At 51.7% G+C, this 457,271-nt stretch overlaps 15 protein-coding genes and 1 long non-coding RNA gene across 62 annotated transcripts; 6 read left to right on the top strand and 10 right to left on the bottom strand.

Moving 5' to 3' along the window:
• Window positions 1–6,640: 6,640 nt before the first annotated feature.
• Window positions 6,641–54,565, bottom strand: LOC123374034. The gene is made up of 20 exons (XM_045023431.1): window positions 53,129–54,565; window positions 44,364–44,467; window positions 43,628–43,782; window positions 42,896–43,064; window positions 42,354–42,477; window positions 41,507–41,622; window positions 40,714–40,928; window positions 39,937–40,045; window positions 39,330–39,533; window positions 38,212–38,293; window positions 25,920–26,330; window positions 24,129–24,232; window positions 20,721–20,875; window positions 19,270–19,438; window positions 16,489–16,612; window positions 15,819–15,934; window positions 14,061–14,275; window positions 12,924–13,032; window positions 11,490–11,693; window positions 6,641–9,046 (listed from the first exon to the last, which is right to left on the bottom strand). Exons 1-20 carry the CDS (start codon window positions 53,528–53,530, stop codon window positions 8,962–8,964), a joined length of 3,372 nt encoding a protein of 1,123 aa, XP_044879366.1. The 5' UTR covers window positions 53,531–54,565; the 3' UTR covers window positions 6,641–8,961.
• Window positions 54,566–61,499: 6,934 nt separating this feature from the next.
• LGALS12 (galectin 12) lies at window positions 61,500–74,122 on the top strand. Of its 6 annotated transcripts, XM_045025822.1 has the most exons (10): window positions 61,500–61,522; window positions 62,029–62,168; window positions 63,913–64,001; window positions 67,841–68,051; window positions 69,074–69,193; window positions 69,681–69,719; window positions 70,868–70,894; window positions 71,252–71,340; window positions 72,505–72,667; window positions 73,479–74,122. In XM_045025822.1, the coding sequence occupies exons 2-10, from the start codon at window positions 62,115–62,117 to the stop codon at window positions 73,623–73,625; spliced, it is 939 nt and encodes a 312-aa protein (XP_044881757.1). In that variant the 5' UTR covers window positions 61,500–61,522; window positions 62,029–62,114; the 3' UTR covers window positions 73,626–74,122. The 6 variants fall into 6 exon arrangements, with proteins under 6 accessions (XP_044881757.1, XP_044881758.1, XP_044881756.1 ...); XM_045025823.1 differs by lacking the exon at window positions 61,500–61,522 and having other exon boundaries at window positions 61,953–62,168; window positions 67,841–68,045; XM_045025821.1 differs by lacking the exon at window positions 61,500–61,522 and having other exon boundaries at window positions 61,954–62,168.
• Window positions 74,123–101,071: 26,949 nt separating this feature from the next.
• On the bottom strand, window positions 101,072–111,619 carry LOC123373798 (phospholipase A and acyltransferase 3-like). Of its 3 annotated transcripts, none has more exons than XM_045022948.1 (5): window positions 111,545–111,619; window positions 111,397–111,456; window positions 107,987–108,086; window positions 103,572–103,837; window positions 101,072–101,506 (listed from the first exon to the last, which is right to left on the bottom strand). In XM_045022948.1, exons 2-5 carry the CDS (start codon window positions 111,409–111,411, stop codon window positions 101,450–101,452), a joined length of 438 nt encoding a protein of 145 aa, XP_044878883.1. In that variant the 5' UTR covers window positions 111,412–111,456; window positions 111,545–111,619; the 3' UTR covers window positions 101,072–101,449. The 3 variants fall into 3 exon arrangements, with proteins under 3 accessions (XP_044878883.1, XP_044878885.1, XP_044878884.1); XM_045022950.1 differs by having other exon boundaries at window positions 107,987–108,083; window positions 111,545–111,612; XM_045022949.1 differs by having other exon boundaries at window positions 107,987–108,083; window positions 111,397–111,547.
• Window positions 111,620–120,978: 9,359 nt separating this feature from the next.
• Window positions 120,979–125,590, bottom strand: LOC123373794 (phospholipase A and acyltransferase 3-like). 3 transcript variants are annotated; one of them, XM_045022940.1, is made up of 5 exons: window positions 125,521–125,590; window positions 125,104–125,199; window positions 122,715–122,817; window positions 121,877–122,095; window positions 120,979–121,250 (listed from the first exon to the last, which is right to left on the bottom strand). In XM_045022940.1, the coding sequence occupies exons 2-5, from the start codon at window positions 125,164–125,166 to the stop codon at window positions 121,048–121,050; spliced, it is 588 nt and encodes a 195-aa protein (XP_044878875.1). In that variant the 5' UTR covers window positions 125,167–125,199; window positions 125,521–125,590; the 3' UTR covers window positions 120,979–121,047. The 3 variants fall into 3 exon arrangements, with proteins under 3 accessions (XP_044878875.1, XP_044878876.1, XP_044878877.1); XM_045022941.1 differs by lacking the exon at window positions 125,521–125,590 and adding an exon at window positions 125,409–125,477; XM_045022942.1 differs by having other exon boundaries at window positions 121,009–121,250; window positions 121,827–122,095.
• A 5,048-nt stretch (window positions 125,591–130,638) lies between these two features.
• On the bottom strand, window positions 130,639–140,618 carry LOC123373797 (phospholipase A and acyltransferase 3-like). Of its 4 annotated transcripts, none has more exons than XM_045022943.1 (5): window positions 140,543–140,618; window positions 135,004–135,063; window positions 133,066–133,168; window positions 131,976–132,244; window positions 130,639–131,342 (listed from the first exon to the last, which is right to left on the bottom strand). In XM_045022943.1, exons 2-5 carry the CDS (start codon window positions 135,016–135,018, stop codon window positions 131,229–131,231), a joined length of 501 nt encoding a protein of 166 aa, XP_044878878.1. In that variant the 5' UTR covers window positions 135,019–135,063; window positions 140,543–140,618; the 3' UTR covers window positions 130,639–131,228. The 4 variants fall into 4 exon arrangements, with proteins under 4 accessions (XP_044878878.1, XP_044878881.1, XP_044878880.1 ...); XM_045022946.1 differs by having other exon boundaries at window positions 132,066–132,244; XM_045022945.1 differs by having other exon boundaries at window positions 135,004–135,131; window positions 140,543–140,610.
• LOC123373799 lies at window positions 137,323–140,286 on the top strand. Of its 2 annotated transcripts, none has more exons than XR_006580860.1 (2): window positions 137,323–137,954; window positions 139,038–140,286. It is a non-coding gene; the product is annotated as an uncharacterized LOC123373799 (long non-coding RNA). The 2 variants fall into 2 exon arrangements; XR_006580859.1 differs by having other exon boundaries at window positions 137,323–138,094.
• A 16,287-nt stretch (window positions 140,619–156,905) lies between the features above and the next one.
• On the bottom strand, window positions 156,906–161,923 carry LOC123373725 (phospholipase A and acyltransferase 3-like). The gene is made up of 4 exons (XM_045022822.1): window positions 161,786–161,923; window positions 160,348–160,450; window positions 158,689–158,957; window positions 156,906–157,169 (listed from the first exon to the last, which is right to left on the bottom strand). Exons 1-4 carry the CDS (start codon window positions 161,798–161,800, stop codon window positions 157,068–157,070), a joined length of 489 nt encoding a protein of 162 aa, XP_044878757.1. The 5' UTR covers window positions 161,801–161,923; the 3' UTR covers window positions 156,906–157,067.
• A 4,624-nt stretch (window positions 161,924–166,547) lies between these two features.
• Window positions 166,548–171,784, bottom strand: LOC123374985 (phospholipase A and acyltransferase 3-like). Of its 5 annotated transcripts, XM_045025481.1 has the most exons (8): window positions 171,607–171,784; window positions 170,710–170,835; window positions 170,161–170,219; window positions 169,896–169,974; window positions 169,652–169,776; window positions 168,024–168,126; window positions 167,459–167,727; window positions 166,548–166,850 (listed from the first exon to the last, which is right to left on the bottom strand). In XM_045025481.1, the coding sequence occupies exons 2-8, from the start codon at window positions 170,810–170,812 to the stop codon at window positions 166,749–166,751; spliced, it is 840 nt and encodes a 279-aa protein (XP_044881416.1). In that variant the 5' UTR covers window positions 170,813–170,835; window positions 171,607–171,784; the 3' UTR covers window positions 166,548–166,748. The 5 variants fall into 5 exon arrangements, with proteins under 5 accessions (XP_044881416.1, XP_044881412.1, XP_044881413.1 ...); XM_045025477.1 differs by lacking the exons at window positions 169,896–169,974; window positions 170,161–170,219 and having other exon boundaries at window positions 171,607–171,762; XM_045025478.1 differs by lacking the exons at window positions 170,161–170,219; window positions 171,607–171,784.
• Window positions 171,785–174,638: 2,854 nt separating this feature from the next.
• On the bottom strand, window positions 174,639–199,453 carry ATL3 (atlastin GTPase 3). 4 transcript variants are annotated; one of them, XR_006581260.1, is made up of 13 exons: window positions 199,320–199,453; window positions 186,403–186,620; window positions 186,118–186,261; window positions 185,303–185,407; window positions 184,636–184,686; window positions 182,794–182,850; window positions 181,576–181,668; window positions 180,767–180,905; window positions 179,116–179,243; window positions 177,791–177,847; window positions 177,134–177,205; window positions 176,289–176,758; window positions 174,639–175,797 (listed from the first exon to the last, which is right to left on the bottom strand). XR_006581260.1 is itself a non-coding variant. In XM_045025362.1 (13 exons), exons 1-13 carry the CDS (start codon window positions 199,372–199,374, stop codon window positions 175,711–175,713), a joined length of 1,638 nt encoding a protein of 545 aa, XP_044881297.1. In that variant the 5' UTR covers window positions 199,375–199,453; the 3' UTR covers window positions 174,641–175,710. The 4 variants fall into 4 exon arrangements, 3 of the variants coding, with proteins under 3 accessions (XP_044881297.1, XP_044881300.1, XP_044881299.1); XM_045025362.1 differs by having other exon boundaries at window positions 174,641–175,797; window positions 176,289–176,720; XM_045025365.1 differs by lacking the exon at window positions 199,320–199,453 and adding an exon at window positions 195,040–195,056 and having other exon boundaries at window positions 174,641–175,797; window positions 176,289–176,720.
• RTN3 (reticulon 3) lies at window positions 195,674–236,608 on the top strand. 4 transcript variants are annotated; one of them, XM_045025370.1, is made up of 9 exons: window positions 199,587–199,716; window positions 213,193–213,243; window positions 221,355–223,640; window positions 229,216–229,423; window positions 230,965–231,103; window positions 231,604–231,673; window positions 232,355–232,401; window positions 232,789–232,847; window positions 234,597–236,608. In XM_045025370.1, exons 1-9 carry the CDS (start codon window positions 199,587–199,589, stop codon window positions 234,640–234,642), a joined length of 3,036 nt encoding a protein of 1,011 aa, XP_044881305.1. In that variant the 3' UTR covers window positions 234,643–236,608. The 4 variants fall into 4 exon arrangements, with proteins under 4 accessions (XP_044881304.1, XP_044881302.1, XP_044881305.1 ...); XM_045025369.1 differs by lacking the exons at window positions 199,587–199,716; window positions 213,193–213,243; window positions 221,355–223,640 and adding an exon at window positions 195,674–195,716; XM_045025367.1 differs by lacking the exons at window positions 199,587–199,716; window positions 213,193–213,243; window positions 221,355–223,640 and adding an exon at window positions 199,358–199,460.
• Window positions 236,609–241,389: 4,781 nt separating this feature from the next.
• Window positions 241,390–249,690, bottom strand: ZFTA (zinc finger translocation associated). Its single transcript, XM_045022661.1, has 5 exons — window positions 248,926–249,690; window positions 246,978–247,433; window positions 245,732–246,127; window positions 244,946–245,371; window positions 241,390–243,754 (listed from the first exon to the last, which is right to left on the bottom strand). Exons 1-5 carry the CDS (start codon window positions 248,990–248,992, stop codon window positions 243,219–243,221), a joined length of 1,881 nt encoding a protein of 626 aa, XP_044878596.1. The 5' UTR covers window positions 248,993–249,690; the 3' UTR covers window positions 241,390–243,218.
• Window positions 249,691–250,384: 694 nt separating this feature from the next.
• SPINDOC (spindlin interactor and repressor of chromatin binding) lies at window positions 250,385–256,154 on the top strand. Of its 2 annotated transcripts, XM_045022845.1 has the most exons (8): window positions 250,385–250,519; window positions 252,527–252,713; window positions 252,856–253,116; window positions 253,373–253,486; window positions 253,598–253,744; window positions 253,904–254,023; window positions 254,417–254,560; window positions 254,818–256,151. In XM_045022845.1, exons 1-8 carry the CDS (start codon window positions 250,448–250,450, stop codon window positions 255,258–255,260), a joined length of 1,488 nt encoding a protein of 495 aa, XP_044878780.1. In that variant the 5' UTR covers window positions 250,385–250,447; the 3' UTR covers window positions 255,261–256,151. The 2 variants fall into 2 exon arrangements, with proteins under 2 accessions (XP_044878780.1, XP_044878781.1); XM_045022846.1 differs by lacking the exon at window positions 252,856–253,116 and having other exon boundaries at window positions 254,818–256,154.
• Window positions 256,155–257,033: 879 nt separating this feature from the next.
• Window positions 257,034–274,177, bottom strand: LOC123373596 (dual specificity protein phosphatase 10-like). Of its 5 annotated transcripts, none has more exons than XM_045022605.1 (4): window positions 274,055–274,177; window positions 262,520–263,694; window positions 260,331–260,663; window positions 257,034–259,371 (listed from the first exon to the last, which is right to left on the bottom strand). In XM_045022605.1, exons 1-4 carry the CDS (start codon window positions 274,078–274,080, stop codon window positions 259,100–259,102), a joined length of 1,806 nt encoding a protein of 601 aa, XP_044878540.1. In that variant the 5' UTR covers window positions 274,081–274,177; the 3' UTR covers window positions 257,034–259,099. The 5 variants fall into 5 exon arrangements, with proteins under 5 accessions (XP_044878540.1, XP_044878541.1, XP_044878544.1 ...); XM_045022606.1 differs by lacking the exon at window positions 274,055–274,177 and adding an exon at window positions 267,968–268,126; XM_045022609.1 differs by lacking the exon at window positions 274,055–274,177 and adding an exon at window positions 265,326–265,339.
• A 9,274-nt stretch (window positions 274,178–283,451) lies between these two features.
• MARK2 (microtubule affinity regulating kinase 2) lies at window positions 283,452–388,180 on the top strand. 9 transcript variants are annotated; one of them, XM_045023329.1, is made up of 19 exons: window positions 283,452–283,570; window positions 358,821–359,000; window positions 363,352–363,405; window positions 369,804–369,852; window positions 370,359–370,424; window positions 370,549–370,619; window positions 371,061–371,117; window positions 371,363–371,599; window positions 372,086–372,205; window positions 373,376–373,475; window positions 374,194–374,306; window positions 374,659–374,791; window positions 375,595–375,770; window positions 376,009–376,106; window positions 378,627–378,785; window positions 379,989–380,240; window positions 381,783–381,809; window positions 384,681–384,725; window positions 385,059–388,180. In XM_045023329.1, the coding sequence occupies exons 2-19, from the start codon at window positions 358,866–358,868 to the stop codon at window positions 385,408–385,410; spliced, it is 2,244 nt and encodes a 747-aa protein (XP_044879264.1). In that variant the 5' UTR covers window positions 283,452–283,570; window positions 358,821–358,865; the 3' UTR covers window positions 385,411–388,180. The 9 variants fall into 9 exon arrangements, with proteins under 9 accessions (XP_044879264.1, XP_044879265.1, XP_044879267.1 ...); XM_045023324.1 differs by having other exon boundaries at window positions 283,481–283,995; XM_045023326.1 differs by lacking the exon at window positions 283,452–283,570 and adding an exon at window positions 315,409–315,542.
• Window positions 388,181–389,539: 1,359 nt separating this feature from the next.
• On the bottom strand, window positions 389,540–419,997 carry RCOR2 (REST corepressor 2). Of its 7 annotated transcripts, none has more exons than XM_045024779.1 (15): window positions 419,367–419,997; window positions 418,401–418,486; window positions 400,442–402,111; window positions 398,116–400,173; window positions 397,585–397,641; window positions 396,756–396,836; window positions 395,243–395,295; window positions 394,612–394,773; window positions 393,148–393,272; window positions 392,865–392,934; window positions 392,337–392,570; window positions 392,092–392,169; window positions 391,839–391,896; window positions 391,418–391,644; window positions 389,540–390,742 (listed from the first exon to the last, which is right to left on the bottom strand). In XM_045024779.1, exons 5-15 carry the CDS (start codon window positions 397,634–397,636, stop codon window positions 390,407–390,409), a joined length of 1,476 nt encoding a protein of 491 aa, XP_044880714.1. In that variant the 5' UTR covers window positions 397,637–397,641; window positions 398,116–400,173; window positions 400,442–402,111; window positions 418,401–418,486; window positions 419,367–419,997; the 3' UTR covers window positions 389,540–390,406. The 7 variants fall into 7 exon arrangements, with proteins under 7 accessions (XP_044880714.1, XP_044880711.1, XP_044880712.1 ...); XM_045024776.1 differs by having other exon boundaries at window positions 399,946–400,173; XM_045024777.1 differs by having other exon boundaries at window positions 399,946–400,267; window positions 401,967–402,111.
• Window positions 419,998–420,736: 739 nt separating this feature from the next.
• Window positions 420,737–451,406, top strand: NAA40 (N-alpha-acetyltransferase 40, NatD catalytic subunit). Of its 5 annotated transcripts, XR_006580990.1 has the most exons (10): window positions 420,737–420,884; window positions 427,006–427,101; window positions 434,969–435,021; window positions 436,265–436,360; window positions 437,769–437,927; window positions 439,536–439,619; window positions 442,398–442,475; window positions 442,618–442,753; window positions 444,046–444,134; window positions 450,691–451,406. XR_006580990.1 is itself a non-coding variant. In XM_045023469.1 (9 exons), the coding sequence occupies exons 1-9, from the start codon at window positions 420,879–420,881 to the stop codon at window positions 450,699–450,701; spliced, it is 672 nt and encodes a 223-aa protein (XP_044879404.1). In that variant the 5' UTR covers window positions 420,737–420,878; the 3' UTR covers window positions 450,702–451,406. The 5 variants fall into 5 exon arrangements, 4 of the variants coding, with proteins under 4 accessions (XP_044879404.1, XP_044879403.1, XP_044879405.1 ...); XM_045023469.1 differs by lacking the exon at window positions 442,618–442,753; XM_045023468.1 differs by lacking the exons at window positions 442,618–442,753; window positions 450,691–451,406 and having other exon boundaries at window positions 444,046–450,130.
• Window positions 451,407–457,271: the final 5,865 nt, after the last annotated feature.

Below are 457,271 nucleotides of genomic sequence, written 5' to 3'. Positions count from 1 at the left end.
CTCCTGCATAACACAGGCCATAGGACTTGATCAGTTCCTGCTTGAAGAAAAGTTTATCTTTTAGAAAAAGTCTTGATTTTAAAATTGCCAGTGATGGAGAATCCATCACAGCCATTGGTAAGTTGTTCCATTATGTGCCTTATATGTAAACCAAAGCGCCTTATTTCTAGTCTAAAGTCCATCGTGGATGGAACAGATGCGTTGACTTCTGAGGCTGAATTCCAGACTATTTTTGGCCTGTATAGCAGTTCTAGGTGTCCCTCCAAGATGATATCTCATGTTCAGTTAACACCACATATGTGTTGGGGTCCATAATTCATTGACAATAGGCTGTGCCTTTCTCTCAGAAGACAGGAAAATGGCTCCCTAAATGAACTGTCATAGTGAGAACACAGGAATTGCCAGACTGGATCAGACCTGGGGTCAGATTAATCCTGGGGACAGCACCAGATGTTTCAGAGGAAGGTGTGAGAATGCCAGAGTAGTCAGATGTGGGATAATCTTCTGGCCCCATCAAAATCTCATCCTGATTTTGAATAGTTAAAGGTGGAGGTTTAAATAGTTGAAGCAGGAGGTTTAATATTGTAGCGGGTTGGTTACCCGCTCCTGCCCTGAGGGGTTTAAAAAGCGGCCTGGCAGGGCTTGAAAGCTGCAGCTCTAAAAGCTGGGCTGATTGGGGAAGTGGCCGCAGCTGGGCCACACCCCAATCAGGCCACAGCTGGCCCCTATAAAAGGCTGTGAGCCAGGAGCCCACTTACTCTCTCTCTGCCCATAGAGGGAGAAGGGCCTGGCTGTAGGGAGCTAGACAAGGTACCTAGAGTGGAGCAGGGCTGGGGAAAGGCTGGGGAGCTCCTGCCTAGAAAGCCCCAGGCTGTGGCCTAGCATAAGGCCAAGAGGTACTGGGGGTTGCAGGGGGCAGCCCAGGGGTAGGCAAAGGCAGCAGGTCCAATCCCCTTTGCTGATGATGAGTGGCTGATACTGCAGTCTGCCCCAGTGAACAGGGGCTAGATGGAGACTGGGCAGTAGCCAATACTGAGGCAAAGTGGGCATAGTGGGGTGGGGGTTCCCCTGGGAGGGGAAGACCCAGTTCAAGGGGCACCAGGGTCCTGGGAGGGACTTGGGTGCTAGTAGCTGGAAGGTGGATCACTGGCCTGCAGAGGGTGCTCTGGGCTGGCAGTGAGCTAATTCCCGAGGACAACCAGCAGGAGGCGCTGCAGGGGTGAGTCTGGACGTCAACAAATATCCTGTCCCTTAGCATTAATTATGGCAACTTTAGATACTCCTAATATCCATATAAATGTCCAGTACCTCTTTGCATGTTGCTAAATCCTTGTCCTTAATGACCTGTGCCAGTGAGTTCTACACTCTAATTATGCCAGGGCTTGGAAACAGGTAGTACACAGCCATCCCTCTCCTGACATGTCTCTGGAGGTACTACCATGTTCTCCATAACCTCCGCTTGGATTTTAAAAGTTAGTAATTTTCCAGTAGTGCTGGTTGGGAACCAGAATTTTCATTCTGTGAAAAATACTGACATTTACAAAGAAATCCATTCCAAATCGGAACAAAAAGCCCAAATGTTTAAACTTCCTGCAGAATAACAATTCAGAAACATTTCCACTTGGAACCATCAGAATGTTTAGTTTTGATAGAAATGTTGGATATAGGACTGGAAGGGATCTCCTGGGTCACTGAGTCCAGCCCCAGCTATTGTAGGCAACCCAGTTATCTAGTGCCGATCAAAAATGTATCGAGCTCCATATTAAAGCTAGTTGGATTGTTTGCCCCCCAACTCCTGTTCCAGAACCTCCCTCCTTTGATGTTTAGAAACCTTCTTCTCATTTCTGGCCTCAGCTTGTTCCTGGCCAGTTTATCCCCATTTGTTCTTGTGCCAAAATTGGCCTTTAGGTTCAATAGCTCTTCTCATTCCTTGGTGCTTACCTCCAAGGGTGTGTGTGTTTGTGTGTTTGCGTGTGTGTGTGTGTGTGTGTTCCCACTTAGCCGTCATTTTCCTAGGATAAACAAACCCAGCTCCTTTAGTCTCTAATCGTAAGATTGGCTCTCCACTCCTCTGATCAGCCTAGTAGACTTTCTCTACAGCTGTTCCAGTTTGAAATCATCTTTCTTGAACATCGTTGTTTGAAGAGAAACATGTTGATTTTACCATTTTGATTCACGTTGTTTTGATGTGTATATTATATTAGGATATTCAATATAATATACTTGGTATAGGCTGATATTAAATATAATATAGAAATCTAATACAAAAGTAATATTTTAATATAATGTTAAAAATTTAAATGAAATGAATCAAAACATTTTGACTTTTTTCCATTTGAAATTTTCATTAAAATCAACATGTTCCCATGCAACATTAAATGTCAACAAAACCACATTTTTAATGGAAAACTGTTCTGTCAGAAACGTTTCCATTGTCCCTAATCTCGAGCTGTCATGGTTTTGAAGAAACACTCAAATATATGAGCCATGTGTAACCATTGCAGAGCTGAGTTGGCAGAGAGCCTGGCACCATAGTTCGGAGAGGTTTGAACAGTCTCCATTCATCTCAGACTGAGGTGAGGTGGGGATAGGTGGTTTGGGGGTTCCCCGGGGAGGGGAGACCCAGTGAGAGTGTGGGATACTGCAGGGGGCAACCCCAAAAGAAGGGGCAATGGGTTATCTCAGATGCTCCATGGAGGATAATTTAAACAGTCTTTCAGGCTCAAAACAAGGCACAATCAAGCCCCATTGTATGGGAAAAACAGCTGCAGGCAATGGGACTTCCACCCAAGACACTAAGCCATGTGGCTAGGCCCAGGGGTGGCTCTATGTATTTTGCCGCCCCAAGCACGGCAGTCAGGCGGCTTTCGGCGGTGTACCTGTAGGAGGTCCACTGGTAATGTGGATTTGGCGGCATGCCTGCAGGAGGTCCGCCAGTCCCGTGCCTTTGGCATATCCGCCGCCGAATTGCCGCCAAAACCGCAGGACCGGGGGACCTCCCGCAGGCGCGCTGCCAAAGGCAGCCTGACTGCTGCCCTTGCAGGGACCGGCAGGGCGCCCCCTCATGGCTTGCGCCCCAGGCACGCGCTGGGTGTGCTGGTGCCTGGAGCCGCCCCTGGCTAGGCCACTGCTAACCCAGGCAGATGAATAGGGCTCTCCCTGGTTGCAAAGGAGGGGGCTAGGCTGTGTATGTTGGAGGCAGGAAGCCAGGAGAAGCAGTTCTGAGTGTGACCCAGGGGAGGAAGCAGAGAGACAGGGGAGAGCTTTTTGGGCACAGAGCTTGCGGGGGGAAGGCAGGGACAGAGGTGGGGATTCAGGAGCAAGGAAACTGCCTGCTGCTGTTAGTATTCAGGGAAATGGTACCCTGTAAATAAACAAGGTTTCACCAAATAATTGACCTGACTTGTATCCTCCATTTCTCATGCTAACGGAAACAACCCCGCAAGGCCCTGAATATTGAGCTAAGGCTTGGGCCAAAAGAGCAACAATAGAGAAGGGAAGAGCAGGACTCCTGGCTCCGGTAATCATTCAAACAAACTGCACTTTACTGCAGCTGAATGCAAGGTGACACATCTAGCAGCAAGGAAGGAAGGCCACCCCTACAGAATGAGGGCCTGTGTCCGGGAGAGCAGTGGTGACTCTGAAAAGGAGCTAGGGGTGGACAAACAACTCAACATGAGCTCGCAGTTCAATGCGGGTACAAAAATGGGTCTTGTGTTCCTTGGCTGTATAAACAGGGAAGCAGTGAGGAAAAGCAAGGGGATGATTTTACCTTTGTGTATTGTATTGGCGAGACCAATACTGGAATGCTGCACCCAGTTCTGGGGAGTGCTTTTTAAAAAGGACGCTGAAAAATTGGAGAGGGTGCAGAAAAGAGCCAGAGAAATTATTCAAGGGCTCAAGAAAATGCCTGACAGTCAGAGACTTGAAAACTCAGGCTGTTTTAGATCAAGAGGTGAGTCTATTACAGTGACTCAACACCTTCATGGGAGGAAAATACCAGGTACTAAAGGGATGCTGAGGATGCTTTCACCCCAGTTCCAGGTGGAGTTTAAACCTAGCAGAGAGGCAGAACAAGAACCAAAGGCTGGAAGCTGAAGCCAGACCAACTCCAGTTAGAAATAAGACACCTTTATTTCACAGTGAGGATGATTCACTATTTTTCCATCTCCTGACGTCTTCAAACCAAGGCTGGATGCCTTCCTGTAAGAGCTTTAGCCAAATCCAAGTCACTGGGCTCAGTGCAGGGATATCTAGGAGACATCCTCTGACCTGTGATATACAGGAGATGAAGATCTATGGTCCCTTCTGGCCTTAAAAAGTATGGAACTATGAAAAATGAGTTGTTGTCTGAGGAGCCATTACTTGGGTCTCCCAGTCTTGCTGCTTGTCCCTAGTCTTTTTTGGGCAAGAGGGCATGGAAGCAGCTTGGGTGCTATGTAGAGCCAATTTTGGGCTGTTTTCAAGGGCAAGATATGGTCCAGAGGCTGCAGTGGTTGATCATTTGCTGCTTGTGTTGGACGAAGGTCAGATGCTGATGACTGGATCTGTAGGCCTTTCACAGCCTTAGTCACAAAGCGTTGTTAACTCAATGGCTCATACTAGCAGTCACACCCCCCTCAACTCCCTGTTGGGCCCAGAGGGCATTTCTGGGAGAGCAGTCATCCATTCATGTGGAATGACATGGGGTTATTTTCTGTGCTCCACTGAGCAGTGTGGGTCAAAGGGGACTGCAAGTTGGGATTCCTGGCTTCCATTCCTGGCTCTGGGAGGGGATTGGGGGCTAGTGGGTGAGAGCAGGGGGGAGGGGCCAGGGAGTCAGGACTCCTGGCTTCTATTCCTAGCTCTGGGAGGGTTGTGGGGTCTAGTGGGGAGAGCAGGTAGGGCTGGGAGTCTGGACGCCTGAGTTCTATTCCTGGCTCTAGGAAAGGGGTCAGCAACCTTTCAGAAGTGCTGTGCTGAGTCTTCATTCATTCACTCTAATTTAAGGTTTCGCGTGCCAGTCATACATCTTAACATTTTTAGAAGGTCTCTTTCTATAAGTCTATAATATATAACTAAATGATTGCTGTATGTAAAGTAAGGTTTTAAAAATGTTTAAGAAGCTTCATTTAAAATTAAATTAAAATGCAGAGCCCCCAGGACTGGTGGCCAGGACCTGGGCAATGCAAGTGCCACTGAAAACCAGCTCACGTGCCGCCTTCGGCACCCGTGCCATAGGTTGCCTACCCCTGCTCTAGGAGGTGAGTAGGGGTCTAGTGACTAAAGCACGGGGCCTGGGAGTCAGGGCTACTGGGTTTTATTCCCAGATGTGGCTGGGGAGGAGGGTCTAATGGGTAGAGCGGGAGGGACTGGGAGTCAGGACTCTTGGATTCTATTGCCAGCTCTGGGAATAGAGTGAAATGGGGTCTGGTGGGTTAGTGACACATAGCGGGGACTTGGGAACAGAACCCAAGAGCCTTGACACCATCTCTGCAGGGGGTTTATGATCTAGCAGTGGAAATGGGAGGGACTGAGAGTCTGGATTTCTGGGTTCTGTTGCCTATTTGGGGAGGAAGTAGTATAGTTTAGTGATCAGAGCAGGGGATTGGAAACTGAGATGCTTGGGTTTTGTTCCAAACACCAGGAGGAGTGTTATCTTGTGGTTAGAGTAATAGGAGAGTATTGATAGTCTTGGGTTCAGGGCCAGTGCAACCATTTAGGCGACCTAGGTGGTTGCCTAGGGCTCTGGGATTTGGGGGGTACCATTTTCTTCGGCAGCAACCACAGCGGCCGGATCTTCGGCCGCCCCGGTCGCCGCCGGCATTTAGGCAGAAGGAGCTGGAGCAGGGGAGTGCGGGGAGGGCCGCTTGCAGCAAGTAAGGGGGGGGCGGCGCACAGGGGAACTCCCTGCCCCAGCTCACCCCTGCCCCGCCCCCTCCCTGAGCATGCAGTGGCTGCTTCACTTCTCCCGCCTCCCAGGCTTGCAGCTCCTAAGCTGATTGGCACCACAAGCCTGGGAGGTGGGAGAAGTGAAGCAGCGACGGCGTGCTCAGGGTGGAGGCAGAGCAGGGATGAGCTGGGGAGGTGCTTCAGGGTGGAGGGTGCGGGGTGGGGAGCTGACGCAGGGGGGGTGCCTCAGGGCGGAGTGGGGGAGCTGCCGCATGGGGGGGGGTGCCTCAGGGCAGGGGCTCGGGGACGGAGGAGGGCGCAAGGTGGAAGTTTCGCCTAGGGCTCGAAACATCCTTGCACCGGCCCTGCTTGGGTTCTGTTCCCAACTCTGGGAGAGGAATGCGGTCTAGTGGGGGAGGGGGAGCGCTATGAGGCAGGACTCTGGGGCTCTAGCCTTAGCTCTGCCACTGACTTTCCATCCATAACCTCGGTCATGTTGCTCTGTGCCTTACTTTGTTATTCTGTAACACGGGTACAATAATATTCACCTAATTTCCATGAGAGTGTGAGGCTTGGTTAAGCAATATGCAAAAAGCCCTTTGAGAGCACAGAGAAGAGCAGAGTATGATTGTATGGGATGGCTGTGTTCTCTCCAGCACCCCAGAGACTGAGCATGTAACTGGAACCAGCATCTGTACTTGAACCTTGAGCCTAGCTTCCAAAGAAATGCAGAACCCTGCCTTCAAGAAGAACACTGCCAAGTGCAACAGAAACTGTTTATTTGCGACAGCATTTCACATAGGTATTTTCTTTGTACAGTAAATAGATGCTTTTGCCCCAGTTCTAGGTGGAGTTTAAACCCTACATGGATCGGGATGAGCCACATTTTGATCCTGTTAACTGGATTTTTTTAACATGAAAATGTGCATTTTATTAACACACAGCATGGGGACAAGGAGACAGATTCTCAAATCCAACCAAGGCAGTTGAGTTAGGGTCTGTCTGTGCTGCAGTCAGAGGCTGCAATTGCAACTGGAGCAGACATACCCCAGCTCGTTTTAATCTTGCTAGCTTGGCTCCCAGAACAGTCAAGCTGCAGCAGCACATGCTTCAGCATGGGCTAGACCTGTGGCTAATGACCCAGGGTTCCAGACAGGCTTGTACAGCCTGTGCTGAAGTATTGCTCTGGTACCTGAGCTAGCAAGAGTAAAGCCAGCTCAGGTATGACTGCTCAAGCTGTAGTCACCCCTTCAGTCTTGATTTATACTGGCATAATTGAGTGGTCTGGTGGTTAAAACTAGGCATCAGGATTCTTGGGTTCCATTCCCAGCTCTGTGAGGGGAGTCGGGTCTCGTGGTTAAGGGAGTAGGGGCTGAGAATCAGGACTCCTGGGTTTGGTTACCAGTTCTGGAAGGAATGGAGTCTAATGGGTCAGAGCAGCAGGAATGAGGGTCAGGACTTCTGAGCTCTGTTCCCAGCTCTGGCTGGAGAGTAGTGTCTAATGGTTAGAGCAGATGGGGCTCGGAGTCAGGACTCCCAGGTTCCATTCCCAGCTCTGGAATGGGAGGGGAGGTTAGCGTGTGTATGTGTTTGGCGGGGGGGGGGGGGGTTGGGAGTCAGGACTCCTGACTCTGAGGGAAGTGAAATGTAGTGGGCTAGAGCAGGGGAAGCTGAGAATCAGGACTCCTGGGTTCCCTTTTCAGTTTTCAAAACTGAACAAAGGAAATATCCTTTCTGACATGACAGTGTTAGACTGTGGAACTCACTGATACCGGATGACATCGAGGCCACAACTTAGCAAGATACAAAGGGGAGACTGGACATCTCTATGGGTAACAGGAATATCAGTAATAAAACAAAGTTTTAGAAGGCATATAAACCTCATGCTTTGGGCCTTAAGCCAATCTGTGACTAGTGGAGCTGTGAGAAATTTTTCAACCAAAACTGTTTTGGGATGAAAAATGCAGATTTGGTGACACTACAATAGTTCATGATTTCATGTTGGTTTTGCTGAATTGTTTGTTTCAGGGGGAAAAATCCTGAAAGTCTAAATGTTTTGATCTTTCGATTTGAAACAACTTCGTTTAGAAATTTCCTTTAATTGTTTTTATACAAAATACTAAAGTTTAAAAGCAATTCGCAATCAAAGCAAAATATTTAGTTTGAAACAAATTTTTTACTCTTCTTGATTTGCTGAAAATTTTGAACAATTTCATTTTCAGCCAAAATGTTTTTTCCCTTGATTTTTCCAAATTGCGAGTGAGCTGAAAAATCCATGTTTTGCCCAACTTTAATGACTATTCAAGATCAGGATGAGACTTAATGTTGGGGAGATTATTTCATATCTGCCCACTGCAGATTTCTCACACCTTCCTATAAGGCATCTATTGCTGACCACTGTCAGAGAGACTACATGGACCTTGGCTGTGATCAGTCCAGCAGTTCCTATATTCTGCCACCATTTCTGTACATATTCTTACAGAATTCCCTTAAGAATTGCCACCATGTGACTGTCCTGCAGTACTGGGTCAATCCTCAACTACGTGGATTAACACTTGCTGAGGATCTGGCCCAAAAATATTTGCTGAGCTGTTGGGTACCATATGTTGGATCCCAGCAGAGTGCAACACCAGGTTTTGAACTACATGGAGGAGCTATATAGAGTAATTGAGTCGTGTCCCCCACCTTACACACCAGCAGGTCCCATGGTATAAATTCCTGCTGTGATTTGGAGGTCAACATGCTTTTTGAAGAGGTTGATTCCCTGCATTAAGTGCAAAATTCAACCCCTATGGATTTGTCACTGATGCCTGCATATTACTTCTGCTATGATTAAAACAGTAAAAGAGATAGGGTGGAGTCTTCAAAAGTGCCTAAGCCCCCACTTTCAAAAGTGATTGGGAGCCACACTTTCAAAGGTACTTAGGTTCCAAGAGATTCAGATAAGTGCCCAGTGGGATTTTCAGAAGTGCTCAGGTAGATGAGGCATGGGAGTGGCTAAGTCACTGGTGAAAATGGAACATAGGCTCCTAAGGCACTTTTGAAAATTTTACCCGTAGACCCTACCACAGTTACTCATTTTTTCTTTCCTTAACTGGCTTCCTTGGCTGGGTCTGGCATGGTGGGTTGCAGAAGGATCTTCATTTGTTGTTCATCATCTCTCAGATGCCTGGATCTCAATGAAAAAGAATATCAGTAAATATTAACATTTATACAAGCATCAAGAGACATACTTGGCTTAAAACATGCTTGGAGCTAATGGGGCCAGATCCCACCTGGTGTAAATCAGCCATAGCTACACTGGAATCAATTGGATCAGACTATCTATCAATCTATCTATCCAAATGATTGGAGGATAGCTAATGTGACGCCAATTTTTAAAAAGGGCTCCAGAGGTGACCCTGGCAACTACAGGCTGATAAGCCTCACTTCAGTACTGGACAAATTGGTTAAAACTATCGTAAAGAACAAAATTGTCAGACACATAGATGAACATAATTTGTTGGGAAATAGTCAGCATGGTTTTTGTAAAGGGAAATCATGCCTCACCAATCTACTAGAATTCTTTGAGGGGTCAACAAGCATGGGGACAAAGGAGATCCAATGGATATAGTGTATTTAGATTTTCAGAAAGCCTTTGACAAGATTCCTTGCCACAGGCTCTTAAGCAAAATGAGCAGTCATGGGATAAGAGTTTAGCTTCTCTTATGGATTGGTTAAAAGATCGGGGAAAAAATGGTTAGGAATAAATGGTCAGTTTTCAGAATGGAGAGAGGTAAATAGTGGTGTCCCCCAGGAGTCTGTTCTAGGACTAGTCCTATTTAACATATTCATAAGTGATCTGGAAAAAGGGGTAAACAGTGAGGGGGCAAAATTTGCAGATGATACAAAGCTACTCAAGATAGTTAAGTCCCAGGCAGACTGCGAAGAGCTACAAAAGGATCTCACAAAACTGGGTGACTGGGCAACAAAATGGCAGATGAAATTTAATGTTGACAAGTGCAAAGTAATGCACATTGGAAAACATAATCCTAACTATACATATACAATGATGGGGTCTAAATCAGTTCTTACCACTCAAGAAAGTGATCTTGGAGTCATTGTGGATAGTTCTCTGAAATCATCCACTCAATGTACAGTGGCAGTCAAAAAAGCAAACAGAATGTTGGGAATCATCAAGAAAGGGATAGATAATAAGACAGAAAATATCATATTGCCTGTATATAAATCCATGGTATGCCCACACAATGAATACTGTGCCCAGATGCGGTCGCCCCATCTCAAAAAAGATATATTGGAATTCGAAAAAGTTCAGAAAAGGGCAACAAAAATGATTAGGGGTATAGAACGGCTTCTGTATGAGGAGAGATTAATAAGACTGGGACTTTTCAGCTTGGAAAAGAGGCGACTAAGGGGGAATATGATAGAGGTCTATAAAATCATGAGTGGTATAGAGAAAATAAATAATTCCTTATTTACTCTCTCATAATACAAGAACAAAGGGCCACCAAATGAAATTAATAGGTAGCAGGTTTAAAACAAACACAAGAAAGTATTTTTTTCACACAACACACTGTCAACCTGTGGAACTCCTTGCCAGAGGATGTTGTGAAGGCCAATACTATAACAGGGTTCAAAAGGGAGCTAGATAGATTCATGGAAGATCTGCCCATCCTGGCTAATAGCCATTGATGGACCTGAATGGTATCCCTAGCCTCCGTTTGCCAGAAGCTGGGATTGGGTGACAGGGCATGGATCACTTGATAACCTGTCTGGTCATTCCCTTTGGGGCACCTGCCATTGTCCACTGTCAGAGGACAGGATACTGGGCTTCATGGATGTTTGGTCTGACCCAGTATGGCCGTTCTTATCTATCTATCATGACAGGGTCAGGCCAGATGGGTACAAGAGAGTGGTCGAAGGTAGATACATTAGCTCCAGGTTAAGCAGGTCCCTTTTCCCTGGGTAAGATAACAGGGACTATTCCAGAATACTCAGGAACTTTCTAGAATTAATTAAGGCAGGCAGGTTAATTAGGACACCTGTAGCCAATTGGGAAGTTACTAGAATTAATTAAGGCTAATCAGGACACCTTGTATAAAAAGGCTCTCACTCCAGTTAGTGGTGTGTGCGTAAGGAGCTGGGAGTGAGAGGGTGTGCTGCTGGAGGACTGAGGAGCACAAGCGTTAACAGACATCAGGAGGAAGGTCCTGTGGTGAGGACAAAGAAGGTGTTGGGAGGAGGCCCTGGGGAAGTAGCCCAGGGAATTGTAGCTGTTGTGCAGCTATTCCAGAAGGCACTCTAGACAGCTGCAATCCACAGGGCCCTGGGCTGGAACCAGGGTTAGAGGGCGGGGCCTGGTTCTCCCCAAAACCTCCCAACTCCTGATCCAACCCAGGAAGATCTCTGAGACTAGCAAAATCCGCCAATAAGCACAGGACCCACCAAAGTAGAGGAGGAACTTTATCACACTATCTAATCATGCATATCATTTCTTGTTTGTGCACTTGTGCTCTCTCTCTCGCTCTCTCTCTCTCAGTGGACCCATGTCTATATCACAAAGCCCCCACATAGAGCGTCATGGCTACTGTTCCTGCCTCCCAATAGATTCTACTAACCGTGTCTCCACCTCCTCTATGGTCTCAGGCAGTGGCACGTTGAGCGTCTCGGGCAGGAAGGTCGCTGCAATGCCGGAGATGATTGGGGCAGCTCCATAAATGATCAGTGGCAGGAAGGGAATGTATTCCTCCAACATCTTTACCAATGGGGCAGTGATGCTGCCCAGGCGCGCCATGGTGTTGCTCAAACCCATGCCGGTCTGCCTGTGAATTTGAAATCATAACAAACAGAGCTATTAGCATAAGCCACAGTGATGAGAAAAATCTGGGCTAAGGAGCTCACAGGCAATAAGCCAAGCAGTACCTCTCAGCCAAGCCCTGTGGACTAGTAGAGTGACTAGGGAGTCAGGACACCTGGGTTCTTTTCCTTGCTCTGCCACTGACCCACTGCGTAACCTTGGGCAAGTCACTTCCTCCCTTCATTCATCTCTTTCTCCTCGCACCTCAGTCTGTCTTGTCTATTATGATTGTGAAGAACAGCGACTGCTGTCACTATGTATCTGGGCAGCACCTGGCACAATGGGGCGCTAATCTCAATTTGGGTCTGTGCAGTGCTTCATATAATGGAGGCCCTGATCTCACTCAGGACCTGTGGAGTGCCTAGTACAATGGGAACCTGATCTCAATCAGAGTCTGTGCAGCAGTTGGCACCATGGGGCCCTGGTGTGGTCTTTAGGTGCTAACTTAACAAATGGGAACTTTCCTGGGGGCAGGTTACCACAAGTGCAGGGTTTCTTGCAGCTGAGACAGAGCTAGCTAGATCTTTGATCCGATGTGGCAATTCCTAGTTCCTAGAAGGGCAATTTTGGGTGGTTAGACTGAGATGCTTCAGAGGGTCCTCACTTTTCAGATGGCACATCCTCAGCAATTGCAGAGAATCAAGCCCAGTTGCAGTGTCCTAACGTGGGCATACCCCAAGGTGCCCAAAATCACTAGTAGAGCTGGTCGGAAAATTGTTTTCCTGTCCCATGATAAATTTTGAGATTTCAAACATTTTTCCCATTCTCAGTCAGGACGAACTACTGAAATTTCAAAAAATTTTGTGAATTCAACAGTATAAAAAAATCTTGGTTTGGGTCCATCACATCATTTCATTTTGATTTCGACCATTATGAATTTGTACAAGAAAGGGTGGTTGTTTTTTAATGCACATTCCAAAACACAGTTGTTTCCAACCAGAAAAACTAAAATTTTTCATTTTGGAAATGCAATTTCCAACCTTCCCCTGCCCCCTCCCCCCCATTTTTTCTAACCAACCCTTTCCCATGAAAAGCTTTGGCTTTGGTGAAATAGCTTTTTCTGTCAGAAAAGTACATTTTGATGACAAATTCCTGCCCAGATCTAATCACTAGTCACTTGGCTCTGGTCTCTTGCTGTTCCATGGGGCTGCATGTGTAGTTTGAGCTGCACCCTCTGAGTTTTTTTTCTACCTACCTAATCACTGTGGGATACAGCTCACTCGTGTAGAGGTAGACACAGTTAAAGGAGGCAGCAAGACAGCCTTTTCCAAAGACAGCCAGAATGGTGCGCAAGGTCTTCAGATCTTGGGAGAAACACACAATGGAGGAGGGTTAAGCACGTGGAAAAAGGCTGAAATGCTCAAGAAGGGTCAGGGGCTGATGGGGCCAGATCCCCAGCTGGTGTAAATCAGCATAGCTGCACTGGAATCAGTGAAGCCAGATCCCCAGTTGGTACAAATTGGCTGTAACTCCATTGGAGTCAATGGAGCCAAATCCCCAGCTGCTCCATTAAGGCAAAAGGGGCAAGAAATCAATGAAGCTAGGCTAATTGACAGCAGCTGAGGATCTGTGCCTCAGTTTGCCATCCAGAATCAATCCTAGATTATTAGGGTTGGAAGGGACCTCAGGAGATCATCTTGTCCATCCCCCTGCTCAAAGCAGGACCAATCCCCAACTAAGTCCCCAAATGCCCCCCTCAGGGATTGAGCTCACAACCCTGAGTTTAGTAGGCCAATGCTCAAACCACTGAGCTATCCCTCCTCCTAGAAATAAGAGTGATAGTCCTTTCTGTGTTGTCTATTTAGATTGTGAGCTCTTTGGGGCAGGGCCTGCCTCTCCCTTTAGGTCTGTGCAGTGCTCGGCACAATGGGGCCCTGATGTCATCTGGGGTCTGTACAGCATCTCGCCCAATGATCAAATACTAATAACCATCTACCCAGCTTTGTTTGTGAAACTGTGTCTGTCACCCCTCCCAGACAGCGGCTCATCCAATTCGCAACCATCTTGCAACAGGCCAGCCTGGATCAGGCTGAAAATGTCTCTCAGGTTGCTTCACGGGGAAGTGCCATGGCAACTGGTGTCGTAAACACGTGTCAGCTGCTTCAATCCTTGGCAGCAGCAGGTGGTTCTGTACCCTGCAGTACCTCAGCCACAGAACACAGATGTGACATATCGGTGGGCTTGAGCCCCCTTAGCCCCTATGGACCAGCTCTCCTGGATCTTCTCCCTCCCCTGCAGCTGACCATATTAACCAGGCTTTGGACCTTTAGTATGACAAAGGCTTGAACACTTCCGTATCGAACCCTGAAAATCCAGGACACCAAGTAACCACCTTGTGGGACAAAGATGTTGGCTAGGATAGAGAGTCCAGCCAGGATGAGGGCCAAGGCCTGTGTGAACCGGCGCCCGATGAAGCTGATTGTGAGGACCGAGATGAACTTCGCTGGGAAATCGACAGCTCCAAAGACCAGCTGGATCAAGAAGATATTGACACCGAAATTCTGCAGGTCCATGGCCAACCCATAATAGGCAAAGCTGGTGGAGAACCTGGGATGAAGCAGACAGGTATTGATGCATAGAGAGTCCTTATCATTGAGTTTATTTGTTACAAGCATGTTCCCTTTCAGCAATGGGCCCTGGAAATGTGTTTAGTGGTTGGAGTCAGGACCCCTGGGTTCTCTTCACTGCTTTGGGTGGCAGTGTAGTCTAGTGGGTAGCAGGGGCGGCTCTATGTTTTTTACTGCCCCAAGCACGGCAGTCACGCGGCCTTTGGTGGCACACCTGCGGGTGGTCCGCTGGTCACGCAGATTCGGGGGTGGCTCTGTGGGTGATCTGCCAGTTCTGCACCTTTGGCATGCCTGCTGCTGAATTGCCGCCAAAGCCGCGTGACCAGTGGACCTCCCTCAGGCAAGCCGCCGAAGGCTGCCTGACTGCCGCCCTCACAGCGACCGGCACGCCGCCCCCTCCAGCTTGCTGCCCCAGGCACGCGCTTGCTGCACTGGTGCCTGGAGCCACCTCTGGTGGGTAAACTGCACTGTGTTCTGTTCATGGCGGTGGGAAGGGATTAGGGTCTAGTGAGTTAGACTGGGGAGCAGCTGGGAGCCAGGACTCCTGGGTTCTATTTCCAGCCTTGGAAGAAGAGTGGGGCCTAATGGGGGGGGCTTTGCTCTGTTGTTAACTCTCAGAGAGGAATGGGGTCCAATAGCTGGAACAAGACACACTAGGCACCAAGGATTCCTGGGTTCTTTTCCCCGCTCTGCACATGGAATGTGTCCTAGTAATAGGAATAGGTGACTATAGGAGCCAGTAAAAGCAGCAAAGGGTCCTGTGGCACCTTATAGACTAACAGACGTTTTGGAACATGAGCTTTCATGGGTGAATACCCACTTCATCAGACGCATGAGACTCCTGCGTCCTATTCCTGCTTCTGGGTAGAAGTGCCTCCTGATGGTTTTCTCTACATGCTGTCTCCCAGGTGGGATTTACCGAAGTCTAGCTATAACATGCTGAATTGTGATCTAGTGGGATATTCAATCAAGGTGAAATTGACTGTCATGCCAATTGAAATTGGCTGTCACTGACATGCCATGGGATGAAGTGGAGCATCAGTGGGGCTTAGTAGAGCTGAGCAAAATGTTTCATCTAAAACCTTTTTCAGCACAAAATGCAGACTCCACGACATCAAAATGCTTAGGGAATTCATGTCCCTTTTGCTCAATTGTTTCAGATAAAAAAAAAAAGCCCCACAAAACCAAACCAAAACAAAATCTAAATGTTTTCAGTTTTAGTTCAAAATGAATGTTTGTCTCAAACATTTCTTTAATTTTATTTTAAAAAAAATCTTAAACTATTTGAAATCGAAACAAAATGTTTTTTCAACTTTTTGATTAGTCAGAAATTAAGAAAAAAAATGGTTTTCTGTTCAACCCAAAATGATTTTTTTACTGATTTTTTCAGAATTGCCTGCAGGTCAGAAAATCCATTATTTGCCCCATTCCTCAGCAAATTGTCGTGCCTGGTTTCCTTGCTGCAGGCTGCTTCATATCATAGTCTCAGCTTCCTCTTTTTGCGAGCACAAGAGCCGACTAACCATACAAAGCAGAGGCAGAAGGAGATCCGGCGTACGACAGGGGTCCGCACCAGGTCGATGAAGGTATAGCTGCTCTTTGCAGAGGCTATTTCTTTCTGCATGTTGGATCTCAAGACCTGGGGAGAGAAGAGAGTTCTGGGTAACAGCATGGGGCCTCCATGGTGGGAAAGGCCTGGAAACAGAGGAGGGGAATGGGAGGGAATGAGATTCTGGATCATCCAGTGGTGCCAAAATTCTTGTCTCAGAGCAGGCCTCAGTGCAGACCAAATAATGTGTATGTGTAGGAAGAGAGGGATGGATGGATAGAGAGGTGTGTGTGGGGATGAAAGATCGATGGAGATGAATAGAGATATGTGTATGAGTATATGTTTATAAAGAGATGGATGCATAGATGGCTGGATAGGTGGTTATATATGTCCGGCTATAGGTAGAAAGATTGATAGAAGATACCTTGTAGGTATGGGAATCCAGTTGTGTCAGAAAGAAGTCAGACCATGGTGAGAATACCATTGCTCAGGGAACACTAAAGCCAGTTGCGCCACTGGTGTACATGTGCAGAGTCCCCATGACATGAGTGCAACCATGCTGATTTATATCTGCTTGTCTCGTGTTCCTATATCGGCCACTGGAGTTGGTGGGAGCTCTCAGCCTCTCTGAGATCCAGGCTTACCTCTGTGTTGAGTTTGTCTCCTTCTTCCTTCTTTCTGTTTATCCTGGCCACTCTCTGGAGCTGCTTCACTGCCTCGTTGTGTCTGCCGGCTATCACCAGCCAGCGGGCGGACTCCGCAAACCACCTGGGAAGCAGAAGATATGAAAACACACCTGCACAGAACACGCGCATTGCTCTTGTTGAACTGGGATCAGCCCCACTGGAGCACGGTGCTGTGCTTCTACACTAGGGGCAGTGCCCAAAGCCAGTGCAGGACACAAGCAGTGGCAGAGGCAGCAGGGAGCATGTTGTGGAATAGCCTCAGTGGAACCTGCATTCTCTGCTTTAACTCCCCCCTCTGCTATCTGCAGCCCCCTAGTGACAGGCAGGTGTTACTGCAACCTGAAGCGCCATTCCTGCCAGGAGACTGCCCAGTGGCAGCAGGTGGTATTGCACCTTGCCATGCATCAGGAAGGAAGGATGGTGATTGGGTGATAGCCAAGCCCTGGTTTCAATTCCCTGCTCCCCTGCAGACTTCCTGTGCGACCATTGCAGGTCACTTAGTCTGTCTCTGTGTCTGAATCCCCTCATCTGTTCAATAGGATAATAGCACTGCTCTCCCTCAGAAGGGTGTTGTGGTTACAGCTGGTCGGCACTTTTCTGCTGAAATATTTTTCCATTGAAGAATGCAGGTTTGTCCAAACTGAAACTGTTTGCAGGGAAAGGTCGGGTTCAATGAATCTCTTGATTTAAAAAAAAAATTCAAAATGTGACCTTTGTCAAAATTAAAAGTTTCAACAATTTTGTTTCACAATTTTTGATCACTTACGCTAAAAAAAGGGTAAAAAATAAACAAGCTCCAGATCAAAAAGAAAAATTTCAAAATTATCAAAAAGCAACATTTCAGCTGACCCAACTGGAATATTTTTTCAGATTATCAATTTACAAAAGTTTTCCTGGTTTTGACTTTTGGCCAGATTCGGGATGGGAAAATTTTTCAAAGTCTCAAAGACTCTCATGTTTTTTGCTAGCCAGCTCTAGCTGTGAGAATAAATATATTAAACATTGTGGTGTGCCTAGATACTATGGTGGTGAGTGCCAGATAAATACCCATGATAGGTCAGTTCCTCATATTACCTAGCAGTGACATTAGGGGTAGAGTAGAGCCCTCTTTGGTTTCACTGGAAATTTTTCACAATATTTAATTTTTTTTTTCAACAAAACAAAAGTTTTCATTTTGTTTCCATTTTGGGGTTGGTTTGTTTTTTATTTCCTCTCTTTTATTTCCTTTTGCTTTCATTTTTCCACTGGAAAATGGGGGAAAGTGGAAAAACATGGCTCTAAAACATTGAAATGAAAACGTTTGTTGTGTCAAAAAATTAACAAATTTAGAAAGAAATGGTTATTTTTCAGCAAACCTTCCGCCCCCCCCCCCCAATCCTGAAAACTAAAATAAAATGTTTCCTTCCATGGAAAATTTTTGAAGGAAACAGATTTTTTCGGGGGGGAGTAAGCCATTTTTCATGGAAAACAAATTTAAGACGTCAAATCTTCAACTCTCTCTATTCATACGTTATCCTCTAAGTCTTGCCATTTCCCTGGTTTGCTGAAACAATTCCAGGTATGAAACTCCACCGCTTTCATAGTTTTGTTCACTGTTTGTATTACCGTAATGCCCTGAAGGCCCAGTCATGGGGCAGAACCCCATTCTCTCACGTGCTGAACAAAAAGACAGTCGCTGCCCCAAACAGCTTATAATCTAAGGACAAGACAAGCAACAACAGGTGGATACAGACAGGGGAACACAAGGAAACAGTGAGACAGTATTGGTCAGCATGATAGGCAATGGTCTCTGCACATCAGCAACCTAACCGTGGTCAGGTTTTTTTGTAAGCCACACAGCAAAGGAGAGTTTGAAGGAGGACAATGAGGTACCTTTGCTGATGTTTACAGGGGAACTCCTCCCAGGTATGAGGGGCAGCATGATAGAATGCACAAAGGTGCTTGTTTGAAAATTTAGCAAGCGGGCAAACAGGGCCGCCCAGAGGCGGGGCGGGAGGGGGCGGGCAAGTGGGGCAATTTGCCCCAGGCCCTGCAGGGGCCCCCACGAGAGTTTTCAGGGGCTCCCATGAGAATTTTTGGCAGGTCTTTGGCAGCAGGTCCTTCAGTGCTGTCGAACACACCTGGATTGAGTGAAGGACCCGCTGCTGAAGACCTGGAGCTTCTTCCGCTCTGGGTCTTCAGCGGCAGTTTGACAGCGGGTCCTTCACTCACTCCGGGACCCGCCACCGAAGTGCCCCGAAGACCCGGAGCGGAAGGACTGCCGCCACTGAAGACACCAGGTCCCCTGAATCCTATGGGCGGCCCTGGCGGGCAACGGAGGCAGGCATCATGGGCCAGTCGGAGTTGGGAGTCGGCATTGTGCTAGTGAATGACAGATGGGATAGGTGTGGTGCAGTAGGGCGTGGACGGCTTTGAAAGTGAAGATGAGTAGTTTATGTATGATGTGATGAAGAACGGGGAGCCAGTGGAGGGCTGCAAAGAGCGAGGTGACATGGACAAAGCAATGAGACAGGGAAATGATCTTTGCATGAGTGTTTTGAATGGATGTAAGTGGAGCAAGATTGCATTTGCCAAGACCGGAGAAGAGGATGTTGCAGTAATCGAGACGCAAGATTATAAGAACTAGGATAGGAGATTTGTTTATTCTACTTGCTTAAAGTTTGTCTCATTCCTGCATCCAGTGAGAAAAGCAGGATGGAAGGGGAATGGATCAGAAAGGATAAGGGTGAGCTAACCTACCAGGAGTAGATGAAGTAGATGAAATAGGGCAAAGACACCACAAGCTGCAGCCAGCGCCAGTTGGGGATGGCGTAAGCCATCCCAGCCAGAATGAACTGCCCGATTGTGTAGCAGTATCCATACATGGTGCCCACAATGGCCCGTGTGCGGGTCGGTGTCCATTCCACAGCTGGGGAGAGACACACACAAAGGGGAAATGATCTCTCTGTCCTTGGACTGATGGCCTCCAGTGGTGAGAACAAGCACAAGCAGAGGCAGCAGAAACATGTACAAACAGCCTTCCCCTGGCTCTTTGAGGCTGAGATGAAATAGCTCCCCAGAATCCGCATTCCCTGATCCATGCCGCCTTCCCTGCTAGTTGCATCCCACCTAGTGGTAGTAGGTGGTACTGCACCCTGCTAGAGGCGCTCCATTCCCCCTCCCCCGGCAGCAGCCAGTACTGTGCCCTGCAGCAACTCCAGCCCCCTGCTGGCAGCAAGCTGTACTGTACCCTGCAGGGCTACAGCAGCACCAGTCTCCCAGTGGCAGCAGGCAGTACTGCCCTCTGCAGGGTTGCAAACACTCCAGAAGACCCCCCCAGTGGCAGCAGGCAGTACTGCCCTCTGCAGGGTTGCAAACACTCCAGAAGACCCCCCCCAGCGGCAGCAGGCTGTACTGTACCCTGCAGGGTTGCAGCAGCTCCAACACCCCGCAATGGCACACTTATGCACCCTGAAGTACATCAGCCACAATACACAGCTATTATGTAATTGAATAAGCTGAGTCCCATTAGCCTCTGATACCCAACTGCCCCTGGGTCCTTCAGTTCCTAGAGGACCTGTATATGTTGTATAGTGCAAGGGACTTTCTAGTAATGAGGAGGGCATTCTGTAGCTCCTGGCTGATGCACATGGCCTGTGCCTGATCTGTAGAAGACGTATTGTGGAATCTCTGTTCTGTTGTGAATCATCACCATCTGATGACGGCACTCCACTCTGAATAACTTCCATTCCATTCTTGGGGACCTGCATGCTATTGGAAGCTGCCTTGTTTTGTGGCATCTCCTGTGCTCTGGCACTGCAGAAGCACACGGAGGTGGGATTGTTCCAGAGCACTCAGTTCTCGTTTAGGTACTAAATTTTCAGAAGAGGACAGGGCCAGATTTCGAGGTGCAAAATACCTCCTAAATAACGTGCTCAGGTCTTTGTCAGCTGTGGCAATCAGTGTCCCAAAGAGGGCTGCTGAGTGCTTTGGTAAATCCAGGTTGGAATGGGAACTAGGACTTTTGGAAAATCTAGCTCCCAATTTTTGGTGCTGAGACCTTGGACATCCCACCCATGCTGTGTGTGCTTCTGGTCTCTCTGTGCTCCCACCACAGAGTAATTTACCAGCAGCAGGAACAAGGCAGTTCCGTCCATCCCCAGTAACCAGCTCATCTTGTGTCTGGGATGGCAGGCGCCGGACACACTTACACAGAGAGACACCGTTCATCACAATGCCCGAGAAGGCCATTCCAGTCAGGAAACGGAAGATGCAGTAGGCAGTGAAGCTGGGCGAGAAGGCAGTGCAGGTGCCCGTGACAGCCATCTGCAAGTAGCACCAGATCAAGACAGACCTGCGGCCAAACCTGAGCCAAAAAGAACCAAGAGAACAGGTGAGGGAAACCCAGGATACTGAGGCAAGTGTGTTCAGAGTAGGAGTTAAACCTGGTGCAAGGAACAATTGGTGCCATTGACTGGCATGGCTTCCTGGCTTGGGGAATGGGCTAAGAGGGCAGGAGGCCCCAGTTCTAAAACCAGCTCTGTGGCACATGACAAAAGGTTATTGATGAAAATACTTCATGTCACCTGTGCTATAGCTGCTAATGATGAGGCCTGCAGGCAGGGTTGGCTCCAGGCACCAGCGAAGGAAGCAGATGCTTGGGGCGGCCAATGGAAAGGGGTGGCATGTCCGAGTCTTCGGCGGCAATTCGGTGACGGGTCCCTCAGTCCCTCTCTTCCTCTTTGAGCTGCCGCTGAAGTGCCACTGAAGAGGAAGAGAGGGAGCGAAGGACTCGCCACCGAATTGCTGCCGAAGAATGAAGCGGCGCGATTGAGCTGCCACTGAAGTGCCACCGATCGGCATTATCTTTTTTTTTTTTTTTTCCTGCTTTACCGCTTGGGGCGGCCAAAAAGCTGGAGCCAGCCCTGCCTGCAGCGCTGGATTAAGGCAATCTAGGGCCTTGGCAGTAAGGTTATCCCCGGCTGATATTTGACTGTTAGAAAAATATGCAATCTTCATTTAAAAATCTCCAGGGCTGGAGAATCCACCACAGCCCTTGGGCCGTTGTTCCAATGGTTAATTCCTTTTGCTGTTAGAAATTTGCACCTTATTTCCAGTCAGAATTTGTCTAGCTTCAATTTCCAGCCACTGGGTCTTGTTAGACCTTTGTCTGCTAGATGGAAAAGCCCAGTGATGAGCTGCCAAAATATTAACAACAGGTTCCCTCCTCCTCCTCACCCCACGAAGGGGTCGTGGCCGCCCCCGCCCCGGGACTCCTGCCCCATCCAACCTCCCATGTTCTTTGACGCCCCCCTGGGACCCCTGCCCCATCCTTCCCCCTTCCCTGACCACCCCCTGCCGCCCCATCCAACCCCTCCTCTCATTCCTGATTGCCCCCCAGGACCCCTGCCCCATCCAACCACCCCTTCTCCCTGTCCCCTGACTGCCCCTGGAATCCCTGCCCCTGACTGCCCCCCGCCACCCCATCCAACCCCTGCTCCTTCCTGACTGCCCCCCCCAGGACCCTTGCCCCCATTCAATCCTCCTGTTCCCTGCCCTCTGACCGTCCCACCCCTATCCACCCCCCCACGGTCCCCCAAACTCCCCTGCCCTCTTCCAACATCCCCTCCCTGCTCCCTGCCCCCTTACTGTGCTGCCTGGAGCCGCGGGGGCCGGGCCCAGCACCGGTGCCGCGGGGCCGGATACGGACCGGGCCCAGCACCGGCGCCGCGGGGGCTGGGCCCAGCACCGGTGCCAGCGCTGCGGAGCCCGAGCCGGGCTGTGACCAGCCAGGCCAGTGCCGCAACTGCCGGGCTGGGCGCAGCACCGGCGCTGCAGGGGCCGGGGCCGGCTGGGCTGGCGCCGCGGGGGCCGGGACCAGCACCGGCACTGCGGGGCCCGAGCCGGTCTGGAGCCGCAACCGTGGGGGCCGGGATGGAACCGTGGGGGCCGGGACCAGTACCAGCGCTGTGGGGGCTGGGCTGGAGCCGCGGGGCCGAAGCTGGGGGTGCTCGGTGGGGGCCGGCACGGGGCGGGCTAGGGGCGCTCGGCCGGGACCAGGAGCCGGGCCGGAGGGAGCCACGGGGCCGGAGCCAGGGGCACTCGGCTGGGGCCGGGACCGGGCTGGGGCTGGGGGTGCTCGGCCGGGGGGTGCCGGGCTGGAGGGAGCCGCTCTCCGGGACCAGGAGCTGTGCTGGAGGGAGCCACTGAGCCAGCTGCACCTCCCCTCCCCCAGCTTACCTGCCTGCCTGCTGCTTGGTCAGGCTTCCCACGAACATCTGATTCGCGGGAAGCAGGGGAGGGGGAGGAGAAGGGGGTGGAGCATTCAGGAGAGGAGGGGGAAATGAGCTTGGGCCGGAGCTTTTGTTAAATAAAGGAAGCCTTTATAGAACCAGTTGTCCTGTTCTAAAAGGCCTGCTAAATTTAACAACCGGTTCCTGTGAACCGGCTCAAGCTCACCACTGGAAAAGCCTCTTATCAGATTGCTGCTCCCCACGTAGGTACCTATATAGAGAGCCCCATGTTTTTTGCAAATGTGAAATAATATGAAATAAAGCTAAAAGCTCACGCTGCAGTGGCAGCTCCTGTTCTGTGAAGCTCGGCCTGGCTCCCTACTCTGAACGGGGCGGGGGGGGCACCTAGACAAACCTGAACAGCTCTGCGACCCCGTGTGCCAGGCCACAACACCCGGAGTCGAGACCCAGGCCCAGCCACACCACACAGGACCCCAGGAGCCGCTTCTGCGGGATGAGTGCAGGGCAGGCTCCGGGGTGCAAGACTCACCTCCCCCAGAGCCTTCCGACCCCTGGTGGTAGGACTCAGCCAGAGCCGCCCAGAGGATTCAGGGGTCCTGGCGTCTTCGGCGGCGGTGGTCCTTCCGCTCCGGGCACTTCGGCGGCGGGTCCTGGAGTGAGTGAAGGACCCACCGCCGAACTTCCGCCGAAGACCCGGAGTGGAAGGAGCCCCCGCGCCGAATTGCCACCAAAGACCCGGAGCAAAAGGAGCTCCAGGTCTTCGGCAGCGAGTCCTTCACTCGATCCGGGTGTGTTTGGCGGCACTGAAGGACCTGCCGCTGAAGACCCGCTGAAAACTGTCATGGGGGCCCCTGAAAACTCTCGTGGGGCCCCTGCGGGGCCTGGGGCAAATTGCCCCACTTGCCCCCCCCTCTGGGTGGCCCTGGATTCAGCCCCTTTCCAGGGCCTCCCAACCCCCAGAGGCAAGAACCGATCCCTGTGCATGGATAACATTAACAAAACAAAAAAAACAAGAAATTCCCCCCAAAATAAAATAAACAATTATTAAACGAATTCAAGGGGCTCCACTTACAGACTGTGATCAAGTCACCCCTTAACCTTTGCTTTATAGCTCGAGCTCCTGGAGTCCCTCACTGTAAAGCACGTTTTCCAAGCCTTTAATCATTCTCGTGGGTCTTCTCTGACCCCTCTCCAGCCTACCAACATCCCTCTGGAATTTTGGACACTGGAACTGAACATAGGATTCCAGTAGCAGTCACACCAGTGCCAAATACAGAGGTACCATAACTTCCTCTCCACCTGCTCGAGATTCCTGATTCCCCCAGGAATTAGCTTTGCTCGGCTTCATAACGACATTGCTCTCACCTGTCTGACAGACCTCCAAAGAGGATGCCTCCTGCCAGGATCCCAGCCATGTAGATGGACTGAGCCATCTGCTTCAGCTGCCGGGAGTCACACACCAGGTCCCACTGTAAGGGAGAGAGAAAATGAAGCTGGGCTCCAGGAGGAAGACTGGCTTGTGGTCAAGGCCCCAGACTGGGGCTGAGATTTTCAGAGCCATTAATGGCATTTAGACAGCCAGTTCCCCTAGCAATCATTACAATTAATTTTAATTTGTTAATTACAAGTCCAAAGCTACCTACATTTAATGGGAAATGTGATCTGCAGGGCATCACAGCCTTAATCTCTCTGAGTCTCAATGTCCATCATCTGTAAAATGAGGGAGGATCATCCTGGTCTCTAGCTTTGTCCCTGTGCAGCACCCAGCACAGTTGGGCCCCAATCTCAGTTGGGGTCCACAGAGCACCCAGCACAGTCTCAGTTGGGGTCTGTGCAGTGCCCAGTGCAATGGGGCCCTGATTGGAGGTGGGGTCAATGCAGTATCCGGCACAAGGGTTCCCCAGTCTGAGTTGGGCTCTGTGCAGTGCCAGGCACAACAGGGCTCCACTCTCAGCTTGGGTCTGTGTAGCATCTGGCACGGTGAGTCTCTGAACTCAGCTAGGGTCTCTGCAGTGCCTGGCAGAATGGGTCCTTTAGATGTTAATGTAGGATCAAATATAATGATCCCACGTGAGGTGGATGGTTTTGAATGGAGTGAGCATTCAAGAGACTGGGACCGCTACTCCTAGCTCTGACACTGACTTGCTGTGACCTTGGACAAGTCATGCTGCCTTGCTGTGCCTCAGTTTCCCCCAGTTGTGAGATGGGATAGTAAAGTTTAGTCACTATTGTAAAGCCCTTTGAGATCTAGGGGAGAGCAGGGCTAGCTCTTAGCATCATTCATGGTTCCTTTAATGTGGATTAGTGGATTATGTCCAGTTTAATTGGGAGGAAGCTGACTGCAAAATGGACGGGGGAATTCCCACCGCAACCACTGCAACCACAGCTTCCTCCTACTCATACACTGAAGGAATCAAGACTCTGTGAAGCGTAAAGGCCATGTCCTGCTTTCCTTTACAGCTGTGTAATGGCAGCCACTTGAAGCTGCATGGATTGAAGTCGCCTTGGGGGCCAGAATGTAACTGAGAACAGCACATGGCCCTGGATGAAATTCTGCACTGTCTTAGGCTGAATCAGGGCCGCCTGGAGTGGTGGGGGGGGGAGTGGGGCAATTTGCTCCGGGCCCCACAGGGGACCTGTGAGCCCTGGCCTGGCGGCGGTCCAGGTCTTCAGCGGCATTTCAGCGGCAGGGGGCCCTTCAGTCGCTCCGGGTCTTGGGCGGCATTTCGGCAGTGGGGGGCCCTTCAGTGCTGCCAAAGACACGGAGCGACTGAAGGGCCCCCCGCTGCTGAAATGCCGCCGAAGACCCGGACCGCCACCGGGTGAGTACAAGCGCCGCGGCTCCCCCGCTTTGTCCCAGGCCCCCTGAATCCTCTGGGCGACCCTGGGCTGAAACCAAGCCGATGTCAATAGACATGCAGGGGCTGTAGGTTGGTGCAAATTTTAAGATCCGATACTAGGAAGAGGAGGATTGATAGATAGATAGATACTCTGACCCTCTCTGCCCATAGGACAGTGAAATTTGCGTGCAAAAATCTATGAAAAGACATGATTCCAACAAAAATATTTTCACCTCATCCACCCCAACTTCCACCCCATGGTTTCAGTATCCCTTTCCCAGCCGGTTACCCGCACTGCAGCAGGTCTTGCTCTCACCTCTGTAATGATGGTGCTGGTGAAAATGCTCTTGTCGTACACCCACCCGTCAGCGCAGGGTTCAGTCTCCAGCTCGGTCAGGTTTGTGACAGTGGCGTTGGAGTCTAGGAGCTGCCACTGCATAGTGACAAAGCGGTGACACTTCTCTGGCTGCAGCTTGCTGTCCATGGGGATGGAGACCCTGAGGAGGTCCTTGGCAGCGAGCTTTCCAGTGAGGTTGGTGTAAGGAGTGTTGTTGATGTTGATATGGACATGGCAGTGGTGCTCAGAGGTGGCAGCAGTGAAGTTCTGCAGGAGGTTATGGCTGGCCATCATGAAAACTGGAAGAGCCAGTAAGATAACATAGATGATTTGGAAGCGACCCATCCCCCCAACGTGGTCTAAGAGCTCGGCAAAACTCATGGTGCCGGGTTGGAAGATTCAGCAGTAACCGTCTGGGTTAAGCAAAAACGATGGGGCTCGAATAACCGACGTTACCTGAAATAGGTCGATTACTTGTAAAAATTAAACGTTGTGCGATCAAAATATCTACACAGAAAGACGTTAATTTGAATCCTGCTTGTATTCCACTTCACAACTTCAAAGACACCCATAAAGCACAGCACTTAGAAAAAGTCAGCTGTTCGCAAATAGTGTCCAGAGATTCTTGAGGGTGTAGTTTCCAAACAAGAGGCGTTGAGTTATATTCTCCCTAAATAACTGAGTATGCTACCACGTTGCTTCTCCTTTGTTGCAAAAATTCCATGCAACCATTCCTAGTTTCCTGTCAGCTGCGGGAAAACTCCACACACCTTTTCTATGACTTGTTGACGCATAAGGGAATGGTTTTGCCAAGCTTAATGCCACATTGATCCTTGCATTTTACCCTCTGGAAAAGCAGGTGGGGGTTTATATATCCCTCAGAAGGTTATGTAAGGCCTTAAGCAAGTCACTTGGTTACAATTTTACTTTGTTTTGCATGGATTAAGTCCAAAAAAGAGAGAGTCTGAAAGCAATGTGCTAGATACGGCGCTAAATGTTTCCAGTGCAAAGGTGACACAAACACTGATCCAAGCTGCTAAACCAGATTGCCTTTGGGTGAGTATATTATTCACACCACAGGACTAGAAATTAACTATAACTAAAAAGGATCCAGATTTAGCTGAGATACCACAAGCCCGCCTTTGTCCTGAGTAGGGTGACCAGACAGCAAATGTAAAAAATCGGGACAGGGGGTGGGGGAGTGTAGAAGGGCTCAGCCGAGGCTCCTTCCTCCGCAGGGCTGTGGGGTATCCCACCACCTCGCACTTGTTATATCCTTGGGGGCAGCCGGTTTAGGAAGAAATCACTTGAGGCCAGACAGCAGACAGCTAACAAAACCACCATTTTATTTACAGACTCAGAGAACTCACTCAGCCGGCTGAAGCTGGCTGAGCTAACCCATAATAATCTAACTCAGTTGCCATAGCAACAAAAACCATGACAACCAAATACACAACAGCACTAGTTCGCTCTGGGCCCAAGCCCTAGGTCAGGGCGGGCCAGTAAACATACAGTCAGGAACTCAGGCCCCTAGGCAGGGGCTGAGCCAATAGTTCACTGTGAGCCCTGGCCCTAGGTCAGGGCGGGGCAGCAAACACACAGTCAGGAGCTCAGGCCCTTAAGCAGGGGCTGAGTCAATAATTCAATATGAGCCCAGGCCCTATATCAGGGTGGGGCAGCAAACACACAGTCAGGAGCTCTGAGCATCTGGTGCGAGGGGTCCGGCTTCTGAGCATCTGGTGCGAGGGGGAGACTGCCACCCGTGAGTGGGGTGGCAGGGGGGACACAGGCCCACCTGCTCCACTGCGTCCCGGCCCGGGGCCCTAGCAGCGGCAGAAGATTCACTGCTGCGTCAGTGGGGATCCTGACTGCAACACACTGACATTGGTTCTGGCCGTGCTGCGGCCAGGCCAGGGTCGGCTGCCCCCGGGCTACTTCCGGACTCCCCATCGTAAGGTATCTGGGTTTGGCTGGCATCCTCAGCAGTTTCCAGCACCATTTGTTCCTCCGGGTAATTAGCGAAGGGTAGGCTCGGCTGCTCCTCAGGGTAGCTGGCGAGGGGTAGGCTCGGCTGGTCCGGCCAGTCCTCGTGTCGGCCGCGGCCTGCCAGCATTCCCCAACCCAGAGCTAGGTAGGGTGACCAGACGTCCCGATTTTATCGGGACTGTCCCGATATTTGCTTGTTTGTCCCGCGTCCTGACCAATGTTAGGTCGGGACACTGGACAAACAAGCAAAGGCTCCGGAGCCCAAAGGGCTCGCGCCCTCCCCTGCCCCGACTCCGCCCCCTCCTTCCCCCATTGGATCCTTCCCCAAATCCTCACCCCCATCCCCGCCCCCTCACTGCCCCATTGTCTCCCTCCCCAAATCCCCGCCTCTTTCCAAGCATGCCATGCCCAGGAGACTCAGGGGAGTGCGGGGCCGGGGTGAGTGTGAGTCTGGCCTGGCCCCGAGCAGGCAGGACTCGGGCGCGATACCTGGAGGGAGAGTAGGGGGGCGGCCCGTGGGGCTAGGTGGTGGCTGTTCTCCCCACCTGGGCAGGGGACTCGGGAACAGCCGCTGCTGCAGCTCCCACTGCTGTGGGGGGAGGAAGTGGCCAAGCACGTGGCGCTCGGCGGCTGCGGCTTTGGTGCCCGGGCCCGAACCCCCCGAGCCCGGGCCTGCTGCGGGGCAGCGCGCACACTGCGCTCAGCCCCTGGCCAGTCGCGTCTGGGCTGGCTGCCCAGCTGGTGCAATCCCGTGGCGGAGGCATCGGCAGCCCAGTCCCGTTCGTTCCCCTGCAGGACCCGAGCGGGATGCGGGGGGCTGGGGCCTGCTGCCCCCACTCCGAGGCCGCCCGCAGGATTGCACCAGCTCGGCAGCCAGCCCAGACGCGAGTGGCCAGGGGCTGGGTATGCGCAGCGTGCGCGCTGGGTCCCCGCAGCAGGCCCGGGCTCGGGGGGTTCGTGGGCGCCAGAGCCGCAGCTGCCGAGCTTGGCCAGCGGCCGCTTCCTCCCCCCGCGGCAGTGGGAGCTGCAGCAGCGGCTGCTCCCAAGTCCTGCTGCCCAAGTGGGGAGAACAGCCGCTGCCTGGCCCCGCGGGCCACCCCGTACTCTCCCTCCAGATACCGTGCCTGAGTCACTCACACTCACCCCGGCCCCGTGCTCCCCTGAGTCTCCCGGGCCTCCCTCCAGCGCTTGCGGAGGGAGGAGGAATCGGGGGTGGGGGATTTTTTATTTTTTTTTGCTCTGCCGCCATTTTTTCCCCCTCTGCCCCTGCCCCGCCCCCCCGCGTCCCGATATCCCTTAAGCAGGGGCTGAGCCAATAGTTCAATATGAACCCAGGCCCTAGGGCAGGGCAGGGCAGCAAACACACAGTCAGGAACTCAGGCCCTTAAGCAAGGGCTGAGCCAATAGTTCAATATGAGCTTAGGTCAGGGCAGGGCAGCAAACACACAGTCAGGAGCTCCGGCTTCTGAGCGTCTGGTGCGAGGGGGAGACTGCCACCCATGAGTGGGGTGGCAGGGGGGACGTGGGCCCACCCGCTCCACTGCGTCCCAGCCCGGGGCCCTAGCAGCGGCAGAAGACTCGCTGCTGCGTCAGTGGGGATCCTGACCGCAACACACTGACATTGGTTCTGGCCCTGCTGCGGCCAGAGCAGGGTCTGCTGCCCCCAGGCTACTTCCGGACTCCCCATCGTAAGGTTTCCAGCACCATTGGTTCCTCTGGGTAACTAGCGAGGGGTAGGCGCAGCTCCTCCTCGGGGTAGCTGGCGAGGGGTAGGCGCGGCTCCTCCTCGGGGTAGCTGGCGAGGGGTAGGCGCGGCTCCTCCTCGGGGTAGCTGGCGAGGGGTAGGCTCGGCTGGCCCGGCCAGTCCTCGGGTCGGCCGCCCTGCTCACGTTCCCCAACCTGGAGCTAGGCCACAGGCATCTGGCCTCTCCGGCGGCTGGCTTTCTCCTGAGCTTTGCAGTGGGGCTTTTCTACTTCCTGTCCTGCACCGTGACTTCTGGGGGGCGGGCACAGGACCCACTGTGTCCGCCCACATTGGTGCTAGGGGAGGCTCGTCCCTCAGCGGGGCTGTGGGGTATCCCACCGCCTCGCTACAGGGGGTAATAGGACCATGTATAAGAAAAAGACCCAAAAATTGGGACTGTCCCTATAAAATCGAGACATCTGGTCACCCTAGTCCTGAGTCATCACTGTTCTTAAAATACCACCTGGATATACCCAGCTGAGATTGGAGCCCTGTTGTGCCAGGGATTGTACAACCCCATAGTGCGAGCCATCCCTGTCCCAAAGAGCTTACAGTCTAAATAGACAAGACAGACCAAAGGGAGGGTTGTAATTAGCGTTGGTCTGAAAAAATTTAGCAAAAGGGTTTTGCAGGAAAGTGTCATTTTTGACAAATGTCTCAACTCTAAAACATTTTAAGAAAAAAGATTTGAAGATGAAAAATTGGAGATGACAAATTTCAGTTTTTCAGTGTAAAATGACTTTTTGTTTAGAAATTTGAGCTAATTACAGAAAAAAAGCTTTGGAAAAAACAAAATGGTTGAAAGATAAACAAAACGTTTCAACTGACCAAACCAATTTTTTTTTTTTTTTAATTTTGAAATATTTTGAGATTTCAACTTTTCATCCTGATTCCAGGCTGGAAATATTTTTGGAATCCCAATGAATTTTCTCTGGATGGAAAACCTGCGCTGCTCTATTATCTTCCTTTTACAGATGGGGAAACTGAGGCATGGGGCGAGCCAAAATGAGGTTTTTTTTGGAAAACATCTTACATCTGTTATTTTTAATGTGGTTTTACATTTGAATGTGGTGCCAAGTTTGTCCATGGTTCTTTACAAAAAGAAATCCTTCCACAATGGATCTGGAATCAAATGATCAGAATGAAACTTGCAGGGAAAAGAGAGGAAAGAATGATTGTAATGCACTTCAAGACAAAGTAAATGATTCATTCTTATAATACATACTGTATTTATGAGGTTGCCCAAGTGTCTGAAACTGAACTGGGGATGGAGCCCTGAATTCGTGAGTCCTCATCTCATGCATTAACTCTGAGTCCATTCTTCCTCACAAGGCTCTTCCTGCTGTGGTGTAGTTTTGATGTCTGAGGAGTGTCTTGGTATGTCCAGAACTGCCAGAGTCAGCCTAGTAGGCTGATGGGCTTAGTGGAGGTGTCCTTTGTTTGTTACATGCTGCCACTCTCGCCTTGCAGCTCAAGTGCTAGGGGCCTCAATCAAGCCATTTGGGGGGTTTTAATGAAGGATAATAGCTGAGTAAAAAAGAGATATGAGATATGATCCTAAGACTGTTGCATTATGGGTTGTTTGTCTTGGTTCCCAGGTACCAGTGACTGGCATAGATAAATTGATACATATGGGGATGGGGGGATGTGCATGGGGATAGATGGATGGACAGATATTTCTTTTGGGTCATGTCGTATGTTTGCTGCGGGGGAGGGAAAAGCTGAGGAGCTCAGCAGAAGTGGGGCAGTTCTGTTCTGTGGGGTTGAGCAGGGCAGTATGAGCTCACATAGCCAGTCTGTGCCCTGACCCACAGCTCTGTGAGGGCCCCTGTCTGACCCGGGCAGACAGAGGAGGCAGCTCTGCCATCTGCACTGCAGAATCAATGGCGGCTGCAGCCTGTCATGGGGAGGGAAGTAGGAGCAGAGGCTACCGCAGGAGCAGCTACTGAGTGCAAACCATGGCCCAGCCCCTTCCTCCTTCCCCCAGGGATGCTGGGACAATTTCTACAGTGGGGGTGCTGAGAGCCATTGAACCAAACTGTAAACCCTGTATATGATGGAAACCACTTCAAGCCAGGGGGTACTGTAGCACCCCCCACAGCCCTAGTTCCAGCACCTATGCCTCCCGCCTTCCTGCAAACCATGGCCCAGCCCCTCTCTTCCTCCTCCCCCCCAATTTCTACCCCTCTCTCTTGTTTCTGTGTGTCCCTGTAGGTGCCGGCAAGTGCTGCGTGGCTTGCAGGAGCGGTGGTTTAAGGTACAACTGATACCCTGGAGCCTACCACAGCGTTGGGGGCAGAGGTACTGGGATTGCTGGGAGTAGCCAGTGTCAGGGGCTGGATCTCGCAGGGGAACGATTTGAAGGGAATGGGGTGCAATGACCAGGTTAGGGCTGGCATTGCCCAGAGGGCAGTGCATGAGGGAGGGAGCTGCCACCCAGCTGCCAGAGGGAATGCCCTTTCGTTGGAAGCAGGGGTGACAGGGCGACTCACAGTCCTGAGCACAGTCCAAGAACTTCCCCTCCACAGAACAAGGGGATGGGACACCTGGCCTGGAAAGGGGCCGTGGGAACCTCAAGACAGTCATTTAGAAACTGAAAACAAAACGTCTCATTTTGAAAAGGGATATTCGGACAAGTTAGACACCCCACCCCCATCTGTAAATCTGGGGTAACAGTCCTGACCGCCTTTATAAAGCGCTTTGAGAAGCATGGCTGCAAAGCCCTAGGCAAGAACTAGGGATTATTATCAGTGGCCATCAAGTGAGTTCTTTTTTTTTCACACTGTCCTTTATTGGTTCAGGGGGTTGCCTGATTGGTAAATGGAAAAATCACAATCTAATAATCTAACTAAAATCAACTTACAAAAATTGAGCATAGTTCTGTATGAACCCACCAACAACAATTTAACAGTCTCTCTTCCTAAGAGATCTTTATTTACAAATCAGCTTCAAGTGTAGTTTCATGGTGCATTAAAACCAAAGACGTGGGGTTCTCAAACTGTGGGTCGTGACCCCATTTTAATGGGGTCTACAGATCTGGCTTTAGACGTGCTGGGACCCAAGGCTGAAGCAGAAGCCTGAGCCCAACTTCCCATGATGGAGCCCTTTGGCTTTGGCCCCCGCACCCGGGGCGGTGGGGCTCAGACGGGCTCAGGCTTCGGTCCCCTTCATTCGGTGTAATGAAGTTTGAGAACCGCTGAAAGACAATCACAGACTTCGCTAAATCTGATGGGTGTGCCAAGCCCCGTTTCAATTTGTGGAAGAAGCAATTAAGCCCCTTTATGCAGTAGAGCCAGCTACAAAGAATGAAGTGATCTCCCCCCACACCAGAAGCTCAGAGCTACACCCTGCCTGCTGAGGGATTTCCCGGGTTGCAGACGCAGGGGCTAGGAGGTTGGTTTTGCATCCTGAGTATGCTTGAGGCAGGAAGCCAGAAACAGTTGTGGGAGCCTGAGAGGACGCAGAGAGGCAGGGCTTCTTGGGCACAGAGCCTGTTTGTGGGGCAGACTTGGGGATTTCTGAGCAGGGAAACTGTTGGCTGTTGTTATTTTCTTCTGTGCTCGGGGAAACAAGACTGTGTGCATTCTTTGTGAATAAACTAGATTATATCATGAGCTCCCGGTGCGATGCTGGGGCCTAAAGGGCCAATGCGATCCTTAGTTGTATAAACAGGGGAGTAGTGAGTAGAAGCAGGGAGGAAATTTTACCTCTGTATAAGGCATTGGTGAGACCCAGAGTGGAATACTGCCTCTGGTGCGCACATTCTTGAAAGGAGGTTGAAAAATTGGTGAGGGTGCAGCTGAGAGCCAGAGAAACGATTTGAGGACTGGAGAAGATGCCTGACAGTGAGAGACCTGGGCAGCTCATTCTGTTTAGCTTCTCAAGGAAAAGAAGATTGAGAGGTGATTTGACAACAGTGTACAAGGACCTTCATGGGGAGAAAATCCCAGATACTAAAGGGCTTTTTAGCTTAGCAAGAGAGGCAGAACAAGAACCAATGGCTGGAAGTTAAAGCCAGACACATTCCAATTAGAGGCAACAGTGTTTCCCAGTGCGGATGATTAGCCATTGGAACAAACTCCTGAGGCAAGTGGTGGATTCTCCGTCGTTTGATGACTCCAAATCCAGACTGGCTGCCCTGCTTGGAAGGTGCTTTAGCCAAACACAAGTTATTTGGGCTCCGTACAGGGTATCAGACTACATTATATAATGAGCCCTTCTGACTTCAAACTCTATGAATCTATGAAAACCTACCAGGAACATACCTGTCTATAAAAAGAACAGGAGTACTTGTGGCACCTTAAAGACTAACAAATTTATTTTAGCATGAGCTTTCGTGAGCTGCAGCTCACTTCTTCGGATGCATAGAATGGAACACACAGACAGGGGATATTTATACATACAGAGAACATGAAAAGGTGGAAGTATGCATACCAACAGGCAGAGTCTAATCAATTGAGATGAGCTATCGTTAGCAGGAGGAAAAAAAACTTTTTGAAGTAATAATTAAGATGGCCCATAGAAGGTGTGAGGAGAACTTAACATAGGGAAATAGATTCAATTGGTGTAATGACCCAACCATTCCCAGTCTTTGTTTAGGCCACCTCTCTAACCACTCAGTGACAGACTTGAAGGTGGCAATTTTGCAACAAAAAAACTTCAAAAACAGACTCCAAAGAGAAACTGCTGAACTTGAATTAATATGCAAACTAGATACTATTAACTGTGGCCTAAACAAAGACTGGGAATGGTTGGGTCCTTACACCAATTGAATCTATTTCCCTATGTTAAGTTCTCCTCACACCTTCTATGGGCCATCTTAATTATCACTTCAAAAAGTTTTTTTTCCTCCTGCTAACGATAGCTCATCTCAATTGATTAGACTCTGCCTGTTGGTATGCATACTTCCACCTTTTCATGTTCTCTGTATGTATAAATACCCCCTGTCTGTGTGTTCCATTCTATGCATCCGAAGAAGTGAGCTGCAGCTCACGAAAGCTCATGCTAAAATAAATTTGTTAGTCTTTAAGGTGCCACAAGTACTCCTGTTCTTTTTGCGGATACAGACTAACACGGCTGCTACTCTGATACCTGTCTATATCATCAATTTCTCCTGCTAATGGAAAGAACTCTACAAGGCCCTGAATACTGGGGCCAAGGGAACAGCACTACAGAGAAAGCTTCACCTCAGAGCTTCTCCATCTAAGGAAAGTATTTGCAATTTACAGCGATGGGGGTTGAGGATTATGAGTATCTAGAGACAGGAGAATGGGGCAGACATGGAGGAGGCAGCTGGATGCAGCCAGTAGAACCACTGATGCCCAGTGCCATGTGGCCTAAAGGACTGAGTGTTGCCCTGTGACTTAGAAGACCTGGCTCTGCTGCTGGGTGATCTTGAGTAAGTCATTTCCCCCTCTCTGCACCTCAGTTTCCCCCACCTTTAAACAGGGATAATGATACTCCCCTCTTTTGTAAAGCATTTTGAGATCTGCTAATAAAAAGCACCAGGGCTTCCCAGAGGATTCAGGGGGCCTGGGGCAAAGCAATTTCAGGAGCCCCTTCCATAAAAAATAGTTGCAATATTATAGAATACTATATTCTCGTGGGGGCCCCTGCAGGGCCCAGGGCAAATTGCCCCCCTTGCCCCTCCTCCTCCCGGGGAAGCCTTGGGAAAAATAAACATTTAAAAACCTTCCACATCTCGGCACAAACCCAGTTTTGAGAAAACTTCTTTTCAAGTCACCTTTACAAGGTATCACTGGTTCTCAGCATCAGCTAGTGCTAAAAGGCACTAAAGCTCATTAAAAGGGTTGGACAAATATTTTCTGTCAAAACTTTTTCTGAATCGAAAACTAGGGGTTTTTATAAAGCAGAAAAAAATTCCGGACAATGTCTGTTTTCCTTCAAAATGTGTTGTGTTTTTTTAATTGAAAAGCTGAAATTAGTCTGCCAAAACCTGAACATGGTTTGGGGTTTCAGAAGTGTGTGGCCAAATATTTGCTGCTTGCTGTGTTTGTTTAAAGAAACAATAAAAAAAATTCTGCTTAAAAAAAAATCCAAAACTTTTGAACCACCTCAGCTTGTGACCAAACACCTGAGCCCATCCAGTCAGAGATTTTTCCAGGTTTCTGATACTCTGCTGGCTTCCTTGGCTCATATCTGTCTCCATAACTTTGGGTTCATTTAGCTTAGAACATAAGAATGGCCATACTGGGTCAAACCAAAGGTCCATCCAGCCCAGTATCCTGTCTACCGACAATTGCCAATGCCAAGTGCCCCAGAGGGAGTGAACCTAACAGGTAATGATCAGGTGATCTCTTTCCTGCCATCCATCTCCACCCTCTGACCAACAGAGGCTAGGGACACCATTCCTTACCCATCCTAGCTAATAGCCATTAATGGGCTTAACCTCGATGAATGTATCTGTTTCCTAGAGACTGGCTCCACGGGGTCCCTCACAAACTGGAGATGGTTACCGTGGGTTTGTCTTTAGTACAGCTTATGTACATACTCCACAAACTGAGCATTTGAGCTTGTTCCAGAATCTGGGATGAGCCTTTGTTGTGAAAACTGAAATGCTCAAAATAGCACATGCATGTGAATGGACACAGGGTGCTAAAACCCAGGGGTTCTCAAACTGGGGGTCAGGACCCCTTAGGGGGATATGAGGTTATTACTGGGGGTCATGAGCTGTCAGCCTCCACCTCAAACCCTGCTTTGCCTCCAGCATTTATAACAGTGTTAAATATATAAACAATTGTTTTTAATTTATAAGGGGGGGGTCACACTCAGAGATTTGCTATGTGAAAGGGGTCACCAGTACAAAAGTTTTAGAACCACTGAATTAACCCCTCTGGAGCCTCGGGGAATGCAGGGGAGGGGGGGGGGGGTCTCCCTTAGTAGGGTTGGGAAGGAGGTAGGTGGTGTAGGATATTGCTCTTCTCATGTGATCCTTCCCCCATGAAAAAGATAACAGCTTGGCTCTTTGTGTTAAATAGCTGACTGCAACCCTCAAACTGCTGAATGAGCTTTAGGGTAGGGAAGGCTGTGCCTCCCCAAACAGCCTGGCCCTGCCCCCTATCCAACTCCCACCCACTTCCTGCCCCCCGACTGCCCGCCCCCCTCAGAATCCCTGACCCAGCCTGCTCCTTGTCCCCTCGCCGCCCCCTCCCAAGACCCGCTCCCCAACCACCACCCCGGGACCCCACCCCACATTCCCTGTCCCTTTTCTGCCCCAACCCCCTGCCGAGTCCTGACAGACCCCCAGAATGCCCATGATCCAACCTCCATTCCCCATCCCCTGACCGCCCCCCGTCCCAGAACCTCTGCCCCCTCCCTGTGCCCTGACTGTCCCCAGGACTCCCTGCCCCTTATCCAGCACCCCCCCTCCCCCCGGCCCCGGCCCCCTGCCATGCTGCTTACCCCCGCCTCCCCCTCTCCCGGAGCCTCAGCGCACCGCGTCCAGGAGTGTCCCTGGACAGCGCTGCAGTGACGTGACTCCAGTGGGGCCCTGAAGCTCACAGCCCCGCTCCCTTACCACGCGGCTCTGAGCAGGGCGGAGCTCAGGCCCTGCTAGAGCCACGCCACTTTAGCTTTGTCCAGGGCCACTCCTGTATGCGGCATGCTGAGGCGCCGGGGGATGGGGGAAGGCAGAGGCGGGGCCGGGGCATTCTCTTGGGGGCCCCTGCAGGGCCCTGGGCCTGGGGCAAATTGCCCCACTTGCCCCCTCCCCCCCAGGTGGCCCTGAAAAACACTGTCTAAGTGCTACATATAATTATTATTACTACTGTTTGAGCTAGAAGAGCAGCTCAGCCAGGTGTTGTAGTTGCAAGGGCCAGCCACTAGGGGGGCAGAAAGGCTCACATGCACTGTTGCATGTATTTTCCCCCAATCTGTTGCATCTCACTGAACCAGCCCTGGGCTCAGAGGTTAAGTAAACACAAGACACCATGCTGTGAAATGACTGTGTGTTTATTATAGGGCCATGTTTGCTCCCCAGTATACAAAGACTTGTTTTCTCCAGTGCATAGGCTGAAACAAAAGCTTTGGGATAGAGTCATCCCGGCTATATTTCCAGTGGGGTCTGTAATCTTTATCCACCTCTTGTGACAGGCAGGTGCAGAGTAGCCTCTGAGAGCAGAAGAGTTTGTCCCTGACTCCTTTCAAAGCGCGGGGGGAAAGGTTGCATTACAGAAAGCTGATGCCACCTAGGAGATAAAGGGCATCATTGTACTCCTTGGCATACTCAGAGCTTTGGTTAGCCCTGGGGGTGGAGGGTTCCTGCCTGTTCTTGAGAGCTTTGAATCAGTCCACACATTCCTTTCCCAATAGGTTTCTCTCTTGCAACCTTTCCCCCAAGCTGCGGTGCGGATTTAACCCCTTTCTCCCCTGAATCCTTGTGTGCAAAAGCCCACCCTGCGTGTGGGTCTCAAGGGACAAGGTGTTAACTGTGAGAGTATGTGTAATTGGATGGAGGAATATTTGAAACTGAGCTGCTGCTACCCCGCAACCCCCATTGGCATCTGGGTCCAAGTGCCATCAGCAAGTCTCTTTGAGCAGAACTTTCTTCTGGTTCTGAAGGGGAATCTTCTCTTTGGTGTCTTTACCCCTCTTCATTTGGGACCTTTGATGAAATGAGGGAGGGAAATACCAATGAAGCAGAGAGGCAAAACAGGCATAAGTTACTTTCCAGCCAGTTTGAATACTAAAATGAGGCTCAGACATTATTCACCAGGGCTAAACTTCACTAGAGGAACAATACAAGGGCAGTATACCCCTGAAGAGCTCCATAGTCTAGTGGTTGATGCTCTGGGTGGGGACTTAGGAGTGGCTCAGTTCTAATCCCAACTCAGCTGTTGACTTGCTGTGACACTGGGCAAGTCCTATCTTGCCTCTGTTCCTGCCACTCACTATCCATTTAGATCAGCGATCCCCAAACTTTTCATTGTCATGCCCCCTCTTACCCCTCTCCGTGCACACACACCCTGAGCTGGGATCGGGAGCACGGTTGCAATTCCAGGAGTGTGGGGGACATGGACAGGAGTAAGGGGGCGGCAGCTGGGGGTGGGTCCGGGGCTAGGAACAGAGGGGCTGAGGCTGGGGGTGGGGCCAGACCAGAGCTGGGAGCGGAGTAGGCCTGGGTGGCGCTCCCTCCCTGCTCCCCCTGGGAGCTGGCCCAGGCCCCACCATGCTCCTTGAACATTCCTCTGTGCCCCCTAGGGGGCACACCCCACATTTTGGGGATCTCTGATTTAGACTCTTCAGGATGAGTCCGTCTCACTGTGCGTTTATGGGCACAACAGGGGCCCCAATCTTGGCTGGGGTCTGTGCAGCGCCTGGTACAATGGGGGCCTGGAGAGCTATCTATCTTTCAACATACATGCCCAGTCTCTTTCCACTCACTGGAATCAGTCAGTGGATAGAGGATGATCAGGAAGCCCTTTGTACAGCACCTAGCACAACAGGGTACAGGGCCATGACTGGATACCTGGGTGCTACAGTCATACAAATAATAACAACTCTGCACAATTTGCCTTGCTGGCTGGGTGGGGACAGGGGTGATCCCAAGCACCAGCTGAGTGTTTTGGCCTTTGGAGTCCAAGCCCTGTCTTGGCCGCAGGTGTCAGGGTCAGACAGGAAGACCCCCCCACCAGACCAACCTGCTCTCCACCTCCTCCACAGTGTCTGGCAGTAGTTGGTTGAGAGTCTCCGGGAGGAAGGTGGCCACAATGCCAGAGATGATTGGGGCAGCACCGTAGACGAATGGCGGCAGGAAGGAGAAGTATTCATCCAACATCTTGGCCAAGGGAGCCACAATACCTCCTATCCGGGCCATGGTGCTTCCAAAGCCCAGTCCGGTCTGCCTGGCGTTGCAGGGAAATAACCATCCAGAACAGGGAAGGATTAGCTCAGTACTGGGAGGGCAGACCTGCTGGGAATGCTAAATAGTGACTCAGCAGGATGTGCTGCTCACCCTTCACAGCCAGTGCTGACCCCAATGCCCCAGCATGGCACTAGGGGGCGCTGTGCTGCAGGGAGCAGGGTGGGGGCTCAGTAGGAGATGCTCTCTTCTCACAGCCAGTGCTGACCACAATGCCCAAGCATGGCACTAGGAGGTGCTATGCTGCAGGGAGCAGGGTGGGGGCTCAGTAGGGGTATACTCTCCCCTCTCCGTCAGTGCTGACTCCAATGCTGCAGTGCCATGCTAGGGGGCGCTGTGCTGCAAGGAATTGGGTGCAGGGTTCAGTAGGGAATACAGCATCTTACCTGATCGGTGTAGGGTAGAGCTCGGTTGTGAACAGAAACACACAGTTGAACGCAGCTGAAAGACATCCCTTCCCAATCACAGCCAGTGATGTGCGGACTATCTGCAGCTCTGCAAAGAGGGGACAAGGAGAATCCAGGGCTAGAACCCTGTTCCAAACTCTGAGCTCTCCCGTGTCTATCTTCCATTCTGCATCCCAGCACTGTAATCTTGGCAGCCTCTCTCCTCTGCCCTGTTTCACCTGGCATATCACCAACCCTGCTCTTTCTTCCTTCATCACTTCTCCAAGACCTGGCCTTTCCCCTCGCTTCCATGGGTAAGAATCTTCTCCATCTCTCATCGTGATTGTTTTATCCTCTGACCTCACTCACGCCTACCTCAGGTCTATTCAGACAGATGGTTGTGTATGGAGATAGATAGGTGGTTATGTATGTGGATGAGCTGATGAATGGATGGATGGATGGTTATGTATGTGGATGAGCTGATAATGGATGGATGGATGGTTATGTGTATGGATGCATGGATAGATGATTATGTATATGGATGGATGGATAAATAGGCGGTTACGTATGTAGATGGATAGATAGGTGGTTGTGTATGTGGATAGAAGGATGGATAGATAGGCGGTTATGTATGTGGATGGATAGATAGAGAAAGAGAGAGAGAGAGATGCATACTGAGGGAGTCAATTACTCTTTCTTTGAGTTACTTTAGACTCATTGACATTTCTTGGTGGTTATGCACTAAGCATTGCCGTATGTGGACTGGACCAAACCCACCTCTGGGCACAAAGATGTTGGCAATGATGACAAGCCCCGCCAGGAGGAGGAAGGCTGAGAGCGTGATCCTGCGCCCAATGTAGGACATGGAGATGGTGACCACCACTTTGGCTGGGAAGTCGACAGCTCCAAAAATCAACTGGATCAGGTAGATACTGACGCCAAAGTTCTGCAGGTCCATGGCCAGCCCATAATAGGAGAAACTGGTAGAGAACCTGCCATTCACCATAGAGAGAGAGAGGCAAAGGGATGAGTGTGCAGCCTAGTGAGATTTAGCTCCAGGCCTAGTCACAATTTAAGACCAATCTAGATGGGACTTGAGCGCAATCTAAGCCCTTGTGCCAGCCCTGTGAACGGCCACAATGTCCCCTCCAGGGTAGAGTTGTCCAGAGGAACTTTTAGTTTAACACTTGTGGGTGTTCTGGTTGGTGTGTGCAGTGATGTAACAGAGTGGGGGGCGGGGCATTATTCAAAGCAGGGATGCCCTGGACTGAATGGACACAGAAAGGGCCCTAAAATGCACCAGCTTTAGAGAGAAAACCCACAGACCTGATAAGAACCTGACAGACTGGAAGATAAGACCTAGAGAGACACATAAGGTAGACAGACAGACAGATCTGCATATGTCTAGGGATGGATTGAAGCATGGATGAATAACCCTTAGGCAGACAGATGTCCAAAATCTGTGGATTATCTATGCTCGGAAATGGACTAAGGTTATCGATACTGGGTCTGCCAAACTTAATTTGGACCCAGATTTAGGATCAGGGCCGAAGGGAAGAAGTGCTCTTACCACACAATTGAGAGGCAGCAGAATATCCGGCGTATTGCGGGCGTGCGTACCAGATCCGAGATAGTGTAGGAGGACTTCACCGTTGACAGTTCCTTCTGCATTTTGGATTTTAGGATCTAGTAGGAAACAAAAGGGTCAGTTGGGAAGCACATGACAGCCCCATGGATTCAGCTATGACAACACAGGACCTGCCAATGGCTCCTTGCTCTGGCAAATGGCAGCTAGTCATTCCTTACTGAGGCAAACTTCCATGGACCTCAGCTTTCAGTTCAACAAGACCTACTTGTGATGGAATATAGAGTCCACATGTATTGACCATACAGGTCTGGTATTATTGGTACTATTAATTAGTATATTATGGTAGCACCAAGAGGCCACAACTAAGATCAGAGCTCAGTTACACAGCTCTCTCTCTCCCTCTCCCCCGGCTATTCGAACCCTACTCCCCGCCCTCACTCTGCCAGTGGCCCTCAATCCTGACCCACAGCCACAGCTGCTATCCCAGCCCTGGGCTTCCTTTGAGCCCAGACTGGCAGTTGTGTGAAATGATGTGCTGGTTTTATAACATGGACAAATATCCACAGGGGACTAAGTTAATGTCACTTTGGAGCAAGGGAGGAAGCCAGGGCTGTGCCAGCTCTCTGTTGAAATCAGGCTTTATTCAATCTCCTTTGCCCTGTGCTAGAAATCAGGTGGGAAAGGCCCTGGTTCTATGTTCTCTGATAGATTAAAAAGTTAAATGGCCTGATCCTCAGCTGGTGTAAACGAATGACTCCACTGGAGTTGTGTCCGTTTAGACCACCTGAGGATCAAGCCCTTCATTAAAGACTCCATTGGGTCTCTTTACCTCTGTGGTAATCTTCTCCCCTTCTTCCCGTTTCCCATTCATTCTGGCAACCCTTTGGAGCACCTTCACTGCTCTGTCATCTTTACCTGCTAGAATCAGCCAGCGAGCAGATTCTGCGAACCACCTGTTGAAAAAGGCTAGTCAAATGTTTTTCTTGCAGAGCCAAGGTCAGTGACGTGACCCATAACTTCGATGGGGCCCTCAAAGCAGGATCAGCTGAAGTGTAATGCAGCACAAGATAATTATCCCTGTGTTACAGAGGGGGAAACTGAGGCACAGACAGGCGCAGGAACTTGCCAAAGGAGTCAGCAGCAGAGCCAGGAACAGAACCCAGGAGTCCTGTGCGCCACCCTCTTGAAACTCAAATGTCTGACTCCTAGTTCCCTGCTGTAACTCCACTTCTCCAAGAGCTGAGAATAGAATCCAGGAGTCCTGACTCCCAGCTCTAACCACTAGACACCACCCCCACCCTGTCTGCTAACAACCACAAGGAAAGAGGACAGCACTTGTGCCTAGAAGGAGAGATTTCCAGAGACACGTACCAGGAATAGATGAGGAAGAAGAAGAAAGGCAAAGACACAGTCAGCTGGAGCCCGCGCCAGTCTGGGATGCCATATGACAAGCCCGCCAGTAGGATCTGGCCCAGGGTGTAGACGAATCCTGTGATCGCAATGGTGATGGTGCGGAACTCAGTGGGGATCCACTCCACAACTGCAAGGAAAGGAACCTCGTTTAACCTACCCATGGGCAGTGACCAGGATACTGCTAGCCCTGACTCTCCTCGGACCCACTGGCACCATGTGTTACTGCACCCTGCAGGGCTGCAGCAGAGGGAATGTACAGCTCTGTACTTTGAGCTGAAATAGCCATATTGGAAACAGCAACTCTTGCTCCGGCTACCTTCAGATCCCCCATTGGTAGCCAGGGATTTTGCAGCCTACAGAGCTGCAGCTCCCCCAGTGGTAGCAGGTGGTATTACACCCTGTGAGGCTGGAGCTGCTTCAGCCCATAGACCAGGGCAGCTGCAGAGGTAGCAAGGAGAATGTGCAAACATCCCAGTAACCTGAGCTGAAATAGCCCCATGGGAGCCTCTTGCATGCTCTGCACTTCCTCTCTCTGCTACCTGCAGGTCAGGGTCATGCAGGTGTACGGAGCCACCAGGAGATCCCCAGTGCCAGCAGGTGGTACTGCACCTTTTAGTACATCATTCACAGTATCTGTTAAGGGTTGAGGTGAGAAGCTTAAGACCTAGCTGCTAAACAGGCAGGGCTTACTCAGGCAGGCGATGCTGAGCCCAAAGCCAGACAGTGCCATCCCACCCAGGAAGCGGAAGATACAGTAGAAGATGTAACTGGGGGCGAAGGCCGTGCAGGTTCCCATCACAGCCAGCTGCAGAAAGGACCAGATCAGCATTGCCTTGCGTCCAAACCTATGTCAAAGGGGGACAGAGAAGGGAATAAGTTACGGGCATTGAGGTAGTGGTCAGGGCTCGGCTGTGGGTCAAATGGGCTGTGATGTGACTGGAGAGGAGGTGATTCTCGGGGCTGATAGGACCATTGGCTTCCAGCTGGCAAGTCCAGCTGGGTTGCCATGGATGACTGACCATGAACCAGATGGGGACAATGTGGAGTGATGGTTGACAGATTTTAAGGCTAGATGGGAGCATTAGATTGTCCAGTCTGACTTCTTCTATAACACAGATCATTGGGCTAATTCACTAGGACCGGGAGGTCCCAACTGAAACTGGGGCTCCATTGCGCCAGGTGCTGCACAGACCCAGTGAGAACAGAGCTCCATTGTGCCAGCGCTGCTCCGCCCCTGACTGAGATCAGGGCCCCATTGTGCTGGACACTGCCCAGAGCTGTAGCGAGAGACCATCCCAGAGAGCTTGCACCAAACAGACAGAGTACCAGAAGGAAAGGTGGGGCAGAGAGAGAGGGACTTGCCTCAGGTCACACAACAGAGCAGGGAATAGAACAAAGGTCTCCTGAGTCCCTGTCCTGTGCTTACCTGTCAGAGAGACCGCCTAGCACGAGCGATCCCAGCAGCACCCCGGCCATGTAGATTGACTGAGCCATCTGCCGGAACTTCTGCAAGTTACACACCAGGTCCCACTGCAGGTGGGAGAAGGGAGACAGAGAGTAAGTCAGGGATTTCTGCAGAGGCCCAGTGGATGGTGGTCAGATCCTAAAGCACTGGAGCATTGCAACACATCCCAGCCTGTGGGCTGTGAGCTTGCAAAGTATCCTTGGTGCCCGGTGTCCATGTACAACAGTGGTTGCTGTCATTACACATGCTGTGGCTGTGCAACACAGTTGCTGGTGTTCTGTTCTCATTACCCTGCTGCAACTCCCACTAGAATCACTGGGGCTGATTCTCACTCATGCTCAGACCCCTCTGCACCTCTCTGGCAACGTAAAGGAGCCTTAGGGTTTGGCTACACTTGCAGGTGTGCAGCGCTGGGAGTTACAGGTGTCTTCGTACAGCTATGTAGGGAAAGCGCTGGAGTGTGGCAACACTGACAGCTACCAGCGCTGCAGTGTGGCCACATTTGCAGCGGTGTTGGGAGTGGTGCATTATGGGCAGCTATCCCACAGAGCACCTTGTCCCATTTTGGCGCCATTTTGGCACTGTGGGTTGTGGGAAGGGGGCGGAGGGGGCGGGTCATTCTGCTTCCTGTCCCAACGCCCCGTGATGCATCACTTCACATCCCAGCAATCCCTGTTTTTCCGTCCACGTTTGGTGCCATCTTGACTCTCTCAGCGGTTTCTGTGCAGCACGATTTCTGTGGGAAATGGAGCCTGAACTGCTGATGAGTATGCTGACGAGTCTCGCCAGCACATCACGTTTGGCAGTTGAGCTATTCCTTAAGATCCAAAGTGATGAGGAGTCCGACGATGATAGCAAGTCGCCTGACGCGTATGACACTAAATTGCTTGTGGCGTTCACGGAAATGCTCAGCACCGTGGAACGCCGCTTTTGGGCTCGGGAAACAAGCACTGAGTGGTGGGATCACATCGTCATGGAAGTCTGGGATGACGAGCAGTGGCTGCAGAACTTTTGGATGAGAAAAGCCACTTTCATGGGACTGTGTGCTGAGCTCGCCCCCACCCTGCGGTGCAAGGACACGAGATTGAGAGCTGCCCTGACGGTGGAGAAGCGGGTGGCTATTGCATTCTGGAAGCTGGCAACTCCAGACAGCTACCTATCAGTCGGGAACCAGTTTGGAGTGGGAAAGTCAACCGCTGGAATCGTGCTGATGCAAGTTTGCAGGGCCATTAATCGCATCCTGCTAAGAAGAACCGTGACTCTGGGGAACGTGCAGGACATTGTGGATGGCTTTGCACAAATGGGTTTCCCTAACTGTGGAGGGGCGATAGATGGGACGCATATTCCTATTCTGCACCACCCCACCTAGCACCCGAGTACGTTAATCAGAAGGGGTATTTCTCTATGGTTCTCCAGGCACTTGTGGATCACCGTGGGTGTTTCATTGACATTAACACAGGCTGGCATGGAAAGGTGCATGATGCACGCATCTTTCGGAACACTGGCCTGTTTAGGAAGCTGCAGGCCGGGACTTTTTTTCCCAGACCGGAAGATCACAGTAGGGGACGTTGAAATGCCCATTGTGATCCTTGGAGACCCCGCTTACCCCTTAATGCCTTGGCTCATGAAACTGTACACAGGGAGCCTTGACAGCAGCAAGGAACAGTTCAACTACAGGCTGAGCCGGTGCCGAAAGACTGTGGAGTGTGCTTTTGGCCGTTTAAAGGGGCGCTGGCGATCTCTGTATGGAAAGCTAGACTTGGGGGAAAGCAGCATCCCCGCGGTTATATGCGCATGCTGTACTCTCCATAATATTTGTGAAGGGAAGGGTGAAAGATTCAGTCAGGCATGGACCTCCGAGGTGCAACGCCTGGAGGCTGAATTTGCACAGCCAGAGAGCAGGGCTACTAGAGAGGCCCAGCACAGGGCTTCAAGGATTAGGGATGCCTTGAGGGAGGAATTTGAGGCTGAAAACCAACAGTAATGTTTGGTGCAGTGCAGTGGTTACAATGTTAGTAGGAATCTGTTTTTCCTAAGCTGATTTGCAGTGCCTGTTTCTTTCCTGGGCTAAGGTATCTTTGACTTTCTGCAATAATAAAGACTGTTTTCAAAGCCATGAATTCATTTATTGAAAAGAAAATAACTTTACTGACAGACACCCAACTTTTTGGGAACCTAAAAGGGCAGGGGGGTGGGGTGGGGAACTGTGCAGTCACAGGTTTGAATATGTCCTGTCTGGAGTGCTGTGCAATGACTGCTGCACTTCAGGATGCCTATACTGCCTGGTGATGGGGGTTGAGTGCAGAGGGTAAGGGTCGTAGTTCTCAGGGCTGGTTGGTGAACATACAGGTGTTGGAGGCAGCTGGTGGTGGTAAGAACCTGGATGCTGGGAAAGGGGGTTTTGAGCTGACATTGGGGCACAAGGGAAAGAGCTTTGGGACGGGGGGGGCGGGCGTGGTAGTGCTCTGCCTGCATGGCTACGAGCGCCTGGATAGAGTCTGCTTGGCGCGCCAGAATGCTTATCAGCTGCTTTGTGCTTTTCTTCCTGGCCACTGCGTTTTTCTGGCGGATCCTGCTTTCCCTTTCCCTCCAGTCCTGCACTTTTTGATTCTCTGTGGCAGAGTGATCCATAACTGCTTGCAGCAGGTCTTCTTTGCTTTTTCGTGGCTTCTTCCGGAGGTTTTGTAGTCTCTGAGCTGTTGATAACACGGGCAGCCAAGAACTCAAGATTGCTTGTGGAAAGACAAAAAAGGCAACATTTAACAGAGGCAGCATTGTTTATATCTCAAACAGTTATTCCCACACAGTGAAAGAATAACATTCTTCACAATAGCATAATTTTCCCATACCAAAGAGAGCGCATATAACCCACAATGGTGAGTAAGGGGGACTGATTACTTCAGGTCTGTACTGGGGTTTCTGTGCGTTGGGGAAAGCAAACAGCTGCAGGGGGCACCTACACTGAACACTCTCACAACATTTTCCACAGGAGTTGATCCTGGGAGATATCTCGCTGCTGCGGGTCACCTGGGAAGGGGGACTGATTGCTTCAGGGCTGTACTGGGGTTTCTGTGCGCTGGGGAAAGCAAACAGCTTCAGGGGGCACCTACACTGAACACTCTCACAACATTTTCCACAGGAGTTGATCCTGGGAGATATCTCGCTGCTGCGGGACACCTGGGAAGAGCAGGAGGGTGTTCTACAGCGATGCGGATTCCGCCCTGGCCCCTATGCAGCTTGCCTGTGTGCAGCAATGGTCCCCCCACCCCTCGCGGCACAGTGGCGTGGATGCATTAGCCTGACTGGGACAAGGACCACGGTGGCTCGCCCAATAAACTTGCGCAAGCGCATTGCCCACGCTCTGACTGAAACTTTTGAAGAGATTACCGAGGCGATTACCGCGACGTGATAGACCACATCAATGCGCTATTCCACATCTAGGCATGCATGCAGAACCCTCCCTCCTCTCCCGAAAAATTTCCATCCTGAAAATAAAAAGCCGCTTACCGGGAACCCGCTCCTCTGTTTGTCCTCCACCAAGTACCGGCTGCTGCGACTGGCTACCTTCCTCCTGGCTTGAGAAGAGCTCCTGGCTGCATGCCTCCAGGGACTCCAGGGTGTCTCCCCCCACCCCAGTACCCTCACTCTCAGTTTCCTCCCCCCCTCCTCCACCTTCTCCCCCCTCCCCCGCTCTGAAGTGTCCATCGTGGTCCTCGGATTGGCGGTGGGGTCACCCCCAAGTATCGCGTCCAGCTCTTTGTAAAACGGCAGGTCGTGGAGGCAGCGCGGAGCGGCGGTTTCCCTTGCGGGCTTTGCAATAGGCACTCCGCAGCTCCTTCACTTTAACCCTGCACTGCAGCGCGTCCCGGTCATGGCCCCTTTCCAGCATGGCCTTTGATATCTGCCCATAGGTATCGTAATTCCTACGGCTGGAGCGCAGCTGAGACTGCACAGCTTCCTCCCCCCAAACACTGATGAGGTCCAGCAACTCGCCATTGCTCCATGCTGGGGCTCGTTTGGCGCGTGGAGGCATGGTCACCTGGAAAGATTCACTGATTGCACTCCACACCTGGCTGAGCAAACAGGAAGGGGATTTTTAAAATTCCCGGGGCATTTAAAGGGTGGGTCACCTGAGGCCAGGGCAGTAGAGTTCAAACTGATGAGCAGAGTGGCTGAACAGGCATTCTGGGATACCTCCAAATACCTCTGGAGGCCAATAACAGCGCTTTTGGTGGCCACACTGGCGGAGCACCGCTGCATCACCAGCGCTGCAGTCGTTATTCCCCAGGCCGAGGTGGAGTACATGCAGCGCTGTAGCCAGGGAGATACAGTGCTGTATGTGCCTTGCAAGTGTGGACGGTGAGTGAGTTGTAGCGCTGTAAAGCCACCACCAGCGCTGCAACTCTTCAGTGTAGCCAAGCCTTTAAAGTGGGTGGGTATGGCCCCCTAGGAATCCCCACTGAGCTGAGTGCCTCCCTGGCTGGTGTGGAGCTGGAATAAGGGCTGATGCAGGGGGAGAATGGGCACCTGGCCAGAATGCATGGCGCTCTGGCTATTCTCTTCCCCTCAGGGCCATGGGAAGCAGCACATGTGTTAGAGCAGCCCAGAGGTTCTTGTCCCTGGCTGCCATCCCTGCCCTGACCATTCTCCCCTCCCAAAAGATGCATTGTTGATGCTGATTTTGCAAAAGCAGTTACAGTAACAAACACCATGGTAACAGGCCTGCGAGAAACGGGGAGGAGTTTGTATGGTGATAGACGATGGGTGTGTCTGGGGATAGATATTACAGACACATGGAATGTCTTTCACTACTATATCACCTGTATAAATGCTGTCTGTTATCTGTATGGTTTAGGGTGGTATTCCGGGTTCCTGGGTGAGTAACAGGGTTAAACAAGTCTGGAGAAGCCTCAGCCCTTGGGGGAAATTGCATAATCTGGTTTGAACTAATGGACAAAGGTGACCACACAGAGGACTGAGAACAGTATGAAGTGATCATTCTCTCCTGATCCAAGAACTGACATCATGCTGTGCCCAAAAGGCACGGGAAGGGTTTGAAGTACTGTGTTCCTACCCCATTTGGAAGATGGGTGACTGCCAGATAAGACAGGCACATGTATAAACTGTTGATTGTTTTCAAGGTATAGTTTTCTGTAATGCTTTCGTTCTGAATAAATCGTACTTTACTTTCTGATGGCTGGCAGGGCCCTGGGTAAGCAGAGCTGCAGGTGCTGAACTCAAGTCAGGCCTGCAGGGATAATCACAGCGAGTTTCAAGAGGAATTGCAAGTTTGCTCTTGGGGGAGAGAGTTGTGGGACTCCATCCCAACAGAGGTGAGGACTGGAGGCTTGAGACCTTAGTGGGGGTGCCCTAGAGGAGGCCACGAAGGGGTCAGACAGGCAGTTACCACAGGAACTGTGAGGGCATGTAGGGGGATGGATGGATAGGTTGAGGGGTGTGTAAGGAAATGGGTGGATAGACTAACAAATCAAAATCTCTGCAGATATGTTCTCAGCAGTTTTTGCCAAGAACCCCAGTCATGGCAACAAAGAATTTGTGGGCATGTCAGCTGCCAGCAGATAGCCTGAGAGAGCCCAGTGCAGTGTGGCCAGGCAGTGGCCTTTGTACTACCTTCAGAGTAATTTTGGACTGTAGAGTTTCTGTGATGTTGATCAGTATCACTGGGATTCATGGAAGTGCCCATTCTGGGCTCAAGTTGTTCTGTGATCTTCAGGACCGGCTGACCTCCCACAGGCAATCCACTGAAGGCTCCCTGACTGCCGCCCTCACAGCGACCGGCATGCCGCGCCCCCCCCCCCCGCCCCCGGCGGCTTGCCTCCCCAGGCACGCGCTTGCTGCGCTGGTGCCTGGAGCCGCCCCTGTCTGCCATGACCCCCAGCTCATTCCCAGCAGTACGACCGCTTAGCCAATTAGTCCTTTTTCTGTAGCTGTGCATTGGATTCTTCCTTCCCAAGTGCAGTACTTTTCATTGCCTTTACTGAATTTCATTGTGTTGATTTCAGACTGTAACAAGGTGCCCTGAGTCTCTTCTCAGTCACTTTTACTTCTCCAGGTGTTGGGCAAACACAACACAAACAGTTCCTCAGCCAGCCCACCCTGGGCTACAGCTTCCAGGTAGGGTGACCATATGTCCCAGTTTGGCCGTGACAGTCCCATTTTTCAGCTCTGTCCTGGCCGTCCCTACTTTTTTGCCCAAACTGGGCATTTGTCCCGGCTGCAAGGCAGAGCGGAGAGTGGGGGCTGCTGTCCAGGGGTTCAACTGAAGGCAGTGCTGCCCGCCAGCAGGAAAGCAGAGAAATTTGCTGCTAGTGGGCAGTGCTGCCTTCTTCAGAGCTGACCCCCTGGGCGGTGTGGAGCTCGGTGGGTCAGCCCCAGCCCCGGGAGCCACAGAGCTTGGGGGTTCAGCCCCAATCTCGCCGCGGGTGGCATGGAGCTCCACGAGTCAGTCTCAGCCCCGGGTGGCATAGGAGGGCAGCTCTGGTGAGCTTTATGCACAGGGGGACAGGGGAGCGGCTCGGGGGAGCTCTGGGCCATCCTGTTTTTACTTTAAGAAATATGGTCACCCTACTTCCAGGGGTTTTTCCCCTTTACCTTTCAGTGGTTCCTGCAGGAGTCTTCCATGCTCTGTTCCCTGAGCACCACCTCCCAGAGCTTTCTCTTTGGAAGGCCCTTTTTCCCCAGCAGGTTTCCACTGCCTCCCCTCCCAGAGATCTCTTAGGAACTCCCTGATTCTTGCAGCTCCCTGGCTCTGTCTCACCCGGTCTCTCCCATCCCACAGAACTTCCTGCTTCTGGCCTGTGTCCCTATTCCCAGGGAGCCAGCAGCAGCTCCCCATGTCTCCTCTCTCTACCCCCTTTCCTAACTGACGAGGCCTGATGCACCCAGGCGTCCCCCCTCTAAAGCCCAATCGTGATATGCTGACCAAGCACAGGTGCACTGGCCCTGCTCCCTCTCAGAGAACTGATGTCACCCTGTGATATAGACATTTCTCCAACTTGTCACGGTCCTTTTGAATTCTAATCCTGCCCTTCAAAGTGCTTGCAACCCCTCCCATCATGGTGTCACCTGCAGATTTGATAAACATACTTTCCACTGCATGATCTGTCACTAAATGAAAATGTCAAATAGTACCAGACCCTGGGGGACCCCACTAGCTACGTCCTCCCAATGTGACAGCGAACCACTGATTACTATTCTGAGAATGGTCTTTCAGCCAGATATGCACCCCCTTTATAGTAGTTTCATCTAGACCACATTTCCCTAATTTGCATGTCATGGGGGACTGTGGCAAAAGCCTTACTAAAATCAAGACCCATCACATCTACTGCTTCCCCACATCCACTAGCAGTTACTCTGTCAAAGAAGGAAATTAGGTTGGTTTGGCAGGATTTGTTCTTGACTAATCCATGTTGGCTGTTATTTACAACCCTGTTATTCTCTAGGGGTGCTTACAAACTGATTGTTAAATAATTTCTTCCAGTGTATTGTAGTGGGCCGACTGATCTATGACTCCCCAGGCCTTCTCTGTTTCCCTTTTCAGAGATAGGTACATTCACCCTTCTCCAGTCCTCTGGGACCTCACCCATTCTCCTTGAGTTCTCAGGGATAAACACGAACGGTTTCAAGATTGTTGCAGGTAGTTCCTTTAGTACCCTAGGGTGAATTTCATCTGGCCTTGCCAACTTGAATATATCTAACGTGTCTAAATATTCTTTAATCTGTTCTTTCCCTATTCTGGCTTGTGATCCTTCCCTCTGGCTCTTAATGTTAAATCTGTTAAACATCTTGTCACAATTATCCTTTTCAGTGAAGACTGAAGCAAAATGGGCATTAAACTCTTCAGTCTTCTTAATGTCGTCCATTAGTAGCTCTCCTTCCCTGGTAAGTAAAGGGCCTACATTTTCCTTTGCCTTTCTCTTGCTCCTGATGTCTTTATAGAATCTTCCCTTATATATTCACCTTTTATATCCCTTGCTAGGTGTAACTCGTTTTGTGCCTTAGCCTTTCTGATCTTGTCCCTTCAGACTTGCACTATTCGTTTGTACTCATCCTTAGCCATTAGTCCATGTTTCCACTTTTTTTATTTTCAGGTCATTAAAGATCTCCTGATGGGCCATATTGGCCTCTTACCTTCCTTACTGTCTTTCCCGTGTATCAGAATGGTTTGCTGTTGTGCCTTTCATATTGTCTCTTTAAGAAACTGCCAGCCCTCCTGAACTCCTTTGTCCCTTAGATTTTCTTCCCCTGGGTACCTACCTACCAGTTCTCTGAGTTTGTTAAAACTGGCTCTTTTGAAGGCCATTGTCCTCATTCTGCTGCTCTCACTCCTTCCTTTCCTTAGAATCACAAAATCTCTCATTTCATGATCACTTTGACTCAAATTGCCTTCCATCTTCAGATTCTCAACCAATTCCTTGGCCAGTCAGAATCAAGTCTAAAATAGCTGACACCGCCCTTCCCCTCCCCACCTTTTGAAACAAGTTGTATCCAACACATTCCAACAACTTATTGAAGATTTTGTGTTTTGCTGTATTTGTATCCCCATACAAACCCCCGTGTCTCTCTGTCCCATACACATCCCTTTGTCTACCTAGTTATTTATGCAGTCCTCCTTTCCCTGATCCCAGAGCACCTCAGTATTAATGGCACCCGGTGTCCCCAACCTGCCCGTTCCACCTAGTCCCTAGCAGCGGAGTATGTCTCACCTCAGTAATGATGGTGGAGGTGAACATGCTCCTATCATAGGTCCATCCCTCCGTGCAGGGCTCTGTGTCCAGCTGAGTTCCATTGGGCTCGGTGACATTGGGGTCTAGGAGCTGCCACTGAGCGGTGACAAAGCGGCGGCACTTCTCCGGCTGCTGGTTCCCATCCATGGGGATGGCGACTCGGAGCAGGTCCTGGGAGTCCAGGCGCAGGGTGGCATTAGGATAGCCGGTGTTGTTGGCATTGATATGGACTTGGCAATGGTGCCCTGGGATGGCAGCGGTGAAGTTCTGCAGGAGGTTATGGCTGGCCATCAGCACAATGGGGATGGTAAGCAACGTTGTGTGGATAATTTGGAAACGTCCCATACCGCCCACCTGCTGTAAGAATTCGGCGAAAGACATGGTCCCGCTGGAAGCACCTTGTCCTCAGAAATAACCTCAGGCTACAAAAAAATACTGCAGGATTCAAAATACTTCTAGAGCTGCATGGATCTCAAACCAGAACGGTGATTATGGGGCTGCTGCTGCCTCTGAGCTAATGCGTCTCCTTCTGTAATTGAATGTCACGCTCCTAGATCCAGTGCTCCGGAGGTCACTCCCCTCAAGGGGAATCTGGTGTGCAACAGATTGGGGCTTTAGAAAGCTGATGGAAGAGTCCTTGGAGCCCTGGAGAGATTTGGCGTTTACCTAATATGCTGCTGCGGAGTTGCTCCCAGTGCTGAAATATCCACAGGAGAGCTGGCAAAAGAGCTTTTTAGTTTGATCGAGGTGCGTCTGCCATGAATTTTCACCTGTGGCTTGAGATTAGAGTCCCTGTGTCTGTGAATCTTCCAGGTAGCCCAGCAGAAGGGGTGTTCCTTCTAAGGCAAACAAAACAGGGCTTGTTAAAATCCACCATCAGTCACCTGCTTTGCAAATGTCACTAGGCACCTTTGTTAGAGGTGCTGAAATCTTCCTAGATCCTGTTTTCCCCCTTGCGGCAAAAAGATCCTGATTGAAGGGTCCTTGAGAGGATTATATAAACTTTAATCAGCTCATTCGGTTAAAGTTTTACTCCTGTTTTAAGGGATTCATTCAAATGAAAAGGGAAAAAAATCTAAAAAAAAATAAAAGGGGCAAATGGAGAAAAATGCAGCAGAGGAAAGTGCACTGGGTCTTGCTGGAGGACAGGTTCAGGCTCAGGCTTGGGGCTGAGAATTGACCCCACAGAGCAGTCCGGGAAAGCCAGCCTTCTGGACGTGGAGAGGGGCTGAGAAGGGAAATGCACCAGTGCTCTCTGCTGGAGGGACTGTGTTCAGAAATGTACAGGGCTCTGGGTGGCTAGGTAAAAGGCCTGTGGATTCTAGAAGTCAAAGTGCCCAGGTCTGGTCTCTCCCACTGGGGAGCATTGCGGGTGTCTTGTGACACATTTGCCTGGCTTCAGCCATCAGAGACGGCTGCATGAGCACATTGATCTGGGAAAGTGGAGGAAAAATTAAATCTAAGATGGCCCTGCGGTTAAGGCACTGTGATTAGTGTCCCTCCCCCCTTCCATTCATGAAGGATGCTCCACGGATTCTGACCGAGATCAGGTCCCTCCTCTTGGGCCGGGCACTCCACAGATCCTACCGAGATTGGGGCCCTCCGCTTGTGCTGGGTGCTGTACAGATCCTGACTGAGATCAGGGTCCCCTTCTTTTGCCAGGTGCTGCACAGACCCCGGTGTGGCAGGCACCGCACTGACACACAGGGAGAGACAGTCCCTGCCCTGACGAGCTCAGTCTAAACAGCCAAAGAAAGATAATTCTTCTACATTTTACAAACAGGGAAACTGAGGCACAGAATGCTGATGTGATTTGCTCAAGGGATCTCCTGGGTCCCAATTCTTTCCCACAAGGCCATTGTTCATCTGCTGGATAGGAATGACAACCAGTGCATCCATTCAGCAGAGCCAGTGATAGCATGTCAAAGCCAAATGTAGTTACACAAGAAGCAGAGGAGGTAGCAGATGCTGGGGACTGCATGTCAAGACCTGGGGGTGGAGCTGCTCCATTCAAAGCCTAAGCTCCTTAGCCTGGCAAAATACCCACTACAGGCTAGTCCCTGGGGGTGGGATGGATATTTGCATGGCCTTAGTTCTGTGTTGGAAGGATGATGTTGTGGGTAAGGCACTGGGCCATGAGTCAGGAAAAAATCCCAGATGTAAAACTCCCTGTGCCTCAGTTTCCCCAGCTGTCTGTTTAGACTGTGAGCTCTTTGAGGCAGGGTCAGCCTATCGCTGTGTGTCACACAATGGGGCCAAGGTCTGTGCAGCGCCGGACACAATGGGGCTCCAATCTCGGGCGAGGTCCATGCAGATCCTGTTCTATGGAGGTTCCTATCTGCCTTTATCACCATAGTACCTCAGCCCCTATCTTTGCACCACCACAGTTCCCACTGGCTTCAGCTGCGACTGAAAACCGGGCCATGGTTTGGCCCCCCTGAATTCAAAGGCCATGAAGATGTTGGCATTTACCTCCCAGCTACATCACCAGTTGACCTGCCAATCAATGCATCTCTATAGAGCCACATGCCCCAGGCAACGGACTTTATTCAGAGCCTTGTTAATTCACCACATAGTGTTTCACGGCTACTGCCTCATTATTCAGAGCCGGTCCAACTACGGGGGCTATATTGGATGGTCACACTGAACAGCGTTTGGACAGTGTTGCGGGTTGCTAAACTGGCAAGTGCTAGTCACTAGTTAAAGGGAGCCCATCCTAGTGCAAAGAACACATCGGGCCTTGGAGTCTAGCCTTAGTAAGAGCTGCAGGATTTGTCCCAACCGGTGACTGGTGCTTTGTAAGAAGGAAACAGGCACACCGTCGCTTTTATCGCCTATTGCAGCTGCAGTGTGTCCTCTTCTGCCTCTTCGATCATTGACATCTATGTGACGGTAGCACTCCCAGGTCTCAACAGAGATCAGGGCCCCATCATACCAGGTGCTGGACAGACCCTGACCAAAATCAGGGCCCCATCGTGCCAGGTGCTGCACAGAGCTTGGCTGAGATCAGGGCCCCATCCTGCCAGGTGCTGCACAGACCCCCTGACTGAGATCAAGGACCCATCCTGCCAGGTGCTGCACAGACCCCCTGACTGAGATCAAGGACCCATCCTGCCAGGTGCTGCACAGACCCCCTGACTGAGATCAAGGACCCATCCTGCCAGGTGCTGCACCGATGTATGGTGCGAAACAGCCCTTGTGCCAAAGATCTTACACGCTAAATTGACAAGGGAAGGATCATTCTCCCCATTTCACAGATGACCTGAAACTGAGGCCCAGAGTGATGCAGTGACTTGCCCAAGGTCACACAGGAAGTCTGTGTCAGAGCTCGGAATTGAACCCAAATTCCCTAAGTCTCAATGCAGTGTCATAACCCAACTCAAAGAAAGCCAAACTAACTGAACTTGGATACCCCGCTCAGTTCTGCACTGCTTTATGGAGGGGGCCAGAGGCCAGTTTCTCAGCTGCAGCTCATTGCAAGGGGAATGCACTGGGGGAATTTGATTTGGGAGTTGAGTCAGGGTGGGGCAGAGGCTATGGCATGAACCCACTGCCCCACCCCCAAAGACCCCGTCCATGATGGTGTCAGCTTCAGCACACCCCATCCTGCTGCATGATGGGAGGAAGCAGCAGCCTTTCTTATGGCGGGGCCAGCAAAGCAGATTTGCCAATGGCTGAACAATTTAGTCACACTCTAAATTGCTGGCTTATTAGAAGCTTGGCACAAGCATTAGACAGCAAGAATGTGGCCAGTGACGAGCTGATCTGCCAACTCTTTACTGCTGTGCAGAGCAGAAAGAACACTCTGTCCTCCGATCACAGGGAATAAAACTCAGGAGTCCTGACCCCACACCTGCTCTACCCGCTAGGCTTCCAGAGAACAAAAATCAGGAGACCTGACTCCCCATCCCCCACTAGACCTCAGTGCCCTCCCACAGCTGGGATTAGAACCCAGGAGTCCTAGTGCTTAGATCCACAGTGAGAAAGACTCTAGTTACACCTTTCCCTTGGTATAACAGCTAGACCACCAAGCTAGTTCAAGAAAGACCCCTCCCCTCCCAGCCCATGCAGCCACCTGACTAGCTCTGGAAGGTTCAGCTGCTGAATTCACTGGGATAGGCGCTAAGGTGATGCAGAGGCTGATGCCACGTGGTTAGGTTTTCAGCACAGAGCCAGCTCACCAGTGCCCTGTGGCAGAGTCAAATGGATCACAGAGTCCCTGCCATGGGGGAGAGAGGCGCACACAGAGTCCCTGCCATGCGGGGAAGGGGAATGAGGGGCCGGGAGGGCATGAGGAAGGGGCTGGGGAGTTACAGGGAGTCCCTGAACTAGAGGGGGATGGGATGGAGGCACCCAGGAAGCTGTGGCGGGAACGGAGGGACGCAAGGAGCCCCTAGTGTTTGCAGTGTGCTCCACCAGCAGAATCTACAAAGTGGGTGACCCCTACTGCCTGATGGGGCAAAACCATTGCTCCTGAGCCCTGGTGGCTGCTGCATATTAGGCTGGAGGCTTCCTGTAGGGCAAAGGAGGCCGGTCTTGTGGTTGAGGCACTGAGCTAAGGCAGAGACCTGGGCCCAATTCCCTGTGTGACCTTGGGCAAGTAGCTTCCACTCGCTCGGTGCCTCAGCTTCACCCATCTAGTGTAGCATAACTCAGGTGTGATTCACAGGGGCGGTGGTGCTGTTACAGGCATTGGCTGGAAAGTCTGCCTGTAGTGACTTGTGAATTCAGCTCTGTAGGGGCCCAGCTCAAGTCCCGCTGTGCTGGTCACGATGACAGGTATCAGCCCAGCACAATGGATTTGCCCAGTCTAGGCAAGGCTTTGGTGAAAGACCCTGCCCTAGTGAAGCTCACAGGGTGGGGGGGGGAAATGACTTGCCCAAGGCAACTTGTGGCAGAGCAGTTAGCTCCAGAGCCCATCTCTAGTTCATCACATGCATGACTGCCTGCCGACTCACGTGACCCTTTCCCTTCCACCTCATTCCTACACCGCTCTCCTGACTGCAGCCACCCTTTGGACCAGGCTGGAATTTGTTGGGTCATCTTTTTTGAGCTGTGGTCAGAGCCCTGGTGAAGCTTCGCTGACCAAGGTCGAGGACCCATGATGCACTGGAGTCACAGTGGGGTGTTTTTCTAGCTGGCTCAGGAAAGTTAGTGGGTCAGATGGAACTTGGCAGAGTGTTAAGCTAGTTTCCAGAGCGGACAGGCGGCCTCATGACTAGGGCCCTCCCCCTAGGACTCTGGAGATCGCGCCGCCATTCCCTGTTCTAGTCCAGATATTTGAGCAAGTCGCTTGTTGTATCTGTGATATTTGCACTATCATAGCACCTTGGAGCAGGACCTGATGGTGCTAGGCCCAGCACAAAAAGATGGCCCCTACTCCAGCGAGCCGCCAGTCTAAGAATAAGACAAGAGATGACAGTTGGATACAGCCAGACGGGGGAGCAGAAGGAAACTAGGAGACAATCCCGGTCAGCGGGACAGGCAGTGGGCTCAGACCACCAGTGGCCTGACTGTTGTCAGGCTTTTCATGGGCCTCCCAGCAATGGAGCGTTTGAAGGTGGAGTGTGAGGTGGCTTTGCAAGTGTTTATGGCGAGCTCCTCCCAAGCGCGAGGGGCAGCAGGGGAGAAAGCATGGAGGGGTTTGTGTGAAAATGTAACTAGTGGGCGCTGGGCGATGGAGCCCAGCATCATGGGCTGGCTGGAGGCAGGAGTCATCACCTCCACAGTGAACGAGAATGATAGGTCAGGTGGGGTTAGAGCGTGAAGGACCTTGAAAGGGAAGACAAGTGGCTTAGGTCTGATGTGAAAGAGAAGGGAGAGCCAGGGGAGGGATGCAAAGACCGGAGTCAAAGCAATAGGCTAAGAAAATGACCTTTAGCTCTTTACATAACACGAAGCAACCACACGGGCACAATGGGGGGACAAATAATAGTGTTTACTGAGGATACAAAACATGCAAGGCCTAGATGCATTCCTGGGTTGGGTTCTAAACCATAGAACATGGTGAGCACCACTACGGCACCAATTATTTAAAGGGATACTACCCTATTCCTACGCACTACCTCACTTATGCTCTGTGCCTCAGTTTCCTACTTTGTAAAAATGGCTGTAATGAACGTCCCTGCCTTAAAGGGGTTTTGTGAATAGGGGCTGCTAAAAAAAATTTCCATCTGAACTTTTTTAATTTAATGGAATGTTGGAGTTTGGCTAAATGGAAATTGTCATTAATGATGTTTGTTTTCCTTGAAAAGTTGTAATTTTTTTTGTTAGAAAATTGAAAACCAACCCCCCAAACTGAAAATCTTTCAGTTTTCAGACAAATTTTTCTGCTTTCCAGAGTTTGGGGCCAAAACTTTTCTATCGACCAATTGAGGAGTGTGTGCTGAGAGAGGATGGATATATCGGGATGGGTAACTACATGTAGATGGGTGTGTGGGGAGGGAGGGAGGGATAGATTGATCCATTTGTATGTGAGATGACAAACAGACCCCAATGCTTAGTGTTCGCTCAGTTCTAGATCTCACTCTGGCCTCAGCATACAGATTCATGGTATCCCTCTCTGGGGGGTGGGATAGCTCAGTGGTTTGAGTATTAGTCTGCTAAACCAAGGGCTGTGAGTTCAATCCTTGAGGGGGCCACTTAGGGATCTGGGGAAAAATTGGTCCTGCTAGTGAAGGTAGGGGGCTGGACTCAATGACCTTTCAAGGTTCCTTCCAGTTCTAGGAGATTGGTATACCTCCAATTATTACCTTTATTCATCTACACATTGTCCTGGAGGCCAGCAAGGACTATTAGATCATCTAGTGTAACACAGGCCAGAGAATCCCACCCCACCAATTGGTGCAATGGCGCAAGTTCCCTTCCCTACTATGAGCGTGATGGTGACTTGTAGTTGAACTGGAGTGTGAGTGAAATCCTACCCCCATTGAGATAATTTGGAAAACTCCCATTGACTTTGTGGGGCCCAGGATGCCACTTTTGTGTAAGCACAGTGGAGCATTTCATGGCACATTTGCATATGATGGCCCCCGTCAAGACCATGAAAAACTGAGGAGCAACAGCTGGGTCTGCAGGAGCAACTTCTGGAGAGCCAGTCAGTAGGGAGATGACCTGGGGGCAAATTTGCTCTTGAGGGAATGACCCAAACAAGGAACCTGCTTGGAGACCCATTTGGGAAGATTGTGATCACCCACAAATGGGTTGTAAGCTCAGTCTGGCAAGTCAACAAACAAATGAGCATCAAAGTTCAGCCCCGATCCTTCCAAGTAGCTCCTGGGACAAAAGCCACCTGGAAGTTGCTGAGTCTGTTTTTTCTCCTGCTAATAGAATGTTAACCTACAGTTGAACATTTCCAGCATCAAAGGTCCTGCACCAGCTGTGCTGCTGGGTAAACTAAATGTTTCCCAATGCTCCCTGAGTTGGGCTGAAATTTTCAGAAGATGGCTGGCTGTGTGGCTAATAAGGCCCTATTCTAGAAGAACTGGGTTCTATTCCTGGCTTTGCCACTGACTTCCTGTATGACTTTGGGGGAGTCATTTTGCCTTAGTTTCACTTCCCCAGTCTTAATCAGTTCTGGTTACAAGGCCTGTCTTTCACTCCGTGCAATGCCTGGCAGAATGGGGTCCTGATCTCCTTTGGGGTATATGCAGCGTGATGTGGGCCCCATTCTTGGTTGTGCTCCTATAATACAAATAATTACAACTTTATTTACACAAGTAAAGTTATGCACAGGCTTAAACCTTTGCAGGACTGGACCCTGTCATGTTGTATCCCCCTTGGGTGGGACTTAGCCACAAAGTAACAAGAAAAACTTTTGGGACAACACTGCCATCTGGTGGAGGGAAATTAAATTTTTAAAAGAATTGTTTGTTTAAGTTTTTTGTGACTGATGAAAGGGCATGAATTTATGCAGCACTTTGGGAGCATGTTTCCTCCTCCAAAGAAATTAAAGGAGAGGCCAATCATGCAAACTATTCCTGACACATTATTGTTAATTACTTATATTACTTAGTTACAGTGGGCCACAGAAGCATTAGCCAAGATCATGGCTCTGGCATACTAGGCAAGGCACAGCCCCAGAGAGAGACAGTCCCTGCCCCAAGAGCTCCCAGCCAAAATAGACAAAGGAAGGATTATTATGTCCCCCATTTTACAGATAGGGAAACTGAGACACAGAGCAATTAAGTGACTTGCCCAAGGTCACACAGAGTGTGGAGGCAGAGCTGGGAATTGAACCAGATGCCCTGCATCCTCAATTAGTGCTTTAGCTGCAAAGTCAGCCACCCTCACTCAAAAGCAGCATGACTTCCAAGCGAACTTAGGAGCCTATATGGGCAGGAACTGGGGTTCACATTCCACCTCAGATCCCAGGTAAAATGAGTTTTTCTAGTGTCAGCTGAATTCCCTGCATGGGAAATCTGTCATCCCACCCCCTCTAAAATATTGCAAATGCCAAAAGAAGCTTGATCCCTAAAGGCTTAAAACCAATAAATAAACAGAAAGCAAATTAAATAAACCCAGCATTTATTACTGTGGTTTTTTCTAACCTGGTGATTTTTAAGCCAAGCTCATGATTTCTTGGAGGGAGCTGTTTTATGAACTCCTAGGGTGGGCTGTGAGCAATATTGCTAACTCATGATTTTTTTACACTCAGTTTTAACAACATTGCATGAGTCAACAGCCCCAACACTCAGTGGGTCAGACCCTCAGCTGGTGCCAATGGCTGTAAGCCAGTCAACACCAGCTGAAGATCTTTGTCAGCATTTCCCCGATAATTGAAGAGGGCACTAGGACCCTGCATGGAGTGTGAAAGAACCAAAATCTGCCTAGGAGGGAAGCTGCTGTGGATTGCTATTAAAATTTTTCTCTCCACCCAGTGTGATTGCATCATGTGACTGCTCCAAGTTCTAAGGTTCCCTGCTGGAAGCTGAAAGTAACTGTTGGGTTTTAGGATTCCCAAGCCATGGGCCCCACTTCTCCGGTAGATTTCATCCTCCAGCCCCCAGTTTTCCACCCGGTGAGTAATCTCTGTGATCTGTGCTCAGGGGCAGCCAGCATGCAATGAAATCAAAGATCAGTTCACTCCTACTTCTGGCCTTTGCCCAGTCTCCTGTGTTCTTATAGCTGAATCATGCTGTGTTAGGTGGGTGAGAGTCCAGAGACAAGGTATTGAATTGAAAGAGGAATGGCTCCAGCCAGGTTTAAATGGGTGTGTCTGAGAGCAGCATATAGCTCCTGCACTCCCGTTGTTCATATTGTGGTAGCGGCTTTACTCATGGACCATGATCCTATGGTGCTATACAATCAGAGCAAAAAGGCAGTCCCTGCCCCAGAGAGCTCCCAAGCTAATGTCATCCTCCTCTCTCTTTCCCTCATGGGCCAAGTTGTCTTTCCCCAAAAGAGGCAATTTGATCTCTGAATGTCTCAAACCTTAGGGTGCCTGACACAAGGCCCCCTAAAAAGGCTCTGATTGCCCAGAGGGTGGGTGCTTGCCATTTGCTTTAAAACAGGCCATTGGGTGGGGGAGGGGTTGGTTTTCTCAACGGATCTCAAGATGGGTGCTATCAAATATCTGACAGCTGACCTCACTTCTTGGCAAGCTGCCTCCTTGAGTCCCTGCTGCAGTAGGGACTGTCTGACTTGATCTTAAGTCTAGGGAAAGCCAGACTTTTAAAGGGTTAACCCCCCAAGGCCTGCATGTGTGACTAGTTTAGCTGGAATCTCATTTTAAGCTCCTCTGTGCAGCTGTGTTTGTTTGGGGGGAGGGGACTAATCAGGTTATCACTAAACTTTTTGGCCATGTGCTGTTCTCTGCACAAAGATCTTTCCCTTGATCCTTTCTGGACTGATCATGTGAAACTCTGTAATGTGCAGAAACTTCAGCTGAGACCAGGCAGGCAGTTGCTAGTTTCCTTAAATCAAGTCAATCCTAGCTCAGGAGGTTGGGGTTGTGGTTTCAATTTTGGCTCTGCTAAATCCAGGTATCTACTCTACAAAAAGGTGCTGGTTTTTTAGCTCCTGAATCCATTATACCCCCAATTCTCTCCAAAGCTTAGTGGGGTTCATATAAAACATTCTGGCTTTTAATCATCTCTGGTCAACTAGCCGATCACCAACGGGGAGAAGGGCTGGTGCTTAGGGTCTGTATTATTTTAATACCCTTGTGTGTCTGATTGCATCTCCCCCGCCACACCCCATGGCTTTTGGTTTGAATAGATTTTTTTTCCATCTACTTAGCCCAGGAATTTCAGATCACAGCACTGACCACTAGCCATTGAGCTGAAGCAATAACTGGTGTCTGATAACCTGGGAAACCGAGGCACAGAAAGGGGAAGAAGTGAGGGTTTCTTGTGCAAGGTCACACAGTGAATCAGAAGCAGAGTTGGAGCTAGAACTTGGGTGTCTTAACTCCTAGTTGCCCCAGCTAATCTGCTCCTGTTTTAAGGCACCATGAGACCCTATTCCCCTCCCAATACTGGACATAGAACCCAGGAGATCTGTATCACAGCACCCCTGCTCTAGCTGCGCTGCTCTCCTCCCCTCCCAAAGCTGGGAATGGAACCCAGGAGTCCTGGCTCCCAGCCCCAACTGAGCACAGTTGAGAGCCTCCCTTCCCTGCCTCCCAACTCTCTAGATCCCATTCTCCTCCCAGAGCTGGAGAGAGACCCCCCAAGAGTCCAGTGTTACCAGTCAGAGCTCCCAGACTCTCCCATTTCCAACACCAATATGGGTCCCTCTCCTCCACCCCATGTCTGTTTCAGGTGCTCCCATACATCACGACGATCTTTGGTGGCTTGGCCCATGGGAAGATGGTTCTGGTGCAGGGCGTGGTCCTTGCAGAGGCCGAAAGGTAAAAGGCTATTTCCCTGGGGCTCGGGCTTCTCATCCTACTTGAACCCCTTGATTCATGGCTCCTGCAATGAGACAGAAAATGCACTAGTTCAGTGGCTGCTGGGAGTTAATGTGTTGAACCCTCTGATTTTACAGTGCTCAGGTGAGCTGCAGCTAGAGTTTCCTTTAGTCAGGGAGTTTCAGGATCCTTCCAGTCCCTTACAAGGCTGGGTCAGGAATTCCCTTGTCTATGATGCCACTCTATGGGCCTGATTCTTAGCTACGCTGAGGCCTTTCTTGCAGCATAAGTAGGTGGAGATGCTCTCCTGTTATATGGGAATCCCTGACTGGTGTAAGGCCAGAGGAACTATGGCATAGTTGGTACAGCACTGGACTGTGACTTGGGAGACCTGGGTTATGCTCCCACCTCGGCCATTGTCAGAGTGTGTTATGCTACAGCTAGTATCTGCTTCACAGGAGCCACTGGGGAGAGGTATGGATTAGAGCAGCCTGGAGCCAGCTCTAATTTACTCCTGGGAACAAAGTCGGCTTAAAGTAAGGCTGGGCTTTTTTCCACTTCATTGGTGATTTTGAAAATAACCCGTTTTGGGTCAACGCTTACTTTGGGGATGCTTACCTGGAGCCAAACAAAAGGTTTGGGTTTTGATCATTTTTTAATATCTTTGAATTTAACAACATTAGAGGCAACTTCAAAACAAATCACTGAAAATATTTTTTAAAAAATTGCTTTCATTTTTTTCAAAATGAACAATTTGGCAAAACCTAGTGTCGCTAAATCTGCATTTCCTCCCCCCCCCCACCCCGCAAAAAAAAATTCAGCCAAAAATGTGTTCTCAGCTCCAGTTTGAAGCCACCAAGGGATGGGGTTGGGCAATCCCTGGACTCCAGGAGAGTCAGCCTCCAAGCAGGGAGTTATGGGTTCTAGTCCCTCCTTGACTAGAGGCTAGAGGGCTCTGTGCTATTCTCTTCTTCCCAGGGAAGCATGAGTGAGAACCACTCTGGGGTGTCTCCTCTTCACATAAGTGGTTTAAGCATGAAATGGGGTTAATTTTATGAATTTGCTGAGGTGCCTGGTAGGTTTTAAAGCTGAAATCTAACAAACTAGATTTACCAACTGGATATGTGTTATAGGCATTGTTAGAATGGAATAAACCGTTTTTATTGAGTCCAGGGAGCATTAGCTAACTAATTCAGTGCTGGGTTCTTTTCAGGTCAACTTTTAACTTGAATAATATTTCTTAAATCGAGACACTTGGTTATTCTCAACCAATCAACTGTTCAGTTATTCACTCAGAACCACATCAGCATATAATCAATAGTTCATTAATCAAGTGTAGACCACCGGTGTTCTAGGCATGTGCTGACCACACAATGTTGTCTTGCAAGCACTTGTGATGGACTATGGCTGAGGCTCAGCAGTTACACCAAGGACCAGTGAAAATCACCAAGATTTCTTATCGTGTTTACTCATGTCATCAGTTCTTTAGTACCTAACACACTTATCACCCTTCCAGTATCGCTCCAAGGAGTAAGGAGGCATTTGTCTCTTAAGGGAGCGGGCCTGACTGTTCGGATGGATTGGTTTAGAATATCAAAAGCAATTGCTTAAATTTATAGTTCAAATCTCTTAGGTCAGTTTGCTTGGACTTATGAAGGAGGCCATGCCTACAGCAATAGTTACAATCTCTAAACTAGGGTTGCTTGAGGTCCTGCTAAAGAGCGTTGGCTCAGCAAGAAAACCTACAGGTATTAATGCTAAAAACAGAAGAAGAAATACAATCCTTGCAGTGAGATTTCGTTTTCGGTGTCTTCTGTTAAACCCTCTGAGTATTGGTTTCACTGGGGATTCTGCAGCTTCTTTGTGGGTTCAGTTAACTCTTGTGACCCTGGATGGGGGGGGTCTTTCCCACATGGGGATTCGTCAAAACTCTGGGGTCCCACCTGTTTACCTCAATTTTATATACTCTGATTTCAGGGCTTATTGGAGGGCACTGTCCTATGATTTCTATTGGTTACATGCCAAGTGGCTCTTGGCTTTCAGCTTTCTCAGTTTCTCTGCTGCTTCTGTCCATGTTCGGTAGATGGGGTGCAGGCTTACCAGTGGCAGCTCCCAGTCAACGGCACAGCAGAGGTACTAAGGCAGGCTTCCTGCCTGTCCTGGCACCACGGACCGCGCTGCGCCCTGGAAGTGGCCAGCAGCAGGTCCCAGCTCCTAGGTGGAGGGGCACAAGTGGCTCTGCATGGCTCTCACCTGCAGGCACATTTCCCCCCCACACTCCCATTGGCCGGGAACCAGCCAATGGGAGTGCAGAGCCGCTGCTCGGGGAGGGGGCAGTGTGTGGAGCCACCTAGGAGCCAGACCTGCTGCTGGCCACTTCCAGGGCGCGGCGCGGTGTCAGGATAGGTAGGGACTAGCCGGCCTTAGCTGGGCAGCATCGCCGACGGGACTTTGAACAGCCCGGTCCGTGGTGCTGACCAGAGCTGCCGCGACCCAGTGCCTGACATTCCGTGACCCACTACTGGGTCACAACCCGCAGTTTGAAAACCACTGGTCTAGTGCACAGTCATTTACAAAGGCAACAAAACCCCTTGTCTAAATCTGGTAGATGTGTTCTGCACATTCTTTGATGAACTCTAATACTCTTCTTTCAAATCTTTCAAGGCGTATCATAGGATATGAAACTCTACATTAGAAGAACATGACCGATTGTTCACAGATGTAGATCTGATTCCTAAGGCAAACAGATCTATAGTTTTGGAGTTGGGGCACATGATTATATATATATATATATCAGCAGTTCTCAACCCACAGCCCAATTAGCACACAGCTGCGGCCCAGTTCAGCTGTGTGCTAAAGGCTGCCAGTGTGCTGGGGATGCCAGGTTCCCAGGGGTCTGGACTACCCGGTGGGGTCCAGGGCTCCCGGCTGGCCCCACGGGGGCAGGGGTCTGGGGCAGCCACCCAGTCCTGTGAGCTGTGGGGTCCAGGGCAGCCATACGGTGGGGGAGGGTCAAGGGCTCCTGGCTGGTCCTGCGAGCTCCGGGGTCCAGCCAGCCCACTGCACATGGCGGGGTCCGGGGCACTAAGTTGAGAACCACTGCTGTAAACTAACAGCATGTCTATGCTATCATGGCGCAGCTATGACCCTGCAGCATAACACTACTTACAGCAACGGAAGGGGGGTTTTCCATCAATGTAGCTAATCCACCTCCTTCCCACCCCCGCATGAGGCAGTAGCTGGACCAATGGAAGGATTCTTCTCTTGACCTAGGCATGTCTACTCCAGCGGCTAGGTCAACTTTCCCACAGGGTGTGACGCTTGTTGCAGCCCTCAGATCGACCTAGCTATGTCACTAAGTTTAAGTGTTGAGCAGGTCTACGAGATGAAGTCTTTTCTGTAAATAAATTTTGGGAGTCTGATCTGAGAAACTAGCAATAGCTGGAAGGTTCCTTCTCCAGCACCAGAGTTCTCCTTCCCTGGGAACTGTGCATTTGAACAGAAGCTTAATTAATGCTCTCCAGACGAGATGTCCCACCTCTTGACTCTCATTGTCTTTAGCTCCAAGAGGGAGCTAAGGTTTGGGGTAGGCATAAGAGCTACTGCCACCAGATAGGTGAATGGGCAGAGAGAACTTGTTGTCATCCTATTTTCAAGGTGTATTTGTACGTCTCTGCCTCTCACAGCTACCTTAATTCCCCCAAACTGAGGTTCAGGCCCCAGGTTTGCAAATATCCTGGACTCCAGCAGAGTCAGTCTTGTCATTGCCTAGAGCTGGGGAGAGAACCCAGGAGTCCATGTAGTGCCCCCACACTCCCACTCTGTGCTCTGTCCCCCAGGTTCCAGGTGGATTTCCAGTGTGGCTGCAGTCTGATGCCCCGGCCAGACATTGCCATCCACTTCAACCCCCGCTTCCGCTCCCGGCCTCATGTAATCTGCAACACCCTGCAGAATGGACGCTGGCTGGAGGAGACCAAGTTCCCCCACCTCCCTCTCAAGAGGGGAGAGGCCTTCCAGCTGCTCTTCCTCTTTGGGCAGGATGAGGTGCAGGTGAAGAGTGGTGGGTGGAGCCCTAGCTTGTAGCTGGGTGTTGGGGGCTTTATTGGAAATACTGGGAAGTAGGTGGGCACAAGCCCGCCCATGTCTACAGGCCCCTTCCCCTGCCTTGTGGGATGGGTCTTGGGGTGCTTGGGTGTTCCTGTGGCTACTACATGTGTCCGCACCCATCCCCCAATGGGGGCTAGGGGTTCCCATGGCTACAAGACCTCCATTCTGGTAGGCTGGGGGGTTCCCATGGCTATGTGGCAGGTCTTCTCCCCCCATGGCCTTCAGTGTGCTGGTGGTAGCAGCTCCAGGGTGGTACCTGGAGCTGCAGTGGGATGATTGTCACCTAATGGAGATCCAAGTACGGAGAGGCCACAGGCTGTCTCTGACCCCTGTTATCAGCCCCTAGGGGCAGGTGTGTACTCAGTGCCTCCCCCAACCAGGAGTTCAGGTCCCAGGGGCCCTGTGCATCACTGCCCTGCAGCCCCTTAGTGCCAGTGAGCACTGGTGCAAAGAAGGCCACAGGGGAGCTGGGCGGGGGCGAAGTCCCCTTGGAGTAGCTCTGGTGCAGGGGGCTTCCAAGTTGCAGAGCTGGCTCCTCTGCAGCAGCCCTGGCACAGGGAGAGGACCTGGACAGGACTGCCATCTGGCTATTCTGTGCCCCTGGGGGGCATTAAAGGTGGGGCAGCCCCTCAGCCTGCCCATGCTGGCCCTGGCAGCTCCTGAATAGGGGAGACATACAGGGGTGAGCCTGGCTCTCTGCTGGCTTAGCCCAAGGTCTCACTGGCACGACTCCACGGGGGCTCTCCTGAATTACACTGGGGTGACTGAGAGCATCATCAACCCCATAACTTAGGGGTGGGGAAAGAAAAGGGGCAAGACCTTCAGCATGTGTAACTAGATGTAGCTGGTGACTGATTTACACCTGCTGGTGTCACTGGCCCCTCTGACACCCTGGTGACCGTGGTTACCCCAGCTGGCTGCTGAGATCTTGCCCATTCAGGGAGCTGAACTCCTCCTCTCTCCAGGTGAGCGTGAATGGGCAGCACTTCCTCCAGTACCGCTCCCGCCTGCCCCTGGCCCGAGTGGACACCGTAGGGGTGTTTGGAGACATCATGGTGAAGAGCCTGGCCTTCCTGCGCAGCAATGTAATCCCCTCCGCGGGGCAAACCAATAGGGCGATGGGGCACCTGCTTGGGGGAGGGGAGTTAGTGGGCAGGGGGGGGGGGAGAATGAGCCCCTGGTATAGGGGGAATGAGGGTGCACACAGAAGCATGGGGGCAGATGGGGACACCTTGAGCCCCTGGCATGAGAGAGGGGGTGGGAATTGCAGGGAGTCCCTGAAAGAGCGGTGGTGGGGGGGAGGGAAAAGAAAGGTGGCAGCCAGGGAGCTGGGATGGAGGGATGCAAGGAGCTCTGATGTGCACAATGAGCTCAGCCACAAGCGATGAGGTGTGAGACCCCAATTTACACCAGCTGGGGGTCTGGCCTCAGGGATGCCAATGGAGCCACACCTGATTTAGACCATCTGGGGGTTTGGCCTCTGGGATGCCAGTGGAGCAATCCCTGATTTACACCGGCTGTGGATCAGGGCCGCAGTCCTTAACACACTCTTTCTTTCTCCTGCATGGGCAGCCCTTTGACGCCAGCCGAACTGAGTACCCTGTTGCTCATGTGAGTCCAGCTGAATGTCTTAGCACCCAATGGGCCGGCGGGTGTTCCCTTGTAGTGCTCCCTCCATCATCGGCACCAGCTCGAGCCTCCCTCCTATGAGACAACCGTGGTCTGTTTGCAGGGGAAGCTGGCTGAGGTTTTCCAAAGCCCCTTGGGATGTTAAGGGGATGCCTGGCCATAGACGCTCCCAACAGGGTCTGATTGTTGAGGCAGCGCTGGTCGCTTTGAAAATCAGGTGCTGGAGTTGAGCAGCAACCCCTGAAATATGAAGCACCCCCAAATCGCCAGCCCTTCTGGGAACTCTTTGTCTTAAATTTAGACGTCTGTCCCTGACAAATCTGAGCATGTGCCCCATCGTGGATAGCTCAGCAGAGTACTATCCATCCCCTGGTGTGTCGGCTGAGTAGAGAAGCCAGTTTAGGGGCCATTAAGCCAGCCCTCCCTGATCACAGCACATCTGGGCTTGTCTCTGCTTCCATGACCCCCATGGGGCTCTGCAGGGGGGCAGAAAGCCAGAGCATTGGCCTGCCCCAGCCACACCCCCAATCTATACTGCTGGCCAGCCCCATACACCCCGGCAAAGCCAATTCTAGGGTGGGGGGACTTGGTGTCTTCCCTTATTCGTATTGTGGTAGTACATAGGAGCCCCTGTCACAGACCAGGACCCCATCGTGCTAGGTGCTGTACAAACACATGGCAAAAACCCAGTCCCTGCCTCAAAGAGAGTCTAATCTGTGGTCCTTTTGCATCTCATAGCTGACAGATCGGGGGAGTAGAGGGTGTTAGCATAGAGGGAACAACATACCGTCCTGGGTCCTGTAGCAACTCATCTAGGGATCTGTGCTGTGCCTGGTGCCATTTTCTGAACGCAGATGATGTCGGAGCCTCCAGTCTGGCCCAAAGTCTTCAGCCTCTAATAATGCATCACTGCAACAGTCTGTCTGATGCTGAATTGTCCACGCAGCCCCATGCAGGTGGTTCTGAGCTACAGACTGTTCCGGGGAAGCGGGGGCCTGGGTGTGTGTGCTGGTCTCTTCACCCCTCGCCGTGTGCACGGCTAGTGGAGGACTGTGTGCACATGCAACAGGCATGTCCTCACGCAAGTGCAGCTCTGTCGTTTTAACTTCTCCTCTCTTTCCTCCCTTTAGCCAATGCAGCTGAACAGCTCCAAGCTGGTGAGTGAAGCCTGCCTCTCTGATCTCTAACGGGCAGGTTCCTGCACCTGTGAGGCAGCTGGGTTTGATCTGACAGGGTGGTTGAAATTTGAGGGCAGGTTGCAGCTGCCAGCAGAAGTTCTGTGCGGAGGGATGGGGCTGCAGAGGGAACTTCTGCACAGGATGCCAGTACTGCTGTGCTTTAACCATGGAGGGCTGTATTGTGGGGGCCTGCTGGATTGGTCCCAGTGATAATTTGGAGTATCCCATACCTCTTCTCTCCCCGCCCCGCAATGGCTTCTTACATAGGATCCTACTGGAGCTTGTACTCCTGTGGCTTAAAGGCTAATAGTGGCACCTGGACTCTTCCTTCCGCAGGCTGTGCCGTACTGCCACCCGCTCCCCCATGGACTTGCATCAAGAGACACCATTACAGTGAGAGGACTGGTTTGCCCAGTACCAGAGGGGTAAGTATCTGTCCAAACCTCACTCCCCCTTGACCAGCATCTAACCCCCAGCTCCATATCTGCTGCACTAGGTGTGACCCATCAGGGACCATTCTGATCAGCCAGTCTGATCTCTGGCTTGTGCTGTGCAGAGAGATCCACCCGGGGATTCCTCAGGGAGCCCTGGAAACTGTGCTGAAGCAGAAGCATAAATTGCTGTCCTGGGCAGGTCTGGAACCCATGACAATCTTGCTGAAGCAAAGGGGAATCCTGGTGAGTGGCATCAGTGAAAAGGTCTTTGGCTGCAACTCTTAGAGGAAAGTACAGTGAAACTCTGCTATAACACGATAATTGGGATCCAAAAAATTGGATCGTGATAAATGCGGGGTCGTGTTATGGGTCAGGGGGTATGAACATTTACCATTTCAAGCTGGTCAGTTTCTCTTGGGCAGAAAACTACTTGCATTTGTGAACTGCCCATAACGGTAACAGAAAGGATGTAGCAATAATTAGTGACAGCACAAGCTAATCAACCTATTAAATGAGCCAGAACTAGCCTGAGACTGGCTGGGTTTGGACTTTGAAAATCAGAGTTTTGGGACCTGGCACACTGGGGCTGGAGCAGCTCTGGAGAGATCTGTACAAAGGCACTGAGCCGAATCCCCTCTACCCAGAGAGCTGATTGCAGTGTTTGACACTGAGTAGTTGCTGATATTCCGAGCAGAGTTCGTGCCACTGTTGCTGTAGTATCCCTCCCAGCTGTCAGCCTGCTCCAGCAGCAGGGGCTCTCAGCCATGCAGCGAGAGAGGGAAACACTTCGGGAGAGCAGGGGAGACATGCAAGGGACAGAGGAAGAGCAAGGAGCAGCTGGGGAGGAGAACGGCTCTTCTCGCCAAAAGGGGAAACAGAGGGGCGGCCAGAGCCACCTTATGATCACGTTATATCTGAATTTGCGTTATCATGGGGCGTGTTATTGCGGGGTTTCACTGTACCTGTAGTCATGCACCACGTTTCATAAATACATGCTCTCCCCAGCAGGGGGCAGCTGTGACACACACACACACACACACACATATATATATATATATATATATATATATATATATATATGCAGGTGCGTGTGCAACCTTCCAGTGGCCCCACCACCACCACCTACCATGTCTCTGAGCTAAACCTACCCTGCAGATTCAGCCTCAGCCTGAGGGAAGACCCGTCCCATGTGCCCCTAAGACTCAGCAGCTGCTTCAGAACCAGAGCCCTGACATGGAGCTCCTTCCCAGATGAGGCCCTGAGCCATGCAGAGAAAGTGGCAGCCTGCTTCCCCTTTCATCCCCAGCGCTTCTTTGAGGTAACACTCTATTGGCACAGAAGGAGCAGGGTCTATCTCTTGCAGGGGTAGCAAATGGGGCTCAGGCTGACCAATAACATCACTATGTGTAGCTTGGAATTAGGCAGTGCAGGGTGCAGTACTGCCTGCTGCCACTGGGGGTGCTCTGGCTATGGCTGTAATACTGCCTGGAGGCTCTCCTGGGGGTCCAGCCACTGGAGATCCAGCACCCGTTTGTCACCTGGGGCTGCATGTAGCCCAGGGAGGAGGAACAGAGTACAGGGCTTCTGCACATGTTCTCTGCAGCCCCATCACCTGCACTGGGGTAGCTGCCGTCAGCATGCCCCGTAGGCTTATCAGTAGGACTGAAAGCCCCCTCCTCCTAGGCCCACTGCCCCTGAAAAATTTCAAGCAGGGTGGGCTGAACCTGGAGCCCAGAGCTTCAGTTCCTTACAACCCCTGGGCTGCCTCAGTCCTTCGCAGGCAGACAGCGGAGTTTCGTGATCAGAATCCTCCCTCCATCTTCCCCCTGCCCACGCTATTGTTTCCCCGGCTCTTGTCCTCCCACCCTACAGGGTGGCTGCAGCCCTGCAGAGCCATGTGAAAGGGTGGGGGGGGGGGGGGAAAGTGGTGGTCCACTCCAGAGATGGCTGCATCTCAGCAAGCCAACTGGGGAGTGGGGTGGGGGGCTGTAACTGCTACAGAAATACAGGCTCACCTCCTCAGCTGGGGTAGTCCTGTTTCCATTGACTCCAAGGGAGTGATGCTCATTAACACCAGCTGGGGATCTGGCCCATACCTGCCATCACATTCTCTGCCAATCCTCTTCTAGTTGCTGCTTGTCTGTGAGGAGGGGAGTTTCAAACTGGCACTCAACGGGATCCCCCTGGGACAGTATGACACGCCTTGGGTCTCCTGGGACCGGATCACACAGCTGTGGATAGAGGGTGACGTCACACTCTACAGTGTCTTCTCCTGACCCCTTCACTGCCAGGAGTCTCATGGGCTCTGCTCAGACTGCATGGTCTGGACTGGGCCCTGTGTGTTTGAAGGAACTATTGCATGGGATGGTGGGGCTGCCCCTGTCAGATAATCCAGTCTTCCTTCTGACTGATTCTCCACTTACCTGAACCCCCATGGACTGGGCTGGCTAGAAGATTGCAGTGACTGCTAAGGAATGGGCCTTTCCTTGCACAGGGTGGCAGAAGCAGGTAAGCATGGGACGGTCCCAGTGCCCTCTGGGGTGGCACAAAATGGTGACGGGACTCTTCCTTGCATGGAGTGACCGGTTCCAGCACTGGGCATGCACCGAGTGGTTCTAGTGGGACCATCTGGTTCTCTCCAACTGCCATATGGTTTGCTCTAAAGGGCTTGGTTATGTCCCTGGGCACCAGCTCTCCCTTGGAATGTATATTTGCTCTCCATCAAGGTTAGTTTGTTTGCTATTTTAATTGTAATAAAGTCCCTTTTCTGCAATGCTCCGTCTCTGCTGAGCCACCGGCGGGGCGGGGAAGGGAGATGCAGAGTGCTGGGGGTGGGGTGAGGAACTGTCCCACGTGAAAGGTTGAACACCTTGGTGCCTTGAGCCTCTTGGCCTCTGATTCCCAGTTCCTGTGATTGTAGCTTTGACATGTTTGTCCTTTTCCCACCTGTACTATGGGGCCTGGTGGCTCCCTGTGGCCCTATGGGCCTTGAGGCAAGCAGAGACTAGCCATAGTGAAGGCATACTGGCCACATCCCCGATCCACCCCCTCACAGGTGTAACCTGCACCCACTTAGCGTGGTGGTCTGTCTTCTGCTGGTGATGGTTGGGCCACAGGAAGTTGACAAACCTATTACAGCCTCAGCTAACATAGTTCAGGCAGCAGAAGTCCCTGCTTGGTGATCCCAAGTTTGGTCCTTGCTGCATAGCTCAGGCATGGCCTGTTGAGCGCTGGTCAGAAGCAGCTTTCTCCATCCTGCGAAAATCCTCCTGTGTTGGGACAGAGCCAAAACTTGCAAAGACATTGCAAAATTAGCTTTGTGGGGATGTGGTGGATTTTTTTTGTCCATGGAAACATTTTGCTTTTATTTCCACTATTTTCAATCTTGTATTTTTAAAAAAAGAAGCAAATTTGTGAAACGGAAGATCTAAAATTTTTCTTTGGAAGACAGGACCTTTTGACAGTCAACTTCTTATTTTTTTATCAGTTTCATCAAAATCCAAACAACTTCACTAAGTTTCAGTTTACTCAAAATTCATTTTCTATCAGAAAATTCCAAACTTTGACCAGCTCTCCTCCAGTTACACCAGCAGCTGTTCTCAGGGGATTGGTTTCCTGCAAGAGGGGTTTAGAGGCCTTGGTGTAGCTGTGGATGAGGCCCTGCCTCTACACTGGGGGATGTGGGCTTCAGTGTACCCTTCCCCCTCCCTTCAGCACACAGGCCTTGTACACAGAGCTAATCCCCCTGATTAGCACTGGGTTGGCTTCTCCATAAGTGGTGGTGTTACAAATCCCCTGCCTTCCCCAGGCAAGGCTTTGCATGAGGTTAGCTCCCAGAGCCACATGCTGAACATCTGGTCTCTTAGGGTATGGCTACACTGGCGATTTGCAGCGCTGGAAAGCCTCCACCAGCGCTGCAATTAGTAAGTGGCCACACCTGCCGGGCACTTCCAGCGCTGCAACTCCCTGGCTGCAGCACTGGCCGTATACCTCACTCGGCATGGGGAATAAGGATTCCAGCGCTGGTGCTGCAGCGCTGGTCATCAAGTGTGGCCACACACCAGCACTGTGATTGGCCTCCAGGGAATAAGGTGTATCCCAGAATGCTTTTATAAATTACTCTCTTTGTTTTGTTATGCAGCCTCTCTTTGTTTTGTTGTGAACGAGCTCCGATCGGAGCTCCGTTCTGTACCTGGCTGTAAACAATCAAATCAGGCAGGGAGAGTGAATGAAACAGAACGGAGCCGATCGCGGAGCTCCGTTTGAACTGCTTATCTATAAAAACAAACACTGATCACAGCAAACAGAAGCTATCTGTACCAGGCTGTGAACGATCAAATGAGAGGCAGGGGAAACAGTGTTGGATGCAGGCTGTTAGGGTTCGCAAACATTTTGTGATTTTTCCAATCTCTCTCTTCCCCGTTCCCTGTCACAGTACACCACAGGGAGTGAGTGAAACAGGGGGGGAGTCCGTGTTGGAGGCAGGCTGTTTGCAATTAGAGTTAAGACTAAGGGCTCATGAACATTTTGTGATTTTTCCAATCCAGGAAGCTAACACACAGTGTTGGCTCCAAAAATCCACACTCTCTATCTTCCCCGCTCCCTGTCACAGTACACCACCCTCCACCCCCCCCCCTCTTTTGAAAAGCACGTTGGTGCACTTGAATGCTGGGATAGCTGCCCATAATGCAGCACTCCCAACAGCGCTGCAAATGCTCCAAATGGGGCCACACACCAGCGCTGGTAGCTGGTAGCCTAAAGCCAGAGTAAGTGCAGGGAGAGTGGGGCACTCTGGGAACTGGTTCCCCCACTTATCTGCCACCTTCCTCACACCATCGGCAGCAAGCCCTGCCGCCCATTGAGAAACCAGGCTCTTTATTTGGTGATCACGTACAAAAGGGGAAGGACCCCGAGGGGTTAAATGGACACAGAATAAAAACAACCCCAGATGGAAATTCCTTGCCCCTTCCTCTGAAGCTGCTGTGCCTAGCAGCTTTTGGAGACAGGGATGTGGGGCTAACTGGTCCTACTGGTCTGAGCTGCTATGGCATCTCCACTGTGGTTGCTGTAAGTCTGCAATGGATCACCCAGCCAATTACACAGAGGGACTGTATGCAGCAAAACTTAAGGTAGAACAGAATAATACAGGGGCTTGGTTGTATCAATGGGATTGTGATGTTGGCAGACCAGGTGCCAGCTTATGCCACAGTCCCCATGCCTCAGTGGACATTGACAAATACGTGGCTGGAACCAGTCTGCCTCACCTGTGTGTTGGTATTGTGAAAAGAGGTATTAGAATTGTAAGAATATGTTTAGTGTTTAGACTTTATTGAATGCTTGTGAGTGACTGCATACAGTAATCTCGCTCAGAGCCACTGTATCCCATATGTAAGGTTACATTAAAGCATTTGTAGTTTAAGCCTCTGTAACTGTAAATCCCCGGACAAGGGAGAGATGTTGGATTAATTAGTGTGAAATGCTGGTGGCCACGGAAGGGGTTATGTCCTGCCTGACAAGAAAGGCCCATCCATGCCAGTCAGACTAGAGTGGAACATTAAAGAGGACAAAAAACATTGTTTACTCTCCAGTCCCCACCCCACCCCCCATGAAGATGAATCCTGCAAGTGAATTCCTCCCATCAGCTGAGCTTGCAGCTCAAAGAAGTGGGGAAGGGAATAAAAAGCCCTAACAAGGAGGAACTGTATCTTCTTACTGCTTGGACTCTGCAGGACAAGAATTACCAGGCACCTCAGGATCTTTTGCTTATGCCAAGTTTCTAATCTGCTGGGGGGTGCTTCTCCCCCCCCCGGCTTCACCCAGGCCCACCCCTACTCCCCCTCTTCTCTCAAGACGCCACCGCCGCCCCACCTCTTTCCTTCCCCACCCAGTTCCGCCTCCTCCCCCCAGCCCCTCCAGATGCTGCGAAACAGCTGATCCATGGTAGGCACTGGGAGGGAGTGGGAGGTACTGATTGCCAGGGCCCGCTGGCAAGCAGAAGGCACTGGGGGGAGGAAGAGGTTTTGGAAGGGGGGCTGCCAGTGGGTGCTTAGCACCCACTACTTTTTCCCATGGGTGCTCCAGCCCCAGAGCACCCGCAGAGTTGGTGCCTATGTGCCGGTGGCAGTGAAGGCAGCCAGACGGGCATGTGGAAGCCCTGGCTGTGCTGGAAAAGCGCACACAGCCAGTGGCAGCTGCCCTGGGCAGCCCCGGAGCAGCACCACCCAAACATCCGCGGCTGGTGCATGCACCCCATGGTCCAGCTCTGTGCCCATGTGGTGATGCTGAGCTAGGGCAGCAGCAGTGTGGGGTCCAGCTTCAGCCCGCCCTGCACAAATCAAATCTCAGCCATCCCTTCTAGGGGGCCCATTGACTGTTCTGCCCTGGGGCCCAGAATTGCTGTCGGTGGGCCTGCTTGTAATAGAAGCATCTATAATCTTTTTGAACCTTAAGATTGGAACTCATTTGTGTGTATCTGTTTTCCTGCTTTAACTTTGTCAATAACTCACTTCCTTTTCCTGTATAATTTAATAAATCTTTAGATAGTTTATTATAGGACTGGCTACAAGTATTGTCTTTGGTGCAGTGGATCTGGGGTAGGTGACTAGTCCTGGGGACCTGAATATTACTGTGCTTTTTGGTGTATAGGACCATCTATCACAAAGGTAAGCTTATGTGCATGGCAAGACAGAGTACTCAAGGGGACTGTCTGTGACTCCATGTTTAGGCTGTTATAGTGCGTGAGGAGTGCACACTTGATAACTGGTTGGTGAAATCGCAGTGCAGAACCCACTGCCAGTTTGGGATTTGTGCCCTGGTTCTTAGCAGTCTGGCCTAAGGCTGGTACTCATGCTTCTGAGCCACTGCAGGACAGCTTGACTGGGATCAGTATATGTTCTCTTTAGACGTGGCTGGTCCTATCCATGTACACATGATCCAGTTGTAACCCTGATCCTTATACGAAACTGCAGCATGCTGGCCCTGTCTTACATGCATGATTAACCCCTCTTACAATCCTCCGATTTTCAATACTGTAACAGGCTGGTCTCAGCCACGCATGATCAAACCATGTTATCACCCTGACTCGGTGTGGGGTGGATGCTTGTGTGGCCGTTGGCCAGCTCATTGGCTGGTATAAATTGGCACACACACCCTTGACACCAATGCTGATTTACAGTGGCTGAGGAGTTGGTCACCATGCCTAGAACCAGATAAGCAAACCCCACACTGCACTTAAGGCCCCCATTCCTCTCTAGTTGCTTGCTAGGCAATAGGCTGGGATTCAGGATGCCTGGGTTCAGTTCCCAGCTCTGCGGAAGACTTCCTGTGCAGCCTTAGCCAAGTCACTGCCAATTCTGTGCCTCCATTTCCCCAGCTGTGACATGGGCTGGGAAAAGACTCCTTCTCTTGTTTACAGTGTGACAGGGACAGTGCTGGTTGAAGGGGCTGATCTCAGTAGGGGCGTGCTAACATAATGCAACTAATTGACAACGGGTTGGATCAATTAGGAGGCCGGAGGTGATGGTTGCAACTGTGTCTGAACTGAGGCCTCCTATGGCCACACAATGGGCAATATATCAATGGAAGCCTTAAGGGGAGACTGAACCGCTGAGGTGATGGACACAAGTGGGGGTGAACTGAGGCCTTGGTATCCAGTGGGTGGGTGGCAGTTAAGCCAGCGATGGTCCTAAGAGGAGGCTGTGAGCCACTGGGGGTGAATTGAGGCCTAGGTGATGAGCCATCACCAGGCAGAAAAAGCAAGTGTGATTGGTGCTTCCCATTGGGGTGAAAATGTCCTGCTGCCTCAGAGCTGTTTGCTGAGCTTGCGCACCTGCCTCTCGCGTGCCTCAAAGGCTATCTTGGTGTCCATGAGCTCACTGAGGGCCTTGCGCATCTCCTCCATGTCGTGCTCAGCCTGGTTGTAGTTTTGAGCCAGTTCCTTGTTCTCCCGCTGCAGCTCCTCCATGATCAGCTTGATGTCTTCGTTCTGGCGCCGGCAGTGGTTCTTCAGCTGCTCCGCCTCAGCTAGCAGGGTCTCCACTGTCTTCACCACTGACTCAGTCTGCTCCCTGGACATGGCTGGGTTGGGAAGGAAAGACATCATGTGAGGTAAGCAATGGCAGGCAAGGATGAATACCAACCAAGTTCAGAGTCAATCTGGTTTCACTGTGGCTTGGATAGGAAGAAATTGACCTTGATGAAATCATGTGGCAATGAGTTCCAAAGGATAACACATAATGTTATAGCAGTTAATACTGAAGCTCCATATACTCCTTAAGGGTGAAATTTCCACTCCTTAAAGCACCCACTTAGCCATCAGCTAAGACCAATGCAAAGAGCTGAACTGGGGACTTCTATGGCTAAACACACGTCTTTACAGTGTGAGCTGAAGAGAGAGTCTCTCAGATGAAGAGCTGCAGCAGAACCATGGCCTCTGTGGATCAGGGACAGGTATGGATTACTCTGTGTTTCAGCACAAATCTTATGTACTACTTAAGACTAAGCCTTAGTGCTGGCCCCTTTACAAAGGGCTGAATGTCACAGCATATGGATCTGTGATAAGAGCAGGCTGAAAATTCACTATGGCCAGGAATCCCATGATGCACTGCCTGCCCTCAGCAAGAGGGAATATCATGGTGGATTGTGGGGAATATAGTCCAGCCAGAGAGCCTGGCCTGGAAGGGAGAACGGGAGCATGACGCACCCAAGTACCATTTCCTAATTGAAATAGTTCCAGTTTCACTTTATTTTTTTTAGTGGAAAGATGAACTCGTCAGGGGATTGGGGGACTATTTTTTTTCCCCTTTGCTTTGGGTTTTTCCATGGCAGGGGGAGGGGGGGGAATCGTTTTCCAACTAGTCTGCGATGTTAACTACTATTTTGTTACATGGAGGCAGTGTGATCTAATGGATAGAACACTGGAGTGGGGCCTGGTTTGCACTTAAAAATTAGAACAAAGTTGCTCAGGGCTGTGAAATTTCACACCCTGAATGCTGTAGTTTGGTCAACTTAACCTCCAGTTTTAGATGCAGCTAGGTTGACATAAGAACTCTTTCGTTGACCTAGCTACTAGCTCTCGGAGAACTGGATTAACATCACCACAGTGATGGGAAAATCTCCTTCCATTGTTTTAAAAGTGTCTACGTTATGGTGGCTCAGCTGCAGAGGCGTAGCTATGCCTTACAGTGTAGACAAACCTTGAGGACTCTGAAGATCTGGGTTCTATTCCTTACTCTGCTGCTGGCTGGTGGGGTAACGTTCGGGAAGTCCCGTCCCCTCTATTACCTCAGTCTTCCCCATCTGTACAATGGGGATAATGATACTGGTAAAGCACTTTGAGATCTACTGATGAAAAGCACTAGATAAGAGAGAGAGATGATATTATTACATGTGATCAAATAGTTAAAGTACATGGGTCCTGTCATAAACAGATAGTTAAGGGTTAAGGTCTGTTTTACCTGTAAAGGGTTAACATGTAGTACCTGGTGACCACCTGACCAGAGGACCAATCAGAGATAAGATTTTTTCAAATCTCTGTGGAGGGAAGCCTTTGTCTGTGGTGAGAACTGTTTTTGGATTTAACAGAGGACAGTCATGTCCCCAAGTTCTCCTGGAGTAGTTTCTACTAATTAATAGTGAGTATTAATTAGAAAGGTGAATTAGTCTTATGATTTGATTTCTACATTTGCAATTGTGTGTTTGCTAAAGGAAATGCTTTATTCCTGTTTGCTGAGATTGCTTTTACTGAGAAAAGGGGGAGAGGGGATTCTCTCCAGAGATTGATAAGGTTATACCCTATGAGTGTCCAGCTTGGGCTCATAGAGATTCTGTATTTTTCTTTTTATTCTTTAATAAATTCTTTTCTTTGGACTTGGTTAATTCCTTCCCTTGGGGAAATTCAGGGGAAGGGGAGGGGGAAGTGGACTGCTTCCCTGTGTGTAGAGATTCAAGGCGTTTGAATCCAGGCACCTCTGTCTCCAGAGCAGGCTGGAGAGAGGGAGGAGGGGGGAGGTTCCTCCTCTGTGAATTGATCTGTGTTCCCAAGGGGGGAAACAGGGGTGTCCCGGCCCACGGAATTGACCGGGTGGTGGCAGCCGAAGGGGAGACCTACCCTAGGATTTTGGGGTGGGGGAAGACATGCGGGTCCTCACTTTGAAACCGCCCAGTTTCAAGTGAGGGTAGACTTCTGACATGGTGGCAGCGGAGTTTCGAACCCATTGTTACAAGGAGTTTTTTTCAGCTAGGCTACGCTGAAGGGAGCTATTCTCTTCTTCTATAGCAGGAAAGCAACCTGACAGAAGAGGGAGTTTACAGTTCCAGCCAGGTTTTTTTTTTCTCCCTGTGTCTTTTGAAAGGATCAGAAGACAGGAGAACACAAATCCCTGAGGAATAGACCAGATTTTTCTCAGGGGTATTGTTAGCAGCAGCCTTTCAGCTGGGCTGCTGAGTACAGCAACTCAGAGCAGAGGCAGTTTACAGTTTCAGCCAGGTTGGCTGGAGGCAATTTAGTTTTCCAGCAGATTCCTAAGGTGGGGGGAAGTGCTCGACAAAGTACATTCCCATCCAACAGGGAAAACAAGTTTGGGGGGGGGGGACAGAAACCCTCCAGCCAGATTTTTTTTCCCTGTGTCTTTTCAAATCCTCTGGAGCCAGGGAATACAAATCTCTGAGAGGATTTACTACACTTTTCTGCAGGTACTAAGTAGCACCAGCCGGTCAGCTGGGCTTATTAGGAAGATTGTTTTTTTTGGAAACAGATTTTCAGCTGGGTTTAGCTAAGGCATAAGGTTTTCTAACAGGCTGTGTTAGAAAAGGATTTTTTTCCTTCTTCTTTTCTTTTTTCTCCTTTTTTTTTCTTTCTGTCTGCTTAAAAACAGCTAGGAAAGAGGTGCAAGTTTTTCTAGGAGGCTTGTTATAAAGGACCCCCACTGTGAGGTACTTAGCAAGTGCTAGAAACAGGACAAACCAGTTTTTTTGGGTCTTCTCAGTATATCAGCAAACAGCAACTACACATTTGCAAATAAAAAGGTTGTGTTTCTTTTCTATTCAGTCTCTCGGGAATAGAGAGGGTTAGGAATTGGGGAAACCAATTCCCTGACTGCAGAGGGGTGTGGCCAGCACCAAAAAGCAACACCAGCAAGCCACACATAAAATTCACTGACTGCAGAGGGGTGTGGCCAGCACCAGAAGGCACTGTTCCCCATCCCAAGAAATTTCCCACCTACATGGCAGGTGAGGACACTAAGGCCTTCTTCAAAAAGGTTAAAAGGACCTGCCATGGGTACAGCATCCCTGAAGACCAGTACAAGGACTGGTCAGGAAAAAGGACTTTTGCTGTCTATTACAATTATTCCATCCCCATGCTACTGGGGGAAGACTTGGCCAACCATGTGCAGCTGGCCAAGAGTGGGGGAGTGGTCACCTGCGGCCAGGCCAAACAAGCAGGCACTCCCATCCCTGTTCCTGAGCCATCCACCAGGACCCTGTCTGTGTTACCAGAGACCCAGACAGAGGTGGTGAAACCGGATCTCATGCCAACAACTACAGCAGCCATAGTACATCCAGTTCCAGGACCGGAACTGGAAAAGCAACCAGCGGCAGAACCAGCGCCGGCACTGACGCCAGCGCTTGCAACTCCACCGCCAGAGGGCGCCAACGGGTCTGAACTGGCAGAAGCAGCAAACAACTCTACCCAAGAGGCTCAGCCAGAGCCTAAAATATCACCTTGTGCACCAGCGGAGAGCGGTCCACAGTCAATGAAAACAACCTCATCACCTACATCGCTCCCAGAGGAACTGGTGTCTCCCGCCTCAAGGGAACAGTTCCACACTGAGCAGGAAGCCGATGACAGCCTTAAAAAAGCTTTGGGCGGCGGCACGAAGCAACCCACCGCCTCTCAGCTCTTCTACCCAATTCCAGTTTGTTGTAAAACAAGGACTTTTATATAAGGACATTCTTTCTGGTGGACACCAGGAAGGCCAGCATCCTCAAAGACAGTTGGTAGTTCCAACTAAGTACTGGGACAAGCTCTTAAGCTTGGGCCCTGACATCCCAGGGGGCATTCTGGGGTCAACAAAGCAAAAACAGGTTAAAAACATTCCTTCCACTGGGAGGGGATGGGCAAGGACGATGCCAAGTATGTCCACTCAAATGCATACAAAGTGTTCTTCAGTGTCAAATATCTTGTTGTTTACATACTTAGTAGTATATGTAATAGTGCATGTGTTTTGTTTATCTGTTTATTTTACAGTTCTAGGAGGAAATCACCACCAGTAGTTCCCACTGTTGGCGATTTGGGGGGCGTGTCATAAACAGATAGTTAAGGGTTAAGGTCTGTTTTACCTGTAAAGGGTTAACATGTAGTACCTGGTGACCACCTGACCAGAGGACCAATCAGAGATAAGATTTTTTCAAATCTCTGTGGAGGGAAGCCTTTGTCTGTGGTGAGAACTGTTTTTGGATTTAACAGAGGACAGTCATGTCCCCAAGTTCTCCTGGAGTAGTTTCTACTAATTAATAGTGAGTATTAATTAGAAAGGTGAATTAGTCTTATGATTTGATTTCTACATTTGCAATTGTGTGTTTGCTAAAGGAAATGCTTTATTCCTGTTTGCTGAGATTGCTTTTACTGAGAAAAGGGGGAGAGGGGATTCTCTCCAGAGATTGATAAGGTTATACCCTATGAGTGTCCAGCTTGGGCTCATAGAGATTCTGTATTTTTCTTTTTATTCTTTAATAAATTCTTTTCTTTTCTTTGGACTTGGTTAATTCCTTCCCTTGGGGAAATTCAGGGGAAGGGGAGGGGGAAGTGGACTGCTTCCCTGTGTGTAGAGATTCAAGGCGTTTGAATCCAGGCACCTCTGTCTCCAGAGCAGGCTGGAGAGAGGGAGGAGGGGGGAGGTTCCTCCTCTCTGAATTGATCTGTGTTCCCAAGGGGGGAAACAGGGGTGTCCCGGCCCACGGAATTGACCGGGTGGTGGCAGCCGAAGGGGAGACCTACCCTAGGATTTTGGGGTGGGGGAAGACATGCGGGTCCTCACTTTGAAACCGCCCAGTTTCAAGTGAGGGTAGACTCCTGACAGGTCCAGATTCTCAGTGGCCATAAATCAGTGTAGCACTTTCTACCAGCTCTGATCTGGCCCATTGTATAATAACAGTAGCAGCACTTATATGGACTGAAATAAGTAACTATACAATAATTAATGTTGGGTGAAATTTGTTTGAACAACATTTTCCCATCAGAAATCGTGATTTCATCAAAATAGATTATTGTCTGCTGGAGGATAATGTTTGATTTCCCCCCCCTCCCAAAATGGACTGTTTTTGGGGGGCAGGGGTGGGGACTCAAAACCATAATGTTTGGATTCAGTGTTCTGAAATAAAACACAGTGATTTGAACAAAAATGTTTTAACTTGGCATGCCATTTTAAGTCAAAATGCCAATTTTATGTCAAAATGCAGTTCAAAACCAAGATTTTGTTTTGAATCCAACCATTCTGCAATGAAACACTTTTTTTTTTTTTTTTTTTTTTTGAAATGTGGGAACAAGAGCTGGTTGGAAAATATCTGTCGGTTTTCAAGATTTAAAAAAAAAATGGAAAATTCATCCAAAACCCAAAAAATTTCTTTTCTAAAATGCCACTGCAATACTACAGGTTCCTAGGATTTTACAGGCCAGATTCCCTGATTGGATACAATTTCCAGGAGGCACCATGGTTTTCCTTCTTGCTGAGCTGCCATGGTGCCTCCTGGGAATTGTAGTTCAGGCACCTCATACTCCCATTCTCCTTTATAAGCTCTGTTTCCTGGTCAGACTACATATCCCATGATGCACCATGGTCTCCCCTCATGGTTTCCACTGACCAATGGATGGTGTTGGGAGCCGGTGACACTTCCAATCATCCTGCTGTATCTCTGAGCTAGCCGGCATGCCCAGAAAACCAGGCCTCTTCAGGATAATGCTAAATCCTCTTCCTGCCTGAGACTGAAGCTGCAACTTGTTGGAAACAGCTCCAACCCCACACCAAAGAGCTGCTAACGGGAATTATAGTAAGTGGATTGGTGATTGCCATGTTTTGTGCTTATTTGATGGTCACTCTTTTGGCACCACCCCAGGGATCAAACCAGGGACTTCCAGAGCCCAAAACATAAGCTGCTACATGAGCTGCCAAAATATTAACGGGTTCCCTCCTCCTCACCTTACAAGGGGGTCTTGCCCCATCCAACCCCCCCATGTTCCTTGACACACACCCCGGGGACCCCTGACCCATCCCCCCCTTCCCTGTCCCCTGACTGCCCCCTGCCACCCCATCCAACCCCTCCTCTCATTCTTGATGGCCCCCCAGGACCCCTGCCCCATCCAACAACCCCTTCTCTCTGTCCCTGACTGCCCCCCACCACCTCATCCAACCCCTGCTCCTTCCTGACTGCCCCCCGGGACCCTTGCCCCCATTCAATCCCCCTGTTCCCTGCCCTCTGACTGCCCCGACCCCTATCCACCCCCTCCCTGCCCTCTTACCACACTGCCTGGGGCCGGGACCAGGTCCGCTCGGCCGGCACCATGGGACCCGACTCCTGGGGCTGGGCCGGAGCGGCTCGGCCGGCACCGGGACCAGCCCGAGCCAGGGGCGCTCGGCTGGGGCCAGGGGGAGCCACTCAGGTGGAGCCAGACTGTGCCGCGTGTGCCGTGCCTCCCTGGAGCCCTCCGTGTGTCCCTTCTCCCCCCCCCCCCCCGGCTTACCTGCCTGCTGCTTGTTTCAGGCTTCCCGCGAACATTTGATTCGCGGGAAGCAGGGGAGGGGGAGAGGGGGAGGTGAGCAGGGGCCGGGTGGACAGCTGCCCGAGCCTTTGTTAAATTTAAAAGCTTTTTTAGAACCGGTTGTCCTGGAACAACCGGTTCTAAAAAGGCTTCCAAATTTAACAACCGGTTCCTGCGAACCGGCTCGAGCTTACCACTGGCTACAGCTTGAGCTAAAGAGTCAAAGCTCCACAACTGGTGGCTGTAACAGCTCAGTGAATCAGCACAGAAAGGAGACCCTGGCCTATGCTTGCCAGAGGGTTCACTAGCAACGTGTGGGATGATATAATGCAGTGGTTTCCAAACTGCGGGTTGCGACCCAGTACTGGATTGCGGCAACTTTGGTCAGCACTGCTGACCAGGCCGTTAAGAGTCCTATAGGTGATGCTGCCCGGCTAAGGCTGGCTAGTCCCTACCTGTTCTGACACCGCGCTGCGCCCCAGAAGCAGCCAGCAGCAGGTCCGGCTCCTAGGCAGGGAGCCACTGAGCTCCATGCGCTACCCCTGCCCCAAGCACCAGCTCCAAACTCCCATTGGCTGGGGATGGGGGAGGTGCCTGTGGGCGATAGCCATGTGGAGCCACTTCTGTGCTCTGCCTAGGAGCCTGACCTGCTGCTGGCCACTTCTGGGGAGCATTGTGGTCCATGATGCCAGAACATGCAGGAAGCCTGCCTTAGCACCCCCACTGCGCCACTGACTGGGGGCTGCCTGAGGTAAGCCCACACCCCAACCCTGCACCCCAATCCCCTGTCCCAGCCCTGAGCCCCCCAAACCTGGAGCCCCCTCCTGCACCCCCAACCCCTCATCCCTGGCCCCAGCCCAGAGCCCTGACCCCCTCTCACATCCCAAACCCCTCATCCCCCAGCTCCATTGGGTCGTGGGCATCAACAATTTTCTTCAACTGGGTTGCCAGGAAATTTTTTTTTTTTTTTTTTTTTTTGAAAAGCACTGATTTAGTGCACTACCTCCATCTAAGCCATGCCAGTGCTAGAACCCCTGAGAGAGCTGATTCCATTCCAACTGTGCCACTAGGGCTCCCCTCCCTCCTCTTGCTGTTTGCAACCCAGTCTGCTTTAAGGCCACGTGTGGCTCTGCTTTTGAGCCCCTCCTCCCATGGCCAGCTCAATCGCTAAACCCCTGGAAGGTCACAGGACGTTCTCTGATGAGATGACCTTTAATAAGCATTGGAGCTGGACAGCAGCTCTGTGTGCCAAGAGCACATTACAGCTAATGGGATTGGAACGTGCAGTTTCCACCCATGGCTGTTTCATGTGCCACATAATAACGTGAGAGCTACGTGTTTTTAAAACTGAACTGGATCTCTGTTTGTGAAGAGAACTGTCTGCAGTGGCAGCTAACGTTCCAGCCACGTGCACGCAGACTGACTTCCCAGTGTCTACTCCAAATGCTCCTCTCTCCTTCCTTGCAACGGCTTTACCACTGACTAATGCAGTGGAAGGGCTATGAGGACAGAAGGGTCCAAACCTGAAAGCTGACAGAGTTCAGGGCTGGGGATTCTGGGAAAGCAAGAAGCTTGCTTGAGGGAGGGCGGAATTGTGGTCAATAGAATTTTGCCCTGGTTTCTAGGGTGTCAGCGCCTATAGAGTGACCTGCTGAGGTGAGTCAGGGGTGGAGGTGGTACTCCATCCCTGGACCCCGCTGTGTGGAGCTGGCCTGAGCCCTGCCAGCCCTTGCCCCCATCAATAGAAGTCAAACTACACCCCCCCCCAGCCCCAAGTTGTTTTCCCCCCTGCTGGGCCCTGGAGTTTTTATAGCATGTTCTGGGGGGCTCTGAAAGGAAAAGGCTGAGAACCCCTTGGCCAGGGCTTCCCCACATTGGCCCCTGCACACCTCAGAGTAACTAAGGAGCCACTGATGGCTCCAGGAATGCTCACAGGTAGTAGCCCTGCTGGGAGTAGCCAGTTCTCCCCCAGGCACCCAAGGGATGGATATTCACAGGCTGACATGAGCGCAGACTTTGGCCCCATAAAATAATCTATAATAGATGGTTAATGCACTGACCCCTTTTAAGCTAAGTTCTCAAAGCAGTGCAATAACCCAGACCCGCTCCTCTCCCAGAGCTGGGAACAAAACTGTGCACTCCTGATTCCCAGGCAGTAAACCACTCAACCCCAGTCCACTGTAAGAGGTGGGAATAGAACTCCAGCATCCTGATTCCCAGAGCCCCCTGCTGAGCCCCCTAGATCCTACTTCCCTCCCAGAGCTAGGGGTAGACCCCAAGAGTCCCGGTTCCCAGCCCCCTGTTGCTCTAACCGCTAGACACCACTCCCCTTTCAAAGTTGGAGTAGCAGCAGGAGATTCAGAGAATGGCTGGTAGAAAGTGTTCATACTCCGTTAACTGCAGCTGTGTGTTTTAAATGCATGATGTCAGGTGCCCACTTGTGTGTGACAGTTGGTCTGTGGGTATGTATGGGATATGCCGGGGTGTGTGTGTAATGCATTGATGTGCTACCAGCAAAAGGATGTGTGTGTGTTCCATGGGGTGGTGGTGAAGGGCTGTGTAACATGTTGGTGTGTGTCAATCTGTTGGGGTACTTGTGTGTGTGTATAATGAGTGTGTGCAGTGTGCTGGTGGGTTGTGTATTTGCATGCTCTGTAGATTGTGGAAAGTATAGGGGACAGGATGTGTGGCCAGTGTAGTGTGTGTGTGGAGCAGCACGGGGGCAGTGTGTGTATGCAGACAAGATGTATGGTAGGTGACCACATATAAAGTGGGTTGGGGGGGGTAGATGAGTGAGTGCAGAAAGTATAGGTGGGGGTAGAGAGCACCTGCAGATGGTGTGTGTGTGTGTTGGGGCGCACGTGAGTGTTTGCAGGTACGGTGTGTGTAGAGCCTCAGGGCTCCCAGGCAGGCCCTGTTCTCTGTAATCCCCTTCTCCTACCAATCACTGAACTGGCACCCAAGTATTTCAACCCACTCCCCACCCCAGGCAGCAATTTCTAAACCTTTGCAATAAAACCCCACCCCATCCTATTGCTGTAAATACAGAAACACCCTCTCGGCCCAGGCCCAGGTGGGCCTGGGCAATCTTCGGGGGGCGGGGAGACATGGGGCAGGGAGGTGCTGACATAACTCCCCCTAACACTGCCCTCTCCACCCCACAGCTCCTCTTCCACAGCTGCTGCAATCACAAGCCAGCCTGGGGATGCCCCGGTTGGAGTGGGAGTTTCTTCTTCTTTGGTTCTAGAACCAGTGGGGTCTGGGAGGTAGGAGTCCTGGGTTCATTTCCCAGCTCTGGGAGGGGAGTGGGGTCTAATGTTTAGAGAGGGGGCTGGGACTCGGAACTCCTGAATTCTATCCCCACCTGTGGGAAGGGATTGAATCTAGTGGTTAGACCAGGGGTAGGGGTTGTCCTGGAAACTAGGACTCCTGGATTCTACCCCAGGATACCAGAACAGTAGCTCTGGGGCTGGGCCTGACCTGGGGAAGCCTAGCAGCTCAGGGTTTGTGGGATGCCTACCCACAACCCGCCCCCTCCCATAGGATCCCAGGGAAGGGCTCACTCACCAGCAGGGCTGCTGGGCCTGAAGTAGCTGTTGAACTGGAAGAATCTTTCCAGCTTTTCCGATCGTCAGGCAGCTGGCGAGTGACTGGGTCCGTGCCGGGGCTCAGGTTCTGCCCAGGGGGTTGCGGGGGTGTGAAGCCAGGCCCTCGATCGATCAGCTCAGTAACACAGTTCTAGCCAGTGACTCGCGGTTAGTGATGCAGAGAAGCTGAGTAGCAGCAGCAGATTGAGCAAGCGGATTAACACAGGCTAAATCCATCCAGCCCCAAGGATTTATGTCCTGGATTGCTGCGTCCTCTTGGGAGGGGAGGAGAGTGCATGGGATCCAACAGCGTAATAGCATTGTACCTAGTCCTGGACAGACGTCAACTCCTGCATCCATGCTGGGAGCTGGGTTGGTACTATTGGAGAGATGGGGAAACTGAGGCACAGAGCAGGGAAAGGCTGTGACATGGGGACCACCCCTCTGCTTGGCTGAGACTTGCTGTATTATCCCTCCGGCTATGCTGCACGTTTCAGGTATAGCTATAATTAAGTGCAATTCACAGATGCATCAATCTTGACAAGCTCTTTGGAGTGGGTAGGGGGTTGCCCTGGGGTCATGGAGGTGCCTTTGGCTCCCTCCCACATGAAAATTCACCTGAGTTTTGCCGAGTTATTGGCTCTAAGCTTAGAGAGCACAAATAGCCGTGTTACATGCTTAATAGGTGCCAGGGGAGAGGGGAGGGAAGTCCTAGAGGCTAGAGCAAAGCTGGGCTGGGAGTTAGGACTCCTGGATTCTATTCCCAGCTCTGGGAGGAACAGGACAGTGGGTGTCAGGACTCCTGAGTTCTCTGGTCCTGGCTCTGCCACTAACTTTCTGCCTGATCTTAGACAAGCTACTTTGCCAGTCTGTGCCTCCGTTTCCCTATCTGTAAAATGGGGATAATAATCCTTCATCTATTTAGATTGCAAATTCATTGACTGTATCTCACTGTGTCTGTGCAGCACCCAGCATAATGAGGCTGTGATCTCAGCTGGGGTCTATAGGTGCTACCATAACGTAGATCTCATAATGGACTCACCAATCTTAATTGGGGCCTATAGACACTATCCTAATACTATTAATAATGCACAGGTCATAATGAGAACCTCTAAGTCATTTGGGACCTTTTGGTTTTACTGTAATATAACGAGATTTGCTATGCTCCCCTGGGAATACACTGCTTCTTTGGCCATATTGCACCAGTAGAACATGCACCCCATGTGGGTTAGACTCTTCTGTGCTGATTTCAGGTACCCTGCTGGGGCTTGGAAATTTGAGGGGTAAATTGCCCACACAGTGATTGGCTGCTAGCTTTGAGTGCTCCCGCCTTCCAGCACTGCTAGTAGGAGCTATTGCTTTCAGACACCAGTATCTGGCTGCAATAACAGACCTGGAATTCCTAGTTCGTAAGGCAGGGGTGGGCAAACTTTTTGTCCTGAGGGCCACATCTGGGTATGGAAATTGTATGGCAGGCCTTGAATGCTCATGAAATTGGGGGTGGGGGTGAGAGCTCCAGCTGGGGGTGTGGAGCTCTGGGGTGGGGCCAGAAATGAGGATTTTCAGGGTGCAGGAGGGGGCTCTGAGCAGAGGGTTGAGTTGAGGAGGTGAGAGCTCTGGCTGGGGGTGCGGGCTCTGGGGTGGGGCTGGGAATGAGGGGTTGAGGGTGCAGGAGAGGGCTCCAGGCTGGGACAGAGGGGTTTGGAGGGTGGGAGAGGGATCAGGGCAGGGGGTTGAGGCCCGGGAGGGGCACAAGCTTCAGGCAGTGCTTACCTCAAGCAGCTCCTGGAAGCAGTGGCATGTCCCGTCTCCAGCTCCTACGCAGAGGTGCAGCCAGGCAGCTGTCCATAGGTGCCACCCCCGCAGCTCCCATTGGCTGTGGTTACCGGCCAATCGGAGCTGCGGGGGCTGCGCCAGGGCAGAGGCAGCGTGCAGAGCCCTCGGCTGCCCCTACACGTAGGAGCGGGAGGGGGGTGGTGCTGCTGCTTCTGGGAGCCGTGTGGAGCTATGGCACATGTGGAGCAGGGCAAACCCCCGACCTTGCTCCCTGGTGGGAGCTTGAGGGCCGGATTAAAGTGTCTGGAGGGCCGGATGTGGCCCCTGGGCCATAGTTTGCCCACCCCATCTTAGAGAGTTTTTAAACATTTATTGTTGTTTTCTGGGCCCTGGAGGGAGAAAGCCAATTCTGGAAAGTGTTTGGATTATTTCCACATTGCCAGGACAGCCTCCTACCCGCGTTGGGTGGCTGCAGCTCCCAGACGTGGCTCCGCAGGCAAATCCCTCCCAACCTGGGCAGGGGAGAGAGGGGAATAGCCACGAGCAATGGGTGGAGGGAGGGAAGAGGGGCAAATGGGAGGAGCATCTTGGGTGGGGAAGGTAGCAGCACTCCTGCTGGAGTTTTTTAAATATTACAACGTTGCCAACCCTACCAATAACTCAGGCTGATATGGAGCCTGCTGAGTTGCTGTTAAACAGCAGCCAGGTTCCACTCCAAAGGCTGCTGCATCTCAGCCCTGGGTGAGCAATCCCCATATGAACAGCTGCTGCCATTGGCACCAACTTTTCCTGGTGCCGGTAGGTGCTCGACCCAGCCCCACCATGACTCCACTCTGGCCTCGCCCCTCCCTCTCCTGCCCTGCTCCCATTCCAACCCTTTCCCCAAAGTCCCTGCCCTAACTCCACCCCTCCCTGCCCCTATTGGACTCCTTCCCCAAATCCCCAGCCCCGCCTTCTCCCCTGAGCGTGCCGCATTCCTGCTCCCCCTGAGGGAGAAGCGAGGACGTGGCACGCTCAGAGGCGGAGGCGAGCTGGGGCAGGGAGCTGACTGCCGGTGGTTGCAGAGCCCCCACCAATTTTCCCCATGGGTGCTCCAGGGCTGGAGCACCCACAGAGTCAGCGCCTGTGGCTGCTGCACCCTGTCCCAGTTGTGGTTGCCTCCCAGCCCCATGCAAGGGATTCTCTGTATAAAACAACCCATGTCCCCAATCAGAGGCAGCTGCATGCCAGCACTGAATGAAATGATTCCTCTCTGCCTGCCTCTAAGTCAAACCTCCAAGGCACCTGCACCTTTGCCCCAAAGCTGTTAATATTCCATGTCCTAGGGAAGCAAGTAGGAGACCTCAGCTGAGTTTGGGGGCATTTGATATTGGCTCTTAAAGAGACAGAGTAACTACAGGCCTCTGCTATCCAGGGGAAGGGGATATGACCCATCTCCTGAGAGGCCTGGCAGGGAAAGGGTGTGGGGAGACAGGGCAACAGGAATTGCCCTTCTGTGGAGTTTCTACCCCCACAATCCCTACAGTCTGTGTGCAGCATCTTGTTCCATGGGGCTTGGGTGGCCCTGGCCCAGAGCTGTATAATCAGCCTTTCCTAATCTCCCTGCTGGTGTCCTCACAATCCCATTATCTCTGGCCATAAAAAGAGAATGAATGGGAGGCAGCTGCAGCCGTGAAGGGACTGCCCTTCTCCTGGCACTGAGAGCCTGTTCCTAGTGTGTCAGCAAATGGAGAGTTCATTGGGGGGGGAAGGGAATAGAGGATTTTGGTGCATTCATTAATAATCAACAGCTTCACGTTTATTCTCCCTGGCCAGGCAACATCAGGACAAGTTTCCCCCAATATCCCAGCCCAACCTTCAGCCTGGAGGTCTTCCAAGGCCAGTGTCTGTGGCCAGTTCAATCTGCAGTCCCTCCAAAATGCCTGCGGCTCACTTCGCATTAGGGTTTGTGCCTCATGTACAGAGCCTGGGTTGGGTCAGACCCAGGACTAGAGCTGATCAGTGAATATTTACATCCCCTGCTGAAAATTTAGACTCCTTTGTTCCAGGTCAATTGAAACATTTCATTTCAAGTATTTCAAAACTTTAGTATCAATTTCACCCTTCTTTTCTTTCACCCAGTTTTCAATCTCGCTTAGATTTCATAACAAAAAGTCATTTGGAAACGGAGAACTGGAAATTTTTGCTTAACAAATGTCAATCCGAAACAGTTCAGCAAATTCAAAACTTTGTTTCTGGGCATTGTTTCACGTTGGGGAAATGCATCGAAGCTGGTGGTGTTCTGCTAACTGTTTTGGTTTTGAGAGATTGATATTTATTTGACTAACCCCCCTCTGTCCAATTAAATTACAAATTCCTGACCACCTCCAGTGCATGGTTAGCAGTAAGGGAGCCATGTCACAGCAGAGGTAGCCTGGCCTTGTGGTTATGGCACGGCTGTGGGACTCGGGAGAACAGTCTCTCAGTTCCTGAGTCTACCACGGATTCTTGACAGTGAGTGAGTAGCTTAATCTCTGTGTGGTGTTTTCCCCATCTGTAAAATGGAGATGATAATCCTTCCTTTGTGTATTTAGACATGGTCTGTATTCCAGAACCCATCCAGAGCAGCATTATAGATGAGTAGCTAGGTCTTAGGTGTTTGCATATAGCTATAAAAGCAGCAAAGGGTCCTGTGGCACCTTATAGACTAACAGACGTTTTGCAGCATGAGCTTTCGTGGGTGAATACCCACTTCTTCGGATGCAAGTGAAGAAGTGGGTATTCACCCACGAAAGCTCATGCTGCAAAACGTCTGTTAGTCTATAAGGTGCCACAGGACCCTTTGCTGCTTTTACAGATCCAGACTAACACGGCTACCCCTCTGATACTTGCATATAGCTAGTACATATGGTTATTTGGAATCCAATGGCATCTGTATAGTTTCCTCGTATTCCCCTTATGGAATGGCAGTGGTTTTCCACTAGGAGACAAAGGGGTCCCACCTTACACAAGAGCTATATAAGGTAGGGGACTGACATCCTCGCAATTCTCCTCTGCTTCCCCACCCAAAGAGACACTGAAAAACACCTGGAAGCAAGAACTGAACTGCGGGGGAGAAGGGTTGAGCCCAAGCTGGAAGGGTGTCTAGCTTGTGAGTAATAATACCTGAGGTCTCAAGCTGCAGGCCAGTGCAGCTGCTTTTCAAGACTTTCTGTAATCCTGCCTGCAACACTATCTAGGGTGAGAAATTACTATTTGTAACCAATTTCTTTAGTGAAACAATTTTAGCTTGTGTGCTTTGTTTAATTTGCTTAGTAATCTGCTTTGTTCTGTTGGCTCTCTCTTTAACCACTTAAAATTCACCTTTTGTAGTTAATAAACTTATTGTTTATAATATAACCCAGTTTGCCCAATTCATAACTGGGGGAGGGGGTAAGAGGCTGTGCATACCTTCCTCCACATAATATACCTCTGGGTCTGCACTCCAAGGGAGGAGGACACCCGAGTGCTGGGGCCAAGTCCCTTTTAGCTGAGTCTTCCCAGAGCTGATCTCAGTGTCTGTGCCGTTCTGCAGTTGGGTGTGGCCCTGCCTCTGTGTGTGCTAGAGGAGGTTTAATAGTTTGGCTCAGCAAGGCTGGTGAAAAGGGTGCCTAGGCTGGCAGGACAGGCGGGCTCAGTGATATCCCAGTACATCAGGTGCCCTCCTAAGGGAGGCAACTGTCACAATGAGATCTTAACAGCTGGCAGCCACGGCAGGAGGAAATGTAGAAACAGCAGGGCTGCAACTGGGATCAAACAGGAGGTGTCAAGTAATTGTGTTTTAAGGGAGCTGCCAGAGACACATACACAGTGCTCAGCAGTGCAGAGTGAGAGCCTGGCTGGATCCCAGGAAAGCCTGTGATATTGCCAGTTGCTTCTGCCCATATGGCCATTTTCTTAAGCTTGGCTTTTCCATGCTGACCTAAGGAATCAAGGCTGATGCTGGATTCCACATGTCTAAGAATTGCTCCCTTGCTCTGAAAAGGCTTCATGGTGTGGCTGCAGATTCTCACTGTTTGCAGGCTCCCTGCAGGGGGATCAGTCTCTAAAGTCAGCTGGACTTGCTGCCGGGAGATCTAGTGTGTCTGAAGCCAGAAGGCCCAGTCTCGGATTCAGAGAGCTGCAGAGCTCACCCTTGTGAAAGCCTAACCTTGGGGCTTGGTGGAGGACTAGGGGTCCTCCCGAGACTATGTGAAGGCCGGGGTAACAAACTTCTGTGCCAGCCTCAGTACAGCTTTCTTGACTCCATACCCAGACTGGGAGCTTGTGAGGGCGAGTACTGCTTGTGAAGGACACCAGGGCAGGTGTTTAGTTTCTGGGGGGCACTTGAGCACATGTATTTTGTTAATTGTAAGAGGAGCCCTGGATATTTGAACCTGGTCCTTGTTGTTGCCAGTGACCCTGGGCAGAAGGGCTACACTAGTATAAATATACAGACTGGGAGGCTGGACAAATGTAACTCCGAGTTACTCCTTTTCTGGGGCCGGTGCCTTGGCCTGGAGAGAAGTGTGTGTGTGTGTGTGTGTTCCAGTGACCCTGAGAGCTATGCCCACAGTAGGGACCAGATGGAAAACAGCCCACTGGTCCCCTAGCTTGGGGGCAGAATGACAGGGCAACAGCCAATGCTCAGAACAAAGGTAAGTTATGGACACATGACGAGGTAGCTCGTCTAGTAACCAGCATGATGGACAGGGATGGCGATGCCCGAAGGGAAGTCTGACAGCGCCAGAAGGATTTGGAATGTAGCATTACCGGTAACAGGGACAAAACCTATTTCTCAGAACATGGGCTTAGCTTGGAAGAGTTCCACAGGGGCTTAGAAGGACAGGAATCTTCATATGACAGGGTGACCTTACACTGCACTGGACAGGGAAGGGTTAACGCCGCAGTGTGGGCAGAGAAAGCCGTGCCCCCACTGTGACATTCTATACCTTGGGGGAGTGTACTGTAAGCCCCATATTCCTCATTTTCATATAATCATGATCTTGCATATAAAGCATGCCTTATAAGGTATCAGGGGAAAGGTTATGATCTGCTGAAAGTCATTTCTCTATCCCTATGTGTGTATCATTAATGTATATGAAGTTATGAGAATTGTGTTATATGGTGGTCACTAAAACATGCTGTAAGTTGAGGAATCAGTCAGATATTAGCTCCCCAGAGGCAAGAGCAAGGAAAGTAACCAACACCCAAGCGGGGTGTCAACCCATCAACAGCCACTGTCCAGCAAGGGACAACAATGCAATGATTCACCTGCATGAGGCCACACCAAGGGAATTGCTCAACCTTGCTTGGAGAGACTCGGCAATGCCCCGCAGACATGCCTGGACTTGTGTTCTACAAACACATGGACTGAGAGTATAAAGCAGACAGAGTGGACGCATACTGGGCCCTTCTCCTGCCCCCACCTATGCTGCAAGCAACCAAGACACTGAAAAGAAGACAGGACTCCAACACAGGAGATTGTCCCAGGTTTAAAGAACAAACCTGTATAAAGGACTGCAATATCCAGCAGGGTGAGAGAAAACAGCTTAATCTACTTGCTGCCCAGTCTAATAGAGTTGAGAGTTTAGACTGCATCCTTATATTTTCTTTTCTTTTGGTAACTGCTCTGACTTGTTATGCTTTGACTTATAATCACTTAAAATCTATCTTCATAGTTAAAAAATCTGTTTGTTTTACCTGAAGCAGAGCGTTTGGTTTGAAGTGTGTCAGAGGCTCCCCTTGGGATAACAAGCCTGGTATATATCAAATTCTTTGTTAAATTGATGAACTCACATAAGCTTGCAGCATCCAGTGGGCATAACTGGACACTGCAAGATGGAGGTTCCTAGGGTTGTGTCTGGGACCGGAGATATTGGCTAGTGTCATTCGGCTGCAAGTAGCTGGGAACAACTTGCATGCCAGAGGCTGTGCATGAACAGCCCAGGAGTGGGGGCTCTCACAGCAGAGCAGGGTACGGCTGGCTCCCAGAGTCAAAGATTTGAGAGGCCTAGCAGATCACCGGCCCCGATAACACCAGAGGGGAACACACCCACATCCCTACTGGGCATGCTGCAGGTGTAGCAGCAGCATAAGAGCAGCCCAGCTCAGTCTGGGCTGATCGCTTCTTGCCAGCGCTTGCCCGGAAACCACTGGACCCCCGGACTGCCAAAGCCAGAGGCACTGAGACCCAAACAGATGCCCAGCTACCTGCGGACGCCCCAGGGAGATCTGAACTACAGGGAGTTGCACCAGCCAAGGAACCCAGAGACCCTGAAGACGCGCAGCTCACCAACAGGAGTGACAAGGTAGGAAGTAGCTGTAGGGGGGGCTAGCCATCCTGAGGCCAGTCAGCATGTTGCAGATGGATCTCCGCTGACCTAGTGGCAGACGGACTCACCACTGGAAGGACGCTGGGCTGGGACCCGGTGGAGCAGGGAGCACCCAGGTCGCCTACCTGGCAGTCACCCTCCTCCCCTCTGGATGGTGGTTTGTAATCTGCCAAGCAGCCGCTAGGCCATACGGCCCCGCTCGGAGGACAACTCTAGTAACTCTGACCGCTAGGCTATACAGCCCTGCCCAGAGGGACCTCTGAACCTTCGTGTACCATCCCCAAATGGATGGTTTGGTGGGAAGGTTTTTTAAGAAACTAAAAAATATGTTGCGGAAATTCGTGGAGGAAGATCCCCGCCACTGGGATGCTCTACTCCCTGTTTTGTTATTCACCATACGAGAGAGACCCCAAGCATCAACCGGGTTCTCTCCCTTCAAACTCCTCTATGAAAGGCAACCCCGGAGTGTCCTTGACCTCCTCAGGGAGGGATGGGAAGAACAGGAGACTCGGCAAAGGGAGTGGCCCATCATGTGCTGCAGTTGCAGGGAACTTCATGAAAGAGAACCTGATGCAAGAACTGCAGGCTCAGGCACAGCAGTATAACAAGGGGACACGCTTACAGGATTTTGAACCCAGAGACTGGGATCTGCTCCTAATGCCCTCGGCCGAATCCAAGCTCTTGGCTAAATGGCAAGGTCCCTTTGAGGTCGCTCATCGGGCCGGTTGATTATGAGGTCCAACTACCAGGATGACAGCTGGTGACTCACACACATCATGTCAACCTAGCATGGAAGGCTAGAGAGAGCGTATTTATCTGTCTCTATCCACTTGAGCCAGAGCTGGGACTGCTCGCTGATGACCCTCTGGAGGCCTGACCAGTGGCAATGGGAGCAGGCCTAACTGAAGCTCAACGGGAGCAATTGCAGGGTATGCTGTGGGATTTCCCCGATTGTCTTATCATCCCATCCGGTGTGAACAGTGATTACGAGTCATCCTATTGCCACCAGACCCGGTCAGAAGGTCTGCAATCTCCATAGGCCCCTGCCTCAGAAGATGTGGGAGACCGTCCAGAAGGATTAGAAACCATGTTGGACCTGGGAGTAATAGAGGAGTCGCACAGCGAATGGTGAAGCCCAATAGTCCTGGTACCAAAACCAGACAGCTCAGTGCGCTTCTGAATCGATTTCCAGAAAGTGAATGAAATTTCCTGTTTCGATGCCTATCCCATTCCATGATGAGACAAACTCTTGGCCCCTCCTAGATGTTACAAGTTCCTGTCAACTCTAGACCTGGCTAAAGGATATTAGCAAATCCCCCCCCCCCCCCCGATGCTGAACTTTCGCCCTAACACGGCCTTCCCGACGCCTTTTGGTTTGTATCAGTTTATCATGATGCCATTCAGGCTCCACAGAGCTGCGGCCACTTTCCAGCAGCTCATGGATCGGTTGTTACAACCCCATGAGCAATACGCCACTGTCTTCATTGACGACATCATCATGTACAGCACCAGTTGGGAAGACCATCTCCAACACCTATCCCAGGTACTCCAAGCCCTTAAGCATGCTGGACTTACGGCCAACCCTACAAAATGTCACCTCGGGCAGAACAAGGTGACGTACTTAGGGTACACTGGGGGGGGGAGGGCAACTACAGCCCCTGGTCGACAAGACCCTGCACGATTGACCCGACACAAGAATGAAGAGGCAGGTGCAGCAATTCCTTGGCCCGGCTGGATATTACTGGTATTTCGTCCCAGTCTTTGCTACCTTTGCAGCCCCCTTGATGGACCTAACTAAAAATTCATGACCTCAGAGGGTCCAATTGTGATCCCAGTGTGAGGCAGCCCTGCGGACATTGAAAGAATGACTGACTGACCAGGGGGACCAGTCTTAATACACCCGGATTTTCAGAAATCCTTCATTTTACAGACAGATGCCTCAGAAGTGGGCCTCGGGGCAGTATTATCACAGGAAGTAGCTGGGGAAGAACACACTGTGCGGTACCGAAGTCACAAGCTGTTCCCCAGAGAAACAAGCTACTCAACTATTGAGAAAGAGGCCTTGGCCGTTAAGTGGGCCATAGAAGCTCTGTGGTATTATCTGTTAGGAAATACATTTTGACCACTGACCATGTCCCCCTGCGATGGTTAAATAGTATGAAGGACACAAACCCATGAATCATGCGCTGGTATCTTGCTCTACATCGCCCTGACTTTCAGGTACTACATGGCCCTGGGAAAGCACATGCCAATGCCGATTTTTTTCCGAGGATAGGTGGGGAGGGGGGAGAAGAATAGCCCCCACTGGGTGCCCTTTTGAGGGGGAGGGTGTGTGCCGGGGTGAGCTCCCGGAGGGCGACTTTGACTCCAGCCGCTAGGCTATACAGCCACGCCCAGAGGGGTATCTCCATTGACTCTGGCCGCTAGACTTTGCGGCCGGCGAACCCAAAGTATCATTAATGATGCTGGCCGCTAGGACTTTCTACCCTGTAGACCCAGGGTATCGCTATTGACTTTGACCATCGGCCCTTACTGCCTTGCAAACCCTGGGTAACTCTATGGACTCTGGCCACTAGGCCTTACTGTCCTACAGAGAAGGCCCCCCCCCCGGACGTAGGTCACGTGACCCTATTGCCCTGTGGATCAAGGCCATTCCATAGACTCCAGCCATTGGGCCTTAAAGCCCTGTGGACCAAGTCAACTCAATGGACTTCTGCCCTTAGGTCTCATGGTCTTGAGACAGAGGGCAGCTTGAAGGATAGAGTGAACTCACCCCACATGGGATGGGGTCTCTCCACCCCGTCTCACTCCCCAAGGCATAGAATAGCAGCAGAGTTACCCTACCCTGTGACCCTCTTCCAAGGAGGGAATGGCTGGGGTAGCTGTGGCCTACATACTCCTCTTCTCACTTATCTGTAATTAGAAGAGTAAATCGCTAATAAAGGGTTGCAACTTTAAAATAAAACTTTAACTACATTATATCACAGACTACTGGCTAATCCTTAGGTCCCAGTAAAGACTCTGAATACAATGGAATTAGTGCAGTTATGCTGCACCTTGAAGCTTGAGCTCATCAAAAAGGTAGCGCCTCATTTAGAAGAACTCCAGCCTGTGGAATCAGTACAATTTCCTAGGCTGTCTCCCATGTAGGCATGGAGCCAGCCCAAGCCTGCCTAGCTTTGGAGAGATGTGAAAACTCAGTACACGATGAGCTACCTATAAACCCTGTAACTCCGTCTTTTAATCCCAGACAGTAAGACGCGTCCGTCTCAAGATGAGTGATTTACTTTTCTAACTGGGCATCGGCTGTGGAGCAGCTTTTACTCCTGAAATCGCATTCAGTGTTCGTCTGGCACTGAAAACAGTCTAATGAGAACTGGCTGCAATGCCCCAAGGCTGAGCGGGTATGAACCTCACTCCTTCCATCTGCAGCAGTTCTCCTGAGTTTGGTGCACGGTGATACTCAGATAATACTCCAACAATTATCTACTCTGGGCCACTGACCGGTAACAGAAGAGACAAGACTCTGGTTAATGAGGTAATTCTGAGGTCTAAAATTTATTTTGGTCTCCACAGCATGGTCCTGATCTGTATCTTTTGTACAGGGTGGAGTGTTTCTGGGGTGAAGAAGTTTAACGATGCTACCGCTGTCAAATGAGCAAAATCAGAAAACCTATCACCATTATCACTGCAACAGCCGTATAAGCCTGGAAACAGAAAGAATCCCCGATTAGTCAGGCAGACTCCAGACAACTCAAGAATCTCCCAGGCTGCAGCCTGCTCATTCAAAGCCTGTTTCTGGGCACTTTGTCTCAATAGGCTTCTCCTATTGAATGTCAGTGCTGCGGGTAACAATCCTGGCTGGCTGAAGACAGCGTTATGCAGGAGGTGTTAATGCTGCCACTGAGCTTTAGACCAATCATAGGCGCTGACTCTGTGGGTGCTCCAGCCCGGGAGCACCCACAAGGAAAAATTGGTGGGTGCTCTGCACCCACCGGCACCTCCCTGCCCCCCACCCAGCTCGCCTCCGCCTCCTCCCCTGAGTGCACCGCCTGCCTGTTTTTAACCCCTAGCTTCCAGTGTGTGTGCAGCAAAACAGCTGTTTTGCACAGCTGGGAGGGAGGAGAGAGAAGGGGGAATGCGATGTGCTCAAGGGAGGAGGCGGGGCTGGGGCGGGGATTTGGGGAAGGGGTCCAATAGGGGCAGGGAGGGGGTGGAATTGGGGTGGGGACTTTGGGGAAGGGGTTGGAATGGGGGCGGGGAAGGGGTGGGGTTGCGGCGGGGCTAAATGGAATGTCCCTTTAGATAGTGATCGCTGAAACAATAGGAAGTCAGGGTCCAAGGCAGGGCTGATCAGAAGCTGAGCTAAGTGATTGGAGGAGGACTGACTGCATACATGGGGGCTGGGGGCTTGATTGGTTTCATATATGTGTGAGAGGTCGAAAGCCAAGAGAAGCAGCGGGGAGCGTGACCTTTAAAAGGGAATAGAGAGACAGGGATTCTTGGGCACAGAGTTTGCTTGAAACTGGCTTGGATTTCTGAACAAGGAAACTGCCAAATGTTGTTTGTTCCCCTAGAGCACCCACAGAGTTGGCGTCCAGGGCTGGAGCACCCACAAGGAAAAAAAATAGTGGGTGCTTAGCACCCATGGGCAGCCCTGCAGATCAGCTCCTCTCCCTCCCTCATAGCACCTCCTGCTGGCTGTGATCAGCTGTTCAGCGGCATGCAGGAGGCGCTGGGAGGAGCAGGGGCAGGATGAGGCAGGGGCGGGGGTTGAATGGGACAGGAAGGAGTGGGGTGGGATCTTGGGGGAAGGGGTGGAATGGGGCGGGGCCTGGGGCGGAGTGGGGGTACAGCACCACCTGGGAACAGAGGAAGTCAGCGCTTATGTTTGTTCCTACTGTGTTCAGGGACACTGGGCTTTTTGTGGATCCTTTGTAAAGACATAGGATTGCACCAAAGAGTAGGACTGACTTTTGTGTTATCAATTTCTTCTCCTAATGGAATCAAGCAAGCAAGGCCCTGAATATTGGCAAACAGCTCAGACTAAAATGGAGCATCAACTGAGGGCTGGAAAAATATTCACCCATCAGGCTGCGTGTGTTGTAGATGTCTGCTTTGTTCAGAGAAGCTCCGTGGGTATTTCTAGGTATTTGTACAACCCTGACCACTGTCATGTCTGAGTGCCTCACAAACAGTGTCTTTGTCCTCACAAACTGCTGAGAGGCAGGGCAGTGCCATTATCCCCACGGTATAACTGGGGAAATTGAGGCAGAGTGAGACTAAATGACTTGCCCAAGGTCATAGATGAAGTCTGTGGCAGAGCAGGGGGTTGAGGTGGGGGAGAGCATGAAGAGTGGTAGTAGGGGGTGGGGGATGGCAATGGGAAGTGCACAGGGGTTGCTTGTGTAGCCGGGGGGTCTGTGTGTGATGTCACTGTGGTGTCCTGGGGGCTGGCAGCAGGGGCCCTGGAGGCTGATGCTGCAGAGGGGCAAGGGCTAGTTCTGGTCATAGTGTTTTTAGTGCCCCAACTGTCTTAAGCCAGGCCTGGTAGAAATTTCAGTCGGCAAAGGAACAACCTCGCTGTTCACCTCATCAGAAATCTGATACCCACTAACAGTCCCTTACATCTATCAAAGGCGTCCTGGCCCCCTGCTGCAGTCCCCTCCCTGCTCCTCCCTCAGCCCTGTTTGCCTTGCTAGGCATCAGCACGTGGACCTGCCTACCCCACAGACACAGGGAACGATAACCCACACCTGGCCCGTTACGTACTTGGTCACTTTGTGCTTCGTTGTAGCGAATCTCAGTAGCAAAGTGTTCACAGTTCTTAGCGAAGAGGTGATATGTCCATAACTTGTCAACCTCGTTGTTTGCCCGGACTATGATTTCGGACACCGGATAAACCTGCCGGGTCTTGTCATACTTGTTGTTGACCCGATAGTTGCACTTCCCTACAACATGTTTGAGTGGCTCTTTCTTCACTATCGCCTGGCCGTTGCTAGAGCTAACAAAGCTCCAGTCAGGCATTCCAGTCAGACCTGGTGAATGAAAACAGGAAGGCAGGCTACGAGTTCACTCATATGGCCAGAGCCCACACCCACCTTCCAGCTGTCCCTGCTGGCGCCCGCTACATCGTATTGCCATGCTGAATGGTGCTAATGGCTGCCATCACGGTGGGTCATAGACCCAAAGACAATGACACTGGAGCCAATGGGGATGTCAAGCACCTTCTTTCTGGCTCAACATACGGAGCAATGAAGCTTCTTAACGTGGTTTAAACCAGCTGTAGACAGTGGCACTTCCACCCAAGACGCTAAGCCGCACGGCCAGGCCAGAGCTAACTCAAGTGGCTTAGTAGGGGCTAGGCAATGGGTGTTGGAAGCAGGAAGCCAAGAGAAGGAGGCATGAGTAGAGCCTTGCAAATGCGCAGATATCTATGGATCAGCTGCGGATACAACCATGCAGGGCTCTACTCACTGGCAGTGCCTGGCCAAAAGCGTCCAGCTCGGGCAGCCGGGTGGGGGGCGCAGCGCACTCAGGAGCGGTGGCCAGTGGCTGGGGCTGGGCAGGCTGGAGTTGGGGCTGTCCAACATCCGCTCACCGCAGCACATCAGGCCCCTTGGGCAGCACTAGTGTCCCAATCATGGCCTAGTCCGGCAACACTGGCCGCGCTCCCAGCCCGCTGGCTCCTGGGCAGTGGGGTCCAGGGGCGGTGAGTTGTATGGGCCCGTGGTGCCTGGGCTCCAGCAAATTCAGGGCCCGGGGTGGGCCCGGCTCCACCAGTGTTCACAGCCAAGTCTCTCCTCCAGCTCCGCCTGCCTCCCCTGAGCGTCCCTGCCTGCCTTGGCGACTGCCCCCTCCAGCTCCGTGCTGCATTCCCTCACCAGCGGCTGCCGACTACAAGGGAGCAGCGTCAGGGGCAGGCTGAAGCAGCTGCTGTGCCTACGGAAGAGGAGGGGAGGAGCCACATGGCAGCCCCCACCCCCCAGCAGACAACTCTGAAGGGGGGGGGGGCTTATCCTGGGTGGACCACCTGAGCAGCAGCTGGGGGGGCTTGGGTGGGTGTCATGCCAGGAGGGGCGGGGAAGGACCTCCCGGCCCCCCAGAGCTTGCTGCTGCCGGTAGGGAGAGGGCTGGGGGGAGTTCTCCTCTCTGGCCCCCTGCCCCAGCCCTGGGGCAGCCTGCCTGCTGCACCCCCCTCCAACACCCCAACCCTCTGTCCTAGCCCAGAGCCTGCACCCAACACCTAAATTCCCTCCCAGAGCCCATGCCCTTCCCGCACCCAAACTCTCTCCCAGAGCCTGCACCCCAAACCCCCTCCTGCACCCAAACTCCCTCCCAGAGCCTGTACCCCCTCCTACACCCCAATCCCCAGCTCAGATCCTGCACCCTTCCCGCACCCAAACTCCCTCCCAGAGCCTTAGGCAGGTGTGGAACTTGGACCCATTCTAGACACCACCAAAAATTATACAAACCTGCTGTCCCTGGTGGGGCCCACGCCCAGTCATGGGGATTGAAGTGGGCAGGGCCGTGGCGCCCCAACCCTTTGCCCCACTGTGATATAACATAGACGACTGCTGCTGCCATGCCGTCGCTCAGGAGCCCCCGGAAGCAGCATGAGATGCGCCAGCCCCACACCGCCCCTTCTCCTCAAGACTCCGCCTCTCCGCTGCCCCTTCTCCTCGAGACCCTGCCCCTACGCTACCCCTTACCTCCAGTCCCTGCCCTGGCACCACCTCTTCTCTGCAAGACCCCACCCACTCATCTCCACCCCTCTCTCCCCCTCACCCCCCCCCGCCCCCGGTAGCTACTAGCCCTTGTGAAGCTGCTGCGGGTGGGGTGCGGATGCAGGTACACATAAAAGACCGCTAGTGGCTCACAGGTCAGATGCAGATTGATTCTGGCAGATGTGGATCCACATTTTTGTATCCACGCAGGGCCTAGTCACAAGCATGACACTGAGCAGAAGCAGAGAGACAGGGCTTCTTGATCAGTGGGTCAGGGAACCATCCAGTGCAGAGAGAGCACCCTAGACTAGGGACACCCTAGACCCTGCCTTAAGTGACCACAACAAGGTTGGGGGTTGAGCCCTCTCCAGGAATCCTGGGCCCAGCCTTGTTGGGGTTACGAGGCCTCTGCCACACAGGAGCGTGGAAGGGGAGTCCTCTAGGTCAGGCCTGGCTCTGGATAAAGCAAGTGGGAGTGAGGACTCGGATCCTTTCGCTAGCCCACTTCACCGGGGTAGTGTATAAGCCAGGAAAGTTCCCCACAATAGCGGGACCATTCCCCCACTTACATATTTGAGCAGCTGTGGGCCTCATGGGAGTTGTAGTTCCAGGTCTTTCATGGGCTCCCTATGATGCCCTGCTGCACCTCAGCCCCAGAGACGGCCATTGTGCCTCATGAAAGAGGTGGTTCCAATGGGGAGCAGAGCGCCTGGGGAAATGGAAAGCAGGAGAGACCCAGAACTAGAACTCACACAAGGCATCCTGGCAAATGAGAGAGAGGAAAAGATTAATGTTGGCCTGAAACAATATGCTTTGTTTTGATTCTCCTGCTGGAAATTTCCACTGAAAGCTATTTTTTCCCATGGCAAAACTCCGGTTTCGGATGGGAAAAGATTTCACTGGAAACTTTTCAAGCAGCCCTAGTCACAAATGACACTTGAAAATGACTAGAACCAAAAGAGACTGGAAAGAAAAAAAAATCTGTTGTCTCCATCTGTCGCTTTTGTGCATTAAATGGCACGATTGCATGCCCTGTTTCCCCAACGTAGTCAGTTTCCCTCCTGTGTGTGTAGGGTCTATCAAAGCAGACCGGAGAGAAAAAATGCGTTTTAAACACTTTTTATAAACAGGAAAAATGGGATTGTGTAAAACCGCAAAAATGGCAGGGGGGCTCAGGGAGACTGTTATGGGAACACCAGGCAGCAAGATAAAGCGATTGAAGCTAAAGGGCAATGTTGGCACAAGAATGACTGGGGATAAACTGGCCAGGAATCAGTTGAGGTTGGAGAGGAGAAGGTTGCTACCCATCAGAGGAAGGAGGTTCTGGCACAGCCTCCCCATTGGAGGAGTGAGGAGTGAGCTAGTTGAGGATGGAGCCGGAGAAGTTTCTGACCAGGATTCTATGAGAGGATTGGCTATGCTAGCAGGGACTGGACTCGATGTCCCAGGAGGCTCCTTCCAGCGCTATGTTTAAGAAGCGAGCTTAAGAACATCTATCCAGCGGCGGCTCCAGGCACCAGCACTCCAAGCGTGTGCCTGGGGTGGCAAGCCACGGTGGGGCACCCTGCCAGTCCTTGCGAGGACGGCAGTCAGGCAGCCTTTGGCAGCTTGCATGTGGGAGGTCCACCGGTTCCGCGGATTCAGTGGCAATTAGGCAGCAGGTACGCCAAAGCTGCGGGACCAGCGGACCTCCCGGAGGCAAGCCGCCGAATCCACGGGACTGGGGACCTCCCGCAGGCAAGCTGCCGAATCCGCGGGACTGGGGACATCCTGCAGGCATACCGCCGAATCCACGGGACCAGGGACCTCCCACAGGCATGCTGCCAAAGGCAGCCTGCCTGCTGTGCTTGGGGCAGCACAAATGCTAGAGCCACCCCTGCATGTATCTGTTAGTTCAAAGGCTCTAACTAGCCACCTCCTAATAAACCTCTTTGCAGAACAGCCATTAGAGGGCAGCCAAAGACACAATATGTGGGCTATAAGAAGGTGAATGATGGATTTTTTAATGAGCTGGCAATTCTGACAAAGACATGTTTTGGGTTGGCCCAAAAATGATTTTTTTCAAAATTTTTGGAAAATCCAAAGTTTGTGTGGAAAACATTAATTTGGGGTCAACTAAAGGTTTTGTTTCAAGGATGTCTACATGTTTTTAAAATATTTTAAAATGAAATGTTGAAACTAAAAAAATCAAAATGTTTAGGGTTTAGTTCTGAATGTTTATTTTTTTAACCAAAACAATTTGGTGAAATTAACACAAATTTGCCAAATGTTTCTGTGTCATAAAATCTGCATTTTTTTCACCCCAAAAAAGTGTGGATGAAGAAGGTCCCTCAGCGCTAGTTACAGGTATTTGAGAATCTAGAGCATGAACATTTGCCTTGGCCTGATCCGTATGGTATCTCACCATCGCTCTCTCTCTGCTGGATGCTTCACACAAGGAACCAAAGCCACTCATCTCACCTGTTATATGGACAATGTAGTCATCTCCCACATAGACACTCCAGTGCTTGTAAAACCCTCGGTCAATCTCAATCAGGTCTCCGGCCTTAGGTTTCCGCTGCTGGAGAAAACATTATTGTCCAGTCAAAATGGCAGGGAGACGATCAGAGACAAAAGGAAAAGATGCCCTGGGCTTGGAGTAACTCAAAAGCTAGCGGCAAGGGACTTTCACTGGAGAAAGAAGTAGTCAACTGAGGCTGGAAATAAGAATGTTTCTACCCATCGGAGGAAGGAGGTGCTGGAGCAACCGCAGGGCCAACCTTATGGGTGGGCGATGTAGGTGACTGCCCAGGGCACCATGGTCAAGAGGCAAGGAGTGGAGCAGGCCTGGGGTACGAGACCACAGAAGGGAGCTTGGGGCAATGCAGGTCGGGGAGGCAGAGGAGCCTGGGGTTGATAGTGAGGTAGGGAGCCTGGGGAGGCAGCAGATGCTGAAGGAGGGGGCAGCCCAGGGAGGCAGCAAGGGCCAGGGTTCCTGGGGACCCAAGAGAGGCAGTGGGACCCAGGGGTGTTACCCCTCCTTTCCCCCCCCCCCCCACAATGGTCCACTATGCTGGGATGGTCTCAGGAATTCCCTGAGGACACGGCACCTCCATCCAAAAAGTGATTGACACAAGCAGTTCAAACACACAATGCCTTTTATTAGCCAAAAAATCCCTATTGCAATAAGCCAGAAGCACCCCGAATCGCAATTATATATAATCTAAGGTGATGCTGAATGAGCAGCACCCTGCTTCCAATGGCCAGTTATCTATGGGTCGTTGGGGATAGGGAGAATTTTTTGTGACAGCGGCTCTTGCTAGCAGTTCTTAAGCAACAGTAGTGTCTCTCCAGCAGGTTTCCTTGCTCTTACTGCTATACCTATGACTTTGGATGCACACCAACATTGTGGTTAAGAACTTGCTGCTGCACTCAATGTCATGACCTGCTGCTTTAGCACTGTTTGCAATTTTTCCAAGAGCTTGCTATTTTTCTGCCCCGACGTCATGTCTATGTGAGCTGCCTGCTTTCAGGTAAGGGGGGAAGGGTTTCAAAATGGAGTAACTCTTGTTTTCCGCTGTCCAGAGGCACCAAAATACAAATTCCCTAAGATCGACCCTGAGCAGCCTCCCAATCGGACGAGTGGGGACGCACAACCCACTTAGTTTGAAGATGGAGGTGGCAACATTTGTGACTGGGATGATATGATGGGGCTGGCTGGGGACAGAAGGGATGGGACTCAGTGACCCAGGAGGTCCCACCCAGTCTGCATCCTATGTTCCATTATTAAATTAATTTTCACTCATAAACTAATCAACACATTCCCTTGTACGTTCGCAGAAAAATCACTGGGGGCTCAAAGGGTAGGTCTGGTCATTTTGCAGGAACACCCCATATTCTCTGTGTGTAACAGGTTGTTTCAGGTGCAAAATTCAACATCCCCTTCCCTATGGAGCCAAAACAGGCCCCTTCATAGTAATTTGTGTTTACAGAGCACTTAGCCATGCCACACCCAGCTGTCTGATTGTTATTGTAACGGTTGCTATATGACTACACGGGCTAATGCCAGCAAGAAGCAAACAGAGGAATCAGATTTGCTTATTTGCTGTTTATAATCACAGAACAGAGTCAGCCCAAGGCTTTTGATAAGGCTTTTGAGCTAATTCCTCTGTGGGGAGAAGCACTGCCCTGAGCTGTCTCCTCTTCTTTTCTGTTGGTCCTGGTCACTTTCCTTTTCTTCATTTCTGATTTCTAACAGAAAGAGCCTGAGAATCAAAAAAATCCTGGTCTCCAGCCAATTTATGAGGCTGGTGTAATGGAATGCCTATCCTAATAGAATCCTTATCTATGTGGCCATAATCCACAAAAGTGTGGCACACCAGAATAAAACAATTAAGAGGAGTGGAGACACACACTCCCTGAATTAGATCAATGACTGAACACTTAGCAGAGAAAAGGTGGGCTGAAAGAAAAGGATTAAACTTCTCTAGGAAAACGACGTTTATCCAATATAACGCATAGCCTGAATTGAATTCCTTTATCTATGTATTTCTCTCTCTTTTCATGTGGATGTAAGCAAATCACATATGCTGTTAAATATTTATCTTGAATAAAAATTTAGTAATTAAATTAACCCCACCCCAGGGTCTTTCAGTGCATCAGAACCTGTATATAATGAGGTGACAAGATTAACTGGTTGGATTGTCCAACGGGCTAGTGCACAACTTCCCCTTGACTGGCTGGGCGTTTTTGAAAATGTGGACCTTTCATTTAGGTGCCTCAATGGGAGCCGGTTTCTCTGGAAAAATCCATCCCCTCCAAAGTACGCAGGCCACCGACTGCTTCCTTAGAAATAGAGCTAGTCAGAACTTTTCAATGCAACGTTTTTCCATCTGCAAATGGCAATTTGTCAAAGTCAAAATGTTCCTTCTTAACAGTGCAAGTAATTAAGTATTGGAACAACTTACCTGGTGGATTCTCCATGACTGACAATTCTGAACTCAGGATTCGATGTTTTTTCTAAAAGCTCTGCTCTAGGAATTATTCTGGGGGAGTTTGCTGGCTTTGTTAGACAGGAGGTCAGACTAGATTATCACAACCGTCCCTTCTGGCCTTGGAATCAGGGCCATCCTTACCCATACACAAACTACACAGCTGCTTAGGGCACCAGGAAATTTGGGGCACCAATTGCCCCAAATTTCCTGATGCCCTACGCAGCTACATGCTGCTCCAGCGGCCAGGCCAATCCCCCGGCCTGCTGAGCCAGCCAGGAAAGCTGCCCCAGCCCCTGCTCCTCCTGCTGCGCCCCTGCCCTGCCTCTTCCTATCCCTGACCCGCCCAACCCCACTCCACCCCTTCCCCTGAGCTACATCTTGGGGGACTGCAGCAGGGGTCGGGCACACCCTGCAATCACCGGGCAGCAGGAAGTGGAGCGACCAGGCCCCAGCTCGCTCCGCACTGCTGGTGAGTGCTTGGGGGCTCTTCTCCTCTGACCCCCCAAGTCCCAAGACTGGGAGTCGGGAGCAGAGCAGAGCGGGCTGGGTCTGGGTCACTCCACTTCCTGCACCCCATAAGTGTGGGGTCGGGCCCACCCTGCAATCACTAGACAGCAGGAAGTGGAGTGACCTGGCCCCAACCCACTCCACCAGCTCATGCTAGAAGCGGTTACACTCTGCCCCCCAAGCCTAGTCCTGCCCACCACAAACCTTGGGCACGCCCCCCCACCTCCACAGAGGCCTGGGGGTGCCTCTTCCTCACTCGTGGAGGGGGGCTGCATAGGGAACCACAATGTCTAGGGATGGCCCTGAATCTATGGTTCTATAAATCTATTAATAAAGAACAAACCCAATGACAGTTATTCTGATATACAAGCCGTTTCAGTAAGTACTTACCCCCTGAAGTGTCATGTTTGTTCAGCTTCAGCTGCAGAATGACTTATTTTCTCAGAGTTTCTGTGTTTTAAAGAAATTAAGATTTCAGTTTCAGTTTCAGTTTCCCCTTGACTAATTCAAACGTATCACCTACGTAAATCCTACATACATTGATAAAAGAGACGTAGGCCTTGTTTGCACTGCCACATTACAGCACTGCAACTTTCTCGCGTGGGATGTGAAAAAACAGCCCCTGAGCACTGCAAGTTTCAGCGCTGTAAAATGGCAGTTTAGACAGTGCACGAGCGCTGAGAGCCGTGGGAGTGGTTTTTTTACAGTGCTGGGAGAACTCTCTCTCGGCGCTGGTGCCGCAACTACACAGCCACATTAAAGCACAGCCATAACAGGGCTTTAACATTGCTAGTGAAGACATACCCTTAGGTGGTTGCATCGCATCTAAGTAGCATGAATGGACACTGGATTGTTGTGGTTCCTGGGGAACCTGTTTAGCTCATTGCTGGAAAAGAAAAGCTAAAATTAGACCAGAGATGTGGCAGATTCATTGCTGTAAGCATCATCAAGGAAGGAGAGCGTGGCACTCTGTACCTCAAAGCCAAACCCTGGAATCCCCATACTCACCCCTGTCATATAATTGATATGTTTTGCACAAAGTATGCCTTGTGAGGTACCATGTTAAAGGTCTTGATTTGTTGAAAATTAATATCCTGTATGTGTTTTTATGGTATGTGAAGTTATGAAGTTTTGCTATGTATGTGTTGTGTTGTGAGGTTGGGAACACCCACAACCAGCCTTTCAGGTACAACAGTGGAGTAGCCAGCTGCGCTGATGGCCCATTAAAGAGAATTCACTATCCCAGGAATGGTATATAGGAGCTGAGACTTCTCAGAGAGATCACTTAGAAGACAGAGAATGCTTGACCAGTGGGGGCAGACACCCATGTCACAACCACAGATCTTTCCAGCAAGCTGGAAGAAACTATAAGAGGGGAAGTGACATCATGGTTTGGCCTCACCCCACCCCCCCAAACTCATCATCTGGAAGAAAGGTTTGGAGGACAAAGACTTTGACCTGGGGAGGGTAGTCAAAGGGAGGGAGAGTTCCAGCCTGTGCATTGAAGAGCTGAGACCTGTTTGTACCATCTATCAGAGTGAGAAACGGCTCCATTCCACCATCTTCCCCCAAGTCCCTGTCCTTGCCCCTTCTCCGCCTACTCCTCTGAACGTGCCACATCCCCGCTCCTTCCCCTCCATCCCGGAAAGTCCTAAGTGCCGCCAAACAGCTGTTAGGTGGCGGGGGGACGGTGTCGGGGACTCGAACCCCAACAGCAAAGTTCGTTGTCTGACCGCAGAGAGACAGACAACACCAGCAAGGTCCAAAACAAAAGCTCTTTATTGACAAGTGCACGTGTCAGTAAAGAACTGCTCGTATCCGAAGAGAACCAGCCCCCCCTTTACAGCTTAGTATTAGCTTATATAGACAGTTTTATTACGTCATAAATTATTCACTTCACACAACCCATATCCCACCCCCCTTTGGTTAGTAACAAACCCTAATAACAAAGCACATCTGTCTTTCTTTATAATGTAAGCAAGTTGTGATGCCCCAGCAACTTTCTTATCAGCATAGTTGCCAAGCACCAGACACTGGAAGACAGGAGTTAACGCAGCTGGTAACTTAAGGATTGCACCTCCCTTTCTTATCTCACTTTTTCCCAGGGCTTTATGAAACATGCTGACTTCAGTCAGATTGACATAACTGGTTTTTGTGCTACATCTTTATTCAGGCCTAACAATCCCCCCTTTGTCCCTAGAGGACCAACGGGACTCTTGGGACAACAAATGATCGCTTGGCAGGGCACAACCGGGTTACGGTTTCTTCAGTTGCAGACGAAGCTTCAAATCGCCTTCAGGGGTAACAGTTCATTGGTCTGGGGCACTGACTATAAATCAGTTAGGTATACCAAGTGGTCTAATGTCCCAGATTTCTCGGTAAATAATTCAGTCCCACATGCATCCTCCCCATGGACCCAGCAGGATTCGGTATGTGGAAGCTACACCCACCCTAACTGGTCCATATGCTTGGAAGGAGCACTGTGAATGTCCACACTTCCATCCAGAAAGTGTCCAAGAATGTCTTCATGACCACAGATCAGATGGTACGCCTGTGTGTCTGTAAGGGCAGTGGGCCAAGTCCAGTGCTCAGGATCAATTTAAACATACTAGATCCCACTGCAATGCCTTTCCAGCCTCAGTGATATTTAGTACCATCTCTGTCAGTAACTTCTGGGTCACAGAACTAAGGGTGGAAATGACATGTAACTCACCAACTCCAGCCTGTACTTAAGATAGCTGAGCATCAAAAATAAGTCTAGTGGCCTTTTCTAGTTGGCCCAATTTCTCATCATTTCCTTGGCCTTTAAGAATATTCCAAATGGCTGTGTACCATTGGCCCCTAGACCACAGGGATTTGGTCAATTCTCTTTCTTTCCAGAGGAAATAACCCAGGCCCTCTGTTGTGCTAATCTAATGGCAGCCCCTTGTGAGCAATCTGGGTATGTAAAAGCGATCTGAAAACTGGATAAGGACAATGTTATTCAAAATGCAATGAGGGAGGGCAATACATGCTGAAGGATTTATCCAAAACACAGGGCGCAGCCTGTAGAATAAACCCCAAAATCCAATTAATACCACAGTTCCAAATATAAGTCCCACAAATTTAGTCCTGCCAGTGTGTAATTCTTTGTTTCGTCACCAGGGTCAGTTCTCAATGGCCTTTCTGGTCAGGAATTCCTGGACTTTGGCAATGTCAGTGGAGTGAGTGTTTTTTTCTTCTTTCCCAAAACAGATGTAGTTTAGCATTCTACAGGGAAGAGATTATGAGTACATCACCCTGTAATGGTTTTGCTTCTTTTAGAAAAATTCAAAGGCACAATAGATTTGTCCGTGGACAAGGGAGAGGTTCAACCAGCACGTTACCTTGTCCTTTTGCCATGCTGTTCAGAAGCACAATAGAACTAGAAAAAAAGAATAGGCTTATCATCAGTAGGAGAATTCTTCTGAGGTGGAGGGGTCTTTTTGCAGAGAGAATCCTGGGTCCAAACAGTCAGTCTTTGGCACTTCACAGCGGTGTTGGTAGTCAGCAGGACTCAATACGGGCCTTTCCAGCATGGAGCCAGGGCAGTCTTTCGTTGATGGATCTTTATGTAGACCCAGTCTCGTGGTTCCAAGGAGGGGCAGGCTGCTAGGATCTTTGGGTTGTTTCTTCTTTACCTGTGAGAAAAAAAACCTAACACATTGCATTAGTGTCTTTGCAGATTTTACAAATTGTATAGCTGCATGGGCAAATTTAAGTCCCCCCCTTGTTCCTTTTGAGGGTTAGCCAAGTCTTAGCTGTGAGGAGTGTCCTTGAACAAAGTCAGCGTCTCAGCTTTAAACTGAGCATGTTATCTATTTTTTTTTCAGTCAACTTGTTTGTTTGTTTTTTCCCTTCTTGCCTTTTTTTTTTTTAACCTACAAAAAAACTTTCACATTTTACTTATACACCATTTGTTAACAATGAACACATACACATTGCTGTTATACAGTACATTAGTCTTATCTAATATATGCCACATATACCATTTCACTAAAATAATGTTATTACAAAGCTTGAGAACAACAAACCAAGACAAGCACACCCACTTCGATGAGTTCATTTAATACAAACTGTAGGCCAATAGCTGTCCACCATCCCCAGCCCTCTGGCTAGAAGTCTGAGGTAGCCAGAAGGATCCCATGTACAATATGGGGAGTGGGTTAACTTTCCATGTCCTTGCTTTCAAAGACTGTTAATATGCAAATTTCAATAACAATTGTCAATTAAAAGTTTTGGCCAATGTAGTATCTTTCTCCTACTTAAGAAAATGTATAAGACTTTAGTATATCACATTTTTCTGATGCATCCAAACACTTTGTATTCTAAGTTGAACAAAACAAATATCTGCATTTTAATCCAACACTGCTGCTTGATTTTAAATCAGACCATCCCATAAAAATATTAAACACATCAATTTTGGCCACAAGACAAACACCACAAGACAGAACATAGAACACAAAACACAATTTTTACTGTGCCAGCAAATCATGGTACGTTGAATGCTGTTCAGCCGGCATCAGTGTTCTCTGATTATCTGAAAGACAGAAACAGAAGCCTACCCCTTCTGGGCAGGCAATCATTACTAAAAATATACAAAGACTTTTGTTGATTTTAGGCAAAACAAGGGAATTACCCCATATTAATTAGATAATTTGCATTAATACAGATGCTTGCTGGCTCACTTTTTACTTGTAACTCCTGCTTGTAAACACTGAAAGAAAACATCATCACTCACAGTGCTCTTAGAGCCTAATACAATTTTAATTACATAGCACTGGATACATTCTTCAGCTAATTTAACAAAATTGTTCATAGCCAAATGATTGCAATCTAATAATTTCTTTGCCTGAATTTATTTACAAACATTTCAAAGACACCAAGAACTTTTTACTTTAGTACATTTACAAAATTCAACTGCTGTTCCCTCCAGCAACTATAGAGTTAACTTTTCACTGTGCCTTAAATCACTTGCTTGTCCTTTCAACAACCACTTACCAACTCAGATCACCATTCCAAATATTCTTCTGAGTATTTGAACCCACATGCGTATACTTACTTACTCTGTTTTTGTTTTTTTCACTACACCCTAAAAGTTTCCAACCTGTTCTCCAAGCTCTCTGTCTGTTGCCTGGCCGCCTGGGCCCGATCCTTTTTTTTTTTTTTTTCTGAACCGTTTCTTTCCATGGGTACCAACGTATTCCACGACCAGTTAGCTAGGAGGGTGGGCTTTTTAAGTAGCCCCCACCCTTCTGGTCCTTTCCCTAAAACATTTCTAGTCACAAAACTACTCGAGTCCTCCCCTGTGAGGCTTGCCACCTGGGCAAAACACATGGCCCACTGGCGTTGAACTATTTAATTTCCTCTTGTAGCAAACACACTGCTGTTACAATATATGCTGAGCACAAATGGTTAAATTTTAACAAGTCCCTGAAGGACTGGTACTTGCTTAGCCAGGGCTTCCTTTTCTAACTGGAAATCCTGTCTCAAGGTCTGCAACTTGCCCTGGCGCAGGTTTGAGTTGCCGCCTGGTTCATGATCCATGCTCTTAATTGCTCAATTCTAGTTATCAAGTACACATCTCGGCCCTTTTCTCCAACTACTCTATTGCCCAGTCCTGCTACGACTGGGGGCAGATCCACCTGCCACCCTTCCGGTCAACCAGGGTGGAGAGAAAAATGCTAAACCCCTCTCCAGTTCTGAGACTTACTGCAGCTGAGAGTAGGCTCACCTTTAATCATGCAACCCTCAACATATAACACCAACAGTACCAAACAAAAGAAACACAAAATAACAAAGGTAAAACAGATAGATGGTGTAAATTCTATAGGGCTCCCCTATTCTCAATTGCTCACCAAACTGTGACAAATTTGTTACCAATTTATCTACTGCAGGACGTTGGGGGAACACACCATATAATCAAATTTTAAAGCTTAATTAAAAATAATAAAACAACAATGAAGAGTGTTGGGAACGTTCCCACATTACTCAGGAAGAACATGAATACTTCAACCCTTAAGCCACTTTAATACTCACACATGTCCAAACTGGCCACGTCTGTATAACGTTCAGAGAAGGGGAATAGGCAGACGGGAGATTATCCTGTATACAGCTTGTCCAGAATTTCCAACATGCTTCCGCTCTTGGGAGAGCTGTTTTTTACACCCTGGAATCTCCTGCAGTGTCTCTTTCAGAGAGTCCAGTTCAGATTCCAGCCTGTGGCTTCTCCAGTTTCACCAAGTCAGGCTGAATTTCAAATTAACCCGTTCCTAGACAAATTGCTCACACTGTGTCAGAGGCTTTTCTTTGGTGATTAAAAGCTCCTTTGAGATATATGATCTTATCTAGATTAAAGGTACCTTCTAATGGGCATTGTTTAGATAGATTTTCACGCGTGTAAAGATTCCAATTCTCTAAATACCTGCAGGTTTTAAGACCATAATGTACGTACATGTAACATGCTGGGGTACCCTTAGGGGGTGAGGTGGAATATTTAGACTGTCCCTCCCCCATTTTCCACACACACACACACACACACACACACACAGGCCATTATTTCCTATTACCACGATGCATCATATCTTGCTGCACAGTCAATAAATTCAGATGGCGTGAGCCCAAGAGAGACAGACGTCCCCACGGACAGTCTTCCTCCCAGTGTGGCTCTGGGGCATATGCTGGGGGATTTTTACAAGAGCTCTCCATACAGCTTTAAACATACAGCTCCAAAAGCTACCCGGTTCCAGAAATCTTCTTTCAATCTTTAAGTATTAGAGACAATGGGGCGTCCCCCAGACACTTACTGCCAACTTGTCCCATTTTGTAAGGGGACTCTAACCCCCACCTCCCGCGTCGAGCGCTCATTTACCTCTCCAGGGGACTCGAACACCTGGACTGGGTCTCAAACCCAGGCTGGGACTCTAACCCAGACTACTTGGATCCTGTGCAAACCTGGACTGGGACTCTAACCCAGACCTGGACTGGGACTCTAACCCAGACCTAAGTTGTCAGGGACTCTAACCCCGACAATCTGCACTGGGACTCTAACCCAGGCAACCTTAACCCTACTCAACGGGTAGGTGGATGTTGCTGGATTTCTACGAGCTTCAGCTGGTTCACAGAACTCGCCTTATCGCCGACGCAGAGATCAGATTACCAGGCAAGGCTCCTCTAAATCAGAGGATGCGCGCTGCGTTGCCTCAGAGTCTGATCCCCCGCCGGAGAGTCAGACAAAGTCCCGGCGGAGTCGCCAAAGATGTCGGGGACTCGAACCCCAACAGCAAAGTTCGTTGTCTGACCGCAGAGAGACAGACAACACCAGCAAGGTCCAAAACAAAAGCTCTTTATTGACAAGTGCACGTGTCAGTAAAGAACTGCTCGTATCCGAAGAGAACCAGCCCCCCCTTTACAGCTTAGTATTAGCTTATATAGACAGTTTTATTACGTCATAAATTATTCACTTCACACAACCCATATCCCACCCCCCTTTGGTTAGTAACAAACCCTAATAACAAAGCACATCTGTCTTTCTTTATAATGTAAGCAAGTTGTGATGCCCCAGCAACTTTCTTATCAGCATAGTTGCCAAGCACCAGACACTGGAAGACAGGAGTTAACGCAGCTGGTAACTTGAGGATTGCACCTCCCTTTCTTATCTCACTTTTTCCCAGGGCTTTATGAAACATGCTGACTTCAGTCAGATTGACATAACTGGTTTTTGTGCTACATCTTTATTCAGGCCTAACAACGGGAAGCGTTGGGAGGGAGGGGGAGGAGTGGGGATGCAGCGCATTTGGTGGGGGGGAAGGTGGTGGGGGGAGCTTGGCTGGCAGTGGGTGCAGAGCACCCGCTAATTTTTTCCCATGGGTGCTCCAGCCCCAGAGCACCAACGGAGTCGGCTCCTATGTCCCTATCGATGGTACATGAGTGGCTGGGAGAAGCATTCATGTAACTCTGTTGTGTGTGTCCCTGTCTGTGGATGGCTGTATAGGTGCAGGACCTGCTAGAGATTTGTAACTTGATACAGCATCACAGTGTGTGAGGATACCCCAGGTTGGAGGGACAGAGTCCCACAGGCCAGGCTGTACCCCAGGAACCCGATCACAGAGAGGAAATGCTCAGGGTGCTGTAAGGGGAATGTAGAGGGGTGGCTGGGGCTCACCCCTCTCCAGGGTGGCGGTGGACCACACTGCCTTGCTACTTCCTTCCCGTTGCTGACGGGGAATTAGCCTGGCCACAGGAGTCTCTCGCCGCGGCAGCAATAGAGGCAAACACAGACAGTTATTCGCACCCGGCCTGTGGTCAGCAGGCAATAGCGAGGTAAAGGCCAGGCCCTTAGGCAGGGGCTGAGCAACAGTATTTAACTAGCAGGCCCAGGCCCTGGGTCAGGATGGGGCAACAGAGAGTCAATGGCTCAGGCCCTCAGGCAGGGGCTGAGCAAAGCAGGTAAACAACCAGCCCAGCCTCTCAGCTCAGAGCAGCCTGGAGGAGGGGGAGACTCCCACCCACAAGTTGGGTAGCGGGGGGGATGCAGGCCCACCCAATCCTCTGCGTCCCAGCCAGGGCCCTAGCAGCGGCAGAAGGCCTGCTCCTGTGTCAATAGGGATCCTGGCTGCAACACACTGACACGGGCTCTGGCAGTGCTGCAGCCAGACTCTGGTTAGCTGCCTCCAGGCTACTTCCTAACTCTCCCTCTGGAGGTATCTGGGTCCAGACAGTATCCTCCATGTGGGGTCAAGCACCATGGGGTCCTCTGGGTAACTGGCGAGGGTCAGGTCGGGGAGTTCCTCCAGGGGGTTAAGCACCGTGGGGGTCCTCTGGGTAACTGGCGAGGGGCAGGCTCGGCAGTGCCTCCAGGTTCTGGTCGGTATCGGGCGTCAGCAGGTCAGGCCAGTCCTCGGGTCCGCCGTAGGTCACCAGGGTCACCCAAAGAGGAGCTAAGCCGGAGGCGTGGCCTCTCTGGTGAGCTCTGGGGATGGGCTTTTATACTTCCTGTCCTGCACCTTGACCTCTAGGGGGCTGGCGCAGGACTCACTGGCTCTGCACACTTTGGTGTCCGAAGAGGCTTGTCCCTCTCAGGGGCAGCGAGGGACCACACCGCCTCGCTAGAGGGAAATAGCCAGAAATAATATAAATGAATTTTAAAACAGAAATGTTACAGTATTGCCACAACCCCACATGTTCAACCTCAGGAATGCAGCTGCAAGAGATATGAGATTGGCTCAAAAATCAGGATTTCTTTTTTAAATAATACATTTTCAGATGAGCAAAGTGAGTTCTTACACCCAGCTCAGTGGCATTGCTTTGTGCTGCAGCTAATTATACAAGGATCTCTCGGTGCTGAGATCCAGCCCCCTCTGGGATGTAACATGACTGCTGGTTACGCGGGGATTGTTTGTTCGATGCTGAGATGCAGCTGTCTCTGGTAGGGGGCAGGTGCTGTTTATCCACCCAAAGCTGAGATGAAGCCATCTCTGAGGTGAGGCATGGGGGTTATTTATACAAAGATCCCTCATCCAGCACTGAGATGCAGCTGCTTCTGGAGTGGAACACTACAAGTGTTTAACAGCAATACTACCCGCCAGCTAAGGAAGCTGAGTGAGTTCTGCATCTATTTGAAACTACAGAGAGAAATGTAAGAAGACAGAATGAAATGATCCCAGTGGGAATTTGACCAGGCACAAGGGTTAAAACCCTAGAGCTTCTTTCAAAAAAGTGCCTTGGGATCTTTCATGATTATGATCTTGGTTTTACACCTCATCAGAAAGGGATCACCTCACTCAGAACATCTCCTGTTGAATCAGTGCAATTTCCCAGGAGCTCATCTGTGAAAGCACTGAGCCAGCCCAACTCGGCTTACTTTGGGAGAGAAGATGGGAAATCACAGCACAACGCAACAAGCTATGAGCCACATTTCTGTATGTTTTCAGCCCAGACAGCAAGATGCAGGGGTCTCAAGGTGAGTTTATTGGGATACAACTGGGCATCATCTACGGGGCAGCTTTGTTCACGAAATCTCATTTAGCTTTCATCTTCCACTGAAAACAATCTGATGATAAAGGATGAGAGCCGGGTTAATCGCCCCAAGCCAGTGCGGGTACGAACCCCACTCCCTCCATCTGCCGCTACTCCTTCCGATGCTTGCGTCTCTGAGCCATGGATCTGATCACAGCTGCCGCCACGCCCATCACCCCCACAGTGCCCATGGCTATAGCTTCCGTGACCTGCAGAACAGAACAAAGTGCCCATCAGACATGGGGTTTCCCATGTGTGGTCATTTACAGGCTTGGGGCAAGCGAGGTGGAAATAGGATGACCAGATGACAAGAACAAAATGCCGGGACACATAGGAGAAAAAAAAAGCCGGAGTGCCGCTGCCGAAGCAAAAACAAAAAGGGCCTGGACAAAATATCAGGACAAATGGGGACAAACAACTAAATATTGAGACAGTCCCGATTTTATCAGGACATCTGGTCATCCTAGGCGGAAAGGAAGGAGGGAGCTGAGACGTCCGACTAGCCCATGAGACATCAAGCAGCACTTGCTGCAAAAACCCAATCCAGGGAAGCCACAGGATAGGTCAAGATCTTCCATCCTAGGGGCATGAATCCTGCTGTCCCCCGCCCACCCCTACAGCCCCTCGCTACTAACGCAGAGCTGCAATACGGAAAGGAAAGGCGGCAGCAGCAGCCAGCTGGGGCTGTGAAGAGGCGCCAAGGCAGGGGACCAGAGGTAGCTGCTGAGATGCTCCGGCGTGGAATCGATTTGGCGTGAGGCCCTGTCCCTCCCCCTCACACCCACCTGGTCACTCATGGCCACGCCGTAGCGCAGCTCCATGACGAAGTGCTCACAGTTGTGGCTGGTCAGGTTGTAGGGCATCTCGCGCCCCACCAGCTCCTCGGCCCACCGGACGATCTTGGAGACCGGCAGCGGGGGGTGCGTCTCGTCGTGCTTGTTGTTCACCCGGTAGCGGTCCTTGCGCACCACTTCCTCCAGCCAGTCCTTCTTCACAAAGGCTCTGTCGGACAGGGCCGCCAGGACGCTGGCAACGCCGTCCATGGGGTGCTCACCTTGGGTGGGGCAGAGCGAGATCCATTGAGTCGGCGTTGAGCCAGGTATGATGCAGAGAGATTCCACCGTGCCCGGGGAAAATTGCATCTCCCCAAAGCTCTCCTTGCATCTCTAGAGGCTGGGGACAGTGGCTGATACATGGGCATCCCCCACCCACCCACCAGGAGCAGAGGCAGCAGGAAGCTTTGCATACAGCCAATCTCTGCTCTGCACCTCCACCCTGTGCTGCCTGCAGTCCCCTTCCCCTGCAGGAGGTGACAGCCGGCCCAGGGGTAGTGCAGCCTCCAGAGGCTGGAGCACTGAGTCCCCCAATGGCAGCAGGCCCTAACACACTCTTCAGGGCCAAAGCAGTTCCAGCTCCCCCCAGTGCCAGCAGGCAGTACTACACTCTGCTATATGGCAGTCACTACTGCTGAACGTTCATGCAGCTGGCCTCCAAGGCACACAAGGGCTGCAGCGCCCATGGCATGGGATCCCCAAATCCTGCACAGAGCACTGGCTCCTCTGCAGGTAGAAAACCCTAAGAGAGGTTCCCATGCAGTGGCACTCCCATGGCAGGGACCCACCTTCAGCCTCCAGCAGAGCACACCTCCCCGTTTAGGGAAGGGGGGCACTTACAAGGAGGAGCCAGGTGGACGACTTTGCCATCACCGACGTAGATGGCCCAGTGCTGGTAGCATGAGCGGAAGATCTCAATCAGGTCACCGGGTTTGAGTTCCACCTGGGAGAGGAGATATGGGGATCCGTTGCCATTAGGGAGTCCTGATGAATTGTGGCCACATAGGAAAGGGCTCTCCAAAGGGGAAAGGCGCATCATCAAGAACACATGAACAAGGAGGGCCAGAATGTGCTATCAATCTGGAGTAACACCATGGGTTTCCAGTGGGATAAGACGCTGACTTTTCCCCCATTGCTATCAATCTGCAGTTACTCCAGTTTTAGACCAGTTTAAACGAAAGCAAGATCTAGCCCCAACCTCATTGACTTCAGTGGGATTACGCTACATGAACTAGAGTGCAGGAGAACTCTACTAGAGTTCTTTGAAGGGGTCAACAAACATGTGGACAAGGGGGATCCAGTGGACATAGTGTACTTAGATTTCCAGAAAGCCTTTGACAAGGTCCCTCACCAAAGGCTCTTATGTAAATTAAGTTGTCATGAGATAAAAGGGAAGATCCTTTCATCGATTGAGAACTGGTTAAAAGACAGAGAACAAAGGGTAGGAATAAATGATAAATTTTCAGAATGGAGGGGATAACTAGTGGTGTTCCCCAAGGGTGAGTCCTAGGACCAATCCTATTCTACTTATTCATAAATCATCTGGAAAAAGGTGTAAACAGTGAGGTGGCAAAGGTTGCAGACGATACTAAACTGCTCACGATAGTTGAGACCAAAGCAGACTGTGAAGAACTTCAAAAAGATCTCACAAAACTAAGTGATTGGGTAACAAAATGGCAAATTAAATTTAATGTGGATAAATGTAAAGTAATGCACATTAGAAAAAATAACCCCAATTATTCATACACTATGATGGGAGCTAATTTATCTACAACTAATCAGGAAAGAGATCTTGGAGTCATCGTGGATAGTTCTCTGAAGACATCCACGCAGTGTGCAGCAGCAGTCAAAAAGCAAACAGGATGTTAGGAATCATTAAAAAAGGGATAGAGAATAAGACTGAGAATATCTTATTGCCCTTATATAAACCCATGGTACGCCCACATCTTTAATACTGCATACAGATGTAGTCTCATCTCAAAAGAGATGTACTGCCATTAGAAAAGGTTCAGAGAAGGGCAACTAAAATGATTAGGGGTTTGGAACAGGTCCCATATGAGGAGAGATTAAAGAGCCTAGGACTTTTCAGCTTGGAAAAGAGGAGACTAAGGGGGGATATGATAGAGGTATATAAAATCATGAGTGGTGTGGAGAAAGTTAATAAGGAAAAGTTATTTACTTGATTCCATAATATAAGAACTAGGGGCCACCAAATGAAATTAATGGGCAGCAGGTTTAAAACAAATAAAAGGAAGTTCTTCACACAGCGCAGAGTCAACCCGTGGAACTCCTTGCCTGAGGAGGTTGTGAAGGCTAGGATTATAACAGGGATTAAAAGAGAACTAGATAAATTCATGGAGGTTAAGTCCATTAATGGCTATTAGCAAGGATGGGTAAGGAATGGTGTCCCTAGCCTCTGTTTGTCAGAGGGTGGAGATGGATGGCAGGAGAGAGATCACTTGATCATTATCTGTTAGGTTCACTCTCTCTGGGGCACCTGGCATTGGCTACTGTCAGCAGACAGGATACTGGGCTGGATGGACCTTTGGTCTGACCCAGTATGGCTATTCTTATGTTCTTATGAGATCAGAAGGTGGCCCTATTCCAGTAAAATTCACTGGAATTACTCTGGATTTACACCAGACATAAGTAGATCAGAATCCAGGACTGACTCCATTGCAGTGAATGATGACTCCAAATGGACCCCAGGGGGAGCTGAGATCAGAATCCAGCCTTGACCCTCATTGCAGTCAGTGGGTGACTCTGGATCTACCCCAGGAGCACTGAGAGCAGTATCTGGCCCATGTCCCTAATTCCCCACAGCTTCCATTCTCATCCCTGCAGATCTTGTTGCTGGCTTTAACTGGGGGTTCCTTGATAGGACCAGATAATATTTTGATGGGGGGGTCATGAAGAGCACCATCCCTGCAGACATTGCTAGGTGACCTATTAATGCAGCATCCCATGCTCTTTAATGGGGTGCTGGCAGGTTGGATTTGACCCCATGAAACCTAAGCTCAAGGGAACCATAACCCTGTTTATTTATTTCATCCCAGTGGAGCTACGTGGGGGAAGGGTTGGCTCTCCCTGGGTGGCTTTGTGTGGCTCAAACATTGCAGAAGGCACTAGAGGGCACAGGACCCAGAAAGTGCCACTGACTTCAGGGCTCACCGTTATCCAGATCATGAGCAAAAGTCATGAATGTGGCTGGGCGTGTGGCCGCACTTACATGGATGGAGGGGATCTTCACCCTGATGCAGGAGGTGGAATTATTTCGCGTCTCATCATTCATCTTGGTCGCATTGCAGGCTTCCTATTGGCATAGCTAAAACAAAGGCATGTACCACATTGATAACAACCCCCAAGACAGCAGAAGCAGGTGGGCCCAGTGGCTAGGGTGCTGGACTGAGGCTCAGGACACCTGGAGCTATTCCTGGCTCTGCTGTGTGGCTTTGAGTGCTTCCTTGTGTCACTTCCCTGCCCCCAATAGACCACGCTGTCTCTCATAGAAACCCCAGGGCCAAAGCAATTTACCCAGCACTACAGCAGGAGATGGGATCAAAGCTCAGGACACCTAAATCCACTGGCCCAACCTCCTTCTCAGCTATATACCCCCTCCGTCCTTGGATTGTCCACCACTAAGTACCTGTAGGAGGTGCTCATGCCTTCCCTGTAGTGGGTTAATGTAACATTGTCTGTTGGGGAGGGGGATGTGGAGGACTTATCATGACATCACAGGGGGTTGTTTGCTCCATCTCTGGTTACCAAGTAACAGCTGCCCACCCTTGTGGGGGATTTCCCCCAGTGGTCTGGTGAGTGAACAGTTTATTCTGCACAGCATTTACAGAGGTGCCTTAGACCTGTAGCAGAGAGCTACCTAGCTCTTCTGTGACACTTGGCATTCATGGCTCTCAAAGCAGTTCTGCAGAATTACCCTCATTTTACAGGTGGGGAAACTGAGGCACAGAGCGAGCAAGTGCCTTGCCCAAGGTCACCCAACAGGTTAGTGGCAATCCTGGCCACCTGAGTCCCAGGCCACTGCACTACCTACTAAGCCACACTGCATCCCTGCTTCCTTAGTCCTCTTCCTGCAGGGCAGTAATCTATACCAGAATGAGGCATCTTTATGCTGGTCTAAATGCATGCACACAGAGGTTGTACCAGTATTGTTAACAATATCACCCCCTAACAGCCACGGTGATGCGGGTACAACATCTGTGAGGTGCGCAGGCCTTAAACTGGGATGTTCAAAGGAGTGTCAAGAAGTTACCACCCCAAATCCCACTGGAATTGTTGCCTCATTTGAAAAGTCTTGGAATACTTGCATTCTAATTTGGAAAGCCTTTGAATCCTTATGAGAATCATAGGTCCCCCCTTGCCTGTATCTCCAATGGCAAAACGTGGATAATAATCCGTAGTAAAGTTAACTTTATATTAACTGGGTTACCCAGAGTCCTATGGGCTAGAGCCATGCTCCATCTCTCCCGTCCTCCTGTCTGAGTGGACAGTGGGTGGGCATTTTCCTCCCCATGCTGTTGTGAACTATGTAGTTTAAAAAAGCAGCCAGTTCCCAGCTTGCAACTCTGCGAGCAGACTTATTTTTGTTGTGCTGAGAGGTCCCGTTAAAAAATAATCCTTCCTCTGACTGTCTTGTGTATTTAGATTGTAAGGTCCTCAGAGCACAGCCTCTCTGTGCGTCTGTGCAGTGCCTGGCCCAACACGGACCCTGATCTTCGCTGGTGTCTGGGCAGTGCCCAGCAGCACAACGGGGCCCCAACCTCAGGCGGGGATCTGTGTAGTGGTTGGCATGATGGGGGTCCTGATCTCAATTCCATGTGTCTGTGCTATTCATTGTGTCTGCTCATTCTGCTCCCCCAGCCTCTGTGGAAGGGGGCCCCTTACTAAAACTTAGTGGGGGGGGGGGGTTGGCCAGCTCCCAGAACCAAAAGAAAGGGGAAGGGTTGATGGGAAATCAGGATCCTGAGACTGACAGTCCCCTGAGACTGACTGTCCCCAGGGGCAATGGGGAGAGGCCAATGCTCCAGGTCAGCCTGATTGACAAGGCAGGCAGCCCAATGAGGGAGTCAGGAGGCCGGGGGTCCTGTCCTCCAAGTGAGCTGGAGCTGCCTGGCCAGAGGGGCGAGCTAAGGAGAGAGCAGGGCGGAGCTGAGCCTAGGATCAGAGCCACACAGGTGTAGTGGCAGCAGTGCTGGGGCTGGAGCCAGGTGTGGTGAGCAGCTGGGGAGAGCGAGGGGGACCCTGGGCAGCGGGCCAGTGCAGGGAGATGCCCCCAGCCAGGAGGTCTTGCAGGCCGGACTAGGAGGGCGGATTCACAGGAGAAGAAGGGTCCTGCCACCTATCGCCAGAGGGTGTGTGGCCATTGCCAGAACAAGTGTCTGAGCTGCTGCACCCCTGGAGCACAGCCAGCACCTGGGTGGGGGCCTGGGACAGGTGAGGGACAGGCTGCGAACGGCCCTTACGTTCCAGAGACGGCTGGTTGTGGTGTCCCCATGCCACAGGGCGGGGGGACCGGGTTTCCTTTCACCTTTCCCATCTTTCTCTTGCTTTTTACATTGGTTGCTGTTTACTAAATCGTATTAGCTTTGAATTGTATGTAATGATCAGTGGGTCAGGGAAGAGTCCAGTGCGGAGAGAGCACCCCAGAGTGGGGATACCCTAGCCCCTGCCCTAAGTGACCACAACAAGCCTGGGGGTCGAGCCCTCAGGAATTCTGGGCCCAGCTTTGTCGGGGTTCCGAGGAGTCTGCCACACAGGAGTGTGGAAGGGAAGCCCTGGAGGTCAGGCAGGCCTCTGGGGGAGTGGGAGCGAGGACTCACATCCTTTCACTAGCCCATTTCACCGGCGGAGTGTATAAGCCAGGAAAGTTGCCCACAATAGCGGGACCAATTCCCCCACTTGCATCTACATTGAGTGTTTGTGCCATGCTGTGATAATTTCGGGAATCTGTCTGTACAGCTGAGGGATCCTGGGTGAGATTCTGAGCTCTCTGCACGTAGTTTTCCCAAGTGGCAAACTCCATGGGGAAGGTGCAGCCCCTTTGCCTTTCTTGGTGGCCTTTCACCTAGAGTGACCAGATGTCCCGATTTTATAGGGATGGTCCCAGTTTTGGGTTTTTTTTTCCTATATAGGTTCCTATTATCCCCCACCCCCTGTCCTGATTTTTCACACTTGCTGTCTGGTCACCCTACTTGCACCTCCAGGATGGACCAAAATTCCAATGGGGGTAGGGGTGGGGAAGGCCTAACAATGGAGGGTCATTAAAACTGGACCCTCGGCTATTCAGAAAGGAAGCGCTCCCATCCTGGAGAACTGGTTGTCAGGGAAAGGTCACCTGTTGAGGCTTCCCAGGAAGTCACCTGACCAGAGACTGGAAGATTATAAAGAGCAGGAGCTGCACTGTTTGCTCTTTGCCCATTGATTTTTCACAGGCTTAAGGGGAGGGAAGCTGCTGCAGAGCTGGCTGAGGCCGGGGGACGATGCCTACCTGAACACAGGTGGCCCCCGCACTCCTAAGGGATGGGACATGCGTGGCGGGGTTATTATTTTTGTGTGGATCTGTGTCTCTCTCGTGTGCATAAAAGGAAGGAGCAACAGTGTCACAGAACTGTGTGCAGAGTGTCTGTGTTATGTGCTACACCTACCATGTGCCTCTGAGGGAGTTCATGGGGAGCTGGAAGGCGCACACCTTCGGTGGGAGTCTGGGGGAGGTGTGATTAAGCAATTGGGGTGTCTTGGGGTCAGCACAGGAGGTGGGGGCCTAAGGCAGGAGGGCTGAGGGGCTCTGTTTCTGTGAAGGGGTGACAGACTGAGGGTTGGGGCCCAGGCAATGTGCCAGAGAGGCCAAGGGAGGAATCACGGCTGCAGCCTGCTGAGACCCAGGGAAGCTTAAGATACCCAGGGATCCAGAGGCTGGGATTCCCCCCAGGACAGCCTGGCAAGTGGCCAGGGAGGGGAACGCCACTGGATCTGTGACAGGGGCACCAGCTGCAAACCTGCTTCATCAAGGGGGTTGGCTGGCTTGGGGGGCAGGGAATGGAGGATGGGGCCTTTCCCCTCTAGGGTGCACCAGCTCCAGTCCAGCGTGAGGCTGGGAGACTGGCTGCCTGCCTCACCAGGGCCCAGGGTCTGGAATGTATTTTCCTTCTGTAGCTGATGACTCAGCCAATTGACATTTGCTGCTCAGATTCTAACAAGCCACGTGGTTTCAGGGAAGATTCAGCTAAGGAAACTGAAAGTGAGATACTGACCTTATATGCGGGCCCTGGTTTCAGAATGGCTCAGGCTGTGGGTGGGTCAAATGCTAGTGGGTGCTGGGTCCAATCTGGCCCCAGGGTGGGGAACTGACTAGCTCAGAGGGATAGTGAATGGGATCTGGGCCCTTTCTTCTCTAGGGGGTGCCAGCTCCAATCCAGCCGGAAGTTGGGTGGACGGTTGGCTCAGGGATTTGGGGACTGGGATACAGGGTCTTTCCTTTCTCAGGGGTGGCAGCTCCAATCCAGTCCTAGGGTGGGGGGACTGGCTGGCTCAGTGGGTTGGGAAATGGGCTATGGGGCATTCCTTTGTTCGGGCAGTGGGTCTGATCCATGCCCAGCTAGTTAATGGTACTTCTTGGATGCTTAAAGTTAAGTATTGTGATACAGCATGGCCAGAGGGCAGCAGGAGAAGGTTAGAAGGGAGCCTTATTCCCTGTAGAGGGAAGAAAGTTTGCTATAGATTAATTAGAGCACCTGAAGCCAATTAGAGCACCTGCAGTCAGTCACTTGATAAAAAACCCCCTGCTTCAATCAGACAGGGGAGGAGTTGGAGCAGGAAGGATTGATGTTGGAGCAGAGAACAGTTTGGAGGAGTTGGAGCAGAGAGGATTGGTGTTGGAGCAGAGAACAGTTTGAAGGGAAACAGAGGAAAGTTTGGAGAAGTGCTGCGGTGGGCTAAGAAGTCCAAGACCCTAGGTAAGGGCCACCTGGCTTGTGCAGAGGGAGGGCAGGAAGCCCCCCACAAGCTGAAGGGCAAGAGAAGGAAGTAGCCCAGGGGAAGGAACCATCAGTTCAAGTGGTTGACCACTATCCTCAGGGCCCTTGGGCTGGGACCTGGAGTAGAGGGCGGGCCCAGGTCCCTCCCTCTCCACTCCCCTCCTCTAGGACACTAGTGGGGCAATTAATATTCCAATTCAGGGGCAAGAAATGGCACCCTGAACCCCCCCCAAAGAAGAGAAAGCGCGAGACCCATCATAATAGTGTTGGCAATTTGCCACAGTATGCACTTAAATAATTTGCTTGATTGATACCCCTGCTGGGGTCTCCCCTCAGTACAACAGAGCTCAGGAGCATGCACAGGAATGGCCCTGACTGAGCAATCAGGGAACGAACTGGAGTTTTCAGTAATTATGCTGATGGGAGTTCTAGCATTGCCAGCCCCAAATCATCACATTCAAAACCATGGAGTCAGTTCTCCACACCCAAGATCAGGAGATGTGTAAATTCTTTTTAACAAGTACAACTATTGGGGTTCTTTGTGTTTACCATCTGGTGTCATGGTGTTCATGGTTCAAGCCCTTCTCTGCACAGAGGAGGGCTAGAAACCTTTTGAAAGCTGAGATTGCCTCATACTCACATGACTCCAGGAGTTGGGGCTTGAAGAAAAGCAACAAATATCACAAGACATTATTATTGATCTGCGGCTTCTCGGGAGTGTTTGTTAAACATGCCTGTGTATAACGCCTTCAGAGAGCAGTCGTACCCAAGTCTCAGGCATGTGAGCAATGCTTTTATTTCTTTAACAACATGTGGTTCAGCATGACCCAGACAATCTGTTAATGCTGGTGCAAGCTTGTAGATCTGCTGCAGAATCTCTCTGGCTAGATTTATACACACACTCACCAAGAATGTCCCACATGTCCAAAACCACTAGTTGCTTTAACATTCATGTTGCTAAATTGGAAAGAGTGCAGAGAAGAGCCACAAAAATGATTTGAGGGCTGGAAAAAATGCCTGCCAGTGAGAGCTTTAAAGAGTTCAATCAGTTTAGCTTCAGTTGAGAAGTGATTTGATTACTTTGTATAAGTATCTTCATGAGGGGAGAAAATCCCAGGCACTAAAGGGCTCTTTAACCTAGCAGAGAAAGGCAGGACAAGACCTAATGGCTGGAAGTCAAAGCCAGACACATTCCAATTAGAAATAAGGCACCAATGTTTCACAGTGCCAGTGATTAACCATTAGAACAAACTCCCAAGGCAGTGATCCCAAAGGAGAAAGCAGGTGAGAAGCTAAGCCAGCTCCAGCAAAGATCAGCTCCCAAGGTTCTTGCTCAGGTCTTTGGCCCAGGCCAACGTTTGCATTATTCATCCTCCTGCTTGTTGTCAGAGAGCAATGAGACAATGAATGTAGCAACTCCCACAAGGGCTCCTATGCCCACAATCCCCACCGCCCCTGCAACCATGGCATCTCGGACCTGCAAAGAACAGAAGAGACATGGTCAGGAGGCCCTGGGTAGCCCAGGGGGGTTTAAACGCAGCAGTAAATGGCACAAGAACCACACTGAGGTAAAGTCCATTTTAGAGCATCCGGCCTCCACAGTTCAGTGGAGGCAGCGCAGCGTAACTGTGGTTCAGGAGTTGCGCTGAGTCTCTGGTCCCCTTTGTTCTATTCCGGGCTCTACTCCTGGCCCTGGGCAAGTCCCTTCCCTGCTCTGGGCCTCTCTTCCCATCCTTTGTCTAGTTGGATCGTAAACTCATCAGGGCAGGGACTGTCTCTCGCTGTGTGTCTGTGCAAAGCCCAGCACGACAGGGCCCCTATCTCGGATGGGGTCTGTGTATAACACCAACAGACCCTCGGTCAGATTGAACCTGGGACCTCTGGATCTTATTGCATGAGCCTCTACTGCATGAGCTAAAATCCAACTGCCCCTTAGCTATGGCTGTAGAGCAGACTCATTAATCTCTAAGTGGGCTCGGTACCACTAGATTAGACAGAACACCACACCCAGGAGGTGTCTGGGTTACATGGGCACACATAGCAGGGCCTCACATGGCATGTGTGTGTACACACATACACACACACACAGCAGGGCCCACTCCGCCCCCACCTGGTCACTTCTGGCCACACCGTAGCGCAGCTTGGTGACGAAGTGCTCGCAATTCGCACTGGTGACACTGTATGGCATCGTCTTCCCCACCAGAGACTTTGCTTCCTGGATAATCTGGTCCACACTCCGCCGGGGCAGCTTCCCGTCGTGCTTGTTGTTGACCCAGTAGTCATCGTCTTTCACCACCGCCCAGAGGGGTTCCTTTCTCACCACGGCTTTATCAGCCACCACGGACATCAGGCTGGAGAATCCAGTTTTGGTGACCTCACCTGGGGATCCGGGACAGACACATGGACCGTGTGCTAACAGATCTGGATGGACTTTGGGATTTCCATCCCTCCCTGGAGTCTCCATCACTTGGGATGGAATCCTGTGGCACCTTATAGACTAACAGAAGTTTTGCAGCATGAGCTTTCGTGGGTGAATACCCACTTCTTCTGTTGGTCTGTTGGTATTCACCCACGAAAGCTCATGCTGCAAAACTTCTGTTAGTCTATAAGGTGCCACAGGATTCTTTGCTGCTTCTACAGAACCAGACTAACACGGCTACCCCTCTGATACTTGATCACTTGGGATGTGTCTTAGACCAAGCCAAGCAGGGCACGTGTCCCAGCTACAGGGCTGGCTGCACCTTTGTCCCCAGTGCACCCTCTCAGGTGTCAGGCCTCGGGCCTTTACCTCTCTGGGGGTGGAATCATATGATTCTCCTACTCTTAAGCCGAGCCCTGGGCTATGGCATCCTGTTGATCAGCCCTGCCTACTCTGCAGGTCCAGCTGGGATTGGCACCTGCAGTTCTTCCCTTTGGGAGCCTGTGACCTGTGGTGTGTGCAGCGACCAGACACTGCCATACACCAAAGTAGTGTTTAGTCTTAACAGTGGGAACAAAGTGTAACATAACAAGAAAGAGGATATTAATAAACCATCTATATGAGCTCAAGCCGTGAAGGCTTAATGAGCTTAGACCCAGAGGTCCCAGGCTCGATCCCCAATATCGACAATACCCCAGGCACAGCCGTACATCAGCACCCTCTATTCAGGCTTTCCCCCCCGACACACACACACATTGGCAGAGCCAGGCAGGGTGCTTACTGGGGGGAGCTAAGTGGATGACATATCCGTAGCCCACGTAGAGGGCCCAGTGCCGATATGCGAAGCGGGAAATCTCAATCAGGTCCCCAGGCTTCGGTTCCACCTGTTGGAGCAAAATCAGCATGACTGGTGAGAGGGGGAGGAGCAAACCTACCTACCTACCCCTCCACCAGGGAATCCCTCACCACAGAGACTCTGAGAGCATAGCAGGGTGGCCGATCCACCTGCTAGAAGGGATTGACCTGACAAACACCAGAGCCCAAAGCACCAGCTTCTGCCCCTGGAGCTAAGGAACCCAGCTGGTCCAGTTTGCAGCTGTAGGAGACTCTGGATCAGATGCGGGGAAGATGTGTAATGTACAATGAAGATGGTGCAATTAACCAGAGAGAGAGGTTAGCCACTAAAATGAGCAGAAGGGTGAGTGGTTCAGAGGCCGGGGGTCTAAGAGAAGCTGGAGAAAGGATTTGGCTCAGGCATGTGGGTTATGAAGGGTACTTCTCCCTGCCACTAGGAGGCACCTGGGGCAGGGTCTCCAGATGGGCTATTTGTTCATGCATCACTAAGGTCTATGGCTTACAGGGTGCGGAATCTCAGGGCAGACCTGAGATTGCGCCGCCTTCTGGCTGTGCAAGGGTTGGGAACTTGGTCGGGATTTTCCTTTGCCGCTGGGAATAAGAGCCAGGGGAATTTTTCTATCAAAATGTTTTTTTCAAAAGGAAAATTGGGGTTTTGACATAACAAAAATGTTCATGGAAAGGATCCATTTTCATTTTTAAAAATCATATTTCCTACAAAAGTCCAAAAAGTGATTTTATTTCAATGAAAAAGTGATACCGTTTTGGTTTCATCAGTTTTGGCTGAAAAAATCTCTGTTTTGGCCAAAAATATGCAGTTTTCAGCCAAAAATATTCATCTTTTGGTAGTTTTTGACTGAAAATATGTGATTTAAATATTCAGATTTTGTCAGTTTGGGGCCAAAAAATCAGTGAAATATGAGTCAACTGTATAACACTGTTGCAAAAAAAGTGAACATCATTCTGGGATGTATTAGCAGTAGTGTTGTAAGCAAGACACGAGAAGTAATTCTTCCACTCAAATGGAGTATTGTGTCCAGTTCTGGGCACCACATTTCAGGAAAGATGTGGATAAATTTGAGAAAGTCCAGAGAAGAGTGACAAAAATGATTAAAGGTCTAGAAAACATGACCTATGAGGGAAGATAGAAAAAAATGGGTTTGTTTAGTCTGGAGAAGAGAAGACTGAAAGGGGACGTGATAATAATTTTCAAGTACATAAAAGGTTGTTACAAGGAGGAGGGAGAAAAATTGTTCTTCTTAAACTCTGAGGATCAGACAAGAAGCAATGGGCTTAAATTGCAGCAAGGGCGGTTTAGGTTGGACATTAGGAAAAACTTCCTAACTGTCAGAATGGTTAAGCACTGGAATAAATTGCCTAGGGAGGTTGTGGAATCTCCATCATTGGGAATTTTTAAGAGCAGGTTAGACAAACAGCTGTCAGGGATGGACTAGATAATACTTAGTCCTGCCTTGAATGCAGGTGACGGCTGAATGACCTCTCGAGATCCCTTCCAGTTCTATGATTCTATGCAACATTTTTCCATCCGCAAATGGCAATTTGTCAAAGTCGAAATGTTCCTTCTTACCAGTGCGAGTAATTAAGTATTGGAACAACTTACCTAGGGTCATGGTGGATTCTCCATGACTGACAATTCTGAACTCAAGATTCAATGTTTTTTCTAAAAGCTCTGCTCTAGGAATTATTCTGGGGAGTTTGCTGGCCTTTGTTAGATAGGCGGTCAGACTAGATTATCACAATAGTCCCTTCTGGCCTTGGAATCTATGGTTCTGTGAATCTATGAATAAAGGAGAAGCCCAATGCAAGTTATTCTGATATACAAGCCATTTCAGTAAGTACTTACCCCTTTAAGTGGCATTTTCGTTGAGCTTCAGAAGCAGAATGACTTATTTTCTCAACGTTTCTTTGTTTTAAAGAAATTAAGATTTCAGTTTCCCCTTGACTAAGTCAAATGTGTCACCTACGTAAATCCTGAGAAATTGATAAAAGAAACTTAGGTGTTTGCATCACATCTAAGTAGCATAATGGACACTGGATTGTTGTGGTTCCTGGGGAACCTGTTTAGCTCATTGCTGGAAAAGAAAAGCTAAAATTGGACCAGAGGCGAGGCAGTTTCATTGCCATAAATATCATCAAGGAAGGAGAGCATGACACACTGTAGCTCAAAGCCACACCCTAGAATCCCCATACAGACCCATGTCATATAATTCACATGTTTTGCACAAAGTATGCCTTGTGAGGTATCACATTAAAGGCCTTGATCTGTTGAACATTAATATCCTGTTGGATTGTATGTGTTGTCATTGTATGTGAAGTTATGAAGTTTTTCTATGTGTGTGTTATTGAAAAGTGTTGTGAGTTTGGGAACACCCGCAATGAACCTTTCAGGTACAACAATGGAGTAGCCAGACGTGCTGATGGCCCATTAAATAGAATCCACTATCCCAGGAGCTGTATACAATGGAGACTTCTCAGAGATATCATGTAGAGGATAGAGAATGCTTGACCAATGGGGGTGGACACCCATGTCACAACCATAGATTCTTCCAGCAAGCTGGAAGAAACTATAAAGAGGGGAAGTGACATCATGGCTTGGCCTCACTCACCCCCCAATCACCACCTGGAAGAAAGGTCTGGAGGACAAAGACTTTGAATTGTGGAGGGTGGTTCCAGGCTGGCGGAGAGTTCCAGCCTGTGTATTGAAGATCTGTGACACATTTGTACCATCTATCAGGGTGAGACACTGCTCCATTCAAATCTTATTTAGTTTATAGGACCTAAACTGTGAATTGATTTTATTTCTTAGGTAACCAACTTTGATCTCTATGCTTGCCACTTATAAGCACTTAAAATCGATCTTTCTGTAGTTAACAAATATGTTTTCTATTTTACCTAAAACTCTGTTTTGGTTGAAGTGCTTGGGAAATCTCAGCTCAGTTTACAAAGGCTAGTCTGTGCCCTCTCCACATTGGGGGCGGGGGGGTGGACTGGGTAACGAACTTACACTGCTCAGGCTTCTGACCAGGGCAGGACAGTACAGTTCTGGGGTACAAGGCTAGGGAGCTGATGGGAACTGGCTGGAACCTCCCTATTGATCTTACATGACTGGCTGGGAGAAGCATTAATATAACTCTGAGTGTGTCCCTGTCTGTGGATGGCTGTATAGGTGCAGGGCCTGCTGGAGATTTGTAACTTGATACAGCATCACAGTGCGTGAGGATACCCCAGGTTGGAGGGACAGAGTCCCACAGGCCAGGCGGCACCCCAGGAACCCCATCACAGAGAGGAAATGTTTTAGAGTCTTGCAAGGGGAAATAGCCAGAAATAATATAAATGGATTTTAAAACAGAAATGTTACAGTATTGCCACAACCCCGCGTGTTCAAACTCAGGCGTGCAGCTGCAAGAGACATTACGAGATTGGCTCAAAAATCGGGATTTTCCTTTGCCACTGGGAATAAGAGCCAGGGGGAAATTTTCCATCAAAACATTTTTTTCAAAAGGGAAATTGGGGTTTTGACATAACGAAAATGTTCATGGAAAGAAATGTTCATCTTCAAGTTTTAGTGTTTAAAAATCATAGTTCCTACAAAAGACCAAAAAGTGATTTTATTTCTATGAAAAAGTGAAACTGTTTTGGTTTCATCAGTTTTGGCTGCAAAGATCTCTGTTTTGGCCAAAAATATGCAGTTTTCAGTCAAAAATATTCAACTTTTGGTAGTTTCTGACTAAAATATATTATTTCAGTATTCAGATTTTGTCAGTTTGGGGCCAAAAAATCAGTTTCTGGCAATTTTGATTCAAAACTAGGGTGACCATATTTTCCCAAAGGGAAAACAGGACACTGCATGGGGCCAGCCGAGCTGCTCTTCTCCCCCGGAAGCGGGGGACCGGCCCGAACCCCACCCCTTCCACCCGCCTGTGAAGGGCTGGCTCGGCCCAAGCTGCTCTCCCAAGCCCTCTCTCCCACCCAGGGTTGGCAATGCTGCGTGCCCCCCCTCCATCCCACACGTTCCTCCACTCCCTAATAGGGGTTACACCCCACTTTTTTTTTGGCAAAACTGTGCGTTTGTCCCGTTTGCTCTTGCCAACTTTTAAGCCGGGATTGTCCCAGCCAAAACGGCGTGTATGGTCACCCTATTCAAAACTGTTCCTTTTTTGACCAAAATTATTCAGCATTTGGCTAAAAATACATAGTTTCTAATGAAAAAATATTCAATTTTCAGCAGGTTTTGATTAAAAAAAAAAGCTTGATATTTCATCAAAAACTTTCCATGAGGGGGAAAAAAAACCCAAACATTTTCCAGCCAACCTCAGTTGAGCTCCCAAGGTCCGTCTGCCTCATATCGCCCACTGCAGGATACGTCTGCTATCTGTTGTCACAGTGTTGAGCAAATCAGCCCAGAATTTAAGAGGTTCCCGCAGATCAAGAGGTCTGGATGCCTGGTAACTGAGCAACCAAATCCCTCTTGCTCTGCAGCTGGTTTGTGAGGGTAGAATGCGGCACTGTAATTCATGAAGAGTGATATCCTTCCCTGATTTTAACTTCACTGAGAGGAAACAAGTCCAGCTGCAGTGTAACAGGACCTCCTCTTCCTGCCAGCCAGCCTGGCCAAGACTATATTTAACTCAAGGACACATGCCAAGAGCTGACCTTCATGGGGGACCCAGTAACTGGATGCCCAGACGCTACCCTGCACCCCTTGGACACACCCCACAAAGAGAGAGTGATACTAGGACAGGCATGGCCCAGCTGGAACAGACAAACAGCTGCAGAGCTCAGCTGAGCTAACAGGTCTGACTGACAGTTCTTGGGGCTCTTTTTGCAGCCGGTACTTACGGTATGATCGTCTTGGCGTGGCGGCGGGGGGGCTGGGTCCTCAGCCTGCTTTGTGGGGCAGGAGGTCGAGAGAGGAGCGCTCCTCTTTAATGAGTGTAAGTGGTTGCAGATGGGTGTCAGAGCCACAGACAGCCCCGTTACTCACTAGAGTTCACACTGCAGGGCAGCAAGGTTTTGACGCGGGCAGGACGGTCTGGGGGAGGGATCAGGTGACGCCAGCCCTGCCATGGAAAGAGCAGCTAGCCCAGGCTGGCCCGCTATTGCTGCTGACTTGGAGGGGAAGGGAGAAGACTCATAGAAAAGGGCAAACTTAGCTCTGAGCTGGTGCATCTCAGATCCCCAGGGGAATATGCTTTAAGATTCTGCCGTTTGGGGATTTGTGGCTCCCAATCTCCCATGCTCCGGCCCACAAGATGGGGATGGAATCCAGGAATTCTGACTCTCAGTTCCTCCCACCTTCCCAAACTACTAGACCCCATCCCCATCCAGAGCTGGGAATGGAATCCAGGAGCTCTGACGCTGTCCCCCGCTCTAAGCACTGGCCACCACTCCCCTCTGTGAGACGAAGAGTAGAACCCAGGGGTCCTGATGCCATGGTTTGCTCTAGCCATGAAACTCTCACTCCCTGCCAGAGGCCAAATAGAACCAGCATGGGACTGGCTGGAGCTGAGCAGCCCTGGAGTTTAGAGGCTAATAAAAGGATGAGCACTTGTATATACTCCCATTTCATGCCACCTCATTACTGACTTGCCAGGCCTCATCCCTGGCTTAATTCCAGTAAAGACCCCTGGATGGGGCCACCATGTGAAATCCCATAGCCAGGGCTGATTGGACCTGGAGACAAAGTGACTCCATGTTCACAAACCCAACCAGTGGCAGATGAGAAGTCACTCAGCAATGCCAGCATTCAGCCCATACACTCCTAGCTACACTCAGTTCCCCCTCTCTCAGAGCAATTGGCTCAGGCTCTCTGCAGACTCAAGCAGGTGTCACGTCAGTTACACTCAGTCCAGTTATTTAGGTTTGTTTCTCAACCAGGACACCTTGAGACTTCGGCGAGCAAGACAGCAAGTGGAGAGAGGTGACATTGCACTACACCACTGCGTACAATCCCAGTCTGAGCCCTGCATGCCACAATAAGCCCACATTGCACGTGCACGTGCACACACTCATCCCTTCCAGTCCTGTGTCCCTCTGCTACTGGCGAGGGCGAGACAGTCCAGCAACTCTAACCCTGGGGTAACCCTGGCGTCCCTGCACTGCGCAATCTTACTGAGATGCATGAGTCAAGCTCGGGGCTGCTGCCACATTCCCATGGCGGTTTCCTTTGTATCACCCTGGCACAAGGCAGCTGGCAGGTCCAGGTGCTCCTGTTTAGCCAATTAAGAGGGCAGGACAGCACCTGGAGGCTATAAAGACTCAGGTGAGAAGTGCTTGAGACCTGCGGACTGCAGGATTCCTGGAAGGAAGCAGAAGGTGGTTCATGGAAGAAGGCTGAAAGTAGGCGAGCAGCAAGAGAGGTTTGTTGGGTGGTGTGCCCGAGCCAGGGCTGGAGCAGCAGCTGCAGAGGGTGTTACCTGCTGGCTCAGAGCCAGAGACAAGGGCTGGAGAGGGCTGAAGACAGCAGGGCAGTGGAGGGGCTGATCTGCTGATATCTGCAGGGCTGGAGAGCTGGACCCTGAGGAACAACGAGAGGGCCAAGGGGCTTGAGGGAGGGTCCCAGCGGAGAGGCTGAGTGGGTTCCTGCTGGGAAAAGCAGGGCTGTGTTCCTGTTGGAAGGGCTGGGGTGGCCATCCTGGTACAAGGACAGGAGAGAACGAACAGAGTCTGGGGCTGAAGGTGCTGGTATGTGGGGCACCGTGGTGTGGGGCAGCTTGATTTTTAATGAGTAGCTGCACTGGGGGCAGAAGTGGACTATGTCTGGGGCTCTTGTTATGGACTATTTCGGACTAGGTTGTAATAAGCCAGCCTCAAGGTGGGAATCATATTGAGACAAGAGAGCCTGAAATGAAGTTATTGAGTGACTGGAGGGGGAAACTGAGGCAGGTGTGCTGGTCAGGTCATGACCTGCCACAGGGGTGACATACTCTCTACGGCAGATTTCACTGTCTAGTTTTTAATTAAGGGCTACACTGATAGTTGTACATCTGGGAATGGGACCCAGAAGTTCTGGCTCCTAACCACTACACCTCACTCCTCTCCCAGAGCTGAAAATAGAACCCGGGAATCCTGGGTCCCACTCCCTCCTGCTCTAACCCACTAGAACTCTCTCAGGTCGCAGAGGTGGGAAAACAACCCAGGAGTCCTGACTTCTAGACCCTTGTTGGTGAAGCAAAAGATTCCCTGACACAAAACCTATTGGTTACAAAATCCCCACAACTGCTACAGGAGCAAAAATAGAACTAGAACAAACAGAACTGCCGCAGAGCTGCTGGACAAACAGTTCCCAGGATTGGCCATCCGGTGTTAAACCCCCACCCCCCCCAGAGCTGTATCCCTTGCTTGCTTTAGACCCTCTTGCAGTACCTGCCCTCAGTACTTACAGGGATGAGAGATGTCTCTTGCATGGGGCTGGAATCGGAGGTCCTTGGCTTTCCTGACTGTGCTTTCCACACCCTCTTGTCATCTTGCCATTTCATTCTGCCTTTATCTAAGGCAAATGTCACGTGGGTTGGATATGCAGGGCTTGGATTCCAGCCCATGGGAAGGTCATGTACGTCTATGCTGCTGACTCTAACTGTGTCCGAATTGAATTTGTGCCCAAACCCACCTGTTGTCCACACTCAAACTCCTGAAGTGCATGCTCGGGGCAAGTAGATGTTGAGCAAGCTAGCTCACCTGAGGGATATGGGTACATGCTCAGGTTAGCTGAGGCTAGGGTGACCAGACAGCAAATATGAAAAACCGGGACAGGGGGTTGGGGGTGATAGGATCCTATATAAGAAAAAGACCCCAAAATCGGGACTGTCCCTATAAAATCGGGACATCTGGTCACCCTAGCTGAGGCCTACTACCCTACACCTGCCCCACTCGTCAATGTGGATGTGTTGGAGGGGCAGGTACCAGGTATCAAATCTGAATAGTCCTCCACTACCATTCCCACAATGCACTGTACCCATATCTTCTGCCCTCCAATCTAAAAGGTTTGAGATGAGTGAGTAGGCTTAAGAAGGATACCAGAATTTTAATCAATAGCTGGGTCAAGTCTGATTTCACATGGAGTAGCAGGAACATCCACCTCTATGCTTACACTTCATAAGAACATCGGCCATACTGGGTCGCACCAATGGCCCATCTAGCCCAGTATTCTTTCTCTGACAGTGGACAGTGCCAAATGCTTCAGAGAGAAGGAACAGAGCTGGGCAATTATCAAGTCCCAGCTTCTGGTGGTGGGAGGTTTAAGGACCCTCAGAGCATGGGGTTGCATCCCTGATCATCTTAGGTAATAGCCACTGGTGGACCTATCTTCCATGAACTTATCTAATACTCTTTTGAACTCAGTTATTGTTTTGATCGTCTCAAAATCCCCTGGCAATGAGTTCCACTGGTTGACTGCCCGTTGTGTAAAGAAGTACTTTCCTTTGTTTTAAACCTGCTGCCTATTAATGTCATTGGTGACCTAAATTATAGTGTTTTGTAAAGGGGTAAATAGCACTTCCTATTCACTTTCCCCATACCATACATGATATTATAGTCCTCTATCGGCACTGAGCCAAAGCCAACCTGGCCATTACCAATGGTCGGCTCTTCGGGGACCTGTGTGGAATGCCTGGAACTGAGCTGATGTGTCATTCTCAAGTTATCACATTCCAGACAAACAGGAAAAAGGCCATCAAGTTGCATGTTAGTAAGCATGAGATGCTCTGATATCATGGGCCTAGGTCAGCACCTAAGAAGGTGTCTGCAACTAGCACAAGGCTAAGCTACAATGTTCGGTTGCAAACTGAATATGTTTGAAGCATGATTGGGAGCTAATACCCACACAGCCATACTTTACAGGTGTGGAGGAAGGGGGCGGAGCAGGGGGATTGGTATTTGATGCCAAAGTTCCTAGCTTAGCAGGGCCGCCCAGAGGGGGTGGCAAGTGGGGCAATTTGCCCCAGGCCCCGCAGGGGCCCCCATGAGAGTTTTTCGGGGGCCCTGGAGCGGGGGTCCTTCACTCGCTCCGGGGGCCCCGGAAAACTCTCATGGGGCCCAGGCCCCCGGAGCTTCTTTCGCTCCGGGTCTTCGGCAGTGGGGGGTCCTTCTGCCCCAGGGCAGAAGGACCCCACCACCACCAAATTACCGCCGAAGACTCGGCACTTCTGTGGCGGGTCCTGCTTCGACGGTAATTCGGCGGCGGGGGGGCCCCACCGCAGGTCTTCGGGGCACTTCGGCGGTGGGTCCTGGAGAGGAAAGACCCCCCCCCGCCATTGAATTAACTGCCAAAGCTGGGGCCTCCCGCTGCCGAAGACCCCAGGCCCCCTGAATCCTCTGGGCAGCTCTGTAGCTTAGATCCCCTGTTGCAGCTTTTAGCCCCAATGGTCGCTGGTACAATTCCCATTGGATACTCCTGGGGGAATTCTGTGCCACTGCGCAGAGCAGAATTTTGCAGAAATTAATGTTGGGCATGCAGAATTTCCTTCCCCCTCCAGCCCCCCGAAATGGGCTGCAGAGATTTTGACTGCCACTAGGAGCCACAGGACCCGGCAGAGCCCAGCTCACAAATAGACTACAAGGCCAGGGGGAGAGAGAGGGAACTGGAGGGTTTCCAGCAGCTGCAGTTCCCAGCACGCCCTGAAGGAAGGAGGTGGCAGTGCGCAGGAAACTCCTTGCAAGCCCAGGACCCAACATCAGGCTGTTTCTCCTGAATGTGGGGGTGAGGGGGCCTGTGAGGAGGAGGGAAGTACAGCTGGCCCCTTGGGGAAAAGAGTTGTGAGTGCCTGGGCTTGGGGGGGCCATGGCTGGACTCTGGCAGGGGAGAGAGAGCAGAGAAGCAGGAACTGGGTTGTCATAGGGGGTTCTTTAACACTCTACTCCTGGGGGAATTTTTGTGTGTCACTGCATTGTTTACAGACATACTTGCTGACAGGTATTTTGAAATAAATTACCAAAATAATTGAAACTGGTGTGATTATATAGTGTTATTTTGATAAATAAAATTTGCCGAATTTTTCAGAATTTTTAATTTTTTGGCACAGAATTCCCCCAGGAGTAAAATTGGAGGAAGTGATTATATATTGTTTTAATTGATTGCAAATCACAGAACTGGCATGTATTGATATGTTGTGTATTTGGTTGTCATGGTTTTTGTTCCTATGGCAACTGAGTTAGATTATTAGGGGATAGCCCAGCCGGTTTCGGCCGGTTGGGTGAGCTCTGTGTCTGTAAATAAAATGGTAGTTTTGTTAGCTGTCTGCTGTCTGGCCTCAAGTGATTTCTTCCTAAACCGGCTGCCCACCCAAGGATATAACAAGTGGCGACGATGGATGGGATCCCGGTGCTGCTCCAGTAACAGAAGGAAGTAGAGGTCAAGGTAAAGAACAAACAAACAAAAAAAGCTGCTTGTTTGCACTGACTGTGAAAGTGAAACTAAAATCATGGCTACTCTGACCAGGCCACTGGAACCTTTTGATGAGAATATAGAGCCGTGGCATGTGTATACTGAGCGTTTTGAGCTTTTTTTTATTGCAAATGACATTACAGAAGCGAAGAAGGTGCCAATATTCTTAAGTGTTGTAGGGGCTAAAACCTACTCCCTGCTACGCAGCTTACTACACCCTGTTAAGCCAGCAACTAAATCTTACAGTGACATTGTGGAAATCCTGGTGTTGGTGGCACCAGGCATGACCCAGTGTTGACAGAGGGGTGGAAAATGACAGTGCCAATGAAGGCTCCCTGTATTAGGCCTCTGCTTGTCCGAACCGCGTCCATGTTTAGACTTTAATTAACCCCACAGGCTAGATGGAAAGAATGGAATGTGTGGCAACTAGTTATCAGTACCAGGAGGCAATTATACAGCCTGCTTGCACCTGGCTAAAGGGAGTGAAACAGAATGACCGGTCAAGAAAAGTTACTAACGAGATAATATGTTTTTTGCCAAGTATGATCTAACCTGTTTAGAGTAATTGCTGCTTCATAATGTATTTGCTGTATGGGAACTGAAAAGGAGGGAGAAGGGGGGGGGAGGGGGGAGCTGGACATTGGGGGTAATAGACATGCTTAGCTAAGATCATGTATAAAGACAGAGAGCTGTTTGTCTGGGGTGTGCTTGATCTGAGACGTGGTCTCCGAGCACGCGCTTTGAGATCTCAAATAAACTTTTTTTTTTGCTTCTCCACCCTGGTGTGTCTAATTGGAGCGAGGCACTCCGGGCAACGAATCACTGTTGCTGTAGCCTCAGGCCTTGTGCCGGCAACAGTTTTGGCGTCCCTGGGTGGACTTGAGGCTAAATTTAGCCTTGCCCGGGCCCCTCCTGGAGGTCGACGGATTGCGGCGACGACCGATGCCTAGCGCGCACTGGTGACTTCATCGGGGGCCTCGGCGGAGACGCGGTGTGGTCGACCCCGGAGGGCACTACGGTGCAACACGCTCAGATAGTGGAGAAGCAGCTACGGGCGACGGTGGGGAACCAGTCTCGTGGATAAGGTAGGAACAGTCCAGTGCTGTTAACCTTTTGTTTGCCTGTTAAGACCTGGGGACGCCCAGTGTCTTCCCATAGGTATGGGGCAGGGACAGAGTACAGGCAGGGTACGGTGTACACCCTTAGAATGCATTCTGATGAATTGGAAAGTGTTTGAAAAAGATCCATTGACTAAAAGTAAACTGAAAAGATTCTGTACAGTAAACTGGCCTCAGTATCAGCTAGAGGGCCAGGAAAGGTGGCCACCGGAGGGATCACTTAATTAGAACACGATCCTTCAATTAGCTTTGTTTTGTCAGCGAATGAATAAGTGGAATGAATTTATGTATGCACAGTTGTTTATGTTGTTGAGAGATAGGTCAGATCTGTTGCAAGAGTGTAATCTGACTCCGACAGGCTCGGCAGTCACTGTTAGTTCCCCGAACCCCTCCCCGGTTGTAATGGCAGAGTCGGTGTCCCCTTCGGCTCCTACACCCCCACCGTATAAAGACCAGGTGCCTCAGGTTTCAGAGATTGCTCCTTCAGTGGGATTTTATCCGTTGATTACTGAGACTGTGGTGGCTCGCCCGGGAGCAGAGGGGCGCCGGGCCACTACTATGCTAGTTTACTCACATGTGCCTTTTAACCCAGTGGACTTAGCAGCCTTTAAGGCACAGGCAGGGGAATTCTCCACGAATCCCAGCAAGTTTATTTCGGTTTTTGAGGGATGTTTTGCCAGTCACAAGCCTGACTGGGATGACTGTAATATCCTTATGAGGACCCTGTTGTCTGAAGTGGAGAGGAATCAGGTTATAGCTAAGGCAAGAGAAGAAGCACAACTAAGGCATGATCGGGATCCAGCTAATGTTGCCACTCCTGCCAATATGGTCCCCCTAGCAGATCCTGGGTGGAATCCTAATGATCCTAATGGTCAGACCCGCCTCACTGTGTACAAGGAGTTGCTCTTGCTAGGACTCCGACGCTCAGCTGTTCGCCATAACAATTGGGCCAAGCCTTATGAGCTCATACAGGAGCCTAAGGAAAGTCCGGTCGCTTTTCTGCAGCGCATCCGGGATGCCATTCGGCAAAACACTAACGCAGACCCTGATAATGCAGCAACTGAGGCAATTATAAAAGGTATCTTTACCAGCCGTGCTGCCCCTGACATTAAAAGGAAATTGCAGAAAAAGGAGGATTTGATGGGCATGTCTGTGGCACAGATTTTGGAAACTGCAAACAGGGCTTACAGCCTTAGAGAGGGAGAGAAGGAAAAAAGGCAAGTGAAGATGATGGTTGCAGCAGTACAGGCCAGTGACAAGAGGAAGTTTCAGGAAGGAGGTGGAAGGGGCCGGGGGATGAGAGCTCGTGGACGTGGGCGCCCTGGCTCACAGGAAAGGCGTTTGGGTCGCAATCAGTGTGCCATATGCCGGAAGGAGGGACACTGGAAAAATGAGTGCCCCGAGAGGGAAGATACCCCTATGATGGCAGCAGAGAATCAAGACTAGGGGTGTCAGGGGAGACGGACTATCCTGCCCCCGGAACCCCGAGTAAAAATGCGGGTGGGAAATTCTGAAATAGACTTTTTAGTAGGCTCTGGAGCAGCTCGAACCGCTGTAAATCAACCCCTCCAGCTGCCTGTGGCAGATTCCCTCACTGTGGTCGGCGCCACAGGAAAAGGAATCAAATGTCCAGTGTATGCCCCAGCAGAATGTGCTTTGGGAGACAGAACTCTCTCCCACAAGCTGGTTTACCTCCCCGACTGCCCAACGCCTCTACTGGGACGGGATCTGCTTTGTCGCTTAGGTGCCACCCTGCACTTCACCCAAGATGAAATCACCCTCACCTTGCCCCCAGAGAATGCCTGGATAATGACTCTTGCAGTTGAGCCCTCAGCCATGCAAGCCCCAGAGTGGAGCCAGTGGGAGGACCAGGTTTTTCCTCTAGTATGGGCATCGGGGGTCCCAGGAAAGGCAGTACATCACACCCCCATTAAAGTTCAGCTCCTGCCAGGAAAAAGTCCGGTGCGGATCAAGCAGTATCCGATAAAGAGGGAGGCCAGAGAAGGGCTGCAGGAAACTATAAATCAGTTTCTGAAGTACGGGGTACTGCGAGAATGCCAGTCAGCCTGGAACACCCCCATCCTGCCTGTTCGAAAGCCCAATGGCACCTATCGGCTGATCCAGGACCTGAGGGCAGTTAATGAACGGGTTAAGACTCTGCACCCCCTTGTTCCAAACCCATATACACTGTTGGCATCTATAGGAGGGCAGTACACCCACTTTTCAGTCCTAGACCTGAAAGATGCTTTCTTCACAATTCCGGTCGACACACAATCTCAGGAGATTTTCTCCTTCGAGTGGGAAGACGACCGAAGGGTTAAAAAGCAGTTTTGCTGGACTGTGTTAGCCCAGGGATTTAAGAACTCCCCTACGCTGTTCGGCCAGGCTCTGGCCAAAGACCTGGAGGAGTGGAATACTCCGGACGGGATTCTCCTCTTGCAGTATGTGGACGACCTGTTAATTGGGGCGGTGGGATTAACCCCTTGCCTCCACGCCACTGTGAGCCTCCTGAACTTTGTTGGACTCAGAGGATACCGGGTAGCTCAGAGCAAGGCTCAAATTGCCCTCTCAGAAGTACAGTACTTAGGATTTCACATAAGACAGGGGGAGAGACAGCTTTCAAACGAGAGGAAGGAAGCAATCTGTCAAATTCCTGTCCCAAGCAATCATAAACAGCTCAGGGCTTTTCTGGGCATGGCAGGCTTTTGCAGAATATGGATCCCAGAGTTCGGACTGTGGGCTAAGCCCTTGTATGAATGTGTTAAGGGAATGGATCACGACCCCTTTCACTGGTCCTCAGAAGCTGACAAGGCATTTAAAGTATTAAAGAGAAAGCTAATGGAAGCCCCGGCACTCGGTCTCCCAGACATCTTTAAGCCGTTTCAACTGTATGTGCATGAAAGGAAGGGAGTGGCTCTAGGGGAATGCTTACAGCTCAGGGGTCCCCGGTCAAGCATGGGACACAGATTCTCCGGCTTCTGGAAGCGGTGCAGCTCCCCTCAGAGGTAGCAGTGGTGCACTGCAAAGCTCATCAACGAGAAGACCAGGACGTAGCCAAGGGCAACGCCAGGGCCGACAGGGAAGCCAAGCGCGCTGCCACCCTGGAACCATTGGAAGCTGAGGAGGCCCATGTGCATGCCCTCATCCCATCAGTGGTAAGCTCCCAGCCCCTCAGTACTCTCGTGAAGAAAGGAATCTGGCCGACTCCCTTGGGCTCCAGGAAAAGGAGGGATGGCTCCACTCCACAGAAGGAAAAATCCTCCTACCTAAAAGCCTAATACGGCCAGTACTACAGAAACTACATCAGACCACTCACGCTGGAAGGGAGGCTCTCACCCAGCTTATGAATAAGTATTTTCTAACCTCTGGATTAAGACCCCTGGCTTCCCAGGTACAGGCTGAGTGTTTAGTCTGTCAAAAGAACAACCCTCGACCAGGAGTGTCAGTGCCACCAGCCACTCTGGAACCTACCCCAGGGCCAGGATTGGTGTGGCAAGTAGACTTCACTGAGTTCCCCCGGACCCAAGGGTTCAGGTACCTCCTTGTCATGGTGGATCGATTCAGCGGATGGCCTGAAGCCTTCCCATGCCGAAACAACACTGCCAGAACAGTGGCTCTCAAGTTTGTCAAGGAGATCATTCCTCGCTTTGGACTCCCCCAGTGGATGAAATCTGACAATGAAACACACTTCACATCGCAAGTCATTCAGGGGATTTCGGATGTTCTACAAATCACCTGGAAGCTCCACACTCCATGGCGACCACAGGCCAGTGGAGTAGTGGAACGTACTAATCAGACACTCAAGCGGCATCTCTCAAAGGTCTGCCAAGAGGCTTCTCTTCGGTGGCCTGATGCCTTACCCCTTGTTTTGCTCCGAGTTCGTGCTCTCCCAAAGGGCAGGTTAGGGCTTAGTCCCTTCGAGATTATGTTTGGGAGGGCATGGCCTATGAATGGTACACCGGTTCTGTTAGGGGAGTGGGAGGTAGGCTGCGGTTTCTTATCTCAGTACATGTGCTCTCTGTCTGCTGTTCTCTGTTCTCTCCACAGGTATACCAAAGATTTGCAGCCTCTCCCGCTGGATGCCCCTGTCCACTCCCTGCAGCCTGGTGACTCCGTTCTCGTTCGTACCTGGAAGGACGAGCCTCTCCAAGAGAAGTGGAAGGGACCTCACACCGTCCTGCTGATCACCCACACAGCAGCAAAGGTCGAGGGATACAAGAACTGGATCCACTACTCCCGTCTGAAAGCAGTGCCAGCTCCTGAACGGTGGACCGTCCAACCTGCGGAGAAGACTGCCAACGACGATCTGGGACTTAAGCTGTTATTCAGGCGACAGTAAGGCCTGCTGGGAATGCCCTGTGACCCCTTTGGACAGTTACAGCGCACTCCCCGTGAACACTCTGAGCGTTGGCTGTGTCTATTTTCACAGGGCCAGCCTAACCTGTGGGCTTGGTCCCTTTTGTTTTTAATCTGCTTGTTATTAGTAGTAGTAATTTTGTGGGTATTTGGGGAATTGTAATTGTTAGGCCTTAGGATCACTTGCCCAGTATGGATCCAGGCCTAGGGTTTGCCACAATGTTACTCTTTGCTATGGAAACACATCCTGTCAGCCGAACAGGCTTTTGAGGAGTGGAAGGCCCAGGAAAGGGAACCCACAATTTTTGATTCCCTTTGGAGTTGGTTGCCCAACCTAGGAGGACTGGGAAGTGGCCTTGTGCGTCTCCTCCTCACAGGTGTGATACTATGCCTGGTCACCCTCCTCCTGCTTGCTTGTTTTAAACTGCTCCTCCGTAAACTTTGTACCCCCCGTGCCCCGAAGGTCCCTATGTACCCTCTCATTGACAGCCCCAGCTCCATAGAACTCAATTACGTTTTGTCCACAGTATATGAGAACACTCAGCCAAAGGTTTGTTGAGTATTCTCAAAGGAGGGAATTGTTGGTGGCACCAGGCATGACCCAGTGTTGACAGAGGGGTGGAAAATGACAGTGCCAATGAAGGCTCCCTGTATTAGGCCTCTGCTTGTCCGAACCGCGTCCATGTTTAGACTTTAACCCCACAGGCTAGATGGAAAGAATGGAATGTGTGGCAACTAGTTATCAGTACCAGGAGGCAATTATACAGCCTGCTTGCACCTGGCTAAAGGGAGTGAAACAGAATGACCGGTCAAGAAAAGTTACTAACGAGATAATATGTTTTTTGCCAAGTATGATCTAACCTGTTTAGAGTAATTGCTGCTTCATAATGTATTTGCTGTATGGGAACTGAAAAGGAGGGAGAAGGGGGGGGAGGGGGGAGCTGGACATTGGGGGTAATAGACATGCTTAGCTAAGATCATGTATAAAGACAGAGAGCTGTTTGTCTGGGGTGTGCTTGATCTGAGACGTGGTCTCCGAGCACGCGCTTTGAGATCTCAAATAAACTTTTTTTTTTGCTTCTCCACCCTGGTGTGTCTAATTGGAGCGAGGCACTCCGGGCAACGAATCACTGTTGCTGTAGCCTCAGGCCTTGTGCCGGCAACACTGGGGTCCCATTTTTCCCCAAAACCACTGGTAATTGCTGAAAGATATAGGTTCCACAAAAGAGACCAAAAGGAAGATGAAACAGTTGTACAATTTGTAGCCATTTTAAAAAAGCTAGCAGAACACTGTGAATTTAAAGAAATGTTAAATGATGTCCTGCGTGACAGGTTAGTGTGTGGCCTCTACAGTGAAGCTATACGGAAGCGCCTACTGACAGAGGCTCAGCTTACCTTACAGAAGGCTGTTGATATTGCTGTCTCCATGGAACTGGCTACAAGGGAGGCGCAATACATCGGTGCATCCCCTAGGGTGCAAAAAGTGTTACAAGAACCGACCCACAAAACTGTGCAGAGTCAAGAATGTTACTGCTGTGGTAAGCCGGGTCACCAGGCATCAGAATGCTGGTGTAAGGACCTGGTGTGTCGACACTGTGGCAAAAAGGGACACATTGAGTGTGCCTGTAAACAAAAGAAAAAGAGGCCTGTGGTCTGGCCGACAAAAAGAGGAACCCTGCATACCCTAGAGCAGACCCAGGATGATCAAAGTGACTCCTCATCGCAAGAGGAAGTGCCACTGCATGTTTTGTCTTTGGCAATGGGCTCACATGAATACTGGGTAACCCCGTTGTTGGATGGCAAACCTATACGCATGGAACTGGACACCGGTGCAGCCGTCTCGCTGGTCTCCGAGACTGTGTATAAAGAAAAGCTACAGCATCTTCCGCTTAAGACAACAAAAACTGTTCTGAAGACGTATACGGGAGAAGCTGTGCCCATGTTGGGCACTATTGATGTTAAGGTGGAGCTCAATGGACAGGCTGCTAAATTGCCACTGTTTGTGGTGAGAGGTAACTACCCAGCCTTAATGGGTAGGTCTTGGCTTGGGAAGATTCAACTGAACTGGACAGAAGTGCACCGGTTGACTAAAGAAGAAACCAGTCTAACCCCTATACTAAGGAAATATGCTGCTGTTTTTGGAGATGATTTGGGAAGTATGAAGGGAATCACTGTGACATTGAACATTAAACCTGACAGTCCACCAAAATATCTGAAAGCCCGAACTGTGCCATATGCCATCAGGCCGAAAGTCGAAGCGGACCTGGAGCGCCTGGTCACCAATGGAGTCCTAATACCAGTTACCCATAGCTCATGAGACACTCCTATCGTTCCAATAGTGAAGAAAGATGGCTCTCTCCGGATTTGCGGTGATTTTAAAGTCACTGTCAACCCAGTGTTGTGTGCAGAGCAATACCCGCTTCCCCGCATCGATGACCTCTTCGCAGGCCTGGCTGCGGGACAAAAGTTCAGTAAGATTGATCTGAGTCACGCATATTTACAGATGCACGTCGATGAAAAGTCCCAAGAGCTGTTGACTATTGGGACTCATAAGGGGCTTTATCGATACTGTCGCCTACCCTTCGGAATCACATCGGCTCCCGCCCTGTTCCAGAGGGCTATGGACCAGATCTTGTGTGGCTTGTCAGGAGTTCAGTGCTATCTGGATGATATCCTGGTCACTGGAAGAAATGAAGAGGATCACTTAAAGAATTTAGAGGCTACCCTACAAAGACTGGAAGAGTATGGCCTACGAGTTCGCAAAGACAAGTGTGAATTCTTCAAGCCCTCTGTTGAATATTTGGGACACATCATTGATTCTGCAGGTCTTCATAAGGCCCCTGCAAAAGTTAAAGCTATTGTGGAGGCTCCCCCACCTCGAAATGTAAGCCAGCTGCGCTCATTTCTAGGACTACTGAACTATTATGGAAAGTTCATCTCACAGTTAGCCACACTGTTAAAACCACTTCATGAGCTCCTTGGGCAGAACAAGGCCTGGAAGTGGACTGAAGCCTGTGATGTTGCATTTAACAAAGCTAAGGATGCATTGCTAAATTCTGAAGTTCTAACGCACTTTGATCCATCCTTACCCCTACAATTGGCTTGCCATGCCTCCCCTTATGGAGTGGGAGCAGTCGTGTCACACATTATGCCTTCGGGAGAAGAGAGACCTATTGCTTTTGTTTCACGCACTCTAAGCAAAGCAGAAACTAACTATGCCCAAATCGAACGTGAGGCATTAGGAATTGTTTTTGGAATTCGAAAGTTTCATCAGCACCTGTTTGGGTGAAAGTTTACTCTTCTCACAGACCATCGACCTCTGACGTCAATTTTTGGACCCTACACAGGCATTCCCCCGTTAGCTGCTAGTCGTATGCAACGTTGGGCATTGTTACTTTCAGCACACACATATGAAATCAAATATCGGAAATCCACTCTGCACGGCAATGCAGATGGCCTCTCAAGGTTGCCTTTGCCAGTCAAACATCAAGGTAGTGCCCAAAAGGAAATCTTCTACTTTGAACAGGTAGAGAATACACCCATCACTGCTACTCAGATAAAGAAGGCAACTCGTGTTGACCCAGTATTGTCCCAAGTTATGGACCTGGTGATGCATGGAGAATCTCGACAAACCTCTCCGGTCTCACCCGACCTTGTTACATACATGTCCAGGAGGACGGAGTTATCGGTCCAATCTGGTTGTTTGTTGTGGGGGAGACGTGTCATTATTCCACCACCACTGAGATCACAGATGTTAGAACAGCTACATTCCGGTCACTGTGGAATAGTGCGCATGAAGGAAATTGCACGAAGCTATTTTTGGTGGCCTGGATTGGACAGTGCTATTGAAGAGAAGGCAAAAGCTTGTATGTCATGTCAGGGTGTGAGGAATGCACCCCAGTGGGCACCCCTACGCCCATGGGACTGGCCTGAAAACCCGTGGCAACGTATTCACGTTGACTTCGCTGGCCCCCTTGAAGGAAGCATGTTCTTGGTGGCAGTAGATGCCCATTCTAAATGGCCAGAAGTCTCTATAATGCAGTCCACTACTGCAGAGAGTACTATCCAAAAACTACGAGGACTCTTTAGTCGTTTTGGTCTGCCAGAACAACTTGTGAGCGACAACGGACCGCAGTTCGTCTCTCAGGAGTTTCAAAATTTTATGAAGGCAAATGGGATACACCACATCACGTCAGCACCATATCATCCATCCACCAACGGATTAGCTGAAAGATTTGTGCAGACAATGAAACACGCTTTGAAATCAGCAAGGGGACAACACTCCATTCAAAAGCGTCTGGATACCTTCTTACTTTCCTACAGAAATACACCTCATGCTACGACCCACGCATCTCCGGCCTTTCTAATGATGGGACGACAGCTGCGCACTTGCTTTGATCTGCTGAAACCTTCTGAACTCCGACAAATTGTGCAACATCAGCAGCAAAATCAAGTTATCAGATGAGCACCCAGAGCAAAAGAGCGAACCTTTAGCCCGGGACAGCCAGTTTGGGCTCGGAATTATACTTCCAGAGCTAAATGGGTCCCTGCCACAATCATCACTCAAACAGGACCTGTTTCCTACACAGTCCGGACTGCAGAGAATCTTACTGGCGGCGACATGTAGATCAGCTGTTGCCAGGTCATGCCAGTCCTCAGGACACATCTGCAGTTGAGGGGTCTGACTTCACCACTTCTGGTGAGACACCGAATCACAAATCACCTGTTTCTGACTGTTCTCCTCCATTACTGCTGGCGGCTGAGATACCCCTTTGCCCAGCACGAGCTGATACCACCTCCTCACCTATTCGTGCTGCGGACCCAGAGCCCATGGTACTTTCGGGTGCAACACCACCAGAAGTTCGCCGTAATCCACCTAGAGACAGAAGACCTCCTCATCGGCTGGATCTTTAGCTAGGGTGAACCCATGGTTATGGGGCAAAATAATCTCCAGGGTTTAGCCGGGAATGGAGGCAGTCTACCCTCCTTCTCTAGTCTAGTGTGTGTTTTATTTAGGGGATGTTCTTATTAGGGGGGGAGGAATATGTTGTGTATTTGGTTGTCATGGTTTTTGTTCCTATGGCAACTGAGTTAGATTATTAGGGGATAGCCCAGCCGGTTTCGGCCGGTTGGGTGAGCTCTGTGTCTGTAAATAAAATGGTAGTTTTGTTAGCTGTCTGCTGTCTGGCCTCAAGTGATTTCTTCCTAAACCGGCTGCCCCCCCAAGGATATAACACGATACAAACCCCAATCCATTCATCCCATGTAACACAGCAGCACCCTGGCTAAAGCCCTGTGGCTCACTGCCTCCCTCTAGTGGTTAGACATGTATGGAGCAGGAAGAGATGGCAGTGTTGCAGGTGCTAGGAGGTGCTTGTTGTTTGTGCTGACGGGCTGTGGATGGGACTGGACGAAACTGAGCTGCTAAGCCTAACCAAGTCAGCTAACATCTGCTTGCTGGGCTTGGGCTAAGGGGCTGTTTCACTGTGGTGTAGATATTCGGGCTGGAGCCCAGGCTCTAGGACCCTATGAGGCGGGAGGATCCCAGAACTCAGGCTGCAGTCTGAGCTGGACACCTACGCCACAATTAAACAGCCCCTTAACCTGAGCCCTAGTCAGCAGGCACAGGCCAGCTGCAGGTTTTAAATTGCAATGTAAATATACCCCTCCAGAGTTCTTCCTGGACCATGACCGCTGGCTTGATGTCCGGGGAGTCCATCCCGGATGTACAAATGTGGTCACACCACTTCAAAGAAGATGAATTCAAACTGGCCCATATGCAGGGAAGGGCTCCTAGGCTGCTGAGGGGACTGGAGAGCTGATCTTATGAAAGGAGATTGAATGAGCTGGGCTTTGTTTGGCCTGGCCAAGCAAAGGCTGAGAGGGGTCTGATTGCTCTCTCTCTCTCTAAATATACCGGGGAGGTAATGCCAGTTCTGGAACTGCATCCCAGTAGGAGGGGTGTTGGGGAAACAACCCAACTAGTTGGCAACCGGAGCTGGATAAATTTCTGACCGGGGTTCTATGGTGGGGTTAGCTGTGCCAGCGCGTGGTGTTTAGATGCTGCTTTATTAGAACCGGGAGCACTGGCTGTTGGGAGTCTGAAAGGACAGGAAACAGGAAGGAAGGGGGAGGAGTTGAGGAGGCTGAGTGAGAGTTACAGAGGGTGCAGCAGCAGCTTGGCAAAGAGGTTTCCACTGTAAAAATAAAGTCCTGTTGAAGCTTGTTAGTACCTTGCCTGGTTGCTACAACACAGCGGAGACTGGACTCAGTCACCCAGTGTAGCCTGATCTATGAATTGTAAATTAATTATATTGATTACTTACAAATTCCCAGTTATCCCTCTGAAGTGTGAAAAGTTCTTGTCCCAAGATCAGTCCCAGTATTAGTAAAATGACTGCTTAGTTGGGAACCCTGATGTGTACAGTTGCAACTGTCACGCTTTGTGAACCCTTCTGTATTTACAGTAGTTTATTAAGACATTTAGCAAAGTCACAAGCCCTCTAACCCAGCACAGTAGATCGAGATACTATAGAATGTCCATCTGAATGTCCATCTCCTCACATCATCTCTTGCAGAACAACCAGAAATGTTAGCCATTATCTTCCTCGTCACCTTCCTCCTCTTCACCAGTAGCTATCATTCTGGCACCTCCCAAGGGCTCTGTCTCTCCTCCTGCCTGTATGTTGCGCTGATGCCACTATGTCTAATGCAATTCAGTAGGGGTTTCTCCCCTATTCCTTATTTGTATTTCCTCACCCTACCAATGTTGCGGTGCCCTTCTCCTATAGGTTAGTATATTAAGGATCTCAACTTATTATCATATCCAGCAATTCATTGCCATCGCCCTCTTGTGGTCAGACATCTGCAGATGTTCCCGTCCTAAACTATCCCCAAAGCTGATGTTAGCTCAGGTTTCTGTGGTTGGCTGGTGTTGTTATGGACAAACTTCCCCTTAAATAAACATTCTTCACAGTTTCCCCAAACTTAGGGGTGACCGTTAGGTCATTTATCTGTGCCACAGTTCATAGGCTTCAAGCCTTATGGGAACTGCTGAAGTCAGTGTCTTACAGGAGACAGGCCTGTAGGTTCTTTGCGTTACTGCTGAATACAATAAATGCTGAAGCTAGCTCTAGGGGCTACACCAGGAGGCCCCTTCCAGTCATAAGTCCCTATGGTGGGGCCATTATGTGGATCCAGGGGTACCCCACAGCCTGGACTGATTGGTAGCGTTGCCAGGTGTTCGGTTTTTGACCGCAAGCTCGGTTTTAAGGGGATCTGTTCTATCTACAGTCTGAAGTATTGACAGGACACCAAAAGTCCAGTTACTGTAATTTTCTAGGGCTGTAACTAGGGCAGAGGAGCAGCTGCCATTGGTGCAGAGCCGCCGGGGGTGTGTGCAAAAATGGAGTGATGCAGCTGCCCCCTTCCTTCCCCCCTAGCCTGATCAGGCCTGGTGGCATCAGCCAGATCCCAGGGCAGAGCAGCAACTGCCAGGCAGGAGGGGGGAGCTTGGGGAGGGGCTGGTCCGCTCCCAGCCGGAGGCAGGCGCCTTTGGTTCCACTTTGCCCTGGCCCCGGAGGAAGCGGGACACAGCCCAGAGGAGCTGCTGCCAGGGTGAGAGAGTGGGGCCCGGCCCCTTGCTGGGTGGGAGAGGATCCCTGGAGGGAGCTGCTGTAATGTCCGGTTTTGAGAAATGGGAACGTTGGCAATCCTACTGATTGGCCCTAGCGCCAAAATGACTCAGAGTCACCAAACCAGGAGAACAGCACATGGACTCAGCACCACAATCCACCCTGCAGGGTGGGTATTTATGGGGATCTGAGTACCACTCCCCATACCCCTCCCATGTCTAGGTGAAATTGGCAGGATCAGGCAGAGAGGAAGGTGTGAGGCTAGATTAGTTTATTTTAAATGAGACGTCTAATCCAGAAAAGCTGATGACAAAGGACAGGAAGATTCTGACACATCCAGCTTGGTTCCCACGAGGAGCCCGCTCCAAGGGCCCCTGCTGCAGAGGCTCCAAACCTTGGGCCCAGAGGGGAGTCTGTGCTATTGGTTCTGACGCCTGGACCTTGTGACCATGACTCCGACGAGCCCCAGAGCAGCTAGGCCCAGCCCTGCGACCCCCACGGTCAGCATGGTGTCCCTGACCTGCAGGACAGAAAGGGGAGCCAGTCAGCTAGCTGCCAGGGAGCCCCGGTCTGAGGACTGTGTCCATGCCCACTGAGTTGACAAGGACATCTAGTGTTCAGCAACCATCTGTGCAGATCAGGCCGTCCATTCGGTGGCACAAAACAGACTGTGTCAGAGAAGCTGGACCAGCACCATCACTCTCCAATAGCCTGCCCTGGGCAAGGCAGAGCGCCCCCTGCTGGACACTCACCAGGCTGCTGTGTGTGGTTTTTACACTCACCTTTGTCGGGGCAGACTTCAGTCACTGTCCCTTTCCTTGGTCTCTCTGGCGCAGTTCCTGGGCACAGACTGTCTGAAGTGGGACCCTGGACCCCAGGTACCTTAGGCCCACAGTGTTCCCCCCCCCCAAAAGACACCCCAGTAGCATACACCAACCCTTTCCCAGAACTCCACCTGTGGGCAGGGCACTCTGGTTTATAGTTTAAGCCTTTGGGACACATGACAGTGGAAGGCAGCAGACACAGACTTGCAGAAGGATTTTTGCAACCATCACTGTTCAGACAGCACAAGAGATCTTCAGATCCAGGTCGACCCAACGCCTACACGTCATTCCCTGCCTCCATTTCCTCACCACTGGGGTATTATTTGTCATGGACGTTTAACAGCCCCTGTTCCCAGCAGCACACAGCGGGGCCTGAGCATGGAAAAGCCCAGCGTAAGAAGAGAGGTGGGAAAGAGATGCCAGAAGTGGCTTTTCAAAGCAGTGGGCTGTAGCCAAGGGGCCAGGCCATTGCAGAACCAGGAGGCGAAGCAGCAGGGCCCTGGTCTCCCTGAACGACACTGACCAGAACCCAAGAGACTCTCAGGAGTGGGCAGGGCTCTGAGGAAGGGGATTGCATTCAGGTGCTGGGGGTGTTCTCCACAGATCTGTAGCACTCTTGTGCTTCCCAAAAGGGGAGAGAGAGAGAGAGAGTGTGTGGTTAAGTTCCTTTGCAAAGCCTGGGCTCCTTGCTTTATCTGCAACACAGTCCCCAAAGGGTTAAATTATAAGCCTGGGTGGTGCTACTGGGGTGTGTAAAGAAGCTGCTGGGGAGATTTGGGAGGTTAGCGCTAGTCTTAGGGTCCCCAGCAGCTGGGCGCAGGAGTCCTACGATCTCAAGGAGGGGTGCCTTGCGCATGTGCCAGCAAGGCCAGGACTAGAGGCAGTGACTAGCCGCTGCCTGAAAACACGTGGGATCCAAAGGCTGGGCCCATGCACCTTCCTGGTGACCAGTCATCCACAAGGGGGTACTAAGCCAGGGCTCTGACAGTTGCTGCACAGCTCAGGGAGCACGTCCCCATTATATGGATTACAGCAGCAGCTATACACTGAGATAAAGGCCCTGTTGTGCCGGGCGCTGCCCAGACCCTGAGTGAGATCGGGACCCGTTGTGCCGGGCGCTGCCCAGACCCTGACCAAGTAGGTGTGGCTGGCTTACACCAAGCCCGCCCTTCAGGAAGGCAGTGACAAGCGCGTGAGAGGGGCACCTGCACGTACCTGGTCACACATGGGCTGGCCGTAGCGCAGCTTGGTGACGAAGTGCTCGCAGTTCTCGCTGGTGACGCTGTACAGCATCTCCTGGCCCACCAGAGACTCAGCCTCCATGAGGATCTTGCTGACAGGCAGCGGCGAGCACCTCCCATCATACTTGTTATTGACTCGGTACCGGTCACCACCAGCAACGTCCTGGAGACGCTCCCTCTTCACCACGGCTCGGTCGGTCAGCACAGACATGATGCTGGAGGAGCCAGCTCCTGCATACTCACCTGTGGGTGCCAATTGTCCACCTGAGCTAACCATCCAGATACCACTAGCTATCTATCCCATCCGTACACCCTCTCTAGCCAGCCAATCTTCATACATTCCTCTCTATCCACCCATCCATCCCCCCCACACACACACACCCGTCTATCCATTGTTATATGTTCCTAACTAGCCACATGTCTGTTCATCTATATAGCTGCATACACCCCCTCTAGCTATCCATCCATCCCCAGACCCACCCCTTTTGCTATCCATCCACCCTTCCGCATACCTACCCTCTCTCTGATTTCCCATAGCTCCTACCCCAGGCGGATCTGCCCCCATCACTGGGTTGGCACCAGGGGCGGCTCTAGGTTTTTGGCCGCCCCAAGCAGTCATGCCCGGGAGGCGGCCCCGAGCCGCGGGAGCAGCGGACCTCCCGTGGGCATGACTGCAGAGGGTCCACTGGTCGCGCGGCTCGGCTGGACCTCCCGCAGCTGCGGGCAGTTCGCAGGTCCGGCGGCTCCGGTTGAGCTGCCGCAGGCATGCCTGCGGGAGGTCCAGCCGAGCCGCGGGACCAGCGAACCGTCCGCAGTCATGCCTGCGGGAGGTCCACTGAAGCCGCCGGCCGAGCATCTCCTCCGCAGTCATGCCTGCGGCAGGTCCGCTGCTCCCGGGGCTCCGGTGGACCTCCCGCAGGCATGACTGCGGCAGGTCCACCGGCCCAGCCTGCCGCCCCCCCGGGAAAGGGCCGCCCCAGGCAGGTGCTTGCCCCGCTGGGCTCTGGAGCCGGCCCTGGTTGGCACATGGCTCCAAGAGAGTACTGTTTAGTTCTAGCAGCTGGCATTGGGTTCCCACCATCGTGCTAATGCAGGAGCCAGACTGGCATTGGGTTCCCCTCTCCCATGTCACAGGATTGAAGAGCCTTGCCCCTGAAGGCAGTGGCTGGGAGTGTGACCCATGCATATGGGGCAGACCTGGGGCTGGGGGGCATGACGGGGCCATCTGAGCGTCATTCAGGATTCGGTGGACAGAGGCAGAGGCTAATGTTTTCAGAAGCAACTAGTGATTTTTAGGGGCATCTCAATGTGTGGGGATGCTTAGCCTGAGACACTCCATCCATTCCAGTCTCCTCCATCCCCATCCCAGTCTCCCCGTGTCCTTCAACCTGCTGCCTGACTTGCTGGGGCTCAGAAACTCAGGCAGCCCCAGCAAACAGAGGCACCCCCAATGACTCATGATAATCCAGGCCAGATTTCCTGCTGGATCACAGTGCACATACCCCCCGTTTGGTATGGAGCCCCCTACCCCCACCCCTCCAGCCTGAAATGCCCAGCACCTCTGCCCTGCCCAGACCAATCCCTGCCCCCCAGGATCAGTACCCCCCCTCCCTCACTGAGGGCCATTCCTTACTGGGCGGGGCCAGGTGGATGACGTAACCATTTCCTACATAGAGGGCCCAGTGCTGGTATCCAAAGCGCGAAATCTCTATCAGGTCCCCAGGGTTCGGTTCCTCCTGCAGGAGTGAGAGCCAAGTGAAACTGAATGCGCAGAGGAAGCCCCGATAGTACCCCCAGACTGGCTGCCCCTGAACCCTCTAACCCCCCAGATGTCCCACAAAACCCTCTCACTGACTTGCCCTGCCCCAGGTTAACCCCCCCCCACTGCCTCCCCTTGTCCCCTGCTGTCTGCTAACCCCCACATGCTCCCACCCCCCCTGCTAATCCCCCCACCAGCTTCCCCTACCCGCATTAACCCCCACTGGCTCCCCTTGCTACCGATAACTCCTAGCTCCCACTGCTAATCCTCCAGCTCCCCTGTAACACCCCCATCTCTCGCTTTCCCTCCACCCCGCTGGTGCCTCCCACCCCTCTGCTAAACCCACTCCTCTCTTCCCTGCTAATCTCTCCCACCAGCTCCCTCTGTGCCCCACCAACCACCGTCCACTGGCCCCCACCCCACCACAGGAACCCAGGTCAGGCAGAGAAGGCCGTGGGAGCTGGGGAGAGCTTCCATCTGACACCGTCCAGCTTCCCCCTTGCCAGGGCCTGGGGCTCCTCTCTCCGCCCTCAGGAGACACCTGGCATCAGCACTGGCTCCCCGGGGGCTCTGAGCCGCTGTCCAGCGGGAGGCCCCCAGCGACCAGCTCCCTGCAGCTCCTGTAGGAAACTCGCGCCCAGAGCAGCCAGCCCAGGTTGAGCCAAGCTCACGTTCAGGGGATGTCCGCGCCGCAGCTGGCAGCGTTCCTCCCGGCCTGAGGGTAACTGACATGTGCTAACTCCTCTCCAGCAAGCGGGCTAGAAATAGCAACGTGGCCATTGCAGCATGAGCGGGGTCTCAGGCTAGCACCTGCCTCCAAGCCCGCCTGACATCCTAGGGCTTTGCTTGGGTGGCCAGCCTGAGCCACCGCCCGGGCCTGCTAGTTTTAGCACCGGTTCTCAAGCAGAGCCAGTGCGTGTCAGGCTCCCCACTGACATCCCGCAGGCAGTGGGTCTCAACCAGGGGTACGTGTATGCAGAGCTCTCGGGGGGTGGGGGGGGTGTCAACACAGCTGGATCATTGCCTAGTTTTATAACAGGCGACACAAAAAGCACTGGCACCGTCGGTGCAAACTAAAATGTCATACAGACAATGACTTGTTTATACTGCCCACTCCTCCGATGGCCCCACAAAGCTACGTTACAGGCTTCAGCCGGGGGTGGCGGAGCTGAAGCCCAAGCCCCGCCACCGGGAGCTGGAATCAGACTCCGGAAAGGAGAACAGCTGTCTGGAAAGGTTGAGAACCGCTTCCCAAGGGGACCCAGAGCCTTGGCAGCGATTTGGCCATGGCTTTGTGCACAGGGCTACTCACAAACAGCGGGGGCATCTCCACGGCGTCCGGACGGCTGAGTGAGTTTCTTCTAGCCTCTCCTCTCCTCTCTACCCTGTGATTTCACTTTTGGTTTCCTTTGGCATTGGAGAACCGCTGTCTGCGGGGCGGTGCCTGATCAGCAGCATAGAGCCAACTAATGGAACCAGATTGTGACTTTGCTAGTTAAAAAAAGTGTGTCCCTAATTCACGTTAGCTGTCACACGGTAGTGATGACAAGGCAGTTTGTAGCTTTCACGTGAGTTAGCCCAGAGGTGGGCAAACAGCAGCCCAGGGGCCACATCTGGCCCGCGGGATTTTCATGCCCAGCCCTTGAGCTCCCGCAGGGCTGACCCACAACATTTTGGCACCAGAGGCGGGGAGCTCAAATGACGCCCCCATTCCTCTCGCTTGGGCCAAAATTTTGAAAAGTCTCAATTCTGCCTTCTTCCTGTTCTATTCCTCTCATGGTACTGCCCTGCTACCTACCCCAATAAAGGAGAACCAACAGCTTAAAATGCCTTGTTTGTGACTGGGGTGTTTTTTCGGGGGGGACACCTGCGAACATCAACCAAGGCTGGTAAGACAAGCACGTGTCTGTGATAACTGCTGGCAGGCTGTTGAGTCAAAGTGGTTGAATCCGAACTGCCCAGCTTAGAGAACAGGGAGTGCTGGCTACAGGCTGTGTCCCCCCCTAAGGAGAAGCAGCTTTCTGGGGGCCCCCGGGGTATATCACAAGCAGTGACACAGCCTCTCGCTGGTCTGAATTGTGCCCCACAATGGGACACACACCCCATGATCAAGTCATCACTTGATCCGCCTTTAGAGATGGTGAACAGATTGTGCTGCCGAGGTCTCTCACTGTTAGGTTTTTTCTCCAGCCCTCAAATTATTTCTCTGGCTCTTTTCTGCACCCGCTCCAATTTGTCAATGTCCTTTTTAAAATATGCACCCCAGAACTGAATGCAACTTTCCAGCGTGGGTCTCTCCAAGGCCATATTCAGAGATAAAACCACCACCTCGCTCCTACTCACTGCCCCCCGGTTATGTATCCAAGGTACTGACATCCAAACACAAACTGCATATCTCCCATCCAGGTGTTGTTAGGGAAAATTAGTTACATCAGAAATACAGAATCAATCAAATCACTTCTCAACTGAAGCTAAACTGATTGAACTCTTTAAAGCTCTCACTGGCAGGCATTTTTTCCAGCCCTCAAATCATTTTTGTGGCTCTTCTCTGCACCCTCTCCACTTTAGCAACGTGAATGTTAAAGCAACTAGTGGTTTTGGACATGTGGGACATTCTTGGTGAGTGTGTGTATAAATCTAGCCAGAGGGATTCTGCAGCAGATCTACAAGCTTGCACCAGCATTAACAGATTGTCTGGGTCATGCTGAACCACATGATGTCAAAGAAATAAAAGTCACATGCCTGATACTTAGGTACGACCGCTCTCTAAAGGTGTTAGACACAGGTGTGTTTAACAAACGCGCCTGAGAAGCCCCAGATCAGCAATATTGTCTTGTGATATTTGTTGCTTTTCTTCAAGCCCAAGCTCCTGGAGTCATGTGAGTATGAGAGAATCTCAGCTTTCAAAAGGTTTCTATCCCTCCTTTGCGTAGAAAAGGGCTTTAACCATGATAGCAGATGGCAAACAGAAAGAACCCCAATAGTTGTACTTGTTAAAAAGAATTCACACGTCTCCTGATCTTGGGCGGGGGGAGCTGACTCCATGGTTTTGAATGTGATGATTTGGGGCTGGCAATGCTAGAACTCCCATCGGCATAATTACTGAAAACTCCAGTTAGTTCCCTGATTGCTCAGTCAGGGCCATTCCTGTGCGTGCTCCTGAGCTCTATCTTACTGAAGGGGAGACCCCAGCAGGGCCCCCAATCAAGCAAATTATTTAAGTGCATACTTAACTTTAAGCATCCAAGAAGTACCATTAACTAGCTGGGCATGGATCAGACCCGCTGCCCTAGCAAAGGAATGCCCCATAGCCCATTTCCCAACCCACTGAGCCAGCCAGTCCCCCCACCCTAGGACTGGATGGGAGCTGCCACCCCTGAGAAAGGAAAGACCCTGTATCCCATTCCCCAAATCCCTGAGCCAACCGTCCATCCAACTTCCGGCTGGATTGGAGCTGGTACCCCCTAGAAAAGAAAGGGCCCAGATCCCATTCTCTACTCCCCTGAGCTAGCCAGTTCCCCACCCTGGGGCCAGATTGGACTCAGCACCCACTAGCATTTGACCCACCCACAGCCTGGGCCACTCTGAAACCAGAGCCCGCATATAAGGTCAGTATCTCACTTTCAGTTTCCTTAGCTGAATCTTCCCTGAAACCACGTGGCTTGTTAGAATCTGAGCAGCAAATGTCAATTGGCCGAGTCATCAGCTACAGAAGGAAAATACATTCCAGACCCTGGGCCCTGGTGAGGCAGGCAGCCAGTCTCCCAGCCTCACGCTGGACTGGAGCTGGTGCACCCTAGAGGGGAAAGGCCTCATCCTCTATTCCCTGCCCCCCCAAGCCAGCCAAGCTCCTTGATGAGGCAGGTTTGCAGCTGGTGCCCCTGTCACAGATCCAGCGGCGTTCCCCTCCCTGGCCACTTGCCAGGCTCTCTGCACTGAACGCTTCCCTGACCCACTGATCATTACATACAGTTCAAAGCTAATACAATTTAGTAAACAGCAACCAATGTAAAAAGCAAGGGAAAGATGAAAGGAAAACCGGTCCCCTCGCTGTGTGGAGCTGGATGGTGTGACGTTGCACTCCATATGCTTACGGAAGTGTGCTTATGAGTAAATATAATGTAACTTGAATATATTTTATGCAAAAGGTCTCTTGTGAGGTTTCATTGCAAAGCTTCTAATCTACTGAGTGTGTTCATCCTATTTGTATGAATGTATCATTCTTGTATCTGAAGCGAGAAATATGAAGTATTACTCTGAAGTCCTATTGTAACTGTGCAAAGTGTGGGCCATTAATGGTGGTTTAGAATCTTGATGGCTCCCATTAACCAGGACAATTGGTTGTAAATGGCTCTGTTTACGTGTAAGCTTTCCTGTGTATGTGGGTGCCAGCCAGTGAGTAATGAAGTTTCACAGGACATGTGAACCTGTCACATGATGCTGGAATCTATTTTAAACCTGGTGCTTTTTCATTTAGAAGGAAGGGTGGGAACCCAGAGACAGACAAAGGATTCCCGCCTTGTGCCAAAGCTATAAAAGGGAGTGGAACACAACAAAGGGGGCTGCCAGTCATGAGAAATCCCCTCGTTACCACCTGAGTTGCGAACTCTGACCGTGACGCATGGCTGTGAGCCCCGACCCCGGGCTGTTAGCCCTCACCCCGACCCCTGCGCCGGGCTGCGAGCCCCAATCCCGGGCTGTTAGCCCTCACTCTTCAGGGCAGGGGCCGGCTGTGATGATTTGGGGAATCTGTACATATGGCTTAAGGCTTCTGTTTGACAGGAGGCATTCTGTGCATGTCTGTGTCAGGGTTCTTTACCGTCTCTGTTGTCCTGTGACCTCCCATTGGGCTGAAACCCCCACGGCTGGTGGCAAAGGGCTGGAAAGGGAGCACCACTGGCTAAGTGCACAACCTTTGAAACAGAACCGCTCTAAACATCGGGCTAGCTCTGACTCAGCTGATCTGGTTTATCAGGGTGAGGTTGCCTGGCACTAAAGTCACCTGGCTGTGGGCTGGAATCACCTGGACAGGCTGACAAGGGACTGGGAGGTTATAAAATCTAGCAGTGGGCATTGGCCCTTTTTGCCAGCTCAAGCACAGAGAAGCGAGAGTGGAACTGTGACCCACAATGCTCGGTTCTGGGGGTGCTGGGACACGGTGTGTTTACGCTATGGGGGAGTCTGAGGAGTCAGCTGATTCCACGAGCTGCCGCCCTCAGCAGGAGATATTAGAGGGTCTGCCCCAGACAGTGTGCACAGGGACCCTGAGAGTGGGGCAGTGTCAACTGTTCAGACTCCAGAGGCTTAAAACACCTGGGGACCCACAGCAAGCTGGTGAGGGGCTAAGAGGGGGTGCTCAACTAGAGCTGCGACACTGGAATAATGGGGCCCCGATCTCATTTGGGGGCTCGGCAGCACCCAGAGCAATGGGACCAGAATCCTTACGGGGGCGTCTAGAGAGCAGGTGCAGGCTGAACCATTGAGGCTGCAGCCAGTGTTGACTCCAGCTGACCTGGGGCATCTCATGGCCGTGGGGACACCAGGAGGGCTAACCTGGGATGACCTCTTCAAAAGCACCTAAGTCCCATTGACTTTCAACAGGACTTGGGCTCATAATTCACTTATGGTCAAATTCTCAAAAGCACCTATGTTATTTAGGGAGGTCAGATAGTCCAAAGGTCAGATCCCCCGCCCCCTTACCTCTCATGGCTCGGCTCCTACACTCGGACCTGAGGTCCCCTGCACCTGGACATGGGATTCCCTTGCATCCTTCCTTCCACCAGCTCAGCCCCTACCCCTGGACCCGGGATTCCCTGGACTCCCTCCCTCCCTCCCCGGGGCTCGGCCCATCATGTAGGCTCACAAAGAAGCAACCAAGATCTCCAAGACATTCTGTCCCAGCAGCTCCCACTGTGACCCAAATGGACAAAGATTAACTCCCCGCACCCTTAGAGCCCCCTGAACTCCTCACAAATCCATCCAGCTCCACACATAGCACCCCCATTGGGCAGAAGACCCCAGCATAGGCGGGCTCCCCCCCTTGGTTGAATCCACCACACAGGCCACGACCCAGGTGACTTTGTACCAATCTCCTGGTTTTATTCTTGTGCTGGTGCCGGCAAGGGGGTAGGGGAGGGTGTTCACCCGAAAGAGAGGACAGAGCAACACATATGAAGCTCCCACCACACCCCCAAAACGGCTGCAAAGTCTCTTCTGCTTGGATCAAAAAAAACACCAAAAAAGAACCCCAAACCCCTCTGATCCACTCAAGTCTGTTACTGGTTCTGGCGTCTTCTCCTTTGGACTGCAACCCCAAGGAGGCCCAGAGCAGCCAGCCCCAGCCCAGCGACGCTCACCCCCACCAGGACGTCCCGCACCTGTAGGACAAGAGAGGAAGTGGATCAGGAGGTGGGGACAGACAGGCTGAGGAAGGATGGCAATGGGAGGCAGTGGGGCCTAGTGGTGAGTCACTTCCCCCTGTTCTGTGCCTCACTTTCCCCATCTGTACAATGGGGGTGATGATACTGACCTGCTTTGTAAAGCACATTGAGCTCTGCAAATGAAAGGTGCCTGGAAGAGTGAGGGATGATGACCGCAGAGCAGTAGGGGTCTGCAGAGCTGTCTGGACCAATTACACCAAGTTATACTGGATGCTAAACTGCCCCAGTGCAGAGCAAGGAGGGACCAGTGTCTGCTCCACACAGTGTGGGATCCTGATCTCAGCCCTGGGCCCCTCGATCCCAAATGCCCCGCATCCCAGTGTCCCTTGCCTCTTACCCCCCGAAGTTAGGGTCATTACAAATGTGGAGACAGGCAGAGAGAAGGGGAAGTGAGTGGCCCAGGGATGCTCAGGATGATGAGCAGAGAATCCAAAAGGCCTGACTCACAGGTCTTCCTGCTCTAACCACTAGACCCCTCTCCCCTCCCAGAGGTGGGGGGAGAACCCAGGAGTCCTGTCAGAATGACAGGGAGCCAGCCCCAGCACCTGGTCACTCCTGGCCACGCCATATCTCAGCTCAGTGACGAAGTGCTCGCAGTTCTCACTGGTGACTCTGTAAAGCATCTCCTGGCCCACCAGCTGCTCGGCGGCCCGCACAATCTTCCCCGCCGGCAGCGGAGGGAACTTCCTGTCATGCTTGTTGTTGACCCGATAGCGGTGCCTCCCCACCACATCCAGGAGACGCTCCTTCTTCACCAGGGCCTTGTTGGTCAGTGTGGACATCAGGCTGCCAAAGCCCGCCCCGGGTATCTCACCTTGGGATGAGAGACAGACACTGTGAAGAGTAGCTGGGAATGGAACCCAGGAATGCCAATTCCCCCCCCCCCCCCGCTCTAACCACTAGGCCCCACTCCCCTCCCAGAACTGGGGATACAGCACAGGTATCCTGACTCCCAGCCCCCCTGCTCTAACCATTAAGCCCCCTTCCCCCCTTCTATTCCTTTCTCAAGTCATCCTGCTCCATCGAGCGCAGTGGTAGCACTTTGCACTGGTGTGAACAGTGGCATAAGGGGGCTGGGCAATGGTGAAATAGGCCCATCTGCTGCCTTACTGGGGGGTGCCAGGTGAACAACGTAGCCGTCTCCCACATAGATGACCCAGTGCTGGTATCCGAAGCGGAAGATCTCAATCAAGTCCCCCAGTTCCAGCTCCGCCTGCAGGGGAGAAAAAGAGGGAGGGATGTTAGGGTCAGGCCCGGCACAGTCGCACAATGCAAAGGATGGTGGGTGTGAGGCCAGACTGTTGAAACAGTGACAAAATTCAGGCAGTCTGAAACGTGCCAGTCAGTGCAAAGAGCAACACCACCATGTGGGCACGCTGGGGCAAGGAGACGTTAGACCACAGGGAACCCCATAAGGCTGCTTCCGGATGCTATAAAGGGATACCACCCAATTCCCATCCACTACTCTGGGGTCTCTTCAGAGCAGCGTGGCCTAGCGGGTAGAGCAGTGGATTGGGATCAGGAGACCTAAATTCTATTCCCAGTTTGATTGCTGGCCTGTGGGGTGACCCTGGGCGAGTCATGTCCCTGCTCCGTGCCTCAGTTTCTCCGTCTGTATAACGGGGCTGATGATATTGACCTCCTTTGTAAAGCACTGAGAGCGCTCTGGATGAAATGCACTGTGCAAGAGCTAGGTGGTCTTATATCAATATTACAGTAGCCTCGTTGGGGGGAATATTGTGCCTTGTCTCCTTTTCCAACACGTTGGATCAAAGCTTCCAGGCTGGAGCGGCCACCGTTCCCAGCCGCTGGAGCCCGGCTCCCCAACCGGAGCCTCCTAGCAGTGGGAGAGAGAGAGACAATGGGCTAAAGTGCTGAGGTTGGAGAAATGCCAGAAAGCCGAGGAAAAAGGGAGAAAAATGCACAAGTGCAGCAAAATGAGAGCCGGCGGGCCCCGGGCTGCATGACACGTGGCAAGGCCATTCCAGCCCCAGCTTGCACTGCAGGGCGGGGCGGGGCCGGGCAAAGTCAGCAACTGATCTAACCTTTCTCGAGACCTTTCCACTGCGCATCTTTCCTGTCCCGGGTCTGGCTGCCATCCAGACTCAGGGAGTCGCTGGTCGCTTTCCAGGGGAGGCTGGGTGGTCTAGTGGGGAGTGAACTGGCTAAGACTCAAGACACCTGGTTCCTAGCCCCAGCTTTGCCATGAACAGGTCTCTGACTTTGTTTCCCCTCCTTTGTCTGTTTTGACTGTAAACTCCTGGGGCAGAGGCTGTCTCTCAGTTGGGAGCCTGAGCAGAGCCGAATCCTAATCTCAGTCCTGCATGAGATCAGGAGCCAGGCACTGCACAGACCCGCCACTGAGATCAAGGCCCCCATTGTGTGCCAGGCAGTGTGCAGACCTCAGCAGAGATCAGGGTTCTGTACATCACAACAGAGGCACAGGGAGGAGAGGGGAAGGTACAGGGGGAAGCACAGAAAGACCCATTAATTTGACAGGGCAGGCACCCAGACGCTACAGTGCTGGGCAGCAGGATAAAACCCAAAGCTCAATAGATAGCTAGGGCCCAATTAATTATGAACGATTAGTAGTCCTGCTTATTCCTACTGCGGTAGCATCCAGGATCCCCAGGCAGACAGCTGGACCCAGGGTGCCGGGCACTGCACAGACACACAGTGAGAGCATGGCGGGCGCGGCACATTCTTGCCTGGGCCCCATTTGCGCCTACAATGCTCACAATGGCAGGGAATGTTTTCAAGGTGCCGCGGGCCTCTGTTTTCGGGCTTCTTTTCATCTCGTCGTCTGCGGGCCTTAGGGTCTCCAAGGCAGACTGCGCAGAGCCACAGCTCACTGCAGATGCATCTACAGAGAGAGAGAGACAGGGTGCTGAGGCCAGGCTGCGGCCCATGGGTGAAGGGAGCTGGGTGGGGTCTCAGCCTGCTTCCTAGCCATGACAGGTGAGTGCATCACAATGGGGTTACCTTGGTGGCAGGTCACGGGACTGAATGGTCCACCCAGGCTGCTGCCTGCCCCAGATCTCACTGCTGTAGGGAAAGACACCTGCAAGGCAGATTCAGGGAAGTCCCTAGCAGCAGGGTTAGGACAGTCCAGCCAGATCCCCAGTCATCCAAGCGGATCACCCCCTGGTAATGGGAGCTGGGATGGATTAACATTGGGGGACCTGTACCCTCCCTCCTTTATTTGGTTGAGGCAGCTGATCCCTGACACGCTGGGATAGAGCCTCACCTTGGATGAGGGGAGTCTCTCACATGGTCTCCACTGTACATACATGGTCTGGTTCTCAGCTGTGGGGCAGGAATGGGGAGGACACAGATGAGGCTTTAAGTCCCCTTTGCACTTCCCATATTCTTACCCCCCACAACTTCCTAGTGTAAGGTAGAGCAGCCTTGAGGCTGCTGTAATTTACACCTGGCTTCCTAGAGCTTGGAGAATAGCCACACCCTCAGTCTACCCCCTACAATAGGGGGGCAGGAGCTCATCAAGAGTCCAAAGAGCAGTGACATGCTAGCCAAGGGGGTGTTTCTTGGGGGATCATTTCCACTTCCCTCATTTACACTGCCAGAGTGGGCGATGGAAACCATCAGAGCCCTCATTGTGCAGCTCTTTGAGCCCATGGGGAGACTTCTGGCTGGTTCCCCACCTCTCCTGCTCACATCACCAGTCACACACATGGGACACACACGTCCAGCTGCACTGAACCTTCGGATTGCACAAGTGAGGGAGTGGGGAATCAGGCTTCACCCATCCCCCTTTGCACCTCCCGCTGCTACTTACTCAAGGGTGCCGGTGTCACACACACTCCAGGCAGCGCTTCACGCTCGCTTTGCCCCGGTGTGCGCGGGGGGATGGGGAGAATCTGGCTTTCTATTGGCTCCATGAGCCCCAGACGCTTTCCCTTGCCTGGTGTGAAAGAGGAGAGAACAGTGACCCTAATAACCAACCGCCAGCCCAGCCACCAGCTCAGCTCTAGCACTACCAGCTGACGAGGCACCTATTTCCAGGCTGCAGCCCCAGCCTGTTCCCAGCAAGGATGGAGAACTCCCAGGTTGAGCACCTGTTGCGGGGGATGGAAATGATCTTTCCCCAGGCAGCAAGTTCACTAATGGGCCAGGGGCCTGGGAGAAGCAGGTGCTGGGACAACGGAGGGAGGATGCTGGGAGCCCAGGTGGCAGGTGCTGGGGCTCTGGGAGCCCAGTGGGGATTGGATCCCAGGGCAGGGGGTGCAGGGCATTGGGAGCTCAGGGGGAGTGAATCCCTGCTATTGAGGGGAGTGCTGAGAGCCAAGAAGAGAGCTGGTCGGGGGAGGGGGGAGCAAGTCCCAGAGGCAAGGGGGAGGGGAGTCTCTGAGAGCCTCGGGGGGGGGAGTAGATCCAAGGGACAGGAAGAGCACTAGGAGCCCAGGAGTGTGTGTGGGGGGGGGGATGCTGGGGTGGGGGAGCAGATCCAAGGGATGGAAGAGCACTGGGAGCCCAGGAGTGCGTGGGGGGGAAATGCTGGTGGGGGGAGCAGATCCAAGGGATGGAAGAGCACTGGGAGCCCAGGGGCAACAGAGCCAAGGGATGAGGCGGCGCTGGGAAGGAAGGTAGGTCCCAGGGCAGCAGGGGCTGATACCGGGGCGGCGGGGGGAGGGGGCGGGTCACAGGCACATTCTCAGCCAAGCCCCCAACAAACCTCTCCTCCGGGGCGCGCGGCAGCGGGTCCCGGGCCCAGCGCTCTGCTCCCGGGGTGCGTCATGAGGCCGAGGGGGATGAACGCGGCCGCGCTCCGGCCTCCAGCTTGTCAGCGGCGCAGGGCGTGGGTCAAACTGGCTCCTCCCCGCGCGGCGCTGGGCCCAGCTCCAGGCTGTGGGAGGGGGCAGGGCAGCCGGCTGCCCCCCACCCGGAGCCAATCACGGGACGCGTTAGTCAGACACACGTCATGGGGCTCAGCACAGGGCAACCTAGAAGATGCTCCCAGGTCCCATCAGGATTTAAATTCCAGGAATGCAACGCCAGGCTCACACCGCAGAGCTGTAAGGACAGAGACACCAGGAGCAAGGGAACCCCCCCCCCCGTTCCTGTGATGGGGTAAAATTGTTAATCTAATCACCCTTCAGGCATTGAGGGGAAAAGGAGCGGCAGAGATTCCAGGAAAAGCCAGTCTGGGCTTCACTATTCATTTTTACATGGAAGGTGCCCAGCTACTATGGTGATGGGCAGCCATAGCCCCCCTGCATACACTGAATTCATGGACTAAATGACACCCACATTGTTTGATTCCTGGATTTTTCAGGCCAGAGGATCTAGCCTGACTTCCTGCACAGCACAGGTCAAAGAACCTCACCCAGGGATTCCTACCCATAGCTTTTAAATAACTCGTGTCTCGATTCAAACACTCCATGAGATGGAAAATCCATGTCCCAAAAGACACCAATGGTTAATCACAGCCAATCTTTTTTTAAAAAAAAACCTTATTTCTAGCCTGAATTGGTCTCGCTTCAGCTTCTGGATCGGCTTATACCAATCCCTAGATCATCTCAAGCACTTTTCATCCATAGATCTCAAAGCACTTTACTCGGGTCAGTCTCATTATCACCATTTTACACATGGAAAAATGGGGAGACAGTGACTTAACCTAGCTTACCCAGCAGGCTAGTGGCAAAACCTGGCCTAGAAAGCAGATATCCTGCCTCCCAGTCCAGCACTCTATTCACTAGGCCACATTGCTCCCCTGTGCCTCAGTGGCCCCATCTGTAAAATGGGAACAGGACATTCTGCCTCACAGGGTGCCAAGAAGATAAAATCTAGAGTTTATGAGGTGCTCAGCTGCTATTGTCTGGATAGAAGCAAGCATTAGCTTGACACAGCAGCCTGACCATGCTGCACCCCTGCAGAAGGAAGTAACACAGAGCTGGTGGCCTGACAGGCTGAATGGAAACTGAAAGACATTGCAGAGCCGAGAATTGAAGGGGCCTGGCTTTATTGGGGCACTCTCAGAGAACAGTGACTTTTCTTTTAACATCTGTAGAAAGCACTCCTTCCCCCCCCCTCAAAAAAAATAAATAAAGCTTTTCATGCGACCAGTTTGAAGCCACAGGTAATTCTTACACTGGGAGAGGAATTTTCCAAAGCTAGCACAATGGGGGAAAATCTGATCACATAATCATCCATCCACCCCCAAAAAATCTTGATGGCTGTTGGTCCCTCTTAGCTAAGTTTCACTCCAACCTTCTTCCAAGCCTTTGCAGATTCTCCCCCCCCCCCCCCCACGTACTCGCCCCTTCTCTTGAGCCTTGAAATCCAGGCATCCAATGGCTTTCACAGGAGGCCAGTTAGGTCATCTTCAGGGGGATACCCGGCTGGAACAAGCCTGAGGCACCAGGGAATGGCTGGAGAGGGAGAAGGTGGCAGATAGTAGGCTTGAAATGGGCAACATGAACGTGGCCTGAAGCATAGATGGCTCCTGGGCTGGGGGATTTCAAAGGGAGCTAGGGCAGTTCTACATCCCTCGCAAACAGATGCCTGCAAAACCAGTCCAGGCCCACCGAATGAAGGCAGGACACTGGTGAGGATTTTAATGAGCCAAGGAAATCTCCAGCAGAACAAGGCTTGGGAGGCAAGGGAGGTTAGCCAGCGCTCAACCTCCCCAGGCTAAGGTTGTACCCCTCTCCTTCCCCCCTCACCCCCCGAAATAAGGCACAGTGATCACGAAATGGAATGAGCTTTATTCTTGTGCTTTACATGAGCGGGAATGTGTGAGTGCTTCAGGGTTGGGATGGGTGGAGGGGCTGGGGTCAGACTGGGCAGGGAATGGGTGGCATCTGGTCCCCTGGTTCAGATCACAGATCCTGGCACTGCCCACCTGACCCCAGCCAGATACCAGTGGAGAGGGGAGGCCACGACCTGCTTGGCTGACAAATGGTGTTGGAGGTCCCAGCGAGGGGAAACCAGACAATCCAGTAAGAGGCTAAGGATTTTGCAGTGTGATACCCCAATGGCAAAAGCTCCCTACTCAAAAGGGCTAAGACGATTGGTCACTCAGCAAGAGATGTTAGCAAAGGGAGCTCCCGTGTGGCGCTAAGTGGGGCATCCCCCCACGTGGGCAGGACTGCATTTTAACTGATACCCCACAGAGGACCGAGCCACAGCACACAGCTGCAGGTTAGGACTGGGTTTGTCGGCACAAAGGAGCCCCTGGGCATATCTCCCACGAGTGGAGAGCCCCGTTTTGCCCCAAAGCCGAAAGCAGCGGTGGTGGCAGGGCCGCCCAGAGGGGGGGGCAAAGGGGGCAATTTGCCCCGGGCCCCGCAGGGGCCCCCAAGAGAACAGTGGAGGCTCCCGCCTCCGCCCCTCTCCTGGAGCCTTAGCGCGTCAAGCGCCGAGTCTCCGGCGGGGCCCCTGAGCCCAGCCCCGCCCCCTCACCACGCGGCTCTGAGCGGGGCGGAGCTCAGGCCCCGCCGGCCACACGCTGCAGCTGTTCCGGCGAGGCGCTGAGACTCCGGGTGAGGAGGGAGCCGGGGGTAAGAGGCTGGGGCCGGGGCGGGGGGGAAGCGGGACCCGCCGCTGAAGTGCAGCCCGGTCTTCGGCGGCGGGGGGCCCTTCCGTTCCGGGACCCGCCGCCGAAGTGCCCCGAAGACCCGCGGCGGGGATCCTCCCCCGCCGCCGAATTACCGCCGAAGACTGGGCTGCACTTCAGCGGCGGGTCCCGCTTTGGCAGTAATTCGGCGGCGGGGGGCTCCCGCCGCGGGTCTTGGGGCACTTCGGCGGCGGGTCCCGGAACGGAAGGGCCCCCCGCCGCCGAAGACCCCGGGCCCCCGGAATCCTCTGGGCGGCCCTGGGTGGTGGTGAGGGGTGTTAACCCTGGACAGGGGAAAGTGTGACTGGAGATTGAATAGACCACGTTGGTCCACGCCAGAGACACAGGCTAGGAGTCTCTCTCAATGCAGGCAGGGGCCCACGGGTGGGTTGCACGTCTAGAAGCAGTGTTGGCCCTGCCTAAGGAGCCCAGGCTGGCTGGCAGCACAGCGCCAGAATCATGCCATGGGGCTCGCTGGCCCTTGGCCAATGTTAGCTAGGGCTGGGCAGCATGCTGTAGGCTGAAGGCTCTCTCTGGCACAGGGAAGGGTGGGGGGGTGTCTTTGTATTTTTTGGTACGATTCCCACCACACCCTAAGGCAGCAGCTGATCGAGGGAGGTTCCCCTCTTCTCCATGAGACCCAACGACATGGTTCAGTTCTACCAAGGCACAAGGGGCAGGGAGGGGAAATGAGGAACAGCGACGGTTACTCTGCTCAGGCCTTGAGGACCCATCCCTTCCGCTGGGCTGGAGGGAAGACACCAAAGCATCTGCACCTCCCGGGTTGGAGCAGGAAGTGAGGGGGGAGCCTCGGATTGTACAACAGCACCTGCCCGCGCCCCCTGCTGAAGGGGAGCCGATTCCATGCGATGAGAAATAACCATTAAGGAGCCGGGATCCAGATGTGGTCTCCAGACCAGGGGCCGCTCCCAGGAGCAGGAATGTGAGTCCGGTGGGGAGGATGCCCCATCCCGGTGACAAGGCACTGGCTGGCACAGGTAGGAGGTTAAAGCTGCAGTTGGTCTTTTTTTTTTTAAAGTGCAAAAAAAAAAAAAGAAGAAGAACGGGGGGGAAGCGAAGGAAAGATGAAGGGGGAAAGGAACAGGAATGAAAGAAGAGAGGAGTCGAGATTTGCGGGCCTGGAGTCACTCCCAGCCAGCAGCAGCTGCAGCAGGAGCACAGGACTTTGCAAAGCCCCAACTCAGCCTTGGCACGAAAGCTTCACTGGGTTTTCTTGTCAGGCGGAGCCCTTGCACCCGATGTGTCAGCTACAGCGGCCCGAGTGGTGTTGCCCATGCGGGAAGTGGCCTGGAGAAAGGTGCAGGAGAGAGATTGGTTGGTGGGGGTGGTTGGAAAGTCCCAATACGCACCATAGCGCCTAGGCTAATGTGTGAAACGGCTGCTGCATGTGTGAGCCAAATTCCTAGATCACCTGCTCTGGGGGAGGTCAAAGGGGCCACGTTCCCAGTGCTGGAAAGGTCTCTGCAGGGATCTCCAACTCCGGCCCGGCCCCGCCAGGGCAGCAGGCAGTACTGCACCCTGCAGTACCTCAGCCACACCGCACTGTCTCCACATTATCAGTGGGGCTGAGCCTTATGAGTCCCTAAGGACCAGCCAGTCCCCTGGCTTGTCAATTCCACCTTCCCTTTAAACAGCTACTACCCCCTCTCCCACACCATCCATACCAACGAGGCCTAGTCTCCCTCATCCCAGGCATCCCCCGCCCCAACCCACATCCCCCATCTCTCGTGTCCCCCTGCCATGCCTACCCGGTGCCCCTCGCCCCCAGTGCTGCTCACCTGCTCCAAGACGAAGTCGGCGGTAGTGTCGATGACCACGCCCAGGTCCCGGTACTGGCCTGAGTAACGGATGTAGCCCCAGGCCAGCAGGGCGATCAGCAGCAGCCCTACCACACAGTTGCAGAGCTGGGCAGCCACATCCAGCCCCATGAAGCCAGTGAGGCCCGAGCCCAAGTAGAGGGCCACGATGGCGCTGAAGATGACGGCCGGCGTGCGGAAGGTGCTGAAGATGTTCTTGCTCTTGTTGTGCTTGGCGAAGTGCTCAAAGAGCTCGCCCATCTCCTTCTCCAGCTCCGCCTCGTAGCGCTGGCTGAACTCCTTCCCCCCCATCTTCTTGATCTTCTGGAAGTGCTCCAGGGCCAACGCACGGTGCTGCTGGTGCTTCTCCTCCAAGATCTCCGGGGAGATGTAGGGTTTATCGCCCCCGCACATCTGGGGGGGAAGGGAGCATCATATGGGAAGTTGCATCTCTGTGCCCAAATGGAATCTATGAGAGTTCAGAATACCCCCGACTGCAGTATGACCCCCACCCCCACCCTTCCTCAAGCTCACCTGCAACGGCAGGGACCAGGGGGATGGAGTCAGGACAACTGGGTCCTATCCCCAGCTCTACGACAGGAGTGGGGTCTTGTGCATTAGAGCAGAGGGCCGGGGAGTCAGGACTCCTGGGTTCTCTTTCTAGCCTCTAACAATATCTGTACAAGTCCTGCTGATAATAAGCAGGCCCGCCAGGGGCTCAGGCGGGACCCGACATCCAGCAGGTGGGGGAAGCGGAATACACGGTTTGACCATGTGGACACCGATCTTGGCTGCCCAATGGACGCCATGCCCCACGACTCACGCACCTGCTCCATCTTGTTGTAATACATGTCCTTGGCAGAGGCCACAGCTGCTAAGTTATTGGCTTCGGCGGTGGCCTGCAGAGAGAAGGCAAAAGCAAGCCATGATCAGCACTGCCATGAGCATCACTACTGCGGTGCACAGCGCAGTACTGGCTGCTGCCTCTGGGAGGCACTGGGGCTGATACAGAGCTGCAGGGTGCAGTTCCATCTGCTGTCACTAGGGAATTGGATTGCATTAACAGCCAGGCTTAACCCTTCCCCCTTAGGTCTCCACCAACAACACCCTCTGGCACCCAGTGGGTAGTTTTGACCCACAGCATGGGCTGATAAGCAGGATGCATCTTCCAGCCGAGAACTGACACCAGGGGCAAGCAGGGCTGGATTTATGCTGCCTGCCCTGGGAAAGATGCCTCTGGGCCAGCAGGGGCTAGGAGTGCTCACATTCTGTATGGGAGTCATTTCCAGCCCTCCAGAGGGATGCAGGCCCTGGAGCCTTAAGAGACAGGGGAAGGCAGCTGATCTTCAGGGCATGCTGCTCAGCTCGTCGCAGGGAAGCACTCACTGCCATTCCTACCCAATGGCCAGAGTCAGAAAAGGATTCGGGGTCCACTCACTGCCCCCTCCCCCTGGCTCTGGCTAGCCCTAACCAACCAAACTCACCTGGAGCATGGATTTGGGGTGAGGCAGGTCCTCTCCTTGGTAGATCTTGATATACGCCTGGGAGGGGAGAGAGTGACAGCAATGAAAGGAAGGTACAGAGCTAGGAGATCTAGGCTAGGCACTTCTTCGGCTCCCATCACAATCTTTAATGTATTTATCTACACCCCGTAAGGCAGGGCAGTGCTATTCTCATTTTACACACGGGGAACACAAGGCACAGAGACGCGAAGTGACTTGCTCAAGGTCACCTGGAACATTTGTGGTGGAGCAGGGTCTTGAACCCAGGTCTCCCCAATCCTAGGTAAGTGCTCCAACCTCATCTATCTCACAACAGGAAACCACAAGCCAGTGCCCATTCATCTCTTAGTCACTTCCCCGGGAACCTTCATCACAGGAACAGAGCCAGCCCAGATCAGACCACTGGCCCATCCACTCTGGGATCCTGTCTCTGATAGGGGCAGCACCAGAAGCTTGCCAGGATCCCTGCAGTGACAGGGTAACCTGTCCCCAGGGGGAAATTTCTCCCAACTCTCCTTGCTTCTCGAAGCGAGAAAGATTTATAACCACGGCTGGTCACTGATTTTGCAACAAAACAGTCTTCCATCAAAAAAAGCACTTTCGTCAAAATCAAAAACATTTCACAGGAGAGTGGTGATTTCAATAGAGTTTGATGGGAAGTTGTCAAAACTAATCATGTCACTGCTCGTTTCGATGCAATGGAATAAACACGTTTAATTTTTACTTGGGCATTTTGTTTGGACTTTTATATTAAGGCACACATTTTAATAGTGTATTTGTATACATTCTATACTGGATATTACATATGTTTTAATTTAATGTAACATGGATATATTTAATGTATGTTATACATAATTACATTATGTTGAAATATTTAATACATGTAAAGGATAGTTATGTATGTTAATATAATGTAAAATATATAGTATAAATAATATACAATGCTAATTACAATAAACATGAGATATTATATTAAAATATTAATTGTAAAAGTCTAAATGAAAAGAATCCAAATGATCAAGTAAAAAGGAAATGTTTTGCCGTATCAAAACGCTTCCAGGATCTCCAATTAAAATGTGTCAGAATTTTCAGTTCACCACAAATTTTGGCTTTTTGTTCCAATTTGCAGAAAAAAATAAAAAATGCCCAAATGTTGGAATTCCCTGCAGAATGGAAATCCTGGCTCCCAAGTAGCTGTTTGCAAAGGCTGCCAGCCAGAGGCTTTAGTGTTGCTGCCACCTGCTGGCTCGGGAAAGGCAATGCATCAGAACAGCTACATTTTCACATTCATCCTGGATTCTGCCCACCTTGAAATACTCCAGCAGGCCTCGGCAGGTGACCTTGGAACCATTGATCTCCTTCTCCAACAGCTGGCGAGGGTCCAGAACAATTGGGATGAGCTGCTGGAGTTGCTCCTTGAACTCGGCAGCAATGTCTGGCTCCGGCGGGAAGGAATGAGACATGTCAAGAAACTAGCTTATATATATTTGCATCAGAGCACCAGAATGCCTGAATTTCTCCTACAAAGCCCCTTGTGAAACAGCCTCACTGCCCAGATGGTGCAGAGAGGGGATGTGACTCACCCCGAGATCACACAGAGTCTGTGGAAGAGCTGGGACTTGAACCCCAGTCTCCCAGGCTGGTGGCTAACTCCAGCAGTGATGAACCATGCTCAGCCCCCTAACAGACAGGACAGAAGTTAAAACACCCCATCAATTAAAGGAAATTCGGTGAGATGAAACCTAGTGTGAGCTCAGATCTCTTAGGTAATTATCTGGCCCCCATCACTAATATCTGAGCTAATCTCCCAATCTGTGATGATTTATCCTCACAACAGTGCTGTGAAACAGGGCAGCGCTCTTATTCCCATTGTATGGATGGGAAAACTGAGGCACAGAGCAGCTAAATAACTTACAGGGAGCCTGCACAGGGGCTTCAGCCCAGCCTGCATCGCCCACTTGTTACATTTTCAGAAAAGTCCGCTTGTGCTTTCTCCCATGCTGCCCGTCACACTAGTGAGGGTCTCCCCATAAACACCCTCAAAGCTACCTCATTGTCCACCTTCAAATGCCTCCTCAAAACTCTCCTCTCATGGGAGGCCTACAAAAACCTTAACAACGGTTAGGTCACTACTACACTAAGATCACTGCCCATCATGCTGCCGGGGGCTGCCTAATGGTTTCCTTGTGCTCCCCCATCTGGCTGTTGTCTCTTGCCTTATCCTTAGACTGGAAGCTGTTTGGGCAGGGACCAGGTTTTTGTTCTGTTTGCCCAGGGCCTGGCACCACAGGTCCTAGCCCATGACTAGGGCTCCTAGGCGCGATCACAATTCAGTATAATCACTATTTTTAACCAGGGCTGGGCAACATTTTCTGACCCAACTTCTTTCAGCGAAAAAGGCAGATCTAAGTCGATAGAAACAGCTGATGAATGTGTGTCCATTGTGGCAAATTGTTTAAGACCAAAAAAAAAAAAAAAAAAAAATTCACTTCAAAATTACTTTTCGTTTGATATTTTAAAATTTTAAGAAGGGGGGCAGCACAAAAATCAAAATGATCGACTTTTTTTTTTTTTTTTACTTTTTGAACTTTCAGAAAAATTTGTGGGTTTTTTTTCCCATTTTTTCAGAACAGCCAATGGAAAATCCATTCTTTACCCAGCTCAGCTTGTAACCTGAGCAGAGCACATTTTTTGCAGGCAGACAGGGGAATTTTAAGATGATGAGGCCCCTTTATAAACCACTCTCCAAGGGATCATAATTAAGTACCTACAGATTCCCCAGTGCTGAGCCTGCAGATCCTGGAGGCGGGGCTCCAGCTCTCAGTGGTTGTGGCCTAAGTCCTGTCAATCCCCACAGTGCCCTGGTTAGGAACAGGCCACACTGGGTCCATGCAAGGGGAGCTGCGTTATCCATTCTGGATTGCAGTGGGAGCAGTCTCAATTCTGCGCATGGCCTACCTTTTAGTCGCCCATCAAAGCCGGGGCTAGTGGCCACCTTGAGCCCTGGGTGTGGTAGGAGGAAGCAGTTGACATTGGTGAAACAGGAGTGGATGTGCCTGCGGACGTTCTGGATCTCCTCATGCTGATGGGTCTTCACCTACCGGCAGACTGACATCTCAGTCACCCCAGCTAGCCACACCCTTGTGCTCAGAGTGGGAGGACTCCTTCCCCTTTGCCAGCAAGGGCTGCCTGGGGGATTACGAGCTAGACTAAAAGAACCTGCCCTGCCTTGGATCAATGCCAAGGCTGAGGTGTGCAGGAGAACATTCCCTCTGATGCAGCCACTAATGGCTTCCCAAGGGGGTGCTGCTGAATCACTCTGCTGTGAAGATGGAAGCCTGGGGGGCGGGGGATCAGTCCACAGGAATAAAGGGCTAAACTTGGCACAGTTTTATCCTGCCCTGCCCCTCCCCCCATGCAACCCTGCTGACTTCAGCTCTCAGCCATCCTGCAGGGCCCACAAGCATGGTGCCAAGGCCCAAAAGCCAAGGGATTAAGCAGGAGCAACATTTGAAGGGATGGACTCAACAGAGTCAAGGACCCCAGTGGGGCATGGTTTGAGACAGGCCCATGGGACAAGCCGGTCTCAGGGCAGGAGGTCAGGCCCCACCTGCTGGAGGACAGGTGAGTTACATCACACGCTCAAAGCTTTGGGCTGCCAATGGCCCCCAACTGAGTGATGCCCCAAGCGTGCTCACCTACTCAGACCAAACACCAACCCCCTTTAAGGATTTGCAGCTGATGTGGCTGTCCCAGCCAGTCCTTACCTCCAGCCGCTTCTCCAGGAAGTTCCTTCCCCCCTCCAGGCCATAGGGGTACTCGTAAGGGAAGCTCCAGTCCCGGACCAGGAACATCAGGGTCTGAGAGAGATGGGAAGGCAGGTCATGGGGGGTCAGCCATGGGCTTAGGGGACACGCTTGCTCTGTGCCACCGGCTTGGGAATGTACTGGCCAACAGTGATAGAACAGGGTGACAGCAGGGGGCACCACCTCCTGGTCCCTCTATAGGGGGCAGAACTGATTCACAGCAGGGATGAATACCTAGATAGCCCACAGGGCTTTGCTCCAAAGAGGGGTGGGGAGGGGGAGGCCACAGAGCTGGGGAGAATGGGATTCATGTATGTGCTTATTCACTTGCAAGCCTAAGTCAAGATACAGCTTCCCCACCCCTCTCCCAGCAGTGTCCCCCTAGGGGGAGATGGGAATTCAATCTCCATCAGCTGTTTGTGACTGGAAGTGGGCTGAGACCCCCTCAAATTCATTCCACAGACACCTGCTAGAGGGGACTGGAGCCACTGGGGCTTTGTGGCTGGTTAGCGCCACCAACCCCTCTGTAACAGGCCCAGGGCCTACAGCCAGCCCTGTTTGCTAATCAGATATAGCTGATAAAGACAGACAGCTGCGGGAAAGGGGGCACAGCCAGAAGCTAGAGCAGAGGGAAGGTAGGCCTGGCCTTCTATTTTCTCCAGCTGCTCAGCCTGAGACTGGAACGAAGAAGCTCCTCACCAGAAGCAGGAACCCATGTGAATTTCCACAGCCTGGGAGAGGAGGGATATGACACTCCCTGGGGAGAAGAGACCATGGAGGACTACAGACAAGAAAGCCTCAGGCACGAGTAACTGGGCCCCTCTAGTGCCCAATCTACAGCTGCACCTATTCAGGGAGCAGAGACTCATGCTTAAACCCAGAGGTCAAGTGTTCATATCCAGACTACCAACAGCTTCATAACACAACAAGCAGGCTAAAGCAGTCATGCTCCAATCCAGTGCCCTGCTGGATTGTGGGTTACGATAAAAAACCTCTGTCCAAGGAGCGAAAGCCCTAAATACCTGCACTCCAGGTACGTCTGGATACCTGGAACCCTGGTCTAACCCAGTTCCCCCCACAGGCCTGCATAGCAAGGAGCTCCCCCATCTGGCCTGTGTGCTCATTCACCCCTTAGGGCAGGGCATGCTGAGCCGGGACAGGGTGGGCTGCAGGGCGTACCTGGAATGGTTTGAGGAAGATCTCGTCCATGGCTAGGCGCCCGTACTCTGTGAAGAGCTGAAGAAGCAGAGAGACCAGTGGTTAAGGGACAAGACAAGGCTGTCACAGCTGGAGTAGGCAGGGAAGGTGATCACTGGGGACCCATCAGACATACAAAGCCACATGCACACACACATATCATGGGTCATCATCCCATAACAGCCACCATGGGGCAACACAGAGTCATAGATTTTAAGGCCAGAAGAAACCATTAGATCATCTAGTCTGACCTTCTGTATAACACAGGCCAGATAATGTCACCATTCCCCTCAGTACTGAGCCCAGAAACTTGGATTTGACTAAAGCAGTGGTCTCCAACCTTTTTACCCCCAAGATCACTTTTTGAATTTAGGGCAACCCAGGATCTACCCTGCCCCTTCCCCAAGGCCCCACCCCTTTCCCAAAGCCCCGCCCTGCTCACTCCATCCCCTCCTCTCTCTGTCGCTAGCTCTCCCCAACCCTCACTCACTTTCACTGGGCTGGGGTTAGGGTTCGGAAGGGGGTGCAGGCTCTGGGCTGGGGCCGAGGGGTTTGCAGTGTGGAAGGGGGCTCTGGGCTGAGCCTGAGGCAGGGGGTTGGGGTGCAGGAGGGGGTTCTGGGCTGGGGCAGAGTGTTGGGGTGCAGGAGGGGATTTGGGGTGCTGGCTCTGGGAGGGGGCTCAGGGCTGGGGGTGCAGCCTCCCACCGGGTGGCACTTACTGCAGGCGGGCTAAAGCAGGCTTCCTGCCTCCCCTGGCCCACGCCGCTCCCAGAAGGAACCAATGCACCCCTGCAGCCCCTGGGAGGGGGATTGGGAACATGTGGCTTCACACATTGCCCCTCTCTGCAGACACTGCCCCCACATTGGCCACAGTTCCCCGTTCCCAGCCAAAGGACGCTGTGGAGGCGGTGCTTGCAGGCAGGAGCATTGCGCCGAGACCCCTGCCCCACCCAAGGCCTTAGCAGCAGACCCGCTGCACCACTGGAGAGCGCGATCGACCGGTTGGTGACCACTGGGCTAAAGCATCTTCCTGAAAGGCCTCCAGTCTGGATTTGGAGACATCACCACTTTTCTTGGGAGTTTGTTCCGAAGGAAAATCGCCCCCACAGTGAAATACTGGTGCCTTATTTCTAATGTGAATGTGCCTGGCTTTAACTTCCAGCCATCGGTTCTTGTTCCACCTTCCCCCACTAGGTTAAAGAGCCATTTAGTACCTGGGATTCTCTCCCCGTGAAGTTACTTGTACACCGTGATCAAGTCACCTCTTGATTTTCTTTTTGAAAACCTAAACAGATTGAGCTTCTTAGGTCTCTCACTGTCAGGCATTTCTCCAGCCCTCTGATCATTTCTCTGGCTCTTTTCTGCAACCTCTCCAATTTTTTAAAAAGTGCACTCCAGAACTGTGCACACTACTCCAGTATTGGTCTCAACAATGACGTATTCAGAGGTAAAATATCCCCTCCCTGCTCCGACTCACTGCTCCCCTGTTTATACATCATGGATTGAAGTGGCTGTTTTGGGCACAACATCCCATAGCTGCAGAGACAGATCTTACCCTGCTGACCCAGTCAGCCAGCTTGGAACTGGCATTACCCTACTGGCGCTCCAGATGGAGATGCAGCCAGTGCCAGGCACCATGTACCTAGCAACTCCAGGCCAGGTAAGAGCCCTGCCTCGCCTACACCCCAGCCAGGCCTACCAAACCCAGTCAGGTGCTGCAGCTCGAAGAACTTTTTCTAGGTCACCCCAGCTGTCTGGGGAAGCTCCCCTGGCCCTCAGTTCTGGGTTTAACCTCCCTGCCGCATCTTCATGTTCCCCCGTTACCTGCAGCTGCTGCAGGTCGTCCTCCTGGATGTTCTGGGACAGGTTATAGATCTGCAAGGAAAGAAGATGCTGTTAATGTCAAGAACCCACCAGAGAAGCCGCACAGCTGAGACTCAAACCTCCCCTGCCAGACAATCAGATGGGGATGGTGCCACTGAGCTCCCCAGTCATGGTGCTGGTATCCTAGCACTGTGTCCACATCTCTCCCCTTCACAGCCATCTCCATGTCACTTTCTTTGGCCTCTTCTTGTAAGCGAGCCCCCCGCCACCCCTAAGGCTATTCCCGCATCACCCAGCCAAGCGCATTGTGTCTGGTTAAAGCACCTGGCTCCAAAACTCTCACCCTGAATTCTCAGCAAGTTCCCACTGGAGCTCACCAACTCGGAGCAAGGTGGGATGCCACCCACTCTATTCACAGCGGGAGCAGAGATCTCCCAGCCACACGCCCTGCTCAGAACCTCCACTGCACTGCTTAAGGTCCCAAGCCATGAGGTGACCATCTGCACAGTTCCCCTAAGGGCTGGGAGATGGCAGCCCTTGTGCACAGCCCCATGCGCTGATGACACCAAGACACAGTCCCTGCCAGCAGGGCCACATGCCAGGCACCTCCAGCCTAGGAATGGTTCCCCTTGTCTAACCCCAGGGCATTCCCCTCTGCCGGGCCCACCTGGATGGAGCTGGTCATGGTGCTGAGCGCAAAGATGGTGGCACAGTCCTTGACGGTCGACTGGCTGTCGAAGGCACCCTGGGTGTCCATCAGAACCACTGCCACCTGGGGGAGAGAGGCACAGATTGGGATGGAAGGGTGTGGGCCAGATGAGACCAGAGAAAGCGCACTGACACATGCTGGAACCCAGGGAGTGCCCAGCTCCAGCTCATTATGTGGGGATAATGCTCTCCTCCCGAGTGGGGAGACGGCATCCAAGGGCGTGTGGGGCACCATCGGTATGGCCTGCCCCTTCCACAGGTCACCAGGCTTAGCATCAAGAGGGGATCACCCAGACTGATACCCCTGGTGCACACCAGCAGCCGGTAACGCTAGCCCTCCCCCTAGCATGGCACATGGATCCAGTTGATGACCCGATGCCATCCTGGCCCAGATTCAGTGGGTAGCTGCACCGGCCTGCAGCAAATGGCAGGGGGCCAAAGCAAAGCAGGCAGAGGAGAGGTCTGGCTGCAGATCAGAGGCTGGCTGACTGCCAGGATCTGTGAACTCTCTTCCATAATGCTGCAAACCTGGGGGTGCAGCCACATCTGTGCATCATACTCACAAAAGTGCTCCATCCCCCTACGCATGCTCCCCGCACCCCATGCCTCCACCCGACCAGACACACTCCCCACTAGGCTGACTAGACAAGTATGAAAAATCGGGACAGAGGGTGGGGGGTAATAGGCGCCTATATAAGACAAAGCACAAATATTGGGACTGTCCCTATAAAATCGCGACATCTGATCACCCTACTCCCCATCCCCCATCCTTACCTTTTTCCCATCTCGCTTTTCCACGGTGAACACCTCACTCCAGATCTGGATCCCGGTGGTCTCGGGGTCTGAGCCTCCACGCCATGAAAACCCCAGCAGGGGCTCATCCTCTTGCCCCAGCCAGCTGGACGCGCCACCTTCCTTCTGCAGAACAAGCAAGAGGGGTGGATTCTCAGCTGAGAGCAAGGCTGGGTCGGCTGGAGGCAAAGCACTGTGGGAAGGGGCGGTGCCTCATCCAAGTGCACATGTACTGCAGCAGCAGGGCATCACGGGAACAGAGCTTACCTGAGTGTACATGTAACGCAGCATGAAGTCCAGCAGGAAAGATTTCCCTTTCCGGAAGGCCCCAGCTACCGACACCACCACCACGTCCATGTCCCGGATAGATTCCTGCAGCAGCACCCGGCTCAGCGCCTTCTCGTCCAGCTCAAAGGAGTGGGCTTCTTTGTGCACCAAGACGATCTGCACTGGCCCAGGCTTCCCTCGCCCCATGGTGTCCCCACCTGTGGGCACAAATACATTGCTTGGGGGGCTTCTTAGGAAATGCCTTAGGGGAGGTGGGGCTTGGGATCAATCTTCCAAGCAAGGGTTTAGATTATCCCACATCCGGCTGCTTCGGGGTTTTTTTTGCACTTTTCTCTGAAGCATTTCATGCTGCTCAGGGATGGAATACCAGGCTAGACGGGCCCATGGGCCTGATCCAGTCTGACTATTCCTATATTCCTCTCTGTACAGCAGGGGACCACAGCCCTGGGCTGACCTACACACCAGACATCCCCCAAGCACCAAGGGTGGGGGTAGGGTGTAAAGCTTCTTGTTTTCCTTTCCCGAACGCAGGCCTGGAGGGCTTGGTTCCACCCTCGTGCCTGTGAATCTCTCCTGTTCCCAAGGCCTGGGAGCGTCTGAAGAGATGCACTTGTGTGGCTACAGGGCCCCCCTCTCCTAAACTGAGGCCTATGCCTTCCACATCAAGCTGATCAGGGAAAGCTGAACTACCTGGTCACATGCAACCTGAGTCCCAATCCTGCTGCCTGGGGGGTACTCAGCAGCATCTAGTGGCACCAGGGATGCCATATAAAGCCCCAAGGGAACAGAGCTCCCATCGCAAGCCTGGCTGCTCCCCTTCCCCCGCCACACACACACACCAGGAGCTCATGAGGGCTGAGGTTACAATACTCCATGTCAACACTGCACCAGAGATGACAACCCTTCCCCTCTCCACCTCCCAATCTTCAGGGCAACCAACAACACAAAGGGGCAGGACACAGCCAAGGGAGGGATGTCCCAAGGCAGTCCCAGCTGGTGAGAGTGAGCTTGGATCCGCTCCTTTCTCAGGACAGGGAAGCCTTGGAACCAGAAATATTTGGAGAGCAGGGTGGGGCCGGGTTATATTTGCTGCAGCCTGTACCGAGCGGCACCCTGTTGCCAGTCACACCCCTGAACCCATTGGGGCTGCAGGGGCAGGATTAATTCAGGGAGTGGCCTGGCCACCAGTCAGAGCCGTGAATACTCACTCTACAGCCCAAGGAACATGTGCCAGTCTGGGAGACTTTCTGCCAGAGTAATTGGCTCAAGCAGGTGGAAGTTGGTGCTCCCTTGCTAGGGTTGTACTTTGTCAGAGTATGTCTTCACTGCCGGGCTCTTTACCTGGGTGTTATCCCAACCCACTCCCATCCACACACAAAACCCTCCCCCCCAAATTTAGTAGCCCAGCTGGGGGGTGGATTACAGCCCAGATTCTGCTTTCACTCAGGCTGGTAACCAGCCCACTTTGCAATGAGGATGCTGGAAAAAAAATCATTGGAGGGCTGATAGTCCTCCCGTGCCTTCCCACAATTCCCTGTGTCCCTAGAACAGACAAGGTCTCCCACAATTCACTGGGAAAGAATCACAGAGCAGCTTATCAAAGTGCAGCACAAAGAACTATGGGCTATGCCCTCAGAAGTCCTAGTCACACACACAGGAAAGTGCAGCACAAGTGAGGACAGAGTAACACAGATACGCTGCTGCAGTGTGGCTGCTCACGCCTGGGCTAGGCCAACGTGGGTGCAGATCATCCAGGCCAATGGCAGTGAACAGGTAACTTCTAACCCAGCACTAACCCAGGCTCAGGGTAAGGCCCTGGTGGATCGGGAGATCTGGGTTCTATTCCTGCCTCTGTGGCTGACTCCCCATGCGACCTGGGGCAGGTCACTTCCTCCCTCTGCACCTCCAATTCCCCACCTGCAAAATGGGCATAATAATGAATGAACATTGGGGGGGGGGAAGAGTGTTGTTTTTAGGCAGCTGCTTTGTACCACAGCGGCCCTTTGTTGGCCTTAAGAGTCTCTCTGAGCCAGGGCCACAGGGAGGCAGTTATCTTAGCCCAGCCTCGTGCAGCAAATTCCACACAGAGGGATTTTACCACGATGCTGACGAGAACCTCGCTAACGTGCCGCAGTTACACAAAGTATTATTTTGGATGGCACAAGCTTGACATGGACCAGGACCCCGTGGGGTCAGGCACTGTCCAAACAGTGAACTAAGAGACAACCCCTGGCCCAAAGAACTTTCAGTTGAATGAAATTAGCGTGATTTGATCAAATATGCCAGAAAGCGGAATGCTGCCACGAAAGAGCTGCCTTGGGCTGGTTCCTCAGCTGGGGTAAACGAGCACAGCCCACTCGCCCTCTGACTGGGGGGCCAGCCAAGGATCTGACCCTCTGCCTCATTGTGTGTGTGTGGGGGGGGGGGTGAGCAGCAAATGGGGCCAGGTGCATTCCTAGATTCTAAGGCCAGAAGGGCCCGCTGTGATCATCTAGCCTGACCTCCTATATAACATAGGCCGCCCTGAATTAATTGCTGTTTGAACTACAGCAAATCTGTTAGAAACACATCCAGCCTTGATTTAAACATTCCCAGTGATGGAGAATCCACCACAGCCCTTGGGATTCCAATGGTCAAGTTCCCTCGCCAGTCAATTTGCACCTTATTTCTAATCCCAATTTCAACCTCCAGCCAGTGGGTCTTTTTAGACCTTTGTCTGTTGGATTAAAGAGCCCATGATCAAAGTTCAGTTGCCCATGAAGAGCGATAAGGTGGATAAGGTAATCTCTTTTATTGGACCAGCTTCCATTGGTGAGAGAGAGAAGCTTTCCAGCTACAGAGAGCTACAAATTGGTCTAATAAAAGAAATTATCTCCCCACTTTATCTCTCTAATATCCTGGGACCAACACGGCTACAACAGTGTTTCCCATGCAGGTACTTTTAGACTGTGATTAAGTCACCCTTTAACCTTCTCTTTAAACTAAACAGATTGAGGTCCTTGAGTCTACCACTCTAACCATGTTTTTCTGATCTTTTAATCTTTCTCGTGGCTCTTCTCTGAACCAATTTTATCAACAACCTTCTTGAATTGTGGGCACCAGAATTGGACACGGCATTCCAACAGCAGTCGCACCAGTGCCAAATACAGACAGAACCTCCCTACACCTATACAAGATTCCCCTGTTTATATATCCAAATTCTCGTTAGCCTTTTCGACCACAGCACTGCACTGGAAGCCTGTGTTCAGGTGATTATCCATAGGTTAGGACTGGACTGGAAAGAGATCTGAGGGGCAAAAGTCTTGGAGAAAGGAAGTGGGGAGTCCGGGACTCTAGTCCATGAGCGACTAACACCCAATCTATGCCTCTGGATAAAACTTTCCACTTTCCTTGGCTCTTCACCATCAAAGCACTTTGCAGGCATCCATGCCAACCCCCCTTCCTTGGATGGAATGAGCCTCTTTCAACAACAGAGGCAGAGAGAGAGGGGAAATGGCTCGCCCTAAGGCATGAGCACCCAGCTGCCCCATGCTTTGATCACAAGGTTGCTTGTTAGCTCCACCATTTAGAAAAGGGAGCTTTGATCAGCAGCTAGTCCAGTTCAGGATCTCACCAGGAGATTGGGGCAGAGTGGAGGTGATGGTTAGCAAGAGGGGTTCCTATTCATGGGATGGTCCCTTCTCCCCGGCCAGCTCCATCCTCAGCTGCTTTTTCCTCCCCCCTCCATTCTGTTTTGTACAGGTTCTTACCCTGCCTTTCCTCACTCTAGTATCTGTGAATTAAGCCCCACGTGACTGACGTGTCACATGTGGTTTGTCCTCTCCCTGGGGGCAGGGAGAATTGCACATGTAGTGGAGTGGATTGTTTTGGGACGGTTTTGTTTATTAACAGCACATGCCGCTGCTCTGTGTTCTTCCCTTGGGGACGGAAGGGAGAGGATCTGTGAGGGATCATCTGGGAACCAACTGGAACCCTCTAACCTGAAATTTTGCTAGCTTTGCAGGTCCTGCTCCTCCTTTGAACTAATGGGTCCTGAAATGTCAAGCAAGCATCTCTGAATCGAAGGTCTTGTGAGCAGGGCCCATCTCTGGCTGTCTCTCTCTCTGCAGCGCCCAGCCCAATGCCCCCCCCACCCCATCTTAATCACGGGGTGTCTGTGCAGCACATGCCCAATGCCCCCCCACACACCCCGCATGATAGGGCCCTGCCAATCTCTGTTGGGGAGGAGGTTGTGCAGTGCTCAGCCCAATGGGGACCTTCCAATCTCAATTGGAGCCTTGAGGCACTACCATAATGCTACTAATAATGCACACACTGTAATGGGGCCTCAATCTCAGGCAAGGCATCTGCTGTAACGCACATAGTAAACAACAACACACACAGCTCGTTTTTATCTATGCCACCCAGTGCAGTAAAAGAGCAATTAGCATTCTTTTTCTGATTCTGTTAGTGCCATACTAATTTAATACACAAGAGCTCTGGGCACCTGGGCTTAACTGTGACTCAGGCAGCAAGCAAAGTGAGTACGAAGGTCCCAATGCCACCTGCAGGAATAGAGTCAGTGTGACTGACTCTCCAGTGAGTGTGCAGCCCAGAAGTGAGGGGCACCGACAGCTCTGTCTGTGGGGAGCCCAGCAGTGGGACAGAACTTGGCTGTAAGTCAGAACTGAGGGGTATCAGCAGAGCTGTATGGGGAGCGCAGAACAGAGATAGCATGGGGCTGCAGGTCAGGACTGAGGGGCACTCCAGGGCTAGGATAGCAGGAAAGTGGTAGGTCAGGATTATGGGACATTGGCAGAGCTGGTGTGGGGGAGGAGAGGATGAGCCCAAGGCTGGGACAGCAGGAAGCTGTAGGTCCAGATTGAGGGGCACTGGCAGAGCTGAGTGAAGAGGAAGCTTATCCTGGCCCTGCATTATGCCTCACTCTCTCAAGCGTGACCTTCTCATTTTCCTATGTGATAAACAAATAATGCCAAGACAATATCAACACAAGCCAATATTTCAAACCATTCTCTAGGAGGTTTCACCCAGTGACAACAGCTGAGCAGCAATGGGGAAAAAACAAGAACAACCCTACTGAGGCTCAGCAAAGTCCTGACACCCCAATGCTGGCACCATTCTCTGGTCAGTATTGCAGGCAACAAGCCTGGAATCAAATTTGCAGAGTGCAGAGGAAAATGTCACAGGGGCAAGGAATGACAGGGTCTCAGGGCTAGGAGGGTCCATGATGTAAGCCCAGGACCCCTGAGCAGAGGAACCAGAGTTGAGCAGTGTCAATAATATGACATGCTCAGGAAGACATGCCGGGTACACAGGGCCATAGGTGTTCAGTCAGGAGGGTGCAGCCTGAGCCCCAGAGAAGCAATTCAAGGTGTTAGCAAGGCAGGCTGGTTGCAAACTAGTGCAATGCATTTGCAAGAAAAAGGATCCGGGACACAATACATTTGCAGTACAAACCACTTGCAATATAGTGCAAACATCCACAAAGCCACCTCGTTATCCTCCTCAAACTCTCCTTTGCCATGACACTCACAAAACACTTGACTACCGTTATGTTGGTGGGGTGGGACAACAGCCTATCATGCCAACTTGGATTATCCCATTATTTCCTTGTGCTCCTCCCCTGTCTGTCTGTATCACCTGTTGTCTCGTCTTATACCTAGATTAGAAGTTTGTTGGGGCAAGGTTCAGCTTTATGTTCCGCTTCTATACCGTGCCAGGGCTGGCTCCAGGGGTTTTGCCGCCCCAAGCAGCCAAAAAAAAAAAAAAGCCGCGATCGCGATCTGTGGCAATTCAGCGGGAGGTCCTTCGCTCCGAGCAGGAGTGAGGGACCCTCCACCAAATTGCCGCCGAATACCTTAAAGTTCCGCCCCACTCCGGAGTTGCCGCCCCAAGCACCTGCTTGGTAAGCTGGTGCCTGGAGCCGGCCCTGTACCGTGCCTAGCACAATGGGGTCCTGATCCATGACTGGGACCTCTAGTACGACCACTGTATAAATAACTCACCCACCAAGCATTCACAACTTGTGTTGGCGATGCAAACCATTCTTGACACTTTTAACACAACAACACATTGCATCTGCAACACCATTCAATGGGGTCCGACAGCAACCTCACTCAACACATCACAAAAGATTCACAACCCACCACATTTGCCATGCCACACCTTGGCCCCATAAAGCAACACAACACTTGCATAATACAACATAGGGCAACATTTCCCAACTCAACACACTCGCAAGGCCACACATTTGCAATGCAAGGGTGTCAAAATGCAACTCAACACAGGTCAACTGGAAGTTAACCTGGGCAGTGAAACTGCCGCATACAGAGGGCTCTGCCCCAGACTTCTCTTGCAAATGCTTCCTTCATTCAAGATTAAATTCACTCAAAAGCAGTTACAAAAACTCTGCCTGCACAGATGACTAAGTGTTAAGCTATGGCCTGGATCCCCTCCACCCCCCCATCTCCTCTTGAAATACGTACTTCCGTGAAAGGGAAAAAGGCAGCACCACACACAGGCACACCCAAAAATTACTTGCACGTAGTTTCTTTCCACTGCCAGTGAGTGGAAAACAGAGCTACTCAGTCTGCACTCCCCACCCTGCCCTCAGTCAGGAAATCCAAGCCTGGTTCACATTAAGTAAGCAGGGGATGGCAGAAGGGCTCCTTGCGCCATCCAACATAATTTACTAGTTCCCAATGCAGTGCTAGGAAAACAGCCCGATGTTTCATAAGCAGCTAATCATGCCTCACCTCAACTGTTCTTCAAGACAGCATAGGAGTTGGCACACATGATAGAGAGGTGTAGGTAAGGACAGACATGGAGACGGATGGAGCTATGATGTTAACGATCACCTCACAGGGGGACTGGGTGTCAGGACTGAGGAACATCAACATAGCTAGGTGAAAGGAAAGACTGCCCAGTCCCTGCCTGCATCATACTTGCCTCTGCCACCGTCTCATAGAAAGATTTATCTACTTCTCTATGGTACTGAGAGCCCTCATTACCTTAGGCATCTCATAATCTTCACACAGCCCTGTGATGCAGGACAGTGCTATTATTTCCATTTTATAGATTGGGAAACTGAGGCACAAAGCAGTTAAGTGACTTGCCCAAGGTCACTAAGGATGCCTGTGGCCAAAAAGGGATTTGAACCCAGGTCTCCCTAGCACCATACCTTCTGGATTATCTTTCCTCACTGGATTAGGCTATAGGGCTCAGATAGCCTCTAGAGCAGGGGTCGGCAACCTTTTGGAAGTGGTGTGCCGAGTCTTCATTTATTCACTCTAATTTAAGGTTTTGCGTGCCAGTAATACATTTTAACGTTTTTAGAAGGTCTCTTTCTATAAGTCTATATTATATAACTAAACTATTGTTGTATGTAAAGTAAACAAGGTTTTTAAAATGTTTAAGAAGCTTCATTTAAAATTAAATTAAAATGTAGAGCCCCCCGGACTGGTGGCCAGGACCCAGGCAGTGTGAGTGCCATTGAAAATCTGCTTGCGTGCCACCTTCGGCACCCATGCCATAGGTTGCCTACCCCTGGTTTAGAGCCTTGGACCCAAATATACGGTTCCATCCTAATGTGACAGTGGAAGAAAGCACTTTCAGTACCATCACAGCCCTTGGCCAAGTCTCTGCATGGCGTTATCCCATCGATGCTAGCAGTCAAACCACTTTCAGCCTCTCTTACAGCTATCATCAGCCAGAGGCCATGCTCCTTGGGCAAATGAGGGTCAAACATTATAACCTCACATCCTTCTCATCCTCTTCTAATCCCTTTACATTCCTGCCTCCTGGGTGTGGGGGCAAAGATTGTAGGGAAAGATCCTGCCTCAATAGGGTGTGGGGGAAATAAGGCTACAGGGAACAATCCTGCCCTAATGGGGTGGGGGGACAAAGAGCAGCATTCTCCCCATTTCACAGATGGGGAAACTAAGGCACAGAGAGAAGTGATTTGCCTAAAGTCACCCAGCAGGACAGTGACAGAGCCAGGAAACAAACACAGATGTTCTGATTCCCAAGCAAATGGTGTATCCAACAGACCATGTGCACCAAGTGGCGTTCTGTGTTCCATTGCAGAATCAGGCCCCAGTTACATACATATATAGATTGCAAAGTGCTTCAAGGACTCTAGCTGTGCTGGTATAAAGGGGGCCTTTCATCCAGGGACAGGCCAACTCTACATAAGTACAGTCACCTATACCCAGGTCATGATGTAGGGTGGTCATGGGGACACTATAGAAACACATATAGTTCCTGCTCTGTACACTGGGGTGCCTGCTCTAGTCAGCTCCCTAGTACTGCATAAGCACCTTATGGCCTCCTCTCGCTATGGGGGACCCTGTGACTTGCCCCCCTCTACATATAGGGAACTCTATAGCCCCCCTTTTTCCTCTCTGGGAACCACATATGCCCTCTGCCTATAAGGGAACACATGGCCTCATTTTTCTCTCTATATAAGGAAACCTCTTTCTCTATAGGGGATCGCGTCTCTCCGGGGACCCTATATCCTCTCTCCGTAGGGAACCCCTCTGCCCCCTCCATAGGGAATCCCAGCTCCAGAGGGGACGCCGTAGCCCCGCCCGCCGTCTCCACGGGGGACTCCCTCACCATAGGGGACCCTTATACGCCCTTCGCCATAGGGGCCCCCAGACTACCCGGACGGGGGGAGGGGTCCCCATTACCGGCCGCCTCCAGCTTGACACCGTTCGCTGCTGCCGCCACCGCGTAGGTATCAACATGGAGCCGCCTCCACCGCCACCCCCCCGCCCCGCGGGGCCAGGATGAGATGGGCGGGGCCAACTCCAGGCGGGAGGGGGGAAGCAGAGAGCCGGCCGAGCGGAGAGGCATGCCGGGAGATGTAGTCCCTTTGAACTCCCCTCTGGTACATTTCAATAAACTGTGGCGCCCGTGGACTACAAGTCCCAGCAACCGCCGCGGCGGGCACTCTCCCTACATGGGGAGGTATATGCCGGGAAATGTAGGCCAGCCTCAGTCCTCCCCTGGGGTACCCCTAGGTGTTTATGGACTATGGCTTAGAGCAGCCTCCTCGGGAGAGTAACTCCTTCACACCCCAGGGTTGCATGCTGTGGACTGGTGCTGCCTTGAGCCCCATGCCACCCAAAGCATTCCCAGAGCAGAATACAGGCTGATGCCCAAGCTTCTGAGAGCAAGAGAGGGTGCTTGGCCCATTGGGGTGCAAGGCTGGAGCACAGATTGACTACAAGGTACTGGTGGAGTTTTGCAGAGAGGGCTCTGTATGAAAGGAGCATCATCTACAAAGACAGGTGAGCCCTGCCCTGCAGCCTGTGTATGGCCCATCCCTGCTACATATGCACTGCCTTTGCTCTGCAGCCCATGCAAAGCCCATCCCTGCTACTTGTGCACTGCCTTTGCCCTGCAGCCTGTGCATGGCTTTTCTCCTCTAGCTGTGCTTTGTTCCTTCCCTCTAATCTAGCCAGTGCATTGTCCTTGCCTTGCAGCTATACATGACTCCTTCCTTTAGCTCATGCATTGCAGCTACCTTGCAGTCGTTCTAAACAGCTCCTTCAAATGCTGTAGTTAACCTTGCTGCCCAGCTTCTGGGAAAGAGTCTGTGTCCCAGGGGCTGGGACTCCAGAGACAGAACTAACTGTAGTAGCAAAGGAGCTCTGTGGGCTGGCTGCAGAAGAGGAGTCCTGCATGGCTGGAGAGCAGGCCCTCTACACATTTACTGTTATCATTACTAATCATGTATTCCAGTTGTACCTGGAGGCCCAGTATAGATCAGGTCTCCCCCAGGATGTTCACCACCAGTTTCATAGGAGATACTGCATCTTGAGCAACAGGAGGGATTGTCCCTGCAACTCCCAGAACCAAAAGCATGAGCACCTACTGCTGTTATTGAAGGGGGTGGGAAGAAGACAATGGGCAACGCACACAGCCCTTTGCATGGGGGCCACACAAAGCCCTTGGCATAGCAGGAAGAATGAGGGACACTAGTATGCAGGAAGGGAAGAATGGAGGAGACATAGAGTCCCCGGCATGTGAGGAATTTGGGCCACATGGAGTCCCTGACATGAATGGGAAACACTGGTATGGTGGGTGGAATGGGGGGACAGAGAGCCCCTGGCATGAGGGAGATGATGGACAGGTTACAAGGATTTCCTGAAATAAAGAGGAATGAGAGATGCACACAGGCATCTTGGGGGGAGAAGGGAGGGATGCAAGGAGCCCTGGTGTGTGCAATGAACCCATCTGACAGTACCTACAATGTGTCAGACCCCCTTGTGTATACATGTTTATGTTAGAGAAAGCAAGGTCAAAGAAATGAGCCCAGCACTTGGCCTTGGAGCACCTTGAAGATAAGCCCCAAGACCTTTAATTTGCTATGATATTCTATGGAAAGCCAGGGTAGTGGGGTAAGACACCCAATAGCTGTAAGAGCCACATTTCCTGCAGATTGAGCATAGAGGGGATGCATAAAACATGCCAAACCAGTAGGTTAAACATATGTCTTAATGGCACAGGAAAATTATGTCCCTGTTCTGCCTTGTCATGGGAACACAGAACTGGAAGGAAGCACTTCTGGGACATCGAGTCCAGTCCCCTGCTATTGCAGGCAACCTTGTCTTATATTCAGAACATCTGATTTTCAAACTGATTTTTTTAAGGCCCAGTGATTCCTGAATGCTTCTCTCTAGCTAAGAAACAGGAAGCCTGGGTTCTGTTCCCAGCTTTGCCTCTGCTTTGGTGAGTAATATTGGGAAGCCAAGCAAGTAACTTGTATATACCTCAATTTCCCCATCTGTAAAATGGGGATAATAACACTGACCTTTGTAAAACACTTTGAGATCTACTGATGAAAAGTGCTATAGAAAAGCTAGGTATTATAATAATATAAGGTATTTATCTGGCCCCCATCACCATAGTATTTCAGCACCTCATATTCTATAATGGACAACCCCCCTGGAAGGTAGGGCTATTTATTCCTATTTTACAAATGGAGAAACTGAGGCACAGACAAAGTGACTTCCCCAGAGTCACACAGCAAGTCTGTGGCAGAATGGGGGAACTGAGCATGGATCTCTCAAGCTGAAGGCTAACATCCCCACTGCTGGACTATCTTTTCTCGTGTTTGGGTGGAAAGGGTGGCAATTCTGCTGTTTGCAAGAGGACAGTGAATCTGAAATGGATGGAAAATGTTTGTGCAACTTTTATGAAACTTTCATGTCCCTAAAAACAACAATTTTGCTGTCAGCCTTTAATTAAAGATTTTAACTTGTTTATTATAAAATGTCTAAAAGTTTCTCAGGTGAAAATATTTGTTCCCAAGCAATTTTACTTGTAGCATCTGTGCTGCCAGCAGGGCTCACTCAGCCTTCAGAGTCATTGCTGACTCCAGTGTCCCAGTGCGGCACTATTGGGCACTGTGCTGCACGGTGAGTGATTCAGTAGGGGGCATTCTTCCCTCACACTCCATCCTGGCCCCATGACCCAGTGTGGTAAGTGCTGTTCCCTAAACACAGTGCAGGAAGAAGAAGCTGATTGAGGAGCCTACAAGTCTTATTACATCCTCCTCCTAGAGTTCAGAATAGAACCCAGGAGTCGTGATTCCCTGTTTCCACTTACTCTAGCCCACTAGACACTACTCCCTTCCTAGAGCTGGGGATAGAACTCAGGATTTCTGACTCCAGGTTGTTAACAAACACACTAGAAGCCACTGCCTTCTCTGATCCTACCTCTTAGGTAATGCTGCAGCAGAATGATGTGGTATTTCTCTATGTGGAAACCAAGATTCCCTCCAATAGGCACTCAGGAAGAGAAACAGCCCTGATGGGAATAGGTTTAAAAGCAAATATGCATCAGCAACTGTTTAGGTTCTGCTGATGCATCAGAAATTAGAGTGCATGAAGTTAAGGCTGCCACATGTTCAAATACCTGAAATGCAGTCTCCCCCACTTTGCCCTAAAGGGCACTTATAGCCTGTTCTTTGGGGCACACAGTGATCCAGTTCCTTAACCAGAGAATGGAAAGGTAAAATCACTGTGATAAGGAAACAAAAGATGTTATCTTAACCGGACCGATAAGCAGCGAAGTACACATAGCTCCTCCAGCCGGATCCGAAGCAAGCAATCCTCACAGCTAATGTAGGGGCCCCCAATCCTGGAATGATCACAGCACTGGTGCAGCCATGCAGGGCTGTTGGCACTTTTGGATGGCAGCTTCTGGAGTCATATGATTGCATCAAAAGCTCAGTTTCCATTTATAAACAAAGGAAGTTTCTAGCTTTTGTGGTTGTGGAGAAAAGTTTGAAACAGCTGTAACTAATGTTGTGGCATCTGCAGAGAGCCTGAGACAATAGCTCCAAGAACAGGGAGCCATGCCTGCCTGTGACAATCACTCAGAGGGGAGCCACCCCATGCACCTCATTGGGGTGTTAAGTCCCAGCCCCATTGCTCTGGGGAGAGACTGTTTGAAAGGAAATGTATTTAAATCCCTTTTTTAGTTGAGAGAGAAGGGGAAGATGAAAAGAAACCTGAAAGAGAAAAGAGGGAATGAGAAAAGGAAAGTGACAAAAGGGGGAAATGGACGAAATAAGAAGAGGGGGAAAGAACAGAAATTATGGGGAAAAGAGTGGAGGGAAATAAATGAAAGAAAAATTCTCCCTTCCCATTAAACTCAAACCAAAGAATCAATTCAGAGCTGTATGCGCCCTCCTGCCTCGACTCAGCGGGGCGTCACCCGCCCTAGTCTGGTTTTGTGGTGCCCAGAGCGCATATGTTTAGTCTCAGGCCGCGATATCCATGACGCATGCGTAGAAGGATGAGGCACTCCGCCCTTGCCCACAGCGTAATGAGCAGCTTCCAACCCTGAAACTCAAGAAGCGCAGCAACCCGCAGAGTGAATACCTCGCGTCCGTTGGCGCCTGCGCGTTCCGAGCCTCACTCTGTTCCAGCGGCGCATGCCCGGTGCCCAACTGTCCGCCTCCAGCTACAAGCGCCTGCGTAGTGTACACCTTCGTCTCAGCCCTCCCCAATGGCGCATGCGCAGTGAGTAGCCCTCCCAATCCGTCCTAGGAGGACCGAGGTCCGTTGCGCGGCGTCAGTCCAGTCCGTATCTTCCCGCCGTGAGGGACGGACGCGTAGTGTGTTGAGGCTCCTGTTGCTGTCGCGGAGATGGCCGACCCCGCCACCCAGTCGCCGTATATCTCCTCCTCCGCCGGAGGGGGCCCCTCTGAGCCGGGTACCACCCCGATCCCCGCGGGCGGCCGCGACTGTAAGGGGACCAGCTCCCAGTCCTGCGCCGGTAAGAGCCGGGGGGGGGCAAGGAACAGCCGGGTTGGGGCGAACAGCCGGGGGGGGAGCGGCGGCGAATGGGGGGAACAGCCGGTGGAGAGACTGGGAAGAGCCGGGTAAGGGGGGAGGTGGAACAGCCGGGTAAGTAGCTGGGTGGGTGGGCAGAGCCCGAGCGGCCGGCGGGGAGCAGCCTGATGACAGGCGGGGGGTGGGGGCGTAGAGGAGGGAACAGCCCGCGTGGGCGTGGGGGGGTGGCGAGAGAGAGGAGCCGCCGGGGGGGAGGGGCTCTGGCATTAGGAGCTGGGGGGGCAGTTTGGGTTTGGCGGGTGAGTGGGCGGTGCGATTTCAGTGGGCTGAGATTTGGGGTAAGGGGCCTCAGGCAGGAAGGTGGATCGAGGCGAGGGGCGTGGGGTTCAGAGCTGTAGGATGTGGGGGAGGGGATGAGGTTTATTGTCTGGGGGGGGCTAGTGAGGGACTCTGAAGTACAAGGGTGGCAGGAATTTGGCATGTGGGGCTTGAATTGAGGATGGGAGAAGCTCGAGGGACTGAGTTTAGGGGCATGGATGTTTTTCAGGGGGCTGAGTCTAGGGTAGGAAGTGGGTGGATTGGGGTGATAGTGGGAGTTAAGACATGGTTTAGCATTCAGGGAGAGAATTGTGGTGGGGTTTGGATTAGGGCTGGGTAGATAGTGTGGATTTTGGATGGTTAAGGGTGTGATTTTAGGGCAGGATGAGTTTTGGTGGGTGGCAGGGGATTGACACAGGGGACTCAGATTGGGGAGGTGGGGATTGCGGAATGTCTGTGTTGCACTTTCTAGTTTCATTCTGACAGTGACCCCTCCGGCATCAGAGCTGTGACTGGGTCAGGGAGCAGTGTCTGAACTGAAGGGAGGGGATAAGGTAGATTCCCTTTGCCTTTGGTGGTCTTAAACCCCCCCCCCCCCAGATCTTGCTGAACCTCCCAAACTGGGGATGACTCTTACCATCTCTGTCTCTAAAGGACACTTCTGCAGCGCAACACATTTCTCCCTTTGGAGTGCCCCAAAACAGCAGGCATTGTCTAAAAATCATGGAGGGTGGAGAGGGCACAATACCCGCTGGACCACCCCTCCGCAAGGGGTGGGTGGCAGATGATGCAAGATGTATACACACACCCCATCCTCCTGCATTGTTTAAAACTAGACATGGGCAGTGGGAAGATGCATTAATTCTTAGAAAAATCCCTTTCTCAGTCAGACATTTCTCAGGGCAGGTGGAAGAGGGGTGGGGGGCTGGTAGAAACTTGCAGTGATCTCTGTTTTTGAGGGGGTGGTAATTGTAAATGCTCCCTTTTGTCATGTTGCAGCTCATTAAACGGAGTGGGGGTGGAGGGAGAGCATATCAAACAAAGCAGTGTGTGGTTAAATCCCCCCTTAATTTAGGGGGAGCTGTCCAAAATAGGAGGAGGAGACTGTGCTTTAGTTCCCTTTGTATCCCTGTCAGGCTCGGTGTTGGGAGCTGGCAAGCTAGCTTCCCTTGTAAAGATCTGCAGTGCAGATGCCTGGGGGGGGGGGGGGGGGAGAAAGAGAACTGGGCAGGTGACAGCTCTTAAAGGGGCAGAGCCTCTTATAACAGGCATAAAAATAATGGACAAAATTTCATCTTTTGACGCACACATCCAGAGCAAAAATAATTGATTAGCTTTAAAAATTAGCTTTAAAAATTCATGGCACGGGGCTTCCTTTTTAACTTGCTTACTATATTCCCTGTCTCCTGTGTGGTAATATGCCAGCCTCTAGTGTTTTTCTCACTAGATAGAATTCATTTCATTTGGTTGAGAAGCTAGTTTTCCATGGTGGCTGTAGATGCTGCTCATCTCACCATATGAGCTGTATAGCAGCTTCCACCTTTCCTCATAAAGCCCCAACACTCTATTGAAATGCCAAGCGAGTCTAATCTCAAAGGAGATGAAATGGCTTTCCTACTTGTGAACAGGGCAGATCTGTAGAGTTAAGGGCAAGTGAAGCAGTATGAGACAGCATGTTTTATACTCGCCTGCTGTGGGGCTGAAGTCTGAATGTATGCCTTTCTGGTACCTTGCGTCATGCTGCTTTTCCACCCCCTCCTCCCAGATGTTTTACTTGGTGCCTGAACTGGGGGGCAAAGGGAGGTTATTAGTCAGCAGTTTAGTGCTTTGATTTTATAGTTATAGGTTAATCCATCTCCCTGTCTGCTCTGAAATGCAGCCCTTTCACCCAGTATTTGAGGGCTATTTATTCTCTGATTCACCACAATTGTTTGATTCCTAGGATAGCTGAGGTGATTGACAAACCTTTGTCCTCAAATCCTCCAGATAAGCTAATGCTCTATAAATGTTGACCCATCTTGATGGCCGTTGGCACTGTGGTTTAACAGACAAGTTGTAATCGGGAGGCAGAATGACTTCAGGGTCATGTTACTTCTAGAATCAGGTGTGGTCTCTGTCCCCCAAGATAATTAAATGTGCACAGTCTCTGCCTTAAGCTCAGATGAAAACATATGCAGGATGAGATGCCACATCATTTTGGTACAACTTGCATGCAAGATCCATGTCTTCTGCGATTGGAGAGGCAGTGTGGTCTAGTGATTAGAACATGGGATGGGTTGGGTGTCAGAAATCCTGGGTTCTTATCCTGGGTGTAACTTGCTTTGTGACCTTAGGCAAATAACTTGCCCTCTCTTCAGTTCAGTTTACCCATCTGTACCCAGGGGATTAAGCTAATTCAATATTTGTTAATGTATCTATACTAAAAGCATAGGTAGCCTACCAGATGCATTTTAAAAAGTGTTGGTTAAATCTATCTGTTTTTTTTTCCATTCACAAAACCAAATGTTTATTACAGTAATTTGTATATCTTATCTGAATTCTTGTTTTTGTTCTAGATGTTGTTTGCACTGCATTTTTTAAAATCCCACTGCAAATAACATTTTTAAAAAAATCTTTGTGTGGTGTTAGTCCAAAATGCAGACTATCTCCTTCATTTGAAATAGCAACATTTCTGTAGATTTAAAACCATCTGTTTGCTTAGTGAATTGTTTATGCATAATGACTTGTGCCTGAGTTTCATTGATGTTGCACAGTCATAATTCCAGTTGGAGTCAATGAGAGCTGTTGGTCCCTGAAAAATCAGATTTTGTGCATGCTTAGTAAGAGAGAATAACACTATGAATATTATACAGTAACTCCTTAGATGTATAGACTTCTGCTGATTTAAATCATAGCAAAGAAGTTAATTAAGATTTTATTACTGGTTACAAACCACTCATATGCATCTTATGTCATCAGGGTTGTCTTTTTCGAAGTGCTCTTATAGTTACCACTATAACCCAGCAAAATGCCTTGTACTTTCGGGCCTTGCCTTATCCCTGTCATTCAGCCTGTAAGATAACTTTAATACACTATTTTAAATGATGCAGCATGATTACCAGGCTACCCTGCCCACGTGTTCAGCATTTCATTTCAAGATGCAATATTGTTCACTCTAAAAATTGTTACCCTTGTAAACATTTCTTTCCCTCCTAACCTTTCCCCACATAGCCTGAAGAAGATACCAGAGAACATTGTTTTCCAGAGAAACCCTGATACACAGGGTTTCTGTTGAGAGCTGTTCTGTTGAGAGCATTCTGTTGATGTAGCCTAATGATTAGGGCATTGAACTGGGACTCGGGAATCCTGGGTTTTATTCCCAGCTCTGCCAGTGACCTGTTCTGACTTTGAGCAAAGTACTTTCCATATCCTGCCTCAGTTTTCCCTCACATTTTGTCAATCCAGATGAAGCTTTCCAGGGCAAGGGTTGTTTTTTTTTTGTTTTTTTTTACACTATACATGGGACCCTAAGCTCATCTGGAACCTCTCCACTACTGGAATACAAATCATAATCAAATTCAGGCAAATCATTGGCCCTGTTTATAGATACTTTACTTTTTGCTGTTAGGGAATCAGCTTTATAATTCTCTGAGTCTTAGAAGGCAGGGAGATTGAGGTTTGTCTTGTCACTAGTGCAGGGACTTGGGTATAGAAATAGTTATTTCTGAGCTGTGTCCCGGAGTAACTTTAACAAGACAATTCACCTTGCTGTGTCTCAATTTCCCCCATGATATTTTTGTATCTTCCTTAGGGGACGGTTTTGAGCCTTAATGCATAAAGCATAATGAATCCTTGCTTGAAAGGTGCTGAAGAGCTGCAGAATATTTACTGCAAGTAGTAATAGTTTATTTTCTCCAGTCGTCAGATTTGCTAGGGGAGAATGTAGGAAAACAATCCTGAGATTGAGAAATATGCAGACTTTAACCATAGAATTCTCAGCAACTTTTCACTCTGTTACTGTACTTAATTATGGGAGAGTTGACAGAAGAGGAGGGCAGGCCTATTTTGCTTTCTTTATCATACCAAACCAGCTGCAGGGGTGCTGTGTATCATCAGGGTGCTGTCCTGGGCATTGTTTGGAAAGAAAACTACATAACTAGTAGTTGGCTTTACTGCTTGTTGCATCACTGAAGTGTTTCAGAGCCTGGCAGTGTCGTGAATAGACATGCTGCACTACAGTGATATTGTAATTGCAATATTGCCAATGTAGGGACACCGTAGGAGCATTTGTGGTGCCACTGAATGCAGTCTGCAGCAGTAAGTGCTGGCTGCAGGCTTATTGTGTTGCTCCTGAACCTTCATTTTCTTCTAACCAATGGGAAAAACACATCCGCTGTCCATATGAGACTGCACTGTTACCAGACAGTCACACAAATTGTCCTGTTTTGCAGCTAGAAAAATCAAAATGATGTGTGATCTTCTTAAAGAGAAAGCATCTGGGCCTTACTCCTGGATGTTTTCATGGTGTGGGCTGGGGATCAGTCTGCTCAAAGTAATGTGAAACATTTGTAAATGTCCTTAAGCCAGTTTGTTGGCTTCAAGAAGTGGAAATCCCAGTGATATGAAGCTAGATGGAAAGGTAAGTGGATAGAGTTCTTGAAATGAGAGGATGAAAGCACACATGATTGTTTAAGAACAGACTCACTACCGCATTTGTGAATGGAAGGGGGAGGAATAGCTCAGTGGTTTGAGCATTGGCCTGCTAAACCCAAGGTTGTGAGTTCAATCCCTGAGGAGGCCACTTAGGGATCTGAGGCAAAAAATTGGTCCTGCTAGTGAAGGCAGGGGGCTGGACTCAATGACCTTTCGAGGTCCCTTCCAGTTCTAGGAGATTGGTATATCTCCAATTATTTATTTATTTCATTTATTGAAGAGGATGGCAGATGTCTTGAACTTTATTCTTTGGCATTAAATCCAGGTGGCATGGTGGTTAGTATTGCTGCTGTACGGAAGGTCTAGATCAGGGATTGGCAACCTTTGGCACACAGCCCGCCAGGGTAAGTACCCTGGCAGGCCTGGCCGGATTGTTTACCTGCTGCGTCCGCAGGTTCGGCCGATTGTGGCTCCCACTGGCTGCAGTTCGCCAGCCCACGCCACTTCCCGCCGCCCCCATTGGCCTGGAATGGTGAACCGCGGCCAGTGGGAGCCGCGATCGGCCGAACCTGCGGCTGTGGCAGGTAAACAAACCGGCCCGGCCCGCCAGGGTGCTTACCCTGGCGAGCCACATGCCAAAGGTTGCCGATCCCTGGTCTAGATTTAATTTCTGATTTCTTGGGAGGATAGGCAGGAGTGCTTTGCTTAGTGCTCCCCTTTGGATGTTCCTGAAGTAGTGTAAAGGGGATCTGAAGAGAGCCCCATCCAGTCCCTGATCTCAAAATTGGCAGTTATAATGATCCAGGCTGTCCTTAAAACTTTGTCAGGGAGAAGGAGGACGCTAATGGTTGTTCTGACTTTGGTTGGCAAAACAAGTCAATCCTGTTTAATATTCTCCTTTGGGAGGTGCGTGAGAGGTCAGATATAAGAAACACTGAAACCCTTAGTTATGCTGTAAGAAAACTCTACCACTACCATACACCGTGGTTCCACTAAGTGGTAAAGGCAAAGGCATCAAAATACTTCATTCAAGCACTGGTACTTAGTGCTGCATTCTGTAGCCACTCTTTCACAACTGCTGTTGACTATGGGAGATCTGCATTTTCCTAGCAACAAAAGCAAGCCCTTAATTAATGGAAAATCACAGGGATGGCTTACAACAAAAGTGATCAGGGCTCCATGGTTAAGGTTGTAAAACCTTTAGGTCTAACGAGCATAGTATTTTTGAAGCTTATACCACGCAGTCTGTGGTTATCAAACACTACAAATTCACTGATAAAACCTGATTTCAAGGCTTTATACAAATAGGTGGGCTCAAAGAAATGGTGGTGGAGGAATCTGCAGGCCAGGAGACCCCCTTCTTTATTGGTTGATTCCGAGAGCTAGTTAAGGTTGATAAAATTGCGACATCCATGACTGGACGTTACATAGGCAGTTGGAGTAGAAATCTCCACTTGATTTGATAGAAACATAAAGTTTAAAAAAAAAAGGCATAAGAGGTGCCTGAAAAGTCTATTCAACTGTATCTGAATTTGTATGAGGATGGTGGAGTAGTTTCTTAAGCGTTATCCTTATGTTAAAGGGGCCTTTAGATGAGATTCAGAAGCTAGTCTCTTGAGTGAGTAACAAGCATTCTGTATCCTTGAAAGCTTCTCTGAGCCCCAGAAAGCTTTATTTTAAATAGCTAGTGGGGCGTGTGTTTGACTGCAACTAAATGGAAGGCTTCAGAGGTGAAGCTGCTGTTCATATTCCTCTTCTACTTCTTGCTTGGGATTTGAACATTGGGGAACATCAATATGTAGAATTAGTGTCCAGTTTGTAGCTGTCCCCTCTCATCAATAGTTATTACTATTGCATGGCTTTGTAGCTCTTCATAAAAATAATATGCTTAATTTGAAATATGTTTATCCATTATTACAGTGTCTGATGGGACACAATGATGCAGATGCAGTTGTAACAAATAACCATTCCGTGACCTGAAATTGAACTTCTAACATAGCTCAGATCAAGTTTAACAATAACTTTATTTAATCAAATGCCTCACAAATGTGAGGTTAGTGACAAGGCTGTCAGCAAGCATCTCTGCTATTCTGACGGTCCTTCTTGTGTAAGACATCCTAATTTCTCTCCCATAGCACAGAAAGGCAAAATTGCCAGCCTGCCTACTTGTGTTGGGTGGACATTTTATTCAGCAGCAAAGAAATGCCAGGCAGAATTACAACTCCCTGTCTGTATTGATGGGGGGAGTGCTGGTATGGGCAGTGTGCTGGTGAAATGGTTACCACCATAACTGGCAGCTCCCTGATCAATAATTATTTCAAGGGAGTACTAACTAGGGGTATGGCTACACTGGCGAGTTGCAGTGCTGGAAAGCCTCCACCAGCGCTGCAATTAGTAAGTGGCCACACCTGCAGAGCACTTCCAGCGCTGCAGCTCCCTGGCTGCAGCGCTGTCCGTACACCTCACTCAGCATGGGGGAATAAGGATTCCAGCGCTGGTGCTGCAGCGCTGGTCATCAAGTGTGGCCACACACCAGCGCTGTGATTGGCCTCCAGGGTATAAGGATGTATCCCAGAATGCTTTTATAAATTACTCTCTTTGTTTTGTTATGCAGCCTCTCTTTGTTTTGTTGTGAACTCCGAGCTCCATAGCTCCGTTGATCCCAGAGCTGTTTATCTACAAACACAGCTCCTGTTTGCTGTGATCAATCTGTGAACAATCAAATGAGATAATGAGGCAGGCAGGGAGTGAGTGTTTGCTTGACAGAAACAGTGGGGGCAGAGGGGAGAAAGGGAGTCATGTTGGCTGCAGGCTGTTTGCAGTTAAGAGTTAAGGGTAAGGGATCGGGAACATGTTCTGATTTTTCAAGTCAGGAAGCTAACACACAGTGTTGGCTCCAAAAATCCACTCTCTCTCTCTCTCCCCCCGCTCCCTGTCACACTACGCCCCACCCCACCCCCCTCTTTTGAAAAGCACCGTTGCTGCCACTTGAATGCTGGGATAGCTGCCCATAATGCATCACTCCCAACAGCGCTGCAAATACTGCAAATGTGGCCACACACCAGCGCTGGTAGCTGTGAGTGTGGCCACACACCAGCGCTGGCCCTGCACAGCTGGACGACCAGCGCTGCAACTACCAGCGCTGCAGATTTGTAAGTGTAGCCATACCCTAAGACATTCTTTACTAGTTAACAAAGGCGAACGTTGAAACTTCCCAGAAGGGTACATCTGCTCCCTTCAATCTCTGCAGATGGTCTCCTCGTCTCAGCTGGCAGGTCAGTGCTAGGATAGTCTTTTTGAAAAGGATTGGACAGTGCTGGATAAGCATGCACTGCTGTTATCTATGCTGTATGATAAAAATGGAGAACATCTGTCTCTGAGCTGAAACCAGCACTAATTTCTAATGAAAAATTGAATCTCAAAACACGTAAAATACCAGTGGCTGCGTGTCTGACGAATGAAGTTCTGAAGCTACAGTATGTAACTTTCTTTTAAATAATAAAACCCATCTGATGTGACAATTCAAAGCTGCATGTTATGAATCGGAAGTCCTTTCCAACTCAGCTAGCCGAAATGGCTTTATCTAATAGATCAGTTGCCCCTCTGCTTACAGAATCCAAAAGGCTGTTGCCTAGCTGGGAGTTTTAAAGTAATTGGTTTGGTTTTGTAGCAGTTAAGATCACAGGCTTATCAGTGTCCACTTAAAAATTACCGGCTTGATGATGAGGGAGAAATGTAGTAATATTACTTTATTGTTCTGCGTGTAATGCCAGAGCTAATAAGAAATCAAATTGTATTTCAAACCAGAAAGTAAGATCTTTGACTTTGGTTTAGACAGGCTGAAAGATACCATACAGATCACAAGTTCTTGATGGAAAACCTAGCACCATTTTTGACTAGGTAAATAATGATCACGCTGATTAGTTATATTGTGCTGTACTGTGTTTATACAATAAACACTTGTATAGCTAAAATATAATGGATTTCTGTTAGATAAAAGGCAGCATCTGACCAATGGGAACCCAGAACTGTACCGACAGTAATGCTTAGCACTCAGCACCTTATAGCCAAGAATCTGAAAGCACTTCACAATAAGTTGTTTTAAGTACTATAGATGAGAGAATTGAGTCACATAGGGAGTGATGTGCTCTGATGTCCTATAAAAAGTGCTGAGAAACACGGTGAGAGCTTGGGTCTCCTGGCACACGAGAGTGCTTTATTTTACTGGATCCTGCCAAGTCTCAGTATAACCATACCAGTCATGGTTAATTTGCTATGCTCCACCTGTTAGATATTTCTTAATGTACTTTAAGAATACTACTATATCTCCAGTGTTAAAGCACTGGGTCTAAATCTACAGGCCTCTCATAATACCCATAGAACACATATTCCATGGGTAACTTAATCTGCCTGAATGTGAGTGTAGCTCCCAGCATTATGTGCTCTCTAAACCAGATTTATCACCATGCCGGCAGCCTGCCCATATGGCCTCCAAACTTAATCCGTTTGGCTAGACTGTCTTCACAGGTGTCCTGCTGAAGAGATCTCTCATGCTCTTCTTCACCCAATCACAGCTCCTAAATGAGAAGCTTTGACCACAGCACAAACCATTCTCTGGCCCATCATTAGAGGGGAGCAGATGTCGTTGAGTTGAGCTTTATCTTCCTAGACAGCATTTAATAGTTGTTAGGCTAGCACCTAAAGCCTTCACTCAGACCAAAACCACTGAGACACTACAGCTCCAGGCTTTCCAGTGGAGCAGAGGAAGCCTTAATTCACTGGAGCATCTCGTTAAAACCTGTTGGTTACTCCTGATGTAAAAGGGCAGGAGAGTGCAAGAAGGAAATAAGCAGAAGAAGCACTAGGCCAACACTTTCACAGGTAACCAGTGGTTTTGAGTGACTCAACTTTTCTTGGGTGCCCACCTTCAGATACCATTAAAGCATCTTGATCTGAAGAGGGCAGGTGCTCCTCATTTACTGAATGAGGCCCCTTTAAAGTGTGGCAGACTGGTTAACCAAAAACTGAGATGCCACAATTGCTAGTGACTTTTGAAAATCCTAGGCCTTAGTAAAGGGCTTGTTCAGAGATCAATATACTAAGGTATATCTCTTCTGGATGGGGCTAATGGTTTTGTTTTGGGATGCTTTCTGGCATTTTGAGAGATGATACAGCCAGGTAAAAAATACTTGCAGTCCTTTGAAACTACAAAATCCTATAGCTATTGGCCGTACTGTTTTTTTGGTCTGAGATGCAGGATCTGTCGTAAAACAAGCTGAGTTTCAAACCACTAAAAATGTCAGGCTTGCAGTTGGTTTCCGAGAACTCTTTGAAAGCTTCTTACAAAGTCTGAGAAATCAAAATAAATGTTTACTTGAAGCTATTCCTATGGTTAAAGACATTAAATAGCCTCATTGGTAGAGCTTCTGGGTTTGAAACGCATAATGAATGCAGGCACGGGGTTTGAGGTGAAAGACTCTTCATAATTCCTCCATTGGATCTCTGTTCAGCTACACAGATCTAGGACTGAAGAATGCAGTCTGAAGCCATACAATATGCTTTTGTCAATAGGAGACCCTGTGCAGACTCCTCATCCCAATCATCACTGATTAACAACTATAAACAGCCACTTTTGTTTACGCAAAGCCAGAGATAAATAGTTCTTATGTTAAAATCTGCTGTTAAGGAGGGGGCTTTTGAGTGGGGAAAATGAGACGGCTGTCAGGTTAGACTGGTAGACTCTCTTCCCATGGTGTAGACCCGGTGGAATTCTTGGCAAAAAATTTGAAACTTTGTTCCTGAAGTTCCAGAACTTGCTGTCCTGTTTCCACAGGATTATAGCGGAAAGTAAATGAGTCATCTGCAGATATCCTATCTGAAGAGTTGGATAAACTGATTCTGAGCAAACAAAAAAAACCGACAGAGGGAACATGGTCTAGTGCTTCAAGCAAGAAACTGGGAGTAAGGACTCCAGGGTTCTGTTCTCTTCTGTGCTACTGCCTTGTTATTGGACCTCAGTATTAAAGCTTTAGAGATGCGATACTGAGGTGGTGGCCTTTGCTTGAGGTCACACAGGAAGTTGATTATAACAAGTATAGTTGGTTCCTGGTCCCATGCTCAGTCCACATGCTGCCTCTGGTACATGGTATACCACAGGGGTTGGCAACCTTTCAGAAGTGCTGTGCCAAGTCTTCACTTACTCACTTTAACTTAAGGTTTCACGTGCCAGTAATATATTTTAACATTTTTTAGAAGGTCTCTATAAGTCTATATTATATAACTAAACTATTGTTGTACATAAAGTAAACAAGGTTTTCAAAATGTTTAAGTAGCTTAATTTAAAATTAAATTAAAATGCTGATCTTGTGCCGCCGGCCCACTCAGCCCACTGCCGGCCTGGGGTTCCGTTCACCTAGTTCGGCAGCGGGCTGAGTGGGGCTTGCGGGACCCCGGCTGGCAAGGGGCTGGCAGCCGGGTCCCCAAACCCGGCAGCGGGCTGAGTGGAGCCAACAGCTGGGACCCCAGATTGGGGGTGCAGGTGGGAATGTATGTGGGGGGGTGCAGGAGCTCCCATTTGGTGCTCAGGGTGGGGGTGGGGATGGGGATGTGGGGGGATTCAAGAGTTAGGGCATGGGGTATGTGGGGGGGGTGCAGGGGTCAGGGCAGAGGGCTGGGTTTGTGGATGGGGGTGCAGGGGTCAGGGCAGAGGGCTGGGTGTGTGGATGGGGGTGCAGGGGTCAGGGCAGAGGGCTGGGTGTGTGGATGGGGGTGCAGGGGTCAGGGCAGAGGGCTGGGTGTGTGGAGGGGGGGTGCAGGGGTCAGGGCAGAGGGCTGGGTGTGTGGAGGGGGGGTGCAGGGGTCAGGGCAGAGGGCTGGGTGTGTGGATGGAGGTGCAGGGGTCAGGGCAGAGGGCTGGGTGTGTGGAGGGGGGGTGCAGGGGTCAGGGCAGAGGGCTGGGTGTGTGGAGGGGAGGTGCAGGGGTCAGGGCAGAGGGCTGGGTGTGTGGAGGGGGGTGCAGGGGACAGGGCAGAGGGCTGGGGTGCTCATGGCAGGGGGCTGGAGGAGATATGCTTCGATTCCACCCCTTCCCCCAGGGGCCCGTCCCCACCTCTTCTCTGCCTCCTCCGCAGAGCAGCGAGCACACTGTGGCTCCGCTTGAGGGCGATCAGTTGATCGGCGGCAGGGAGAGGGAGTGGGAGGGGAAGGAAAGCACCACGCTGGCAAGACCAAGCTCCTGCCCCCACAGGTGAGAGCGGTGGGCGGGGGGGCTGAGTGGGGCCGGGACCCCAGCAGGCAGCAGCATGCCATTAAAAATCGGCTCGCGTGCCATCTTTGGCACACATGCCGCAGGTTGCCAACCCCTGGTATACCATGTACTTGAAATGTGAAAAATAAGCTTTTGAAATTTCATACGGAGAGACTGGTGAACTCATCCTTTATATGGTAAAATCAGTTTAAATTCTAAAGGCCATATTTTCACATACATGTGAGACACAAAAATCCCACCGGGTTGGCTGTCTTTCTTAGAATAGAGTCCAACAACTTCCTTTCTGCTGTTGCAAGTGAAAATAAGAATAAATCCCCTTGTTTCTAGACAGTCTTTTTTAGATATCTCAAGATAAGAACTGGTGCATTATGGGACAGTGGTGTAATGGTGGGGTTTTGGTTTGGAGATAAAGTGCACATATTAAATGAAGTAATAGAACTTCAGTATTTCTTTTTTAGGAAGCACAGAATTAAAATGTGTCTCTTGCTTTTCTTTGTATAACGTGTATCTGATTTTAATGAAGGCTGTTTTAGATACATTTTAGGAGATGCTATGAGAATAGAAAACCATATCTAAAGAAAGTGGTCTATGTAGTTGCCAGAGGTGATTCTGTCTTTGAAGTTGGATGTTTAGATTGGATCTATAGTACACTTCCCATGCAGCCTTCATTAGAATAAACGTATTTTGTTTTGTAGTGGGGTTGGGGAGATGTGTAGTTTATAGCTAAGACAAGTGGGAATCAAACTTTTAACAAGGGAAGCATCTTTCAGTAACCCCACATATATTAACATGTGTTCAAGCTTTTTTGCATTGGTGTCACTTGCATTAACAGTCTGTTGTGGCAGTATTGAAAACCCATTTATTAGATGGGTGTAGCTGATGCAGTTACCACCACTTCAGAAGATGTGCACTTAGTACTGAAGACACTTGCAAAACCCTAACGAATACCTAGTGAATTCACACAAGCACTGACTGTCCCCCATTTCCCTCATAAAGTAACAATGGAACAGTGTATTATGGAGACGTGTCCTTTCTAAGCAAGTGGAGTGAAACTGACGGCTTGGCTTAATATTCATAGTTGCTTCGTTTAAAAAAAAAAAAGGGTAACGAGCTGTTGCACAAAGGTGAGTGAATGGATCAAGAAGCTCTTCCCCCTCCCAGTAGTCTTTCTGCACCTGTTGAGGTTCACTGCAAAGCAGTGTGTATAATTGTCAAATTCTCATCCTGTATATTTTCTTTCAGATTCCTTTGTTTCTTCCTCTCAGCCTGTCTCTCTCTTTACGACTTCACAAGGCAAGTCTGTCATTTTCTTGTACACTAATAAAAGAAAAATGTTGAGAAAGGCTGTAACTGGGGCATAAGGCTTTCTCTTGTCCAGAATTATCCCTTAAAAATCTATAAGTAGCTTCAAAACAGTTCACCGTGTGACCCACTAAGCAGCTGTTGGCTAATGATCTGGTTCAGCCAAGCTACTCTCTTATGGCCTGGTTGCTAGTGCACAATACGTTGTTCTTGGTGTAAGAAAGATAAAGACATGCTCTTCCCCCCCCCTACAGCAGTTAGCTAGTGCTATCAGCAGCAAATTGGCAAAAGGGATCTATAGCTGTGAGCCGAGGGGCACGTGCAGGATTTCCTAATGTACATAACAACCCCGAAGAAATAGAGGTTCAGGAGAACAGGACAGGTTTGCTGCTGTTCATGTGGAAAGCTCCTGTGAAACTACTGATAGTCTTGTCTTTTGCTGAATTCTTTGTGGATTAGTACCACAATCCAGGGAGGCAGTCGGCTGACATGTAGGACTGGCTGCCCATACTATGTTGTGGCTTTTCTTTTCATCCAGCTGCCGATTGAGAATTGGCATTGTAGTCAGCGCATTTCTTGGGCGCAGTCCTGCCAGCAATGCCGAGAAAGTTGGAGGGGAACACTGTGCTTTACTTGTCTTGCTATAAGAGCCTCATTATTTTGAGGGGAGGCAGCATGGTCTAGTACACTGGTTCTCAAACTTTTGTGCTGGTGACCCCTTTCACACAGCAAGCCTCTGAGTGCGACCCCTCTCCCTTGTACATTAAAAACATATTTTTATATATTTAACACCATTATAAATGCTGCAGGCAAAGCGGGGTTTGGGGTAGAGGCTGACAGCCTGCGACCACCCATGTAATAACCTCGTGGCCCCCTGAGGGGTCCCCATCCCCAGTTTGAGAAGTGGTAGTCTAGTAGTTAGAGAAGGCAACTTGGACCCAGCCTCATAGGTTCTACCCCCAGCTTTGATATTGACTTGCCATATGGGCCTTGGGCAAGTCCCTTCCCCTCTTTATTTGTTAGTCTGTGGAATGGGGATAATATCCCTCAGAAAGCATTTTAACAGAGAAGATAGGTTCTAGCTGTATTAGTGGAAGGTGTATGTTGTGCTGGAAACGTGGTCAGTGGAAAAACTGTTTAGAAAATCCCAGAAAAATCCTTTCAGCACAGAGTTAAAATAAGTGGTTGTTCCTCTTTGAATAATTATCCTACCCAAGCCTAAGCAGAATGTTGCTAAAAGCTGGGAATTGTGACCTGTTGATTAAATTGGTTGCCAACAGTGGGCCCCACCAGAACTGGTATTGGGGCTACTAGTATATGCAGTGCCTTAGTGGCATTGACCTAACAGCTGTGGAGAGAAAATAGCAAAGCCTCTCCCTATGTCTTCTCTGGTAGCTACAGTAGCTTGCTGTTGGTATGAAATTCTGACCCACCGAATAGTGATGCATCTAACAGTAAGTACAGTAATGCAAATGCATCAGTGCTTTAGCTTATGCTGTGGATTCCCTGGAGGAAATTGTTACCGGTATAGTTCAGGCAGTGGTAGGAGTGGGGAATGCTGTGTTCTCTCACCATTTCACATCTCATCCCATGTCTTGTCATGAATGCAAATGATACCATCCTATACCTGTGAAGCAACCAAATATATTTTCTAAACCATATAATTAACAGGATGCCAAAGTGCAATAGCTGACAAAATAGAAATGACTAGATAACAGATACCGTAATATGCCACCTTTTTCTAATCTGAGATGGGGAGATAAACTGTTAGCCCATAGTTTGTTAGTATAAGGAGGAACTTAAGCTAGGAAAACTGCTTGAGGTCTGAAATGACTTAAGTTTCCATTCTCTACAGCAATGGTTTTCAAGCTGTGGGTCGTGACCCAGTACTGAATCGCAGACTGTAAGGCGCTGGGTCATGGTGGTTCTAGTCAGCACCACCTACCAGGCCATTAAAAGTCCTGTCAGTGGTGCTGCCCAGCTAAGGAAGTGGCCAGTTGCAAGTCCAGTTCCTACGCAGTCCAGTTCCAGTGCCTAGCACCAGCTCCGTACTCCCATTGGCCAGTTCCTGGCCAATGAGAGCTGGGGAGGGTGTGGGGTGAAGGCGCGTTGCCTGCAGGCGAGAACCACGCAGAGCCACTTGTATACCTCTGCCTAGGAGCTGGACCTGCTGCTGGTCGCTTCTGGGGTGCCTGCCTTAGCACCCCTAGTGCGCCACTGACTGGGAGCCGCCACAGGTAAGGCCACACCCCACTTGCACCCCCTGATCCACTCCCCAAACCCAGAGCCCCCTCCTGCACCCCAAACAGAATCTCAGAATATCAGGGTTGGAAGGGACCTCAGGAGGTCATCTAGTCCGACCCCTGCTCAAAGCAGGACCAATCCCCAGACAGATTTTTGCCCCAGATCCCTAAATAGCCCCCTCAAAGAGTAAACTCACAACCCTGGGTTTAGCAGGCCAATACTTAAACCACTGAGCTATCCCTCCCACCTCATCCCAGCCCAGAGCCCCCTCCCATACCCCCAAACCCCTCATCCCCAGCTGCATTGGGTTGTGGGCATCAACAGTTTTCTTCAACTGGGTCACCTGAAAAAAAGTTTGAAAACCACTGCTCTACAGGAACAAAGCCATTCACTAAACCAAAGGCTTGGTCTACACATAGGGCTGGTCTACACTTACCTTGCAGTCCGACGCGGGGAGTTCGACTTCTCGGAGTTCGAACTATCGCGTCTGATCTAGACGCGATAGTTCGAACTCCGGAAGCGCTAGGTCGAACTCCGGTACTCCACCGCGTCAGGAGGAGTTGCCGGAGTCAACCTGCGAGCCGCGGACTTCGCTTCCCCGCCGTCTGGACGGGTAAGTTTTCGAACTAGGGTAGTTCGAATTCAGCTACGTTATTCACGTAGCTGAATTCGCGTACCCTAGTTCGAATTAGGGGGTGTGTGTAGACCAGGGCTTAGATTTTGTACCAGTACAATTACTTTGTTTAGAGGCTGTGATGTTTAACTGACAGTTATACCAGTACAATCCCTGGTATTTGACACAATTATAGTATAAGGATACCTTATACCTGTAAAGCTTATTTTCCTTCCTGAATAGAAATAAGTATATCAGCAGGAAGCACCTTTATACTGATATAAATGCCTCTGCACTTGGGGGGGGAGGGGTGGATGTTGTAATGCCCTAACTATCCCAGCATAGTTAAAATGGTACAAGTTTTCCATAAAGAGAAGGCCTAAGATAGTTATAGGCAAATTCAACTAGATCCAATCCCTTAGCAGTACGATTTCTTGAAAACCAAATGGGGCAAAAGAGTCTGTAATCTAGGAGTGTTCTCCTGTGGATTTGACTTGCATCCCCCAGTTCTAGTTTTTCAGCACACACCTTTTGAAATTTTGGAAACTTTGGGTGCTGGAAACACCAGAAGTATTCAGATGAGACATGAGTGCATCAACTTAGCCCTTGTATCAGCCAGTCGTTGGAGGTGCTGTTCATTTAACTTGATAAACAAAAAGTTGGATCTATTGGCGCCACCAGAGTTACTAGTTTAACCCTGATTTCATGTGCACAGTTAAACTTGAATAAATTGTGGAACCTGCATATAAGGGACAGTCAGAACTCCAGGGTAGAATGAAAGATTGTCATGCCTTAGCTAACCAGAAGGTTAGGAAACTTCAAAGCTGGTCATCCTTCAAAAAGGGCTAAGGAAAAGAGCTGATTCCCAACTTACATGAGTAGGATAATCTAAGGAAAAGCCTGCTATGCAGTATCAGAAATACAAATTCGTTATTTGGCTGTCTAAGTAATTCACCCAGCTGGCACAGTACACTCCAGTCATCTGGAATAGGAAGTTGCAATACTGAAGAACTTTGGGGCAAGCGGTGGGAACAAAGTTGTTAGCCGGTTACAGCCTTTTAAAAAACATTTTTCTTTCTATTCTGTCTCCGTCACTAAAGTCCTTTGCAACCTAGCTTGACTGCAAAGTGTCTGCTGGCTAACTTCCTATCTTGGTGCCGTGGCTGTCAGGTGCTGATACTGCTTTGCACGTTTTTAGCTTCAATCTTAATGTCTGTTGTACTTGCTTGGATTAGAGATAACGCAAATTAGTTCAGTGGCAAAAAAAAGCCTGAATTTTTTTTAAGCTAATCACTGGGGGCAGGGGGGATGTGTGCACATGCTGTTAAAGATTCTAAATCAATTGTCTATCACCCTATTAAAGTGATAAGTATGTAGTGATTGCTACACCACTTCATTATTAGCTTGCTACAGATCTCTGATGTAAATTCATGTTTTTCTATCAGTTAACATACCGTTAGACTTTAAAGTAGCAAATTTTACTTATGAGTTTGTGAAAACAAACTAAGCAAGTGGTATAGACAGCAAGATGCAGAACACTTTGGAAGGAGAACCAAATATAAGCTAACTCTCAAATCTGAGAAAGAAATGCCCCTCAACACTGAATTCTATCCCGTGGAAGAGTCCATAGCAAGTTGGTCTGACCTGTAAGTTGAGCAAGGCTCCTATAGATATCTCCCATTCTAAGGGAAGCTTTTATAGGATTTCTTAAAATGGCTTTGAACCCAAAGAGGAAGGATGGTCAAGTTAGGGAGTTTCCCTGGGACTCAGGAAACCCACATTTAATTTCCTGCTCTGCCACAGATTCCTGTGTGACCATGAGCAAGTCACCTAGGTCTAGTCTACATTAGAAAGCTAGGTTGACCTAGCTACGTCGCTCAGGGGTATGAAAAAAACACAACCCTGAGACACTTAGTTAATCTGACCTAAGCCCCAGTGTCAACCGTGCTAGGTCGAGGAAGAATTCTTCCATCAACCCCCTTTCAGAGAGATGGATTTACTACAATGATGGAAGAACCTCTTCTATCACTGTAGTTAAGCATTTACACTACAGTGTTTTTGCTTTGCCCTCTGTAGCGTTTCTAGTGTAGACATACACTTAGTCTCGCTAGGCTTCAATTTCCCCTCTGTACAATGAAGATAAGAACATTTCCCTTACCTCACATGGGTGTGAAGATAAATATATTCACAATTGTGAAGGGCTCATATTAAAGTGACGAGAGGACAATTTAGTACCTTTGGCCTGTTTTTTGACTTTATAAATGAGGAAACCTGTTGTGGGATTCTTGCATCTTCCTCTGAATCATCTGGACACTTGGAAATTGGATACTGATCTAGATGGGACCCAGATCTGGTCCAGTTTGACAGTCCTATGGCTATAAGAACAGAGGAGTTGCATACCAGATCAGTATTCCCTAAGTGTGTGCTTGCCATTGCAGTTAAACAGATACTGACAATTTTTCATATTTCCATAGAGAAGCTGGGTAGAGATGTCTTGATCCTCCATTTTAAAATGAAAAAGCAAAAGGAAACAGTTTTTTAAAAGGTAGCTTTTCGTGCCACCTTCATGCATCATAAATTAACAGGGACAGAGCCTCATTTGAGTGCAAACTGGATGAAATTCTCTGGCCTGTGATACACAGGAGGTCAGACTTGATGATCTAATGTTCCCTTCTGGCCTTACTCTGTGAATTTTTTCCTTCAGTCTCTTATCCCTCAAGCCATAAGAAACATCTGAGTGTTTTCCCCCTAGAAACTACAAGATCACTCTCTCCAAGCTGCCTGACTTGAATATGGATTTTGTAGTGTGATTCTAGTGTCTTTCTTTATGCATACTCTGATTTGGAGAATACAAGTCAATCACATAGGAGGCCTGTGTTTCAGATGAACCTTTTAATTGTAGAGCCTTGTTTTTGGTGAAATGTACCTTTATAGATCCATTAGAACAGTGGCTTTCAACCTGTGGTCAGCAGACCCCCTGGAGGTCCATGGACTTTGCCTAAGATTTCCAAAGGGGTCCACACCTCCACTTGAAATTTTTTAGTGGTCCGCAGATGAGAAAAGGTTAAAAACCATTGCATTAGAACAATGGTTCTCAACAGATCTACAATTGTGGGCTGCATATGCGACCCACAATGTGTTAGGTTGAGAACCACAGCACCCAGCCTGCAAACCCTCCTCCCCCCTGTTCTTTTAATCCTCCATTGATGGGGATTCCAAAACCTCCTTTTGAAATCATGGGAAGCTCTGTTTCCTATTGGCCATTTAAGAACATAAGAGTGGCCATACTGGGTCAGGCCAAAGGTCCGTCTAGCCCAGTGTCCTGTCTTCCGACAATGGTCAATGCCAGGTGCCCCAGAGAGCTAAAAGTTAACTTTCCATACCAAACCTTTCCCTTTTAGGATGCTAGTAATATTTTCATATAATAGTAGCAAGACTCGTCAATATTTGCTGTTGCACAGAGCCCACACAGCAAACAGGCTGTATCCAAATGTTACTTCATTTGTGATCCTGCTTGTAATGTTAACCCTATATTGAAGACTAACTTTCATGTGTGAAGCTGTATATTGCCTGAAGTGTGATTGTGGAGCTGTGTAAAGCATACTTACATCAGAACTGACATTCATAACATCCTGACAGATATTCCTGGACAAGCTAGAAATATACATAGTGTGCTTTAAAAAAATCTAAATTTTTGCATCATTCAGCAGAGAGGGAGGTGGATATAAGTGACAATTTTCCAGACTCAACAGATCACACAACCGATAGTAGAAATTAATGTTATTTGGGTATAAGCTAAACTATTAAAATAAATTGGCCGTTTATTTTTTCTAAATCCCTTCTTTAAGTGTTGTGTTGGGAAGCCTGTTGTGGTGGTGTTTGGAAGGTAGTCAGTTTCATTGCAGGTGTCCTCTTAGCATGTAGGTTAAGACAGATCTCAGGGGTTTATTCCTTGTTACATCTGTGGTCAGTATGAAACAGCAACATGTTTTAATGTAAATAACTTCATCAGGAAGTGGACAGCATTCCATGTGGAATCCTAATGCTTCTGCATTGAGCAGCTTTCTTCTATGATGTGCTTTTCAAAGCTCAACTTAGCATATAGCACATATTTTCCCAGGCACTTGCTCTGATTCATCTTGTATGAAGTTGTTCAGAAGCTGATCAACATGGCTGAATCACTAAGGAACTGCAGCCATATAGACCTAAATTATGCCAGAGGCACACTCTCTCCCACCTGCAACGGGATTGGCCCCACCTCCGCTTCTTTCACAATTGTAATTCCGTTTGGAGGGAGTGTTTCCCAAATGACTCCACACCGCATGTAGCCCAGACTAGTTCCCTTGGCAGTGCAATCAGAGAAACTGCTCTGAGCGAATCTGCAATAACACTGGGTGAAGCTTTTCTCATAGCACATCAAAGCTCAAGGAGACTTTGAGTGGTGATGGTGGGACACACACCCTATAAACTCCCGCACTCCAGACTGCGAGTGCTCTAGATGAGACACCACCTGATGATGGTATAACCAGACTGCCTTTCTTGACACTGTTGGGATGGGACTGCCATCCCAGCTCTGCAGGGTACATTGCCACTAACTTTCTTGCCCCCTGCTGCAAGAACAGGACAGAACCCTGCCCACATGCTTGAGTGGAACAAGAGAGGACTAGTTGCCTTCCACTCCACATAGAAAGCAAACTAGAACACACTTCTTCCATATACTGAGGTGAATAGTTCAGAGGCAATAGCTACAGCATTGACACTAGAGTGCAGGTGTCCTGATGCTTTCAGGTTTTTTCAGGTGTCACTTTAATTTGGGTGATGGTGAATTTAGGCTCTTATTGGAACTGTACTATTGGTTTTGCAATCCCATCAGTGCCTTAAGTAGCACGCAGCAAAAAGTTCAGACACTTATTTTGTATTGCTTTTGTTAACCCTCTCAGCATGCCTGAGTTCCTCCACTGCTGCTTTGCGTACTTAATTTTGCAGGCCTTAACACTCCCCTTCATGTGCTATGAAATCACAGCTGTAAACTGGCAGCTTGGAAAGTATTGGTGTAGATTGCAACCTCTTGTGTCAAGTGGCTTCCCTGTCCTATGGCTGGCAGTTCCATGCATGTTTGCCAAGGCTGGTGTCTCGGGTCTTGTCTTTTTTTCTCTAGATCCCAAGAGAGCATGTTGCCTGCTTGACTTTTAACTTGTAACTGCACTCTGTGAATCTCTCTCTCTCTCTCAAATCCTGGCCTCAGAGGGGACAGCTTCTCTCTCTGATAAGGCAGCTTCAGGGATTCTGGGATCTGAAAATCAAACCCCTGGCTTGTCAGCTTGGGCAGACAGCAACAGAGAAATAAACAGCAAATCCCCTCCCTCAAATGAGGTGAAAGAACTGGTGGTTGCTGTAGACAACAAAAGAATGGATAGCTTCCGTGGGCCAAGTGCAGATTCTGGAATAGAGGCAACATCCATTGGGTCCCCTGGGTCGGAAGGCTCCCCATTTTCTATTGGAGCAGAACCTCATTCCTACAGCCCAGTGATTTCGACTAGTTCCCCAGAACAAACGTATGTGAGGGGCACCAGTATCTGCCTGTCAGAAGATGGTAAGGCTGAACAAAGCAGACGTAAAGACCAAGATTTTATGGACCAAAACAAGAGAGTCACTACAGGCAGTGAATCCAGATTTACTTTCCTGACTGACCGTAAGCAAGATGCTGAGCAACCTCCGATCAAAGGTGTCTATTCGCAGTCTTCCACTCCATCTGGTGGGGAGACCACTCTAGAAAAAGACTCTCCTGAATCGCCATTCGAGGTGATTATCGACAAAGCAGCATTTGATAAAGAGTACAAGGATTCATTAATTAGCAACTCCAGTGATCTCAGTAGCAACTGGGTGATGCACAGTGAGAGAGAGCTTCTTACGGATATCCCAGAAGACCGTGTCTGTGAGTTCCAGGTGAAACCTCGCAGCGGGAGCATTATTTCAGCAGGACCTGGGCTATCACGCCAGTCTTCAGGTACAACAGCTGCATTGGAAGAAGTGTCCAAGTGTGTACGCGAGATGCACAGCTTCACAAATGAGCTGTTGAACTGGGACTTGATTCCTAAAGTAGAGCATTCTGAGAAGATTGCTGAAACCTCAGACCTACCTGCAATGCCCTCCAAAGAGGTTGGCGGCACTCCTACGCAGCCAGCAGGCAACAGGACAGAAGTATGCAAAACACCCTCCCCTCATCCTGTCACTGTCAGCGTCCAGCAGAAAGACAGAGCATATACAGACTTAGCAGCTCCTCGATTTGAGAAACATGTTCCCCTGGACAAAGAAGCTGTTAAAATCAAGACTGCTTCACCTGCTGCAGTTGAACTGAAGGCTGATGGGAGCTGGCCAAGTTCTGGCCTGGCTGAAATCACAGATGCAGACAGCTCTGGCGAGTCTGATGACACAGTGATAGAGGATGTGCCCATAGATCTGGCCTATGGAAACAAGAAGCTTGTCCTTCAACCCACAGATAGCGGCGTGGCACCAGTGGAGAAGCTGACCTTAGCTCCAGTTACTGCTGGCAAAGCAAGAGACTGGATAATTGCAAATAATGAAGAGGCACCTAACAAGCTGCACAAACACAGCAGAGAGGGTCAGTTGCCCTCTAAGACACCAGAAGATAATCAGGGATTCACTGATGACTTTGAAACTATAGAAGCACATCCAGACGTTGGAGGAAGTCCAGTTGCTGAAGCAAAACTTCCCAAGTTGTCCACTCTGGATTTGACGTCTATAAATATGCAGCATTCCGGCAGCTGGGATCCAGGTCTCCTTGGGAAACCACTCAAGGCTGGTGAAATTCTGAGCATTTCTCCAACGGCAGCTCCATTGAAGGATCTTAGAAACATGCCAAACGAGAGAGTCCCCCTCTCTCTGCCCTTGGGTAATTTGAAAGAACAAGATAATCCAGATGCCTTAAGTGGGGAGAACTTTATGGATTTCATGCGGGAATGCTTGAAGTCAAAGGGTAATGACTCTCTAGAGGACCTGACAGACACCTTCTCAGAGGCTGAAACTGCAGCTCTAAAAACCACTCCTCCAGGAAGAGCTCTTCATAAAGATGAGGCAAATAGGTCAGATGTGAATGTGGATGGTGATTATGCTGTGCGAAGCATCACTGATGACAAGGGCAACTTCCAGAAACCTTTGTTCTCTCAAAGATCTCCCACAGTAGCTCAAGACTTTGAGCAGGAGCAGCTGACAATTAAGGCCCTCAAAGAACTAAGTGGAAAACTGGATGACGAGCAGACTCCAGCACAAAGTAAAATCTCCCCACCTGGAGGGGGAAGAACAGCACAGGACCAGGACACCTCAGCAGCTGCTCAGAAATCTCCCTTGGAGAAGAGGCCTCTCTGCATCCATCAGCAAACAGATATGAAGCCCGCCCCTGCCACAGCTCACATTAGTACTGATGGTGAAATCCCCAAAGAAGCTGTCTGGGATAATGTGGCTGGATCTCCAGTAGAACATGCCCTAGTGAGGCTACTGACTGGGTTTTCAGGTAAACGTTTTATATTGGAAATACAATACCAGTCTCTTGTCCTTATTTGCTTGTCAGACACTCACCTTGTTAATACCCTTAGAAATCTAGGTTTACAAAGGAAACCAGCTTACTTGCATTATGAGTATAAGAGCACATCTTGGGTTCTGGGTGGTTCTAATCATGTTTTCCTCCTTCGTTGAGAACTTTTCTTCATTAATGTCCATGTGCTTTCTACCATTCTCCAAACAGGGCTGTTTGCTTGCTGAAGTAAGTCTGTCTTGTAGCTGTAAATTATTTGAAAACATGCCTTATAGTGAGAGACTCAAGCAGCTCTATCTGTTTTAGTTTAACAAAGCAAAGGTTAAGCGGTGACTTGATCAGTCTACAAAGAGAACAGAAATTTGACAGTAGAGGGCCTTTCAGTTGAGCAGACAAAGGTCTGACCAGATCTAATGGCTGGAAGCTGATGTTAGACAGATTCAGCCTGGAAATAAAGAGCAAATTGTGAACAGTGAGGAATTAACCATTGGAACAATTTACCAAGGGCTATGGTGGATTCTCCATCACTGGCAATTTTTAAATCCACATTGGATGCTTTTCTGAAAGGTTTGAATCAGAGTAAATAGGAATTAATTCAGGGCAGCCCTGTGGGCCTGTGTTTATACAGGAGATCAGACTAGAGCCCAGTGTTCCCTTCTGGCTCTATAATCTGAATCTACTGCTACCCATTTCTGTATTTTCTGAATGCCTTCCATGTAAAATCACCAATAGCAATGTCCCAAGTGGATTGCCTGGAGTCTTGGGTCAGAACTCTGCTGGGGAATAATTTGGGGCATAGGTGGGGAATAAAAGACCCACTGATGTCCATTCCACTAGTACTTCTATGTTAATCCAGATTACACACACATCAGCTGGCCTGCTAGAATAGCAAATACGCAGGGCCACAAACCGTTCTTTTAATAACGTGAAGCCCCTGAGGCTTTTGCATCATGTGGTTCATTTTCGAAATGTCTGCAAACACAAGCACTGATTATTTTGTAAGAGGTTATTGTGAAAATTTCTTTACAGAAGATAAAGGCTTGGCTTGGCAGGGAAGTATGTGTTGGAAAGAGGCCTGAATAGAAACTCTGTTCACACTTCCAGTGTGGTTATGCTGGGAAGATGAATTTCAATCTGGTTTTCAAGGCTCCCTATCTAGTGTATGGACATAAAATAACAAGGGTATTTGGAAGAAGTTCATGCACAGATTATAGCTGGGTTCAGTTAGTGTCCATTCAAGTGACAATGTGACACAAGTAACATTTCCATTAATGCGAGGGGCCACTCTGTCCTGATCAGTTGTTGAACTGCACTGAATGAAATAGCTTCTGTCTTTGGAGCATCAGTGTGACCGGCCCCTGTTTTGGTGTTCAGATGCTGGCTGAATGCAAGGAACAATTAAATGCTGGCAAACTGAGAGCGTGGTTGAGTTGGCTGGAGGTGGGGCCCAGAATGTGTAATCTTCCTTTAGAGTCATGTTTTCAAAAAATGTAAGATACCATGTGTCCTTTGAGATTCAATGGAAGCAGCCTTGGGAGAGAATAGTATGAGTTGGGAAAGGGTGTAAACACCAAGGACAGTTCGGTTATTTGGGAGGATAACGGAGAGAAATGGGGTGATCTGTAGTTTCCAAGGGAAGCAGTGGAAGACGCATTGCTTGGACTGGGCATTAGACAATACATTGTAATGAGCAGTTCTATATCCTGCACTGCCCGGGAGATGAGACCCTTCCATATCCAGTTCCTGCGAATCTCTTAAATCTTCTATTCAGCCCACAGAGGGGTATACTTACTTCCATAGGAACTGGAGTGCAGGAGTGTTCATACAAGAATACATCTCAGTGGGGTTTTAAATGACCTGAGTGATTTGCATCCCATCATTGATCTTCCATTCACAAATGCAAGGTCGGGAATCCCAGTTCTCTAGGGAAGTGAGGAAAGCTAAAGTAACAGATGAAAGCCAAGTGGAAGTTGAGTTTAGTTTGACAAACCTACTCACCTGAGGTGTGGGCAGCAAACAAAAAGATGCTGTTGTGTGAATACTAGAGCACACTTCACCCATAGGCATTGCTTTCATCAAGTGCAGCCAGCCTTCATAGAAGTGAGGTATGATGCAGTGTGTTGAGGCATAAAAATCCAGGCACCTCATATGACTGTTGTGCTGAGAGCTTTATCCTTGGATACTGGGCTAAAAGCATGTGTACGTTTGAGAGACGCTTGGATTCTAATTCCAGCATAAGAACGACGGCCTAGGAATTGCCAACCAAAATTCTCTGTGGTGAGAATGTGACCAAGGCAGTTACATCCCCTCCGTGTATTTCTTCCTGCCTCTTCAGTGGGAGGCTGGCTTTGTTCTCCTTTAGTCTAATACCGTGCAGACAAACTGTGGTTCTTGGCTTTCACTCTCTCCAGCAATTTGGCTAGCAGACGTGATTCTCTTCTGCATTGTTACATGTGAGATTGACAGCCAGGCATCTCTTCATGGATAAACTATTTTTCTACAGGTCAGGAGAGAGCGACCCATTTGAAAAGGGCTTTTTATAAATTTATCTTTGGCCAGTTGCCAGGCTCCTTCGTAGCACAGAGAGCTCCTCTCCTGTCTCTCACAGTAACAGCCTTGTGTGTGCTTCGTAAATGCCTCCTCTGTCCTCTTCTGAGGGCTCTGGATCTGGCTGGGGACGAATTGTAAAGAACGAAGCAGACTCCATTAACCTATTTGGGTTCCTGTGCAGTGTAGGAGTTTAATTCGAGTGGAGAGGGCTGTGTTTTGAACCAAAGGGGGTTGAAACATCTGCCTTCACAACCTGAGCAGTTGGTCCTATGCTCACTGTACATATAGCGTCCTTGCTGCATGCTAAAGGAATGCAGGCTCCTAATATGGCTCCTCCCAACCCACTGCTTTCATATTTTGCTTGGCTACAAGAATCCAAGCTAGAATACTGGATACACATGAAGGTGCAGCTGATTCCAGCCTATGATCCTCAGACCAGCAGGAGGCTGGGAATTGTAAAGAGGCAGGCAAAGATAGAGCAATCAGATGGAACCAAAGTCTGTTTGAGATTCTGAATGTTTCCTTAACCTCTGATCTGAGTTACTGCACTTCCCATGTTCATCGTAATTCATCCATCAGCCCTGGCTCTCTTTCCCTAATGCTTGCGCAAGGTAAAAATAAAATCGCTAATTCTCCAGCAACCTGTAATCTGCCTTCAGCCGCATTATAATTCAGACCTAGAGATCTTAGATTGTTCTCACTTCCTCTCCTACCACATTTCCCTTCTGGCTGCTCTGACAGTTACTGAAAACCAATTATGCCAAGCTGCTGGTGCAGAAACTGCCTGGGACAGGAACTTGAGAAAATGGACACCCTTTATGCTTTTCCAAAACAACCAGATGGCTAGCTCTCTGCTTGGTTTCAATCTGAAGAGGGCCAGAAGGGAGAGTTTGGGGTTTTTTTTTGTTTTGTTGTCTTTTTTAACCACCCCACCCCACCCACTACACTGCCAGGTATGTTTTAAATAAGCTGCCACACTAGTGGAGTTCATCTCTGAATATTTAAACAAAACAAAAAAATCTTTCCCTTTCAAAGTTGCTGCTTCACCAAAACATATCTAAAGCAGCCATGAAAAACCTGGGGTAAACCCTGGAAATTCCTCCTTTTCTTTTCCGCCAGGAGGAGACTTGAATAGCTTTCTTGCAGAGTTTGAGCTGGGATCATGGACAAGTGCCAATGTTACTGGGAGTGGTGCTGGTTGACTGGCTGCCCAATTCTCTTCTCCTTCCCAACCCCCCACCCCAACTCCCCCCAGCAGCCTGTCACTAGTAGAATAAACAGCAGGGGAAAACCGGTTGGGGACTGCTGCAAATCCTTCAGCTTAGTTTTGTTCAGTCCTCATGCTGCCGTTAATGACAATGGCGCCCTCTTGTAGCGGAAGCAGGATACGGCAGGCAAAGCAATTAATACCCAAAGCGGGCACCTCCTACCAGGAGACATTATTTACGAGGGCTGGAAAGACAAAGCCCCTCTAATCTAGGGGATACACAAAGGGATCTGCCTTACTCTGAACTGAGATTAAACCCTGGGTGTGGACCAGGTTCCCTAACTGCAGTTTTAAACAGCTGTTAAAGAAGTTAGCTTATTTGTAGAATAGAGCTTTGGAGAGCAATTTGTGATGTGGGAGTTAGTCCAAAGATAGTGGCAGATGATGATGATGTATTGTAAGTAGGAGATGTCACCCATGTTATCAGTACTTGATACCACAGCAGTGAGCGCTGTGTAAGCGCCAAGCCCCGCAGACCCAGCAGTGGATTTGGTGGCAGGTAGGGGCTGATGCTTTCGACACCAGTGTGTGGTGGCTGGGTACTATGAGAAGGCTGCCTGGGGTGTGATTTAACCTGGCGTATCAGCTTTGGGGAAAGACAAATGTTACTCCTTTTCAGTCCCCTTTGGGTAAACATACGATGGGCCACACTAAAAATGAGACCTGTGGGGGCGGTAGTGTAATAAGTGGACTGTGATGACTTCATCCTAACTAATAGGCATTTTGAAGCTACTGCAGCTGTGTTTCCAGTCTCTGGAGCTCAGCTCACTCAGTTCTGCCCCGTGTGTCGCTTTTGCTAAGACTTGCTCAGCACTAAACAGGCTCCTCTCATTTTACAGTCAGTGTCCCTGACTGCTAGCCTTCCTCCATATGTCTTGGTGCATCACTGCGTGGCCTTGCTCTTTAACCCTCCAGCAAAATCCGAATGCTGTGTTGCAATAGCCCAACCATTCCTAGGCCTTTGGGGCACAGGGCTGACTTCTTGGCACATTCAGGCTTTGAAGGAATGGGATGTGATGGAAGGGAGAGGCCCTTACTCAAACACAAATCCGCAGTGATGAAGGAAATGCTCTCCATGCAAACTTGCATGCTGTTTTTAAAACTTGATTTTAAGCTGTCATTGTGACTGACAAGCAGGTATTTCCCTGCTCAGACTGTCTTTCATGACAGCTTACTCTGGCCAGGCCCACTTCTCTGACAGGGTAACGTTGCCTAGCAGGAGCAGAGGATGGGAGGTTACCAACTGTGCTGCTGATATTGCAGAGTGACTTCACACAAACTGCTTAACGTTGCTGCTTCCTGAGTGTGAAGCAAGGCTCATACCTGCCTCTCTCCACTGGGGCTGAGTGTTTGAAAGCTAAGAGAATTCTGCCTTGGGTTTGTTTCCACTTGTCTGGCTTTGAGTCCATCCCCTGTGTTCTGTGAGATCTGTTGTATGGAGACTGATTAGCTGGTGCTAAAGAAACACTAGTTAGAAAGGATTTTCCCTTCTAGTTTCATTAAAGAAGTATACCCCTGCTTAATGTTACATATCTGCAAATGCATTCATGACTATGATTGGGCCTCTGCACCTGTTGTCCAGTGCAAGGGGACCTATGCTATAGGCCAATAAAGCTCCATCTGAGTGAAGATTACTTAACAAGGGCCTGTACTGGATCCTGCACTGTCCAGCACTCTCCACTGCTCTGTTACCCCCGCCTCCGTAACTTCCCCTTGTTTTGTCCCTTTCCTTGGCAGTGCACGATCTGATCTTCTGGCGGGATGTGAAGAAGACAGGCTTTGTCTTTGGCACGTCACTGATCGTGCTGCTCTCTCTGGCCGCCTTCAGCGTCATCAGCGTGGTTTCTTACCTCATCCTGGCGCTGCTGTCAGTCACCATCAGCTTTAGAGTCTACAAGTCTGTTATCCAAGCCGTACAGAAGTCTGAAGAGGGACATCCATTCAAGTGAGCCAATCCTTTGTTCTTAGAGGTGTGGCCATTGGATAGACCCTCCAGTTACATAGCTAACTGGAATGACGTGCCCTGAGCTCTTCAGCATGTGGTAGCACTGGTATAGTGGAAATAGGAGCAAGATGGGTCACACAATAGCATGTTCCCTTCTGCTCTTCTGGTTAATCTGTATCCTGTGCCAAGAGAGTAACTGCCCTACAGTTCATGACCTAGATACCGTCCCACCCCTCCGGAACCATTGCACAGAATGGAGTGACTTTGGGATACTAGCTATCTGTGCCCCCTGCTGGAGTAAGAGCTTCTAGCAGCATCCTGATTGTTATACACACAGCAAGCTTTGGGGGGCAACAAAACTACTTAAACGCAAACTTGTGGGGGCAGGGACTGCCTCGTAATGTGTATGTATAGTGGGGTCGCAATCCTGACTTGTTGTCCCGTGGCTACCATCATCGGGCAGATGGTTTAGGGCTTATCTAAACCTGAACATTAGTCCGAAATAAAATCAGATGTGAATTTCAAGCAGATTAGGAACAGTTAATTTGGAATTTTGGAAGTGGATTAAGACAATTTGCAGTAAAGTGCTTTTATCCCAGAATAAGAGCATCCATGCAGGTAGCTAATCAGGAGTAGTTCCCCAGGTAGACAAGCCCTTACTTTGCCAGTGATTGCAAAGAAGATTCCCAAAATAGTTGGTGGAACCTGTGGCTTTAGAACCCGGACAGTGATGATGTCCACACTATCCATCTTATATCATCGTGGTACTTAGAAGCTCCGGCCAGGCTGGGTCCCATTCTGCTAGGTGCTGTACAAACATTAAATGACTGCCCTTGCCCCAGAGTTGACAGTTTGTGATCTCCTCTCTCAAAAACACCTCTCAACATCAATATTCATGTCAAGTCCACAGTGAAGGGGTCTGTGCATAAACAATGCAAATGTCCACATCCTCCAGGGAAGAACTAACTGGATCGGAACCACACAATTCGGGAGATTTACCGTACTGGGATGTTCTTCCACACTAATCCTGCTGATGGCACTTCAAATGCAGCAGGTGCTTCCAAAGCAAGTGTAAATGTGTTTGAAGACCTCTCCTTCCCTCAGTTATCACTCAGGATGGTGCTGGCCCAGTTCCCCACCACTGCCCTTTCTCCCACCCTATCTGGTTCTTGTAGCAAGTGTAACGGGTTTGAACTTCCAGGGTCAAATCTAGAACTTTCCTTCTCCTCCTGGCTGTGGGGCCTGCTCAGTGGTGTTCTCTGCTCCTAGTGGAAGGCATTGGAAGGAGCCAGTCCACTGGGGCTTCTTACCTTATTAGTCCTCCCTGAGTAACAATGCCCCGGACGTATCATCTGTGGGGTCTAAACTTGAGATCTCCAAATCTAAAAGGATACTGCCTGAGCTAAAGGATTCCTTAGACCATAAGCAATAGCACACTCCTCTACCTCTGTGCATGGTTTGGCACCGAGGGCGGGGGGAGAGTCATACTGTTAGCATAGGGCTGACGTCTCTCATTGGGTGCAATTCTCTTGTTCTTCCAGAGCCTACCTGGACCTCGATATCACGCTCTCTTCAGAGGCCTTCCACAACTACGTGAATGATGCAATGGTGCACGTCAACCGAGCTCTCAAACTCATCATCCGCCTCTTCCTGGTGGAGGACCTGGTGGATTCCCTGAAGGTTAGCGGGGGGATTTCCTGGTGGAAGGGGCTATTGTTGGGCAGTGAGTCTTCAGGAGGGAAGCCTGGCTCTGGTGATACCTGCCTTGGAGAATCTTCCTTAGAGCTCTGCAGCCCAAGCTAAATTCTGGGCAGATCTGAAGTGGGAAAACAGTGCCACAAACAGATGAACCAGAGATCAGTGGGACAGGCCATTGCCTGAGGAAGACAGTTGGTGAAATAATATTAGGAATTTGTATTACAGCGCCAAGGAGCCCCAGTCATGGGCCAGGCTTTGTGCTGGCTGCTGTACACACACAACAGACATTCCCTGCCCCAAAGAATTTAGAATCTAAGTGGTGGTGTGACCTTCCTAATAAAACTCAATACCAAAGTGCTCAGATCAGCATACAGTGACTGGTGCTCTAATGTGGCGCCAATCTAGCCTGCGTGGAGGCAGGTCAGTGCTGCTGAGCAGCATGGCTGGGTCCTGTTAACAGAACTGCACTGTTCCCTTTGCAGCTGGCAGTTGTCATGTGGCTGATGACGTACGTCGGGGCTGTGTTCAATGGGATCACCCTCCTCATTCTTGGTAAGAGAGCGGCCACAGTTCAAGAAGGCAATGGGCCTTTGTGCAGTGGGGGCGTTTCCTGGTCTATCTAGCAACCTATTCCTTTCATTGTTAGTCAAGGAGCTCATCCAATGTAGATGAACGTGGACCTCAAAGACTAGGCCTTGGGAGCCATTGCATCAGCTTCTAGTTTGTCCATCCCTAAACAATGAACCTCTGTTTAATCCCTTAGTTCTCTTATGAGCAGGGACTAGCAGTTAGGAAACCAGGGTTCTACTCTGCCATGGGGTTGCTGAGCACCCCTCAGCATTTACTAATGGGTATTAAGGAGCCAGAAGGATGGCCAAGTGGCTAGCACACTAGGTTGGAACCTAAGAGACCCAGGTTCAATTCCCTGCTCTGGCACAGATATCCTGTGTGACCTTGGGCAAGTCACTTGGTCTCTCTGTGCCTGTTACCCATTTGTAAAATCGGGATAATAGCATGGCCCTGCCTCAGGGGTGCTGGGAGGATAGATCTGTTAGAGATTGTGAGGGGCTAAAGTAAAGAGGGAATAGCTAGAACCCTGTCCTGATGCTGACTGTATTGCAGTAATTCTCTGAAAGCAACAGTGCTGCACCTTACATAGGGCAGTAATATTTCCATGAGCAGCCAGAGTACAAAGAGCTATTGCCTTCCCCGTGACCTGTCTGTCTCTTGCAGGAGAATTGCTGATTTTCGGTATTCCAGTTGTCTATGAGAAATATAAGGTGAGTCACCACAATCTCCCAGCACACGCATTGTTTAGCAGCTTGTTTAGCTAGCAGATGCCTGAGGCACTGGATCCTCCTCCAAACACTGTAAAAATACCTTGCAATAGACGTTGTCAGAATTCCGTGTGATGCATGTGAATTTAAGGCAGTGGCTTCGTCAGAGGAGAAATGCAGACATATCAGGAGTCTCCATGGTCCTAGCTAAAGTTTGCCTATGCTAAGTTGGTAGCTACTTTACAGAGGTCAGGTTGATCGTGATGGCCCCATCTGGCCTTAGAAGGTAAACGGAGGCAGCCATTCAGAGAACTATGAAGGGAAGCGCTACTGCTGTCTGTTGGATACACTTCCCCTTCCAGCTGTCCTAACCCGTTGGTTCTTCCTTAGACGCAGATCGATCACTACGTTGGAATCATCCGGGACCAGACTAAGTCGATTATTGCAAAGTGAGTCCACTTGGCACTTCTCTAAAAACCCCACTATCAAAATAGCACCTTCCCTGTCACCTAAGAGCCAGGAATCCCAGGCAGAGGACTCCTCCTCCTCCTGAGGATTGGACCTTCTGTCTGTACAGCTGCTAGCATAGTGGGGCTTCTAGGTGCAGCAGTACCAACCCCATCTGAACTGGACTTAGCTGTTGTGAATGAGCCTTGACTGAGAGGCATTGCTAGTAGGGGTTGGGGTGCACATGATCTGCTGACTTCATATGGACCATGCAAGTTCATTGTCTCTTCAAACTGCTCTTGGCTAGTAAGGCTTCCTTGGAGGCAAGTAGTGCAGACCTACTGCAGTGGGGAGAGGTGCCCCTCTCACCGGCCCCAGCACGGACCTGCCCCAGACTAGCCATGGCTGGGGGAGAGGAGCCCCTCCCCAGGCCCATCAGAGCCATTGGTGAGAGGAGCCCCTCCCCAGGCCCAGCCCAACTGGAGCTTCCGCAGCTGGGGAGAGGCGCCTCTCCCTTGGCCCCGAGCTGCTGAAGTGAGAGGGGGCTGCAGGGAGTCCTCTCTCCCCACTGCAGCACCTGGGGCAGCCTGCATCCCTAGCCCCACCCCAGAGCCCGTACCCCAACCGTCTGCCCCAGCCCTGAGCCCCCTCCCACACCCCAAACTCTTCATCTCCGGCCACACCCAAAGCCCTCACACACATACCCCCAGCACCCTAACCCTCTGCCCCAGCTCTGAGCCCCATCCCACAACCCAAACCCCTCGGCCCCACCCCCATCACATGAATTTTGTTATGTGCACCAATATGGAGGTGATGTGTCACACTTCACTGCTGGTGAGCCCTGCTTCATACTGCAGAAGAGAAGCATCTCTGCTGGGCGTGTTAGTGGTTGGCACGGCGGTTACAGCTACTGGGCCTGTTTCCATTTGACACTCTAGATCAGGAGTGGCCAAACTTACTGACCCTCCGAGCCGCATACGATAATCATCAGAACCTCGAGAGCCAGGTGCACCTGCCAGGGCTCAGGGGGTGGGGCTTGAGACTTCTGCCCCATGGAAGGCGCCTGCCAAGGCTCGGGGCCCCAGCAGGCAGGCTCCACGGGGCTGAAGCCCAGAGCCCTGCCAGAGGCAGAAGCCCTGAGCTCCCTTCCCCGCCAGTCTGTTAGGTGGAGAAGGGGGGGCATGGTGGGCTCCAGGAGCCACCCTGTAACTGTAAAAGAGCCGCATGTGGCTTGCGAACCAGTCTGGCCACCTCTGCTCTAGATGCCTGACTGCTGTTGACTTGTAGGGGGAGTTGGACACTTTGAAAATCCCTCCCTTAGTTGCATTCTAGTAGCTCCCAGTGTAGTGTGCTCGTCCTTGTGTACATACATGCGACTGTCCAGCCCCAAAAGCTTACAGTCTAGTCTAATTCTTCCACGGCTTCCATGAGCACGAAATTCCACCACAAGCCCTCAAGCCAAGAGCGTTTGGGGCACAAGATGCTCTTCAGAACAGGTGCTGAACAGAAAGAAGAGAGCCACATGGAGGGTCCTCAGTAAATCTAGTGCAGTGACAACCCCGTCATGTCTGCAGAGATAGAAAGCCTCAAAGCATGGGTGTCTGCTGCCTGAGCCAAAGCCTCCGGTCCAGTAGCTTGTAGCCTCATCAACATCTTGCATGATCCAACCACTAGCCTGTCATAAGTTAATGAGCATCCGGCTGACCTCTTGGCCCTTAAAACTCACCCTTTCCCTACTTCTTTTCCTGTAGGATCCAAGCAAAACTTCCAGGAGTGGTGAAGAAAAAGCCAGAATAAGCTGGGGGGTGGGCAGCCCCAGGATCCAGCCATTACTAAACTCCACGCGATAGTTATAACCATTGTTTCTTGTACCTATGAAGGAACATGCTGAGTCAGCTTGAGCCTGCATTCCAAGCGTTTCTTGTTATTATTTGGCATTTGCTTTTCTAAGCCTAGAATTGGGCTCAGAACGTGCACCAGACTAAAGGAGACCTGGCGTCCAAGCCATTAGGGGAGCCTCAGCACACCTGAACGATTGCAAGGGTCTTGTCCCTGACCGCAGGGAACCGAATGCTGTTCTGAACGCTGGCTCCTCTTCGGTTCCCAGCCTGCAATGAGGGCAGGGTGGCGCTCTGCTCGACCAAACGCTTTCCCGCCTGCCAAGGGGAATCGCTGCAAGGAGACATCCCGCTCTTCCCCCCCACCCCCCCCACCCCCTTGGCTTCCTGCACGTCTACATTCCCTGCTCCCCAAATACTCTCCCAGCCGGCTCCTTGGGGGTCAGGGACTTGTACCAAAAGGGGTGGGGTGGGAAGTCCAGGAAACTCCCCCCTCAACCTTGCTGAGCGAAAGGGGGGTTTGTACCCCTATGTGACATCAGTTCTGTGCTTTAGTCTGGTTCATCCCTCTCCTCTCCAGTTCCTTTTAATGTGCCCCCCACCCCTTTCCCAGGTGGTACCTTTTATTTCTTACTCTGAGATGAAAATGTCTGTATCTGCTGTACACTGCTGTAAACTTGTGTAGAGGAAAAACAACATCCCCACCCCTGAACTCCGCATGTGACTCCTCTGCTGTCATAACTCCTATCTCAGCCCCCGGAGGGGAGGGCGGCTGACCACTGAGAGCTGAACTACTGAGACAGCGCCACATGCTGCCTTGCCCGCATGCCATCCTGGCAGCAGGGAGCAAAGGTCCCTTTGAACCCCAGCTGGGCGGAGAAATGGTACTTAACACTCGAGTGTGCAGAATAGTCTTAGAGTGGGAGATTTCACAGTTCGTATTTGTTGTACACTCTTCACTCGCTGAACTTTATTTGAAGGTAGCTTTGAGTTTCCTCTGGTCAGGAGGAGTCAGTCTTTAACCAGCCTGCTGTGCCCGGTGAAAGGTGGCGGCGCTGAGACCTAGACCAAATGCCCACCTCTGTTGCTTTTTCCAGGGGGAAAGGAGGCACTGCTAGCAGGAGTGGGAGGGAAATGCCCAGTGGATGAATGAGCCATTCATTCAGCATTTGGGCTCAAGGGGGTGAGGGGGATTCTCACCTCCCTCGTGTCAGTTTAGTGTGGCAGGGAGAAGGGAGGCTTTGGCTGCTTTAGAGAAGCTCAGGCTCCTTTTTAGCACAGCATCTGCTAATGGAGATGGGGATTCTGAGCCCTGCGAGGCAGCATTTAAACAAAAACCACAACTCTGCTTTTGAACTGAGCCCAACTGACTCAAAGCCTAGATGCAGGTAGTCTATTACAGGGAATATGCCCCCAGGCCTGATAAGCCATGTGCTGACAGCCACAGGGCTTATAACTGGCTGGGCCACCTTCTCTCCCTCCCAAGCAAAGCTTGTGGGGATGAGTGTAGGGAATTCAAAGCCTCTTTGCTCCTGCCCTGGTCTTTTCTCAGCATCACGGCAACAAACCACATTCTCTGCTTTCCCCAGTGGAAACTGCACTGATTGTCCTGCCCTGACTTCTTTCCACCCCTTCCCCAGGACCTCTTCTGCACTGGAAGCTGTCGGCCCAGCTCTTACGTCTGTTCTGTTACTGCTGTTGTGAGATACGTTGAACAGATCTTTGTGCCAGGCAATTTTTGTGTCTTTTTTTAAAGAGAACATGTAGACAAAAAACCGGAAACAAACTACTAATGAAGCTCTGTGTGTGTGTGTGCGTGTGCGTACGTGCAGCATAAATTACAGTAGTGCCCCGGGAGCTGATAACCCGGTTCCTGTCACACTGCAAATGATGTGGTATTAATAAAAAACCACCATGGACAGGTCCCCACTGGCTTCGTTTCCTGCGTCAGTCGTCTTGGGGAGTTGGGGTAGATGGTGGGTGGGATGGAGTTAGCCTCGGCAGCTGGAATTCCCCATAGCTCCCCTGTCACTGGGGGAGCAGGGAGCAGAGCGTTGGGCGTGGGGGGAGTTCTGGCTCTCTTCCGCTCTCTCTGTTGGGCCTTCTCTTCAGGCTGGGCCATTGAGTGCCTTATCTTAAAAGCTTTGGGCTGAGGATCGGGATTGACAACTCCACTCCTCAGGCCTGTTCTATTCTCAAGCTAAAGCTCATCTCTGCAGGAGAGTATCAGTGGTCGGTCAGACTCCTATGAAAAGATGGCAGCACAGACATGCTGCATGGCGCAATAGCTGGGCGGGATTTTGAAGTTGCCATTGAGCTATAAACACGTACCTCATCCACCACTTTAACTGACTGTTTCTACCCCCGTTTGCTTAGTTCAGGGCACCGACCTAACTCAGCTCGAGGGGAATCCAAACTCATCTCAGACGCTTGAATCAGTTGAGTGTCTGTCTGCATTGAGGTATAGCACTGAATGAGTAAATCTGTTTCTACGCACAACTAGTTCACCTGGTTTAGGAAGAAACTAAACCATTTTTAAGACAGCTGAAGTGGCTAAGAGCATCTGTGCTAGACCAGGTGTTCAATCAGTGAACAAAACTCTGCAGTTGAGCCATTTAGTTATTCTTCTGAATGCTCCTCTTTGCCCTAAAGAATTCTAATTGACTCCAACTCCTGAAGCACGGATCTTGCAGACTTAAGCGGTGGAGAAGCACTGGCAGTAGGGTGCTTGTTAGACGATAACCCCGCAAATTAACGCACTTCAAAACTGCATCATTTGAAAGGTTTTATTTAACATGTTTACAAAACATATGCATATAAAAAACATACTGATGCAAAACACCTTTTCACGAGGACCACATACAAATATTCCAATACTGTCACTAAAGTGTAACATAGGCATATAAATATAATTCAGAACATTTACATGGTAGCTACAAGGAGCAAGTCGCTCTTGGGAGGGGAGGTGTATAAAAACATTTCACTCGAAACCACTGAGGCTTCAGGTAGGGCTTAACTGAGATGATTGTAGCGTCTAGTCAAGATGGGCACAGCTAAGTCTGTAACTCAAATGACACCAACCTGCCACCTGGTTTTTGCAACGTTATTCTTGGTAGGGAAGATTGAGATTTGAATCAAGCTGCTACTCTCCCTATGCCTGGAAAATTCTGGAAAGCGTGAGGCCTCTCAGCTGAGCTACCTACCTCCTATGCTGGCAAGCGTGACTGCTCCTGGGCCTAGTGACCTACCATCTTAGTGGTACCTATGCTGGTAAGGTACAAAAACCTAAACGGATGGCAGCTACCAATCACTATAGACTTCACATGAGTCTGAAACCGGCTTTTCTGGACTTGCCCGCAGCATGTAGCAAGGGAGACGATGGCGAAATGTCCTAATGTTGCATCTTTGTATGTTAAGAACCCACCTTCCCTGCTCTCCAGAGCAGGTTATATACAGAGCTGGAATGGAAGAAGGGAAGCCCAAGAAGATGGCTCTGAACACCATCCATGCAACAGCTTTGGAACCACGAAGACTCCCCTTGGATAACCACTTCCAACACATCAGGCATGGTCACTAGAGCATGCTCTGAGATGCTGGAGCTAGCACTAAAACCAAGGTAAGAATCTACAAGCAAAATGCCTCGAGTGCAGGCAGCTTCTGAGTCCAGAGGGAGAGCCTGCGCCTCCTGTGAAAAAGCAGGGCTGTGCCATGGGGCAGGGGCTTGGTGTCACTTGGCGTGTTACCCATGAAGGCCTGGAATGTTAACTTGTGTCTTCCACCCTCCTGCCAAACCTGCTGGGTGGAGTAAGGGATTCTTAGTCTCACGGTCCTGCTTTGCTCTTCAGGCCTCTACCTGGAAGCTGAAGAGCTGCTGAACCTCCATTCGTGGCTGAGGTGGGCCTGCACGAATGGGCCCTAGTGCTGCTGGTGTCCAGGTGTACACAAGGAGTGTAGCCCCTTCCCAGCTCACTTCCCCAAGTGTGAGCTGTGCCGCCATAGGTGCACAGAGGAAGCGTGATTACACAAGGGCAGCTCTTGAACACTAGCTACGCAGGAGGAACCTCTCGCTAGCCCTGTCAGCTTCACAGGAAAGAGCCAGTCAGTCTAGAGGGCTGAGAGCTGGGTATTTCTACCAGCTGCCTGATGCTCAGCTCCTGCCTTCCCATGGCTACACCCAGCTCTTAATAGCTCAGGCAGGGGCAATGGTGCTGGCTGGAGCCCAAAGCTAGTCTTGAAAGGAGGGGCTTGCCATGGGGCAGTAAAAGTGAGGCTCAGGGTAGTGCTGTTAGATTTGCATCAGACTCCCCCCTCGCCAACCCTGGGCTGCAGCAGAGCTTGGCTGGGAGGAGGAAGACCTGCCCCTTCTCGGCTGAGAGCTAGTGGGGAGAGGCACGCTCAGCTGTAGGGAATTCTGCACCACCCATCGCTAGAGCTGGTTTCTACTCTTCACAGCTACAGGAGCGTCCCCTGCAACAGGGGACTGTTCCTCCCGGGGCAGGGGAGTGTTTAGCAGCAGATCCAGCCCTGCATGATGGGCTCTAGATAGTAACTTGTGCTAGCTCTGCCCTCCTCCAGTGTCGCAGCCTAAGCCAAGCCCGGGCCCAGGGTTTCTCGTTGCGGTGGAGGGGAGGAGCTGTATGAGAATGAGGCCGTGTTTCTATCCCCAGTTCACTCCCCTCCCCCCCCAGGCATGCTAAGGTAACTGCTGTAACATCTAAGCACCTTTTTGGTCTAGATTATGCAGCATGGATCAGAACCAGAGGCCTCTCAAGCCCCTCCTACCCCCAGTATCTTCCCAGGCTGAGAGCAATGGGCCCAGCCAGGCTGCTTCCCCCATGCTCCCAGATCAGACCAATGGGCCCCATCCAACCCTACAGCCCATCAGCTGCAACCTTTCCTCTAAAGTACCACTGGATCTGAGCACCCCCGAATCCTTAATGCATTTACTCTCCCTCCTCCCCCCAGGAGGCAGAGCAGGGCCCCATTGTAGAGAGAGGGGCACTGAGCCTAAGTGACTTCCCCAAGGAAACCCAGGAAGTTTATGGGGGAGCAGGGAATTCAGGGCTGGCTCCAGGGGTTTTGCCACCCCAAGCAGCCAAAAAAAAAAAAAAAAAAGCCGTGATCGCGATCCTGATCTGCGGCAATTCAGGGGGAGGTCCTTCGTTCCAAGCGGGAGTGAGGGACCCTCTGCTGAATTGCTGCCGAATACCTGGACGTGCCGCCCCTCTCCAGAGTGGCTGCCCCAAGCACCTGCTTGCTAAGCTGGTGCCAGCCCTGAGGAAACTGAACCCAGGTTTTTGAAGTCTGAGGTTAGCACCCTACCCACTAGGTCTGCCTCCCTCTTTCCTCCCATGCAGCATTATAGCCCCATGGCTGCGTTTTGCTGTTCTTTGATGGGCAGCTTCTCTACAGCAAGTGGATGATGGGCTCATGCAGCTGCTCAGAGATGGAGCCTCAACGGGGGCTGTCCCAGTGCACTTGGAAGAGGAGGCCTGCTTAAAACCCAGCACTTTGGAGCCTGGGTGCACATGAGCAGAGCTGCCCCAGCACAAGGGGCCAGCTGCTGTGGCAGGGAGCAGAAAGAGGGTCCCCCTCCTCCCCCAGCCTAGAGATGACACATGGGATGGAAGCACGGAAAGATTTCCAAATATGGATGGTTCAAGTGACGAGCAAAACTGAATGGTCCCAGTCCCTTGGAGGAGAAGTAGGGACAGCAGCAAGGGGTTGGTGGTGTAACCCCAATGCTCTAGGGTAACTCTCTACCCCTTTGCTAAGGAGGCTGGGTGCACTAGTGTGGATCGGCCGCTGGCTCAGTAACCCTGCTCAGAGCAGCTAGGAACAAGGGTGCAAGTACAGGTGGTTGCTGGGGGGTTTGTCTCCATTGGCTCTCCCACCCCCTGGAGTTGCAAGGCTGGGCCATCTTCCAGAAAGCCAGTCTAGCACAGGGAAAGCCCCTCTGTGCCTCAGTTCCCCCCCTTGTAAAGTGGGAGCCACTTAACGCTGCCCCGAACGCAGCAGGGAGGGGCACATTGGCTAGCATTAGCAAAGAGTAGCAGCTGGAACAGGCCCCAGTGTGCTCAGTGTATGGCAGCATCACGTTCTGTGCCGCCAGCAGGAGCAGCCTTGGCAGACAGGGGGAGGGGGTGGCAGCATTGCCCCTGTCTCTACAGCAGTCAGGGGGCAGCTGCTCCAGCCTGTCAAGGGTTTGCAAGCTTTCACCCTGCATCAGACTAATAACCCTATGGTCAGGGTGGGCAAACTTTTTGGCCCAAAGGCCACATTGGGGTTGCAAAACTGTATGCAGGGCTGGATAGGGAAGGCTGAGCCTCCCCAAAAAGCCTAGCTCCTGCCCCCCTCAGAACTCCCAACCCCCCCCTGCTTCTTGTTCCCATAACCACCCCCTATCCAACCCCCCTGACCCCTATCCACACCCTGGCCCCCTGACAGCCCTCCTGGGACTCCCACCCCCTATCCAACTGCCCTCTGCTCCTTATCCCCTGACCACCCCCTCCTGAGACCCTCCGCCCCTAACTATCCCCTGGGATCCCACCCCTTATTCAACCCCCACTGCTCCCTGTCCCCTATCCACATCCCTGCCCCCTGACAGGCCCCCTGAGATTCACATTCCCAACCCTCCCTGTTCCCCATCCCCTGACTGCCCCCCCCAGAACCTCTGCCCCATCTAACCGCCCCCTAGGATCCCCCACTCCCTGTCCCCTTACCAGCAGCAGGAGCTCGCAGGCACAACACCCAGCCAGAGCCAGCTGTACTCCCCACACTGCCCAGCAGAAGCAGTGGGCCAGAGCAAGGCCCGGCTGCAGGGGAGGGGGGATGCCGGGGGAGGGGCCAGGCAGGATGGTCCCATGGGCTGTAGTTTGCCGTATGGGGCCAGGTCTCCCTTCTCCTCTCTGCCCCAGCTCAGACCAACGGGCCCATCAAAGCCAGTGTCCCCCCTCCACCCCCGCATTACAACAATAGGCCCATCTAGCCCAGTATCCCATTGCCAGCCCCGTTACAGACAAAGGCAGGACCATGTCCAAGTGCCCCGGGCACCTACCTCAACCCCCACCCCCATCACTGGGGAGAGGGGGGGCCAGTGCAGAGCAAAGACCAAAGGGGAGGGATCGCTGCCACTCACCAGCTGCTGCCCCTGCATGGTGGAGGGATACAAGGCTATTGGCCACACAAGGGGCAGCTGGGAGCTTGACAGGACCCTTGTGAAGCCTGGCAGCTCGAGCAGAAAATGACCCATCCTTTTCCAGCTGGCAGCTGTGGTTCTGCTCCTGCCCCAGCCTCAGCCCCTGGCCACAGTTCTGTCCCCACTCCAGACCTCAGCCCACCCCCAGCTGCGGCCCAGCCTCGACCCCCGCCCAGCCGCAGCCCTGCTCCCGGCCTCGCTCCAGCGCTTGAAACTCCAGCCCCCACGGCTCAAGGCAGGGACCCCACTTCCCCTTTTTTACACTCGTTTCCACCTGGTGTCAACGCTGCGTTCCAGTCGGGTGACCATCCACGCGCCCTTGGGGCTGGTATAAACATGGGCGTGATGGGGCCCAAGGCCTTGCACAGCTCACATGAGCAGCACTGCTTGGCATTCGGCGGGGGAGCGGGTTACTTACCGGGGCCCCCTGGTGCCGGCGGGGGAGGGTCAGTTTAACTTCAGCCCAAGAAAGGTTCTTAGGATGTTGCATCTAGATGAGGTGTGGTGACTCCGGCGGCTAATTAAGCTAATAAACACGACTGCAAAGGCCAGTCTAGACTCTCCACAGAGGGTGGCACTTTCCCTGGAGTGGGTGGGGGAAAGGGAAGGTCAATGGGAGCATTGGGGTTACATCCAATTAGCTCCGAGGGACATGGATTCCAGCCTGCACCTGTGCCAGGAAGAGGCTGCTGGGGTGAAAATCTGCAGCTGAGGGGAATGGGGGGAGGTGGCAGGAAGAAATGGACCCTGTTTGGAGGCCAGATGGGAGCTGGGGGAGGCTGGGAGTTGGCAGCAGCAGCCGGGGAGCATTAGCGTTTCAAACCAGCTACCCTGGGGGCCGGGAAGAGTCCCAGGAGGGGTGTGGAACTGGCCCCTTAAATAGAGCAGCTGCGCCCTTGCTCACTAGTGCCTGCCCCGGGCAGGGAGATTATTTCATCCCTTCCCCCCACCACCATGTCTTGCAAATGCCCTATCCCACTGGCTCGCTGAGCAGCTGGGTTCCAGCCCCATGTGCCCCCATCCCCAACAACTGCATTTCTGTGTCATCCCCAGCTCGGATGGGGTGGGATTAAAAGCTACAGGGGGCCATATGAGGCCCCTTCCCCCACCCCAAAGCTTGGGCTATGGAGTATCAGTGCATGAGGACCAGATGCATCAGGGTGGGGATGGGAGTGGGGGAAGGTGCTGTGTAGTTCACGGGGCAATGTCTGTAGCATGTGTGGGTGCAGAACCCCCTATTCTGCTCCCAAACAAGCCCTCTAAGCAAGGGGGGTTTGTCCATAGCCTGGACCCCCAACCCCTGCTCCCAAGAGTCAAGACGGAATCTTGTCCATCAACTATGCTGTGCTGGTAGGTGGGGCACAGGCCAACTCTGCCTCTTCCCCATCAGCAGGAGTGGCCTGGAGGAAGGGGTGGGGCTTAACCTCAGACTCCTCCCCCAGGGCAGGCTCATAGCGCAGGGCCGTCTCATTGTAGGCCTCCAGGATGGTCTGCCGCTCTTCTGGGGTGAAGTCCAAGGAGAAGGGGTGCACCTGCAGGATGTGGCGTTTGATGGTGCTCACCTTGAGAGTGGCGAGCGCCCCCCCACACACCATGCACACCAGCCCATGCCGCCTGCCATCGTAGTCCATCAGGTATTCCACGCGCCAGTGCAGCTGGTAGTTCCGCCGCTGCTCCCGCCGCGGTGCAGGTGCCGGGCCCATGGGGGGGCCAGCTGTGGGGTCAGGGGGGCTCTGTGGGGTGGATGGGGGCGTCCCCACCACCAACACACTCTCCTCCTCCTCTTCCTCCTCCTCCTCCCCCTCTGCAGGCAGCTGCACGTCCTCATCCAGCTCCTCGGGGCTTGATGGCTGCAAAGGATTCTGGGAGTCTCCTGGAAAGGTGACAGAGCAAGGTCAAGTCAAGCTAGGTACCGTGCTCGGCCCCCCGCCCCCCCCCCCACACACACTGCACAGACTCAGGCCTCATTCCCACATCCCTGGGCACGATGGAATTGCTGACCCTGTGGCTCCACAGCAGAGCTCCATGGCCCCACCCCCATGGCTCAGAGATCACAGCACAGCTGGGTACATGGCACATCCCACCTCCCTCCCTGTGGAAGGGGGAATTAGCCCAGCTGCAGTGTGTGGTGGGGGGTGCCTCTAGAGCACTGCTTCTGAGCCTGCCTGGCTGTGAGTGGGAGGGGACATTCACCTATGGTGCTGTTCTGACCCAGCCCAGGTGCAGGGGGACTCAGGGCCTTTTGGACACTGGTTCCAATCCAGTTTGGCTCTGCATGGGGAGGGGCCTCTCTGGTGCTGATTCTGATCCAGTCTTTTTCAGAGCTGGTTTGGGAGAAGCCAGTGCTCACACAGGTCCTGGGGTGGGTCAGGCACACAGCTTCTCGGCTGGTGACTGGGGTCATTTGTGGAGCTGTTGCTGGGTGCAATGCCGCCCGCTACCACCAGGGGGACTCATGGAGCTGCTGCCGGGTGCAATGCTTCCTGCTGCCACTAGGGGGGACGTGTTGCGCTCCTGCAGGATGCAATACCCCTGGGGCTACTGTGGGGGGAACACAGGAGGGGCTGCAGGGTGCAGTACCACCTGCTGCCACCAGGTGGGGTTCTGGTCCTTGCAGCACATGCACTGCAGGTAGCAGAGGGAGGCAGACCAGGGCTGTTACTGTTCAGAGTACAGGCCAGGGCTTCTGCATGTGGTCCCGGCTGCCTCTACTCCCTGCAGCCCTAGCACTTGCTTTGGACACCAGGCACCCCCTGGCATCTTCCCTGGGGGGAGGGAATCCCCAGCAGCCCTGCCCCCATCTGACCTGTCACCTTGTCCCTGGCTATTCTGAGACAGCCACACAGCACTGGATCCTCTTTGCTTGTCCCTCTCCCCATGAGAGGCTAGCAGCAGCTCCCCCTACCCGTCTTGCCCAGGGCTGGATGGCAGGGCCTGGCCCTCGGCTTCTGCCCCATGGAACACCCCGGTGCCCAGGGCTGGATGGCAGGACTTGCTCCTCAGTTTCTTGAGTACCTATGGGAAAGCCAGCAGCTGGTTGGCCCCAGCCCCAACCCCCATTCACCTGAGGCCTGCTCTGGCAGGGGTGACCCCATCTCCACCAGCTGGGCGACCTTGCGGTTCCACTCCTCCACGATCAGGGCTTTGACCTGGTGGCTGAGCAGGGTGGAGTCAGGGTGCCGCTGGCGGATGTGGCGTTTGATGGTGCTCATCTTGAGGGTGGCCAGTGCCCCGCCACACACCATGCAAACCAGCCCATGCCGCTCGCCGTGGTAGTCCATCAGGTACTCCAGCCGCCAGTGCTCCTGGAAGTGGCGCCGGTGGTCTTTACCCCGCAGCGGCCCCCCTGCATCCAGCTCCCACGGCGCCACAGGCTCCTCCTTGGCCCAGCTCCCCGGGGAGCTGCTCTCCTCTGGCTCTGGGGCAGCCATCGCCGAGCATGGCTCAGAGGCTTCAGCACTAAGGTCCCCAGGGGAGAGGGCATCGGGCTCTAGGGAGAGATGGGGATCAAGACAGAGGTGCTGGGGGGTGTTCACATGTGGGTGCCCCATAGGCACAGACAGATTGTCCCACAACAGCACAGACAGACTCTGCTCCCATCCCCACAGATCTCACACACACACACACTCCCTCCCCATCACAGGCTAGGACTGCCCCCATGTGTGACACATGCTGTTACCCCAGCCCACCCCTCAGAGAGGACATGTTCCCCTCACCCACAGGCTCTCCAGACCTCACCCCAGTCCCTCCAGCCTCCCCCTCACCCACTGAGGTCCCACACCCACCCCAGTCCTCCCAGCGCCCCCATCCACGAGGGGGTCCCCTCAACCTGGTCTCCCTCCCCCCTCACCTGCAGGGTGCTCTTCCTGCGGCACCCAGCCCTTGCCAGCAGCCAGCACCAGGGCGCGGGAGTTCCAGGCCTCCAGGATGGCACCCTTCTCAGCGGGGCTGAAGGCGAGCGAGGCGGGGTGGGCCTGCAGCACGTGGCGCTTGATGTCATCCAGGTTGAGGCTGGGCAGCCCGCGCCCACACATCATGCAGCGCAGCCGGTTGCCCTGGGCATCGTAATCCATGAGGAACTCGGCCTGGAACCAGCTCTGCAGGGACTCACGCACATAGCGCTCCAGCCGGCGGGCACTGGGCGATGCCTTCCTGCCCCCGATTGCCGGCCGCCGGACAGCCCCCCGTGGGGATGGGCATGGGGCACGGCGCCGACGCCGGAACCCGCCCCCCGCTGATAGCATCCCTGGGGGAGACAGACAGGTCAGCGCCCTGCACCCTCCTAACCCTGACCCCAGTGCCTGGGCAAGATGGGCATGGGACACAGGCTGTATCCGCTCCTGCCAACAGTGCCCCTGGAGGAGGCAGAGATGGGGCAGTGCCCCAGATACCCCTAACCCTGACACCAGCCACTCTTCCTTCTTAACCCTGAACCCCAGCTCTCCTGCATACCCCTCCCCCTCAGCCCCCCGAGAGATGGACATGGAGATGGGTCGGTCAGCCCCCAGTTCCCCATCCCCTGCCATGCCCTCACCTTCCCACTAACCCCACCCCCCCATCTTGTTCTCCCCAGCTGCTAGCTGCCCCCATCACAAATGGGAGGGCTAGGCACCACATGGGCTCACACCAGGGCAGAGTGGAGCATCCCCTACAGGGGAAGAGCCTTAGCTGCCCAACAAGAAGGGTGCCTGGGGCAGTGGGGATTTGGGCAAGGTGGATTCCCCAAGTGGGGGGGGGGGGGGCAGGCCCTCACTGAGACCCAGGTGCCCCCAGAGACCGGAGGAGGGATTTCTGGAGTGCGGGTGCACGCCTGTGGGAAAGGAAAGGTGGGGAGATGCTTTGGAAGGCTGCCCAGGGAATGGGGGTGCCAGGGGTTGAGGCATGTGTCAGAGTATTCAGGAGAGGGGTGTCTAGAGGGGGATAGGTGCTCAGGGGAGGGGTTGCCTAGGAGCAGCATGTGGGTCCCCAGGGCAGTGAGGGAGTGCTGGGGGTGCAGAGGGGCAGGGGGGATGGGTGTTCAGAGATGGGGATTCGTAGGAACAGTGGGGAGGGCTGCATAGAGGGGGGGTGCCTGGGGCACAGGACTTGTGCGCTACCTTGTGCTCCCTGCAGACTGTCAGGTGCCTGGGCGGGGTCTCCGTGCCCCTCAAGCTCCCCGTCCAGTCCAAGGTGGGCGTCCCAGCTCTGGATGATGACCTGCTTCTCGCGGGGGCCCCAGCCCCCGGAGTAGGGGTGCTTCTGGCGGATGTGACGCTTGATGGTGCTCAGCTTGAGGGTGGCCAGGGCGCTGCCACACACCATGCAGATCATGCCATGCCGCGCCGGGTTGAAGTCCATCAGGTACTCAGCCCGCCAGTGCTCGTGATAATAGCGCCGATGGTCCCGCCCAGGGATGCGGCTCTTCCCAGGCCGAGATGCCCGCTCCTCACAGTGATCTGAGTACTTCCGCCCCCCTGGAGTCATCAGGGGGTGCTCCTTGGGGGTCCCCCATGCCAGGGACCTCCCTAGCATCAACTCAGGGGACTCGGTGCTGTCCTGGCTTGGGGATTCCCCTGGTGAAACAAACCACATGGGCAGGGATGTGTGAGAATGTAGCCTGGCACCTTGGCCGTGCATGGGAGGATGGGTCTCACATGGGGACTGAGAGGGCATCAGCAGAGCTGTGGGGGGAGCCCAGGGCTGGGATGGCCGGGGTCTGCGGGTGGGGATTGAGGGGCACTGGCAGAGCTGTGGGGGGAGCCCAGGGCTGGAATGGCCGGGGCCTGCAGGTGGGGATTGAGGGAAATTGGCAGAGCTGTGGGGGGAGCCCAAGGCTGGGATGGCCAGGGGCTGCAGGTGGGGATTGAGGGGCACTGTCAGAGCTGTGGGGGGAGCCCAGGGCTGGGATGGCCAGGGGCTGCAGGTGGGGATTGAGGGGCACTGGCAGAGCTGTGGGGGAAGCCCAAGGCTGGGATGGCCAGGGGCTGCAGGTGAGGATTGAGGGGCACTGGCAGAGCTGTGGGGGGAGCCCAGGGCTGGGATGACCGGGGGCTGCAGGTGGGGATTGAGGGGCACTGGCAGAGCTGTGGGGGGAGCCCAGGGCTGGGATCACTGGGGCCTGCAGGTGGGGATTGAGGGAAATTGGCAGAGCTGTGGGGGGAGCCCAAGGTTGGGATGGCCAGGGGCTGCAGGTGGGGATTGAGGGAAATTGGCAGAGCTGTGGGGGGAGCCCAAGGTTGGGATGACTGGGGGCTGCGGGTGGGGATTGAGGGGCACTGGCAGAGCTGTGGGGGAAGCCCAAGGCTGGGATGACTGGGGGCTGCGGGTGGGGATTGAGGGGAATTGGCAGAGCTATGTACAGCATTTGAGGACGTTGTCCTTTTTATGTCCTCAGAAGGGCCTCTTGTCCCTTTAAAAGACCTAGGGGGACAAGGGGTGAGGGATCACCCTGAACTTCCATGCCCCTACCCAAAGGAGAAAAGCCCGGTGACCAGAGGGCTCCATGCCCTTTAAGACCCCAGCAAAGGGCACGACCATCCTGCCCCTTTAAGAGCTGAGGCTTGAGAGCACAACGAGAAGAGGTTACTGCCCCTTTAAGTCCCCAGCAAAAACGTGGGTGCCCCCTCCCCTTTAAATACCTAGAGACACCTTTAGGGCCCCAGGATAAAAGGGATGGAGGAGCTTACCCCTTTAAGAGACCTGGGGGAGGGGAGGGAAGCAGGGGACAAGAACCCTGACCAATAAGATGGGTGGGGGGCCTTAAAGCGGCAGTGGGAGAGGACAGTGGGGAGCGGGGGGAGACCCGCTCTATAAGGCTGTGTGTCTTTGGGAAGAGCGTCTTAAAAGGGCACAGGGGGAGCAGGAGAGAGGATTCGTTCCTTATAAAATGGGGGGCTTGCTGCTTTAAAGGAGGGGGCGAGAGTCTTAAAGGGCCAGGGGGGGTTCTGAGGCTTCAAAGGGCCACTGGAGGGATCTTAAAGGGGCCGTCACCCCCCACCCGGGTCCCCTGGGCGCCTGCTCACCCCAGGGCCGGCAGGGGGCGCCGGCCGCCCCCTTTGTTCTCACCTGCCTCCGGGTCCAGGGGCTCCCGTTTGACGGGGCGGCGGGGGGGAGGGGAGGGAGGCGGCTCCATCCCTCTGTCCGTGCGTCCGTCAGCACCCGCCCCCCTCCGGCCGCCTGTCCATCCGCGCCGGGGCCGCGGGGCAGGCTCGGGGCTGCCGCAGAGCCCTGCCCGCGCGGGGAGGGGGCTCCCGGGCTCCGTACGGCGGCTGCGGCCGAGCCAGGCTGTTCAGGCCGGGGTGGGGATTCCTGCCTGGGGCCCCTGGGGCTCCTTTAAGGGCTCCTGGGTAAATTTAAAGGGGCCGCGCTCTATTTCTGCAGCATGGGGGGAGGAGATGGGGGCACCCCCCGGGTCTCATCCACCCCACCCCACCCCGTGAGTCCCCTCCCCAGCCGTAGAGAGGGGAGCGGGGACTCAAGGCGGGGACTGGGGATATATGGGGTAGAGGGCTGGGATATAAGGGGACTCCGATGGTTATTAGCAGCCTCAGTTCTCACACGCACACCCCGCAACTCTGAGTCCCCAACCGAGGAGGGAGTGGGGGAGCTGGGCTATAAGGGGCCGTTTGCAATACACTGAACTGCCCCAGGTCTCTGCTACTTCCCATCAATGCACCGCCCAGTTCTAACACAGAGCGGTGCGCTCCCTTCAGCCCCCCGTTACACAGATCGAGCGGGGGTGTTGGGAGCGACTATACCTCATGCAGCACAGGAGCCGATCCCTGTGCCTGGGCGAAACCTCTGCCCCCCACGTTGCCTCCCACTCCACGGGCATCCCCAGTGCCATCCCCACACTGTCTCACTGCTCCAACCCCCATCCACTACAGAATCCCCCACACGTGCCCTGGGGGTGGGGTTCTGCCCCTTGGAATCCCGTCCCTTATAAAATCCCCTCCCCCTCCTCGTTCCTGAAGGGCACGACTCAGTCCCTGAAGAATTCCCCTTCGCTGTGCTCGGGGAATAAATCGCCCCCCCTTCATGTCCAGGAGTGGGGCTCAGACCCTATGGAATCCCTATCCCTTATAGAATTCCCTCTCCTTTTTCCTCTCCCCCTGGGGCGGGGCTCAGCCGCTATACTATCCCCTCCCGTATAGAGTCCCCTTCCTGTGCCCAGGGAACAGGACTCAACGCCTACAGAATTCCCTCCCTCTCCCTATGTCCGTGAGACTGGGCTCAGCCCTTTCCCTTCCCTGTCCCGGGGGTGGGCCTCTGCCTGCCCCTATAGAATGCCCCCTATAGACCAGTCCCCATCCCTGTCCCCACAGAGCGAGGCTCAGCCCCAACAATCCCCGCCCCTCCCCTCTCACATCCTGCAATCCCCCTCTCGGCCGGTAGGTGGTGCCTGGCCCAGCCCCTCCCCCAGGCTCCTCCTACTCCTTCCCGTATCCACGCACTGATTGGCCGGCGCTGAAGGAGGCTGGAGCTTAGGGCGGTGGGCTTCTCACGATTGGCTGTGCGCAATGGAGGGAGCCCCAAGCTAAGAGAGCCGGGACAATGAGACCATAGAGAGGGAGGTTGTGGGGGCTGGATGGGAGGTGGGTGGTGCCGCTCCCTCCGCGAAACTCTATGGTGCCGGGCCCGGGAGCAGCAGCGCGAGCCGGTGAATGGGGAGGGGTCGCCAGGATGGATCCGGCAGCGGGGGGAGGGGCTGGGATCCGGTGGTGGGAGGGGGCTGGGATCCAGCGGGGAGGCTGGGGGAGGGGGCTGGGATCCAGCGGGGAGCCTGGGGGAGGGGCTGGGATCTAGTGGGGGTGCGAGTGGCGCTGGGGGCTGGGATCTAATGGGGGTGCTGTGGGGCTGGGATCAAATGGGGGTGTGGGTCACACTGGGGACGAAGGAGGGGCTGGGATCAGAGGGGCTGGAACAATGTTATAATGGGGGTGCTGAGAGCCATTGAATCAAACTATAAACCCCATATGTGATGGAAACCACTTCAAGCCATGGGATGCTACCCAGCACCCCTAGTTCCAGCACCTAGAGCTGGGATCCAGTGGGTGTGTGGGTCACACTGGGGAAGAAGTAGGGTCTGGGATCCAGTGGAATGAATGGGTCACATGGGGGAGGGGCTGGGATCCAGTGGAAGGCACAGGTCATACTGGGGAGGAAAGAGGGACAGAGATTGTGTGGGGGTGGGGGGGGTCACACTGGGGAGGAAGAAGATGCTGGCATCAGGATCCAGTGGATGGTGTGGGTCACTCAGGGGGCAGGGATCTAATATGGGAAGAGTTGCACAGGTTTAGCATGGGGTCCAGTGGGGTGGCCTGTGGGAGGAGAATTAGGGGACTGAGCAGACTGTGATGGGTCCAGATGGGGACTAGGTTATGCTGGAGGAGTGGATTATTGAAGAGGGCTAGGATGCAGTAGGGGGTGTCATTGTGCATGGATTGGGGGCAGGAGGCCAGACCCATAGAAGGATCAGTGGGTTCTCCATTCCTGCAGGGTGGGGTGCACCTTGGTCTGCTGTTCTGACGGCCCCTGAGATGGCTGCATCTTGGTACCTGGTGCACTGGTTATAAACCACTTGGGATCTTTTGCAGTCTGGCGTGTCCATCTTGGAATCTTCCAGCCAATGGGTCAGGACTCCTGGGTTCCCTCCCTGGCTCTGGGAGAGGATCACTGCCTCTTCAGCCCCCCTGTAGCTGGTGCCTTAAAGCCCCCACACAGGCTCCAGTGGGAGCAATCCTCCCCCTTCCTTTTTTCTGCTGCCGGATGGCCCTGCAGCCATCCCATGTGGGGCAGCCACAAGGCAGCCAGCAGAAGGGGATGGAGGGGCAACTGGGCTCCCAGGCTCACTGGAGAGTCTGGGAAGGAGGGAATCTGGAGGTAATCCCAGGGTCAAGGAGGTGGTGGTGGACACTTGAGAAGGGAGGGCTCCAACTGTCATTGGGGCCCACAGTTCCTGGGGGGTGGGGGGCACTCCCAAGAGCAGGGCAATTGAAAAGGTGGGGGCTTCGGAGGGAACGCCCAGGGTTATGGGGGTCTGGGAAGAAGGGGAGGTTTCCAGGGTCAGTGGGGAAAGAGGGCTGGGAATGAAGTGTCGAGGGGATAGATGCTGGAGTGGGGGGTGCTTGAAGAAATATCCATAGGGTTTACAATTTGATTCAATGGCTCTCAGCACCCACATTATACAAATTGTTCCAGTACCCCTAGTTCAGGGGTCAATGAGCAGATGTGGGGGGACTGGGAGGAGGCTCACAGGGATTGGGGGGGGCGAGGGATGTATTTCCCAGGGTAGAAAGGGAGTGGATCCAGGCCCCTGGCCTGAGAGGAGCAAGACACTGGGTCCTTTTGGGGGTTCCCTGCCACAGTGGCCTGACTGGGGATGGGACTCTGCCTCCCACAGAAGAGCACAAAGGGGCTGTTGCTAGGCCTGAGTGGCTGGAGATAAGAAGAGGGTGGGGGCGGCCTTGAGGTTGGGGGTAGTGAAAGAGACGGCAAGGTGGGGGTGGGGGAAGCTCTGCCCAAGGTTAGCCAGTGCCTAGGGAGGGAGGGGCTCTGAGCTCCTGGATTCGGTCCCTAGGTCTGAGAGGGAAGTGAGATCTAGTGGTTAGAGTGGGGTGGGGTCTCCTGAGTGCCCTGACTAACCCCCTCCCCCCATTGTGTCTAGCTCTGCCCAGGCCCAACCATGGAGGTGAAGGCAGAGGTGCCCCGGCTGGAGTACATTGCTGTCTCGCTGAAGTGTGAGGCAGAGGAACAAGTGCCAATTGCAGCCTGTGCCCAGCTCTGTGCCCCCGTGGGCGACCTCGCCCCCGGGGTCAAGCTGGAGGAGGCTGACAAGGAGCCTCTAGACAGAGGTATGGACTTTCCAGCCAGGACTCTGGGTTCTAGCCCCTGCTCTGGGAGGGGAGTGGGGTCTAGTGGTGAGAGCTAAGGGGGCTGGGTGCCAAGGACTCCTGGGTTCTCGCTCCTCTGAGCACATTTTGTCTTTCTGGCTAGGGGGAGCACCAGCAGAGGCAGGGCCTGGTAGGGCCTGGCAGCAGGAGTACTTAGTGGGAGACTGCCCGGGGCGCGGCGGGACCGTGTGCATGGTCTGTGGCACCTTCCTGGGTACCTGTGGGCCGAGTGCTGCCCGGGAGCATGTTCTGCAGCACCACGCCCACTCGCTGGGCCTCAGCCCGGAGGAGAAGCGCAACATTCTGGAGGCCTGGAGCCAGGGGGGCAACCTGCCCGAGGGGACACCCCCACCCTGCACCCCAGGTATGTTCCCCAGCCCCTCCTGAATCAGGGGGACCCAGGGCTGGGGTAGCAGGTGAGCTGTGGGTCGGCACTGAGAGGCATCAGCAGAGCTGGGGAGGAGCACAGGGCTGGGGTAGCAGGCAGCTGCAGACCAGGAGCAAGGGGCACCAGGAGAGCTGTGTCGGGGGAGGGAGCAGCAGAGCTATGGGTTGGGATTGAAGGGCACCAGCAGGGCGGGGGGTGATGCAGCCATCCCAGACTTTCACTCCCCCTCTAGGTCAGTACCATGGGGCCAAGGAACCGGCCGAGATCGAGGTTCTAATTGATCCAGAGGAGCAGACGGTGACCCGTAAACGTGGGCAGCCCAGAGGGCGCCCTGCCCCCCGCCCAGGTGAGTGCTAGGCCTGGGCGGGTGCTGGGGGTCAGGGACCATGCTCAGCCATGTGGGTGCCCATCCCCTTTGTTTTGGGGCTTCCTCTCGTGACACCAAGTGTCGTTGCAGATGCTAGGGCCCTGGAGCCCGGGCAGCGCCCGCGGGGCCAGAGGAGACGACAGAGCGTGGGGCCTGTGGAGGGCATGGTGCTACCAGCCAGGGAGCGGAGGAGCAAGCAGCTGAGTGAGGGACAGGACAGGGGCACTGTGAGTCCAGGTGAGTGGTAGTGGTGAAGGGGAGAGGGAGCAGGATTCCTGGGTTCAATTCCCGGGGAGGGGAGTGGGATCTGTGGGTTAGAGCAGGGGAGCTGGGAGCCAGGACCTTGGTTCCTTCTCAGTCCCTACCCCACCCTTACTGCTGTGTCTCTCCCCACAGGGACAACATCCCCTTCAGAGGAGGCTGCCCCGAGCTCAGCGCCCCCCGAAATCCGCCTCTTCACTGACGGTTCTTTCCCAGCCGGATTCACGCTCAGGCTGTACTGCAGACCCCAGTCAGGTGAGGGCGCTGTAGGAAAGAGGGTGTCCCCTGCAGCCACCCCTATTTCCCCCAGAGCAGAGCTGAAGGCATGCCTCTTCCCCCCCCACCTCCGCCCCCGTTGTCTTATCCCTCCTCCAGGGTCCCAGCTGCATCCCAGCTCCCACAGATCAGCCTCCAGGATCTCAGCCAGCTCCCGGCCCCAGATGCTGCCCCTTGCTGGTTCCCCTTGGCTGGGGGCCAGCTGAGTTCCCACCCACTGGTGACTCCATCCTGACCCGGGGGGAGACAAGGGGCAGGCACTCCCTTCCCAACCTACATGCCTTGGGGGAGCTGGGGAGGACTCCCACGGTGGGTGGTGAAGGGAGAGGAGGCACAGCGATCCCCCCCTCGCTGACCCCTCTCTGCCTGCAGTTTCTGGAGGGAGAGAAATCAGGAAGAATCCAAGCATCCAGGAACGGAAGAGCCCAGGGGACAGGGGAAAAACCCAGGCACTGGGGAAGAGACAGAAGCAGCTGGGCAAAGCAGGGACCGTGAGACGGGGCGCAGGGAACCCAGGTGAGTGTGGCAAGGTGGGTTAGTGGTGAGGGTCCCTAGTGGCCCACTAGAGTCCACTCCAGAGGCAGCTGCATCTTACTGCTGGACATGGGATCCCTATATTAACAGCCCCCATACGCCCCACCCCAGAGGCAGCTGCATCTCAGTTCCTGGTGACGGGTGCCCGTATAAACAGCCCCCACCCCCCCACCCCAGAGTTAGCTGCTTTACAGTGCTGGCTGCTGGTTCTCAGCATTAACCCTTTGCCCTCTCTGCAGTTGGCAACTGCCCCGTCTCTGCGCTGCCCAGCCAGGATCTGGACCCAGGTGTCCCCCGCCTCCGCCGCAAGGGCTACTCTCACCATGGCATCACCCGGCGCCTCCGCCTGAGCCCTAGCACCGTCCGCTGCACCCTGCAGAGCTGGCAGGCGCGGGGCAAGGCCCCACCAGCACCGTCCCCACCCCAGGCCAGGCCCTTTGACCCGGCATGGCGCGCCGACTTCCTGATGGACTACGATGCTGGTGCAGGCACCATGGTGTGCATGGTCTGCGAGTACTCACTGCTGCCTATTCGACTAGGCACCGTCATGCGCCACATTCGCCAGTGCCATGCCGAGACCCTGCACTTGCCTCGGGGGGTGCGCCGGGCCATCCGTGAGGTGTGGGAGACCCGGGGACCCGTCCCCGCTCCACCCCAGCACGGGGCGCTGAAGGGGGAATAGCGACCCAGGGACTTGCCCCCGCTCCACCCTAGCACGGGGCGCTGCAGGGGAAGGAGTGAGGCTGAGGGGGGAATGGGGACCCATCCCCGCTCCACCCCAGCACGGGGCGCTGCAGGGGGAATAGCGACCCAGGGACCTGCCCCCGCTCCACCCTAGCACGGGGCGCTGCAGGGGAAGGAGTGAGGCTGAGGGGGGAATGGGGACCTGGCCCCGCTCCACCCCAGCACGGGGCGCTGCAAGGGAAGGAGTGAGGCTGAGGGGGGGAATGAGGACCTCTCCCTGCTCCACCCCACCCCAGCACGGGGCGCTGCAGGGGAAGGAGTGAGGCTGAGGGGGGAATGGGGACCTGTCCCTCTCCACCTCAGCACAGGGGAGGCTGCCCACATACTGGTGAGGTGACCTGCAGGGGGGCGGGAGCATCCTGGGGGGTGAGGTAGGATGCTCCCGATCGACCCAGCTATACAGGGATACTGAGACACACCCCCAGCCCTCCCCACTATAGGTGTCCCCCCACCCCCCATGGCCTTTGATCTCTGCCTCCTTTGTCCAGCATTCCCCTCCACTGCCTGGGGGGGATCCACGCCTCCTTGCCCCCTGGCACTGTTCCCCTCGACATACCTGTCCTTGTGCCCCCTGCCAGTGGGGGCAGGGAGCGCTGGGTCAGTGCCAACTGGCCCTCCCCAAGCTGCATTATAGCCTAGGCAGGGGTGGGATGAATGCCCCCTGAAGTTACCCAGAGCAGCCACATGAGGGCATCCCCACAGAATGTAAATAGAGCCAGGAGCAATAAATTATTTTTGATGAAGTCGAGTGGCATTTAATCCTTGGGTGCCCTGACCCCGCATCCTGCGCTCGTCTCCAGGCCCTCTCCTGGAGCAGGGAGGAGCCCTCACCATCCTAGGTGTTGCGGGTTGTTTGCTGCCCCCTGGGGGAGCTGGATTCTGGCCCGGCTCATGCACCATCCCAGTGGCTACGAGCCCCTTCATTCCAGCCGGGTCATCACTGGGAAGGCTCGGGGCAGAGCACGATGGGGGTGGGCAGAGGCTATCTTGGGGGCGGGGAAGTGATGGGGGCAGGACTTGGGAGGGGGGTGGAATGGTGAGGTGGGGGGCACTAGGCTGGGATCAGTGGGTGTCAGGCAGGCTTGGCACTCTCCTTGGGGCACAGGCCAAGCCACCTCCGAACATCTCCTCTAGGCTGGAGCCCAGCTGGGGGCTCCCATGGCCAAAGGAAGGGGGGGTCTATCTCACCAACAGCCATTTGGCAGCCGAACTGCCCGCCACCTGGCTGAGCTTTAACACAGCCCCACACAGGGCACGTCCTGGACTTGTGAGGGCTGGCCCCTTCCCCCCCTGGTTTGCAGAAGTGTCGGGGGGGGGCTCCCATCCCTCCAGGCAAGGTCGTGCTGCAGGACGGGGGTGACCAGGGGTGCCCTGTGCCTGCTGAGTGCCCCTGGGCTCCCACTCGCTAAGGGGGAGGGGTGTTTCCCATCCACTCCCTGTCTGCCAAACAACTTTGCTGCCCAACACCCAGTGGATCAGTCTGGGGCAATGCCCCTAGCAAGCCCCCCGATTCATGTGTGGGTCCGCTGCCTCCCCCACCCCAGATTCTCCTCCCCATGCCTGCACCTCCAGTCCCAGACCTCCTGGGAGACCCACCTCTACTGCTCCATTCCAGCCCCCCCACCCCATCGCAGATCTCCCCATCCTCTCCCAAGTCCCCGCTACCCCCCAATGCAGCACATGGCAGCCTTGTTACAAAAATGAATCCACGTTTAATAAATTATTCCTGACCTCAATAAATAATGAAGACAAATTCCAAAGAGAAACAGCAGAGTCCCCCCGCACACTCCAAGCTCCTATGCCTGGGGGTGGGAGAGCCTCTTTAAATACAAAGCTCTCAGATCCGTGGGGAAAAGGGGGGGAGCCCGATACGAGCCTCCACCCCAGGGGATGAGGGGGCAGGGATTGTTGCACGCTCGCTAGCCCCTGGCTGTGCAGTGCCCCCTAGCCAGCTGCCAGTGCAGGGCAGGGGGGTTGCATGACTGGCTCTGGGGCAGACAGGGGTGTGATTGTGTCGGGATGGGATTGCGTGAATGGGGAGAGTGGTGTCTGGGAGGGGGCTTGTGAACGTGTGTGTAATGGGGGTGGGGCAGGTGAGTGCGTAGGGGGGTCTCTGGTGAGTGGGTTCATGCATTTGCCTGGATGCCCGTACGCGCCTAACCCACTCCTGCCCCAGGTGGGGCTCTGCCTTCCTCCAGTGGGGTCTAGCCCCTGCTGCAGCCTTAGCTAACAGCTAGGCCTTACAGCTCAGCCAGCAGAAAGGCTCCAGCTTTAAGAGCAGGACCCCGTGGGTCCCTCCCTGTGGTTGAAGCTCCAGCTGGGGTGTTGGGACACCTGGGAACTCATGAGGGCACAAGGAGGCATATGTCCATGGCTCGGGGTGGGGTGGGGGAGCGGCATGTACGGGGGCTCCTGTGGAGCTTGCCCAGGTCACAGGGGCTGTGAGCAGTATGTGTGCAGCACTGCCTGAGAGGGGGTGTGGATGAGCGTGCATATGGCCGGGGGGGGATTGTGGGCAGTGCCTCTTTCTGTGCAGGGGGAGGGATCTCTCTTTGCTGTCACCCCCCAACAGAAACTGGCCCCATCCCTTCATTTTTGGCTCCCCCACACTCCCACCCACCCCTCATATCTTCACCCTCCATGGTGGGGGGGAACCAAACTTAGCACTGGAAAGAAGGGGGAGGGGCTGGAAGACATTAAAATGGGGGGAAGAGAAATTCCCCCTCACCCAGATTTTGCAGGACCATTAACTGTAGAGGGCCCCCCATTTAGGGGAGGAGAGAGAAAAAAGGGTTAAAAGCCAAAAACTCCTATTGCATCTCAGATAAATAAGAAACCCCTCTCCCCATAATTCTCCCCAGCCCCCACAAATCTCCCCCTCCCCCCAGAGGAGGGCATTTTAAAGAGACAGTAACCAGCAGCCTCATGAAATGAACCAGCATGGTACAAAAGCGAAGGACGCACCCCCCACTTTGGAGCCCCTCCCCAAGTCTTTAAAAATAAATATCCCCTAATGGAAGACTATTCTGATTTACTAAATTGTATTGCCCTGGAGGGAGTGTGTGTGGGGGTATCTCTCCTATACTGGGCGCTGGGGGAGGAGACCTCCCCGTCCAGTGTAATCCCCCCCACCCCCCCAATGTACACAGGAAAGGTGCTACTGTCATTTTAAGACATCAGTCAGTATAACAGGTTGACGGTCAGGTATGGAGCAGCAGAGTCCAAAGAATATAGAGTGGGGAGGCTATGGGGGCCCCCAAAACTCCATCCATGTTGGCGCTGTGAATCAGTCTGGAAGAAAGTCTGTGATCATCCTGAGTTTTCAAAAAAAATCTGCTAGGTTTTTTTTTTTTTTTTTGGAGGGGGGGGGGGTTGGCCTGTGTTCCTCCCAAATCCCTGTAGGGCCCCCCCCCCGCCCCGCCTTCTCCACAGCGGACTTCAGCAACGCAGCACCCAGAGCGGAGAGGCCAAGGGAGCAACAGGCCACAGGGACCCCCAAAATACACACACACACATTCCAATAAATAGCAGGCAACAGCCCTCTCCACCGCACGCACACGCAGAGATTAGTCTTGGGGTAAAAACTAGCCCCTCTCCTCAGCCCTCTATCAACGGGCACCTGGTGGCACGTGGGGCACAAGTGGGCAGGATGGGCATTGGTGCCCTGGTATCTGGCCCCCAGGCCTGGCCTGTTGGAAGCCCGTCCGTCCGTCCAGTTATTGCACACACTCCCCTCCCCGCCCTGAGATGGGTGGCCTGGCCCAGCCCAGGCCCCCCTCACACCTCGGTCTCCACCCCAGTGAGCTTGAGCTTGGGGGTGAGGATGCGGGGTGTGACCCCTGCGTTGAGATCCGTCTCGAACTCCAGCAGCTGCCCCATGAAATTGAGGTTGGGTGAGATGATGGGGCGTTTGCCTTTGACGTACTTGTAGGCGTCGCTCATGGTCATCAGCGTGTGCTTCATCAGATAGGCGATGACGATAGTGGCTGAGCGCGAGACGCCCGCCTGGCAGTGGATCAGCACACCCTTCCCCCGCTGGTGTGCCTCCTCTGGGGGAAGGGGAGAGATGGGGGGTCAGCACCCCCTGCACCAAACCCGCTCCAGCCCCCATTACCCTCAGCACCACCAGCCCAGCTACCCTATCCTTTGCACCCTCAACCCCCTGCATATCCCAACCCTCTACCCAATCCCCTGCAGCCCCACTATGCCCAGCACCCCCAACCCCGCATATCCCAACCCTCTACCCAATCCCCTGCATCCCCACTATGCCCAGCACCCTCAACCCCCACATACCCCAATCCGCTACCCAATCCCCTGCAGCCCCACTATGCCCAGCACCCCCAACCCCGCATACCCCAACCCTCTACCCAATCCCCTGCACCCCCACTATGCCCAGCACCCCCAACCCCCACATACCCCAACCCTCTACCCAATCCCCTGCACCCCCACTCTGCCCAGCACCCCTAACCCCCCGCATACCCCAACCTTCTACCCAATCTCCTGAACCCCTGACTCTGCCCTGCACCCCCAACCTTGCTACCCAATCCCCTGAACCCTCCACTATGCCCACCATCCCCAGCCACTGCACCCCAACCCTCTAGTCTATCCCCTGCACCACCACTATGCCCAGCACCCCAACCCCCTGCATACCCCCAACCCTCTACCCAATCCCCTGAACGCTCCACTATGCCCTGAACCCCCAACCCTGCTACCCAATCCCCTGTACCCCCACTATGCCCTGCACCTCAACCCTGCTACCCAAGCCCCTGCACCCCCACTATGCCCAGCACCCCTAACCCCCTGAATGCCCCAACCCTCTACCCAATCCCCTGCATTCCCCCAGTCCTGCTGTGCCCCCTCACATGCTGACCCATCTCCTCAGGCTGGGGGGGTGGGGGTGGGGAGCGGCACAGTGTTCTGGGGGGGTGCAGCCTCCTGTCCCCAACCCTCTCTACTCCTGGGGACACCACCCCAGCCCCCCTCCCCGCTCCCAAGCCGCCCCCCATACCGATGAACTCGAAGGCCTCCTCGAAGTACTGGCGCAGGTCCTGGCGGCTGTTGTCGGTGGCAGGCAGGCGCTTGTAGCGCAGGTGCCCACTCTGGGCGTGGTAGAGGGGAAGGTGGGTGGTGACGTTCAGCACGTGGCCCACGTTGAGGCTCAGCATCCGCTCCAGGTCCTGCGCGTCGCGCTCGTTGCCCAGGAACAGGAATGGCAGGATGGGGCTCAGCTCAGCGCTCTCCAGGTCGGGGGTGAGGGGTGGCCCCCCAGGGTCCCCGTCCACCCCCTCCAGGACCCCGACAGCTTCCTCCAGCGGCTCTGACAGCGGCACTGCCACACTCCCTGCAGGCAATGGCTCAACATCACAGGGGGCACATGGACACACACTCAGTCCTGCGTCTGTCCTGAACCCCTTAAACTCAGACCCTGGCCTGTGAACCCCCACACTCAGACCGCCCCCAGCCTGAATCTCCCAAACTCAAACCCGTGGCTTCAGAATCCCCCACACTCAGCTGCCCCTGGCCTGAATCCCCCAAACTCAAACCTTCCTTTGGCCTCAACCCCTCAAATTCAGAGCTGCCCCTGGCCTGTACCCCCTAAAGTCAGACCACTGAGACCCCCCTGCCTGTGAACCCCCCCAATCTCAGAAGCCCCCCAGCTGATGCCTCAAATTTAGACTGGCCCAAATTCAGAGCCCCCCAGCCTGTGAATCACCAAACTCAGAACCCCTCTGGCCTGAGGCCCCAAATCCAGATTCTCTCCACCTGACTCCCCACTCTGACCACCCACACTCAGCCTTCCCCAGCTGAAACCATCCCTTGAGGACTCCTGAACCCTACTCTGAGCCCCTCCTACTCTGCCCTGAACCCTAGACTAGAAACTCACCCCAGACCCTCCAGCTCAGACCCTCCCAGCCCAACAGCTCCCCGGTTTATGAATCCCCCAAACTCAGGGGGGCCCCTTGGCCTGAGCCTCCAAACTCCGGCCCTGCCTCATAACTCAGCTCAAATTACAGCCCTGGAACCTTCAACCCAGCCGGATTGCAAACCTCCTCCACCCCAACCTTCAGTGCCTCTGTCCCCCCAGCCCTGAACCCTCACCCCAAGCACACCATGCACCCCAGTCCCTGACCTTTGACCCCAAAGACCCCGAACACTGACCTTCAAGCCCTGAACTACCCCCACCCAGACTAACCCCCGATCTCTGACCTTCTCCCCACAACCCTTCACTCCAAATTCTGAGCTGCACCAGGGGGGTAGAGAAAATGTCACCATTTCCCTGTTCTGTTGACTGCCCTCCCCCAGGGCTGGCACCCCCCACGCCCACCCCGACTCTGCAGCCTGCAAGCGCTCCTGGGCTGGGCTGGGCTGGGGGTGCAGCCAGCGCCCTAAGGCCAGCTGGATAAAATGTGGTTGAGTCTCTCTGTGGGCCCAAGCTGGGGAGGAGGGGAGGGGGAAATTTGGGGGGAAGGCAGATGCTGGAGGGAGAGACATGTATGGGAGGGGGAGCCTGGGGGGAAGGGCCAATGGAACTAGGGGAGCTGCGGGGATGGTAGCAGCCCAGTGCCTGGCTCCCATCACAAACAGGGGTCACAGTTTTGTCCAATGGCTGTCAGTGCCCCAGCAGGGAGTGGGGGAGGGGGAGTGATGTCATGTCACCAGCTGGGCTGAGATCAATCCCGTTCAACAGGCTCGGGGGAGGGGGGGGAGCCTGGGCCAGCTGCACTGGCCCCCCCACCCCTTAACTCTGCCATCTGTTCCCTATGGATCCTGCTGGGATGAGGTCAGAGGGTCCTGTGCTGGGGGATGAGGGGAGGCCATGGGAGGGGCAGTACAAGGCTAGGGGGCGGGAAGGGAAGGCAGGGCGCACTGGGCAGGAGCTGGAGGGTCTGGGACTGCAAGAGGTCTGGGGGTCAAGCCTGGGAGAGGGGAGGGTGCACTGGGAGGGGTGAGTCCTGGAGATGAGGGTACACTGCAAGGGGTCTTGGCTTGAGGGGGTGGGGGGAAATCTCTCCCCAGCCCTAGGAATCTCTGTGAGAAGCCCTGTCAGGTCTCAGCCAGGACAGGCGTGCTTGAGAAGACAGGTTCTCTCTTCTCCCCTCTGTGCACCCACCCTCTGTCCATCCAACCCCCTGCATGCCCACCACAGCCTGCCACCTCCCGCCCCCTTGGTACCACCGTCGCCACATGCCCACCTACCTCTCCTACCCTGCACCTCCTTATTGAGCGAGTCCAGCACCAGGTGGAGGTTCTGGGCGGGCAGGGTTTTGGGGGGCTCGGGAGGGGCCGGAGGGGCAGGGGTCTCGCCCACTGCAGCACAGCAGCCGTTCTGCTGCTCCTTGGGCCAGAGGCGCTGCAGGGAGTCGTGGGGGTCCTTGGAGGCCATGAAGTCCAGCACGGCCAGTTTGCCCTGCTGGAGGCGCCGCCTGCCGGCCGCATCCGAGACACTGAAGTGCATGGCGCCCTGCAGCTGGTTCTTGGTGTACTGCATCAGGTTGCGGCAATCCAGGATCAGCGGCGCCCCCTGCTGCTGGGTGCGGGAACGGCTCATCTTCTTGGCCAGCTCTTCAGGCCAGATGGTGCGCACGCTGTAGTCATCCTCGTCGTAGCTGGAGGGGGGCGAGCTCCTGGCTGGGGGGTCGTAGGCCACGATGGGGTCGCTGCTGCAGAAGCTGCAGGAGGAGCTGACCGACTTAACTGAGGGGTTGCATGCCAGGCAGGCCAGGGACTTGAGGGCTGATGGGGTGCAGGGCAAGCACCCCAGCTTCTTGACCGAGGGCGGGGAGCAGCTGAGGGAAGCCAGACTGGAGCGGCACGACAGGCACCCCAGGGAGCGCAGCCCCGGCTTGGGGCTGGTGTCGTCACAGCGCATCAAGCGCCAGCAGCCCCGGCAGCCGCCTTTCAAGGGGTGCATGGTGCCCGCTCCGGGGCTGGAGAGGCAGGAGGAAGCGGGTGACGGGGTGTCCCCCCTGGCCGGCCGCGAGTTTTCCTTAAAGGAGCGCTTCTTGAGCTTGGCTTGAGGCAGCAGCACCTTGAGCTCCGGCCCCCCGCAGGACCTGCTGCCGCCCTGCTGGAGGTCAAGCTGCAGGGAGAGGTTGCGCTCGCGCGCCCGGCTCTGCACAGCCCCCACCGTCAACTTGATGTCGATGGTGTGGGAGTGAGGGGGTGGGAGGCAGGCCTGGGGCTCCTGATAGGGTGGGGCAGCCCCGATTCGGTCCTTAGGGGGTGGGTGGCTCGGGGGTCTCCGTGCCTGGGGTGACAGGAGCTGCTTGTCGGCAGGGAAGCTGTGATTGAGGCGCAAAGCCAAGGTCTTGGGGCGCTGGAGGACGGAGAGGCGGTCTTCCAGGGGTGAGGGAGGCATTGGGAAGGATGACCTGCAGAGAGAGGGGAGAGAGGGTCAGGGGGGTGTGGGATACTAAGGGGGCACAGAGGGGTAGTCCCCACACCAGTGATCCTCTCCACATGCCAGCCAAGCTGTGCCTCCCTGCACACACACACACCCTGCTAGGGACACCAGGGCTGAGACCCAGCAAACTCATTTCACACCCTCCCAAAAGCGTTTTAACCCTTCACACTCTAGCTCTGATATTTCAGGTGAGGTCCAGTCATTGCAGCCAGGGTCAGGGGGTGGAGCACTAGAGTCCTGGCTCCCTATTGGCTTTGCAGTTAAATAGTCCCTCCCCCCCAAGGGTGCCTGCATCCCAGTGCTGGGAGGGGGATCCCTATACAAACCATAGCAACTGGGGGGGGGGGCAAGAGCAGCTGGGTTGGGGGGTGCTCTGGGCAGGCCCTCCTGGTCCAAGCTCCTGGTTGCAGATTCCACCCCTCCCCCATTTTGGTGCCTTATCAGTTCCAAGCACCCCGTGCTCCCCTGAGGCTGAGTCAGATTCAAAGAGGCCAATTCGTCTCCGTTCTCTGCGCCAGCAGAGATTAACCCCCCCTCCCCTATGCCTTGGTGGGCTCCGGCTACCAGCAGCCCCACATCACCCACGTGGCCGGGGTACAGGGCTCCTAGGGGGAAGCGTATCCCACTGGGGCCATGAAGGAATCATGTGGGAAATTACATTCTGTGCCCCCCAACACCAGCACTCCATCCCCCCCATCCTCACACAGCCCCTCTCCCCATGTCCTGCCCCCATAGCGACTCTGACCTCCCCCTACTCCTCTCTTTGTCTCCCACTGAGGGTCCACGCCCCATCCCCCCTTCCATTCTGACCCCCTCTCCAGCCCCCCCACTCCTGTGATGGTCTCTGCTTTCCCCACAACCCCCTGCCTTGTGTCAGCATTCCCCTGTGACTCTGTCCCCCATCTGGCCAGCCCTGGAGCACTTGCTCCCCATGCTCCCCCAGGACAGCAGCTGTGCTCTAAAGCGGGGTGACAGGGCCGGCTACTCCCATCCGCGCCTCTGGCAGCAGGGGGAACGTGAGGAAGAGAACTGCAGAATGGGGGGGAGGGGTTCCCCCCCACTAGAGAGGGGTGTCTGTGCCCTTCTAGCCTGGGATCTTTCCCCAACAGACCAGGGGCTATCGAGGGCTGCAGGGCCTGGGATGAGCTACTCTTAAGAACACCCACGTGCATCCACGTAAGGGGAAAGCCATGCACAGTCGCAGCTCCACATAGGCCTATGGGCTTACACACTCCTGCACACTCAGCCACACGCATACACAGATGCACGCTCACACGCTCTCCAGCACACGCACTCAGACACACACACGTGCACAGATGCACATTTGTGTGCACACTCATCTCCATGCACGCACACGCCTATGTGAAGTCAAACTCACATACACCCCTGGCACTCACCCCCATGCACTCTCACATTTGTACTCATGGACATGTGTGCTCACATTAGTGCCTGCTCACACCAGGGCACACACTCATACTGGTGCACACCCACCTCAGTGCATGCATAGGCACTTACATCAGAGCACACAAACTGGTGCACGTTCATCCCAGTGCACGCCCATGCACACACCAGTGCACACTCCTACTGGTGCACGCTCACCCCAATGCATGCCCACATGCTCTGCTCTTTAGCTGGCGAGTCCAGATCCCTGGGGCAACATGTTTAGTCCCTCCCTGAAAAGCAAAATCACGGAACCTCTAAAAATACCCAGCTGAGCTCAGGGGCTGGCAGCGCCCAACAGGGGCTCGTGCTTCCTCAGGTTACCACCCAGGGGTGAGCTCACCAGCTGGCCCCAGAAATGCTGTGCTGGGCAGAGTGAGGTAGGAGGGCAGGGGAACTGTTCAGACAGCTGTCCCCATCTCTGTCAGCAGGGGGCAGCCCTAGTGCCATGAACCAAAGCACCCCCAGCTTTTGGGAACAGAGGACTGTATCCTTGGCCACCCCATCTCCCAGTATGTGATACCCATTGCCAGCCAATCAGCAGTAAAGATTCCCTGTGGATTCTGCCTGGTTTGGGAGAGGGCTGTTCTTCCACCTGCAGAAATTCTGATTGGCTAGGGACCAGACTGATTTTCTAGCTGGGGGTGGTGGAAGGGACAGAGGCAATGCTGCTTAGCTGCTCCTGCCCCTCTGCCCCCCACCCCACCTTCCTGCTACAGTCTCCTCCTGTCCCTAGACCCCGCTCCAGCTCCTGTCCCCATGCCACTCCTCCTACTTGCTTACCCTCCCCTCCCTTCTCCCTGCACACACCCCCACAGTAGAGCTACAGCCCCCATCCCATAGGGTGGGTGTACCCTCTCCCACATATTGCCCCATTCTAAACTGAGAAATAATCCCAGTGCTGGGAGCACGTGGCTCTTTGGTGGGCAGCTGCCTGCCTCTGATGGAGAGGTTGGGGGTAATTAACAGGAGCATGAGGTGGTTGGGTGTCTGTGTGTGTCAGGACAGGCATGTGTGTGTATACGCATGCTGAGCTGGTTGCATGGGCACATCATGGGGGGGAGGGAGTGTGCACTGTGGGATATGTTCCTATGCAAGCTTTTGTATGTTGTGTGTGCACTTTTTCTGTGTGCTGTGGTGCAAGCATGCACCAATGCGAGGGTGCATCTGTGTGCAAGCTTTGGCATGCTGAGTTGTGCAAGTCTGTGTTTGTGCACTTATGCATGATGTGGTGAATGTGTATTCTGGTGGGCACGTGCACTTTGCAAGCTTTGGCATGTTGTGGAGGGTGTGTTGTGGTAAGCATGTGTTGTGGTTGGTGAGGGTATGTGTGCAAGCTTTGCAGATTATGGTGGGTGTCTATTTTTGTATACCTGAGCATAGGCGTGTGTGTGTCTGTGTGTGCGTGTCACAGCATAGGTGAGTGCAATCATGCATGTTCCTCCAGCAGTCATTGTCATGCTCATGCACACACATGTGGAGGTGGGGGTGTAAAGCCCAGGAGCTCATTGGCCAACCCCAGGAGTGCCACCAGTAACTTCCCCCCTGAGCCCCTTAATATGGTATCACAACCCAAAAATAACCCCTTGTGTCACTGCAGCGCTGAGCACAGAGTGGGCACAAGGTCCCACGGGCCTCCCAGCTCCCTGTAAGGTAAGGTCACAGCTGGCCAGACTGACAATACCCCCACTCTCACCATGGCGCTGAGCCATGAACCCAGTTACCTCCTGCAGCTGCAGGATCCCACTCAGCCCCCTCCAAGGCCTGACATCACACTTGTCCTGCACCCGCAGCCTGGCATTGCCACCCATCCCCCCAGCCTGGCATTGCTCCCCAGCTCCCCAGCCTGATATGGCCCCCCCAGCCTGCCATCACCCCACATTCATTCCCTTCCCCCACAGACATTGCACCCACCCGCTCCTGCAATCTTGCTTTGCCCCTGGTCCCCTCCAGCCTGGCATTGCCCCCATCTCTCCAACATGGTATCACCCCCTCCAGCCTGGCCTTGCCCCCATCTCCCCAACATGGCATCATCCCCTCCAGTCTGGCATCACCTCCTGTCCTGGCATCACGGTTCTCTATCCTCTCCCCGCGCCTGGCATTCCCTGCCCGGAGTGGGAGCCCGTCTGTCACCCATGATCACGGCTCCAGCCTTCCCCTCCCACGCGCCCCAAAGCTCTGCCGTAACAAGCCGTGCTGCCAGCCACCACAAGCTCTGTTGGGTGTCCCCGCTCCCGCACCCCTCCTTCCCGTGTCCCCCCCCCCACGTTCAGACAGCAGGATACCCCCACCCCCACCCTGCCATTCTGGCTGCCAGTCACCACCTTTGACAGCTTAACCCTTCCCTGGTTCCAACCGGTCCCCTGCCCCAGCTTCCTTCATTAGCGCCCGGCGCCCCCGCTCCAGATGTGCGCCCCCCACCAGCTGTTTTACAATACACCCCCAAGCTGCTACCATGCTAGGAACCCCTATGCTGGGGGGTCACCACTTTCGGGGATGTCTCCTCTCTCTCTCTCTCTCTCTCCACACACACACAAACACACACACGCCTCTACCCCTACCTCCAGATCTTTGCACCCTTGCCCACAAAGCGCTGCGCCCTTCCCCCACATGTTCGCACTCCAGACCCCTTGAGCCAGCCAGGTGTTTGCCCCCCTTTGCCCAGAACGTTCCCCTTCCCAAAACAAGTCCCCCGGGGAGAAGCACCCCCCGTGCCAAGCCCCTAGCACCACTGAGTGCCAATCAGAGCCCCCCATGTCCCCAGGGGTGAGGGGGTACAGGATACTCAGCCACCCTCTTACCTGCATCAGATCCCTACGCTGTGGCTCATGCCCATGTGAGTAGAGGTTAGGGGGGTCCTTGGAAGCCAGCCCCTGCGTCCCCCCAATGCCCAGGCAGGTTCCACCCCCTGGGTTGTCTATTTACTCCCCCCACCCCCACCACTATCTGGTGCTGAAGCTTTGCTTTGATGGGAGGGGGGAGGAGGGAGAGGAGCAGGAGGAGGGGCTATGGGGGTGACATCATCTGTAGCCAATGAGAGCGAGCCCGGATCTCCGGGATGGTGAGGCACAGGGGCACGTGACCCAAGCTGGTTTCATTGTGAAAGGAAGGCAGGAGTCCCCCTTGGCCCTGTCTGTGTGTTTGTCTGTCCACGGGGGAGGGCGCTGGAGAAACACAGGGACCGATCTACCTAACCCCATTGAGATCCAGATCCATCCACCCCCATGGAGAGCGACCGCTCTACCTAGGGTGACCAGACAGCACATGTGAAAAATCGGGACGGGGGTAGGGGTAATAGGTGCCTATATAAGAAAAAGCCCCCAAAATTGGGACCGTCCCTATAAAATCGGGACATCTGGTCACCCTAGCTCTACCTAACCCTGTAGAGACCCAGATCCATTCACCCCCACGGAGAGTGTCCAATCTACCTAACCCCATAGAGACCCAGATCCACCCACCCACAATAGAGAGTGACCTATCTACTTAACCCCATAGAGACCCAGATCTATCCACCCCCATGGAGACCGATCTACCGAACCCCATAGAGATCCAGATCCATCCATGCCCATAGAGAGCGTCCAATCTACCGAACCCCGAGACCCAGATCCGTCCACCCCACAGAGCAACTGATTTACCAAATCCCACAGAGACCTAGATCCATCCGTTCATCCATCCACCCCCATAGACAGCAACCAATCTACCTAACCCCCTAGATCCATCTGTCCATCCAAGTTGATCTATTTATTTATTCATCCCCATGCACATCCATCTAACCAGATCTCCAGGCATCCATCCCATACACGTCTATTTATCTACTTATCAATGCCCATACACATCCTATTATCCAGCTAATCATCCATTCCTGCAGACATCCAGCTATCCATCCATCCCATACACATCCAACTATCCATTCCCATACACATCTATCAAGGTACCTATCTGTCCACCCCCCTCGCCACCACCCTTTTCCTTACTGCAGCGCTTCCCATTGCAACACATTTTATTTCAATCTTATAACTATCACTCTTCCTCCCTCACTCTGATTTACAGATGGGGAAACTGAGGCAATGTGGGAGGGAAGGGCCTTGTGCTCAGTGTTATGCTGGGTGTCTGCAGCAGGGCTGGGAGGAGAACTCAGGAGTTCTGTGCTCTAAAGGCTGCATTACAAAGTGTGGGGGGGGCAGGGGGGCTTACATGAATTTTGCAAAGTGCTTTAAGATCCTGGGAGGGAGTCACTAAATTAGCATAATGTCTGTTTGTGTCTCTGTCCCTCCACTGCTAGGAACCCTCTTTCTGTCCATCCCGTCTACGCATTAGTGCAGCAGGAGGAGCTGTTTATATCTGGGGTTCCCAAGAACATTAGGAACAGGGCCGGTTCTAAGTTTTTTGCCGCCCCAAGCAAAGCAATTTTCCTGCGCCCCCCCAGCCCTGGCCCAGCTCTGCCCCTTCCCCACCCCATTCCAACCCCTTCCCCAAATCCCCAGCCCCGCCTCCTCCCCCGGGAGCCCCGCCTCCTCCCCCGGGAGCACCGCATTTCCCCTCCTACCCCTGGGAGGGAGGGGGAGAAGCGGAGCGGCGGCACGCTCGGGGGAGGAGGCGGTTCCTCTGCCCCCCCGGGTTACTTCCTGTGGCCCTCCCCGCGCCCCCCCCCACAGCTCACCTCCGCTCCGCCTGCTCCCCTGCGCGCGCCGCCGCCACTCCGCTTCTCCCCCATCCCTCCCAGGCTTGCCGCAAAACAGCTGATTCGCGCGGCAAGCCTGAGAGGGAGGGGGAGAAGCGGAGCGGCGGCACGTGCAGGGGAGCAGCCAGAGCAGAGGTGAGCTGGGGGGGAGAGCGGTTCCTCTGCCCCCCCCCGGGTTACTTCCTGCAGCCCTCCCCACGTCCCCCACCGCCGCAGCTCACCTCCGCTCAGGGCCGGCTCCCCAAGGAAAAAAAAAAAAGGAGCCGGAGTGCCGCCCCTTGGAAAGTGCCGCCCCAAGCACATGCTTGGAGCGCTGGTGCCTAGAGCCGGCCCTGGGTAGGAATCAAGTGAGCAAGAAATTAAACAGAACAGGGTCATATCCCCCCACACCCAGCCCAGCTTTTGACCTGTCTCCTGTATTGAACCCTTCGCAGCCGGTGGTTCAAAACAAATCTCCCTCACCACCCTGCCGTGCTGAGTGGGAGGATGGGGTGCAGTGGGCCTAGTGTGCAAGCCCCGGTGTGTCTCCAGTGCTCACATGTCTGGTGCCTTCTGCCAGAAGAGCTCTTTGTGCTTTGCCCACATCTGAACCTGGTGTGTGAGAGCATGTTCCTGTGTGTGTGGACAGGCAGAGGTGTGGGAGGGAGGTGAATCCAGGCACAGGAATGGGGGAAATCTGAGTGTTTGGACAAGTGAAGGTATTTAATGTACATGTGGTGAGAACTGTCAAGAGTGTGTGTGTGCATGTGGTGTCATGTGTCAACAGACATGTATATGCCTGGGAATGCACGTGTCTGCATGCATGCACACGTGTGCATGGGGCAAGCATGGGGTCATGCATGCATGCACAGGATATGCATGTGTGCATATTTGTCTGTATGTGTTAAGCATGTAAGAGTGCAGATGTGTGACAGATGTGTTAATGAATTAACACATGATAATACATCATGCTCATTTTCCACATCCACTGAATCCCAAATCCATGCAAGCCACACCCACTGTACACGACCAACAGATCCCAAGCCCTGCAATCCACGCTGCCTCTCACGCCAACACCATACCACGCTCTCCCGCCCCCGAGCGTGCTCCGGAGGGTTGGTACAGGCAGCTTTGTCTTTGCATCTCAGTGCCTTTGTTTTGAATGCTGTGGGTTCCCTCCCACCAGCATCTCGGGAGGGGACTTTGACACAGGTGTGGCTGGTGACTGCATAGCATGTTACTCACTGGGTGTCATGCACAGCTGAGCAGGGACATGCCCAGCCTGGAACTGGCTCAACGAGAAACTTCTTGAGCTGGAGCCAACAGCTCCAGGTCCCTGCCCATTCGTTGGTGAGGTCATGGGGTGGGGGCGACTCAGGCACCACAACATCAGAGGCCAGATCTCCAGCTGGTGTAAATTAGCCACAGCTCCACTGGAGTTAATGGGAACTAGAGCCCGAGGTGGTGTTCCTTTATTGCCTACTGATTTATACGTACATACGTATGTACACATGTGTGTGTGTGTGTGGTAGACAGAACTCCATTCTGGACCCATCCCACAAATCCCTAGGGTGGACCTCCTGCCTGCCGCTCCGATCTCTCTGGGGCAGCACCCAGCACGGAGCCAGAACTGCTCCCGTACTGAACCCAACAGCCTGGCCCACCTGGACTAGCCCCATTGGTAGAGCTGACATGCGGCAGCATTGATGGGCTCCAACTCTTTGAATCCCTCATTCAGAAGCAGTCACACTGCAGGACTGCTTGCCTTGCATCCTCCTTCCCCCTGCTGCTGGCGCTGGCGTGGGAGCCGGTGCACCCTCCCACGGGGCCTTTCCAAAGCTATGAGTCACCAGGGTTGAGCACAGTCCTGTCATGCCCAAGAGCTAAATGGGCTTTCCTAGCTCTGGCTCCTCAGGGATTTCAAGGAGGAAAGCATCGAGCCAGGCACTATATATGCTGGCAGCACGGCTTGTTACGGCAGAGCTTTGGGGCACGTGGGATGCCTTTCTGGGTTCAAAGAGCCAGGACCAGATCCCGTGGTTAGGCGCAAATCTAGAAGCACTGCAAGGACTCCAGAATCATGTCCCTGGGTGGAGGGAGAGCAGAATGGGGCTTATTGCTTGGATGGGGAGGGGAAAGGAGTGGAATCCCTGCCACTGCTCTTACCCCCTGGAAGCCTATTCCAGAGCTATCCCTAGCATTAGAATGATTTCCCTAATATGTGTGTATATTTGTGTAGGATATGTGTGCATTTAAGCACGTGGGTGTGTGGGCATGAGTTGTGTGCATGTGTGCCAGGCGGGTGTGCATGCAAATGTGAGTCTGTATGTACAATCAGACACGCAGTCTCACCCTGGGCCAGGCTGATCCTCCAACCCTATAGCCCAGTGCTGGGTTTGTGTGGTTGAGTGTCTGGGCTGCCCCAGCAGAGAGAGAGAGAGAGAGAGAGACAGAGAGAGTGTGCACACACATGGTGGGGGTGCTCCCTAGAGATGCAGGGCCAGACCCACTGTGCACTACCCAGCTGGGCTCATCCACAGAGATCCCACTCCTGGGGTCCCAGGAATGATGTCATCAGCAGCCAATCAGAATTGGTTGCTCCGTGCTGAGTTGTAAATCTCTTTCATAATTTTGCAGTGGGCTGAGGGGAGGGGGATTCTCTTGGGGCTGTTCCATTGTCACAGCAAAACAGGAAAGGCGGGGGCAGAATGGAACTAACCATTATAACAGTCTGGCGTCTCTATCTCTCTTTCTATCAGATTGTCTCTCCTGCCATTGGGGAGTCAGGACTCCTGGGAGGCTGGGTTCTAACTCCAGCTCTGGAAGGGGAGTGGGGTCTAGTGGGTTAGAGTGGGGGGATGGGAGTCAGCACTCCGGGATTTCTATTCCCAGCACAGAGTGGGGTCTAAGTGGGTTATGGTGGGGGAGAAGGGGTTTAGAGTCAAGACTCCTGGGTTCTGAGGCTGGAGCAGAGTAACGTGCAGACACAGTTCCCCCTCTCCTAACCATGAGACCCCAATTCCCTCCCAAAGCTGAAAACAGAACCCAGGAGCCCTGATTCTCAGCCCCCTTGTCTCCCCACATACTTTCTCACATGCACTGTGTAACTTGCTTGTAAGCTCTTCTTTGTTACTGGGCCCAGCAGTGGCTGTATAAGCTTATTTTTAATGACACGACAGTTATTTAACTCACACTATGAACAGCTTGTGTTACCAGTGACTTGGGGGTGGGGGTTGGAATCTGGGGTCTTTTCCTTCTAGGGGGTACTGGCTCTGATCCAGCCAAAGGATGGGTGAATTGGCTGGCTCAGGGGGCAGGGAATGGGATACAGGGGATCAGCTTAGATGGACAGGGGGCAGGGGGGAAGCATCTTCTGGGAGCTGCTGCAGGGGTTGTGCTATTTTAGGGAATTCTGGGGAGGAGGATAGGGGGAAGGGTCTGCCCTGCAGGTATCTGTTGGATCCTCCGCCCCCCATGTTGCCCCAAGCATGGAGGGAGATTGCTGAGACAAGCAACTTGCCCCACCCACGCGCTACCCGGTCGATCTCTGACGCCACAGATCTCCCTGCAGCCAGAACAGGCCCAGCAGACAAATCTATACTGTCCCCTGCGCTAGGCTGAGAGCATGAGCATCGTCCCCCGCCGCATGTGACAGCGCTGCCTTCCCCCATCACAGCACTGCCTCCCCCATGGCACAACTGCCCCCTCGCCCACAGCACCCTACCCATGATAGTGCTGCCTCCCCTTCCATGATAACATCGGGCACTGCTGTCTCCCAACCTCTGGTGTGCTGCTCTCCCTTCCGGTCAGCCCTCCGCTGGTTCTAATGCACTCCTGCCCTGGGAGTAGATACAGCTAGATTGGTGACCCATCTACTCCCGATCAGATTTATGGGCCCATCCAGCCTGGCATCCTTCACTTCCCCTGACACCCCAGATCAGACCAATGGGCCCATCCAACTGGTATCCCTCCCTCCCCTCCACCCTGGAACAGACCACTGGGCCCACCTAGGGTCCTCCAACTCCCATAATGCACCTGTTTGACAGGCCAGTGCTGCAGGTGTGCTGGTGGGAGTTTCCTTCCCGACCCTTAGGGGAAATGATCCAGCTGGCACCAAGCACACATGGGGAATCTGAGGGTGGGTGCCTGCAGGGGGGGCAGGGAGCTGGCATGTCAGGTGCCAAGGTGCACACCAGCTCACAGTGGGTGCTAAACAGCCCTTCCTTACCTTGCATCTTTGATTCTCAAGCACATGGACAGGGCATGTGCACACAGGGTGAGGCAGGAGGGTGATCAGACCGTAGCTGGCGTCCGCAGAGGTTGCAATGCAAGGAAGAGGTGCATGCAGCTGGACAGCTCCCCTCACGCCAGCCTTGAGTCAGGTGCTGCCATGCAGCTGGGACACAGTGATACTGCCACCCTGCCCTCTAATGGGTATCGACAGACACCGTGTGGGTGGTGATCAGCTGACCTGATCAGCACCACTCCCTGTGAAGGCCCATTAGCCTGGGATGTGCCAGCTGCAGGATTTAAAGCAGGCAGCACAGGAGGGGATGGGATTCAGAGTAACAACACAAGGGGAGGCACTTAGATGCAGCCATCTCTGGGGCAGAGCTCAGGGCTTTTGATACAGGGACACCTCGCCTGGTGCTGAGAAGCAGCTGCCTCTGGGGTGGGTTATGGGGACTGTTTAACACCTAAGGGTACACAGTGAGGAAGAATCAAGGAGGTGGGTGGCAATAGAAAGATCCAAGCTGGAGTTAGGCCAGGACACAGGGCTTAACCCCTGCCATCCCATAACCCTATTAATTTGACTAGGGCATACCCACCTGGCTTCAGAGACCACCTGCCCAAAGCTCCCCCTGAGCACGGCACGGTTAATCAGTTACATATGTAATTATCCAGAATGCTTTGCAGGAGAAGATTCTAGTGTGGTGTTCCTGACCCGAATCCCGCTCCCCTTGCTGTGCTATGCATCTCAGCCATGGCATAGGTATGGATCTAAGGGAGAAAGACTATACTTGCATAGTGTATGACTTATCACCTCCAGGCCTGCTGTCATGCATGTGAAGAACACCATGTGTATTACTGTCTCCATGCATGTTGCCATGGCTACTAGCAATCTCGGATATATAAGTATCCCCCATGCACATGGTCATGCATGCTAGCATTCCATATATGTGGTCATTCATGTTAGCACACATGCACATTAGCATTGGGTCATGATGTTATCAGCTCCATGCATGTTTGTCTCCCATACATGTTATATTTAATGTATGTTGTCATGCATATTAACATCCTTCAGGTATGTTAGTTCCCATGCATATTGTCACATATGTTAGCACCCTCTCTCCATTATAGCATATTCATGTATGCTGTCACATGTATTAGCACCCGCCATTCATGTTAGCATAATTCATATATGTTGTCATGCATGTTAGCATCCTCTATGTGTGTTAATTACCATGCATGTTGTCATATATGTTAGCAAACCCATGTATGTGCTCATGTTTGTTACACATCCCCAGTGTATGTCAACAGCCTCCATGAATATTAGATCACAGGCATGTTGTTGTGTATCTCAGCATGTGCCCCCATCCTATACATGGTCTCACCCATCAACACCCCCCTCTGGTGCATGGAGCCTAGCTCCATCCTTCCGTGGTTCCCAAGATCATGTGGTGCTCCACAGTTACATGGTCTGGGTTGGTGTTGAAGGCGCAATTGTACTGGGGGAGCGATAGCTCAGTGGTTTGAGCGTTGGCCTGATAAACCCAGGGTTGCAAGTTCAATCCTTGAGGGGGCCATTTAGGGATCTGGGGCAAAAATCTGTCTGGGGATTGGTCCTGATTTGAGCAGGGGGTTGGACTAGATGACCTCCTGAGGTCCCTTCCAACCCTGATATTCTATGACTATAGGGGGAGGGGAGAAAATGCCCCTGGGAGGGGAGTTCACTGCAAGTCCTTGCTGTAGGGTTTGGGGTGAGGGGTCAGAATTCCCTGCACCAAGTGTGTGTGCGTGATTCCATGGGGAAGGGGCTGCAGGGGGGATGCACTGGGAGAAGGATGTACTGTACTGCAGGTCCCTGCTCTGGGGGTGGGGGGCTGGGGAGTTTCCCTATGTTGCGGGGGGACAAGGAATTGCACTGGGAAAGAGGAACACCACTGGTCCCTAATTAAGGGGGGATGGGGAAGTCTGCAAATCAATGGAGGTGGATCAGGGCACCCTGCCTTGAAGGGTCTGGGATTGAGGGGACAGACAAAAAGCAGGTGGGTGGAGAGAGGGGGTGTTCTCAGAGGGGGGGAATTGCCTCTTACTCAAGCCAAGAAGGTGGTGGTGGGGGGGCACCAGGTGCTTGGGCATCCTTGGGCACCAGGTGCCTGGATCTCACATGCTCCTGGTGATGCCCTTGTGCATTGCATGCCCTTGTGCAACACACAGCCCCAGCATCCTCACATATTGCACAGATGCAATTCAGTGTATCAGTGCATCCAATCATCTCTCCTGTAGCTTGTGCCCAGTGAGCATGTGGACAGGGGGGCTGGGACTTGGGGTGGAATCACAGAGAGAAGAGTGAGACTGAAACCCATAATTCCCCAACCTGGCTATGCCAGCCCACCTCCCACCCCAGCCCTGCCGATGCCCTTAAATCCCAGCCCATCTCAGTCGTGGCTTCTTTAGGGGAAGTTGTGGGGTGCATATCCATAGTTCTGTCTGTGTTTCCTGGAGGGGTTAGATTTTTGGGCAGTCTTATTCTGTTTGTGGTGGGTGGCCTGGGGCTTCTCTTTGTCCTACCCCAGGGCCAATGGAGTTCTTTGCAGCAGGGGTAGGGCCCTCTCGTGGTCAGTAACTCATGGCCTGTTTCTACCCCTCCCCGACTCTTTAATCTTGTTTTGACTCCTGTCATCTGGGGCGATGTCCCCTGTCATCTGAGGGGATGCCCCCTGCTGGCTAGGAATTGGCACTGCATTCCCTCTGCTGGGGGTGTGTTTCCATGCCAAGGGGAGAGGATTCCCATTCACAGGTGACTCTGGCATCCTGCCGGTTCTGGGACCCAGTGGGCAGGGGGATTATGGGAGTTTGGCCCCTTTTTATCTTGCTACACTCCCAGGCTACTGTGAATCCTTTACAACTCAATGGGGCATGGAAGCAGCCCTAGGAGGTGCCCCCACCCATAATTCAGCAGGGCTTGGGAACATAATACATTATGCCTCTGCTCATAATACATTAGGGCCTGGGAGATGTTCTGTGGGGTGCCCCATCCATAATACAATTGGTCTGGGAGCAGTTATGGGGGTTATCCCTGTCCATAATGCACTGGGTCTTATGAACAGCCCTGGGGTGCCTCTACCCATAATGCAATAGGGCCCATGTGTGGCCTGAGGGTGCCTCTAGCTATAATGAAATGGGGCCCAGGAGCAGCCCTGGGGATATCCCTATGAATCATAATGCAACAGGGCCTGGAGGCAGCCCTGGGAGTCTACCGATGATACAGTTGGGCCTGGGGGAGCCCCTACCTACAGTGCAGCAGGGTGAGTAGCAGCCCCCCGGTAATGCTCCCGAGGTTCCAGGGGGTTGAGTGAGAAAGTCCTGCTGGGGGGGCAGAAGAAACACAGACCCCTGTAACCTCTGTGTCTCAGTCTGACCTGCTTTATGGTACCTTCTGTCTTGGGGGTCCCTTCCTTCCCCCCAACTCTGCAGCTTCCCCCTGCTGTTAAACAAGTCCTGTTGTTGGAAGCAGCCCCCCTTGTGGGTGCTACGGGAGTTCCTCAGCTTGACCCACCTCGTATCTCCAACCAGCTATGTGTATGATGGGCATCGTGTCCTTGGCCACAGCTCCCTCTTGGACCCAGGGGTTGCATCCCCCACCTCCTTGGGAGGGGAGGGGCTTGGGATGCAGAGGTACTGGGGGGTAAGAGGCTCAGAGGAAAGTGGTCTGGGGACACACGTGTGTGGGGAGTCTGGGGGGCACAGGACTGGAGGGCTCAGATGCAGTTGGAGAGAAAGTGTGTGTGGTGCCCCTAATGACTCCCAGCTGGCGGTGTGGTGTTTTGCTCCTGCCTGGGCTTTAGCCATTGATTTACTCTGGTTCTCCACTGTGGGCATGTCTCCTCCGCATAGTCCCTGCAGAGCCCCCCGACCCTCCACTGCTGGTGCTCAGGACTCCTCTCTGCAGCTGGGAGAGCTGAGTCCCAGCTCCCACCCCGCCACCCCCCGCAACCCAGGCACTCAGTCCAGCAGCCAGGGTTGCTGGGTGATGGGGACAAGACAGTGAAGGGTTAATGGCAGAGTAGCTCCCTACCTTCCTCACCTGATCATGTATCTGGACCCCCCAGCACCTCCCTCCTGCCCTCCATGGGGCTTTATAGGTAGAAACTCCTACTCTAAGGCAGAGCTGGTGGAGTGGGGGGGAATCCTGACCCACAGCAGGGCCGCCCAGAGGATTCCGGGGGCCTGGGCTCTTTGGCAGCGGGGGGCCACCATTCGGCGGTAATTCGGCGGCAGGGGGTCCTTCCACTCCGGGACCCGCCGCCGAAGTGCCCCAAAGACCCGCGGCGGGAGCCTCCTGCCACCGAATTACCGCCGAAGACCCGGCACTTCGGCGGCAGGTCCCGCTTCGGCGGTAATTTGATGGCGGGGGGTCCTTCCGCCCCAGAGCAGAAGGACCCCCCGCTGCCGAAGACCCAGAGCGGAAGAAGCTCCGGGGGCCCGGGCCCCGCGAGAGTTTTCCGGGGCCCCCAGAGCGAGTGAAGGACCCCGCTCCAGGGGCCCCAAAAACTCATGTGGGGGCCCCTGCGGGGCCTGGGGCAAATTGCCCCACTTGCCCCCCCTCTGGGCGGCCCTGACCCACAGCCTACAGGCTCCCTTACACTCCCCTCTCCTCCCCGCAGTCTGCAGGCTGCCTTCTGCTGTGCTCCACTCTCCTCCCACCCTCCGAGCTCCCTTCTGCTCCCCTCTCCTCCCCACAGCCTGTGGGCTGCCTTCTCCTGTCCTCCACTCTGCCCCCAGCCTGCGGGCTCCCTTCCACGGCTCCCTGCAGCTGCGGGCTGCCTTTTGCTGCCCCCAAGGCTATGTGCTGCCTTCTGCTGCCCCCCAATTGGCCCCTAGCCCATTAAATGCCTTGTGCTCCCCTCTAGGTGCTCCCCCGTCCCCCTGTGGGCTGCCTTCTGATGTCTCCCCCATCCCGTGGGCAGCTTTCTGCTGCCCCCCCCTGCCTTTAGGCTGCCTTCTGCTGCACCCCTCACCTGTGGTCAGCTTCCCCCGCCCCCATTATCCTCCTCTTGCATTTCCAGTCCAGCCTTGCTGGGCCCAGCCTGCCAGTCACACACATGCTGTTTGCTGACACCTGACTGAGTTTTTAGTTTAACCCTCCGGCCTCTGGCACAGAAATCTCTCCACCTTCCCCAATCAGCCATGGTTCTGCTACTTGGCACCTGTGTTACTGTACTGCCACACAGATCCCTCTGCACCAAGGCTGAGGCCCCTTTGTGCCAGGCCCTGCAGCCTCCCTGCTCAAACTCACTAGACCCCACGCCCCTCCCACAGCCCAGACTCCTGGGCCAGCGTTGGAGCCACTGGAGCATGCTGTGTCACTTCCTCCGGGCACTGCCATGGACTCGGGCACCAATGTGCCCCCCCCAAGGCAACCCATGCCTCTTTTCTCCCCTAACCTGTCCCTTGTCCCCCACTCCAGGCTCCAGTTGCTAGTAAGAACTGCTGTTGCCAACTGACTGTTTAGAGGGTACCTGGGAAACTGTGTGCCCCCAGCTATGTGGGGCACCCCGCTCATGTGAGCAGGAATGGCAGGAGGCTGTGTGTTCCATGCCCTGCAGCAGCAGTGGGGCATAGATCGGGGCAGTGTCTCTGCACAGGGACAATTCTCTCTGCTGTCCTGCCATAAATCACCCACTCCAGTCACTCCCGAGCCCTGCCCTTTGTTCCTGAGCAAGCCCCAACATGTCAGGTGGGCATAGAGCCAGTGGGCACTGCTTGCCACTGGCTGGCCACCAGGGCAGGCTCCAGACCCCAGTGCGCCAAGCATGCGCTTGGGGCGGCATGCCGCGGGGGGCGCTCTGCCTGTTGCTGGGAGGGCGGCAGGCGGCTCCGGTGGACCTCCCGCAGGCATGCCTGCGGAGGGTCCACCAGAGCCGCAGGACCGGCGACCGCCAGAGCGCCCCCCGCGGCGTGCCGCCGTGCTTGGGGCGGCGAAATTGCTAGAGCCGCCCCTGCTGGCCACCCTGCAACTGATCCTCCAGTAAACGGGGACTGGTGCCTTTGTGACCTGCATTTCCCCAGTTCCCTTAAAATCTTGGCAGGTGTTGCTAGTGGAGAGCAACACTGATCCCTGCTGGCAGGGTGAGTGGAGTAGTCTCCTGCCTCCATATTGCATATTCCCTGCTGCCTTGGAAGCTGCGGAGGGATGGGGGGAGGTAATTTTCTGCACCACCTCATGCACCCAGCTGGCCACTATCGGGCATTCCTTGTCCCTGGCACCAGCCTCAGGACTCAGGAGTTTGGGAGAGGAGCAGAAAGCCAATGTAACCTCCTTCCAAGCAGGTCAGCCTGGGAGCCAGGACTCTTGAGTCCAAGCCAGTGGTGACTGTGTCCTTTTGCCTATAGGCTTGCAAACCACAGCCATGGAGAATTGTGCATCTCAGTGGGTAGAGTACTGGGCTGGGACTCAGGATGCTTGGAATCTGTTCCCAGCTCTGACACTAACCTCAGGCAAGAGCCCTCCCCACTTTGGGCCTACATAACTCCTCCCAACCTTTGTCTGTTTAGATTTTAAGCCCAGGCTGCCTTTACTATGGGGCTGTGATTTCAGTTGGGGCTCTGTGCAGCCTCTGGCACAATGGGGACCCTTGATTTTGGTCCACACGATCCTGAGATACACAGAACAACAATAAAGCTGCATAGAATAGTTCCCCACTCTGTGTGATTCTGGGATGACATTCAGGTGTGACATGAAGCTCTGTTCATGCCTGGGGCCCTCAATTGGCAGGTTGAAAACTTTGCCTGGTGTGTTACCCATTAAATCTTGGTAGGGATCCCCAGGGAGCTGGCCGCAAACAGGAGTCCCCTATTGCTGATTAGGTGCTGTGTGCCAAGCTGCTAAGCAGAGAGTCAGCGTGTAGCTCTGGTGCAGTGTGGAATGTGTCATGGTGTGTTTTGAACACAACAGTTTCAACAATTCACCTGGTGTTGCACCCCACTAAGGGCGCGACTTGTTTCCTTGTTAGCTCCCTATGCACTAGCACTCTGGTTGGAATCTCTACCCTCTTTACAGGGTATTTAGTTCAGGGGGAGACCAACAGAGACCCACATTTTTAAATGATCCACAAATGCAAGCATCAGCTAGCCTATGTTGGTTGTGCTAATGTTGGCCAAGTGGTTTATGAGCATTCTCTAGTGCAGGGGTTCTCAAACTTAATTGCACTCTGACCCCCTTCTGACAATAAAAATTACTACATGACCCAGGAGGGGGAACCAAAGCCTGAGCCCTCTGAGACGGGCAGTGGGAGGGTGGTGAGGGTGCAAATCTGAAGCCCCAGGTGGGGGGCCTGTAACTGGAGTCACATCACACAGTGCTGAAACCCTGAGGCTTTGGCTTCAGACCTGGGCCCCAGCAAGTCTAAGCCAGCTCTGGCGACCCCATTAAAATGGAGTTGTGACTTACAGTTTGAGAACTGCTGCTCTAGTGTGTGAAGGGATGTTGCACAAGTGTGTGTATGCAACTGGGATGCTGGGCAATTGTGTGGATACGTTTGCATGTCAAGATACACAGCTGTGACTCAAGGTAGGAGTGTCTGCACATGGCCACGTAAGCAGATGTGTGTTTGCACAGATGGGCACGCATGCAACTGTGGCTGTGTACAGGTCATTCAGTTTATGGAATCCTAGAATACCAGGGTTGGATGGGACCTCAGGAGGTCAACTAGTCCAATCCCCTTCTCAGAGCAGGAACAATCCCAGATCCCTAAATGGCTCCCTCAAGGATTGAACTCACAACTCTGGGTTTAGCAGGCCAATGCTCAAACCACTGAGCTATCCCTCCCTATGTCATGTAAGGGTGTGTGTGTGCTCCCCTCCCCCCCCAACGAATTCCTAGCACTCGTGGGCTAACTGGGGCGCTGGACGTCGTTGACAGCGGCCTGCTCCCATCTAGGGTGACCAGATGTCCCGATTTTATAGGGACAGTCCCGATTTCTGGGCCTTTTTCTTATATAGGCTCCTATTATCCCCCACTCCTGTCCCGATTTTTCACACTTGCTGTCTGGTCACCCTACTCCCATCGCATCTGGAGGATGCTAAGTGGGGTTCTGAGCACCCCCAAGCGCCAGCATCATCCGGAGCGCATCAGGCTTTGCTCCTGGCCGTGAGCTGGGGGCCCACCAACTGCAGGTCTACCTCTGACCAGCAGGTGCCGCTGCTGGCGCACTTCAGTCCCAAGCTGTAGTTGTACTAGTCCATGTAGCTGGTTAATGAGGCTCTAGCAGCAGTAGCAGAGAAGGCGGGGTCTGAGCATATGGGAAAATAAGGCTTCAGATCGGGGTGGGTTAGCACCAGCCCCCTCTCCCCTCACATGGAGAAGGACACTGGGAGGGGAAGGGGACCCTGTGTTTCTGCGAGGGCTGGTTATAGGTGCGTGGGGGAAGAGACGCACGGGTGTGCGTGGGGCCGAGAGGGAGTGTGTGCCGGTGAGTCTTGTGTCTCCAGGGGGCGCAGGTGCAGCTGGGGGTGCAAAGCACTGGTTAAGCACTGGAATAAATTGCCTAGGGAGGTTGTGGAATCTTGTCATTGGGGATTTTTAAGCAGAGGTTGGACAAACACCTGTAGGGATGGTCTAGATAATATTTAGTCCTGCCTTGAGTGCAGGGGACTGGGCTAGATGACCTCTCGAGGTCCCTCCCCATTCTATGATTCTATGAAATGCATGCACATCTATGGCTGGGCACTGGCGTTTGGACGTGTGCGCTTGCAGCCCTACCATGTGTGCCTATGTCGATGCACTTGCAGGTGTATGTGTCCAGGTGTGCATGCACACTTGTGCATGTTTGCACGACCAGGTGTGCCCATGTGTGCATGTTTGCACAATCAGGTGTGCATCCATGTGTACACATTTGCACGCCCAGGTACCCGGATGGGTGATTTATTCTCCCCTCCCTCCAGTCTCGTTAACCTCCTCCTCACGGGAAAACAACCCCCTTCAGATGCAAACTCAGTCCCTATTTACGGACAGTGGCGGGAATAGCCGAAGCTGGGAGGCTCCGCCTGCTTTCGTCCCCGGGCTCGGGTACTACTCGCCTTGGGAAGGCGGAAAGAACCGAAGCATCTTCGGCTATTTTCGTTGATTTCCGGAAATTGCCGTGGGGTGCATCAGCGGGGGCGGGGAGTTTTCCGGAAACTGCCGATCTTCAGCCCTCGGGTACTCTCGGACGATGGTCCGGAAACGTCCGTTCGCCGCCCTGAAGTTGAACTTCGGGTTTCTCCGGAAGGAGGCGGAAATGACCGACCGTGCAAGGGGCTGCGCCCGCCGTTTCGGTTCTTTCCGGAAGGAGGCGGGAGCTGGCGATGGTGAGGGAGGGCGAGTCGAGGATTTCCGTGAGGCGGCGGCAGGTTGCAGGGGGGCTGGTGTTTCCGGAACCGGCGGAAACTGTCTCTGGCGGGCGGCTCGGATGTTTCCGGACGGGGGCGGAAATGGCCGAAGGCCGGCGGCGGCGGCCATGTTGGGAGCTGCTGCTGTGTGAGTGTGAGATGAGCTGAGGGGAGCCGGATCTCGGGGCGGAGAAGGCGGCTTGGCCGGGGGCATTCGGCCTCCGGATTTTAGCCCCGGCTCCGCGCAGCCTTCGCCTACGCGCACGCCCGGTTCCCGGCGGCGCGGCCTGGCCCCTGCGCCTCGTCCCAGGGTTCGCCTGAGCCATCGGGCCGGGCTCCCCTCACCGCGGCCCGGCGGAGACCCATGTCCGAGCCCCGGCGCCCTCCGGCTCCCTGAGTCCCCCCCTTCCCCCTGGGCTCCCCCATGGTGGTGGCTTGGCCGCCCCCCAGCGGTGTGAGGAGAGCCCCGGCCTGAGCCCCAGGAACTGCCGGAGCCGCTGCCAAGGGGGGGCCAAGATGTCGAGCAGCGGCCGGAGCCCCCTCCCCACCGTGAATGAGAGAGACACGGAGCAGGTAGGGGGCTGGGGGCTTCCTACACCACGGGAGGGCGGGCGGGCGGGATTCCATGTTGTACTGAGGGGAGGGCATGCGGGGGGGCAGGAGAGGGGTTCCCTGGGGTACATAGAGCAGGCCGTGACTATGGGACTATGGAGTGGGTAATATGCCGTCCCCTATAGATCTCTACCCTATGCTTCCTATGTTAAATGAGGCGTGGGAGCCTGCCTCTTCTCCATAGCTCGATAAGCACCCTTCCTGGGTCCTTACGTATCCACCTGACCCTCCCTGTGCTGGGGGATGTGGAGCAGGAAGGCAGGAGACGCCTACAAAATCCCCTATATGTGCCTACATATCCACCACCCAGGAGCTCCCTACATGTCTCTCATACTCTGCTGTTCCATGGTGAACGGAACGGAAGGGAGGTGGTGCAGGTCAGAGAGATCCCCTGTATGTGTACCCATGCCCCCGGTACTTCATCACTAACTGCTGTGCCTGGTGAATGAGATATGGAGACAGGTAAGGGAGAGACTACTAAAGTCTGTGCACAGATCTATAGACCCCTGTGTATCTTCCTAATTCCCCCACCCTAGAATGGGTGCAGGGACACTTGTAGAACCCTGTAGTGCTCCCATGGTGAAAGAGAGGCATGCTGCAGGAATGAGAGAGCGCTCTCTCTAGTTCTTATACCCAAAGGCCAATGAGTGATGAAGCAGGAGTGGCTCTGTGCCCCCTTAATGGCCCACCCTCAACCCAATCTCCCTGAAATGGGAAGGAGAGGGCTGTGGATTGATCTATCCCCTATGGTGTGTATGAGCAGTTTGGAGCAGGGAGCATTTCCGTCTCTTCTTCCTCTCTCACATATTAATTGCCTCATCAATCCATGATGAATGATGAGGGCTTTGACTGGGCAAGGGAAATGGCCCCCTGCTCTGAATCTCCTTGCCTTCTCTGCTGTTCCATATTACATCTAGTCCTTCCTTGGGTTTCTCAGGAATGGAAGATCCCACTTCCATGCTCACTCAGTATTTCCCTATGTCCTTATTAGGCCTCAGACCCAAAGGGTTACCTCTGTCTCAAGTGCCTCATTCATTTGTTGCAGTTCAAGATGCTTTGTGAGGTGGTGGTGGTTTGCTCTTTCAGGCGTGTGTTTGTGAGAGGTGACAACTAGTGAGCAAATCCACCCACCCCCCAGCTGAATTTAGGAAACTGCTCATAAGAATGCACCAATCCAACCTCTTTTTTTCACCCCTGGTCTTTGTGAGTTGAGACCTGCTGTAGATGGGAGCTTCCCACAATCCGTGATTGGTTTTTTTTTTTTTTTTTAGTTGATTTGTGGAGAAAAGAAGGGGCTGGTTGTGCAGCCAGGATCCCTTCAGGTGTTCTGTTTAATTGCATAAGGAGAATCAAAATGTAGTTTTTGACCTTCTTTGTAGAGTATTCTTTCAAGAGTACATACAGTTGAGGCAGGTTCTATAATAGCAGAGGGTAATTCATTGCTTTGTTATACCTGACTTTTTTTTTTTTTTTTTTAAACAAGGAGATGATCTGTTTGAATGTGATCCATTAAGGGAGAGGTGGGGTGCTGCTGCTCTTCTGGGCCCGTTCCCATGAGGTGCTGAGAATCATTGCAGGACAAGACCTTTTGTGACTTGCTAACTGGTTTAATGGGTAGGATAACTACCTGCCCACACGTGCTGTGTTAGATAGACTGCCCGGTCACCCCCTTGCCAGGCCTGAAAGGTCTTGGGCTTCTGTCCTAATAACAGCCTTCGCTCCATGAAGTCTGATTCATTCTCAGTGGTGGATGCACTGTAGCAGCCATGTGCTGCTTAATCTTCCCCTTCCCCATGTCCAAAAAAAAGTGTTTAGAAAATGGGCTTCCCTTCCAGTCCAGAGACCACTATGTGGTTGTGTCCCCCTGCTAATGAAGCACAGGGAGGTGTGGAATTGTGTACTGTACATACACTTGTGCATTATGTGGCCAAGAGGGCCCTAGCTGAACCCTTTGACTACTAATCCATGCCTTAGATCAGTGGAGTTCCAACAGGGATGAAGTTGGACATGGTCTCACTGTGTGCTCTGGTGCTCCTTAGAATTAATAGACTTTTCTTCGTAGGTGCCTTTAAAGGAGCAGGAATGCGACTTCAAAATGGGGAGAGGCTCCCTCTGTTTCTATTAACTGGTCTCATAACATTCATTCATTTTGTGTTCTTAACAATTTCTTCAAAATAACTAAATTTGGCTGACATTTAAGCACGATTGCTCTAAAGCTGTTTCCATGATCTCTCTTCAGCTGCCTCAATTTTAAATTGATGAAGCATAAAAATAAAGCTTCTCCTTCCCTTATTTCTGTGTGTATGGCTGGATAATGAGAATTCAGATCTCTGACTCTTTGGACTCTCTCTCAATTATCTAGGCTTCTTTAGCTATGTCCTTCCCTGTTTTCTTGGGGAGGGGGGTTGCAAGTAGACTATTGTGGTGCATAATAAAGAAAGGCAAAAGCAGAACATAATTCAAAGCCAAGATTTCAGTCATCTGCTTCCGTTAAAATTGGAGGACTGGAGAGTTGGCAGTAATCTGAATTATCAATAAAATAAGAATTTATCTCTGGCAGTGTTAAGAGGGAGTTGTGGAGATGTGTCAGAGAACTGAAACCAAGGAAGGCAAACTATAGTGCATCTCCATCTCTTCCTGCTTTTTCACTTTGGTGTCGTCTTGTGCTTTTAAGAAGATAACAGCATCAGAGTCAGGGTAGGGGGTTTGTATGGAATCCTTTTCCATGCAGCTCTGCCAACTCTGCTAAATCCTGACCTGCAGACTTGCTTGTACCATTTCCACCCTTGGTTTGTCTTGAGCAGAGAACTATCAGCCGTCCTAAACTGATCATCTAAACTGAAGAGCAACGCCTCGCTAAAGTTCACTTTGTTGTGTGGTGTGGTGGCTTTTTGTGATCAAAACTGAGGTGGGCCTTATCTGAAAAACTGTTTTTAGGTGGAAAATTTAGCTTGAGCACCTCTTGCTTTCAAGGTAGAGTCAACTATTTTGAGGTTAAAAACAGGAAGTGTTGTAATTTCTGTTATCTAGAACATTGTGGATGAGTATTTCAGGCGTCTGGACCATCAAAACTGACGTCTTTCATCCTCAAAGTAAAAATTTCTACATGTACAGCTCAGTATTACACTGTTTCCTCTAACACAAAACTCCCTTTTCTCAGGGTCTCTGTCGACCCTCACCCTCCACATGAATTGGCTAACTCTCTCAATTATCCAAATGCCTTTGCTGTCCCAGAAACATTTCAGATAAACAGGGGTTGCACTGTATTACCTTGTTTGACCAGGCTGTTTTCACATCCTACTTGATGAAATCGTATGTCTCTCTTAACCCTCTCAATGCACCCACTGACAGAGAATGCAGCCCTATTGCAGGGATTTCAGTAATCTCCCAGGAAGTGCATCTTACACGTATACCCTACATCGGTTGGAATTAACGATATTTTAAAATATATAGCTGCATAGTGTGGCAGATGCAGAAAATTGTAAAATCTTTGGCTTTTATTGCCTGTTTCTTGAATGAGGATGTCTGGTCCTATCCGTGATGTTTTACAGCTTAAACATGTTCCTTCTGCACTTTTTGCCACGTGCTAATGGTGCAGAATGGTGCAGCATAGCTGAGAGCAGAGGTCTCAACTGGAGCAGAAGTCCAGCTTCTGAGACCCAGAGCCACCTCCCTATGTGATGTACTTCCCATTTCTCTCTGCCTTAGGTTTTATTCTTCAGGTTGGCTTCTCAACTGGGGAAGTCCAACTTTCAGGATTATATTAGCTGCAAGGAGGTATTAAAACCCAACAGACCAAAATGCCACTGTAAGGCTGATGATGAGCTAAGTGGAAATACTGTGATTGGTACTGCCTGGTTCTCATGAGTGGGAAGGCCTAACTCAGTGTTTCTCAACCTTTTGATGCTGGTGACTCCCTTTGGATTTAAAAAGAAAAAGGGAAAAAATAGATCATTACTTCCTACTAGAAAAAATTGTGGACCCCTCCCCCTCCACACACCCACCCACCCACCCCTTAAGGTCCGAGCTATGGGCATCAGCCCCATGCTGAAACATGTAAATTAGCTTTGTGGTTTCAGAGTAGCAGCCGTGTTAGTCTGTATCCGCAAAAAAAAAACAAAACAGGAGTACTTGTGGCACCTTAAAGACTAACAAATTTATTTTAGCATGAGCTTTCGTGAGCTAAAGCTCACTTCTTCGGATGCATAGAATGGAACACACAGACAGGAGATATTTATACCCTTTGATATGGGGCCCTAGGCAATTGCCCTGCTTCCTATCCCCTAACGCCAGCTCTGCTTGTAACCCTCCCTAAACCTGTCTCTGGACCCCCAGGTTGAGAAACAATGGCCTAATTGCTACTTCCCAGCAGAGGAGGCAGTGTTTGGATTCTAAGGCTGCTGATGGGGGTGTGTGTGTAGTTGCTGTTTTTTCTTTGTTAGGAGATCCAAGCTATGGTGATTTCCCATGGTGTGAGGTGAGCGTAAATTGTGAAGTTAACTGCAGCCCAGACTCCTATTGATGTATGGCCCCAAGGCATGCTAGGTGCTTCACAGTCATGTAGGAAGACAGGTTCTTGCCCCCAAAGTAGAGCCCTGCAAATCTGTGGATATCGGTTTTTTATCTGGGGATATCTGCAGACCATGTTTGTGGATTGATGCGCTCACGCATTTTGTATCCGTGCAGGGCTCTACTCCAAAGAGCTTGCAGTTACTGTTAGTTAGGCTGTGTCTACACTGTCACTTTCAGTGCTAAAACTGTAGTTGTTCAGGGGTGTGTAAAAACACCCTCCCTCCCCCCGTGCGACAAGTTTTAGCACTGAAAAGTGCCAGTATAGACAGCACTTTATCGCCGGGAGCGCAGTTTGGGGTGGATTTTTTTTTTTAATTGCCAGGAGAGCTCTCCCCTGGTGATAAAGTGTGTCTACAATGCCCACGTCACAGTGCTGCCGCACTGTAACATGGGCAGTGTAGGCATACCCTTAGTGGTGTAACTTTTTTTGACAGTTAAACTGGTGCAAATGCTAATGTGTGTTATACTGGTATAAAGATGCCTTATACTGATATAGCTCTTCCTACACTGGAAGGGGAATAAGGCATCTTTATGGTGATATAACTGTACCCACACTAAACTATACCAGTATTCTAGTGTAGACACAGCCAAAGAGTCAGTAGCCGAGTGAGGCATAGAACCCAGGAGTCTTGTGCTAACTATTAGACACACTGCCTACTACGTATGTCAAGCAAAACTGATATTTTTCCTACTGTTTCTTAATTCCTGCTGGGAGCTATATCTGCAGATGTCTTTTTCTTCAGCTGGCATTTTTCTAATACAGTATTGCTATTTTTTTCTCTCCCCTTTTTATCCCTGACATTTCATGTGATAAATTCCTGGGGACAGAAACAAATGCAACTTCCTTATGAACCCCAACTGTCTTGTTTCCTTCTTTTATGAAGAAGTGTAATGGGTAAAATATCCTGTTACTTAACAGTCACATGATGGGGGGTGGGGGGGAGTCCCAGCTGCAGAGCTTTATTCTGGGCTATTAAATCACCCTTTCCTCCCTACTTGGAGGCTAAAGAGTAGGGTAATGCTTGCTCGACCGGTTAGGCTGGTCTTGTTAAGAGGTGATGTCCCTGTACCAGTTGGTACTCAATGGTGATTTGTGCTTGGTAGATGGGAACTTCCTGTACCAGCAGTGACTACAAATAAAGCCAACCGTGAAGAACGTGAGAGCAGCACCTAACAAATATCCTACCTTTCCCCAGTGCCATGTCTCTATTTTACAGACACTAGTTAGTTAAGCCATGTGACCTGCTTGTGAGGAAGGGATGTACCACTATAGTCTTTTGCAAATGGCTGAACTGAAGCAGAGACAGGATTGCTTTGTGGGCTGGGACTCTGGAGATCTAGGTTTGATTGCTGGTTCTGTCACAAGCTATGTAAGGTGCTTATATGGCCCCTGTTACTATAGTATCTAGCACCTCACAACACTCCAATAAGGGGGGGTATTATCCTCAGTTGACAGATGGAGAGCTGAAGCACAGAGACTGAGGGTCCCTGTGTGACCTTGGGCAGGTCAGTAACTGAGCAGGGAGTTGAACCCAGGTCTCTTGGGTCCCAGGTTAGCACTATAACCACTGGACCATCCTTCCTTTCTGCCAACCCTCTGACACTGGGCAAGTCATGGCATTTCTGTGACTCAGTTTCCCCACTGTCTGCACAGCACTTAGCACTATAGGCCTCTGATCTCAGTTGTAGCCTCTGGGTGCTACTAAAATGCAAATGATAAAGCATAAAGATGTTATCTGGCTTGTACAATATTCTGACAAGCATTTATAAGTTGTCTATCTCTGTAATATCAAGTTCCATTTGACTTGGCTCAGAACACTGGTTCCTGAGCTGTGGCCCATGGCATGCCCACTAGCAGTCGGTGAGAATCAGTGTGTTGCATGGCGTTCCCTCTCCTTGCTGAAAGAAGATAAGAACATGTTAAATATTTCCCTAATATGAGTCTTCCATGTTGGCAGTTGCCATGGAGTTGCTGAGATATTTGAGACTGGGAAGGAGATCTGTGTGATGCCCATGAGACAAAAATGGTATGGTCCATTCTCCCCCCCCTTAAGCGCTGCTGCGGCAGCGCTTTGAAGCGCTAAGTGTAGTCAAAGCGCCAGCGCTCTCCCAGAAAGCTCTCCCAGCGCTGTCCGTACTCCACCTCCCTGTGGGGAATAACGTACAACGTACAGAATAACGACTCTGGAGATCTAGGTTTGATTGCTGGTTCTGTCACAAGCTATGTAAGGTGCTTATATGGCCCCTGTTACTATAGTATCTAGCACCTCACAACACTCCAATAAGGGGGGTATTATCCTCAGTTGACAGATGGAGAGCTGAAGCACAGAGACTGAGAGTCCCTGTGTGACCTTGGGCAGGTCAGTAACTGAGCAGGGAGTTGAACCCAGGTCTCTTGGGTCCCAGTGTGGGGCTTTGACCACACTGGCGCTTTGCAGCGCTGGAGAGGGTGTGTTTTCACACCCTGCTGCAGCGCTGCAAATTTGTAAGTGTAGCTAAGCCCTTAGACTCTTTGATTTAGATTAAGTGCAGTAACATATTCCAAGTATAGGGAGCAAACATACCAGAAATACCACCCAAACCCTCTAATTATCACAGCCTCACACTGGAAGACAGATCATTGTAGCAAGTGAGGGCTTGGCTACACTTACAAATTTGCAGCGCTGCAGCAGGGTGTGAAAACACACCCTCTCCAGCGCTGGAAATTGCGGCGCTGCAAAGCGCCAGTGTGGTCAAAGCCCCAGCGCTGCGGCTCCCAGCGCTGTCCGTTATTCCCCACAGGGAGGTGGAGTACGGAGAGCTCTCCCAGCGCTGGCGCTTTGACTACACTTAGCGCTTCAAAGCGCTGCCACGGCAGCGCTTTGAAGTGTAAGTGTAGCCAAAGCCTGAGTGGAAAAAGTTGGGAATAGAACCCAGGAGTTCTGAGTCCTGACTCCCAATCCTTTCTGATAACCTTCTGGTTACACTAAGCTGAGAAAGTTGCTCTATATCTCCTCATCTGTGACTCAGATTCTGATTAATGTCAGATAAGCACATTGCTAGTCCTTTTTTATTTTTCAATCTAAAATGAAACTCAAAATATCTGGATACATTTGTTAGGTGGGGGTGGTGGGTTGTACGTGTTTGGCTGTATGGAAGCTAAAAAAGACTAGGTGTTTCTTAAATGGAAGTCCTTGAATTGCAAATTAAGCTAGTCATTCTGATCCCATTGAAAGCATTTCTCTGATGGCATTGTGTTTTCATGAAGTTTCCCCATGGCTGATGCTTAGCTCTGTTTCTTTGAATTTTGCCTTCTTCCCTTGGTAACTTTAACAGTTGAGAGAGAGGAAGAACTCCTGGTTTAGTATGAGATGCTTTGGGTCAAAAGCTCAGTCTTTGGGCTGGTCTACACTAGGGGGGGAAATCGATCTAAGATATGCAACTTCAGCTACGTGAATAACGTAGCTGAAGTCGAAGTATCTTAGATCGAATTACCTACTGTCCTCACGGCGCCGGATTGACGTCCGCGGCTCCCCATGTCGACTCCGCTACCGCCGTTCGGGTTGGTGGAGTTCCGGAGTCGACAGGAGCTCATTCGGGGATCGATATCGCATCTCATCTAGACGCGATATAATCGATTCCCGAGAAATCAATTGCTACCCGCCGATACGGCGGGTAGTGAAGACATAGCCTTTGAAGCAACCAGGCTTCCAAGCATTAATGGCACTGTTTTTGGAGTGCTGCATTTTGTATTTATCAGAAAGCCAAACACTTGCAAACAGCACCAGGTTGTGCAATAGCTGAACTGTGTTGAGGGAAGGAACTCTCATGTCTAAATGTACTTTGAGTTGATCTACCTGAATTGGCTGGCTGGCTATTCTGTTTACATGTGCTCTTTTTGTTTAGTAAGCGTCTCCTGTACATTATCCATCTTAAACTTCCTTTGCTCTGAGAATGGGGCTGTCATTTGTATGGGACGTTCTGTTACTTTCCCAGTTTGTTTTCCAAGGCTGCTCTGTGTGCACGTACCCCCTGGATTGTGTGTCTAGGAAAAAGATCAAACATACAGTTGTTTCTGCAATTGTGAAATGAAATAACCTGAACACTAGCAAAATGGGTTTAAGCTTCCATCAGCACCTGCTTCTTTTGGCTTTAGTACTCGGCCTTCTGGCTAAGAGAGGTGAAAACCTTATCTAGTATCTGTTCTTTAGTTTGAGACTTGGTCTCTGCTGTCACAAGGAGTCATTGAGGCCAGTACCAAAAGAAATTGGATATTTAAATGGATCTCAACAATATCCAGGGTGTTACAGTTAATTGGAAAAAATTCTGTTATAAGGGATATTAAACCTTATGTTTCAATCTTTCATCATGACTAGGATGACACCTGTGTGGGGACAGGTTAACCGACAGCTGTCCACTGTCTGGTTCTCATACCTTTCTCTGAAGCATCTGATGCTAGCTGCTGTTGAAGACAGGATCCTGGGATAGATGGACCTTGGGTATGATCCAGTCTGGCAATTTCTTTGGTCTTCATAAATCTATCCAAACACAGGCACAGCTTCAGTTGGTAGTCTGCTTGAGGTGCAAGCATAGGGATATAGAAAAGGAGTACTGTTACTGATGTAGCAGTGATGTAATGGAAAATGTCGTCCTTCCTGTCTTATTAGGTAGTGTGGGTAGAGCATTGGACTAGGACTCAGACCTGGCTCCTCTTCCTGGCTCTGCCCTGGGCCCGCAGGGTGACCTTGGGCAAATCCCTTCCTCTCTCTGTGCCTCAGTTTCCCCAGCTGTAAAATGATGGTGGTGATACATCCCACCTTTGTGAAGTGCTTTGAGATCTGCTGATGAAAAGCATTAGATAAGAGCTGGGTATTATTGTGTGTGTCATAACGCTACTCTGGGAAGATGCAACAACTGTAGTTCCCTTGTAAATTGCTGAAGCAATAGCAATTGCGATTGACTGAGGCTCCTGTGGAAATGAGGGCCTGGGTTCCTAGGTTGGGCAATATAGACAATTTGCAATTCAAGGCACTTCCATTTAAGAAACACCTAGTGTGGTGTGCCTTATGGTGTGGTACCATTATGAAGCTTTCTGTTAAGGTTTGTCTCATTGGCTTCAGAGCTCTGCAGACAGTGTACTGGCTGTGTCTAAAAGAGGCTGCACTACTAGGAATTCACAAACTAAAGCAACTTGCCCAGCAAACTACCATTGAACCAAGAAACTCCAAAATCACTGTCAGGTACTTACCTGGCCCCCTAATATGTAAGCGCTTCACCATCTTTACCGTATTTATCTTCACAATAGCAGGGCAGTGCTATTAGCACGGCAGTATAAGTGGGGAAACTGAGGCACAGACACTAATGGATTTGTCCAGGGTCACACAGGAAGTTGCGGTCGAGCAGAGTACTTGAACTGAGGTCTCACAAGTTCTAGGTTGGTACCTTAATCACTGGCCCATATTTCCCCCTCGTGCTGGTCCTTCCTGCGAGTGGCCCTTGTACTCATACCTGCTGCAACTTCATCCTTGTGGCCATGGAGTTCTTGCTGATCATATAAGTGAAGCTCTGCATTGAGTAGGAAGGGTTCGTTCTGCAGATTGTTAGCAATAAAAGCCAGTTCCACTGAGTTTGAAGCAATACATCCATTCCATTTTGGAATCTTAACTGAGTGAGACAGAAAAGCCCTATTAGAGTACATCACCCATATCCCCCCTCCTCCACCTTGAGATCCCAGGGATGGGATCGATCTCTGAAATATATATTCCAGTGCTCTGCCCTGTCCTAGTTTCCAACTATTGGAGCTTCAATTGCTTCCCTTGTGTTCCCATTCCACAGTTCTATACTTGCTGTGGGGCAGGATGGCTCCTGTGAACCTCCATGTCCACTAGAGCTGATTTCACCCAGGTAGTTGGCCATAGTTCAGTGTCTTTAAAGAAGAGATTTTTGAATTGACTTGTTAAACCAGCTGGGCTAAAGACTTGTGTTTTCACAGCAATAACCCCCATCCTGTCTTGGGAACAACTGCTGCTCTGAGCAGCTACTGCTGTAGTCCCCAGTGGAAGTCTGAGAATGAACACTGTTGCTATTTTAAGGTCTAAAAGCACATTGCCTGTCTCTTCCCTGTAGCCAGGTAGGTTTGTTTGCAAAATGTTTTCAGTAGCTCCCTTCCCTTCAGAATTTCTGCCAACTAGAGCAGTTCCTATCTCAACAGCTTCTCTGTAACCTGTCTCTTTACCCTGCCTGGCACCATCTGAGTGTCTGAAGAGGAATAGAATGCTCTCAAGAGCACTTGTTCTTTTGAGTGACCAGACCTCAGATGGTTGAAGTCCCAAATCAAAATGTAAAGGCCTACCTAGAGTCTCGTGAATTTCAGTTTCTCTGGTAAGTCCTGGATTTAAAGGCCAGAAGGGATCACTGTGATAACCTAATATGCATAACACAGGCCATAGAACCTCACCCAATGATTCCTGCATCCAGCCCATAATTTTTTTTGAGCTAGAGCATAGCTTTTTAGAAAGACAGCCAATCCTGATGTAAAGACTTCAAGTAATGGAGACTCCACAGCATCCCTAGGTAAATTAACTGCACGTTTTAAAAACTTGCTGGGAATGCATTTCACAGGAAACTGTACATCAGGGGTTTTCAAACTGGGGATCGGGACCCCTCAGGGGGTCACGAGATTATTACATGGGGGTCACGAGCTGTCAGCCTCGACCCTAATCCCGCTTTGCATCCTGCATTTAAAATTGTGTTAAATATATAAAAAAGTGTTTTTAATTTATAAGGGGGGGGGTCACACTCAGAGGCTTGCTATGTGAAAGAGGTCACCAGTACAAGTTTGAGAACCACTGCTCTACATCCAAACCTTGTGCTGTTTCTTCTGGCTACTTGTGAGTGTTATCAAGTGTTCCAGGCTAGGGACTGGGAGTCAGGACGCCTGGCTCATGTTTCAGGCTCTACCAAGGATTGTCTGTTTGATCTTTGGTTTGAGAAGAGAAAGGAAGGAACCTAAGTTAATTTCAGTCCACCACTCTGTAAAATGGTGGTAAACTAACCTAAAAAGGGAGGAATTTTCAAGCAATTTGAAGATCCTCTTTGGAAGTACTGTAGAATTACAAAGTGTTCTAGTTCCACCTTGTATTCTTTATTCATCGTCTGCCTGCATGAGTTAGCTCCAGTGGTCTGAATTCTAATCCCAGCTCCATCACAGATTTATTCACTCTGTGGCCTTGAGGAAGTCGATTCCTTGCCTCCCCATCTGTAAAAGGGCAATTATATCTACCTGTCTTGCTGGAGTCTTACATGCTTAATTAGTTAATGATTGTAAAGCACTTTGAAGATTAGACTGCTACATAAGCTCTCACTGTTCTTTGCTATGGGGAAATGTGCTGTCCTGTATGACGCTAGTTTGAATGGGACTCATGCGTTTCTGGCTGTAGGACCAAATCTTTGCTCAGTAATACTTAATATTAGTGTGTATAGTTTGGAGAAGTGATAGGGTATAAAATTCTTGTTCTTTGTGATACTGGCCACAGTCTAAGTCAGGGGTAGTCAATTATTTTTTGTCACAGTATCGCCAAAGTCCAGACTCAGAGGAAATAATTATATAAAAAGAAAAAGTAATTAAAAAGATTTTTCGGGTCTGTTCAAAAGCATCTGGCGGTCTGGATTTGGACCGCGGTCTGCCTATTGACTTCCACTAGTCTAAGTACTTTCAGACATACAAGAGTGGTCAGTCCCTGTTAGTCACTCAGAGTCTAAGGGCTGATAAAGGTCTGGGAAGGGGAACAAAAGCAGGGAATTTTATATACACATCATGAAGATCCACTGTAATGAAGGGGGTTTAGCCCTTGCGGATAAGTTCTGGAATGTTGAGCCATGCTCAGGGGGCACAGAGATGACTCTGTGGGGCACATAAGGGTAGGAATGTTGGCAGGTGGAGGGGGATGTGAATCTCAACTAGGGAAGGGCTAAGTTACATAAACCTTAAAGGAGGTGACCAAGTACCAAGGGATCCAGTGTTGCCTAGTGGATAGAGCGCTGGTATGGGACTCAGGAAACTTGACTTCTGTTCCTGGCTCTGCCACTGGCCTGCTTGGTGACCTTGAGCAAGTCACTTATCCCCATTCTACAGATGAGAGGAGAATGATTCTTGCCTCCCTTGTAAAACACTTTGAGATGTGTTGATGAAAAGTGCTATTTATGAGCTAAGTTCTGGGGTTACTGTAACAAAAGCCAGTGGAGGGATTCAGCAAGGGGAGTGATGTGACCAAATCGACAGACAAGGGAGATGGCTTTAGCAGCTGCCTCTTTGTATTGGCTGGCAAGGGATGATGAGTGTATCGGTTTCTGCAGTAGTTGAGACAGGACATAAGGTCTTGACCAAGAGATCCAGCTGTGGGGATGGAAGGATGGATCTTGAAGCTGATGTGGAGTATATAGATTAGGTGTAAACACCAAAAGAGAGGGAGGAGTTACTTGAGATTCATAATTAGAGTATATCTTCACTGCAGCTAGCATGGGTGATTGGCATCTAGCTCTGAACACCTGCATTAGCCTAGCTCTGGTGTGAGCAGCCACTGCGAAGCCCATTCCTTGTCGCTGCGTTCTCATTGTTCTACACTTTCTTGTATTTGTCATTAGGACTTCTGGGGGCGTGTCCCATGGTTCTTTGTGCTGCAGTGAGCTGAGTAGCTCTGATTCTTTCCCACTGAATTATGGGAGAACTAGTCTGTCCTCCTGGGCACATGGGGGAACTGAGGGAAGGCATTGGATTACCACCACTTAAGTGACTTATCTTGTGTCCTTGCTGCAAAGTGGGCAAGCCTGAATGAAAAGGGAACCTGGGCTTTAACCAACATGGGTAGCTAGGCCAGCTAGCCCAGGCTGAAAGCACCACTAACTTAAGAGAGTGTTTTGTGTATGCGGGGTGGTTGGGTGACACCCAGAGAAGAGCCTATACTAACTCTCAAGCCATACCCTTAAAGGTCAAAAGGGATTAGCTAGGCTGACCGTCTACATAACATAGGTCAGAAAAGCTTACTCTGTTACCTCTGTTTTGAGCCGAATAACTTATATTTGACCAAAGCATATCATAGGTGGTACAAGAGGGTATGAGAAAGAGTAATGGGATGGAATTTAGCCAGAGAATCACAGAGGGGAGAGAGTTCTCTCCAGGCCACGTCTGGTTGGGAAAGTTAAAAATAAAAAAATAATTGGAGATATACCAATCTCTTAGAACTGGAAGGGACCTTGAAAGGTCATTGAGTCCAGCCCCCTGCCTTCACTAACAGGACCAATTTTTGCCCAAGATCCCTAAGTGGCCCTCTCAAGGATTGAACTCACAACCCTGGGTTTAGCAGGCCAATGCTCAAACCACTGAACTATCCCTCCTCCCCGGTTATAGTGGTATACAATTTCCCTTCCCCTTATTTTGGTGGAAAAGTGGCTTTTTTCAGTACATCTTAAACCCTTTCCCAAGTAACATAAGCTAAAACAATAAAAGGCTGTCTGGTACAGGAATAAGAATGTCCACACAAAGATTGTATGTTATAGACATTCTGATGTAGGTAAGACACTTTTCTGTGCTCAGGCCTTCAATATGTGTGTTGCCCCTTTAACTTATTTCTAATAATTCCCATCCCAGTGAAGGGGGCACTTTTGGACTTTGGGAGATCAGTAGAAATAGTGCAGTGACTACAGGTACTGTTGGATTCTATTTTCCCAGTCACTGGGTTTCTGGCTGGTGAAACAGCAGTGGTGGCAGCAGCCCTTGGCAGGGCTTCCAGAGGGAAGGACTGGACAGTACCCCATTATAGACAAGACCCTGGCATTGCTATCCCCTCTTCAGTGTGTGATGCTTTCTAGTAGCTTATCATAATGGCTCTTTGTTGCTTTGTTGCCAGCTTAGGGGGACACGAGCAGGCTTCATGTCTCACCAGGAGACGGGTGTTTGAAGGCATGCAAGGTAACAGACTTTGCCAGGTTAGATCTAAGTTACATGAGCTAATTCCGGCTAAATATTAGGTGTCTTCCTTTTTATTTGGGCAGGTCTTGCCATGTACCATCATGGTTCAGCTGAGATCCTACCATTGGCAAATCCCTAGGCATGCATTTGTTACCTTCTTGGCTATGGCATTATTTGATCAGAGCCTAAATCTGTTCGTTTTCAGAGCTTGGTGTGAAGCCAGACCTTTACTGGATGAGTCTAAACTTATGCCATAGAGAGAAGGATGGCAGTGTGGTTAAGGCATGGCACTGAGACCCAGGAGATCTTGATTCAATTCCTGCCTCTGTCCCAGGCCTCTGCATGAGTTTTGAGTTCATCCATCTCTGGGTATCTCCATTCCCCATCTGTAAAGTGTGAATAGTAATTCTTTTGTCTTGTTGATTTAGCTATAAGCTTAGCCCCTCCCCCATACTGTCTGTACATACAGCACCTATCACTTTGGAGTCTTGATCTAGATTGGGACTGCTAGATTCTGCTTTGATACAAATATTAACTTTTCTGATTCTTTTCTTGGCTGGTATGTCGAGGATTCATATTTCTGTGTCCTGCTGGCCAATAGAGATTGTAAGCTGTTTGGGGCAGGAACCATCTCTCTCCTGTGTTCCCACAGGGCCTAGCACAGTGGGTCCTGGTCCATAACTGGGACCCTTAGGCCCTGCCACAATACTAATCATAGATGAATGTTCACACCTGTGCTAGGGAATACTGACTATATCTACACTACCACGGTAAGCTGACCGACGCTATGCAACTCCAGCTACGTGAATAACGTAGCTGGAGTCAATGTACCTTAGGTCGAGTTACTGCGGCTGTAGTGTAGACCTGCCCTTAGGTTGTTAAACAGCAGTTTTAAAAACTATTTTTGCTCTGCAATCCAATCCATTCATAATAGCAGCACCTGAGTATTTCACAGCTACTGTTCATCTGAGTTAAATACTGTTACAGTGTGTTGCGGGGAGTCCTCTGGATTCTAAATATCTGTCTTAAACAATCTACCACTGTTGCTGGGAAATGAAGGGGGGAGCATGAGAGACAATCATACCAATTAATTTTGTTGGATCCATGTACAAGTAATGTTTTGTGTTCATTCTTAGTTTGCTTACAGAGCTCATTCTCGGAGCTGTGCTGTGCTGACCTCATTGCCAGTGCCCAAGCAATGAAGTAAAGATCTGGGGGGTGGGCTGCGTGCACTTCAAGCTTGATGTTTAGACATGCAAGGTGGACATAGTCAAACACTTTCCAAGCGTTAATAGTCTCAACTTTCTCACGCGTGGTAGATCAGTATTAGTCCTACTTCACAAATGGGGGCACAGAGCAAATGACTTGCACTGTAACTATGGGCAAATCATTGACCAAGATGGGAATAGAAACTTGCTCCTAGTCCCTTGTTTTAATCACTGTATGAAGAGCAAGAGGCAGAGATCCTAACTAGGGCTGAAGCTTCAGGTACTCAACTTGGAAGTCAGTGTGACCTAGTAGATAGAGCACTAGACTGGGACTCAGGAGACCAGGGTTCTGTTCCTAGCTCTGCCATTAGCCCTCTGGATGACACTGGGCACCTCTGCCCTGTTTTTCCATCTGTAAAGTGGGAATAGTGATACTTGCTTCCTTTATGAAGCTCATTGAGATCTGCTGATGAACAATGCTGTATAAGAATCAGATATTATTATTTATTAATAATATATAGGATACTGGACTGAGAGTCAGCAGAGCTTGGGTTCTTTATCCAGATCAGCTATTGACTTGCAGGGTGCCTCTGTTACTTTTGTCCATTGTCTATTTGGATTGTAATCTCTTCGGGGTAGAGAGACTCTCTCTCTCTCTCTCTCTCTGTACATACGGTGCCTGGCAAAGTTGGGAGAGGATGCCCCTGATTTTGGTTGTGGTTTCTAGGTGCCACTAATGATGCAGAGTCCAGATGCTGCTCTGTCAGCAATATTCTGGGCTGGTCCTTTTGAGTGTTTGCTATTTTGCAGACTGTTCCTAAATCGTCTTGGAAAATGAGTGTTTTCCCAAGGTTGGAAGAAGGGGTGGAGCCAGGACTCCTAGGTTCTATTTCCATCTTGCTGTCTGACCTTGGAAGTCGCTTCACCCCTCTCTCCATTCTCTGTCCTTAAAGTGGGACTGATCCTTGGCTTCCTCTTGGTGCAGTTGAGAATTGGTTAATGTTTGTAAAGCACTTGAAATTGTCAGATAAAAGGTGCTATAGAAATGTCAAATATTCTTTTAATCAGGAAGCAGTAAAGGGAATTGACACATGCACCCCTGCCCCAGTTCCTGTAAGTACACTATAAACTAGGAATCATGAGAGACTTTTCTTATCACCACCTAATGCTGAAAATGTTCATGGTGCAGGAAACCTCTCCCTGGCACTCTGTGTACTTGAGATAAATGGCGTCTGTTAGCCCTCTGGCTGGTTTTTCTGCATGACAAATCCAGTACCCTGACTTCTGTCTGCTCTGTGCTTGGTCACACATGACGTGGTTATCTGGATTCCAGAGGCCTCCTTTGGAAGCTGCCCATTTTTGTTCGCTTTAAAAACTCCGAGTGCTTGCATTTGACTCTGCTCTGAATGATAAACGCCCACTGGAGTTCAGGTTCACAGAACGTCTGGTGCTTTGGCTTGTGGCTTTTGTGAAGTGGGCTTGGAGCTATGCTTACTAAGGGCTTGTCTGTATACAAGTTGTACTACCTTAACGACACTGGGATAGTTACATCAATACAACAACCCCTTCCCTGCAATATGGATGTCGTTATGCCAGTATGAGATGCCTTTATTTTGGTGTAGCTATTCCCATGCTGGGAGTAAGCTGTAACTGCATCCACACTAGGGCTTGTACTGGTGTAATTAGATTGGGGTAAAAAATCTCACCCTAGAGGGATACAAACACTGTGTAGACAAGTAGTTCTCAAACTTTTGTACTGGTGACCCCTTTCACATAGGAAGCTTCTGAGTTCGATGACCCCCCCTTATAAATTAAAAACAGTTTTTAATATATTTAACACCATTACAAATGCTGGAGACAAAGCAGGGTTTGGGGTGGAGGCTGACAGCTCGTGACCCCCATGTAATAACCTCGTGACCTCCTGCGGGGTCCCGACCCCCAGTTTGAGAACCCCTGGTGTAGACGGTGCCTAATTAGACCAGAGAGTTTTTGGGAGGGTATTCTTTGTTCACTAGCAGCTGAACATGCTCCATCTAGCTTATGTTTCTTAGGATTCTGCAATGTTCATTAAACTCAACAGTTGACAGAGCTAAAACAAGCAGGAATTAGTGCAGACTACTACTGGAATGGAATGAAAACCAAAGCAGTGGCCCCAGTCCTGCAGGGGGTGCCTATGGGCCCATGGATCTGATTGTAGGATAGGGTGACCAGACAGCAAGTGTGAAAAATTGGGACGGGGTGGGGGGTAATAGGAGCCTATATAAGAAAAATACCCCAAAATCGGGACATCAGGTCACCCTGTTGTAGGATCAGAGTTCTCGTTTGTGACAGAAACTTTAGCAGTTCTGAACACACACCTTGAGTGACCTATTTTTAATCAAAATTGATGTTTACAAAATTCTTCCCTGCTCTACTTAAATTAAAAAAAAAATTATTTTACTGTTAAGCTAATTTACTTTTTTTTACCATCCGTGCTGTTTACTTTTTGCACTTAACATAGGTTGGACAATTAAAACAGATGAGTCATTTTCACTTCTTACTGCCAGTTTTCACTTTCTGGCTCTGGTACAGTATGAGGATGCTGTGATTGGGTTTGTGATGCTGGTGGGAAGGCACCTGTGTTAACTTAATTGCTTTAAGAGTAGAACTATTTTTTGAACACTTTTTAAAAATAAAAATGTAAATTCTGTCTAACCTAAACTAAGTTCCCCTCTAGGGTACATCTTCATCAGGCCCCTCCTCCTCCAAAAGATTTGTCCTTAACTTATATTGTCTAACATGGGGTAAAATTCTAGTGACGTCAAGACAGTTTGTGCTTTTTAACATGAGTGAGCAGGTTGGGGTAAACCTAGGGTCCCCCATAACTTTACCCTAACCTGCTAACTCATGTTAAAACTACGAACTGTCTTGTCTTCACATGTATTTTACTTTGTATTAGCTACACGAGTTAAGGACAAACCCCTTTTACTAGTGATGACAAAACCCTAAAATGGAGAAGAGATGAGGTGTTTCAGTGCGTTATCTGCTACACGGAAAATGTGAATGTAAGAGTGTGTGACATCTTCCTTGTAATCCAATTTTTAGTTGAGGTGACCTTTTCTAGTATAGTAGAGTCCTTGTATAGTGTAGTATCAGATCTGGGTAAAAAAAGTCTGTATAGGCTGCTTTCAGAAAGTTGAAGGAAAAGGCATTTGGGGACGACACCCTGCGGACAAAGGGCTATGAGGTATACACCGACGCTCTGATCGTCGGGGCCCTGGGTGCCTGGGAGCCCTGTAACGAGCACGTACTGAGGACCTGCGGGGTAGACCGTCGCTACGTGCGGCTCATGCGACGTCTAATGGTCTCGGACACTATCCGGTGGTCCCGGGACATTTATACAGAGCACATCACCGGCCACCGCCAATACCGAGAGTGAGCTGGCGTGACTTCGCACACCCACAATGAGGAAGAGACCTGAAGACTTCCTCTGTCGGACCTTATTCCCTGAACCCACCGAACCGAACTGAACTCCACCATATGAGGGTCATCCTATCCTCATTACTCGGCCCACTTATTTATACCTTTGCTTACCTGTAATCCCTGTAACCTCACTGCTTGCTGACTGTACCTTGATTCATCCACCTTAAACCCCGCCCCCCCATTGGGGATACTGCAGACTGTATGTGTTATGCGCTATCCAATGTCAAAATACTAACATCCCCCTATACTCTGTATGGTACCCCCGATGACTATTAACTGAATTTTCAGTGCTCTGTATCATTTATTTTTAAACATTTTCTTATGGTCTAAATACTGGATTTGTCAAGCTTCCGTGTGTGGAAGAAGAAATACTATGTTGAAAGAGGACATTTCTTAGCTTCCGCTTCAAATTACATATTGTATTGTACATACTGCTTAAACGATAATGTACTTGCAGTTTTAGGGCTTGTTTACAGCAAGGCCACTGCAGCACTTCAGTGAAGATGCTACCCATGCTGATGGGAGGGGTTCTCCCATGGGCATAGGTAATCTACCTCATCAAGAGGCGGTACTTAAGTTAACAGCAGTATTCTCTTGTATATCTAGCACTGTCTACATGGGGGGTTAGGTTGGTTTAACTGTGTGTCACTTAGGGGTGTAGCTTTTTCACACCCCTGAGTGACTTAGTTATACGACCTCATTTCCTGCCTTTAGCTCTGTTTTTACTGTGCTGATTTTGGGTTTCTTGCCTACCAGCACAAGTAAGCGCTTGGGCTTTCTAGAATATTCTGGGGCCAGTCCACACTAAAGTACACTTAGGGCTTGTCTACACTGCGAAGTTGTCGACAAAACTTTTGTCTTCCATGGGTATTTTAAAAAGCCTCCCCGCGAAAGACAAAAGTTTTGCTGACGCAAGTGACAGTGTGAACGTGGATTTGTCAGCAGGAACGCTCTCCTGCTTGTGGGGCTGGAAGTATTTTGTCGGCAAAAGTGCTGACAAAGTACCCACAAAGAGCATTTTCACATGCTGACTTTTAGCGACAAGGCTTTGTCGACACAGCCTTGTCACTAAAAGCTGCATCGTTTAGACAAGCCCTTACACTGAAATAGTCCTTAGCTGTGTCTACACTACCACAAAAGTTTTAGCTCTGAAAAATGCCAGTGTAGATAGTGCTTTATTGCCAGGAGATAAAGCTACCACTGCTTGTTCGGGTGGGGGTTTTTTTTCACCGGGAGAGCTCTCCCACGGCGATAAAGCGTGACTACACTGCCCATGTCACAGTGCTGCTGCGGCCATGCTGTAACGTGGGCAGTGTAGATGTACCCTTTGTCTTAGAGCTTAGCTACATGTTTGTACTGCTCCTAGCACAATATGGTCCTGCTAGAGGCTTCTGGGCACTTCTGTAATAATAATTGAATCATGGAACTTGGTTCTGACAGTTGAATTTCACAGTGAAGACAGGGTTTCATCCCTCCCTTAGGCTTTAGTCCAGTTATAGAGCATGATTAGGGGGTCAGTTGATACAGGAGCCCCTGGCTTAGTTGCTTTGCAGCATGGCTAGACCTTTAGAAATCAGCCTCTGACAGAAGCAGGTCTTGGGCTGATTTGAGAACTTGGCAATCAGCCATTCCTTGAGCATTATTTCTTCAGATGTTTTACTTTCTTCATCTTTGAAGTGGATTTTCTAATTTCTAAGATGCCCCTTGAGACGCCAGCGAAGGAACCAGCTGCTAAATTCAGCTGTTTCTCTAAGGCAAGGTAGTTCTTGGGAAACACTAGCTCATTTTGCTGTATTATCTGTAGAATGCAGGTTGCTGTGCTATTCTTGCTAATGAAAACAGCATCTTTAATGGGTTGCCTTTGGTGGTTTAGCACTTAGTACTGTACTGCATGAATTTCTTGGGAGGAAAATCTTTGCCTTAATTACTCTGATCTTGCCCTTGGAGAGGGATGGATGCTAATTGATTAGGTGACAGCCCTTTGTTTCGGTCTGACTCGGTGTTTGACAAGTAGATTGAGGTAAGACTGTTTTGGACACATGCTTCAGTGAACTAGTGTCCCAATAATTCATATTTCATTTATTGCAGAAAGCAATTAAATTCTAAATTAAGTTCAGTCCCGTGTAGCTTAAACCATATGGCAAGCTATGCCTTTGCCTTGTTACCAGAGTAGTTTTTTGGCATAAAAGCCTTTTTTTTTAACCTCTTTGAATAATCCTTAAAAAATAAGAAATACTGTTAAACATGTTTTTTAAACCCACTCCTGTTTGAAACGTTGAAAAAAATGCTTGTGAACTACAGCAGATAAGGCATTCTGCCAATATCCAACTGAATACAAGCTGTAAAACCAATCCCTTAATGATGAAGTGTCAAATACTAGATGTTAAAGCTTCATTAGGCATTTTTTTAAATAAACCATTTAGGCTCTGAATAGATTCCTCTGTTCTTGTAGATATTTAAATTATGGAATACCCCCCTTTGCTTGTAATTTTGTCCAGATAATATTTATCAGCTTTCTGTGCAGTTAGCCTAGTACAAAAACAGTGCTTGTATAGTTTCAACTCTGCATGGCTTATATTTAAAAAAGGAAATCCCAACCTGTATATTTCTTAGTTGCTTAGGTCTCCATGTTGTGGTAACTTATTGATGTTCTTCATGTGACACTTGAAAAATGTGAGGTCTGGAGCACTTGTGCCCTCAAGTTTGTGATTTTTTTTTTTTGCTGACCCAATGTCAACTTGATTTTAATTCAAGATGTTTCTATGAGTGTGTTCCACGTGGCTAGCGTTCAAATAGGCACACTGTATGACTCTTGGAATCTCGTGGCTTTCTCCCAAAGGAGGAGCACATAGTCCCAGTGACCTGACAAATGTTTTATTTGGATAATTATAATTTATCACCTTAAATTCACGGAAGGTGCTCTCATACTATGGTAATTGGCAGCAGTATAAAAACCCATAGATAGATTTCCCCTTGCAATGGTGTGGTTATCCTCCTTTCCAATCCTAAATGTTTGGTAGCATTGCTGTAAACAGCTGCAGCACCAGAGGTGGCTGCATTTAATTGACAGTTTATTATTCATTTATATGACAGTAGCACCTGGGTGCCCCAAGAAAGATACAGGCCCAATGCTAGCCACTTTACAGACACACACACAGTGAGTGACAATCTTTGCTCTTTGAACAACATCTTTCATGCACCTTGGTGAAGTGCCTCCTGTGTATGTACCTTGTCATCCATTTCTTAAAGTTGTTGAGTGCTCTGGGGAGAAAAGGCAGAATATCAAAATCAGTCCTCACTGTCTCTTGTCTCATGGAAAATGAGCTGCTGAAAACCTCCATCGGTTGGAGCTATATTCTCAAAATCCAAAAAGCCTTGTAAAGAAACTAGTCTCATTCCCAGAATTGTCTGTTTTGAGAGTTACAGTTGCAAGATTAGAACAAATCATTTGCTCTCAAAGCACCTGGGGACAGAGGATCTGCTGAAGAGAACGAGGATTTATTACTGCTTAGTGCAGATGGAAGGATACCTGATTTTTGTGTCTGATGTAATTGGAGCAAACATATGGTGCTTGCAGGAAAATCATGGAGGCTGAAACAAATCCAGGGCATAATACTCCATATCAGGGATGGTTAGAAAATTTTGTTCTCGCCGAAATTTTGGCAAGAAATAAAAACCATTTTTTGATTCTGCAATGCCATCATGTTGCTTTGTAGAAGTTATAGTTTGGATTCCTCATGCTCCTCTGTAGATCAGGCTCCCTGGTTGGACTAGATCTCTCATGATGCATTACTTTCCCTTTTTGGTGAGAGGAGGTGGTGCATCATGGCAGTTATTGGCTGTGGGGCACCATGGAGATGTAGCCCAGCAAGGGAGCCTGGCCCATAGAGGAGAATGGGGATATGAGGCACCTGAACTGTGACTCCCAGGAGGCATCGCGGTAGCACTTCAAAAAATCAAAATTTTCCATCAAAAGCATACACATTTGGCAGTAAACTTTGTTGTCAAATATCTTAGAATATTTCCAATGGGTCAGCCCTACGCCATGCACTTAGCTTTTCAAATGTCCCCCTGCTTTTTATAATGTAGTAGGTAGACACCCTGTTTTACAGATGGGGAAACTGAGGCTTAGAGGTGGTATGATTTGCCTACTGCACTGCTGGAGCCTGTGTCACAGTTGGGATTAAAACACAGGTATTTTAGGCCTCTGGTCCAGTCTTTATCCCGTGCTGGTAATACTACTGGAGATGCTTGGATTAAAAGGGATTTTGCTAATATTGACTAAACTTCACCACAACCAGGTGAAATAAAGGGTGTGCGACTATTTATCTGTGTAATATGTCACTTCACAATTCCTCCCCATTAACCCCATACAATGCAGCCACTTCTAGAGTGAGTGATGGTGGAACAGCATGCAGCAACAATGTAGAATGTTTAGAGGAGGAAGCAAACACTGTAGCAAATTGAAATTGCAGTGGAATGTACCTCCAGCATTTAAGCAATTAATGTTTTGGGTCCCCCCCAGTCCAGATTTCCCAATGGAAACAACCAGCCCAGCGCTCATCTAAATGGAGAGCAAACTGCTTTTAGCTGCTGTACTGGATGGAATCAATTGTTTGTTAGGACAGCGGGACATTGTGATGGAATTGATTGACCAAGAACAACAAAAAGGCAGATGCCTGAAAGAATTGTAGGGTCAAAAGCAAATTGAAAGAGTATTTACAAAAGGATTACGCAGCTTACCCAGACAGGGGAGGGGTGAAGGGAGGCCCAGGGCACTACAGTCAAAAGGCTCTTAATTTACATACAAGTGTGTTTAAAAGGGTTTGCACTCTGTCCTCTTGGGAGAGGCAGGAATCTGTCCTCCTCTCCCCAACTCCCTGTAATACTGCTTAGTTGGCCAGGTGCCTTATGGAAATGTGGAGGCGGGAGGGGAAAGAAGGGTTTCCAGTCTTCCACTGAGGCAACTGCTGAATGTGAGACTTGATAAGCTCCTTGGCCCACACTGGAATGATCATGTGGAAACCTCACTTTGCTCCTCAGGCTTTCTCTTGAGTATTGTGTGTGGGTTTTTTTGTTTGTTTTTTGTTGTTTTTTTTAAGGGGAGGAAGGATGGGTCCATCTTATTATTTTGGCCTTCATTTAGTCTGGAGGTCAGCGAGTGTAGGGGCCACCAAGGGCACAGTTACAAACACTCTGAGGATAAATCTTTTTGAAAGGAATTCATCCTGAGGCCAGCATCCCATAGGGAATTCTGGATAACTGTGGAGGAATAACTTTAAAAATCCTTAAATAAGCACTAGACTATAGAGACTAGGGAAGAGAGTGTTCCTAGTATAAAGCCAGAAATGGTTGAGACAAAACCCCCCCTCTACTCCCCCCCCCCCAAAAAAAATAATAAAAAGGTGAAGGAAATGGCAACGCTGAGGTTACGGAGTTACTGCATTTAGCCCTTGTCTCAAACACAAGTTGCATCGCTTAACAACTCCCCTACTGTGAGTGCAGATATTCCAATGTAAAGGTGGTTATGCTGCTATAGCTATTCTCATCAAGGAGGGAATAAGCTATACTGATAGATCTGCATCTGTACTAGGGCTTGTACTGGTATAACTTAATTTTTTTTACCAATGTAGTTACATCTGTAACCAACAATTATCCTAGTAAAATTTGTGTGTAGACCGTAGAGAGAGCTCCTTCATAGTAGGGGCAGTGTGGTCTAGTGGATAGAGTACTGGACTGGGGCTCAGGAGACCAGGTTCAACTCCTGGCTCTGCCACTGGCCTGCTCGGTGACCTTGGGAAAGTCACATCCCCCCCGTGCCTCAGTTTTCCCCTCTGTACAATGGGGTTGATACTGACCTCCTTTGAAAAGTGCTTTGCACTTTATGGATGAAGAGTGCTATAGAAGAGCCAGTGGTGTAAGAACAATAACAGCATCTCGTATAGAAGGTTAGTAATGGAAGTGACTTGTCCGATGTAACACAAGCAGATCAGTGGCTGAGCTGGGAATAGAATCCTGACTGTCAGGCCAGTGTCCTATACACTGGACCACAGAAGTTTTCCCAGTGACTGTTGTTATTGATACTACTATTGCTTGGTAGTCCCTTCCCAGTCACTTAGACTTCATTTAAGAATATTAGCTTGTGGGGAGTTAAGGGGAAAGGATTACTTGGGGGTGGGGTGTAAACTGAGGCACAAAGTCCATCTGTCACTTCTGATCTAGTCACCGGATGTGCTGCCCAAAATCATTTTGAGCTGAGTCTCCCTCCTTCCATGTCTTGGAGAGAGGCTGTATTGCAGCAGACCATTGCACCAAGGGAAAACGAGAGGTAGAGTACTCCCAGCCCAGACGTCCTGTGTAACCTTGGGCAACATTGCATAGTCTCTCTGTGCCTTAGTTTCCCATCTGTAAAATGGGGATTATAGCACTGCCTTGCCTCACAGGGGTTTAAGGATGATAAATGCATTAAAGATTTTGAGGCTCTCAGCTACTACCGTGATGGGTGCCAGATAAGTATCTATGGGCATGTCTGCACTACAGCTCTAAGTCGACCTATATTAGGTTGAGTTACAGCCACTGCAGTGGCTGATGTCCAGACTACTCTCCTTCTGTCAGTGGTGTGTGTCCTCACCAGGAGCGCTCTCACTGACTGGAGAGGGGTACTGAGAGCCAAGGCACTCGGCTGCCCCCCTGGGCTCTTGACTCCCCATTCCCAGCTGGGAGCAGGGGGTGAAGCAGCTGCCCGGGCTTCTTGCCTTCCTGAGCAGGGAGTCTCTGGGCAGCAGCCTGGCTGGGAGTGGGGACAAAGCAGCCAACAGCCGATTCTACATAGACATTGCATCACCCTAACTACATCAACCTAAATGCTACGCCTCTCGTGGAGGTGGAGTTATGGCGGTGTAGTAGGGCACTGGCATTGGCAGAACAAGGCTGTAGTGTTTACACTGACATAATTAGGTTGGCGTAAGCTGCCTTATGTCGACCTAACTGTGTAGTGTAGACTAGGCCTAAGATCTAATGACTGAGCCGTTCCCTGGTATAATTCAATGAGACCCTCAAACAGATGCACTAGTATACTGGGATTTTATAAAACTCTTCTTTTGAACATGTTGACAGTTTTGGTTTCACAACTTGTGATTGAGTAACCAAACTATCATTATGAGTTTCCGGAAACCACCTCCATAGTGTGTCTGCCGAGGGGAGGAAGAGTTGTTCAGAAATCCAGATGCCCTCTCAATTGATTCTCCCAAGGAACTGAACGTAATGTTGCCAGGTTCCATCTGTTTCCAGAAAGGCTTTTGTTTCCCCAGTCAGCTGAGATTTGTTCTGATTGCCTGTGTTTTTAAAGTACCTGTTTGGCTGGTCTGCTCACGTTTTATGCCTGATCTCATTTACCACCTCAGGCAAGTAGGTTGCAACTTCCCACGTTATTGAGTGCTTAGTCAGTTCCTTCCTTTCTTCACCATCTTCATCTGCAGCGGTACAGAGTTAAACGTTTGCTGTGTGACTTTTGGGGGAGGGACATCCGGGTTTGTAATCTTGTAGCTACTTGAGCTGGGCTAAATTGCTGTGTGGATGGGAATGTGAACAAGTGGTTACTCACCAAACCTCCCAGTGCTGCTGGTTTACTTGTTTTAAATATGCTTATCCTATTTAGCCACTTCCCAGGATGTTGAGATTTAATTAACCAACATTTGTAAAGTGCTTTGTGATCTTCTCCTTGGGTTTATCTTTGCTGCAATTGCCCCAAGCCCCCTGCCATCCACAGTCATGCCTCTTGCTTCAGTTTAGACAAGCACCCCAGTGGAGCTTTCAGCCTGGGCTGCTCATGGCTGTGATTATGGGATAGAGCCCAGGTTCTGCTTTCAATTGGGCTGGTAACCTACAAATTCACATAGTTCTTCCATGCCTTCCCACAGGTCCCCATGTCTGCCCAGGACAGACAGATTCTCTGTTGATTCACTGGAAAAGAATCAGAGCAGCTCATCTTACCACAGCATAGAGAACCATGGGATGTGCCCCCAGAAGTCCTGGCAACACACAGGGAAATGAAGCGCCAGTAGCACAGAGTAGCTCAGGTATGGTGCTGCAGCGTGGCTGCTTGTACCCATGCTAGGCTGTGACCTAGGGTCTCTCATCTGGGCTAAGTGCAGTGAAGACAGACCCCCTAAAGAGGGTCGGGTTAAGAGCTGACACAGAAATCAGTTGGAAAGATAACCTAGAAGGAGGGCTGGGTGAAGGAATTGGATTTATGTCCTTTATTTGTTGCTTCATGATTTACAAAAATAGCCTGAAAGGTCTAATTTCCATTTGCTTTTGATATCAAAATCTCTGGCCTAAAAGACTCCGTGGCTGGCTAGAGAACTCAACATATTATGAGGCTGTAATCCTGGGGAAGCATCAACCCTACTACCGTTGAGAAAGAAAAATCATTTCCTTCATTTTTAGAACCCGTGTTTGTGTTGGGGGTTTTTTGGTGAGTGATTTATTAAAACACTTGGTAGAAAAAATACAAGCATTCCATGCCTCTTGCTTCGATTGTAAACTGTAGCAGCCAAGCATGTCACCATCTTTACTGTATTTATCCTCATAGCCACCCCAGTAAGGTAGAGCAGTGCACTGTTATCCCTGTTATATAGAAATAGAATAAGAAGGGACACAGACTATATAAATATACAAATATAAAACTAACTAACTTGCTGATGGTCACATGTGGAGTCTATGACAGACCAGGGACTTCAACCCCGGACCTCCCAAGTGCTAGGCTAGTGCCCTAACCACAGGACCATCGTTCTACTCTTTAGCCCTTAAAAGGCTGAGAGCTCCCCAGATGCGTGACACAGCCCCTTCCGCCCACTGAGTCTTTAAATTGAAAACATCAGCCTTGATACTTCCAGAAGGATGGCCTGTGCAAGGTCTAGCCCAGTGGTCCCCAGCCTTTTTGTCTGGCTGGCGCCAGACGAAGGACTGTGGCGGTGGTCAAGCATCCACCGAAATGCCGCACAATTTCGGCAGATGCTCGACCGCCAGCCAGGATGTGGGCTCATTTAGATGCCCCTGCGGGCGCCATGGCACCCACGGGCACCGTGTTGGGGACCCCTGGCCTAGCCCAATGGAGTCCTGGTCCATCAGTGGGGCTCCTAGGCACTACTGCCACACAGATATTAATAATTAATAGCACTTGAGATCTGGGTTTAATTCCTTGCTCTGCTACAGACTCCTGGTGTGATCTTGAGCAAGTCGGCTCACTCTGCACCTCAGTTTCCCCATCTGTCAAATGGGGAAAAATAATCCTTCCTATGTTTAGATGGTAAGCTCTTGGGGGCAGGATCTGTCTCTAGCTATATGTCTGGGCAGTGCCCAGCATCATGGGGGCATTCTCATTTGGGGGTCTGTGCAGTGCCTGGCATGATGGGGAGGACCCCCAGTCTTGGCTGGGGCATCTTGGCACTACCACAACATAGATACAAATTTTACAGGCTTAAAATAAATAAATAAATAAATAAATAGAGGGACAAAACCATCTAGGCCTTCTTTAAAAAGAGTGGCACAAACCCAATGTTTCCTGTGACGATTCAATTTAAAACCTCCTATTTTTAAAATACTGAATGTACTTTACCTCCCTATTCCTGTTCCCAAGCTCCAGGAGCGGGGAGGAACAGTTGATTCAGAATCCCATTGTAGGGGGATGTGACATTGTTATAAAGGTGTCAATGTTCAGCCCTTCTGAACACCTTTTAAAATTGCCATTCCCTGCTGAGAGGCAGAAATAGAATAGGAAGGCTAAGCCCTCTGCAAAAGTGTCCTCAGCATGTTTTTGTAAAGGAGACGAAGAGGGTAGGAGAACACAAAGTTCAGTCTCAGATTACATGGTAGCTTTGAAGATCAGCCAATAAAACGAAGTCTGTATGGCTCTGGGCATGCACACAGTCTCCAAGAGGGTTTTCATCTGAAATGTGCTGCGACCTCTTTGACTCACCAAGCAGCTGGTCAGATCTCATGGCTGAGACCGAGGCATGTTCCAAAGGGGTTGCCATATAGCTGGAACCTTGTAGTTGGAGCAGGCAATTAATGAATCAGGATTCCTGGGTTCTATTCCTCATCCTGCCACTGGGGTCATGTATCTTTCACTCTATCTTGGTTACTTATGTGCCCCTATTACCGTGTATTTATCTTCACAACCTTTGTGTGAATGGCAGTGCTATTATCCCCATTGTACAAATGGGGAACTGAGGCACAGAGAAACTAAGTGACATGCCTGCTGCCGGCCCCCAGGAAATCTGTGGTGCAGCATTGAATTGAAGCTGGTACTCAAGTCGCTAACCACTGCACCATCCTTCCATCAACCACAGGAACAAGCCACTTAACCCGTTAATGAATCAATTTATGTTATAAATGGAGCTTATTCCTACTTCTTGGGGTGTGGGTGAGGTTTGCTTAGTGACTAAAAGTGATCTGAGATTTTCTGGTGAAAGTCACTTTATAACATAAAGTGTTATGAGACAGGACATAGCAGTCAAAGGGGTTGGCAAGTTTCTTTGAGTATTAATGGGCTGTAGGGTGTGTATAAAGGAGACTACCATAGAATGGTAAGTAGCATTCTTCCCAGCAACCACCTCAGATGTCCGATGACACTCTCTGGGAATGGAAAAGACCTATCTAGACTATCTTGTCCTAGCATGTGTAAGGGAGCCGTATAGGCCCAGCCCAAGACTCTGTGGATGGGGGTGTGGATGGGGGGATAGTTTACTGCTTTCCAAAAATCAAGCAGACTCAGTGAAGCACCATGATTCAGTGTTGATTTTGAGCCTAGTGCCTCACTGCAGAGAAGTTGTAGCATCCTGTATAGAACGCTAGCATCACGGCCTTCAGGGAGGGTGGATTTGGAGCCACTCGCAAATGATTTGCTTTTAACAGCAGCTTGTGGAATTAAACCAGGAGGCCAAACGAGCAGGATTTTAGTTTTGTGACCAGCTGTTTCGGCAGATCTCTGGGGAACACTGTCTAGAACCAGACGAGATGATCTCTGTTCAGATTACTGCCTTTGGCTCAGTAAAGGGGCGTGGCTGGGGAGAGAAAGCAAACTCTGCACATGCAGATGCATCCTTTCTGGGTAATGCCTGCCCCAAATAAGAATGTGCAAGGACAAGTATTTGGGAGCCACTCACTCAGTCTTTGTGGATGGGTTGGAGGAGCCTGTAATGAAACCATTGCCACTTCTCTTGAAATTCCCTGTGTCTGAAAACAAAGACCAGAACTGCTTTTGAAGTCTTAAAATGACTGTTCTAGGTTGGGGACTGATATTGTAAAAGCTTCTTTCTGTGATGTCTCCCAGATAAACTGTCTCCCTCAAAATCCTTTGAAGGTTAGAACTAGAGGCAGAAGTGGGGAAAGTGATTTAGGCATAGGCACAACTCTCAGCTGAGAGGGAGAATGAAATGGGAAGAAATTATGCTGATGGCAGTTGCTGAAGATAAGACCTAAGATCATGTGAACTAAAAGGGTGATGGGGGAGGCTGGTGTTAACCAAGGGGACCTAAAGAAATAGAGAACTAGAGATTAAGTTGTCTGGGACTGAAACTGCGGTATACAACACTGGGAACGCTGCCAATTGTGACCATTCCAACTGTGACCTTGTTTGGTTTTCAACCATCAGAATCTGTTGGCTGACATTTTGCCAAAGTGACTAGTGATTTTGGGTGTTCAATTTAAGATGCTTTAGAGCAGCCTGATTTTTCAGAGAAGTGCTGAACGTCCACCCTCTTTATTGCTCTTCACTTCTAGAAAGCTAGGTCATTAGCTGCTCAAGGATACCATGGGATACTTGCTCGCACCACTTAAGTTGCAGTGCTTCCTCAACCTATCTTTGAGTCCCACTCCTGTGATCTAAGTCTCCCCTTTCCTCCTGTTCTGCCCCAGCCCTGAACACAGCGCCTCCTTGATAATTTTTGTGGAGGTAGTAGTATCATAAGTTCCTGGAAGGATGCCAGCCCTCTTCTGGTGGGGAGAGAGCACCATCATGGGGTGTGTTTTTCCCCTGTGTGTTTAATTTTTACAGCTTCCAGGTTTCTCACGGTGCAGCTGCTTTTGCTCTGCACTGCCCAGCTGCAGGAAGTTCTTTAAAAAAAAAAAAAAAAAAAAACCTGCCTCCCCTCCATGCCATGGTGGAGAGAAAGGGGCGGTGCCTCAGCACAGGGAAGTACTTTTCAGTTCTTGTATGGAGTTGGGACAAACCGGAGTTACCAGCCATGAGAATCGGGAGCTAGCCTGTCTAACAGCTCCTGATGACTGCCTCGATATGGAAGAAGATTAATGGGCTAGTGAGTATATGGGACTGTAGTTAATTGCCATCTCAGGGTTGTGCTTTTTTGGATCTAGCTGGGTGTTTGCAGGCCGCAGCTGTCACACCTATTTTAGCTCCTCCTGAGAAGTGATAGGAGCAGCAAGGTGTGTTGCCTTTTTGTCTCTGAAATAATCTGGGATTTCTCAGTGACAAGACTGTAACTAACACCCTAGCTTTCAAGTAGGCTGGGTGTGTCAGAATTATTCTTAGAACCCCTGATGGGACACTGAGTTTCTTTAAACCAGTTATTTCTTTCCTGGCATAAGCATTTTTCAGTTGTCTTTGTTCATTCCAACTCCATCTCCCTGCCACCCCCCTTTGCTCTGGGATCTTATTGACCAGAATGACATTAAAGCCTCTAATTAGCCCAGTGCAAACAGCACACCCTCATTCTCTCCCTTTGTTCTTAGAAGCCAAGAAATCTGCAAATCAGGATATAATAATTGGAGCTGCCAGGGGAAAAGCTTCAGTGGAATTGGAATTAGGATGCCAAATGGGAGTCTTTGAGCAAGGAGCATATGCAGTCTCACCAGTAATGGCGCTTTTTATATCTCCAGCTGTTTTTACTGATGATGTATATGGCATAGTCTGACCAGCAGAACTGACTGTGGCCCCATGTTATTTCGGTGATGGTGAATAATCCCCACACTCAGTCTTTTCCCACTTGCAGTAATGCAAAACCTGGGAGATGGCTTAATGCTTGGCATGTTATGTTTGAAACTCCCTAGAGTCAAAAGGTAGGATCCTAGGAAGGCTGGTTTGGCCCTCTATATCGCCTTGTACGCTCATTCTGCAGGATGGCACCAGCTCGTCTCATTGAGTGGAAATTAAACCTCCTGGTGCTGTTCATACTTGTAGCCGTTTGACAAGGTGCTATGGGCCTGCTGTTTTGTGTGGTTGGTTACCAGGCTGCTACTCTAAGAATCCTTGGCATTTGCCCCTGTGCCTTCAACTCAGGCTTTTAGAACTCCCCATTCTAACCCCAAATCTCATCTCTGGCACTGTATTATGAGGGTGACAATAAACAGCTTCATTTGCTAAGGCAAAAATAATTCTCGCAGGGGCAAGTAGGATTTTGCAAGGCTGCATGAATTGAGCCTCAAACATCCCTGTGGTGTAGGGGATATCCCCTCTATGTAGACAGGAAAAGCGAGATATGCGAAGTGACTCTACTCTCATTCTGGCAGTCAGTCTGTGTCAGAGTGGGGATTAGAAATTGAATGTATGGCCCCAACTCAATCTGTTAGGCCATGTTGCTTCTGAAAGGAGACTCAGTGAACATGTTGCAGAGAGATGTGTCTGACTTTTCTCCCATATTCTGGGACCAGCACAGCTACAACAACACTGCTTTTTTATGTTTGTTCCTTATATTTATTTTGGTGGTACTAGAGGCCCCAACTGAGATCAGGGCCCCCATTATGGTGTGCACATTAGTAGTAATACTTCTACAATAGTCCCTAGAAGCTTCAACTGAGGTTAGAGGCCCCAATTATTGTGTACCACCATACTGCCCTGAGGACCTCAATTGATTGCAGATACAGGTCTGTCGCATCTTACGCTGGGGTTACATTCCACAGTCGGCGCGTAGAGCGAAAATCGCGTATAGTCAAAATTACATTGAGTGTAATGGCGGGCGGAAACGCCCGCACTACAGGTACAGTATTGAAATTATTTCTCTTTTTTGTATTGTTTTTTGCTGACCACGTAAAGCTGAAATTGTGCATGTTAAATGTGTGTAAGATGCGACAGACCTGTACCCATTAAGGTGTCTTGCATTCATAGTACTTGGAGCTTTTAGGTGCTACCATATTAATAAAGTGCACCTCATAATGGGACCCTGATCTCAGTTGGGGCTTGCAGGTGCTACCCTAGTACTAAGATTGAGCCCTGTTGTACCAGGTGCCATCCAGACACGTAAGGGGAGAGAGTCTCTGTTCTGGAGAGCTTGCAGTCTAAATATCAAGCTCTAACTGCTGAGGGGCCCTTTTGGCGTTGTAGTAGCAGCCTCCATGCCCCATAGTGATTGGAAGCAGTTCCTGGGATTCGGTACACATGCTGCCCTAGGTCTGCAGAGGTGCTGAGCCCCAGCAGTTCCCTCTGCCTTCCATGGGAGTTGAGGGAGCTCAGGCTTTGTCACTTTAGCCAGCACAAATATCTGCTTTGTTTCCTTTGACGCTTGGCCAGTGCTGCTTTTTTTACTCAAGTTATCGCTGAAGAATGTTTTGCTTCCCAGTAACCTTGCTTTGTTAGCACAAGGAGCTGTGAAAACTTAGCAATAACTCCAAGGTCACTTGGTCTTAAGCAGCATCTGGCATACTAGTAAGTGCCAGTGATAGGTATCTGCTTTATGCTCTGGAAAGATCTCTTGGTAGGGGGCCCTCTTGGTATTTCCTTGCTAAAGCTCCCAATGGCTTGTGTGGTGGGATTTGGCTTTCCTTTGTCTCCCCTCCTCCCAACACTCTTCCCCCGCCTCAGGTTTTTAATCCTTTTGCCTGTAAACAAGTTGAGTACAGTGTGCCTGCGTGGGTTCATGTGAGCGCTGTTATCTTCCAGCCATGCGGTTGGTGTTGGAGTTTGAGATACAGCAATCAGCTGGCGAGTTAAGCTATCTTAGTAGGAGTGTTGCAGAGTGTAGCTGAAGTGATGAGGCTGGAAGATCCATTGACGGCTTTTGTGGGGAACAAGTAGGGGGTGAGGGGTTATATGTGGAAAATGCACCAAGAGAAAGTGTGGAGGGGATCATGGACTCTTCAGTATGGTTGGAGCAGTCTTCAATCGGCTCTGTGCTCCCCTTTCTCCTCCTGGGCCCTACATTCTTTCTAGCACTGCTTATGCTGCAGCACTGGTTTTCTGTGAGCAGGTGCATGCCTCAGCTAACAGGTGACTGGTGCATGGGAAAACACAAGACACTTTCCCAAATGGTTGATGATTAGGGCAGCAGGAGAGGCAGGTACAGTTGTTCTGGTTGCATGGCTAGGAGTGCTACACTGCGCTACAAGGTGGAATGCCTTTTCTCTGAGCTTGAATGAGATTTCAGGTTGTTTGTTAAAAAGTCCCAATTCCCTTCCTGGCACATCTTATCCCACTTCATAGTTATCTGTGTGCTGCGATCCCACCAGTCTTTCTTCTGGCCCTCTGCTTGACTTCACATTAAGGGCAAGCATAATGCTTAAGAAACTGTTCTAGGTGTCTGGTCTGCAGTGCACCAAAGACACTCATGCAGAATTCCTTTCAGGGAAACTGCAAGGAGCCGCGATCTAGGGAGAGCAATGCTGGCTCTGCATTCTTACTTCAGTTATCATTTCATTGGTTTTTTAAATGGATTTGTTCTTGCATCAAACATAGAATTATAGAATATCAGGGTTGGAAGGGACCTCAGGAGGTCATCTAGTCCAACCCCCTGCTTAAAGCTGGACCAATTCCCAACTAAATCATCCCAGCCAGGTCTTTAAGCCTGACTTAAAAACCTCCTAAGGAAGGAGATTCCATCACTTCCCTAGTTCACCCATTCCAGTGCTTCACCACCCTCCTAGTGGAAAAAGTTTTTCCTAATATCCAACCTAAACCTCCCCCACTGCAACTTGAGACCATTACTCCTTGTTCTGTCATCTGGTACCACTGAGAACAGTCTAGATCCATCCTCTTTGGAACCCCCTTTCAGGTAGTTGAAAGCAGCTATCAAATCCCCCCTCATTCTTCTCTTCTGCTTAACTTCACATTAAGGACAAGCAGAAGACTGTGCAGCTTAATGGTTGAAGCAGAGAAGCTGGGAGTCAGGATGCCTGGGTTCTGTCCCCAGCTCTGTGAAGGGAGGATCTAGAGCTTAGAAGATGGTGGAACTGAGAGTCAGGATGCCTGGGTTCTAGCCTCAACTCTGGGACTCTTGTGCTCAGGCGACCAGAGTCCAACCCTAGCTCTTCCATTGCCTTGCTGAGTAAGGTTGAATGAGTCGCTTCACGTCTCTGCCTTAGCTTACCCTTTGGCAATATGGTTACTAAGCTCTGGGCTTTCCAGAGTGCTGAGAAGCTTAATTAAAGTTTGTAAAAGACTGCACACTCCTTGGATAACGGGTCTTAATATGTGTGCAGCAGTAGCGTATGCAGCAAAGCAATTTTGGATGGTGATGAGAGAAGGGTTATACTGAGTTCACACCTCATAAGGCCATAAAATTTCCTTTCTCCAGGAAAGCAGGTGCTATATACATAAGCAGCAGTGGGAAGTTTTATTTCCAGGGGACACCACGTTGGGTACGTTGCAAGCTGCCATCAAGAAGAGAAATGCTATTGGCACAAACTGAGCCTACACATTAAGAGTAGGATATACTTTGCCTCTCTCTAGCCTGTGGAGGAGAGAGTATCTTGAACCAAGGGTATGTCTGATTCGTACGTGCTGCCCACACAGCCTACTGGGGACTCCGTGTTCAGGTAGACTTGTCTGAGAAGTGACGCTGACATTTCTCTCTCGCTGCCGTGCCTCTGCCGCCTCTGTTTGTGAATATCCAAGAGTGAGAGCTGCAGGCTTGGCAAGCTGCCTGTTCCCATATTGCTGGCACGCAGTCTGCCGCCAACGGAGTGGTGCATACACAGTTGTCCTCCATTCCCCGGCCTCCTCACCAGTTAGTTGTTGACTACGACTGGTATCTCCTCAGGTTAACAAAGGAACTGGGCTAGCCCCAGAGTACCAATGAACACAGTTCTAGTTATCACCGTGGCTCTAACTAATCAGCATGTGCCTATGCCCAAATACTTCTGGCCTTAGCATGGCTTCCAAATAGCATCTCTTATTAATGAGGGGCAGAGACCTGTGTCCATAAAGTACCATGTATACTGAACAGCACTCCATAAGTAGTACTCGACACATCTGTAATGCCCTTGACCAAGCAATTTACAGTGCTCCCTATGCTCCAGCATGGCAACTTCACTGACCTCCCTCGCAGTTTTATAGGCACAGAGAGAAGTCCCAAAGTATTGCAGCGAATTGGTGGCAGAACTGAGGGTGGAACCCAGGGGTCCAGATTTCCATTATTGTGGTGTGTTGACCACTAAACCATACTCCCTGTATATCATGGATTGATCAGCTGGGGGAGTACCTCTCCCAATTAATAGCACATGGTAGCTAGCTATTAGTAACCATGTTTATTATAGTGCCTAGGGACCAGCCAGAGTCTGTTGCTCTGCATTTTCTGTAGCATTTAACCATGTGTTTAGGTGAATGAGTAGGGTGACCAGATGTCCTGATTTTATAGGGAGAGTCCCGATATTTGGGGCTTTTTTTTTATATGGGATCCTATTTCCCCCCCCCCACACCCCCTGTCCTGATTTTTCACATTTGCTATCTGGTCACCCTATGAATGAATGCAGAGCTGGCTCAGTACAGTGGACAGGGAAGACACATGGGATTCCTTTATCCTTTATATCTCCATTTCCCTGTCTGTAGACTGAGGGCCATCATTCATACTTTTCTTTGTAAAGTGCTTGGAGTTTTCTGGATGAAATAAGAGCTGAATTTTACAAGTAAGGGGCATAGGTAGTTCCAAGGATGGTGTTTTTTACATAGCCTATGATAGGGGGTGAATAAAATATCTCCAGGCTGGTCATATAAAAATTAGTAGTTCTAGGAGTCACATGTTAAGTCTTGTCTTGTCAATTCATTACAGACACTATTGGGTGAGAGTTTGTCAGTACCATGGAAATGCTATAATGCAGTCATCTTCAAAGCCTTCATTTCCCGTTTGAACCGAGTGGGAGGGAAGGTTAAATAAGCAGAAAAGGTTGGGAAGAGGGTGTTGCATAAATGGGGATTTTTCGCTTTACCCACACCATGGAAGACAAACACAGCCAAAGCTCCAGCAGGAGAGGAGCTGAGCATGTAGCGTGAGTCAACAAAGATTCCAGACTGTCTCCACTTAATCTGTCGCTCCTTCAGGTAAACTCTCCTCTGAGGAGCATTCTGTACCCTGCAGCTGGATCATGGGCAGGTGCCTGTCTCATGTTGCTAATTCTAGAGCAGGAACCATGGACCATCTAGAGACTATATGCCAGAGCAGTGGTCTCCAACCTTTTTACGCACAAGATCTCTTTTTGCATTTAAAATCAACCCAGGATCTGCCCTGCCCCCGCTCACTCCGTTCCCCCCTCCCTCCCTCGCTCTCCTCCATCTTCACTCACTTCCCCTGGTCTGGGGCAGGGCGTTGGAGTGTGGGAGGGGGTGCAGGCTCTGGCCTGGGGCCGAGGGGTTCAGTGTGTGTGTGTGGGGGGGAATGTGGGCTGAGGCAGGGGATTGAGGTGCAGAAGTGTGGGGTGCAAGCTCTGGGAGGGAGTTTGGGTGCAGGTCATATGGTCACATTGCACTTAATCTCATAGAATCCACTGGCCATTTCATTAATTTTACTTTTTATTAGTGTCATTTGTGGTTTATAGATCCAAAATCCTTCAGGGATGGTCACAAATCAGTGTAACATTCTCAACTGTGGGGTGTGCATTGGCTGAGCCTGGGGCAGGAGGTTGGGATGCAGGAATGAGGGGTGTGGGCTCTGGGAGAGAGTTCGGTGCAGGAGGGGGCTCCGGGCTGGGGCAGGGGGTTGGGGTGCAGGAGGGGGTTTGAGGTGTAGACTCCGGCCGGGAGGCCCTTACCACAGACAGCTCCCAGCCGGCAGTGCAGCCAGGCTCAGCCAGGCTGCCTACCATGGCTGCACACTACTGGCCGCTGGCATTTCTCAGCGGCCCCTGGGGGGAAGGGGGCCAGCGGGTCTCCATGCACTGCCCATTCCTGCAAGAGCTGCAGAGATAGTGCTGGAGGTGAGGGCAGCACATGGAGCCACCTTCCCTTCGCCCCCAGGGGCCACAGAGATGTGCCAGCTGTTTCTGGGCGCGGCGTGGGGCCACGGCAGGCAGGCAGCCTGCCTGATCCCAGCTGTGCCGCCGGACTTTTAGCGGCCCAGAGATCGCGATCGACTGGCAGAGACTCCAGGATCAACCAGTCAATCGCAATTGCCGGGTTGGTGACCACTGTGCCAGAGCATCTAAACATGGATTCCTAGATTTTAAGGCTAGAAGGGACCAAGAGATTATCTAGTCTGATCTCCTATATAACACAGGCCTGATATCATCCAGTTACTCCTGCAGAGAGCCTAGTAACATGAAGAATTGACAAGATTTGTGTAAGATGGTGCATGTCAGACAAGTGTCACAGCATTCAGGTTCTCATGATCTACAGTGGGGAGGCAGTTTGATCCAAAGGCAAGAGCACTGGACTAGGAGATAGAGTTCTGTCTTTTATTCAGAGTTCTGCCATTGACTTGCCATGTGACCATGGACAAGTCATTTTGCTACTCTGTGCCTCTGTTTCCCTTCCCCGCCCTTTGACTGCATCGTCTGTTTGGATTGTAAGCACTTCAGGACAGGGATTGTCTCACTGTGTCTGTGCAGTGCCTGGGGCAGTACTCGTACAGATTCTAAAGTAATTCTGGGTGACATACACTAGTACAGATGAGACATGATCCTTTGGGGATTATACAAATATGAGTCCTTGGGCAAGGTTTGAAATGAGGTTCAGAGGGTTTAAATGAAGAAGGATGTTTTGGATTTAGAATCTGGTATGGCTGTAAAATTCTGGACCTGCTCACGTTGAGAGAACAACTGTTAGCTACAGCTATGCTCTCTAATGGCCAGAGGTGTCCAGTGTGCTTCAATATTGCTGCCTAGCCAAATAGCAACTGTGGAATAGCTTACCCCCAATGCTGAAGCTTTTCACACCAGAAACTAACAAACCCAACACTCTCCCAGCTACAGTTGAATTCACTTTGGCCTGAGCCACATTAATGGCTAAATCCTCGTTTAGCCACCTCAGTGTTGACTTGTTTACAGACTTGCTGTTTATGTTCCCCTCTGCAAATGTCACTCATCTATATCCAGAGCCCCTACTGTGAAAAAGCAGTGAATTGGTTACAGTTCTCAGTTCTGGTTGAAATAAGTTTAGCTTATACTTAGTGTGGCCATTGTTGCTCCACAGGGAAGTTGTGCTGTTGCTGTTAGGTATCTGTCCCAGACCAGCAGGTGGATTAGGGCTGTACTAAATCACATATCACAAAACAGTCCCACTGGGTTTCTAAGTAGATTCTATTATCCCTATGCATGTCTCATTGGCTTTAAAATCTCACTGACAGTTTGCTTCAATGGCAGCTTTTTCTCTGCTCTTTACCACAGTGGAAGAGTTCTGCCTGGATTCCCCATAGTATCCTACGGTTCCTTAAAACCTCTTGAACCTGTGAGAAATTTGCCACTGAAGGAATGTGGGCTAGTGGTTCAATAGGGAGGACTAAGAGTCAAGGCTTCTGTGCTCCATTCCTGCCCTAGGAAGGAAGTGGACTCTACTGGTTAGATTCCTAGAATTTAAAACCAGAAGGGTTCATTACATTGTCTAGTCTAATCTCCTGTGTACCACAGGTCAGAGAATTTCACCCAGTTTCTACTGTATGGAGCCCAGTAACTTCTGTCTGACTAAAGCATCTTCCAGAGAGGCATCTAGTCTGGATGAAAGCCGTTGAGAGATGGAGAATGCAGGAGTTCCCTCGGGAGTTTGTTCCAGTGATTGACTCTCATGGCTGAATTCTTCTGCCTTGTTTCTAATTTGAATGTGTCTGGCTTTAACTTCCAGCCAGTTAGAGCAAGAGGGTTGGGCTGGGAGTCAGGACTTCTGGGTTCTATTTCCAGTTCTGGAAGAGGGGTGTGGGCTAGTGGATTAGAACCAGGATTGGGGAAAGGAGGACTGTGAATCAGATCTCCTGGATTTTATTCCCAGCTGTGCTCTTGCCTCAGTATGTGATGTCAGGCAAGTCTGTCCTCCTCTCTCTCTGACCCAGTTGAAACATTTGTAAAATGGGCATAACATTCCTCAGGGACGTTGGAGCTGAATTGATATTAATAAAGAGCTCCTTGTAACAATGGTACAGTGTGGAAGGTGCTGTTGTGGTGCATGCAGTATGAGTCGTGAGGCTTAAGCATTGATTATCAGCAAATCTGTTTTACCAGAAAAGAGTGTCAGTAGTTTAAACTCTTCAGCTGGAAAGTCTGTCAGAGGAACTGCCTGAGAGCCAGTCTTCAGAGATATGTAAGTGCCAAAATTGCCCCTTATTTTGATATTTTCTCATGTATATGATGTGTGATCTCAGTATGAGATCTATTAAGCAACAATAAAACCACAGGACTGGACCATGGAGAACTTAACTCCATTTCTAAACTGGTCTGGGCAAAACAACCTGACACAGTGTATATGATAGTGAATGGTTGGTTGCATGGTTACCAGCCCCCAGTGGTGATATTTTGGAGGTACTGGAAAAATCCCTTTTGAAGCTGTTGTTGCAGTGAACACACGAACAGGACAGCAGGAGATGTCCAGAGGCTGCTAATGCAAATCGAAAGCAGCAATAGTATTACTGCATCAGGCACCAAATAAATCTCCAAATTCAGATTTGCTCATACTTCCCTGGGGAGAGCGCAGCATTGGACACACACTGGAACCTTTGGACTTAAAGAACTGGGAAACTGAGTTCTCGATTCTGAAGGGGGGGATCCATTTTCTAGCCCTTTTGTCAGACTGCGGACCACTTTGCAAGCATTGACAAATGAGGTCCCATAGCTTGCCTGCGGGGCACTATTGCCATTGTATAGCGGGGCAAAGGGATGCTGTGAGTTGGTGGTGTCAGTAATAGAATCCAGGAGCTCATTCCTAGTTCTTCACTCTAACCACCAGGCAGCGCTCCTTCCCATTACCATAATGAGTTAGGCTCCAGTGATACAACTCTGTAAGAAATCTAAGGCCATATCTGTAGTAGAAGCACTTGCCCCTTAAAGCTTTTTCTGGTGTAGCTTATTCCATCCCTCCTGCGCGAAACAAGCTAGACCAGTAAAAGCACAATTTTGCCAGTATAGCAGTGCCTACACTAGGATCTTCTGTTGGCACAGCTATGCAAGTCAGGGATCATGCCCCAACCAACAGAACTTGCTGGCAGAGTCTGTAGTGTAGACATGGCTCCAGCTATGATTCCACTTGTCTATGGTTGCAGGAAAATATTTGAAGATTCCCCATATTAGCTGTTCACTTCCCACCTCTGTCCTCTCCCCCAAAACTGCAAATCAATGCAGTTATCTCCTGACTGTTACTCCTAAGTGCTCCCCAGTTAATGCCTGTAAAATGGTAACTGATCTTCCTGTGCCCACACACTAATCTGGTTGCCCTTGTTTTGGCTTTAAAAGGTGTATCTATTGGGTTTCCGGGAAACAGGGCGGGCAAAGCCCGCCCCATGCTAACGGAACCCCCCCCCCCAGCCTAAGGGGAGGTTCCACAGGGCCTCAGAAACCCACTAATTGCGGGGGACAACTAATAAAAGAACAGGGACAGGAGTGCGGTCAAAGGGTCATAAGAAGGGAGCCTGAAGGTGTAGAGGTTAGGTTCCTGTGTATCAGTGGGACTATTCCTCTGGTCATGCCTTCAGATTAGACACCGTTGTTCCTGAGTTCATTGACTTTAGATTTGCATATATGGGTACTTGTGACAGACATGGTGGGTGAGGTAATATCTTTTCTTGGACCAATTTCTGCTGGTGAGAGAGACAAGCTTTTGAGCTACACAGACCTGAAGAAGAATCAGCAGAAGTTGGTCCAATAAAACATATTGCCTCATCCACCTTGTCTCTCTAATATCCTGTGACCAACATAGCTACAACACCACTGCGAACAACCTGGGCAGGGAATTCTCAATTAAGGTGCCTTTTGCATATTCTCTTCCCTGCACCCTCATGTTTTTCAAGCTGAGTCTAGGGTCGTGAGCGCTGAGATGTTTTTAACTAACCTTGTATTAGTACTGATTTTTTTTCAGTAAAAGGTGGTTTTTTTTAAATGGAATGCTCAAGTACGGAGGATTTGTTTTATAGGCCCATATATAAATATTTTACCATTTCCAGGCCACTGGAATCAGACCTGAACCTTGTTAATCCCTTGCTGATGGAATGAGAGGAAGAAATAAAATATATAAAAAATCTGGCGCAAAGGCTTTAGAGTGCATCTGTTTTGAGGCAGCACCAGCTGTCAGCAAGCAAAACTGACTAGAATCATGCTCCCCAGAGTGCCAGCAGGCAGGGCCCAGCGTGTTCCCTCATCAGTTTCACTTCTCTCTCGTTCTCTCCCCCACCCCCTCACCCCTTGTTGGTCTCTCTCACCTGGTGTGTGTCTTTCTCTCCGCTCGGCCCCACTACATAGAGACTAAAAGTGAAGCAAAATATACTTGGATTGCAAACCGTCTTTGGGAACTGCAGAGAATTGTGGTTTAACTTTAACGCAGAATAAGCCTGGAGTAGGAGGGGGAGAAAAGAACGAGAGGTGGAAGGTAGCTTTACTGGAGGAAGCTTGGAGCCTTCCCATAGTAAGATAGCAAGAGACATATGTGCTGCAGCAGAACCTACTCCAAATGCTGTGAGGAATGCGGTATAAAATACATTTTTAGTTTTCTGTATTTATCTATTTCTCAGATGCATAATGCACCCAGTTTGGAAAAGGATGAGCTGTAGCTGGGATTAACTTCACATTTTTCCTTCGTCTTCTCCTTCCTTCAGGCCTCCATTCTGATGGAGGCTGCCCCACCCCATTGTAGGTCTGTGGGCCTGTGCCTTCCTCTCTCCCTCCCCTGAGGTTTTCTCGCAAACTTGGCTCTAGGGCTTCTTTAGGTTTGTCTCTTTACCTTGGCAGACACTCATTTTAAAGTAGGCGAGGAAATAGCGTTAATGCAGCTGTTACACCGTTCTGCTGCTTACCTGTCTGTGCACTCGAGGGGCAGGCCAAAAACCCCCTTTGTGCAGGAAGTGCCTGGTCCATATAGATGCAGTAGTCAGCTATGGGGATAATAATGGGTTATTCTTGGACACGCCTGTCACAATAAATCAAGTCTGCCACAGCACATAGTAACAATGGGCAGTTTTGTTGCTTGACATGCTCACAACAAGAGGTTTCCCACCGTCTCTGTGGCTCAGTGCTGCAGGCATTGTGCTGCAGCTGCCCATTCAAGGCAGTAGAAGCAAAGCTTACCCCAGTGTCTGTTTTTAAATATCCCCCAACGCCATTTCTTTTTGCTCTCAGAAACGGGTTATTTTCTGGGTTTCCATGTGCTGTGGGGAATGAGCATGTCTAATGGTTAGAGGAAGGCTCTGGAAGTTAGGAACAGAACCCAAGTATCGTATGTGAATTCCTCTTTCTTCACCTACGAAAATGTCTCAACTTGGGAGTAGGGTAATGACCAGGGTGTCCACTGTAACAGCTACAGCCAACCCAGCCTAGTAATTCTAAACATCTGTAATGCCTTTTACCTGAGGATTCCCCATATTTTGTGGTGGGGTGATCATCTCCCTCCATTCTACAGATTGAGCAACAGAGGCACAAAGGAGGGGAGGGTGCCTTGCTGAAGATCACACAGGGAGTCTTTAGACCCAGAAGTCCTGTCTGTAGTCCCTGTGCTGTAACCACTAGCCACTCTCCCTGGTGTTAAGAGCTGAGCACTTGCAGCCAGGGCACTGTTGCTAAGGATGGTTCTTCCACAGTGCTGCTGTCAGCAGTTCTGGACTGCTAACCAGCCCGCTGGCTAGCTGTGTGGAATGTGCTTGTCTGGAGGAAGCTGTTTATCATTTCATTGACTTGAGGCATCTGATAAGCCCTTATGGTAAAAATTGAATAAAAAATTAGAAGAGCCGTGCCCCTTGCAATAATACTGTAAACAATGGCGAGAACGCTTGCTGCTATCCAAAAGTAGTCCTTGCATCAGAGTCTGAAATGGCAATGCAGCACAGTGCTAAGCTAGCAGCATAAACTCTCATGTGTAACCTCCTCTGGGCTTGACTGACTGCCCCCTGCCGCTTGGAGGGAGGGTATCTGTTCATCTCACAGAGATGTCAAGCTGTGTGTTCTGCAGAGCTATGGTGCCAGCTGTTGGAGTTTTAAAAGGAGAGAATTGGTGTCAGGAGTTTTCAAAGGCAAGTCTTGTGCTGGTTAGCTCTCATCCAACAAGACTCCTCTTCCACACCTTGCGTAAACATGATCTAATCCTTGGCATGCCTACTGTTATCCCCATTGTTCGGATGGTAATGCTAAGGCATGCAGCCTTCATGACTCACCCACGGGCCTGGGGAAACAGTTGGTGTCTGAACTGGGATAGGAATTCTTGTCTTCTAGGTCTGTGTTTAGGCCATGTCTCTCTCCAAGGGAACCCAAGAATTTGGGTGCTTTTGGATAGTGTAGATTTCTACTTTTCCTGTCCTCAGAGCTACTTTTCAACCGGGTGTACTTGGATTATAAACTCTGGCCCAGGGACTGTCTTTTTGTTCTGTTTGCAGAGTGCTCCTGTAATACCAATAATGATAGTAGCATGGTGCTTGGAATCTCTCCACTGGCTGCTTCCTGTCAGTTCCTAATCCTGGTGGCGCTACATGATTCTCCTCCAGTCTCCATCTGATCTCCTTTTATTCTCACACAGTGCCCCTTTGTTTTCCTAGCTTCTGACACCTAACCACTCACTCCGTATCTTCCTTGCACTCACTTCTCCATGCTGTCTTTAATGCTGCACCTGGAACCGGCTTAGTCTTAATGTGACAGACATCCTCCCCTTCAAATCTGTCCTGGGCACCGCTGGGTCAGACAGGCCCTTTTCATAGCAATGGAGACAATATGAGAGATGCTTCCTGGCCTTTTCAGACCTGCTAGGAACATCTGGGCATGTCTCACCTAATCAATTCCCTGCCATTGCAGGGGGCTCAAACACTGGTGACCCCTGGAATGCATGGAAGATTGTCAGGTGCTATGGCAATGGAAGCCATACAAATACCATAATAGTTTTGTTCCTTTCTTTCTTTGCAAGATGGGCTTGGCATTTAATCAGAGACACGCATGGCACAAATTGGACCCATGCACTTCTTACACACTCCCATGCAACTATGAAAACTCTGCCCACTTGATTTCACCAGTAACTGAATTGTGATCCCGGCTCCCAATTGGCTAAGAGTTATGTACCAGCCTGTTCATTTGGTCTCATCCACTTAGTGTGTTTTGTCTCCTAGATTTTAAGATCTTTGGGCAGGGCCTGTCAATTTTTGTTTGTGCAGCACCAGGCGCAATGGGACCCATCCTGACCGAAGTTTCTAGGTGCTACTACAATATAAATGCTAATAATTGGAAGTTGGGGGTGGTAGGTTCTTATAACTGAAGGGTATATTGGGATTTTGAATGAGGTTTCTATTAAAGCCCATTCCTTCCCCCACTGCTCTGGAACAAATGGAATTGTACCTAGAATATGGTGCTTCACATGTTTCAAAGCACCAGCCTGTATGTAGCAGAGTCACGTTGGGAATAGAGACAATTGCAGCTGTCCCAGAAGATGATTTTTCAGGCCATTCTCCTAGAAGTAATTACATTAGAATTCCTAGATCCTATCATACAACAGGCAAGGCTATTCCTCACTTTGATTATTTCTGCATAATACAGCTGGTCTGCAAGAGTGGTTGCTGTCCCAGAAAAGCTGTCTTGAGGTTTCTTCTAAATTCAGTTACTCTTTGCTTTCAGAGTATTTTTTTTTTATTTTAGCAAGTGATTTTTTTAATTGAGGCATAAACTCTATTTGTGCCCCTCTCCTGCCAGAAGTAATGGCTTTATCTCTTTTATTAATTCTCTTTGGACGTGTGCATGGAGCAAGGGATTCAAGGGAAGGTGGTGTAATAAGGAGATGGACACTTATTGTAGTAACCAGGTTGGCCGGGGAAGGGAACAGCTGCACAAGGGGGTTGGAAGCTTAATCCTGGGGGTTCTTACCTACTGGCAGGGTTCTGCTGGCTGGCTGACCTCAAGCAGGTCCCCATTGTACCTTGAGTTTTGGAGAGGTTAATGCGTACCTTGTGGTGATGTCATGGGGCTCCATGGCATTTACTGGCCGCCTCTGTCAGAGAAGGACCAGTTATACCAGTGGACTCTCTCTTGCTCTCTCACACACTCACTTGTCATGGTAGGAACTGGACTGAGCCCAGTAGAGTCTTTTCTGTAGGCCACCCAACTAGCCTTCACTTGTGATTCATCACTAGCTGGATTTGAACTAGTAATGAGGCAGGAAGCCTCACCTCTAATCTCCCTGAGGGTATGACTTCACTGCCTAGTTAACATGGGTGTTGGGCACTAGAGTCTGAGCACCCATGTTAACCTAGCCTGGGTGTGAGCAGCCACCCAGCAAAGCCCAACCCAAGGGATTCTGTCCTCAGTGGTGCTGCACTTCTCTATGTGTGACTAGGACTTCTGGGGGCATATGCTGTGATGAGCTTGAGCCACTCTGATTCTTCCCCAGTGAACTGTGGGAGAAGTCTGTCCTGGGCATGTGGGGGGAATTGTGGGAAAGACACACTGTACAGTGATCAGCACTTGAGTGAGTTAGTCTGAATCCTCAGTGCAAAGTGGACAGCTTACCAACCTGAGTAGAAGTCTCACTTGGGTATTAGCCTATAGGCCAGGATGGGCCAGCCAGCCCCATCTGAAAGCACACAAAGCTTGGGTGAGAGGGATTTATGTGTAGACCGGGTGGTGAGAGTGGGAGGAATCCTTGGGTAAGAGCCCAAGGTAACACTCTAGTGAAGAGGTATCCTGAGCTAATCTCTCTGCCAGAGTGACTGACGGCATATTGCGTTACTGTGGTAACAGAGACCTGTGGCAGTCCACTGACTGTTCAAGCATCAGATCCAGACTTCCTGGAAAAGGGAGAAGATAATCTGCGAGCAACACCCCATTGAGAGTGCTGTGAATCCTGCCTTGGAGCAGTGGTGTCTAATTCAGCCTCCAGGGAAGCCATGTCATGGCCTGGCCTCCTCGTTGTGCTGAGTCAGTGAGGGAACAGCTCTGAGAGTAACCAGTCAAGCGAGAGAGGTATTTCAGTTTGACAATCCTGAGCTTTGCACTTATTGCTGTCACTGTGTGTAATCTTCCCAGGGATGCTAGTCACACTTGTCCTACTGTGAGGAGCCTGAAGCAGGTGGCATAATCTGATCACGTTAGTGCAGGAAGTGGTAACCTGACTCTCGGAAACGTCTTCCCTCCAACCCAAAACCGAACCAAGGAAGAGGAGTGTTGGCTTCATGCCATGACTCTCCGGTCCCAATCTCTGCTTTGTTTGTGCCTTTCTTTATATTCCGGTAGCCCCTGTGAGCCCAGTCATGAACCAGGACCCCATTGTGCTAGGCTTTGTACAGATAAGAGAGAACTCCTACCCCAAACAGCTTACAATGTGTTTTAAACATTGGTTTGCTCTGCTGAATTATTATCCCCTACAACAGTCTCCTTGTCCTGGAATGGGAGTGAAACTTAAGGGGTAAGTTGCATTTCGCTAAGTTTATTTTCAGTCTGGTGCAAGCCTCTGTGTGGACACTCTTAATTTGATTTAAAAATGGCTTCTTTTGGGTTAGCTTGAGAGTCAGGTTTTTCAAAGTGCCCAAGTTCCATTCTCAAAAGTGTAGTGGAGTTCTTTGAGGGGTCCTGGCTCTTGACAGGATGGAGGCTCTTAGGTCACTTCCATGCTTTTGGAAATGTTTATCCTAAATCTGTTCCCAGTCATCTGAAGCTAAACCTCCAAAAAGCCACCTTTTAAACCTAAATTGGAGCATCCACGAGAAATTTTCACTGGCTTAATGCAATCTGTTTAAATTATCACCTTGGGTTTCACTTTCTCGTATAGACCAGCACTGAGTTGACGTTTACTTTATCTGACTAGTGGAGGAACGTACAAATCTCCAGACAGTGGTTCTGTCTATGTCTAACAGAGAGAGAGCTGGACTGAGACTTGAGTTCTATTCCCAGTTCTACCACAGGCCCGATGGGGGGACTCTGGGCAATCACTCTGCCATCTGTAAAATGGGGATAACAATACTGACTTCTGTAAAATGCTGTGAGATCCACGGATGAAATTTGGAGGTCTGAGCGAGAAACCCTGCAGTGGACAGTTATGAAATAAGCTGCCCCAAACAGAACTTTCCTCCTAAACCCTGTCAGTCAGCAGTCGGCTTCCAGTCTGAAGCACGAAGATGTATATCACTACAAACTTTTCTTACTCGCTCTCATGTGACTATAGGTTCTCATTATCCATTACATATCTAATCCTTTTTTTGAGGTTTATGAACTAATCTAAGGCATTTGTGCACATAAAAGGGGCACCAACTTGAAATCCAGGTCGTTTAAGACGGTTACAGGTGCAATACTCGTCCTTGAATCTTCTTGCCAATGCGTGTTTTTTTTTCCAATTACCGTTTCCTACTTGAACCCCCACCCCCAATTCTCACTACCTTCTGAAAGACTCACCCCAAGGGAAATGGCTACCTCCAGCTAATGGTGAAGCAGACCATGTGCCAAGTGCTGTGAAATGCACAAAGTAAACAAAAGTAGTCAGTCATCTCAGTTACAGCTAAAAGAAGGGTAAACATTTCCAAGCAGTAGCATCATTAAGTTGATAGTGTCCCTTAAAGCACGATGATGAAATCCAGGGGCCAGACATGATGCTTCAATGCAAAATTCCCTATCCAACAACCTGCATGTGTGACTGCTACCTCAGAATAAGGCACGGGCAGCTGTATTTTTAAAGCCTCTCCCCAAATGCTGCCTTCCAGTGATCCAGCTGTCGTCCTTGTCTTGTACATCTAGCACGGGCAGTGTATTCCTATTTTGGGTTGGGCTTCAAGGTGAAAACAGGGTAAGGCAGGTTGCTGGAGAGTCTGCATGCATCACCTCGGACTCTATATCCTGATGGCAGCTGGAACAGAATGGTTTACAAACCTCTCTGTGCTCATTATTGCCAGTATCTGGTGCTCAATCCAAATAAGAATGAGTTAACTTTGTCAGGATGTGGGCCACATCTTAATAGACGCTTCCCCTCCTGCTCAGGATTGCATGGTCCTCTTCACCATAAGAACATAAGAAAGGCCGTACCGGGTCAGACCAAAGGTCCATCTAGCCCAGTATCTGTCTACCGACAGTGGCCAATGCCAGGTGCCCCTGAGGGAGTGAACCTAACAGGCAATGATCAAGTGATCTCTCTCCTGCCATCCATCTCCATCCTCTGACGAACAGAGGCTAGGGACACCATTCTTACCCATCCTGGCTAATAGCCATTTATGGACTTAGCCACCATGAATTTATCCAGTCCCCTTTTAAACATTGTTAAACCAGTGGGAGGGGTTCAAAGAACATCCCTGTGGTAATTTGGAAAAGCAATGTTAGGAATGTGTTTTTAGCTTCCTTGAATGTGGAAATATATCCTATATGATCTGCCACCTATCCAGCTTTCCGTCAGGCCACCAGTGGTCAATGAACCACAGTTAACTAACAAGACAAAGCCTATGGCTACACTATGAGGCTTTTAGCAACATGGCTGTGCCACTACAGCCGTGCCACTAAAAGCTATACAGTGTAGCCGCTGTTTGTCGGTAGGAGAGCGCTCTTGAACAACAAGAAGTTTTGCTGAGGAAGCACCAGTGTGGACATCCCCTAACATCCCCTCGGGTATGCCTTGGAGGTAAACAAAGCCTCAGATAAACTTAACAGATCCACAGAGTTTAAGGCCAATAGGGACCATTAAATCATCCAGTCTGACCTCTTGTTTTTCACAGGCTGAAGAGTTTTCCCCCTAATCCCTGTATTGAGCCCAGTAGCTTGAGTTAGGCTGAAGCATCTTTCAGAATGACACCCAGACTGGATTTGAGATGAAGAATCCACCACTTCTCTTTGGAGCCTTTTCAATGGTCAGTCACCTGCTCTGTTAAAAGGTGCTTTATTTCTAATCTGAATGGGTCTGGCTTCAGCTTCCAGCCATTGGTTCTTGTTACGCCTTTTTCTGCCCTTTTGTACCCAGTATTTTCGTCCTGTGAAGGTAAATCTTGTACACTGTGATCAAGTCACTTCTCAATCTTTTGGATAAAGAACTCAGTCTTAGCTTAGGCATCTCACTGTGAGGCTTTTTCTCTCACCTTCAAATCATTTTTTGATTCTTTTTCTGCACCCTCTCCAATTTTTCAACATCCATTCTAAAATTTGGACACTAGAACTGGGTGCAGTCTCGCCAATGGTGTATACAGAGATTAAATCGCCTCTCTGCTCCTACTTGCTGCTCCCCACTTCATACATCCAAGAATCACACTAGCTCTTTTCCACAGCATCGCATGGGGAACTGTCATTGAGTGTTCTGAAAGAAGATGCTGTTGAGTTGATTTTGACTTCAGAGATTCAGACCTTGAATGAATCAGCGCCCTTGGCCCGTTTATGTCAGTCCGTAGTAAAGCGACATCTGGAGAAATGTGGCGTCTGGTGCCTTGTTCTGTGCTGACACTTGGGTTCTGTCCCTGCTTTAAACACCCACTCCTGGGAGCAAAAATCCATAGTTGTGAAGAATTCTGGAAGTGGAGGAGATCATAAGTGTGGATTGCAACGGCTGTTGGGGCTTCCCCTGGGAGTCTCAAGTCTAGGCACGGACGTATCTCCTGGGGAAGAGGCTGAAGCCCCATTGCTTGGCTGTGTAGAGCCTTGGAGCTGCACTGAAGGAGCAGTTGTGGACTAGATGGGGCCTGAGAGTCTCATCCAAGGGCAGTGGGTGCCAGCCAGCTGGTTCATACTTGGCTCTTCAGTAGATCCTGCAAAACAGCTGATATGACTAAACTCAGTGTAGTCCAGCCTGCACTTTGGCCTGACAGAGGGAAAATTCTCTTCTCTTGTCTTCTCCTGTTTGGCAGTAGTAGCTTCAAATAGAAGAATAAACAAAGTAATGCCATAGGACCCCGGTCAGGATAAGACCATTCAAAGACCATCCTTCTCACCTTGGATTTTCTAGCACTCTGTTCTTTTACCCTTCCAACACTCTCTTGGCTATCAGCGCAAGAGCCTCCTCTGCAGTTCTGGTCACCTGGAATGACCTTCCCCAATTTCTTTGCTTCCTCAGCTCTCTCCTGTCCCCTCTTAAACTCAACTAGAATTGTTTGTTCTCTGTTGTCTGGGCCTTGTTTGCTCTCCCTCTGCTATTGATGAAGTTGCATTAGAGTGTTTGCTATAGTTACGGTTGTGTGCAGACTTCCAGTGCATTCCTAGAGGGATGAATAGCCAGGATGGTGGAAATTGGGGTGTTTGCAATGCATACATTTTGGATGTCACTTCCAAGGATTGCAGCAGGAAGGATCGCCCAGTGTTTAGGGCCCTGGCCTGGAACTTGGGAAACCCAGGTTCAAGTCCCTGCTCTGCCACAGATTCACTGTGTGACCTTGGGCAAGTCACTCAAGCTCCTAAATAACTTGTGCACTTCTGAAAATTTCACCAAGTGCCATTATCAAAAGTGACTCAAGCACTTAGTAGCCTTAGTCAGCAGGAGACTTCTAGTGTTTGAATCACTTCTGAAAACAGGAGTTGGGCTCCTGCATCCCTCTTTGGTGGTTTTGAAAATTTTGTCCTTAGTGTCTGTGCCTCAGCTGTCCATCTGTAAAATGGGGATAATAGGGCTTCCAAGCAGGGGTGATGAGAGGATTAATACATTTAAGCTTGAGGTGCTCAGAGTCTATGGGAATGGGGGGGTCAGAGGGACGGTGTAGTGCAGGTAAGTTGGCTTGGAAAGATGAGGTTTTTACCTGTAAATATTAATTTTGCTATGTGTACACAAACCAGTGCAAAAATATTTCCATCCATGATGATAGAAAATTTACAGGTAGGCAAAGAAAGAAAGATGCTGCTTGAGAACTTACTGGAGTTTGATTTAAGGATATTTACTTAGTATATTTTGACATGTGATGTTGACAGTTTGTTTTAATGGCAATAAAGCTTTAACTTTTTGAATCTCAACTTCAGTTGTCATTAAATAATTGTGCCCCCACATAATTTCCTGTGATTTGTGAAAATTTCAATTGATAAAAATTTAAAAAATGCGTAGAACATCCATGTTATCTGTTAAAACTGTTTTTAAAAAATGAATTCTGCCAAACCTTTTGTGAATATCCATTTGTGTGGAAACTGGGATTGTAACAGATACACTGTATACTTTGCTTCCAAGAACTGCAGCCTAGGACATCTGAAGTCCTGATATTTGATGGGGTGTTCCATAATTGTAATAATCCCTAGCTTTTACATGATGCTTTTCATTTGTAGATCTCAAAGCACTTTACAATGGAGCTAGGTTTCATTATCCCCATTTTACAGAGGGGAAAACTGAGTTACAGTGAGGGGACTTGCCCAAGATCACCCAGCAGGCCAGAAACACCAGGCTTGGGTTCAGTTCCCAGAGACAGGAATTGAATCCAGGTCTCCAAAGTCCCAGCCCAGTGCCCTACCCATTAAGCTATACTGCCTCCCTAGCACCAGCCTGTTGTGGGGCTGGACTGAATTCAGTTGTACACTGTTATTTGCTTCTCACGTCTTTTCTTGGCAACCCCAAAAGCAGTGGTCAAACAACTAGCAAGCTGTGCCAAGAAATCTGCCTCAGTGACAGTCCCTTGTCTGCAAACCAGAATGACCCAGGCCTGCTTGCTCTGTGGCCGCACCTTCATGGCATGCAGGATTTACTTGAAATCAGATTGATGTGTGTCTGCTTGGGAGGTTGTGCTTGACATCCTAGCTATGGCTGGGGTAGGGTTGCGAGCAGCTGTTCTCTGTCTGAGCAGATGCCTTGGCTGCTCCTTTGGCTTAAGAGCGCAGGGACGGTCAGGCTGGCCTCTTTGGCTCTTAAATCCCACCCTAATCGGAGCTGCCGCCTGTTTGACTCAAAGCGTGTGCAAGAGGACTGAGTTTTTCTGCTCCAAGTGCCAGGAGGAAGACTTTGGAGGAGGGGCAGAAAGAAGATAAAAGGTGGTTGTTGAGCAGATGATGGTAAGAGACTTTCAGTGGCTGCAAATCCCTGGTTACTATCATTAAAGCCAAGTAGCAACATATTAGTTTTATTGGGCACATCTGCAAGTCTAATGGACCACTGCTTGAGCATATTAATGGGAGGTGGCCATGCTGTCATTCCTCAGGGGGACAGTGCTTACTGAACATTCTGGAGTCCACATGGGGGATGGAACACATGGCCTTACCTTAGGGAAGATTGCTCTTTGTTAATCTCTCTGGGAAGCTAGGGGAAGGTCTAATGGGCTGGAGGAGAGGGGATGCAAGGGGAGGAATAGCCAGTTGTAGTGTGTGCATGGTAGTCTTGCTGCCTTGTTACCAGGCGATGCTGCTGAGTAGTTTAACACTCTATGCTAGCGGTTCTCAAACTGGGTTGGGACCCCAAAGTGGGTCACAACATGGGATTACCAGGGCTGGCTTAGATTTGCTGGGGGCTGGGGCCGAAGCACAAGTCCCACCACCCGAGGCTGAAGCCTGATGGTTTCAGCCCTGTATGTTGGGACTCAGGTTACAGGCCCCCCACTTGGGGAAGAAGCCCTTGGGCTTCAGCTTTACCCGTCACCTTGACTGGGTCAGTGGGGCTTGGATGTGCTCAGGCTTCAGTCCCCCTTCTCCCCTCCTGGGGTTGTGTAATAATTTTTATGGTCAGAAGGGGGTTGCGGTGCAATGAAGGGTGAGAATCCCTGCCCTTTGCTTTTTCACAGTGGTCCTGGGAATGGCTTGTGCCACCCAGAGACTGTAGAATTAAATAGCTCTGTACATATTGCAGCGGAAACCTCCTTATAGTGACAATCCAGGCACCAGGAAAAGGCAGCAGGGCTGGGAGGATTCTGTTTATAAGTAAGGCTGCAAGTCTGTCACGGGTTCTGTGACCTCTGACTTTTTCAGCGGCCTGTGCGCCTGGCTCGAGGCAGCTCAAGCAGCCCCTGCGCCAGGTGCACCGGCCACTGCTGGGGCAGTCTCAGGCCACCGTGCCCACCCCCACCTCCCAGCAGCAGAGATTGGGTGTAGGAGGGGGCAGGAGATTGAGGCTTGGGATGGGGTGAGGTGGGCTCTGGGCAGTGCTTACTTGGGGGGGCTCCCCGGAAGTGGGGACATCCACCCCCCCCCCCCCCCGCTCAGCTGCTAGGCAGAAGCGTGGCCAGGTAGCTCTGCGCTGTGCCTCTGCCTGCAGGCACTGCCAGTGGGAGCTGCCCCCCAAGTAAGCACCACCCCCCTCCAGCACCAGCGGGGGTCCCAGGCTATGTGCCGCTGCCTGCCCTACCAGCACCCAGGCTGCCCTGCCCCAGCACCTGTGGGCCCCTGGGCAGCTTCCCCTCCCCTGTTTTAGTCACCAGTATATTTAGTAAAAGTCATGGACAAGTCACGGGCTGTGAATTTTTGTTTACTGCCCATGACCTGTCTGACTTTTTTACTAAAAATACCTGTGACTAAAACGTAGCCTTATGTATGAGCCCTGCCTCCCCCCAGCTCCACAGGTTGAAATACCAACCCTCTCTCCTTCCGGGACAAGAGTTCCAGCGTGAGGCTTCTAGACAGAGCTCCTGGCTGGTCTTAATGGACACCAGATCCTCTGGGCCGCCACATTAATGGGACTCATTGCAGGGCTCCCTCCCCAGCTACCCAACGTAGGCTAGCTGTGTGCCAGCCACCGGAAGTGGCTTTTCTTGGCTGGAAGGGGCTATAGAACAGGGTATGCTAGGTCTTTGCAAGGAGTTTAGGTGTGTAAGGGGGTGTGGGCCCACCATCTGTCCTTGGTGCAAGGTGTCCAAAATATAACAGCACAATAGAGGCTGTTCAGTGTTTGCCTCAGAAGTGCCCTTGGCTTGGAGTCCTCTGTCTATCTAGCCTCTACCCAGTTGGCAGAGCTTCCGTTAAGGCTTAAACAACAGCCTTTTGTTATCTCCAGCCTCTGCTAATTTAGTGGTGGCCTTGGAGGAGCAGGAGATGACTGTGGTAGGGGATGGAGGAGAGGAAGCTTTCCCCCACCCCCACTTGCTGTCCCCACCCTCCATATTCTCAACATGGAAGCAAATTGCCTCACTAAATGCATCAGCCTTTTTCTCACATGGGTCAAGTGAGTGGCAGGTACCCTTGGAAGGCATTGGGCTGGAGGCTTCTGGTGAGCTTTGTGCTTTTGTTCCCCCGCTACCCCTTGCTTCCTGACACCACCTGTAGCACGAAATGTCTGTCAGAGATGAATTACCTGCTTTACTTCAAGGGACCTAGGAAGCTGATTGCATGTGGAAATTTCAGGCTTGGCGTTCAGAGGGTGTGTGAATCGAATACAGAGAAGAGCAGAGGTAGAGGGAAGGGGCAGTGCCTGCATTTCCCAAACCACACACGAGGAAGGGCCTTGTCAGCTGGAATCCATTTCTCCCTGGACTCCTACATCAAGGGGTAGGGGGAGGTCGTCTTTACAGGCAACCCTTCCCACCTCCCTAACCCTGCTGCTACTAGCATGATGCGTCAATAGCAGATGACTGAAGGCCTATATGTATCCCCAGCTGAGGTGTGGTGCAGACAGTTGTGATGCAAGGGAGCAGCTTCCTACAGCTGCCAGCAGTTATGTCAGCCTTGACCTGCCAGGAATGCATTGGGTTTGATGTCTGCCTCACTGTTGGGCACATGTACGCACCCCACCATGGGAGGTAGTGCCTCAGTGACAGCAAGTGCTGCTGCTGTATGAAGCAGCCCTTGATCTAATAGAAGGGTGGGTTGGGAGGGGCTGCCCCATCTCCAAACCTCAAACTATAAAGCTTTAGCCTTATATGGAGAAATAAGAACAAAAAGGTGAAGAGACTTGCCTAAAATCTCACAAGCAGTTGAGAAAAGAACCTAGGAGTCCTGGTGCTTCCAGTGCCTTACTAGAACTGCTAGGTCTCCCTGAGCTCGGGTTAGAGCCTTGAATCCCAGCCTCCCTTCTTCTAACCCACTAGACCCCACTCTCCTTCCAGAGCTGGGGTTGGAGCCCTGAATCCCAGCTGCGCTACTAGATTACATTCTCCAGTTATTTCTTCAGTCACCCTCCCATTCCCCAGAAGGCTTTTGTCTAGGCTTCTCTCCACACCAGGACAGTGAGATTCTGCATACTGCATGCAGGCTTCCTATTAGCCTAAGTGCTGTGTATGGATCTAGGACAGTATAGAGCCCTTACTCTCCTGCTATTCAGCAGCTCGCTGTTGAAATCACCTATTGGTAAAGCAGAAAGGCTACTGAAGGAACATAATATACTAGAAGATGCAAGTAATTCTGACAGTGCCTCTGGCTCCATGGCTCCTGTCATCAGTGTCAATACCCTCTCCCGTTAGTGCTGTGTAGGGATGCCGCATCTGCTATCTGTCATGTTCAAAGGTTAACCCCTTGGCAGCTTGAATCCGCTCTTTTATCAAAGCCTCTCATGCGTAAATGCAAGGAACTGAGAGGGCGCTGCTGGAGAAGTTAAGTTGGCAGCAGGTGTGAGAGGCAGGTTTCAAGAGGGCTTGTGAGTCACCTGTGTGCAGTGGTGACACTGTGCCAGGGGGATTCTGTGCTTCTGTGCGTGTTGGGAGTGGAAAGGAACTTTTGTTTCCTGTTGTCTCTGAAATTGTCTTTGACTTTTCTCAGCCTTTAATAGGAAAAAGAATGGATATTAAAACATTGTGTGCCTCTGTCCTTGTGCTGGGAATCTAGCTTCAATGATCCTTGGTGTCTTTCCTTTCCCTGGATAGTAGCTATGAGGGAATGTGATTTACTCCACACACTGTAGTGTTGGCACAATCTTAAGTCCGATCTGTGCATTCAGTGCTGTTTGTTGTAGTTCTGATCAGGGGCAGCTCCAGGCCCCAGCATGCCAAGCATGTGCCTGGGGCGGCAAGCCACGGGGGGGCGCTCTGCCGGTCGCCGCGAGGGCAGCAGGCAGGTTGCCTTCGGCGGCATGCCTGTGGAAGGTCCGCTGGTCCCGCGGCTTCGTTGGACCTCCCGCAGGCTTGCCACCGAAGGCAGCCTGCCTGCCGTGCTTGGGGCGGCAAAATACCTAGAGCCGCCCCTGGTTCTGATTTCCCCCATGTGTACAGCGCCTGGCATGTTGGGGTCCCGTCCATGACTGGGGCTCCCACCATCCTGCTACTGTTAGTCAGAAGCCCGTGTTCTTGCTAAGAAGTTTTCCAAGGACACGCTTGTATTTGTATGTATCTGAGGTGTGGACGGGTGAAGATTCTAGGCTGTCTCCTCCATTTGGTCTCTAGAAACCTGATTACAGTTGTAACTACTGAAGTTGGGGTGACTCCTAATTGCACCAGTGTGAATGAGCAGAGGCTGGTCCTCTAGCTTTATCCTGTTGTCTGTTAAATCACTTAACCGTGAAGTGCTGGAAGGTTAAAGTTAAGATTGTGTGGGACAGGGTGGGAGTTTATTCTCCCCAATTCTTTAAGGGCTTTAATGAGGAGAATATTGTTTAACTGACAGTGTTAGAGGCTGGTGATGGTTTGTATTGTAGCAACCCCAGTCATGGACCAGAATCCCTTTGTGGTAGGCACTGTACAAAGAAAACAAAGACTGTTCCTTGCCCTGGGCTAAGGCTTGGGATAATAGACTCCAGGAGTCCTGGCTCCCAGCTCTCCTGCTCTAACCCACTAGGCCCTGCTCCCAAAGCTGGGGAAAGAACCTGGGAGTCCTGGCTTCCAGCTCCTTGCTTTAACCAGTAGATCCTCCTCCCCCTCCTGGAGCTGGAGAAAGAACCCTGGAGTTCGGGCTCCCAGCCCCTTCCTCTAACTGTTCCCCTATAGCCCTTGCATACTGCATGCTTCACCAGAAAATAAACCCACCAAGCTAAAGAATTACTGGTTTTCTTACTGAATTTTGAGCCCCCTTCCTTGTAACATCAGGTTGTTGATGGGATGGGGCTGCTGTGCCAAGGGTCTTGGGGCTGTTGGTTGTGAGCTGACAGCCTTAACTGAGTAGCGCTGTAGCATAGCTCTTGACTTCCTTGTAGCCAGTGAGGAAGCTCTCCTCCCCCTTCCCCCCCCCCCCCCGCCCAGATTCTGTGACAGCCCCGGTGCATTGTGTTGACTTAGCCATCTTGCCTCTGTGTTCCCCAGCCTGTGGTTTGGCTGCTGTACAAGGATTTCTCAAAAAGGGTGTGTGCACACGGATGTGACAGGCTAGGAGCCACCCACTAGGGGAGTTGGGGGTGGCACATCACTGCATTCTACCCTAATCTCCCCCTGCCCCCACACTGCTCTCATTTAGCAGCATTTGATTCCCTTTTGAACTCTGTAGTAAGAGCTGCCCCTGATCTGTTCATCTTGCTTAGGGGCTTGCAGGCCACCTGGTGCAGGTAGAGCATTAACTTCATACTCTTTTTTCAGGCTGAGCATTTCCTTCTCACACTCACTGACTGAAGAGCCCTGCCCATTGCAACCAAGGGTGGGGCAGGCAACTTCCTGTGGGGGAAGAATCGTGAGTTGCTGTAACTCTGTCCTTCCCCCAGCCTAAGGCCCATTCTCCTCCCACCTTGCCCAATGGGAAGAAGTGCTAGTGAGTTATGGTGGAAGTTTGCCTTCCTCCCTTGATGGATCTTGGGACTCAAAACCAGACTACACCCTGAAGCTCTCGGTAATCCCAGTGCTTCTGCTACCTGTGGTGCTTTTTAGGGAAGTTGCGGAGTTAGCCTGAAACTGATGAATTGCAAAACAGGCCGGGCTCTGGGTTAGCAATCAGGGAGATTGCGAAAGGTGTGGCTTGCTCAGGTATCGAAGGCGGAGTCCCATTGCCGGTTGGTGGGGGAAGTGGCTTGCCTGGGCTGTTCCTGTACTTTGCTCCTTCTGAAGAGTTTCACTTTGTCTGCTGCCGTTTGTTACTACTCTCCTTCACCACTTCAGAAGAGGGATTGCGGAGGCTAACAAGGAGAGATGAGACAGCTTTGTTCCCTGGCGTGCCTCTTCCCACAAACGCACTCGGAATAAGTTGGAGTTATTTTCCCTCTCTTACCGGCTGGCTGAAGTGATATAAATGAGGGGGGAGAGACGTTTCCATTTGGGGTCCGGAATGGAGAGCCAATGAGATACAGCGTCTGCCCTTCCAGACTACAGACGCTACAGAGAAGGCGCTTGCGCCACAGTTGCTGAGATTGTGTGAAGGGAGGGGGAGAAGACGGCTTTTGATGAGCAGAGGGAGCACATACACAAGGCCCATGGCTGGAGTAAGTGTTCAGGGCGTGATCCTGAGACAAACGGGAGAGATATGATCAAAGAGCTGGGTCTTGGGTTTGGGGAGGCAGGGGGGTTGGGTTTGTTGCGCACCTTAGAGTTCAGCCGTTGGATTCAGAGACAAAGCCTGCTGAAGGATCACAGGTGTCCTCTCTCTCTACCCCGTGCAGTAGGTCGGTACATTGCCTTCCTCTGAAACAGGCTGTACATGCGATACCCACCCCTGCGTGTCGCCCCAGTCAGGTCTGAGCTTGTTCAGCGGCCATACAGCTGTCTGCCTCCCTCCCTGGCCAAGTCAGCACTTAATTAGGTGTGCCCGCCTCCCAGGAGTGTTGGGAGCTGCACTTCCTCTGCAGCCCCAGGTCACAGGTAGTGGCTGTGCCAGGCACCAGGATTCCAGCCTCTGGCTTTTGGGAAATGACCCCAGGTAGGGAATTTGTGTGGGAGGGTATTCCCCAGGCCTCTGTGCATCAAGGAACAATGAGACTTAACAAATAAGCTGCTCTTTAACATCTGAGCAAGCACTTGGAGATAGCCCCAGTCCCCCAGCGGCACCAGCATCTGAGCCCCTGGATCAGGGTGCCCTGGTGGCCTTTCCCACGCTCTGCTCCTCCAGCCAGAATAACAGCATGGCTTTCCCCATTCAGTGTCCAGCGTTCCACACTGCCACACCCTGGGTGAGATACTTGCCCAGGGCATGCTGCTCTGGTAATAAAAGCTGTATAGAAACCCTAGAAACTCAGGATTATCATTTGCATAGAGTTACCCAGCATGCATTTGCAGTCAGCAGCTACTTCCTGGCAGCTCTAGTGTCAGACCCCAAGGGTGCATAGAGCCATTGAAGACCTTGATTTTAAAATGTACACCTCTCACGGAGACTGGTGGCAAACTCTTCTTGCTGTGAAATGGAGAGCAAGCACCTCTGACTGTATAGCTCCGATAAACTGGGGTAGGGCAGGGGAATGAAAGCTACATGGAGATAAGGGATGTTTGCTTTCCTTGCTCCCAGGCAGCCACAGCCTAAGAATCTCCTTCAGAAACAGTAGCAGATTGTCGGGGAAAAGCACTATAGAACGGCAAAAGGCTCCCTTAAGCAGCCTCTGCCCCAGTGAGGGAGGTGTGGTGGTGGAAATTCAGCCATAGGAAGATGAAGTGTCCTTGTGCAAGTCGAACTGCAGGTTGTTGAGGAAAGCTGGGAATGGGCTCTCCTGGTCCTGGGTCCCAGCCTCCCTAGCACTAACCACTGGACCGAACTCTTCTCCCAGAGTTGAAAACAGAACCCAGGAATCCTGGCTGCATCCTTCCCCCCACCCCGCTCCCCAGTTAGGTGCACACCTTTCTATATCTGAGGTTACTGGTCAGGGCAGTGCTTCTCAAGCTATCTGATGTGGGGGACCGGCAATTTTTTTTTCCAATGTGCCAGGGACCGGTGCCATATTATCCTATTCAACGCTCTTATGAGGAAACTTGCCGCAGACCGGCAGCTGATGGCTCATGGACCCCACCACTCTGAGAAGCACTGGTTTAGGGGAAACTCTTCCTTGCTCTCTGTAGCTCACTGCTTCTCTCCATTACATGCTGGGGGCATAGGCTTGCATGTCCTCTTGGTTTGTGGATGTGGTGTCATGTCAGGTAACTTGCTTTAGAGCAGGAGGGGGCAAACATTTTGGCCCGAGGGCCACATCGGGGAATAGAAATTGTATGGCGGGCCATGAATGCTCACAAAATTGGGGTTGTGGTGCTGGAGGGGGTGAGGGCTCTGGGGTGGGGTTGGGGAAGAGGCATTTAGGGTGTAGGAGGATTCTCTGGGCTGGGACCTAGGGGTTCAGATGGTGGGAAGGGGATCAGGGCTGGGGCAGGAGTGCGGGAAGGGGTGCAGGTTCTGGCTGGGGGTGCGGGCTCTGGGGTGGGGCTGGAGATGACAGGTTGGGGATGCAGGAGGGTGCTCCAGGCTGGGATCAAGGGTTTGGAGAGCAGGATGGGGATCAGGGTTGGGGCATGGGGAGAGGCTCAGGGGTGCAGGCTCCAAGCGGCACTTATCTCAAGCAGCTCCCGGAAGCAGTAGCATGTCCCTTCCTTCTCTGGCTCCTACACGGAGGCTCAGCCAGGCACTGCCCCTGCAGCTCCCATTGGAGTGCTGGAGGGGGCCATTGGAGCGCATAGGAGATGGAGTGGGGCCATGCCGCGGCTTCTAGGAGCTGCGTGGTGCAGCCCCCGACCCTGCGCCCCAGCAGGAGCGGGGCCGAGCTGTGTGGTGCGGCTCGCGGGCCAGTTTAAAACACCTTGCAGGCTGGATCCAGCCCTTGGGCCGTAGTTTGCCCACCCCTGCTTTAGAGACTTTCATCTCATATGGGTGGCATCATAATCTCAACCCTGATGATGAGCCACTTTGCAGTGTGTCTGCCACTGGTTCAGCGGCCAGGCTCCCCTCCTTCCAAACACCCTTTTGTGCTCTCCCTACCCTGCGCTTGCTGACATGCCATGTGCCTCCCTAAGAAGGGAGCTGTTGCTGTGGAAACTAGCTCCCTGAACCACTTCCAAAGGGGTTTGCCTGGTGGGCTTCTAGGAGATGGAAGTTGGTTGGCTGGTTACTGGCTGCCACTCTATACGACTGACATCTTTGATCCTCTATAATTGAGTGAGTTCAGCTCCCACTGCAAATTGATTGCTGCAGCAATGCAGATTAGGTTGGATAATTGTGTGTACTGCAGTAGCACCAGGAGCTCCAGTCATGTACCATTGTGCAAGGCACTGTACAAAGATGGAACAAAGGGACAGTCCTTGCCCCAAAGAGCTTCCAGTCTGAGCAGAAGAGGAAAGGCGACAAGGGGATACAGAGAGGCTGATGGGGGAGTACAAGGAAACAGTGAGACGGTATTTTTTAGCCAGCTAGTGATCGGTAACTACTAAGGGTCACAACATACAGTGGATGGAGCTTATGGAACCTATGAATCCCCTCTGCCTTCCAAAGGCACTTTGTCCATGCTTCCCACAAATACTAAGCTTTAACCTGACTTTTTGTGGAGAATTCTTTATGGGCACACGGACTATTGAGCTTATGGCCCTTTGTGGCAGTCATATCTCACTTCTATTTCTGAGAGGTGTCCAGTGAAGGAAGTGGGATTAGCTATTCCATAGGGACTGGTCTCCCATCAAATGAGGATCCAGCCCAGTGCTGGAGAGCCTGTATTGCTAGTGGTGCCACCTTTCAAATAAGGCCTAAAACTGAGGTGCTGACCACAAACATCTGCAATCTGTATTGCAAGGAGTTTGGGTGGTAATCCCAGTATCCTGGCCAAGCCCCAGTTTGGGTTATTTTAATCGGACTCTCTAGCCGATGTCTAATTGTAACTCAATATCTTTTTGTCCAAAACTGCTTAGTGATAAACAGCTACCATTCACCATTCCAGAGGTGGCTGCATTTCAGTGGTGTGTTTTTTGTTTGTTTGTTTTGCGGGGGACTCCTTGGAGTGAAAAGGTATTGTTGAAATCTAAGATATTATTGCTAGCAGCTGTCTACTGGGCCACCTGCTAGAAGAGCAAATACCAGAGTACCAAGGCACAGGAATTGGGAATTGCCAGACTGGATCAGACCCAAGATCTATCTAGCCCATTATCCTGTCTAACAGTGGCCAACACCAGCTGCTTCAGAGGAAGGTGTAAGAAATCCACCATGGGGAGATGTGGGATAATCTTTCCCCACATATATATGGCTCAGATTGGCCTCTAATAGATCAACCGAGATCAGCTCAAAAGCCCTGAAGCATGAGGTTCAATATCACTCCCCAAATTTTTATCATTAGTTATGACGACTTCTGTTTCCTCTCTCTTCTGTGATTGTTTCCATAGCTTAACATGCTCTGCAAATATTAGCACATACATCCTGCAGGATCTGGGCTGCTCCTTGGCATGTGGCATTCAGGGGATCTGTCACTAATCAGTGCCGTGACTGAGTGTGAGGACTTTCCTGATGAGCATCCTCTAGCTAGGTGACCCCAGTGAACCTCTCACAGAAGGCTGCTACAGGCAGCCTGATTGGCTAATGGAATCTACATACATCCCTATGAAGAGGGAAGGGGATCTCAAAGAGATGGGCAGCTCCTCTGCGATCTTTGAAAATAATCATCCCTAGCTCTTCTATAGTGCTTTTCATCAGTAGATCTCAAAGCGCTTTACAAAGGATATCAGGGTCATTACTGACAGATGGGGAAACTGAGGGATAGGAAGGGGCAGTGACTTGCCCCAGAATCGCCCAGCAGGCCAGCAGCTAAGCCAGGAATAGACCTCCCGAGTCCTAGTCCAGTGCTCTATCCATTAGGTCACACTGCCTCCCACAACTTCTTCCTCATGGAACTACAAAAGCAGCAAAGCTGTTGATAGTTCAAGCCCTCCTCAGCAGCTGCAACAGGTTACTGTTTGGTGACTGTTTGCCCCATGGAAAATGAACCAGGCCCTTGATCCTTATGGGAGGAGATTCCATGTCCCAGAAGGCCCAGGAGAACTGGCCCTGTTGCTGACCCCTCTGTAGAGGGGATAGAAGAGGCCCTTTTAGAATCAGGGCAGAGGGGCCTCCTACCTACAAGGAAATCAAATAGACCAGCACTCATTTCACTGTAAAGCATAAGCTTGCTGAAATGGGAGCTTTTCCACAGCCAGTAGTTTAATTAGATGTGTCTGGAGTTGCAACAGGAGCTTGGTGTGTTTCTTAGAGTGCAGCACAGGGTCAGCTGGAAGGTAAAATGGAGACTCGGGGAAGGAGCACTGCTGGGAGCCTGTTTGAAGAAGTAAATGGTGCTGGCCTCCTGCAGAGAGACCTGGGGGCCAGGGAGAGTCATAGCCAGAATGTTAAGCTGTTCTTGGCAAACAGCTTCCCAGCAAGCTCCCAGAAGAGCAGCTTAGATTTAGACTGTTTGCAGACAGGGGCTGATCCGGGGATCAGTAACAGCACTCGAGCAACTCCAAACCCAGCATGGCTCCTTACCCAGCCACGTTACTCCAGGTATGAAACACCTTGGCTCTGGTGTCCTGTCAGATAGGAGGAGACTTGTGAGGCACAGACATCCCAGCAAAGAGAACGTGAATTCAGCTACTGCCCAGAATTGGGAGCACATAGACTGGGTTTGGAGGCAGGAGTGAGGTGGTTCTCTCCTTGTTACAATCTGACCCAGCGCAGGAAATGATCCCATACGCCAGAGGGGAAGGGTTATACAGTGGACAGGGGAATCTTGCTGTGGTTGGGGTGCAGTTCTCAAGGCTGCAGCAGGCAGGAGAATCTCTTGCTTGTCACAGGCCCCAGTTTAAACACAGAGCTGTTTTGCTTTTGAACATGTAATGCCGACAGATCAAACCTCCTGCTCAGACCTAGGGGCCTGCTGGGTGGATTATTTTTGCTGTGCCTTGTATTAAACTGGTCTCCCCTTCCCATTAGCTTCCCACGCTAAAGGCTGTGATGAACGCATGGAGGCTTAGAGAACGCCCTTGCAGAGCAGAGGGTAGGCAAGCAAGGAGCACAGTACCTGTTTTTCCTAAAATGCCAGCTTCATGGAATAGCTAGAACAAGCTGCCTCTGCGGAGTCCTCTGCTAGGCGTGGGTTCATGGCATGCTTTGCTGTTAGTTTGTCACACGGGGCTCCGATGCCAAGGACTCCTGCGCCTGGCCTGACCTTGGGAAGCTGGAATCTGCACGGAGTGGGGGAAGACTGAGCCTTCTGTTTGTTGAATTTGAAGATGGAAAAGATGTAGCTCTTGCTTCTGCCACGATTCCCATTTATCCTGGAGAATAGGACTATCCTGGGTTACAGTAGCAAATGCTGAAAAGGGAAAGGTTTTGGAACAGAGATGAACCTTCTCATGCTTCAGGGCATAAGCTAACCTCTAACCATTGGGGACTTTTCCAGGGGCCAGGTCTTCCCCTAACACCTACTATTAGCTTCTTGCGCCATTGGCTGAAGCGTCCAACAGAGCTTGGTATCAGGCCTGGGTCTGATCCCGGCTGACATCTCTTTGGCTTCGTTTCCCTTTGGTGCCGAGTATCTGAACTCACTGGCTTTGGGGAACTGTTTGTCTGTATCTGAGCGCTCATAGACTGGAGTTGGAACATGTCTTATAAATATATCCAAAGGCCACTCCCTATGCATCACACCCAGGCATGCTCAGCTCAAGCAAGAGGATATGGGCTCCATGCAGGAACTTTTATTGAAAGCAACGACTCAGACAGATCCTCCAGGTGAACATCTGTGCCCTAAGCTATGCAGGAGGTCAGACTGGATGATCACAGTGGTGCATTAAGGCCTGAAAATCTCTGAATCTGTAGGAAGAGAAGAGACTCTCTTCCTTGATTTTTTTGAGATTGGCAGACAGTCTTTTCCCCATGCTTGGCATAGCCCTATTGTGCTAGGCATTGTACAGATAGCCATGATGGTTTCTGTCCCGAAGAGCATGTGTCCTGAAGACAAGCCAAAGAGTTGAGGGAAAGGGATGTAGCATATAAGCAAAGTGATCCATGGTAGCAGATGTCATGTCAAGATGAGGGGTGTTTGTCTGTGAGTGCTAGAGGAGAACTAATAAGGACAATGAAGGGTGACTGAGGCTAGCAGGGAAGAGCCAGTGAGGCAGTAGGGATGCTTTCATTGTATTTTAAATTCTGGATGCTCATCGTCATTCCTCAGGCCGCTTTAACTCTGTGCCAACCTCTGAGGTGTAATGCAGCAGCTGTTGTAACGGTTCCCAGCAGTGCTGTACAACAGCTTCACAATGGGGAAGAAGGGACACTGTTCCCAGCAAACTGCAGGGGAGTTCAGGAGACTCAACACCCCTATCCCCATAGAAAGTGGCATGCGATCTTCCACAATTGGCAGCCTGATCTGCTCACAATCTTAGGCCTTTTTGGGAAGACAGTGTCTCAGGCAGGGCTTTGTCCCTGAATGCTGTGCTGATGCCTTGTGCCGAGTCCTGAGATGAGGAAAGTCACCCACAGCCCCCTGCAGCCTTCCATCCAAATAACTGGCCTGGCCTGGCCAAGCTTTAGACCCTGCAGCCTGTGCCGGTGATGGTTGTGCACCCGCTGTCCATGCCTAGTGAAAGCACATCCACGCCTGGCGCAGAGGGGTTAAGGTTCTCTCTGGCTTTCCCTCTGCTTGGCATTCCCCCTCCCTCCTTCCCTGTCAGGGCATGAATTATAGATGAGCAATGCAGCAGCTCCTTGGTGCCCTTAGCATAGTGGCTCACCTGCCGAGGCGGAGCCTGGAGAGCCAAGGCCCACAATGTCCTTGAAGAGCCAGACCCGAGCAGTGCGGGAAGCCAGAGGGAAGGGTGTGTGTGCTGTCTAAACAAATGTTCTCAGCCTATATTTTCACACCATGGAGCCAGCATCCCTGGGTCGAATGGGGGCACGGAGCAGTACCTGGCTTCCAAACCCCTTGGGGCAAAGGGGATCCTCATTTCCATCTGTATCTTACCTCCCCTGATTTGGGTGCCCCTGTAGACAAACAGCTGCATTTCTGCTCTCTCCAAGACCTTTGAGCATTTGGGGGCTTGTGTCCTAGTCTGACCCTGCTGCCCTGAGCTTGGTGTTGCTGGCTAGTTATGTGTTCGGCTGAGGAAAACGTCCCCAGTAGATGCAGAGCTGAAACAAGCCTGATTGCCCTTGGGTACCATTTGGAGGAGGCCTAATGTGATTATTTGTTTAAGTCCAGAAGCAACTCTGTACTCAAAGCAAACTTCACTTCAGTTGATTCTTCTGGACTTGAGAAGAATCTCACTCCCCTCCTCCCCAGTCTGGGGTAGGAACAATAGTCTAGTGGGCAGGGGTCTGGGCTGAAGCTCAGGGCAGCTGGGTTCCATTCTTGGTTCAGCCACAGACTCCCCGTATTTCTTTGTATTACTGTAGTGGCCAAAGAGCTCCTGTCGCAGACCTGGACTCCCATTGTACTAGGTGCTGTACAAACACACAACAAAAAGATGGTCCCTGCACCAAAGAGTTAAGGTGCCTTGTTGCCTCAGTTTCCCCCCACAGGTAAAATGGGGGTAGCCCTTCCCTATCCCACCAGAGGAGTGAGTCCATAAATGATTGCGAGGCACTCACATACTACAGAGACACGGGCCTCAATGATGAAATTAAAGTAATTGCTCCTTCTTATGCTGAGGGCAGATCTACACTATGGGGGAAAATCGATATAAGATACGCAACTTCAGCTACGTGAATAACGTAGCTGAAGTCGAAGTATCTGATATCGAATTACTTACCGTCCTCACGGCGCGGGATCGACGTCCGCGGCTCCCCATGTCGACTCCGCTACCGCCGTTCACATTGGTGGAGTTACGGAGTCGACATGAGCGCGTTCGGGGATCGATATATCGCGTCTAGATGAGACGCGATATATCGATCCAGAGAAATCGATTGCTACCCGCCGATACGGCGGGTAGTGAAGAGGTACCCTGAGTCTGAAAGCTGTGTGGGGCAGGGACTGTCTCTGTTCTTTCTCTGTACACACGTAGCACAGTGAGATCCTGTCCATGACTGGGGCTCCTAGGCATGCCTGCAATACCAATAACAATTGAGAGAGTGTGTAGAGGTTACTCCTGCTGGCTATGGTCCTCCTCCCCCCCAGTGAGGCAGCTCTGTGGGTGGGCCTTTGGGCCCGCTTGTTAGTGCTGAGGACTTCAGATCGTATTGCCAAACCCTTTGGGCTTGCAGTGCTTCTTCCAAGCGTCTCAACAAGCTGTGCTCTCCGCCCCCCCCCCCCGCGAGCAGGATCCGTTCCCTGCCACGGAGGTGTCTGGAGCAGCCTCCATCTGCACCTCAGGTGAGGGAAGGTTGGAGGGAACTCTGCAGCTGATGGGCCCTGTGTCTGTCTGCAAACCTTTGCCTGGCTAATTAAACAGCAGCTGCTTCCTGGGTTAGATGAGTTCTGTGTTTCTTGCAGGAGCCTGATCTTGGGGATGGCTGGGGATTGCTGCTAGCAATAGTGCTTGTTCGCGATCTGCTCCATGGGGTTGGACCAGCTGGAGGAACACCCTTAGCTCTGCTGATTGAGGGGATTCCGGGAGGGTTTTGCACTGGGCTCATGGCTAGCAATCCTACAGGGAGCACAATTAAAGCATATTGTGGCAGCATCAGCTCCAGCGTATTGCCCACATACCCCCTCCCTTCCCTGCCAGGCTTCTCTGTGCTGCTCCAGGCAGAGGCTTCTCCTACCATTGCCCTTTCTCCAGCAGATGCCAGTCTGACAATTCAGGCACTGCAGTGCCTTCTTCCCCTTCCCAAAATCCCAGTGGCCGCTAGAAGAGTGAATTCTTGATGATTGTGTTTCAGTAGGACCTACAGACAACACCCTTGCCTGTCCCAACTAGGATGCAAGATCAAGCCATGTCAATGGGAATATGCAGTTGCCAGCAGGTTCCCCTAAGACAGGAGCTTATAACAACATAGATCTGTCTAAGGCACTTACCTGGACCCCATCATCATAGGATCCAAGTGCCTCCCAATACCTTTGCTGGGCAGGCCAGTGCTTTTCTCTCATTTTACAGATGGGGAATTGGGGCACAAAGCCCATAGGTAGTGTTCAAAAGTGCTTATGTCCCTTTTCAAAATGGTCTCAGGAACACTGGCTCCTAAATCTCATGGACTTCCAGTGAGACTTAGGGCTTATCTGCACTGTGCCGGAGGGTGTGAATCGCAGAGCGCACCCCAGCGTCTCATGCTAACTGCCCTGTGTGGACACTGCTGACGTGAATGAAAAGGTATCTAGTTCACGGTAACGTCGTCCTATCCGAAAGAGGACAACGTTAACACGAACAGGATACCTTTTAATTCGCACCACCTGCATCCACGTAGGGCAGTTACTGTGAGACGCTCTGGTGTGTTCTGCGATTCACACCCTGTAGCCCGCACTGTGGTGCAGAGTAGACACATGTTAGGCTCCTACCTCCGCCAGTCACTTTTGAAAATGGGACTTTGGATAAAAATATTCACAAGCACTTAAGGCCTTTTCTATACACCATTTGAAATGGTTTAACTACCCCACTCTCATTAGAGCTGACCAGCCCAGCTGGTGGAGGTGATGGAATCACGAGGCCTGGTGGGTCAGGTGGATCAGAAGATCGCCAGTGTGGTTCCCTTTGTGACTGCTTTGCACTTCGGGAGGCAAGATGGCCCAGTGGATAGGGCACTGGCATAGGACTTGAGACCTGGGTTCAGTTCCCTGCTCTGCCACAGGCTTCCTGGGTGACCTTTGGGCAGGTCACTCTGTCTCTCTGTGCCTTGGTTCCCCATCTGTACAGTGGAGATAACAGCATTGCCCTTCCTCACAGGAGGGTTGGGAGGGAAATGCGTTAGATTGTGAGGCACCTGATACTGCGGTGATGGAGGCCATATAAATACATTACATAGAGACAGTTATAGCACTATAAAGGTGCTTTATACAAGTGCAGCTGTTTCCATCCAGAAAGAGAAATAAGCTACACTGGTATAAAGGCACCTTTATATCAATATAACTGCATCCACACCAGGGCTTGTACTGGTGGAATTATATTGGTAATCACACGCACCCCTGACACTGTTATATCAGCACAAAACCTGTGTGTAGAATAGGCCTTGGACTCAGGCACTTAAGGGCCACTTTGAAAACAGGACTTCAGGTGCTTCTGAAAACTTCACTCTACGTGACTTGCCCAGGGTCATACTGGGAGTCTGTGACAGAGCAGGAACTTGAACCTGGGTCTCCTGAGGCCAGAATTACACTAGGGGCTGCTGCTGGCACAGCTCTGTTGGTCAGGGGTGTGAAGTGAAAGCCCCAGCCATAGAGCTGTGCTGGCGAATAGGGCTTAACCAGAACTGTTTCACGGGTGGGAGGGGGACTGGAATAAGCTAGATAGACTGATGAAAGTGCAACTCTGTTGGTATAAGCTGGGTATGCACAAGGCGTGCTTTGCTGGCTACAGCTCTAAACACTGAGACATCCCTTGATAGAAACTGCCTCTACTGAACTGACCCTTCAGAATCATGGTGACTGGATTCACAGCCTTATTCAGACTTTCTCAAAATGTGGCCTGAAACTCCTCCACCTCAGGCCAGGAATCCTGAATCACAGTGGCCCCCAGAATTTGCATTACAGCAATGCTTCAGCACCTGCACAAATACAACAGAGTCAACACAGCTTTTGTAAAGGAAAATCATGCCTCACCAATCTATTAGAATTCGTAGAGGGGATCAACGAGCACGTGGACATGGGTGATCCAGTGGATATAGTGTACTTGGACTTTCAGAAAGCCTTTGACAAGGTCTGTCACCAAAACTCTTCAGCAAAGTAAACAGTCATGGGATAGGAGGGAAGGACCTCTCCTGGATCAGTAATTGGTTAAAAGACAGGAAACCAAGGGTAGGAATAAATGGTCAATTTTCACAATGGAGAGAGATAAATAGCCGTGTCCCCCAGAGATCTGTACTGGGATCAGTCCTATTCAACATTTTCATAAATGATCTGGAAAAAGGGGTAAACAGTGAGGTGGCAAAATATGCAGATGATACAAAATTACTCAAGATAGTTAAGTCTAAAGCAGACTGCAAAGAGTTATAAAGGGATCTCAGGAAACTGACTGGGCAACAAAATGGCAGATGAAATTCAGTGTTGATAAATGCAAAGTAATACACATTGGAAAACATCCCAACTATACATACAGAGTGATGGGGTCTAAATTAGCTGTTACCACTCAAGAGAGATCTTGGAGTCATGGATAGTTCTCTGAAAACATCTGCTCCGTGTGCAGCAGCAATCAAAAAAGCTAACAGAATGTTAAGAACCATTAGGAAAGGAATGCCGCTATATAAATCCATGGTACGCCCACACCTTGAATACTGTGTGCAGCTCTGGTCGGCCCATCTTAAAAAAGATGTATAAGAATTGGAAAAGGTAGAAAGAAAGGCAAAAATGATTGTGGGGATGAAACAGATTCAGTTTGAGGAAAGATTAAAAAGACTGGTACTGTTCAGCTTGGAAAAGAGACAGCTAAAGGGGAATATGATAAAATCATGACTGGTGTGGAGAAAGTAAATAAGGAAGTGTTATTTACCCCTTCCCATAACACAAGAATCAGGGGTCACCACATGAAATTAATGGGCAACAAATTAACAAACAAACAAAAGGAAGTACTTCTTCACACAATGCACAGTCCATCAGTGGAACTCATTACCAGGGGATGTTGTGAAGGCCAAAACATTAACAGGGTTCAAAAAATAATTAGGTAAGTTCATGCAGGACAGGTCCATCGATCGCTATTCGCCAAGATGGTCGGGGATGCAACCTCACACACTGGGTGTCCTAAGCATCTACCTACCAGAAGCTGGAAGTGGACAACAGGGGATGGATCAGTCGATGATTCCCCTGTTCTGTTCATTCCCTCTGAAGCACCTGGCATTGGCCACTGTTGGAAGACAGGATACTGGGCTAGGTGGGCCATTGGTATGACCCAGTATGGCCATTCTTATGTTTTCTTATGTTAAGTTCAACGCAGTCCAGGCAGTCCCTGCCCCAGAGAGCTCACTATCGGAATAGACAAAGGATGGAGGGGAACTGAGGCACAGAGCAGATGGGAGTAGTACATCAGAGCCAGGAATAGAAAACCTAGTGTCTTCAATTTCCATCCAGTTCCCCATAGCTGCTATAACCCAGCCATGTTTCTGATTCTGTGTGAGCGTATTGGGGCTTGGGGAGGTCATGTCTGAACTCATAGCAGTGCATGTGCCTAATCCTCCGTGAGGCTGGTTTCTAGTGAAGGGGGAGAGAGGCTGGTACTGTGTGGCCTGCAATTCCAGTGTCAGGGAAATATTTGGCTTCTGGACGCCTTTACTGGAAGACACTTCATTGTATAACCCCAAAACATGCTCATCGCTCTGGGAAGTGCTAGCCAGGCTGCCTGGGTCTGAGCTGGTAGCTCCCTGACTGTGTCAGAAAGAGCCTGTGGAAGTGTCAGGCTTTGCCACACCCCTCCTGAGTTGCCTAGCAGGGATCCTATTGCCACGAATGTGGAGAGGAAATGATCTCTCAGGGGGGCCCAGTAATTGATTTACAGAGAGCAAGGGCAGCCGTGCCAGGCACTGCACCTGCCTGACCTCCAAAGGGTTAAGTTAACTTTTGGCACAGGCGGGCCTTTAACTTTAGCTTTCTTGGCAGCTTCCTCTGATCTCTTCCTCCTTTGTACTTATGTTACATGTGTGCCTGGCTGGACACCCGCAGTAAGGGAACAGGTGTGGCTGTTGGCTTGGGGCGTGGATGGGAGCAGTGCTGGACTTGAACCTCTTCTCACATTCATCTCCCCAGCTCTGCCTTTTCTGTTTTCCCTGGAAACACGTAGGGTGCAATTTAATGATTCCTGTGTCTAGATTGTGCAGGGTGGGAGTCAGAGCCAGAGATGAAACCCAGGCCCTCGTCATTAGAGTGGAGAACTGGGAGTCAGGACTCCTGGGTTCTATACTCAGCTCTGGGAGGGAAGCGGGGCTGACTGGGTTAGAGCAAGGAGAGCTGGAAGTCCAGACTCCTGGGTTCTGTTCCTAGCTCAGTCGCTGTCCTGCTGTGCGACCTTGGGCAAATCACTTGACCCTTTTCTGCCTCAGTTCCCCTTTGTAAAGAGGAGAGAACGTTCATACCAACTCTGAGACAGGTGCTGGAGCTGAAATTTCACACACCATGCTGGTATTGCACAGATGTATTTGTCTCTCAGTATCCCCAACCTGCAAAATGGAAATCCCCGGGGTGGGGGGGCGGTTCTGAGGCTTAATGGAGGTAGAAGCTATTACTGGATCATTTGTCTAGGGGGTGGTCGCAGAATCCATCCCACCGAGATACGCACTTGATATCTTTAGCCACTGATCTGTGGTGAGTCTTACATGTGCTGGGTTAAGCTGTCCCCTCCCCTGGTGTCAGGAAGGAAGAGAGCCCACTGCGGGCTGGGTTTGTTTTTCCTTCCTGGGTAGAGTGTTACCCAGGAATCCACACTCAGCATTGTGCATTACTGGTATGGGGCTGGGGCCAGGATCCCCAGCGTAAAGAGTTTGCGGCGATGCAGAGCTCTTAAAGCTGGAAGGGCCTGTTAGATTAACTGGTCTGACCTCCTGTATAACATAGACGAGAGAATCCCTCCCACTTCGCCCAGGACTGAGCCCTCCTCAGATGATAAAGCAGTATGAGTGATGGGACTCTGCTTCCCTCATTAGGAGGTGGAGTACTGCACTTGGGGGCTTGCAGGGTTGTTCTATGGAGGGGTGTCCCTGCCCCATCTGTGTCCCATGACTGCAGGAGAACGCTGCTTTTTCCATCCGGCTCCTGCTCCTCCACAAAGCAGCGTGAAATGCTTTCTAGCAAGGGGCTACATAGAGGGCAGCAGTGGGGCTACTGCTTACACCAGCCCCAGCCAAATCCTAGGTGGGCTCTAGTGGCAATGAAATCTGTTGATTTCCTCTCGGGCAAGTGTGGGCTGGACTTGCGCTCCAGGCATGTTGAGGCTACTGCCAGCCAACCAGACTGAATGGTGTGTTTGCTGTGGTCTGTGTGTGTGCAGGTGGGTGAGGGGTTGGTAGCATGTTGTTCCTCATGATTCCTGGTGACCTTGCATTTGGGCTTGGCTTTCACCCCCTCCTATGCTGAATCCCTTAGTGCATCCCTTTTAAAAGGGCTTGAATGAATTTGGGGCCACTTCCTAGTTAACACATGGTGAGGCAAGGGTCTTCCCATCTCATGCTTCAGGGCACTGCCTGGTTCCCAGTAGAGATCAGGAAGGGAGCCCCCTGCCAATGCATCAGGGCACAGCGTGACATGTGCATGGAGTGGAGACGAGGCCAGTGGAATTGGGGTTCAGACCCAGTGAGGCTGGGCAGTGGTGGCTGACCCCCACCCCTGCAGTGAAGAAGGGGCTGGGCAATGCTTGCTGGAGCATAGGCAGGTCCCAAAAAGGTTTAACCCATCTCCCGAGGGCTGAGGGCTCTATCCTGCCAGTCAGGGTGAGAAGCTGAATACCAGAGTGGGCCCTGCAGAGCATGCTGGGGTGGGGACACTGAGCCTCAGTTCGGCACTGAGGCTGAGCACAAGGGGATGGTGGGGAGAAGGGCAGGACCCTCTGGTGCCTTTCCCCAGCCTAAGTTGTGTGTGTTTGTCTCCACAGCCGGCACTGGGCCACACAGAGTCCAAAGCCAGCAGCAAGTCCAACATGCTGCGGGGCCGCAACTCTGCCACCTCCACCGATGAGCAGCCGCACATTGGGAACTACCGCTTGCTCAAGACCATCGGCAAGGGCAACTTCGCCAAGGTCAAGTTGGCGCGCCACGTCCTGACGGGGAAAGAGGTGAGACTGCCGGGCAGGGAGGAGGGGGAGCAGCACCTAAATGGAAAGGGTGTGAGGCCAAGCCCGTAGGCTGGGGTGCAGGATAGAGGCCAGGGCAGATGTTCCCAGGCCAGGGTGGCGTTGCCGGGGGATGGGGCTCGATGGGGAGGGGTGTGTGCTTTGCGACAATGGAGTGTCCACGTGACAATCTCTCTAAGGCTTGGTCCCCTCTGCTGACTATTTTGTTGTGACCCCAGGCCTAGTGGCTAGAGCCAAGGGGAATCTCAGCATCTGACCTTGCTACTGTGTGACCCTGGGCAAGTCCCTTCCATCTCTGCTTCCATTTCCTTCTTTGTCAAAGCCCTCGGGGCCTTTCTCCAGGGTCTGATGTGCTGCCGCGCAGAGTCTGCGCCACATCTGGGGGGGCGGGGGGGTTGCCCTCTCTGACAAATGGGCAAGCTGAACCACCAGGGGAGGCAGAACCCGGGTCTCCTGACTCACTGGTATGTCTACACTGCAGTTAAAAACCCGCAGCTGGCCCATGCAGGGCTCAGGCTAAGGGACTGTTTAACTGCAGGGTAGACGTTCAGACTCAGGCTGTAGTCTGGGCTCTCTGTGGGATGGGAGGATCCCAGAGGTCAGAGCCCGAACATCTACACTGCATTTAATCAGCTCATTAGCCCAAGCTAAGTCAGCTGGCACAGGCCAGCCAAGGGTGGCTAACTGCAGTGTAGACATACCCTCTCAGCCCTGCACTTGAATCGCCATGTTGTGCTCCCTCCTGCTTGGAGCGCTTTGCAAGCCTGTGAGGCCTCCAACCCGGAACAAGCGTGTGCGCTCGGAAATGCCAAGTACCGATGGTTGCCAGGCACCCAGCCCAGGCTCCCACTCCCCGGAGCAGATGGCAACAGATGCACCCCAGCACGTGGATCTGCTGCAGCCGCTTGGGCTGTTACAGAGGCAGCCCTGAATCCTAGCCAGGGGCCAGGCAGGCTTATCCTACTGCCTTAAAGCCTTGTGTGCATGTGCTAGAATCCTGCTCTGCTCCGAAGGGCTGCAGGTGGGTGGAAGAACCCAGCCTTGTGTCTGCCTGGCTTTCCCATCCCCCCCGCTCCAGGACAGGCACTGCAGGCTGGGTGGGGGGGTGACTAAGCCTGGCTGCTCCTGCAGCATTCCCCCTACCCCACCCCCTGGCACTGCTCAAGGGGCTGTCCAGCCTCGGGAAGGGCCTTGGGGGCAGAGTGGGGCGAACAAACTAGGGATTGATCTTGGCCCCTTAGAGGCTGGGGCCCCGCCCCTGTGAGCAGCTCAGCCAGGCAGCGCTCCACACCAGGAGTCAAGGCAGGTGCCATTGTTTCCTCTTCTTTGGGGGAGGGGTGTGGGTGTTCGTTCATGGGGCACACATGTACTTTTCACAGGAACAGAGCAGGCCCCGTCCCACCATGTTTTTCCCAGGATAGGGAGCAAACAGAACCCAGTAGCTCATGGGTGGTTCTGCTTCCGTCCTGCCCCTCATACAGCAGCTCTGCTTGGCTGTCCCTCTTCCGGATGGTGGCTAGGGGAAAGGGCAGCCAGTCAGATGGGGGCATTTTCCTCTTCAGACTCCCAGGAGGGTGCAAAATACTAGAGAAGTGGTGATCAGCTGGAGTCAGTTTCCCATGGGCTCAGAGGCAGGGGCAGGGCGTTGGGTGAGCGTCCTTTCCCCACCCCCTAGCTCTGTAGGCTGTAAATAAGCCTTGGTGGCAGTGTGGAAATACCGGTTTGTTCACAGGGCCCTGCTGTTTGCACAGGCTGAAGAAGCCAGTTATCTCCAGCCTGAAGCCTGCGCCTGTTTCCCAACAGCTCTTGTAGCAGTTGTCGCTGCTGAGGCTGCACTTGGAGGGCATCTGTGTTTGCAGCCTGCCCCTGCCTATGCTGCAGCCCAGAGCACTGGGTTTGGCGCTCAGTTAACACCAGCCTAGCTTACCTGCCCCCTCCAGCTACCAGAGTAGGGTCTGTGTGAGGGGCACTAAGGGGCTCCCACTGGGTGGTGGTGGTGAATAGTTCCTGGAGGGGGGACTGCCGAAAGAGGAGGGGTTTTCTCATTCCGATTGATGGGCCCAAGTGGAAGCCAGGAAGGCGTGGGTCTGAGAGTGCGTTCATGGCAACTCCTCCGCCTCTGAAGAGGCGCCCCCTCCCCCCACACACACTTCAGCACATGCTGCCTCCCAGCATTAACCCCTGTCCAGACAGGTGGGAGGGATTGACCCCGGTGAGCACTGCAGTCAGTACTGTGAGACCTAGCTGGGTTCCCCCTTGTGAGCCACATCCATCCCTGGGAGTCAGCGCAGGATCGTCCCCAGTGCCTTGTCTGTGTCCTGACCCACGGGGCTCCCGCTACGTCCCCTGGGAGAGTTTCTCAGCCCAACAGATCTGGCTCCCAGCAGGTTTTAGCCTCTTCTTTGGTCTGTTTTAACCTCCTCACATCCAGCCCATCATTTGACCCTCTCTCCCTTTGCCATAATGCCCTTCAACACCCGTGATCAAACAACTGCTGCCCCCATCCAGCCCTGGCTTAGCCTGTTGGCTGTCCACCTGACCCCTCCAGCCCTTTGTGTCTCCACTGAACTCTGGCCTCAGGGAAGAGTTAAAGGGGCCTGGCAGGGCTGTGGTGCTGCTAGGCTAGCTGGGTTTTTACAGCTGCACTGAGGCTCTGCTATTGTGTGTGTCCCTGGCTCTGAGGGGAGTGGGGAGAGGAGGCAGCAAGCCGCTATTCCTCCCTGCCTTGCACGCAGCAGAGGGTTTAGGATCCAAGGGAGGATGAAGTGTTGGGGTAGGTTTGCTGACTGAGCCGCTGGAGGAAAAGGGGGATCGCATTACCCTGGGGGTCCTGGTTGACTGAAGTGGTAGCTGGCTGTCCCTTCCCTGGATCGTAGCTCAGTGGGGCTCAGGGAGCTATAGCTCCCTTTTGGGAGACTTGTATTTTCCTGACCCGCTGGCTTGCAGTGGGGCTGCTGTAGTCAGTGGCTTGCACAGGCCAGCTCGCAGCCAGTGGTGTGTTTGCTGTAAAGACTTTAGAAGCCATAGGGCAGGGTTCAGCAACCTTTCAGAAGTGCTGTGCCGAGTCTTCATTTATCACTCTGATTTAAGGTTTCACATGCCAGTCATACATTTTAATGTTTTTAGAAGGTCTCTTTCTATAAGTCTATAATATACAACTAAACTATTGTGGTATATAAAGTAAATAAGGTTTTTAAAATGTTTAAGAAACTTAATTTAAAATTAAATTAAAATGCAGAGCCCCCTGGATCGGTGGCCAGGACCCGGGCAGTGTGAGTGCCACTGAAAATCAGCTCACGTGCCGCCTTCGGCACACATGCCATAGGTTGCCTACCCCTGCCATAGGGCTTAGTGCCCGTGAGAAAGGGTTTAAACAACATCTGTCCTCTGCCAAGGCCCAGTGGACTCCAGATTAGCATCATGACCGAGGGTGATACCTGCTGAAACTCTTCCATGTGTCTTGCCTTTCCTGGTCCTATTGAGTCTTGGGGAAGGGGGGTGGGAGGGTTTTCTGTCTCAGTGCTTATGTATGCACCAGGTTGCCTTAGACTGATCTAGCTTCAGCCATTTCTAAATGGATCTAAGGCTCCACACAGGGGATGAGTGCAAGTTAGGGAGTGTGTATGTGGACAAAGTCTTGGCAGGAGTGACAGGTGGGGCAACAAGGGACTGTCAAGCAGTGAGAGCCAAGCTTGGGTACCTGAGGGAAGGTGGAAATACCTTCCCCACCATCCTCACTGAGTGCCATCTCCCTGTTGTGGGTTACTGGGCCAAGCCAGCTAATCCTAGCCCAGCTCTGGCCTCTCTGGAGCGCTCTGCCGCATGCTGCTCGCGGAACCTGCAGCTGTGCTACTTCTCTGCCACCTGTGAGATTAGCCAGCAGGTCTGGGCTCTTCATTTGGTTCTCTCAAAAGGCTCCAAGTTGAACACAGTTCGCTGCAGGTTCCCTGCCCGACTCCAGGAACCTGCCAAGTGTTTCAGTGTGACAGTCACTGCTTCGCACCCGATTGGCTCAAGTCCTCAAGCCAGGATGAAGAGCGGCCCCCACAGTCGGCCTGACGCACACTGGCCTACAATCTGAGTTTTCTCAAGGCTGTAAATTGCCCGCTGGCCTGCTGCCATCCTTGTGCTGGGCCCGCTAGGGAGCTCGGCGGAACAGAGACGCATTGTCGTTAACTGGGGCGGCAGAGGCAGCAGCGAGCAGCCAGCCTGAGGGTTGTCGGGGCCTCCATCCTGTTTTGCACCTCCCTAGGATTCTCCCCTGGGTATGTTCTGCTCCAGCTTGTCCAACACTACGGGAGAGATAACTGGGCTCCTCTCTCTCCCCATCCAGGTGGCTGTGAAAATCATTGACAAGACGCAGCTCAACTCGTCAAGCCTGCAGAAGGTAAGGGCCCTGCTTCTGCTGTGTTCAGACTGTGGGCATAGCACCCTGACAGCAGGAGGTGCTCTAAGTACTGCCTCCCCCCTAGCTCCCCCTTCACTGTCATGGTGATGCTCTGAATTAAACAGAGTAAAATCTCTGCCCAGCTGCTCGTGCTGTGTTCTGAGCCCTGCACTGTCCAACCACCTGCCTGCATGGGGGATTGGGAGCGTGCGGGGGTCCCTGAGACAGCAAAACCAAGTTCCAGGGGTTCCGTTTGCCAGCATAACTGGCAAGGTGTGTTGTACTTCTGCTCTAACTATTGGACTTGGGAGCTAGGGCTCGTGGGTTCTGTCCCCAGCTCTGGGAAGGGAGTGAGGTCTAGTGGGTTACAGGGCGGTGGCTGGGAGCCAGGACTCCTGGGTTTTACTCCCAGCTCCGACCTTCTCTGCCTAAGTAGAATGGGAGAGACTACATGTTGCCTACCTTCATGAAGTACTGGCTGAGTGACACTGCAGAGCTGTGTCCCATGAGATCAAAGCTAAGCAATGGGGCGCCCAGTGCTCCATCCTGCTGAGGGCTGGAGTCAGCCTTGCCATGGCACCAGGGGGTCATGATGTGTCATTAATGGGGTTCCTAGAGTGGTGTGGGGGGGGGTGAATGTCCATGGGCACAGAATGTCCCGCCTCGGGAGCTTGACCCCCATCCCCCTTCAAAGGACTACAGCTCTGCTTGTGGGAAGTGAGTGGAGCAGGGAGCCCATGCCAGCTGATCCCTTCAGTGTACTCTGGGGGGTGACTACTCCTCTTGCCCGCTCAGCAGATAACCCCCAGCTCCTGCAGGAGTCGGGCTCCGATGGTCGAGGCTGTCACCAATCCTCCGCCCACATGGGTCACCAGAAGGCCATGCAGGAGGTGCAGCACTCTGTGCCCAGACTGCTCCATGTTCTGTTTGACTCAGAGCCTGACACTAGCAGCCCTGCATGGCTTGGCAGCTGCTAATGCAGCCTTGTCAACAGAGCCTGAGCAAAGCGGCTGAGCTGGCAGCCGCTGCAGCTTTCAGGGCATGTGAACACCCAGGGAGGGACTGGCACGGGGCCTGGACCATGAGGCCTCTTCTATCCCATTTCCCCCCATGTCAGGATGCGTCTCCTGGAGCCACCTTGCCTCAATGGCCCCCACTGCCTGCTGGTGTGTCCTTCCCCACCAAGATGTAGGTCTCCCTTATCTTCATCAGGCCTTCATTCCACTTCCCAGCACCACCTCTGGTTATACCAAGCCCCTTGCCACGGGCTGGGTCCCGCTGGAGTGGAGGATGGGCCCTGTTGCCAGAGGGATGCCAGCCCTAGGTACAGCGGAGGCTTCCCCCAGCCAGGCTTGAATAAAGGGAGTTGGGAGACGTGTGCTCAGGAGCTTTCCAGCCAGCCCCCAGCCTCCCCGCTTGTGAGACCAGGCATGTGGCCCAGGTGAGCTGTGTGCTGCCCCATAATGCACCTGGCTAGCTGTGGAGGAGTGATCCCTGCCATCTCCTGCCCCTATGAACGTTGGTCCCCGGATTCTCCAGCTCAAGGCATAAGCATGTGGCGCCTTCCCCCAGGAAGCCAGAGCACCCTGCAGAGGAATCCCTTCCCCCCGCCCCATTCTAAAGCCAGCCATAGCAACTGTCGCATCCCTGGCAACCAGCACAGAGCTGCGCCCACCTCCAGAATCAGCCTCTCCAGCTCGTAGGCTCTGGGCTCTGCTTTGGGCACATCCTGGGAGGGGGTGTCTAGTGGGTGAGGGTGAGCTCAGCCCTGGGCCTTCTGCATGGGTGCCAGCGCTTCGTTTAACCCCTCCCTGCCCAGTGTGTTTCCAAGTCACAAGGCAGTTTGGTGCACTGGGCCTGGCCTCAGCCCTGTTGGGGTGGAGCTGAGGCTGGAGGGGATGCTGGAGATCTCTTTCCTGGGGGTTTCTCACCAGCCCAGCTGCTCACTGCCTTATTGTTTACTATGGTGTCCTGTAGCGGACTGTGGTAGATCAGAGCCCTACTGCACCAGGCACCGTACAAACTCATGATGGACACAGTCCCTGCCCCAGAGAGGTTACAGTCTAAGCACAAAGCCTCATGCCTGACCCTGGGGAGCAGCTGTGTGTTGAGCAGTGGCTTATGGGATGTGCAGAGGGGAGCTCTCCTATTGGAAGGGCACTGTGGCATAGTGGGTAACGCGTCAGGTTTCTGGTGCAGTATCAGGGCAGGCACCTGTGGCTCTGGTGCCCTGACTGCTTTTCTTTGGAGCTCTGAAGAGAGACGTGCCTTGTCCTGCTGGAACGCTCTGTCCAGGCTTGTGAGCCAGCACAGAAGGGATGCCCTCGCTGACTAGTCCCGATGAGGGTTGCACCACTGCATCCACTTAGAGTCTCCGAAGTGGCTGGTGGAGGCATCCCTGTGGCCATGAGTGGAGAGCGGAGCTGATCCCCTCCTGTTTCTCTCGGCGCTGTTTGGCCCAAGCTATCCCTAACTCCTTGGCTGTACCCCAGCCCCAGATGGAGGTGGGGATGACAGATGGTTGCTGGAGGAAAAGCCTTTTGCTGTAAAGCCTCAGTAGAGCCCCTTCCAAGAGCAGGACGTTGGGGAATAATGCCTACAAAGAGGCTTGCTGCTGTCTTAGACTGCAGCTCAGTGGGTGACCAAGATCTAGTGAGCACTGGCTCACCTCTGGCCCAGGTTAGCTGGGAGCAAGCACGGCTCTTTGGGGAGCGGGGAGCAGTGTGTTCTAGCTCACCGGTGTCCCAGGCTAGCCGGGAGCCACGCAGATCTCTGGGAGCAGCGTGTTCTAGCTCACCGGTGTCCCGGGCTAGCCGGGAGCCAGTGCAGATCTCTGGGAGCAGCGTGTTCTTAGCTCAGTGGTGTCCCGGGCTAGCCGGGAGCCACGCAGATCTCTGGGAGCAGTGTGTTCTAGCTCACCGGTGTCCCGGGCTAGCCAGGAGCCACGCAGATCTCTGGGAGCAGCGTGTTCTAGCTCACCGGTGTCCTGGGCTAGCCACGCAGATCTCTGGGAGCAGTGTGTTCTTAGCTCAGTGGTGTCCCGGGCTAGCCGGGAGCCGGCGCCGATCTCTGGGAGCAGCGTGTTCTAGCTCACCAGTGTCCCAGGCTAGTCAGGAGCCAGCACAGATCTCTGGGAGCAGCAGATCTCAGTGGACCATCCAGGAAGTTGTTGAGGATTCTTCAGGACAAGGGGGGAAGATACATGTTACAGCATCCTGGCTGGGCAGGAACCCAAAGTAGACAGCTCCTCGGTTTCACACCTGGCCATACTCACACCAGTGTGGGGCATTTGTGGATCAAGTGAATCGAAGGGCACCCGGCTAGGAGCTAACAGTCCGGCAGCTGGAGTGACTGGCTCTGTGCAAGCAGCTGTGGCGTCTGAACATCTGGCTGCCAGTTTTCAGTTTAGCTCAGTCTCCAGATGTTTGTTGGGGAGGTATTTATAGCTCTCTCCCATATACGGTCATTAGGGAGCCCATAGACCATTTAATTGCTGTGGTTTTGGGACATGGGGAAGGGGGTGGGATGCGTCTGCGCTGCCAGCTGCGGGAGGGAAGGTTCTCCTGGAAATCACTGTCACGTTCCCTCCAGTCACCAAAGGGAAACTGTGATGCAGAAAACGGCCTAGGATGGGGCCTCACTTTGTGCCCAGGCCCCAAAGCACCTGCCCACTGCAGCAAGTAAATTTACCTGGGTAAATGCTGCCAGGCTTGTGCCCAGGAGCAGGGTAGCACTCAGCATGGCATCCCAAAAGCCTTGGGGTTCTTCCCTGGCAGGAAGGTATCCCCCTCCCCCCCCGCATGGGGATACTGAGGTACAGACACCAAATTCATCTATCCCCTGCTCTCTCCTTTAGCTTCCACTTCCTTTCCAGAGCATGAAGCTGATCACAGGCACCCTGACTGCTCCAATGGCCAGAGCACAGTCCCTGCAGCAGCTCTCATGGCCCCACGGCCAGTGTGCCTGGAGCCCTGCCCTGGGCTCTCCTTGCCGATGTCAGAGGCACCTGCGCCGTGTTCTCCTGCCCCATGTAGGACCATGTGCTGGGAGGCAGTTCCCCTGTTCGGGAGGGTTTGTAGCTGGCAGCAGGCCCCCTGAGGAAGGGGCGAGGGTGCCTGCTTTTCCATGGCCTGCAAGTGGACCACGTCCACCCAGCCGTGTCACGCAGGAAGTTGAGCCAAAGGGCTGAGAATCCAGAGACTGACCTCGAATTAGCCCAACTCACAGATCCTCCTGGAAAGGAAAAGCTTCCCCGTTACTTCCCCACACACAGGGAGGCTGAGCGAGCAGGGGCATGGACGATGCCGAGTGGGCGTCCCTGCAAGCCAAGACGTGAAGGGAAGGAACGGAGGAGAAAGCTCTGGGTTGTCTGTGGCTCGTTGCCTTGGTAACAAGGCAAGTGTTAGTCAGATACTTGGCATCGTTACCCGAGAGATAGCTGGGAGAACAGCACTGGGGCCCATGTGTGGACAAGGGCTCAGCCCCCGGGCAGAGCTGTGGGGGGATAGCTAAGTGGAGAAGGGGGGTGGAGGAAGCTGTGTGTGGAAGGGGGGAGACAGCCCCACATCCCAACCACTCCTGCTCTCCTGCTAGGCTGGGCACTCAGCCCAAGCATACCCCATAGGCTGGCAGCATCTAAAGCATGGCCCCCTCCGAAGCCTGACAGATATCCAGGCAAATCCCAGACCCCGGGGGGCCTTGCAGCCTGGCCTCAGCTTTGGGCCCATCCCAGTGCTTCCTCTGTGGCCCCACCCACCTGGTCAGGACTCAGGCAGATGCCAGCATGGCAATACTTCCCCTGTGGGTTGTGCAAGGCAAGGGGGCAACTCCAGCCCCTTCCCTCCAAGGGATATCTGCCGTGGGGCTCCCAGACAGACACAGCTCCTCAAGCCCCACCCCACCCTCAGCAAAAAGCAGCAATGCCCTGGCTCAAGACAGGTTACAGAAGAGCCAACCCCTCAAACCCACACCTGCTCCCACCCTCAGCCCCCAGAGCACTGCCCAACCAGTTTCCCCTTGAGCGCTTGATGGTACACAGAGCAACAGCTCATCGTGACCTGTTGCTCACCCACAGAGCCAGATGCTTCAGGGAGCCAGTGCTGACATGCAGGGGCATCACTCACAAAGGCCCTGTCTACTCTGCACCGCGCTTCCCATCACAAGAGAGATCAGGCCCCAAAATCCTGTGCTGGCAGCTGACACACTCCACACCAAAGGTGGCTGCATTTCATCAGCATTGCCCTGGGGCAGCTCTGGGCTCCTCTGTGGCAGAAGGTGCTGGATGAAGTGGCATCCCCTGAGACGACTCCATTTCCAGTCCAAGCTCAATCTCCTGGTGGTTAATTGCTTGTGCTGGGTTCTCTCTTTATCTTTTATGGGGGGGAGACACGTTGCAGACACCTGCCCATGACCAGCTGCCTGAAGGTGAGAGAGTTAGTGTACCTCTGCTCTGCGTGGCAGGAGGTAATGTGAACCCTGCCGCTCTGAATTAAGCAGCTGAGACCCTCCTGTGTCACACTGACTTTGAGGCAGGGTGGCCTAGTGGCTACAGCGCTAACCTACAACTAAACTTCTGTGTTCTAGTCCCAGCTCTGCTGTGACCTCTGTGCCTCAGTTTCCACATATGTAAAATAGGGATAGTGATACCGACCATCTTTGTAAAGCGCTTTGAGCTCTGCGGCTGGGCAGCACTATAGGAGAGCCAGGGATGATTAGCATAATTGTGTGAGGTGCTCTGGTGTCTCTCCTGTTGTGGGGGCGTCCACGTAGCCCAGCCAAGGTGGCAGGCGGCTCAGTCTCGGTGCCCGATTACCCCGGCTGGTTACACACAAGCGGATTGCTTTGTTAATGAATGGATTACAGTAACAAGATCTGTAATCTGGGGAGGGGGGGGGGGATTCTGACCTGACCTCAGGGGAGGGGTAACGCGCTCCCACTTAACAGAATTGCTGTGTTGTCCAAACACACGCGCTAAGCCGCTCAGCAGCCCTGCTAGGGGGCATTGTCCCTCTGCTTCCCGTTTCCAAGGTAGCTTTCAGACCCTTCTGCAGTGCAGCAGCCTCCTCTAGGAGCTGAAACCTGAGACTGGGGAGGGGAAGCAGGACTCCTGGGTTCCAGTCCGCGCTCTGCCTTTGTGGCCTTGGGCAAGTCAGTTTTGCCTCCTATGACAGTGCTGTGAGATCCTCAGCTATTGACAGGCAGGTGGGCCTGGGGGTGGGTGGGGGGGGGGTGGCTATTTGGGCTGTCCACCCCACTCCAGCCTGATCGCAAGGGTGCTGGCTCTGTGCAGTGACCCCCTAGAGTAGGGGTCTGGGCCTTTGGGATGTGCTGGCCTCGTACTGTTGGGCCCCCTTGCTGTTTAACCCCAGCTGCGTGCTCTTGTCTCTGCTTTATTCCAGCTCTTCCGGGAAGTGCGAATAATGAAGGTTTTGAATCATCCCAACATAGGTGAGACTGTGCACACAGCTTGTCCCAGTCCCCCGCTCGCTCGTCCTGGGAGAGGGATGGGCTGGGACGCCCAGGGGCAAGCTCCCACCCACCCCAGTGGGGAAGGCAGGCTCTAGCTGGTGAGGGTGAAATGCCCCAGACAGCTTCTACCCTCAGGGCTGGAGAGCCACATGCCCAAACCTTGGTGAGCTGGATTTCATGCTCTTTGCAGTTGTGGCAGTTCTGGGCTGCAGTTCGCGGGGACCTGGAGAGCTCCCAGCGCTGATCCAGGCACAACAGCTAATGCCAGCACTGGATGCCCAAGTGGGCACAACTCCAGATAATGTGAGTGGGTTGGTGCCTGCACCAGATTTGGCCCCAAGAGCCTCCTACCATCACCAGTAGGGGGAGCATCAGCCCAATGATGCAGCCGGCCTGCCACAACCCCTGGCTCGGGCCAGCACTGGCAGGGCTCAGAGCCCGGAGCTACGCAGGACACCCACTTCCCCCTGTTTTGTGTCTTGCAGTTAAATTATTTGAAGTCATAGAGACGGAGAAGACGCTGTACCTCGTCATGGAGTACGCCAGCGGGGGTAGGTGCCTGCTGGGCTCGGGGGGGGCACCCATAACACCCTCCTGCCCTCAGCCAGAGCGAAGGCTTCTGGGGGCCTCAGGCCCGCACCCTTCTCCGTGTAACAGCTCTGTCACTCCCTGCAGGTGAGGTGTTCGACTACTTAGTAGCCCATGGAAGAATGAAAGAGAAAGAAGCCAGGGCAAAATTTCGACAGGTTAGTTCTGCTCCCGGTGACACGGGGCCCTGACCCCTGGTGCAGGGGTGCTGGGCATTGTGTGGGCATTAGCACACCAGCCTCTGAGCTAAATGCCACCTGAGACAGTGACCCTGCCATCCCCAGCTAAGCCCAAGGCTGCCGAGGGAGTGTCCGACCAAAGGCGGGTTTAGCCTTGTGAAGCCCTGGGATACAGCAGGAAATGTTGGCGGCTGTGTATGTAGAGGGCACTCTCCTCTGTCTGCAGTGGTGCCAGTGTGCTCAGATACCATGAGGGTGGATACCTGAGGTAGGGGAGCTGGGCTCAGCTGACCTTTTGTGCCGTACAGTGAGGCTGAGGGGGATATTGGTGGATTGTGAAGCGTGATTGTTGCCCATGCGGGGAAAGGGATGCAATGTCGTGAAGACCCCCCCGCATCTTGATCTTCTCTTCCCTTCCAGATAGTGTCTGCTGTGCAGTACTGTCACCAGAAGTTCATTGTACATAGAGACTTGAAGGTAAGAGACACTCTCATCAGGGCGTGGTTCTGCCAGAGCCCCTGTTCAGATCTGCTCCCTGCTCCTCAAGGTGCCGATCCCACTACATTGATCTCTTCCCCTCAACTGGCATGGGATTCGCACTCAGTTTTGCCAATGCCTTTCCATCCCAACTCTCAGCCCCATTGGCTGTCCTCTCTCCCTACCCTGGGAGGGATGCTCAGGCAGCAGTGACCCCCCCCTGCCATGTTGCTCGTACCCTGCAGGCCGAGAATCTGCTGCTCGATGCCGACATGAACATTAAAATCGCCGACTTTGGCTTCAGCAATGAGTTCACGTTCGGGAACAAGCTGGACACGTTCTGTGGGAGCCCTCCCTATGCTGCGCCCGAGCTCTTCCAGGGCAAAAAGTACGATGGCCCCGAGGTGGACGTTTGGAGCCTGGGTGTCATCCTGTACACCTTGGTCAGCGGCTCGTTGCCCTTCGATGGGCAGAACCTCAAGGTGAGTGGGCACGGCACCCCCACCTCTGCCACCAGCGGTTCCCCCATTCAGCCCCTGGCACCTTTCACCCTGATGTGCACTGAGGGAGCACTGGACGTGCTGGGAGCCTGCATACCCACCATGTGCACCCCGAGTAGGGGTGGGAGCAAGGACTCCTGGTTCCTTTCCTAGATCTACCAAGGGAGTGGGTAGAGCAGGGGGCTGGGATTCCTGGGTTCTGTTCTGGTAGGGGCGAAGTGTCTGGTGGCTAGAGCGGGGGGCTCGGAGCCAGGAGTCCTGGATTCTGTTCTTGGTTCCATGACTTGTCTGACCCTGGTAAGTTGTTGGGTTTTTCCCCCCATCTGCCTAATGAGGATAATCACATCCCGCACCTCTCCTTGCATAACAGAGTTGGGGTTTGTGTGTGGGGACGTAATCTGTGTGTGCTCGCATGTCTCCGTGCACCCACCCTCTGGGCTCTCCTGCTGACCCTTCCTTTCCCCCCAGGAACTGCGGGAGCGGGTCTTGCGGGGCAAGTACCGGATCCCCTTCTACATGTCCACGGACTGTGAGAACCTGCTGAAGAAATTCCTCATTCTCAACCCTAGCAAGAGAGGCACTTTAGAGGTGATTGGAGGGCAGGGGGGTCCTGCCAGCGCATCCCAGCAGAGTCTTTTGTGTGCTACAGCTGGCTGTTCCCACGGCGCTAGTTGGAGTGTTCCCAGACTAGGCCCAGGCCCAGAGGGTCTGGCTTGGTACCGGAGCTGGGAGCTGTTGTGTGCCCTCAGCGCTGTGGGTCCCCGCTGTGGAGAGGGTGGGAGGGACTGGTACAAGGAGGGAGTTCCTGCTGCCAGACCCACCCCACCCCCTTCTGGAACAGGACACTCTGATCTCTCTGCAGTGCCCCTTCCCCAGCCTGGAGCTAGCACAGGGGCAAAGGCCCTTCCGAAGGCTGCACTCGGGAGCCACTGCCCTGGTGGCTCCAAGGGGAGCCTCTGTCGTTCCGGGGAGGGCTCCAGGCAGCCCACTGAGGCAGAATGGGGTGGGGGCAATGCTCAGACATGGCCTAGGAGTCTGCCTGCCTCCCTCAGTGCTCATCCCCTCTGCAACAGCAGCTGCCCCCCAGTCAAACCAATGGGCCCAGCCAACCCAGCATCCCCACCCCCACATCAAACCAATGGGCCCAGCCAACCCAGCATTTACCTCTGTCACCAGGCCAATGGGGCCAGTCCCTGCCGCTCTGGGTCAGGCCCATGGGGCCCAGCCAGCTCAGTGTATCCCTCCCTCTTAGGGTGACCAGACAGCAAATGTGAAAAATCAGGATGGGGTGGGGGGTAATAGGAGCCAAATAAGAAGAAATTGGGACTGTCCCTATATAATCGGGACATCTGGTCACCCTACTCCCTCTCCTTCCCCATGGGCCCAGCCAGCTCAATATATCTGCCCACCCTCCCCACCGTGGATCAGACACATGGGCCCCAGCCAGCCTGGCATCCCCCCAGTCCCTGCCACTCTGGGTCAGACCCATGGGCCCATGCAGTCCAGTATCCCTCCCCTTCCCCCCCCCAATCAGACCCATTGACCCCTCTGGCCTAGGATCCTCTCTCCAGCAGTGGCCTGTACCTTGATGCTCCTGAGGAAGCCCCAAATCCCTCTCAGTGCTGGGCCTATGGGGTGCCTGACGCACTTGGGGGGAGGCGGGTTCCTTCAGTGGCTGCGCGATGGGGGTCGAGGTGACTGTTGCATCCCCGGGTGTCCTCTGCCCATCCCTCTGCTGACTCCCCCTCTCCACTGCAGCAAATCATGAAAGACCGCTGGATGAATGTGGGGCATGAGGACGACGAGCTGAAGCCCTACATGGAGCCCGTCCCTGACTACAAGGACCCACGGCGGACAGGTACGGCACCAGAGCGCCTGGGGGCGTGGCAGCTTGGGCCCCCCCCCGAACTGGCTGTGGAGAGAGCAGACAAGCCAGCAGTGCTGCTTGTGCCTAGGCCTCAATGCTCCCCACCCCTGCCCTGTGTACACGGCTCCCCCTCCGCAGTGGGGCGGGGGATAACGGAGGGGTGCAAGGAGCTCTGCTGGAGAGGCAGTGGAGCTCGTGACTAGAGGGAGCCGAGAATCGGGATGCCTGTGTTCAGTTCCCAGCTCTGGGAGGGGAGTGGGGGCTGAGAGCCAGGATGCCTGGGTTCAGTCCTAGCTCTGGATCAAACTACTGTGCCTGTTTGACCCCTGCTCAATGTCGTCACCTCCCAGTACCTGCTGCTAGGGGGAAGTTGGTGCCAGCAGGTGCTTTGAGCCTTGTCCTGGAAAGCACTGAGCTACTCAGTCCCAGCTGGGAGCTAGAACAAGCCAGGCCAAACACCTGGGCCTGCTCCCTCCCCAGCTGCCCATCGCCCGGGCACGCCTCCCAGATGGGGCACCTTAGTGGGGACCTATAGCGTCAGTCACCCGGTGCTGTGCACAGTTGGACTGGGGCTGTGGGCTGCCTCAGCACCAGGGCTCCCCTCTTCCCCTGTGCTCAGCAGCGGCTGCCCCCTGTTCCCAGCCTGTGCCAGGCAGGGTGTGGGGCTGTGCCTGGTGGACTCCTCACCATGGCATGTTTTTCTCCACAGAGCTGATGATCTCCATGGGGTACACGCGGGAGGAGATCCAGGAGTCGCTGATAGGGCAGAAGTATAACGAGGTCATGGCCACTTACTTGCTGCTGGGATACAAGAACTCAGAGGTGGGTGCTGTGGGGAGGTGGGCTCCAGTAGCGATCACACAGCTCTGTCAGCTGCTCCCCTGCCATCCCAGCCCTGGGCTCTCTCCTCCCCTCCTCCCTCCCAGCCCTTCAATCTTGACCCACAGCCCTGGACTCTGGTAGGGGCTGTTTTCTAACACCCTTGTGATTCCACAATGATCTTTCTGGGCAGCGATTGGGTTGAGCCCCTGGAACTGGCCATCCCAGTGGTGGCAGCCTGTTGCCAAGGCAGGCTTTTGGCAGTGAAGGCTGGTGCAGTACCCTATGCCCTGCCCAGTTCCCTGCCATTCCCTGGAGCAATCTGGAAACCCCGGCCTGTCTCCCGTTCTTCCAGCTGGACAACGACAACATCACGCTGAAGCCAAGGCCTGCGGCCGAGCTGGCCAACAGTAGCGCCCCCTCCCCCTCGCACAAGGTACAACGCAGCGTCTCGGCCAACCCCAAGCAGCGGCGCTTCAGCGACCAGGGTAAGTGCCCCCCCCCCCCCCCCAGGCAGCGCCCCACTGGCCACCCTGGAGCCTCTCAGAGCCGGGGCAAACAGCAAAGCTGATGGCTAGTCTGGCAGTTCTCTACGGGATGGGTCTAGTTGTTACAGTGGGGAAGGCCGGGAGTCTCCTGGGTTCTATCCCGAGTTCGGCTGTGGACTAGCAATGTGACCCAGGGCAGCCCTTTTGATGGTGAACAGTGCGGCCGATGCTGTGAGCTCTGCTAGTGGGAAGGGCTAGAGAAAGGGGGCCCTGCTCTTGCCATGGCTGGCAATGGTTTCCCCTTTGGAGTGCCACTCTCCTCAGGTCTGCAGTCTCTCTCCCCCTCGCCTCCTCCCTCAGGCCATGGTCCCAGGGCCGTGTGACAGCACAGCCCCCTTTCAGCAGCAAGGGCCGCCCCTCGGGGGCTGGAATCCATCAGCAAGCAGGAACACCAAGCTGCTCTAGTCTCCTGGCATGGAGGTGTCCAGGACAGCCAGCCTGGCACCTGTGGTGATGGGGGAGAGCCAGAGCCTGGTGGGGTTGGTAGCCGTGGAAGGGGATGGTTCCCAGCCGGGTAGTGGTGCTGGGTGTGGGCACTGAAGCAGAGCTTGAGGCCCCTGGCTGGGTGGTAGTGGCAGGGGATAGGGGGACAGTACTGAGTTGGGATGGTTCCTGGCCAGCCTGGGTGGTGGTGGGGACATGGGGGACTCATGGCCCATGGCTGGCCAGACAGCAGCAGCAGGGGGTGGGGTCCTTCTGGCGCTGCCTATGCTCAGCCCGCAGGCCTGTCGCTGTCATTGCAGTCCCTGCCATCCCCACCTCCACTTCATACTCCAAGAAGACCCAGAGCAACAACGCGGAGAACAAGCGCCCCGAGGAGGAGCGTGAGGCTGGGCGCAAGGCCAGCAGCACCGTCAAAGTGCCCGCCAGCCCGCTGACCGGGCTCGAGAGGAAGAAGAGCACGCCCACCCCATCCACGGTCAGGACTCCTGCATCGTGTTCCTGGCTCTGGGAAGGGAGGGGGGCCTAGTGGGTGGGGGGAGCTGGGACTCCTGGGTTCTATTCCTGGCTCGATTTGAAGACTTGCTCTGTGAAGTTGAGTGAGTCACTTCACCTCTGTGCCTCAGTTCCCCCCCGTGCAGGATGGGCCTGGGATGAGGTGAGGGGCAGCAGGTGTCAGATGCCCCCATTCACTCCATGTCTGTCCCCCCCCACAGAACAGTGTCCTCTCCACCAGCACCAACCGGAGCCGGAATTCCCCCATGCTGGAGCGGACCGGCTTGGGCCAGAACTCCATACAGAATGGCAAGGACAGGTAGGGATTCCCGGGTAGGAGGCTAGATGGGGGGCATCCCATCCCTGGGAGCCTTGGAGTGCCACGCTGGGAGTCTGCCAGGGCGTCTGTCTCCCGTCTGTGCCACGCTGGGACCTGGGGGCTCGGCAACACCACGATCTTCTCTGCGCGGTGCCCACTTCAGGGAGCACACTGCATCCCAGGGCTGAGGAGGAGTGGAGGGGGCTTCCTGCCTGGGCAGCAGGGGCCCTGGCACAGCAACGCGAAAGCTGGCAGCTCTCCCCTTCCAGTACCCAAGGGAGCCGACTTGCTGCTCCCTGGGGACTGCTGCTCATTTTGCCACCCTTGCAGATGTAGCAAGTGTGGGAGGGGCATTAGGCAAGGGGGTCATGCCAGGCCCCCATCCCAGGGTTTGGCTCACACCATGTTGCCCTCTTCGTGTTCAGCTGGGGAAGTCCTAGGCCAGTGCCCTACCCACTCCCACAGCCTCTGGGCTCTGCCTGTGCGTCTCCACATGCCCCTCTCCCCTCCCCGCGCCTGCTGAGTGGGCTCTGTGTAGCCTGCTATTCCCCACCCCTCCAGTGCCAGGGGACTGGGCTCTGTGCATCCCGCTTTCCCCCCCTCCAGTGCCAGGGGACTGGGCTCTGTGCATCCCGCTGTCCCCCCCCCCCACCTCCAGTGCCAGGGGACTGGGCTCTGTGCATCCCGCTGTCCCCCCCCTCCAGTGCCAGGGGACTGGGCTCTGTGCATCCCGCTGTCCCCCTCCTCCAGTGCCAGGTGACGGGGCTCTGTGCATCCCGCTGTCCCCCTCCTCCAGTGCCAGGTGACGGGGCTCTGCGCCTCCCGCTGTTCCCTTGGCAGTGCCTGGAGACTGGGCTCTGTTCCCCTGGCAGTGCCAGATGACTGGGCTCTGTGCATCCCGCTGTCCCCCTCCTCCAGTGCCAGGTGACGGGGCTCTGCGCCTCCCGCTGTTCCCTTGGCAGTGCCTGGAGACTGGGCTCTGTTCCCCTGGCAGTGCCAGATGACTGGGCTCTGTGCATCCCGCTGTTCCCCTCCTCCAGTGCCAGGGGACTGGACTCTGCGCATCCTGCTGTCCCCTCCCTCCAGTGCCAGGGGACTGAGCTCTGTGCATCCCGCTGTCCCCCTCCTCCAGTGCCAGGTGACGGGGCTCTGTGCATCCCGCTGTTCCCCTCCTCCAGTGCCAGGGGACTGGGCTCTGCGCCTCCCGCTGTTCCCTTGGCAGTGCCTGGAGACTGGGCTCTGTTCCCCGGCAGTGCCAGGTGACTGGGCTCTGCGCATCCCGCTGTTCCCCTCCTCCAGTGCCAGGTAACTGGGCTCTGCGCATCCTGCTGTCCCCTCCCTCCAGTGCCAGGGGACTGGGCTCTGCGCATCCCGCTGTCCCCCCCCCCCCCCTCCAGTGCCAGGGGACTGGGCTCTGCGCCTCCCGCTGTTCCCTTGGCAGTGCCTGGAGACTAGGTTCTGCGCCTCCCGCTGTTCCCCCGGCAGTGCCAGGTGACTGGGCTCTGTGCATCCCGCTGTCCTTCTTTCTTCCTCTTCCCCCCCCCCCCCCTCAGTGCCTGGGGACTGGGGTCTGGGTGCCTGACTGCTTCTAGACCCCACTGAGCTCAGACTGAAGAGCAGCAAAAGGTTCCCCATCTGGAGCATGACACCCCCATTCCTTCCCATTGCTGCTGCTCCATCTCCGCTCCCATTCATTGTGCACCCAGCATCCCCCACTGCTGCAGGGCCCCAGTTGGGGGAGAGGCTCCGTGCCCACCTGCACCCCACTGCCCATCTCCTTTATTTTACCCCTCACCTTCATCAGCACCCGCCCCTGCCCATTCTGCATCTGAGTGTGTGTCCCCCCCCATATACACATATACTGGGCTGTATATTGTATATTTTGCTCCCTGATCTGTCTTTGCCAACATGGGGCTGTATCTCTAGGGCAGTACCAGGAGGGCTGGGTATTTCTCTTCCTGACTGGGCTTAGGTCTTCCTGAACAGTTGTAAGATTATAAATTGGGGTGCCCCACCTCCAAGTCTCTGTAGGGAATGTGGCAAGGAGGCCATAGCAGGGCTAGGGGACTGAGCTGTTGTGGGCTTTCTTTTCTAGAGGGCATCGGCTCCAGTCCGGCCACAGGGCAGGGGACAGGATGGTTCAGGGTGGTGGGGAATGGGATCTGGTGCTTTTCCCCTCTAGGGGGCACTGGCTCCACTCAGGCCCCAGGGCAGGAGCTGCCAGCTGGCTCATGGGCTGGGGCTTTCCTTTTAGGGTGCACAGGGCGAGAGTTGTTCCCGGATCCTGTGGCCAGCTAAGCTTGGCTCTAGGGCTGGTGGCTAGTGGGCCAAATGCAGCTGATGCTGCTTGGCCCCATGTCTGTGCCAGAGAACAACCCCTCAGGTCCCAGCACTGTGGAGGAGGGTGTGTGGGAGAGCCCTATAGACCCTGAGAGCAGGTGTAGCTCTGGATACAGCCTCATGTCCCCTCTCCCTCCCCTCCCTTTAAATCTGTGCTTCTCCCCTGCTTTTGTTTCCTAGTTTAACCACTCCGGGGTCCAGGGCTTCCACGGCTTCCGCTTCCGCCGCCGTGGGCTCCGCACGCCCGCGCCAGCACCAGAAATCCATGTCTGCCTCCGTGCACCCCAACAAGCCCACGCTGCCCCCCACTGAAAATAACTGTGAGGCCCAGAGACCCAGGCAAGTAGGCAGGCAGGGTGCCCCCTAGTGTCCGCTCCTCGCCCACTTCTTGCGCACCCCTCCCTGGGCCACCGGGCCTGCAAGTGAGTGAACAAGAGGATGCTGGGCCATGGGGCCCAGCAGATGTGGCTCACCCATCTTTGTCCATTGTGGGTGGCACCAGGTGATCCCTGTAGCCAGCACTGCCCAGGGACCACCCAGCCACTCAGGGAGGGGATGGTTAATCTCATGATCCCCTAAGGCCAGAACTGATGGAAGCCTGTTCAGGGCTGGAGTCTCAGCCCTGGGTTAATGTTCCCTCCATATAGCCCCTGCTAGCCACTCCCTAGGGTCCCCCCACTAGTTCTCTGCACCCCAGCTGATCTGTGGGCTCCGGCCACAAGGGGAGCCTTAGGGGTCAGCTGCTGGAGATAACCATCTGCTGCACATCTAGCTGGCAGGGGACAGTCCCCACTGAGGCCTCGTGCAACCAGAGATGGAGGCCTTGGGACAACTGGCCTCCGTGGCACCTCCACTCCTGCATGCGAGAGTGCCCTATCTCCCCTCTCCTCCAAGGCACTAAGGAGCTGCGCTGCGCAGGGAGGGGCCGGGGTGGGGGGCAGGATCTTGACTGACGTGGCTTTTGTAGCTGCCTGTGTCTGCTACACTTAATATTGATACTAATCGTATGTCAACACAGCACTTAAACACCTGCGTCTGGCCTGTGTCAGCTGACTCAGGCTGCAGGGCTGTGAAACAGCAGCATAGAGGTCCAGGCTCAGGTTCCAGGGCCCTGCGAGCCTGAGTCAGCTGACAAAGGCCAGCCACAGGTGTTTAAGTGCTGTGTAGACTGGCTGAGGGATTGGCTGGCTTGGGGGCCAGGGATGGGATATGGAGTCATTCCCCTCCCATGGGGACCAGGTCTGATCTGGCCCAGGGTGCGGGGACCTGGCTTGCTTAGGGGCATGGGGAGTGGGGTACAGGTCCACTCCTCTCCAGGAGGCACCAGCTCTGATCTGGCCCCAGGTTACCCCACTAGCAGTCTCTTGGATCCATCTGGTCCCCAGAGGAGGAGGTGCCCAGTCTCTGGTTGGCACCAGATGGCACCTGTGTCAGGAAGTGAGTGGATGCTGGCAATCAATGCCCCCTGCAGACTGGAAGCCCGGGGGGGTAAGCATGTCTCCCAGCACTGCCCCCCTGACTGGATCTCTGCCCCCACCACAGCACTGCCCCCCAGAGGGTCCCGGGGGCTTCACCCTCTGCCCACAACATCAGCAGTGCCATCCCAGAACGCACCAACTTCCCGCGGGGCATCTCCAGCCGCAGTACCTTCCACGCCGGGCAGCTCCGGCAGGTCCGGGACCAGCAGAACCTCCCCTACAACGTACCACCTGCCTCACCCTCTGGGAACAGCCAGGGACGCCGGGGTGCCTCCGGCAGCATCTTCAGCAAGTTCACCTCCAAGTTTGTGCGCAGGTGAGAGTGGGGGAGGGGGGCCTGTGTGTGTCTGTGTCATGCAGGGGGGAGAGGGAGGCGTTTTGCTGCTCTTGGCTCACCTGCTCCTAGAATACCTGCATCCCCAGGCCAGGGAGAGGCACAGAGCATCCTGGGCTGGCAGGCAGCAGGGAGCCCCCCTGCGCAGCCCTGGCAAGGGCACTTGAGAGCAAGCTGTGTATTGTGCTGTGCCAGGCACTGGGCTTGGCTCCCCGCTGGCTCATCGCCCCTCTGCGCTGTCGTCTGCTGCTGTCTGTGTTGTGCAGATCTGATCTGGCTTAGGCTGCCCTCAGCATCTGTGTAAAGTCATGTATCGCAAAACCACCATGTGCCCATGGCAGGGGGCTCCAGGATGGAGGGGCACTGCAGAGCTGTTGGGGGGCGGGGCTGGGATAGTGGGGGTTGCTGATTGGAGTTGAGGGGCACTTGCAGAGCTGTGGGGGGAGCCCTGGGCTGGGACAGCAGGGGGCTGTGGATCAGGTTTGAGGGGCACCTGCAGAACTGGAAGGTAGGGCAAAAAGCGGGGGGTACAGAAGTGGGAAAGGAGCCTTTTCTGGCAGTGGGCACAAAGTGGGGGCACGTTGCCAGTACAAGGGGGCACTTTGAATAGATGCCGAGTGAAGAGAAGAAATGTCTCTCTAGGGCCAGCAGCTGGGTGAGCTGCCCCTGAACACAGGACCATGCTGGAGGTTGGGCTGGGGTGGCCCAGGGCCTGTTGGTGCAGGGGAGTGTCTTCTAACCCCTGCCCCAGGGCTGCCAGGCTCCCCAGAACCCACAGGGCAAGGCTGCTGCTGGGCCCCCAGGGGTCACTGGAGACCACAAAGACTGGGGGCTTGGGAAATGCCTGGAGTTAGTATGTTCTAGTGGGTTAGAGCATGGGGGAGGGGACTGGGAGCCGGGACTCTGGGGTTCTATTCCCAGCTCGGGGAGGGGAAGGGTGGTGTCTTGGGTGACTCTCTGCTGTGTCTGAGTGGCAGATTCCCCCCAGTAAAATGGGGCTGATTTCTGGGAGGAGTTTGGTCAAGTGCTCTGAGCTTCACAGCTGGGCAGGCCTGTCCTCAGGCCCAGCCTCTGCCCTGATCCCTTCTGCTGTCGCTCGCTGGGGCGAGGGTTGGCTGCTTCCAGGAACCTGGGAGAGGAGCCAGGGGTCCCCAGAAGCCAACATTCCCCTTCATGGTGGCAGCTCCCCCCTCCTTCTGCTTAGGCACTAACCCCCACTCCATCCAGCACAAGCTGCTTGCTTCTGTTCCCTGCTCTGGGAGGGAAGTGGGTTCCAGTGGGTTGGGGGGGGTGGGGCTGGGGGTCAGGACTCCTGGATTCTACTCCCAGCTCTGGGGGGAGTGGGGCCTAGTGGTTAGGTGTGGCTGAAAGTCTTGTGCTGTGGGTGGGTGTGTAGGGGCAGTGCTGCCCTGCCCCATGGCACGGCACCATCTCATCCCCATGGCTCTCCTTTCCCCATGAGCCGGGGTCTTGCAGTGATGCACCCAACGTTCTCCCTTCTCTTCTCTGTTTGTGTTTTTGTAGAAATGTGTCTTTCAGGTTTGCCAGAAGGTAGGCGTCTCTCTGGATTTGTCCTGTCCGTCCCGTACTAACCCTGTCTGCTGGGGGGCTGGGCTGGCGGCCTGACAGCAGCTTAAAGGGACAATGGGCTTATTGGCTCCCTGCCTGGCATCGCCCCCTCTTGCCTAGTGAGCTGGCTAGAATCCCCTCCCCTGAGGGCAGCCTGCTCAGGAGGGGTCACCACTGTGGGCATGCGCCCCTACACCTGGCTCTGAGTCTTCCAATTCCCTCTGCATCCATGGGGCTGGGGGAAGCGTCCCTGCCATCTCAGTCATAGCCTAGCACCGGTGGCAGGGTGGCATGGCACGGGGCCTGATAGGCTGCACTGTCCCTTTAAGGGGGCTCTGCCTCTCCCTGGTGAGCAGTGCTGGGGCTCTGATCTCTAACCGGACCCACCCCGCCCCAGACTAACCCTCTCCCCGTGCATGTGGCACTAGGAGCGGGGCTGCGTGAGGTGCTCGCCATGCCTGCTAACCTGCTGGGAATATGCTCTGGGGGAGCTGCCAGGGTCCTCCAGGGCTGCTTCAGGGGGCGCTTGGCTGCTCTTGAAGCCGCACCCCCTCCATGCTTCATTCTCAGATCCGCAGGGTTGGCAGGGCCCCCCCTACAGCAGCTGGCAAACATGGCCAGGCTCTTCACCAGCCAAGCCACCCACCTATGGCCTGGGCTGTCACCACTCCCCATGAGGAGAGCCTGGTGTGGGGCCTCTGCCTTGGCCCCACCAGGGAACGAGCTCCACAAGGACCCTCCCCACCCTCACAGTGGTCACTCCCATGAGAAAGTAGAAAGGATAGGCCCTGTGCCCTGGGGGCAGCATCAGGCCAGTGGGCAGAGCAGAGGGAGCTAGGAGTCAGGACTTCTGGCAGAGCTGTGGGGGCAGGGCTGGAATAGCAGGGAGCTGTGGGTCAGGATTGGGGGGCAGAGCTGGGGCGGCAGGGGGGGCTGTGGGTTGGGATGGGGGGCAGGCTGGGGCAGTGGGCAGGTCGGGATGGAGAGGCCGAGGCATGGCTGGGGCAGAGCCCTGGACTCTAGCTGCTCTTGGCCCTGAGAGTCTGTGGGGAGGAGGCGGCTGCGCTGTGCTGCATGGCTCCCTGCATGATTGCGCCCGTAACCACCCCGTAACCAGCAAAGGGAGCCAGCCAGGCAGCGCGGGCTGTGCCAAGCGGATGGGCTTCAGGCTGCTGTGCTGGGGGGGAAGAGTTGGGATTTGGCTGTGGATTTACGTTGTGTCTGTCTGTCTGTCCCCGCCACTCCTGTGCCCCCTTCTGTGCCATTTCCTCGCTAGCTGTCAGAGCTGGGATCAGGGCCCTGGCGCTGTTTGTGTCCCAGGCTGCGTGTCATCCTAGGGATCCCTTCCCCTGAGGAGCAGCAGGTCTCCAGCAGGAGATGGCTGAGGCAGGGATTAGGTGACTGCTCTGACCCCTGGCCCTGGCCATGCAGGGACGCCCATCCCCTGGGACTTGTGCTGATGTCAGCTGGTCCCTGGGTGCCAAGGACTGGGCTTGGGCTGGGCCGTGGTTCCCTGGGTGAGAGTGGGCATGAGGCAGTGTGGGCTGGGGGCCCTCCCCAGGGGAAGGGAGGGGCAGTGGTGAAACAGGAAGCAGCGCTGATGCCCCTAGGGGGACAGGGTGGTTGGTGCAAGGCAGGACTGGGGTTGCCTTAGCCGAGCCAGGGCTTGGCACAGATCAGGGCTCCGGGTTCTGCTTCCCGCATGCAGGGTGGGAATTGGATGGAAAGTGCGGGGGTTCCCCCACCCCAGACTCCCCTCCACCCCCACCCCTGGCTGGCTGGAGCCTGCCCCTCTCCCTGCTCCTGGGAGGCTGTGTCCTTGGCCTAGGCGCTGCGCAGAAGGTGGACTCAGAGGACAGTGATCAGCAGCATCATGTGACAGAGGGGGGCACCCCAAAAGGCCATGGAGAAGGGGGTCTCTAGTCAGCTCTCCTCCAAGCACATCTGGGGGGAAAGGAGCGGGGGTGTTCGTAGTGTCCTGGCTCTGAGCTGATTCTGCCCCCTCATTATTGGGAACAGCAGGTGCCAAACCTGTCCCTGCCCCCAGATCTGCTTCTGAATGGACTCTGGCTCCGGCAGGAGAGGAGGCCTAGTGAGTTAGAGCAGGAGGGTCTGGGAGCCGGGACTCCTGGGTTCTACCCCCAGCTCCAGGATGGGTTGGGGAGCTGGGAGCTGGGACTCCTGGGTTCTATGCTCAGGGAGGGGCGTCCGGGGGCTGGTGCCAGGACTCCTCCTGGGCTCTGTTCTTGGGTCCATAACTCATTGTGCCATTCTCAAACTGGCCCGATCCCTGCGGTGCAGGGGCCGGGCGCTGTTGGCGAATGCCAGGTACTCATGCCATCCTGGCCCAATCCCTGCCTGGGGACAGGAGGTGAGCACTGCTGCCAAGCGTTAGCTTGTCCTGGGGCCGCTGAATGATGACCAGCAATAATACAACACCCTGCACCAGGCTTACCCCCAGCATGGCCTTAGCTCCTGTCTTCCCTGAGGGGAGAGGAGGCAATGGCGTTCGGAGTCCTACCCCATCCATTTCGGCCTCTCCTGCCTTTGGGGGTCTCCCTTGTGCCCTAGTGTTGGGAGTCCTCCCGGTGCAGCAGGGCTCCTAGCAATCCTTTTGCCACAGCACCCTTTCCCAGCATGCACTGCTCCCCCTCCACCAAGCATGAGGCTGCTGGAGCAGGGCATGCAGGGAGCTGTCTCGTGCCAACGCCCAGGCTGAGGCAGAGGGACTCCCCTCCTGTCCCCCGGGAGTGGGGCCATCAGCATTTTCGCTCCCCAGTGGTGGGGTGCAGCCGTCAGCGTTATTGCTCCCCGTCCCCCTCCAAACTAAACTCTCCCACTCTGTTTTTTGAGGAACCCGCATGAGCCAGAGAGCAAAGACCGAGTGGAGACCCTCAGGTGAGAATGGAGCTGCCTCCCTGCTCCCTGGGGCCCCCCAGCCATGGGATCTGGAGTGGGCAACCCGGGGAGGGGGGCACAGCTCAGCCTCGCTTTGCCTGTCTGGTTCTCATTGGGGGGAACCCTGGCTTGGGGCTCCCTCTCTTCTAGGGTCCCCAGCTGGCTGGGGGCTCTCTGGGGGCCTGTAGGTGGAGTGCACCCTCTGTCTCAGCCCTTGCTCCTGTCTGTCCATCTGTCCTTAATGCCGCCTCTGTCTCCTCCAGCTGTCAGGTTGGGGGCTGGGCAGTCGGGGTGGGGTGCCCCCGCCCCACTGACACTGTCTCCCCCTTGCAGACCTCACATGGTGGGTGGGGACAAGGAGCGGGATGAGAACCGGGACGCCAAGCCTCGCTCGCTACGCTTCACCTGGAGCATGAAGACAACGAGCTCCATGGAGCCCAACGAGATGATGAAGGAGATCCGCAAGGTGCTGGATGCCAACAGCTGCCAGTGCGAGCTGCAGGAGAAGTACATGCTGCTGTGCATGCACGGGGCGCCCGGCCACGACTCCTTTGTGCAGTGGGAGATGGAGGTGTGCAAGCTGCCGCGGCTGTCACTCAACGGTGTGCGATTCAAACGGATAACGGGCACCTCCATGGCCTTCAAGAACATTGCCTCCAAGGTGGCCAATGAGCTCAAGCTTTAACCAGCCCCCTGCTGCGCTGCACCCCACGTGCCCTGGGCTGGGACGAGGAGATCCTGAGCTGCAGGATCTCCCCACGGCGGTGTGCCGGGGGCACTGAGACGCAGACCCTCCTCCCTCAAGCTGGGCGCCTGGGAGGGGCATTGGAGACGCTCCTGCCCACCTTGCAAGGACCCACAGCCGTGCACCAGGACAGGGGGGTGCAGAAACATGCCTCCTCTCCCCCACTGCTGTGCCGAGATGCCCCCTGGCTGTGCACCAGGAGAGGGGGGCACAGCTGCCTCCCGTGCAGACATGCGCCCCCCGCAGTGCATGGGGGGGCCCAGAGCCGCACACTCCTCCCCTCGCAGGATTGTAATTAATTGGAGAAATGTTTATTTTTTGATACCCTGGTGGGGGCGGCAGCAGAGACGGTGGTGGGGGGAGGGCTGGGGGCAGCATGCCCCCTGCTGCCGCCAGCATGCGGGCTCCAGCAAATCGTGGTACTGCCCCTCAGATGCCTGCCATGCTGGCCGGGAGCTCTTACCAAAAAAAAAAAGTGGTTCAAAAGCCAGAGAAGTCCGGCCCCCTTTCCCACAATGCCTTTCACCCCTCACCTCTCCCACAATGCCTTTCACCCAGCCCCCCTGCAGGTGCCAACTTGCCCTTTCCCCAGGGGGCAGGTTGCTTGGGGCTGGGCCTGCTGTGCTGGGCACTAAGGGCAGCTCCCACAGGCTGGGGCAGCAGCAGGGAGCTGGGAAAGCCAGACCCCACCTTCCTGCGGGTGCCCCCTATTGGGCATTAATATGGGGGTGGGGTTGGCAGCCTCTCCCCCAGCCAGCTGTAGCACGTGGGCTCCCAGGCTGAGCCCCTGCCCTGAGTGAGGATGATCAGGCCCAACCAGACAAGCCCCTCCCCAGCTCTGCTCCTGTTGGGGGGGGGGGGGGAAAGGCGGGAGGGGGAGGGGTGCTGCGGCTGGGCTGTGAGCTCCCCCTCCTCTGGCCTGGAGCACTTGGTTGATGGGCTCCCTCTCCCAGCTGCACCCCGTCCCCCTCGGTCTGGCAGTAGCTCCCCCAGCTGGGCCATGTCAGAGACCCAATGGGGATGGGGGGGAATCGGTGCAGGGACTGGCTGGGATGAGGGGGGGCTCTTGTCAGCAGCCTCCTCTCCCCTGCTGCCTGTCCCTTGCTTGGATGGAGGGTGCATCCCCCTCCCCCCCCCGGTGCATCTCACAAGTGGGGGTGGTTCATACCGAATCTCCCCGGTCCCAGGGTGACTTCCCCCAGGACGGGGGTGGGGGTGTCAGGCTGGAGGGGTCTGAGGCCTCTTCCCCAGGGGGCTCTGCCCTGAGCTGAGCCCCTGTCTTAGACACAATAAAGAGAATGTTTTTAAACTGCACTGCAGCTCTGGTGTTCTTCCCCCCCAGCTCTAGGGCTGGCTCACCTCCTTCCCCCATCCCTGGAGTAGGCTGCCCCTGGCCTGCATTGGGCACAGCTGGACCCCGGGGGCATTAGAGGGGCTGTTGGGTGTCAGGGAGCTCTTGGCGAGGCCCCTTCTCTGGATCTGCCCCCAGCTATGGTTCAGCTTCCCCCCCTGTGCCCACCAGCTGTGCCCTCTGCCCCATGTGGGGTGGGGCAGGGTCTCCCTGGGACTGGCTGAGTGATGGTGAGTGGACCCCCCCACACTCTGGGGGCCTACCCTGAGCAGTGGAAGGGGTCTAGTGTTCCGGAGTGAGGGAGTCAGGACTCCTGGGTTCTATCTAGCGAGTCCTTCTCCATTGGGGAACTCATGACATCTTCCCCCAGCCCCTGTGCTTGGCCCTGATCCCTGTCCAGTTCCCTGTGCCGGGGTGAGGAGTTGTAGGAGCCAAGGAGCGTCCCATGCAGGGCCCCCCATGCAGGACTTTGGATGATCCTGTCAGTGGGGGCTGGGTTTGGAAATGCCAAATGATTGCGGGGGGGGGGGGCTGTTACCTGCTGGCCTGGGAACAGGAGCTCCGCCCCCTCTCCAGCCATTGGCTCTTGGCTCTGGCTCCTCCTCTGCGGGAGTAGTGGCAGGGGGAGGGGAGGCCTTGCCCACATGGCTGAGGTCCTGACTGAGCCCAGAGCTGCTCCAGTTTTCTGGTTAGGCATTGGAGGGGGGCACTGCCTTGGAGTGTGGGGGGCACAGGTACTTGAAGCCAAGAATAGGCAGGGGAAAGGCAGCAGTTGTGTGGTGCTGGGGGGAGAGGGTCTGATATCCCCCTCCAATCCCAGCTGGCCCTGGCTCAGCAGGGACCCCTCAGCCAATGTTTCAGGGCCTACACTTGCTCCATTTACCACCCCCCCCCCCCAAACACTGACTACAGGATTTCCCCTGCTTTACCCCCCCCCCCCCTTGCACTGGCTGCACTAACATTCCCCCCCATCGCCACCAGGCTTCTCCATCCATCATAGCCACACTTGTGATGCTAAATAATGTACTTCCCTGCCCCTGGGGGGCTGTTCCTTTCCCCCCCCACACCTGTATATATCTGTACTGATACCTCGGTTTTGTGAGTGGTTTTTTTGTTTTGTTTTATTCTGATCAGAAAATGCCTTTTTTTTTTTTTAATAAAAAAAAAAACAAATCTGCTCTGGCCCCGACGCTGCCCCCTGCTGGGAGGTCAGGGAATGGGCTCTATGCTGCCCCCTTCTTGGGGGTGGGGGGCCCTACCACTGCCCCGTCCTGGAGGGCTTTGGCCCCGCTGGGGCCCTGGAGCGGAGCTGCGATTCGATGTAGTTTTTCCAGGTTCTAGATTAAAACTTTCCAGAAAGAGCTGCTGCAGCCTCCTGTTTTGTATTCCTCTGCCCGCCCCCACCCCCGTGTCCCTCCTTCTGCTCCCGGTGGCCCTCCCTAGCCCCGAAGGAGCTGCACAAGTGGGGCTCTCTGGGCACTACCCCGGAGGCAACAGCAAAGCCTATATAAACAGCCCCCCCTCCCCCCCGCACTGGGGGGGGGAGGTGGTTTGGCCAGAGCTTGTGCCGGAGGGTGCTGTAGAAATACTGTTTTTAGGGGGAGTCTTGGCTCCCCTTGTGGCCATTCTGGGTTCATCAGCCCCACTCTGTGCTCTGCAGCCAGGGGAGGGCCTGGGGTTTGCTCAGCCAAACACATGTTGGGTTGGGCCCCAATGCTGCCCCTTTGCAGGCAGCAGTAGAGGTGTAGGAGCCACAGGCTCCCTGGTGCTGCAGCCTCAACCCACCGCAGCAGAGGCCCCCAGCTGGATGCTCTTAGAGCCACAAGCCTCACTCTGGGCTGTGCCCTGTCACTGGCAGGGCCCCTGTCCCAGGCTCAAGGGGCTGGTTGTACAGGCCCATCCCAGCTCCAGGAATCCAGGGGTGTTGGCCCCCTGGACTGTCCCCACCAAAGTGAATGCGCCTTTCTCAGCCCCAACTGCTGGTGGGTTTGCATCCTGCCTTTGGCCCCACCTGCCTGGCTACTGCAAGAGGCAGCCACTCTACTGCCCCAGCCCAGCGGCAAGATGGCTGAGGCAATAGCTCGAATTGGACCGGCGCTGGGGGTGGGGGGAGCCAGCCAAGCGTTTCGAGCTCCAGACGGGAAGAGCAGAGCTTGTCTCTGCCCCAGCTGATCCAGTAACAGCTGTTACCTCGCCTGCCTTGTCTCTGCTACTCTGGGCCCCTGCTGCCTCCAGCTAGGAGGGGGCAGACCCAGCCCGCCCAGGGCCCAGAGGAGCTGGCTGCTGTTCCCAGCTTTGCCTAAGCTTGGGGCTAAATCCTTGCTGGGGCTGCCATGTCACTCTGCCTTGGCCAGGCTTGGGGGGGGGGGCATTGGGGGAAGTGCCCAGCTGAGTTGTGGGCTCAGCACACCTAGAGCCCAAGAGCCTGCTGTGCCCATTGGCCAAGCACAGGCCCTTCCTGCTCCAGGCAATGGGGGGTGGGAGGATCCAGGGCGTGCACGGCCCCTCTGCAGTGCAGGAAGTGGGGCAGCTGATGTTTTGGGGGGCAGGAGGGTGGCTGAGGGAAATGGAGGGGGGGGCAGCACATGTACGGACTCAGGACACATCTAGTAAAATACTTTTATTCAAAATGCAACATGAATGGAACCCCCTTCTCTCCCCCCCATAGCTCCTACCTCCCCCTACCCCACCCCTGGGGCTGCAGCTACAAGCCCTGCCTACAAATGCCCCATTGCCCAGACCCCCCTCCCCCAGCACAGCAGCATGCACTCAGCATGGGGGGGGTCCTCCATGGCTGCACAGGTGACTGAGCTGCTGTCCTCTAGATGGGGGAGGGGGTGCCCAACCCCCCCCCAGCTCTGTGCTTCTTCCAAGGCCTCATCAATGCTCCCCCCCAACTCTCCTGCACGTGCCTCACCCCGTGTTAACGCTGGCTACCCCTTACCTGGCCCCTGGCACTCAGGTCCCCCCTGGGAGCCAGTGCTGCCCCCTAAGGTGAGGGAGCTGTGCCCTGGGGGGGGCGGGGGGGGGATTTTGTGCTACTCCTGCCCCTCAACACCCCCTGCCCCCCAGCAACTGCTCTGCCAGCCAGGGGCTAGCATCAGCACCCCCCACTGCCAGGAGAACATTCCCACACCCCTCCCCCCCGGAGGAGATACATTCCCCAGCTCATTCAGCCACAGGTAGGAGCCCCACTCCCACCCCCTGCCCAGGCTCCTAGGGGTGAGGAGGGGTCCCTGCCCCACACTAGGCATGGCTCACCAGCAGGGGGTGCGCCGCCCCATTGAACTGATCCCTCTACAAGTAAAGAATCCCCCTCCCCCCCACTACCCCAGGCTCCCCACAGCTGGCATTAGTACCCACTCCCCTGCCTGGATTTTGCTTAGAGCCCAAATGGACCATGCTGGGGGGGCCGGGTTCAACCAATGCAAGTCCTTCAGTCTCTCCCCTCCCCTGGGGAGGGGGGGGTCCTAGAGACACCCCCAGTGTGTCACTATGGGGTAGATGGAGCCCCTGACCCCTTAACCAAGCAGGATCCAGGACACTAAGGAAGTAGGGGGCTTCAGCTGGCCTCCCCCCAAAACCTCAGAGGGAGCTGGAGGAGGAGGGGGGAGGGGGCTCCAGGGCCACGCCCACCAGCGAGGAGGGCTGGGGCCCCCGCCCGTGGTGGCGGGAAGCAGCAGGCCGGATGAGTGGCGGGGGCGGCTGGTTGGGCGACAGTCTGGGCTGCAGGAAGCGCCCCTGCTGGAGTGGGGGTGGCTGGCGGTGCAGCGTGGGCGCTGTGGGCAGCGTGGGCCGCAGCAAGGGGGGAGGTTGCGACAGCGTGGTGGGCGGCAGCCGGGGGGAGGCAGAGGGCAGAGCCGCTGCAGTGGACGCTGGGGGCTGCAGCTGGGCAGAGCGGGACACGGCTGTGATCTGCACCTATAAGGAGAGAACAGAGTGAGGGCCAGCAGGTCGGGGGGCCGGGGGTCAGACCGAGGGGCCTCAGCTGAGCGTGCGGGGCGCCCAGGGCCAGCAGGCCGGGGGTTGGACCGAGGGGCCTCGGCTGAGCGTGCGGGGCGCCCAGGGCCGGCAGGTCGGGGGGCCGGCGGTCGGACCAAGGGGCCTCGGCTGAGCGTGCGGGGCGCCCAGGGCCGGCAGGTCGGGGGGCCGGCGGTCGGACCAAGGGGCCTCGGCTGAGCGTGCGGGGCGCCCAGGGCCGGCAGGTCGGAGGGCCGGGGGTCGGACCGAGGGGCCTCGGCTGAGCGTGCGGGGTGCCCAGGGCTGGCAGGTCGGGGGTTGGACCGAGGGGCCTTAGCTGAGCATGCGGGGTGCCCAGGGCCGCCAGGTCGGGGGGCCGGGGGTTGGACCGAGGGGCCTCGGCTGAGCGTGTGGGGCGCCCGGGGCCAGGGGTCGGACCGAGGGGCCTTGACTGAGCATGTGGGGCGCCCAGGCGGGGGACCGTGGGTCGGACCGAGGGAAGTGGCAGAGCCAGGGGCTGCGTGTGGCAAATGGATGGCTGGGATGGCAGGGGGCTGCTGGTTGGATTGAGGGGCACCAGCTGGCCTGGGATTGGAGGGGTCTGGGTACAGGTCAGGGGTCTCACCCCTTCCTCACCTCATCGTCCTCCTCGCTGCTGGCCAGTGAGACGCTGGAGCTCTTGGTGTCATGAGGGGGGGAGCGGCCTCTTGGGGAGCCCCCCTGCTCAGCTTCCCACTCCTGCAGCACTTCCTCCAGGTTGAAGCGGCGCCGGTAGCTGACGAAGAAGGTTTTCACCTGGGCCAGCGTCTTGTTGCCGATCACTCCAGCCACGGCCTGGAAATCCTTCCCGTACCTGCGGATGGCTGGCGAGAGGGGAGGGCGTCAGCTACCCAGGGGAGGCAGGGCCCCCGCATGCAGGGAGGGAGTCCAGGGGCAGCTACATCCCCAGGCCAGCGTCACTTACATACCCAGGGGGCAGTCATGATGGGAGGGGCGCCTACCCCCCCCCCACCCCCGGCCCTCCCTCCCTGGAGCCTTCCCCCCCGCCCCAGCTCACCCTGCACAGCCAGCAGCTGCTCGTCCGTTGTCCAGCGCGAGTTGAACTTGCTGTTCCCCTGGCAGGAGAGTGGAGAACATCAGGCTGGGACTCAGACCTGCCCTTCCCTCACCCTCCCACAGGGTGGGTCCTGGGCATGCACTTCCTCTCCCCAAGCCTTGTGCCCCGTGGGAGCTGGGCCCAGCACCTCACCTCCCCCAACAGGGGCTGGTTCCTTCTCCCCCTACATGGGGGTCAGTGCCCCTCATCTCACCTCAGGGGGCCGCAGCTTGTCAATCCCACCCTCCAGGGCCTGCTTCATGCTGCTGTTGATCTGCTTGATGCACTGGACCTGGGTGGGTGGGGAGAGAAGGGGCCTGTCAGTGAGAGCTGGGGGCAAAGGGGGATCAGGGGTTACCTGGCGCTTGAGGGAGACGAGCTGTGAGTCGAGGTGGCGCAGCGCCAGGGTGCCCACATCAGGGCTGGGGGTTTGCAGGGCTGATGGGGGGTCGGGGTTACCTGGCGCTTGAGGGAGACGAGCTGTGAGTCGAGGTGGCGCAGCGCCAGGGTGCCCACATCAGGGCTGGCTGAGATGCCAGCGATGTCGTCCTGGCTCAGGTACATGCCCTTGGGGGGGCGCCGGCGTGAGCGCAGTGGGTGGTGCCGATACTGCGACAGCTGTGCCTCCTTCCTCACAGGCCCTGAGCCCGATCCTGGGCCCGGCCGGCTGTTCGGCAGCTTCTGGTAGCTTGGCTGGGCGGGGAATGGAGCTGGTCTGAGTACAGTGCCCCCTAGGGACCTCTGCTGCAGCACAGTGCCATGGACTGGCTCCTCCCACAACACCCCCTACAGCACAGCACCCCCCACACCGTCCCATGGCACAGTGCCCCCTGCTGATCTCATGCTGACCCCTGGAGCATAGTGCCCTCTCAGAGCGACTGCAGCCCAGGGTCCACTCTCCCACCCCTCAGCACAGAGCCCAAGCGAGTGAGGATGTGCCCTCCCCCACCCTCCTGCCTGTGAGCCATCCCACCCCCAACCCCTCACCTCCTTCTTGGGGTCCATGGCATCAAACTCCCCCTCGCTGGCTGCCCGTCCCTCCTCCATCTCGTCGTTACTGGGGGGGGAGCATGGCATGGGTTAGAGGGGATGGTACCAAGAACCCCAGGCTGCCCCCCAACCGGACCCCCCAGGCCCTCCCTCCACCTCACCACAAACCCCCTGTCCCCACTGTCTGCCTTCCACCCCCTCCGTGGCCATCTAGCCTGCCCCCTTCCCTCATCCAGAACCCCCCACCCTGCCCATGCCTGTACCTCCCCCCACACCTCACCTGTCATCCCTCTCCTTCTTGCTGAGCAGCCGGCGGGCCTGTCGGTCCATGACACTCGTGCGGCTCCTTGTCTTCTTCCAGGAGTAGTAATACTTCACCAGGCTGGGGATCAGCTTGTCGGGGAGCTGGGGACAGATAGGAGAGGGGGTCAGATGCCTGGGGGTAGTGGGGGGTTGAGGTGCTTGGCAGAGGGGTGGGGGGAATACAATATCTGGGAATGGAGTGGTAATGTGCTTGGGGAGACTGAATGGTGCAGGGAAGGATGGGATAACAAGGAAGGGGAGGGAGCGGGAAGAGATGCCTGTTGAGGGGAGAGACTCAAAGGAGGGATGGGATGCTGGGTGGGGGAGACCAGAGGGAGGTATGGGAATGTGGGGGGGGCTGGGAGGGGAGACTGGAGGGAGGGATGGGATGGCAGGGGAGGAGATGCTGCGGGGGGGAGAGATGGGGCAAGGGATGGGATGCCAGGGGGATGATGGGGAGAGGAGATGCTCGGAGGAGAGGGGGGAGATTGGAGGGAGGGATGGGAATGCAGAGGGGGCAGGGGGAGGGAGAGATGGGATGACGGGTATGAGGGGCAGGGGTGGGAGGAGATGCAGGAGGAGGGAGAGATTGGAGGGAGAGCTGGGATGTGGGGATGGGTGGGGTGAGGACGAGATGCCAGCATGGGGAAAAAGTAGGAGGGGGAGAGGAAGGAGAGGCCTGCCAGGATCCCCATGGGAAGGAAGGTGGGCCCCCAGCTACGGAGGGTACACAAAGTCCCCACCCCCATGCCAGGCCCCTATGGGGTGAGGTGGCACCATCACACAAGGTAGGGGGTTGGCATATATCACATATGTTGACAGCAGGGGGAGATGGGGACATCGTGGCATATACCATCTGCTGGGGGGGGGGGCGGTGCAGTCACTAGCACATACCACCTGCTGGCTGCAGGGGGAGAGACAGTGGCAAATGCCATTTGGTCACTGTGGAGGAAAGCAAGGGTGCCGTATACACTATCTATTAGCTGCTGCAGGGGGAGGGGGTCACATGCCATCCGCTGGCTATGGGAGTAGAGGGTGGCACAGGCTATCTTTGCTAGCTGCCAGGTGGCAGTTGGTGGCATGTACCATCTTTGCTGGCTGCTGGGTGGGGATGCATGGAACATACTATGTGATGGCTGGGGGTGGAAATTGTAGCATATGCCAATTCTATTGACTACAAGAGGGATGGCAGGTACCATCTGCTGGCGGGGGGGAGCAGGCATGTCAGGTGCCATCTGCTGGTTGTGCGGGTGGGGGCGGCAGGTACTATTTGCTGGCGGGGAGACAGGGTGGCAGGTGCCATGTACCAACTGCAAAGAGATTGTAGGCACCATGTGCTGGTTGTATGGGGAAGAGAGCAGTGGAATGTACCATCTGCTTGGTTGCAAGGGGTGAGTTGCAAGCACCATCTGCTGGCTGAGGGGGTGTGATAGGCACGTACCATCTGCTGGATGCGCGCGAAGCTCTTGCCATGGAAGCTGAACGCCTGCTCAAATAGCACCTTGTCCTCCACCGTCCACTCGTCTGGAAAGGGCGTGAAGTTGGCCAGGTCAGCCAGAGACTTCTCCACGTCATGCTTGTGCCACAGCAGCATCCCCAGGGCCTGGGGCGATATGGGAGGTGAGAGGGGCAGCAGCATCCGCAAGGTGGGGAGGGGACGATGCGATGGGGATGAGGGGGATCCCCAGGATGGAATAAGGGAGATGAGCTAGGGTGAGGATTGGGGTGTCCTGGGGGTAGGGTAGAGGAGATGTGTCCCTGGGGATGGGGAAGATGGTGAGACAGGGCGGGAGGGGTCAGCATCCCCAGGGAAATGGAGGGTGGGTGAGACGTTTCCCCAGTGTTAGACGTTTCCCCTCCCAGCACAGGGTTCAGTATCCCAAGGATGGGGTAGCATCCCGGGGGGGGGGGTGTTGGAGGGGCCAGGTCAGGCATCCCGGGGCATGGTGAGGTAAGGTGGGGTAGTATCCCTGGGACCTGTGGGACATGAGAATCAAAAGGGCCAAACTCTGTGGGATCTATCCCCACACGGCTGCCCCATGCAGTGTGCGGGGTGTGGGGAATGCCCCTACCTGCTCAATGTTGTAGCCGTGCTTGTCCTTGGCCATTGCGATGTATTTGTCCACTGGTGAGGGGAGAGAAGAGACAAGACAAGTAATCAGGACAACTCCTTCCTGCAGGACCCTCCCCTGCCCGCCAACTCCCACCACCCAAGGTATCACATCCACTGTGCAGATCGGCCTGAGACAGCACATCACATGCATGGCAGGGGGTGTCTGATGCCAGGTGTGTGTTAGGTGGGGGTTGGTGTGATACTGATTGTGTATGTGCTGGGAGGGGAAACGTCTAACACTGGGTTTGTGTGTGGGAGGGGTCTGATACCGGGTCATGTGTGCACGGCTGTGCCTGACATGGGGGGAGGAGGTGTGCATGTGGGGACATGCCTCATGAGGGGGTGTGCATGCACAGAGGGTGTGTCTGATGCACAGGCATGCACATGTGGCGGGGTGTCTGATACACAGGGGTGTACATGCAGGGGGCATGTCTGATGTGGGGTTATGCATGCGGGGTGGACCTGTGATGCACGAGGGGTGGGGTGTGCATGCAAGGGGGGTGTCTGATGCTGTGGGGCTGGATGTTTGTCTCTCTGTGTTGGGGTGTGAGACCCATCCAGCCTCCATGCTCCATCTCACCCAAGGGCTGTGTGGGAGTGACAGGCCAGACATTCTGTCTAAGCCCACAATCCCTGTGCACCCCTGCAGGGCAAGAAGTTGATCCCCAGCCTGGAACCTCCCCACTTCATTTCTCTGATCCCAACCCTGCCCTGCCCTGCAGGATGGGGAAGCAGTGTCCTGGGCAGTGAATATCTCTAGAAGGAGGGAGGCAAGCTGTGGCCATCTCCCCCAGGTCCTAAACCCCACTGCACCAGAGCAAGAGCTGAAAGGTTAGAAATGACTCATCTAGAGCATCTGTGGGGGTAAGCAGAGGGGAGGAGCAGCATGTGGGGGCCAGAGGAGGAGTAAGGGGGCAGTATGCTGGGCAGGGCAGAGGGGACTGCTAGGCCAACGAAAGGGGGAGAGAGATTTGTTGGCTATAGGAAGGGGGGCAGCACACTGGGCTTGGGGGGAGGGGTTTGCTGGCAGTTGTGCACTGGGCTAGGGAAGGCATGCTGGGCTTGGGGGGCAAAGGGGATTGCTGGGTCGGGGAGGGCGCAGCACTCTGGGCTGTGGAGGTTGCTGGGTGGGCCCGGTGGGGACAGAGGTGGGGGAGGGGAGGAGGTAGCATGCTGGGCTGGCAAACAAGGGGGCTGTGGGAGATGCGAGAGATGGGCAGTGCACTGGGCCGGGGAAAGAGGCAGTGAGTTAGGCTTGGGCAGGGAGGAAGAGAGGGCCATGTGTTGAGCTGGATTGGGGCATTGATTGGCAAGTGGGGGGAGGCGGGGCTTCCTGGGCTAGAGGAGGTGGGGAGGGGTTGCTGGCCCCGTGCCTTGCCCAGACAAGGAAGCGGGAGGGGGAACAGCCCCAGCCAGCAGGTGCCTTGGCTGTGGGGCCCATGTGCTAATGATAGGGGCTAGGGGCTGCTCACATTTGGCATCTGACACGCAGTGGTTGGGCGACCAGACCAGCATCCCCTTCAGCTCCTTGTTGCTGTAGCGAGCGGGGCTTTCTGCATCAGACAGACAGGAGACAAAGGGTCAGCACAGAGCTCCCCCCACCAGACACTCCTGGGCCCCACCCATCACACAGCCCCCAAGCCCCTGCTCTGCTCTGGGACTCACTCCACAAAATGAAGAGGGCAGCAGGGACCAAGACCCCACAGCTCTGCCAGTGCCCTTCAATCCTGACCCGCAGCCCCCTGCTATGCCAGCCCTGGGCTCTGCCCACCGCACAGCTCTGATGATAACCCCAACCCACAGCCCTGGTGAGAGAAAAGCAACTATACTGAGCCCCCCAGCAGCCCAGCTGGCAGCGGAGGCAGCTGTGGCCCTATGCCAGGAAAAGCTTCTTGCTGTGCCAATGCACAAGTTGGGGGAGGAGAGACTATGGGCACAATCAGGCCCAGAGTATGTTGCTCTGCTCCTGGTAATGGGGGAGGTGGGGCATTGGCAGGGGCCATGCAAGGAGGAAGCGAGTATACACTTTTCCCCTCTGCTCCTCCGCCCTTTTGAACCTTAACAAAGCCCAGCACCCCCATTCAATCCCACCCAGGCACTGTCTTGGGTGAGGGGGCTCCCGAAGCATGTGAGGGGAGAAGGCTGCCTGCAGACAGACCAACCCCCCCATCAAGCCCTCACTGAGCAAGGCTGGGGGGGTACAGCCATTGGTCCTCGGAGACTGGAGTAAGGATTTCTAAGGAGCGATGCCCCCTGCTGTCTCTGCCCCTCCCAAGAATCCAAACGCATCAGTACCCTTACCTGGCTTGCACTCAGGGATCACAGCTTGGTAATCAGCCCCCACCCGAATCATGCTGTCTACAAGGGAAGGAGAGGGGCAGGTGTGAGGGAGCAGCTGCAGTTGAAGGAGAGAACCCAGGAGTTAGGCCCCCAACCCCTAGCTGCCCTCCCCTAAGGGAGGGAAGTCTTGGACCTTCCTGTGAGCTCCAAGCTTGCACAGAACAGGGCTGAGATGTGACACGGGTTGGTTGGGAGGCCCCACAAGGTGCTGCAGGAAGCGATGGCTCAGTAGGGGGTGCTCTCCCCTGCAGTCAGTGCTGACCCCAGTGCAGCATTAGGGGGCGCTGTACTGCAGGGAGCTGGGCAGGGGGCTCAGTAGGGGGTGCGCTCCCCTGCAGTCAATGCTGACCCCAATGCCCCAGTTAAGCACCAGGGGGCGCTGTGCTGCAGGAAGTGAGATGGGGCTCAGTAGGGGGCTCTCCCCTCCCAGTCAGTGCTGGCCCTAATGCAGTATTAATTCCTAGCTCTGGTAATACCATTCTTCTTAAATACCTTGTCAAATAAGTACAGCTTCTCCTTCACTTCCCAAACTACAGTGTAGGTTTGTTTAGCTGTTAATCAGCCCAGACAGCCCTCCCCAGAGGTGGCTGCATCCCAGCACCAGGCCAGGGATCTCTGTATACAAAACAGCCCTCCCTCCCCCCCAGGCAGCTGCAAATCAGAGTTGAACATGCAATCTAGCTCTAGACGCACTGGTTCACGGGTGGTGGGGGGCTACATTATCCCGTTCCCCTCTCTACTTCCCACCCCACCCCTGGCTCCCTTTCCCAGGAAGCCTGTCTTGTCACAGCTGCAGCCTGATCTGGAAGCATTTAGCCAGCGCCTGCCAAGGAGCTGCCCTGCTTTCACTTTCCGGCACGGGGCCCAAGAAACACACGCGAGGGAGGGGGAGATGGGGAGAGGACGGGGTGGGGGGGGGAGGTCTGCTCCTAGGCGGATCCCACACCCACAGGGAAGATAGAGTGGGAAGGTCTCCCAGCTGTTGATGGGTACCACCCAGGTAGCTGCCCCCTTCCTGCACACAATATAACCCCCACCCTCCAGGATGCACACACACACCCCGGCAGGGGGTGGTGGCTGGCTGCGGCGCAGCTGTGACATGGGCTCTCGCTGGGGAGGAGAGGGTGTCTTTGGCAAAATTTCCCAGTATCTAGAACAGCTGGGGGTGGTGGGACGCCACCCCCTGCACACTTGGGGGAAGAACACGAGAGGTCTCGGAGGTGAGGCCCCCCGTTTCCTTAGTGATGGGCTAACAGGGCTGGCAAGGGAGGGTGTCCAAACAGCAGACTAGCACTCCACTCTGTTGACCCCCCCACTCCATACTCCTGGGTTGCTTGTGCCTCCCCAGAGCCAGCAGCAAAGGGGCGTAACTGTCCCCCCCGACACACATTCCCCAAACGGATTCCACATGGCCGGTGGGAGGAATCGGCCGCTCTAATCTCCTTGGATCCCCCCAGCACATCCCTTGCTGGCGCTGGTGAGAGGCGGGGGGAGGGGGGCTAACAAAGCCGGCTGACGCTGGGAGGCTGCAGGCACACACGAGGGCGCCAGGGGACAATGGGGTCGAAGCTGTTAGCAAAAGCAACCTTCCAGTGATGCCCCGGCTCTTTGTTCAGCCGAGAGCGCCCCTTTGCTCACCCTGGGGCTAAGTTTGGGAAGGGGTTAGCCCCCAACACCCTAGTGTTGTTCTGTCCTCCCACCCCCCGCCAGCTCCCAGGGATCGGGCCCCAGCAGGGATTGCAGGAGAAATAATATTCCAGCATTGTTGTATTCTACACTGTATTCTAGTCCCGGGCCGCCCCGGCTAACCCCAGGAGCCATGGGGGTCACCACGTCTCCCCGTTGGACGCCAGGTGAGGAGGGGATCCCGAGACACCGTAGAAAGTGGGGTTAATTCAAGTCACTAGGGAGATAGCAGCTTCCCTCCCCGCGCACCTCCTGGTTCTGGAGGAACCGGGCCACTCGCTGTCACTTCCCCAGACCCGGGAAGTTGTCGCCAGCTCCCTATCCCTGACCCTTAGGGCCTCGCACTCCAACAGAGTTTTTCTCCTCCACGGGGAGGTGCGGTCTGCAAGTGTGGCGTGACCCTCCCGTCCACACGCGTGGCGTATCACGACACCCCCCCCCGACCGCACACATGGCGTGAGCCCCCCTAAGTCCACACTCGTGGCGTGTCACGAGCCCCCCAGTCCACATGCGTGTCGCAAGTGAATCATTCTCGGCTCCCGTTCCGGGACACGCACGCATGATCCGTGTGTGGAGTGGACCCTGGCTGGCTCCCTGCCGCTTGCACAATAGCTGTGCCCCCAGTCTGGCACTTACCGTGCGAATGCTCTTCTTCGCTGCTCTCATCCTCCGAGGTCTGATGATTGCCATTGGTGGCCGATTTCGCCCGGCTCCTCGACAGGATCCCGGAGGCCGGGCCGGATTTTTCCATCACGGAAGGCATTGCCCCCCCAGCTCCCTCTGCTTTGCGGCCCCCTCCACCACAGGAATCCCCCCCTTTAGTCCTGCTTCAGGGTGGAGGACGCGCCCGCTGGTCGGTGGCGACTTGAAACAATCAAAACAGCGAGGGGGCGAAACTTACAATTAAAGAAAAGTCCATGGGGGGCGGATCCCAGGATGGAGGGATCCCCAAAATTCCCTGCAAAGGGGGAGGATTTCAGGGTTTCTTTTCCCAGACTGAAATCTTTCCTCCCATTCAAAAGTTTCCCAAACTCCCCTGAAATGAGGGGGGGACTTTCCAACAAACCCCTTTGCTCCCAACACCTGAGATTCCAGATGCTTCACACACCCCACCCCGCAAAAAATAACCTACCAAATGCAAAAAACGGGGGTGGGAGTTGGGTTAAAAATGAGGGGTTTCCCCCCAACTCTCCCCTGGGGACGATCTGACCCCCGTTTCCTTCTATGGCTTCTTTCTTCCTCCAAAGATGTAGCAACTTGTGCACAAAAATAAAAGTGACCTCCAGGAGTAGGGGGTGGAAATGGGGGGGGTCCAGGGTCTGGGGATGCTGCAAGAAGAGGGGGGTTGACTCAGTGTGTGCGGTGGAGGGGGGGGACCCTGGTGGGAAAGTTGCGTGGGCAGGAGGCTTTACAGGAGCTCCGGTGCCTGCCTCCGTCTCTCCTCACACACACACACACAATGAGAGTCAGACTGGAGCTTCCTCGGTCGGCTCCTGCTGCTTACTGCTGCTGGGGAAAAGTAGTTCCAGCTCCCCTGGCCTCAGCACCTCCCAGCTGAACCCCTCCGCCTGGATGCACATCTGGCCAGAGGGGGGCAGGCAGGGGCAAGAGGCAGGCGGAAGGAGGGGGGAAAGAGTTGAGCCCAGATGTGTATGTAAGGAGGGGGATGTACTGAATGAGAGGAGCTGCTGGGTGGGTCTTTATGTTGTCTTTTAAAATGCCCCTGTCCCTGAAGAAGGGATGAAAGGGAGAGAATGAGAGAAATGGAGAACTGTTCAGAGACAGAGCCACCCAGGGGTGCTGGAATATTTTTTATAGTGGGGGTGCTAAGAGCCATTGAACCAAACTGTAAACCCTGTATAGAATGGAAACCACTTCAAGTCAAGGGGTGTGGCATCCCCAGCATCCCTAATTCCAGCACCTATGGAGACACTCCCCACCCCCAGCAGGAGGCTAGGGGGCTTAGCTTTTGCAATGGATATATTTCTCCCCAGCCAGTATACACCCTCCCCTTTCTGCCTATTGCACTGTATGCCTTCTTGGACCAGATGTGCTTAGCGTACATGGATGAATATAGATAGATGGATAGATGAATAGATATGCATACATAGATTTAAATATGTATATAGAGAGCTAGATTAGATAAAGGAGTATGTATGGGGAGAGACAGATAGAGATGGATAAATGGAGAGGTATATAGGGTGATGGATATTTATGGATAGATGGATCAATAGATAGAGGTGTTTGTATAGGGATGGATGGTAGGTAGGTAGATAGAGGGGTGTGTATAGTGACGGATGGATAGATAGATATAGATCTATAACATCTATTCTCTCAGCCTATCACTTCTAGGAGAATCCCTTGTAATATATTTAGTATTAATGTTGTTTTCTTATACGTTTATGTAAAGTAAATGAATGCTTCCTTCAATTTGTTTCCTTTTAGCTTTCTAGCCCTCCTGTCACCGGCTAGCCACCCCAGGAAAATATACCCTAGCAGCTGTTCAATGGCACTTTAAATAACACAATTGTAAGTAACACTGCATTCAGAAAAATCTTAAAACATAAGCCTTTAAAAATGGGTAGGGAGAAGAGAAGTGGGCATCCTCAAGTAAAACTCAAATCTATCTAAGTAGTATAGGCAGAGCCCATACTTACCCAACAGTTCCCATTATCAGACCCTGTTTCCAGTTGCTTATAACTTTGCCAAACTTTAACCATTCAGCCTGAAATTTTCCATGGCGGGTGTCTGCCTCAGGAAGAGCTTTTTTGGCAAATCTCAGCTAAAACAGTTCAGCCATTCCTGAGAATGAGATTAGGGAAAAATACATTGTTTGGCCCATGCTAACAATATTAAGAATTAACTCACGCCCTGTTCACACCCCCAACCTCGGGAAGGGATCAAAGAGGTTACTAATCCAATGGAGATTTTAAGGCACGTCTTTGCTAATAGCTGGATTTGCCAGCTGGTTTTAAACCCTCCCCCACTTTTGCATAAAGTTCTGAGGTGCAGAAAAGCAGACCAGATCCCTCTCCAGTAGGAGGGAAAGTAGCAGGGGGTGAGAGAAGAAGATGTTTAACCCTAGACTCTGTGATCTTCCAGTAGGTTGGGTGCTGAGCTACTCTCTAGCATTGGCTGTTTGTACCTTCACAGTGCTGGTATTGCTGGGGGTTGGGTATGTATGGGGGGAGGCCCTCTGGGAGCTGACTGGAGATTTGCTTGTTTCCCAGCTGATTAGCTGGATTGGAATGCAGGAGTCAGGTATTTATTTGGGTTACTATGATGTAAATTGGTTACTCCAGATTTACACCACGTAGCAGAACCTCAGCTCAGGAATAGGACTGTGGTGAATACATGCAACCAGTGCACAAAAACCACCAAGACTCACGTGCGCACACATAAGCAGCAAACACAATCAACACGTACACAAACATAGTTCACACAATCAACTCATGTATCACACACAACTAGCACACACAAACACAATACAGTGGTCCCACTTAATCTTGTGCAAAGCAAGTGCTCAGCACTGCCATTCTGTGCTGCTGGTGTTTCAAATCCACTGTGCCCTGAGCATGCATGCCTCTGTGGGCTGCATCTGAGAACCAGGCTATGGGATGTTTAGGTCCAACCAGCTTGTGTTGTATTGGTGGGTCTGTTCAAGGGCTAACGATGTTGGATGTGACTGAGGAAGGAAGAGGGGGGTTGATTTCTGCAGACCACCAGCAAACAGCCTGGCACAAGCGGCACAGAACAGGGTGGGGGTAGGAACAGGAATATACACAATGCCCAGGGATTTGGCAGACTGCATAGCTTCCACTGTAGCAGCCATCTCCAGGCCCTGGCCGGGTTGGGTGAGCAATAGGGGATCCCAGTCCCTGGTTCCCCCTGATGCTGTAGGGACCCTGGCCTGCCCAGCTAGTATTGTGTTTAGAGACAACAGCAACAGTGGAGCGAACACTATCTATCCATCTATCCATCCATTCATCCCCATATATACCCCTCTAAACTATCCATCTAGCTAGCTAGCTAACTAGTACAGGCAGAGCTGGTAGAGAAGTTTACTCAATGCTTCCCATTATAAGACCCTGTTTCTAGTTGCTTATAGCTTTGGCAACCCCCTGCCTCCGGCCACCACCCCATGCACAAATGTCTGCCTGCCGCTGCATCCCCATGCACACACCTTTATTCCTCCATCTCCATGCATCCCCCATACACGTCCTTTATCCATCCATCCCCCAGCCCCATTCATCTATTCCTCCCTCTTGCCCCATAGACACCCCTACATCTCAAATGCCCCCATCCGGGCAGTATTCTAGTCACTGCCCCAGTACCGCAAACTCCCCCCATTAAATGCCCCCACAACCCCTGGCAACCTCCACACTGTTGTCAGCTGGAAGATGTAGCCCAGGCTCCATCCCCCAGTGTAAGGGAAGCTCTCTGCTGACCTTTTTTTTCTTTCTCTTTTTCCTTCTCCTCTCCCCACCCCCTCCCCCTGCAGCCCAACAAAGCAGCGCCATTGTCTGAGCAGACACCTGCTCGCTTGGCCCTCCCTCTCCACCACCGAGACAGGCCTGGAGAAACGGCTGGGCTGCGGGAGGGAGTCTGTAAACACACCACTGGTGGGTGGCAGGAGGGGGGCGGGGCAAGACAAAATGGGAGCAGTAGGCTGTGGGGAAGCTGGTACAGGGATGGTGGGGAACTCCAGGGGAGTATGGGTATGGGGGAGCTCTCCCCCCCCCCAGCTGGTGCTACTGGCAATGTGCAGGAGTGGTGGGGAACCCCAGTGCTAATGTAGGCAGAAAAGCAGCAGCAAACAGGAGTGAAAGGCCAACCTGTCCTCTTTCCATGCCTGGTATATCGGCTGACTCCCTGCTGGATGTGTGCTCCTCCCCCCCCCCCACACACACTTTGAATGATGCTACAGGAGTGGGGGTAGGAGGCTAAATGTCTCAGCAGAGACATCAGGTTGGCATTGGGCCCAATTCTTCTCTTGCCAGAAGGCCAGAATCAGGGCCCCTTTCCTCTCCCCATCTGGTAGCACAGGGCTCAGACCCCGTCTCCCCTGGGGGATGTTCCAAAGATGGAGGGAGCTATTTTCAGATGCTCAATGTCAGGGCAGGAAGTAGATGGCAGCAGCTGGGAGCTCTGGCCGCCCACTCTTTTTGCAGAGGAGAAATGGGGGGGGTGCCAAAATGCTGTTGGGGAGTCTGAGTGTGAGATGCAGGCCCACATTTTGTTCTCATGGCAGCAGTGGGATGGGCTGAGTCATTCCCCCAACACCAGCCCCTGAGTTAATGCCCCCTGGGCTTTTTGGGAAGCTCAAGCACTATACTGCCCCTCCCAGAGGGCCATCCATGGGGCTCCCCTCCCAGGACCTCCCCTACACTGGAAACTGGTTCCCTTGCTCCCAACCCACTTAACACACAGCACCTGTCACAGGGAGTCAGCAGGAGCACAAGGGGGATGGGCAGGGTCACCAGGGTTGGGGGTGGATTCCCTCTGCAGGGTCGCTGAGCCAGCTGGCCCTTGACAGAGGGACTGTGTGTGTGGGTGGGAGAGAGACGCTGTGTATATGAAACTGTGTATGAGAGAGAGCGAGACTGTGACAGAGATTTTGTGTATGATTGTGTGTGTGAGAGAGGCTGCCTGTATAACTGCCTGTGTATGTGACTCTGCGTGTGACACTGTGTGCATGTGTCTCACACACTCACACTGCATGTGTCTCTGTCTCGCACGTGCACTCACGCCCTGTGTCTATTCGATGGGAATTTTCCTCTCTCCTTTCCAAACCCCAAACTATAATCAGGCTCCTAAATTTAGCAGCCACCAATGAGGGCAGCCTGGCCCCCCCGCCCGCCTGCCGAGCATGAGGCCACTGGGGCCTGCCTGCCACCGTCAGCAGGAGTGCTTGCTTCATCCACCCGCCCTCCAGCTGCAGCTGTGGGATGAGGCACCCATAGGCTGGGGAGAATGGAGTTCCTGCTGCAAAGTCCCTGCTCCTCCCAGCATGCAGGGCCATTTGCAGTTGGAGATTCAGATTGATTGCATGTGTGTGTGTGTGTGTGCATGTTTGTGTATGCATGTGCATGTACATGGATGTTTGTATTTGTGCATTAATGTGCATTATGTTACATGCATGCCTGTGTATGTTGTGTTTGCATGCATGTATGCATGCTTTTGTGTATGTGTGTGCATGCGTCTGTGCAACACACAGCTCAAGCTCTGAATTCCCAGGTCTGGGTGTTTCATCATGAAGAGGCTGATCATCAAAGCCAAAGGGCGGGGGATGATGCAGGGCCAGCAAGAGGAGAGCTCTATCCAGCTCCAGCCACTCTCCATCCTGCTGCAGATGAAAGGATGCCAGGCCCCCCTCTTGGGAGCGGCTGGGGCAGTGCTGCAACCAGCCTGGAGCAGCAGGGAGGGGGGCCTGACTGGGGTCATGCGTATACGCACACAGAGGCTCCACACATTGCCTCTACCGCACTCTTCCCAGCAGACACATAATAGCCTGCCCCCCCCATGCAGCCACTATATACACACAGCATCACACACTGCCAGCCTCCAACACACAAACATACGGCACCACATGCTGCCACCCCCAACACACACACAGCATCACATGCTGCTGCCTTCCAACACACACACACATTATCACACGCTGTTGCCTTCCAACACACACAGCATCACACACTGCTGCCTTCCAACACACACACAGAGCATCACACACTGCCACTATCCAACATACACACAGCATCACACACTGCCATCCCAACACACACACACAGCATCACACACTGCTGCCTTCCAACACACACACAGCACCACACACTGCCACCATCCGATACACACACAGCATCACACTGCCACCACCCAACACAAACACACAGCATCACACACTGCTGCCTTCCAACACACACACAGCACCACATACTGCCATCGCCCAACACACACACACACAGCATCACACACTGCCACCCCCACATATGCAGCATCGCACACTGCAACCCTCCAACATACACAGACACACACTGCCACCCCTCCAAACACACAGCACCACACACTGCCACCTTCCAAAACACACACACAGCACCACACACTGCCACCCCAAACACACACACGCAGCACCACACACTGCCACCCCAAACACACACACGCAGCACCACACATTGCCACCTCCAACATACACAAACGCTCACTGCCACCCTCAAAACACACACACACAAAGCACCACAAACTGCCACCTTCCAACACAAACACACAGCACCACACACTGCCATCCCCAAACACACGCAGCATTACACACTGCCACCTCCCAACACACACGCGCACCACCACAAACTGCCACCATCCAACACACACACACACAGACGGAGCACCACACACTGCCACCTCCCATCACACACACAAACACACACACACATCACACACTGCCACCCCAAACACATACACGACGCAGCACACACTGCCACCCCAACACACACACACAGTACCACACATTGCCACCCCAAATACACACACATAGCACCACACACTGCCACCTCCCAACACACACATGCGGCACCACACACTGCCACCTCCTAATACACACACACGCAGCACCACACACTGTCATCCCAGACATACACATGCAGCACCACACATTGCTACCCCCAAACACACACACACACACACACACACCACACTACACACTTCCACCCCCAAACACACCCACCCACCGCACTACACACTTCCACCCCCAAACACACACACTGAGACACAACACATGCTGCCTGGCCCCCACCCCCAACAGATACACATACTGCATGCCCTGCAAGCCCCACACACAGACACCATACACTCACTCAGCACCACACATTGCCTCCTCTACCACTCCCAAAGACACACAGCCACACACACAGATACCACATGCTGCCTCTCCCCCAAACCTATCAGACATGCCCGCTCCACAGCTATACACACACAATGGCATCATGTATTTTCTGTCCCCCACCCCTCCAACACGCAACCATACTGCTACTCCACATACACACACAATCACATCACACGGCTGCTGTCTCCCACCCCCATCACACACTCCTCTCCTTTCCACAGATGCACTGCCACTTTACACATATGCTTCTTGCAATCACGCATACACTCAGGCTTCAGAATACAGTCAAACACTCCCACAACCTTCCGCAGGCTCACATGTACCTCCCCCACATCCATACACATCCGCCCCAGCCTCAACAGGTAAAAACACCCACACCCAACCACACACTCACCTACCTCCCCAATGCTCCCTCTCCAATACACACTCGCACCCCAACACACAGCCCACTCGCACACCCCCAACACACATATCTTCCCCCCACTTTAAGGCTATTGTTTGACAACTTTATCCAATCCACTATTTGGTATTTCCAGTGTTATCCCCCCAGCCTTGCTCACTCCTTCCTCCTGCAGCCTTCCACAAACCTGTGTACCCCAAGCTCTCAGCTTCTGCTGACAAGCAAACTGTGACCTCAGCACCCACCCCACCCCCAGTCAGAAATGTGTTGGTGGGGGGGAAGGGAGGAGATTACATCTGTGCTGTGCAGTGCCAGTGAGGCCTGCACAGACAATGGTTGCACCAGGAGGCTGGCTCCCAGAAGCATCTGCTTGAGGGGGAGTTGGGATTTTAGAGGAGAGATTTGGACAGTAGTTTGTGGGGATGGACTGGATGGGATTTTAGGGGGCTCTATGGCATTGAGGTCTGAATGGGATTTATAGGGGGCTCTGGTTGTATTTTAGGGGGAAGCATGATGGGATTTATGGGAGACTCTATGGGAGGGGTCTCCAACGCAGTGCCCGCAGGTGCCATGGCACCCGCCGGGGCGTCTTAAGTGCGCCCGCGTACTGGCCGGCGGATGAGCATCCGCCGAAATGCCGCTGACAAGCTGCATCATCCAGAGGCGTCGCCACCGAAATGCCGCCGATTTTCGGTGGTATTTCGGCAGCGACGCCTCTGGATGACACTACTTGTCGGCGGCATTTTGGCGGCGATGCCTATTGACGTTGCCGCTTGTCGGTGGAATTTTGGCGGATGCTTGTCCGTTGCCATGGTCCTCCGTGGCTCGTCGTCTGGCAAGCGCCAGACGAAAAAGGTTGGGGACCACTGCTCTATGGGATTTGGGGGGGCTGGATGGGATCTTTTGGGAGGTGAATGGGAGGCTCTCTATAGGATATTGGGGATGGAAGGGATTTATGGGGAACCATGGATGGGATTTTGGGGTGTGTGGGAGATTTATGTGGTCTCTGGATGGGGTCTGGGGGGGCTGGATGGGATTGATGGGGACCTTGTGTGGAATTGTATTCTCACCACTACTAATAAAGGGGAAGGAGCCTGTGCAACAAATGCCCTGAGCTGCTCCATTCTTCAGTGCACATGGCCTGGCAAATCCAAGTTTACTTTCTGCAGTAAATCTCCCCTCAACCCCATACATCTTAATACTGCCCCCCCTCCACGGTGGAGGGCGGGGGTAAGATCAGGAGAGACAGACTCCCTCTTTTGTGCAGCCACACAAAGAACAAGGACTAGAAGCAGATGCCATCTGCTCCCTGCAACCTGATGGTCTTAAAGAGACACCGACCCTTTTCCCCCTTTCCCCTCCTGCCTCATCCTACTCTGAGCTGCCGCAGAGATGGAGGGAGAGTGCTAGGCCTACCATTGTTCTGATCCGAGCATAGGGGAGGGGAAAGAAGGGGTCTCTCGCTACACCCCAGATCTGCTTGAATGAGGCATTGGTATGATGGGGAAGGAGCTAACTGGAACAAACATGCACACACCCTCATGCTGGGTACCACTAGGCTGAGGCCTAGGGATAGAAGCTTAGATGGGCATTCTGCCCACACAACAAATAATGGGCACACACAGTGCTGTGCATGTGCACATCACCCAGCCACAGGGGATCCTGTGGTCACACGTCGCCACACCCGGGTAATGAGAGCCCGGAGCCCCATGTCCCACCGCTCCAGGGATTACACCTTCAGCAGTGGCAGCTGATGCTGTCACTCTGTGCCAAGTCATGATGCTGACCGCTCTACCAGACTGGGAGGGGAACAAGCCAGGCTTCCCCCTCAGCAACCCTCTCTTCCCCCTGATTAAGGCTGGCAGGGCAGATGCAGGGTTTATGAGCAGTGCCATGTAAAAGGGATGGAAATTAATTCCCAACGCTAGGCCCCCAAATCCAGACACACAGGGGGCTGCTATGGGAAGGCAAGTCAGATGGGGGGATTTGGGGACAGAGGGGGCACTGTGCTTCCTGGGTCTGGGCAATGGGGTATGAGGGGCTAGATGGTGGAAATCTCAGCACAGAGGGGGAAACAGGCTTCCCAGGCCTGGGGCACATGCAATATTGGTGAGCCGAGCAATATGGATGATAAAATGGGGGGTTCCTAGTGCAGGGGTGGCAGTGTGTTCCCTGGGGTTGGTGCAGATGCACCAATGAGGGGCAGAACAGTGGGGGGGGTGTTAAGATGGGGATGATTTTAAGGCAGGGAGCCAGTGTGCTGCAGCATTGGGGACAGAGAAATAGGGGGTAAGATGGGGAGCTCTTTGGGTGTGGGGCTGTGAGCTTCCTGGGACTGGTGCAGATGCAGCACTCGGGGGAGAGGGCAGAGCAATGGTTTTGTATGTGTGTGTTGAGGGTGTATTGTTCTGTCTGCGATTAGCTGCTCCCCCCTCACATCTCAGGCTCCTGCTTTTAACTGGGGCAGAGGCATTTTCATCTGGGCTCTAGGGTCTCCCCACTCCAGAAGAAGGATACAGGAACTTGCCGTCTCCAGCAGGCCAGGAAAGGAGCCAACGTGGCAAAGCGCACCCCCCCTCCCACCACCCTCGTCCTTTCCCCAGAGACAGGATACATGAGCTGGCTGTGTGCAGAGCTGAGGAAAGGCAATCTAGCCCTGCATGGCCCCCCTGCTCCCGCCCCCACCTCCACCCGCAAGAGGATGGATGCAATTCCTGGGTAGCAAACTCAGACCCTCTCAAAAGCCAGGCTGGATGGAGGAGATGGGAGAGGCTGCTGGGGTATGCGAGGTGTGTGATGCAGGGATGGGAGTTTGGGGAGGATGTTGGTCAGAGTATCTCCCACTTTTAACCCCTGCAGGTAAACGGTACTGTGTTTGCAAGCAGAAAAAGAGGAGGGAGCTTGTGGGCAGAGTCAAGGCCACAGATTATGCTTTATGATTCAGCACAATCTTTCCTGCTCAGGAGGGACCCAGAACTGGAACAGTGGATGGTGGCGGATTTTCAGTCACGACTGAGGGGCATCTGCAGAGCTCAGTATGCGCATAAGAACCCCAGGGCTGGGATAGCAAGGGGCTGTGGAGTGGGGTTGAGGAGTCATCTCTCACCCTGTGCCCTGGAAGCTCTGCCATCCTTTTAGCCACTGCAATCCTCCCTTGGGCCTTGCTCTCCTCGGCCTAGGGTTTGCGTTGATACTTTGAGAACCAGAGCCCTGTGGCTTGCTGCCTGATAAACAACCAGTCTCACTAGGCTCCCATGAGCATTTCTCAGAGTTAGGGTAAAGTGAATTAATTCACATAGAAAGAAAGAACATGGGTCTGGAAAGTCTGATGTGTGCTACTATGGTCAAGCTGCTTCTCTGTGCCTCAGTTTCCCTCTCTTAAGAAATAGGGACAGTGCTATGGAGGAGGTGGTTTGATGAGACCTTCTCAGAGCAGCCTGTGGGCAGCCTGCAAGGCCCACTGTTGGCCCTCCATGTTTAGTGATTCCATTTCCCCTCAGCTCAGCCACTATGAAATGGCTCTTTTCAGCTGGGAGCATTTCCTCTAAAGGTGACACTGGGTCTGGTAGCACAACCTGAGACTAGGATCATATGACCCAGCCAAGCCAGGCATTCTTCCCACAATGCAATGGAGCAAAGGCCTCATTATGCGCTCCCTACCAGTCCTCTCCCGACCCACTTCCATGCATTCACCGCTTCTGCTCCCAAGTAGGATGGCTCCGAGTCCTCCCCCTTGCCACTTCCACTGCCCTTGATGAAGGGACTCTGCAATGCTGGCGCCCTCTGGTGTCTGCTTGAGCCCAGATCAACAATTGATTTATCGCAATTATTATTATTAATTATTTGTTTTGCAGTAGTGCAGAACAAAAGGATGGTGCCTGCTCCAATATAAGTAAATTTGAGTTCATTAGACAATTATTCTCGTCTCACCTCAAACCTGTTGCCAAAAAGAGGTAATGAAAATTCAGTATCCCAAGCACAAAATCTACTTGCCTGAAGGCAATTACAAAAATGGTCTCCCCACTGCTACCCCACCCCCAAAAGTCTCCATCCTGGGGAAATGGATGAAGAGAGTGTTGCAGCCTGCAGTAAATGGCAGCTGACAAGCAGAGTTATTGATTTTTTTTTTTTGAGATTCTAATAGGATCATTTTGAACCTCGCTCTACATTTAGATAGCAAGGTGAGTAATATAATCTAGCCTGTTTGGAATTATGAATGGTGAAACTGAAGCACAGAGAGGCAAAAGGACCTGCCTGAGTTCGCCAGCCATTTGGGATCAGACACAGAGTTCCTAATTCCCAGTCCCATGTCTCCTTTTTAGTCATTTGCAGCTACGCTGCACCTTTCACTCCACCGTGCTGCAGAACCTCTACACACACAACACTCCTGTGAGGCCACTGCCTCTTGGGTGGAGCACGGTAATGAGTTCAGGGGGCACTGATGCAAATGCCAAGTGCCAGGGGATTTTAAGTCTTTGGATGCACAGGGATTAGTACAACTGGGGACACTAGGAACTGTGAAGCTGATGCTTAGGCGCTGAAGCCATTGCCAGGAGTAAGAACAGCAACTGAGAGGCCTTCCAAATCCTGCGTGGTGGTGTCAGCCCATCAGCAGCTGGGCCCACTCCCCAGTTCATCTCCTGCCCTCCTCTACAACCTCCCTGATTTATCCATCACCCTCCTTTACAACCCCTCCCTGTCTTCCCTCCTCTCCCACCCGCTTTCCTGGTCCCCTCTTTTCCCCCTGTGCCTTCTCCTTCCACCCACCTCCCTCTTCCCTTATATCCTCCCCTCCCATCCCCGCCTGCCCTCCCAGTGGTGCTGGAACAGTTTTTAGAGTGGAGGTGTGCCCTCCTTACACCTGTCTGCACCCCTCACCACCCCCTAGAGCTGGGGCTGGAAGGGGGGCCTTCGGGAGGGGGGGCCTTGGATGGGGCAAGGGGGCCGAGGCTGGGGCTACAGCTGGGGGTGGAGCCCTGGGCCAGGGGTGGGTGAGGAGCCCTAGGCCAGGGCCAGGAGCTGAGCCCCAGCTGCGGAGCTGGCAGCCTGGACCCTGGGTGCGGGGCCAGGAGCAGCGTTCCAGGTGCAGGGCTGGCAGCCAGGACATCATGTGTGGGTCCGGCAGCTGGAACCCCGCATGTGGACCTGGCAGCAGAGTCCCCAGGTACAGGGCCAGCAGTGGAGCCCCTGGGCACAGACGCAGCAGCCAGGACCCAGGGCTGGCAGCCGAGACTAGCAGTGGAGTCCCTGGGTGCAGGACCGGCAGCTGGCCGGCAGTTGGGACCCCAAGCAAAACATGGGGGTGCTGCAGCACCCCCTGCATCCCTTGTTCCCGCACCTATGTGCCCTCCTCTCTTCTGCTTCCCCTTACCTCCTAGTATCCTTCCCTTTACCTCTCCTCACACAACACATTCCCCTTACCCTTCAGCATACACCTTCCACTTTCAGCCCCTTTTTCTGCTTGTCTGTAGGCAGGGACATAAGGAGGCAAAGTAGAAGGGGAGAAGTGGCATAGGAATGAGGCTTGGTAAAATATGGAGGGAGCATGGGGGCATATGGACGGGGGGCAGGGGGCATAAGGGAGCACATACAAAGGGGGCGTGAGCAGTGATGAGCTGCCAAAATCTTAACAACCGGTTCCCTATAAAAAGTTCTGATTTAAGGGGGTGGGGGGTGAGCAGGGCAGGGGCAGGGGCTGGGGGGAGATATACCCGTGGGGCCGGGGGCCCCTGCAGGGCCTAGGCCAATTGCCCCACTAGCCCCCTCCCTTCCCCTCTGGCCAGCCCTGGAGCTTGCAGCAGCCCCCACCCCCACCTTGCTGGGCCATTCAAAAAGTGGCAGCAGGACGACTCCAGAGCTCAGCTGAGCTGCCCAGCTGGTGCCGGCGGCTGGCCACACTGCAGTTGGGGAGAAGCGGGGGAAGGGCCGGGGGAGCCTCAGCCTCCCCAGCTGGGAATCCTGGGAGCAACAGGATGGTCTGGCCTGGGGACTAGAGTTCTTTGCCCACCCTCTGGCCCTTTAACAACCGGTTCCCCACGGAGGTCTAATTTTAGCAACCGGTTCTTGAGAACCTGTGGGAACCTGCTCCAGCTCACCACTGGGTGTGAGGGATGCATTTTGGAAGTGAGGGCATGATGTGCAGAGAGGGAGTGTGGTGAGGGGCATGGGGATGTTAGGTTTGCAGGAGGGGACTTCAGGTGATCAGAAAGGGACATGGGGCTTTGGGTAAGGGGCAAAGAAAGGAGGCATGGGTTGCTGGGAGCATAAGGAGGGGAAATGGGAGCATTGGCTGGGGGCATCAGGTTGGGAGGAGGAGATCCAGGGAAGGGGCATGAGGGTTCATAGACTCATAGTTTAACCCAGAAGGGAACATTAGTCTGACTTCCTGTACATAACAGGACATTAAATCTCACCAAGTTACCCCTGTACTGAGCCCAAGAACTTCTTGTTGACTAAAGCATCTTCCAGAAAGTCTGTATTTGGAGACATCAAACGATGGAGAATCCCCCACTGCCCTCTGGAGTTTTCCCCCCTCACCCATCCCCACTGTGAAACATTGGTGCCTTATTTCTAATTGGAATGTGTCTAACTTTAACTTCCAGACATTGATTCTTGCTCTGCTTTTCTTCGCTAGGCTAAAGAGCCCTTTAATACCTGGGATATTCTCTCCCTGAAGGTGCTTAGTTATACACTGTTTTCAAGTCACCTCTCAATCTTCTTTTTGAGAAACTAAATAGATTGAGCTCCATGTGTCTCCCCTATACGACATTTTTTCCAGCCTTAAAATAATTTTTGTGGTTCTTTTCAGCACCCTCTCCAATTTTTCAACATCCTTTTTGTTGTGTATTTGGTTGTCATGGGTTTTGTTACTATGGCAACTGAGTTAGACTATTAAGGGATAGCTCAGCCGGTTTCAACCGGCTGAGTGAGCTCTCTGTTTCTGTAAATAAAATGGAGGTTTTGGTTAGCTGTCTGCTCTCTGGCCTCAAGTGATTGCTTCCTACACCGGCTGCCCCTAGGACAATACACTGCCGACGAGGATGGGATCCTGGTGCTGCTCCAGTAACAGAAGGAAGTAGAAGTCAAGGTAAAGACCAAACAAAGAAAAAAAGCTGCTTGTTTGCACTGACTGTGAAAGTGAAACTAAAAATCATGGCTACTCTGACCAGGCCCCTGGAGCCTTTTGATGAGAATACAGAGCAGTGGCATGTGTATACTGAGCGTTTTGAGCTTTTTGGTATTGCAAATGACATTACAGAAGCGAAGAAGGTGGCAATATTCTTAACTGTTGTAGGGGCTAAAACCTACTCTCTGCTACGCAGCTTACTACACCCTGTTAAGCCTGAGACTAAATCTTACAGTGACATTGTGGAAATCCTGGGGTCTCATTTCTCCCCAAAACCACTGGTAATTGTTGAAAGATATAGGTTCCACAAAAGAGACCAAAAGGAAGATGAAACAGTTGTACAATTTGTAGCCATTTTAAAAAAGCTAGCAGAACACTGTGAATTTAAAGAGATGTTAAATGATGCCCTGCGTGACAGGTTAGTGTGTGGCCTCTGCAGTGAAGCTATACGGAAGCGCCTACTGACAGAGGCTCAGCTTACATTACAGAAGGCTGTTGATATTGCTGTCTCCATGGAACTGGCTACAAGGGAGGCACAATACATCGGAGCATCCCCTAGGGTGCAAAAAGTGTCACAAGAACTGACCCACAAAACAGTGCAGAGTCAAGAATGTTACCGCTGTGGTAAGCTGGGTCACCAGGCATCAGAATGCTGGTGTAAGGACCTGGTGTGTCGACACTGTGGCAAAAAGGGACACATTGAGTATGCCTGTAAACAAAAGAAAAAGAGGCCTGTGGTCTGGCCGACAAAAAGAGGAACCTTGCATACCCTAGAGCAGACCCAGGATGATCAAGGTGACACCTCCTCACAAGAGGAAGTGCCACTGCACGTTTTGTCTTTGGCAGCGGGCTCACATGAATACTGGGTAACCCCCTTATTGGAGGGGAAACCTATACGCATGGAACTAGACACCGGTGCAGCTGTCTCGCTGGTTCCTGAGACTGTGTATAAGGAAAAGCTAAAGCATCTTCCGCTTAAGGCAACAAAAACTGTTCTGAAGACGTATACAGGTGAAGCTGTGCCCATGTTGGGCACTATTGATGTTAAGGTGGAGCTCAATGGACAGGCGGCTAAATTGCCACTGTTTGTGGTGAGAGGTGACTACCCAGCCTTAATGGGTAGGTCTTGGCTTGGGAAGATTCAGCTGAACTGGGCAGAAGTGCACCGGATGACTAAAGAAGAAACCAGTCTAACCCCTATACTAAGGAAACATGCTGCTGTTTTTGGAGATGATTTGGGAAGTATGAAGGGAATCACTGTGACATTGAACATTAAACCTGGCAGTCCACCAAAAATCTGAAAGCCCGAACTGTGCCATATGCCATCAGGCCAAAAGTTGAAGCAGACCTGGAGCGCCTGGTCACCAATGGAGTCCTAATACCAGTTACCCATAGCTCATGGGCCACTCCTATCGTTCCAATAGTGAAGAAAGATGGCTCTCTCCGGATTTGCGGTGATTTTAAAGTCACTGTCAACCTAGTGTTGTGTGCAGAGCAATACCCGCTTCCCCGCATCGATGACCTCTTCGCAGGCCTGGCTGGGGGACAAAAGTTCAGTAAGATTGATCTGAGTCAAGCATATTTACAGATGCACGTCGATGAAAAGTCCCAAGAGCTGTTGACTATTGTGACTCATAAGGGGCTTTATCGATACTGTCGCCTACCCTTCGGAATCACATCGGCTCCCGCCCTGTTCCAGAGGGCTATGGACCAGATCTTGTGTGGCTTGTCAGGAGTTCAGTGCTATCTGGATGATATCCTGGTCACTGGAAGAAATGAAGAGGATCACTTAAAGAATTTAGAGGCTACCCTACAAAGACTGGAAGAGTATGGCCTACGAGTTCGCAAAGACAAGTGTGAATTTTTCAAGCCCTCTGTTGAATATTTGGGACACATCATCGATTCTGCAGGTCTTCATAAGGCCCCTGCAAAAGTTAAAGCTATTGTGGAGGCTCCCCCACCTCAAAATGTAAGCCAGCTATGCTCATTTCTAGGACTACTGAACTATTATGAAAAGTTCATCTCACAGTTAGCCACACTGCTAAAACCACTTCATGAGCTCCTTGGGCAGAACAAGGCCTGGAAGTGGACTGAAGCCTGTGATGTTGCATTTAACAAAGCTAAGGATGCATTGTTAAATTCTGAAGTTCTAACACACTTTGATCCATCCTTACCCCTGCAATTGGTCTGCGATGCTTCCCCTTATGGAGTGGGAGCGGTCGTGTCACACATTATGCCTTCGGGAGAAGAAAGACCTATTGCTTTTGCTTCACGCACTCTAAGCAAAGCAGAAACTAACTACGCCCAAATCGAACGTGAGGCATTAGGAATTGTTTTTGGAATTAGGAAGTTTCATCAGTACCTGTTTGGGCGAAAGTTTACTCTTCTTACAGACCATCGACCTCTGACATAAATTTTTGGACCCTACACAGGCATTCCCCCATTAGCTGCTAGTCGTATGCAACGTTGGGCATTGATACTTTCTGCACACACATATGAAATCAAATATCGGAAATCCACTCTGCACGGCAATGCAGATGGCCTCTCAAGGTTGCCTTTACCGGTCAAACATCAAGATAGTGCCCAAAAGGAAATCTACTTTGAACAGGTAGAGAATACACCCATCACTGCTACTCAGATAAAGAAGGCAACCCGCGTTGACCCAGTATTATCCCAAGTTATGGACCTGGTGATGCATGGAAAATCTCGACAAACCTCTCCGGTCTCACCCGACCTTGTTCCCTACATGTCCAGGCGGACGGAGTTATCGGTCCAATCTGGTTGTTTGTTGTGGGGGAGGCGTATCATTATTCCACCACCCCTGAGATCACAGATGTTAGAACAGCTACATTCCGGTCACTGTGGAATAGTGCGCATGAAGGAAATTGCACGAAGCTATTTTTGGTGGCCTAGATTGGACAGTGCTATTGAAGAGAAGGCAAAAGCTTGTATGTCATGTCAGAGTGTAAGAAATGCACTCCAGTGGGCACCCCTACACCCATGGGACTGGCCTGAAAACCCGTGGCAACGTATTCACGTTGACTTTGCTGGCCCCCTTGAAGGAAGCATGTTCTTGGTGGCAGTAGATGCCCATTCTAATGGCCAGAAGTCTCTATAATGCAGTCCACTACTGCAGAGAGTACTATCCAAAAACTACGAGGACTCTTTAGTCATTTTGGTCTGCCAGAACAACTTGTGAGCGACAACGGACCGCAGTTCGTCTCTCAGGAGTTTCAAAATTTTATGAAGGCAAATGGGATACACCACATCACGTCAGCACCATATCATCCGTCCACCAACGGATTAGCTGAAAGATTTGTGCAGACAATGAAAAACGCTTTGAAATCAGCAAAGGGACAACACTCCATTCAAAAGCGTCTGGATACCTTCTTACTTTCCTATAGAAACACACCTCATGCTACGACCCAGGCTTCCCCAGCCTTTCTAATGATGGGACGACAGCTGCGCACTTGCTTTGATCTGCTGAAACCTTCTGAACCCAGACAAACTGTGCAACATCAGCAGCAATATCAAGTAATCAGACGGGCACCCAGAGCAAAAGACCGAACCTTTAGCCCAGGGCAGCCAGTTTTGGCTCGGAATTATACTTCCAGAGCTAAATGGGTCCCGGCCACAGTCATCACTCAAACAGGACCTGTTTCCTATACAGTCCGGACTGCAGAGAATCTTACCTGGCGGCGACATGTAGATCAGCTGTTGCCAGGTCATGCCAGTCTTCAGGACCCATCTGCAGTTGAGGGGTCTGACTTCACCCCTCCTGGTGAGACACCGAATCATGAGTCACCTGTTCCTGACTATTCTCCTCCATTACTGCCAGCAGCTGAGATACCCCTTTGCCCAGCACGAGCTGATACCACCTCCTCACCTATTCGTGCTGCGGACCCTGAGCCCCTAGTACTTTCGGGTGCAACAACACCAGAAGTTCGCCGTAATCCACCTAGAGACAGAAGGCCTCCTCATCAGCTGGATCTTTAGTTAGGGCGAACCCACGGTTATGGGGCAAAATAATCCCCAGGGTTTAGCCGGGAATGGAGGCAGTCTACCCTCCTTCTCTAGTTTAGTGTATGTTTTATTTAGGGGATGTTCTTATTAGGGGGGGAGGAATATGTTGTGTATTTGGTTGTCATGGGTTTTGTTACTATGGCAACTGAGTTAGACTATTAAGGGATAGCTCAGCCGGTTTCAACCGGCTGAGTGAGCTCTCTGTTTCTGTAAATAAAATGGAGGTTTTGGTTAGCTGTCTGCTCTCTGGCCTCAAGTGATTGCTTCCTACACCGGCTGCCCCTAGGACATAACACTTTTACAAATTTGACCCCCCCCAAACTAGATGTAGTATTGCAGTCTCACCAATGCCATATACAGAGGTAAAACCATCTCCCTGCTCCTACTCACTGCTCCCGTTTTAGACATCCAAGGATTGCGTCATATTGGCCCATTTTTTTTTACACCCTAGCATCACACTGAGAGTTCATGTTGAGTTGTTTGTCCACTATGACCCCTAAATCCTTTTCAAAGTTACTGTTTTCCATTATACCGTCCCTTACTCTGTAGGGATGGCCTGCATTACTTTTTCCTAGATGTATAACTTTGCATTTGGCGGTATTGAAACACATTTTGTTGGAAGGGGCCCAGCTTACCAAGCAATCCAAATTGCTGTGTAGGACAGTCCTCTTCATTCTACTCGTCATACTACTCCAACAATCTTTGTGTCATTTGCAAAGGTTATCAGTAGTGGTTTCATATTTACTTGTTCCAGGTCATTGATGGAAATGTTGAATAGCATTGGACATAGCAGGAGTGTGTGGGGGTGTAGGGAAAGGGTGTTAAGATGGGGTCGGGGCATTGCTTTGGGGTGAGGTGTCACAGGAAGGAGTCAAAGGGGCATTGTGTTAGGGTCTTGGGGGCATTGGGTCTGGGGCCAAAGGAAGTGTTGGGTTGGAGTCAAGGGCCCAGGGAAAGGGAGCAGCAGGTGTTGGGCTGGGGTAAAGAGGGCATTGGGTCTCAGTTACAAGGGCTGTTGGGTTGAGATACAAGGAGGTGGCATCAGCATCAGGAGTGTGAGGATGGATTTGGATCAAAGTGCGTGGGGAGATCTGGATCGGGGGGCATTAGGCAGGGATGTAGGAACACTGGCGGGCCAGGAGACACGGGGGCACTGGGCAGGGGCACAGAGAGGGGAACGGAGGTGTCCTATCAGGGCACAGGGGGCAGGGCCGGCTTTAGACCTATTCCACCAATTCCCCCGAATTGGGCCCCGCGCCTAAGAGGGCCCCGTGCCCAGTGAGAATCCCTTCCCTGGCTAGAGGCGCCTTTTTAATTTTTACTCACCTGGCGGCACTCCGAGTGTCCAGCGAAACTTCGGCGGTGGGTCCTTCGCTCACTCCGGGTCTTCGGTGGCACTTCGGCGGTGGGTCCTTCAGTGCCGCTGAAGACCCGGAGCAAGTGAAGGACCCGTCGCTGAAGTGCCGCCAAAGACTCAGAGCACTGCCCAGTGAGTACAAGCCCCACATGTTTTTTTACATTTTTTTTTAAGTCATCCCTGCAGGGGCCCCATCGAAACTGTTCAAATTTGGCCCTGCAGGGGGTGTTCAGTCAGGGTCAGGGGGTGCAGGGAGGGGTAGGATGTCAGGGTATTGGGACAAGGTCAGGGTTTACGGGATGGGGGACAGAGTGGAGGGGTCATTCGCCCCATAGGGTGGGAGCATGTCCAGAGAGGGGAGCTTGGGCAGGGGGGGAGGGGTCTCTCTTGGCGCCCACACTGATGTGGAGGGCTGCTGGGCCCTCACGCGACGGCCACTAGCCAATCAGAAGAACGCTGTCCTCGCGCCGACCGTTGGGCGCGGTCTCGACCGTTAGAGCCCCCCTTGCCCGCGTTTGCGCATGCGCACGAATCTCTCGCGCGCCGGCGAGTTGTGCGCGGTTCTGCGCTTGCGCAACATGTCCCTCCCTTTTCCCGTATGCTCTTGGCTCCGCGCCTGCGCAGAGCGTGCCTCACTGCCCCCTTGCTCCTTCCTTCTCCGTCCGCGGGCTCCACGCAGGCGCAGTGTGTGCCTACCGACCGTTTTCTCTTCCCCCTTCGCCCCCTCCCCCTGTGGGTCCCCCCTCCCGCGGATTTGTGAGGAGTCGGTGGGGTCCCGTTTGTCGCCGCCATGGGGGTGAGTGAGGTCAGGGTCCCCCAGCCCCGGCGGAGGGATCAGGCCGGAGAGGGAGGGGAGAGGCCCGGGGTCAGGCGGGGGGATCCATGAGAGGGCTGTGAGGAAGGAAGGGTCCAGGTGGTCCTGGGGGGAGCATCCATGGAGGGGTTGTGAGGGGGTCTGGGGTTGAGGGAAGCCCCTGGGGTGTCACTGAGGGGGGTAGTTGGAGAACCAGGCATGAAGGAGTTGGCGGATCATGAAGGGGGGTGTCTCTGGGGGAGCACATGACGGAGTGTCCATGAGGGTGCCTGAGACCGGTGAGAAGGGGCTGGGGGCAGGTCTCTGGCAGGGGTGAGGAAGGTCCATGGGGGCATCTGAGGGGGGAGTTAGGAGGCCCATGGGGGGGTCCTGTGAGGTTGGAGCTGGGGGTGTTTGTCTGTGAGGGGGTAATTGAGGGGTCCAGAGAATAAGTTGGAGGATCCATGGGTGTGACTGGGCAGAGTGGGAGACGGGGAGGAGGTAGGTTGGGTTTCTGGGATGAGTCCATGAAGGTAGTCCAGGGAGAGGGGGTAGGACCTGGAGGGGGTCAACATAGATGTCATGGAGGGGGAGACTTGAGTGGAGATGGGAGGGTGTCAAGGGAGAGTATGAGCTTTGGGGAGGGCAGCTGGGGAGGCACATGGGTGGGAGACCTGAGGGAGGAACTGGGGATGATCCATGGAGGGGGATCTGGGAAGGGGAGAGCAGAGTGTTGAGAAGACTGAAGATCTAGGGATCAGAAATGGGAGAACAGTGAAAGTGGGAGTTGGGCAGTTCCATGCAAATGGCGAGACCTGTGGGGGCAGGGAGAGGGCCTCAGTGGGATAAGGGGGAAGTTGTGGATAAATGGTGAACAGGTGTGAAGAAACATATAGAAGGGAGAGGGTGATGATCTACATCCCCCTTGAGGACGGGAGGAGGTCATGGAGTGGGGGTCTGGATTCTCCTTGGATGAGAGGAGGCCATGGACTGTGCATTTACCTCTCTGCAGAGGGAGGGTGGCATAAAGGGGCCTGAGGGTTGTAATTCTTCCCTCCAATTTATCATCATATTCAAGCCCTGCTCCCAAACACCCAACCTACTCCAAAGTATGAGGTGGCCATAGTGTGTCTGTGTGTGTGCGCGCGCATGCATGCACACGTGCTCGGGCTGTACAGATGATGAACATACAAGCTAAAAAACATCTGTCAGTAAATGCGTGAGAGATCCTGGCTACACTGCACTAATGTCAGTTCTCAATGGATGGGATGACGTCTAATAGTTAAGGGTGCTTGGACTCCGGGGTTCTAGCTCTTGGAGGAGAGTGGTGTCGAGTGGTTAGAATGGATCCTTTTTGCAGCTCTAGGATGGGAGCTGGGTCTAGTGGTTAGAATAGGTGGGACACCAGGAACTGGTTACTTGCTATGTGATATTGAGTCATATCACTTCCCCTCTGTGTGCCTTAGTTTCCCCATCTATGTAATGGTGAAAATGCCTACTTCACAGCAGTGAGGAGTTGGAAAGTACTTTGAATGCCACTGTTAAAATGGGCTAAAGAAATGCAAAGCGTTATGAGCCACAACAAATTCTCTTCAGAACTGCTACTAAAGATTTGTCTACACTCACATTATGCCACTTTAACTGTATCAGTATATTAAAGCAGTACATCCTTGTAATGTGGATGTAATTAGACCAATACAAACATGTTTATATGGTAGAGTGTGTTGTCATATCAGAAGGGAAATAAGCTATACTGGTATAAGGCACCTTTGTTGTGGTATAATTGTGTCCACACTGCACTTGTACCCATTAAAAAAAAATCACAACCCTAATGGACAGGGTTACCCTGAGTCTAAAATAATTATTGCAAATAGGAGGATATTTATTGGAGCAAGCTCAAAAAATACTATTTAATTTATTATTGGATTTCTGTGCTTTAAGAATACTTTTCCTTGTCAAGTTGCTCTTATATATTCTGCCCCAAAAGTGGCATCAGGCTTTTGTGTTTGAATGAGATTCATAGACTCTAGTACTGGAAGGGACCTCGAGAGGTCATCGAGTCCAGTCCCCTGCCCTCATGGCAGGACCAAATACTGTCTAGATCCAGGTGTAAAGTTTTAGAGCATCAATCTCTTTATTTAAAACCAAATAATGTAGTTCTTTCTTCTCGCTGTCCACTTCAGAAGTGCAGTACTGAAGGGGAATAACATATTGGCTCAGGTAATATAGCCCTGAGAGCAAGCTCTCAGAAATAGTTTGCTTCAGATACATCCCTGAACTGAAATGCTTTGATTTTCTCTCCCTGGGACGCAACCACATGTATGGTGAAGATGGCTCTATTTTAGGGGAGAGGCTCATGCTTCAACATCTGTGGTGGAATGAAGACTTTTGTGGGTATTGGTCCCATGAGAAGAGGTGGTTTTTGGTGCTATAACCAAGGAATCTGTTCAGCCTTTTAAATGCTGACTCTCTCCCTGCACCTAGTTGTACATTGGGACCCAGAGTCTGTTTAAAAACACATATATCCCCCAACTCTCAGCAGTTGAAACCTCTGAAAATAAACTTTATGAAGCCCATTGGAGTCTTTATTTTCATTGGCCTCTAGCTGTTATAAATAGACTGCTGAGTTATTTAATTCGAAGAAGAGGCTTCTGCATGTGAGCCATGTTGACTAATTTTTCATGTGTGTTCTAGATGCTAGAGCATGGCATGGAGTCAGGTCTGACTACTGAGTTGTATTCCTAGCTCTAGAAGGAGAAGTGTGGCCCATGAGTTAAAGCAGGGAGTCAGGATGCCTGGTTTCTATTCCCAGTTTTGGAAGGGGGTGTAGGGTGCAGCGTGTTAGGACAGTGGGGTTGGGAGTCAGGACTATGGGGTTCTATCCCCGGGTTTGGGAGGGGAGAAGAGGAAGTGCTTAAAAAGAAAATGCCAGGCAGTTTATTTTTCTTTTGGCCACATTTTTGAAGTGTGGTAGTGTCTCTTCCTTCCCCACCTCTCCAAATAAATCACTCCTCTGAGTGGTAAATGGTTTCTGAGGTGAAAAGGTATTAAATCTTTATTCTAAAATTGTGTTCAAGATGTATGTTTGGGTCTGACTATAGCTAACTTAGCAGAATGCCAATTAACTTCAACAGCAGGGCTGATTGTAGAAGCAACTTTTGGAAAGTTTAAGGTTTTAAATCTAGGTAATTCTGGAAGAAACAAGCTAGGTTAACTTCAGCACCCACCCCAAGCCCTATCCTGTGAGTTTAGACCACGGCAGCATTAGCAGGGTTTTCAGTAATAGTGCATCATCCATGCTGTGGATGTTCCTTTCTGCAAAGTATGAAAAATTGAGGTAAGACTTTTCTTGTGGATCCCTGATTTCTAGGTGACATGATCCAAAGAGCAGTGCTGTGTTGCTTCCTCATTTAGATCACTTCAAGTTCATAGATGTCTTGTGTAATTTTGCTTGGTGCCTTCTGGAAGCATCAGATAGTGGCTACTGCTAGATGCATGGTACTGATGTCTGACCTTAATCCAGTCCAGCAACAGATAGGATTCTAGCTGGCCCAAACCATCTTTGTAATACTGAAGCTGGATTTTGCTCTTCAAAGCTTGTCCTAGGCCTTCCTGAAGCTGTGGTAGATCACACTGGAATTGAATCCTTCCATGGATGAGCTGTTTCCTCAACAATTGGTGCCATGTGTTTTTTGGCACCGCCCTGCTTTTCTTTAGTGTTAGGTGTTCATTTTTCCTGTGTTTTGTCCCAGTGAGCATTTATGGCTGGCCAAAGAGAAATCTCTCCCTTGTGCTCCACTAACCGGATGGCTCAGGAGATTGGAAATGAGTCTCTTACTTCTAGGTCATCAATTCCCATCTGGCCTTGGGTCAGGAGCAACTAAAAGTCATTCCCATCTGATGGTCTTTTGGAGGCCCCTGTGTAATGATTTGCTGATCTCAGTCTGGTCCCCAGTGAGCAAATGTTCACGTTACAGAAACAACCTCCAGCATTGGCGCTTGGCCTCTTTGTTGAGAGGTTGAAGATTAATTAAGCCATTTCCCTCTTTCTCCTAGTACCATGATGGCTGGAAACCATGTGGGATGCTTGCCTGCAGCTATCCGTCTGGGAACAAACAGAAGATTGACTATGCCAACCTGCACTTTCTCTCTCTCACAGACAGCTTTAAAAGTTACCTCTCTGCATTAGAATAAGGATTATTTCCAAATGAGAGAGTGGAGAATGCAAGTTACAGTGCAGTCCAGTGTAACTTCATTACTAAAATAAGGGATAGTTAAGGGTGAACTTACCTCTTGCCATAATGATTTTTTAAACTACTGGCAATCTTGCCCCGACTGGCCCCAGTCAGAATGGATAGCTGTTAAATGAAATAAGTGCTGAAGTTTGCTAATCAGGACATGAATCTGCCATGAGCCCATGCTCTCAATTCAGTGGGAGGAGTTTTGAATCAATCATGGGTGAAAGGGAGTTCATCCCAATCAGAGTGTTTTTCAGCATCCCCAAAGAAAGTACCCGTATCTGCTTTCCCTGGTATCAGGCAGCATAAAGTTGTGCATGCAAGCGACTAGGAATTTTCTCAATGTCAGGGTTTGGGGTTAAACAAGCAATTTCAGGAACGCAACTGTAGGTCTGGTCTGTGCAAAGGAGGTTCACGAGACACTCTGCTGCCATGTGTTTATGTAGCTTGCAGCCTGGCAACTTTCCTGCCTCACTTCCCCTTGGTTCATGTGCAGACTGAACATGTTTGCCAGCCACGTGTCAGGAGAACTGGTGTCCTGATTTGAACTTGGGTGGTTTATTTTTTTTATGTGAGCATTAAGGTTAAGCATAGTACTGGCTCACACCCACCAGTATTTAGTGACTTGCAGACCCAGAAAATAAATGACTTATGGCAGCATTTCCAAGCATGATTGCAGTAGGGTGAGTAGTGGAGCAGAGTAAAATTACTATTGTGATCCCTAAGTTGTGACATGAGTTAGATTCTCAATATTGATCTGCTCTACAAAGCATCAGTGCTGTGGGGAACAAGTGTCTCATGTCTCATAAAGAAGTTGCTTCATCTGGATGATCAGCTCCAAAGCAAATGCTGACCAGGATGCAGGGCTGCATGTACAGCGATTTCGAGGCTGTGAAGCAACCACAAATCCAACAGAATGTACAGCAACAGCTGTGCTAACTGCATAGCTCATCTTCCACCAGATGTCATTGTTTGCCTTTCTCCTCTTGTACTGAAAATCTATACAGTAAATATGCTTCTGTAGAGGTGTGTGCAGGGCATCCCTTTAAAGAATGGCATTTCCTCCTATGCTTTCATCTTATCCCAATATAGTGCTATCCCTGAAAGTCCCCAGCAATGCTTGGCACATGCTTCATAAATATTAAAAGATAGTAGTTCTTAATTTAAAAAAAAGGAAAACTTTAAATAGGCATATGAATGAAGTCTAAACAAGTTACATTAGAGTAAACAAGTAATTTCTTCTGCTTTGGGGATATAGGGTGGAATTATTTGATAAATTCCTAAAATCAAACGGGTTGTGTTTTATGAATCTGATCCTTAGACTATGGTTTTTCATGCCTGTGGGTCTCTGCTAGTGAAAAGAGTGTTTTTGTTTGACCATTTGTGGGCAGTATTTTAAAATAAAACTAATATAAAATATTTGCATTGATAGTTCAACCGAAAAAAACCCCAACAACCCACCTTGGTATAAAACAGTTTTAATTGGAAGCAGCTCTAAAATGGCTTTTTAAAGTCCCAAGTCTGAATTTCTGTGGTCTGTGCTGCAGTAACTAGAACGGTATTACTCAACAATATCTGATCTGTTTCAGTCATGAAACTTGGCATAATGTAGGGATGGGCAGACAGCAGCCACTGGGCTTCTTTCTGCAGTATTGCTTGCAGCTGTCCTTTAATGCCCTGTAGAGACTACAGATCTCTGAGTGCAATAGTGTGTCTTGATCAAGCAAATGACTCTTGGACCATTGCATGCTGAAATATGTAGTCCCTTTGGGCCAGACTGGCAGATTGCCACCACCCCTCAATTTTATGCCCATTATAGGTAGTGCCCTTGAGTTCAAGACAAGGTGAGGGTTGTCGTGCTGTAACCCTGAATCATTCTGTTTCAGAGAAAGTCAAGTAAAGCCAAGGAGAAGAAACAGAAGCGACTGGAGGAACGGGCTGCCATGGATGCTGTTTGTGCTAAGGTAGAAGCAGCCAATAAAGTAAGTGTCTCCTCCGCCCCTCCCCCCAAACAAGCGTTAACTCCACTCTATCATAATTTGAGGACTAGCTGGCCTTGAGATTGTTAATGGGGTACACAGAGACTAATGGTAGAGACCCAATCTCCCCCATGGGTTTGGGCAATTGAATAGCTCAGAGGATTAATATTAGGGGATGAGGAGCTTTACACCTCCAGCTTGTTGTGTCCTAAAAGTCACTACAGTCTGGTGGCCATTCCATGGTACGTGTGAAATGAGTTGATGGATCCATGTTACAGAAGCCGCCATCAACGCTGACACCAGTGTTGGCAGTTTCCTCAGAGACCAGGCATTGAAAGACTGGAGATTGAAATGCCACCTTCTTTCTACAGAGGGTCCCTACACATCAGGAGTGAGGAGTCCTTGTAGAGTTATGCAGGGGGGAGAGGCAGTGTTGTCTAGTAGATAGAGCACTTGGGAAACTTGGGCACAGCTTGGCCACTGGCATGCTGTGTGACCTTGGGCAAGTTACGTCCAAGCTCCTTGCCTCAGTTTCTCCCTCTGTAAAATGGGGATGATGATACTGATCTCTGTAAGACGTTTTGGTTTCTATGGATGAAAAGTACAGTAACTCCTCGCTTAAAGTCATCCTGGTTAATGTTGTTACGTTGCTGATCAATTAGAGAACATGCTTGTTTAAAATTGTGCAGTGCTGCCTTATAATGTCATTTGGCAGCTGCCTGCTTTGTCCACTGCTTGCTGGAGGAGCAGCCTGTGGGAGCTAGCTGGTGGGAGCTTGGAACCAGGATGAACTGTCAGCCCCCATCAGCTCCCCGTTCCCCTAAGTTCCCTGTGCAGCAGCCGCCCAGCAGGCTATCATTCACTGGCAGTTCAGCTGTCCCTTTCCCCCCTGCCATGTGCTGCTCCTGCCCTCTGCCTTAGAGCTGCTCTCTGGAGCCTCCTGCTTGCTGTACGGGGAGGGAAAGGGGGGCTAATGTCAGGGTGTCCCCCTCCCTCCTGCTCCTGCTCCCCGCTTACCCCATTTCCATAGAGCAGGGGCGGGACATGACAGGACTCAGGATGGAGGGAGCTTGCTGGCAGGAGCTGCTGTCTCAACTTGCTGAGCTATTTAAAAAGGAAGTGTACTTAAAGTGGGGTCAGCGTACTTAAAGGGGCAATGCGCATCTCTCTCTCACACATGGTGTGAGTCTCTGTCTCTGTCTGCCATGCTGTCTCCCCTCCCTCCATTCGTGCTGCCTTGTAGAGTATGAGGCTACATTAACAACAATGTGTTAACCCTTGAGGGCTCAGCCGATTGCTAGTTCATCATTTAGCAGTAAGGCATTCCCTGGGAAATATCCCACCCTCCGACTTCACCACCTCAACCAAGCTTCACAATCATCATTGTTGTGTACCAGTATTAAATTAACTTATACTCTGTGTGTGTGTGTGTGTGTGTGTGTGTGTGTATATATATAGATATAGATAATATAGTCTTTTGTCTGGTGAAAAAAAATTCCCTGGAACCTAACCCCCCTGTTTACATTAATTCTTACATGGAAATTGGATTCGCTTAAGATGGTTTCACTTAAAGTCACATTTTTCAGGAATATAACTACAATGTTAAGAGGAGTTACTGTACTATATCTGTGCATTATTACTATGGAAGAGAATATATTCTGCCACTCCCACATTCTATAGATAAATGGAATCTCTGGGGCGGTTGCTCTCTAGTGGTTTTCTATAGCTCTCATTGCCATATCTATGCACTTCCAATGGTAAATTAAATCTGCAGGGTGAGGTGCCTATCGGACTTCATGGAGTCTTCTGCTCTTCTCTCCTTAACCAAAGAAGGAGGAGAGGAAGGATGGTCTAGGGCAGGGGCAGTCAATAGGTGGCCTGCGGGCAAAATCTGGACCAGAAGACACTTGTATGGACCGCAAAATCATTTTATTTACTTACTATTATCATTACTATTATTGCACTGTGAAAAATATTTCTCTGGAGTCTGGACCTTGACTATATCTTGACCAAGAAATATGGACTTTGACAAAAAATAATTGACTACCCCTGGTCTAGGGGTTAAGAAAGTAGCCTGGAAGATCAGGGTTCAAGTCCCTGCTTGTGATCTTGGGCAAGTGACTTAGGCTTTGTCTACACTGACACTTTCATCGTTAAAACTTTTGTTGCTCAGCGATGTGAAAAAACACATCTTGAACAACAAAAGTTTTAACGACACAAAGCACTGGTGTGAACAGCACTTTATCGGCAGGAGCCACACTTCTGGTAACAAAGCTACCACTCCTGGTTGGAAGTGGTTTTATTTTGTTACCTGGATAGCTCTCTCCCAGTGATAAAGAGCGGCTACACAGCACATCTTACAACGGCGCAGCTGCAGCGGCACAGCCTCACCATTATAATGTGCGCAATGTATCCATAACCTTAGTCTCTATGCTTCCATTGCCCATCTGCAAAATGGAGATAATAGTAGAAGGGAGTTGAGAAGATAAATGTATGCAAGATTGTGAAGCACCCAAATACTATGGTGATGTGGGGGACACCTACCATAGAAAGACATTTATGTATTTTAACTTTCCTCCTGCCAGTGATTGGGTTCACCCAAGACTAGCCCGGAAAGGGTTAACAGGGCTCAGAAGGGGCCAATTAACCTGATAGGCCAGGAGTGGGCAAACTTTCTGGGCTGAGGGCCACATCTGGGTGGGGAAATTATATGCAGGGCAGGGGATTGGGGTGTGGGAGGGAGTGCAGGGTGCAGGAAGGGGCTCAGGGCAGAGGGTTGGGGTTCAGGAGGGGTGTGGGGTGTACAAGGGGTTCAGGGTAGGGAGGAGGGGTGCAAGGTGCGGGCAGGGAGTTGAGGGGCAGGGTGCAGGACAGCTCTGGGCTGGCAGTGGTGCGCACCGGGGCCAGGGCAGGCTCCCTGCATGCCTGCCCTGTCCCCGGCCCTGTGCCGCTCCAGGAAGTGCTGCAGCCCCTGGGAGAGGAGGGGCGGAGGGCTCCGCGTGCGCTGCCTTTGCTGCGCCTCCAGGTACCTCCCTCAAAGCTGCCATTGGGCGCGGTTCCCTTCTCCTGGCCAATGGGAGCTGCGGGGGGTGGATCTGGCCCGTGGGCTGTAGTTTGCCCACCCCTGTGATAGGCCACTCCTGAAGGAGGATTAGTCTTGATAGGCAATCCCTGATTGAGGATGGAGCCCAGGGAGCAGGCAGAGCTGGTATAAGGCCAGTGAGGGCAGAAGGAGACTGTGGTGTGGAAGCCTGCAGTCATTCTCTTGTCTTAGAGAGGGAAAAGGAGAAAACCTATGGGGAGAGTAGAAGCCCTGGGATTCTGTCTCTGAGGAAAGGACTTAACTAGAGAGGTGGTGGAGAAGGAAGCATGCTAGAGGTGGAGTAGGAAAAGGCTCAGGGAAACAGCAGCCAGGTTTGGGACAGTGCACACCTTGGCCACTGAGTCGAATGTCCCTGAGCTAGAGCCCAGACTAGTGGGTGGGCCTCAGTTCCCCTACCAGCCACTGGAGAAGTGGCACAGTCTGGGCAGTGAATTGGAAGACTGCCTGAGACAGTTCATATGGAGAGACTTTGATGCCTTGGAAGGGGGAAACCACATAGTGACCTGGCCAAAGGGCCAAGCCACAAAGAGAGAACACCCTGTATCATGAAGAGCGAGAGTACCCCAAATCCTGGAGTGTGAGAGGGGACACAGCATGAAAGATAGATAGTGGGAGTATCAGACCAGGGGGTATCAGACCAGGGAGTTCCATTCTCCAGATGCCGCCACAAGGAGACACCCCAGCAGTGAGTAAAGAACCCCTTTACAGTGCCAGTTATGGAGAAGATCAAACATGCTTTGTCTCGGAGGAGGGTCCCTGAAAGTAGTCAGACTACGGATCACACTTTTTAATCTCCTATGGATGCTCATTCCTCAGCTGAACTCCCACAACCAGGAGCACTCTATGCGCTTTTTAAGCCACATTGTTTCAGAGAAATCCAGCTGTCAACACAGGTCATGAACAGGGATGAGAACCCCTGTGTAACTGGCATTATTTTGCAAGAAACTGTCAGCATTTCATGTAGCACACTTAAACTTAGGGTATGTCCATACTGCAGTTGGTGTGTGAGATTGCAGCGTGTATAGGCTCATCTGAGTTAGCTAACACAGGTACCAATAGCAGTGAAGTCATGAAAACACAAGCTTCAGTGTGGGGTGTACAAGCCCACCTGGGCTCCTGGCTATGTACTCGACCAGCTGTCCTGCACTGAAGTCTATGCTGCTATGGCCTCACTGTTGTTGGTACCTGAACTAGCTAGATTAATGCTAGCTTGGGTATGTCTATACATGCTGCAGTCACACCTCTCAGTGCAGTGTAGACATACCGGAAGTAGTTACTAATGTCCCTTTTTACAGTCCTTTATAGGCAGAGTCCCCCTTTTCCATTGCTTGAAGTATACAGCCAATTAAACAAGTATGCCTCAGTGTATATTTTCACAGATCAGTGTTAAATGAAACACAGAAGGGTGTGTTAGAATCCTATCTTGTCTCTTACACAGATGGCTGTCAGTGTAGTGGCCTATCTGCCTACCCTGAATTCCCCTTTAGTTTCAGTTAGATGCACTATTTTTTGTTCTGTTTATTAACTGCTTAGCATTGCTGAGCACTGTTAACTGCTACTTCCCACCCTAGAGATGGTGAGTGGGTGACTTGATTGCTTCTTATGCTTTTGCCACCACACAAGAGTGCTTGTTGTTGTCCTGTAGTGCTCGTGTGCTAGAATGCTGGGCATTTTAGGAATGTATGCACTAATAATAGTAATTATAAAACACTCAGAGGTGCTTGAATGAGAGGTGAGAAAGGATGTTCTAGTGCAGTGGTCACCAACCGGTTGATCGTGATCAACTGCTCGATCCTAGAGGAGCACCCAGTCGATCGTGATCTCTGGTGGCACAGCAGGACTGCTGCTAAGACAGGCTCCCTGCCTGTCCTGGCCCCACGCCCGCTTCTGGAAGCAGCCAGCATGGGTGAGGGGGCAGGAGTCTCCCTCCACACGCTGCTCCTGCCTGCAAGCACCGCCCCCGCAGCTCCCATTGGCCGGGAATGGAGAGCTGTGGCCAATGGGAGCTGCGGGGGCGGTGCTTGCAGAGATGGCCAGCGTGCGGGGGTGGGGAGGGGCACAGGGACACATTGGCCCCATCCAGGAGTGGCGTGGGGCTGGGGTAGGCAAGGAGCCTGCCTTAGCGGCAGCCATGCTACACTGTCAACTGGAAGCCACTGGAGGTAAGTGCTTCCCAGCGGGAGGCCGCACCCCAAGCCCCAGCCCTGACCCCCCTTCCCAGAGCCAGCACTCCCACCCCCTCCTGCACCCCAACACTCTGCCCCAGGCCTGACTCCCCTCCCAGAGCCAGCACCCCATACCCCCTCATGCAGTCCAACCTCCTGCCCCAGCCCTGACCCCATCCCAGAGCCAGCACCCTGTACCCCACCCTGCCCCAGCCCAGAGCCCCCTCCTGCACCCAAACTCCCTCCTAGAGCTTGCACCCCTCACCCCCTCCTGCACCCCTGCCCCAGGCTCAGCCCAGAGTTCCCTCCTGCATTGCAAACCCCTCTGCTCCAGCCCAGAGCCCTAACCCCTAACCCCGCCCGGTGAAAGTGAGTGAGGGTGGAGGAGAGCGAGTGACGGGGGGGAAGAATGGAGTGAGTGTGGTGGGGCTTTAGGGAAGGGGCAGGGCCTCTGGGAAGGGGTGGGGTAGATCCTGGGTTGTCCTTAAATTAAAAAAGTGATCTTGGGCTTAAAAAGATTGGAGACCACTGGTCTAATGGTTATGGTGTTAGCCAGGGATTTAGGAGATTAGTTCAGTTCTCTACTGTGTCCCAGGCTTCCTCTGAGACTTTGGGTAAATCACTGTATTCCTCAGTTTCACCACCTGTAAAATGGAGGTAACACTGCCCTGCCTGATGTGTGTTATGACGATAAATGCATTACAGATTGTGAGGTACCCAGATACTATGGTAATGGGCGCCATGTAAGTTCCTAAGGATATGTCTACACTTCAGCCGTACAGCTACAGCTGCAGCTATGCTGCTGTAGCGTAGACTCTTCCTACATCAACAGAAGGATTTTTTCCCTTCAGTGTAGTTAATCCACCTCTCCAAGAGGCAATAGCTTGGTTGATGGAAGAATTATTCCATTGATTTAGCCATTTCTACAGCGTGGATTAGGTCGACCTAAGTATGTCACACAAGGCATGAAAGTTTTCTCAGTCCTGAGTGATGTAGTTAGTCCAGAGGAGGGCAAACTACAGCCTGGGGCCTGCATCTGGCCCTCCAGATGTTTTAATCTGGCCCTCGAGCTCCCGCCAGGGAGTGGGATTGGGGGCTTGCCCCACTCTGTGCGGCTCCCAGAAGCAGTGGCATGTCCCCCCTCTGGCTCCTACACGTAGGGGCAGCCCCCAGGGGGCTCTGCATGCTGCCCCCGCAGCTCCCATAGACCGGGAACCATGGCCAATGGGAGCTGCAGGGGCGGTGCCTGCTGACAGGGCAGCGCACAGAGCCGCCTGGCTGCATCTCCACTGCTTTTGAGGTAAGCATCACCCAAAGCTTGCACCCCTGACCTTCTCCTGTGCCCCAACCCCATACCCCCCAGCCCTGATCCCCCTCCTGACTTCTGAACCCCTCAGTCCCAGCCCAGAGCACCCTCCTGCATCCCAACCCCCTCATCCCCAGCCCCACCGCAGTACCTGCACCCTCAGCCCAGATGTGGCCCTCGGGCCAAAAAGTTTGCCCACCCCTGAGTTAGTCAATCTGATTTTTAGGTCTAGACCAGGCCTTAAATAAGAGAGAGAGAAAGACAGTGGATTTTTCTTGTTTATCCTTGGTTTTGGCTGTAGAATGGAAGAATGGTTGAGTCCAGCCTCCAGTAAGGCTGCGAATGGAATCAAGCAATTAAGCCATCATGAAGAATGTATTCAAAGACAATAAGGAATCTAATGTGCAAGAGCAGCAGTGGTTACTGTAGCAGGTAGGGAGGGGAACGCTGTGTCTCTAAACATGAATGTGGCTGAGAGACACTCTAGTGTTCTGTAAGCAAAGAAGGAGGCCAAGATGTGCCATATGCCACTTGCCGACTGTCTGACCTGTGGCTGTACTATGGTGCCCTTGGTTCTCAGAAATCCATTCCAACTTGGCTTTTAAACTCAGCTAGCAGTCTAGAAAATGAGCTGTGCCCTGTAAAGTCAGCCCATGAGTTACCATTTTAGCTGCAGAATAAGCTACTGCTCTTCTCTTTGCCATGGCGCTGATCCCTCACTCATTCATCTCTGATTGGCGTGCATGAAGAGAATCCAAACAATCTGCGCGAAATACCAGCTCATTCTGATGTTCTGCAGCCTACTTTACTGCTCTAATACCCCACAGCTTTCCCCTGTTATGGGAAGGGAGCTCCTCTTGTAATTATGGTCTGAGCAGCCAGTCTGACTGCTTTTGAAATAAGCAAGGGTTAAGGAATATGGTTTCTTGGAGTGTTGATGTGGGGTGCACAATAATGCTTCTCAGGTGCTGGCTGCAGCTCAGCTGTTGTGGTTGAACATAAACCTATTGAAAGAACAAAGCTCCTCTCTTGTTTTTTCTAAACAGCTGAAAGCTCCTCCCCTCTTCCCCCTTCAAGGCATCTGTGCCTCGTTATATAGACAAGGGGGCTAGCGATCCTTCTCCAGAACACTTCAGGAAGCAAGGTAAAAACAGAGTCTTAAAGCTGTGAACGGAGGAGAATCATGAGCGGAGGCGGACACCCTCTATTCACCCAACATCACTCTGTACTTTGACCACTTCATGTGCATTAACATCTCATTTTCTAGGGTGTGATTTCTCTTTTTTTCCCCTGTAGCTTGGAGACCCCTTAGAAGCCTTCCCAGTGTTCAAGAAATACGACAGGAATGGGTGAGCAAATGCTCCTTACTTAGTCCTTCACAACACTGTGGTCCAATGGCTAGGGCAATGCACTGGACCCAGGACACCTGAACTTGAATCCCAAGTCTGTCACTATCCTGTTGTCTGACCTCAGGAAAGTCCCTTCGTCTCTCTGTGCCTCAGTTTCCCCTCCCACACTTTACTTGTTTGTACTGTGAGCTCTTCAGGCAAGAGGCTCTCTCACCATGGGCATGTGCAGCACCTGGCACAACAAGGCTCCCCCATCCCAGTTGCAGGGTGTGTGTGGGTGTGCTTTAGATCCATAATATATCTAATAAAAATAAAGCTTGTTGAGCAACTTTGAGGTAATGAGAGGATGATAAAGCCGGTGTTGATGCTAGGACGGGTTGTGAAGGAAAATATTAATACTAAGTATTTTCCCTGTCTGCTAATGCCCCTTATTTTCTCTGAAAGATGAGGTTACAGCATAGCGAGAGGGAGAGAACTTGGTTTCAGTTATGGGGAGAAGTAGATTCAGCTGGGCAGGGGAAATGTTGGGATTTTAAATACTAGTAGTGTGTTATCCACAAAAGGCCCCAGCTGAAGGGTGGGGTCAGCACTGTGCTGAGCACTGCATGGGCCTTGTCAAAGATAATCCCTACCCCAAAGAGTTTCCAATCTAAATAGCCAAAGGAAGGATTATTCTCCCCATGTTACGGCTGGAGGAACTGAGGCCCAGAGAGGTTCAGTGACTTGCCCAAGGTCTCACAGGGAGTCTGCCACAGAGCTGGCAATTGACCTCCAGTCACCAGCACAAGGCCAGTCTTTGTCTACCTTCTCTTTTTCCTCCTCTTCATACGCATAATGCTAGGCTGAATTCCTGGTGCCGGAATAGCACAGTGCTGGATGCTTTAGAGATATAAATTCAATAGAAACCTCTCTTGCTTGCATGTAAGTGCTGAGGTCAGGATACAAATCCCCTCTTCTTCATCTGTGGCTGACTAGGCTTCCCTGTACGGTAAGTGTGACCCACTGGTGAGCGTGTATTACAGATCCCTCTGTGTGCCTGATCTGCACAGGAGAGGAGTCTGCTTCAGGCCTAGCTAGGGAGCTTTGGTTGTTTAGCTCAAGCTGTAACAGCTCGTGCTTTGAGGTGTGGAGGTCCCTGGTTCAATCTGACCAGCCAGTTTAAAAGCAAGCCGAAATTGCTTGGGTATCTTGGTGCATGGCTTGCCTGGTGCTAAGTGCTGCTTTCCCATCTCTCTTTTCACAGTTTAAACGTCTCCATCGAGTGTAAGCGAGTGTCGGGCATGAACCAGGCTACAGTCGACTGGGCTTTCGAACTAACCAAAACAAATATGCAAACTCTGTAAGTCCAGGCCAGAGTGGGGGACCCTGTCCCTGGGGCAAGCTGGTGCTGACATGATTTCTGAGGACTCCCTGGCAGCCACAGATACTGAAGTAAAACCTCCCCCAACTGCAAGGCTACCAATGAGAGCCGAGCACCAGGCGCTGGGGATATTGTGAAGAAGCGCTGCCCCCTTCCAGAAGGCACACATCCTGGCAGATGGTTTCCTAGGCCATTGTAGAATAGCCACAGGTCCCACAGGCTGTGCTTAGAGTATTGTTCTGCTAGGGCTAGTTAATATGATCAGCCTTCCGTGGGGGAACGTGTCCCCTCTTTCATTCTAGACAGTATTGTGACTGGACTAGATGACCTGTCGAGGTCTGTTCCAGTCCTACATTTCTATGATTCTAAAGCTAATTTTATTTTCTGGGTTAGACAGGATATCATAATAGATGATCTAATGCTCCCTTTTGCCCTTTAAAACCTGTGGATCTATCAAAATCCTGCTGTGGGTTCTGTTCCTTGGGTTGAACCAGAATTACTACCTAGCCCCAGAGTATTGCAGAATCCTGAATCTGTAGGGAATAGTGGGACCCCCAATGACAGGGATATGGTGAAAGTATTTCCTCATTCTTGATCACTGTCTAGAAGTACGTACAGGGGGAGCAGATAGAAAAGGGGCCTTGAATCCAGTTGACGACGGCAGAATGAGATCCAGTGTCTGGGAATTGAAGCTAGACAAATTCAGGCTAGAAATAAGGTGCAGATTTTTAACAGGGAGGGTGATTAACCATCAAAACAACTTACTTAGGGATATTGTGGATTCTCCATCACTTGGAGTCTTCAAATCAAGATCACATGTCTCTTACTAAAAATGACACATTCTCAACCTTGCTGGATGTGTGAATCTGTGGGTGAGATTCTCTGCCCTTTATTATGCAAGAAGTCTGGCTAGGGGCATGTCTAGATGAACAAGGCAAGCCAGGGTGTAAATCTATAGCGCTCCAGAATGCTGCATCTTAACTGTCCATGTGGATCATGCTGCTGTGCACTAAAAGTTCCTTAATGCACTTTGCATAATTCAGTTTGAAATAGCAGTAGGTCTAAGTGTGCTAGGAAACTTTTTAGTGTGCAGTAGCAGGGTCGACACGGACGTTTAGGTTGTGGCCTTCTGGAGTGCTGTATATTTACACCCCAACTTGTCTTGCAGTAAGTATTTGTTTAGATGTGCCCTAGATCATCATAATGGTTCCTCTGGCCTTAAAATCTATTAATCTTCTCATCTGGATCTCTGTAGCTGGAAGGAGCCAGCAGTAGAAATCCTGAGAACAGTGTATGCAGGAAGAAAGGGGACCAGAGTGCTGGGACCATCATGCTTTCTGCAGAAGGAGCATTGAGCTGCCCTTGTTCCTCTTCTCCCTGCCTGCAGGTACGAGCAGAGTGAGTGGGGCTGGAAAGACCGGGAGAAGCGGGAGGAGATGACAGATGACAGAGCTTGGTACCTGATCGCTTGGGAAGATAGCTCTGTCCCTGTGGCATTCTCGCACTTCCGGTTTGACGTGGAGTGTGGGGACGAAGTCCTGTACTGGTATGTGTCCTAGCACCTACTCCCTTTGTTTTAGGAACAAGCATTGCCTTCTGCCCATCTCCTCTAAACAGAGAGCGAAAGAGTAGGGAAGTGATTTGACACAGCATGTCAGTGGCAGAGCCAGAAGTAGATTTTTATCTACCTGAATTCCAGTCCAGTCCCCTGTCAACTAGATTACACTGCCACCCCTTCACCCTGCCTTTGTCGCATTCCTTTGTTTGCTCCATGAGCAGAATGTGCCTCTCCTGGATTCACCCTCATGCTATAGGCCATAACTGTCATGTCAAGCTCTTTCCTAAGAGGAAAGGGTGATGTTGCTGGCCAGGGAATGGTCCTCTATCGCTTTTGCCCCCTCAAGCAGGGTGATTTAGGGCTTAGATCAGTGATAGTCAGACTGAGGCTCGTGAGCTGCAAGTGGCTCCTGCGGCTCTTTGCAACACATGATATTAAAACACTGTGTTATTTAATAATTTGTCAATCTAAGTTATTAATCAATCAGGATGCTTTTACTATGTTATTAACCAGTTGTAGTTGATAAAATAATACTTGGTCAGTCATTTTACTTTGAGAATTATATATATGTATATAAAAACCTAAATATTCCCTCTGTCATACTGTTTAAATATGGATATATAACACTATAGTAAATGAAACAATGAATTCACATTCCTGTGGCTCATTTGGGTAACGTTGATCACTAATTTGGCTCCTGAACCACTGAGGTCTGAGTATCACTGGCTTAGAATCAGGACTGCGTGTTGTGTTCTAATCTGGGTTCTAATCCTGGCTTTGCTACTGATTTACTGACATTCTCCCCAGGGTGCCTCAAAATCTTCTCTACAGAATATGGCTGATGCCTGCCTGCTGCATGGGGTGGGCGGCAAGGCTGGTTTAACATTAGAGAGAGACTTCTGACTGAGATATTTGATGAGATGGAGAGTCAATGAAGCGGAGGGTTATGGAAAGGCTGGTCTCTCTTATACACAAGGGTCTCACCGCAACAGTGGTGGGACTGGGGTTCAGGCAACCTATGGCACACATGTCGAAGGCAGCACACGAGCTGATTTTCAGTGGCATTCACACTGCCCGGGTCCTGGCCATCGGTCCGGGGCGCTCTGCATTTTAATTTTACATGAAGCGTCTTAAACATTTTAAAAACCTTAATTACTTTACATACAACAATAGTTTAGTTACATATTATAGACTTATAGAAAGAGACCTTCTAAAAATGTTAAAATGTATTACTGGCACGCAAAACCTTAAATTAGAGTGAATAAATGAAGACTCGGCACACCACTTCTGAAAGGTTGCTGACCTCTGGTTCAGAGATTGGCTGGAATGAGTCCATGGAGGGTAATTGTGAACTGAATCCTGAATTAAATGGGGATTTTTTTCTGTGTGATGAGGCAAGTTGTGTTGTTTTGCATCTGCTAGTGTCTACAGAACAAAGAAATGAAGAAGCTGAGCAATACAAATATATCATGGGTGTGTGTAAGCATTGCTAGTGTGATGCCTGCAAATTTTCTGGCTGCATGGATTTCAGGACGTTGCATGTATAAGATCTTGAAACTTCATGTTGTAAGGTATTCATTTCCTCTCCCCTCCCAGCTATGAAGTGCAGTTGGAAAGCAAAGTCAGAAGGAAAGGTCTTGGCAAGTTCCTCATACAGATTCTGCAGCTCGTGGCAAACAGGTGAGTTGCTGTTCCACATGGCATGTAAAGTCTGGTTTGAAATAATTGTCAGTTTCATAACCTTCAGTTTAAAGTGTGAATCAATATGTTTAGTTTGTCAAAAAGAAGATTGTGGGTAACTTCTGCAGTACCAACGATTCTTTTAACCTAGTGGAGAAAGGCAGAACAAGAATCACTAGCTGGAAATTATAGCCAGACGCATCCAAATTAGAAATAAGCCACCAGTTGCTAATAGTGAGGGTGATTAACCATTGGAACAAACTCCTAAGGGAAGTGGTGGATTCTCTCTCTTGATTTCTGCAAATCCAGATTGGCTGCCTTTCTGGAAGATGCTTTAGTCAAACGATATTTTGCTCAATACAGAGATAACTTGGTGACATTCTCTGGTCTGTGCTATACAGGAGGTCAGGCTAAATGTGGCCTTAAACTGACTCTGGGATTGATAGTCAAGCTGGGTCCTCTGCAATTTCCACCTCCTCACAAGTGATAAACATTCTGCAATTGGACTGTAGCTAACAATTCGATGGAAGATGCATCAGCAGAAGTAGACTCTAGATTCCTCTCCCACAGCTAGGCCAGCTCTTCAGGAGCATAAAATAGTAAAAGAAAACTTTTACCCCACCAGGGAGGGATGGATGGATGGATAGATAGCTCAGTGGTTTGAGCATTGGCCTGCTAAACCCAGGGTTGTGAGTTCAATCCTTGCAGGGGCCACTTAGGGATCTGGGGCAAAAATCTGGTACTTGGTCCTGCTAGTGAAGGCAGGGGGCTGGATTCAAGGTCCCTTCCAGTTCTAGGAGATTGCTATATTGGGGGGAGGGACAGCTCAGTGGTTTGAGCATTGGCCTGTTAAACCCAGGGTTGTGAGTTCAATCCTTGAGGGGGCCACTTAGAGATTTGGGGATTGGTCCTGCTTTGAGCAGGGGGTTGGACTAGATGATCTCTTGAGGTCCCTTCCAACCCTAATAATCTATCTATGATTGAAAGCACTCTCTGTCTCTTTGGAGTCAGAATTGCTAAACATAAGGAAATATCATATCTTTAATACAGCCATGCTTCAAGTGGCATGTGTTCAAAGGGTCAGTTTTGGTTAGCTTGGACTAAAATTTGGATTTTAATTTATTTGAATCTATGAATAAAACTTTTTGTTAGATTTAAAGGCCAGACCATTAGATTATCTAGTCTGACCTCCTGTATGGTACAGGCTGGAGCATTTCAACCAGTTACCCCCGCATTGAGCCCAATAACTTGTTTGACTAAAGCATCTTCAAGAAAGGCAGCTAGTCTTGAATCCGTCACAAGATGGAGAATCGGCCACTTCCCTTGGTAAAGTGTTCCAAAGTTAATCACCCTCATTAAAAATTTTGTGAAACCAAATAGTAGGAAAAAAGATTCAATGAACAAATTGTGTGTTGTCATAGTGTGTGCATCTGTATAAATAACATTTGTAGTCTGAGGCCCATGTCCTGCAAACACATAATGCCTTGGCTACATACACAAGTTGTACTGCTTTCACTATACCAGTGTAGTTAAAGTGGTACAACCCTCCTAGTGTGGATGCAGTTACATTGGTTTAAAAGGGCTTATACCAGTACAGATCTTCCTGTCTGAGCAAGGTAATAAGCCATATCAGTTTAATACACCTTTATACTGCTATAACTGCATCCGCATTAGGGGTTGTACTGGTATAATGGTGAAAATCACACCCCAGCCTCTTATGATAAATAGGTTCCTGAGATGGAGTGCTCCTCTATGATTATGCATAGGAACATCGACTACTTTCAAGAAGTTCTTGATGAGAAAGAACAGTGTATGTGAAAGAAGGAATAAAATGTGAATGTTGCAGTTTTGGCTCTCTCCTCTTATACTTGAACAGTGAACATAACAGACAGTTACATCAGTAAAACTTTTAAGTGTAGACCATGCCTTAGGCATGTCTTGTCTTTGAGTTGTCCTGTTGAAATCAACAGGACAACTTGCATCTGTAAAGTTCAGCATGCATATAGGTGTGTATAGAATCAGGCCCTGAAATGTTGCTTTTCAGCAGTTGAAGCTCAATCTGAACCCAACAGAGTGGTGCCAAGTGCTGAGAACCTGGAAGTGGCACTGACAGAAAAACAAGAATGAAAGTGACTAAGACTTGGGCTACATTACAGCATTAGGTTGATGTAAGGCAGCTTACATCGACCTAATTATGTCAGTGTACACACTACAGCCTTATTGCTGCTGATATAAGGGCCCTACTACACTGACCTCATAACTCCTCCTCCAAGGGAAGTGTATGGCTTATGTAGGTGTAGCTAGGGTGATGCAGCCGTGTAGACGCTGCATTACTTATATCAGCTGTTGGCTCTCATTCTTGTCAACTTCACGGCTCCAGCATGGAGCCATGAAAGTGACAAGAAAGCTGGGCTGTGACCCTGGGGCGAGTTAAGGGCTCCAGTTAGAGCCCGGCTGCCCCCTGGGCCTCTGCTCCCAACCAGGCTGTGCCTGCCCTGCTCAGAGCTCTGCTGTCCCCCAGGTCACAGCACCCTCAGCCCAGTTGCTGCCTTAGCTCCCAGCCCTGAGCTGGGCTGCATCCACTTGGCTCCCCGCTCCCAGGTCAGCTATGCCCGCCCGGCTCCCCACTCAGATAGACTGTGCCCTGAGCTCCTGTAGGGGCCCAGCGGCTGCCCGGAGTCTCCCGGCTCCCCACGAGATCATTAGGTGTCAGTATCCCTTGGATTCCTTTTGTATTATTCTTTGAATACTGACTGCTGGGCCTCTCTTGCCTTTCAGCACACAGATGAAGAAAGTCATGCTAACAGTATTTAAACACAATCATGGGGCCTATCAGTTCTTCAGAGAAGCATTACAGTAAGGAACTTACCCTAACTCTTGCTTTCCTGCTCTCCATGGGGGGAGGCGGGTGGGGGTGGCCTGTTATTTATTTAATATGGTAGTACACCAACTGCTTCATCATTTCCGTTTGTAACACGTTCACACAACTGTCTTTCAGTACTATGGCAACGTTACGCTAAAGGGGAGAGGCCGTGGGGACGGTAGACTAGGATGGATGGGAATGGGTGGTGGTGATAAGGACGGGTGCACGAGGACCTGGTCATCTGCTCACTACATAAAGGCAGCATAGAGAGGTGGGTTTTCAAATCTCTCTGCTTCTCTTGCTTACTAGCAACCTTTCTTGCAAGATCCCCCCCTACCCCAAGTGACACAGAGGTAGCTCCATTGGAACTGAATTGCATTAACTATAGGCAATGCTTGTTCCCTTGTCAGTTGAGCTTTCTCTTTATTGTCTCTTAACTATAGGTGCAGAGGAGGATTGTTTTAGCTACTGACTGTCTAGTGCATTTCATCCACAAAGTTCATACTTAACCATCACTCCTCACCCCTGTTTTACAGATACACAGAGAGGGAAAGTGACTTGAGAACAGAACCCATCTCTCCCTACCCCCGGTCCTGTGCTCTGTCCGTTGGACCACGCTATCTAAAACTATATTGTCTTTAGAGTGGTTCTTGGGCCTCATAGCTAATTCTTGCCTAGAGCAAAAAGTGACGGGGAAGAAACACATTTACCAGCTGAAATGGGAAGCACCCACACTCAAACGCACCTCTTTGAGTGATGTGTTTGTTATCACTTCAGATTTAACAACAATGCTTCAACAATGCTTTCCACTTCTCCATCAGCTTTCATTCCCCATGTGTCTGCCATGCTGGGGGACAAGGAAGGGATTTGGATAATGCGAAGGTTCATATAAGAGAGCAGAGACCCCTGGCCAGGACTGCGGGGAGGATGAGCCCCCAGCCAAGAGGCCGCCCTGCTGCTGACTGGCTCCTGTGGCAATGCAGGGAGCCCTCTGCAGCCCCCTTATCACCGTGACAGCAGAGATGCAGGGGGCTTCCTGCATTGCCACAGGGCCGGTGACACATGATCTCTGCAAGGAGCTGATGCAGTCCTGCAGGGAGCCCTGTGCAGCTCTGTTGTCAGGGGAGTGAGTGGGTGGGGCAGAGCAGAGACCCCTACCCAGGACTGTGAGGAGGAGGAGGAGCTCCCAGCTATGTGGGAGGCCACTCTGCTTCTGAATGGCTCCTGCCTCTTAATTGTCATGCTATTCGGATAATTGGGAGTAGACTGTACTAGGGGATTGTGTATGCAGGATCTCACCTTTACAACCCATCAAAATACAGAATTGGGGAGAAATCTGTTACTTTGAGTCCTGTTTGTAAATTGAGGCTAAAGCAGAGAAGAGTGCAATAGGAGAACTGTCTAGGGGTGTGGATAACCCAACCTGTGCACCATTGGCAGGGGTCAGATCCCTAAGGCTAAGCGAAGGTGACTAGTATTAAGCAGTCTCAAACATGATGTGTTTCCTAAATTCCTAGATGCTAGGAAGTAGCTTCTCTCTCTATTTGTTTTGTACCTCTGCAGGTTTGAAATTGATGACACCTCGCCCAGCATGTCTGGCTGCTGCGGGGATGACTGCTCCTATGAGATCCTCAGCCGAAGAACTAAATTTGGTGAGAGCCAGCACTCTCATTCAGGCAGCCACTGCGGAGGCTGCTGCCACTGAGTCTGAACCGCCTCTTTGTGTAGTCCTCCTTGCAAACGCACCCCTTCATCTTCCTTCCCTGCCATCCCCATCCTCACATACTCCTTAAGATAGGTCACCGCCTGCCTCTTAAGTCAAGAGACTTAGACCACGTTCTGGAGTGCGTATGAAATTGCTCTCCTCTGTGCAGGAGGCACTAGAAGTCAAAGTCCTGTCCAGCTCTTGGACCTAGTGCTCTGACCTCAAACAGGAAGCACCAAAGGTGTGAGTCTGAGGACACTAAGTGAAAGCAACTTCAAAGCATAGGTTAAGGAAGCGGCGATAGCACAGGGCATGCAATGAGGACAGTGAGCCAGTAGCCTCTCTCTCCCCTGACACCCCTCCCACCGACCTGTGTGATATAAGAGGTTTGGAGCAAGAGCGATGACACGGCTTTATTACCCACATCTCACTCCCTGCGAACACCATCTAGGGATTAGCATTGTTCTTTCCCAAGGTGCTCTATGGAGCTTTAGAACCTGTTACAATGCAAATACAAGATTCTGAGCCAAATAACACAGGCACATCTTAGAACCTTTGAGAATTTCTTTATGCTTCACCCAGCCCTCGTGGGTCCCAAGTTCAAGGTTCCATGTATCACCTGTAACACCTTTATAGTGATGGCTTCTGCAGAGGAAATGCAGAGGGCTCTGCTCAAGTTTTGATGGGAAATTCCCAGCTCTTCCTGGCTTTAAAATGTAAATTACAACCTGTAACTTTGGGGATCTTAAAGCTGGATGAAAAAAACCATCCCTAACAACTTTGTGAGCAAAACTCTTTTCACTTTCTTAGCTAGGGCAAGGAGAGGCTATTTAGTGTTTTTGCTTCCCTGCAGTTGGTACCAAGTACTAAAAAGACATAGAAGTGGATTGTAAGATCAGCATATTGGGAACATTTCTGCTGAAATGCATGTGGCCTGGCAGTTACATGTGACAGTCAGGGATTGAGTGCAGACATGCAGTGGTTCTCAGTCTGAGGTTGGAATGCCACAACCCTGTTGCTTTCTTGTGTTCTAGCTATTGTGTGCATTCCATGAAGCAGAGCAGACCTGGGAGCTCTATAAGGCCGAGGGGAGCTAGCAACTGTAATGGGCTTACTTGATTGTATTGACTGTGTGTGATCAATAATAGTCAGATCTCATATGATGGCTCTAATCTCTCTGCAGTAGCTGCCCTACACCTGACTGTAAGAGCAGGGGACTAAACTGAGAGCTTCCATGTCCTACTGCAGACACCCAGCTCAAGTCACTTCCCCTCTCTGTGCCTCGGTTTCCCTATATGTAACACCGGGATTCTACTGACCCAGCTAATGTCTGTAAACGCTTGAGATCCTCGGGTGGCAGTCGCTAGGGAAGCACAAAGTCTTTCTGGCCGAGTATGGTCCATGGAGGTGAGGGTGGAGAGGGGAAGACACCACACCAGTGCTGTTTGGAACAAGTCACATAACTTAGTGCTCTACTGGAAACATGTTAAGAACCAGGTTAGCATAAAGGATCCATAATGTAGGGCTAACCATGTCTGTTGGCCTCATGAAAGGGAGGTTGTAGAAAGCAGCCAGTGGTAGGAACATTCTGGATCTTGTGATTTTTTTTATTTTTATTTTATTTTTAAGGCCTCTCTGTAACTTTTTCTTCTCAAGGATAGGAAACTGTCAAGGAGTCTGTGACTCCTTTTTATTCTTAAGCTGCTCACAGAAGTTCCCCCCCATCCCATGGGGAGAACAATCCTTCACCTCCCATGCCCTCAGAACAGGCCAGTGACTCATTGCTTGAGTTCCAGCTTCTATTTTTACCAAATCCAAACTGTCAGTAGGAACAGTGACAAGTTCCTCATTGCAGTAGATGCCTTTTGCCCTTCCTCAGAGCATGGCATTCCATCCTGAGCCAGGGAGCAGGAGGGCATGCCCCCCTTTCGCCTCAGTGAGGTGTGTTGGCATCCAAGTCCTCTCTGGGGATCCTGGTGGGGCCCAACTGGAGTCATTGGGACTCTTTAAATCTCCTTTGTCTCAGTGCAGCTGTTGTGATAAGGACCTCTGTCTCCATCTTATCAGGTGCCCCAGTTGTGGGTGGAACCTTTATCTGCATTTCACCCACTGGTGGGTTCAGACCTATACCTGTTCAAACCTCTGCCTGGGGGAATAGGACCTCTGTCTGTGTCATACCAGGTGTTGCATCTATGGGGGAGTAATGACCTCTACCTGCATTGCACATGCTGGGCGTGGGGGTGTAGGACATCAATCTATCTTGCACTGTTACACCTGCTAGGGGGTAGGACCTCTGTCCATGTTGCACCATGCACACCCAGTTGTGGAGACCTTCCACAGCTAGATTTGATGCATTCATTGTTAAGTGTTGCCATTCTTTATGCCCATCCCCTCTCCCAGTTGGTCCAGTATGGGCTCCTCTGCTTCTGCTCCCTGCAGGATTGAGCCTTCCCTTCATCTGTCATTTTTAGCTCCGTTATTCCCAGCCTCCCATGCCCTGTGGCAGCCCCAGCACTTCACTGCCAGCCCAGGGTCTGGATGTAGAAGCGCTTTGCTTTACCTGCCATAGAGAGACACTATCTGAACTCTGCTGCAATTTAGCCTCTTTCTGGGGTGGGAGAGGTCCCTGTTGGAGTTGTGAAGTGCATCTAGTCGAGCTAGCTACGTTCTAGCTCTGAGAACTACCATTCACTGGGCTTGCTGCGCGGAAATGTAATATGGGCTTGATTTTTCAGGGAGTCAGACACGCCATTTGCAATGGGAATTGGACCCATAATTCTGATAGGCATCTGTGAAATCCCAGCCATAGCTCTTCTACAAAGGCATGTTATTTAGGGACAGGGAATAACCTGTTTGTTTTTACAGGGCTGGCTTTTTACTTGAGATCTGCTTCTCTCTTCCTAACCATTTGCCTCCTTCCACCCCTGCCAACTTGCACTTTGAGAGAAAGATGCTTTAAACTTTGGCCCACACAACCCTGCAATTTCGGGTCTTTGAGGACAAAGATGCTCATTTTGAAGGGTGATTGGGACAGCAATGGGATAAATCATGCTACTGTTTGGCTGCTGCTCTTCACTCTTCAGATTTGCTGGGCATGGAGGCCAGGATTTGTGAAGGGACCAGTGATTTTGACTGCACCCATATTTATATTCCTAACTTGACATCTTAAAAGAGGCCTGGTTTTCAGAAGGCACTGATGTCTCTGAGGCATCTTTAGATGGGTAGAACCAAAAATAAACTAGTCACTGTAGAAAATGTTACCGACTAGTGCATGCTTTCCTCCCTTAGCTGTGGCTAAGGACTAGCCGAAAAGGGGCTAGCTGCTGACCTGCAGAGAAGATTTCTACTGCTGCATGGAGAATTCAGGGTTTAAAGCTGAACTCTTAACACCTTTCAAACATAAATGCAGAGCCATTAACCTACAGCCTGCAATGAAGGGGATCCACAATGACTTGCGACTTTTCACACATTCATGAGGGATTTTTGGGACCTCTCTTCCGGGTCAGCAATGTCATTTGCTGGCATTGCTTAGTATGCACTGGGTCATTAAGCTGATGGGAGATTCTTAATGGCCACTATGTCTCCTGCTTCGCTCAAGGTCAGAGGCATGTGGCCCTGCATTCAGCCTCAGCAGTGCTATCATTTTGGATTGGATCATCCTGTCTTGACCAGTTCAATCTGGCTAATGCTTATGGCTGTAGTGCCTAAAGTTGCCTCAACCTCCAAGAGTGTTCCCGTCTTGTGTCTGATTTCTCCTGGCATGTGGACACATGACAGATGGTGCTGCATCTCCTCCGAGTGCCTCCCTTGTACATGAAAGTCTCAGGCCCCTACTGCTGCTGCCGCATCCTCCAGCTCTTTATACCAGGGATGGGCTTACATCCTCTTTTAAGTAGCCAGCTGTGCTTGCGACCCCCTGCTAAAATGCTGCCCCTATGCTCTGTGTTTCTGAAGGCAGAGGCAGGGCTGCTTGCAACCAGGGAGCATCTGTTCCTGCATCAAAATCATCATGATCCCTTAAATGAGGAGGACCCTGTAAACAGCAAGTCAGCTTTTGTTTGTGCTCCACTCCCACTCACGCCTATTCGCCAGCCAGGCTAAACTCCCAGCCAGAATGGCATTCCCCTTTAACCAGGTCAGAATCCCTTCCTCTTCTTTCTAACAAGTTGCATCAGCAGCCAACGTTAGCCCTCTTCCTCCCACCTTTCAGCATAGCCTTGGCACCACATGTGCAATGAGCAGAGGATTACTTTGGCACCGGTTGTAGCTACATAGCAGACTGTATTTGCATGGCACATGGATGTGGAGCATCTAGTGCTATTCCCCTGCTGTTGTGGCTGAGAAAATGACAGTTATTCACCAATTCCCCAAAATGACTATCTCCCTGCTCCGTTTATTAGCTAAGTCCTAGGATGGTTTTAACCCCTTGGTGCCCAGTATTTGTCTTTCAGCAGACACGTGCATCATTCTGCTGACATTGGGTTGCTTTAATTAGTATCAAAGAACGTGAAAGCATTTTGAGGGAGTCAAATTGCATTAAATTTAAGGGAAATTTAAGCAGGTCAGGTTTAAGACCTGACAATTCTTGGCCTGTAGTTTTGGCATCTGTGTCCCAACCAGATCTGTTTTAAGAAACCTAGCGCTGTGTACGCTAGATGCTTGACCCCCTAAACACCCTGTGTTGACTCCTTAACTCTGAGGTCAGTGTCTGAAAGCCACATACCAAGTTTGGGGAAAAACAGTGTGTTTATGGTGGGTGGTTGTGCTGTTTAATTTCCCCCTTTCTCCACATATGAAATCCTCCTTCAGTCTGTCCCTGTGATCCCCAGGTAGTGGCTTTTCCTCCTCAGACTGGATTCTGAAACTTACCTCTCAGTCTCACTAACCCAACTCAGCCAAAGCACCTGTTTAAACAGGGGCTCAAGCCAACAGGTCTGAAGCCCCTGCTTAACACTAAGCATGTGCTCAGGTGCTTTGCTGGATAGGGAAGCTTTGCTGAATCTGGGTAGCTCCCTGCCAAGCAGTGAATTCCAACCCATACAAGGATTCTGGTTTTTTTTTTAATGACTCCCTTGCCACGTTTTTTCCTGTACTTGGTCTCCCTTTATGTCAGTCAGCCCAATAACTGTTCTGTGGCATGTGATAGTGGGTGAATTTTATAGCTAGCTGCAGTTAGGCCTGCTTAAAAAAGTAAAATAGTAATTTCTCCTCTGGGCACTCTCCTTGCTTTCCTCGCTGTCTTCTGCCTATCCCGAAAGCAGATTGGTGAATGTGACTTTGTCCATCTCTTTACCAGCTCATTCTCTTCATTGTGAACATACAGACAGATCTTCTTGGAAGGGGTGGAAGGTTCTAAAACAAACCCAGTTTTTTGTTGTTGTTTTTTAAGGAAAATTCCTCCCTCATCCCCTTTTTACATTAGGGACTCTCTTACCCCCTCTTTTCCTCCCCACCCCAGATTATTCTAACTGTGGCTAAACAAAAAGGGCTCCTCAGAAAATTCCTCTCTCCCTTCTCCCCTTTAATGAATATATTCTTTGACTTAGCAAGTTGATCTATACTTTTGTTTGTCTTCTTGGTACCTTTTGAGGTAGGATTTCCTCCCCCAATAAATGCCAAGTCTAGTTTGACAGACATAGCTGACCTGTTTGTACTGTATCATTTTTACTGAGGTCGGGGCATGTTACGTTTTTTTCCTAAGCCTTGTCTCTCTTTTTTCACTTTTTAAGTTGATCATGTGTTGGGACTTCTGCGTGCGTGTGCATGTGTAAGGTCATTTTATTTGGTTTTTTTCCCCTTTCCGTTTCTAAAAGAAAATTTAAAATAAAACTTCACTTCTGATGTTGTTGGTTTTTTTAACTAGTAACTATTCTCACTGGAATCAAAGGGAAAAAGCTAATCTTTTTGCATTGGTTTTATTTGTATGTTACAAATAAAAACAGTTTGTTCAATGTCTGGTATTTTTTCTGCAGCAGGCGTGAGGCAGCAAAGTGTGAGAGGTAGAGAGTTAGGACTTGATTCCCAAGTGGATTGGGGGAAGGGAGGTGGGTGGGAGTCAGGACTCTTCGGTGCTGTACCTATCTCTGGGAGAGGAGTGGGGTCTAGTGTGTTAAAACAGGGCCCCTGGGAGTCAGCTCTCCTGGGTTCCATCACTACCTTTAGGAGATGGTGTGGTTTTGAACAGTTTAATGCGATGGGCAGGATGTGTTTTCTGTTCCCCTCTCTGGGAGAAGAATGGGGTCTAGTGATTAAAGCAGATGTGTGGGGGTCAGAACACCTGGGTTCTATTTCTGGCTGTGGATGGGGAATGGGGTATAGTGTTTGGAGCAAAGTGGGCTGGGACCCAGGACTCCTGAATTCTGTTCTACCACATTTTTACTAAGTAACATCAACCCAAATCACATATTTTTTCTTCAGAGGGACACACAGTGAGTTTTTAATTCCAGAGTAGTTTCAGATTTCATTTAATATTTTCCTAAAACAGCTTTTTTTTTCCTCCCCAGTTTCTGTGTGAAAGACCAGCCACAAAAAGATGAAACTGACTGATTATACTGTGGCAACGAGTGAAACGGACTGGACAGAAAGTGGTATAGGATGCACAAAGTATATTGAAAGGAGACTCTTACCCCTTTGCTTAATGGGGTCTAAGGAGGATGATGGAATTAGTATTAGACCAAAGTAGTTGTAGGCTGGTGGTACTTTTTGTCTACCTTTACAAAGGCAGTTTTTTACCTTTCTCTCAGCTATGTTGAAGCTAAAATTTGGTAAGGCCAAAAGGGCCCATTAGATCATCTAGTCTGAGCTCCTGTATAGCGCACACAACAGAATTTCACCCAGTTACCCCTGTAATAAGCCCAGTAACTCACCTATGGTTAAAGCCCGTTTTCCAGCAAGGCATCCAGTCTTGATCTGAAGATGGAAAGAGAAGAAGAATCTACCACTTTCCCTTGGGAGTTTGTTCCAGTGGTTAATCACCTTCATTGTTACAGGGGCACCTTGCTTCTAATTATGAGTACATTTACGAGTGCTCTTTGCAAGCATCTGAGACACAGCAATGGAGTCCTTCCCCTTTCTAGTGGGATGAGGATTAGTTTAATAGAATGTCCCTGCTTTCCTAGGCAGTTGAATGGGAGCTAAATTGCGTGAGTCATAAGTAAAGCTGCTTGTTTGCTGGTTATTATACTTGACACACAAAATAAGTAATTTCCTCTGTTTTATATTTCTCTTGAGTATTTTTAACCCCTTTGTAGACCCTAGGTACAGTCAGGAAATAGACCCCCCCCACCCCACCCCCTGCAACCAACTCATATGTCACATTTGTCCTGTTCACCAGTCACTATTTGCATGACATGCCCTGTTTTATGTCTCTGTATAGACACAGAGTAGACCCTATTATAATACAATCAATCTGTGAACAGGTCAGTTCATTGCCCTGAAGAGCTCACCATTTAAATAGACAAAGGGCAGGAGGAGAAACTGAGGCATGGAGAGGGAAAGGGACATGGCAGGTTTATAGAAAGGAAGTCAGGCATCCTGAATTGCAGTGTTTGGCGCAATGCTGCCTGAAAAGGGTCTTCTGTTTCTAGCAGCCATGCAACCTTGCCTCTAAGGTAAATCTAGCTGCTGCGTTTGATCTCACAAGGAACACAGGGAAGGAGGCCTTGCCGAGAATAGAACTGAACTCTGCATCAAGACAGGAGAAAGAATGCAGCCGTGAGCATATGTGATGTGAGGATAGGAAAGTGTCCTCCTATAAACCATTTTATGGGGGGAAATCTAATGAATAAAAAAAGCTCCATTAAGACAACTAGCAAGTTGAGGTGAAGGAAGGAGACATGGTGGGAGCTCTGGGATGCGGTGTTGATGGAATCGGACATGCCCTGGGCACACATTGCGCTGGGGAAAGTGCAGTGGAAACCTTGAGGCATTTAAACACTTGTGTGTTGATCTCCACTCGCCCTCTATGGGAGTGAGTTTGCTTAGATTTTGATTTCCTTTGCATGGCCAGTGGCTCCAGCTGCGCAATGTCATGGAGAGAGCATAGGCCAAGACACATGAGCACCCACCAAGGTGAAATTGATGGACAGGAAGATGCAGTTTAGAAGCACTTCCTGTGGACAATGGACGGCCCTGCGTGATTATACTCTTGTTTGCTGATCCACATCTGCTAGAAAGTAGAGAGGGACATCAGGATGGAGCCACCATCCATTCAGTCTATTTACACTGAACAGGGTGGAGACAGGAAGAGAAGTTGTTAGTGGTAACAGCTGGATGGCCGAGCCCTATTGTGCTAGGTTCTGTGCAAAGGAGATGGCAGCCCTTGGAGAGCTTGCAATTTCTGTATAGATTCATGCACTCTAGGGGCAGAAAGCACTGCTCTGATCTAGTCTAAACTGTACACAGAGGCTGTAGATTTTTTTTCCCCAGAAGCTGGATTAAAGCATGGCATTTTCGAAAGAGATTTAATCCCTTTTGAAAGACTCCAAGTGATGGAGTCCACCACCTCCCTGGTGAGCTCTTCCAGTATTTAATCACCTTTATTGCTAGGAAATCATGTCCTATTTCACTGTTAAATTTGTCTAACTTCAACTTCCAGTCACTGGATCTTATGTCTTTATCTGCTAGGCCTGGTCTGCACTACAAAGTGAGGCTGACGCAAGTCACCTTGCGTCAACCTATTTATGCATGAGTCTACATTCAACTTTATTTTCCATCAACGTAAGCACCCCATTGCTGCAATGCAGTAACACCACCTCCCCACAAGATGTTGAGCCATGGTCGATATACTGTGGTCTATACAGTGTGAGTGTGGACACTGCCTGGCCTATGGGTGCCCGACAATGACTGCTTTGGTCACAGTTGTGAACTCCACTGTCTAAGGGTCACAGAAACCAGAAGCTCCCCCCACACACACACTTTAAAACCTCTGTGTATTTTTGAAATGTCTTTTCCTGATTGCCCAGCTTGGCAAGCACATCTAGGAGCTCTCCTTGTTGTGTGCAACTACCTGATTGATGGTGCCAGCTACACACTAGAAGCGCTCCTGCCTGGAGTAGACAGGAGATATTGGATCTCCTGGGCCTGGCGGGAGAAGAGGCTGTGTGTAAACAGCTATGGATCAGCCATAGAAACATGGACATCTGTGAGAAGATTGCACAGGGGATTCAGGCAAAAGGGTACATAGGGGTCAGCAGTAGTGCTGTGTGAACGTGAATGACCTGCACCAGTCATACCACAAAAGCCAGGAGTCCAACAGTTGATCTGGTGCCAAGCCGCGGACCTGCTGTTTTTACAAAGAGCTTCATGCCATACTTAGCAGAGACCCCCACCATCACCTCACAGACCACCATGGATTTCTCAGTGAAGCTGGAGACAGAGACCCCTGCCGTGAACATTGAGGAGAAGGGACATGTGGCAGGGTAGGGATCTAGCTATCCCGCAAGCCAGGGCCTTTTCAAGACTCACAAGTGGTCAAGCCAGTCCCACCAGCTGAACACAGATGAGCCTGATCCAAGGGAAGGAACCTTGGGTAAGTGTGTGCGTTCATTCTGTCTTAAAAAGTTTAAATGTGAAGATGGCACCTGGCCCAACCCTAAGCTAGCAGGACACAGGTATTTGCGCTTTTCATTATTTTGCTCATACTAGAAGATGTAATGATACAACAGAGATAGAGTGGTTGTCTGCTTTTCATTCGCCTCTAGGTTTAAGTGGGAGGGAGAGTCATGTGGAGCCATTTGTTTATGTACATAGGGATATCCTTTGTGTCCTGAGAGATCTCATTAAAACTTTCATGAGGTACTCTGCAATCCTCTCCTGAAGGTTTCTAGGGATGGCTGCCATATTTCTTCCTCTGTGGTAGGACACTTTCCCACACAGGTCCACGATGACTTTGGCAGGTACCATTGCAGTCAACAGACTAGTGGCATATGGGCTCAGGCAACTTCGGGATGCCAGCAGCAGCTCTGCTTTCTGTGCCTTTGTCACCCTCAGGAGTGAGATACCCACTAAAATCACCACCACCGGTGGAAAACAGTGCCAGTCCGCAGTGCCATTGCTCTGTACTTGTACTTGCGGAAATAGAGGCCAAATGGTTTTTGTTTTATGCAAACAACTCCCTCCTCACCCCCACCACCCCCGTGGTCCGTATTCACCATGGCTGTAGCTGAGCAGTGCTGTGCAGAGCCACTCCAAAGTTGAAATGTCATTGAGAGTGTCTGATTTAAAACTTGTATGGGAGTAAGGGAAGGGAGTTCTGAAAATTCTTTCACCTTCCGTTGTGACCGTAAATCCAATGAAACATCTGTCGTATCTAGAGCTGTTGCTGTTGTCGCCTTGAGGGGTGCCCTCTCCACACCTGTGAAATACTTCACCCTGAGGAGGAGGAGGAGGAGAAGAAAGAAGCAGACTAGGGAGGATCTGTTCAGTGAGATCCTACAATTCAGTGCTGCATCAGACAATGAACAGAAGGCCTGGAGGGTGAATATAACAGACAGCCTGGAGAAGGAAAAAGTGGACAGAAGATAGGCCCAGGAGTCCAAACAGGAAAAGGAGAGTGAAATGGAGATGCACCAGGATGTAATAGGGCTTCTCAGGCAGCAAACACAAAGGCTGCAGATTTTAGCTGACCTATAGGATCAACAATCATGGACACGCCATCCTTTGCAGTTCCTGGAGAGCTCCCTGGTAACAGCTCCCTATGCCTCCCAACATTCCATGTGGCATCCTGGGCCGTATCCCTACCCTTCCCACACTGCACTGGGGAACAGTAAGAAGAACCCTGACCTGTGAGAGCCACGGCTGGTGTATATTTGGTAGAGATGGACTGAAATGGACACACACATTTTCTAGCATTCTAATTGTGACATTCTGTTTTGTTAATTTATTTTATAAGTTTGCACTGTATTGGTTTGTAATTGCACATTATCCTTTGCATTGTTTGTTACACAATCCATTTTTATTTTTTGGAAATAATTTCATCTTATTTATTTCATAACATATACAACAGAATGCCTAGTGCTCCTCAAAACACACATTAATTTTAATTGAACAAGACCATAGGTTCAGTGCAAAACACATTGTAAGAATGATAAATGTACAGGAAGCGCTGCGTAATTCATAGGTTCTTTAAAAGACAGGGTGATATTTATCATTGTACACCAAGCACTACACAATTCCTCACAACCCCCTAAAACTTCAGGGCCAGGGAGAGCACAGTCCAGCACAGCACATTATTGTGGCAGACCGTTAAAGCCCCCTTTCAAAGCCTCCTTCAGCCACATAGCTCCACATTGAGCTCTTCTAATGGCCCCTATGGCTGGCTGTTCAAAGTCAGCAGATAGACACTCCACTTTGCCCTCCACTCCAGTGGCAACTTTTCCCCCTTTGGCTCACAGATACTGTGCAGGATGCACCAGGCAGCTGTAGCCATTGGGATATTTTTCTCAATGAGATCTAGTCTAGTGAATAAACGCCACCAGCATCCCTGTAATCTTATGACAGCACATTCAACTGTCATTCTGCCTCTGCTGAGCCTGTCCTTGAATCTTTCCTTGGAGCAGTAAAGGTGGCCAGCGTTACAACTTAAAGAGCCAAGGGAGCAAGAGAGAGGCTGAGTGGTCCCCCAGAATCACTATTGGCATTTCAACAGCACCAGTGGTAACACACTGGTCAGGAAAGAATGTCCCTGCCAGCAGGTTTCTGAACAATTCTGTGTTCTTAAAGATCTGAGGAGCATGCACTTTCCTGATCAGCCCACGTTGATACCAGTGAAGTGCCCTGGTGATCTACCAACACTTGCATAACCATAGAAAAATAGCTCTTTCTGTTGATAAACTCTATAGAAAGCATGGCTGGATGCCTTCCTGAAAGATGTTTCAGTCAAGCTGAAATTATTAGGCTCAATACAGGGGTAAGAGAGTGAAATTCTCTGGCCTGTGTTATGTAGGGTTGCCAACTATCTACTCGTACAAAACTGAACACCCTTGCCCTACCCCTCTGAGATCCCACCCATGCCCCATCCCTTCTCCAAGGTCCCGCCCCCGCTCACTCCATCCCTCCCTCCTCCTGTCGCTCGCTCTCCCCACTCTTGCTTGTTTTCACCTGGCTGGCTCAAGGGACATGGGTGTGGGAGGAGGTGAGGGCTCCGGCTGGGGGTGCAGGCCCTGGGGTGGGGCCAGAAATTAGGAGTTCAGGGTGCAGGAGGAGGCTCCAGGCTGAGGCAGTGGGTTGGGATGCGAGAGGGAGTGAGGGCTCCAGCTGGGGATGTGGGGCCGAGGATGAGGGCTTTGGGGTGTAGGAGAGGGCAGGGGCTGAGGGGTTCAGAGTGTGGGAAGAAACTCTGGGCTGGGGCAGGGGATTGGAGAGAGAGAGAGTGTGTGTGTGTGTGGGCTCAGGCTGGAAGTGCAGACACGGGTGGGGCTGGGGAAGAGGAGTGTAGAAGGGTGCTCCAGGCTGGGACTGAGGAGTTTGGAGCAGGATCAGGGCTGAGGCAGGGAGTTGGGGCATGGGGTGTGTGTGAGGGCTCTGGCTGGGGGTGCAGGCTTGGATGTGGGATGAGATGAATTTGGGGTGAAGGAAGGGGATCTGGACTGGGGATGAGGGGTTTGGAGTATGGGAGGGGGCTCGGTGTGAGGGTTCTGGGTGGCGGTGCAGACACTGGGCTGGGGATGAGGAGTTTGGTAGGAGGGTGCTCTGGGCTGGGACCAAGGGGTTTGGCAGGCAGGAGGGGGATCAGGGCTGGGGCAAGTGGTTGGGATGCAGAGGGGGAATGAGGGCTCTGGCTGGGGGTGCGGGCTCTGGGCTGGGATGGGAATGAGGGGTTTGGGGTACAAGAGGGGGCTCTGGTCTGGGACCGAGGGGTTTGGAGGGCAGGGAGGGGGATCAGGGCTGGGGCAGGGGGTTGGGGCCCGGGAGGGGGTCAGGGGTGCAGGCTCTGGGTGGTGCTTACATCAAGCAGCTCCCGGAAGCAGTGGCATGCCCCTCCGATTCCTAGGCAGAGGTGCGGCCAGGCAGTTCTGCGCACTCCCCAAGCCCTCTTCTCAGGCGCCGCCCCCACAGCTCCCATTGGCTGCGGTTCCCCGCCAAT

Source organism: Mauremys mutica, chromosome 7 (assembly GCF_020497125.1).
Source record: "Mauremys mutica isolate MM-2020 ecotype Southern chromosome 7, ASM2049712v1, whole genome shotgun sequence".
NCBI lineage: Eukaryota > Metazoa > Chordata > Testudines > Geoemydidae > Mauremys > Mauremys mutica.
Note: the sequence above shows the minus strand (reverse complement) of the source record. Positions and strands in the feature narration are given on the sequence as shown.

What these genes read in the sequence shown, in the direction of transcription:
- LOC123373596 (XM_045022605.1), bottom strand. Translation starts at nt 274,080, where the DNA reads ATGTGCTTGAGAATCAAAGATGCAAG. An exon ending in TTGAGAATCAAAGATGCAAG is followed by an intron (nt 263,695 to 274,054) that starts GTAAGGAAGGGC and finishes CTCTCTCTGCAG; the next exon opens with GTCATCCTTCCCAATGCCTC. An exon ending in GGAGGTGCAGGGTAGGAGAG is followed by an intron (nt 260,664 to 262,519) that starts GTAGGTGGGCAT and finishes CATTGCCTGCAG; the next exon opens with GGAGTGTGGCAGTGCCGCTG.
- RTN3 (XM_045025370.1), top strand. Translation starts at nt 199,587, where the DNA reads ATGGCCGACCCCGCCACCCAGTCGCCGTATATCTCCTCCTCCGCCGGA. An exon ending in CAGCTCCCAGTCCTGCGCCG is followed by an intron (nt 199,717 to 213,192) that starts GTAAGAGCCGGG and finishes ATTTTCTTTCAG; the next exon opens with ATTCCTTTGTTTCTTCCTCT. An exon ending in GCTACTGACTGGGTTTTCAG is followed by an intron (nt 223,641 to 229,215) that starts GTAAACGTTTTA and finishes TTTCCTTGGCAG; the next exon opens with TGCACGATCTGATCTTCTGG.
- LOC123373798 (XM_045022948.1), bottom strand. An exon ending in CTACATTGTCCATATAACAG is followed by an intron (nt 103,838 to 107,986) that starts GTGAGATGAGTG and finishes TTCATTCACCAG; the next exon opens with GTCTGACTGGAATGCCTGAC. An exon ending in ACGAAGCACAAAGTGACCAA is followed by an intron (nt 101,507 to 103,571) that starts GTACGTAACGGG and finishes TTCTGTTTCCAG; the next exon opens with GCTTATACGGCTGTTGCAGT.
- NAA40 (XM_045023468.1), top strand. An exon ending in AAAACAAATATGCAAACTCT is followed by an intron (nt 436,361 to 437,768) that starts GTAAGTCCAGGC and finishes CCCTGCCTGCAG; the next exon opens with GTACGAGCAGAGTGAGTGGG. An exon ending in TTCTTCAGAGAAGCATTACA is followed by an intron (nt 442,476 to 444,045) that starts GTAAGGAACTTA and finishes GTACCTCTGCAG; the next exon opens with GTTTGAAATTGATGACACCT.
- LOC123374034 (XM_045023431.1), bottom strand. Translation starts at nt 53,530, where the DNA reads ATGTCTTTCGCCGAATTCTTACAGCAGGTGGGCGGTATGGGACGTTTC. An exon ending in GATGAACGGTGTCTCTCTGT is followed by an intron (nt 19,439 to 20,720) that starts GTAAGTGTGTCC and finishes GTCTCTCCCCAG; the next exon opens with CTGTGGAATGGACACCGACC. An exon ending in TTCTGCCTCTGCTTTGTATG is followed by an intron (nt 14,276 to 15,818) that starts GTTAGTCGGCTC and finishes GCTTCATCCCAG; the next exon opens with GTTCTCCACCAGCTTTGCCT.
- LOC123373794 (XM_045022940.1), bottom strand. Translation starts at nt 125,166, where the DNA reads ATGAATGATGAGACGCGAAATAATTCCACCTCCTGCATCAGGGTGAAG. An exon ending in TGAAGATCCCCTCCATCCAT is followed by an intron (nt 122,818 to 125,103) that starts GTAAGTGCGGCC and finishes CTCCTCTCCCAG; the next exon opens with GTGGAACTCAAACCCGGTGA. An exon ending in CAACCTGACCAGCCACAACT is followed by an intron (nt 121,251 to 121,876) that starts GTGAGCACTTCG and finishes TCTGTTCTGCAG; the next exon opens with GTCACGGAAGCTATAGCCAT.
- LOC123374985 (XM_045025481.1), bottom strand. Translation starts at nt 170,812, where the DNA reads ATGGAGCCAATAGAAAGCCAGATTCTCCCCATCCCCCCGCGCACACCG. An exon ending in TGTGACACCGGCACCCTTGA is followed by an intron (nt 170,220 to 170,709) that starts GTAAGTAGCAGC and finishes CCTGCCCCACAG; the next exon opens with CTGAGAACCAGACCATGTAT. An exon ending in TGAAAACATTCCCTGCCATT is followed by an intron (nt 168,127 to 169,651) that starts GTGAGCATTGTA and finishes TCTCCCCTGCAG; the next exon opens with GCGGAGCTGGAACTGGGGGA.
- ZFTA (XM_045022661.1), bottom strand. Translation starts at nt 248,992, where the DNA reads ATGGAGCCGCCTCCCTCCCCTCCCCCCCGCCGCCCCGTCAAACGGGAG. An exon ending in CAGTCTGCAGGGAGCACAAG is followed by an intron (nt 246,128 to 246,977) that starts GTAGCGCACAAG and finishes TGTCTCCCCCAG; the next exon opens with GGATGCTATCAGCGGGGGGC. An exon ending in CCTGCCAGAGCAGGCCTCAG is followed by an intron (nt 243,755 to 244,945) that starts GTGAATGGGGGT and finishes TCACCTTTCCAG; the next exon opens with GAGACTCCCAGAATCCTTTG.
- LOC123373797 (XM_045022943.1), bottom strand. An exon ending in CATCCACTTAGCTCCCCCCA is followed by an intron (nt 132,245 to 133,065) that starts GTAAGCACCCTG and finishes CCGGATCCCCAG; the next exon opens with GTGAGGTCACCAAAACTGGA. An exon ending in GTGTGGCCAGAAGTGACCAG is followed by an intron (nt 131,343 to 131,975) that starts GTGGGGGCGGAG and finishes TGTTCTTTGCAG; the next exon opens with GTCCGAGATGCCATGGTTGC.
- SPINDOC (XM_045022845.1), top strand. Translation starts at nt 250,448, where the DNA reads ATGGGAGGTGGGTGGTGCCGCTCCCTCCGCGAAACTCTATGGTGCCGG. An exon ending in GCGCCCTGCCCCCCGCCCAG is followed by an intron (nt 253,487 to 253,597) that starts GTGAGTGCTAGG and finishes GTGTCGTTGCAG; the next exon opens with ATGCTAGGGCCCTGGAGCCC. An exon ending in ACGGGGCGCAGGGAACCCAG is followed by an intron (nt 254,561 to 254,817) that starts GTGAGTGTGGCA and finishes CCCTCTCTGCAG; the next exon opens with TTGGCAACTGCCCCGTCTCT.
- MARK2 (XM_045023324.1), top strand. Translation starts at nt 283,939, where the DNA reads ATGTCGAGCAGCGGCCGGAGCCCCCTCCCCACCGTGAATGAGAGAGAC. An exon ending in TCGATGGGCAGAACCTCAAG is followed by an intron (nt 371,600 to 372,085) that starts GTGAGTGGGCAC and finishes CTTTCCCCCCAG; the next exon opens with GAACTGCGGGAGCGGGTCTT. An exon ending in GACCGAGTGGAGACCCTCAG is followed by an intron (nt 384,726 to 385,058) that starts GTGAGAATGGAG and finishes TCCCCCTTGCAG; the next exon opens with ACCTCACATGGTGGGTGGGG.
- LOC123373725 (XM_045022822.1), bottom strand. An exon ending in CATCCACCTGGCCCCGCCCA is followed by an intron (nt 158,958 to 160,347) that starts GTAAGGAATGGC and finishes TGGCACCCACAG; the next exon opens with GTGAGTATGCAGGAGCTGGC. An exon ending in GCCAGCCCATGTGTGACCAG is followed by an intron (nt 157,170 to 158,688) that starts GTACGTGCAGGT and finishes TCTGTCCTGCAG; the next exon opens with GTCAGGGACACCATGCTGAC.
- LGALS12 (XM_045025822.1), top strand. Translation starts at nt 62,115, where the DNA reads ATGGGCCCCACTTCTCCGGTAGATTTCATCCTCCAGCCCCCAGTTTTC. An exon ending in AGCCCCCAGTTTTCCACCCG is followed by an intron (nt 62,169 to 63,912) that starts GTGAGTAATCTC and finishes TGTCTGTTTCAG; the next exon opens with GTGCTCCCATACATCACGAC. An exon ending in ATCCCCAGCGCTTCTTTGAG is followed by an intron (nt 72,668 to 73,478) that starts GTAACACTCTAT and finishes ATCCTCTTCTAG; the next exon opens with TTGCTGCTTGTCTGTGAGGA.
- RCOR2 (XM_045024776.1), bottom strand. Translation starts at nt 400,072, where the DNA reads ATGCCTTCCGTGATGGAAAAATCCGGCCCGGCCTCCGGGATCCTGTCG. An exon ending in ACGGCTACAACATTGAGCAG is followed by an intron (nt 394,774 to 395,242) that starts GTAGGGGCATTC and finishes ATATCGCCCCAG; the next exon opens with GCCCTGGGGATGCTGCTGTG. An exon ending in ACAAGCTGCGGCCCCCTGAG is followed by an intron (nt 391,897 to 392,091) that starts GTGAGATGAGGG and finishes CTCTCCTGCCAG; the next exon opens with GGGAACAGCAAGTTCAACTC.
- ATL3 (XM_045025362.1), bottom strand. Translation starts at nt 199,374, where the DNA reads ATGCGCCGCTGGAACAGAGTGAGGCTCGGAACGCGCAGGCGCCAACGG. An exon ending in CAGGCGCCAACGGACGCGAG is followed by an intron (nt 186,621 to 199,319) that starts GTATTCACTCTG and finishes TTGTGCCCACAG; the next exon opens with GTGGGGACACCATGGGGCGA. An exon ending in ACGACCTGCAGCAGCTGCAG is followed by an intron (nt 182,851 to 184,635) that starts GTAACGGGGGAA and finishes CTGCTTCTTCAG; the next exon opens with CTCTTCACAGAGTACGGGCG.